This window comes from Engystomops pustulosus, chromosome 4 (genome assembly GCF_040894005.1).
Source record: "Engystomops pustulosus chromosome 4, aEngPut4.maternal, whole genome shotgun sequence".
NCBI lineage: Eukaryota > Metazoa > Chordata > Amphibia > Anura > Leptodactylidae > Engystomops > Engystomops pustulosus.
Window position 1 is genome coordinate 140,717,637 of NC_092414.1, and position 576,716 is coordinate 141,294,352.

The 576,716-nt window shown below is 41.5% G+C and overlaps 8 protein-coding genes, 2 long non-coding RNA genes and 1 pseudogene across 24 annotated transcripts; 6 read left to right on the plus strand and 5 right to left on the minus strand.

Moving 5' to 3' along the window:
* The first annotated feature begins 21,443 nt into the window (after window positions 1–21,443).
* On the plus strand, window positions 21,444–23,662 carry LOC140127283 (C2 calcium-dependent domain-containing protein 4C-like). Its single transcript, XM_072147783.1, has 2 exons — window positions 21,444–21,554; window positions 21,743–23,662. Exon 2 carries the CDS (start codon window positions 21,764–21,766, stop codon window positions 22,982–22,984), a length of 1,221 nt encoding a protein of 406 aa, XP_072003884.1. The 5' UTR covers window positions 21,444–21,554; window positions 21,743–21,763; the 3' UTR covers window positions 22,985–23,662.
* A 24,995-nt stretch (window positions 23,663–48,657) lies between these two features.
* LOC140125655 (uncharacterized) lies at window positions 48,658–54,747 on the minus strand. Its single transcript, XR_011854674.1, has 3 exons — window positions 54,637–54,747; window positions 52,496–52,589; window positions 48,658–48,771 (listed from the first exon to the last, which is right to left on the minus strand). It is a non-coding gene; the product is annotated as an uncharacterized lncRNA (long non-coding RNA).
* Window positions 54,748–80,559: 25,812 nt separating this feature from the next.
* On the minus strand, window positions 80,560–101,599 carry LOC140125656 (C2 calcium-dependent domain-containing protein 4C-like). 2 transcript variants are annotated; one of them, XM_072144524.1, is made up of 2 exons: window positions 101,399–101,599; window positions 80,560–81,848 (listed from the first exon to the last, which is right to left on the minus strand). In XM_072144524.1, the coding sequence occupies exon 2, from the start codon at window positions 81,770–81,772 to the stop codon at window positions 80,612–80,614; it is 1,161 nt and encodes a 386-aa protein (XP_072000625.1). In that variant the 5' UTR covers window positions 81,773–81,848; window positions 101,399–101,599; the 3' UTR covers window positions 80,560–80,611. The 2 variants fall into 2 exon arrangements, with proteins under 2 accessions (XP_072000625.1, XP_072000624.1); XM_072144523.1 differs by lacking the exon at window positions 101,399–101,599 and adding an exon at window positions 95,978–96,068.
* A 1,381-nt stretch (window positions 101,600–102,980) lies between these two features.
* On the plus strand, window positions 102,981–331,707 carry VPS13C (vacuolar protein sorting 13 homolog C). Of its 5 annotated transcripts, none has more exons than XM_072147784.1 (85): window positions 102,982–103,345; window positions 118,367–118,410; window positions 122,000–122,042; window positions 126,551–126,646; window positions 128,678–128,779; window positions 128,925–128,981; window positions 134,983–135,045; window positions 136,700–136,809; window positions 138,270–138,329; window positions 138,798–138,857; window positions 139,641–139,721; window positions 166,589–166,646; window positions 166,961–167,088; window positions 167,594–167,700; window positions 168,661–168,832; window positions 169,139–169,201; window positions 170,373–170,514; window positions 171,292–171,386; window positions 171,641–171,783; window positions 186,217–186,409; window positions 190,318–190,432; window positions 190,924–191,060; window positions 194,717–194,843; window positions 195,157–195,274; window positions 196,325–196,460; window positions 200,422–200,515; window positions 200,916–201,076; window positions 204,402–204,558; window positions 206,259–206,338; window positions 206,624–206,683; window positions 208,099–208,249; window positions 211,863–211,979; window positions 214,438–214,541; window positions 214,794–214,961; window positions 238,209–238,513; window positions 240,010–240,157; window positions 242,303–242,411; window positions 242,718–242,845; window positions 242,940–243,096; window positions 243,191–243,270; window positions 244,756–244,815; window positions 246,787–246,955; window positions 247,968–248,084; window positions 249,453–249,556; window positions 250,927–251,094; window positions 252,786–253,090; window positions 256,696–256,843; window positions 257,119–257,266; window positions 257,835–257,953; window positions 258,794–258,963; window positions 265,806–266,050; window positions 274,226–274,455; window positions 278,944–279,036; window positions 283,761–284,126; window positions 284,687–284,776; window positions 284,887–285,042; window positions 285,124–285,388; window positions 285,458–285,618; window positions 286,778–286,899; window positions 287,894–288,191; window positions 288,453–288,842; window positions 289,457–289,561; window positions 289,804–289,968; window positions 292,083–292,211; window positions 293,442–293,575; window positions 293,942–294,068; window positions 294,472–294,707; window positions 295,801–295,942; window positions 296,016–296,150; window positions 297,086–297,167; window positions 299,001–299,070; window positions 300,374–300,485; window positions 301,359–301,472; window positions 301,568–301,707; window positions 302,522–302,603; window positions 302,749–302,862; window positions 303,076–303,151; window positions 303,346–303,509; window positions 303,980–304,025; window positions 304,406–304,529; window positions 310,980–311,094; window positions 326,594–326,685; window positions 327,567–327,690; window positions 328,091–328,180; window positions 331,265–331,707. In XM_072147784.1, the coding sequence occupies exons 1-85, from the start codon at window positions 103,249–103,251 to the stop codon at window positions 331,361–331,363; spliced, it is 11,307 nt and encodes a 3,768-aa protein (XP_072003885.1). In that variant the 5' UTR covers window positions 102,982–103,248; the 3' UTR covers window positions 331,364–331,707. The 5 variants fall into 5 exon arrangements, with proteins under 5 accessions (XP_072003889.1, XP_072003885.1, XP_072003886.1 ...); XM_072147785.1 differs by having other exon boundaries at window positions 247,971–248,084; XM_072147786.1 differs by lacking the exons at window positions 128,925–128,981; window positions 134,983–135,045.
* On the minus strand, window positions 244,513–248,258 carry LOC140127286 (uncharacterized). Its single transcript, XR_011854972.1, has 4 exons — window positions 247,911–248,258; window positions 247,400–247,560; window positions 246,705–246,871; window positions 244,513–244,857 (listed from the first exon to the last, which is right to left on the minus strand). It is a non-coding gene; the product is annotated as an uncharacterized lncRNA (long non-coding RNA).
* A 15,238-nt stretch (window positions 331,708–346,945) lies between the features above and the next one.
* Window positions 346,946–352,916, plus strand: NR2E3 (nuclear receptor subfamily 2 group E member 3). Its single transcript, XM_072147789.1, has 8 exons — window positions 346,946–347,455; window positions 348,436–348,586; window positions 348,821–348,924; window positions 349,017–349,265; window positions 349,445–349,626; window positions 350,057–350,297; window positions 351,246–351,351; window positions 352,320–352,916. The coding sequence occupies exons 1-8, from the start codon at window positions 347,401–347,403 to the stop codon at window positions 352,450–352,452; spliced, it is 1,221 nt and encodes a 406-aa protein (XP_072003890.1). The 5' UTR covers window positions 346,946–347,400; the 3' UTR covers window positions 352,453–352,916.
* Window positions 352,917–354,565: 1,649 nt separating this feature from the next.
* On the plus strand, window positions 354,566–359,740 carry LOC140128475 (tigger transposable element-derived protein 1-like; annotated as a pseudogene).
* Window positions 359,741–360,839: 1,099 nt separating this feature from the next.
* MYO9A (myosin IXA) lies at window positions 360,840–451,436 on the minus strand. Of its 5 annotated transcripts, none has more exons than XM_072147792.1 (44): window positions 451,025–451,436; window positions 421,140–422,045; window positions 417,689–417,783; window positions 414,864–414,926; window positions 413,821–413,920; window positions 412,638–412,694; window positions 412,120–412,217; window positions 405,572–405,698; window positions 402,522–402,611; window positions 402,294–402,416; window positions 399,365–399,499; window positions 398,702–398,823; window positions 397,808–397,949; window positions 397,381–397,576; window positions 396,809–396,940; window positions 389,278–389,353; window positions 389,037–389,180; window positions 388,889–388,928; window positions 388,135–388,257; window positions 387,942–388,022; window positions 386,858–386,968; window positions 386,108–386,230; window positions 385,844–385,993; window positions 385,388–385,701; window positions 383,607–385,304; window positions 380,571–380,655; window positions 380,114–380,269; window positions 375,430–375,539; window positions 375,097–375,221; window positions 372,804–373,015; window positions 371,996–372,112; window positions 371,104–371,295; window positions 370,960–371,007; window positions 370,670–370,781; window positions 370,304–370,365; window positions 370,000–370,192; window positions 369,079–369,207; window positions 368,880–368,985; window positions 367,223–367,354; window positions 366,868–366,991; window positions 366,668–366,721; window positions 364,419–364,606; window positions 362,396–362,538; window positions 360,840–362,100 (listed from the first exon to the last, which is right to left on the minus strand). In XM_072147792.1, exons 2-44 carry the CDS (start codon window positions 421,983–421,985, stop codon window positions 361,691–361,693), a joined length of 7,884 nt encoding a protein of 2,627 aa, XP_072003893.1. In that variant the 5' UTR covers window positions 421,986–422,045; window positions 451,025–451,436; the 3' UTR covers window positions 360,840–361,690. The 5 variants fall into 5 exon arrangements, with proteins under 5 accessions (XP_072003893.1, XP_072003892.1, XP_072003895.1 ...); XM_072147791.1 differs by having other exon boundaries at window positions 380,090–380,269; XM_072147794.1 differs by lacking the exon at window positions 396,809–396,940 and having other exon boundaries at window positions 380,090–380,269.
* Window positions 451,418–492,221, plus strand: SENP8 (SUMO peptidase family member, NEDD8 specific). Of its 4 annotated transcripts, none has more exons than XM_072147796.1 (2): window positions 451,418–451,593; window positions 491,171–492,221. In XM_072147796.1, exons 1-2 carry the CDS (start codon window positions 451,469–451,471, stop codon window positions 491,814–491,816), a joined length of 771 nt encoding a protein of 256 aa, XP_072003897.1. In that variant the 5' UTR covers window positions 451,418–451,468; the 3' UTR covers window positions 491,817–492,221. The 4 variants fall into 4 exon arrangements, with proteins under 4 accessions (XP_072003897.1, XP_072003898.1, XP_072003900.1 ...); XM_072147797.1 differs by lacking the exon at window positions 451,418–451,593 and adding an exon at window positions 488,635–488,793; XM_072147799.1 differs by lacking the exon at window positions 451,418–451,593 and adding an exon at window positions 488,678–488,696.
* A 7,359-nt stretch (window positions 492,222–499,580) lies between these two features.
* PKM (pyruvate kinase M1/2) lies at window positions 499,581–519,628 on the minus strand. Of its 2 annotated transcripts, XM_072147803.1 has the most exons (11): window positions 519,461–519,628; window positions 513,219–513,381; window positions 511,759–511,850; window positions 510,332–510,463; window positions 509,949–510,135; window positions 507,876–508,146; window positions 507,449–507,599; window positions 507,199–507,351; window positions 503,817–503,983; window positions 502,378–502,559; window positions 499,581–500,094 (listed from the first exon to the last, which is right to left on the minus strand). In XM_072147803.1, exons 2-11 carry the CDS (start codon window positions 513,373–513,375, stop codon window positions 499,988–499,990), a joined length of 1,599 nt encoding a protein of 532 aa, XP_072003904.1. In that variant the 5' UTR covers window positions 513,376–513,381; window positions 519,461–519,628; the 3' UTR covers window positions 499,581–499,987. The 2 variants fall into 2 exon arrangements, with proteins under 2 accessions (XP_072003904.1, XP_072003903.1); XM_072147802.1 differs by lacking the exons at window positions 503,817–503,983; window positions 519,461–519,628 and adding an exon at window positions 504,261–504,427.
* A 14,504-nt stretch (window positions 519,629–534,132) lies between these two features.
* On the plus strand, window positions 534,133–567,208 carry PARP6 (poly(ADP-ribose) polymerase family member 6). 2 transcript variants are annotated; one of them, XM_072147800.1, is made up of 23 exons: window positions 534,133–535,033; window positions 535,539–535,668; window positions 541,858–541,935; window positions 542,406–542,500; window positions 544,456–544,516; window positions 544,784–544,874; window positions 548,488–548,554; window positions 549,170–549,319; window positions 549,773–549,953; window positions 550,498–550,551; window positions 550,668–550,763; window positions 550,887–550,979; window positions 551,124–551,249; window positions 553,184–553,249; window positions 553,330–553,397; window positions 553,995–554,043; window positions 554,915–555,027; window positions 556,635–556,707; window positions 558,806–558,875; window positions 559,527–559,606; window positions 563,695–563,758; window positions 566,360–566,444; window positions 566,743–567,208. In XM_072147800.1, exons 2-23 carry the CDS (start codon window positions 535,666–535,668, stop codon window positions 566,843–566,845), a joined length of 1,866 nt encoding a protein of 621 aa, XP_072003901.1. In that variant the 5' UTR covers window positions 534,133–535,033; window positions 535,539–535,665; the 3' UTR covers window positions 566,846–567,208. The 2 variants fall into 2 exon arrangements, with proteins under 2 accessions (XP_072003901.1, XP_072003902.1); XM_072147801.1 differs by having other exon boundaries at window positions 554,918–555,027.
* Window positions 567,209–576,716: the final 9,508 nt, after the last annotated feature.

Below are 576,716 nucleotides of genomic sequence, written 5' to 3' on the forward strand. Positions count from 1 at the left end.
TACATGCACCAGGAAGAAGAAGGTGAACTGCGAGGACCTGAGCGGGGAAGCGACAAATGCAGGATATCGGGTGCACGATCTTAGTGAATCCCAGAGTGCATTATCTTTGGACACTTCGTACTTTGTGAACTCCTCCGGATGGGTAAGTAAATGTGCCCCTATGAGTTCTGTTTTGTCCATGTTAAGTTTTAGAAAACGAGAAGAGAAAAAGGAGAATACGGCTGTCAGACACTGTGGAATTCTGGCTAGAAGAGAGGAGATGTCTGGACCAGAAATACAGATCTGTGTATTGTCTGCATATAAATGGTATTGGAAGCTATGGGACTTAATTAGGTGTCCCAGGCAGGGGCGCACCTGCCATGAGGCGAGTTGAGATTCTCGCCTCAGGCGGCGCGCTTCCTGGTACACTAGGGGGCAGCGTCGGGCTCCCGCCCGCCGGAATGTGTTACGGCCGGTACATCTCCCCGACCCCCCCGCACATTACGCCGCCCATCACATCCACCCGCCTGCGGCCGGCACATGTACCTGCGCGCGGGCCGTCACTTCCCCCCACAGCCCGCCCATCCATTCAACACGCGCGCGGCTGTCATATGTACCTGCGCGCCCACAGAAATTTCCCCCTGCGCACCACCCTACACTTCCCCTTGCGCGCCCGCTGACACTTACACCCCACGCAGCCCGCCTAGCTCATCCACCGGCCCGGCACAAGTACCACTCCCCGCCCCAGCCCAATGTCCGCGCTGGTCCCCCTCCTTCACGCTCCGTTTTCGAACCCCCCTTGGTCCGTCACTGACACCCCCCCCCCCCGCTCCGACATCCCCGGCAACCCCCCCCCCCCCGCTCCGACATCCAAGGCAATCCCCCCCCCTTCCACCAGAGGACAAGGCCAAAGAGAAAAGAAGAAAAAAGAGTAAAGGTAACTTCTATGTATGTATATGTGTGTGTATGTATAGATTTGTCCGTGTGTATTTGTATGTATATGTGTATGTATATATGTATATATACATATATATATATATATATATATATATGTATGTCTGTATATTTGCTGTATATACTGTGTATATATATATATATATATATATATATCTCTGTATGTATGTGTGTACATTCAGCGTGCCACCATTTAAAATATACTATATGGTGGCACGCTGTATGTATTATATGGTATATGGGGGCACACTGTATGTAATATATGGTATATGGCGGCACGCTGTATGTATTATATGGTATATGGGGGCACGCTGTATGTATTATATGGTATATGGCGGCACGCTGTATGTATTATATGGTATATGGCGGCACGCTGTATGTATTATATGGTATATGGCGGCACGCTGTATGTATTATATGGTATATGGCGGCACGCTGTATGTATTATATGGTATATGGCGGCACGCTGTATTGATTTTATATTATATGGCGGATTGTTTTATGTATATTGTTCTTTGTAGTAGCTCGCTGTGTGTATTATATAGTTATGTATTTTGCATTGCTTTATTTTCACATTTTTTACATTGGGTCTGGTCCTGACACTCCTTGATATTTTACATGTATAGGGGGGGGGGGGGGGCATTTTTCTATAGTTCGCCTCAGGCAGCAGAAAGGCTAGGTGCACCCCTGGTCCCAGGCCAGAGGTGTAGAGGGTGGAGAGCAGGAGTCCCAGGACAGGGCCCTGAGGGACACCAACAGAGAGGCAGGGGAGATGAAGAGGTGGTGAGATAGTGATAGACACTGAACGTCCGGTTGGAAAGGTATGAGGAGATCCAGGAGAGAGCATGGTCTGTGATACCAAGAGAAAAAAGTGTCTGCAGCAGGAGAGTATGGTTGACAGTGTCAAAAGAAGAGGTCAAGGAGGAGGAGAACAGAGTAGTGATGTTTTGCCTTGGTTGACAGTATATGATTCTTTTGTCTAGGGCTCTGCCTGGACACAGTATATATGCAGCCTGGTGAAACATTTATTTAAGACACTCTAAAAAATGTTGGGGATGTGACTGTAAGGGCTATGGGTTCTGGCACATTCAACTTCCATTTATACAGAAAAAATCTCCTATAGAAGCCATTTACATAGCATTCAGTGAGCAAGAAACAATGTTTAGTTTGAGTATGAAATATGAGACAAATCGTCTTTATTATAACATCATCAGGCATAAAATAGCAACGTTTCGATTCCAGATGAATCTTTCTCAAGATTCATCTGGAATCGAAACGTTGCTATTTTATGCCTGATGATGTTATAATAAAGACGATTTGGAATTGAACCATACCGAGTGCTGTGGCTCTCTCCACTCTTATGCTGTTTATGGGACTCTGAGCACCGGATCCCCAGCTGCGAGCACCAACCAAACCTTCTAGGAATATCCAGGATTGCTGTCCTTTTCTCTTCTCTTCTGAAATATGAGACAAGACACCAATTACCTGCTTGTCTATCTTTTGCAGCCAATCTCTGGTATATAGAGGGATCACTCTGAGGCCAATGAACAGTTGTGTATACATGACACATCATTTAGCAAAGTATGTGAATACCTATGTGTCACAGAATGTAACAGATTAGTCATTTTTGCCACAGTCCTTTCTGTAATTTTTGCATAGAAGAGGGTATTATGGTTTCTTCATCCACTAGGTGGAGCTCACTGCATTGGGATGTATTCTGTTCTCACTGCACACAGATATTACTGCTATGTATTAGTAGTGTAGATTTGTACCGTGTTAGCCATGGAGAGCAGAAAAAGAGTAAAGAAATCAGAAAGACCTGGAAAAACACCTCCTGGAGCTCAGGTCTGAATTTCTCCAGTTGGGCTACAGATCAAAAGTGACTGATAACCAAATAAGTGGTGCAGCAGCCATCAACAGAAGCCATTTATTCACATATAAGGAGACCCAACAGGAGGCCAGAGTACCCCTAGTAGTCACTTACAGCCCACAACTGGAGATCCTACGTCACATTGCCAAGGAACTCCAACTGTAAAGATACAAGACTAAAAGAAATATATCCAGTCCCTCCTCTCCTGTCCTTCCGGCAACCACCAAACCTGAAACAACTGGTTGGCCGGAGTGCCCGTAGACATCCATCAGAAAATGGTACCTCTCCCTGCCTGCAAAACAGGTGTAAAACATGCCAGCACATTCACACAGGTGACCAGGTACCTGTACCTCAATCACAGCAGGTACATCAGATCAAGGGAACCTTTTCCTGCAGGTCCTCTAATGTGGTCTACCTTATCATGTGTCAGCAGTGTCCAACCACAGGCCTTTATGTTGGGGAAACAGGCCAGAGACTCCATCAGCGTATGAACTCGCACAGAGCTGATATTAAAAATGAAAGGAAAGATCTCCCAGTGGCTGCACATTTCTCCAGAGAGGACCACACTATGGAAGACTTGCAGATTACTATTTTAATGGGACATTTTGAGACACAGAGGGAAAGGAAAGAATGGGAGTATAAATTAATGAGGAGATTCAACACCTTGCAAAGTGGCCTTAACATTCATGCCAGCTTCATGAACTCCTACCTCTGACCTGGAGGCCACAAGCAGATAAGAGCCAGTGCTCTTGTGTCTTGCCTCACAGGTTCTTAATGTTTTATTGCCATCCTGTTGTAAATAAGATGTCCCTGTTTTTATCAATCTGCTGTTGTTTTTTTAACACCTTAAGGACACAGGGATTTTTCGCTCATTTCTCACTCTCCACCTTCAAAAATACACAACTTTTTCATTTTCACGTGTACAGACCTGTGTGAGGGCTTATTTTGTGCGTAACAAATTTTACTTTCCCGTAATGTTATTTATTTTATCATGCTATGTACTGCGAAGCTGGAAAAAAATTCCAAATGTGGAAAAATTGAACAAAAAAAACCGCACATGCGTCACGTTCTTGTGGGCTCAGTTTTTACGACTTTGAGTGTGCGCTCCAAATAACACGTCTACTTTATTCTTGGTTCGGTGCGATCACAATGATACCAAACTTATATAGGTTTTATTGCGGTTGAATACATTTTCCAAAATTAAACGAATGTGTACAAAAAAGAAAATATTTTTTTGCCATCTTCTGACGCTAATAACTTTTTCATACTTCGCTTTACGGAACTGGGGAGGTGTCATTTTTTGCGAAATGAGCTGACGTTTTCATTGCTACCATTTTGAGGTCTGTGCGACATTTTGATCACTTTTTATTCTATTTTTTATGTGATGTAAAAAGGTATATTTTCGCATTCCGTACATTTGGGCGCGGAGGTCACCGCCGGCAATAACCGTTTTTATATTTTGATAGATCGGGCATTTTGGGACGCGGCGATACCTAATGTGTCTGTGATTTTTACTGTTTATTATGTTTTATGTCAGTTCTAGGGAAAGGGGGGTGATTTGAATTTTTTATATTTTTCAAATTTTTAAAACTTTTTTTTTCTTTTTTTTTTCACTATTTCTTAGACTATCTAGGGTACATTAACCCTAGATGGTCAGATCATTCCTACCATATACTGCAATACTTCTGTTTTGCAATATATGGCATTTTTGCATGTTATTCGTTACAATGAGCCACTGGCTCATTGTAACAAATCTGCAGAAGCCATTTAGCCTTGGTTCAGACGAAGACCCGAGGCTACCATGGCAACCGATCGGAATAAAGATGGCGGCCACGCTCCGCCGTCTTTTAAATGCCACCGGCGACTTTGTCGGCGGCTATGGAAGGTTTAATAGCCGTGATCGGTGCAAGCACCGACCGCGGTTATTATTGGTGGGGGTTTGCTGCAATATGCAACAACCCCCACCCTTGTATGAAGAGGGCTCAACCCGTGAGAGCGTTAAGGGGTTAATATCCTTTGATGATCACTGTTTAGTGCAGGGGCCCCCAAACTACAGCCCGCGGGCCACATGGCCGCCGTCCCATCCAGCGCTTGGACCGCCAATAGAGTCAATGATTGTGCCCGAGCCTTCGGCAGTCGGGCAGGGTCCTCCGTCCGTCTGGACAGGAAGCTCCTGCCCGTCACTGAATAGTGCTCGATGCGGCCGGAAAGAAGACGCGGGAGCCAGAGGTAAGCACATATTTTTTTTATTTTTAAAGGGCCAGCATAGGGAATATTTATGAGGGGCAGCATAGGGAATAATTATGAGGTGCAGCATAGGAAATAATTAGTTATAAGGGGGCAGCATAGGGAATAATTAATTATAATTAATTATTTCCTATGCTGCCCCTCATAATTAATTATTTCCTATGCTGCCCCTCATAATTAATTATTTCCTATGCTGCCCCTCATAATTAATTATTTCCTATGCTTCCCCTCATAAGGGGTAGCATAGGATATACCGTATATACTCGTGTATAAGCTGAGTTTTTCAGCACAAAAAATGTCCTGAAAAAACTCCCCTTGGCTTATACACGAGTCAAGTAAAAAATAAAAAACTTAATACTCACCCTCCGGTGTCCGAATCGTTGGCGCGGGTCCCGATGGTCAGCACGTGGCTCCGCTTCTTTCTTCTCTGCTCTCTCGCCGGCAGAGTCGCGTCCATGCGATTTCCGGCGGACGCACACTATGATGCGGCGATGTCGCCGCAGTGTCGCGTCCATGCGATCTGCGACGGGCGCACACTATGATGCGGCGGTGTCGCCGCTGATGACATCATCAGCGGCGACACCGCCGCATCATAAGGTGCGATTGGGAGCCTCGCGCTAAACATCGGGACCCGCGCCAACGATCCGCATACCGGAGGGTGAGTATTACGTTTTTTATTTTTTTTGGCAGGGCCTGTATACTACATTGGGGGGGTCTTCCTGGCTGTATACTACATTGGGGGGGGCTGCCTGGCTGTATAGTCAATAGGTTTTCCCTATAGGGGTCTTGGCTTATACTCGGGTCGGCTTATACTCGAGTATATACGGTAGTTAATTATGAGTGGCAGCATAGGAAATAATTAATGGTGGGGGGCAGCATAGGAAATAATTAATTATGAGGGGCAGCATAGGAAATAATTAATTATGAGGGGCAGTCTAGTAATTAATGGGGGGAGGGCAGCATATTTAAGAATTAATTGACCCAATGAATTCATTAATTGGGCCAATAAATAAAATAGTTCACAAAGGGGTGCAATATATTAAATAATTGAGGAGGGCCCAGTGTATTAGGGTTGCGGTCACATGTGTTGTGTTTACAAGGAATTTCTTATATTTTTTTTAGTTTTAAACTTCAGTCCGGTCCTCCAACGGTCTGTGAGGGACAGTGATCGGACCCCTATGTAAAAAGTTTGGGGACCCCTGGTTTAGTTTGTATAAAATGCTGTGAATTTTCTGTTTCATGCATAACATCATGTCTGACGAAGAGAACTAGTATTCTTGAAAGCTCACCATCAAATATACTCAGCCTCAAAAAGGTATCGCCTGATTTCTTCACTCTTCTTTTGTATTAATAAGCACATGGACCATATTAAGAAAAGCCACCAGATAACACAAAGGCAATCTGTGCTTGGTCTGTGTAAACCGACCCTTGTGCTAGTCAGATGTCAAGGACCATCACAGTGCAGTGGATGGGAGTCCTTGCATCACACAGAATTATGGACAAGTGTCAATGTTGCTGTTTGGCCAACATGCAGGAAATCCCTGCATCAAATATTACCATGATGCAAAGACTCCAATCCACTTCGTTATGCTTGGTCCATGGGATTTTACCAGCACATGGGTCCATTATCATGGACTGAGCATGTTAGTGTGCAGGTGGCCTAATTCTGTTTCCTCGTCTATGTCAGGATTTGAACCGAAGTCTTTTTGGTCGGTTCTCTACCGCTGTGCTATGTGGCCTCATTGCCTTATACCTGTGTTTTTGTTATTCGTGTTTCTGCATTACATGCTGGTGGTTTTAGACTAGTCTGGAGCTAGTCTGGGGTAGCTGACCATCACCCGCAGGTAGTGACTAGCTTAGTTGTAGAATAAGGGACAGTTTTCGCACTATTTTTTGCTACTCTCTCGCTACAGCCTCACTCAGCAATGAACAAAGCTTCCCCCCAGTAATGCACAGAATCCCCCAATAATGCACAGCCTCCCCCAGTAATGGACAGTCTCCCCCAGTATGCAGAGCCTCTCCCAGAATGCACACCCTCTCCCAGTATGCACGCACACCCTCCCAGTAATACACAGCCCCCAGTATACACAACCACCCTAACTATGCACAGCCCCCAAGTAATGCACAGCCCCCCAGTATGCACAACCCCCAATAATACACAGCCTCCCCTCTGTATACACAGCCTCCCCCTAGGATGCATAGCCTCCCGCCTAAATACACAGTCTCCCCATTTATACACAGCCTCCCCATTTATACACAGCCTCCCCAGTATGCTTGAAGATTGCCCCATAAATAAAAGAAAATAAATAAGTTACTTACCTCCAGTCACACTCCCATGCTGCCGCTGTCATCCTCATTTCTTCTCCCGCTGAATGCTCTGTGCCAGGACACAGGTGGTGTGACGTCATCACACGCTGCCTGGGTCCTCCAGAGCAACAGAGTTCCGCAGCCAAACCACAGCCAAACAGGCGTGCACCACTCTGTATATTAATGGAGTCTGTGTTCTTAAAGAAACAGACCCAATTAATTTCATGGTCCCCTGACCACCCACATTGCATTCAGCCAGGATGCCGCCCCCATCAGGGCTTGGTCATCTGCCCCCTAAGGCGAGATTCTCATCTTGCCTCATGGCAGATGCAGCCCTGCCTTATGTTTATTGTCTGTCTTCCCAAGAGTGTTCCAGATGAAGTCAGGAGAACCTCTGCCTCTATTGTGCCAGCCCGGAGCACTTTCTTATGTCTGGCCCAGTCCGTCCACAGCTTTCTGGAAATGCACGCACCTAGGGTTCTTGGGAGAAGTGTCCCTATGTGAGAACATCTGAACATACATGTCTTACTCAGCTCTGGGATAGGTAATCAGGTTTAAGTCTGAGCCTTCCTGGATTCCGGTTCTGCAGGTCGTTGTGCGCTGGATCCATTCAGTGCTGGAGCATTCAGGTGCTCCAGCACTGAATGGATCCAGTGCACAACGATTAGCTATTTCCATTTGTACTTGAAGAAGGGTGTTCCGCCCGAAACGCGTTTACAGTTTTTGGAATAAACAATTTGAACTTACCAGAAGACTCTCTCCATAATAGCCCCGTGCCAGCCTTTTTCTTGGTTTTCTAACCCCATTTTATGCTTGTGACACCAGTTCAGCCTTTGCATAAAGCGAATACCGGCAAGCTGTTGGGCAGCTTTTGGAGTATCTCTACGCTCGATTTAAGCTATATAAGTTGAGCGCGATTCTCAGGGGGGGTACTGTCCATACCCTCCCTCTCTATACATATCCCTTGGATATTTTAATTTCAATTTAATTTACATATTCCCATTCCCATCCTACGATAATACACGAGGCGCCGTCCTCTTGTTTTGCCTCTCTTTTTTTTTGTTTTCGTTATAGTATAAGAAAAATACTTATCCAAGACTCTCCAGACCGCTCAGCGTCTCAAACCGCCCTTGGTTCGGACCGCTGGGCACCTGTGCCCTGCTGTCAGTGAGGGCAGTGACGTGCACCCTGGCGTCACTGACAGCATCTCACAGAGACAAGGGATCTGGGCCAAGGGCAGTATATATGTGGCCATAGATATCTGTCATGCAGGACAATTTGGGACACTAAACAATAAGGATCTATAGTTACTTAGTGTCCCAAAGCTGCCTGACTGCTCCCTGTGAGATACACACAGAGCAGCTCCTGCCTCCTCCCTCCTGCTGCACTTATGACTTCTCTCACTGGGCGCACTGTATGCTCGGCCTTTTCCTCCTGTTCCCCGGCTGTAGGCGTGGGGAGGGGGGAGTGCAGGGGCAGGCACTGATCTGCTGCTTTGTCTCTAAGGCAGCACTAGTGAGCACAGAGCAGGTCAGATACAGCCTTTAGTGTTAGAGATCGCTCGAGCTCCCAGCGATCGGCAGCATTTCCTGCCTGGCCAGTTTATGTAGAGACTGCAGTGGAGATGGTGCACGTGCCCACAGAGAGGGCTATGCATTCCCTCTCTGGCACGAGTGCCATAGGTTCGCCACCACTGACCTAGGGGGTTCTTTCCCCTTATTTCCTGTATTGCAAAGTGTCATTTTAAAGTTTCTTTTCTTAGAAATTTGTTGATATCGGAATAGATCAAATTTCTTGGGGAGACTGTTTGGGCAGAAAACAAGCCCTTAGATAAGTGAGACATTTCATTTACCACTTACCATGCAATTTTGTTTGGTGGTTTTAATTTGGGTATTGCCCCTCCATCTTGTACATTACACTTGTTAATACAAATATATACTACATAGACATATACACACAGCCCCATATTCATACTCAGTGAGTAATAAAGTGGAAAGTAGCTGCCTCCCCTCACTAATAAAGTGGTCAGTGGCTGCCCGTTTTTAGAAATACAGTGACCAACAGCTGCCTCCTCTTATTAATAAAGTGGCAAGCATCTGCCTCCTCTTATTAGTAAAATGGCTAGTGGCTGCCTTCTCTTATTTATAAAGTGGCCAGTGGCTGGCTGCCTCCTCTTATTAATAAAGTGGACAGCGGCTGCTCCATATTATTAATAAAGTTTGCAGCGACTGCCTTCTCTCACTAATAAAGTGGAAAGGGGCTGCCTCCTCTTATTAGTAAAGAAGACAGCGGTTGCCCCCTTTTATTAGTAAAGTGACCAGCGCCTGCCTTTCTTTATTAATAAAGTGGCAAGCAGCTGTCTCCTCTCATTAATAAAGTGGCCAATGGATGCCTCCCTGCACTAATAAAGTTCCCAACTGCAGCCTCCCCTCACTATTAAATTAGTAAGTGGTTGAATTCCCTCACAAATGAAGTGGCCAGTGGCTCCCTCTCCTCACGAATAAAGTGGTCAGAGGTTTCCTCACCTCACAAATAAAGTGTCCAGCTGTTGCCCCCACTCACTAAAAAATTGAACAGTGGCTGCCTCCCCTCATTAATAAAGTGGCCAGAGGTTGCCTCCCCTCACAAATAAAGTGTCCAGCGGCTGCCTCCTCTCATCAATTAGGTGTTGAGCGGCTGCCTCGCCTCTCTAAGAAAGTGGCCAGGGTTGCCTTCCTTCACTAATAAAGTGGCCAGCAGCTGCCTCCCTGCACCAATAAAATGGCCTGCGGCTGCCTCTCCTCAAAAATAAAGTGTCCAGTGGTTGCCTCCCCTCACCAATAAAAGTGGCCATCGGCTGCCTCTCCTCAAAAATAAAGTGCCTCCCATCCTTAATAAGGTGGGCACTGGCTGCCTCTCTGCGCCAAGAAAATGGCCTGCGGCTGCCTCCTCAGGTATAGAGTGTCCAGTGGTTCTCTCCCCACACAAATAAAGTGGCCAGCGGTTGCCTACCCTACCTAACAAAGTGGCTTGCGGCTGCCTCTCCTCTCTAATAAAGTGGCCAGAGGTTGCCCCTCACTAATCTATACACAAGAGGTGGACCAGCACTGCCCAACAGTAACCACTGATCAAAACATGCCAAAATATATAATCAAAAGCCACAAAAAGAATAGAGGCATGAAAAATAGATCAAGCAAATAATATCTTTGAAATAATATCCCCTGAGGAAGCTACCACGAGGTAGTGATACGCGTGGGGCATCTATCCCCAGCACCCCGCTCTCATGGCCTGAGCATTTAGGTATACAACTTTCTTATTTGTACATGGTTCTGTGCTGATCCTTGAATTGTGTGTCCATCCATTATTGTGTTTCACCCCTCTTTTTGTTGTTATCGTGCATTTGTATTGACTTGTCTAAAGATTTGATTAGCTCACCATTGATAATATTTATTTCTGTACATTGTTGTATACTATATTGTGGCCAGTAGGGGGAGCTGGAGTTCCGGGAACAGTGCACATTATCATGTGTTGAGCACTTTCCCGAGGATGTCATTCATTTGTGACTTCGTTCACAATTTTTAAAGGTTTTTAAGCATGTTTTGTGGTGTATTTTTCTATTAATAAAGATATTATTTGCTTGATCTATTTTTCATGCCTCTGTTCTTTTTGTGGCCCCTCACTAATAACACTTACAAAAAAAAAAAATCTGTACTTACCCTCCTGTGGTCTGTCGATCTTTCTCTTCTCGAAGTGTAGTAGTACATGGAAGAGACATGCCTGTGCTCTCTGCCCTCACACACTGTGATGCCGCCTGATGACATCATATTGTGTGCGTGGACAGAGCACTTAGACGTGTCCAGACGTGTGCACTTGTAATCAATTGTTTGCATATCTTACTCCTATTATACTGCTTTTTCAAAGTCTTAGATACTCATAAAGGTTGTTGCTTTTCCTTCCACATTATAACTTGACCACTAGGTGTCTCTCTACACCACTGTTATACTCTTTGCATTATAATAATAAAAAGTATTTATTTATTTAGCATCATCATGTTCCCCACCACTTTACTGCTCATGGGGTACATATACAAATAAAAAAAGACATTACAGAGTAATGTGGAACAATATGGGTGAGGAGCCTGCACATAAGAGCTTAAAGAAAGGAAAGGTACGACCCAGGGTATAACAGTGCTTTTACTATGGCCAAACCATTTTTTTTTATAAGGGAGCTAATAAAAATAGTTTAATAAAATATGCTTCTGCTTGAACTAGTCATCAGCTTCCATTTTATATACAGTCCAAGATTAATAGGACTAATTTTTTTTTATTACAGGGTATTACTAAACTCCAATATTTTATACTTTTTTATATAGTAAGGATTTGAGTGCATTAATTCTGTAGATTGCATCAGTTTTCATTACACTATTTCATTTCAGGATGCATGCCATTAATTTCTGAGTGTTTCTTTTCATACTTTACATCTTTTTTACATGGTCCTTATCATCCAGACAGGGGCGTAACTAGGGGGCCCCCTTGCCACTTGAAGAATATACATATTTGTATACTCACACATGCGCATTGCTATCGCACACATTTATACACTTACACACACATATATACAAATTTATATAATTTATATACATACGCATACAGTTTTTCAGTTATACGCACATTTATACATACATATACAGCATATATACCTCACATATATGTAATACACATATTATGCTGTAAAATGATGTATATAATGGTACACAGCCTTCATTCTTTAGTGTGTCAGGTCAAGTGATGGGGCCCCCTGACACAGCGGGCCCCATAGCAGCTGCTATGGCTGCTACCACTATAGTTATGCCCCTGCATGCATATATTTGGAGTTCACATTTCCATGCTTCAATGACATCCTACTGGACTGACTAGGAATCTGCTACAGCAATAGATGTTGCTGGGCTGTATGTTGAATGAATCGTGCCAATTGAATTGGATCCAAATTCTATAACTGTTATTTGAACCAAAATTATACTGGGATTAAAAGGCTGCCATGGCAAACAAACCTCACCAGCCTTTGTATAATAATGTTGTCCACATAACAAAACAGTGCAAAATCTACCTTACTTGGTCCCCACTATTATGAAGTCTAAAAATGGATTGGGACTTGTACTTCACTGTGGCAGGTGACAGGTTTCATATTTGGTGCTCTTACCTTAGGGCGGAACGTCTCTGGATTACAGATTAAAACATTATTTTACTCAAAGGACATAATTTCCGTAAATGCCGGTAGGAGGCATTATTGTCTTATAACATTCTAGGTTTGGTCAGGCCTCGCAGCAGCTTCTTTTGTTTTGTAGCTTCCAAGCAAACTATAGCAGCAGCGTAGAAGAATCTTGGTCTTGACATCTCTGAGGTAAAGAGGAGGTTAAATTGTTCAAGGAAAAACTCACTTCCATTCTTACTTTCAAAAAGGCTAAGTTTTGGACTATTCTCACTCCTTTAGCAGAGCAATTGTCAGGCTTAGAGGTTGTGGATCCTCTGAACCACTGCGGACGATGGCACAAGCCACTACCTGGGACCGGAGTCTAAGTGGCACCCGGTTTTCACCAGAGCCCGCCGCAAAGCGGGTTGGACTTGCTGCGGCGTGGTACCACCAGGTCGTTCCACAGGCGTGACTTGTCCGCAGTGGCAGCCAAGGTCGAGGTACAGAATCGGCAGGCAATCTCGTAGTCGGGGTCAGGCAGGAGGTCAGGACGGGCAGCACAGGTTCGTAGTCAGAGTCGTAGCAACAGGTCAGGACAGGCGGCAAAGGAGCGTAGTCAGAAACGGAACTGGGGTCACAACAGGAAATCTCAAGAACAGCACAAGGCATCAAAATACAGCTTTCTCTAGGGCGCAAGGCACAAAGATCCGGCAAGGGTAACAGGAAGAGGCAGGGTTAAATAATTAAAGGGAAAAGGCCAGCGCCAATTAGTGGCGCGCTGGCCCTTTAAATTTACAGAACTTGCCGCGCGCGCGCCCTAGCTGTCGGGGACGCGCGCGCACAGCCGAAGGGGGCGAGGAAGCTGCAGACGGAGCCGACGCCGGAGGGGCAGGAGCCGGGACCCGTGAGTAGCGCTTGCGGTGCGCTGGCGGGGGACCGACGGCACGGGTGAGCCCGCGATCCGTGACGGGGATCGCGGGACCACCCGTGACAGTACCCCCCCCCTTCGGCCTCCCCCTCTTTCTGGGCTGGAGGAATCTCTGCAGGAGATCCTGGTCCAGGATATTGTCCTCGGGCTCCCAGGATCTCTCCTCAGGCCCGAACCCCTTCCAGTCAACCAAGAAGAACCGCTTACCTCTTACAGTCTTAGCATCAAGGATCTCCTTTACCTCATAGATGTCAGAGGAGTCGGCCACTGGAGCAGGAGGAGACAGCTGTCGGGAGAAGCGGTTCAAGATGACAGGCTTGAGCAGGGATACATGGAAGGAGTTCGGGATGCGCATGGTAGGAGGAAGGCGCAGCTTATATGAGACTGGATTGATGCGATGCATCACCTCGAAGGGACCCAGGAAACGAGGACCGAGCTTGTAGCCAGGAATTTTAAGCCGGACGTATTTGGAGGACAGCCAAACCTTGTCACCAGGAGAGAAGACGGGGGAAGGTCTGCGTCTTTTATCGGCTTGAATCTTAGTTTGCGTCGAAGCCTGTAATAAGGAAAGGCGGGTCTGCTCCCAGATGGTTTTTAAGTCCTGTACCAACTCCTCAACAGCAGGAACATCAGAAGCCACGGGTAGAGGTAGAGGCGGGCGAGGATGGAGTCCATAGTTGACAAAAAATGGAGCGGAACCTGCTGATGCAGAGTCCAAGGAGTTATAGGAGAACTCCGCCCAAGGCAACAATTGGGACCAATCGTCCTGACGGGCAGAAACAAAGTGGCGTAGATAGCAGCCCAAAGTCTGGTTAACTCTCTCCACCTGCCCGTTCGACTGGGGATGATAGGCAGAAGAGAAGTCCAACTTCACCTGTAGTTGGTTACAGAGAGAACGCCAAAATTTCGAGACAAACTGTACTCCACGGTCAGAGACTATGTGTCGTGGAAGTCCATGGAGTCGGAAGATGTGGTGAAAGAACTGTTCGGCAAGACATGGAGCAGCTGGCAAACCTGGCAGAGGAATAAAATGGGCCATCTTAGAGAACCGGTCAGTCACCACCCAGATGACAGTATTGCCTGAAGAAGATGGTAGATCCGTGATGAAATCCATAGCAATATGAGTCCATGGACAGCTGGGTATTGGCAACGGCAGAAGAAGACCAGCAGGCTTAAGACGTGAAGGCTTATTCCGGGCACAGGAAGTACAGGCACCCACAAAATCCCGGACATCTCTGGCCAGGTCTGGCCACCAGTAGAATCGGGTAATGAGGGCGATAGAACGCTGCACCCCAGGATGCCCAGCCACACGGGAGCAATGTCCCCAAGACAGAATTCTCCTCCGTAGCGCAGGTCGTACGTATGTCTTGCCAGGAGGTAATAGACGAAGATCCACTGGCGCGGCCAGTACAAGACGGTCAGGAGAGATAACATGACGAGGAACCGGTTCTTCCCCAACGACATCCGAAGCACGAGAAAGGGCGTCTGCCTTGATGTTCTTCTCGGCCGGACGAAAATGAATGAGAAAATCGAACCGGGTGAAGAAGAGTGACCAACGAGCTTGGCGTGGGTTGAGTCGCTGAGCAGTCTGGAGATAGAGGAGGTTTTTGTGGTCTGTATAGATGCTGACCGGAAACCGAGCTCCCTCCAGGAGATAACGCCACTCTTCTAGGGCAAGCTTGATCGCCAATAATTCTCGATCTCCTATCCCGTAATTCCTCTCCGCGGAGGAGAAAGACTTGGAGAAGAATCCACAGGTGACTGTGCGGCCTTTGGGACCCTTCTGCGTGAGCACTGCTCCGGCCCCTACAGAGGAGGCATCCACTTCCAGATGAAAAGGCTTTTCAACGTCGGGACGCACCAGGACTGGAGCCGAGGCAAACAAAGATTTTAAGTTCTTAAAGGCCTCCTCAGCTGCCGAAGGCCAGAGTCGGGGATTGGCACCCTTCTTGGTAAGTGCCACAATTGGAGACACCAGAGAGGAAAAACGTGGAATGAACTGGCGGTAATAATTCGCAAAGCCCAGAAATCGCTGTATAGCGCGCAGTCCCACTGGGCGAGGCCACTGAAGAACCGCCGACAGCTTGGCAGGATCCATACGAAGGCCTTTGTCCGAGATGACATAGCCGAGAAATGGAATACTCTGCTGATGGAACAGACACTTTTCCAGCTTGGCATAGAGACGATTGGTCCTTAATCGACTGAGTACTTGTCGTACTTGGACTTGGTGGGTCTCAAGGTCCGGAGAAAACACGAGGATATCGTCCAGATAGACCACCACACAGACATAAAGCAAGTCTCTAAAGATGTCATTCACGAACTCCTGAAAGACGGCTGGTGCATTACAGAGTCCGAACGGCATCACCAGATATTCGAAGTGTCCATCACGGGTATTAAAAGCGGTCTTCCATTCATCCCCTTGGCGGATACGAATGAGGTTGTAAGCCCCACGAAGATCCAACTTGGAGAAGATCTTGGCTCCACGAAGGCGGTCAAACAACTCAGTGACCAATGGCAACGGATAACGGTTCTTAACCGTGATTTTGTTAAGACCGCGATAGTCTATGCATGGTCGGAGTGACCCGTCCTTTTTGGTCACAAAGAAAAAACCTGCACCAGCCGGGGAGGAAGACTTGCGTATAAATCCCCTCTGCAGATTTTCTCGGATATAGTCCGACATGGCTGAGGTTTCTGGTACAGAAAGCGGATACACACGACCCCGTGGGGGAGAAGTGCCCGGTAACAGATCCACAGGACAATCGTAGGGGCGGTGAGGTGGCAACGTCTCAGCTTGCTTCTTTGAGAAGACATCACGAAAGTCCTTATAACATGCCGGAAGACCCTCCAGGGCCTTAAGGGACACAGAAGAGACCAGAACTGGCACAGGACGAGGCAAATCCACACAACGAGATTGGCAGTCGGGTCCCCACCGAAGGATCTCCCCCGTCTTCCAGTCAAGAACGGGTGGCCAGCAGCTGCTGCAGCATGGCGGTAACCTGTTCCAGCTGTTGGCGTTGAGCGACAATCTCTCGGGATTGTTGACCCACGATGGCAGCCAGAGTCGGCCGAGTAGGAAGCGGCACCTCAGCGGGATCCATGGCCGGATCTTACTGTCAGGCTTAGAGGTTGTGGATCCTCTGAACCACTGCGGACGATGGCACAAGCCACTACCTGGGACCGGAGTCTAAGTGGCACCCGGTTTTCACCAGAGCCCGCCGCAAAGCGGGTTGGACTTGCTGCGGCGTGGTACCACCAGGTCGTTCCACAGGCGTGACTTGTCCGCAGTGGCAGCCAAGGTCGAGGTACAGAATCGGCAGGCAATCTCGTAGTCGGGGTCAGGCAGGAGGTCAGGACGGGCAGCACAGGTTCGTAGTCAGAGTCGTAGCAACAGGTCAGGACAGGCGGCAAAGGAGCGTAGTCAGAAACGGAACTGGGGTCACAACAGGAAATCTCAAGAACAGCACAAGGCATCAAAATACAGCTTTCTCTAGGGCGCAAGGCACAAAGATCCGGCAAGGGTAACAGGAAGAGGCAGGGTTAAATAATTAAAGGGAAAAGGCCAGCGCCAATTAGTGGCGCGCTGGCCCTTTAAATTTACAGAACTTGCCGCGCGCGCGCCCTAGCTGTCGGGGACGCGCGCGCACAGCCGAAGGGGGCGAGGAAGCTGCAGACGGAGCCGACGCCGGAGGGGCAGGAGCCGGGACCCGTGAGTAGCGCTTGCGGTGCGCTGGCGGGGGACCGACGGCACGGGTGAGCCCGCGATCCGTGACGGGGATCGCGGGACCACCCGTGACAGCAATCTCTCAACTTTCCATCTAGACCCTGTTACCTTACTCTGTCTTGCACATCCACTTGGGATTACCCTCCTTCTCCTCCTCCCCTCTCCATTCTCTTCTTTCTCTTTTTTTCTCTCTTCTTCAGAACTTTTGTGTTTTAATAAATAAAAATGAATTGAGTTAATTATAAAATTGGAGAACCTTGACAAACTGTGAAATATTGTACAATGGCACTCAATGCTGCTATGCTGATTTTTAAAATGCTGTTGTCAGCATTCTGAACCATTTCAGTACTTTATATAAATTTAATTCACATTACCTAGCTCCCTGCCACCAGTGTGTGGTGAGTCCCCAGAGAGGGACTGCTGCAGCCAGTGTGCGCCTGTGTTAGTTGCCTCTTGCCCCACCCCCACTTCCTGTTATGTGCACTGAGCATGAGGGGGAAGAAGGAGGATGGTGTGGAGAAGAGGAAGAATGCATGAGAAGACACATGCACACAGGCTGCAGCTGCCCCTTCACAGAACTCACCAAATGCTGCTGACAGAGAGCAAGGTAAATTGACTTAATGGGGTTTTCCCATGAAAGAAAATTCTCAAACCTCAACTCCCTAGTGATGTTAACACAATAAAGATCATTTTTAACCCTTTATTTCACAATTTCACTCAGTTTTATTTCTGTTTTAGCTCCTATCACTCAATGATGGCCAGAGTGTGGATGGGGACTATCTAAGCAGACACATTGGGACACATTTACTAAGGGTTCGAATCACGTTTTTTCGCCGGATTTCCTGAATTTTTCCAATTTGCGCCGAATTGCCCCGTGAGTTTGGCGCACGTGATAGGATTGTGGCGCATCAGAGCCGGCCTTCACGCGACAAAAAAAGGGGGGGCGTGGCCATCAGAAAACTCAACGGATTCGGAAAAAAAGCGAAATTTAAAAAAAAATTGTGTCGCAAAAATGGCATTCACATACACCGAGACGGAAGAACTGAATTCCGGCGGACTTCAGCGCAGCAGCGACACCTAGTGGACATCGGGCGCACAACCTTAGTGAATCCCGGCAGAACCCCAATCAGCGTCGGTGAACGCGCTACTGGATCGCGACTGCACCAGATAAGAAAATCTGCCCCATTGTGGCTCATTTACTAAGGGCCCCACGGACTGCACTTTTGTCGGACATCCTAACGATTTCCATTCTGAGCCGCTGGGACAGGGATTTAAAAGGGGTTTTTGGTGCACGCGATCGAATTTTGGCTCAATCACTCCGGCTTTCATGCGACACAAATCGGGGCGGGCCTTCGGAAGATCCGACAGATTCGGACAAAAAATTGTGTTGCAAGCCCAAGCACTTACATGCACCGGGAAGAAGAAGGTGAACTCCGGCGGACCTGAGCAGCAAAGCAACACATGCAGAAAGCGCACGATCTTCATCAATTGCGGCATCCTCGTCGGACAGTCTGGATCGGGGATTGCGCAGGGATCGGGTAAGTAAATGTGCCACATTATGATCCATCTAGTTCTGTGAGCTGACAATGTAGTTAGATTATCAGGGTACAAGGTTTATATACACTTTCATCTGGCTTCTGAACATTGGGGGTCATTTACTAAGGGCCTAAATCCCGTTTTTTCGGCGGGTTACCCGAATTTTTCCGTTTTGCGCCAATTTTCCCTGAATTGCCCTGGGTTTTTGGCGCACGCGATCGGATTGTGGCGCATAGGCGCCGGCGTGCACGCGACGGAAATCAGGGGCGTGGCGGAATGAAAACCCGACGGATTCGGAGAAACCGCCGCATTTTTTAAAAAAAAAGTGTCGTTTGACACGCGCTTACCTGCACCCGGCCTGGCTCGGTGTACTTCAGTGCATTCTGATGAACTTCAGCGCAGCAGCGACACCTGGTGGACGTCGGAGGAACTGCCTTAGTGAATCCCGGCCGGACCCGAATCCTCCACACAGAACGCGCTGCTGGATCGTGAATGGACCGGGTAAGTAAATCTGCCCCATTGTACTAGTATCTGACACATAGAAAGAGAGATGAGACAGATCAGAGATGAGTTGATGAGATCCATGAGACCTCTTGTGCCTTCCTCCTCTGATAAAGAACGTATCTGTCTGTAGCTTGCAGTTCTCTTCATGCTGCTTCCAGCAGGATGTCAGTGAGAGCTTTATCCTGGACTGCAGGGGGCTGGGGCTAGAGTGCAGGGAGCAGAGACAGAGAGACAAACTCTGGGAAGCCTCAGGAAAGATGTTTGCCGACCATAAAGTCAGAAGTTACAGGGCCGTGTCTAGGGGTAACTGAAATTGTGTACACCAGGACTGATAGAGACAGGTTGGAATTATATCTGTGAAATGCTGTATTTTTTGTTAATAACACTGAATTAGAGAATGTGTTATTTTAGTATACTGAATATATTTAAAGAGAACCTACCAACACGAATCTACCTATAAAGGTAGATCGGGTGGTAGGTGGATGTAAGGGACGTGAGGATAGCTCTTTTTAGAGCTAATCCTCACATCCCCGATAACTTTTGGGAAACTTTATTGACCTAATATGTAAATTTCGTTATGCGGCTACTGGGGCGTGGAGTAGCCGGCACGAGGCTACACAGCGCGGCTACTCCACGCCCCAGTAGCCACATTACTCCTCCTACCCTGTTGTGTGCGGCGCGCAGCTCCTCGTAGCTACGCGCCCTCGTCCGTCATGATGGCGTTCTGCGCATGCGCAGAACGCCGGTGAGCAGTCCCAGCTCCGAGGCCGGAGCTACTGCACATGCGCAGTAGCCGGCTTGTTTGACAAGGGCGCGCAGCTACGAGGAGCTGCGAGCCGCACACAACAGGGTAGGAGGAGTAATGTGGCTACTGGGGCGTGGAGTAGCCGCGCTGTATAGCCTCGTGCCGGCTACTCCACGCCCCAGTAGCCGCACAACAAAATTTACATATTAGGTCAATAAAGTTTCCCAAAAGTTAGCGGGGACGTGAGGATTAGCTCTAAAAAGAGCTATTCTCATGTCCCTTACATCCACCTACCACCCGATCTACCTTTATAGGTAGATTCGTGGTGGTAGGTTCCCTTTAAGGACATTATTCTTGGTGGGAATACCCCTTTAAGCTTATAGAACGTACTGAAATGATTCAGAATGCTCACAGTGACATTTTTAAAATCAGCATAGCATAAGCTATAGGAACCTGTCCCCAGTTATGCTGGGGAGGAAGTGCCAAGATTACAGTACATTGCTTTTCCCAGCATCTACTGGAAAGCACAGTAACTGAAGAGGGCCTGCTAAGGATTATAGGATCATCCTCAACTAACCTTGCTTATTTGAAGAGAGAAGTAAGCTCAGCTAAAGGAGCAAAGTGCTAAGTTCTAAAGAATGGACTGAGCCTCCCCACTTGACCTCCCACTGTTTAGCTATTTCACAGAAACAGGTCGGAAGTTAAAGCAGGTGATTTCTGCTGCCTTGTCTTACAGTAGGATACAATGCCAAGGAGGGAGAAATGCCAAGATCCATGATGTATAGGTTTATCTCATTTGTTGCAGGATTTCCTGAATAAATCCTGAGAGGAAACCTGGGAGAGACAGAAAGTTTTGCTCAGCCTCACTTACCGTAATATCCCATTTCTGATTCATATTGTTATTTTATGAGAAATAGATCTGTGATTGTCATTGTTTTAAAAACAATAAACCTATTATAGTCACCTCTCTACGCACTTCTTTTCAGTCCCTTCACCACCCGTCACTGCCAGTCTCTTATTGCTCCTTCCTAAAACTCATGCTGTAGTAGGTGTGCGGCTGTTGTCAGGTTTTTGTTCCTAGGCAACCCCTTTAATTTTGTTGGGTAGTGGTTTTGGGGTAGTGATTTGGCTAATGGGGATAATTGTGTTCATTTATGAATTTTCAATATTTGTTTGTGGTATTAGGCTTTAACTTCATGAATCACGTGGTATAAGGCTTTTACTTCATATGAATCATATTCTTTAAAATTCTACATATCTACAAGGATTTTGTGTGATATGTATTAAGTTCTAAACTCAGAACGAGTGTTCTCACTCTGGGTCTGTCAGCGCTAATGTGCACGTATGAAGTGTTAGCACAAAGCTCTGGCGTGTCAGTGTTTCCTTGTGTCTCTTTCCAGTGAAAGATGTATGCCACCCACTTGCTTCCAATTGGCTGGAGAGGAGCCCAATTTAACTATAAAAGCAGGTGACGAGGTTACTGAGCTCACTCACTGCTCTGGGCTAGAACTGATTTCCTTGCTGGCTCCAGTAACGTCTCTTCTTACAGAAGACTTTTTTCCGGTGATGTGAACAGAATTTCACACTTCAGCAGGTAAATATTGTCTTCAGTTTGCTGTTTTTCAATGTAAAAGGTAGAGACACTAAGTATATAAAGTCTACTATATATACAATGTTGTAAATCCTGTACTGAAACAATGGATGTTAATTATTTACCTTTCAATTCTCTTTTATTATATAACTTAAGCAGCTTTTTGACGTTTTTTGCCTTTTTTTTTACAGTATATAATTGTAAACCATCCAATGTGGCTTTTGGAGAAGCTGAAGGTACCAGAAATGCCAGGACATATGTCTGACCTTGCACAAAGAGGAGTTCATCCTGACAAGAACCAACGTCCAATACCTTGTCCCTATGTGTTAACTCCAGACAGAATCCCTGAGTTCTGCATCCCTCCCTTGCTTTCATCGCAGAGGGGAATGAGAATGAAATCACTTTATAGGTCAGTTCCTGACCTCTGTGGAGCAACCTTTGTAAATGAATATTTTAACACATCAGAGACGCATATTATTCAAGTGGACAGCGCAGAGGAAGCCCTGGAAGAGGAAAGTACAAATGCTGACCCTCAAGCACAAGCAGCCCTTTCCTTGCCACATCTTCCCAAAGCTCAAACTTCCTATGGATTCTGTACCTTACTAGAAAGTCCAAACACAAGAAGGAAAGAATCTCTCTTCCATAATGACCCTGCCAGCCTTCCAATTTTGCTGCCTAAGTCACACTCTATTTCATCTGCATGGAAACGGGCATCTTCATGCAGTAGTTTTTCAACATTAAAACTGAGGTCATTGAGCCGATCTGGCACCTTGGACAGCGAAACTTCGTCTTCTACAGACTCATCACCTTTTAGCTCTCCTCTACTTCACAGATCTCCACCTAGGTGTAACTCTTTGCTGAAAGCTTTAAGCCAGGACAAGTTCTTCTCCAAAGCACTTAGAAGGAAGGGGAACTCAGGGCTGTCTAGAAACAATTCACTCTCAGCCGATGAGTGTAGTTCGACTGATAGCAGTCCTAACATAATTCGGAGAGTTTCTGATGGAATGATGGATTCTGTCTTTCCAATGGATCTTCTGTATTCCAGAGGCAGATTCATGTCAGAAAATGCTGTGTTGCTAGAAAATGGAGGTTCACTTCGCCTATCTACAGAATATTGTCCTGAAGCACAGAGACTGCGTGTCCGACTCATAAGTGTTGAAGGACTTTACCACCCCGATACTGACCCTAAAACCATCAACTGTTTTGTAACACTTTCTATCAGTCCTGGAAAACAACAGAAGCAGCGGAGTACCGTCATCAGAAGGAGTAGAAACCCTATCTTTAATGAGGACTTTTTCTTTGAGAATTTATTTGAAACAGAACTACATAGCCGGAGTCTTAAAATTAAGGTCATCAACAAAATGTGCAGCATTAAAAGAGACTGTGTTCTTGGACAAACTGAGCTTCCCTTGCTTAGCATCCTTTCATTATGAAGAGAAGGGATTCAATCTGTTTCCCAAAGACTTTACAGAAAAAGAACAAGTATTGTTATGTCTGACTATATGGAAATCACACTGTGCTCAACATTAACATTTGAGAAATTTCTAGTCTAATTGTCATATCATATGTGATATTAAGGAAAACTGTAGGTTTATGTACAGTATGTCATGAAATTCTTAGTTAAATAGTTGCAGTTTATTAGTTGGTATAGGTAAGACTAGGACCAAAGATTTCTCAGTATCTGCTCAGTACAGCACAGATCTGCCCAATTTTCTCCATGGAACTAGATGTTAATGGTACTAACAACATGTAATCTACAGTTGTCAATCTAATTACTACAGCAGCATTGCAAATGAACAGATTATTATAATTATTATTATTATTATTATTATTATGTCTACTAAATCCAAGGCTGTATTGTAAGGCAGTTGTGTTGGAGCCCTATAAACCTCATCTTATTACAGGAACGCATCAGTGTGGTTAATATTTCTAGCAGGGATCTCTGTAGGTATCATTTACAGTGACTCTCCAGTTAGGATTAACATTACATTAGTAACAATATCATGTTTTTGCATTTCTTTCATATTTTAATTTTCATAATTTATGTTTAAAGTTTATTTTTATATGCCTTTTGATTAATATATGTTGACTATGTTTTATTAAATATATTTATTGTGCATATACTTGTAAACATATAATTTATTTTTCTAAGTTTTAATTAATAAATTATTTATTTTTATGAAATATGTGTCATTCAGTTGGATTATGGTAGTACATATCAAGTTTATTCATTTTATCCAACAAAGAAGTTAACAGCAGCAGAGCACAATGACATAACAAAGGCAACCACCATAAATCCACTTTAGTGTGTGCGTTTGTGCATGCGTGAGCGTGTTGTATAATTTATAAGCAGGAAGTAAATATTGGCAGTGCTGAAGCTCAGTATGATATTTTCCTACCTAATAATAAACTACTGTACAGTCTTCTTATTTCCACACTTATGACCCCTATCCAGGATAGTAACACTATATTTACACTAACCTTGCCAGCCCCAATGATGAATGTTGCAATTTTGACTTCATTCTACAACCATTAGTATTAGAAATTAAACCTAACATTGAATTATTATTACAAATAAATCCTATTTTTTATTTTCAGAAGAAAGATGAACCAAAACTGTAGAGGCACTGTGTATGTGTGTCTATAACCATGAATAGGATGCAGAACATTCAGTAACTGTATCCTGGGTACTTATTCCCATTCTTGCGTTTTAATTTAGGTTATTTTTATAACTATGAGATGGGCTGTTGCTCTGTTTTCAGATTAATTCAGAACATTTCTAGGGCAAATGAATTGGTAACCAAGGTTATTTGAGGCCTCAGTTAATTGCCTGAACAAAACTCATGTCTATAATAAATTGTGTTCTATACTTAAAATCTGGCAATTTAATTACCCAATAGTTATTGGACAGTTGGTACAATGCTTTGACATGTTATTGTTACATATTTCTTATCTGGTTGTATAATTATTTAAATTGTAACCCATCACAATAATTTAATTACCCAAGGTAATTGGAATGCTATCTAGGGTAATAACATGCCACCCATATTCTATTGTCCAGCTGTCCCCATCATGAAAATACTTCACTTTAGAAATATGCAAATGAGGCTGACGTGCCTTGGGGAGCATTAGCGCTTTAGGGTTCTGGCTCCACAACAATAACAATGTCCCAAGCTATACTGCCACCACCCAGCACCTTAAAGGAAACCTACCACTTAGAATGGTCGGCGTAAGCAGTAAATACCGAGCACCAGCTCAGGGTGAGCTGGTGCCGGTACTTACTTTCGTTTGTGTTATAAACCGCGGTATCGCGGTTTTAACACTTTTTAAACTCTAGAGCAGAAGAGGCTTCGGCGCTGCGCGCGACCGTGCACGTGCAACGTCTCTGTCATTTCCTATGTAGGCGTGCGCATGACCGAAGCCTGTTCTGCTCTAGAGTTTAAAAAGTGTTAAAACTGCGATACCTCGGTTTATAACACTAACGAAAGTAAGTACCAGCACCAGCTCACCCTGAGCTGGTGCTCATTATTTACTGCTTACACCGACCATTCTAAGTGGTAGGTTTCCTTTAAAGATTTTGTCCACATTACCTTATATCTATTGTAATGTGGTTGTAAGTGTGGGGGACAAAATAATAGGTAATCTACTGATTTATACATCTATTACAAGTTCTACTTTCTGGATATGTAAAGTGAAGTCTCCTATCACCCAGACATTCCTGTACATAAAGTGGCTGCAGACTACGTGATCCTAACTGTCCTGCAGGACGTCGCACATGGAGTTGATGGATCAGCAAGTTAGGCCTTATCCTGTGGATAACATAAATTTTTACATAAAGCAGAGGTTTATGTACAGATAGACATATCAAAATAACATATTAATAAATACCACAATGCACAACATCAAAAAGAATTTACATTCTAAATCAAAGCCATGCAATATTTGGTTGCATGTGTTTAAAAATTCATACAAAGTAAAAAAAAAACACTATCCTGTCAACATAATTTTTTTTTAGAAAACACAGTCTGCCATATACACAAAAATTAAAAAATCTATTAGCAGCACAATAATGGAACCTTCTGCGGTTCATAGGAATTCCAGAAAGAATGCCATAACATAGGTATAAATAATGGATGAATGGTGTGAAATAAAAACTTTATTCAAAAATGTGTGTTTTTTGTTGTACATGCAACATTTTGGACAAATTCTGTCCTGCACCATTAATCCGTCCCCACATTAGACAGGGACGATCAAATGTTCATCCTTTCCCTCCATTACATAAAAACAACTATTCAATATATATCACTATATATAGTGCTCTTTGATTGTTCTGGGTTATAGAGTGTTAATAACATGAATATTAGTTCACGTTATTCCTTTTCATAAATTAGCTAAGTCAATATTTACTTCATCTGTGAGCTAGGAGAAGCTCCTCTGTGCATTCTCTTTCTTGTTCATCCTGCCTGCTGACTAAGAAGCTGGAGGGGCACTTCAGAGGGCTATAACTTTGGAACCCGCCAATGTAAAATAGAGTCCCCAAAATGGTAGCAATAAAAGATCATCATATCCCGCAAAAAATTACACATTGCATAGCTACATACACCAAAAAAATAAAGGGGAGGTTTCATCTTTAGCTCATCTGATCCTCCTTTCAGTGTAAAATATTCTAGGTGCCAGGGATCCAAAGTTATGGTTCCTAAAATTCATGACATATCTCCTATGTCTTATTCCATAAAGATGCCACCTGATGAGGACATATGAGATAGCCCTTAACTGCAGATCATAAATTGTCTTTCTGATACAAAATTTTTTACCAGTATGTGTGTATGGAATTGTCATTACACAACACTACTTGTTTTAAAACTGTTTTTATTGGGTACAATGCGGAACATACATGTTTATCCTCATGCTTTATGTTGTACATTTTCTCTTTTTTATACAGAACAACATATACATGTACATTTTAGAATGGATTCATATATACAGGTTCTTTGTTGCATTTTCCATATAATTTGCTGCATATAACATCTAACATGTACATTTTCTATGTGACTTTGTCTCTACTCTTATGTTCTGCATTGTTCTACACAACACTACTTGACAAAGACTGCTGTGCAGCTGAAACATTGCAGGAGGTGACATAAAGATAACCCTCTTTTCACTATTTATTGGAGTGTTGCCTTGCTTTAGACTATCCTATACACTACACTGCTACTGTATGTACAATGCGGATTTACTGCAGAGAAATGCCAGATACCAACTCCACATGTAATGTGCAATGGGGGTCATTTACTAAGGGCCCAAATCGGGTTTTCTGTCAGGTTACCTGAATATTACCGTTTTGCACCGATTTTCCCTGAATTGCCGTGGGTTTTTGGCGCAGGCGATCGGAATGTGGCGCATCGGCGCCGGCATGCATGCATCGGAAATCCTCCACATAGAACGTGCCGCTGGATCGCGACAGGACCGGTTAAGTAAATCTGCCCCAATGTGTTCAGGTACCCTAAAGGTTGATGAAAAAGGCCTCCAGCTCAGTGTCCATCTTACCTGCTGGGTTTGCAGCATGAGGAGAAAACACAGCACAGCTACAGTGATGTCATTATCATGCGCCCCTGGCTTCCTGTACTTCAGTAAGCTGTAGATAGCTAGATGCTCTCCACCCACAGCAGTCAGTGACAAATAGTGACCCACATTTATTAAAGCATTTGCACCAGATTTATGTCTGACTTTGCACTGAAAATGTCATTATGAAATGTTTGGGCCACTATTGTATTGCAACTGCACTGTGTCCCCCATGCCACAAAATTCTGCAAGTAAAGGGATGTTCCATTGCTGATTCGGACCATGTACCACGTTTATTACTGGGGCTGAACAGAATTGTGTCGCATGCTCTATGTTAAAGGTGCACAAAAAAAATAGTTGGTGCACACTTTTGCGCCAGTATTCAAAGAGCTGGTGCACTCTGCACATTGGTGAGGCAAACTGCATACAGTGCAGTTTGCACTAAGTTTGATGAATATAAGCCAACGACTGAGTAGGCACAGTGGTCCCAAAGGTAATTGACCCCCCAGGAAAATACCCAGCGGTTTACATTTTCATACTAATTGAAGTGATAGTGTGGGAACCTGTGGAGCAAAAGGCACATCCAACCAGGCATTAGCACATCAGACTAGGCAACAGATGATCTTACCTTATCTTTCCTTCAACATAGAGAACCCACTATCTAGAACCTGATACCGTTCCAGTGACACTGCAAAGTGAAAAAGAGCACTTTTGTCTGGAAGCTTCTAGCTGTTGCAACAGACAAGTATAGCACAAATAAACAAAGAGTAGTCAGTCCAAAATCTCAGTCCGATGTCACCACAAGCAAAAAAAAAAAAGACAGAACAAGGAAGCAAGGGAGCCTGCAAACAGGGAAGCAAAAAGGAGGAAGAAGAGGAAAACAAGTTTCATAGTTTCATAGTTTATACGGTTGAAAAAAGACACTTGTCCATCAAGTTCAACCAAGGAAGGGTAGGGATTGGATGAGGAAGGGATTTAGGGGAAACAATCCTATATAGCATAACAATCAATGTTATTTAGCTGTAAAAAGGCATCTAGACCCTTCTTGAAGCTATCCGCTGTCCCTGCTGTGACCAGCGCCTGAGGCAGGCTATTCCACAGATTGACCGTTCTCATAGTAAAAAAGCCCTGTCGCCTCCGGTGATTAAACCTTGGTTTCTCCAAACGGAGGCAGTGCCCCCTCGTCTTTTGATTTGATTTAATCTGGAACAACTTACCACCATATTTTTTGTATGGACCATTCATATATTTATATAAATTAATCATGTCCCCTCGTAGTCGTCTCTTTTCCAGACTAAATAAATTTAGTTGTTTTAATCTTTCCTCATAACTAAGACCCTCAATACCCCTTATCAGTTTTGTGGCTCTACGTTGAACCCTCTCCAGCTCCAGGGCATCCTTTTTATGGACCGGTGCCCAGAACTGGACAGCATATTCCAGGTGTGGCCGAACCAATGCCTTGTATAGTGGTAATATTACATCCCTATCACGAGAGTCCATTCCACTTTTGATACATGACATGATCCTACTAGCTTTAGAGGCAGCTGATTGACATTGCATGCTGTTATTCAATTTATAATCTACTAGTACCCCCAGGTCCTTCTCAACAAGGGACTCTCCCAGATTGACTCCCCCAAGGGCATATTTTGCCTTTGGATTATTGGCCCCCAGGTGCATAACATTACATTTATCCACATTAAACCTCATTTGCCAAGTGGATGACCAAACATTCAGTTTGTCCAAGTCACCCTGCAGCCTATGAACATCCTCCATAGACTGTATTACACTACACAGTTTGGTGTCATCTGCAAAAATAGACACAGTGCTATTAATTCCTACCTCTATATCATTAATAAATATATTAAATAGTAGTGGGCCAAGCACAGAACCCTGGGGTACACCACTCATAACTGGTGACCATTCTGAGTAGGAATCATTGACCACAACAAGTTACAGCTGATAACTTCCTAGGATAATAAAGGGGTATTTCCATGAAGACAAGATTCTTAAATATACTCAGGATAACAAAATAACACATTGGGGCACATTTACTTACCTGGTCCGCGGAGTTCATCGAAAGTGCATTGCCCAACGATAATGCGCTGTGCCGTGATTCACTAAGATTGTGCGCGCGATATCCTGCATGTTCTGCTTCCCCGCTCAGGTCTGAAAGAGTTCACCTTCTTTTAAGTGCTGCATGTAAGTGCATTGTCTTGTGATACAAATTGAAAGTTAAATCCTGAGCTCAGTCCGAATCAGTCAGATTGTCCGACGGCCCACCCCGATTTCTGTCATATGAAAGCCAGTGCAGCTGTGCCAAAATCCGATCGCATGCAACAGAATGCCATCGCAGACCGCTGTTAAATACCTGTCCAAGCCGTGCAATCCCTGAAAAAGGCGAATAGTCTGACGAAAGTAAAAAGCGGGACCTTTAGTAAATAAGCCCCATTCTCTAATTCACTTATTAATAACTAAAATACAGCATTTCACAGCTATAATTCCAACCTGTCTCTATTAGTCCTGGTGTTCCCTGGATACGAACTTAAATCTTCTGAGTATTCTTCTCATGAATATCTTCTCTTGTCTAGACCCTGTAGTGCTCTCTCCCTCCTGCCCTTCCCCCTGCATTAAAAGAACTGTTCAGACACAGGCACTTCCTCCCAGCAAGCACATACTTACTCTACAAGCTACAGACAGATAAGGTCTTTATAGCAGAGCTGACTCTGCTTTTTATTGATTAGGTGAGTTAGCTGAGCTGAGTGTAATTGTTTGTAATATGCATTTTATGAACTCATCATCTCTGTCTCATCTCATCTGTCTCATCTCTCTTTTTCAGAGAAGAGACTTTTTCATGTGTCAGATACTAGTGAATGTTCAGAAGCTAAATCAAAGTGTAGATAAATCTGTACCCTGATAATCTAAGCACATTGTAAGCATACAGCATAACAGCTCTAGAGGGATCATGAAGTGTCTGCTTAGAGAGTCCCCGCCCACATTCTGAAATTTTACACTGACTATTACTGAGTTATAGGAGCTAAGCATCAATAAAACTGTATCAGAATCAGTAAAATTGTAAAGTAAAGGGTTTAAAATTATCTTTATTGTGTAAACATCACTAGGGGATTCAAATTTGAGAAGTAAATTTCATAGCTATTCCCCTTTAACCCTCACCTACCTCAGACTATCACTGCACACAGTGACAGAATATTATTAGAATCTGGTTCTGTGGGGTGAATGGTCTATGGGTTCATTCAATGTATTCACTGAGAAATGTACACAGTAGATGTTGTGTAAATAGACTCTAAGAAACTGGAAGGATACAGTAAGGAAAAGGTGGACAGTGATTTGACATTATAAATTATCAAGACAATTTCGTATAATATTACCATACATTTTCTATCATAGACCTATTTCTATAAATAGTTAACATCTCACGCACGTCGGTAAGCCCCAGAAGAAGCCGAGAAGGCGAAACTCAGAGTCGGGCAAGGAGGACCGAACGTGCAATTTTATATTCATATTTTGAAGGCCTTTTTTATACATATGTTTGTGAGTATATTGATTAAATAGTTTTTATTTAATTACAAAAAACTTGCTATACTATTGCGTGTCTTATTCCCCTATGGGAACGGAGCCGGAATTATTCGGAGCTTGGCGGAACTAATAGCCAGGAGGTGCGGGTTTCAAGCCGGAAGACTGAGGACGCACACCTGGAAGCAACCGCTTCTCAACAATCCAACTACCGGTGAGGAAACAACAACGCGAGGGGAAGAAGTGACGGGAGAATGCCCGTTTACCCCGTTTCTGGAGACAGATTACTATAGGTACTGCGTAAAATTATTTTTAACCCTTTTAAAGTGTGCCTGCCTCACACACACTGTGGAGCTGACAGAGACGTTGAAGCGGTGAATAATTTTTATTTTTGGGCCCTTTAATCAGTCCGTTAGTTTCCTCCTCGCGGTCCGTTGCGGAGCAGACACAGGACAGAAGATGGCCGCTGGTCACATGTCCACATCACATGTCCTGCACCTGCCTAGGCAGGTCATGTGATCACCACTTTTTTGGCTGTAGTCGGTTGGTTGAAGTGCAACTAGTATGGCCAGTGTTGTGGTGACGGCAGTTACACATCATTACTATGGTAACAGAGCAAGAAAACCTGTTACATCATCACTGGGGCAGAGCATGAGAGGGAGGAGGAGTTACTGAGAACTAAAGGATCATGGAACTTGTAGTTTCCAGTGGCGGCCATCTTAGTGATAACTCCACCTACTTTAGAGAGGCCATAAATTTTGTAAATCATAAAATCAAACTATTTAAGCTCCATTTTGTGATTAATGACATTGAGTATTGTCATTTATTTATATCAACATGGGTTCTTGTGTCAGACGTTCATATTCCCAGAATACCCCTTTAAGATTAATCACTATAATTATATCCAAGCTTGGTTATACTATTCTTTCTGAGCTGTTTGTTCAGACATCATTTAATATTGCTCTATACCAGTGGTGCAATGTATGTATGCACGGCAAGCTACATACGCCCCCCATAGACGGCAACGGGCACACAAAGAAATACGGTGCCACACACATGTGGCACTCGACCGATCCACACGCGGAAAATGATAGTGCATGTCATATCTTTCCCCGTGTATACGGCCCATATGCCGTGAATTTCTATGGAGAGGGAAGGGGTCACCCCTCCTCCTCTCCATGGCGCAGACGTATGCCCTACCGGCTACGGCTAGACTGGCATCATTTGTGTGAATGCAGCCTTATACTGTTCTCATTCACCAATTAGGAGTTATGTGAACACTTTGGATGTTCTCCTGCAACCCATATCCCAGGTCGCAGCGCACCCTTGTTCCTCCCTGTGCCCACGGACCGAGTCTGCACGGAAACTTATGTTCCCTGGCTCCAGCGGCAGTCTCTGCGGCTCTTGCGAGTACAAAATACAAGGTAACACTACAAGTAACAGTAGTTCAGTAAGTTCGTTACATTGTGTGGGTGTGGCCTAATGGAACCTGATAGTCCAGAGGTTAGAGGTGCCTGATTATATCAGGTGGAGTCACACCTCTGCCCACCTCCAGGAGGTGTCATAGTATTACAACAAGAGCTTTAGAGAAGCCATAGCTACTCAAGGGGAAGTCGTAGGGACGTGATTCTGGTATGAGGGGATCTGGGCGAATCCCCAGATCGCATTGATACCAAATATTGATATCTCTGTAACTAAGTGTTCTAGAGCCCCGGAAATTGGATCATTGCGATCTCCTGAATATATGCCCTGGCCATACTCGGGGCTTGCAGGCTGTATACTACATGGAGCTAGCTGGCATACATGGGCTGGCCGGCTATATACAGGGCATTCCCACCCTAGGCTTATACTCCAGTCAATTGGTTTTTCCAGTTTCTGGTGGTAAAATTAGGTACCTTGGCTTATACTCGGGTCCGCTTATACTCGAGTAATTCCCTTCAAGAACAACAACTACAACCTATAAATAGGGGAATCCATTACCAAGAAAAGAATCTTAGTATTTAAAGAATAAAATATTTCATGCTTTATTCAATATTATTTAAAACACAAAACTATTTCATAAAATCCTAATATAATATTAAGAGCTTAGAGGATCTTAAAAAAGAGTGTAGAAAAAACAGGTAACATATATGCAGTAAAAATATGTAATTAATTTAATGTTCTCCTACGTAGCTAAACTCCAACATTATGTGGTTACTATCTACTAAATTGAATATGGCTGGAGAGTACATGCATGCATGTTATTTGATTGGTAAATCATACCTGCAGCAATGAACCTGGTGTTCCCCTCGACCCGACGCACATTTCATCAATGCTTTTTCAGGAAACATGGTCAATACTAGCCAAATCAGCAAGTTGAACTGTCAATGGGCCCTTAAAATTATTGCACTTGTTTTGTAATATTTAATAAGCTTTTATTATTAAATATAATTATGACATGATAATGTACTGAATAATGACAATTATTTAATAATGGGGCATATTTACTAAGGGCACATGTATTTAAAAAGTGTCTACACCAAATTTGTGTTGCACGTAACCCTTTTGTTGCACAGCTGCACAAGTCTTCATATACTACATGAGGCTGGCTGACAGGATAATTACCAAAGGGGGCTGGCTGGCAGGTTATATACTAAAGGGGGCTGGCTGGCTATATACTAAAGGAGCCTGGTTGGCAGGCTATATACTAAAGGAGGCTGGCTGGCAGGCTATATACTTAGGGGCCTGGGTATATACTAAAGGGGGCTGGCTGCACAACCCTTTGTGGCACACCTGCATAAGTCTTCATTTGACACAAATTTCTGCAATGAAGGGGACGTTCCAGTACTCAGTCAGACCGCACGCCAGATTTAACATGCAAAGTTCTACAGTATTGTGTCGCATGCCCTATGTTATAGGTGCACCAAAAAAAAGTGAAGCAGTGCAGAGGGTGCCAGATTCATGCAGAACATGTGCCAGATTCAGGATTTATCTGTACTATACACAGGCATACTGCACATAGTGGGTAGGGAACACCAAGGTGAAAGGACACATAGGCAGCATTATAGGTGGTCACAGAGGGGCCCACACAACACCAGGGAGTAAAAGTATTTTTAATGATTTTGAAATTGGTTAATAATTTTATGTTCTTGTGAAACTGAATTATAACCATCCGATTCCTCAATTGTGTAACTTCTACTTATCATGTAAACACCAGTCACAAGACACATTCATATTAATAAACATATGATGGTGAGGCGAGCTTACTGGCCTACTGAAGCACCTATATTTCACAAGGGTGTTGTTTCTCTGGCAAAATTCAAGGTGTCACATGAGTTATTTTAGAATTCTCTATCAACCGAGATATAAAGATTTGTGATAGGTTGTGTATGTTTCTTATTCTAGTTGACCCTGAAATTTGTAATCTTTGGAAAGTTTGTGCCTTCGTCCTAAATTGCACTGTTTGTGTTTCCATTTGGAGAAATCACATTTACAATGTTCCATTACTTGCCAAACCTAGTGTTTCTGACCAATGTTATCACTAGGGATAAGATAACACAATTCTGTTTACTGTAACAAATATTACTTGTTTTTGACCATGTACTTTTGGCAAGACAAAACTTTCTTTGAATACACGTGAATTCTAGGAACGTTCAAATTGACTTAATATGAATAGAATGTTACATCAGTTTAATAACAAATAAATCTTTATACTGTGTTTTTGTGCTTCTAGAATTACAAGATATATTATCTTTGGTGTTCATGGTTCCCTGGTCATGCACCACTCTTGTCTGGTATTAGGGCCAATAAAGCACCCACAGTTCCTTATAAACTGCTAGTTTAGAGTTACAGATATTTATTTAGTATGCTTACGTGTGCCAGGGATAAAACAAAACTTACCTTACTATGACTTCTATAGGTACATGCATAGTACTGTATTATAGTCTGGGGTTATGCACATGTACAATTAAGCTGGTGTGCACTTTCCCAAACTTACAATAGAATTGGTGTTTAATTGGTTATTTATTGTTTTTATTATTCAAAGCTATCGCCGCCACTAACGTACATAGTTTATTTTAACCCCAGTGGAGACAGGGTTTATATTAAGTTGCTTAAGAGACTAAAGCACTATTGTTATATGGCCATTTCTCTCCACTACCCATGACATGTCGGGGAAGTGATCAGCTGCCATGACAGTGGGAGTCCATCAGTTTATTCTTTGACAACTTGTCTGAAAGTTACCTGAATGCAGTTTTCTCCAGAAGCGACTGGTGCCAAGCAGAGTATAACTGTAGTACTTTGAATGTATTGATGCAGCGCCCTTTTCATTTATAAACAGCCCCCCTAGATATAAAGCATCCTTCCACCCTTCCCGTTGTATATATAGCAGCCTCTGCAGCCCTCCACCTCTTCTTCACAGAAAATCTTCCTCTATATCGCACCCTGTGCTATACTGAACCTCCTTTTATACACCATACAGAGCCCTCCTATGCATCCCCCCTTCTTCTTTATATCCATGGCCCCCTCTGTTATATACATACTGTACACATAGCTTAGCTTCTCTTCGAGCTATAAAGGAAAGTTCAATGTATGTGTCATAGATTGTGCCATCTGTTGTGGTCATTCTGCCGGAACCTTCTCCTACTCTATGGTATCTGTGTATTAAAGACACCGGGGGACATTTACTAAGTATCCGAACGCCGCATTTTCATCGGGTTTTGCCCATTTTTTTTCTGTTTTGCCCTGAATTGCCCCAGGTTTTGGCGGAAAACCTGTCTGATGCTATTCCCTATTAGTTCTTTGTTGCCCCCCTTCTTCCTATTCTCCTTTTGATGTCCATGCGATCGGATTGTGTTGCATTGGCGCCGGCTTGCATGCGACACAAATTGAGGGACATGCACGTCGGACAACCCGACTGATTCAGGCAAACCGCGGAACTTAAAAAGCAAGATCAGCACTCACATACACCGGGAAGTAGAAGGTGAACTCCGGCGGACTTCAGCGGGGAAGCAAGATGCAGGAAATTGGACTCACGATCTTAGTGAATTGCGGAAGACCCGAATCCTCGTCGGACAACGCACGGGACGGGTAAGTAAATGTGCCTGACAGTGTTATGCTCTGAGACTAAAATTCCTTCCCAGCTGTCCGTGACTACTTTCCTGGCCTATCTTGGGCTGTAGACAGACAATTATTCAACGTTTCTTTGCTGCACTGAAGTGTAAATATGGAGAACAAGACAAAAGAGTACTTGCAGAGAAGGATATTCCCAAAATCAAGATAATAAGACGGTACAAAATCACTAGGCAATCAGATAGTCAAGAATAGAGGCAAATGGTCAAAGATACCAGAATACAGAATGAAAAAACAAAACTATAGCAAGCAAATAATACTGATCCACAATACCTTATATTAGAATCTATAGTCCTGGGTTGGAAGGTGATTGGATCAGTAACATCAGACAGGGTGGGAATGGAGAGAGATTCTTTCAGAAGGTTGATTATTTGTGAACCATAGCATGTGGTGCAAATCAATTAAGGTTGCCAGGAAAATTAATACACTAGTGTTCAGACAATGAAGAGGCAGAATAAAAACAAACTGATACATATCTGATAAAACTGATACGTACTGATCAGTGCATCCTCAGCTGTATTCTATGGACACAAGATGACGCAGGCACAGATGCAACACGCAGATACCATATATTCTATCCTTGCCAGCAATGGACTTGCCAATAGCTTTTAGCAGACCTTTACTTGAAAGGGCCTTGTGGGCCATGTGGTCTGCCTCCATTGGAGGCACACCACTGTTCTTCAGAAGTCACTGTTCTTCAGAAGTCTGGCTAAAATAAACTCAAAATACATCATGTATGCAATATAATGTGCTACATTTAATAAACTTGAGTTGAAAACAAAATACATCATGTAAATTGAGTCAAGGCTTTCCTACAAGAAACAGGAAACTCTAGGTTGCAGCTGGCAAGCAGATCATAAGTTTTGTTGGCAAACAAATCTGTGACCTTCTCTTCTTAGGTAGGAGAGCTGCCAAACCGGGCATATAAAGGTTATGGTAAACACAATGTGGAAAATTAAAATAACTCCTGTATTTGTACTGTACCTGGCTGCTCCTGTTGGATGATGCATTATGTATGTTACAATTATCAGAAAATGACACGTGCATCACGTGTCATTTTATGTCAAGGTGAAGAAACAATGTACAAGAAGATTTGAAGTATACAGAATATAATTAATGAATTTAAAGAATTTTGTTGCAGTTTTGACTTTATATTTCATACAGCCCTTCTTGACTTTTTTTGGTTTTGTGGGGGTTCTTTTTTTCACCACTGGATCCACAACTGCTATTCCTTGATGATTTCCAATTCAATATAGCAGCCATTACTTCTTTCACTGTTTAAAGAGTAAATTGTAAAGGTTTTTTATTTTTCACAAATCAAAAGCTCTTGGGATGTAAAACAACTTTGCCTATTATCTTTATTACCCATATGCAGTAGTTTCTTTGCTATAGCCCTCACATTACCTCATTGCTGTAATGGTTGCCTCCTCTCCATGTGCTTATAAGCCTTATGGGACCGTATCTTGTTTACACTACGGATTCATAAGAAGCTGCTGCTCCCTGCTCACAGTGCAACAGGTCATGTGTCAGTGAATGTAGTAGTGCTGGAAGTCTACAGAACAGTGAATGCAGATATCACCTGCTCAAAATAGTGAGGTATAATTCACTATTCCCTGTTCCCTATCAGTCCCTCCATCCCAGTCGGTGATTCTACAGAAATTTCTCTGTCTGTCTCTGCTCTTCTCACTGCTCCCCTCCCCAACCTTGTCATCGGCAATACCCACTCTGTGCAGATAAGCTATTTACCCTTAGTGCTCACACAGCACAGGCTAAAGACTACAGGTACTAATGATTTCTACCACTTATTACATGTTCCCTGCTCCTCCATGTGATGAAAGCTGCCAGGCTAGTCACCATATACATCCTGTATATGCACTGTGCAGTGTTCAGTGGATTTACTTGTGGAAAACTAAATGGATTTATTGCTAAATTACTTTGAGATAGAACACAAGGCATCATGGGATCTGTGGACAAGCTAACTGGCCTCAGCCTGAGGGCATAGACTGACAGACATTAGTCTCCCCCCACTTCCCCTCTGCTGAAGAAGATTTTTTTGTCAAACACTTTCAGAACAGAAAATGTCATGACTTTGGAAAGAAGCAGCACAAAGTAGGTATCATTCTGCCTGTTTTCAAAGTGGGAATCACATATAATAATTTGGTAAAATCACTATAACTTTACAGTTACGCTTTAAAGCTTTTTTGAATAAGCTAGAGCCTCCCAGGCCACTAAAATCTTTCACCCTTTTCTTTTGTTAGTAAAATGGACAGGTTAAAAAAACAGCTGACATAAGTTTGGGCTTTGATTTTACTCTTCAGATCCAAACAAAACAGCAGCATCAGCAGCCCCTCACTAACAATAAAAATAATAATTAAATTGCCCTAATTTACACCTACCAATATAACTATTATAAATCTATTCCAGCCACTCTACTCCCATTCAGAAAAGACAGAAAGGGGAAAGAGACAGAAAAAATGAAAGTTGTAAAGCAGGAACAGACTTATCCTACCAAAATTTGTTTACTCACATTGGGAGTGAGTAAAAGGAGGTGCTCTAATTGCATGCTTGAATGATTCTAGACTTGGGTGAGCATTAAATCCGGACAGTAAAACTTTGTCTAAATATAGCAGACTCAGATTGATCCAAAGGTGAACAGGTAAATCCATCAGTGGGCCTATGGGCTCAGTGGTGTAAGTTAGTGAACACTCTGTACTTCATATAAATATTTATCATACAGCATATTCAACATACATTTTATAATAATAAGACTCAAATCCATGGCAAGTTACTGACAGGGCTCTCAGGACCATAACTGTCCAAGGCAAGGATTGTTATTGTGTCGGCTATGTTTCAGGAATTTGTGTATCAGATACTAATTACGTGGAACCGTACTGCGGTGTGCCACAGGAACCAGAATTACTAGTGGGCCCAAAGCATCCTAGTCCCACACTGTCTGTGCAAATGTCCGTTTTAAAACCTAAAGTGTTGGTGGATCAATCTACCTTCCCCTAATGATCATTCAGACAGCCGGCCATAGGTAGCATGGTATCTCTCCACAGGCATCAATCCGCCCTGGACATCTATCACCTTCTTACCAGTTGTCCTTTCTTTAAACACTTTTGATAGTTACTAAGAATTTGGTCACTGTATAATTCCAACAACACAGGTCAAAGGATATGTAGATAAAAATGTAGGATGATCAGTCTTTTACCTCACAGGCCTATACACTATCTGTATCCCTCTCTTCTTGTTTATCCTGTCAAAACATTTGGTTTTAATTCCTCATTTTGGGAAACTCTCTTCCTTACCTATCTATAGGGATATTTGCTGATCTGTCCTTAGTGGAGTAAACTCTTTTCTTTTTTCTTTTGCTTACATTAATTTCTCCAAATCCCATGTCTGTTACGCTACTGTATCAGACTGCATTTACACAGATGTAAGGGGATCGTACATATGGGGTTTGCGGCCATACACATGTCCCCCATAAATGGCAATGGCCACACATTTTTTATACAACTAAAATTCCAGTGAAAATGAAATTAGCAGATGCATACCTTGCAGTGTGTGAAACAGCCAGGATGTGCAGGTTCAGCAGGACAAAGTAAAAGTAAACTTAAAGAAAATCTATCATTTGATTTCATGCATTATGAACCAAACATACCTCGAGAATGCTGTAGCTACACTGATAAATAAACATATTTTGTTTTATCCCTGAGCTGAGTGGTTTTGCTGAAAAAACAACTATAAAATTATGCTAATGAGGCCCTGTCACTTCAGTGCCTGGCTCAGCGCTTCTCCTCTCACATTAAGTATGCACTGCTCGAGAGAATGAAGTAATCTCTGTGTTGTGCCAGACGGGCAGAAGTAATCAATCGCTGCACCATCCCCCAGCTGCTTTGTATGAGTGATCCAGCTCAGGTTGATTAGTCCTGTCTTGGCTATTCAGAAAGCTCTGTATAATGTGTGTAATGTAGATGCGGCTTTCCCATAAATTTCTCATAAATTTTATAACTGTTTTTTCAGCAAAACCACTCAGCACAGGGATTAAACAAAATGTAATTCTGCATCAGTGTAGCTACAGCATTCTCAAGGTATGTTTGGTTCATAATGCATGAAATGAAATGGTAGATTATCTTTAACCATTTGCTGTATTACACTGACTTTAAATTACCATTTCTAATTTCATATTCTTGTAAAGCAGCAAATATTAATGCCAGTGTTTATCACAAAACATCTAATTAGCCCAAATTCTCTACCATTATTTTAACCTATTTCTTCTGCCCTACTTATTTTGTGTTTGCTTTTTTGGTTAATAGCTATGTTGTTGAGAGCATTGTGCTAGTAACTAGGCTACAGATTTTTATTAAAACCAGGCAATGCTTTATTTCAGCCTCCCCCAGAATTATTTTTAAATTGGATTACTTAACACGTCTTTATACAAGTAGGACAAGCATGCCCATTGTTTCATTCTCTTCACTGACCAAATTAGGTCAGAAGACCTAATTATGTGCTATGGGATAAACAGATTTCTAGAATGTTATTATACAGTCTATACTTTACACTTCTGCTCTACGTACTGTAAAAACTTTAAATCCCAATTGTTTCTTTAGCATACAATGCAGAGATGTCAGTGAGGACATAATGGCTTTTCCTTTTTTTTACATTGCCTGAATTATAGCTGACTGGTATCCTGTATCACCAATGTACCAAAGCCAATATGAACATGTAACATTTAATATTAAAAAATTAATAACATTAGTGTGTCATGGGCACCCCTGTGATCCATAGCACGGATCGCGGGTGCACCCGTGCCCCTCTCCGCTGCCCTGGCCCCGCTCCCGTGCACTCACCTCCACTGGCTCCCGCTCCCATCCGGAGTAGGTCCTGCACGCGGCCCCGCTCTCTAGGGCGCAGCAGTGCCTCCAGAATTAAAGGGCCAGCGCACAGGTGATTGGCGCTGGCCACTTCCTGTTCTGTATTTTACCCAATGGCTCCCATCATTCCCTGCCGGATCTTTGTGTGTATTCCATGGTGAAAGCTCCCCTGCGATATTCCTGCGTTCCTGTCTATTTCTGCGTTCCTGTGTTTCCTGCGTTACCAGAGTCCCTCCGTGTTGCCGTGTTATCTGAGTCCCTCCGTGTTGCTGTGCTCCTGTGTCCCGTGTGCCTGTCCTCCCGTTCCCTCCTGCCTGTACCTCCCGTTGCTGACCCCGGATTTGGACGTGACTTTGCATCTCTGCCACCTGCCCTGACCTACTGCTTGGACCTGACCACTGTCTTGAGGTACCTCAACCTCGGCTGCCACAGTGGGCTAGTCGCACCTGTGGAACGACCTAGTGGTATCCTGCCGCAGCAAGTCCATTCCGCTTTGCGGCGGGCTCTGGTGAAAACTAGGTGCCACTTGGACTCTGGTCCCAGGTGTCAGCTAATACCATCTCCTGCGGGTTATCCAGAGGATCCACTGACCCTGACAAAATGCTTGTGTTGTAGTCCTTCCCTGCAATATCAAAGTTCATGTATAAAATAAACAACACTATATAGTTAGAAGTGGAGTGTACATTGAGGGCGCGGTCACACAGTGCGTTTTGGTTGCATTTTGAAACGCTTTACAACAGCAGAGGTGTTTTGCCTAATTACATTACATTACATTTGCATTTACAATGTAAACATGATGTTAATGCATGTGTTAACATTGTGTTTATATTTTGTTAACACATTGTTAACCCATGTGTTAACATTGCATTTACACTGTTTTGTTATTGCAAATGTTAATAGTAACGTAATTAGGGAAATCACCTCTCTTCAGCTGTTGCAATGCAAAACACAACCAAAACGCACCGTGTGACTGCACCCTAAATATGAGACCTAACCTAAGTTTAAGTCCATATGGCTATATACACTTGGGTTACAGTGGTCTTTACACCTAAGGGCGCGTTCACACGTTGCGTTTTGACCTGCGTTTTCATTACATTTGAAACGCATTACAACAGATGAGGAGAGGTGATTTGCCTAATTACATCAATTTTAACATTTCCGCTCACAAAACGCATCGTAAACGCATGTGTTAACATTGCGCTAACAAATGTAAACGGTAATGTAATTAGTCAAATCTCCTCTCATCAGCTGTTGTAATGCGTTTCAAACGTGATGAAAACGCAACCAAAACGCAACATGTGAACGTGCCCTTAGGTCCTACATCATGCTCAGTCTCTAAAGGATGTATTTGTTTAACTACATTTAGATAGAGCCACAGTGCAAACTACAGTACTATGGCTGTATAATCAGATGCTGTGATAAAAGAGACACAAGGTATATTTTGTAAAAAAAATGTTGTCCCTGTGACAATTGGAGTTTCATAATTTGGGATTATCAAAGTACAAGGTACAAGCAAAACAATAAAGCTCTTCCTCTGTCCACAATATGTGACTAAGGATGTGTTTTATGTCTCTCTGTGTCTTCGCTTGCCTTTTCATAGTGTGAGCTGTGCTTTGTATTGCTGGCACCATTAAGACTTATTGCACTACTGGCTTCCAGCTCAGCTCTGGTCCAGCAACAGTTGACCTGCTGTAATGGACAGGTCTCTGCTCCAATCAGCTTGGGCTGAGGCTCTTTGGCCATCTGCGTAGGTCTTGTTAACAAATAGTTTTCTGTTGGTTATGTGAGAGATATATTCCTCTACAGGCGCCATTTTGGACCAAGCAGCCATTTTAGTATTAGCCGGGGGTCTGAACCTGAGCATATGCAACTGGAGACCATGGATGCTCAAAGCAGAAGGGAACATCATTTGAAGAATGCCTTGTGTCTATACTGTGGAAAACCCATTCATTTCCTGTAGAAATTTTCCACCAGACCCAGGTCATCACCAAAAAATCTAAAGTGCCCTAGTGGTAGTCAAGAAGGCCACTCAAGCACCCAGGTAACCTCTGTGTCTGTTCCTAAGCTGCTATTGTCAGTTTCCTTGAATGGTAAAAATAAGTCTGTGTCTGGATAAGCCCTTATAGATTTTGGGTCAGACACCAATTTTCTTCAGGCTTTAGGGCTGAAGTTGGTTAAACTGGATTCTCGATTCCTTGTTATTGGAGTGGTAAAGATTGTTTCAAGATTTCTCAGGTTTCCATGCGAGTTGACTCAGTTCACACTGAGCACATGGAGTTTTTTTCTGGAATGATTTATCCTCTGTCATTTTGAATTTCCCATGGTTAGCACTATATAACCCTGTGTTTGAGTGGGGTTCTAGGGAGCTGCTTGAATGGGATCCTAAGTGTTCCTCTGATTGTACTGCATTGCTTGTTTCTGTAAGAGGAAAATGAGAATGATATCCACCCAGAGTCTAAGTTCACCAAGAAAGGAGTTCTCAGTTCATCTCATTCAGTGTGTGAGGCTATATAGGAGTAAATACACTGCTTTGTATAGATTGTTTGTATCCCTCAATATTCATCTTAAGGTACTGAACAAAGTCTATGGTTCCATGTTGGCGGAGCACCCTGTTGTTACTGAAACCAAGTGTCTTTTGGCTATGTCTAATTGGTGGCCCTCATGGTCACAGGGTGTTTATGATTTCATAGATGCATGTAAGATATGTGGCTGCTCTAAAATACCTCCCCTCAAAATGCACCATCACATAAATCCCTTATCCAATTCCTCTGCAGCTCAGTTCTGGTCCAATAACAGTTAATCTGTTATGGCCTCAGATGCAAACAGCTGGAGCCGAGGCTCTCTGGCCACCTACATAAATCTTCACACATTGGTCCCCATTTATCAAAAGTTGCCTATCTAGCGTGGACCAGATTATTGAATTCTGGTGCACGGTCTTCTTTTATCTGGCACACCTCGCAATGCTCCGGAAGTGTGCACAAACTTTTTTTTCTGCACCTTTAACATAGAGTGTGCAACACAATTCTGTTGAGTCACAGTAATAAATGTGGTGCATTGTCCGAATCAGCACCAGAATGCCCCTTTAGGTGCACATTCTTTGTGCCTTATCAGACACAGTGCAGCCGCGATACAATACTGGCACAGACACTTTAAAAATACATGTGCAAGCAGTTTGCACATTATTTTCCGTGAAAAGTCAGACAGAAAACTGGCGCACACACTTGTTTTATGCTGCTTAAATTTCTAGCTAGCTTTCCTGTTTACTATTGACTTGCTATACTACTGATATTTTTGGTTTTATGATCTTGGCCTTCGTCTTTTTGACTATCCCGTTTGACTTAGATTTTGGGCCATATTCGCTATCTTCATTGTGACCTGGACTTCTGACCTCGCTTTTGTGTTGTTAGTTTGTCTTGCTTCGTGTCCTTACTTTGGCTTAGAGAGGGATTGTCTTCTAGTTGTCCCATATCACCTTAGATATGCAGAAGCAAGCAGGCAGGTGACAGTTGGTAGGCTCAGTTTAAGGCTCACTGCCCTGTCTGTCTTCTCTGAATCCAGACTCCCTATTGCAGCTTTATTGCAGACATCTTTGATAACTCTAACTGATCATTGCAGTCTGGTGGTAAAGTTCATTAAATTACCAGCATCCAGAGAGCTTCACCAGAGGTCACAGTGGGCAGAGAGGTGCATTTGTAAATAGGAGTCAGGTGTTTTTAAGTAAGGGACTGACTTATCATAAGGTGTCAAAGATTAACTGAACAAGTAGGTGGCCACTTTATGCGGTCTTCTGCAAATTAAAAATACCTGGGCCAAATGGGGGGAGGGTGCTGGTACTAGCAAAGTAAATAAATTAGGGGACAGAATGCAAAACTATGCCAACATGGCAATATGTTGGTTTAAGCCTGTGTATGCTGTATAATAATGCTTCTAACAATTTTTGATGTTGTAGACATAGGAAATCTTACACAGTATACCCATACTTTCTTTATTACATCGAACCTCATGTTGACCGTACATCTGTTTTCTGAGTCAATGGCAATTTTCCTTATCTCCCCTTGTAAACATGAAAGAAAGGATCTGCAAGTCTCCCCTGGTGACACTTATCTCTTAACAGAACAGAGGATTAAAAAGTTTAAACCTCAACCTTCTATAGCAAGCTGTATTGTACAGCATTCTCAGTAGAAATAAAAAGTAGTCAATAACAATTGATTTGGATTAAAAATCCACAGATATTTTGCCTACACTGAGAATAAGTGGCTATTAAATGTATTAGAAATTAGAAAATAGGTTGTCAGTAATAAGAAAATAATAACAATATTTATATTGTCCTTTTATGTGCACGATCAATACAAAAAAATTGAGTAACTGCCAGTGGAATCTTTTCCGCCCAGGCTTCCTTGGCAACTAGACAATAAGCAAAGGCTGGTTTTTCCCAGACAGGCAGGTGTCTGGCAGCTGTTAATTCCTTGTGCTCTCCTGAAATAACATGAACATTAGACCAAGCCCCATGTCCAATTTGATGGAGGAGTAGGACATGATAACTCACAGTCCTCTTATGTCTACGTCCAGCTTTGGTAAGACATGAAGGGTATCACACACAAACTGCATGTAAGTAGATTTAGGAACACTATGGTGCAGACCTGTTCCTGCCAGTTCAATGGTAGAAGCAATTAGAGTTAATCTGGAACTGAAAGCAAAAGCATCATCCCCATTATGATAAACATCAGTAGACGTGAGAACAACCCAGTCCCACCACAACACTGTCACACAGACTCAGTTATGTAAAACCACAGGCAATTTCATTATGCTACTACTGTTTAAGCTGTCATGGGAAATTATTTATTCTACATTTGTACTATTTTTGATGTTATTTAGTATGATATTTTTCTGCGCTTATAAACATCTATATGTGTTACAAATTTCCAAAGCTGGTAGGTGTAGGTGCCTGCCACCTTTGCTAAACAGTGTAATGCTGGCATCTTATAACCACCGTCACCTTGCCCTCTGGCAGTTTCAGCTGTAGGGTGTCTAACAGTCAATGGTGCTTCCTCTACGCGGATGCTCTGAGGCACGTATCTCTCTCTTCTGATCTGTTCTGTAGGATGAGGATGTGCCCAAAAGCAAATATTTAAAGGTGTCTGCCCTTGTACGGTGACTCTTCAATGTTCCGACCTTGGTTTGAACTGTAGTTTTGTCCTGTATCATTTCTTACAATAAAAAGGAAAAAACTAGAAATTTTATGGAATTTCAACAAAAATAGTACAAAATGGTGTGTAATGGTAATGGTGTTTGATCTGAGGTCTATAAAAGTAGATGTTTTTGCATCTACTGCTGATTCCAAGGATTCAGACATGTATTAAAGGGAACCTGTCACCAGAGACCCTTTTTTCAAATTGCCCATGTCCCCACTGACATTAATCATTATATCCCCCAACAGTTTTTATAAAATGTCTGCCATTTATTGGGAAAATGATTAATTAGATCAAAGTTTTACCTGGCTCCCTGCCAACTTAGATCTCTACGTGAATCTTCACACTGAATTAAAAAAAAATTCCCTTTCACTCCTGCCCCCCTCCTCTTTTCTCAGGCTTGCGTGGTCAGTACCTTCTGCACAGCACAGACAGAGTGGAGACGTCCGGACCAACTTCACTGCTATATGAGCATACGCCATAGTGAGACACTTACCTGGCTCAATGCCTTGCAGCCAGGTGATACGGGGCATGCGCAGATGGCAATGAAGTTGGTCTGGCCATCTCCACTATATCTGCTATTTTGCCTCCAGCAATAAAGGGATTAACACCCGCAATTGGTGTTAGCACTAGTTGCAAGTGTTGCTGGTGGGTGTTTGCTGCCATATGCAGCAAACACCAATCTTGTATGACATACCAAAAAGTAAGTGGTTTGTCAGTAAGTTTGTTAAGTCTGAGGTCTGAGGGTTGTGGAGGAGGGTTATCTAATATAGGTTTTGTTCAAAAAAATAAATGCTGGTAAAACTAAGCAGGAAACCGATGGAATGAAATGTCGCCGAAAAATTTTGTCAGACACTGTAGAAAACTGTGCATCTAAAGGGGTGTGGTAGCGCTTATTCATAGATTTGATTTCATTTATGTTTAGACTATGACACAGTTGTTTCACATGGAGTAGTTTGCTTCGGTATGCACACTTTCCTAAAGCAGCGGCGTTTGCACCATATAATTAAACAGCATGCGCTATTAATAGATTATCTGGGTCAAACTTCACTAAGGCGGTTTTCACCAGTTTTCGTATGTCATTAACTGCTAAACTTCTATGCACCTAATGAAATGACAAGATAGTTAGAGGAACAAATGAATTTCTTCATACCTAGACCTCAGGAAATCAGTATTTAATATTTCCTATTGCAGCACTGAATGAATGAAAGATTGTGTACGGTGCATGCAATGAAGCAACATTCTGAGAGTTACTACTATAGCGTGTGAATTGGATTATTGTGTCACTCAGATTTCTCTGCCAGCCATTGTTCAGTGTTCAGTAGCAAAATGTACTGACAAAGAACAGTCGGGATCTCCCCATGACTAATGAAGTGTACATGGGTGCAATACAAACTTACAAACAATTTAATACACACACAAAGGGGTAGAGTGGCTAAGCCAGCTAAGGCCTCTTTCACATGAATGTGTGAAAATGGTCATATGCTACCCATATCGTACCACTTTCATTTGGGCTGCATACGGCCACAGTAATTTCAATGGGCAATACAGACATCTATTTAAATGGCCATGTTGCCCTCCATACCACACCATAACGGGAGTGGGAAACAAAAAAATATAGAGCATGTCCTATTCCTCCAAATTTTTACGTTCCGTTTGCCTCATTGTAGTATACGGGAATGTATAAAAAATGTGTTGAATATATGCTGCATATGGTTGTGCGCCATATGCAGAGATTTTGGGGTTGAGTAAGCTAGTAACATCATTTGCCTACCCACCGTATTTTATACAAATACAGTACAGATACGATAACGTAGCCCGGGCAAGTATAAAGCCTTTCGCTTCAGAGGTAGAAAATTGAGCCCTGCTCATCGGGCGAATATACGACCCCACATCATCCATGTGAAAGGGGCCTTTTGTTGTGTCCTTTTCCAACATTTAATTTCATTAAAGGGAACCTGTCACCAGTAGACCCATTTTTAGCACTCCCCCAGTTCCCACAGAGCATAGTACATACACTGTATAAAAAATAAGTTTTACAGAAAAAAAGATATGATATATCGTACCTTTCAATTCCATGTGCTCTGTGACCAGGCACTTGTCCCCCGGCAATGGCTATAGAGGAGCAGTTCCCCCCACCCTTGGGAAACCGCTCCTCCATGTGTTCTTTTCAAATATATGAAAACGCTCATCACTTAGCTTAGCGACGCCCCCTGCTCCTCTATAGCCACTCCCAAGTGATGGGAGTTATTCATATATTTTTGAAGGACACATGGAGGAGCAGTTTCCCAAGGGTGGGGGAAACTGCTCCTCTAAAGCCACACCCAGGGGACAAGTGCGTAGTCACAGAGAACAGAGCATGTAAAGGTACTATGTAACTAAATCTTTTTTTCTGTAAAACCTATTTTTTATACAAAAACCCTTTGGCAGTGTATGGAATATGCTCTGTAATGAATGAGGAGTGCTAAAAATGGGTCTCCTGGTGACAGGTTCCCTTTAAGACAATTTTTACTGCTCTTCATTATTGTGAACAGGACTACAAAGTACTCAGAATGCTCTTCTGATCTCTGAGCACAAAGGAAGCATGAATAATGTTGATGAAAAAATGAGGCCTACAGTGGTTTGCAAAAGTATTCACACCCTTTGACCTTCTCCTCATCTTAAATGTTACAGACACATGTATTGATGTAGCAAAAAATGTCACTGTCATTTTTATCAAAACATATGAAACAAATAAAAATGAGAGCATGTAAGCATTTGACAGTGTAGAACATTGATCCCAGAGTGGAATCATGTACAAAAGGAACGCAAGCACTTCCAGTTCTGAAGGGACGTCCTTGACTTTAAGGAGAGGAAGATTCTGGATTTTGTGGTCTCATCTCAAACTGGAAATGAGATAGGGCAGTCCTCATCGGAAAACAATTTGTCGGATTCAAAGGGGTCTCAGTCTCGGGCCTAGAAAGGAAAAAAGAAAAATCTTTCTAACAGGATGCAATCGATAAATGAAAAAAAATTCCCTATTGAAAGGACTATCATTCTTCCCAGTTCCATAATTTAATAACTTTGAGTGTGTCATGGTCCTCAATTTGTTCTGTCGTCGTTTCAAGTGGAAAAAATTCTTCAAATTGCACAACAGCAAAAAGAAAATGTGAAGAACTAGGGTAGGGCTGACTGAGACTAATATTCCTGATTTTTATAATCTGACAGCTCTTTTTGAAGAAAGTGATAGAACCCCCGGAGAAGGTCCATTTTATACTCATAGGCCAAAATCACGCAAATCAGGTTCAGTGGGGGATATTTCCCCTATTGATGTATTCTTGGAAGTGGTAACAAACCAATCAGGACAGATGTAGACTTCCTCAATTTCTCAGTTCAATCTCATGAGGGGGGAACAAGAGGCTCTGTGGAGTCTGAAAGAGGACTCCGAAATTGTAATTAAGCCTACGGATAAAGTGGTTGTGGTTGTGCTGGATAGGGATCAATATGTTGACATGTGATTCTGTATTATCATGGCTGCTATAAGAGACTGGGGGCATAATCCTACAGAGATGTTTCGGCAAAGAAACATGTGTCCCAAAGAATCCAGCATGGCCATGTTTTATTCCCTCCCGAAAATTCACAAGGTGATGTCACCCCTCAAATGGAGGCCCATTGTATCAGGCATCAATAGTCTCATACAGAATGCAAGAGTGTACCTTGATAGCATCTTGCCTCCTTTCATGGTGGTTCTTCCCTCCTATGTAAGGGACACCATGGATGTGCTCAGAAGACTTGATGACCTAACACTTCCTGCTAGCACATTGTTGGCCAGTCTGGACAGGGAGGTCCTTTACAGCTCAATTCCCCATCATAGGGGATGTAATGCTGTAGGGGATTTTCTCAAAACTAGGGGTCTGGAGTGTGGTGCTCATAATGAGTTTGTTCTTAGGTTATTGGACCCTGTCCTTACTAGGAAATATTTTTTGTGTGAGGGCAGATTCCTCCACCAGCTCAGGGGGGTTGCGATAGTGAGCCCCTGCTAACCTCTATCTGGGCTGGCGGAAGAGAGAAGTTATCTTCCAGGAACAATTGGAAGAATGTACCTTGGCCATTGTTTTATGGCTGAGGTTCATTGATAATGTCCTCATTCTTTGGAATGGCTCAAAAGGGCTTTTATTTGGATTTTGTGGTTCAGCTTAATGTGAATGATTTAGGCTAATTTTTCACCTATGAAGTTTATCTCAAAGAGATCACATTTCTGGACATGAATATCACTATGACAGATTCTGACGGCCTATAAACATGGCTCTTCAAAAGAACTACGGCCTCAAATAGTTTATTTCAATGGCAAAATTGGCACCTGTTCCCCTTAAAAGGGAAATTCCAAAGGGTCAATATTTGAGGGTCTGTAGAAATTTGTCCTCTGTGAATGAAAATCTGGCAGCATCCAGGGACCTTCAGAAATGTTTTCTTGATAAAGGGTATCCACCTGATGTTTTGAAAGGTGTGCACCATCATGCATTAAAAAAAGAGACATGAGTTGTTGGTCCCCAGGAGAAGATGGAATAACAAAAAATTAGGATCATAGGGAAGTTTGATATGGGTCATCTAGAGGTGCGAAAGATTCTGCAGGACAACTGGAACATCTTGAGGATGGACAAAGATATTGCATACATAATTGATGATTACCCACCCATTACATACAAGGGGCCGCAATATTGGTGACAATATAGTTCATAGTCACCTTAAACCATTGACAGGTTGGGATACGTGGCTTCCAGCTAAACCTAAGGGGACTTTTTGGTTCGGCAATTGTAAGTCATGTAAATACATATTTACTAGAAACACGTTCAAAAGCACCATGAAAGGAAAGACCTTTGGGATAAAGGATTTTGCAATTGTAAAAAAATTGGGGTAATCTATTTGTTGACCTGCATCTGCTGTGTTCAGTGGGGCTTATTTACTGAGGGTCCGTAGGAGCACTTTAGTCGGACTTTCCAACGTTTTCGGGTTTTGCACTTCTGTGAAAGGTATTTAACAGGGGATTGTGTTGCACGCGATCGGATTGTTGTGCAGCTGCACTGGCTTTCATGTGACGGAAATCGGGGGGGGGGGGTGCTATCAGGCAATTGACAGATACGGACTGAGAGCGGGATTTAACTTTCAAATTGTGTTGCAAGACCAAGCACTTACATGTACCAGGAAGAAGAAGGTAAACTCCAGCAGACCTGAGCGGGGAAGAGACACTTACAGTATATCTGGTGCACGATCTTAGTGAATCACGGCACAGTGCATTATCGTCTGTGAACTCCTCCGCACAGGTAAGTAAATGTGCCCCAATATGTCAGTCAGACAATCCGCAAAGCCTGGAAACGCTTTAGTGAACATATTAATAATATGAACAACAAAGAGGACACTATGGTGTCCAGGCATGTGTGGCAACAACATCAGGGGGACCATAGAACCCAGCAGTTCCAAATTATTGAAATTGTGGAGCCATCACCCAGAGGGGGTGACTTTACCAGAAGGACATCACAACATGAATCCAGATGGATCTTTGATATCAGGAGGTTACAACCGGATGGGTTGAATGAGCACACAGTGTACGCTTGCTTTATTTAACATCCCCATAATATATTATGGATAGTAATAAGCTGTTGTTGAGAACATGATGATTGCTATATAAAATCTAACAGTGTATTGCGAGTCATGGTCCTGTAACTTCTGTTGTTTTAGGTATGGTATAATTATTGAGAAATAATTTCTTTATGGGGTATAGTAATCTATGTCACAAATCCTTCTTGTCCTATCCAACTCTTTTGTGAATAATTACCTGATTGTCAAAGGTGTCACGTACTGTGGCCACATGGTCTCGCTCCCTCGTGTATGGTGGTTGCTTGGCCCCGTTCAGATGTATTAGGTATACTCCGGCGTGTTAGGGGGAGTTTCCCGGTGACATAGGGCTCTCCAGTGACCCACCTCTTGGGCGGTGCTTAAGTTTTAAATAGTCCGAAATGATTGTCTCATTGCCCATAAGCCTTGGTTCACTAGGTGTATGTTACTCTAGCTGGCCCGCTGTTATCTATGCTAAGAGCTGGTAGCCAAGTCAGTGAGCGATTGGGCTGCACGTGTAATATTACACATCTAATGAACCGCTATGATGAACAGGTCAGGTGTTAATGTATATAGATGTCAATGCACTTCCAGACACATTCTTCTGGAATGTACAAAACGAATACTAAGTCAGGAGACGTGCTAGTGCTTCTCAATAGGAGTGATGAGCCATTTGAACAGTGAATGGGTATAACATATATAACTCGGAGAGTGGAATGACAGAACAAATACTTCAGCTGTTAATACACTTCCCGAGATGCTAATGTGGGTCTGATCACCTAAGCCTGTGTTGCTTAGATTTTGGGCTTATTGTTGAAGAGTGTTCTAGCCCAAACCATTTTAATGTTATAAATAAAGTTATGAATTTTAATGTCCTTCTAAACAGGCATTAAGAGAAGAGAGATTGCACTAGGGAAAGAGTGAGAATCAGAGGCGTTTCTAGGATCGCAACAGATCCGGGGCACGGGCCCCAATGCATATGTACCAAATTTTCAGTAGTGTATCTTGTACACAACCCCCTTCACCTGTGGTTGTGCCAATAACAACTGTACCTAACAGCTACAGAAAACACAGGAGAAATCCCTACCTATTACATCTATCGCAAGGTGACCTGCAGTTGTTTCTCGATCTTCTCCATTAGGCCTGGCATCACCACGTCTCCTCTTCAGCCACGGGTCACCCTGTTGAGTATACCACAAAGAAATCTTATGTTATGTTCAAACACTTTCTCTTCTTTACTGTAAAACCCCTTTCACACACACATACAAACTACGCCTGTGCCAGGACTACTGAAGAAGAGGTGGGAGTGTTCCTTACACCCCCCTCTCCATATGAAGTTGTGCAGCCAGACTGTTCTTTCCGGAAAGATCTTTTTTCCAGTGATGGCACGGTGGTGCAAAAGTGTGCTCACCATACAGGACTCTCCTATGGCAGCTGTATGCCACCAAAAATGCCCCCTGTAATGTCCTTTGCAACCCCCTGTAATGTCCTCATATCCCCAAAAAAGGTCCTCCGCAGCCCCCTTTCATGTCCTCATAGGCCCCTTTCGCGTCCTCATAGCCCCTTTTATGACCTCCGCAGTCCCCCATTTCCTCATAGCACCCGTTAGCCCTCAGCCGCAGGTAAGGTGCCACACAGCCCCCCCCCATGTCCTCATAGCCCCCTGTAGAAGTCCCCACAGCCTCCAAAAAGTTCCCGCCAGCACCCCCTTCATGTCCAGATATTGATGAGAATGGGGAAATCCCCCGGACAGCTGACATTCGGGGCAAATATCCCCCATTGTGTCTATTGTTTATGAGGGGCAATTCTAGTGGTGACCAGAAAACACTGCATCTATAATCTGTTGTGTCACACTCCAATAAACTATAGCCATCTGTGCCCCCATTTCTATAGAAATTATTATCCTATTATCCACTAGAATACTCTGACAGGAGACAGGAGTACCAAAGCCCTTAAACTATTAGTGACCAAATGTTTATAACTCTTCTTTTTCACTTCACTTTAGCTGCCTCTGTAGTAATGGTTCCCTTAGACACCAGCCCACTCTCCACTGCCACTCTCCCCTCGAAAATAAGAGTACAATTTTTTCAAGCTTAGAAATATTTATTGCTAAACATGAGAGATTGGGGTCAATGATTCTAATAGAAATGGAGTCACAAGAAATTCAGCATGAATTCAGGGTTTGGAGAGTTAGAAGGATGTTGTTGATTTTTCAACAATAAACGTTAATTCTTGTTCTTCAAATATAAGACATCCCCTAAAAACAAGACCTAGTGCATCTTTAGGAGCAAAAATTAATGTAAGAACCAGTTTTATTTTCAGGGAAGCACAGTATCGGTGTTAACATGTGAAACATATAGTATGTGGTAGTAGTAGTATAAAACATATTGGGGCAGATTTACTTACCCGGTCCATTCGCGATCCAGCGGCGCCTTCTCTGCGGTGGATTCGGGTCCGGCCAGGATTCATTAAGGCAGTTCATCTGACGTCCACCAGGTGGCGCTGCTGCGCTTAAGTTCCCTGGAACGCACTGGAATACACCGAGCCGGGCTGAGTGAAGGTAAGTGCAAGCTCCGTGACACTTTTTTTTTTTTAATGCGGCGGTTTTTCAGAATCCGTCGGATTTTCGTTCGGCCACGCCCACCGATTTCCGTCACGTGCATGCCAGCGCCGATGCGCCACAATCTGATCGCGTGCGCCAAAATCCCAGGGTAATTCAGGGGAAATCGGCGCAAATCAGAAATATTCGTGTAACACGTAGGGAAAACGCGAATCGGGCCCTTAGTAAATGACCCCCATTTTCTTTGAGTGATATTCATCAATTATAATGTTGTATATAACACCCTATTCCTAAAGACATTCCTATAGACTGTGTCCCTCTGATTCCCCTTCTACAACATATTAATTGTTTTGTCCTCAGTCCTATAATCCTTGAGCACCCCATGCTCCCAGTCCTATGAAGTATGACTTAACTAGTCCGCCACAACTATACAAACCCTGATTCCCCAACTATTAAAAATCCAAAAAGTAGGAGGATGTGTCTTATCACCGAGGAGTGAGGACACATAGATCCAGAGGCCTGCTCCCATCCTGCCCTTCTTGAACTGTTTCTTCCAATTCTTCGTCCCCAGGCTGTTACGGCCTACCATGGCCTACTAAGCCCCTAAAGCAGGGCCTCGATTAGTGGCGGTATGTCCCGCCTGGGGTTCCCTGGCTAGACCAAAATACCTGAGATGCCGCTAAAGTGTCCCCATCTCCCAAACACTGGCAGGCACTGCAACCACAACTTGATTTCAACTTCAGCATCCTCTCCACCTCTGTATGGCTCCCTCGCAGGACTCCTGGCTGTTGACAGAATTCAAGCTTTGTTCAGATCAGTACTCACACCAGCTATCACTAGAATCTCTGCTCAGATACACGATCTATGGCAAAGAACAACCGACCTCAAACAGAAAACTGATAATATCGTCCACATAGTGGATACAGAAAAAAGGAAAAGTGAAAGAACCACAAGCAAAATGTGAAGATCTTCATAACCACAACAGGACAGGTAATTTCTGTAGCAGTGGCCTCCTTGAATCTATCCCTCTTCTGACAGTCCAACTAATATTTGTGAAACTGTCTAAAATATATTTACAGCCCTCTTACTGCAAGTATCACAAACTGACTTCTGAATGAATCATATCCATAGAGAACTCACCAAACCGGTAAACCCTTCATTACCGAGAGATCCTGCCCTCAAGTTGCACTACTAGGATATGAGAGATCAGCTACTCTGTACTGCCCATAATACAGCCCAATTACCCAGCCAGCAACTTTTACGAAGATTTTGCACCCACGACCTTACTAAAAAGACGGTCTTTTCGTCCTAACACTCAAGCCCTTGCAGCCGAGATGCAGTGTTCTAGACTGCTAGACTGATTTTCCACAATTCTTCCCTGATTAGTCTGTACTAATGTTTGTCCCACATACTAGTTACTCATTACTTTACTATCTAGGACCCTCTCTATTTATCTAGAAAGTGTCTATCTAGAACCCTGTGCTGGTGTCAGGCACCAGGGGTAGTGGAACCCCTGAACCACCGCGGACGATGACGTAAGCCGACACCTGAGAGCGGAGTCTAGGTGGCACCCGGTTTTCACCAGAGACCGCCACAAAGCGTGGTACCACCAAGTCACTCCACAGGCATGACTTTGTCTGCGGTGGCGGCCAAGGTGTAGTACAAAGTCGTGAGGTAGAAGCGTGGTCAGAGACAGGCAGAAGGTCGAGACAGGCAGCACCGGATCGGAGTTGGGGACATAGTCGTAGGTCAGGACAAGCAGCACAGGATTGGAGTCAGGAACAGCATCAAGGTCACAACGGGAAATCAGGATAATTGCAAAAGGCAAGGAATACAGCTTTCTCTCAGGCATAGGGCACAAAGATCCGACAGGTGACACAGCAAGGGGTTGGGAATTTATCAAGGAAGGCGGCCGGCCAGCGCCAATTATTGGCGCACTGGCCCTTTAAACCTTAGCGAGCCATCGCTCACACGCCCTAGGAGATGGGGACGAGCGCACTGGACCACAGGAGCCGTGGAGACCGCCGCTGGAGCCAGGAGAGTTGAGTGCTCATGCAGGCAGGTTCCGGGGGCAAAGGAAGGCACATGGGTGTGCCTGCACCCCTGGATATGGGTCGCAGGGAAACCCGTGACAGCTGGCATGGGGCATTGTTGCCCATCACTCTAGGACTCACTGGCTGACCATTAAGGTTCTTGCCTCATATGGTTACTTTGTTTTTACCTGGTTGTAGATTTCATTTATTTAGCAGTTTTATTATGATGCTGCCACAACCCTGCTTTGTTAAGATGGTGTGTTCCAGGTGAAGGGCAACATTGGATTTTCTCCACATATGGCATTTGGCATTAAGGCAAAAATTTTTTATTTTGAGCTCATTTGGGTGTCTTTCTCCATATGTTTGCTTTGTACCGTACATCATCTTGCTATTCTTCCACAGAGTTCAGATTTGTGGAGTATATGGCTAATAGTTGCCCTGTGGAAAGATTCTCCCCCTTGACCTGTGGATCGGTGTGACCAATTCCACATGTAAAAATGCAGTGTGTAGAGGGCTAATATTTATTCTTCTGCTACAACCAGGATGAAGGCTTTTTTAATATAGTTACAGCTCAAATAGATATTTATTTATATTATTTTATTACATTTTGGAGAGAAAGAGATAAATGTCTGTAAGAATTCTTTAGTCTTGCAAAGCACAGTTTAGAATGTTTTATCACCCTTACAGAAAACCATCTGTATCTTTTGCTGAACTCAGACCTGGTTATGCTTGCTTTGAAGGGAGGTGGAGTAGGTAAACAAAATAGAGAATTGCTGAATGATGATTAAAGGCAGAAGCAACAGGGAAGGAATATGTTGGATAGTGGTTCAAACATACAGCATTACTAGACCGTAAATTACAGAAAAAATACACTATGGAGAGTTTGATAAATACTGTACTTACACAGTATAATATTATGTGCCTTTTGTCAACAAAACTATTGTGTAGGTTGAGGATTTAATATTTTCTTAAGCAGTCATATACAGAAGACTACATTGGGTGGATGTGATATTTGGATATTTGTCCACTGATTTAACTTTCTTAGTCTGTGTGGCACAGATGAAGGTGTTGTCTATTCTGTCTCTAGGTGGTGTCAGCATACTTGGTGTGTTAAATATAAAATATATGAAATATGAATTCATTTGTCTAACATTTGAATACACACACAAGACAGACATGGCAATTTACTGAAAGTGAAGTGTCAGATGACTATAAAGAATGTTACTAAACCTTTTATTAAAAAAAGAAATAAGAGCACAATACCTATAATTGTCTTTGCTGACGCAGTCTTTAAATTGTGTGGTCGTAAGAGCAGCAGTTTTCATTATTAGAGCAGGTAACTATATATTTCCAGAAGGATCATTATCAGTGATCTGAGATGTGATACTCTGTTATTATACCATACGTACATATATGCAAAAGAGCAGTAGCAGTACTGGGTAGTGTAATATAGGTAGGATAGGAGGAGTAGTACATGCAAGATATGATTGGTACTGCTTTGAAGTGCCCATATCCAGAGCCAGATTAAGGGTAGTGGAGGCCACTAGGTGCACAAACTGGTGGGTGCTCTCCTCACAATTTTTTTCAACAAAATGAATGTTGCTTGTAATAAACATAAACAACCGCAATGATACATATACACACAGCCCCCAGTATTATACATACATACAACACCCCCAGTAATATACATACATACATGCAACAGTAATGCATATATATATATATATATAGCAGTCCCCGGGTTACGTACAAGATAGGGTCCGTAGGTTTGTTCTTAAGTTGAATTTGTATGTAAGTCGGAACTGTATATTTTATAATGGTAGATCCAGACAAAAACATTTTTTGCCCCAGTGACAATTGGAGTTTCAAGATTTTTTGCTGTAATTGGACCAAGGATTATCAATAAACGTCATTACAGACACTTTACAGCTGATTATTGCAGTGTGGGACTATAGTAAAGCATCCAGAAAGCTTCACCAGAGGTCACAGTGGGCAGAGGGGTCCGTCTTTAATTATGGGTCGTCTCTAAGTCGGATGTCTTAGGGGGACCCCCTGTATATATATACAAACTGGAGAAAGCCAGCAGAACTGCTCGCTTTTTCCAATTTGTATCTATATAAGGACCAAGCCAGGACCTTCGCAGGCTTTGCACCCCCCCTCCTTAGGGTGAAGACACACATGGCGTTTTTGGGCCGTTTTTGGGCCGTTTTTACTAAGTGCGTTTTCAGATCGTTAAAAACGCATGCGTTAAAAAACGCATCCGTTTTTTAAAAACGCATCCGTTTTTTAAAAACGCATGCGTTTTTTGTCCGTTTTTCATTGCGCAATTTCGGAAAAACGGACAAAAACGGATGCGTTTTTTAACGCATGCGTTTTTAACGATCTGAAAACGCACTTAGTAAAAACGGCCCAAAAACGGCCCAAAAACGCCATGTGTGTCTTCACCCTTAGGGTTTCCACAAAGCTGTGCGGACTTTATATAGATATACAAACCATAAGTAACACACATATATATATATATATATATATATATATATATATATATATATATATATACAGCCCCCCCAGTAATAAATATATACAGACCCTCAGTAACACACACACACACACACATATATATATATATTACACACATTGACGTATTGACAAACCTTCTCATTCAAAGAGCTTTCTGTATTTTCATGACTACAAAAATTGTAGATTCACACTGAAGGCATCAAAACTATGAATTAACACATGTGGAGTTATGTAATTAAAGGGGTTTTCCCACGAATACACAGGATAGGGCCTAACTTGCCGATCGTGGGGGCGTCAGTGACGAGAACCACACAGATCACGAAAACCAGGTGTCCAATGGGGTCCCACGTACCTGAGGCAGACCGCTCGTCGCTCCATGAGAGTATTGAAGCAGATGGCCATGCATGACCGTTCTGCTCATTTCATCTATATGGAGCTGACATAGATTGCAGAGTGTGACTGTGGACAGCAGGCCTGCATGGTATAAAAGCTTATAGAAAACCACTGCTAAGGACAGGCAACAAGCACCAGAGACTTGTTTGGGCTAAAGAACACAAGGAATGGACATTAGACCAGTGGAAATCTGTACTTTGGTCTGATGAGATCTTTGGTTCCAACCCTCATGTCTTTGTGCAACGCAGAAAAGGAGAACAATAGACTACATGCCTGGTTCCCACCATGAAGCATGGAGGAGGCGGTGTGATGATGTGGGAGTGCTTTGCTGGTGACACTGTTGGGGATTTATTAAAAATTGAAGCTATACTGAACCCGCATGGTTACCACAGCATCTTGCAGCGGCATGTTATTCCATCTGGTTTGTGTTTAGTTGGACCATCATTTATTTTTCAACAGGACAATGACCACAAACACGCCAGATGGAGAATGATGGGATGCTATGCCAGATGACATGGCGTAGTCACCAGACCTTAACCCAATCGAGATGGTTTGGGGTGAGCTGGACGGTAGATTGAAGGAAAAAGTGCCAACAAGTGCTAAGCATCTCTAGGAACTCCTTTAAGACTGTTTACTTACCCGGTCCATTTGCGATCCAGCGGCACATTCTCTGCGCTGGATTCGGGTCCGGCCGGTATTTATTAAGGTCCACCAGGTGGTGCTGCTGCGCTGAAAAGCATCGGAACGCGTTGGAGTTCACCGGCTCGGGCTGAGTGAAGGTAAGTGCAAGCTCCGCGACAGATTTTTTGTTTTAAATGCGGCGGTTTTTCCGAATCCGTCGGGTTTTCGTTCGGCCACGCCCCCAGATTTCCGTCGCGTGCAGGCCAGCGCCGATGCGCCACAATCCAATCGCGTGCGCCAAAATCCCGGGGAAATCGGCGCAAAGCGGAAATATTAGTAAATGACCCCCTATATGTGTGTAAAAGGTGTGCTGCCTTACTTTTTCTATTATTTTTTCTTTAAAATGGATTTGAAGCTCCACTGTCCGGAGTTCTGAGGCATTGCAGCCTCTTTGCTTTGTAGGGGTCTAAAAACACTGGAGCGCTGTTATTGCTGCTTAAATCCCTTTCCTCATCTTCTTGTATCACCCTATGCTTCTCACAAGACATATATCCTACTTATGTAAAAAGGAAAAGAGTGGATAATGGCAGAAAAAGCAGTTCCCTAGGTGCTTAGAACAAGGCTTGGGTGCAACTACTGCTTCATTAGCATACAAATTAAATTGGGAATTACTCAGAAACAGCATAATAGACAGAAACAATGAAGGTGCAATTCTCCACAACAAGCTATCACCAGATTTGAATGCTTGTGGAGGTGGTAGACTCCATTTATCAATTTACAGTTTTACGCTTTTGATGTTTATAACATACAACATATATGTGCTGTATTAATACAAATGTTTGAGATGTACATAGTAGCACTTTATATTAATAATACATGTGGGTGGGATGTTAACAAACAAATGTAATTTCCAGAATGTATGAGCATCTTTGCACGATTCGCTTTGAGTACACGTTGCCTACTCAGATATTTGTTTAAAGTGCAGCTGTGTGTAGGCAACAGGATTGGGTTGATAAAGAATAAGATAGTTTGTTGTTGCTTTTAAATCAATTTAATATGATAAGAAGAATAGCAAGTCATCTAATGGTGACATCACTTATCAGGCAATGACCTTTTAGCACATCCTGAGTCAACAAACTCTCCTGATATAACAGAAAAAAACTCTTATCCTATGACACATAATGTTTTATAAACAGAAGACATGGCTGCTGAGCAAGTGATGTAAAAGTAAACAAAATTGTTCTTAATAAATTGTTTATAGAGGGATTAAATATTCTAATTATAGCTATAAGAAAAAGTATACTAGCAAATGTTACTACATTATGGTACAAACATCAACTTTTTTTCATAGGGTTTTGTACCTAGATCCGGGTCTTATTTAGCAGAATATTTAGTCCTTTACATTTTAAATATATTTGGTGTGAAAGTGTGGATCTGGAAAACCTCTCTCATTGCTATGAGATCTGTGTGTACAAAGACAGTAATGAGAAGGCACTTTGATATCCCTTATCTTTCAGGCTTGCCTAGTAAATGCTGTACCATTCAAAATATTCACAATTACATTGTAAAAAGCAATTTACCAATTTTAACAAGCAAAAGTATCTGGACCATGCAAGAAGAGCAGACTAGTTACACATTCATATACCACCAATTTCCTTCAATCCAAAAATGTTCTGGAAGCAAACAGCAGATGTGCATGTTTTCCACAAAATTCTGTTTTTGCTCAGTAAGCATCATTTATAGGTTTTTTCTTAGAACAAAGTCACTTGCATTAGCCCAGAGAAGCACTTACTGATGGATGTATATGGGTGACGCCTAAGAAAACACATTGTATTTATAGCAAGTAATTACTTCAAGTGACAAATGAAAATCTGTTGCATATAGATTTCCAAGAAAAGTAACTATAGATTCTTCAAAGGAGAATTAATATCATGTTTTTCTTCATCAACCAATGACAACAGGTGCATGGGCAAATTCAGAAGCAGCCACAGGTTGGAGGGCGCCACATGCACTTCAGTGCCACTCAATTGCACAAAATAGGACATACATTCCCTTAAAGAGGTATTCTCATCTGGACATTTAATTTCATTCATCTGCCATTTTCATACATTTCTTTTATTGGATTCTTTTAAAAGAATCTATCCAGGCAAAGATAATTTCCCATAATTGTATTCATATGGTCCCTCAGAAATGTAGGACAGCTGTCCTTGGATACAACCATCAATGCTGGTGTCATTGTGTAAAGAAGCAAATAGTTTTTGCATATGGAATAATATTGTATTTATGTAGGCTATATGGTATACTAACTTTGTAGCCACTGAAAAGGAGCAGCAGCTACAAAATGTTTTTTTGCATTGTTGATATTAAACGTTTTGATACTAAACAGTCATTTAAAAGGTGTTCTAACGATTCCATAACTCTGAGGAGACGTTACCTACATTGATTTCTTAATTTGTGACTGCAATATTATCTTTGTGCATAATATCTCCTAGGTGTATCTCCTAGGTATATGACGAGTGGTGGCAGCTAAAACGCTCAGGTTTGTAGGGCGGAGAGCTGCCAGAGCACGGTCCAGTGAGACCCGGCAGTATCCTTCCTGAACCTAAGTCAAATCCAGTCAGAGCGCAGCAAGGATCCAGACAATAACTTTAGAATGTTTCTATTAACCCCTTAATGACCACCCTATCGGCTTTTCACGGCGGTCATTAAGGGTACTTCTTCTGACGCGACGCCTTTCTATTGCGGCGCGTCAGAAGAAGATTTAGGGACACCGGGTCTCGCTGGTGCCGGTGTCTGGCTATGATGTCACAGCCCAGACCCGGCACTAACACCCGGGATCAGAAAAACTCAGTTCCCAGGTGTTTAACCCCTAACACGCCGTGGTCAAGCATGACCGTGGCGTGTAAGTATGTCCCCCATGGATCGGATTCCCTCTGATCCCTCCTGCCGCAGCCCCGGGGTCCGGTGAGTGCCCTGGGGCTGCTGGCTCCTCTTCTTGCCGGGTTCCGCCTTCCTGGCAGGACCCGGCTGTAAGTAACTGAGCATGCGCACCATGATCAGTTACTTGGATATTTCCCTGCAATACAAGTGTATCAACAAGCAATCAGATAAACGCTTGCTCAAGCCCAAATATGGAATGTGTAAAAAATGTAAAAAAAAAAAAGTAAAAATAATTTTATAATAATAATGAAATAAATAAATAAAATAAAAGTCCCATAATCTCCCCAGTTGCACATAAAATGCAAATAAAGTATATAGAACACAAAAACACCAAAAAAGTACATATTTGGTATCACTGTTTCCGTATTAAACTGTACACTAAATCTAAATCAATATTGAACCCGCTCAGTGAACGACGTAAAAAAAAAAAACACGATAAGCTACCCATAATATACCATTTTTCATCAAATACCTTTACAAAAAATGTTCTAAAAAGTGATCAATAAAAGTTATGTGCTTTAATATGATACGACTGAAAAGAACAACTCTTTTCGCAAAAAAAAGCCCACAACCAGATCTGTCAACAGAAGTTATGGCCCTGAAAATTTGTCAATAGTAAAAACAATGCGATTTTCTAAAAATTGGTTTTGCTCAGTAAAATTGAGCAAAGATAAGAAAACCTATATAAATGAGGTATCACCATAATTGTAGTGAACCAAAGAATAAAGATATAATATTTCTTGAATAGGCTATAGACCCCCCAAAATGAATTATTTTTACAAGTGTTTCTCACCCCGCAAACAATAAGCCTTCATATGTTCACATTACCAAAAAAATTAAAATTTTATAGCCTGTACATTGTGACAATACAAATCTGCTGTGAATGGCACTGCTTCCATCCTATGTCTGACCGTGCGCCCATACAGCAGGTTACCACTACATATGGGGTATCGCTACACTCGGGGGAAATTGGGCATCAGACTTTGCAGAGCGTTTCATCATTTTATTAATTATGAAAATGTCAGTTTTGGCCTAAATGAATGTATTTTTAAAGAAAATTCTAAAGTTTCTATATTGCAGGTTCATACTGTTTAAACCCATGTGAAACACTTAAAGGGTTAATAGACTTAATAGAAGTTGTTTTACATACGCTGAGGGGTGAAGTTTCTATAGTGTGGTAATTTATGGGGTTTTACTATTATTTTGGCCTGTCAAGGTCACTTGGAAGCTGAGTTGTCCCTCAAAATGTGAGTTTTGGTGATTTTCATGAAAATGAGAAAATTTCACCTAAAGTTCTGTGCCTCATAACATCCTAGAAAAATGAGAGGATTCATAAAAAATCATCCCAACATAAAGCAGACATTCTGTAAATGTTAATTATCATGCTTTTTGGGTATTTTTTTTCCTGTCTGGAAGGCAGAACATTTTAAACTTTGAAACTTTTTTTTTAGAATGAAGCGCAAAACTTACCGCTTAAATTTTACAACTAACCATATTTAATTGTGCCTGTGTCTGTGTTAGAGACAAAGATTTAAGACAAAGTTTAAGGAAGGGGAAAAACTCAGAGACACAGGGGAGTAATTAGTGCATAAAAGCAGTAGTTAAGATATTCATTTTACAAATAATAATATTTTTTCCATTTCTTACAAAAAAATTCCACTTTCAGGATCCTCTGTTCAAGTCCCCAGAGTCTAAGGAGATTTATCAGAAGTGTCTGAGGGCAGAACTGTCACGGTTTATAATAAAATAAAATAAATAGATATTTGGTTTTGTCCAGGCAAATAAGCAGGAACAGAGTACAAATGAAATAAGTGTAAACGGTTCAGATACATCGGTGGAATTACATCGGTGGAATACAGCAGTTTCTTTACTATACCCTCAGATTATCTCAGTTCTGCAGTAGCTGCTTCCTCTGTCTGTGCTGTCAAATCCTATGAATCCATAGTTTGTTTATCTGTCGGATTCCTGGGAGGGGCTGCGGCTCTCTGCTCATAGAAAAGGAGGTCATGTGACAGAGCTCTCTCTGTGCATGTAGCAGAGCTGGATGTGTTCTGAATTGTGGATACAGATGTCTCCTGCACAGAATAGTGAGGTACAAGATCACCCCTGTTCCCTATAAGTCCCTCCATCCCAATTTGTAATACTACAGAACTTTCTCTGTCTCTGCACTTCATGCTGCTTCCCTCCCGCACCTTGCAGTTGGCACTTTGTACACTGTGCAGATAAGCTATTAACCCTAAGTGCTCACACAGCACAGATTATGCACTGCATATAACTGTTTTGCTTATGATTTCTACCTTATTATATGTTCCATGCTCTACCATGTGATGGAAGCTGCCAGGCTAGTCACCAGATTCATCCTGTATGTACACTGTGCATTGTTCAGTGGGTTTACATGAGGGAAACTAAATGGATTTAATGCTAAATTACTTTGAGAGAGAACACAATGCACCATGGGATCTGTGGGCAAGCTAACTGGCCTCAGCTTAAGGGCATAGACAGACAGACATGTCTCCACCCACTTTAACTCTGGTAACAAAGATTTTTCAAACACTTTCAGAACAGAAAATGCCATTACTTTGGAAAGAAAGGGGTTGAACAGCACAAAATCGTTACTTTTTTCTTTTTAAAAAGGCAGAATCACATATAATAATTTGGTAAAATCATTATAACTTTACAATTACGCTTTAAGCTTGATCTTCGAAAACAATACTGTAAGGATTTGGGATCAGTGGATCCACTGGACTACCGTGGTAGGTGGTACTAGCCATCACCTGGGACCGGAGTCTAAGTAGCACCTGGTCTTCACCAGAGCCCGCCACAAAGCAGGATGGACTTGCTGCGGCAGGGTACCACCAGGTCATTCCACAGGTGCAACTAGCCCGCAGTGGCAGCCGAGGTCGAGGTACCTTAGCAGGAGATAGTCTCGTGGTCAGATTCAGGCACAGGGTCAGGGCAGGTGACAGGGATGCAAGGTCAAGTCCAATCCGGGGTCTGCAATGGGAGGTCAAGGCAGATGGGGACAGGAACACAGGACTCAGAAGCAGGAACACACAGGAACGCAGGAATATCACTGGGGAGCTTTCTCTAAGGCGTAGGCACATAGATCCGACAGGGAGTGCAGGAAGAGGCAGGCTTAAATAATATTGCTAAAAATTGCAAGCACCAATTAACGGTGCGCTGGCCCTTAAAATTTACTGAAGCCAGCGCGCGCTCACCCTAGGAGGCGGGGTTGCGTGCGCCGCGCTGCCGGAGTCGACGCTGGATTGCAGCGAGGTGAGTAACTTGCCAGGGGCCCGGGGCAGCATAGAGGGGCACGGATGCACCTGCGACCCGGGAGATAGGTGGCAGGAGCACCCGAGACAGTAACTCCCCCACCCCGCTTTGGCCTCTCCCTCTTCTTGGACTGCAGGAACCTGTGTAGAAGGGTTCCCAAGACCTATATTCTGGGCCGAACCCCCCTCCAGTCGATAAGATAGAATCGTCTCCCTCTGACCATCTTCATATGAAGGACCTTTTTTTTCCTTGAAGACATCTGAAGCATCAGCTCAGGAGCAGGAGACCTCTTGCTGAGAGAATCGATTCAGGATGACAGGTTTCAGCAGGGAGATGTGGAAAGAATTTCGGATACGCATGGCGGGAGGAAGGTGCAGCTTGTAGGCCATGGGGTTGATGCATTTCAGCACCTCAAATGGACCCAGATAGCAAGGATCCAGCTTGTAGCTGGGGATATTCAGCCTGCCGTATCTTGAAGACAGCCACACTTTATCACCAGGAGAGAAGACTGGAGGAGGACTGCCCAAAGTAGGGAGAGACAAGTCTGCTTCCAGATGGACTTAAGATCTCTGACCAGCAGGAACATTGGACGTCAATGGCAGAGAGAGAGGTGGATGAGGATGCTGTCCACAGACAATGAAGAAGGAGGCGGAGCTGGAAGATTCGGAGTCCAAGCAATTATAGGAGAATTCTGCCCACGGCAATAGAGTGGACCAGTTGTCTTGTCGGGCAGAAGCAAAATGACGGAGGTATCACCCAAGAGTCTGGTTAACCCTCTCAACTTTTCCTTTGGACTGAGGGTGGTACGCTGAGAAGAAATCCAACTTTACTTGAAGTTGACTGCAGAGAGAATGTCAGAAGTTTGAAAGAAACTGGAAAACCCGATCAGAAACGATGTGCACAGGAAGACCATGTAGCCGGAAGTTATTGGTGAAGAACAGGCTGGCAAGACGAGGAGCTGATGGCAGACCGGGCAAAGGCACAAAATGGGAGAATCTTGGAGAAGCTGTCTGTTACCACCCTGATGGTGATATTGGCAACGTCAATAGTAGACCAGCTGGTTTTAGGCAAGATTGCTTATTACGAGCACAGGAAGTGCAGAGACCCACAAAATCCCAAACATCTTTGACCAGGTCACCAGTAGAAATGGGAGATGAGGGCTAGAGAGCACCGCACCCCAGGATGCGCAGCCATACACGAACAATGTCCCCAAGACAATATCCTCTTTCCCATTGTTGGTCGGACATACGTCTTACCGGGGGAAGCTGCGAAAGCACCACCAGAGCAGCAACAACCAGTCATTCAGGAGCAATAATATGCCGAGGGGCCGGCTCTTCTCCAATGATGTCTGACGAGCTTGCCTAGGGTTGAGACATTGAGCTGTCTGGAGATACAGGAGATTTTTATGATCTGTATATACGCTGACCGGATGGTGAGCTCCCTCCAGAAGATATTGCCATTCTGCCAGGGCAAGTTTGATGGCCAGAAGTTCTCTCTGCGGGGGAAAAATTTTTTGAGAAAAAGTCATAGTTTGGCATTTGGGCCCTTTCTGGGTGAGCAGCGCCCCAACACCTAAGAAGGATGCGTCAACTTCCAGATGAAAGGGCTTTTCAGTATCAGGCCTAGTGAGAACTGGGGCTGAAGAAAAGGCGGATTTCAACTTTGAGAAGACTTCTTCAGCTGCTGAGTACCATAGGCAGGGATTGGCGCCGTTCTTGATGCGTGCCATGATGGGGGACACAAGAGTGGAGAAATGCGGGATAAACTGCCGGTAATAGTATCACAAAGCCCATGAACCTCTGTATGGTATGTATACCCTCCGGACGGGGCCATTGTAGAACAGCAGACAGTTTGGGTGGATACATCTGGAAACCCCCGTCAGAGATAATAAAGCTGAGGTAAGGAAGACTCCACTGGTGAAATTGACATTTCTCAAGCTTGCCGTAGAGGCGGCTGGGCAGGAAGCGTCCAAGAATTTGCCATACGTGGGACTCAAAGTCCGGGAGAATACCAGAATGTTGTCAAGATAGACCACGACACAAGTATAGAGCAGATCCCTGAAGATGTCATTGACAAATTCTTGAAATACGGCTGGCGCATCACACAGCCCGAACGACATCACCAAGTACTCTAAATGTCCATCACGAGTGTTAAAAGCAATATTCCACTCATCACTGTTGCGGATCCGGATGAGATTGTAGGTTCCACAGAGATCCAGCTTAATGAAAAACCTTGGAGCCTCGCAGGCAGTCAAAGAGCTCTGTGATCAACGGCAGATCCACAGGACGGTGTGGCGGCAAAGTCTCTGCTTGTTCCTTGGAGAACACATCTGGAAAGTCCTGGTAACACATTGGTAGGCCCTCCAGAGGCTTGGGAGCTATAGAGGACACAAGGACAGGTACTGGTAGAGGCAGCACCATGCAACGAGACTGGCACTCCGGACCCAATGAAGGATCTCCCCCTTCTTTCAATTAAGGACTGGAGCGTGAAGCTGCAGCCACGGAAGGCCCAGCAGGAGAGACGAGCTGGATTGAGGCGGCACATAGAAAAACAGCAGAGAGATAGGCTCAGTGGGGTACCGGACTGGGTCAAAGAGGATTTGTCCGATGACCAGAGGCTTCTCGAGGCGGACCACAGGAATGTGATGCTGGGAGATCAGAGCAACATCCACAAAGTTTCCAGCAGAACCAGAGTCCAGAAAAGCAGCGACCTGAATGTGAGTGCTGAGAAGCACCGGAATAGTGAGGCGTGGAGAAGCTTTGCTAACACCTAGGGACGCTTCTCCCTAAGTGCTGGCATTTCCCAGACGTTGGAAATGAACAAGACAAGACCCAATGAAGTGCTTTGGACTGGCACTATAAAGGCTTTCCTGACGGCTTCTGAAATGCTCCTGGGAAGAGCATCTGGTCCTGTCCACCTCCATAGGCTCCTCTGCGGATGGTACGACCGGAGGCTCGAGCGGCCTTTGGAAAGCAGGTGCCAGGCAAGGAAGACGATGTGCGCGGACGTGGGGTTGTTCAAGGTGTAACTCTTCGGCATGCTCCCTTAACCGCACTTCAATCTGAGGGGCTAGGGTAATGAGACCACTCAGGGTAGACAGCAGATCACGAGCGTCCAAAGCGTCCTTAATGTGAGAGGAGAGACCCTTTTTGAATGCTGCGAACAGGGCCGCATCGTTCCAGGAGAGTTCCGAGGCCAGGGCACGGAACTGGACAGCATATTCCCCCATGGAAGAGCACCCCTGGTGTACATTCAACAGCGCAGTCTCAGCAGAGGAGGCCCGTGCAGGTTCTTCAAACATGGACCAGAACTTTGCCAGAAATGCCCTGAGAGTAGCCATGAACAGTTTGTCTCTGTCCCAAAGAGGAGTAGTCCCGGCCAGGGCTTTGCCAGAGAGGAGACTGATGAAGAATGCCACCTTGGATCACTCCGTGATAAATTGAGAAGGCATGAATTCTATGTGCCCTTGCACAACTTAGGATCTCCATCATACGTGCCGGACATAGAGTGTCATAGCCTAGGTTTAGCGGCAGGTAGACAAGCCGGGGTAGCAGGAGTCGCGGGAGCAGTCTTAGGAACCTGATGCTCAGCGGCTAGCAGCTGTTGCATCTTGGCAGTGACCTATCCCAGCTGTTCGCGCTGTGTGGCAATCTGCTGGGATTGCTGGACCACGATGGTAGCAAGACCGGGAAAAGGCCCATAAGGCCAAAATGCGCCAGTGCAGAGATAATGAATCCATACCTGTCAACCATCCCAGATGCAACAGAACAGTCCCGGTGTTTGGGCTCTGTCCCGTCATCACGGGCAGCTGGGAGAATGTCATGGGTTCCCCTTCTCTCCCCCGGTTTTTCCCGCTTCCTCCTGGTCCCATAAAAAGGAGCTGAAGAGAAGCCAAAGCATCCCGCCTCCTCCTGTGGGGGACACAGGAGAAGGCGGGATCAGCCCCTGCTACCTCCTCACATGATGTTTTCTGCACAAGTCATGCAGTGGCGTAACTAGGAAAGGCAGGGCCCCATAGCAGACTTCTGAACGGGGCCCCCTTCCCCTTAAAGAGGACCTGTCACCCTGTAAAACGGCACTAGGAGCCGTTACTAAAGTAAGCAGCTCCTAGTGCTAAAACAGACGCCGCAGTGTTACCCTGCTAGCGTTATCTGAAACCTCCGATAACGCTAACAACGCCCCACTCACTCCATAGGCCGGTGGTGACTGTCGCATGTCATGGAGTCACCACTGAACACCCACCCACATGACTCAGGCTCCAGAAGTTGTATAGAGATAGATAACTTTTCTAAAAGTGATTTCTCAAAAACAAACCAGCAGATTTCTTTAAATACATGTGTTGTGTATAATGGGACCTACAGCAGCTGCCATTAACCTGATATGTGATATACTACAGACAGGTTACTTTTAAAATACATTTACAGTCACAAAATATTGCAGCCTTTTAGTAGGATAGATTATGTATGAGAGGTGGAAAGGTGCGTGACACCTGGCACCACCGCTGATCAGAGGAGAGCAGCTTCACACAGGTTTACTACACACCGGGCAGCGACAGAAATAAACTGCACTGCCCATTGTGTAGTGGTGGTTAAGGGCAACTGCAGGGGTCACATCCTCGTTACTAATCGATACTACAGAAAGGCTGATAATATTCTGCAACTGGAAAACTCCATTAAACTTTACTTCAAAATGTACCGTATTTTAAGTTTGTGGCAGAGCACGTCGGATATATGCATGATATATTTTTTTATTTATACAGGAACCTTTATATCTTGATACATGTAGATCTGTGAACTCATATACATATATTTATAACCCGCATATATATACAGTTATACACTGTTACAAATACATGTTATACTCATACACACATTTACTCAAATATACCGTATATGCTCATGTATAAGCCGAGTTTTTCAGCACAAAAAATGTGCTGAAAAACGTCCCCTCGGCTTATACATGAGTCAATACATAACATGCATACTTAAAAAATATTCAAAAAATAATAAACATATATACTCACCCTCCGGTGGCCCCGACGTGCAGCGCTGCTCCCCCGATGTCCGCGCGGCTCGTCTTCAGGCTTCCGCGCCCGCCGCCATTGTTTTTCTCCCAGGCGGCGCCTAGTATGACGTCAGCAGCGGCGCGTCATACTAGGCGCCGCCTGGGAGAAAAACAATGGCGGCACCCTGCAGAAGAAAGAGGACCCGCGTGGACATCGGAGGAGCAGCGCAGCACATCGGGGCCACCGGAGGGTGAGTATATACGTTTATTTATTTTTTTTAATGCCGGGCTTGCTGTATATTACTGGGGGCAAGCTGTATACTACTGGGGGCAAGCTGTATACTACTGGGGGCAGTGCTGTATACTACTGCGGGCTGTGCTGTATACTACTGGGGGCAGTGCTGTATATTACTGGGGGCAAGCTGTATACTACTGCGGGCTGTGCTGTATACTACTGGGGGCAGTGCTGTATATTACTGGGGGCAAGCTGTATACTACTGGGGGCAAGCTGTATACTACTGGGGGCAAGCTGTATACTACTGGGGGCAGTGCTGTATACTACTGGGGGCTGTGCTGTATACTACTGCGGGCTGTGCTGTATACTACTGGGGGCAAGCTGTATACTTCTGGGGGCAGTGCTGTATACTACTGGGGGCAGTGCTGTATACTACTGGGGGCAGTGCTGTATACTACTGGGGGCAGTGTGTATACTACTGGGGGCAGGCTGTATACTACTGGGGGCAGGCTGTATACTACTGCGGGCTGTGCTGTATACTACTGGGGGCAGTGTGTATACTACTGGGGGCAAGCTGTATACTACTGGGGGCAAGCTGTATACTACTGGGGGCAAGCTGTATACTACTGGGGGCAAGCGCTGTATACTACTGGGGGCAAGCTGTATACTACTGGGGGCAAGCTGTATACTACTGGGGACTGGCTGTATACTACTGGGGACTGGCTGTATACTACTGGGGGCAGGCTGGCTATATACTGGGGGCAGGCTGGCTATATACTGGGGGCAGGCTGGATATATATTGGGGGGGGTCTGTGACCAATGCATTTCCCACCCTCGGCTTATACTCGAGTCAATAGGTTTTCCCAGTTTTTGATGGTAAAATTAGGGGTCTCGGCTTATACTGGGGTCGGCTTATACTCGAGTATATACGGTATACATGTGTGTATAATATTATACACTATAATATCAGTTGTATACATGTAAACTCATATATACTCATGCAAAAAGTCATTTACAATCACATTATATACATTATAAGCACAGTATATATATATATATATATATATATATATATATATATATATATATATATATCAGCAAAAAAAGGCAGCACTCCGAGATTTGTGGAAATCAGAAAAACATACTCATTTATTCACACATGTGTCAAGGCATATATATATATTATACACACATTTATACATTAAACACAGTATACACATATATGCATTATACACATAGCATACACTCATATGCATTATACACACAGCATACACTTATATATGCACCACACACAGTATACACACAGTATACACTCATATATGCTCCACACACAGTATACACATTATACACTCACATATGCACCATACACACATTTTACACATTATACACTCACAGATGCACCATACACACAGTATACACTCACAGATGCACCATACACACAGTATACACTCATATATGCACCATACACACAGTATACACTCATATATGCACCATACACACAGTATACACATTATACACTCACAGATGCACCATACACACAGTATACACATTATACACTCACAGATGCACCATACACACAGTATACACATTATACACTCACAGATGCACCATACACACAGTATACACATCATACACTCACAGATGCACCATACACACAGTATACACTCATATATGCACCATACACACAGTATACACTCATATATGCACCATACACACAGTATACACATCATACACTCACAGATGCACCATACACACAGTATACACTCATATATGCACTATACACACAGTATACACTCATATATGCACCATACACACAGTATACACTCATATATGCACCATACACACAGTATACACATTATACACTCATATATGCACCATACACACAGTATACACATTATACACTCACAGATGCACCATACACACAGTATACACTCACAGATGCACCATACACACAGTATACACATTATACACTCACAGATGCACCATACACACAGTATACACTCACAGATGCACCATACACACAGTATACACTCACAGATGCACCATACACACAGTATACACTCACAGATGCACCATACACACAGTATACACTCATATATGCACTATACACACAGTATACACATTATACACTCACAGATGCACCATACACACAGTATACACTCATATATGCACTATACACACAGTATACACTCATATATGCACTATACACACAGTATACACTCATATATGCACCGTACACACAGTATACACTCATATATGCACCATACAGACAGTATACACATTATACACTCACAGATGCACCATACACACAGTATACACTCATATATGCACTATACACACAGTATACACACAGTATACACATTATACACTCACAGATGCACTATACACACAGTATACACTCATATATGCACTATACACACAGTATACACTCATATATGCACCATACACACAGTATACACTCATATATGCACCATACACACAGTATACACATTATACACTCACAGATGCACCATACACACAGTATACACACAGTATACACATTATACACTCACATATGCACCATACACACAGTATACACTCATATATGCACTATACACACAGTATACACACAGTATAAACATTATACACTCACAGATGCACTATACACACAGTATACACTCATATATGCACTATACACACAGTATACACTCATATATGCACCATACACACAGTATACACTCATATATGCACCATACACACAGTATACACACAGTATACACATTATACACTCACAGATGCACTATACACACAGTATACACATTATACACTCACATATGCACCATACACACAGTATACACATTATACACTCACATATGCACCATACACACAGTATACACATTATACACTCACATATGCACCATACACACAGTATACACATTATACACTCACAGATGCACTATACACACAGTATACACTCATATATGCACTATACACACAGTATACACATTATACACTCACATATGCACCATACACACAGTATACACATTATACACTCACATATGCACCATACACACAGTATACACTCATATACGCACCATACACACAAATTATATACTCAGATATACATTAAAAAACGAATTACATGCACATTATCCCTTTATTACACTCATATATACACAACCTACACTGATTTATATACACTTCGCACTTACACTACTATTCCTTGGAAGCAGCGTCCAGCAGTTTCCTCACAAGCAGGAGACCTGCTCCCAGGACAGGGTGAGAAGGCCACAGGGATATAACTGCAGCTGGGTGACACAATGGGGGTCATTTACTAAGGGCCCGAATCGCGTTTTCCCGACGTGTTACCCGAATATTTCCGATTTGCGCCGATTGTACCTGAATTGCCCCGGGATTGTGTCGCACGCGATCGGATTGTGGCGCATCGGCGCCGGCATGCGCGCGACGGAAATCGGGGGGCGTGGCCGAACGAAAACCCGACGTATTCGGAAAAACCGCCGCATTTAAAACCCGAAAAAGTGTCGCTTGGTGACCGCTTACCTTCACTTGGTCCGAGGTGGTGAATTCCGGCGCGTGGAGATGACTTTCAGCGCAGCAGCGCCACCTGGTGGACGGCGGAGGAACTGACTTCATGAATCCCGGCCGGACCCGAATCCAGAGCAGAGAACGCGCCGCTGGATCGCGAATGGGCCGGGTAAGTAAATTTGCCCCAATGTTATCTGAAGTGTCTTCTCCCGCTGCTGCTCTTCTCTGCCCCTCCCCCCTCCCGGCATTTCTCCTCAGAGCAGCAGCTCACATTATACAGTGCTATACTATGAGAGATGTGCTGTGCAAGCAGGTGTTACTGCACAGCACTTTCTCCATTATATATAGTTTGTGTGGCAGGTCGGATCCGGGCCCCCTAAGAGGCGGGGCCCCGTAGCAGCTGCTACGTCTGCTACCACAGTAGTTACGCCACTGAAGTCATGTGAGGAAGCAGCACCGCCCTGGCTTGTCCCCACCCACTCCGCGAGTCAGTCGGAGCCCGGGAGAAGAAATGACTGCAGCGGGGGACAGGGAAAGAAACAGGGTCAGGAGACAGGGGGCCACAGGGAGAGAAAGCTTTAGGTCAGGGGGAGGATAGAGAACAATGGGAGGAGGCTGCTGGGGGACAGGAGGAGGCTGCTAGAGGATACGGGTGCAGGTTGCTGGAGAACAGGAGGAGGCTACTGGGGGACAGGAGGAGGCTGCTGGAGGACAGGAGGAGGCTGCTGGGGGACAGGAGGAGGCTGCTGGGGGACACAAGAGGAGGCTGCTGGGTGACAGGAGGAGGCTGCTGGGGGACAGGAGGAAGATGCTGGAGGACACAGGAGGAGGCTGCTGGGGAACAGGAGGAGGCTGCTGGGGGACCGGAGGAGGCTGCTGGAGGACACAGGAGGAGGCTGCTGGGGGACACAGGATGAGGCTGCTGGGGGACAGGAGGAGGCTGCTGGAGGACACAGGATGAGGCTGCTGGGGGACACAGGAGGAGGCTGCTGGGGGACAGGAGGAGGCTGCTGGGGGACAGGAGGAGGCTGCTGGAGGACACAAGAGGAGGCTGCGGGGGGGCAGGTGGAGGCTGCTGGGGGACAGGAGGAGGCTGCTGGAGGACACAGGAGGAGGCTGTTGGAGGACACATGAGGAGGTTGCTGGGGGACAGGAGGAGGCTGCTGGGGGACACAGGAGGAGGCTGCTGTGGGACACAGGATGAGGCTGCTGAGGGACACAGGAGGAGGCTGCTGGAGGACACAGGAGGAGGCTAGAGGACAGGGGGAACTGGGAACAGAAGGAGGAGGCTGGAGGACACAGGAAGATGGAGGGAAGGGGGAGGGGAGCTGGAGGACACAGGATGAGGCTGCTGGGGGACAGGAGGAGGCTGCTGGAGGACAGAAGGAGGCTGCTGGGGGACAGGAGCAGGCTGCTGGAGGACACAAGAGGAGGCTTCTGGGGGGCAGGTGGAGGCTGCTGGGGGACAGGAGGAGGCTGCTGGGGGACACAGGAGGAGGCTGCTGGAGGACACAGGAGGAGGTTGCTGGGGACAGGAGGAGGCTGCTGGGGACACAGGAGGAGGCTGCTGGAGGACACAGGAGGAGGTTGCTGGGGGACAGGAGGAGGTTGCTGGAGGACAGGAGGAGGCTTCTGGGGGACACAGGAGGAGGCTGCTGAGGGACACAGGAGGAGGCTGCTGAGGGACACAGGAGGAGGCTGCTGGAGGACAGGAAGAGGCTGCTGGGGGACAGGAGGAGGCTGCTGGAGGACACAAGAGGAGGCTGCTGGGGGCAGGTGGAGGCTGCTGGGGGACAGGAGGAGGCTGCTGGGGGACACAGGAGGAGGCTGCTGGAGGACACAGGAGGAGGTTGCTGGGGGACAGGAGGAGGCTGCTGGAAGACAGGAGGAGGCTTCTGGGGGACACAGGAGGAGGCTGCTGAGGGACACAGGAGGAGGCTGCTGGAGGACACAGGAGGAGGCTGCTGGAGGACACAGGATGAGGCTGCTGGAGGACACAGGAGGATGCAGCTGCTGGAGGACACAGAAGGAGGCTGCTGGAGGACAGGAGGAGGCTGCTGGTGGACACAGGAGGAGGCTGCTGGGGGACAGGAGGAGGCTGCTGAAGGAAAGGAAGAGGCTGCTGGAGGACACAGGAGGAGGCTGCTGGTGGACAGGAGGCTGCTGGGTGACAGGAGGAGGCTGCTGGGGGACAGGAGGAAGATGCTGGAGGACACAGGAGGAGGCTGCTGGGGGGCAGGAGGAGGCTGCTGGGGGACCGGAGGAGGCTGCTGGAGGACACAGGAGGAGGCTGCTGGGGGACACAGGATGAGGCTGCTTGGGGACAGGAGGAGGCTGCTGGAGGACACAGGATGAGGCTGCTGGGGGACACAGGAGGAGGCTGCTGGGGGACAGGAGGAGGCTGCTGGGGGACAGGAGGAGGCTGCTGGAGGACACAAGAGGAGGCTGCGGGGGGCAGGTGGAGGTTGCTGGGGGACAGGAGGAGGTTGCTGGGGGACAGGAGGAGGCTGCTGGGGGACAGGAGGAGGCTGCTGGAGGACACAGGAGGAGGCTGTTGGAGGACACATGAGGAGGTTGCTGGGGGACAGGAGGAGGCTGCTGGAGGATAGGAGGAGGCTGCTGGGGGACACAGGAGGAGGCTGCTGAGGGACACAGGATGAGGCTGCTGAGGGACACAGGAGGAGGCTGCTGGAGGACACAGGAGGAGGCTAGAGGACAGGGGGAACTGGGAAGAGAAGGAGGAGGCTGGAGGACACAGGAGGATGGAGGGCAGGAAGAGGAGGCTGAAGGACACAGGAGGAGAATGGAGGACAGGTAGAGGAGGCTGGAGGACACAGGAAGATAGAGGGGAGGGGAGCTGGAGGACACAGGAGGAGGCTGCTGGGGGACAGGATGAGGCTGCTGGAGGACAGGAGGAGGCTGCTGGGGGACAGGAGCAGGCTGCTGGAGGACACAAGAGGAGGCTTCTGGGGGGCAGGTGGAGGCTGCTGGGGGACAGGAGGAGGCTGCTGGGGGACACAGGAGGAGGCTGCTGGAGGACACAGGAGGAGGTTGCTGGGGACAGGAGGAGGCTACTGGGGGACAGGAGGAGGCTGCTGGAGGACAGGAAGAGGCTGCTGGGGGACAGGAGGAGGCTGCTGGAGGACACAAGAAGAGGCTGCTGGGGGCGGGTGGAGGCTGCTGGGGGACAGGAGGAGGCTGCTGGGGACACAGGAGGAGGCTGCTGGAGGACACAGGATGAGGTTGCTGGGGGACAGGAGGAGGTTGCTGGAGGACAGGAGGAGGCTTCTGGTGGACACAGGAGGAGGCTGCTGAGGGACACAGGAGGAGGCTGCTGGAGGACAGGAAGAGGCTGCTGGGGGACAGGAGGAGGCTGCTGGAGGACACAAGAGGAGGATGCTGGGGGCGGGTGGAGGCTGCTGGGGGACAGGAGGAGGCTGCTGGGGGACACAGGAGGAGGCTGCTGGAGGACACAGGAGGAGGTTGCTGGGGTACAGGAGGAGGCTGCTGGAAGACAGGAGGAGGCTTCTGGGGGACACAGGAGGAGGCTGCTGAGGGACACAGGAGGAGGCTGCTGAGGGACACAGGAGGAGGCTGCTGGAGGACACAGGAGGAGGCTGCTGGAGGACACAGGATGAGGCTGCTGGAGGACACAGGAGGAGGCTGCTGGAGGACACAGGAGGAGGCTGCTGGGGAACAGGAGGAGGCTTCTGGAGGACAGGAGGAGGCTGCTGGGGGACACAGGAGGAGGCTGCTGAGGGACACAGGAGGAGCCTGCTGGGGGACAGGAGGAGGCTGCTGAAGGACAGGAAGAGGCTGCTGGAGGACACAGGAGTAGGCTGCTCGAGGACAAAGGAGGAGGCTGCTGGTGGACAGGAGGCTGCTGGGTGACAGGAGGAGGCTGCTGGGGGACAGGAGGAAGCTGCTGGGGGACACAGGAGGAGGCTGCTGGGGGACAGGAGGAGGCTGCTGGGGGACAGGAGGATGCTGCTGGGGGACAGGAGGAGGCTGCTGAAGGACACAGGAGGAGGCTGCTGGGGGACAGGAGGAGGCTGCTGGGGGACAGGAGGAGGCTGCTGGAGGACACAGGAGGAGGCTGCTGGGGGACAGGAGGAGGCTGCTGGGGGACAGGAGGAGGCTGCTGGTGGACACAGGAGGAGGCTGCTGGGGGACAGGAGGAGGCTGCTGAAGGAGAGGAAGAGGCTGCTGGAGGACACAAGAGGCTGCTGGGGGACAGGAGTAGCCTGCTGGAGGACACAGGAGGAGGCTGCTGGAGGACATAGGAGGAGGCTGCTGGAGGACACAGGAGAAGGCTGCTGGAGGACACAGGAGGAGGCTGCTGGAGGACAGGAGGAGGCTGCTGGAGGACAGGAGGAGGCTGCTGGAGGACAGGACTAGGCTGCTGAGAGACAGGAGGAGGCTGCTGGAGGACTGGAGGAGGCTTCTGGAGGACACAGGAGGAGGCTAGAGGACAGGGGGAACTGGGAACAGAAGGAGGAGGATGGAGGGCAGGAAGACGAGGCTGAAGGACACAGGAGGAGAATGGAGGACAGGTAGAGGAGGCTGGAGGACACAGGAAGATAGAGGGAAGGGGGAGGGGAGCTGGAGGAAACAGGAGGGGGGTAGAGGACAGGAGGAGGATGCTGGAGGACACAGGAAGAGCATAGAGCACAGGTGGACTGGAGGACAGGAGGAGGCGTCTGGAGGAGGCTGAGGACCAGGAGGAGGAGGCTGGGGACAGTAGGAAGATGCTGGAGGAGGAGGCTGGAGGAGACTGGGACCGCAGGAGGAGGGGGGTGGAGGATAGGAGGCCACAGGAGGATGGAGGACAGGAGGCCACAGGAGGAGGATGGAGGACATGAGCTACAGAAGGAGGATGGAGAACAGGGGATACAGAAGGAGGATGGAGGACAGGGGGCCACAGAATGAGGAGGATAGAGAACAGGGACCACACCATGTGAGGAGGGGTAGGGGAAGGATTAAAGGGAGGATAAAATTAAAGAGGGGTTTTATATGATTTGTATGTTGCAGCATTGCATTAGGTGTAGTTATACAGGTTAATGGAGAGGGGTGGCTAAAAAAAGGGGCGTTGTACCATGTGGGGACCATCAAGGTCAACATATTATATATGCTTGTGGGTGGGATGATTGGCGTGGTTTAGGGGGGAGGGGCTTTTGTTCCTCTTTCTCTCGGCCAAAAGTTTGGAGGTATGTGAATTCTGTGTCCAAACTTAAAAGGAGTAGGGAGTCGCCCAATCTATCCGCTGTGTCCACTAAGTCTATGACCCTTTGGGTGCTGTCCCCTCCTTGTCGAGCTGGCATAGTTTTGCTTAAATACATTTGCAGGTTTTTAAAAAATGTGCAGGCACAGGACAGGAACGCTCTTTGCAGACTTCCTGCAACCTCTCCAAATGCACACGGCAAAATTGTGATTATTTTTCAATTCTCCTGCGACGGAACCTGCCATAGACACACTGATAAATTCCCCCTATATATCCATCTACTCAGCTCTAACTGCCCTTTAACATACTAATATGTTTACCTGGTAACAGGTTCACTTTAAAATGTAAAATGCTTGATTTTAACATGTTGTAACGATAATGGTTGTACATTTAATATAACTTCATACCCTGTATAAGTAGCCAGTATTCTTTTATGGATTAGTGTTCTGATATCCTCTTATCTTTAAGATCAATTTCATGCAAATAAAATAAATAAGGCTACTCCCTGCTAACACTAGAGAGGACATTTTGGGGGGCATTTATTATTCACTTTCCGACACCACAATTTAACTTTTTTTCTGTCACACAAGCCTTTTCTTTTGCTTAATTTTTCGTGCCCTTGTACTTTTAGTTTCCTGACACTTTTTTGCCACATTTTTTGGTGCATAATAAGACCAACAAAAAGCAAGTCTACAAACTTCTAAAACCCCCGTAACAGGGGTTATTATTTCAAATCATTTGCAGCAAAATGGATGATTAGCTGTGCACACAAATCCTTATGCTGTGTTATATGTCCTTATAAAAATAAGATGCAGACACCAAACCATGAAATTGAACTTAATATTTTATTTAAGTTCAGTGCATAATGAATTAATATATTAATGCACTAAAACATTAAGAAGATGGAGCTTACTCCTCCCCAAAACACTTTCTCTTCTCACTCCACATCCTTTATTCAAGACTTTTATCTTCAGAGCTTTCTGGAGAAGATTGTGAGGCTCTAGCCCCTCAAAAAAGAAATCTTCATTAAAGATTGGGTTACGGCTTCCGCGGATCAGGGTGCTTTTTTGCTTTTGATTTTTGCCTGGTACCAATGACATGGAAATGTAGCAACTGATGTTTTTCTGATCTATTGAGTGTTTGTATAGACCTTCTGCACTGACAAGACGAACGCGGAGTCTCAGGTTTTCTGGTCGATATTCAGTGGACAGCCTTAAGACTCCTCCTGTATCCAGAGATACGGCATTATCTATGGGAAATTGCCCAGGAGACAATAAGAGCCCAGTGCCTGAATGTGCTGGAGAGTAATAAACAAACTCTTGGGATGCTCTTCTGGTGACACATGGACTACTGTCTGTTGAGCTATCTTCATCAGTAGACAGTGAACTGTTCCTCACAGCAGAAGACTTGTAGCCAACCTTTTTTGCCCTGGACAATTTATTTTGCTGGTTGAAGGCTTTTAACAATGTAATAGGCAGAGATCTGTGGAGCAGAGGGGAGCTAAAAGGAGAGGAGTCGTTAGATGATGTTGTGTCACTATCTAACGTTCCAGACCGTTTTAGTGGCCTTAGCTTGATAGTGCTGCAACTGTTTGGTGGGGACATTCCTCTACCACATAACGTATTAGAGCGAGATCGAGGAAGCAGAATTGGTGGATTAGCAGGGTCATTGTGAAATAGTGATTCTTTTCTTCTTGTATTAGGGCTTTCTAGCAGGGTACAAAAACCGTAGCAGGTCTGTGTTTTTGGAAGATGGGGCAGTGACAAAGCAGCTTGAGACTGGGGATCTGCATTAGTATTCTTCTCCTCAAAAGTGTCATCTACGCTGTCTACTTCAATTGTATGGGTGTCAAATAAATTTGGTCTCTCTGCTTCAAACACTGATATACTGAGGTCAGGAATTGATAGGTATTGCAGTTTTACACTTAGCTCTTTTTGAGTTTGGTGCCTGGGAGGTATACAAAATTCAGGAATGCTATCTGGAGTCAAGACATTTGTGAAAGTAGGAAGATAATGCCTAGGCCTCTCTGTTCCCACCATGGTCAGTGTACAGATTTTATGTCCAGGATATTCTTAGTGACATCGAGATTCGCAGGTGGAAATCAGGCCGGACGTGCTGTAATATAGAAAAATGGAAAATTATCAAGCGCTGGAAAAAAATATTTTGAAATCCACAAATCTATGGCAAGAAAACATCTTTTGAATGATAAATAAGTCATCTAGTAGGATTTTATTTTTCTATTTAAGAATAAGTGGGGTTAGAATAAGTAAAATATAAAAAATTCAGTCATCTCTCAGATCCCCCGCTGTTGCTGTTCAATCATTTCCTGGACATTCACTGCTTTCTACTTCCTGGTCTATTTCTACATGCAGGAAATTACAACTAAGTTAATTATTGGTCTTAATATTTCTTCTGTGATGAGAAAGTCTAGACGTGGGGAGGAGGGGGTGTTGGAGCATCCACAACAGGGGATTTATAAGGTCTAAGGTGTCTTTTTATTTCTTTTAAACTTTTTTTTCTAAATATTTTATTCGATTACATAAGTCTACAAAGTACGCAGTTACATCACAAAACAGGAAAAAAGAAGTAAGTTGTGTGCAATAGAAAAAAAACAGTTTTCCAGTTCCCTGCATGCAGCCAGCATTGTCAGGCTCTGTTCATGCAGATATCATGTGCTCAGTTTTCACATGACTAATCCATATTGATTAGTTTCGTAACAGATCCCGTTGACATATAATATAGTGGGCAGTTTTCCATTTTAATTTTTCCTAGGTTGTGTAAGCCTAGTATTGATCATTTAAACTACAACAGAAGCTTAGGAGAATAGCACTTTGTTATTATGAATAAAGCTTGAAATGTGGATATTTTACCTAATCTCATCAGCCAGACATTCCTGTCTATATAATGGCCACAGAAGGAGGGCCATGTGATCCCAGCTGTCCGAGAGCAATTGCCCTTCAAGGAGCTTTTGATAGTATTCATGAATGCAACCTTAAAGAGAACTGGTCCTCAGATTTAACCACAATAAACTACAAGCCCCCACAGGTAGTATATGAATCCTAATTTCTAGAATTCCCTCATTTATGTGAAATCTCACCTGTTGACCCTTAAAAGTCAGGAAAATTACTCGTTTTCACATTGGACGAGTCAGGTTTAGTGGTTTCAGAAGGAGTATCATTTCAGAAGCCCCTATCTTTGGTTCTATAGTACCTAGAAACAGGCTACTTATGTCATTTTAAAGATAAGAATGTTATCTTATCAGGCTTTTGGTTCTGTGAGCTACAGAAATGGACGTATAAGCAGTTAAAAAAATAGGCAGGAATTGGATGCTTATCGGTAGCTTGCATTTCCAATCCGTATCTCCGGTTCTGTAGCTTACATAGTCATATTCCAGATGTTATAGGGGCTTCTAGATTAACACTCCCCTGAGTGAGAAGGGTCATATTTGCCTGACTTTAGGGGAGAATTATTTTATAAGTAGATAGTTTTCACATTAGAGAGGGAATTCTTGAGAAGGACATTTAACACCGTCCCTGAGGGGGCTGGTAGTTTAGTGGGGAAAACCTGGTGGCAGGTTCCCTTTAAGGTCTCGGAATGGTGATTGGCCATGGGCAGCTGATGAGGTAAAAACCATTTTCTGAAGCAGGGTCTTTACTTTACATATGAAAGAGCAGTGTAGAAACCATATTGTTGGGAAACAGTATAGAGATGAGAAGGGATAGATGTGTCTGACTTTGGTTGAGATTTTCTTTTATATGTAGGTAAAGGGTATATAAGGGTAAAATTTCACATAAAAGAGGGAATTTTAGAAAGAACATTCCATACCCTTGCATAGAGGGCTATTGGTTTAGTGGGGTAAAATGTGGTGGCAGGTTCCCTTTAACCCCTTAACGCTCTGCGCCGTAGCTCTACGGCGCAGAGGTATAAGGGATGTATGAAGAGGGCTCACGGGCTGAGTCCTCTTCATACAGAGGTGGGGGTTTTTGCATTTTGCACAAAACCCCCACCGCTAATAACCGCGGTCGGTGCTTGCACCGATCGCGGCTATTAACCCCCTAAACGCCGCCGGCAAAGTCGCCGGCGGCGTTTAAAAGACGGCGGCGCGCGGGCGCCGCCATCTTTTTTTCGAGCGCCACGCCCCCGAACGTCATCGGGGGGCCGCGATCGGTTGCCATGGTAGCCTCGTGTCTTCTTTTGACACGAGGCTATCTGGCAGCTGCATATTCGTTACAATGAGCCAGTGGCTCATTGTAATGAATGTGCTGCAAAAATGCCATATATTGCAATACAGAAGTATTGCAATATATGGTAGCAGCGATCTGACCATCTAGGGTTAATGTACCCTAGATGGTCTAAAAGATAGTGAAAAAAAAAAGAAAAAAAAAAGTTTAAAAAATAAAAAAAATCAATAAAATATTAAAAGTTCAAATCACCCCCCTTTCCCTAGAACGGATATAAAACATAACAAACAGTAAAAATCACAGACATATTAGGTATCGCCGCGTCCCAAAATGCCCGATCTATCAAAATATAAAAAACGGTTACGGCCGGCGGTGACCTCCGAGGCGGGAAATGGCGCCCAAATGTCCGAAATGCGACTTTTACACCTTTTTACATAACATAAAAAATGAAATAAAAAATGATCAAAATGTCGCACAGACCTCAAAGTGGTAGCAATGAAAACGTCGACTCATTTCACAAAAAATGACCCCTCACACATCTCCGTGCGCCAAAGTATGAAAAAGTTATTAGCGTCAGAAGATGGCAAAAAAAATTTTTTCTTTTTTGTACACATTCGTTTAATTTTTGAAAATGTATTAAAACACAATAAAACCTGTATAAATTTGGTATCACCGCGATCGCACCGAACCAAAGAATAAAGTAGGTGTGTTATTTGGAGCGAAGAGTGAAAGTCGTAAAAACTGAGCCCACAAGAACGTGACGCACGTGCGGTTTTTTTTCAATTTTTCCACATTTGGAATTTTTTTTCAGCTTCGCAGTACACGGCATGTTAAAATAAATAACATTACGGGAAAGTAAAATTTGTTACGCACAAAATAAGCCCTCACACAGGTCTGTACACGGAAAAATGAAAAAGTTATGGATTTTTGAAGTTGGAGAGCGAGAAATGAGGCGAAAAACCCTCCGTCCTTAAGGGGTTAAGGTCCTGGAATGGTGATTAGTCATTGGCAGTTTGTATCACATGATCCTCCATCTGTGGCCATTTATGGACAGGAGTGGCAGCTAATGAGATAAATGGGCTTTCCTTTACATTTGAAAAGAGCAGTGCAGAACTTTTAATAAATGTATATTGGTAAATTACTTAATATCCTGCACACAAACTTACTCACACACTACAAAAAACATGAGGTAGAGAGGCCAACCTTTAGCTTTTGAATGGTTCTTGTAATACTGCTGACCCAGACTGGAACATGTCACTGATATGAAACAACTTGCTATAAGCGTTAAGGATTTTATGGTGGCTGAGTGTAGCTTCATTTCTATGCTCTGTTTGCACAGTCCAACCACACAGCTGGAGCAGTGCTCTATAGAGACGTCATATGCAGAATTTTACCGAGCACTGTGCAAATCCTACTGAAGGAAGTGACCCACATCCGGCATGCCCTGTCATCACATGCTCACTCATTCCATGTGAATTCAGAGATCATTCATCCATGGTTACCACTGAATTTAAAAATGTACTCTTTTTTTTTTTTTACTCAGTTTGCATGCAAGCAGATAACTGCAGCAAATACAAACATGGCCCAATGGGATCATTATTTTATCAGCTTGCCTCAGTTAGGCCCTACAAGTGATTAGATCATGTCCATAAAGTGTGATTTTACAGTGGAAGATTTTTGCAAGAAAAGGTATCTATAAAGAACTCATACTTGCCTAACACTGCTTACGTATCTAATTATGATACTGCCAATGACTCAAATTGCCATTCACCATTAGGATAACTAAACAAGTTGAGGAATGGCTGCAAATCATAAAAATTTTAGGTATTGCTGCCACACCCCAAAAGTCTCGCTTAAAATATCACACTGATTAACCCCAACAGTGAACCATGTAATGGAAAATAGTGCCCAAACGTCCTAATGGCCATTTATTCGCCATTTTGCAACTCATACAAATTGGAAAATGTGATCAAAAGATTGTAAATCCCAAAATGTTAGCAATGAAAACTTCCATAATCGTAGCAATGAAGACTTCATCTTGTACCAAAAATAACACCTTACACAGGTCTTTACAATGTAGAATAAAAAATGTATTAGTGTGGCGGAAGTAAGATTTTTTTTTTCTACTCAAGGTTGTAGTACAGGCGGTCCCCTACTTAAGAACACCCGACTTACAGACGACTCCTAGTTACAAACGGACCTCTGGATGTTGGTAATTTACTGTACTTTAGCCCTAGGCTACAATAATCAGCTATAACAGTTATCATAGGTGTCTGTAGTTAATATTTATTGTTAATCCGGGTTCTTATGACAACCCAACATTTTTAAAATACAATTGTCACAAAGACCAAAAAATTTTTTGTTGGGGTTACAATTATAAAATATACAGTTCCGACTTACATACAAATTCAACTTAAGAACAAACCTACAGACCCTATCTTGTACTTAACCCGGCCTGTATATTAAAATGTACTAAAACCTAAGAAAACCTTTATAAATTTAGTATTCACGTGATCGTACCAAACCAAAGAATAAAGGAGAGGTGTCATTTGGAATGTGCATTGAAAGCTGTATAAGCAAATCCCACAAGAAAATGGGGCAAGTTCATTTTTTGTTCACAATTTTTTTTCCCGGTTCCCAGTACATGACATGGAATGTAAATAATGACGCTAAGAAGTACAATTTGTTACGCTGGTGAAGGTGAGGGGGGAAAAAACGTAAACATAAACACAAAAAAGGGTCAGGTCATTAAGGGGTTAAAGTACAGACAGAACACAACAGAAATAAATAATTGTATGCATTATGCCCAAAGCTGTTTTCAGAAAGCTTTGTTCTGGGAATATAGTCTTGTACTGTAATTAAGTTTTTAGTATGGGACAGTAATGCATGGAGGAGCAGTGACTCAGAATCATTCATGCTGTGAATCTGGATCCCCCCAAAATGTTCAATCTCAGAAATATAGCAGACAGATCAGAACCATCAGAAGTTGAACTTTTGTTGTCGGGCACTTTCACCTTAAAGTTGCCATGCTTAAAGGGGTATTCCGGGAATCAGCATAATTCATATACAAATGGGTCCTTAAAATATAAGCTAATATGTAGCTAGTTGTTATTTAAAATTTTGCTCCCCTTAGCAGAAAATGGTGCTGACATAGACTGTAAGGAAGAATTAAAATGCTACTGGCCCTTTAATCAGACCGTTAATTTCCTCCGCACGGAGAAGACACAGGACAGAAGATGGCTGCTGGTCACATGTCCACATCACATGTCCTCCAGCTGCCTGGGCAGGTCATGTGATCATCACTTGTTTGGCTGTGGTTGGTTGGTTGCAGTGCATCCAGCATGGCCAGTGTTTTGGTGATGGCAGCTACATATCATTACTATGGCAACAGATCTGTTAGATCATCACTGGGAGCAGAGCATAAGAGGGAGGAGGAGTTACTGAGAACTAAAGGATGATGGGATTTGTAGTACCCAGTGGCGGACATCTTAGTGATAACTCCACCTACTTTAGAGAGGCCATAAATTGTGTAAATCATAAAATCAAACTATTTAAGCTCTGTGACTAATGACAATGCGTTTTGTTATATTCATCTATTTATAGCATTGTGGTGTTCATATTCCTGGAATACCCCTTTATAGCTTCAAGTTTCAATATTTGCAGATGATACTAAGCTGTGTAAAGTAATAAATACTGAGGTCGATAGTTTAGCATTACAGACAGATTTGTGGGAGCTTGAGGGATGGGCAGAGAAATGGTTGATGAGGTTTAATGTAGATAAATGTAAAGTTATGCACTTGGGCCATGGAAACAAAAAGTATAATTATGTTCTAAACGGTCAATTACTTAGTAAAACTGAAGCTGAAAAGGACTTGGGGGTATTGGTGGATGGTAAACTTAATTTTAGTGACCAGAGCTAGGCGGCTGCTGCTAAAGCAAATAAAATTATGGGATGTATCAAGAGAGGAATAGATTCTCATGATAAAGACATAGTTTTGCCCTTATACAAATCCCTGGTCAGCCCACACATGGAATATTGTGTACAGTTTTGGGCACCAGTGTATAAAAAGGATATAGTAGAGCTGGAACGGGTGCAGAGGAGAGCAACAAGGATTATTAGGGGAATGGGGGAACTAGAATACACTGACAGATTAAAAAAATTTGGGATTATTCAGTTTAGAAAAAAGACGACTGAGGGGAGACCTCATTACAATGTACAAATACCTGAACGGACAGTACAAGGATCTCACCAAAGATCTTTTTATACCTAGGCCTGTGACCAGGACAAGGGGGCATCCTCTACGCCTAGAGGAGAGGCGATTTTACCATCAACATAGACAAAGGTTCTTTACTGTACGAGCAGTGAGACTATGGAACTCTCTGTCGCAGGAGGTTGTTATGGCGGACTCTATGTACATGTTCAAGAGAGGCCTGGATACCTTTCTGGAGAGAAAAAATATCACGGGTTATGGGGATAAAACATTTATTTAATTCTTAAAGGTTGGACTTGATGGACTTGCGTCTCCTTCCAGCCTTATATACTATGATACTATGATAGCTGAGTGGGGCCAAAAAGAGTTTGTACAGTAAGAATGGTAAGTCCCTTTTTTACTTTTATCTGCAAATGGATGTAATTGTAGCTGCGAAGCCACAATGTGTGTTTCCACATAAGGACGTACAATTATATCTGGTGATCATGTGGGCATAGCTTTTGTGCGAGGAGGGATGACTGCATGAGCTGGGCATTGACTGACTTCCATGTTCCTGCTCCAAATGTTGTTGTCATTGTAAAAATAATCAAAACCAATTGATCTGCAGGAGGGGTCGGACATGTTTTGTGTTTTTAACAAATAAAGTTTGTCTCACATTTACCCACTACAATAACTAACCAATAAAAGTTATGTTTTAACCCCTTATCACCGACAATAGTTTTCAGCTTAATGACCAGACTCGATTTGTCAAATCTGCCCTGTGTCACGATAATTGGTTATAAATTTGGAGCACTTTAACATATCAAGGTGATTTTTGAGAATGTTTTCTCGTGACGCATTGTACTGTACTGTTACTGCATTGTAGTTGTAAAATTTAAGTGATAAGTTTTGCATTCAGTCTGAAAAAAGTGAAAATTTGGCAAAAGTTTGTAAAAATTCTTCATTTTCCAAGTTTGAAATGTTCTGCTTTCTAGACGGGAAGTAAGACTACCCAAAAAGCATGATAATTAACATTTACGGAATGTCTGCTTTATGTTGAGATGGTATTTTATGCGTCCTCTCATTTTTCTAGGATGTTATGAGGCGCAGAACTTTAGGTGCGATTTTTCTTATTTTCATGAAAATTGCCATAACTCACATTTTGAGGGACAACTCAGTTCCCAAGTGACTTTGAAAGGCCTAAATAATAGTCAAACCACATAAATTTCCCCACTATAGAAACTTCACCCCTCAACGTATGTAAAACATCTTCTATTGAGTCTATTAACCCTTTAAGTGTTTCACATGGGTTAAAACAATATGGACCTGCGATTTAGAAGCTTTTGCATTTTTTGGGATATTAAATTAATTTAGGCCAAAACTGACAGTTTCATAATAAATTAAATGATGAAACGCACTGCAACTTTTGATGCCCAATTTCTCCCGAGTGTACTGATACCCCATATGTTGTGGTAAACTGCTTTATGGGCGCACGGCCGGGCATAGAATGAAAACAGCGCTATTCACAGCAGATTTGTATTGTCACATTGTGCAAGCTATAAATTTAAATTTTTTTTTGGTAATGCGAATATATGAGGCTTATTATTTGCAGGATGACATACAATGTACAGGTAATTATTTTGAGGGGTCTTAAGCTTATTTGTGAGATTTTATTAACTATTTCAAGGGGGACACAAACAAAATCATCAATTTTTATTTTGGATTTTTAGCACTTTTTTTCCCCCCTCACTGTAATGTAAAAATAATATTTGATCTTTATTCTCTGGTTCACTACGATTGCAGTGATACCTCATTTATATAGGTTTTCTTATCTTTGCTCAATTTTAATTAGCAAAACCAATATTGGAGAAAACCGCATTGTTTTTACTATTGACAAATTTTCAGGGCCATAACTTCTGTATTTTTCTGTTGTCAGATCTGGTTGAGGGCTTCTTTTTTGTGTAAAGAGTTGTTCTTTTCAGTTGTATCATATTAGGGAACCTAACTTTTTTTGGTCACTTTTTAGAACATTTTTTGTATTACAGGAAGTTTTTTGTGTTTTTTTTTTACGTCATTCACCGAGCGGGTTCAATTTCGATTTATTGTACAGATTAATACGGAAGTGGTGATACCAAATATGTATGTTGTTTTGTGTTTTATATACTTATTTGCATTTTATGTGTAACTGGGGAGAGTATGGGACTTTTATTTCAATTATTTATTTAATTGTACTGTATATACTCGGGTATAAGCCGACCCGAGTATAAGCCGAGACCCCTAATTTTACCACCAAAAACTGGGAAAACCTATTGACTCGAGAATAAGCCGAGGGTGGGAAATGCATTGGTCACAGACCCCCCCCAGTATATAGCCAACCAGCCCCCTATAGTATACAGCTGCCCCCTGTAGTATACAGCCAGCCCAGCTTGCCCCCAGCAGTATACAGCCAGCCCAGCCTGTCCCCAGTAGTACACAGCTTGCCCCCAGTAGTACACAGTTTGCCCCCAGTGGTACACAGCCTGCCCCCAGTGGTATACAGCCTGCCCCCAGTGGTATACAGCCTGTCCCCAGTAGTATACAGCTTGCCCCCAGTGGTACACAGCCTGCCCCAGTGGTATACAGCCTGCCCCCAGTAGTATACAGCCTGCCCCCAGTTGTATACAGCCCAGCATTAAAAAATAATAAACTTATATACTCACCCTCCGGTGGCCCCGATGCGCAACGCTGCTCTCCCGATGTCCGCGCGGCTCGTCTTCTGGCTTCCCGGCTCCTCTTCTGTCACATCGTGCTGGGCGACACCACTGCACTCCCCCGGCCGGCAGGTGCATAGTATGAAGCGCCGCTGCTGAAGTCATACTAGGCGCCGCCCGGGGGGGAAAAAAATGGCATGGCCCAGCAGAAGAAAGAAGACGGCACGGAAGGCTGAAGACGAGCCGCGTGGACATTGGGGGAGCAGCGCTGCACATCGGGGCCACCGGAGGGTGAGTATATAAGTTTATTATTTTTAAAGTATTTTTAAGTATTTTTTACAAGTATATTGACTCGTGTATAAGCCGAGGGGACGTTTTTCAGCACATTTTTTGTGCTGAAAAACTCGGCTTATACACGAGTATATACGGTAATTATAAAATGACTTAATCTTTTTTTTTTTTTACTTTTCTACATTTTCCACCTATTGGCTTGAAAAAGAGTTCATCCGATTGCTTGTTCAAGCCTTTACATTGCAATACACTTGTATTGCAGTGTACAGTGTAGGTTATTGAGCATGCCATGAGGCGGAACCCGGCGGGGACAGAAGTCGGCAGCCTCGGGTCACTTGCCGGAACCTGGGGCTGGAACAAGAGGGATTGGATCCCCTGGTAAGCACACCGGGGAAGGGGGGTTCCGATCCACGGTGAGGACACCACCATGGCACGGTCATGCTTGACCGTGGTGTGTAAGAGGTTAAACACTCGGGATCAGTGTTTTTCCGATCCCGGTTGTTAGTGCCGGGTCTGGGCTGTGATATCACAGCCCGACACCGGCACCAACCTAACCCGATGTCCCAAAATCTTCTTCTGACGTGCCACCGTAGAAAGCCGTTGTGTCAGAAGAAGTACCCTTAATGACCACCGTAGAATCCCGATAGGGCGGTCATTAAGTGGTTAATTATTGCTCAGATATAAACAACTTTGTACTGCTTCAGGAGAGTTTCTGTAAACAAACAAAATCATAGGTTTATGTCAAGTAAGTAGCTCCTAGTTCTACAGTATATGCCACAGTGTTACACTGCTAGCGTTATCGGAACAATTGAAAATGCCGTACCGCGCTGTAAGCTTCATGCAGCAGTCACCCTCCCTAATCCCGCCCCCTCATGAATACGCCCGACTTCTTACAGTGCGGTCTAGCGTTTTCAATTATACAGAGCTGCAGTGTTTGTTAGCGTTATCAGAGGTTTTCGAAAATGCTAGCAGTGTAACACTGCGGCATATGCTGTACAGCCACTATACAATATTTAGTACAGCCACTTGCCATCATTTCAATAGGCGGGAAGCAAATGGCCAATTTCACTGTTATGTGCATCTGAGACTGTGGGGCACATTTACTAAGAAAGTCAGAAACTTCACTTAAAGTGCTCCGCCCGTGTATAATGCTTTGTACGACCGATTCATTAGGAACTTGCGCCAGAAATCATGAATCTGTCCCTTCCCTGCACTGGCCGACCAACTTTTTTGTGGTGCACCTTTAACGTAGGGCTTGCAACAGACTATTAATGTTAAATATGGCACTTGGTCCGAACGTCCCCTAAATTGTGTCGCATGGAGGCTAGTGCAGCTGCGCCACATGTAGTGACAATAGTGACTTCTTAAATACCTGTGCAAGCCATTTTCACCTAAAAAATGTGTTAAGTCCATCAGAAAACTGGCGCAAAGCCCTTAGTAAATGTGCCCCTGTATGTCCATACTTTCCCAGACTGAACGCTGTGCAGGAACTCATACTCATCTCTGATGATGGGAGTCCCTACCTTCCACTGGACTAATGATTACAGTATGAACTATAGCCAATCAAGGAGGCAAGGAACTCCTAGAATCATAGATACCTATATAGACTGTGAGGAAGGGTTCCCGTTCTACTTGTGCCAATTTAGTGTAGTTTTGTGTATTTTGTACTAATTTGATCTTGCACTTAATGTTTGTGAATCTCTAATGTAGAGCACAAAGGAATTATAAGTGCTATATTAAAAAAATAAATAATAATAATGCTGGTATTTCAGTTTGAAAAATACTTCTAATACCTATGGGAAACCAGCCTCCCGCTATAGTTTTAGTGCTATTTCTGGCACATAAACCACAGCAGAATAGGGCTGGATGTTCTTTTTTCCCTCCACAGTGCTATTAAAAAGAATCCTATATCACTGTCTAACTATTATAATTCAGATGTATTTTTGGTGACAGTAACATTTACATTTATGAGATAATTGATGAAAAGCTTGGAAAGTAATATGCTGCATATTAAAAATCTGCTTTATGCTTTTGCAAAAGCTTATCAAATAGGAAATGTAGTAAAAATTATCTTTTGATATCTAAAGGCAGGAAATCACTACTTTGAATAAATGGTTTCTATTAGGACTCAAATCGTTTGGAAATGCCAAGTGATTTAACTACTGTAGATCTGATATTCTAAGCACAGCGTTTTACCTTAATATTCCTTTTTACTTAAGTGCTTATTGCAGCACTCAATTATTGGTCCAAATATCAGAAGCAAATCTTCTTAGGCTGCTTTCACTCATTGCAATTAAGGGTTAAAACAAACAGCCATCGTTAGTCAGTGAATACCGTACCATGCAGTGCGTATATTTCACGGACTGACAACAGTGCTGGGGAACCGACTCATGTATCATATATCACTATGATGCTCAGAACACCATCCTTGGCGCTGTGACTGGTCCGTAAAATCCGGCCACTGCATAGTCAGTGATTTACAGTCATCTGATTGACACCCTAAGTTTGCCAGTAACATAGTTACCGTATTTTCCTGGTGATAAGGCGCACCGGACTATAAGGCGCATTACTAATAAAGGCCTTATATATGGAATAATTCCATATATAAGGCGCACCGGACTATAAGACGCAGGGTCCGGGGGCGTGGTGTGAAAACCGAGCGGAGAGGTCGCAACCAGCGACTCTCCACAGACCCGGCAAGAGGTGAGCGGTCTCCCCAGGAAGATGGGGAAGGGGGTCCGTTCAGGTGGAGGAGGGCAGCGGACCCTACTTACGCACTTGGCGCACTTTGGATTTCTAAGGAAATCTTAGGTTTTTATGTGCGCCTTATAGTCCGGAAAATACGGTACTACTATTAAACTTGTACTGTAAATGGAAAATTGAGGGGGGGTGCAAAGAGATAACACTTGTTTAATGGCAGACTGTGGGGCACCGGAGTTCACCTTCTTCTTTTCTATTTAAGTGCTTGATCTTGCGACACAATTTGAAACTTACATCCTCTGCTCATTCCGAATCAGTTGGATCGTCCGACGGACCGCCCCCCATTTCTGCCGCATGAAAGCCAGCGCAGCAGCACCACAATTCAATCGCATGCAACACAGTCCCCAATTAAATACCTGTCAAAGCGGCGCAAATCCTGAAAGCGTCGGAAAATCTGCCAAAAGTGTGGCAGCGGACCCTTAGCAAATAAGCCCCTGTATCTTTTATGCAGTATACCAGTTTCAGGATTGTCAGCAGAATATCACCTTTAGTAATTAGAAATGTGCTGCTAATAACATAGAATGGGGGGGGGGTGACAATTGTGGGCAGATTTTATTGGACAATGTAAAGAGGCAATGCTTATGAGTACAAAATGATGTACAGGCAGTCCCCGGGTTAAGGTAAGATAGGTTCCAGAGGTTTGTTCTTATATTGAATTTGTATGTAAGTCGAAACTGTATATTTTATAATGTAGATCCAGACAAAAAAATGTTTTGCCCCGGTGACAATGCTGTAATGGGACCAAGGATTATCAATAAAGACACCTTACAGCTGATTATTGCAATCTGGGACTATAGTAAAGCATTCAGAGAGTTTCACCAAAGGTCACAGTGGGCAGAGGGGTCAGTCTGTAACTAAGGGTCGTCTGTAAGTCTGGTGTCCTTAAGTAGGGGACCGCCTGTATTTAAAGTCCATTGTCAATTATCAGGGGCCAGTCTGTAACTAGGGGTTGTCTGTAAGTCTGGTGTCCTTACGTAGGGGACCGCCTGTATTTAAAGTCAATTGTCCTCAGCCTTCGTCACCTGTACAAAAGCTGTGTCCAGTAACCAGAACATTACTAGTGCCTAAGGGCTTTTGGAAATTAGCAGGAATCACATGCTTCACCTATGTGATCTTCTAATGTCACATGTTTTAGAAAATCAGTGTGACTGGATGAGAGAAGTTTTGCTTGACATGTTCTTTAAATGTTTCTACCCAACTAAATACAGAGCATTGACTTACGTAAGCATCATCTTGTACAGGCACGTTTATATATTGGATGATTTTTAAATCGAATGTTTTGAGTAGGATTTTTAATTTTACGCAAAAATAGCCTAAAAAGGGAAGTGAAGATAAAAATAAATATATTCTCGCTATAGCCCCTGGGGTTGCCCGGGATAATTAATAACTGCTCATAACAAAATAGAATAGAATAACAAAAAATATTTTGTACCTTTATCTCTCTCTTTATATATTTCTCTCACTCTCTCTGTCTGTCTCTCTCTGCCCATTTGTCTCTACCTATCTCTCTATCTTTTTCACTCTGTCTGTCTCTCTCTCTGTCTCTCTATCTGTCCATCTCTCTAAATTTTTCTCTCCCTCTGTCTGTCTCTCTCTTTGCCTTTCTATCTGTGTCTCTATCCATCTCTCTCCGTCTCTCTTTCTCTGTCTTCCAGCGTTCATCCATCTTACCGCACGCATAAGCTGTCTTATACTTATTGCTTAAAGTAACCAATCAAAGTTCAGAGCTCATACTAATGACCTGTGGCAAATAGTAGCTGAGCTGTGATTGGTTGCTATCTGCCACAGCAGCCAACAGACAATGGCTCCTGTATATGGTGGTAATATGTGTATTTTGGAAATTTTAACTTCCATATTCACAGGGAGTGGCTGTGCAAAATTTGGTGATTGTAAATGTTACGGTGCAGATTCTTTGAGTGGACATAAATATATACATACACTCAGCTTTATATATTGGATGAGAAATTCTCCAAATCACTATGATGTCACACAAATGCTATCAAATCTTGTAATGCTATTTCATTTCAACCTCACACTTGTACAATGTAAAGTATTAAAAGAAGCTACTATTATTAAATATTTGTAAGTGAAGAATCATTATCATATTGGAGAATGAAGAAATAAGGACCTACCAGTCCCAGTCACAGCAGCGTGTTGGTGCCATGTTGGAGGTATCAGTAAGACAGGTGAGGTCAGTCACCAGGAAGGTTTTGTATTACCCTATAAATAGGTAGATGCACGATTAAGACTCCGTCCAATAAGATCAGACCTCATTAACATATGTGGACACAGCCCCTCAGATAGGAAAATTGCAACCGCTCTTCCACTACTTAACCTTATCAATGCCAGTAATCTTATAATGTGCTGTAATATAACTATATGTCCTAGTTAAACTTTTTAGAGGTGTAACGTTGTATTAAATGCAGCATCAGCCTCATTTATACGCAAGCACAAGTCAACACACAGATATACTGCTTTATAGTAAGCACACGTCATGTCATTTCTACTAGACAGGTGTATATTCATGTATTATTGGATATCCTGCAATTTACTAGACGCATAATGTGATGTGCAGTTAATCAATTGGTGGTGATGTGGGTGCTTGACAGTGATAATCTGAAACCCTGGACTTTCCATGTGCCTCCCTGCACCTTTCAGGAAATTGTATCTGCTAAAGTGATACGTGTACTTTGTTCATCAGAGCAACCTCATCAGTCACCTTAACAACGGTGTTAGTAGGAAAGGTGCTTGATCAGCCTGGTACCACTTCTGCAGGGAAGGTGAGCTGAGTGCAAATTCTAACCAACAAAGCTGATTCTGTAACTTAGGGGGCTAATGGAAAATTACAGGTTCCAAAGAACATGAGGAAAGGATGTGTCATTTTGCTTAATTTTCTAAAAAAAAATACTACAATGGATAAAAATAATGATGTTCACCTTATCAGCAAATATATTGTATGGTGAGGCTTAGACTATAGAAATACAGAATACCTCAAATGATTCACAATAACTTGCTTTAAAGGAAATTTACCAACAAAATCAAGCACCAAGGACACTTAGTCATAGATCCAGGCACCGTGACTGTGGTGATAATCTGATATTTGTTATCCACTGCCTCCTTTCTCTTAAAATCAACTTTTGTAATTATGCGAATGAGCCAAATAGGCTTTGGGAGTGCTATCAGAGAAGGATGTATGGAGAGTGCTCATGGGCTGAGCTCTCTTCATACACAGCTAGTAGCGTCTGTATAACACTGCTGACACACGCCTGGATGGCCAATTGTCTCACCTTTACCCCCGGTGGGGTGCCGTAAGTCTACAGTCTCATAAGGACTCATAGGCCTGCCATGGATAGTAATCACTAATAGCCACAAAGGCTATTAGAGATCAGCAATAAAATTACTATATGCAGTATATAGTATGAGCAATCAGACCGTGCAGGGTTTAAGTACCCTAGAGGGTCTGAAATAATAGTAAAATTAAACAGAAAAAAAGTAAAAGTTGAAATCACCCCTATTTCCCTATTACACATCTAAAAATAATGGCTGTCGCCTATATACCCCTGCTCCCATCTTTACCCTGTAGCGGCCATGTGTTAGATGCTTTGTATGTTTGGATCAAATAAAGAAGAAAATTTTATGGTGAGTGCCGCGATTTTTCCTTGCTGCTGTGTCATTGACATATTGGGGAAAATTCCCTTACCCGGTCCGGAGGAGATCCCGAAAGTGCATTGTCCGACGACAATGCACTGTGCCGCGATTCGAGAAGCTTGTGCACCCAATATCCTGCATGTGTCGCTTCCCCGCTCAGGTCTGCCGGAGTTCACCATCTTCCTCCCGTTGCATGTCATTGCATGGCTTGCGACACAATTTTTAAGTTAAATCATGCAGTTTGTCCGAATACATCGGATCATCCGACGGCCCTCCCCCTATTTGTGTCGCATGTAAGCCAGCACGTTTGCGACTAAATCCGATCGTGTGCGACATATTGTTCCTTATGACTGTTTGTTCTGTGTAATGTAATATTTTATTTGTATATGTCCCCTATGATTTGTAAAGTGCTACGGCGCTTTATAAATAAAGATTATTATTATTGTTATGGGCTGAGCACCACCGCCATTTGTCTTATACTATTGCCATCCCAGAAGACGACCTGCATTTGAATCATAAAGAGACGGTATAGTGCCCCTATTTTTAACTTCTCCTACTGACTGAGACATCTAAAAATAAACAGTAAAAATCATAAACATACCAGTTCTATCAAAATTTTAGAAAGTTTATTCCCAGCCATGAACACCGTAACGGAAAATAGCACCCAAATGTCAGAATCTCCACTTTTTAGCCATTTTCAAACCATGAATATTTGAATAAAAAAATTATCAAACAGTCATATAGGTCCCAAATTGATATAAATCAAAATGTTAGTGCTTACTGCAAAAAATGACACCTGACGTACACCAAAGTGTGAAAAAGTTATTGGCCTCAGAATTTGGCAAAATGGCAAATATTTTCTTTTGTATAAAAGATTCACATTTTTTTATATCTACAAAAATTTTATAAATTTGGTATCTTACCAACCCAAACAATAATGAGGAAGTATAATTTGGAGAGCAGAATGAAAGCCGAAAATACAGAGCCCACAAGAAAATGCAGCAAATGTGTTTTTTTGTGAATTTTACTGCGCTTGGAATTTTTTTTCCAGTTTTCCAGTACATTGTATGGCATATTAAATGGCGCCACTAAAAAGTACAATTTGTCCCGTAGATAAAAAGCCCAAGCCCAAGTGTTTGAGGTAAAACTTTTCTAGTTGCCCATGAAAACCAGTTAGAGCTCACCTTTGATTTTATAAACCACTGTGGGAAAATGAAAACTGAGTTATGATTGGTCGCTAAGGGTGATGTCACACATGGCATTTTGAACCCGTTTTTGGTCCATTTTGAAGCAGTCCGTTAAACAACGCATGCTATAAAAAAACGCATGTGTTTTTTAAAAAACGCTTGCCTTTTTGACAGGTTTTACCAATTATCTTAATTAAAACTGGTCAAAAACGGATGGGTTTTCAAAAAACGCATGCGTTTTTCAAAACCACATGCGTTTTTGGAAGGACTGTTTAAAAACGGACCAAAAATGGGTTCAAAAAGCCATGTGCGGCATCACCCTATGGGCAACTAGAACAATTCTGCTCCCAGACACTTCTTATAAACCTCCCCCATGTGTTTATTTGAACTGTTTGTGACACTGGGTATACAAATTCGACACCGACCCATTTTATTCAATGTATTATTTTTAATGTGTGGGAAAATAGCAGCATGCTCTACTTCTGCAAGAGACCCAGTTTAAGACAAATGGAATGTATCAGAAATGCACTGCCATATACAAGTGTGATTTTCACTGGTTCTGTAGCATAGAAAACATAGACCACATTATCATTTTTTTTACATGCATGAAAAACACAGTTAAATTGTATGTGAAAAGCTGACATACACATAAGTCTGAAAGAAAACTAATTGAAATCTGATGGAATATTGCCAATTTTCACTGACCAAAAAGTGAATTGTTGCTTTGAACTGGATATAAGCAATAGAAGATTTCTAGCTTAATTTCTGTTGATGACTTACAAACTCATTACAGAAACTCATTTTGTTAAGTTGTATATCCATGGCAACCAATTACCAAGCATGATTTACAGATGAATTGCTCCTTTCGGTTAATTAAACACTTGTATGGCTACAAGTTGCTAAATAGTGACCAACACCCTAGGTTTATAGGGGGTTGCCCACCTTCTGATGGTCAGCAGAAAATGGTAGACATGCCCTCTTATAACACATAATATTTATAAAGTGCACAATCTGTCTATGTCCCCATGGGGCTCACAATCTAATCAACCTACCAGTATGTTTTTGGAGTGTAGGAGGAAACAGGAGGACCTAGAGGAAACCCACACAAACACGGAGAGAACATAAAAACTCTTTGCAGATGTTGACCTAACACATTTTGTGTACTCTTTTATTGCTGGTTGTAGCAAGACAGTGTATTTCTGTGCCGATTTGGTCAATAGCATTATGAAAATATTCTATATTGACATAATGACATAAACTCTCCCACAACCACTATACCTGCCTTATTGCCAGTCTGTGCGAAGTCAAAATCAACAACTGGGCATCAGTCGCTGAACAGCAAAGGGATGAAAAAAGAACACTAAAGAGAAACTTCACAGAAATCAGGTCGGAACAAAACTGGTCAAAACATAATAGTGAGGCGCAGGCTAATATCAAAATAACTACAATGAAACTCTCCATCTGCCTGTGTTCCTGCAGCAACAGCAATTTCAGGGGGAGGGGATACCCTCTATGCTCATTGTAACAGCCAATGAAAAGACATCACTAAGGGGCCCTGGAATCACCCACCAAAGCCCATCAGGCTTCCTCTGCTGTCTGGCTTCTGTGTTAGGGCTCATGCACATGAATGGGCCATGTGTTAGTAATTTTTGCAGCTAGCACACATTCCCATTTACTTCTATGTGCTCATGCCCATGGTCGTGTACTCCATGGAGGTAGCTTCTTTCTTTTGTCACGGCTGTTTGACTGGTGCTTACCTGCCAGTCCCCAGAACCCCACAAATTTCATCCAATTCCATTTCATCCAGGGATTATGGCAAATGTGAGCCATTGTGTTCAGGCCTCTGCCTGCTCCACTCCCTGTAGAAAGTAGCGTGTGGGGCAGAAAACACTCAGACCTGGCAGAGAAAGCATAGTATATCTCCCCATTGTGTAGAAGAAGGATAAAGACGCAGGTGGAGTAATTACTGCCAGAATGACTGCCGTGCATATCCCATACTGTGGAACGCTCTACCAAAATGTGTCAGACTGTCCACCACTTTCCAAACCTTCAAATGTAATCTGAAAACCAACATGTTTATGATTGCCTACAATGGACAATAACTGCACTGCTCTGATCCCTCACCTTGTGTCTCCACATCCCCTCACATATCCCCTTCCGTTGTCTGACGATCACTGTATTTTTGTATTTGTACTGTACTTGCCTTTGTTCTTGTATTAATGTAATGTACTGATTGTACAGCACCATGGAATCAAAGGACATCTACCATCAGTTAAGTAAGATATGGTAGATGTATGTGCAACACCCTCGCCGATGCAATGGCGAAGGAGTGTTTGCGAATACATCCCACCTGCATGTAACCACATCACACTACATGGTCCTGATAGGACATAGGGGATATTGCAGTGGTGAATCCTGCCTGGCAAGGCAGAAGTTAATCTGTGTATGATGTAAAATCTATCATCCAATGTCTTGTGTTACATCCTGTCCTCTGTAAGCTGAGATGTGATTGGAGGAGCAGCCACCACCTGACCAAGGGGAAGTAATAAAACCCCTGGCCAGGAATGTTCTGGAGAGAATTCTAGTATGTCTATCTAGGGAGTGAGTGAGGAATCTCTGTCTAGCCCATACCAGAGCAGGAAGAGCCTAGCCCCTGCCTCTGAAGAGTGGAGCAAGAAGACTAGAGTTAGTATAGTGAGGAAAGGGGTATCATCTTACCTTTAAAGGTGATACCTGAAGCTCTACAGGACCAGCTGAAGCATCCTATTAGGACACAGCTGCCTCCCAGCCTGCCGTCTACATCCAGGCTGGTGAACTATCTCCTGAGGCTCCCTCCAAAAGCATCTCAGCACTCCATCTACCTGTTAAAGGCACGTTGCTGCGGTTCCTGCCGGTTCAAATAAAGAACTGTAAGTTGTTTTCTTCAACTTCTGTCTCCGTCTGGTCCCTGCTAATACGGCTGCCTTAATCACCGGCACCCTGTCCATCACCCAGAGACTCACACTCGGGACATTAAGGGGTTGCCCCAGGGAGATCCGCTATAGCAGCCTCTCCCTCATCATTTCTTGCCAACACCACCCTGCTGGAGACCTGCCAGGCTGTAGGACAGCCCTCCGGTTCCCCCCTACCAAGCACCGTGACAATAGCGTGCTTAGGCCGCAACCGCCAGCCACTCCGGTACCGCGGGCCCTGACTGTCTCCAGGCCTCACCTCAAGGGCTAGGCCCCGGTGGGGGATGTTGCATATGCTAGTAAGAAGTTCCTCAGGACTTATTTTATTATATCCCTAGATTGCAGAAATATAGTGAAATAACAGTTATGCAAATTAGCCTGGGCACTCAGGCTTCATCACCCGAAGGCCCCCCGGAGCGCAAGGTGTCCAACCCGGTTCAATTTATTTGGGTTTGATGTGAAAAATTATGTTCGTCATGTAAAGAAGTCAGTGAAAGGTGGTGGAGAAAGTGTCATGGTTTGGGGAATGTTTTCTGTAACAGGAGTTGGACCTCTCATACAGCTACATGGCAGAGTGAATTCAAGTGGATATCAGAACCTTCTTCATCAACACAAGGTTCCTACTTTGTGTTCTTTACTCAATCAGCCAGCAATTTTCTGATCTAAACCCAATAGAAAACCTCTGAAAATTCCTTGGTGACAAAATTATGGCAAAGAATCCCACAACAGTCACAGAACTGTGGAGACCTGTCCTGACCCTGAAGAAGAGTGGACCAGGATCCCACCAGAGCAGTGTGAGAGACTAGTGATGTCCTGTGGCCTCAGATGTGCTGAAGTCATTCAATGCACTTCCTACTGAGTAGTGATTGTTGTTTACTTATCTTTCTCTGTGCTAGTCATTAATTATTAATTCTCTAATTATAACATCACGTTTTTTTGCAAATTAATAGTTTTATGTTGATCTACTTAGGTAATTTTGTAAAACACAATTCTTGTGGCACGGGGTACCCCTACAAAAAATCCATCAATTATTGATCAATGGCGTGATCAAGTGATCATACGTTGTTCTCTATGTATGTATGAATGATGGTCACTAGCTCTATATGGGAGCACCATTACTGTCCTCAGCCGCCATTGTCCATATAAAAATACATAATTTGTACCACTTCAGCCACCATCATATATAGCTCTCATCCGTTCATTCTCCGGTACACCTGTCCTGTCACTCTCATACATCCACCTGCAGACACAGACAACTCTCCTGCTTGTTCACCGCTTCCCGTTATATGCACGGTCCTATCAGGTATGAAGACACACCCCTTCTCTTTGCGGCCCCGCCTCTCCCGTGACGCCATACCTACCCGGAGCAGCTGTATTGTAGGCTCCAGCATGTGACCAGCCCCGTGACACAAATACACAGGAACATAACAGTGACCCGGAATAGAGCGGACCCGCACCCCCTGCCGGACAGCGTGTGTGGAAGCGGAGCCCGGGCACAGTGTTGTCCCAGAGGCTGGCACACACCAGTGACAGGGCGCAGTGATAGACACATGCCCGCAGTGACACACACCCCATTCTCTCTCCCGCCTCGTCACTGAGGACTGTGACAGCGGCGTCATGTTGGAGTCTGTGGTGGCAGACCTCCTGAACAGGTTCCTGGGGGATTACGTGGAGAATCTGGACAGGTCCCAGCTAAAGCTGGGGATCTGGGGGGGTAAGAACCGCCTGCTGCTTCTGCCATGTTCTTGTAGCTGCCGCCCAGTGTGAATATAGGCCATGCCTGCCCTGCGCCTCCCGTGTGCATGCCTCGGCATTGTCATGTCCTATGTTATCAGACCCGGGATGGGCTTAATACACTGACTTACCATATGTTTCTGTGGGACTGTTGTATCATTATTATGTATTGGATACTGGTGTGTGCAGAATGCTACCTTGTCCCCTACAGCTAAGTATATATACTACATAATGCTGCACCAAATGCCACCAGTATTATTAATACAGTGGAGCTTAAATAAACCTCATGTGTAGGCCTGGAACTTGGTGTAAAAGTGAGGAGGAGACTCTTCTGTATTACTTGTATTACTTGTGTGTGGTAACCCCCTGCATTGCCAGAAATGGGCAAGACAGAAGCAAATCACACAACCCAGTAGTGCCCTTCATGAGACCTGGGCTGTGTTCACCAGCTGCTTGTAAGTTCAGCTGATTGGCTTTTGGGGCAGTAAATCATTGACTGAGCTAAATCTGAACACATTGAAAGCTGGCTGCAAATTGGGGTATCATTGATGGTAATCTAACAGATGACGAGAAAGGGGGTCCGAGATGAAGAGTGCAGCCGGTTGCGCGTGTGACGGCTGCTCCATTCATCACTATGGCTCTAGCCGAGTGCCGAACTCCATAGTGAATAGAGCAGCTGGCACCAGAGTTATCGCTGACTTCTATCACCAGCTGGACCAGGAGTAGATTTCTTTTCTTGAGTCTGTGACTTTCATGGACACAATATATAAATGTATAGCAATGAATCAGAATATGGCTAATCTGTTTTTCCACACTCGTCAGGGTTAGTGTGTTCTCCTGAAATTTTTCATGGCACAAAATTGTGTGCCACTTGTGTAACATTCACATCAATAATTGACATGCTTTTGGTCATAAAGCTGTAGTACAGTTGTGGTGTTATTTGCTGTTTGTTGAAGACCATCAAGTTAGTGTTTTTCCATACTGGCACCCAATGCTTAGCCCCACGTGCAGTAGCACCTCACAAAGATTCTAGCCTTAAGGTATCTATTTCTTTAGTAGCTTTTCATTGGGATATAACTGTATATGAAGTTTCTTAATATGTATTCATAGGGTTACTACAGGTAAGCCTACTCCTTTCTAAGTAAGCTGCCTGATCTGTATGGAGTCTTTGAGGTCACGGTTATTATTTTATGTCTCTTGGCTTTGGAGCATTCGCCATATTTAACGCAAATCTACCCTGAGGGAAATTTGTCACAAAACTGGTTTTTAACCAGTTTAATCGTTAACATGATTCCCTAGAAGATGAGGAAGAAGCCTCTTCATGGAACCAGACAGTCAATATCCAGACAAAGCTCTTCTTAGAATTTTTCTTGTTTAGTAGTAAGTTAATCTGCTGTATATTAATAACCCAGTGTGTGCCAGTATACCATGTGCCCTCAGGCTTATATTGGGCAGATGTTTTATGTGTGAAATAGCTGGTGTTCAAAGTACAATTTTGGGGTTCTAGATCAAAACTTGTATGGAAGAATCCCTCCCTTTCCTAATATTTTTCTTGTATTACATTTTGGTGGATTAGAGAAAAAAAATACTGGAATCATTAGGTGCATGGACACAATTTGACCCGGCCTAATTGCTAGGTTTTTCTGATGTAAAATTTAACTGTGGCCTTGTAATAAGTAATACTCGATGTAATCTAATTACTTGGCTGCTCTTACTCTTGCTGTTGAATCTTGGGGATGCCTTACGCAATCAATGGAACCAAACTAGTGATTTACAGTGACAGCATAGCGGATGGGGATGTATACTGCTCTGTATAACTGTTAGGCCTCATGTGCACAAACATATGAAAACGGCCATATATAAGTGTAGCATACGACCCCATTCATTACAACGGACAATACTGCCATCAATTTTAATAGCCATATTGTGCTCCATATGGTGAATGAGACTTAAAAAAATATAGAACATGTCCTATTTTCTCCAGTATTTCCATTTTATACATCCCATAGAAGTTTATGGGAACATTTAAAGTACGGGTTCCAGATTTGTTGCATACATTTGGGCACCATATACTGCCATATACATGTGCAGTATCCAGAGAGACCAGAACCAATGGGAGGTGTATTCTGTCAGCCAGCTCACTGTATTTTATATGGATATGGTGCCATATGTGGAAAAACGTCCTGTATTTATGGCCAAAACACAGCTTTATATACAAAACAGGAAAAAGCATACGGTCTTGTGCATATGAGACCTTAGACCCTTTGTACACAGCCGTAGTGAGGACATATATATTAGGCCACAAAGTTTGTTATCGGATATAGGTCCACATAGACAGCTATAGGTGCTGTAACATAATAATGTAAGAAAGGTTGAGAAATATTGTTGATCTCTATGTCTTTTACTTTCAGTTTTGGATTTGTTCAAGCTTTTGGAGCTTTTGTGTAAGCTTTCCACATAGTGTTCAGAAACTAAAAGTCACAAAGCCTACAGAAACATAACATCATGGCATATTAGATTTGTCTTGCCCATAAACTAAAATGCATTAGTTTGTGAATTTAAAGAGCTTCTTAACACTTACTTTATATGATGAGAAACAACTAATGTTGTGTAATATATTGTCATGAATGGGATCACTTCAAGCTGTAATTGAGAATTTACTCGGGGGCATTAAATTTCTCACTTGCATTTCCTGATTTGCAGGCTGTTGCTATATATATATAAAAAATATATCACGAATGAACAATTCTACTGCACAAACAGATATTAAAACAGATTCACACTGTTGGCAGGTTCCCTTTAAAACTTCTCACCTTCTCTGCTTCTTCTATAAGCACTTGTAATAAACATAGCAGCTCTATTAATGATGCAGTGGTAAAATTGTAGAAATTAGGGGTGCCCACTTTAAAGGATCTGTGAATTCACTGAATGGGACCTGATATACAGCAACCTGGTGTGAGCACTACACAGAGAATGGAGAAGTCTGCCTCTTGCATTAAAGCCTCCTCCAAATATGATTTTGATAACTTATAACATACCGAGAATAGGTCATCATTAGTTTTAGTCTGGAGAACCCTCTTTCTCTATGAGGCTGAATGAGATTCAGAGTACGGCGCATGGCTAGATGGACAGGGCAGCCCGCAAATGCTGTTCTTGTCATCTATGGGTGCAATGGGGGTACATCAGACCCCCGTTCTCATGATCCGTGGGGCCCTATCCTGTGCTTTGTGACACAACCCCCTTAGAGGAAAACTACCACTTGGGTAGAGGTTATTTGAACTATGAACACTTAACATGTGAGCCTTCTGTTCAGTGTTCTGGAAGTACTTTTCAGTATTCTTGGAACACCTATAAAAAGATTTTAAAAAATGATTTTATGGAATATGCTTATCAGCGCAGGGTGCTCCTGTGGATGTCACACAGGTGACCTATCGCTTCATTGTTTCCTAATTATGTAGCCTGCAGCGTGCGCTATTGTGCCATCCCATTCCTCCTCACCTGTCTGAGAGCCGATGACGTCACCCAGCTCTCGGACCAGGTCTCGGTTAAGAAGCTGGTTTGCACGCACTTCCAGAGAGCTGGGTGATGTCACCAGGTCTTGGACAGGGGAAGAGAAGTGGAAGGTACAATGGTGCCCGCTGAAGGAGTGCATAACTAGAAAACGAAGAAGTGTAAGGCTGCCTTTGTGACGTCCACAAGAGTTCCCGGCGCTGATTAGCAAATTCTATTAAGTTGTTTTTCAACTTTTTACAGGGGTTTCAAGAATATTGAAAAGAAGTTTCAGAACCCCTGAAGGAAAGGCTCACATGTAAGTGTTCGTAGTTCAAATAACCTCTCTCCGAGTGGCAGATTTCCTTTAAGTCATGAGATTTCTAGATTTGACACATGTAGCAGATTTATCTGCCATAAATCCTCTTATACAGGCGGTCCCCTACTTAAGGACACCCGACTTACAGACAACCCATAGTTACAGACGGACCTTTCTGCCTACTGTGACCTCTGGTGAAGCTCTTTGGATGCTTTGCTATAGTCCCAGACTGCACTGATCAGCTGTAAGGTGTCTGTACTGAAGCTTTATTGATAATCCTAGGTCCAATTACATCAAAAATTTTGAAACTCCAATTGTCGCTGGGACAAAAGAAATAAATTTGTCTAGAACTTCAATTATAAAATATACAGATTCCACTTACATACAAATTCAACTTAAGAACAAACCTCCGGACCCTATCTTGTACGTAACCCGGGGACTGCCTGTATTCTATATAGAATAGAGATGTAATTTTTTTTTTTGTGAACCAGAAGTTTAAAGGAAACCTACCACTACTGCAAGCAAGGAATGAGTGAAGCACACCACCCTGGAGGCTATTTTATGCTGATCACGACACATACTTTGGTTAGTGAAATAAACCCATGGTTTATGTGAAAAAACGTTTTACTCACATATGCAAATGAGGCTCCGGTGCTACCCCTACGTCACTATCGCGATTTCGTTCGCTGCCGAACATTAATTATGCACGCCTCCCTCTTTCTAAGCTCCCTCCTTCAGTTGCCGAGAGCGGTGACGTCACCCTGCTCTCGGCTGTTATCGCGCATGCGCGTACAGCAAATCTCGCGGTGCCTGCTTCTCTGCTCACTGCGGCTGCGCAAAGACCAGTCTTCGTGGGTTTTCAGCGCAACGGAGTTCTCCTCATCGCTTTTCAGGGCACAGATTTGTTTTTTAGAAAAGGTTTGTGTTGCTATGCTCCCACTTGCTACCCACTATATACGCACTCATTGGTGTCAGTGGGTATATCTGTGTATATATGGGTGGTAGTGGGAGCATAGACTATCGTTGGTGTAAGTGGGCGCATAGCAGAATCGTTGGTGTAAGTGGGAGTATAGCGACATATACCGTCGCGCTGAAAACCCATGAAGACCGGTCTTTGCGCAGCCGCAGAGAAGCAGGCACCGCGAGATTTGCTGTACGCGCATGCGCGATAACAGCCGAGAGCAGGGTGACGTCACCGCTCTCGGCAACTGAAGGAGGGAGCTTAGAAAGAGGGAGGCGTGCATAATTAATGTTCGGCAGCGAACGAAATCGCGATAGTGACGTAGGGGTAGCACCGGAGCCTCATTTGCATATGTGAGTAAAACGTTTTTTCACATAAACCATGGGTTTATTTCTCTAACCAAAGTATGTGTCGTGATCAGCATAAAATAGCCTCCAGGGTGGTGTGCTTCACTCATTCCTTGCTTGCAGTAGTGGTAGGTTTCCTTTAAGTTCAATTTGAATTAAATTCAATTTATATACTATGGAGTCACCAACATCTTGCAGCAGCTTAAATATTACAGAATACCTATTCAAAAATAGAAAAAAAAATTATTAAAATTGTGTAACAATAGACCTATTGAAATCTTCAAATACATGCAAGTTAGTGTCCCCATTATTACATTTCTCTGACGATAACTTGATAGCTTTTGACTCATTGGTGTTTTGTTATGCTTTAAGGCTACATACACTAAATGTTTGTGTGTATATGTAGAGATAATGAAGATTACGTGTGATTTAGAGTCATGGAGACAAGTAAACATATGTATACATTTCTTATTGGTATAAAAAGAAACAATGTTCATTTAATGTTATGCAAAGCAGAATAGTATGTCTTATACATAAAATGATTATACTATATGACGATTAACAGCATAAGCAAATTATTTCATGCACAAACTTTAACCCCATAAAGACCCTTTTTCCCCCTCTCACCACGACAGCACCCAACCAGAGAGAGGGATCCGCCCCCAGGGACAGGAAACCCAGACTTCAAATTCTGCGGTACGCCCCATCTCCTTCAGTGGTTTCCTGTCCCTGACGGGGGATCCAGTGAGTCTCGGTGAGACTCAGGAGTCGCGGTGAGAGGGGGGAATGGGAGTCCCAGGTACCCCCAGGTGGCTGCACAGGTCCCCCGCCGAGGCTTACCGGAGGGTGGTCACTCGGCGGCGGTGAAGGCTGCGAGGTGCAGCGCAGTCTGTGGGTGCGGGCGGACTCCGGCACGCCTCCGATCCGGAGTGGAGGCGTGTGTGTGGAAGGGCGGCTGAGCGCTGGCCTCTTCCTCTGCGATGGTCTTCCCCAAAATGGCGCCGGCTCCACTTCCGGTGAGGACCGGAAGTGACGCACCGCCCAGCGTCCACATGGGAGATGACGTCAGACGCGGTAATTTTAAAAGGAGATCCCACACAGGAGTCCTGTGTGTTGTTTCTAGCACCCACAGCCAGCCACAGGAGTTGCTCCAGTCGTGGATGAAAACGGAGCTGTATCCTCACCACTGAATAAGATGAGTTCTAATGAAGGTGGTAGAGAGTCGGTGGACACCGCTACGGTAAAGTTTGAGTAGGGGGATAGTCCGCTGATTGGTGAGTGTGGCCTTACCATGCCTTTAAACTGGTTCTGATGATGTCTTATGTGATTCTTATTTTAGAGGGAAGAATCTCGTAAGGGGAAAGCCACTGTAAAGTCTAAGCATCATGCATGTAGAATCTGTGGAGATAATCTGCCTGACTCATATTTAAAACCTAACTGTGACCAGTGTGTTCAGCGCCTGTTAGCACAAGAGCAGTCGACCTTGTTTGAATCCATGCGTATGCTAATCCAGCAGGAAGTGCGTAGTTCTGTGCAAGAAATAAGGAGATCCCTCAGGTCAGAGAATTCCCCAGGCACTTCCAGGCAACTTGAAGATTCTGGCCCTAGTTCGGGAGAATCATCTGAGTCAGAGGAGGAGGACAGGTCAGGCAGACCCCTGTTTCCTATAGAGGATATTGATCATCTAGTAAAATTAGTAAGATCAACTATGGAGTTAGAAGATGAAAAAGAAGAACGCTCTGTAACAGACGTTATGTTCCAGGGTCTAGGAGAAAAGAAGAGAAAGGTTTTTCCTATCCATGAGAATATTTCCTCCCTTATCCAAGCAGAATGGCGCAAGGCAGACAAGAAGGTTTTTATCCCTAGAGCTATGAAGCGGAAGTATCCCTTTCCTGAGAAGGAGACAGAGATTTGGGACAAGGCGCCAAAAGTAGATGTTGCCGTGTCTAAAGTGTCTAGAAAGAGTGCGCTTCCAGTTGAGGATTCAGGTGTGCTTAAAGATCCTATGGATAAGAAGGCAGATGGCTTCTTAAGGCGTTCCTGGGAGGCAGCAGCGGGCGCATTCAAACCCAATGTCGCGGCTACATGCGTCTCTAGGTCTCTTTTTGTTTGGCTTTCCCAGCTGGAGGAGAAGATTAAGGCTGGTGCATCCAGGTCACATCTCATCTCGGAGGTTACCACTGCACAGAAGGCCTCTGCCTTCTTAGCCGATGCCTCGGTGGACGCCTTAAGGTTATCGGCAAGATCGGTAGCCTTATCTAATTCTGCCAGAAGGGCCTTATGGCTGAAAAACTGGACAGGTGACCTCCCATCAAAAAGTCATCTATGTAGTATTCCCTGTGAAGGGGAATTCTTGTTTGGGTCTGCACTAGACAACATCTTGGAAAAGGCAGCTGACAGGAAGAGAGGTTTTCCTAGTACAAGGCCTCAAGAGAGGAAGTTTTTTCGCCCCTCAAGGCGATTTAGATCTCCTCAGAGATCCGGAGACAAGAAGGAGGGGTGGCGACCCTCTAGGAGGTCTAAGGGATTCATGTTTTCCCGGCCTCAGGGTTCCAGTAAACGTCCCGGTCAGCAATGACGCCAGGGGTCCTGTGGGGGGAAGGCTCTCCCTGTTCAAGGCGGAGTGGAGCAAGATTTCAGGGAGCAAGTGGATTTTGGGGATCATACAAGATGGCCTAAAACTACCTTTTCTATCCCCTCCCCCACAGCGTTTCAAGATAACCTCAGTGGCCGGAAGAGCAGAAAGACAGGCTCTAGAGACCGAAGTAAGATCCCTATTGGAAAAGGAGGTGCTACGGCAGGTGCCACTGCAGGATCGAGGGACAGGATTTTATTCAACCCTGTTCCTTATAAAGAAACCGGACGGAACATTCCGGACCATTATAAATTTAAAACCACTAAACTACTACCTAAAAGTGGAAAAGTTCAAGATGGAATCGATAAGGTCAACCGTAAACCTGCTCTTTCAGGATTGTTTTATGGCTTCCATAGACTTAGCGGATGCTTATTACCACGTCCCTATTCATCCGGACAGTCAGAGGTTCCTGAGAGTGGCGGTGAGGATGGACGGCAAGATAGAGCACTTCCAATTCAGAGCTCTGCCCTTTGGAGTGGCGATAGCACCGAGAGTTTTCACAAAACTAATATCGGAGGTGGGAGCCTACATACGGAAATATCAGGGCACCTTTGTGCCATATCTGGACGACTTCCTGCTGATCGCAGGTTCGGCAGAAGAGTTGCAGATCTTAATAAAGGTGGTGATGAAGATCCTACATCGCCTGGGCTGGATGGTAAATCTGAAGAAGTCCTCCCTCACTCCGGCCAGATCAAAGATATTTCTCGGCATCACATTAGATTCCACTCAGCAGAGATCTTTCCTTCCTCAGGACAAGGTGCTGAAGATAGTAGCCTCGGTGGGGAGGCTGTACAGACAGCCATCCCCTACCATAAGGGACATTATGAGGACTTTGGGTCTCTTTACAGCGGCAATTCCAGCGGTGTCTTGGGCGATGTATCACGCAAGGCCCTTACAGCTCTTCATGTTGGAGAACTGGAGGGGGGACCAGTCCTCCTTGGACCAGAGGATTACACTTCCTCAACAGATCCTGGATTCCCTGAGATGGTGGCTAAGAGAGGAGAACCTCCAGGCAGGCCGGCCTTGGAGAGAGGAGAACCCTCTATCCATGATTACGGATGCAAGCTCTACGGGTTGGGGAGCCCAGGTCAGGGGCCTCTTATTCCAGGGATCATGGAACGACGAATCCAGGAAAAAGTCCTCAAATCACAGAGAACTAGAGGCCATCCTGCAGGCGATCAGACAAGCTCTACCGATGATTCGGGGGACAGACCTGAAGATTGCCTCGGACAATGTCACAGCGGTGGCGTTCGTGAATCGCCAGGGAGGTACCCGAAGCGGGTCCTTAATGAACCTCTCGCATCAGATTCTAGAACTAGCGGAAGCCAATCTAAGATCAATATCGGCGGTTCATATAAGGGGCAAGGACAATCTGCAGGCAGACTTCCTAAGCCGTCATCTCTTACGTCAAGGAGAGTGGTCCCTGAATCGGAGGGTGTTCTCCAAGATAACCAGACTTTGGGGTCAACCAGAAGTGGATTTATTCGCCACAAGAAAGAACAGACAGGTCAGGCTCTTCTGCTCCCTAGACCCGAGAGACCGATCTTTAAGTCTGGATGCCTTCTCAATCAGGTGGAACTTCAGCCTAGCATATGCATTTCCACCCCTGTCTATTCTTCCAAGGGTTCTGAAGAAGATACGGCAGGACCAGGCCAGAGTTATTCTTATAGCCCCCTTCTGGCCCAGGAGGGCATGGTTCTCAGTATTGAGAGAGCTATCGATATCAGACCCTTGGATCCTCCCAGAGAGTCACGATCTCCTCTCCCAGGGCCCAGTATTCCACCCGCAGATTACGAACCTCCATCTGACGGCCTGGAATTTGAGAGGCGCATCTTGAGAGAAAAAGGCCTCTCGGACAAGGTAATTACAACCCTGCAGAAGAGTAGAAAAGTAGTTACCTCTAAAATCTATTTCAGGGTCTGGAGAGTATTCTCAGATTTTTGTTCCCCAGATAAAATAGACTTAGCTCATCCAAATATAGCTAAGATATTAGATTTCCTGCAAGCAGGATTAGATAAGGGCCTAAAACCTGCCACCCTTAAAGTTCAGATCTCTGCCCTTAGCTCCCTGTTTGAGTCCCCTTTAGCCTCTCATCCCTGGATATCTCGGTTCATAAAAGCGGCATCTCGTATGACCCCCTTTAAGAGATGTACGGTGCCCCCCTGGGACCTCACTCTGGTATTAAATTATCTGATAAGAGATCCTTTTGAGCCCCTGGAGTCTTGTTCACTAAAATGGCTGACCATAAAAGTTGTATTTTTGGTAGCAATCACTTCAGCCCGTAGGGTTGGAGAGATATCGTCTCTGTCATGTAGAGCGCCTTTTCTCAAGATCTTGGATGACAGAGTAGTTCTGATGACAGACCCAGCCTTTTTACCAAAGGTAGTCTCTAGATTCCATAGATCCCAGGAGATCAGGCTCCCATCCTTCTGCAGTAACCCTTCTACAGATAGGGAGAGGGAGTTTAATAAATTAGATGTTAAAAGGGCCATTGAGCTATATTTGGATAGGACTAAAGATTGGAGAAAATCTGATAGTCTTTTTGTTCTTTTTGGTGGCAAGAATAGGGGGCAGAAGGCCTCAGCGGTAGTTATAGCTAGATGGATTAGGCAAGCCATTAGCTCCGCTTATTTAGCAGCCGGTCAGCCGATACCAGAAGGTCTAAAAGCCCATTCCACTAGAGCAGTTTCTTCCTCATGGGCAGAATTTAGAGAGGTGTCGGTTAATCAGATTTGTCAGGCTGCCACTTGGTCTTCTCCACACACTTTTTATAGGCACTATAGGCTAAATGTAGCAGGTGCACAGGAACTTTCCTTTGGGCGAAGGGTTCTTTCTTCGGTTGTCCCTCCCTAAAGGATTTCATCTATGTTATTCTCTCTGGTTGGGTGCTGTCGTGGTGAGAGGGGGAAACCGGTAATTACTCACCGGTAATTGTGTTTCCTTGAACCACGACAGCACCCTGGTTATTCCCTCCCTTGTAAATTCTTTTCACACTTGGGTGTTAAATGTTATGTGTATGTCACAGAGGTGTGAGATTCTCTCATTGAAAGTGATGCTGAATGATACGGTGGTCAGAATTAATCAAGAACATTAAGTCCCATACAGTCTCTGTAATCCACTGAAGGAGATGGGGCGTACCGCAGAATTTGAAGTCTGGGTTTCCTGTCCCTGGGGGCGGATCCCTCTCTCTGGTTGGGTGCTGTCGTGGTTCAAGGAAACACAATTACCGGTGAGTAATTACCGGTTTTGGATTTCTGCTTTTCACGCCCCACCTTCAAGAAACCTTAACATTTTTACTTTATCCCTTTACTGAGATGCGGGGCATCTAGTATTTTCTAGTGTCAGTATTTAATATTCTATGCATTGTACTGGGAAGCTGGAGAAAACTACAAATGCAGTGAAAATGACAAAAATCTCAGAGGTCCAAATGACACTTCTCCTTTAGGCTTCATGCACACAACCCTATGGTCTTTCGTTTTCTATATATACAGCTGTATTCTGGCTGTAAATACGGGACGTATTGCAACAGTATAGCAACTTATTGCACTATATCCGTACTGTATCTGTATGGTGCGCCATGTTCCTCTATGGAGAGACACACGTCAATGTGAATGTAGCCTTATATAGTTTTTATTATAGGTTAATACCTGTAAAAAAAAAAAAAAAGTGGCAATCTAAAAAAAAAAAATATTGCCATATTCTGAGGCTAATTACACTTTGGTGTTCCGATATGTGCAAGGCGTCGTTTATTGTGGGACAAGCTGTTTTTTGATTGAGCCCATTTTGGGGACTGTACTACTTTTGCAGCAAAAATATATATAAAAAAAGATTGTTGTTGCTATTTTGATTTTATTTGATGTAAAATATGTCTTTGGTAGTAAAGGAGGAAATTGTCCAAAACCTTTCTGGCAATTACTGAGGTAAAGGGGTTTTTCAGAATTTGGTTTTTGATTACAATTTTTCTTAGCTCGTCCATGGGTACAGAAGTTGGGATTCATTTTCAGGGTGTTTTTTTCTTCTATGTGCCTTTTCACACTATGTAGAGTATGGGAAGTGTCAGTGTACTAAAGCTTATGTGTACGCGGTTACCATCAAACTGTCTATTTTGGTTAAGGGACTGTAGGCACATGAACCCATTTCTCTGCATTATATAGAAATGTATTTCTATTTCAAGGATATCCCTTCTTCCGGCCCGAACAGCCACTATTAATTATAATAGTTAATACAGTACCGGTACAATATTGTTCGGCTGGTCAGCTGGCAGAGTGAATCTCCCTATATTATATTTCTATATAATGCAGGGACATTGTCCTCTTCTCTGTGTACAGCCCATAGGATCATGCCACCATACAGCACAGTTACATGGACAGCTCGTGTTCATTCATGTGTTTAAAAGCCTATGTGAATTTACATGGTGTAATAAATAAACCAAGTACTTGTGGTGTGTGGAATTGTCTGATGCCTGATATGCAATGTAACAATACTCACTTTTCTTAGCTGTTTGTACTTAGAACTGTGTTCACAAAATACCCCCGCCCCCCCCCGAAATGATAATCTTATGGAAATGTTCAGAATAATGGAGAGTATTGTGTACAGAAACTGTCACGCATGACTTGCACCAGAAGTTGTGAATATGGTGCATTTTACTCAAATAAATTTCCTATTTTGTGCTTTGTTGATCACATTAAGAACAAGCAGCTGTTCTAGTTGTGATCATTACATGGTGAGGCTTGTTAGTGTCCAGTGCCACCAACAAGCAAGCAATTGTGTTATGGTTTTTAATGGAAATTTGTTGTGGAACATTTGCACAAGTCTGAATGGTAAAGTATGTTATCTCTCTGCTAACGCTTTACATTCAGCATGTAATTCCATCCAACATATGAATGCTGGAATTAATAACCTACTAATACTGTCCAAAAGTTATACAGTGTCTTTAGACTAGATTTAAGGAGTTTATTGACCATACAAAGTTATAGACGTTGCTAGGTAGCAGCCATGGATAACTGGGTTACCTTTCTTTGTGTGTGTTGTTAGAAGCTGTGTCATGACTGTGAAAATGGGTTTATATTCCAGGATTGTAGCTGGACCTGGAGCACTGGCTTGCACTCCTGCTTGAGTTCTCTTTACTGAACACAGCATAGGCCCTCCCCCCTGCTCTTAGCTCCATGTCCAGCTACATATTGGAAATCCAAATATCTTGTAGTATAAATAAATGTTCACAGTACTGCTCTTTTTTACTATATATTACCTTTTTACAAACTTTATCATGGAAAACTTAGTTGGGCAATACAGCATTTTCTTATGTATGGCACACCGCTAAATTAAGAGCAATACTTTATTTATTTTTTAAACTGTATTTATTAAATAATTTTCAAGTTTTATGAAACAGAAGAACAAAACCCCAAAATAGGGTCATCAATATAAACGTTGGGTCTAGGACCCATAGGGAAGAGGTGGGGAAGGAAAGAAAAAGGGGAGGAGGGGTTCAGTAGGTCATTGGGATTTATTTAGTTCCAGTTAACAGCTTTCGTCCTCTCTTGCCAGTAGTAGAGTCTGCATTCAACTTGGAGATCCAGAAAAATAAGATATAGACTGCCAAATTATCGTCTTTACAAGTTATATCCTGTTCTAGGGCAGTGGTGGCGAACCTATGGCACTGGTGCCAGAGGCGGCACTCGGAGCCCTCTCTGTGGGCACCCAGGCCATCACCCCAGAATGAAGTTCACCAGACAGAACTCACAGAATCTTCCTGCAGAATCTTCCTACAATGATAGATGAATTTGCCCTCCCCCTTTCAACTGCATTGGTGTCCTTAGGAGGCTGAACGATTGAAAGTTGTCAAAGAACAAGGAGAAATAAATTACTGCTTAAATTGCTGCGCTGGCACTTTGCAATAAATAAGTGGCTTTTGGTTGAAGTTTGGGCACTCCGGCTCTAAAAGGTTCGCCATCACTGTTCTAGGGGATCGGATGAGGGGGAGGTGGAAAGTAAGAAAGGTGGAAGGTGCTGTCAGTAATCTCTGACACCCTCTGGTACAACGTTGTTTTTCTGTATCTATGTACCCAAAGATGGCCCACAGAGGGTCCCTAGGGACATAATTTGTGAGATATTTAGTTGTAAAGGCTATAATTGTATGCCAGAAAGGCTTCCTCATGACATCCTCATGACCTCTCCAGCATGCTGTTGTGCCGTATATACCCATACGAAACCCTCTAGGTTGGGAGTGATGTAGGAGCGATGTCACAGTTGGGTGCGGGAAGGGGTAAATGGATAATTGCCCTTGGCCGTTATTTTAATGGACTGTGTGTGCACTCTGTTAGATAGTAAGGCGTGTCCTAGTCTGAACTTTTTTTTTTTTAACTAATTTCTCAGTCAATAGTTCAAAAGAATCGGTTTCAAACGCTTGCCAGCGGATGTAGATGGGCTGGTACTACTCAATGTTGTGTCCTGCACTTGCCCCCTGTCTGATCTCTCCTAACTGCAGGTAATTGTGAGGCTACATTTTCCGCTGGGACAGCCACTGCCTCCTACATTTGCAGTCCTGAGGAATCAGTATGTAGAGGGTGCATGCATTTGCTAACTCCATTTTGACCCAACAGAATGATGCACACACAGTCCACAGTCCTGTCATCTTTTTTCACCAGTAACTGAGGATTGTACGATTTCTGTTGTTCGGTGCTGTCCTCATTGTCCCTCCATTACAGGAAAAAGTGCATGCATATTTAGACACATGAGGCTTTTTTGAAGGACTCTATGATCCTGTACAGATATTAATTTGATCTCTGGAACAAAGTGATCTAAATCTCGTACATGTCTCATAATGGTAGCAATACGAACATTAGCTGGTACGACAAATAAATTACATTGCGATATGCCAAATTTTTTAAACGGTTTATAAACATAAAAAGTATAGCAATTTGGTAAGTCTGTGAATTTACTGACCCAAAGACTAAGACTGAGAGCTGTTATAAATGTTAGAAACATGACGAAAGTTAGTCCTCTGTGGAAGTAAATTAACTTCTAAACCGAGAAATTCTTTTTAGCTTTTTATTCAGTTTCTGTTGTTCTCCATAGCCAGAGATAACAAAGGAAATGCACAATGCCAGTGTAAACAAAGCCTATTTAAAAAAAAAATGTACATTTTATTATAAACGTAGATAAAACTGGTGTTCATTTATTCTATATTGAGTGGCTTTGTATTTTAAGTAAAGTTTTTTTTTTTTTAATGCTATCTTTTTTCCATTCTTAAGGAAACGTTTCACTTGAAAATTTACAGATTCGTGAGAATGCCTTGGTGAGTATTTGTGTGTAAATATATATAGTTTGCTTTGTGTCTATACTATCAGCATGGTGGACTTGGATCGATAAATAAGTATGACATATATTCATCTGTGTTTGTTTTAATACTTTTTCTTTTTAGCTTAAAGGGAGTGTACCACTGCTGGGCTCTGCCACAAGAAAATCCAGCATTGTGTATATAAGATTTCCAGAAATACCGTTCCTGTTTGCCAGCGATAAGTCATTGTAGAAATTTTTTTTATCTTGGTGCAACAGGGAAGTGACTAGTTCTCCTGTTTTCTTCTTTCTACAACATGTGTTGCTCCATGTTTGTGCTCCGCCTGGTTCTGGGATGCATAGAAGGAAGAAAACAGGTGACCTACAGAAATGGATCTATCTCTGGGGAACCATAAAGCTAAGTTTCATTAACAATAAAAGACACATCCCTGGAAAAAAGAAAACAGGCTTTTAAAACTTATAATATGCTCTACAAAATGTTATATTTACTTGTGGGTGAGTTGAGGGGTGTTAAACTCCCTTAACCCATCAAAGACCCAGCTCATTTTCACCTTAAAGTACATTTGTAATGCTAAAGTGATTTTACCTAATTATTATACGTGATTACCCCTTTGAAAACAAACATAATGATGCCTACTTTGTGCTGCTTCGTCCTTTTCTTTCCATAGACTAATGTCTGTCAGTCTATGCCCTCAGGCTGAGGCCAGTTAGCTTGCCCACACATCCCACGATGCCTTGTGTTCTCTCTCAAAGTAATTTAGCAATAAATCCATTTAGTTTTCCACAAGTGAATCCAGTGAACACTGCACAGTGCACATACAGGATGTATATGGTGACTAGTCTGGCAGCTTCCATTACATGGAGGAGCAGTGAACATGTAATAAGTGGTAGAAATCATTAGGACATGAAGTCTATGCCTGTGCTGTGTGAGCACTAAGGGTTAATAGCTTATCTGAGCAGAGCTGATACTGCCAATGACAAGGTGCGGAAGGCAGCATAAGGAGAGGAGACAAAGAAAGTCCTGTAGAATCGCAGACTGGGATGGAGGGATTGATAGGGAATAGTGGACATCTTGTACCTCACTGTTCTTTGCATTAGACATCTGCCCACACACATTCATACACTTTCACATGACCTCCTTCCCTCCCATGAAACTGGATCATACACAAAGTGTAAACAAAGTACAGATTCACAGGGCTTATTAGCAAAGGGAGAAGAAGCAGCTATTGCAGCAATGAGGTAATCTGAGGGGGAATCTGAGCAAGGAAACTGCTGAATATAGGTAGCAAAGGTAATAGGCAAAGTTGTTTTACATCCCAAGAGCTATTGATTTGTGAAAAAATCCTTTACAGTTACTTTTTAAGGACCCAGCCCAATTTTACATATCTACCATGTGTCCCTATAAGCAATTTATAAATATATAATAATAATTTACCAGGGTGATTTTCAGATTGCCTTAGAGGTATACTTTGGTTGAAATGTTTTGCATTTATTTATGAAAAAATGTAAAATTTGGTGAAAAATGAGCAATTCTCTGATTTCTAAATGTTATTCTCATCAGACAGTTAGTCTAACCTCCCAACTAACTTTAACCATACGTCTGCTTTATGCTGACGTCATTTTTTATGTTATTTTATTAGAATGTTAGCAGGCTTACAAATTAATCAGCAATTTTCCCGATTTTTTTACATGAAAATGTACTCATGTTTTATAAGGGTTTTAAAAGTACCGCATTTTTAAATTTTACCTTTCAAACTACTGTATTCAAAACAGCCCTTGCTAAGCTTGTTAACTGTTTAAGCATCAAACATGAAATAAAACATAAGTTCTATGCAGAATTTTCAAATTTTGACAAAATGTTTATTTAGCCCAAAAATTTTCATTTTCATGCAGGATAAAATGAGAAAAAACATGTGAGATGTTGTTGTGGCGATTCTCTTGAGTATAGTCTTATATACCATATAGCATAGATATCATGTTTTTTATGTTCTATGGGTCACTATGATTATGGCAATATTCCATATATATAGATTTTTTTATTTTTTTGCAGAATAAAAATGCATTTGGAGAAAATTAGCACTTGCTTTTGCTGTGCCATTTTCTAAGAGGCATAATATTTTGATTTTTTTCTTGATTGAGCCATATAATAGTTTATTTTTTGCAGAACAAGTTTTTATTGGAATCATTTTGGTGTAGATGCGATCAATTTTTATTGCTTTTTTGTTTGGTTGCAGGCGCAAAACTCCTAGTTTTCGGCATGTTTTTTTACCGTAATCGGTTCAGTATTGATTTAATATTTTGGATGGATTGTCTGGTGATTTTCACTTTTTTTATCAAATGTGGGAGTTTTGTAATATATGGGGCATTTAGGGGAATTTAGTCTAGAAGCCCTATAGACATGACTGGGTCGCCTATAGGGTTGAACAGCTGCAAGCTCGTCTGTCGCATGCAGCCCGACTCCCGCACTGCTGACAACTGTTGAGGCTGAAAATGTACATCCTGGGCGGCGAATAAGCCACCGACCTGGACGTACATTTTTCATCCTAGGTTGTTAAAGGGGTAAATTTTCTTCATTTATTTTGCTACTATGAGTCTCAATCCACTCTAAATGTCGTTAGAGGAGTTTCACTTGGGTGTGGCCACTTTTCCTGAAACGCACACTTCCCCAGGAAAGGGACTCCTGGCTTCATAGTTATATATGATGCAAGAAGACCCTGCATCCCAGTGGGACAAGAGCGCAGTAATGTCATTTTGTGGTCAGCTGGACCCAATTTATAAGGAACAATTAGGAGTTTCATGGGCCGAACTGCTTTGTATATGTGATTTCTAGCCTCTTTACATATGTAGGTTACATGGACATGGTTACACTATGTTCTTGCAGATGGGTAGAGTATAGATCGTTGTCTGTTAAGTCCTAGTTGAACACGTACAATCTGCCTCTAACCAGTTTTGCTGACTGTATCGCACGTTCTTTTGCTTGATTTGTACAGACTAATAAATTTCTATTTGCACACAAGAAGCACGCATCGTGCTGTTGAGAACTTACTGTGGTTTGTTACACTTCCAGCTTATCACATCAGCGATCTCCATGTGGTGTGGTATAATTTTTAACAGAGGAAGCTTTTTGTTGCACTTTTGTGACACTGCTCTTTAACCCCTTCCCTACATGTGATGTAATAGTACGTCACACGTATGAAGAGGGCATATTGCAGCAAAGACTTACCCGTAACACCCGCGATCGGTGCTAGCGTGACATCATCGGGGAGCGGCGATCGGTCGCCATGAAAGCCTTGGGTCTTTAACCCATTGATTACAATGTGCGAAGTGGAATCCATAGCCATGGGCATGAGCCAATTAAAATTCATAGAGCCGTGTGTTGGCTACTAAAATACAGCTAGCACTCTGCCCAATAAAACTTTTGTGTGCATGAGGCCTTAGATTGAGTTAAAATATTTAAGTCTTTATACACTGTAAATATTGTACACCTGCTAACAGAGGAAATCAATATTTCTGCTCTTGTGCTATTCACCATAAGTTACTTTGATTTTATTGTGTAAGAACATTTTTTCTTTCTTTCTTCTTAATAGAGTGAATTGGACGTACCATTTAAAGTAAAAGCTGGACAAATAGGTATGTATTAAGAATAGCACATCTTTCCTTTGATTTTAAAATTTTGAAGGAAGGAAGCCATGTATAACAATTATAAGAAGATTACCACAGTCACAATGCCTTGGTCTAAGTGTAAGTGCCTGTGGTTTATCCATACTTATTTTGATGGTAGGCTTCCTTTAACAGGAACCTGTCGCCACATGTACCGCTACAAATCCACTAACAGTACCCTGTGCAGCAGGTTGGAAGTCCTCAGAACATGGTTTTTATAGGTGGGCAAAGTTGCTTCATATCTCCAAAACAACTTTTATTCTTGGCCGAGATCCAGTCAAGCAAACCTGTCTCCTGCCGGCCATTTCCACTTTCCACCCCGCCACCTCCCTTTTATATGCATTTCCCACTCTCCAGCTTGCCTGGGATGGCCTGAGATCTTGGCTCCAGCTCTTTATGTAGAGGCGGAGCCAAAATACCAGGCGCATTACGCATGTGTAAGAACTCTAATAAGCCAGAGAGTGACGTTGAATGGAGGATTCGGGGGAAGGCAGTCGAAACAGCTGATAGGTGGGTAGCTTGTCATAACTGTTTATGGAAAAATGAAACATCATATACAAAAAACAATAAAATAAACATGTAGGTAGTATTTGTGGATTTGGATGGGTAAATATGGTGGGGCTACATATGACAGGTTTCCTTTAAGTATAAAGCTGTATACATCTCCTGTTGAGATTAAATTCAACCCTGTGCTTTACATATAGACTTTAACAAAGAATCCACAATAAATTATGTTGGTTAAAGCATTAAATGTTCTTTTAAAATTACTATTATACCATAATACATTTTTTTTGTCATAAATGGCAGAGAAGTGGGAGAATGGCAGTAGTGAATATCTCCCATAGAACCATAGTATTAGATCAAAAAAATAAAACATTTTTAGGCATTTAAGAACTTAATTTTCCAATACTTATGTTTGCAAGAAATAAAAGTGTACCTGGGATACAGCCACCTAGCAACAGCTGATAGGTGAAGCAAATACTTTCTAAAAATAAGAAGTGATTGAATGCATTTATGCCCTGTGCATGTAATCATTGCTTCAGATAATGTGCTGAATGGGTTGGATTGTTCCCTAATGTGAAACTCTACGCAGACAGGGCTTTCCTCAGAATTTTTTAGACGGCTTCACAGGTGGTTTTGTTACCAGGCAGAACAGTAAATTTTGTCGAAGGTTACCATAGAATTGCTCCATATCATTCCTATTTTATTTGAAATGGTATGTGGGAAGCTCTTTGCTTATATCCAGGGAACACTATTCCCAGTCAGTTATTGCTCTAAGCTCTGATCAGAGAGTTTCCTGTGTAGCTTTGTCTATATATAGGTTGTCTGCCGTTGGATATGGCATGTGATTATTGTCATCTATATCATGGATGGCTGTTATTGTGGTATTACTTATAACCCAGTCTCATAATTTTTATCTTACTCCTATTGCTATTACTACCTGTGAGGTGAGTTAATTTGAACACAAGGATGCTTTCCTAAAAGGCAATGCAGCTACATTGTGAAAACAGAACACATGCTCCATTATAAATTTACAGACTTTATGCCATCAATTATGCCAATGATAATTATGTCATTTTAAATCCTCTACATATGTGGTGGCTATCTTTGAACAGAGAACCTATATAGCTGGGATTTAGGGGCACAAAACTTAAACGTTGATCTCCTGGTAAATCCTCTTATAACACACAACTATGGAGCCAGGAAGATAAAAGGGTATTTCAAGCTTTATCCAGCTAATCGTTTAGAATCATGTAAATTATTGCTGTGGATTCGGGGAGTAGAATTCAACCTCATTAATGTGATGTTTGAAATCCACCTTCTCAGTTTGTGCTACTCTACCCATTGTGACAAACTGCGGGGTGTGAACCCACTCTGCTAGCTAACCAGTTTTCACCTCTATAGAGGGATCTGCAGAGAGATTGGGGCAGATTTATCAAGCTGTCTGAAAGTCAGAATATTTCCAGTTGCTCATGGCAACCAATCACAGCTCCCCTTTAAAATATTCATGAGCACTGGTAAAATGAAAGCTGAGCTGTGATTGGTTGCCATGGGCAACTGGAAATATTCTGACTTTCAGACACTTGATAAATCTGCCCCATTGTGTTGCTTCCTCTTGGTCAGGATCCGTTCAAACACAAGGAATCTGCAAAATGAGGAGTACCGTGAAGCAAGATTAGACAGGCTAGGAGCCTCTCTGCTCAGGCACCGAAGAATAGGGCATGCTGGGCTATGTAGCCTCAGAATATAGATGTTGGATTGGTTGGAACCAAATATTCTGCTGCACACACGGATGTCGCTGAACAATGCATTTGGAAGTAAACTTGTGGCAGGGGATGCAGCCAGGAGTGGAACCAAATTCCAGTTTAGCATCTGCTGTTGCTAGATGTTTAATTATGAATAGCGAAAAACAGAATCTGCAGGAATCTATGACCATCAAGCAACAGAATACCAGCAGAACAACTGGAAAACAAAATAGATGTGAATGAGCAGCTAGAAAGCTGGTCTAGCAGAATACTGCAGTCCTAGGGATGTTTAACAGGAGGCTAATGATAATTGAGTGAACCAGGCCATGGAGTGCTGGGGATGCCATTGCTTGATTAATTCCTCAAAAGAGTCCTGCTAGTTCTGCATTTCTTCTTACAAGTCATTGAAGAATACTGGATTACAGCTCGGATAAACATTAAGCTGATCACAGTGAGGTTTGACAACCTCTTGCTCTAGTAAATTTAAAGGTGGATCTATACATCGACATTTCAGTGTCATTTTTATTTTCCTGTCTTTGTTAAATGCCTTAATAGATGGGTAGTCTGGCTCATTTAGATTCAATGTTCAGATCTCAATAATTCCTCACCCACAACTTCCAAAATTGATGCTGTGTTGCCATGGTTGTGGTCTTCCCTCTCTGGATTGTGTGTGTTTTAAGTGCTTAAAATCAGTGAACCTTTTATTAGGCAAATATCAAAGTCACACACAGATGTTCATCTACGCAAGCTTTGAGAATCATTTTGATCTTTTCATCAGATGTCAGCGATTGCTATAAAAGATAACATAATTATATAATTAACCATTCAAGAACAGGAGACTTCAAATGAAGGCGCATGTCATGTTTCTGATAAATCATTTATAAAGCAGCTTCCAGCTGACATATTAACTGTATCCTGACATATTGTAATTGCCAGGGTTCTACCAACATGTACACGGACGTTGGGGTATATTTATGAACCTGTCTATGACAGAATTCTGTCATAGTTTGCACTAATAACGTGTCTGCACCACATTTATAAAGGGTTTCAGACCGCTTTCTGGCTCTGTTACGACTAGCTCGACAAAGGGGGTGTGGCCTTACGCCAAAAAGTTCCGTGCACCAAAAATTCTTTTCACCGTACAGAATTTTGTTCTAACTTTCTGGCATAAAGTAAGCCAACTAAAAGGAGTTGTAGGGAACGACTAGACAGTCTTAGACTAGGACAGATTTATCACCCAGCACCAGACACTTGTATGAATCTGGTGCAGAATAAACCTGTTTAGTGTAACTCTGCACTGTCTAACCATAGGGCAATTTTTATAAATCTGCACCATTGTGCTCATGCTATTTTCTATGGATTTGTGTGTGAGCTGTCTGGTTAAACCTAGAATATCCTTATACTGCCCATGAACATTATTTTTTGCTGTCAGCAGCCGGGGCCAGACTTTATGCACTGATGACATAAGGACTATGGATTTTTTTTTTTTGTGGTCCAAGAATGGCTTACTTTCATGTGCAGGTAGGATCAGGGGGGGAGGCATCTTAAATTGTCACTTCATTTTTTTTTTAACTAAGACTACTTAAAACCAATGTAAAAAATGTTCAAAAAAGGTTACATAAACGCTCCTATACTGGAAAAATTTATATATTTTTAATCAAAAAGTGAAAATTGGTACACATCAAAAATTTTGTATGACTGTGTCCCACAACCCATACATTAAAACGAAAATATTTATAGTATGCACATTGGACACTGGAACAAAAAAAACTTTCTGCAAACTTTACACCTCCAATTACATCTGGGCAGATTTATCAAGCTGTCTGAAAGTCAGAATATTTCTAGTTGCCCATGGCAACCAATCACAACTCCCCTTTAAAATATTCATGTGCGCTGGTAAAATGAAAGCTGAGCTGTGATGGTTGGCTAGAAATATTCTGACTTAAAGACAATTTAATAAATCTGCCCCAATGCATTTTATGTGCATCCAATATGCATGAAGGACCTCTATAAATCATTTCACTTAAAGGGAAGGAAAAGTAAAAATTGAAAGAAGGAATACCTGGAAATGTGTTATAAAGGTTCTAACTTCTGCCACTAAAATAAAAATAAACGCATAACAAAAACAATGCTTTTATTCTGGATAAATATTTTTATATTGTTAAAAATAAAACCATTTGTCACATCAATATTTGAGTTCATTATTTTTTTTCTTTTTCATTTCTATAACAGATAAACTTATCCTGAAAATTCCTTGGAAGAACTTGTATGGTGATGCAGTGGTTGCTACTCTTGAAGGCTTATATCTGTTGGTGGTACCTGGTGCAAGTAAGTTTTGGTAGTGAGTTACTATTATCCATTTTCCTAGGAAATATTAAAAGCATGCAATCAAAATTACATTTTCAGGACTAGGAATAATCCCGGCCTGTGCCACTTAATTAATATAGGTGAGGGCTTTGTTTCATATCCAATGCTACACATATGAAATAAAACAAGTGGTGCATAATATATGCAGACTGGAATCAATACAGTATCTTCTTTTTATTATTTTTTTATTTATAGAACACCATTAATTCCATTGTGCCATACATTCAATAATGGGTTCACATACATTACATAAAGACCAGAACAAATCGGTACAAAAGATACAAAATTAGACCGAACCAGTACTAGAAGAGCCCTGCAAGTGAGGGCTGGCTCAAAATCTCCATAATCGATATTTTATAGATCTATATTTGGCCAAATAATCTTTTAATTAGGGCACTAAAACAGAATTAAAACCTTTAACAGACAAGAAATAAAAACAGTATATGCATAGAGGAAAAATTAACTGCGTGTGTTAATTATTGAGTGTTATTTACATACATCATATAATCCCTGATGGGATATACAATACATTAGCAAATAAGTAAATGTAGTACTGCACCCCAAATAAATATCCGAAGGGATCCAAAGGAGGCTTTTGTCACCATTTTATTTAGGAACTGGAGAATACACAAGTAATGTCTGATGTATTTATAGACTTTTAAAGTGTAAACCGTTTGCAACCCTCTGGCAATCTATTACTCATGTAAACATATGATGTTGGAAAATGACTGCCAAAGCGGGTGACATAAAGAGGAAAAAAAAACAGACATGATATTAGGAACTTGTTGTTACTTAGCCTGGCACGACATGTTCCCTGGTGCCCATGGGAACAAAACGTAATATTTGTGTAGTTTTAAATGGGCAGTCGCTTGGTATGGCTACACGTTTCTTAAATCAAGTACAGGCAGTCCCCAGGTTATGTACAAGACAGGTTCTGTAGGTTTCTTATTAAGGTGAATTTGTACGTGAGTCGCAACTGTATATTTTATAATTTTACATCCAGACAAAATTAGTGACAATTTTCAAAATTTTTTGCTGTGATGGGACCAAGGATTATTAATAAAACTTCATTACAGACACTTTGCAGCTGATCATTGTAGCCTGGGACTAAAGTAACATCCAGAGAGCTTCACCAGAGGTCACAGTGGGCAGAGGGGTCTGTATGTAACTAGGGGTCGGGTGTTACGGACCACCTGTAATTATACCGAGAAATCTTCATTTATTTCTCAATGATACCTGGACAAATCTTTACAGACTCAATGTCTGATTGGAAAATCAAGGGCATACCATTGATGGATCGCTTGTCGTGACATTAGACCACCTGCCTAATCCCCCAGCCACAACCTATTTAGGCTGTTTACACAGCTATAACTTTTTTTCCTTGAACACAACATTGCCTTCACTGACTTCTGTGCTTCCCATTGTACATCCTGATGCCCTATCAACTTCAGGTAACCTGTTATCAGCAATGCCATTTTTAGCTGATGACGGGTACCAGCAGCCACTAATTCTGCTCCTGATAGTGAGGGAGGCTAGTAAGGTAAGGTGTTGTCATTCCTGATGACAGGTTTCTTTTAAGTGGAACACATGGACTAAGCTGTGTATGTGATTTACAAAAACATGTGACTCATCAGACAATGCCACCTTCTAATGTCTTTTATAGTCTAACAGTGATGGCATTTTTAATGGTGTATAGGATCCAGTTTTGTCACTCTGACAAGCCTGCAGCTGTCTATTTTCATATTTGGCCATCTGCTACATGCTGTGACATGACCCTATATACAACATTGAGCCTTGAGTGTCCGTTAGTGTTATGGTTTGAGTTACCTGATTACAGCTACCAGCCTGATAAAGAAATGTGTCTTGCATGTAAAAACTTTAACCACAATAAAATAAACCTCCTGCGTTATTTCATTATGAGGGTTTTTAATTGCATTTCTACCCCTATGTATGGCTATAACTCAGTTGTTTTAAATGCGTTTCTCTTTCAAGGCATAAAATATGATGCAGAAAAAGAAGAACGGAATCTGCAAGAGGCCAAGCAGAGAGAGCTGCTACGGATTGAGGAGGCTTTACAGAAATCTGCTGACAAAGGTTGGTGCGAATACTGAAAATCTTATAAGTGTATTGATGCTTGATGATTCTAAAAATCTATTCCCTTGAAAAAAAATAAATAAATAAATAAAAAAATTAAAGTTATTGTCATTTCTATTACTTGTATGCTTGCCTTTGGATGAAGGAGTTCTTGGTGATTGCTACAACTTGCAGAGTTATATGAGTACTAAGAAGCAGTCTGGTGGGTATAGATGTATGGTTGGTTGTTGTTGTGTTTTTTTCCATTTTTTAATGTGAAGTAATTTTTTTAATTTTATTTTTTTTATATAAGTCACAGTGAATTAAACATCTCTCTTAATATCCATTTATGCCATAACTACTTGAACTGCAGTAAGTGTCATTAGCAAACCTGTATTTTGCAGGCCGGATGTCATATAACTGCAGTTATAGAGTAGAGTTATATACAGTTTTGTTTGCATTTTCATAGTGACAGGTTCTTCCAACTGTACCCTTAGCCATCTTCTCAAGAGGGGTCCCTTGGTCCCTGCCCAGTCTGATGAAGCCGTAGATTGTTTGTGACTTCCTATATTTACTTTTGTGGGCAACACGTAAGCAGATGGAACAAGGTTTGGGGGACCACTGTTCTGAAGACAGGTCATCATGTTGTTCTTGTTGTTTTTGTAATTGTGTTGTCCTTACAGACATGGTTGTCATCGTTTGTGTTGTTTTTGAAGAGCAATGAGTATAAACAACAAATGGCTAATTATATTGCAGCTATTTGGCAGATATAATACACATAAAAATGTATTAATTATCTAGAATTATTAAACATTGGGGTATTCACCGGCATCTCCAATACAAGATGGAGAGGAACCTAGGAAGAGAATAAGGTTTCAAAGAAGACATCACATTATTATCGTGCATCACCTTTATCCCTACCCCAAGATCTCGCTATCTGATAATGTTTACCAGAGTAGGGCAAAGGAAAGGCCAAAGAGCCGTTAAACCGCCGTTAACCCGCTCTACGGCGCAGAGGTATAGGGAATGTATGAAGAGGGCTCACGGGCTGAGTCCTCTTCATACAAAGGTGGGGGTTGTTGCATATTGCAGCAAACCCCCACCGCTAATAACCGCGGTCGGTGCTTGCTCCGATCGCAGCTATTAACCCTTTGATTGGCGCCAGCAAAGTCGGCGGCGGCATTTAAAAGACGTTTGACCCGAGGCTTAATGGCTTCTGCAGATTCGTTACAATGAGCCAGTGGCTCATTGTAATGAATGAGCTGCAAAAATGCCATATATTGCAATACAGAAGTATTGCAGTATATGGTAGGAACGATCTGACTATCTAGGGTTAATGTACCCTAGATGGTCTAAGACAGTGATGGCTAACCTATGCCTTTCTGTGGGCACTCAGGCCATCACCAGAGATGCATCCAGATATCTTCCTGCAGTCCCAGACAGCCCAGGACTTGCTGTGCACAGAGGTATTTTAAAGGAAACCTACCACTTGTAGTGGCAGGTTTCTGATGGAAATACCGGGCACCAGCTCAGGGTGAGCTGGTGCCGGAGCTTATTTTCGTTAGTGTTTTAAACTGCGGTATCGCGGTTTAAAACACTTTTTAAACTTTATAGCCGGCGCAGGCAGGTACGCGCTCGGCGCTTACCATGCGCGCGGCTCTCATTCACTTCCTATGTAGCCGCGCGCACGGTAAGCGCCGAGCGCGTACCTGCCTGCGCCGGCTATAAAGTTTAAAAAGTGTTTTAAACCGCGATACCGCGGTTTAAAACACTAACGAAAATAAGCTCTGGCACCAGCTCACCCTGAGCTGGTGCCCGGTATTTCCATCAGAAACCTGCCACTACAAGTGGTAGGTTTCCTTTAAAGTGACAGCTGTATCTGGGACTATTTTCTCCTTTATTGGTGTGCTCAGAGTGCTGGTATCAATGAAAACTGTGACAGAGAAGGGAGTATAAACCACAAATTAAATTTCTGTGTTGGCACTTTGAGATAAATAAGCGGGTCTTTGTTGTAGTTTGGGCACTCGGCCTCTAAAAGGTTTGCCATCACTGGTCTAAGATATAGTGAAAAAAAAAGTTTAAAAAATAAAAATAAATTAATAAAATATAAAAAATACAAATCATCCCCCTTTTGCTAGAACTGATATAAAACATAATAAACAGTAAAAATCACAGACACATTAGGTATCGCTGCGTCCCAAAATGCCCGATCTATCAAAATATAAAAACGGTTACGGCCGGCGGTGACCGCCGAGAGGGGAAATGGCGCCCAAATGTCCGAAATGCGACTTTTACACCTTTTTACATCACATAAAAAATGGAATAAAAAATGATCAAAATGTCGCACAGACTTCAAAATGGTAGCAATGAAAACGTTGTCTCATTTTGCAAAAAATGACACCTCACACATCTCGTACTCCAAAGTATGAAAAAGTTATTAGCGTTTAATTTTTGAAAATGTCTTAAAACACAATAAAACCTATATAAATTTGGTATCACCGCGATCGCACCAAACCAAAGAATAAAGCTGAGGTGTTATTTGGAGCGCACAGTCAAAGTCGTAAAAACTGAGCCCACAAGAACGTGACGTGCGTTTTTTTTTTTCTTCAACTTTTCCACATTTGGAATTTTTTTTTTTAAGCTTCGCAGTACACGGCATGTTAAAATAAATAACATTACGGGAAAGTAAAATTTGTTGCGCACAAAATAAGCCCTCTCACAGCTCTGTACACGTAAAAATGAAAAAGTTATGGATTTTTGAAGGTGGAGAGCGAGAAATGAATGAAAAAACCCTGCGTCCTTAAGGGGTTAAACAACTTCCATGACCGTGAGATATTCCGGTGACCTTTCCCTGTCCGGTTGTCCTCTGCCACCATCTATTCCACACATTAGAGATAGAGGATCTTCTGAAATCATTCTGTTATAGGGTAGTTGAAGCTCTTCGGCAAAGGGCCAACTATCCATCAAGAGACACAAAATTGAGTGTCGCTGACAATTCCAGGAATTTCTCAGTTGTTGCCAGGGAAACTAGGCTTGGCAATCAACGATTGCAAGTGATCAAACTTAATGATGCTTTATGTCTTATAAATCTTTGGGGTCAAAGGGAATAGTTTGGACATTGTTTTTCTCAGATACTACTCTTATCTTGGTCATTATGTTGTCCTACCTAAATGTTTCCATCTAGCTCATCTATTGTAGCCGTGACTTTCTCATCCAAGCTGATTTTTTTTTTTTTTTAATCATTGTTCAAAAGTCATAACTGGTTCATAGCCAGTTAGATGGCTTGTTTTTTTATAGATGGGTTTATATATGATTATATACAAAAATACAATCAAAAGGCAAAAACATAGTTTTTCCCACAAATCCGTGGTCAGTCCGCACATGCAATATTGTATAAAGTACCTCATTACAATGTAGAAATACTGAAATGGGCAGTACAAGGATCTTTCCAAAGATCTATTTATACTTTTTATATTTGGGCAGGACAAGGGGACATCCTCTACGCCTAGAGGAGAGGCAGTTCTACCATCGCCATAGACAGGGGTTATTTACTGTAATAGCAGGGAGACTGTGGAACTCTCTGCTGCAGGTTGTTTTATACTACACATGTATACAAAAAAATTCTATGAGTGATACCAAATATTATTTTTTATTTCCTACCTTTACACTAGAATTCTGCTAGTTTTTTTCCATTATGTAAATTCCAATCTCAAATGCTAAGTGTCCTTATATAGTAATACGCTAATCAGGTTTGTATTATGTAATTTTCCATATTACAGTAACTTGATATGTGTTTCTAGCCTTTTGTAGACCTAGATATAATGTGATTTGAAGGTGCCTTATGACTGCAACCTTTATTGGCTTACCCACTGCCATCTTGCCCTGTGATCCTCTGGACCAAGCCTTCAGTGGAAAAATAAAAGATGTGATGCAATTTTTCTGTCCATATGGATTTTATGCCAAGCATTGACATGTATAAGCTTCTACTATTTGCGATATTTCAATCAGATCAGTCATAAATCTTAATAATTTCCTCCTTGATTTACATATAAATGGCATTGACATAGTTTCCTCTATCATGCTGTCACCACACGGATATCTTCTTTATTTTCCCTGTTAATGTTGGCTTGATTTTAATTTTCGCCATCCCTCACTGAAGGTTCATGACGCTGGAAAGCCTTGTGTAATGCCACAGTCTACATACCCAGAGGCGCTATTAATACAGCATTGTTGTCTAAACATAGCAACTATTTCTCATTTTTACACGTCTACAGTATCTCTAGCTGCAGAGCCAACAGCACACCTGGCTACAATTGGTTTAAGAATAAAAGCTAATGAGCACACAATGGTATCTGTGGCCTTATGCACTAGTTATTCACAATGAGAATATTTGTCCGGGTATTGCAAATATAACTTAGAAGAAAAAGGTTAACGCTTGGTCTACGTTGCTACTTTACATAGCTGATGTGGAAAATGCAGATGTGATAACATTAAGATGGAGATCCAGACATACCTTTACTCTGAGAATTAGAAAAACGTGTTTTTTATCTTTATGCAAATGAACCTCATGGTGCGCTTGAGCAATGCTGTTCCTGATGGTGCACTGGTTTTCTATTTTCTAAAGCAATTATTGTGAAAACTGGTGCCACCAGAATGTATGACTGCACCTCCGTTTTACAGAGAACTTGACCAACAAACTTTAAAGATTGCCATGAGGTACTTTTGAAAGGCTTCTAAATTACCATAACAATACATGCAGTTTTCTGTTTTGATTTCATTTAAAGATGTTATGTATTATAGATGGGAGTGAACTACCATAAGTTGTGAAGTATTTGAGCACAGTTTCTCCAGCTTCTTTTGAGCACAGTAATCATATAAGATTCAATCCAGCTAGAAGATGAAATTACATGAGATAAAATCAGGAAACGTACACTGGTAGAGCAGAAGTCAGGGGATCAGCGTACGCCTTTTGGATAGAGCCTCCATCCTTATTTATGGTTGTGAATTAGGATAGAGGCTGGATTGCAACTTAAAAAATATGGCTCCTCCCTATCAGATGGATACAAAACCCAGCACTCCCAAGATCATCTCTTCTCAGCAGCTGATAAACCTAGAATGAAGCGGAAAAGAGAACATTCTGTTCAGTGTGTAGCTATTGTCCCAGTTTTCTGCAGATCTGCTTTTATTCTTTGAATGAAGGCTAAACTGCATTGACTTGGCTCATCCACTACACTGAGATTGGAGCTTCTGCTTCTTGATCCATTATTAATTGACTGCAGAGAACAGCTGAACTGTTGAGTCCCTGATCAATTGGTATTTGATGACCTATAGTTGGGCTAGGTCATAAGTTTTTAGGTAGGCTTTTCTAGAACCATAAACATAAGAATGGATTTAAGATGGGCATTTGTAGTATGTAAAATAAATCCAACTGATATTACATAAGTGTGTATTCAGCGCTCATGGAACTTATTGGACCCGTGGTAGAAGATTCCATAAAATATTCAATTTATTATTAAAAAGCGTGATGCGTTTTGGTCCAGGACCTGCACCTTCATCAGGCAACGCATAAACACTTTTATGTATTGCCTGATGAAGTTCCAGGTCCTGGACCAAAATGTGTTGCATTTTTTAATATTAAATTGAATATTTTATGGAATCCTGTACCACAGGTGCAATAAGTTCCTTGAGCGCTGACTACACACGTATATAATATCAGTCGGCTATATTTTGGAATCGTCCATCGGTCGTCCAGGAAAGTGGAGGATGGTGTCATAAGTGGACAGCTGCCAGGCTACATATTATATGCTTTTATACCAGCATAACAAGGTGAGAGTCTCTCTATACACATAGGAGGGATACCTTGTTTATCATTTAATGCATGAGGAGAGCACTCCTATTGTTCTTTTGTCTTCTCTCACTTTCTATTAACTCTTGGAGGGCAGTGTGAGGTTGTACATCTACTCTCTTCCTAGGTTTGAGCATTTGTAGTATGTGTATTTTGTTGTTTTGCTGAACATTTTGTAGATATTTGTTTTTATTATTAATTTGGGCTAGTTCTGGTTTGTGAAGTATTCTTGCATTTGAGAATTATCTTCAGTCAGTTCTTGTGCGTTATGTGCAAATGATATGATCAATTTGGTTTCCCTTTAACTTAAAAAGTAAGTCTGTTGAACTTTACTAACCCCTTTTCATCCCTTTCTTATACCTATGCTTTCATTATAAAGGACCCAAAAGCAAAAAGCACAAATCTTTTAAGAAACATTTTAGGGTTCATGATACTAAAAAAGGTGGGTATGCGGTGCATGTTTATTTTTTTCTCTTTCTGTCAACATTGAACTGCTTATATGTTCCCTGTAGAATTAATTATGTTGCTCTCCTCAGCCCATTTGGGGAAAAAAGCAGTTTAGGGTGTTTTTTGTGTTAAGTTAGGGGCGCTACCACAGAAACAGTCCCTAATTTACTGCAGTGGGAAAACTCAAAAGCAAAATTTAATCTCTTATGTTTCACACAATGATTGGGAAAAATAACAGGATGGTTTATTTTAAATTTGATCACATCCAAAGTTGTCAATTACAATAAAAATCAATATATCCTTTCCTATAAAAGGCAATGAATATCCAACAAACTCCCATCCACTGCCAGCCAAACACCCTAGGAAAGGAGGAACCTTTTAAAGGGAAGCCTATTAAAGGGAACCTGGCATCAGAAATTGGCCTAATAAACCACTACCAGTGTGTTGTCAAGCAGTTGAACTCCCTCTAGATTATGTTTCTTCCATGGCCCAGTGTGGTGGGATCGCCTAGAAAATCAGCTTTGAAGAGAGATGTAAGTTTGATGTATAAAGTCAGGGAGCAGGAGAGTTTAACACTAAAGTCAAGCTCTTCCCTGCCTGTGAACACCTTCTCCCATGTAATTGACATCATGTTCCAGACTTTGGGAGATCTAGTCAATGTTTTCCCATGGACATAGGACCATCAGTTACAGTGAAGCATACATGTTCTAGAAGCTGTTTAGCTGATTGACAACATACTAATAGTCTTTTAATAGGCCAATTTCACATGACAGGTTCCCTTTAAGGACTATAACAACAATGAAACCATCTAAACCAGTGGTTCTCAACCTGTGGGTCGCGACCCCGGCGAGGGTCGAACGTCCAAAACACAGGGGTCGCCTAACTTCATCGGAGCCCTGATTTTATTGCGTTTTGGGCACAAATACAATATTCTTGTACATGGTTTGGGGTCACCGCAACATGAGGAACTGTATTCCGGGTTTACAGCATTAGAAAGGTTGAGAACCACTGATCTAAACCATCTTTTTTTTTTTTTTTTTTTTCTGAACCATTTTTCATACCCATTTTATTAAATCCATTGCTTTTCAATTTGCCAGGTTCCGTCAACCTCCAACTTTTATATCTCCACTTTTGGACTAAAAGATATCTGTATAACTGTGTAAAATTTGTAGTGTGCCCTAAAACATTTTTTTATGGATCACCATCGTGTAATACTTTTTTCATTAAAAAAAAAAATAAATTATGATGCACCTGCCTCAATATTTGTTTTCCTCTTTCATTACTTTCAAGCAAATCACCCTGGAGATGTCCACTTCTTCACTATATACTCTTTACATATCTTTACATATCCACCATAATTTAAGTAACAAAAACTAATCTTCACCTCTCAACCGGACACTTGGTTGTTCTATCCATTCTAGAAATAGTATACTGTAGTATTATTATTTTTATGTTATTGTTGTGGTGTTTCTGCAAGCTTTTATGGTTACCTCATAATCTATAATCACTGTGTAGAATTGTTGTTTATGCTGATCTCATTAAGTTGATATTTTAGAAATCTATCTTTATTGGTGGTTTAAAATACCATAGCAAGAGTCTCCACATCATTTTAACAGCTCTGTCATTGACTTACGTTCTTGTTATTTAAGACAAGCCAAAAGAGGAGAAGAAGGATACTTTTCTTGAAAAACTGGCAGCTCAGGTTATTAAGAATCTACAGGTCAAAATCACAAACATACACATCCGATATGAAGATGATGTAAGTACTTGCAGTTTGTTGTGTCATTCAATCATGTGTGTCAAACTGTTCACAAGAAAAATACCTAATGTTTTCAAACTTTTTTTTCTTTCTTAAGTCTTTTTCTTTCAACAACATTGTAACGCTTGGCTGCACCTTAGGTCAATAAATGACAAAACAGACAAGATTCCTCAATTTTAAAAAAAAAAGTTGACCCCAACTGAACATTTCGATAAGTACAAGAAGTCTGTTATGTTACTAATTCAGAGATTGTTGCAATTGTAAGGCCTTGTTCTATTGTTCCCCTGAGACTCCTTACCCCAACCTGGACAGGGATAGACACCTCATCACACCTGCCAGTGTTGGAATTGTCTCCGAAGTGTTTCTTACAATTTAAAGGGGTTGTCCATTTGAAGCAAACTTCAGCAAAAAAAATGATACTGTTTGTGTAATGCACAGTTGTACAAATTTCCAATATAATTTCTGGATCAATTATTTGCGGTTTTCAGGATCTTTGCTTACTGTCTGTTTAATGTCATTCAACATGAAGCTTCATTTTTTTTTGTTTTTCTGTCTGTGGATAAACATCGGCCCATGGTTATGTGATCTCACGCAGGTTCACTGCTCATTATCATTAAGCTATAGAAAGGTCATCACCACTTAATTATATATAATATTTAGCTCAGCCTGTACTGCTTGTTTGCAATCAATACAACATATTCAGAAAAAAAAACAACAGGACACATTTACCAAGGGTCAGGAATTGTACTTGGCTTGCACAGGTATTTTAGAAGTGTCTGCGCTGGGATTGTGTCGCACACAACCCTTTTGTGGCGCAGCTGCACTGGCTTCCATGCGACACTAATTAGGGGGCGTGCAGTCGGACAGTCTAATTATTATAATTATTATACCATGGCAATTTTAGCATATTTTGCTATGCATATTCAATACAAGGCATACAAAAAACACCTGGTATATATTACCAAAATATGGTCAGTATACATGCATAGCAAGGGGGAGTGGGTACAAAAACGCCACAGGTATCGCTGCACCTTCCTCAGGAGTATCCACTGCTCGTTATAACCCACAGCTCTGATTTACTCTCTGAGATATATCGAGCAGTGAACCTGTGTGACAGCACGTGACCATTGATAGGTGCTTATCCACATGAAGTAAGCTATGAAGTTTTCAGTTGAATGACGGCAAACAGAGATCTACAAAACCATGAAGAATTTGCTGGAATTTGGTTAAAGTTTCAGTGTGAAACTGCCCTAAGAAGCGCTAGTAATAGAATGTTGGGAAGGTTTAGAAAACGCCACATCTTGCAATGTTTCTTATTGTGTTACCAGTGATCACTTTTTTTTTTTTTTTTTTTTCTTCGCTTGAATGGATTCCCTGTACCATTTCAGGAACATGTTGAATATGTGTAATCTAGTCTTGTATTATTGATTATAATTATGTCCCTTCCATTGTACTTGTAGATCACTGATGCCTATGTGCCGGTGTCTGTAGGAATGACCCTATCTGAGCTGAGCCTCCAGGTAAAATATCTGTGTTTTCTTTAACTTGTGCATGATTCATACAGACCACTTCTACAAATCAATACATGAATGATAAAACTTCACTTTCTTTATATAAACCTTTCCCAGTTTCAAGGGTGATATCTTGCCGCCTCTCTTAACATTACTACAATTCTCTCATTTCCAGAAAGCTGTGAATACGTTTTTTTTACTATCTTTTGTTGTTTCTCTTGGTTGTGAAATACCTGCACAGGTTAAGCGTTGCTTTTTAGTTCCTGCCTAATATGAAGGAAGTGTGTGTGTAGCCAAGAGATTCCTAATATGCAAATATCTAGCTCTTTTTATTTTGTTGCAAATTTTTATTTTCCATTGGCACGCCATCATATTTCTTTGGTAATACATTTAACAATCTGTAGAATTTTTAGTTGCTGATGCTAAATAATGTTTTAGCCAACCGTTTTTTTTTTGGTTTGTTTTTTTATTTAATAGACATCCAGTGAATCCTGGAAACCAAGCCTCTTAAATGAAGCTGCAAAAATAATATACAAGGTAATTTCTATAATGATGATAAATAATTAAATCATTAATAAAATACATTGTCCTCATTGGAATAATGAAAATACCAAGAATTTCACCAACATCTTTTTCTTTTTGACCTTGGTGAACAATTAATCTTAAATGGGTATTCCAGGAATAAGCATAAATCATATTCAAATGTGTCAGTAAAATATAAACTAATAAACTAGTTGTTATAGACAAGAATTTAAATTCTACTGGCCCTTTAATCTGTCCGTTGATTTTGTCCCTGTGGAGGAGACACAGGACAGATGATGGCCACTGGTCACATGTCTACATCACATGCCTTGCACCTGCCTGGGCAGGTCATGTGATCATCACTATGTATTTGTTGTAGTCGGTCGGTTGCAGTGCATCCAGTATGGCCAGTGTTGTGATGAGATGTCATCTCAGTGGAGTAATGTGCAGTGATGGCAGTTATATACATTAATATGGTGACCGCGCAAGACAGTGTCTGTTAGATTATGACTGGTAGCAGTTGTTACTGAGAACAGGGATCATGAGTGTTGTAGTATCCTGTGGCGGCCAACTTGGAGATAACTCCACCTACTTTAGAAAACCCATACAGTTTTGTGAATCATAAAAGAAAACTATTTTAGCTCCATTTTGTGGTTAATGACAATGAGTTTTGTTGTATTCATTCATTTATTTATAATGTTCATATTCCCAGAATACCCCTTTCACAAATATGCCTACATAAATGATTTTGCTAAATGACTTTACGTAATATAATTAAACTTTTTACCCCATGTCTAGTTGGTCCGTCTGGATAGTTTTAGCACCTACTGGAATGTAAATAGCAAAGTGTATTACCATTCCTCGCGTGAAAAGATCCTGGTAAGTATTGTTCTTTACATTTTTCATATATTTTGCTAGTATATATTTTTATACTCTGTAGATGAAGCATAAGTAAATGTGTTTTTTATCTAACATGCTATACTTACTTGTCGTGACAAATATCTGGCTATATTTTTTGCTGAAAATGATTTGACAGGTGAAGTTTCTGGTGCAGCCATTATCTTGCAGTCAGACATAGGGCAAAGAGAAGTTGCTGGAAGAAAATATTCCCCAAAGAATGAGAGGATACCTTTATTTATCTCTGCTTAAGTTTCCAAGGCATCAAATAGCAGAAAAGATAAAAAGATTGAATATCCACATGTTTTGTCACTAATAAATGTTATAATATTAGTATTCCGGTGGTTTAAAAATAATGAAGGAATTTACCATGGTCTGTGTCTCAGGTTCAGTGCAGTGCTGAACATCACCGTAACTGTTGGTGTAGCGGTCCGCAATGAAGTCTTGTCAATGCCTTCCCACTACAGCCTCTGGCTGCAGCTTTTACTAGGCTTCAGCAGGCATGCACTGTCATAACTGAACCTTTAGGACCAAATATTCTGGAAACCCTGGTGAAAGATGGGTGCATACATTAAAATCCGCCGATGCTGAGAGGTGCTCAGGAGGGCGTCAGCCTGAGCGCCACCGGCTCGTTTGCAAATTATTTTTTAGCATCATTTTAGCATCAAAGATGCTGTTTCTTTATGCACTTTAAACTGTTCCGATTAGTGCATAAAGAAACAAGCATGTCATGCTGGACATCTGCCACGATATATAATATATATATATATATATGTATGTACACAGCTGATTAAAAAGGACACAAGGCTACTTCGTTATTCAGTTCAAGTGTATGCAGCAACTGTCATTAGAAACTTTATCAGGGTTCCTTATCTGTCAGCAGTGTGTGTAAAGCAGCTTTTTCTGCTGTACAAACTCATAAAATAAGGGCATAGGAACATATTTTTTTGATTAATGTATATTGCAAGGTTTTGTGTTTTCCACAATTTACTAAACACATTTGCTCTTCCAAGTACACAAACATGTAATAAATCCTAAAAACAAGGGTCTTTGTTGATGATTTTATATTACATGGTGTGGACATGAAACATGGTTGCACTTCTTTTTAAATTCTTGTTGTGACAAGGAGCTGACGATTATTGCTCAGGAGAGTTGAACTGACAATACGCCAATAAGCCTGTAGATTTATACCACTTTGGAAGTAAATCTACAGGTTGTTGGCAGAAAGTGGTTAATGTTTCGGAATCAGAACAAGATTTGAGGTCTGGTCTAAAATGGGGAAATGGTTTTAGGAGTTTTCCTGTATAAATTAAAATTCTATGAAAATATTCCAGTGTCATATTTTTATTTTAGGTTTTTTTTATGCTTTAGATTCTTTTTATCGCTTTATATGTAATTGTTAATCTTGACTATAGTATTTTGTGCAGTGAGCTGTTTACACTCAATGCTTTCATTAGTTTTAATATGCTGGAGGAGCTGTTCAGTATGATATATTGTTTAATGAGAATAAAGCTTTTCACATATTAGTAATTTATTCATGGTGGCTGTCCTCCGTGATAAATGTACAAAATCACTGATTGGACCTCTTCCCTGCTTAGAAACTATTGCCAAGTGCCTATGCTAGGATAGTGCCTAACTCGCTGTCGATAGGGCCTAACTTTTGTTTTTTTTTTTATCAATTCTGTTTTTTATTGGTTTGAATTGCATAACATGTACACTTACATTGCTTTTTTCTTTTCCAATGTTACAATATTGATATATCAACATATCCACATGTTTACAGGCATTATAAATTTTGTGAAATGTTTATACATTAGATTGTTTCTCTCTGTCCAAAGGTTCAAGCAGTGTACAAACTCTAAACTGAGAACTTGAATAACATGGGGAAGTGGGGGGGGGGGGGGGTTGTCAGATCTCCAAAACCTAAAAGGATCCTTGTTTTTCGCTCTACCTTTTAATTATTACTCTGATTGGCAGGTTTATTAATTTGCCTTCCCATTACATATTCCTTCCAAGGTGCCCACATATCCTCAAAGGAGTCATGTGTACCGGATGCCCAGCTGGATAGTTCCTCCATTCTATATACCTGGGTCACCTTCTCTCTCCAAACTTCCATTTGTGGTGTTTCCGGCTTTAGCCAAAATATCGGTATCAGTGTCTTTGCTGCAGCCAGTAAATGTGTGACTAGTTTATTTACATGTAGCCTCACCCCTCCCGGTGTTAATCCCAGGCTTATAAGAGGGAGATCTATTGTGATGTTGGAAGAGCAAATTGTTCTGATTTCCCTTTGAATTTCCATCCAGAAGTTTGAGATCAAAGGGCAGCTCCACCATATGTGTTCAAAGGATCCCTTTTCTCTGTTACACCTCCAGCAGTTACCTGTAGGATGTATACCCCATTTTTTTAAACTTTCTGGCGTTTTGTACCATCTAGACAGTAATTTATAGTGATTTTCCTGCAGCCTCACACATCTGGAGAAGCCATAGGATTGTTTAAGTATCCAAATTTTTTCTCTATCTGACAATTTAACTTTTAACTCCGCCTCCCACGCTTGCAAATATAACGGTTCTGCCGGTGATCGGTTTGTTAACATACAATCATATATGTAAGATATAGTATTTGCCTTCACTGCTCCCACAGCACTTGCTATTTCGAAAGGCGTGGCAGCTCTAGGGGTGCCAAATTTCTTAATAAAGGCTTTACATGCCGATTGTAACTGTAGGGATATGAACTGGATTGACCCTTTGTTTTGTAATTTGGAGATCAATGACTCTTCTAAAGGTTGTAAGGTTTTCTGCAATAGTTCTTTAATTGTCAAGTCCTCCAGTGCTCCCCACCATTTCGGTATATCCCCCCAATTCTGTGACAGTGTCATAGGGAGGAAACACGCTGGCATGAGAGGTGAAGGGTATGGGGAAAGTTCTGTTTTCAGATTAGCCCTATGCCAAATCTGTAGGATCTGTTTAGTGGATTCATTTACCTTCTCCAATGATTTCCCCCAAGGCGGTGGAACCCATGCTCCGCATCTTATTAAGTGACCCATCTCGCCCCCTTCTAACGTGAGAAGTGATTTCTTTCCCCCCTCATTTCTTATCGGTAGTACTCTTGCCACCTGTGCTGCCCAGAAGTATAGGTGTGTATCTGGAAGTCCCATTCCACCTCTCTGCTTTTTCCTTGTCAGCAGTGTGTGAGCTTGTCTGGGTCTCTTGCCTCTCCACAAATATTTAGAAAACATTTTACGAAGTTCCATAAAAAACTTCTTCGGTATCTGCAGGGGGAGCATAGCGATTGGGTACATCACCCTAGGAAAAATATATGCTTTCAGCACGTTTTTCCTTCCTATCCAGGAAATCGTAGGTAGGTCGTATTCATTCAGTAGTTGCTTGACTGAGTGTAATATGGGTGGGAAATTTAACCTGTATATATTTTTGGGGTCAGCTGGGAGCTTGATACCCAGATATTTTATTGCTTCTGGCTGCCACATGAACGGGGAAAGGGGTTTTACTTCTGCCACCGTCCTTGGGTCTAATGAGATATTTAAAATTTCCGATTTGGTCAGATTTATTTTCAAGTTTGTCAGCTGGTTTAGTCTCTCGAAAGTGTTACATATTACAGGTAAAGCTTCTTTTGGGTTAGTTATTAGAAATACCAAGTCATCCGCAAACGCAGCCAAATGTATGGTTTTTGTACCCATCTGCAGAGGGTGAATGCGTGGATCTTGCCTTATGTGCTGCACTGTTGCTTCTAGGCTGAGAATAAATAATGACGGGGAAAGGGGGCACCCCTGCCTAGTGCCATTCCTAATCTGAAATGAAGGAGAAAGTACTCCATTCACTCTAACTTGAGCTGTGGGGTTTGTATACAAGGTGAGTGTAGCTTTTACAAATGCCTCTGGGAAGCCAAATTTCCTCATAGTCCCTGCCATAAATTCCCAGTCAACACGATCGAATGCCTTCTCGGCATCTGTGCCGAGTAGGATCAAAGGTGTTTTTGTCCTTCGTGCATGGTGGATGGCTCTCAACAACCTCCCTGAATTATCTTTCCCCTCCCTCCCTTTCACAAATCCCGTCTGCTCTGAGGATATAATATCTGGTAGCATAGGTTGCATTCTACTGGCCAGTAATTTCGCCCAAATTTTTAGGTCAACGTTAAGGAGCGATATTGGCCTATAGTTGCTTGTTAACTCTGGGTCTCTACCTTCCTTATGTAGAATCGTGATGTGGGCTCTCAACATATGTGGATGCGGCAATTTCCCTTGTAAGAGGGCATTGCATGCTTCCGTCAGAAAGGGTAACACTATCTCGCCTAGTTTTTTATAAAACGCTATCGAAAAACCGTCCGGGCCTGGACTCTTTCCACTTGGTACGGAGTCAACTATTTTTTTCACTTCCTCAACCGTAATTTCTTTTTGTTCCTCCGATAGAGAAGGTAAAGATAAATTCTCTAAAAAGTCTCCAATCTCCCTTTCCCTAGACTCCTCCTTTCGGTCTTTTACTTCAGGCCTCAAGTTGTACAGCCCTTCATAATATTCTCGGAATACTTTCGCAATGGCGTCCGAGTCTGTAACTTTGTCTCCTTTCGGTGTCTTAATTCCAGAGACAAACGTCTTCCCTTGAGCTTTCCTTAGAAGGGCAGACATTACCTTGCTACATCTATCTCCATGGGCGTAAAACTTATGTTTTGCTCTCATGTATATTTTTGCAGTTTGCACATTAAGTGCATCTTTGAGCTGCTCTCTCGTGTTGAGCAGTTCTTCCTTTGTCGCCAGTGCTTGCGATCTTTTGTAATACCTCTCTAACGAGGATAATTTCAGCAGTAGGTCCCTGATCTTCCCTTTCCTCTTTTTCTGAACTCTAGCCCCCATTTCCATCAATAGACCCCTTGCTAATAATTTCAGAGCTTCCCATTTCTTCAAGGGTTCCATTCCCTGTGAGCTATTTAAGTTTATCAATTCGGGTAGCTTTTCTTTTAGCTCTTTTAGTAAGTCCCTGTCTCCTAGTAATGTTTCGTTCAGCCTCCACGTCCAGTCCCTGACTGGTAACTGTGGAGTGGAGATATCTATCGTGACTGGGGCATGGTCAGAAATGGAGAGGACTCCTATTTCCGAAGAAATCGTAAGATTCAGGTGTCTGCTTTGCATAAAAACATAGTCTAGTCTCTGGAAGGACCCATGAGCACCCGAATGAAAAGTAAAATCCTTAGTTTGGGGATTGTGGTATCTCCATATGTCTATTAGCTGCATATCTTGTAACGTTATCTTCGCCTTACGCAAAGCACTGAAGGACAGAGCTGAGTGACCTGTAGAGGAGTCTAGAAGCGGGTCCAACGTGATATTGATATCTCCGCCTACTATGAGAGTGCCTTCTGAGAACTGTTTTAATACCCCTAATACGTTGCCGAGCCATGTACACTGTCCTTTGTTAGGACCGTATATTGACGCAAAAGTATATATTATTCCTCCTATTACCCCTTTAGCAAAGATCGCCCTTCCCTCCGCATCTGCGTATTTGTCTTTCAGAACAAACGGTATATCTTTGTGTATTCCTATACTGGTTCCCTTAGATGCTGAAGTGGGATGGCAGCTATGAAACCACTTGTCAAAAGTAGATGTGGGGAGTTTTGGTGTCTTTTTTTCTTTAAAATGGGTCTCCTGTAACAGAATTATTGAGGCTTTCATTTGCTTCAAGAGGAGAAAGAGTTGAGTTCTCTTTGCTGGAGTATTGATCCCCTTTACATTCCATGTAATTACTCTAATATCTGCCATTTAATAATGGTGTGACCTAACTCGTTGGAGCGAGTCCCTCTATACTCATATTCTTGAGTGAGATCTGACAAAGGAAACATGATAGGGGGTAGTGAGCATAACAAGTTAAGTGAAATGAACAAGTTATAAATACAACTTTTGAAACTAGTGTTGGGTATCATCGTGTAACACCCATAAGGTGATCCACGCCGACCCTTTCTACCTAAGCGCCTTTCATGCGCAGGGGGTAAGAAACAACAGCCCATGGCTGAAAGCACATTCGGTACCGATGAACTCCTATTCTCTCTCCTTTCTTAGATGTAACTTTGACTTTTTACGCACTATTACTAATAGAAATATCTCAAACATCCCATCAGGATTATATGTAACGTTAGAACGTAGACTAAAAAACAATGTTATATACTCATGGTTTATACGAAGTCCGCTATTCGTGGAACCCTGGAAATGTCCATTCTTCCGATTATATATTAATAGCCGACCGCACATCCAGATGTCAGTTCCAGGATGTTAGCATCTTATCTTGTCTTTGGCTTGGCTCACGTCATTCTTCTTCTCTCCTGGGAGACCTCTTCTTGTTCTTTTGTTGTTTCCATGCGCCTGTAGTATTCCACGGCTGTAATGTCTTTAGTTGGGGGAGAGTGGTATCCTCCGCCGTCGGCAGCCATGATTTGATGTCCAGTGGAGCCATGCCTAGGCATTTCCAGGCGTTGCCCAGATCCCTCGGGTGTCTTATGATCACATGTTTTGAGCCCTTAGTGAAGTGGAGGCCAAAAGGAAACAACCATTTATATGGTATGTCTTGCTCCCTAAGTTTGATCAGCAACGGTCTCAGATTTCGTCGCTTGGCTAAAGTAGAAGGAGCTAGGTCTTGGAAGATAGCCAATTTTGCTCCCTCATATTGCAGCTCCTGTTCCCTTGCTTTCTGCATGATTTCCGCAGTGTCTTTATAGCTGAGCAATCCACATACTATATCTCGGGGTGGCTCTGTCGCTGCCGGTTTCGGCTTCAAGGCACGATGTACTCTTTCTATAACCACTTCCCCCGCTCTTTCTGCTCCCATCAGTGTAGTAAATATCTGGGCCATAACATCTGGCAATGCTACCGGGGCCCATGTCTCAGGAAGACCTTTTATCCTAATGTTCTTCCTCCTGCTTCGGTTCTCTTGGTCTTCTAGTAGTGACATTGTGTGATTCAGCTGCTCATCTTTCTCGCTGAGTTTCTGACGCACTGCCTCTGCGAACCCGGTGAGTTCTTCTTGAGCACATTCTAGGGCTTCTACCCTGTGGCCAATATGTCGGACGTCAGTTTTTATCTCGTTCAGCTCCTGCATCACTGGTTTTAATGCTGATGTAATAATATTCTTGAGAACAGTTCTGGACATACCGAGTACGTCTGTGTCACTCACTGTCTCGAAGCGCTCATCTTCCTCTCCCGACTGGTCTGCCACCTCAGTATCTCTAGCGGCGGGAAGCGCCATCTTGGCTCTCGGTGCTGGCGCTCCTGCTTTGTCTCCGTTGGTGCCGGATTTGATTCTTTTATCGAGCCGAGGTGAGCTCTGATGATTACTGCGGCTACTACCTCCGTATTTTACCATTTTTTGGTGCTTAAGTCTCTTTTAAAAGGAGTTCATCGGTGTCTGTGCCCGGAGCTCTCGATCTATGCTGCCATCTCTTGCAGTGGCAAGCTCCGCCCCCCCCTAACTTTTGTTTGTGGGAAACCCCCTTTAATTAAATGCCATCCTCTTTTGGATTAAAATGGTTTCCTTCACATCCACATAAATCAATTTTGTCTTATATTACCTGGAATCAGAAGGTCTAGTCTGACATGTAATGATGTCACACTAGTCACATGACATGAATGTAACACAAGGCACATCTATCATTCAAAATATAAATGCGTGGTTCCAGTGCCTCAATGACAGCTAATTTTAGTTGATATGGGGAGTTATTGTACCCTTATCTGCGGGCATTGTTAGTCAAGGTGGTAAAATTCTGGTGAGAGGTCCTCTTTATAACTTTCATTTATGGAATTGGACAGGAACTAAAATTGGTGGCATTTCCACAGGATAAGCTGTCAATGTCTGATTGTGGCTGCTACAAACGAACCACTACATCAATTAGCTGTTGGTCAAGCACCAACAGTCTGCTTTGTGCCCCCTATACTGGCAGGGAAGCTGTATGATTTGTAAAGATTATTATTATTAAAGGGGTTTTCCCACAAAAGAAAATTCTCACATCTCAGTCCCCTAGTGATGTTAACACAATAAAGATAATTTTTTTTGTTCAACTCTTTATTTATTTTTCGTTTTATCTTTAACAATCACAGATAAAAACATCTGCCCAAACATGGGCTATATACATGTCTAATGAAAGGAGCATTAGATGGTAGATGTTATCAGCCTTATAACCATATAAAAGACATATGGGGAGAAACAAAACAAAACAACAATCCTGTCATATTAGCTACACACGTTTAGGAGATTCTGCGGAGATGCCAGAGCAGATGGCCTATGAGCCTTGACAATTAGTCATACAGTGAATGTCCCATGGAGACCAAACTGATTCAAATCGATCCAATTTGTTGTTCAATTGAGCAGTCAGTTGTTCCATCGACCTCATATCCTTGATACGGGCATACAGATCTGTCGAAGAGGGTGGGGCCGTTCTTTTCCAAAACAGGGAAATCAAACATTTGGCTGCCGTTAGGACGTGAAGGAGCAGCCTGGCTTTTGGACCTTTGATGTTAGGGGAGGTAAATTCAGTAAATATACTGTCGGATCCAAGGGCACACTAGTTCCCAGGATCTCCTGCAAGAGGTTTTCGATCATATTCCAGTAGTTTACTATAGCTGGACATGACCAGAAAATGTGGTATACAGAACCCACCTCCCTGTTACATCGCCAGCAGGTACTTGAGATATTTGGATTGAGCCTGTGTAACAGTTCGGGGGTGTGGTACCAAAGCATGAGGAGTTTCACTTGGTTCTCTTTATAATGAGAGTTTATGGAGGCCTTTTTAGCGTTTGACCAGATAATCTGCCATTGTTCCATAGAAACTTTCCTATTCAACCATGTTTCCCATTTGGCCATATACTTATGTGTAGGCTGAGTAGGTCTCACCGGGGAGTTTAAAATGCTATAGATGTTGGAAATTAAACCCTTGGAAGAGGGCCCTGAGGCACATATAAGCTCAAATGGAGATGGGCGTGGGATCTCCCCCGGACCCATATGAGATGATATATAATGTTTAATTTGTCCGTACTGAAAGAGGCCCCCTGCAAGAGTCGGAAACCTCTCTACCAAGGTGGCGAAGGGAAGACTCAGTCTGGTGTGAGTCCTTAATCTGGAATAACTTGGCCTCTATCCAAAGTTTAAAACCTCCTGAAGTCACACTGTCTAGGAGGTGTGGGGTAAAAAGGGCATAGGGCCCAAGAGGGTGGATGGTGGAATGTCATGAGGGGGACCCCAAATCAAGGTTGGTGGGTGATACTGTGCCAGCCACAACTTTTCCACCTCTGTCCACCTGTTATAGGCCGGGAGAGTGGACCAGGAAGCTATGTGTCGGAGGTAGGCGGAGAAATAGTATAATTTTAGGTCTGGGAGGGCTTGGCCTCCGTTAGTGGATCCAGCGGTCATGACCGACTTTGGGATCCTATGTCTCCGCCCATTCCACACGTAGTCTAGGCATCTAGACTGCAATCCCGCCAACCACACCATAGGCACCCTAACCGCCAGTGTTTTAAATAAATATAACAGTTTAGGCAAAATTGTCATTTTCACTGTGGCGACCCGCCTCAGAAAGGACACATGTAGTGGTTTCCATCTGGTTAACATGGACGTGATTTCCTGGAAGAGAGGTGTAAAGTTGAATCCCTAGATATTTTGGGGAGGAAGATTTCCACGTATAGGAGAATTTGGCCTGTAAGGCCCTTAACTCCGCTGGGGGGGGATATTGAGCGGCAGTGCCTCTGTCTAGGTATTGTTAATTTTGTACCCTGAAAAATAACTATAACGGTCCAGCGTCACATGTAAGTTTGGTTGAGTGGTCAGGGGGCTGGCAAGAGTGAGCAGGACATCATCCGCGAATAGAGAGATTTTGAATTGGGTGTTGCGGACCTTGATGCCTCTAATATCTGGATTAGCCCTTATGTACGCTGCTAGGGGTTCGATGCTTAGGACATACAACAGTGGGGAGAGTGGACAACCCTGGCGCGTGCCATTTTTGATGGGGAAGAAGGATGAATGTGCATGGGGAGGGCGAACCGACGCTGTGGGGGTAGAGTACAGGTGCCTTAAAGCTTGGAGGAAGGGGCCTGTAAATCCGAACCGTTGTAAGGTAGTGAACATGAAGGTCCAGTCCAGTCTATCGAACGCTTTCTCAGTGTCTAGGCTGAGAAAAAGCGCCGCCGTATCTCTGTGTCGGATAACTTCCAGTAGATCCGCAGCTCTTCGTGTGTTATCCCCCGCTTGGCGGTATCTAGTAAACCCAACTTGGTCCTTATGGACCAAGTGTGGGAGCCACTGGCTCAGTCTGTCGGCTAGTAGTTTAGTGAAGACTTTTACCTAAAAGTCTTCACTAAACTACTAGCCGACAGACTGAGCCAGTGGCTGTTTTAAGTAGGGCTATGGGGCGGTAGCTCGCGTAAGACAAAGGATCTTTACCGGGTTTGGGGAGTACTGTGCTATAGGAGCATAACATAGAGCAGTAATGGTGAACCTATGGCACGGGTGCCAGAGACGGCACTCAGAGCCTTTTTTGTGGGCACCCGGTCCATCGCCCCAGCACACCAGACAAGACTCAAAGAATCTTTCTGCAGTTCCAAGCAACTTAAAAGATGCTGCTTTCAGTGATATTTTGATACTTCCTTCGCTACTTGGGACTGTAGGAAGAGGGGGATTGAGTAGACAGGGCTGAATTATCTTTGGAGGACCTCCTGCTGGAAAATGTAAATTTTCCATCTTTCTACTGTTTTGCTGTTCTCAGGAGGCCAATATGATTAAAAGTTGTTGAACAGGGAGCAATAAGTTACTTCTTTAATTTTTAGTTGGCACCTCGTGATAAATAAGGGGGGTTTTGGGTTCAGTTTGGGCACTCTGCTGCTAAAAGGTTCGCCATCACTGACATAGAGGGTGGGATAGGTGTGCCCCCGAGGAAGGCGTTGAACAGCTCGACCATGTGGGGTATCAATATTTCGCTAAAGGTTTTGTAGTAGGTATAAGTGAACCCATCAGGGCCTGGAGCCTTGCCCGTGGGCATGGCTTGCAGCACCTCTGCTAGTTCCTCAGAGGTAATTTCTTGGTTTAGGCTGTCCAACGCCTCCCCCGAAAGGGTGGGCAAATTACATTCATTCAGGTTTTGGGATAGACCCTCCATCGCCCCTGGGGAGTCGGGGTTGACCGTGGGGGGAGTACAGTGTGCTGTAATAATCTTCAAAGATACGGGCCACTTCCTTCGGGTCGTAATTAATTGTCCCCGCGGCATCTTTAATGCCATAAGGGTTACTGTTAGCTGTTTGTGTCATTATTTGGTTTGCTAACAAAGTGTGGGCCTTGTTGCTGAATTCATAAAATTGTCTGCGGGAATATCGGAGTAGCTTCTCACTCCCCATAAGTAGGAGCTCGCGTAGGCTAGCTCTACCATCTACCACCCGTCTCAGTAAATGCAGAGAGGGTTTAGACAGCAGGCGCGCTTCCAGACCTCTTAGTTCCCTTTCACATTTCTGGCGGGCGCATGAACCATTTTCTGTTTTCATGCAGCTACAGAAATACAGTCCCCTCTGATAACTGCCTTATGGGCCTCCCATAGGATAGTCTGGGATGGGGCCGTAGGAATGTTATCACCAAAGTAGTTTCGTAGGCATTGGTTCAGTTCTGCACGCGTCGTTGGGTTGGAGATTAGAGTCTCATTGAGCCTCCAGTGTAGCGGGCGATGAATGGGGGTAGTAAAATCAAGCTCAAGCATTATGGGGGCATGATCAGACCATGTTATTGGTCCTATGGTGGATTGCTGCAAGGTTCTCAGAATAGATATGTCTCCGAAAAAATACGGGTGTAGGTATTGTGCGGGTGGGAGAAAAAGGAGTAAGCTTAAGCTGTGGGGTTGTCCACTCTCCACAAGTCATACAGATCATATAGTCGAATTAGTTTTCTGAAGCCCACTGCCAGTCAGTGGGTCTGTTGCGTCAGGGGGTAGTTCAGTATTGAGAGTCCGTCTCTATTTTCCGAAAAAGGAGCATTAAAGTCCCCTCCCATCTAAAGTGTGTCAGTCGTGTCAACATCTCAGACAGAAAAGTAAGTTGTCCTGTGTTTGGGGAGTATATGTTGCAAAGAACAATAGGTTGTCCCTCTAAAGCGCCCTGCACTATAATGTATCTACCCTCTTGGTCTGCCTGTATTTTAGAGGCCAGAAGGGGCAGGTGCGGGATATTAGTATTGCCATTTTTAGTTTGGGAGTTCGCCATGTAGGCCTGCGGATATAGCCGCCTAGCAAATTTACAGGAACCAGAATCCGATAGATGTGCCTCTTGTAGGAAGGCTATATCCGGGGCCTGCCTTTTCAGCTCCTGCAGTAATAGGTTATGTTTAGTATTGGAGTTAAGTCCTTTAACATTCAATGTCAGAATTCTCACCATCTCGTTGGGTTCACCGTACAGGCTTCTCTGCGGACTACAAGAGAGGCACAGGGACCCGTCCTGGGGAGGCCCCTGTGTGACTGAGCCAGGCTGCTCCTTTGGTGAAGTGAGGAAGTATAGCCAATAGACAGGAGATAAGTACAATAAACCATAACAAAGCAACATTAAAGGGATAGTGGAACATGGGAACACACTTCAATTCGAAATTACAGTTCTGAGATTGGAGCCAAGCCCCCCCATGAGGCGAGGATTATTCCCCCCCTGTGGGGATCCGGGCAACCAGGTACACCTATGACACCCTATCCTAGCAGGGGTTCCATACCTCTGCGTCCGGGTGTCTGGGCGACAAAGGTCATACCCGGTGTTGGGGATCCTGGCAGACGTTTTGGGTTAGGTACTGCGACGTCTCCCACTCCCCGACCTGTTAGTAAACTGTGGATCAGTGAAGCCTACCTCAACATTTATACTAATTATATTAAAAAAAAAATTTAATTTTCAAGTGAGACCTGCCGACTGCATGGGCAGACTGGTGCTGTGAGGGCCTCTTGTTCCTGTCGATTGGTCTTGTCCTCCCTTTTTCCTTGGTTGGACCTTCTGCCATGTACAAGAGAGGGGAGGATTCGGAGGGGCAATTGCCCATTCTGGGATTACTGGTGTCTGGATGTTCAGGAAGGAACAGAAATCTGGGAGGTCCTTGCGTGTTTTAAGTGTGAGGGTCACTCCATCTTTCCGTGCTGATAGGCTGAAAGGGAAGCCCCATCTGTATGGTATATGGTGGTCTTGCAGCAATTTCAGCAAGGGATGTAGGGTTCTGCGACGTTGAAGTATGACCCATGATAGGTCTTGGTAAAGATGGATTTGCTTTCCGCAGTATTCAATGCGTTTCAAACGTCGAGCTTTCATCATTATGGGGGTCATTTACTAAGGGCCCGATTCGCGTTTTCCCGACGTGTTACCCGAATATTTCTGATTTGCGCTGTTTTTCCCTGTATTGTCCCGGGATTTCGGCGTACGCGATCGGATTGTGGTGCATCGGCGCCGGCATGCACGCGACGGAAATCGGGGGGGGCGTGGCTGAGCGAAAACCGAATGGATTCGGAAAAACCGCCGCATTAAAACAATAAGTGTCGCTTGGGACGTGCTTACCTTCACTTGGTCCGACCCGGTGACCTTGAGTGCGTTCAGATGCTTTTCAGCGCAGCAGCGCCACCTGGTGGACGGTGGTGGAACTACCTTAGTGAATCCCGGCTGGACCCGAATCCACCACAGAGAACGTGCCGCTGGATCGCGAACGGACCGGGTAAGTAAATCTGCCCCTATGTCTTCTTTAAGGAGAAAATCAGTGATGCAGCAGATGATGTCTCTTGGCCGGTTAGTAGTGGATTTCGGTTGGAGGGCTCTATGAGCTCTGTCCATTCTAATGGGAGCGTCCGGGGGGTTCCCCAGGAGTGTGTTGAATATTTCTTGCAGGATGGAGAAAGTGTCTTCTGGGCCCGCTGATTCCGGTACTCCCCGGACCCTGATGTTGTGCCGCCTGCCCCTGTTATCTAGGTCTTCCACGTGAGATTATAGTTCTTGTATTGTCTCTTCCTGAGACGTAACCCTTTTTTGAAGCGCATTAATAGCTTTGCGAGCAGTGGCATGGTCATCTTCGAGAGCATCTACCCGTTGGGCTACCAGTTGTACATCTTGGCGAATCTCAGCTATGGCTGATTTGCAGGTCTCCTTTACTTCGGAAATCAGAGTTTGAAAGTCCAGCTTCGTTGGTAGCTGATTAACATGAGACCACCAATCGGGTGGGAGCAGTAGTGGTAGATCTCTGGCTGGGGAGCTCTCTGGTGGTGAGAACCAGCATTGGGAGGGAGAAGCGGGGCGCAGAGCCCTTGAAGTGGCCATGTAATCTGTGGCCGGTTCTTCATGGGCCAGATATGAGGGCTGCCTCTGTGGCAAGGGGGCAGCTGGGGAGGCACTTGTGGAGGGAATGATTGATGGGCTAGGACTGGGCATCAGACCCACAGGTCTTACTGGAGGGTCAAGATCTATTAAGCGGTGCTGGTGGTCAGCCTGTGTCACCTCTTGGGCCCCCTCCATGACTGTCGGGCAGTCATTCTCTTGGACCCAGCACTCCCCCTCTTCCCCGATACGTGGGGTCCTGCAGGACGTGGAGCCCGGCCAGTCTGTTGAGCGATGGAGTGGCGTCTGTTGTGGAGCTCCCCGCCCGCCTGCAGGCGGGAGCTCTGGGAAGTCTGCGGCTGCTGCTGTAGTTGTGGTGCGCGCGCGCCGACGCCCTGGTCCCCCTTGCAAATATCTCCGGCAACGTGGACGTCTGCGGGGTCCTCAAATGGTCCGGTGAGGTGCCGTCAGTCTTCTGTTTGCGGCGGTTGCCCATGGCGTTGAGGTAGGCAGCGGGTGGCACTGTTCTTTGGGTCGGGGAGAGTGGAGCCTGTCTCCCATGCGTCCTACTCCCTCGGCATCCGGACACGCCCCCCCAATAAAGATCATTTTAACCCCTTGCTTTACAATTTTACTCAGGGTGTGGGGGGGACCTATCTTAGCAGACACATTAGTTTTGTGGACTGACAATGTGGTTACCATATCAAGGTCCAGATGTATATACACTTTAATTTAGCTTCTGACATTGTACTAGTATCTTAAACATAGAAAGAGATCAGAGATGCATGAGATGAGACAGAGGCTGACAGACTGTTACACTGTGAGCTCTACTACATCCCACAGATATGTGCCTGCCCCCCTTCCCCTGGATCACTTATCTCCTTGTAGATTGCAGCCTCTCTCTGTGCTCACGATGTCCTGACAGGAAGTGATCAGTGAGTGTCTCTGAGATCCGTGCAGGCACTACAGGGGGCGTGGCCACAGAAACCGAGAAAGACAGAAATCTCATCTGCACAATCTCACTCAGAAATCCAAGATGGCGGCCCGACCCTAAGTCAGAAGTTACAGGGGAAACTTAAATTGTGTACACAAGGACAGGTTGGACTTATATCTCTGAAATGCTGCATTCTTCATTGGAATACCCCTTTAAGAGCAGCTACAGTTTCTATTTAATTGTCTGGCAGATGCAGTGAACAGTCGAGCTAACAGTATGATCATTAGGAGAGCATTATGTCAGCCCCTACTCTATGGAGTATGAATTTAATTCTTGTCCAACTTCTTTAACAGGAGACCCCCTTCTCTATTAGCAATGAAATATCCACATTAATAAGCCCCTTTAAAGAGAACCTGCCACAATCTTCAGACAGCATGTTGTCGTTATTGAGGAGGTGACTGGAGATGGGCAAATCGATTCTTCTAACTTCGGTTAGAATTTCAGGAAAAATTTGATTCGCCACAAAGCCGAAGTTTATGCTGATTCGCGGGAACGAAGTTGTTTTTTTTTCCCCTCATGTTTCTGCTAAATGGGCTCGAGAACAACGTGTTACATGGGGCAGAGAACTCTGGGAAGGAGAAAGGAACACCCCCGATGACATCTGCAGACCTGTAAGCCAATCAGCGACCGGCAGGCTTATGTGATGTCACACAGCCCTATAAAATCCAGCCATTTTCTATCTCAGCACTTCACACTTCATGTTGTAGCGTCCAGCTGCTGCTATTGTGCTGTGCGATTCTTGCTGCAATCCCTCGCTGTTCTCTAAGGGGGATCTGTATACCCCAAATAGCAGTTCTATTTAGTGACAAAATCGAATAGGAAGAAATCTGTTTGACATTCATGCATCTGCAGTAGTGAGCTGTCAGTTGTGGGGTATCTGTATAACACACATTGCAATACCTTTTGGGGGCTCTAGTTTACAGCCAGATTTAAGTGTCAAATCCACATAGTTTATAAACCACGATGTCAGACAGGTGACAGCACAGTAAGGGGCTGTCGCAGCAGGGGTGACTCTGTGAGGCCAGAACTGCCGTTGTCATCTAGTGGCAGTGCGTTGATCAACAACCCAAAGGTTGTTGAATGGTTGACTAGGTCATCCAATTCCTCAAATATAACATCTGTCAACCCCAGCCAAGAGTCCGTAGGTTCCTCTGATACAACAATTAGTTGGCATGGCCCAGGAGCAGGTCAGTGGCCTTCACCTGTCCTCAACCAGGCTCTGTCCTGTTCCTTTCCCGCAGCCAGAGAGCTACGTCTGGGCTCCGCGCCACTATTCAGCAAGGACGAAGTGTTTGAGGACAGTCAGCAGCTGCTTTGCAGTGAAGAGGTGGGGCAGACTTCCGCTGCTTCCTGCAGTAGGCAGGCTGTGTATACTGACATTGGTGAGGAGAGTAGCAGTGACCTGGAAACGCAAATTGACGATGTAGCCGATCGGACTTGGGAGCCAGGTGTAGCAGAGGATTCATCATCATCGGGCGAAGAGAGTGTCAGCTTGCGGAGCAGGCAGCAAGTCGCTGCTGTGGCTGTGAGTCAGCAGGGTGGCAGCAGTGCGAGGACGGGAGCCAAACGTGTACAAATCCTGATTCGCAGGACCAAATAAGCAGTGGCACAGGGGCTCAGCGAGGCAGCGTCGGTAGTAGTCACTAAGTGCAGAGTGTTGGCGGTAAAATTACCACCTCAGCGGTGTGGCAGTTTTGTGTAAAGACACCAGAGGAGCCGAGCGTGGGTATGTGTCGTATCTGTGGGCAGAAAGTGAAGCGTGGCCAGGGAGCTAACCTTGGCACCACGGCCCTGGGCCAACACATGCAGCGTCACCATCCAATGGCCTGGGAGAAACGGGTGTCAGATGTGGTCCATCCTGCAGGCGCAGCAGCAGCACCTAGTGGCACACATGCTGTTTCAGCAAGTCAAGGCTCCAGCACCTCTGCCAAAGGGAGCTGTTTGTCTTTGACATCATCTTCCGGTCCAGATGCTCCTGCTCCTCGCTACGCATGGCGCCAGCAGTCGTTGATCGAGGCGATTACAAAAAGACAACTCTATGCGTCCAGCCATCCTAAGGTGCAGAAGCTGACCGCGCTCTTGTCGAAGTTGTTGGTACTGCAGTCTCTCCCTTTCCAAGTCGTGGACTCTGCACCCTTCAGAGAACTAATGGCTTGTGCCGAACCAATGTGGAGAGTTCCAAGCCGCAATCTTTTTTCCAAACAGGCTGTGCCAGCCCTTCACCAATATGTACAACAGAAGGTGGGCCAGTCCTTGAGCTTATCAGTTTCTTCCAAGGTGCACGGCAGCGCGGACGTGTGGAGCTGTAATTATGGTCAGGGCCAGTATATCTCCTTTACGGCCCACTGGGTGAATGGACTACTGCGGGCTGCTGCTGCTTCTGATGCCGCCTTCATACTATATCATTGTGCCACTCTGCGGGCTGCTGCTGCTGCTTCTGATGCCACCTCCACACTATATCATTGTGCCACTCTGCAAGCTCCTGCTGCTTCTGATGCCACCAACACACTATATCATTGTGCCACTCTGTGGGCTCCCCCTGCTGCTGCTGCTACTGATGCCACCTTCACACTATATCATTGTGCCACTCTGCGGGCTCCTCCTGCTGCTTCTGATGCCGCCTTCACACTATATCATTGTGCCACTATGCGGGCTCCTGCTGCTGCTTCTGATGCCACCTTCACACTATATCATTGTGCCACTCTGCAAGCTCCTGCTGCTTCTGATGCCACCAACACACTATATCATTGTGCCACTCTGTGGGCTCCCCCTGCTGCTGCTGCTACTGATGCCACCTTCACACTATATCATTGTGCCACTCTGCGGGCTCCTCCTGCTGCTTCTGATGCCGCCTTCACACTATATCATTGTGCCACTCTGCGGGCTCCTGCTGCTGCTTCTGATGCCACCTTCACACTATATCATTGTGCCACTCTGCAAGCTCCTGCTTCTGATGCTGCCTTCACACTATATCATTGTGCCACTCTGTGGGCTCCTGCTGCTGCTACTGATGCCACCTTCACACTATATCATTGTGCCACTCTGTGGGCTCCTGCTGCTGCTACTGATGCCACCTTCACACTATATCATTGTGCCACTCTGTGGGCTCCTGCTGCTGCTACTGATGCCACCTTCACACTATATCATTGTGCCACTCTGTGGGCTCCTCCTACTGCTTCTGTTACTGATGTCACCAACGCACTATATCATTGTGCCACTCTGCAGGCTCCTGCTGCTTCTGATGCCACCTTCACACTATATCATTGTGCCACTCTGCGGGCTCCTGCTGCTTCTGATTCCATCTTCACACTATATCATTGTGCCACTCTGCGGGCTCCTGCTGCTTCTGATGCCACCTTCACACTATATAATTGTGCCACTCTGCGGGCTCCTGCTGCTTCTGATGCCACTTTCACACTATATCATTGTGCCACTCTGCGGGCTCCTGCTGCTACTGATGCCACCTTCACACTATATCATTGTGCCACTCTGTTGGCTCCTGCTGCTGCTTCTGCTACTGATGCCATCAACGCACTATATCATTGTGCCACTCTGCAGGCTCCTGCTGCTTCTGATGCCACCTTCACACTTTATCATTGTGCCACTCTGCAGGCTCCTGCTGCTTCTGATGCCACCTTCACACTATATCATTGTGCCACTCTGCGGGCTCCTGCTGCTTCTGATTCCACCTTCACACTATATCATTGTGCCACTCTGCGGGCTCCTGCTGCTTCTGATGCCACCTTCACACTATATCATTGTGCCACTCTGCGGGCTCCTGCTGCTTCTGATGCCACCTTCACACTATATCATTGTGCCACTCTGCGGGCTCCTGCTGTTACTGATGCCACCTTCACACTATATCATTGTGCCACTCTGCGGGCTCCTGCTGCTACTGATGCCACCTTCACACTATATCATTGTGCCACTCTGCAAGCTCCTGCTGCTGCTGCTTTTGATGCCACCAACACACTATATCATTGTGCCGCTCTTGCTGCTTCTGATGCCACCTTCACACTATATCATTGTGCCACTCTGCAGGCTCCTGCTGCTGCTGCTTTTGATGCCACCAACACACTATATCATTGTGCCACTCAGTGTAAAAAGAGTGCACTCTTTGATGTTATAGTGCAGTGATGGCAAACCTTTTAGAGCCTGAGTGCCCGAACGTCAACCAAAAGCCACGTATGTATTGCAAAGTTCCAGCACAGCAATTTAAGCAGTAATTTATTTCTCCGTGTTCCTTGACAACTTTCAATTGTTCAGCCTCCTAAGGACACCAACCCAGTTGAAAGGAGGAGGGCAAATTCACCTATCATTGTCGGAAGATTATGCAGGTAGATTCTTTGAGTCCTGTCTTGTGAACTTAATTCTGTGGTGGTGGCCTGGGTGCCCACCGAGAGGGCTCCGAGTGCCACCTCTGGCACCCGTGCCATAGGTTCACCACCACTGTTATAGTGGGATCTTGGCCCTCAGCTCAGTCCTTTCGAGCTGGCACAGACGTTACCTTGTCAGGCTGCGTTCCCGCTTCGCTTATTTGGGGAAGTTGGCCTATGTAAGTGCACATGGAATTGAAGAGTGAAAGGATTCTAAGAGCTGCGGCTGTCATGTGCATGTCATACTAAAACACAGAATTATTTGAAGACCAAACCACGCTCCCTATGCATATTTAAGCATGGCACAACGTTCTACAACACCCTACAGGCTCTCTGCAGCCAGGAAATGCCTGTTTTTTAACGGGATTAGTTTTGATTAGATTCTTGTCGAATCGAATTTTTTCAAAAAATTCGGCGAATTAGGTCGAAACGAATTTTAACAAATTCGCCCATCTCTAGAGCTGACACATTTTCAATATTGCTATGAAGGGTCATAAAATATAACAATAAAGGTCCAGCTCTTTCACCCCAGGATGACCCCTTGACAATTGACATAATTCGCTCCAACTTTTGGAGAGTCAATTATGATGTCCTTGGATGCAGGACTGATCAATTACAGTGAAGAGGACATTCTCACCTTGATGTTAGCCCTGAATTTTCTGCCTGTTTTGCTTAACGCAACCAATTTACATCTCGCTATAAAGTAGATTTTATCCGGAAGGTTTTATCCAGGTGCTCTTTCCCCGATCCCGGTGCTGATCTCCGTTACGCTTGACATGCCAAGATCGCATGGAAAAAAAAAAAATTATTAAAAGCAGCCAGAGCCCCGGGCTGTTATTTTTTTTATGCCTTTCTCGTGACGTCACCTCTATCCTATGCTGGAGAGGGAAGTGACATCATATGAGAAGTATAGATAATTAACAGCCCGAGGCGCCAGACAAAAAAAAAAATTATTAACGCCTCTCGTGTGACCTCTTTTTCCAGCATGGGAGAGTAAGGTGACGTAAAGTCAGAGGCTTAAATAATTAACAGCCCGGAGCGCCTTTTATTATAACTCTTCTTCTTTTTTTTTTTTTTTTTTTTTTTTTTTTTCAGAAGATCCTGGCGTGTGAAGCTTAACCCCGCAGGGTTTTTTTTTTCTCATTTCTCGCTCTCCAACTTCAAAAATCCATAACTTTTTTGTTTTTCCGTGTACAGAGCTGTGTGAGGGCTTATTTTGTGGGTAACCAACTTTCCTATGATGTTATTTATTATTCCATGCCGTGTACTGGGAAACCGTACACAAATCACAAATGTGGAAAAATAAATGTGGAAAAATAAAAAAAACTGCATGTGCTTCGCGCTCTTGTGGGCTCCGTTTTTACGACTTTCACTCTTTGCTCCAAATAACACCTCTACTTTATTCTTTGGTTCGGTACGATCGCGGTTATACCAAATTTATACAGGTTTTAATGCGTTTTAATACATTTTCAAAAATTAAACAAATGTGTACGAAAAAGGGAAAAAAAAAATTCGCCATCTTCTGATGCTAATAACTTTTTCATACTTAGGGGTACGGAGCTGTGTGAGGTGTCATTTTTTGCGAAATGAGCCGAGGTTTTCATTGCTACCCTTTTAAGGACTGTGCGACATTTTGATCACTTTTCGTTACATTTTTTAATTTCATGTAAAAAGGTGTAAAAGTTGCATTTTGGGCATACCTAACGTGTTTGTGATTTTTACTGTTTATTATATTTTATATAAACGAAGACCCAAGTCTGTCATGGCAATCGATCGATATGCAGCAAAGCCCATGTATGAAGAGGGCACCATTCATAGCTTTGTGGCGGATATATCCATCACAGAGCGTGAAGGGGTTAAAGAAGACTAGAATTGGGATCGAGGTGAGTTGTGTAGTTTCATTTTGCTTAGTTACTTGTAGATTTTCTTTAACCCCATAGCGCAATAAGACGTACCCTTACGTCTTGCTGCACATGGGGGAGTATGAAGAGGGCTCTAGGGTTAAAGTCCCCTAGGGAGTCTGAAAAAAAGTATAAAAAAAAAAAATTAAAAAAAAGTAAAAAAAAAAAAATTGTATTAAAAAAACATAAAAATTCAAATCACCCCCCTTTTCCCTAGAGCTGATATAAATATAAATAAACAGGAAAAAACCTAAACACATTAGGTATCGCCGCGTCCGAAAATGCCCGATCTATCAAAATATAGTAACCGTTTTTCACTGTGTTTTCCCCCTAATGGAAAATAACGCCATTTTGAAAAATAGAAAAAATTCTATAAAACGTGATCAAAAGGTTGCACAGTCCTAAAAATAAATGCGTTGAAAACGTCATCAGAAGTCGCAAAAAATGACACCACCCACAGCTCTGTACACTAAAGTATGAAAAAGGCATTAGCTCAAGAACACTGTAAAATGAAGAATTTTTTTTCTGTACAGGAGGTTTTAATTTTTGTAAATATATGAAAACATTATAAAACCTATACAAATTTAGTATCCCTGTGATCGTGTAGACTCAATGTATGAAGTAGATCTGTCATTTGGGGCGCAAAAAGAAAGCTGTAAAAACCAAGCCCACAAGAAATGGCGCAAATGTGTTTTTTCATCATTTTCACTGCATTTAGAATTTTTTTTCCCGCTTCCCAGTACACGGCATGGAATATTTAATACCATCACTATGAAGTGCAATTTGTTACGCAGAAAATAAGACCTCACACAGCTCTGTACATGGAAAAATAAAAAAGTTATAGATTTTTGAAGGTGGAGAGTGAAAAATAAAAACGCAAAAACGAAAAAGGGCCTGGTCCTTAAAGGGCACCTACCACCACAAATCTACCTATAAAGGTAGATTGGGTGGTAGATGGATCAATGGGACGTGAGGATAGCCCTTTTAAGGGCTAATCCTCACGTCCCTGCACTTTTTTAATAACTTTAATTTGATATTTATTCAAATTTACTTATGCGGCTACCGGGGCGTGGAGTAGCCGCATATGAGATTACACGAGGCGGCTACTCCACGCCCCGGTAGCCACTTTACCCCTCCTACTCACCCATCTTCGGCGCGCAGCTCCGCGTAGCTGCGCGCCCTCGTCCGGCGATCCTGCCGTCTGCGCATGCGCAGAAGAGCAGGCCCGCGCCTGCGCGGTCACAACTCCGAAACAGGCGCGGGCCTGCTCTTCTGCGCATGCGCAGACAGCAGGATCGCCGGACGAGGGCGCGCAGCTACGCGGAGCTGCGCGCCGAAGATGGGTGAGTAGGAGGGGTAAAGTGGCTACCGGGGCGTGGAGTAGCCGCCTCGTGTAATCTCATATGCGGCTACTCCACGCCCCGGTAGCCGCATAAGTAAATTTGAATAAATATCAAATTAAAGTTATTAAAAAAGTGCAGGGACGTGAGGATTAGCCCTTAAAAGGGCTATCCTCACGTCCCATTGATCCACCTACCACCCAATCTACCTTTATAGGTAGATTTGTGGTGGTAGGTGCCCTTTAAGGAGTTAAAGGCAGAATTTGGGATAATTCCCAAAAAAAATGTTTATTTATATAAATGATTAATTTGAAAAGTGCATGCACTAGAAGTCTGGCATGCAACTAGTTGAGCATTAGAAAAACAAAGCTTATTAAAATAAGAGGCACAATGCTTTGTTTTGTTTTACTATTGTGGTTTTCTAAGAATCTAATATAAAAAATAGGTAATGTTGGTGCATGGATTGTTCTATGAATAATATCTTTTTCCTGGTGTTTCTGAGAAGACTTGGCTCTGTTCATTGCTGGTGCCACTATTTATTTGCAGTGTTGGAGCTTACGTCAACCAGGTGAAAACTTGTTTATCGAGTTTGACGCCTTAATCTCATATTGACACATGTGCAGACATCAGATTGAGTGAATAGAGGTGTTTAATTTATATGAATCATTCTTGTCTTTGTTCTATGTTGTTGTATATGCATTTTTGTTTCTGCATACAATTTGTTTAATGCTAAGCTGTTCAGGAAGTATCCTTTGGAATTTGTAATGGAACATCTTGCTGGCCAATGTATAGCAAAATTTATTCTGTACAACATTCAGTTGCAACAATGCGATTTGGTGGACCTGTGAATCCTACAGTGCGCCCCAATAACTGGCAGGAGCCTCTGTTGGAATTGGAGGACCTATTCATTAGTGGTACTTGATGCAGACACAACCAGACGCTCATTTACTATTACTGAACAGTCAATGGCATATGCATCTCTAAAAGCCAGATGGCTCTAAGAGCCAATGGCACTCATTGCACTCTGACCCAGTAGGTGCATTCTGCATGATGTGACAACACTTTCTACAAGTCCTTCCCGACTCCCACTACAGCCATAAGCAAGAATAGGAGGTGAGTAATTTTTTATTTTTTTTATTCCAGACATTTCAGAGGAAGAGGTAGGCTACAATGGGGGCCCTTATGACTATAGGCTATGGTGGGGGCCCTTTGACTATGGTGGGGGCCCTTTGACTATGGTGGGGGCCCTGTGACTATGGTGGGGGCCCTGTGACTATGGGACACTGTCGATATATTAGCTATTGTGGTGGCATAATTATGGTTTCATGGGAGCAAGAGAACGGTTACAAATTTGTGTTAAGAAGATGGTGACGAGCTGACTAGGGTGCAGATAATATTAAGGGGCAACATGATGTTGTAATATAAGTATTATGACCCCATATTCCTGACTCCATATCATTATCTAATAGACAAGTTGAGGCAGGAAAAAAAAGAGAAATTCCCTGATTAAAGATGTCATCTGTGGGTAACCCGATTTACAGTAAGCGCTGGTATTACCCATGAGCTTACAATTCTGTAGCATCTCCTTTGTGCTGTGAATTTGTTTACTACTCCTATGAGTCTTGTACTCTTGTACATGCAGAATCAGTGGCTCACTTATGTGCAGGTTGCACCTGTTTATTTAATACTAGCACACAGTGTTTTATTATCCGGCACAATCGGCACTTCTATGGAAAGTGTGCACACAGTAGCACCTTTTTCTTTTTGGCAAACATAAATTATACAGCCTGTAATAAATGTGGCACAAACTAAGAACATGCCCCTTTAGGTGCACACATTTCTAAAGTGTTGGACAAAGTACAGCTACAGCACAAACTTAATATTTACATGTGCAAGCTCCGGTGCAGAAACAAATATAGACAACCTTATATTGCACCAGATTTATCACACAGTGGCCCAGATATTTGTTACTTTTTTCAGTTCTGTTAGTAAGCTTGGTTCTGATTCGGTATCTATGTTGATTAGAGTTCTGTGTAGTCTATGTATTAAGCTGCCTTTTTCAGGTACCGTATCGGAAGCATCTTTGTTCTCGTCCTTTATCTATGCTTCGTTCTAGTGCTGCACCTATATAGTAATCTTGGTTCTGGTAAAGTATCTATGTAGTAATCTTTGGTTCTATTTTTTTTTTTTTCTTTTTATTGTTTTTTCTTTTAACTTAACAATAAGATACATGTCATAGCCGATATCACTCGGCAAGTATCATGCCTAGTTAAGATACTTGGTGGGGATAAGGAAGGTTGGTAGGAGGGTAAGTGGTATAGTATATATAAATAAAGCACATTGGGTCCCGATGATATTCTCTAACATTAAGACATTTATCTAGTCTTTCTAGGCGTGGAACTTCAGGAAACACTTGTTCTGTTCTTAGGAGCTTATATGGTCCGCACAGTGTTGCCTCCAATTCTGCCTCAAATTTTCAACGGAATTCCATATCCTATATATCATTAATAACATTTAACCCTGGCTCGGGGAACCTCTTAAGCGTATTCAGGGTAGGCTGGTTGGTGGTGTTGTGGGAAGTGGTTTGGGTGGGGATTGGGAGTAGGGGGCATAATACTATGAACAGAAAAGTAGGTTTCCTGCCATTCGGCAATATATCATTGGGAACTTCCCCATTTAATTACCTTCTTCAGGTACCTTGCATTCCTTTTAAACAGATGAACTTAAGAATGTAAAAAAAACTTGAGTGTCCTGCCATCTCTTGTTCTATCGTAGGTGTTATTCCTTTTATTGATATAATGTTGTATGGTATGGCCTGTTCTCCTGCTTATGTATCACCGCCTATGCGTATTACCCTCTCCAATCTTATAATCTAAGAAAGTCTTACTCCTTTTCCTTATGCTTGAACATCTTCCATGGTTCCCATAAGAGTTCGAATTTATGGTGGGTCCTGTTTTCCCAGCTAACCATTTCCTGCATTCTGTATATAGTATTCGCCCTCTCAACCCACTCTTCCACTATTCGGGGGGGGGGTTGCATTGTAACCATTTTTATGGTATTACCAATCTAGCTGCTTTGAGTAACTAGGTAATTTTTTTTTACAAGGTGTTCAAGTTCTATGCAGTAGTCACAACAGGACTGAGTCTGGTGTGAGGGTTAGGTTTACTCCGGTGACTTGTTTGATGTTTTTCTCAATCTCCTTTCAGAACTTCTGGATAAGAGGGCATCCCCACAGGATGTCTGCTAGTGTCCCTCTCTTATGCCACATCTCCAGCATGTCTCTGTGCTAATTAGGCCCTTTTTTTTCAACACTGCCGGAGTGTTGTACCATCTCGTCACTGTCTTATAAGAATTCTCTTGTATCCTCACACATCTTGAGAAGCCGTTTGAGTTTTTATCAATAGTTTTAACTTGTATGTCAGAGAAGTTAATGTTAAGATCTTTTTCCCACCCTGTGATATAAGCTGGTTTAGTACCTGAGTGTTTGTTGATGATGAAGTCATAAAAGATAGAGATTGCGCCTTTAGGTATTAAATCCTTTTTTAGCCATGATTCCAGCCAGGAAGGGTCTTTTGATTGGGGGAAATTTTTGTGTAGTGTTTCCGGAGTAATTTTTAGTTCTGCTAGTTGCAAGAAAGTTATTCCCTCCTTTTTGATTTTTAAGGTTATCCCCAAGTTCCTTATATGACTTGGCATGAAACTGTTTAAGTGATTTTGACCATGTGGACCAAATATCAGAGACTGTTTTCCTATTACGTTTGAGTAAGAAGGGTATTAGACTACTGGGGATTTTTCTGGATTTTTTATTCCACTGCCTCCCTCGCAAGGGCCAATAAATTCCTGGATCGTGGACTACTACACCAAAGTCCTAAACCCCAACTTTTTAATTTTATACTTTTTCTATAACAGTAATTTGATTACCGGTAACAAATCATTTTGTTTTCCTTTCAGGCTGATCTGAAATCTGGGGTTATGTCCAGTAGCAGAAAACCCTTGGACTACCAGTATAGTAAGTGCCCTTCTCAGTAGTATTTTCAAAGGTACCCCATTTTATGTTCCTCTTTTAAAATTATTGGGGCAGAATGGTTAAAATAAACCTTTTTAATACTTACAAATAATAGTTGTTGGCTAGTTAAATAGGTTAACACTTTTCATGCTGAAATGGCCGTTATTGTAATCTGAAAAGGAATAAGATTTGCTCTATTTTTAACAATTATAACCTTGGTGCTCATATATCTGTAATTTATGAACTTTTATTAAATCTCAGAAAGAGAATGTGTAATACCATCCAATGTGTGAATATCTGTTCACTTTTTATTTCAGTCTTTAAGCCTGTATCGGCTACAGCAAAGCTTTACATCAACCCCAATGCAGAACTTGAACTGAGAACACCAAAGTTAGATTGGAACATGGAGGTTCAACATATCGCTATAGAACTAACCAAGCCACAGGTAAGTTTCACTTAGATTTTGTTCTGTGGTTTTTTACAATTGTATCTAACATGTTCAGATCATTTTCCAGTGTTAGGCTATATTCACACTGCCGTTGCCCGCACGTACCGTACCGTAGTGGGCAACGGCAGTGTACGGGGAGAGGAGGAGGAGGTGAGCGCAGCTCACCCCGCCCCTCTCCATAGCAACCTATGGCGCACGGCGCCGTATTACGGGAAAAGATAGGACAGGTCCTATCTTTTTCCCGGGTACGGAACGGTACGGTGCCGTGCGCCCATTGCTGCCTATGGGGGACGTATATCGGCCGTATATATACCTCGGCTGTATATACGTCCCTCATACGTTAGTGTGAATGTAGCCTTAAAGATTAAGTTGCGACTGAAAAGTATATTGCTACATGTGATGGTTCTGGATTATGTTTTACTCAAATTTCGCTAACTTATGCTTACTACTACTGGTTTAATGTGTTCATTTATTATTTTTTTTCTCTCTTTGTTACTTTTAGTATCTTAGCATGATTGACTTGTTGGAGTCAGTGGATTATATGGTGAGGAACACTCCCTACCGAAAGTTCCGCCCAGTAGTAGCACTAAAAGAATGTCCCAGTGAATGGTAAGTTTGTATCAAGCTGATAAAATGTTTATGTCCTATTTTCCTTATTTTTAGCCATGCTTCACTGCTTTTATGTCAGGTCTGATTGGGCTTAGTGATGTGTATCCTTAAAGGGGTCTTTGAGCCCCTTTGATATTGATGGTCTATTCTTAATTGTGCCATTCACATCTATTGTAGTGATGAGAGGAGTAGAGTCTAAAGCAGAATCTAGACAAACTAATGTTGAGTAACTTTACAGTATTGAAGAATCTCTTCCAGCTAAACTTAAAGGGAACGTGTCACCAGGAGACCCATTTTTAGCACTCCCCCAGTCCCCACAGAGCATAGTACATACACTGCCAAAGTGTTTTTGTATTAAAAATTGGTTTTACAGAAAAAAAGATATGTTATATTGTACCTTTCATTAGCATCTGCTGTGTGACTAGGCAGTTGCCAAATGGGAGGGTCTGGAAAGGAGCAGTTCCCCCCACCCTTGGGGAACAGCTTCTCCATGTGACCTTTTCAAATATATAAAAACACCCATCACTGGGCTTAGCGACACTACAGCCAATCCTGAGGGTGGGGAGTTATTCATATATTTGAAAAGGTCACATGTTTCCCAAGGGTGGGGGGAAACTGCTCCTTTCCAGACCCTCCCAAAAGGCAACTGCCTAGTCACACAGCAGATGCTAATGAAAGGTACAATATAACATATCTTTTTTTCTGTAAAACCTATTTTTTATATAAAAACACTTTGGCACTGGGGGAGTGCTAAAAATGGGTCTCCTGGTGACAGGTTCACTTTAATTATAAAAAGCCAGATATAATAAACTTCCCGTGGCTAAATTTGTAAGATGTTAAACTTAACTTGCATACAGCAACAAACTTTTATTTACATAAAGTTAAAAATGAATAATGCATATATCATCAATTGTAAGAACTTCAACAGTATTTAATAACACTTTTTTCCTGTCTGTGCAGGTGGAAATATGCAATTACCAGCATCTTGGAAGTTCATGTTAGAAGGAGGAGGAGGATGTGGTCATGGGATTACATTTTACAACACAGGGAAAACCTCAAATGCTACAAAAATGCATATAAGACCAAACTGACACAAACAAAAGTTCCTGAAGAAATTACAAAGCAGATACAGGTGATAAGGATGCTGCATTGTACAAGAATTTAGCGTATTGCAGATTGAACATGTACTGTAAAGCAGTTCTTCTACACTTAACTTCACTCCATGAGGCTATATAGGATTACCAAAATAATTTGTATTCTAATTTTTGAATAATTTAATGAATTGATATTTAAATTTCTAATGTATAGTGGGAGGGGTTCTTATGAAATGTTTCCTTAATTAATATTGAAAATAAAAATGAAATCATATTAAATATTAATTATTTTTGCAGTGTAGTCCAGAAGAAAGTTTTTGTTTATGTTATTTCTTTCTTTCTAGGCATCAGAAAAAAATCTAGATGTATTCAGTATAATTCTTGGTAGACAGCAAGCACAAGCAGAGGTAACTTTTATGTGTTTGTTAAAATTTTATTTGTTTCAGTTTTATGTTTTGAGCCCTTCCATGCATTGCATTATGATTTTTTTTTAAAAACTCTTCCCTAAAGAGCCTCACAATTGTCAAAAATCTGCCAGCAAAAATTGAAAATGTTTTTTCCGTGTAGACGTAGAAAAAATGTTGCAAGAGGTGCGGCACTTTATTTTCATTATAGTTTAAAAAGCTGTACAGATGTCACGGTCACACTGGACTTGACCCACACATTTTGAACCAGATGTTTCTTTTTCATGGTAGAAATCTACATAGACCTTGCCCAACTAATACTAGCGCTCTGCATGTAGGTTCCAAGTCTTTCTGGGAACCATGGATAGCTGTTTTCAGCTGCTTGTAAATACTTTTTACATTAACGGAATAAAAGCAGTGTGCGTGGAGACCAATGAGGAAGAACAGTTTTCCTTTTACCTGTTTCTAAGCAATCTGTCATTTCAGAGAGTATTCAGTTTTTATTTTCATGCAAATAACTTTGGAGCACAGTGGCTGGGGCTGTGCCTGCTGGTGTGCAACTTTTTTTCTAATTTACTTATTAGAAAAACGTATTTCTTGGGAGATTTCAATCATTGTGTCAAGGCACAGTGCTGAGTGTAGAAGGGCAGCATTGTCATACACACTGGATGACTCCCTTTAATGTGTGCAGCTTCCAATTTCAAACTGGAGATGCTTTTATTGTATGACTATTGTACTTTAAATGTGAGCCTTAGGCCACATTCACATGACTGTAGGGGGACGTGCGTATGGCCACAAGCTTGTGGCCGTACATACATCCCCCATAGATGGCAATGGCGGCATGGAGTGATATGCTGCCACACACGTGCGGCTCCATGCACGAGAAAAATATAGAACACGTCCTATCTTTTCCTGTGTTGTACATTTCAATGGAGAGGAGTGGGGTCACCCCTCCTCCTTTCCATCACGGCAGGCGTATGCTCAGCTATAGCCGTGCGGGCATAAGTCATTGTTAATGTAGCCTTGGTGTTTTTCTTTAAGCCTAAGTATTCACTCCATATAACTAAAAGCTCTTATTAAGTTTTTTTAGGAATAAATAAAGGGAGTGTTTTGTTTTTGAAAAAACATGTATTTGGAAATGCATTTGTTATATTACATATCATTTTACTTTTAGGTAGTACACTCTGGTCAAAAGTTGCTGGCCAAGAAGACATCACAGACTGGAGAGAAGAAAGGTGGAGGCTGGTTTGGAGGATTTTGGGGGAAGAAAGAAACGTCTAAGAAGGAAGACTCTGAAGAGATTTCTGTTCCTGAAAGTAATTATCATTGTCATTTACACAGTTATAAAATTATAAAACATTATAAAATGATTTTATCAGTATACCTGATATGACTTTCCTCACAGCATCCTCTGGTATATGTCCTTCTTATATATCCCATTGTTCAGTGGTAATGAATTTAGAGGGCAGGATAAAGGCTGATTGCCTACAAGCGAGTTTGTTCTGACAAACTTTATGTGTGTCTGTGTGTGTGTGCCAAATCTAGAACTGTGTAACTCAACTAATGTGCTAAGTTCAGTTCTGCAGTTCTAGGTGTTGTCTTGACAGAGCAAAATCACTGAAAGGTTGTTCTAAAGATATTTGTTCTATCCATCAATCCATTGCTGCAGCTCCTGTGGTTGGTCTCCCTGTCGCTGTTGTGTTGGCCATGGCGGTAGGTACATGAACGCTGCAGCATTAGATTGCCATGGTATTCATACTATTAGACTTATAATAAGATATTTAAGGATTATGTTAAGGAAGTGTACTTGGAGCCATTGCTGTGAAAAAAATGGAAACACTATACCATTTATCAATTCAGCCAACAGTTTTTAAACAGAATATATAATCATATGGTAATACTGTCCCTAATCATCTCTCCCTGCACTTATTCTGGTGTTTCCCTGGGTCCCCAGTGACTTCTGTAGCTCCAGATCCTTCTCAACATGGTAATGTGGATGGTTTGTTACTGATGGCCTGTGACTGATAATAATTGTTTATGAATATCTTTGCCAAGCTTCATGTATGATACATGTGTGCCATAATATGTTTCAGAAATTGATGATCTAATGACTCCTGAGGAGAAAAAGAAACTCTTTACTGCAATAGGTTATAGTGAGAGCTCTCACAATCTCAGTTTGCCTAAAACGGTAGGTTGATATTTTATCATAAAATAAATTAGTGTATCTGCAGTTTAAGCTGAGAGGGTTAGAGTGTTACTAAACTATTGAAGCCTTTTTAACACCTTGAGGACCTGGCCTTTTTCTTTGTTTCATTTCCTTCTCTTTTAACATTTGACCATTTGAAGAGCCTTGTTCTCTACAGGACACGTCAAGGGGGGTGGGTGGGGCATCATCATTGTCTTGTATCTTAAAATAGTTGTTTTTTTCCTATTTCCCCCCAGTATGTTGCTAACATTCTAAGCTTCCAGCTGCTAAGCACATCTATAGTTATCAGAGAAGATGCCCATGCACCAGAGACATTGAAAGTGCAGATTGTTGATCTTAGTACTAAAGTCTACCAGAGACCAGGAGCACAGGCTATAAAGTGAGTTACTTGAGGCTATGCATATGTTACAAAGCGTAAGAAGTTTTTGTGGCTAAACCTGTTTCATAAAACTTTTCACACACAGTGGTACGCAAAAGTATTTTAGTGCTTTGAATATTCATTTTTAAATGTTGCGGCAACAAACTTGAAGCATAATTAAGCCCTTAAGAAACTTTTATGCCACGATAGGCCAGGACAATAAATTTAGTAATTTACTTTATAACCAATTTTGGATACTTTGTGTTATATCATTGTGTTATACATTTTGTACATTTTTATTCCAAGCTCTAGCTGCTGTTGCTAGCGGAAATCCATACACTGTAAACTGTGTACAGGCTGTGCTCTGCCCCAGCCACTGTAATACAGGAGAGGAGGAAATGGGCTGTCGGGAACGTCTGGCTAAATGCTGGTCAAGGCTAAAGACACATTTGCTCAGCTTGCGCATAATCTGGAGAACACAGCTATCCTATGGTTACTGTGTTGTGCTGGCTGAGAACATGCCTTATGCGCCTCCAACCTCGCTTGTGTCTAGAATGGGCAAGCTCCTGGTTGTCATGGGAGGGGGTCGATCCTCTCTGGAAAGGGGTGTGGCTTCCTTTACAGTCTCTTCCCATTGCAGGAAGCAGAGAAACTGTAATGTCTAACTTTACATGGAGGAAAAACGGTGGACAGGACCCGTGTCTGATTATATAGAGGTTTTTTTTAAAAAAAACTATATTGTGGTGTATACAGTTATAATAAAAGAAGTCCTGAGGAACAGTGTTCCCCAGGAACTTCTTAGTAGGGCACATCTACCATGAGTAAACTGATGGTAGATGTCCTATAACCCCTTCAAGGATCAGCCAGTTTGTGTGTTAAAGTGTAACTGTCATTCTGAGCAAAAAAAAAACATAATTCTGTTCCAGGTCTCCTCAATGGGGAATCATTCCTCAAAGTATTCTGCCTCTCGGACCTCATTTAGTACTTTTTTTTGGCCCATAGCAACCAGCTCTCAAAAAACTACAATCCGCAAGAAGGAGGGACGGGACCTGCCTCCTGTCACCTCATCACAAGCACCTGCTGCTGACCAATGATACCAGAGCTATCTATATATCTATCCAGATTCATCTATCTATGTATATCCTGTCTATCTAATATCTTTCTATATATCTATGTATATCCTATCTATCTTCTATCATCTATCTAGTCATATACACTCACCGGCCACTTTATTAGGTACACCTGTCCAACTGCTCGTTAACACTTAATTTCTAATCAGCCAATCACATGGCGGAAACTCAGTGCATTTAGGCATCTAGACATGGTCAAGACAATCTCCTGCAGTTCAAACCGAGCATCAGTATGGGGAAGAAAGGTGATTTGAGTGTCTTTGAACGTGGCATGGTTGATGGTGCCAGAAGGACTGGTCTGAGTATTTCAGAAACTGCTGATCTACTGGGATTTTCACGCACAACCATCTCTAGGGTTTACAGAGAATAGTCCAAAAAAGAAAAAACATCCAGTGAGCGGCAGTTCTGTGGGCGGAAATGCCTTGTTGATGCCAGAGGTCAGAGGAGAGTGGGCTGACTGGTTCGAGCTGATAGAAAGGCAACAGTGACTCAAATCGCCACCCGTTACAACCAAGGTAGGCAGAAGAGCATCTCTGAACGCACAGTACGTCGAACTTTGAGGCAGATGGGCTACAGCAGCAGAAGACCACACCGGGTGCCACTCCTTTCAGCTAAGAACAGGAAACTGAGGCTACAATTTGCACAAGCTCATCGAAATTGGACAGTAGAAGATTGGAAAAACGTTGCCTGTTCTGATGAGTCTCGATTTTTGCTGCGACATTCGGTTGGTAGGGTCAGAATTTGCCGTCAACAACATGAAAGCATGGATCCATCCTGCATTGTATCAACGGTTCAGGCTGGTGTTGGTGTCATGGTGTGGGGAATATTTTCTTGGCACTCTTTGGGCCCCTTGGTACCAATTGAGCATCGTTGCAACGCCACAGCCTACCTGAGTATTGTTGCTGACCATGTCCATCCCTTTATGACCACAATGTACCGAACATCTGATGGCTACTTTCAGCAGGATAATGCGCCATGTCATAAAGCTGGAATCATCTCAGACTGGTTTCTTGAACATGACAATGAGTTCACTGTACTCAAATGGCCTCCACAGTCACCAGATCTCAATCCAATAGAGCATCTTTGGGATGTGGTGGAACGGGAGATTCGCATCATGGATGTGCAGCCGACAAATCTGCGGCAACTGTGTGATGCCATCATGTCAATATGGACCAAAATCTCTGAGGAATGCTTCCAGCACCTTGTTGAATCTATGCCACGATGAATTGAGGCAGTTCTGAAGGCAAAAGGGGGTCCAACCCGTTACTAGAATGGTGTACCTAATAAAGTGGCCGGTGAGTGTATATCTATGTATCAAAGTTTCTGTCTATCTATCTATCTATCTATCTATCTATCTACATATTTAAGTAAAATTTCAGCAGAGCACATGATGAGTTAGCTTGAAGACTTGGAGAGTCTCTCCTGCCATTTCCTGCTGTGGAGTGTGAAGTGATGGGGGAGGGGGGATTGTGATGGATCTACTTCTTGTGTCTGTGTGGATTATTTGTATATATACAAGTGTAGGGAAAGCTGAGGGATTGATAAGTGTAGTTGTTTGGTTACTACATAGGTTAGGGCTCCTGGCAGCAGATGACTGTGGTAAACAGCTGAGAGCAGGGAGAGAGAAGATGATTGTGTCTCTCCCTCCGTAGTCTGCTCCTCAGTGAAGATGGAATATGCCTAGCAACAGCCATTTCAGGAGTCACTAAAAAGGGCTTAAAATGACCAGCCCTACATCTTATCAAAAGTTTTTTGAAATGATGGTTACACTTTAAGGCGTAGCCTCTTGTAATCTGTCATGTGTCGTTTTATATGGTTATAACTTTGGAACACTTTTTTAACTTACAATGATTTTGAGATTGTGTGTTTGTTTTTTTTTGTGACACATTGTACTTTATGTTGGAAGTAAATTTTGGTTGATATGTTTTGCATTTTTATAAAAATAAAATTTGCTAAAGTTTTTGTGAAATTTGTCATTTTCAAAATTGTGGTTTTGAGACGGATAGTTTTACCACCCAAATTAGTTAATCACCAACATTTCCCATATCTCAACTTTTATGTTTTCATCATTTTTTTAAAGTCTTTTTTTTTTTTCCTTATATGACGTTACACAGCTTACAAATAGAACATTTGTTTATAATTTTTTTTCCCCAAAATTTCTACATTGAAATTTTTCGGATCATTTTTCGAGTTTGAAATATAAAATTATTAGAATCCCCCTATTAATCCCTCATTTTCAAAAGTACACACTTCAATCTATTAAAAACTGCTTTTAGGAATATTTTTTAGCGCTGCTTAGTAATTAAAACAAAATGGAGATGAAATTTAGAATTGTCTAATTTTGTCGGTAATGCATTCATTTAGCCCTAAAATTTTTCATAAGATAAAAACAGAAAACCCATCTTAAAATGTGTTTACTGAGACACCTTACATGTAAAATACTTATAAAACAAAGTAAAAATCATTTCATAATAATTAAAATAAAAGTCCCCTAATCAGCCCAATTACCGTATATTCCGGCGTATAAGACGACCTGGTGTATAAGACGACCCCCCTACTTTCCTGTTAAAAATATAGAGTTTAAGATATATTTGCCGTATAAGACTACCCCTTTTCCAACAGCCAGCTCCCCCTGTATATTGCCAGCCTGTACCCCCAGTATACAGCCAGCCCCCCTGTATATAGCCATACTGCCCCCCCCTAGTATACTGCCAGCCTGTACCCCCAGTATACAGCCAGCTATTATACAGCCTGGCGGCCCCCAATTGTGCAGAATGCCGGCCCCCCCAGTTTGCATTTTGCCGCCTCCCCCTCTATATAGCCAGCCTGCTTGGCACACTAATAATAAAACAGCTTCTTACCTTTCCCGCGATCCACCGAAGCTCTGCTGCTACACTCCGGCCGGCGGTGACAGCTCATTGAGCGCTGGCGGCTCACAAAATATGACGTCATATTCTCTGCGACGCCGGCACCCACGTAGCTGTCACCGGCGGCCGGAACGTAGCAGCGGAGCTTTGGTGGATCGCGGAAAAGGTGAGAAGAAACATTACCGGCGTATAAGACGACCCCAGAGAAGACAGAAGATTTTTCTGTCTTCAAAAGTCGTCTTATATGCCGGTATATACCCAAATAAAGTTTAGAGACACAAAAAAGTACATATTTGGTAGCACCACTTCCATATCAATCTGTACAATAAATCTAAAACAATATTGAACCCGCTCGGTAAACGACGTAGAAAAAAACACTCCCAACTTCCTGTAATATATAATTTTATTAATCAAATACCCAAAATGTTCTAAAAAGTGATCAAAAAAACTTGTGTCCTTATATGATATGACTGAAAAGAACAACTCTTTTTTGCAAAAAATAAGCCCTCAACTAGACGTGTCAACTGAAAAATACAAATTTTATGCCCCTAAAACGTTGGCGATAGTAAAAACAATGTGATTTTATCCAATATTGGTTTTGCTCAGTAAAATTGAACAAAGATGAGAAAAACTATATAAATGAGGTATCACTGTAATCATAGTGAACCAGAGAATAAAGATAAAATATTATTTTTATGTTATGGTGAGTGGGGAAAAAAATTTGCTAAAAATCCAAAATAAAAATGGATAATTTTGTTTGAAATAGTTAAAATCTCATGAATAAGCTTAAGAATAAGAATAAATAAGAATAGAATAATAAGAATAACCAAAATTAATTATCTATACATTTGTATCTCAGCTCACAAATAATAAGCCCACATATGTTCGCATTAGAATTAAAGTTTTATAGCCTGTACATTGTGGCAATATAAATCTGCTCCGAATGGCGCTGCTTTGATCCTATGCCAGGCTGTGCATCAAACTTTGCAGAGCATTTCATCATTTTAGTCATTATGAAAGTGTCATTTTTGACCTAAATGAATGTATTTTCCAAAAAAAGTCAAGTTTCTAAATCGCACTTCCATTTTGTTTTAACCCATTTGAAAAGCTTAAAGGGTTAATAGACTTAATAGAAGTTGTTTTACATACGGTGAGGGGTGTAATTTAAATAGTGGGGTAATTTATGGGGTTTTAGTATTATTTAGGCTTTTCAAAGTCCCTTGAAAGATGAGTTGTCCCTCAAAATGTGAGTTTTGGTGATTTTCATAAAAACTTAACAAATCGCACCTAAAGTTCTAAGCCTCATAACATCCTGGAAAAGGATAGGACGGATAAAATATCATTCTAAGATAAAGCAGACATTTTGGAAATGTTAGTTATCTATCTTTTGGGGTAGTTTTACTACCTGTCTGGAATGCAGAACATTTCAAACTTTGATAATGTAGATTTTCTCCGACATTTTGCCAAATTTTCATTGTTTTCTCGAGACCCATTGGGTTTCATTCTGGAAAAAAATCTCAAAATCACCTGGATATGTTAGAGCGTTCCAAAGTTATAACTAGAGATGAGCGAACATGCTCGTCCGAGCTTGATGCTCGGTCGAGCATTAGGGTACTCGAAACTGCTCGTTACTCGGACGAATACTTCGCCCGCTCGAGAAAATGGCAGCTCCCGCCGTTTTGCTTTTTGGCGGCCAGAAACAGAGCCAATCACAAGCCAGGAGACTCTGCACTCCACCCAGCATGACGTGGTACCCTTACACGTCGATAGCAGTGGTTGGCTGGCCAGATCAGGTGACCCTGGGATAGACTAGCCGCTGGCCGCGCTGCTCGGATCATTCTGTCTCTGGATGCCGCTAGGGAGAGAGCTGCTGCTGGTCAGGGAAAGCGTTAGGGTGTTCTATTAGCTTACTGTTAGGCAGGAGTGATTCTCAAAGAACCCAACAGCCCTTCTTAGGGCTACAATAACGTTCTACTTTTTTTATTTTAATTTGCATCTTTTACCATTTTGTGAGGAATTAGCAGGGGGACTTGCTACCGTTGTGTTTAGCTCTTAGTGGCACACATATCCATAGCAAAGACCGAAGTGGGAAAATTCAGTAGGGGTTGGATTTCTATTAGGCAATAACTCAGTGTCATCTCATCTGGCATAGTAGTGTGCTTCCTTTGATACTTGGCTAGAAAATAGCCATAGGAGAATACAAACAGCTTCTTGAAGCCTACAGTAGCGTTCTATATATTTGATTTCTGGTTGATCTGCTGGTGGCTTTAGTTTCTGCAGTGCATGTACTTGCCAATTCTGAGCAATTTGTAGTGAGACTTGCGACCGCTGTGTTCTGCGCTTAGTGGCGCACATATCCATAGCAAAGGCTGAAGTGGCAAAATTCAGTAGGGGTTGGATTTCTATTAGGCACTAACTCAGTGTCATCTCATCTGGCATAGTAGTGTGCTTCCTTTGATACTTGGCTAGAAAATAGCCATAGGAGAATACAAACAGCTTCTTGAAGCCTACAGTAGCGTTCTATATATTTGATTTCTGGTTGATCTGCTGGTGGCTTTAGTTTCTGCAGTGCATGTACTTGCCAATTCTGAGCAATTTGTAGTGAGACTTGCGACCGCTGTGTTCTGCGCTTAGTGGCGCACATATCCATAGCAAAGGCTGAAGTGGCAAAATTCAGTAGGGGTTGGATTTCTATTAGGCAATAACTCAGTGTCATCTCATCTGGCATAGTAGTGTGCTTCCTTTGATACTTGGCTAGAAAATAGCCATAGGAGAATACAAACAGCTTCTTGAAGCCTACAGTAGCGTTCTATATATTTGATTTCTGGTTGATCTGCTGGTGGCTTTAGTTTCTGCAGTGCATGTACTTGCCAATTCTGAGCAATTTGTAGTGAGACTTGCGACCGCTGTGTTCTGCGCTTAGTGGCGCACATATCCATAGCAAAGGCTGAAGTGGGAAAATTCAGTAGGGGTTGGATTTCTATTAGGCACTAACTCAGTGTCATCTCATCTGGCATAGTAGTGTGCTTCCTTTGATACTTGGCTAGAAAATAGCCATAGGAGAATACAAACAGCTTCTTGAAGCCTACAGTAGCGTTCTATATATTTGATTTCTGGTTGATCTGCTGGTGGCTTTAGTTTCTGCAGTGCATGTACTTGCCAATTCTGAGCAATTTGTAGTGAGACTTGCGACCGCTGTGTTCTGCGCTTAGTGGCGCACATATCCATAGCAAAGGCTGAAGTGGGAAAATTCAGTAGGGGTTGGATTTCTATTAGGCACTAACTCAGTGTCATCTCATCTGGCATAGTAGTGTGCTTCCTTTGATACTTGGCTAGAAAATAGCCATAGGAGAATACAAACAGCTTCTTGAAGCCTACAGTAGCGTTCTATATATTTGATTTCTGGTTGATCTGCTGGTGGCTTTAGTTTCTGCAGTGCATGTACTTGCCAATTCTGAGCAATTTGTAGTGAGACTTGCGACCGCTGTGTTCTGCGCTTAGTGGCGCACATATCCATAGCAAAGGCTGAAGTGGCAAAATTCAGTAGGGGTTGGATTTCTATTAGGCAATAACTCAGTGTCATCTCATCTGGCATAGTAGTGTGCTTCCTTTGATACTTGGCTAGAAAATAGCCATAGGAGAATACAAACAGCTTCTTGAAGCCTACAGTAGCGTTCTATATATTTGATTTCTGGTTGATCTGCTGGTGGCTTTAGTTTCTGCAGTGCATGTACTTGCCAATTCTGAGCAATTTGTAGTGAGACTTGCGACCGCTGTGTTCTGCGCTTAGTGGCGCACATATCCATAGCAAAGGCTGAAGTGGGAAAATTCAGTAGGGGTTGGATTTCTATTAGGCACTAACTCAGTGTCATCTCATCTGGCATAGTAGTGTGCTTCCTTTGATACTTGGCTAGAAAATAGCCATAGCAATAGGATAGGATTGTTTGGTTCTAAAAACTCAAAAAAAAACAAAAAACACAAAAAAAAACAAAAAACACAAAAAAACACAAAAAAAAACAAAAAAAAGTAAAAAAAAAAAAAAAAGTTATAACTCTCATTTTAAAAATGTTTAACCCCAGGGCTAGGGGTAGAGGACGAGGGCGGGGACGTGGGCGTCCAACTACTGCAGGGGTCAGAGGCCGTGGTCCTGGGCGGGGTGAGACACCACCTGCTGATGAGGGAGCAGGGGAACGCCGCAGAGCTACACTCCCTAGGTTCATGTCTGAAGTTACTGGGACTCGTGGTAGAGCACTGTTGAGGCCAGAACAGTGCGAACAGGTGATGTCGTGGATTGCTGACAATGCTTTGAGCAATTTGTCCACCACCAGTCAGTCTTCCACGCAGTCCACCCATGTCACCGAAATCCCCACTCCTCCAGCTCCTGCACCTCAGCCTCCTCCCCCCCAGTCTGCCCCCTCCCAGGAAAATTTGCCATTTGAACCGGCATACTCTGAGGAACTGTTTTCTGGACCCTTCCCACAGTCACAAACCACTTGTCCGGTTGCTGCTGAGCAATTTTCCGATGCCCAGGTTTTCCACCAGTCACAGTCTGTGGGTGATGATGACCTTCTTGACGTAGTGGAAGTGTGTAAAGAGGTGTCCGACGATGAGGAGACACGGTTGTCAGACAGTGGGGAAGTTGTTGTCAGGGCAGGAAGTCCGAGGGGGGAGCAGACTGAGGGATCGGAGGATGATGAGGTGACAGACCCAAGCTGGGTTGAGAGGCCGGGTGAACACAGTGCTTCTGAGACGGAGGAGAGTCCTCGACCTGAACAGGTTGGAAGAGGCAGTGGTGGGGCCAGACGGAGAGGCAGGGCCAGAGCTGGTGCATCAGCGCCACTGTCAACTAGTGAAGCTCCCGTGGTGAGGGCTCTTGCGGCGAGGGCTAGATCTTCAGAAGTGTGGAGGTTCTTTAAGGAAACACCGGATGACCGACGGACTGTGGTGTGCAACATTTGCCAAACCAGGCTCAGCAGGGGTTCCACCACTACTAGCTTAACTACCACCAGTATGCGCAGGCATATGAATGCTAAGCACCCCACTCAGTGGCAACAAGCCCGTTCACCTCCGGCCGTGCACACCACTGCTCCTTCCCCTGTGTCAGCTGCTAGTCAGCCCCCTGCCCAGGACCCTGGCCCAAAAACCCCATCGTCGCCTCCACGATCCTCCACAGCATCCACCAGCGTTCAGCTCTCCATACCCCAGACGCTGGAGCGGAAACGCAAATATAGTGCAACCCACCCGCACGCCCAAGCCCTTAATGTGCACATCTCCAGATTGCTTAGCCTGGAGATGCTGCCCTATAGGCTAGTAGAGACCGAGGCCTTTCGCAACCTCATGGCGGCGGCCGCCCCTCGGTATTCGGTCCCCAGCCGCCACTACTTTTCCCGATGTGCCGTCCCAGCCCTGCACCAGCACGTGTCAGACAACATCATCCGTGCCCTGACCAACGCCGTTTCTGACAAGGTCCACCTGACCACGGACACGTGGACGAGTGCTGCCGGGCAGGGCCACTATATATCGCTGACGGCACATTGGGTTAACTTGGTGGAGGCTGGGACCGAGACTGACCCTGGGGCTGCTCATATACTGCCGACGCCGAGGATTGCGGGGCCTACCTCGGTCCAGGTGTTTCAGGCCTACTATGCCTCCTCCTCCTCCCACCCCTCCTCCACCTCCTCCTCCGAACTACCATCCGTGGGCACGGCGCCATCAGTCGGTAGCTCTAGGCACAGCAGCAGTGCCGTCGCTAAGCGACAGCAGGCGGTGCTCAAACTGCTGAGCCTAGGCGACAAAAGGCACACCGCCCAAGAGCTATTACAGGGCATCACGGCGCAGACTGATCTGTGGCTGGCACCGCTGAACCTCAAGCCGGGAATGGTTGTGTGTGACAACGGCCGTAACCTGGTGGCGGCTCTGCAACTCGGCAGACTGACACATGTGCCATGCCTGGCCCATGTGTTAAATCTGATAGTGCAGCGTTTCCTCAAGACATACCCCAATCTGTCTGATTTGCTCACGAAGGTGCGCCGCATCTGTGCGCATTTCAGGAAGTCCAGCCCAGATGCTGCCACTCTCAGGGCAGCGCAGCGCCGCCTCCAACTGCCCGCTCACCGACTGTTGTGCGACGTGCCCACGAGGTGGAATTCAACACTGACCATGTTATCCAGAGTTTACCAGCAGCGCAGAGCGATTGTAGACTGCCAGATGTCAACTTCCACCAGAACTGGTAGTCAGGTCAGTCAGCTTCCTCAAGTCTACAATGAGGAGTGGACGTGGATGTCTGATATCTGTCAGGTGCTGAGTAACTTTGAGGAGTCAACACAGATGGTCAGTGGCGATGCCGCCATCATCAGCCTCACCATCCCGCTGCTTGGCCTGTTGAAAAACTCTCTGGTCAGCATGAAGTCGGAAGCTTTGCGCTCGTCACAAGAGACGGGGGAAGAATATTCCCTTGTTGATAGCCAAAGCACCCTGAGGTCTGTTTCTCAGCGCATATCGGAGGAGGTGGAGGTGGAGGAGGATGAGGAGGAAGAGGAGGAGAATGTTGGCGAGACACAAGAGGGGACCATTGTTGAGTCCTTCACTGTTCAGCGTGTATGGGCAGAAGAAGAGGAGTTGGAGGAGTTGGAGGAGGAGGAAATGGACAGTCAGGCCAGTGAGGGGAGTGAATTCTTACGCGTTGGTACTCTGGCGCATATGGCAGATTTCATGCTAGGCTGCCTATCCCGTGACCCTCGCGTTCAAAGAATTTATTCCAGCACCGATTACTGGGTGTTCACTCTCCTGGACCCACGGTACAAGCAAAATCTTGCCACTCTCATCCCTGCAGAGGAAAGGAGTGTGAGAATGCATGAATACCAGCAGGCCCTGGTGCACAAGCTGAAACAGTATTTCCCTTCTGACAGCGCTAGCGGCAGAGTGCGTAGTTCTGCGGGACAAGTAGCGAGGGAGAGTAGGCGAGCAGGCAGCTTGTCCAGCACTGGCAAGGGTACGCTTTACAAGGCTTTTGCCAGCTTTATGTCACCCCAGCAAGACACTGTCACCTGTCCCCAGTCTCGGCAGAGTAGGGCTGATCTTTACAGAAAGATGGTGAGGGAGTACGTAGCTGACCATACCATCGTCCTAAATGATCACACAGCTCCCTACAACTACTGGGTTTCAAAGCTGGACATGTGGCACGAACTGGCGCTGTACGCCTTGGAGGTTCTTGCCTGCCCTGCCGCTAGCGTCTTGTCCGAGCGGGTTTTCAGTGCAGCTGGTGGCATCATCACCGATAAGCGTACACGCCTGTCGACTGACAGCGCTGACAGGCTGACGCTTATTAAAATGAATAAAGGCTGGATTTCTCAGAATTTCCAATCTCCACCAGGTGAAGGAAGCTCAACCTGAATAATTGATCCACTCCTCCTCCTCCTCCTCATTTTCCTCCTTCTCCTCCTCTTTGTACAGTAAAGCAGAGGAAAATGGCTATTTTTTGACAGGGCCCACTGGCTCTTGCTATACTTCATGCATTTAATTTTTCTGGAGGGCCACCTACCCGGTCCTCTGTTTGAAACAATTTTTGTGAGTGCCACATACAGGCACTCAATCTATTCCATTTTTCTGGAGGGCCACCTACCCGGTCCTCTGGTTTGAACAATTTTTGGGACTGCCACATACAGGCACTCAATCTATTCCATTTTACTGGAGGGCCACCTACCTGCTCCTCTGGTTTGAAGAATTTTTGGGACTGCCACATACAGGCACTCAATCTATTCCATTTTACTGGAGGGCCACCTACCTGCTCCTCTGGTTTGAAGAATTTTTGGGACTGCCACATACAGGCACTCAATCTATTCCATTTTACTGGAGGGCCACCTACCTGCTCCTCTGGTTTGAACAATTTTTGGGACTGCCACATACAGGCACTCAATCTATTCCATTTTACTGGAGGGCCACCTACCTGCTCCTCTGGTTTGAAGAATTTTTGGGACTGCCACATACAGGCACTCAATCTATTCCATTTTACTGGAGGGCCACCTACCTGCTCCTCTGGTTTGAAAAATGTTTGGGACTGCCACATACAGGCACTATCCAAATTAAATTGTCTCCATAGCAGCCTCCACACGTTGTCTCCATTGCTACCTCCAAAAGTCGTCCATATAGCTGCCTCCATACATCGTCCCTTTATCAAACGAGGTGTGTCAGGCAGAAATTTGGGTTGTTTTCATGGATTCCACATCAAAGTTGTTAACTTTGTCGCCACCCTGCTGTGTTATCCACAAAATATACTGGCAAACTTTTACCATTTAGGGATATTATTTCAGCGCTTCTTGCGCATCTGTTTACATTCCCCTCACCCGGCATATCCTAAACTTATAAGAACGCTACTACACTTGATCTTATACAAAAGGTTCTTAGAAGTGCTGTTTGGGGAGTAGCCTAGAGACAGGGGCTTGGATTGGCGAAAGCTCGCCTGGCAGCGGAACGCCAGCTCCATGCGCATCATGCGCTTCTTGCGCATCTGTTTACATTCCCCTAACCCGCCATATCCCAAACTTATAAGAACGCTACTACACTTAACTTGGTGCAGGCTGGGACCGAGTCTGACCCTGGGGCTGGTCATATACTGCCGACGCAGAGAATTGCGGGGCCTACCTCGGTCCAGGTCTCAAAGGCCTACTATACCTCCTCCCACCCCTCCTCCACCTCCTCCTCCTCCGAATTACCATCCGTGGGCATGGCGCCATCAGTCGGTAGCTCTAGGCACAGCAGCAGTGCCGTCGCTAAGCGACAGCAGGCGGTGCTGAAACTGCTGAGCCTAGGCGATAAAAGGCACACCGCCCAAGAGCTATTACAGGGCATTCCACATCAAAGTTGTTAACTTTGTCGCCACCCTGCTGTGTAATCCACAAAATATACTTGCAAACTTTTACCATTTAGGGATATTATTTCAGCGCTTCTTGCGCATCTGTTTACATTCCCCTCACCCGCCATATCCTAAACTTATAAGAACGCTACTACACTTGATCTTATACAAAAGTGCTGTTTGGGGAGTAGCCTAGAGACAGGGGCTTGGATTTGCGAAAGCTCGCCTGGCAGCGGAGCGCCAGCTCCATGCGCATCATGCGCTTCTTGCGCATCTGTTTACATTCCCCTCACCCGGCATATCCTAAACTTATAAGAACGCTACTACACTTGATCTTATACAAAAGTGCTGTTTGGGGAGTAGCCTAGAGACAGGGGCTTGGATTGGCGAAAGCTCGTCTGGCAGCGGAGCGCCAGCTCCATGCCAAGATCCAACTAACATAGTTTTAACTGCAGCACCTTTAATCTACTACTAGTTCACTGCCTCCATACATGGTCCCCTTATCAAACGAGCTGTGTCAGGCAGAATTTTGGGTTGTTTTCATGGCTTCCATGTTAACTTTGTCGCCACCCTGCTGTGTAATCCACAAAATATACTGGCAAACTTTTATCATGTACCGATATTATTTGAGCACTTCTTGCTCACCTCCTTTGGTTCCTCTCTGCCACCCATTGGTTTGAAGCCTGAGTCCATTTAGGGTATGTCGCCATGACACTCTCTAGCCTGCTGCCGCTGCCTCTGCATGCCGTCCCCTATAGTGTCAGGGTCAATTATTGCATGTTTTAGATACTATCTAGCTTCATTCTGTCACTCTGTCATGGCCATGCTGTTGCCCATAATTTTGGCATAATGGTGCGTTTAAGCAGCCTCAGAGGCATCCATGCATGCTGCCCCTGCTGTTTCCTGTCCATTTCCGTGGTGTTTCCATCCTTTTCTGAGGTTCCCAGGTGTTTGGCCAAGCTTCCCTGTGCAGAGCCTTGGTCCCCTTGAAAAATGCTCGAGTCTCCCATTGACTTCAATGGGGTTCGTTATTCGAGACGAGCACTCGAGCATCGGGAAAAGTTCGTCTCGAATAACGAGTACCCGAGCATTTTAGTGTTCGCTCATCTCTAGTTATAACCAATTATCGTGAGACATGTCAGATTCGAAAAATCAAGTCAGGTCATTGAGCTGAAAACTAGCGTCGGTGATAAGGGGTAATTTTTATTTTATTTTTAAATTTTTTTTTTTTTAACGCTCTTATTCGTTCCACCATGGGACATGAACAAGCAATCATGTGATTTCTTGTTCATGATAATACACTGCAATACTGATGTATTCCAAGGTATTAGCTCAGTCAGCCTACTTTATCAGCCAGAGATTACTGTCCATAAATGGCTGCAGATGGAGGGTTATGTGATCACTTAACTTACCTAATATCTTACCCCCTACACTTACACACACATTACAAAACACATGAGGTAAAGTAGCCAACCCCTTGAATCATACATTCTCCTATTCGTTATAAATATATATGAAAAGTAACTGTTAAAAAAGCATGAACTCCTTTCTAACAAGTGGTTATATACATATATTTATCTAGTGCATTCTGCTTTTGAAATTTCAGAGTTGAAGCAAAACTGGACCACTGGTACGTAACAGGTCTCAAACAGAATAATATCATTCCATCTCTTGTAAGTACGATTGGTTCTAGCGAATCATCCCTCCTCAAGATCCAGTTTGAAACCAACCCTGAAGACCGTCCTGCAGATCAAGTCCTAGTAGTACAGTCTCAGCCTGTGGAGATTATTTATGATGCTGTAAGTTTACCTTACCTTTTCAGGATTTCTGTTTAGCAACACTGAACTACATAGTCAATAATGTGGCAGTGCATGTGGTCAACAAGTGCTTAGCATGGATATTAATTGGGGCTGGGGATTCAGCTAATGTTAAATGTTTGTAACAATACAAAAGTTGTAAAGGACTCATATCTTCATTATCTTGGAACGACATTTCTAAAATTTAGTCTTATCCAGTTATACATTTGTACACTTGTCTGATGAAGGGGCCTCTGTGCTCCAATAGTGTAAATATAGTTTTATTGGTTAGCTATAGTTGTTGTTTGTTTAACATTTTTATTTTTATTAATTCATTTCACAAAAGTGCCATTTCCTACTTTGAGCGCTATTTTCCGTTACAGGATTAAACACAGTGAAAAAACATTATTATATTTTGATTGTGCATTTTCGGACGCAGCGATACCTAATGTGTTTATGATTTTTACTGTTTATTTATATCAGTTCTATGGAATGGCGATTAAAATTTTTATGTTTTTTTTAAATCTAAATTTTCTTAAAACTTTTTTTATTTTTACTTTATTAGGGTACACTAGGTAACTAGGGTACACTAACCCTAGTTTGTCTGATCGATCCTACCATATACTGCCATACCACAGTATGGCAGTATATGGGGATTTTCCTCCTCATTCATTAAAATGTGCAAATCTCACTTTGTAATGAATGTGTTAATCCAGGACCCGGGGACCCGAGGCTGTCATGGCGACTGATCGCCGCTCTCCGATGACTTCACGTCCATGCGCCGCCATCTTTTTGAAGCCGATTGCGATCACGGGGATAACACCCGCGATCGGTGCAAGCAGTATGCAGCAAATACTTACCGGCTCCATGTACCCACACGCGATGTCTGCCGCCTCTATCAAGGATTGTAAACCGAGCACACTTACATGCTGGTGTTTGCCCCCTCTGTCATAATCTGCACTTCTTATCTCTTGTGTTTAGGAAAAAAATAGATTTTAAAAATGATGCAAATGAATGAAGGCCATTTGAATCATTTTTATGTTGAATAATCTTTATTGACAAATACAAAGTCAAATATAAAAACAAACAAAACTTTACAAACATATCAGTAAGTACGTATCTATATGATCAAAAGAGCCTAGCCTCTAAAGAGGGTCTGATATTACTGGGATTCCCTGAAAGTATACATGGCTCCCACACCCGCAGAAATCTCTCATGGGCTTCTGGTGTGATAGCCGATAATTCCCCCATTTGCATAATTTTGAAAACTTTTTGTAAAAACAAGGGCTTAAAGGGAACCTGTCATCAGAAATTGGCCTAATAAACCACTACCAGTATGTTGTCAAGCAGTTGAACAGCTTCTAGATCATGTTACTTTTATGACCCAGATTGGTGGCATCATCCAGAAAATGAACTTTTAAGTTAGATGCAAGTTAGATGTATAGAGTCAGAGAGGCGGAGAATTTAACATTGAAGTCGAGCTCTCCATGCCTCTGAACACCTTCACCCATGTGATTGACATCATGTGCCGGACTTCAGAAGATCTTATCAATCTTGCGTCCCTGAACACAGAACCAATTACACTGAAAGGGGCATTTTAAGAATTAGAATTAGTAAGGAGATTTCAGCAATGTGAGGTTCCGTAGCAAATTCGGATAAAAACAACTTCTTTATTTCCACACTTTTAAGAATATGTACAGATATACAGAATTTTTATGAACAAACCACAGTCGTATAATTATTGGAAATGCAACAAAGTTCAACAGTGCCTTTACACCAAATCACAGATACTTCGGTTCAAGCAAAAAACCTTATTATAATCCACTCATTTCCTGTGCAGAAATTCTGGATTTTTTCTAGAGAAGAGTGGAAGAAGATCTAAACTTAGATAAAAATTTGCAAACTAGAGATACTGTTAACAATCTCACTGTCCAGGAGAATAAGGCTTTAAATACACTGGGAAAAAAAAACTATATTACAGATAAAATGAGGATCAATAGTAGTTTTCGATACAGTTCTCTACTATAGAGAAATCAAGAAAATATTCACTGACCACATTACATATAAATGCCTTCCTGGTAATCAAACAAATGAGATCAAAGACAAACTGTTAAACATTTTATCAGAAGGTGTCACCTTTGGCATATTCAATCAGAAAATTGAAGAATTTCTGTTACCAGAACATCCTGAAACCTATGCCTTTCCAAAAACTCATAAGAAGTCATTCCCTTCCACTTTCAGACCAATCATCTCTGGAGTTAATTTGCTTCTGGAACAACTATCATTCTAGCTCGATACACTCTTGCAACCATTTGTCCACAGAACTCCTGGTTACATTAAGGACAGATTTGAGGTATTAAAACATATGGATACAGTCAAAGGAAAAAGGAATACATCTGGCCCACATTTGCATATGACGTGTTATGAAGAATCTTTAATATACAATGACTCCAATGCGTATCAGGCAGAAATAGAATTTTATGGTCGGTACATTGACGACTGTATACTTATATTGAAAGGTTCCACAAAATTATTCCAACACTTTGTGAAATACCTAAATAACAACACATGTAATTATCAATTTTCTCCAAAAGAAATTCCCTTTTTGTACCTCCTATTAGTAGGTGATACTATACAAATGAAAATAGAATCGTACATTTACAGGAAACCGGTATCGGGTAACACTCTTCTATATGCCACTTTTTGTTACCCCTTTCATGTAAAAATGAATTTACTGAAAGGGGAATTCTTAAGAACTAGGATATTCTGCTCAACGACAGAGAGATCTAACAAAGCTTTAGAACAAATAATACAATGTCTTTGGGCTAAAGGTTATAACAAACATTATTTACAGAGAACGGCACAGGAGATATAAAACTTTGGTTATCCTTGTCAGGCAGCTGTAGGTGCAATGGATCTAGATGCAAAATATGCAAATTTATAATACTGACTCAGACTCGCATATCTGAAGTTAAGTCCAAGACATACAAAATTAAAAATTTCATAAATTGTGACTCTCATCACTTAATATATACCATCAATTTCTCACAAAGCCGCTTACAATAAAATAACGCACAGTAGAACATATCAATATCGGGAGCTACAATCCCAACTCGAAATCAAACAAACCTCACTAGTACGCAATGCTTATCATGTGATTGCATTGTAGGTATGTCTATGGTGAACGTGGAACTTCCGGTATTATTTGCTTATTGTACCATTTCCATTTTTATCCTAATTTGCTACGGAACCTTTCATTGCTGGAATCGCCTCTCTTTTTCTACTTGGACTGACCCCGAATATTCCGCGCATTGGAGAGAGACTGACAATTTTTTGAAGGTGAACTGTTATTATCATCCAGAAAGTCAACTTTGAAATGAGATCCCAAAATAAACAATGGAAGGAAAAATACCACAACAGGCCATGAAAGAAACATCATCCAGAAGCTGCTCAGTTGCTTGACAACATACTGGTAGTGGTTTATTAGGCCAATTTCTGATGACAGGTTCCCTTTAAGAAGCTAAAAGAAAAACAGATCCTGCCAGAGGGGGCAGACACCAGAATGCAAGTGTTCTTGGCTTACAATCCTTAATCCCGGTGGTAGATTATATACATTTCCCCAGTCTCCCTGTAAAGTGTCTTTTATTTTGTGTGTTATGTTTATAAAACAAAGTAAAGAGAGAGTAGTGTAAACTGCCCTTCTGTTTGCTATGTAAGAGATTGATCTCCAATGAATAAAGAAGTTTGGGTTCCAAAGCAGGGTACCTGTCTCTATAACTTCATATGTGTAATGGGATGTCTTACTACCTTTTAAAAGGTTGTACTTTAAGCATAATAGGACAAAGCAGAACAAATTTATAAGGAGTGACAAGTTTATGAAAAGTGTATTCATATAGTGTTTTCTATGTTAGGCAACAATAAATGCTGTAGCAGACTTTTTCCGGACACAGAAGGGAATGGATTTAGAACAGCTTACTTCTGCTACATTAATGAAACTGGAAGAGATCAAAGAAAAAACCGCTGCAGGTAATTTTGTAATCCTACAAGCTACCGATCATCCTGTGCTTGTTATGTGCCTTGGTACCTTTTACATATTGTCATTTTATATACATTTCTTTTAAAGATAACTCATTTCTTAGAAATACTGAATTTGGTGGATTGTTGACCAATGAGACCACAATTGAAATGACTTGTCACGCAGCTTTTTTTAAAAAGGTTTTATCTTGTCTTTGTATGGTCAAATAGGGCGATCAGGTAGAAATTCTCCCTTATCACTGTATTTCCAGAGTTATTGGTCAGCTTTTTGCTGTAAAGTTGCGTTTCATCTGTTTTATAAATAACAACACAATTTCAACACAAGGAAGCTGCTGAATGCAGATGTGATACAAGGTTACCTTATTATTTAGATAAAAACACTTTTATTCCTAGAAGCAACCTTTAAAACGCCTTTGCTTTGCCTTTTATTCATAAATAATTAACTGCTCTTTATAAAAGTATAAATTATGTGTTAATTCTAGGTCTTGCACATATGATTGAAACCCGGAAAGTTCTTGACCTTCAGATAAATCTTCAACCATCCTTCTTGTTGATTCCAAAGTCTGGTTTCTATCATGAAAAGACTGACCTCATCATTGTAGATTTTGGAAGTTTACAGGTACAAAACATCAAGGACAAAAAATATGTATTTTATTAAATTTGATCCATGATATGACATTTTGCCACAGATTGCATTGGGCGATTAAAATCTTAGTTTGCTAAAAATAATCTAATCCTTTCTTTTTTGATGACACATACAGTGGAGTTAACCTTATCTGTATCTAAATTTAGACAGGTCAACTCCAAATTTAGATCAATCTGCCTTATTTGTCTGTCTCTCCATTACTAGTTGTCTTTAGGTTAAATAAACAAATATTGAAGGGATATTCCGGGAATATGAATGTCTTGTACAAAACGTCATAATCCTATAAATTAATGAATACAACAAAACTCAATGTCATTAATCACAAAATGGAGTTTAAATATATATTTTTTATGGGCTTTCTAAAGTAGGAGGAGTTATATCCAAGATGGCCATCTTCTACAACTAGAAGTCCCACGATCCTTCAGTTCTCAGTAACATCTCCTCCCTCTCAAGGTCTGCTCCCAGTGATGATGTAACAGGCTATCCTGCTCTGTTACCATAGTAATTATGTGTAACTACCATCATTGCACATTTCCTTACTGAGATGACACCTCACCACAACACTGGTCATACTGGATGCACTGCAACCAACCGACTACAGCCAAGCATAGTGATGATCACATGACCTGCCCAGGCAGGTGGAGGGCATGTGACCAGCGGCCATCTTCTGTCCTGTGTCTCTGCATCAGGGACAAAGAAAGGCTACATTCACACTGCCGTTGTCCGCCGTACCATATTATGACTGGAAAAGATGGGACATGTCATGCGCCCATTGCCGTCTATGGGGAACGTATATAGGCCATATATATACACGTTTTTTTTTTTCTGCTAAGGGGAGCTAAATTTTAAATAACTAATTATTGTATTTAAGGACTCATTTGTATATGAATTATGCTTATTCCTGTAATACCTCTTTAAGTCTTGGCTATTTCTGTAAATTATGATTTTTGGGTTAACACTTTGTATATCTTTTCACTATAGAGACTCAATATTTCTTAAATGATCATGTAATCACTTTTTGTAGCTGAATTACCATATATACTCGAGTATAAGCCGACCCGAGTATAAGCCGAGACCCCTCATTTTACCACCAAAAACTGGGAAAACCTATTGACTCGAGTATAAGCCGAGGGTGTAGTATAAGCCGAGGGTGTAGTATACAGCCAGCCCCCATGTTGTATACAGCCAGCCCCCATGTTGTATACAGCCAGCCCCCATGTTGTATACAGCCAGCCCCCATGTGGTATACAGCCAGCCCCCATGTGGTATACAGCCAGCCCCCATGTGGTATACAGCCAGCCCCCATGTGGTATACAGCCAGCCCCCATGTGGTATACAGCCTGCCCCCATGTGGTATACAGCCTGCCCCCATGTGGTATACAGCCTGCCCCCATGTGGTATACAGCCTGCCCCCATGTGGTATACAGCCTGCCCCCATGTGGTATACAGCCTGCCCCCATGTGGTATACAGCCTGCCCCCATGTGGTATACAGCCTGCCCCCTGCCAAGCATATAAAAAAATAAAAAACTTAATACTCACCCTCCAGTGGCTGGATCGTTGGCGCGGGTCCCGATCTTCAGCGCGAGGCTCCCGATCCTCGGTGCGGTACCAGGCGGCGGCTGCATCTCCTCTTCTCTCTTCTTTCTTCTGTAGCCGGCAGATCGCGTCCATGCGATCTGCCAGCGGGCGCGCACTATGATACCAAGGTGTCGCGGCTCATGACATCATCAGCCGCGACACCGCTGCATCTTTTTGTGCGCCCGAGGATCGGGAGCCTCGCGCTAAAGATCGGGACCCGCGCTGAAGATTGGGACACCGGAGGGTGAGTATTACGTTTTTTATTTTTTCTTGACTCGTGTATAAGCCGAAGTGAGGTTTTTCAGCACATTTTTTTGTGCTGAAAAACTCGGCTTATACACTAGTATTTGCGGTATGTAGCAGCATCTATGAATACTTCTCATAGTCATTTTTAATAAAATAATTCTCTAGAAATTTAGTAATTATTGCTAAGTAAAATAATTATCCCGTTTAGTAAATTCTAGTTAAATTATTTTTGTCAGGTTTTCTTAATGCAGTATTGCGGAATATGAACTTTTAAGATTAATCTGATCTTTAGCTGTGACCTTTTCTATATTTCAATACCCTTTTTGGTAAGTTTAATAAATCCCTGTTATTCTTTTAAAACTCCAATGAAGGCTTACACACTTAATTATTATCTTGTCACAGCTGGGAAGTACACATGTTAAGTAAAAGGAGCATATTACATAATTGTAGTTAAAGGGATTTTCTCAGAAGATTTAGGACACATTCGCATGTAGCGTTTGAGTTGCATTTTGAAAGGCAATTCAAAGGCGGCAGAGAAGAGCTTTGCCGGATTGCATTATGTCAGTGCATTAACATAACGTTTATGCAGACAGTGTTGTGGCAATGTAAGTGAAGTGTTCACACAATGCAGTCAGGCCGAGCACCTTGCTGCTGCCTTTAAATTGCATTTCAAAGTGCAATTCAAAAGTGCATATGCCCTTATCCACTTAAAACTTGTAACCATATTTTTCGGATTATAAAGCGCACAAAAAATCCTGTGATAGTCCAGCGCGCCTTATATATGAACTGTCCTGACAGACAACAGCTGCCTTGAACTGTGCACAAGTCTGCCACCTGATGGTCATTCATCCTTATAATCAAGAGTGCCTTATAATCCAGTGCGCCTTATATATGAACCTAGACGTTTTAGCAGGCATTTACTGATGGTGTGCCTTATACTCCGGTGCGCCTTATAGTCCGAAAAATATTGTACAACAAGGACACGAGGAGTAGTTTTAACACACTTGAAGATAATGATCACAATGACTACATGACTTAAAAAATCCCCCCATTCCCAGGACTATTTGCTGTTTATACCTTCTAGCCACTTTGAGTGACAGCTCTAGCGTCCAATCAGGAAACGACTACAACTATGTTGTCTATTACTTCTATGTCATAATGAACGTTTAAAGAAAATCTACCATAAAAATCCTTAACCCAGGGACGCTTACTCACTGTGGTAATCTTCTTATATTTGTTATTAATGGCCTCTTTCCTTTTTAAATAACATTTTTCTAAATTATGCTAATGAGTTTGAGGGGCTTTGTTGGATTTTTCCAGAGCCCCTCAGGGATGTTTTTTCATTCCTTATTACAATGAGCAGAGTAGATCACCCCTCATTGTAATAGCCTGTGAAAAGACATCACTGAGTGGCTCTGGAAACACCCCCAGAGTTCCTCAGGCTCATTAACATTTTTTTGATTCTGGAAGATGGAGTGCATGGATAACAAATATAAGATTACCACAGTCACGGTGCCTGGATCTATGCGTAATTGCCCCTGATTTATCATGCTTGATTTTGATGGTAATAAACATAACTGGAAAAAGTAGGGCCATAAAATGCTTTAACAGAGTGATAGTTGAATAGTTGATATTCATATTTATTTCATTTTTAGGATTACAATAAATGCTAAAAGAATGCTAACCTCCGATGGGAGGAATTTCTTTGAAGTTACTATATTAACCAATTACAGTAAAATTAATGTTGCCTTTTCCTCAATTAACTTACTGATGCATATTTAAGTAACCATCCCTTTTTTTTCAGCTAAATAGCATTAACCAAGGCACCCTCCCCGCTGCTGGCTCTTCTTCTTTGGAGGAGCTCATGGATAAAGCCTATGATAAATTTCATGTGAAACTAAAAAAAGTGCAAATGCTCTTCAGCAAACCAGGTATCCTGCAGTTTTTGTTATGTATTCCCTTTTAGTGGCAAATGATATTTACATTTGAACAATTGATGGCTTTTGAGTTTAATTCTTGAACATTTGCTTTCTAATTTCGAACAGGATCTCTGTTACGCTTCGTGGCAGGAGTGATGTCAGGAATACATGTATTTGGTTTTTATGTAAAGAAAGGGAATGAAAAAATGTTAAAATATCAAATAAAAATAATAAATAAAATAACAGTACTGATAATAATGAAAAATAATATAAACTAAATGATGTGATATTCATCATACTGTCATTTCCATTTTTTTTTTTAAAGGTCAAGACTGGAAAACTGCTCGAGGGCTGAACACCTCATCTCTTCACATTTTGCAGCCTCTAGATATTGATGTTGAACTTTCAAAGGCCATGGTTGAACGGGACAGTCGAATGCCCAAGTACGGGAATATCTGATGACATTTTTAAAATCCATTTACTGCAGTCTCCCCAACTATATGCTCAAGTTGGAAAGTACTGTACTTTATCCTTATGTGTTACTGCCCTTCTATACGCTACAGCACTCTGTTTTCAAGATAGATGTGGGCCTCAGAGCTATTTCTATAGCGCTATCAAATCACAACACAATCTAGAACACATCATTTCCATCTCAGTTGCTGCAGAACCTCATAATAGAAAGCTCAGTTGCTGCTTAACATCATAATGCACAGTTGTTCCTGCTGAACATCACAACGGACACCTCATCTTCCACAGTGCATCCTAATACACACCTAAGCTGCTGCATAACCTCTTAATACATGCCTCAGCTGCTGCACAGCATCATAATGCACACCTCACCTTCTACAGAACTATATAAATACACACCTCATGTGCTGCAGAACATCACAATACACACTACAGCTGCTGTGGAACCTCATGATACACAAGATGCTGCAGAACTTCAAACACATCTCAGTTGCTGCAGAATGCATGCCTAAGCTGCTGCCCAACCTCTTAATGCACACCTCAGCTGCTGCAGAACCTTATAATGTACAACCCAGCTGCTGCAGAATACACACTTCAGCTGCTGAAGGACGTCACAATGTAAACCTTAGCTGCTGCAGAACCTCATAAGTGATAAGTTGTTAGCATGACAGGACTGGCTCTTCTAACCTTGTCCTGTCATAATTTGGTACTTTGAGAGATCTTGGCCTCTAATTTATTTACAGGGAAGTCTTTTCTTTTTCTGACTCATAAAGGTTTTCCCCGATGTTACCGTAAATAAAATGAAAGGGTTTTTCCAGGAATTCTGGAAAAAAAAAACCCTTGGGCATGAGGGGCCGCTGAAGCAACAAGTGACCTCCCTTGGGTCCAAGGAAGCCATGGTTTCTGGGCACAAATGCCAAAGACCAGCACAATAACATATTGTCTTGTTTAGCCTTATTCTATTTCTTGAGAAAATAGATGTGTGTTATAGTAGGTTGCTTGAAGCTCTTTCTCTGTGTCCCTAGATTTAAGGTGTCTGGAGAGTTACCATTGTTGCGTCTGAAGATCTCAAACTATAAAATCCAAGGAGTGTTTGAACTGGTTAACAGTATTCCCTTTCCCCAGACGCCAACAACTACCCCAACTGAAAAGGAGAAAAAGGTACACAAGTATATTCTATATAAGGTTGAGATTAGTGTTGGCTAATTGTAGAGGTTTTTTTCTAACATATTTAAGGATGAGTCAACAACTTCTCATGATAATTTGTGTTCTCTCGTCAAGTAACTTATCAGTACATACAGTAAGACTTCTACAAGTAAATCCACTGAGCTTTGCATAGTGTAAATACAGAATCTATATAGTGACTAGCCTGGCAGCTTTCATCACATGGATCAGCATGCAATAAGTAGTGGAAACTGGCAGTGAAACAGTAACATGAATTGTACACTCTGTGCTAAGGGTTGACAGCTTCCTTCCTGTGTAGCATCTGAAGAGCAAAGGCTAGTTGGGAGGGTTAGACTGACTGACTGATCTGGGACAGGAGAGCCCTTCAACCCCACTATTGGCATGGGACTTCTGCATCTATCCAGCTGCAGATACGAGGCTCTCCTGCTAGCTACATAGAGCAGTATCACATGATGCCTTCCTTGCTACAGAGTGAGCAGAAAGATGGATCCCTTCTCTCTGGCAATTAGAACCTGTAGAATTTTTGTGTTACCTCAGTAACTAAACCTTTGATTGCTGAAATAAATAGTGCATGATGTGAAAATAGTAAACTTTATACTATTAGTAGGGGAGTAAAATACATGGACAATCTTTTTGATGTATTGAAGACATTTGAACAATTTGACAATTTATCAATTTTTCCAACTTCGTCATGCGATTACACTGCAAGAACGTACAATCCCAGTTAAGCAGGCTGCTAATAACCAATTATTACACATGGTTAACACAGTAGGAGACACCAGGGGGATCATCTCATGGCACTAGTCCCACTTTGGAGAAATATATCTTTATTAAATATCCATTGAAAGTCTGTGCTAAATGGGTAACATACACTCACCAGCCACTTTATTAGGTACACCTGTCCAACTGCTCCATAACACTTAATTTCTAATCAGCCAATCACATGGCGGCAACTCAGTGCATTTAGGCATGTAGACATGGTCAAGACAATCTCCTGCAGTTCAAACCTAGCATCAGTATGGGGAAGAAAGGTGATTTGAGTGCCTTTGAACATGGCATGGTTGTTGGTGCCAGAAGGGCTGGTCTGAGTATTTCAGAAACTGCTGATCTACTGGGATTTTCACGCACAACCATCTCTAGGGTTTACAGAGAATGGTCCGAAAAAGAAAAAACATCCAGTGAGCGGCAGTTCTGTGGGCGGAAATGCCTTGTTGATGCCTGCCAGAGGTCAGAGGAGAATGGGCAGACTGGTTCGAGCTGATAGAAAGGCAACAGTGACTCAAATCGCCACCCGTTACAACCAAGGTAGGCAGAAGAGCATCTCTGAACGCACAGTACGTCGAACTTTGAGGCAGATGGGCTACAGCAGCAGAAGACCACACCGGGTGCCACTCCTTTCAGCTAAGAACAGGAAACTGAGGCTACAATTTGCACAAGCTCATCGAAATTGGACAGTAGAAGATTGGAAAAACGTTGCCTGGTCTGATGAGTCTCGATTTCTGCTGCGACATTCGCATGGTAGGGTCAGAATTTGGCGTCAACATCATGAAAGCATGGATCCATCCTGCCTTGTATCAACAGTTCAGGCTGGTGGTGGTGTCATGGTGTGGGGAATATTTTCTTGGCACTCTTTGGGCCCCTTGGTACCAATTGAGCACCGTTGCAACGCCACAGCCTACCTGAGTATTGTTGCTGACCATGTCCATCCCTTTATGACCACAATGTACACAACATCTGATGGCTACTTTCAGCAGGATAATGTGCCATGTCATAAAGCTGGAATCATCTCAGTCTGGTTTCTTGAACATGACAATGAGTTCACTGTACTCAAATGGCCTCCACAGTCACCAGATCTCAATCCAATAGTGCATCTTTGGGATGTGGTGGAACGGGAGATTCGCATTATGGATGTGCAGCCGACAAATCTGCGGCAACTGGGTGATACCATCATGTCAATATGGACCAAAATCTCTGAATAATGCTTCCAGCACCCTGTTGAATCTATGCCACGAAGAATTGAAGCAGTTCTGAAGGCAAAAGGGGGTCCAACCCGTTACTAGCATGGTGTACCTAATAAAGTGGCCAGTGAGTGTATATTGGGGAGATAACAGATAATCAGTGGCAGTATGCTTTGCACTCTCTCCCTAAGGTCTAGGTCATTGAGGCACAATCTTTACCTCTTCCACAGGGTATACTTTACTCCATGAAGGTTGTTCAAGATGGGGTGTAGGAGAGATGATAGATGTCCCAGATGTTATGTGGCTAATGCAGACATTATTCACTTAATGTGGAACTGCCCTAAGCTCCGTAGGTATTGGGAGGAAGTCCCCATGCTAATTGATAGGGTTTATACGATTAATGCTCCAGGAGTACCTCTGATGTACATTTTAGGGTGTATTGCTGATCTTTAAAGGGGTTTTCCCACAAACTAAAGTTAGGCCACAGGACAGGGACCAACTTGCTGATCACAGGGTGTCTCAGTGCTGAGACCCCCACAGATCGCAAAAACGAGGGGTCTATTGGACCTCGCCGCTCTGTCGGACTAATGGAGCAGACGGCTGAGCATGACCATTCTGCTCCATTAATCTCTATGGAGCTGATGGAAATTGCAGAGTGCCGCGCTTTAGTTTGTGGGAAAACCTACTATATACAAGAGGGTCACAAGCTTGCCATTCCATCGCATTGCACTGGAAGGATATAAATCCCCCCATGTGGGTCAGAGTTTATTACAAGAGTTAACTTGTAACTTTGTTTATCAGAAAAGAAACGCCCTCAAAAAATTTGAATTGCTGTTGGGCCCATGACTTGACACACCGGACTGGCCATCTTTTTCGTTGATAAGAGAAAGAATGTTTGATAGTTGAAGACCTTAAGAAATGCAATATTGAGACGTAGTGTTGTAATACCATGACCCTCTACATTACACACTACATATTTTAGCTGTACTGTGTAAGGCTACATTCACACGGACGTATAAAAACGGCCGTATACGTACCGTTTTTTTACAGGTTACATACGGCCACATTCATTTCAATGGACAATACGTTCAACCATTTATATTGCCGTTTTTGACACTGGAGTGTACGTACCGTATACTGGCCGTATAAAAATATAGAGCATGTCCTATTTTCTCCCGTATTTCAGTTCTGTATGCCCTAAAAGTCTATGGGCATGTATAAAATATACGTGCTGCATACGGATGAAAAACGTCTCGTATTTATACAGAAATACAGCCTGTAGATACAGGACTGCAGAAATACATGTCCGTGTGAATGCAGCTTTAGTCTGCATTTCGCAATATATCAAACTCCGTGTTGAGAGCTCCTGTTATAAAAGAAAATCTCTCACACATATGTTATTAGGAGATTGCAGTTGGTTAGCTATATCCAGTGCAAACATAGTACTCGCTTGGGGTGGGGGGGCGGATTGGAATGTTTTGTACTAAATTTGTGTTAACAAACTTAATACTATACTATTCCGGAGAACAGCTTCTTTCTGCCTTCTTTTCCTGTCCTTCTGCCTCCTATCCTTATCTCTTACTAGGAGGCTAAGAATGAACTATTTTCATACCAATTAAATATTTCATTCGCTCCAGAGTTCTGCGGAGAAACATTCCTTTATAGTTCCTTTATCTCTCAGCTGTCAGTGGATACAGAACAGAAAACTGATCAACTCAAACTGCTGAAATTAATACAAACATAATGTATGCTCTGTAAAAGTACAACTTTATTACTGAAAACATAAGAACTGATATCCTTTAAGATAATTAAGATAACATTTTTCTAGCTTGGTTTTTTACATTTTCAACCAATTCTACGAGGGCCATCTTTGGTTAATCAAAGCTAATAATCAGTTTTACATTTTATTGATATATCTAATATACATCTAATATATATGTATATATATATATATATATTCTTTTGCTCTCTCTTTGCAGCTTCCTTATGTCACAATGTTGACGAGCAGACCAGAAAAACTCTTTAAAAGAGATTTTGAGAAATCATTGTTTTTGTCAGAAGAATCCTCATCTGGTAAGAGTGGAATTGTTTCTCTAAACATTATTGTACTATAGAGATGTGTACTATGATTTAAAAAATAACTTTTTCTGTCCAGGAACTGAGATATTCCCATTCTAATCAGTATGCTATTTAGGCAGTTAGTGCACAAACTGTGTCCTCTGTAGTCCAAGCACTGCTTATCCTGTTTCAACCACTACCCTCTCCGTTATAGGAGATTTGTCTTGCGAGAAACATTTTGATTGGTGGGGCTCCTTACCGATCCCAAGAATGTTGATCTCAAAGATTATTTGGTTCTACTTTCTAAGTAAATACAGATAGAATAAAGTGAGTCCAGGAACAAAACCTTTTTCTTTCTGGATCTGAAAGTACTTAAAAGATTTTTTTTTTTTAATTATTTCTTGTTTTCATTTAGACTCTGATGAAGAATTCTTTGATACAACATCTGATGCCTCTTTGCCAGTAAAAACTAAACCAATCCGCAACGTTACCAGAGCAAGTGATAGGTCTTCTACAGCTGAAGAAACCAAACTTGAGGAACTCACTGATCTTCAACTCAACTTTGAGATAAAAGAAGTAGGTTTAGAGCAGAACGAGGTGCATATAATCAGGGCCGGATTATAGGCGGGGCTCCCGGGGCTCGAGCCCCGGGGCCCCCACTATGTTGCCCCCCCCTTGGGGCCCCCACCAGATCGCACCCCCTGCGCGCCCGCGTCCCCCCTCCTCCCTCCTGAGATGCCCGCTGCATCGCGCTGCATGGAGGAGCTGCCCGCCCCCATTGGCACGAGTGACAGTAACTCCGCCTCAAGGCCCACCATCCCCCCTCACAGTTGACACCGCCTCCCTCCCCGCCCCGGCACTGGTGACACCGCCTCCCAGCCCGCCCCGGCACAGGTGACACTGCGCTCGCCTCTCCGCCCGCCCCCCCAGCACAGGCGACCGCCTCCTGGCCCGCCCATCCCCCCCGCATGCAGCATGGCCGAGCTACCAACCCCCGCCCAAACAAGCAACCCCGCTCAACCCCCCCACCCCTTGCTAGAACAAGCACCCGCCGCGTGTGTATATTTGTGTATATACTGTGTATATATGTGTATATACTGTGTATATATGTGTATATACTGTGTATATATGTTTATACTGTGTATATATGTTTATACTGTGTATATATGCATCTACTGTGTATATATGTATATACTGTGTATATATGTATATACTGTGTATATATGCATCTACTGTGTATATATGTTTATATTATGTATATATGTTTATACTGTGTATATATGTTTATACTGTGTATATATGCATCTACTGTGTATATATGCATCTACTGTGTATATATGTATATACTGTGTATATATGCATCTACTGTGTATATATGCATCTACTGTGTATATATGCATCTACTGTGTATATGTGTATATACTGTTTATTTATGTGTATATATTGTGTACATGAGTATATATGCATTTACTGTGTATAGATGTATATACTGTGTAAATGGGTATATATGCATCTACCGTGTATAGATGTATATACTGTGTATATATATGCATCTACTGTGTAAATGTGTATATACTGTTTATTTATGTGTATATACTGTGTACATGGGTATATATGCATTTACTGTGTATATATGTATATACTGTGTATATATGTATGTACAGCGTATATATGCATCTACTGTGTATAGGCGTATATACTGTATTTATACACGCATATATTTATATAAGCATATATGTGTGTACATTTAAATATATATATATATATTGTGCATATGGTATGTATGTATATGCTGTATATACTGAATGTGTGTGTATTTGCTGTATATACTGAATGTGTGTGTATTTGCTGTATGTGTGTATATACTTTATGAGTTTATATATACTCTGTGTATTAGTGTATAAATGTATATGAGTGTATAAATGTGTGTGTATAAATGTATACTTGTGTGTATATATGGGTGCAAGTATATGAGTGTAGAACTTTATTTGTGTGTATATAAGTATATAAAGGTGTGTATATATCAGTGTGTAATTGTATAAACATGTCAGTATAAGAACATGTATGGGGGGCGTATATCTGGCCGCAAATTTGCTACCGGATATATTTCCCTCATAGGCGTCTTTAGTGCTTCGGTACGGTGAGCACAACGAGTACTCACTGTTTCGTGCTGTGGCCGCAAAAGAAATAGAGCGTGCTCTATGTATGGCCGTAAGAACGACCATGCAGCTCTATTCTCTATGGAGAGGGGAGGGGTGAGTCGCGATCATCTCTCCTCCTCTCCACCACGCCCGACGTGTGCCTGCCACGCTATAGTCAGCGGTGTATGTAGCGGAGTTACTGGGGATGAGGCGGCTGTATGTAGCTGTGTTACTGGGGATGAGGCGGCTGTATGTAGCGGTGTTACTGGGTGCGAGGCGGCTGTATGTAGAGGTGTTACTGAGGATGAGGCGGCTGTATGTAGCTGTGTTACTGGGGATGAGGCGGCTGTATGTAGCTGTGTTACTGGGGATGAGGCGGCTGTATGTAGCGGTGTTACTGAGGATGAGGCGGCTGTATGTAGCGGTGTTACTGAGGATGAGGCGGCTGTATGTAGCTGTGTTACTGGGGATGAGGCGGCTGTATGTAGCTGTGTTACTGGGGATGAGGCGGCTGTATGTAGCGGTGTTACTGGGGATGAGGCAGCTGTATGTAGCGGTGTTACTGGGGATGAGGCGGCTGTATGTAGCTGTGTTACTGGGGGCGAGGCTGCTGTATGTAGCTGTGTTAATGGGGGCGAGGCGGGTGTATGTAGCTGTGTTACTAGGGATGAGGCGGCTGTATGTAGCTGTGTTATTGGGGGGAAGCGAGGCTGTATGGAGCTGTGTTACTGGGGGCGAGGCGGCTGTATGTAGCTGTGTTACTGGGGATGAGGCGGCTGTGTGTAGCTGTGTTACTGCGGATGAGGCGGCTGTGTGTAGCTGTGTTACTGCGGATGAGGCGGCTGTATGTAGCTGTGTTACTGGGGATGAGGCGGCTGTATGTAGCTGTGTTACTGGGGGCGAGGTAGCTGTATGTAGCTGTGTTACTGGGGATGAGGCGGCTGTATGTAGCGGTGTTACTGTGGATGAGGCGGCTGTATGTAGCAGAGTTACTGGGGATGAGGCAGCTGTATGTAGCTGTGTTACTGGGGGCGAGACGGCTGTATGTAGCTGTGTTACTGGGGGCGAGCCGGCTGTAAGTAGCTGTGTTACTGGGGATGAGGCGGCTGTATGTAGCTGTGTTACTGGGGATCAGGCGGCTGTATGTAGCTGTGTTACTGGGGGCGAGGTAGCTGTATGTAGCTGTGTTACTGTGGATGAGGCGGCTGTATGTAGCAGAGTTACTGTGGATGAGGCGGCTGTATGTAGCAGAGTTACTGGGGATGAGGCAGCTGTATGTAGCTGTGTTACTGGGGGCGAGACGGCTGTATGTAGCTGTGTTACTGGGGGCGAGCCGGCTGTATGTAGCTGTGTTACTGGGGGCGAGCCGGCTGTAAGTAGCTGTGTTACTGGGGATGAGGCGGCTGTATGTAGCTGTGTTACTGGGGATGAGGCGGCTGTATGTAGCTGTGTTACTGGGGGCGAGGTAGCTGTATGTAGCTGTGTTACTGGGGATGTGGCGGCTGTATGTAGCTGTGTTACTGGGGACGAGGCGGCTGTATGTAGCTGTGTTACTGCTAGGATATTGGAAAGGAAGCAGGAAGACGTTTGTACGCTACACTCAGTGGGGGCCTCCACCAGATTTTGCGCCCAGGGGCCCCCACCAACCTTAATCCGGCCCTGCATATAATATTTGTCTCTTTTCTTAATTAAACACAAATTTTAGGAATGAACTGTACACGTGTAAACTATTTATTAATCTTTGAACTTCTTTTAACTAGGTCATATTAGAATTGACTAGGCAGCGGGAGATGCAGGAGAACACAGTCCTCCTTTTCAGTATTCAACAGCTGGGAACTGAAGCCTGTGTTAGGACCTATGACCTCAGCGCTGTGTCATACCTAAAGAAAATATCTTTAGACTACTATGATGTTTCAGGTAAACCATATAGTAGAGGTAATTTTTTTATTATTTTTAAAAACAAATAGCTGATTTTTTTAAAGGAAACCTACCATGGTAAACTACTACCAGAAGTAGATGTGATGGTAGATTCTTCCTGCCTGCCTCAACCCTAATCTGTAATTTAATAATTCTGAAACCTAACAAAACTTGTTAAAAACTTTATTTTAGTAGTATGTAAATTAACTGGAGATGCTACTGGGGCCTCTGCAGTTAATTAACGTATTGCTAAAATAAAGTTTTTAACAAGTTATGTTAGGTTCCTGGATTATTAAATTATAGATTAGGGCATAGGCAGGCAGGGGGAATCTACCATCACATCTACTTCTGATGGTAGATTCTTCATGGTAGGTTTCCTTTAAGTAACAATATATGGAACATTAATAGTAAAAGTGATTTGTAGTTTATTCTAAGGCTTTCTTAACATTTATTTGTGAAACCTAGAGTTGGAAAGCATCATGTGAAAAAGGCAAACTAATCTATTTTTTGTCTATACTATTTTTTGTCCACTATATTTGATGTGTACTGAGAAGAAAACTGATTTTATGTCCTCAGTAGACTTCTAAATTTCTTCATGCAAGCTTTTATGTATCCTGAAAGTGACACAATACAATGAGCAGTCTCTATTTTTCAATGTTCTGCTTAGTTTACAGAACATTTTACATGAACATGTACAGTGGTGCCCCTGCTATATAGAAAAATTCCTATGACACATATAGTATTTGAAGGCTATTTGAAGAATTTCCGACATTTATATGTTTTATTAAAGGGATCCTGTCTGATCTATTAAACCGCTATTAGAGATGGGTGGTTTGGTCGGAGTTCATGTTTGTAGCCAAAAATGGCTGTAAAATGGGGTTAGTAATGACTAGAAAAAATGTGGGAATTACAGGGCAATTGCCATGCCCAAAATGGGCTAGGGAAATACTTAAAATAATAACATACCATTAAAATAAATAGAAAAAAATCATTTAAAAAAAATTATGGTTAAATACTCTCTGGGTGTTCAGACTCAGTTATTCTCTCTGCCGTAAATAAACAATGGGAGAAGCTGACACCCTGCTCTCACTGCTTTTAAAATTCTGGTAATGCAGATTGTTATCATTTCAAGTTCACATTTCTAGAATACTGAAAATTCATGTTATGGGAATATGGAAATTCAAAATTTCATGCTAAAGCAGCGACTACTATAACCCAGTGTTAAGGAGATATAACTTCCCTGCCTGTGCACTTCATGTCTGCTCATCACTAACCTTTATCACTTTGTTATGAATAAGATTAATACCTACCAGATCTTGTTCCTTTCATGGCCCAGTGTGGCTGCATCATGCAAAAAAATCAGCTATGAACTGATATGTAAATTGGTTGTATAGAGTTACGGAGGAGGAGAGTTTATTATTGACGTCAAGCTCTCCACACCTCAGAACACCCCTCTGCTTCCATGACTTTATGCAACCAATTTACATTTCCCTTCAAAGATGATATTTTCCGGATGTTACATGATCTCGAAGATATTTGTGTACCTGACAACATACTTATTTTAACCAATGGATGGGAAACTTTTAAAGGGAAGGGGTTTATGTATCCATAATCCATAAGCCATCTTGCCATTGACATTAATGGATGTTAATAATAATTTGTACATGGATGCCACTGTGTTTTATTTTTCAAAATCACAGACCTCAAGAAACAGCCTCTTCATTTGATCAGCTCTTCAGATAAACAAGGCCTGGATCTATTAAAAGTAGAATATATAAAGGTAGGGGCTATTATAGACTTCTTGCCCTGTACTGGGGGGGAGGGTTGGCAGGGGCCCCAGGCCTTGTGCTGGGGGGCTTGGGCTGTCTATATACTGTGGACAAGGGGCTTTTGGCTATATACTAGGCTTATACTCGAGTCAATAGGTTTTCCCAGTTTTTTGTGTTAAGATTAGGTACCTTGGCTTATACTCGGTTGGCTTATACTTGATTATATACAAGGGTATGTTTGATTATAACTTGTTTGTATTAATGATTTGTGTTTTATTTTTATTATTTTATTTTAGGCTGACAAAAACGGCCCTAATTTTCAGAATTCCTTTGAGAACACAGAACAAACATTAAAGGTATAATGTTGTATAAAAATGTCTACCTTATAAATTTGTCCCTATATTTTTTGTGTATGCTCTATACCTTCCCAAATAAATTAAAAGGTTGACACTTGTGTGGTAGGAGAAAATATGTATTGCTTTTGTCAACTTTGCAATATGTAAAATGTGATAGCATGGCAGAGTCATCTCATTATAATTTGGAGGTGAGTCATTTAATGATATTTGACAGTTCTTTTGCACGGCAGGAGGCCTTGATTAATCTGTATAGCAACATTGTACACAAAAACAAGAAGGCAGCATGGTAACGCACTACCAAAGCTGTTAAATTAGTCAGGTTTAAGTTTGTTGGAACTTTTTATTTAATATAACTAAAATGATCATTTTTAAAAAAATTTCTGTATGTATTATCTTTACAGAAAATAAGATACATACATTTGTGTCTTTAAATTGTGTTCTGACATCTTATTCACTTTAAGCTTAGTTGCAGCATGATTAGCATCAAGTAATGATCTATCATTGATCTAATTATCTACCTTTGTTCCCCCTTAGTAATCTTTCTGAGAACCTGAAAAGTCTTTTAACCTTTAAAACCTTAGACCAGCATATAGAAATGTACTTTTAGTCACAGGGGCAGAGGGCAGCTTCATCTAGTTCTGCAGTGTTCATGCTTTGCCTTCTGGATACGCCCAGCCTGTACACCAGAAAATTTATTGACTTGCACAGCCATAGATTTCTGCAGTCAGACCTAACCCAAACAGCATCCTTTAGGCCTCTATCTGGTATACAGCTGGAAACAAAGGATGGATTAGCATGGTAGACTCCGCAATATGATCCTGTTGGCTGCTGTAAACTAGGGTATCCGTTTATTTGAGGCCATAATAGCCGATGGGGAAAGAATGGCACTGTATGGTATCATTCCCCATCCACCCTCAAATGGTTTAAGTATGTAAGTATGTATATATAAAATATTAGTGTGCCAGGGATATGTCAGCCATGACCTACAGACACTGTTGTTTAGCGAATTGACTTGACATTGACCTGCTCTGCCACCCCATAATTAGTTAACTTTTTGAGTTGAACATTTTGAGTATCCCTATCTAAGCTTGTGACAGCTTTTAAATTGACATTTTAGCAACTGATATCTCTTTTTTCAATGACTAGCATAGCATATGACTTGTTTTATTCCCTTCGAAAAGCACAGACCATTGAAGACTGTAGTTTATACTATTTTTTTGTAGCTTATTGATGTACATTTTTTATTTCCAGCCTGCAAAGACGATCTGTAATGCATTCAACTATTTTCTGCAACACTACACGATTTTATCATGTGCTGCTGACTTCCTTTTTCAAAGTATACTCATAGTTCTGACTTTTTCGATAAATCCTGGTTACTAGTAAAATGTGTATAAACAACGCTTTGTTTCTACCAGGTGGCCTTTTCATCTATGGACCTCCTGCTCCATTCTCAGGCTCTTCTGTCTGCTATCAGCTTTATAACTGCAGCCATCCCTAGCATTGCTGATAAGACAGAGGTTTCCTCTGTACAGAAGCAACAGGACAAAGGAACTTTTGTTAAGAAAGGTAAAAACCAAGTTAAATATTGGCTGAGTGAGTAAATCTGCTCATATAAATCTTATCACACTGCCTCCTACTCTTGAATACAAAGAATTACTTTCTCTTTCATCCAGTAGACCTGTATTTCTTTAAATGCTTTTACAAAATTTATTGCAGTGTTACTTTGAAACTGACAATTTTTATTGGCTAAGCAGAATACATGTTGCATATCTGTGCTGTTGTCCTTCCATAAGCAATATTACAATTTTTTATTGCTTTATTTTATGGTTCATTTATTTTATTGAGCACAAAAGGCAACACAAAAGGCAATGGAAGAGCAGGAAGCCCACAAAACGGGCATGTGTTTGGGTCCCAGCCCCGTAATGAGTTATACAGGAAAAGAAAGCAAATTCAAGTAGTCATCTGACTCTAAAGAGACCTTATTAACCGGTTAAGGACTTGGCCCTTTTCTGTTTTTTCATTTCCATTTCTTACTCCCCACCTTCAAAAAAAGACCCAAGGCTACCATGGAGACGGATCGCCGCTCCCCGATGACGTCACGGGGAGTGACGATCCTAGGCAAGATGACGGAACCCATGCAATATGCAGCAAAGACTTACCGGCTATGGAGAGGGCTCAGCCCGTGAGCCCTCAACATGCAGCGGGGCCCGACCGCCACCGTGAATACCCGGGGGCAGTCGTGAACAAGTTAAACAAAAACCTTACAATGCAGACAAATTGGAAAATAGGGATGCTGGAGGAAAGGAAGGGAAAGGAAAAGAGAGGAGAGGGGTAAATGCTTCCCATGACAGCATAGGAGGGTGGACTGAGCATTTCATCAAAAGTACTTCGACAAAAGCCTGGAGCCAGGCAGAGAAGGCTGGTGATTCCCTGAATGATACTCACTTATACCAAGTCTTATGATAAATATCTATTTGGTTACAGTCTAAGGCCCTAAGTTCCTCCATGCGTCTGATTCGATAAACTTCTTCAACCCACATTAACTTGGTGGGCGGAGAAGTGGATTACCATAACCGGGGATCACCAAGCTCATTGCCACTTAGAAGTAATCCTCTCTTGAAATCTTTGAGGCGTCCTGGCAGCATAATAATAATAATAATAATAATAATTCTTTATTTATATAGCGCACACAGATTACGCAGCGCTGCACAAGCATAGCAAATTGGTCCCTGTCCCCATGGGGCTCACAATCTAAACAACCTACCAGTATGTTTTGAAGTGTGGGAGGAAACCGGAGTACCCGGAGGAAACCCACGCAAACAAGGAGAGAACATACAAACTCTTTGCAGATGTTGACCTGGGTGGGATTCGCATGGATAGCAAGGCCTCTGTGGTTCCACATAGCCTCCTATGAAGATCCCAAATAGCTTTCCAAATAGATGCTACCACACCCACAGTCTCACCAGACGTTTAGCATAGTACCCCTAAATGACAGGCACTGCCAGCAGATAGGGGAAACATTCTCTTAATGTCTTGTCGGTATACAGGCGGTCCCCTACTTAAGAACACCCGACTTACATACGACCCCTAGTTACAAACGGAGCACTGGATATTGGTAATTACTGTACTTTAGCTTTAGGCTACAATGATCAGCTATAACAGCTATCACAGGTGTCTGTAATGAAGCTTTATTGATGATCCTGGTTCTTATGACAACCCAACATTTTTAAAATCTTATTGTCAAAGAGACCAAAAAACGTTCTGGCTGGGATTACAATGATAAATATACAGTTCCGACTTACATACAAATTCAACTTAAAGGGAACCCGTCACCACTATTTTCACAAATACAGGTAGTGACAGGTTCCTATAGAGCTCTAATAACTATTTGACACCCTGCTGGTAGCTAAAAATTATGCCCCTGAGATTCCCATATATTCAACTTTATAGTTTTATCTGGTAACTAAGCATGGCTACATGGAGTCCAGGTGGGCGTGGCCTCCTCAGGCTGAATCCAGCAGCACCTCTACATCCTATCTCTGTATGCTGCTATAATGTCATGTGACCAGGGTGACATCATTGCAGGTCCTATAGCTTTTGTAGCATTAGGAACTGTACACTAAGCATATATGTCATGAAAGCACAGCATATTTTATCACATGAAATCACAGCAGCCTGCATGGAGAGGAGTAGGAGTCCATGGAGGCTGCTGTGATGGTTTTATGTGGTCAGATATGTACATGGGGTATAGTTTTCATATTTAGTAGCTCAAGGACCTTTGATGATGTCACCCTGGTCACATGACATTAGGCCACGCCCCCCCGTGGACTCGCTCCAAAGCTGCATAGATACCAGGCAAGATTATAACTCTGATTTTATGGGGATCTGAGGGGAATAATTTTTAGCTAAAAGCAGGAGGTCAGATAGTTACTAGAGCTCTATAGGAACCTGCCACTACCTGTATTTGTGAAAATAGTGGTGACGGGTTCCCTTTAAGAACAAACCTACAGTCCCTATCTTGTATGTAACCCGGGGACTGCCTGTACTGTGCCCTATCCGAGGGGAGGATTCTCGCCAAACATAGTTGCTGCTCTATGTAAACGTGTTAAGAAAGATGTTGTTTGGTCCAATGGGACAGTTTGACCTAGTACAGTGTAGTAAAGTCCTATTTAGAGACAGCTAAAATATTGATGATAAATAGCTTTTCCCTATTGGCATTAGCTTACTTGGCTGCAGCGATGATCGACTCCATATAGTCAATCACTGGCAAAGGCGGTCTTGTACTGTATATTGCTTAGGTTAGTGCTTGGCTGTGATGAGGGATGTATGGGTATGTCATTGGAAAGCATTGCATAAGCTATTGGTCTGTCCCTGATACAAATATGGGCTTTACTCAGCTGTAGAGTAGTGCTGAGTAATCTGAAATGCAGAGAGTTAGTGGACACTGGCAGACATCTCTGACATCTGTTCTCCCCTCCCAAAAATGATGGGATGTTTAGTTTTTTTTTCTCTAACATCACGTGTCAGAAGAGAGTTTATAGACCCCTCCATACACAAAAGATATTCAACTGGTCCAAAAACTTTCGTCTTGTATGTATTAGGTCTGTATGGTATTATTTTTTTTATATTGTTCTTTCTTCTCTCTCTGTAATTTATTGTAAATTTGCAGATGACAGGTCCTTGTCCAATAAAAAGTGCTAAAAATTGGTCTCCTATTATACTTTGTATTTTTGACCACAAAAAGTTACATTACATAGGTTAGCTGATTTCACAATACCATTTTTTGCTGTACATTGTTTCCTAAAGAGCAAATGAAGCATAAAGTTTGTTTAGTTATGTTCATTCGGTTTTAAGACAAGGGTATAGAGAGTATTAAACATGTGCAGTAGAATTGACTAGGGCACAGCTGCTGTTTTTCCCCGCATTGTGCGCTTTGAGGTTTTACTGTAGGGTTTTACTCATTCTATTGGTTTATCCAGCATATAATTGCAGGTGCTAAGTAAACCAATATGATAATTTTATTTTGCATGTATTTTCATTCTCTCAGATAATTAATTCTATGGGCAAGGCTCTATCTCATATCATACCAACTAGGTAGGTGGATGAGAAATGGTTATGACGCAGGTTATTAAAAAGTAATTATGATTTTCATTTGATTATCATTTTTATTTCTCTCCAGCAACAAAAGCCTCTAAAGATAAGGACTTCATTGCCTTCAAACTGTTTGCTAAGCTGGATTCTTTCAGCATCAATATGTGGGATGAAGACAATCATATCGCTGAAATAAAAATATTGGGTATGTGGCAATCCATCCGTGAGCAGTGTGTTATATGCCAATAAAAATTGGCCATCATTCCTGCATTAGATAATTGATAAACAGTTTTGCTTCTTAAAATGTAGCCTCCACTTTTCAGTTTTCAAATCTGATATTAAATTTGATCTATCCTGTGTAAAAACACCATATTTCATGTACAGGTCTGTACCAGTTTTAGCCAAAATAAAGTACAAGTTTTGCTACTAGCAATATTCAAAGAATACAGAGATCTTGCTTCCTTCCCATGCAATCTAATCAGTTGGCAGAATGTTATAATAAAAATGCTGGAAATCTTAGTGCATTTCTCTATTTCTATCCATTATGCCATTTCTGAGCACTGTAATTCCTGGACCACTACTCTTTCCATCAGGTAAGCAAGAGACTTGTCTTGAGAATCACAGGCTAGTGCAGGAAAACAAGGGAAGTGATTTAGATGAGAATGGCGATGCTCTGGGTGCTGAGGACAGGACCATTGTGCACCAATTGGCTCATTCGCATAAGGATTAACCTGTGAATACTTTAAAAATGGCACAATGGACAGAAATAATAAAGGTATTGTGGAAACACAGTGCATTTCTCTACAATATGCTGCCAGCAGATAATAACACTTAGTGCAGCTGGTAGACTCCCTTGAATGAAATTCTCCAGTCAAAGGTGATTCATTGCTTTTTACCTTTTGCAGAGCCTGAACGGAGGAGCAGGACTCTCGGTTCTAGCAAGACAATGAAAATGAGACATGCTCCTCCCTTCAGGGCCTGCATTATACATTATTCAATGAATTAGCTTTGACTGGACTGTTCCTTTTTAGTCTGAATTCATAGCACTACCTTACCCCACTCCCTATGACAGCGATTAGAAGGCTGAATACCTGAGTGCATATACAGTAAATGGTCAGTAACAGCGGCTTGCTCTTCAACAGGGGTGTTGCAGTCCGAAGTGAAGTCGTGATAAATTTGACAGACTCTGACGCCACAAATATAATATTTATAATTGATTATATAAATTATGACATTTTATTTAAATGTTTGTCCTGATATAAGGATTTAGGTCCGGGTGAACACCACATATTGTCATACTGCTTAACTTTAAGGTGATGCACCTGCAAGCCACAGTACATGCAATCCCTGGGTTACGTACAAGATAGATACAAATTCAACTTAAAAACAAACCTACAGAACCTATCGGAACTGTATATTTTATCACTGTAACCACAGCCAGAATTTTTTTGTTCTCTGTGACAATTGGATTTTAAAAATGTTGGATTGTCATAAGAACCAGCATTAATAATTAAACGTAATTGTAGACACCTTTGATAACTATTATTGCTGTATACTGTAACCTAAGGATAAAGTACAGTAATTTAACAATATCCAGTGGTCCATTTGTAACTAGGGGTCTGTAAGTTGGGTGTTCTTAAAGTGTAACCGTCATTTTAAAAAAACTTTTGATATGTTGTAGGGCAGGTAATTTTAAGCACTTTTGCAATTGGATTAGTTACCCGAATCTTGCTCCTTTCCCTTGTATTCTGCAGAACATTCTGCATACTGAACACTCCCAGAGCAGGCAAATACTCAAGATGCTTTTTTTTTCGTGTCCTGATGTTGGCACATACAAACAGGAGTCGAGGCACAGAGCAGACCGGTAGGAGAAGAATATCAGCAGGGTGCAGGTGCAAATTGACAGGCTGCATGTGACCCGTTGGCCATGGGTTGAGCACGCCTGATCTGGGCATTTAAAAGAGATGAAACTCCCTGAACTTTATGCAAACGCTCAAGAGTGAAGCTGCTCTACAGATCAGGGAAAAAGACACTAAGAGGGGGAAGCCTGCACTTATTATAGAACAGGGCTTTGGAGTCTGAGTTGTGGAGCTGGAGTCGAAATTGGGGAAATTGAGTTGGAGTTGGAATTTTGGCTTACCCACTCCACAGCCCTACTCTGAAAAATAAATCATTGTAATGCAATAAAGCTATTAGCAGCAAAATGATATTTGGTGTGCTGTTCTGGCTACGATTAATACAGACCTGTGCCTATATTGTTAGATAAAACAACATTCTAAAGTTCCATGTTTAATTCTTATACTGTATATGATTGTTTTTAATAGTTTCATTGGCCCCTATAATGTAAATAAATATGAAGTAATTTATTGTAATGTCTGTGTATAAATACCTGCGTAAAAAGTAACAATGGCTTTTACAGATTTTCTTTTTCTCAGCATTCAATTTCTGTAGATGTGTCACAGGGAACCTAAAGTTGGAGCTAGATGCTTTTTCATTAGTGTCTTCCATTATTTCTCAGCAGCTAATGCTGTGTGTACCAGGTGTTAAATTTAGAGGAAAAAAATGTTATTCCCATCATATAATACTGTGGATTATTGCTGCTATATATAATTATAGTTGTTTGCTTGGCTTTTATTTTAATTGCACAAATCTGCTTTTTCCAGGCCTAGACTCCTCTGTTTTCTTGGAACCCAGCCAGATAGAAGTGTTTGCCAGGTTGAAGGATATTGTTGTCAATGACGTCAATCCAAAAACCATTCATAAAAAGGTGAATTTATTGTATTGTTATTGCAGTGGCCAACTATTTAGTGTCCATTCCAAGATGATCTTCTAAAGGATACGGGAGGACTTGAATGGATTTCCATATTTTTGACCAACAACTATTGAATATTTGTAGAATTATTGATTTAATTTACTGTATTTGCACTGTTGTTAGATTGTACCTCTTTTGTTTGTTCAGGTCTTCTTAACAGCACCAGTTTTACAAAATCACTAATATATTGGTGGTGTCTCTTTTTAGGCTGTATGCATTATGGAAGATGAAGTATTTAACTTTAATTTAACTCTCTACCCTGATGCCACACAAGGAGATTCGTACAAAGATGTGTCCAAAGTGGATGGGAAGGCATCCCTGAGAGTAGGCTGCATTAAGATAGTTTTCCTGAACAAATTTGTTGCATCACTCATGGTGAGATTTATATACATTTATTTCAATAAGACAATAAGAGGTCCAATGTTTTTTTTTTTAATCAAATATTTATTTATTTTCTATTTTTTTATGAACTTATAAACAATAAAGAAAAACAGTCCCCCCTCCTCCCCCCATCCCTTGTCCAATGTTTTTAATTTAAGTGTGTATCGGAAGAGGTACATTTTGAATTTAAAGCTTAATCATATCATTTCACACTCTGCTGTTGCCATACAATTTTACTTTTGCATTTAAATCAATACATATTCATATTTTTAGCATTTTGCTATCTTTTCAATATGTAGCATTACATTATAGAACTTTATAATGGATTAGACATTAGTAAAAATGAAAAAGTTATGGATTTTTGAAGTTGGAGAGCGAGAAATGAGCCGAAAAACCCCTCGTCCTTAAGGGGTTAAGGTACATTATGGTAACATTACAGTAAAATGGACGATGGTAACGTTGTTGTTGTATGCCTTATGTTTATGAGCGACAGTTTTCCTGCTGTATACCTGCATGTCATAAGAATTTAAATTAAAAAAAGGACCATGTTAAATTCAAATCTTTTTTTTTTTTTTTTTTAATTTTTACCGGTGTTTTTGTATGCGTTGGAAAAGGGGTAGTCTTATACGGCGGATATATCTTAAACTCTATATTTTAAACAGGAAAGTAGGGGGGTCGTCTTATACACTAGGTCGTCTTATACGTCGGAATATACGGTACTTGCTTTCTACGGCAGAGAAAAAATTAAGAGCACATAAAAGTTTGCCTCTCTTGCTGATTCCATTATTATGGAATGGATTATACCTTTTTATATGGATCTTTATTAGTATGCTCTTAGTTTGATATTGCTTTTATCTTAGAGCTTTCACTATACTGCTTTTAACCCCTAGGCGCACCAGGACGTTATAGTACGTCCCCGGGGCTAGATGCTTAGCGCACGGGGACGTTCTATAACGTCCTGCTTCTGGCACCGGCTCACGAACGGAGCCGGTACCAGAAGCAGCGGCTGTCAGCTGTCTAGTACAGCTGACAGCCTGCGCTAACACCCGCGATCGGAGCCGGCTCCGAGCGCGGGTGTTAACCCCTTACACGCCGCGGTCAAACATGACCGCGGCATGTAAGGGTGTTTGCGCTGTGGATCGGATCCCCCGTGCCGCTTACCGGGGGATCCGATCCACTTCTGGGCAGCTCCGAGGACTGGCATGTGCCCCGGAGCTGCCCGGTCTCCATGGCAGCCAGAACCCTTCCGGGTCCGACTGTAAACTGTCTGAGCATGCGCAAGCTTGCTCAGACAGTTTACACTGCTCTACAATAAAATAGTATTGTAGAGCAGTGTATTGAACTTAAACCAGAGATCAGAGCATCACTGGTTTAAGTTCAAGTATGTATAAGTAAAAATATGCAAAAACACTTAACACTACACATTATAATAAATAAAAAATAAATACATAAAAATATAAGCCCCTAAAATGTCACTTTCCCATAAAAACACTTAATAAAGTATAAAAAACACAAAAACACAAAAAACCCCGCATATTTGGTATTGACGCGTCCGTAACAATCTGTATAATAAAACAGAATCGTTACTGGACCCGCACGGTACACGCCGTAGAAAAAAAACGCAAAAATGTTCCGAAAAAAGATAATTTTTAATTAATACCCTATAAAAAATGCTCTAAAAAGTAATTTAAAAAATGTTATGCACTCCAAAATAAGCCCACTAAAAAGAACAACTCTTCTCGCAAAAAATAAGCCCCTAACCAGATTTGTCAGACGAAAAATAAAAAAGTTATGCATATGAAAAGATGGTGATGCTAAAATGAACAAGATTTTCTCCAAATTGGTTTTTATTCAGTACAATTGAATAAAATACACAAAACCCCCACATATTTGGTATCCCTGCGTCCGTAACAATCTGCATAATAAAACAGAATCGTTATTAGATCCGCAAAGTTAACCCCGTAAAAAACAAAACAAAAAAAAGCTCCAGAAAAAAGATCATTTTCAATTAATACCCTATAAAAATGCTCTAAAAAGGGATTTAAAAAATGTTATGCACTCTAAAATAAGACCACTAAAAAGAACAATCCTTCTCGCAAAAAATAAGCCCTTAAACAGATTTGTGAGGCGAAAAATAAAAAAGTTATGCATATGAAAGACGGTGATGCTAAAAGTAACAACATTTTTGCCAAATTACTTTTTATGCACTAAAAATGGGAAAAAAATAAAAAATCTATATAAATGAGGTCTTTTTGTAATCGTGGCGACCCATAGAATAAAAATAATATACTATTTTTATGGTATGGTAAACAGCCAAAAAAAACCCCCATAAAAATCTTCCTGAAAAGTGATGATTTTCATTTCCTCCACCAACAAAGAGTTAATAAAATCTCACCAATTAGTTATAGATTCCCCCAAATTACGTACCAGAAAAGTGCATCTCATGTGGCAAAAGAAATAAGCCCCTATAGGTCCACATTAAAAAAAGAAAAAAATTATAGCCTGTACAATGTGACATAGCAAATCTGATCTGGATGGCGCCTCCTTCCCTTCTATGCCCGGCCGTGCGCCCATACAGTAGGGTACCACCACATATAGAGTATCCGTGTACTCGGGAGAAATTGGGTAACAAACTTTGTGGAGCCTTTATTCATTTAATCCATTGTAAATGTTTAATTTTCCACCCAAAATGAGTGTATTGTGAAAAAATATTACAATTTGCAGACTGCACCTCCATTTTGTTTTAACCCCTATAAAACACGTAAAGCGTTAACAAACTTCTTAAAAGTGGTTTTTCATACGTTGAGGGGTGTAGTTTCCATAATGGGGTAATTTATGAGTCTCGCTATTATTTAGGCCTCTCAGTGTCAATTAGAAGTTGAGCAGGTCCATCTAAATACAGGTTTATGTGAAAAATGATACCTAAATTCTGAGCCTCATAACATTCTAGTAAAATATGTGGAATCTTAAAAAACCTTGCCAGCATAAAGCAGACATTTGGGAAATGTAAGTTATGAATTTATTTGGGAGCTATGACTATCTGCATCAAAAGTAGAGAATTTAGAACGTTGAAAATAAAGAATTTTTCAAAATTTTTGCCAAATTTAGTTTTTTTTCATAACTAAACACAAAAGATATCATCCAAATTTTTAAACTAATTTGAAGTACAATGTGTCACGAGAAAACAATCTCAAAATCCCCTGGATATCTCATAGCGTTCCAAAACTATAACCACTTATAGTGACACAGGTCAGATTTGAAGAATGGGGCCGCGTCCTCAAGGCCAAAATAGGCTGTGTCCCCTAGGGGTTAAAATGTATGTTCGATATGTTTACATACAGTTTGTCATAGTATGTGCAAGTAATTTTTTGTGTCAGAGCTTTTTTTCTTTCAATATAGTTTTTGTTAAAGAACAGAGCGCCTTGTGTTGCTTATTCAGCTTCTCCTCCGAGAGTAATCCTATTTGTTTAAAGGTGGCTGCTATAAAGTAAAGATAACAGTTGATATTTTTTAAATCTAAGAATGTTATCTTGTGATAACACCGCCTATCAATTAACACCTGTTGACACTTGTTGAGATAAAGTTGATCTTTTTTAACTGTAAAATTTTATAGAATTTTTCAAGAAAAAAAAGCATAAGCATAAAATATAACAGGTAATCTGCATACATTACATCAGTTGAAATGTCAGGTAAGGCAATATAAGTTACAACATATCACATAACATGTGGGTAGAGAAATGGGTAGACATGGCTATATATGTCAATCGGTCAAGCCTCCCACATTACTTAGTAACAGTGAGGCAGCGATGCCCACTGCAGAAAACAATAAGGTGCAGATAAAGACTTAGAGGTCAGTAACCTGTTACAACCAAATCAAATTAACACAAAACCCTAGACAAGACCAGACAAACAATATACAGGACACAGTGGGGCAATATGAGATGATATATTTCTTAGGAAAATACAGTAGAAGCAGGACTATTAGATAACCTATACATAGTCATTGAGAAAATCATATTAAAATCCCCTCCTAATATCAATGTACCCAGAGGTAGTGTCTGTATTTTTCCAAGGACCCGGTTTAGAAAGGGAATTTGGGCAGTATTCCGGACATAAACGTTGCACAGAATAATGGGGTGTCCCCTAAAAGAGCCTCCCTTGTGGGTCCATCTAAGAGGAAATTGTGATTGGGCATGTACATGACAATAGAATCATGACTCCTGCCCTTTTTCGATTGTGAAAGGCTGAATAGGCATTCAGTAAGTGGTGTCGGGCAAAATTGAAATTCTACCTCAACTTTTTACGTAGCTTGAGTTCTCTAAATAGTAGGCAGTGCTTAACATTAGTGTTAAAGCCTTTGGCATTTAATGCCCCACAATTAACCTTGGTAACAAAATAAGGGATAATTGCAATGTCAAAGTCATGCTTACGTGCCAGGATCTAAAGAGCACCTCTCATCGCACATCGGACCAGCCAGTACACTATAAAATGTTGCTATATAACTGTAGGTCCTAGGGGAGGGAAGAGACAGAAGTATAAAGGAAACGAGAGACATTAGACTATAACTGACAAATAGTAGTACAAAATCACCAAGGACATGGGTATATTGTCTGGGGAAATATTTTCAGAGGTTCCGAAGCTCTAACACCTGAAAATAAGCCAACAGTATCCCATAAGGGGAAACGATGTCTGCCTGTCGCCAAGAAAGAGGAGGGTGAACCACAGTCCAGTGAGGACAGAGGGAGCGAAGTTCCTACCCTCACACCCCCATGTAAACCTGAATAAGCTGTTTCGGATATAAAACTGTTCAAGGATTGCCACATTCACTGGTCACCCTTGAGATGGACCCACCTCCCAATCTGCCAGTTGTGGTTCCCCCAGTGCTTTACAAAAGTGGGGTAGATCCACATCCAATTAAACGGAGGGTTGCCAAACTGCTGTTCCTGCTGGCATTTAAGTCGAATGGGTAGCACCTCCTGTAGGGCAGTTAATGGTCTTGAAGCACAGCATGAAAGGGGTGTAGGTGTCTTCGATTCTGGAGTGTGACACAGGAGAAGTCTTGCTATAGTTAACTCCCAGCAAAAAAAAGTTTTTGGTTACCCTTGCTTTCACCATGATCACATCTTTCACTGTGAAATCTTGGACAAAACATATCACATCCCCCTGTTGAGAAGAGAGTCCATTGGGATGAAGAGCCCTTTACACCCGGTCTAGTTTTCTAAATCTCTGCTTGCTTCCAGGTTTACTTCCAAGTGTACATTCAGTGGATGGAATTTGTCCATGGTCATATGATGTCACACAGATGCACAGCTTGTTATTATCATACAGCTCTGATTACTCTCTATGATTATAACAGCTCGTGCACCTGCATGTCCATCACACGACCTTGGACAGATTTCTGTTCACTAGAAGTAAACATTGAAGTTTTTTATAGAAGGAACGCAAGCAGAGATCTAGAAAACCGCAAGGAAGTAATACAGAAAGTATATTGACAAATTGTATAACTTCATTTAAAAAATATCAATTATTTATTGAAAGTGGTCACCCCTTTGACCCCTTTCCGCACCTTGACGTGATTCTACGCCATAGGATGCGGGTCACTCCCGCACCTTGACGTAGAATCACGTGATGGCGATTGCCCCGGGTGCACGTTAACCAGGATCCTGCAGTAACAGCCGGGATCGCAATAGTCTGTTTAACCTTATAGACACAGTGGTCATGGTGCATCGGTGCACAATCTAACAGTGCAGCTGTCAGCCTATGCAGATTGCATTCGTATTGTAGCATATAACAATGACCAAGTGATCAAATGATCACTTGTTCATGTCCCACCCTGGGACAAAATAAAAAGTTTTTTTTTTTAAAAAGTGCAGGGGGCGTGGCCTAGCAGGCAATGGAGTAAGACGCGCGGCATCAGCACTCCGCTACCCGACTCCTGTAAAAATCCTGCACCCTCACCTGCTTGGCGACAGAATCGCGGGGAAACACCGAGGAGCTGCGGTACAGGATGCCCGGTAATAAAGGAAGCAAGCCGGGGAGAAACAAGGGGAGCGCAGCTCCCAAGATGGCGCCCAGCACATGACAGGGAGCATCATGGCGCGGCCTCTGCGGCCAGAGACTGCTGCCAGATTGAGTGGCTTTGCTCGGGCAGACTCAGGAGCAGAAAGACCCAGGGGCAGTAACAACAAGTCCCAGCCAGAAACTCCAAGTAAGGCTCTGGGCTCTAGATATGCAGCTTTACAGGACTGTATGTCAGAGGAGGAGGAGGATGTAATGACAGAGAATGCAAAGGCTATGGAAGGGAATATAGAATCCCCAGAATCTGATCCTGAGAATGAACCCACACTGGCTGACATTCTTAAAGCATTACAGCATAATGCATCTACATTGCTCAAGTTGACAGGCAGTGTGGATAGCCTGAAAGAGGACATTCTGCTGATGCGCCATGATATCCACAAAGTGACAGAAAGAACAACCGTAATGGAAAACAGAATGCATGAAGTGGAAGAGATGTTACCCCATCTGCGGCAGGAGGACCGAGACCAGTCACAGACCATGCTAGCTCTTCAGGCGAAAGCTGATGACTTAGAAAATCGATTGCGCCGCAATAATGTGCGCATTGTTGGAATGCCGGAGAAGGTGGAAGGCCAGAACCCAGACGATTATTTTGAGAAATGGCTGGGGGAGACCTTTGGGAGAGAGAACCTAACTCCACTATTTGCAGTAGAACGGGCCCATCGTGTACCCACGAGACCAGTACAACCAGGAAGACCACCACGGCCTGTACTCATCAAGCTACTGCATTATAAAGACCGGGATCGGATCCTACATATGGCCCACGACCGAAACGACATCCCGGTAAATGGGGTGAAAATTGCCTTCTTCCAAGATTTCTCGTCTGAAGTCCAAAAGAAACGGATGCAGTTTTTGGATATTAAACGACGACTGAGAGCCCTGGAAATCTCATACTCCATGCTGTATCCGGCTCGGCTGCGGTTGGTGGCCCTTGGCACCACTCATTTCTTTGATACCTCAAGAGCAGCGTTACAGTGGCTAGATGCTCATGAATCCAGATTGCGGAGACAAGCTGAGGACCCAGGAGGGGACTGAACGATCGATGCTGTTTGGACTGGGAAGGGTGCGGTGAAAGCTGACTGAAGGGTTTCGGCTAAGTTTTTCCTTCTGTTTTTTGTTTCTTTTCATTGATTCAAGATAGCTGGATACCTTAAACGTATTATCGCTTATGTATGTTAAAATGAGTGATAATGTTACTGTCCTGGTGGTAATACCATACCGGTTGGGGCCAGGTGGGGACAGTTGTAGCATATGGTAGCGGAGGTGTTGGAGGAAAGAGAAGTGCGTGGATGGTTGCCAAGGTTATATGTAGGAGACATGCACAAAGTTACGGAATTCACTCCTACTTGGTGAATGCTATGTGGGTTGTGCTAGGATGCTAATGGTTTGCCCTGTTCCTCCTTGGAGGAAAAAACAGTTTGAGTTGGGGGGGAGAGGGAGGTGGGGATTGGGATGGTGGGGAAGTTTGGTCTGGCTGAAAATAATAAACAGAGATGGCTTTCTTTTGAGAACTGGAAGGGATGTCTTGATGGCGGAAACCTTTAAGGGGATGTCCTGGAACGTTCGGGGCATGGGTAATACAAAGAAAAGAAATATTTGAGTATATAAGGAATAGTGGCGCAACTGTGATTGGGTTACCGGAAACGCACTTAACCAAGGATACTGTTTCCTTAACCCAAAGGGCATGGGTAGGGCATAGCTTTCATGCCTTTCATACTACATATTCTAGGGGTGTAAGCCTGTTAATTGCCAAATCAGTCCCGTTTATGTGTTACTCCTCTAGATCGGATCCGGAGGGGAGATATGTGGTGGTACACTGCCGAATATACAGTTTCATGATCTGTGGCGGGAACGCAAGGAAGGGGTGCATCAGTATTGTGGGAGGGGAAGGACACGTATAAAAGGTGGATGGCGCATGAATGCCTTCTGGCTACGGCTGATAGATGGGATGATGATTAAGGAACGCTTAAAGGAGTATTTAGAATTTAACGAGGGATCAGTGTCTAGAGTGGTATTATGGGACGCCATGAAAATGTTCCTGCAAGGGGCTCTTGCTTGGGAAATTAAGAAGGTGAAAACGAGATCCCGACAAATTGGATGGGAACTGCAGAGTGAGGTGAGGGAAGCAGCATATTCAGATTAATACAAGGGAAACTGAGGTTAGATGGATAGCGGCACAGAAACAATTAACAGAGCACATGCTGGAACAGGCGGAGAACAAACTTATGTTCCTGAGAGAGCAGTTCTATGCAGAGGGAGAACAAACTGGGAAACTCCTAGCGAGAATGGCGAATGCCAGGCGAACAAATTCCTACATCTATGGATTGAGAGATGTTGAAGGGAGGGAAGTCACGGATACAAGGGGCATATTGGAGGTATTGAGCAACTTTTATAGGCAACTATATTCCTCTAGAGCCAATTACTTGAGGTCACAACTAAACTCTTATTTAGAAGGGGTGAATAAGCCTAGATTGAGTGGAGAAGCTAGGGAAATGCTGGAGGCCCCCATCTCTTTGGAAGAACTGGAACAAGCAATGACTGGTATGGCCAACGAGAAAGCGGCAGGGTTGGGCGGTCTCCCATTAGAAGTGTTTAAAAAATTTGGGGAAATATTACTACCGTAATGGTTAGAAACTTTGAAGGAAAGTCTGGAACAAGGTAGTTTGCCAGCTTCTTGTTATGAGGCACTGCTAATAGTACTACTGAAAGAGGGGAAGGATGCCAAGTTGCCAGAGTCATACAGGCCAATATCTCTCTTGACGGCAGATATTAAGTTATTAGCTAAAGTATTAGCAAATCGGTTGGGGACGGTGGTAGGGACAGTGGTACACCGGGACCAGTCCGGTTTTATGCCCTCCAAATCGACGGCACTGAATCTGCGACGACTATTCCTAAATTTGCAGGCTGCAGAGGTGAATAGGGATGAAGCCGTGGTGGGTTCACATACAGGGGGGGGGGGGCAATGGTTGCGTTATATGCGGACAATGTCCTGTTATTTTTGTCTGAGGCCCAGACTACGGTGCCAGTAGTAATGGAGGTGTTGGAGCATTTTGGGGGATTTTTTGGCATAAGGATTAATTGGCTAAAATCGGCACTGCTACCTCTGTCCAGAAATTACCCGGTACAATTACAAGAGGGGGTAAACCCTGTAGTGGAAGAATTTAGATATTTGGGTATCCGAGTCACTAGGACAATTTCCGACTATGTCGAACTGAACTTATTGCCCATATTAACCCCTTAATGACCGCCCTATCGGGTTTTTACGGCGGTCATTAAGGGTACTTCTTCTGACGCGACGCCTTTCTACGGCGGCGCGTCAGAAGAAGTTTTTGGGACACCGGGTTATTATAGTGCCGGTGTCGGGCTGTGATATCACAGCCCAGACCCGGCACTAACACCCGGGATCGGAAAAACTCCGATCCCGGGTGTTTAACCCCTTACACGCCGCGGTCATGCATGACCGCGGCGTGCAAGTGTGTCCCCCGTGGATCGGACCCCCCCGGTGTGCTTACCGGGGGATCCGATCCCTCCTGCCGCTGCCCCGGGTCCCGACGAGTGACCCGAGGCTGTCGGCTCTTCTGGCAGGACCCGGCTGTAAGTAACTGAGCATGCGTGGCATGCTCAGTTACTTACACTATACACTGCAATACAAGTGTATTGCAGTGTAAAGGCTTGAATAAGCGATCGGATGATCGCTTATTCAAGCCAAGAAGTAGAAAATGTAAAAAAGTTAAAAATAAAATTTTTTTTTATCTTTTTATAATATAATTAAATAAATAAATAAATAAAATAAAAGTCCCATAATCTCCCCAGTAACACATAAAATGCAAATACAGTAAATAAAACACAAAAACATACATATTTGGTATCACCGCGTCCGTATTAATCTGTACAATAAATCTAAATCAATATTGAACCCGCTCGGTGAACTACGCAAAAAAAAAAACTCGGAAAACTTCCCATAGTATAAAATTTTTCATCAAACACCATCACAAAAAATGTTCTAAAAAGTGATCAAAAAAAGTTACGTTCCCTAATATGATACGACTGAAAAGAACAACTGTTTTCGCAAAAAATAAGCCCTCAACCAGATCTGACAACAGAAAAATAAAGAAGTTATGGCCATGAAAAGTTGTCAATAGTAAAAACAATGCGATTTTCTCCAATATTGGTTTTGCTCAGGAAAATTAAGCAAAAATAAGAAAAACTATATAAATGAGGTATCACCGCAATCGTAGTGAATCAGAGAATAAAGATAAAATATTATTTTTACATTACAGTGAGCGGGGGAAAAAAATGCTAACAATCCAAAATAAAAATTGATGATTTTGTTTGTGTCCCCCTTGAAATAGTTAATAAAATCTCAAGAATAAGCTTTAGACTCCCAAAATAAATTATCTATACATTGTATCTCATCCCATAAAAAATAAGCCTTCATATGTTTGTATTACCAAAAAAAATAAAAATGTATAGGTCGTACAATGTGACAATGCAAATCTGCTGTGAATGGCGCCTCCATTCATTCTATACTCGGCCGTGCGCCCGTACAGCAGTTTACCACCACATATGTGGTATCAGTACACTCGGGAGGAATTGGGCATCAAGCGTTGCAGTGCGCTTCATCATTTAATTTATTCTGAAAATTTCAGTTTTGGCCTAAATGAATGTATTTTCCAAAAAAATTCTATAGTTTCTAAATCGCAGGTCCATATTTCTTAACCCATGTGAAACACTTAAAGGGTTAATAGACTTAATAGAAGTTGTTTTACATACGTTGAGGGGTGAAGTTTCTATAGTGGGGTAATTTATGGGGTTTTACTATTATTTAGGCCTCTCAAAGTCACTTGGAAGCTGAGTTGTCCCTCAAAATGTGAGTTTTGGCAATTTTCATGAAAATAAGAAAAATCGCACCTAAAGTTCTGCGCCTCATAACATCCTAGAAAAATGAGAGGACGCATAAAATATCATCCCAACATAAAGCAGACATTCCGTAAATGTAAATTATCAAGCATTTTGGGTAGTTTTACTTCCTGTCTGGAAAGCAGAACATTTCAAACTTGGAAAATGAAGAATTTTTAAAAACTTTTGCCAAATTTTCACTTTTTTTCAGAACGAAACACAAAACTTATCACTTAAATTTTACAACTAACATGAAGTACAATGTGTCACGAGAAAACATTCTCAAAATCACCGGGATATGTTAAAGCGTTCCGAAGTTATAACCAATTATCGTGAGACTTGTCAGATTTGAAAAATCGAGTCTGGTCATTGAGCTGAAAACTAGTGTCGGTGATAAGGGGTTAAGAGAGGTGCGTTCTAAGATCCAAGTGTGGAATAAGCTACCTATCTCGGCTTTAGGGCGGGAAAACTTAATTAAGATGACATTAATGCCACAATTTTTATATATCTTACACGACGCTCCAGTATGGATACCGAAATTCTGGTTTAGGAAGATTCATGGCCTGTTTAGGGAGTTATTATGGAAGCAAGGTGTGCCTAGGATAAAATTAGAAAAACTACAACTGCCTAAGTGTAAAGGAGGTTTGGCGGTTCCAGATGCATGGGCATACTATATAGCTGCTCAATGTCAGCATTTCGGAGGGTGGGAAAGACCGGGGGAAGAGTCTTGGTGCCCAGTGGTAGTAAGGCATTTTGGGGATACGCTGGAACCAGTAGCTGCCCCAGAAGCAGGAAAGTTGGGGAATAGGGGAAGTCGATATCCAACACTAACGTTAATGCAGAAAATTTGGAAGGTGTACAAGCAGATAACGGGGATGGGATTCTGAACTAAGTACACCCCATTATGGAATAATCCACATTTGGGGGAGGTGTATATGTTGGAAATTAGTCAAAGTTGGAAACAGAGCGGGGTAAGATATCTGCAACAGATATATGATGAGTCTACTCTCAAATCATTTGATCAGTTGGTGGAGGAATTCCAGATACCCAGGACTATGTTTTTTCAGTACCTACAGCTGCGCCACAGCTTACAGGCGCAATTTGAATCTGAGGAGGTCAGTTTTTCATCATTGGGAGTTATGAATGGAGTAGTGCAAGCACAAAGTATGAGGAGCCTTATTTCATTGCTGTATGGCACAATTCTAGATAAACTGTTGGGTGACCAAATGAACACAACGCGCAGGAAATGGGACCTCGAGGTAGGAGAACTACCAGATGATGAATGGGAAGAGATTCTGGAGTTTACGAGTAAATTGTCCCTAAATGTAGCGCAAAGGCGTTCCCAATTATTTTTACTACATAGGACATATAGGACTCCGGTGGTATTGCATAAAATGCGATTGAGGGAAGATACATGTTGCCCAAGATGCCGGGCTGAGGGGGCTGACATATTACACGTGTTCTGGATTTGCCCAAGGTTAAAAGGGTTGTGGAGTAAGGTTCAGTGATTACTACAGGAGGTGTTTGGAGTTCAGATTCAGCGAGATCCCAAAATCTGTGTGTTAGGATATGTGGGTGGAATAGATGTCACTAGGGCAGAACAAATGGCAGTGGCAAAATTACTGTACCAGGCACGAAAGACCATCGCGAGGCATTGGTTAGATGTAGACCCGCCGAGAATATCAGAAATTAAAAGACTACTAAATAACACCATTAAGATGGAGTTGGGGGTATATCTAAAGAGAAATGCACTCAAGAAATTTGAGAAGCAGTGGATTAAATGGCTTGAGTGTCCAGGTGTAGGCGCTGATGATGTGTTATGTAGGTGGCAGAGGGTCCGTCCTGAGGGATGGCCAGAAATATGAGGGGAGAGGAGATAGGCGCTGGGAATGATGATTCTGGGGATACTGGAAAAAGAGGCAATCTTTGGGAATCGTGAAACAGCCAGACCTAAGGAGAGGGGGGGGGGGAGTTGGGGGAACGTTTGTAATGTATAATGTTTGAAACTAATTGTACACTACACAGAAGTGTTTATGATTTCTGTATGATAATACTGTGAAGTTTATATGCTTAAATAAATGTTTTTTTTTAAAAAAAGTGCAATTAAAACAATTATTAAAAAAGAATAGAAGTCCCCTGAAGTCCCATCCCATGCAATAATCAAATAAACCATTAAAAAGTGAAAATCACCAAAAAAAAACACAACATATTATGAAATTTTCACATTTGACCTAAAAAGCGCATAATGGGGCACATTTACTTACCCGGTCCAGTCGCGATCCAGCGGCGGGTTCTCCGACGCTGATTCGGGTTCTGCTGGGATTCACTAAGGTCCGTTCGCTGATATTCACCAGGTGTCGCTGCTGCGCCGAGGTCCGCTGGAGTTCACCTGCTTTTTTCTGGTGTATGTGAGTGCTTGATCTTGCGACACAAATGGCTTTTTAAATTCTGTGGTTTTTCTGAATCCTTCGGGTTGGACGGTGGCCACGCCCCTGATTTCTGTCGCGCGAAAGTCGGCGCGATTGCGCCAAAAATCGATCGCGTGCGCCACAATCCCGTGAAATACAGCGCAAAGAGGAAATATTCGGGAAAAAAATGACGGATTCGCGGCTGCGGACCCTTAGTAAATGTGCCCCAATAAGTGATCAAAAAGTAAAATTTACCGCAACATGATACAGAGACAAAGTACAGCTTGTCCCACAAAAAATAAGCTGTAAATCAGCTCTGTAAACAAAATAATAAAAATGTTCTGGCCATTGTTACATGGCGATGCAAAATCAAGCAAATTTCTCACAAAATGAGTTCTATATTCTGCAAAACAAATTAACCGGAAAAAAAACTCCATATAAATGGAAATAACACATTATTTTAAGGTACGGTGAACGTCCGGGGGAACAAAAAAATGCTAAAAACCATAAACAAGAATTAATGATTTTTTTTTAACCACCACCAAGAAAGTGTTAATAAAATCTAATAATAATAATTTGTGACTGTTTAATTTTTGGCAAAAATTAATATATTGTCTAAAAAAATTACAGCTTGTAAATTACACTTCTATTTTGTTTTAACCCCTGAGAAACATCTAAAGGGTTAACACACTTCTTAAAGTTGTTTTTTCACACATTGAGGGGCGTAGCTTCTAAAATGGGGTTTTACTACTGTTTAGGCCTCTCAAAGTGACTTAAAGCTGAGCAGGTGCCTCTAAATAAGAGTTTTGGCGATTTTCATAAAACTGAGAAAAATAGCACCCAAAATTCTAAACCTCATAACAACCTAAAAAAGAGAGAGTATACATAAAACCCTATGCCAATATAAAGTTACTTGGGTGCTATGACTAGCTGCCTGAAAAGCAGAAAGTTTTGAACTTTGAAATAATTTTTAGAAATTTCTGCCAAATTTCAATTTTTTTCATAACTTAATCTCAAAATCGCCTGAATATGTTAAAGCGTCACAAAGTTATAACCTCCCATAATGACACAGGGCAAATTTTAAAAATCAGGCCTGGTTCTAAAGGTGTAAAATGGCTTGGACCTGAAGGGGTTAAATAAATATTCATTTTGTAAACATGAACTCTGTAAACCATTCTTATCTGTGCCCACATAATATGTAGTTGTGAGGCCCCAATAACAGGATAGGGTGGGGTATAATTATTTTACATGCCTTTTAAATTTCAGGACTTTAACTAATCGGGAACATGTTCAAATCACATAACACCCCTGATTTTAAGCGTAGCAACCCCAAACCCTCAAATTTGGTATAGGGTGATAGAGAATGGGGTACCTAGTCAATTGAAGATGGTTGCATCATTGTAACCATTTTCTCTGAAGAATTATGAGTTTTTATAACAATAACTCTCTTACAAATGTGCCTTACTGAGAGAACAGTATAGTTCACATTAAACTTTTGGCATTAATAGTGAATAGTTGAAAGTTACCCGCAGCTGTGAGACCCAGTGATGCCCCAGGGATGCTCATATGCTAACATTAGTATATGAGCATCCCTGAGACATCACTGGGTCTCACAGCTGCGGGTAACTTTCAACTATTCACTATTAATGCCAAAAGTTTGTATTCCTTTTTATTTTTATATCTGTTTGTTTTTTTTGTTTGTATATTTTTTGCAATTTTTTTTTTCAATTGTATGTTTTTATGTTTTCACTGCACATAAGTGTATTAAACAACCTAATAGGTCTCTGCTTGTAGTCTTTAAAAACTTTTCGGAAAGTTATTGGAGACCTAGCGTTACCAATCTCAATTTCAAGTAATTGTATAGCTATTTGGTAATACGTATTTTGGGGTTTCTAAATTATTGAGGGACTTCTTTTTTTGTTTCCATTTTTCATTCCCCACCTTCAAAAAACTTGTTTTCTGCATAATACATTGCAATTCAAAGGGATATTATTTTATATTGCATGCTTTGTACTGGCAAACCAGGAAAATTATTCCAAATGCAGTGAAATTGGTGAAAAAATGCATTTGCGCCATTTTTTGTGGGCTCGGATTTTACGGCTTTTCCTGAGTGCCCCAAATGACATGTCTGCCTTATTCTTTGGGTCGGTACTATCACGTGTACACCAAATTGATATAGGATCTGTAATGTTTTCATACATTTACAAAAATTAAAACCTTATGTACAAAAAAAAATTCTTCATTTTGCCATTTACTGACGTTAATAACTTTTTTATACTTTAGTGCACGGAGCGGTGTCTGTTATAATTTTTTGCAAGAAGAGATGACATTTTCAAAGCTTCCATTTTGAGGACTGTATGGTCTTTTGATCTCTCTTTATTACATTTTTTTATATGTTGCAAAATAGTGGCATTTTTGACTTTGGGCACTATGTTCAGACATTTTGGGACATGGTGATCATGTTTATGATTTTAACTGTTTACTTCAGTTCTAGGGAAAGGGTTGATTAAACATTTTTTAGGGTTTTTTAATTTTATTATTTACTATTTTTCAGACCCCCTATGCTACTTTAACCATACGTTGTCTGATCCTACCATATACTGCCATACTATAGTATGGCAGTACATGGGGATTTTGCACATCATCTGTTACAATGTACAAATCGCAATAGATAATTTTATGACACTAGTGTGGGTTGTAGAGTAGTAGGTTTTGCGTTTCGTTCTGGAAAAAAATAAAACATTTGGCAATAGCTCTGAAAAATTCTTTATTTTTAAAGTTTGAAAAATCTGCTTTCCTGGCAGATAGTTAAACTACCCAACAAGCTTGATAACTAACATTTCCAGAATGTCTGCTTCATTGTTTAAGTGTCCTCTCATTTTTCTAGGAAGTTATAAGGCTTGGACATTAAGGTGCGATTTTTTTTTTTTTCCTTCTAATTTTCATGAAAATCCATACAATCAAATACATTTTGAGAGACAACTTGGCTTTCAAGTGACTTTGAAAGGCCTAAATAATGGTAAAACCCCATAAATTACCTCACTATAGAAACTACACACCTCTACGTATGTAAAACAATTTCTATTAAATCTATTAACCTTTTAAGTGTTTCACGTAGAGAGGAAGTGCTATTTAAAAACTTTTAAATTTTGATTGATTTAGGTCAAAAATTACACTTTCATTATGAATTAAATGATGAAATATACTGCAAAGTTTGATGCCCGAGTATACCCGGACAGCATTCACGGCAGATTTGTATTGTCACATTGTACAGGCTATAAAATTTTTATTTTTTTTCATGTGCACATTTGAGGGCTTACCGTATTATTTGTGGGGTGAGATACAATGTATAGAAAATTCATTTGGGGGTTCTATAGCTTATTCACAAGATTTCATTAAAGAGGTATTCCCACAAAGACAAATTTCTTATATGTAATCAGCACAACAAAATAACACATTCTCTAATTCACTGTTATTCACTGGTGTATACAATTTCAGTCCTATACACAACCCTATAACTTCTGACTTTGGGTCGGGCCGCCATCTTGGATTTCTGTGTGAAATCGTGCTGATGGGATTTCTGTGTGTTTCTGCTATGTGCCTGTCGGCACGCCCCCTGCACAGAGCTCAGAGACTCTCACTTCCTGCTAGGACATCTTGAACAGAGAGAGAGGCTGCAAACTACAAGAAGATAAGTGAAGGGGTAGGGAGGTTCATATCTGTGAGAAGACAAATTTACTAGTGCTGTGTGTAATAGGAATCTAGTGGATCTTGGGCATCTCTAATCTGACTCATCTCTCTTTCTATGTGTCAGTGTGTTAGTACAATGTCAGAAGCCAGATGAAACTGTATATATACACTTGTACCCTGATAATCTTACCACCGCACAGAACTAGATGAAGCATAATGTGTCTGCTAGAGAGGCCCCGCCTACACCCTGGAATCTTACACTGACCATCACCGAGTGATAGGAGCTAAAACTATTTTAAGGTAAACACAAACAAAATTATCAATTTTTATTATTTAGCATTTTTTGGCCACTCATCATAACAAACAAATATTTTTTTTTATCTTCATTCTCTAGTTCACTACGATTACGGTGATACTTCATTTATATAGTTTTTCTTATCTTTGCTCAATTTTACTGAGCAAAATAAATATCGGAGAAATTTTTTATTTTTTTTTAACAATCAACAACTTTTTAGAGGCATAACTGTTCTCTAACTGTTGACAGATCTGGTTGAGGGCTTAGTTTTTGAAAAAAGAGTTGTTCTTTTCAGTCGTACCTGTTGCATTAGACATGTTCCCATAGAGCAGGTGTAGGGAACCTATGGCTCGGGACGGGAGCCGGAAAGTGGTGGGTTGAGTGAGCTTGGAAAGGGGAGCTGCCATGGAGAGGGGCACGGGTGTGCCTGCGATACGAGACCTAGATTGCAGGGGCACCCGTGACTACCTATCTACTGAGGGGCATGTGCATATGGTACGGCTCTTACGAAATAATATTTTAAAATATGTGGCGTTCATGGCTCTCTCAGCAAAAAAGGTTCCTGACCCCTGCCATAGAGCTTTATATGCATAAAGGCACCCCCTTTTTTTTTTTTTTTTTGACTAAGTTGATCGATGGTCACACATGGATAAAATGAACTTTGATACTCTGCCTGGTACTAGGCAGAGAATCCAACGAGTCGGACTTGGCGTATACTCTTGCTTGAGTCTAGCAGCCACCTCCCCAGCATGTCATCAGTTCCTCCTCTTTGCGATATCTCACTTGGCCGCCTCGCCGAATTCTTGTGCATAAACCACATGTGGCTGTCATGCGCAGTAAGGATTGTGTGGCTTTTGACCTTCCGCACACATAGTGAGGCGGCAGAGGCCTAGGAATGCTCAATCGCTCACTGTGCTTGACAGCCACATGCAGCTTATGCGCATGCGTGAGAATTCGGCTAGATGGCCAAGTGAGATATCGAAGAGAGTAGGAACTGATGACATGCTGGGGAGGTGGCTGATTGACTCGGGCGTGAGTATACGCCCAGTCCAACTTGCTGGATTCTTGCGCATGTGCATAAGCCGCATGTGGCTGACATGCGCAGTGAGCGTTCCACGGCTAGTGATATCCAGGCAAAGAATCAAAGTACATTTTCTCCACATGTGACCATCGATCAACTTAGTCAAAAAAAGGGTCCCCTTAGGCATGTAAGGCTCTATGGCAACCTGTCTAATTCTCATTTTTTTCAAACAACGCTGACAGGTTAAAGTGTGACTGCACCATGAGGGTTAGACTCTAAATGTTATCGGTTATCATGGTGATGTAATGCTTTTTAGACCGTCCGACTATGCATATTTACCCTGAATAGGAGTCTGTTAGTTCAAAATGAGCTAGGGGAAACTTTTTATCTGAATTTCATGCTGAAGCAATCTTGCCCTTTTCTTGCCAAAATCTGTATACTCTTTCCAAATAGGGTAGGTAACGGGCCCGGAGACTTATTTAGCTTTAATGTCTTGATTAGTTCCTCTATTTCTCCTGTTGTGAGGGGGCTATTTAGGTTCTCTATTTGATCTTCTGAGAGACTTAGCAAATTAATGGTCTTTAGAAAGTTTTGCACCTTCGCTCCCGTTGGCTGTATTTCTGTTTTTTCATCTTTTAAGTTATATAATTTAGCGTAATACCTTTGAAAGGCTTCCACCATCTGAATTGGGTTTTCACTAAATTTATTTTCTGGGTACTGCAGGGTTTCTGCAGTACCCATTTTGTTCTTTGCGTAACCCATTTTAACTCTCTTTGCCAATAATTTACTTGCTTTATCCCACATTGAGTAAAACTTTATCTTACATTTATTCATGTTTGGGAATATGTTTGGAGGAGTAGTGTACGTAATTGTAATGTTATTTCTATCAGCTCTTTTGTGCCTTCTGGGCACTGGGCTGCTTTATTTCTCTCCTCTATCCTTCTTATTTCTGAAATCAACTCATCTAAATTACTTTTTCTATGTCTTTTGGCTTCTGCTCCAATTTTCTTATATAACTCTTTCATGAACATTTTATAAGTAGACCATAAAGTTTCCTCACTTACTTCTAAATTATCTTTTATTCTAGAAAATTCATTTGTCTCCTGTAACACTCGGGATTGATATTCTGGGGATCTTAACAAGTGAGTTTGTAGTCTCCATCTTATGATAGCATTCAATTTCGGACCTTTCTGTAGTTGTAGTACTGTGGCGGCATGGTCTGACCACGATATATCCCCAATCGCTGTGCCGGTGCAATGTGAAAGGGTCTCTATGTCTATCAGAAAATAATCTATCCTGGAGTAAGATCCATGTCTAGGGGAAAAATATGTATAATCCTTTTCATTTACATGTTGATACCTCCAGATGTCATGCAGGTCCCACTCCCGAATAATGCTTCCTGTTTCTTTTCTGCCACCCAATGAAGTGCAATCCTGACCCTCTGATGGTGGTGCATTAAAATCCCCACAGATCACTACTCTTCCTTGTTTAATTGTTTCTATTTTTAGCACTGAACGTAGAAACATAAATTGCCCCATGTTTGGTGCATACACTGTGGCCAATGTATATTGAATACCATTTATACCACCAATCAGGATCACATACCGCCCTTCTTTAGCTTTCACCCAGTCTGTTAATTCCAAAGTTCACCGAGGATTTTATGAAGATACTCACTCCTGCTTTTTTACTTAAACAGTTTGATTGAAACCCTACATGAAAGTCCTTACGTCTTTAGCTAATAAATGTGATTCTTAAATACATACAATATCGCACCCAGACTCCTCCACCTCTGTCCACAGGGCTTTTCTTTTGTAAGGGGAGTTCAAACCTCGCACATTTTATAGATAAAACTTTCAGCTACATCTATTAATATGTAACAAAGCTTTATTCTGTTTCCAAGACTGACACTGCCGGTACCAATTCCACACCACACATAACCATAAACAAACACAAACATTAAACAAATAATTTTGCATATATTCCTTGTCGGTTTTAACGCCGACTATTATTGGGGGAAGCACCTCCAACCTTTTCAGGATCTGATAAGCCATTGGAAGTACTTTTTTTTTTTTTTCTTTCAAATTTCCTATGCCCATTTTAATTTTTGCCCGTCTGCTTCTTCTGACTATAATTTTCTCTTACTCATTTCCTTTTATTTCTTTGCTGATCGTGTCCATTCTGTCTGGATTTTTTGTTCTGTCCCTACACTTTGCTTCAGGCCCCAATTTTCTAGTAGTGAGTCCAAATCCTTTGGTTCATTACAAGTGTGCTGTTGGTCTTTGTACCATACAATTAATTTAACTGGGAACCCCCAAATGTAATCTATATTGTTTTCCCTTAGCAATTTTGTGTTTTTTTTCCAAACTCTTTTCTTCTCTTTAAGGTATTTACTGAGAGATATCCAAAGATTTCAATGGTTTGAAATGGCTGTGGGAATTTAGACATATGTTTCCCTGCTTGCATCAATTTTTCTTTCATTTTATGCATGTGAAATCTCACAATTTTATCTCTAGGCAATTCTGGTTTTAGAGTTTTTGGTTTGGGTAATCTATGTATTCTATCAATTGTCTTGTCTGTGACTATTGCCGAAAACATCTTCTGTACAAATCCCTCCAGCCCTTTATCAGCTACCGTTTCGGGTATACCTCTAATTCATGTTGAGCAGGAAAGGCATCCAATATATGAACATATTTTTTTGGGGCCTCGACTCTCAAGCTTGGAAATTTCTATATAGCAGTGATGGGGAACCATTTAGAGACTGAGTGCCCAAACTACAACCAAAATCCACTTTTATTGTGAAGTGCCAACATGGAATTTTAAGCAGTAACTTATTGATACCGGTTCTTCCACGTCATTCAATCATATCATCCCCCTGAGGCCACCAATACAGTTGAAAGAAGCGCAAATTCAGACTATCATTTTAGCTTCTCTCCAGGGTACCTTTGTATAGGAAGAATGGTGGGTCCAGCAGGAAGACCTCCAAAGATAATGCAGTTTTGTCAATACTTTCTCACATTTCCCACAGTTCAAAACAGCCAGTGAAGTGTCACTTTAACCCCTTAACGCCGAAGCCACTTTTCACCTTCCTGACACGGCCCATTTTTTCAAATCTGCCCTCTGACACTATAAATGGTTATAACTTTGGAACGCTTTAACATATCCAAGTGATTTTGAAATAGTTTTTTCGTGACACATTGTACTTCATGTTAGTTAAAAAATTTTGGTGGTATGTTTTGCATTTATTTATGAGAAAATCAGATATTTGGTGAAAATTTTGTACTTTATTTAATTAATTATTTTTATTAAAAAGTGTGTTTATTTAGTGTTTTTAACTTTTTTCTTTACTTTTACAGGTTAGCTTGAACAAGTGATCCACTGATCGCTTGTTCAAGCTATTCTTCACCTAATACAGTGTGCTCAGTGCTCAGTGTATCACAGCCGGGTCCTGCCAGAAGGAGATTGCGCAGCCCCGGGCACTGGCAGTCCCGGGGCTGCGATCAGAGCAGCGGACTCCTCCCCAGCCCCCCCCCCCCCCCGGTAAGCGCCGTGGGGGGGGGGGTGTCCGAATCCAGTTAAATGCCCCTAGCGGTCAGCGCGACCGTGGCGTGTTAGGGGTTAACACCCGCGATCGGCAGCTTCTGGCCCCGGCTCCATTCAGGAGCCGGGGCCAGAAGTTTGACGTACTATTACTGCATATTGCAGGAACGCACCTCCCGCCATGCAGTAATAGTACGTCAAATGTCAGGAAGGGGTTAAAATGGTGCTGAGGGCAGCATCTTTTAAGTTGCCTGGGGCTGCAGGAAGATTCAGTGTTTGGTGAACTCTGTCCTGAGGTGATGGCCTGAGTGCCCACAGAAAGGGCTCCAAGTGCCACCTCTGGCATCCGTGCCATAGGTTTGCTACCACTGCTATATAGCATGCGTTGGTTACTGATATGCTGTTAATATATTCATTTATTAATTTCATTAAAGAATAGGAGTAACACATCCCAAGTGCAGTGCCTCCATGACTTTGCTGTGGGGGTCAGTTTTGGGTGCCATAGAGGCCATGTCATGTGAACCATAGCATAGTCCTAGAAATCTAACATTAAAATGTTATCTGTAGTCCCTTATTCATTGTTCTACTGCTCTGATCAGTGTCAGAAACTGAATTTTATGAGCGCTTCTTTAACTTTGTTCTATGATCATAATTGTAGGTTATTTCTGTAATATCATTGAATCCTTTTTTGGAAAAATAAAGTATGACTCATCCAGTTCTCATCATTTGTGGAACAGAGAGATAAAATATACATTTTATCTTTAATGGAAGGTAGCGGAGGTCCAAATCACAAAAGACAAAAATTAGGTGACTGAGTGTCTAAATGCGCATCAATTTGTTAATAAGAGTTATTTTCCAGGGTTACTCAAAATTAAGCTGGCAGACAGAAATGAGTATAATCATTGTACTGTGTGGAGCAGAATGTAACACATGCATTGATCGTGTGCCGGGAATTTGCCAAACTTCCGGACCTGACCAGAGCCGTATAGCCTGCACTCAGCAAGCACTTTACTAATTAATTATGGGCCATGTGTTCAGCACACACTTTTCTCTTTACCTTGCCTTGCTAATGGTACGTTTGCACATATGCTGGGAAATTGCCATTAGTTGTCGTTAATGTGGATTAATTAGTCTTCTAGTGAATCCCAGACAGACTGTGTACCTGACCATTGTCATGTAAGCAAACTTATGGATAAGATAATATCATTGTTCAAGTTTAGAGGTTTTAAGGGTGAGACCTATGACACGTTATGTGCTTGGAGTGTGTCTTTATTTTACTTTATATTAATTTAATTATCTATCTTGTGTTTGTTTAGGACTTTTTAAACAACTTTCAGATTGCCAAAGAAAAAGTGGGTGCAGCTACTGCAAATGCAGCACATCTTGCAGCCACCAAAGTGAAAGGATTGGCTGAGAGGAGTTTTCGACTGTTGATGGATATTCATCTCAAAGCTCCAGTCATAGTAATCCCTCAGTCTTCCACATCGAACAATGCTATTGTGGCTGATCTGGGGTTACTTAAAATAAACAATACATTTAGTCTGGTGTCTTCTGAATACCACCAAATTCCCCCTATTATAGACTGTATGACGATTAATCTCACCCAATTCAAACTGTCACGGTAAGTTGTCTCAATGTCAGTGTAATGTATTTCCACAAGGTTTTATCTTTGGTAAATTTTCAAGCCTTTCTTTGCCCTCATGCACACAACCGTATTTGGTGGCCTAGAGCTAGCCGCACGCCTTTGCGGGCCGTTATGCAAAAATAAAGCTTTACTCACCTCCTCACGGCAGCTTGCTCTGGCAACTTCCAGGCGCCAGGCATGCCCATCCATCCCTATGTCCCAGTGCTGTTGCAAGTGCTGGGTCAGGAGATGAGTGCCAGGTGTCCGGAAACAGTGTGAGCGGAACTGACAAACATGCGGTGCTGGACACTGGAAGCCCCAGAGGAAGTAAGTAAAGCTTTATTTATTTATTTTTTTTAAAGCCCTCCCCGGGCCATTTTTCTAATTTGTTCTAATAGTCTGACAACCCCTTTAATGTAATGAAGAACAGACCTGGAAAGATCTTGATGTTCAAACACGCATTAGTCATTTTGATGGACTTTTGAATTCCTGTGGGTTAGGTTCACACCAGTGTTAGGCTGTGTTTCGTTTTGTGACCATGTTCAGCTTATAAGTCAGGCAAGCTCTGATTTACATGTGACCATAGACGTATGCAGTGAGATGGAGGCCATAAGAGTATCTATTCGGCTTCTGTCTGATCCGTATATATGCAATACACAGAGCGTCGTCCTAGTTGTATCATACAGATTTCAGTGTGTTTTGCCAAAAGCCGGGCGGGCCGAAATGTCCCTGTGACACTGTTCATCTTAATAAGCCTAATTTGCTTATGAATTCAAGAGTGGTGCACAGCTTTTTTTTTTATCTCATGAAGATTTTGGGGTAGGATACCTAGCTGACTGCACACGCACTTATTGAATGTGCAAACCGCCTACACCACTATTATCTGATCCGTATATATCGCCATACAGCAGGGAACACAGGATGAAAAGGCCCAGAAGACTGCACTGTTTCATCCTGCCTGTTTGCTGATAAAAATAGGTATACTTTAAGTCTAAGAAATACAGATGCTGTTGTATGGCATTCCTCCCCAGCCTTCACTAAATTGTACCCCCTGGGATGTAACGGTCCATATATTAACAATTACATCCCAAAACAGGCACCCTGAACAGAAGCAGAAGCAAATCACTGCATTCTGATGATGTTTGAACCTCCTCTTGCTTTCAGCAAAGAGTATAAACAAAAATGCATGAAATATGCACATTAAAATTAAAAAAAAAAAAGCAGCAGAAATAAGATCGGGGTGCCGTTATTGCTCCCCTTGGGCGGGAAGTGTCAGCGCCCCCCAGTGACATGAAACAAATGAACTGAAACTCTTGTGACCCAGCAATGAGTCAGCAATTTGAGGGGAGCAACACAGGCAATTTTTAAAATATATTTTGGTATTATTTTGTAATACGTATGTATATGTGTTTGCTACCAGTACTTAAGATATATTTACAACATTTGCTTCAAAATAAAGAAAGCAATTCTTCATCATTTTCTTCTCTTGATAGGGAAGTTTTAAACACAAGTTCAGCACAGTCGGATATACAGATCCTTCACCCTATCAATCTGTGTCTGTCTGTAAATCGCAATCTTGCAGCCACATGGTACCATGATATTCCTGTTTTGGAACTAAAAGGACATCTAAATACTATGGATGTAAGTTACCAATTTAACCCCTTCAGGATCAATTTTTTTTAGGATCAAGTATTCTTTTACTTATTTTTATTGTTGCTGTCCAAAGCACATTACTGTTTACATTTTTTTATGGTGTTGCTGTAGGAGTTTTTTTATGTGCTGTTCACCCAATTGGATAAATAACATTTTACCTTTATTCTACATATTACCATTATGCTACAATTATGTTGATAATAAATATGTGCACTTTTTTCTTTAATAACTTTTGAGCAATAGAATGCAGCAACAATTATCGTACATGTAACAGATTTTAAGTGTATGATATTCTTTTTCTTTAGACAATACTGAATTTTTGTGTTGTATGCTTTTGGGGTAAATATTTCTTTAGGTTCATCGTACGGTCTAGATAGCATTTTATATAACATTTGTATACATATTTATACTCAATATACTGATGCATTATAGACTACGGAGTAAGAACCCCCTCCATCTTATAACTTTTAAAATGTAAGTATTGAATGCTGTAATTATGTTGAATCTGCATTTATTAAGAAACATGATAAATATAACAAATCAGACTACACAATTTGTGGAGTGCATAGGAAACAAAGGAAAGTGTATGCAGACACTGACTTTAGAGGATAGACACAAGTTAGATAAGGAGACCGCAGTCCATCTATGTAAGGAGGGAAGAGAAATCAAGCAGGAACGTTAAGATGGCAGTACAGGATCAGGAGAGGTAAGATCTATGAACAGATCCTTGAAATCCTGAGTGTCACAAAAGAGGATCCATGGTTCCCAGATCCGTAGAAATTGTTGATGGGAAGCAGGGTCCATTGTGCTTTTATATGATTAAATGGCTGCGTGACCTTTAGGGCAGGATCCCATGTATAAGGCGGGCTGCTATGGTGATCCTGTTCTTTCCTCCCTTCTTCCTGCAACAGTATTTCTGAACCAGACATACTCGCCCAGATGAGTTGATAGATAAGGATACTTTTCTAATGAATTAGCTTGTTTTAAACAGTCAATGGAAAGAGCTGGCATGTAAAATATGATCTAGTATACAAGCAGTTTATCTTTGCTGCTTCTGCTGCACACTGAGTGAAAAGTGTTTTAGAAAACACTGATAACTACATGCTGTCCGTCTTGGGGGCTGGAGCCTGAGCTGGACAGATACGTTGCTCTTGTGGCAAATACTTTATTGCTCCTCTTAGCATGAATAGTCATCTGTCCCTAACTCCCACATTAAAGCTTCATTGATTTCAGTAGAAGGTAAAAAAATGTTAAATACTTATTGTTTCGTGTAGCTTTCAAGTCCTTGCAGATTTTTCAGTATTTTCTTCTGTTTTGGGTATTCCTTTCATGAATCCTTTGCCCAATGTTTATGTTGAATTGTTAGTGCAGTGGCCATAGTGTATTTTGTATATAAAATTTATCTTTAATGCAGTTTTTGGCTCCAAAAACCATTGTCTTAAAAGCAAAGAAGTGTGTGAACAAGTGTGATTACTCTGATTACTTGGTAGTTTACACAGTCTGAGGCTACATGAATCTGGTTTTCTGCCATGTGCTTTTTGTTTCATTGATGGCACACTGACATAAATTTCAATGGACTCACTTGAGGATTTTTTTATAGATGCGTGTGGAGGCTGTATAAAACTCCTGGTTGTGTTTGTCACTTGGGCCTTCTATGGGAACATGAAAAATACAGATGCCGACATGGCTGTCATTGGTGTTCTGTCCATTGGTGTTCTGTTTGGGACAACCTAGTGACATTGTTTACCAGCCTTCAGCTTTTGTTGCAGATCCGCAAAAACTGATGACACACAGGCTATTATTGCTGAAATATGGACCACAAAAACACACCACAAAGCTGTTGTTTGCATCCTGAGAACAGCTCACATTCTTGTTCACGTAGACATAAGGGTAGGAATGGTGTGTTCACTTGTGTTCTTATTACACATAATATGGTGTAACCGGGGTGTGAGATGCTCTATCAGACTTCCTTAGAGCTAGAAATGTATTTAGGTGTAAAGAATTCCCTAACCCATCAAGTTGCACTATGCTTTTTTTTTTTTAAATATACATCCACACATCACATATACAAGAAAGGATCATAAATACAGGATACCAATTAATTTACTGATTTGATTTTTGTTTGCTTTTAAGGTGTGGTTGAGTCAGGAGGATCTAAGTGTACTCTTCAATGTCTTGGTGGAAAATCTTGGTGAAGGTAGAGCAGCCACTGCAGATTCTGGTCAAATATCTGGACACCCTGGTATGTTATGTCTGCTAAGCCAAATCATGTATATTACATGTAGGATAAGCACAGCATTGGTATACTATAGGAAGGATAGTCTTTTGGTCATATACAGGCTGTAATCTTCTGTCACCATCCTGTGTGCTCCCAGGTTTAGAAAAATTATTTCATTTGTACAAGACCTCACATGAAGAAATTTAAAGTACAACATTACATACATAAATGTAACTAGGATTAATTTAATGCACAGTATAGGAATTAATTAAAAAGTTTGAGACTGGTGGGTTTGCCAAAATGTAATTTTTTATCATATTTTCTTGACAGAGATTGTAAAATCTAAAAAAGAAATCGAGCAAAGCGCAATGTTAACTAAGAAAGAGCTGAGTGAAGTCTCAGAGGCAGTGGAGTCCTCATCACAGCTGAGTCTTGTCATTCATTTTGAAATTAAAAGGGTAATGTCCCCTCTTCTGGTAAAGAATTGTTACCTTTGGATTTTCATTCAGCTTTACCCTTTATTAGAAACATTTCCCTCTTCTCTGTGTACAGGTTATGATTCAGCTCATGAAGCAGGTTAGAGGAAACGCTCCACCTCTTCATATTATTCAGGCTTCACAACTTGGAGCAGAAACCCGTGTGGGAAACCAAGAGATGACAGCTGTTGTGTATTTGCAGAAAATCAGCATGACCTGTAATGAGTTTTCAGGTAAGACTGTAAATACAGAATATCCAATTCCTGTTTATTATCCAACATATCAGTTGTTTTCCTTCATTTTGTCATGTTTGCTTTGTCCCCACAGGTCCTACAGGATACCCTCTGCTTCTTATGAATTCTTCTGATGACACCAATGAACACCTTCTAAAAATGGAGTATATAAAGGTTTTGATGATAATTAGTTTTTATTATTTATCTTAAAGGGGATGTCCTATCGCATCATTTCTATGAGAATGACCGAGAGATCATGCACATTTTAAAATAAAATTATATGGCTGCATACGGACATTGCAAAACAATCCTATTTTTCACAGCCGATTTACAGCCGATCAGGCTGCCTTTTATTTATTATGGATCGTCATGAATTATAGTATATAAGTGATATGTAAAAATTGGTTCTGACTAGGACATGCTCTACTACTTAATGGATGAAAACTTATGTCCCAGCACCACACTGGCTCCCCCAGTAGCCACACTGTCCCTCCCCCCTCCACGTGGTAGCCACACAGTCACTCCCCATACGTAGCCATATTTTCCATCCGTAGCCGCATTGTCCCCCCATAAGCCACATTGTCGTTGTCCCCGTAGCCACACTGTCCCTTCATATAAGCCACACTACCTTCACATAATGCACACTGCCCCCCCCCCACCCATATAAGCCACCCTGCCGCCTTCCTCCATAAGCCACACTGCCCCCTTCCATCATAAGCCACACTGTCCCACCACCCATATAATGCACCCATAAGGCACATCCCCCCCCCCCTCCATATAAAACACACTGTTCCAACTCTCTGGGAAAAAAAAAAACCCTCCCCTTTCCTCGTTCCCCCGGATCAGCGCCTACAGCCGACATCTTTCTTCTGCTGTTCCTGCTTTATGTGCCGGCTCTGATCTGATGAAAACTACAGGAGCCGGATGGTGATCATTTGCAACAGTGTCTTAAAACGACACTGGTACAATTGATTCGGGGGATGAATTTTTTTTGGCCCCCAAGTGGGCCCCTCCAGCACCCTTGGGCCCCATCACTGATCCATTAGAGGGTATTTCATTTAGTGCAATTGTTCATTAAACTTTTATTTAGGTGGGCACCAAATGGTGCACAGGGTGAAACAAATTTCCTTTTGTTGTGGCCCTGCATGACTTCTATTGCACCATGTTCACTAGACCCCTTGTGACCATGCTTTTATAGTCAAAAAACCTCTCTAATTTTTAATACTTTTGATTACAGACCTAAACTTGGCAATAATTAAGGTTATGGTGCCCTCTTGTGGGCATGAACACTCATCTTTATTCTTGAATGTACAGTAGCACCCAAGTCTCCCCAGCTGTACAAAATGTGTTGTGCTACTTAAATATACAGGAATGCAGGAAATTAATATGTACAGTAAGAACTCATTACTTAAACTGTCATTAGATAAAATCATTAGATATAAATGGAAATGTACCCTTATACTTGTAATTGAAGTATTGGCGAAATAAGTCAAACTGTGCAATTGTGTTCAAGATGGTCTCAGTCTCATTCTAAACTCTAGAAATGCTGGGGAGGGGGTATGGTGAGTGGTCTATAGTTCTGAAAATAATGTCTCACTTCTCGTGGTTTAATCATTACCAATAATGAACCAGTTATTTGCTTGGTTTTCTTGATTTCAGGCTGACAGTAATGGACCCAATTTTCAGACTGTTCACAGCAGTACTTTGCAGTCTTTGAGCGTAAGTATATTGTGATTCTTAATTTCCGTTAATAGGATTTGCCTGTAAGTGGAATACAAATAACACATAACCATATTGCTTATGATATCATACATACCCTGAGCAATATGTTTAGCATCTGTATTTAACAATGAAACATTAATTTTATTGCTGTCATTGTTAAGGGTGTAATTATTATGGTAATAATGCATAATGTGAAAGGGTTGATCACCCTCATACATAAATTGCCATGTGCCTTTACTGGCTTAATAATAATCCCTGAATTTTCATCATGTGATTCAGCATTACTGCTACTGACTTTAGTGCTGTCTTCAAAATGTCTGTGGATCTTTGATTACATATCTGAGCTCTAATGAATAGGAGGGGCCTGCAGCAGGACATTGACTCATCCTGCTTCTCCCTCCCCTCTCCCCGTGTCTGTCAGTGAGACGGACTGTGAGAGAAAGAGGCACAGTGGATTACGCCATTAGAGCAGACTGAAGGAGAAATAAACACTGAGTTCTGTATACACGCGGTCCCCTACTTAAGGACACCCGACTTACAAACAATCCATAGTTACAGACGGACCCCTCTGCCCACTGTTACCTCTGGTGAAGCTTTCTGGATGCTTTACTATAGTCCCAGACTGCAATGATCAGCTGTAAAGTATCTGTAATGAAGCTTTATTGATAATCTTTTGTCCAATTACAGCAAAAATTTTGAAACTCCAATTGTCACTGGGACAAAAGAAAAAAATTTGTCTAGAACTTCAATTATAAAATATACAGTTTTGACTTGCATACAAATTCAACTTAAGAACAAACCTCCAGACCCTATCTTGTATGTAACCCGGGGACTGCCTGTATTTGCAGAGGGACACATGGTGAGGAAAGGCTGAAGCTTTCAAAGGAGGTAAAAGTACATCTACATATACAGGCAGTCCACAGGTTTTTCTTAAGTTGTATTTGTATGTAAATCGGAACTCTATATTTTATAATTGTAATCCCAGCCAATATTTTTTTGGTCTCCGTGACAATTGGATTTAAAAAAATTTGGGTTGTCATAAGAACCAGGATTAACAATAAAGTTTAATTGCAGACACCTTTAATAACTGGTATGGCTGTTTATTGTAGCCAAGGACTAAAGTACAGTAAATTTCCAAAATCCAAAGGTCCGTTTGTAACTAGGGGTCATCTGTAAATCGAGTGTTCTTAAGTCGGGGACTGTCTGTACATGCAGAGACATGTCTAATAGAAAAAAATTTTGATCTGGACCTACAAACTCTGTACAATTTAATATAGAGTCTCCTCTCTTCTGTATTATGAAGCTACATGTGCTACTATTATGCTCTCAACAATAGCCAATATAGTAACAATACCCACCGTGTAGCCAATATAGCAACATTGCCCCCACATTGGCCAATATAGTCACAGGGACCCCAGGGACATTTTCAGCTGGAGGTGTTTGCATAATGCAGGTTTGACAGACTAGTAATTCCAAACCTGCAGCTCTGGTGAGGACCTTTGTGCATGAGGCATTTATGTAATACATTCAACATACCGTGTAATATTATTGCAGGCATTTCCATGCATGATATCCCTTCTGCACCTGTTTTCCAGTATGTCAACTGTGCTGACAAACTAAGGGTACATCCATACAGCCGTATGCCCACCCGACCACAGCCGGGTTGTGGGTTGGAGAGGAGGTGACCCCTCCATAGAAAAAAGTGCCTCATATACAAATTTGCGGCTGCATATACATCTCCCCTCCCCCCCAGACGGCCATGTAAATGATGCCTAAGGGTACATTCACACAAATGTGTACCCACCCGGCCACAGGCACGTGAGTGAGGCCTTTGAGTGGTTTGTATATTGCCTGGAAGGGAAAGGATATTACAGACAGTTTGTTACCTGTTGTGTTTATTTTAGTTTATGAAGCCATGCCCTGTGTTTGCTGTTTCAGTAATGGTTGTTTCTTGTTTTCTTTTGTTAGTTTTCCATGACTACACTTGACCTGGTCCTACACACTCAGGCATTGCTGTCCTTGATGAATTTCCTGTCTGCTGCTGTCCCATCTGCTGAGGACAAAGTTACAGATAAAGCTAAAGCACCAAAACCTGATGTAGAAGGAGAGAGAAATGTGGCCACGAAACCAGGCACTGGTAAGTCTGTTACCCATTTCATGGCTAATAAGATGCATTCTTTACTTATTCCGTGGAAAAATAAAACAATGCAACTGAAGGAGTGTACATGACAGGGTTATGCTTATCACACATGTGTATGATATATCCACAGAACATGTGATAAATTTATGGTACCGTACCAAAGTACCGTTTTTTTCAGACTATAAGGCGCACAAAAAATCCTTTGATTGAACCGTACTTACAGATAACAGCTGCCTTGAACTGTGCACAGGTCTGCCATCTGCTGGTCATTCATCCTTATAATCCGGTGCACTTTATAATCCGGTGCACTTTATAATCCGGTGCACCTTATAATCCGGTGCGCTTTATAATCCGGTGCGCCTTATATATGAACCTAGACGTTTTAGCAGGAATTTATTGATGGTGTGCCTTATAGTCTGTAAAAAATATGGTAATATTTACCTCTCTCTGCTGCACTGGTCCAGAACAATGACTTCTTTGTCCACTGATCTGTCTTTGTGCGGTCAATGTGACATTACTCCTCTAACCTCTGTCTGTTAGAGCAGCGGCGGGATAAATGTGGTGATGGAGCTTATTGAAGTAAATAAGTATTTACTTTTGCCCTTCAAAAAAATAAAACAAATGTTAAACCCAAGTAGTATGTGTATACAGGTGGTCCCCTTCTTAAGAGCACCCAACTTACAAACGACCCCTAGTTACAAACTGATTTCTGGATGTTGGTAATTACTATACCCATAGGCTACAATGATCTGCCGTAACACTTACCAAATGTGTCTGCATTTAAGCTTTATAGTTAATCCTGGTTCTTATGACAATCCAACACGGAGGCCATAAAAATTTTGGCTGGGGTCACAATTATAAAGTATACAGTTCCGACTTACATACAAATTCAACTTGAGAACAAACTTACAGAACCTATCTTGTACATAACCCAGGGACTGCCTGTATTTACCTTTAGGTATGTTACAACTGTATGATGCAGTTCATTTTTTTTACAATTTTTTTCCAGCAGTATTGAAGACATCTGAACAGGATGTCTCTGACTTGAAGCTCTCCGCAACTTTAAATGCCTTTAATATTTTGGTTTGTGATGAGTCATGCAGCATTGCTGACATTAGGATAAAAGGTACGTCCACAGCACTACACCAGAGGAGATTCAGATATTCTTCAGATTACATCATATATTACCAATGGATAGAAAACATATGCAGAAAAAAAATTACTAATAATGGAATGTAATTAACAGAATTTTACTAGTACAGCATTTTGAATTGGTTCAGTTAAAACAAATCTCTATATTTAGGACACATACAGAACACTCCTTGTACAGACAGTGTTGTTCTCATAGCCTACATTCCAGAACTCGATTATGACAAATAATTATTTATTTCACGTTGCAATATACTATGCAGTGTATTTCCAAATTGGCATTGTGAAGAAGTTATTTTTTTTTACATAAATTTATTGGTAGAATGATGGACTTCTTACCACACATCTAATGAAACAAAAACCCATGTAGATTTTTATTTTGATGTTAAGATGATGTAGAGCACTACTGTATATATCTTGCAGCTTTATGTGAGATCAGAACAATCCCTCCAACTGTCCAGTTGGAAGTACATTATTACTCCCTATATGCCATACACTATAGTCAGTTTGGGAAGTTCAACCAGTGAACAGGCAGTGTGGCACATTTACAAAGGTCCTTGCGCCAGTTTTCTAGCAGACCTTGCACATTCTTTTATTTACAAACTACTTGCATATGTATTTAATCTGTTTCGAAACTCTTTCGTGTCACGGCTGCAGTATTCTTTCTGGACACAAAAAGTCATTAAATGGGCATTGTGGTGCAGTCGGACCATGCGGCGCATTTGACATGCAAAGTCCGACAGAATTGTGTCGCACGCCCCATGTTAAAGGTGCATTAAAAAAAAGTTGGTGCACTCTGTCGGGGCAGTGCAGGGGGCGCCAGAGCAGGAGCCTTAATTAATCTGGCGCACACTGCAATATACACAGGCAAACTGCACATAATCCAGTTTGCACTGTTTTTAGTAAATGTGCCCATGTGTATGTTTGTTTTTATATTAACATGGTCATGAAAAAAAGTCTTAGGATATTCATATTTATAGACAATATGGACTGTGCACAATCCTACTAATATTATGGTTGCAGTTTGTTCATAGTTGATCTGTGTTTCACATTAGTGAAATCAGATAATCCAATTTTTTTGTTACAAAATTTATATCGTTATTATGTTTTGGGTTCCATGAAAACCGGCACACATAGGGCACTGATGTTCTGGCCATGACTTTTGCTGAGCCATAAGATTGTTATGTGCAAGAACTGTCTGTGAAATGGACCAAAATAGATTATTCTCTAACTTTTTACTAGGGATATCTAAATATTTACATTAAAATCTATGGATTCCTTTACAGTTTGTGAATACTGAAGTGTGAATAAGCCAGCATACTCATTATGCATTTATTTATTCTAGGTATGGATGCCTCTTTTATTGTACAGGCCCAGAAGAAAGATCTCTTTGCTCGTCTCCGTGATATTGTTGTCATCAATGTAGATCCTAAAACCATTCATCAAAAGGTACATACATTTTTCATTTTGTATGTTGTCAAAGTCTACAATACAAATGCCGTTGAAGTGATACTGGTATTTTAATTGGCATGATGAGGTCTTGTTTGTGCACTAAAATGATGCGTATTAATAATTATACTACAATATGACTTTGAAAATGTTTTTCTTTCTAGTATTGAAGGGTTTAAAAACAATTAAATGATTTCTAAAAAGAAACAAAAAAAGCAATTTTCCAATAATGAAACCACTCCTTAAGGGCTAAAACACACTACCCGTGATAAATCCATGGTCACAGAATGTAAAAAGTGACATGTCACGTACTGACCACACTGCTAGGGATGGAACTCCAGGACCTCCTGCTGCACATGACAACTGTTGACATGTACTTAATTGGTGCCCTTCATTCTGGATATTTACTTATTTAAGTAGTTTGTCTTAAATCGGCTTTCTATACTGTACTCCACCGACATCTGAAAGATGACTTGACTCTTTAGACTTTTCCTGGATAGTTTAATCTCTTTAAAGATCTAAATTAGGAAATGAAATATGCTCTGAGTATAAATTGAGTTAATCATAAGCCTCACTATCTGTCTGAAGTAGACAGACCTCTCTTTTGCTATAGTAGGAGAAAACTAAAAAAAAAAGGCACAGGAAAGCTATTTTTTAATGCCATTTGTTAAATTAACTGTTAAACTAAATTAGTATCCATTACCTTTTTCTGTACTGTATGTTCCTTAATTCAAATTACTAAAAGGCATTAGTAATTTACTAAAAGGCATTTTGAAAAAGTCATGCTTGGTGTTAAAGGGAGCTGCCTTACAATGTAGTCAACAGGCAATGTTTTCCTTATCCTATCCTGGAAAACATATTTTCATATCTCCCAGGATTCTCCTTGGCAATTTCCCATGTTATCATATATATATTAACTTACAATGGGTTCTCTTATAGTAAAATACTTTTACTTAAAGGGGTATTCCAGGAATCAGCATAATTCATATACAAATGGGTACTCAAAATATAAGCTAATGCGTATTATTTCAAATTTTGCTCCCCTAAGCAGAAAATGCTGTGTTACATCATCACTGGGAGTAGAGCATAAGAGAGAGGAGGAGTTACTGAGAACTTAAGGATCATGAAACTTGTAGTTTCCAGTGGCGGCCATCTTGATGATAACTCTGCATACTTTAGAGAGGCCATAAAATTTAGTACATCATTAGTCAAACTATCTAAGCTCCATTTTGTGACTAATGACATTGAGTTTTGTTACATTCATTTATTTATAGAGTTATGTGTTTTTGTATCAGATATTCATATTCCCGGAATACCCCTTCAACCTCCAGAACGCTTGCATTCCTTGATCCTCCTTTTCATTCATTTAGGCGGTCTATATTTTGGGAGAAGAAGTTTTCAGTTTGCAGATGACATTATTTCCTAATGCAACAGAAGGTGCTGCATATACAGATATGTCTGCTGTAGACGGCAACATTATGCTTCGGGTGGGCTGTATCCACATTGTCTATTTACACAGATTTCTAATGTCTCTCTTGGTGAGTAAAATATTTTTTTCTGCTATCTAATGTTACAGTACTGTAGAGTTAGAAGAACCTCTACAATTACTATAACCATTGATGTGGATGGAATAAGTTTTATCAGCATTTAAAACTCATATTTAAGACTGAAGTCTTTATATGATTATGCAATTATTTAAAGGAGTTATTTTAGAATCTGATTTCAATATACATTCAAGTTCTATATGATATGCTATCAAATGTAATTCATTGCCTATAACCCTTTCAGATGTCCTCCTATGGTTCTGTCTCACATAAATGGTATGTATGTGCTGCTGAAACCAGGATTATGCCTCATAGTCTGTTGGACATAACTTTATTGTTTACCATGCTGAACCATGGAGTTGCTATATTATAATCAAAGTGATCCTGTCACTGGCAAAATGCAGTGTGATCTGTAGCTACCATGTTGTAGAGTATGAGGAGCTGAGAAGACATACTGTTTGTGGGAAACATTCTGTATAACATGTCTTTTATTCACGTAGGTCTTTGCTCATTAAATGCTTATAAGTAATCTATTGTCACAGTTGTGGTCCTATCAGTGATTTACATCTGCCTTAAAGGGGTATTTTGATGAAGACAAGTTTTTTATATGTACTCTGGATAACAAAATAACAGATTCTTGAATTTGCTGTTATTAACAAAAATACTGTATTTCACATATGTAAGTCCAATCTGTCTCTATCAGTCCTGGTGTACACAGTTGCCCCTAGACACTACCCTGTAACTTCTGACTTGAGGGTCGGGCCGCCATCTTGGATTTGTATGTGACAGCTTGGAGCTGAGATTTCTGTCTTTCTGCTCTGAGCCACTCCTCCTACATGGAGCTCAGAGACTCTCACTGATCACTTCCTGCCTGCAAATCCCGAGCAGAGAGAAACTACAAACTATAAGGAGTCAGGAAATAAGTGATCAGGGGACTGGCACATATCTGTGAGATGTACACAGCTAAAAGTGTAAACAGTGTAAAAGTGTGTCAGCCTCTGTGTAATCTCCTCCATCTCATGGATCTCTCATCTGTCTCATCACTCTTTCTATATGTCAGTGTGTTAGTACAATGTCAGAAGCCGGATGAAATTGTATATACACCAGTACACTGATAAATTAAGCACGTGTCACACCACAGAACTAGATGGATAATAACGTGTCTACTTAGAGAGACCCTGCCCACATCCTGGGATTTTGCCCGGAGCAGTCTAGGGAGTGATAGTAGCTAAAAGAGCAATAAAATTGAGTAAAATTCAGAAATAAGTGGTTAAATGATCTTTATTCTGTTAACATCACTAGGGGATTAAAATGTGAGAATTTTCTTTCATGGAAAACCCCTTTAATTGTGCACATTTTGTACATGGCTTGGGTTACTGCTTCTAAGCAGAAAACAAGCTGAAATAATAGTCAAAATCACAAGTTATAGCAAGTATTTTTTTCTACAAAGCCATCAGTTTGTTCGTCTCATGCTGCTCTATAACATGCCAACTGCAGATTTACACTATGTACTATGATCAAATTAAGAAAACTTTATCAATGTGTTCATAATTATTATTAAATCATGTAATTTTTATTGGAATGCCAGAAACAATTTCTTGCTTTTAAGTCACAATTATGTTGATTATATCTATGACATAAATGGAGTTCGATTCCTGAACTAGGAATGTTTTTTTTCTCCTCAGAATTTCCTGAACACATTCCAAACCGCTAAAGAGGCCGTAACCTCTGCCACTGCCCAAGCTGCAGAAAAAGCAGCATATAGCATGAAGGACTTGGCACAGAAAAGCTTCCGGCTTTCCATGGACATAAACCTCAAAGCTCCTGTTATCTACATACCTCAGTCTTCTACCTCTACCAATGTTGTTGTTGCCGATTTAGGTTTAATAACAGTCCAAAACAAGTTTTCTTTAATTCCTGAAGTAAATTCTCCGTTACCTCCGGTTATTGATAAAATGGACATTCAACTTACCGAGCTCAAGCTATCAAGGTCTGATTGTCCTGTTTTACTTGTTATAATCAATGTTGCTTAGAGTTTCTGCCGCAGCAAACTGCAAGACTATTGACTATTTCAGAAGGCTGACATGGCAGATTCTGTGAAATACATTATTCATTATTTTTGTGTTTGCTTAAAGCTTAAACCTGTAGCTACCCTGGTGCAGAAACATATCTTGTTTAATAAAAGTAAGGACCTTGGGAAAGCTGGGTGAGGACTGACTGTCTACATAAACACATTACACAGAGCTTCCTGAACTGTCCAGACAGGACTTATCAACCTGAGCTGGATGACTTGTACACAGCAGCTGGAGCAGTACTTAATTGGGGTAAGAGGAGAAGCGCTGGAGCAGCCACAGGAGAGACAGAGCCTCATTATCATTTTATAATTGTTGGTTCAGCAAAACCACTCAGTTCAGGGATTAAACAAGATATGTTTCTGCATCAGTGTAACTACAGCAAGGTCTGTTTGGTTCACAATGCACAAAAGCAAATTGTTAGATTTCCTCTAAAGGGTTTTTCTCTGAATACTCAGGAGACAGTAGAAGCAGCGGATGAAATATACCTTTGGCCATAGTGACATACATTATGTGTATGTGGGGGAATGCTGTAGCTTACTGTATTTTATCCCGATGTACATATACCTTTTGACTATTTTACTGGTTTAGAATCAGAGCCTGTGCAGTCACAGTGATAGCCTCTAGATAAGCAGAGAAAAGGAGCTTTACTAGGACAAATTAGCATCAGAACCCCCAACGGTGGTAGAAGAGGGATAAAAGACTGTTTTTACATATGTCCATTTATTAACACTGGCCAAACTAGGCCAAGTGGGAAAATTGCATAAACCTTTACCAAAATATTTTCTAAATGTGTACACTATCAATCTATCACCATTTTCCAGATAAAGCGGTAGAATATGCATGTAATATTGCAAAGTTTCTTCTGCAGCTCCATATGCATTTTGCCTTTAGCTGACACAATTCTTCCCTTTATTATGACATTAGGATTGTGTTTCTAGGTAAACAACTTTATACAATTTATAGTCAGGAATTGAGCTCTATGTTAAAAATCACATTTTACACTGCAATTTGAACATTGGATTTCTCCAGTTCTGCTTCACCTATAAACACAATATTATAGTAAAGGACAGTGTCATAACTTGAAGCTGATGGACCCCAGTGCAAAGTCTATGCAAGGCCCCTGACTATAATGTATGGTATATAGTACTAGTCTTCTCATATGGGAAATTGACACCTTATGGGCCCCCTAAACCACTTGGGCCCAGTTGCGACAGCACCCACTGCACCCCCTCAAGTTACCCCCCTGGTAAAGGATCATTGGAAACATATTTCCCAGTGTTCCCAGTGTAGATTACCCCTCCCTGCCCCATCCCCAAACAGTCATTACCTAACTCTGGAATGCAGCCTTTGCTAAGCTCCAATCGTGCTGACTGCGGCATTTAAATTCCTTTGTCGGGTTACCCCTAGTGATCGACCACCCCCAACGTTTAGCACCCCCCAGCTGCTTTTGGGGGCTGCTAAACTTTGTTATGGCTGCACATGGTTCCAGTCTGTAAGATCCTGTCATACATAGGCTGACAGTGATAATACCCTGCAGTACTGATGTATTGCAGAGTGTTATAATGAACAAGCAGTCCCACTGCATGTAAGTGCACGGTTTGCGGCACAATTTTTACGTTAAATCCCGCGGTTAGTTCCGAATCCGTCGGATCGTCCGACGGCCCGCCCCCGATTTGTGTGGTATTTACGCTGGCGCGATTGCGACTAAAACCGTTTTCGTGGGACATTTATTGCCTACTAAATACCTGTCCCAGTGGCGCGATCCCCGAAAACGTCGGAAAACCCAACAGAAATGCGGCCGCGGGACCCTTAGTAAATAAGCCCCTGAATCTTTATAACCTGCACAACAAATGCCATAAATAAGTCCAAAAATATGTGATATTTATCTTGTTGCACAAAAAATGCAATAAAAAGTGATCAAAAAAACCAACCTACTTCAAAATAGTACTGTTGTACTAGTACTAGTACAGCATGTTCCACAAAAAATAGGCCTTCAAGGAAAAGTGTTATTCTTCTTGGAAAACGGTGATACATAAACTTTAGATTTTTCCCTACGTTAGGTTTTCAGCAAAATTTATAAAACGTAAAAAAAAAGATAGAAATGTGGTATCCTCCTAATCATACTGATCCATAGAATGACAGTAACATGTTTATTAGGCTATTCAGTGAACATCAAAAAAAATCTAAAATCTTTCACAGAATGAATATATTTCTTAACCCCTCCCCAAAACATGAGTTAATACATTTTTATCAATATTGTGTAGCCATTATAGTATAACAGAAAAATGCAATTTATCCTGCAAGCAAATAAGCCCTCACATGGCCGCAGTAGTGGAAAAATGAATATTTTATAGCTACCATATCTAAAAATGATTTACATCTTATAGGGAAAAAGTGGCTACTGCATGGCTCTCCTTCCCTTCTGCACCCACTGTGCACCCATACAACAAGTAACAATTGGTAGGAATGTGGGAGGGTGATGCTCTGCACAATAATGACGCTTTTTTTTTTTTTTTTGTGTAAAAAGCATTGTGATACTTCCCAGGTATCATATTGCACCCAACATAATGGTATTCGTGCAATCCTAAATAGTATGTATTGTGAAGTTATTAATGTATATATAGTAATACGTTTTTATTAATTCTGCATTTGCCTCTATAAATATAAAATGTTCCTGTTGATGAGCGAGCACTAAAATGCTCGGGTGCTCGTTATTCGATACGAGCTTTTCCCGATGCTCGGGTGCTCGTATCGAATAACGAACCCCATTAAAGTCAATGGGAGACCCGAGCATTTTTTTAGTAAAAGAGAACATTAAAAGTACAGTGGATAATACAATATTCCAGATGTTTACTGATGTTTTGCTTGTAAGAACACATTGAAATAACACTATTCTTCACTTTCCAGGTGTCCGCGCGTGTCTCCCGCTAAGTTAGGAGATGTTCGGAACATCTGGAATGTGAAGAATAGTGTTCTTTCAATGTGTTGTGCACTTAAATGGTCCTGTTTTCACTGTTTTAATTCTATTCTTCACATTGCAGGTGTGTACGCGTGTCTTCCGTGCGTGCGGAGATACGCACGCACACCTGCAAAGTGAAGAATAGAATTAAAACATTAAAAACGGTGAACACAGGACCATTTAAGTGCAGAACACATTGAAAGAACACTATTCTTCACAATCCAGATGTTCGTGCATATCTCCTAACTTAGCGGGAGACACGCGCGAACACCTGCAAAGTGAAGAATAGTGTTATTTCAATGTGTTTTTACAAGGAAAACATCTGTACACATGTGTAATGTGTCATTCTTCACTGTAAACACTGTTCTTCACTTTCTTTTATTAATTTAATGCTCGATCTCAAGCCGGCGAGATACTCGTCCGAGTAACGAGCCGGTCCGAGTATGCTAATACTCGACCGAACAGTATACTCGGACGAGTATACTCGCTCATCTCTATTCCTGTTGTATTTTGACCAGAGGAGAGAAGGTTGCAAATTGTAAACTGAATACTTTGTTGCAGGACAATCATTCAGAATGGATCTCCTCAACCAGAGCTAGAGCTATTGCAGCCTGTTAATCTCCTTGTTTCTGTACAGAGAAATCTGTCTTCATCTTGGTATTCCCAGATACCAGCCATTCAGATTGATGGAGACCTGAAGCCCATGGAGGTATAATAACTGGTGGTCCTTTTATTGAACTAGAAAGAAATTGTCAGATGCTTCTGTTGTAGTAATAGAAAAAAGAATTGATATAGAAATAAATGTTGATAATCAGAAGATACACCGCCATTGTCTATAATTTAAAAAAGTCACCCTGCAACAATGTGAAGGCATCCAATGTGTTAATTGTATTCCCTGTACTCCAGCATACCACACCTTTTTAAGCACTTAATGTTATTTATGTGTTGCTTGGTGTGTAATATATTATTACTCATTTTTTCTAGATTGCCTTGAGCCAAGATGACCTCACCATTTTAATGGGTGTCCTTTTTGAGAACCTTGCTGAATCTCCATCACTTCCAAGTGCGCCCCCAAAATCTGAAGATGTTCAAAGAGTTATAAGAGAGACAAACATGTCTATGCAACAAACAGGTACAGTCAAATACGTAATTGTTTAAAAATTCAAATGCCATATATACTTGAGTAGCGGCTGCATTCCCCACCCTAGGCTTATACTCTAGTCTAGTCAATAGGTTTTCCCAGTTTTTGTGGTAAAACTAGGTACCTTGGCTTATACTCGAGTATATACGATAATCCTGTGAATATGCAATCATTGTCCAGAATTTGATTATGGCCTCATCTTTATATACCCCTTTTTATATTCATAATTTAGCTGTTCATACATGGGTGAAATCACTAAATACCTCTATATCTATGGCTGGTCATACCACTGAGCATTTCAACATGGTTTGACATGGTATATTTAGAGAAACTCTCAGACTCTCGCACTTAGTTTACCTTTCTTAAAAACATGGCATGGCATTAAAAAAGAAATGTCAAAGAAATGAAAAGGATTTCAAGCTACTACAATTTCCCCATACTGCAGAATCTCTTTTATGTTCTAATCCCTACGTGCTTATTACTTATTGCATGTCATTATTTGTTTCCGATATTTATGCTCCTTGCACAATAAATTGTAATTCTTTTGTCATTTTGGTAGGAAAAAAAGACTGTGAAGTTAGTCAAGATTCTGGTAATGAGGCGATTGCTGTAACTCTGAAGTTTGGTTTTAATTTTGAATCCTTGTCAATTGTACTCTACAATAATGATAATAGTAAGGTGGGTGCAGGTTATATTATTGTCTTATGTCTGAGCTTTTTACTTACACTTTAATGAACATTGATAACAGATTACATAAAAAAATGATGTGTATTACATGTCCACAAACTGCTCCACTTGTCCAAGCTCTGAGGCACAGCTGCAATTATATTTCCAGTTCTCGATAGTTTCCCCCAGACCTGCAAGTGATTTTATGGTTACCGATCTCCAGAGGGACAATGTTATAGCTAGCATTTATGGCATATTTAGTGGATAAGCAAAATACACTTAAAGGGGTATTCTCATTCGGGCATTCACATTCCGTTTCATATCTGCCATATATAAATGTTTCTTCAATAAGATGTTATTAAAAATAATGTATCTGTGTGAAGATAATTTCTCATATATGTCGTCACATGGTCCCTTAGAAACAAGACTGACTCCTTGGATACAACCACCTCTGCTGGACTGATTGCACAAGGAAACAAAAGGTTTTTGTATATTTAATGTCCAGGAATGGTCAGTCAGGGCTCAATACTGCTTGTCGGCCATTGCTGCCAAAATGTGAGGCGGTCACATCCGAGGAAGCTATCTCGTTTCTAAGGGACAACATGACTACATTTATGAGAAATTATCTTCACACAAGAACATTTTTTTTAATAACATCTAATTGAAGGAATGTTTACATATGGCAAATTAATTAAATTAAAATGTAAAAGAGTTTTTATTCATATTGGGCATATACAGAGCTGGTGAAATCTGTGTCTGTAATAATTTTGGCTGCAGCAGGTATTTGAAGGGCTGTGGAGTTTGTGACTGGGATAGCTTGAAATTTGAGGATGTGTTACTGCTTTATCCTAGGTGGCTTCGGAATGGCTTCATAATGAAAACTTGCGAATGGGAGAATTGAGGCTAGATCTGTTATCATCCTCAGGACAGATGAGTGCAGATGGATCAATGGATTTTTCTTTTCATCTGAAAACATGCACTCTCGATGATCTTAGAGAGGGAGTAACCAGGGTCACATCCAGGTCTGTGGATTCACGGTCATTCTCTGTAGTTGCTTTTAGCTTTCTTTAGTTTAAATATACAGTGATGGAAATAAGTGTTTGATCCCAGGATCTATTTTGCACGTTCCCCACCTGCAAAGAGTGGAAAGGTCTGTAATTTTTATTGTAGATAGACTTCAACTGTGAGAGACAGAAAAAAAAATTTCTGAAAAAAATCCAGAAAATCACATTGTATGATTTTTAAATGAATAATAAGTAATTGATCCCCTACCAATGAGCAGAAATTTTGTCTCGATGTGCTGTTAGGTTTTTTTTTTTAAGAAGCTCCTCCTACTCTGCACTTATTACCTGTATTAACCCCTTCGCATTGCAGCCTTTTTTCGTTCATATTTTGCTCTCCACCTTCGAAAAATCGATAACATTTTTGTTTTTCAGTGTACAGAGATGTGTAAAGGTTATTTTCTTCGCAACGTTATTTATTATTCCATGCTGTGTACCGGGAAGCTGGGGAAAAATTCCAAATGCGGCTAGATTGGCGAATAAACGCATTGGAGTCCCTTTCTTGTGGTCTCAGTTTTTACGAATTTCACTGTGCACTACAAATGATTTGTCTACTTTATTATATGGTTCGGTACCATCATGGAGATGCCAAATTTATATAGGTTTTATTGTGTTTTAATGCATTTTAACATTTAGACAGTGCGGAGTTGGACTAGATAGTCTTATTCTGCACCAGATTCATATACATGTATGGTGCTGGGTGATAAACTACTACTGGTGCAGTATAGGACTTTATAGTCATACTCTGCACCTCCTTTTATTTGGCTTACTTTACCCCAGTAAATTAGGTCAAAATTCTGTGGGGTCAGCAGTACTTTTCGGGCACAGACCTTTTTTTGATGCAAGGCCACACTTCCTTACTACAGGTCCCCTTTGTAGAGCTAATCGTAGGAGAGCTAGAAAACTGCTTTTATAATATTATATAATGTGGTGCAGAGAGTTTCTTTTAGTGCAATCTAAGACAGAATTCGGTCATAGACTGATTAATAAATCTCCCCCAATGTATATGAAAAAAGTTTTTTCTCCCTTCACCATGACAGCACCCACCATCACCAGAGAGAGGTGTCTGTACCCAAGGACAGGAAACACTGAAAGCTCCATGCATCCGACCATGCCTTAGTATGGTTTCCTGTCCCTGAGAGACCCTAGAGAGCCAGTCTAGGGGCGCCTTAGGGGCCAGGTTTACCGGAGCCGTAAGCTTGCAGGGTAGTGGAGCAGGATATCGCTCCCCATTGCCCCATTACTGGCAGTTGACGCAGAGAGGCTGCACATTGAAAAGAGGACCTCACACAGTAGTCTCTGTGTGTTTCTACACTCCCAGCTAGCCCACAGGATTTTGCCTGCAGTAAGGACTGTTGCTGACCTGTTCCTGCTGGTTCTGCTCTCGGGTGCAGAGATGTTTCTGCTGCCTATCCTCTCTTTTTGGCCATGAGTTCGGTTAAAAGGGGAGATGTATCGGACGCCGCTAAGGACAACTCTGCGTTATGTTACGGGTTGGTCTTTGTGGTGGTGAGTAGTGGTACAGGACCTTGTAGCTCTATTAGAATCTATGCACACCTTCATCCAGCAGGAGGTTGGAAGATCAGTAAGTACCTCTAACAAGGTCCCCGGACTCCCCGTCTACCTCATGGAGATAGAAGAGGAAAAAGAACCATCATGTTCCAGGGATTAGGAGAAAGAAGAAGGAAGGTGTTCTCTGTACCCAAACATCTTTCGTCCCTCATAAAAGCATAGTGGAAAAGACCAGAAAAAAAGATATTTGTACCCAGAGCAGTTAAAATAAAATATCCCTTTGCTGAAAAAGATGTGGAACACTGGGTTAAGGCCCCTAAAGCGGATATAGCAATATCTAAAGTGTCTAAAAAAAGCTGTACTTCCTTTAGAAGATTCAGCGGTTCTAAAGGACCCAAGGGCTTCCTCCTCGGCTTTCAAACCAAGCATTGTGGCTACTTGTCCATGCTAATGTGGTTAACCCACTTGGAAGAAAAAGTTAAAAAAGGGATTCCATGAGATCAGCTCCGAGTAGACATCACTACAGCCCAAAAATCCTCAGCGTTTCTGGCAGAAGCTTCTGTTTCCATCTCAGCTAGAAAGGCACTATGGCTTAAAGGTTGGAGTAGTGATTTAGCCTCAAAGAATCACCTCTGTAACATCCCCTGTGAAGGTGAATTCTTATTTGGTACCAACTGGGACAAGATCCTTGAAAAGGCCACAGACCGTAAAAGAGGATTTCCGGATGCCAGCTCTCAAGAGAGGTTTTTTCATCCCTCCCATAAGTTCAGTCTCAATCATAGAGTATCAGAAAAAAGTATTCAGACGGAAGAAGCATTAAGAGAAAGGTTTCATGTTTGGGCGCTCAAAGAAAAGAAATTAAGCCAAAGAATCACTTGGATTTATAACAGAATGGGAGAAAATCTCAGGAAGCAAGTGGGCCCTAAGTATTATCAGGGTTAATCTTTAAGTCAATTCCCCCACCACGATTCAAGATTACTAAGGGTCTAGGGAAAATAGGTCAGGAATCTTGAATCTGAAGACTGAGATCTTGTCTCTGTTAGCCAAGAACAATTTAAGGGAAGTTCCGTCGGCTTTGGGTTTTACTTGACTCTGTATTATATAAAGAAGCCGGATAGTTCATGAAAAACAATAATTAATTTAAGGCACTCAACAAATTTCTCAAGATAGAGAAATTCAATATGGAATCCCTCTGGACTACTATAAACCTCATTTGCCCGGATTGCTACATAGCATTGATAGACCTTTTGGATGCCTACTATCACATCCCGATTCACCCAGAATCTCCCATGTATCTGAGGGTAGCCGTTTGGATAAAAGGAGTCCTAGTCCATCTCCAGTTCCAGGCCTTGCTGTTTGGGGTAGCAGTAGCCCCAAGAGTTCTTTTTTTTTTTACAAAACTGGTTTCCGAAATGGCTTCTTATACAAGGAAGGAACAGGGAGCTTTTGTTCCATACCTCAGCAACTTCCTGATGATAGGGAAGTCGGAAGACGCAGTAAAACTATGGTTATCCAAGGTTCAGGGGACATTAGAATGTCTAGTTTGGTTACTTAATACCCAAAAGTTATCCCTAACACCAGCAAAGTCAAAGATCTTCCTGGGGTTCAACTAGGCTCTTTCTGGCAAAGATCATTTTCACCAGACAAAATGATAGATAAGCTCCAGAAGACCGTTTGGTCTTTGCGTCAGAACTGTCTCCGTTTAGAAGGAACGGGATGACTCTGAGGTCTGTTCACTTCGGCAATCCCAGCATTCCCTTGGGCTCAGCTTCACACTTGACCCCTGCAGCTATTCATGCTAAAGAAGTGGGATGGTTAGGACTCCAGCCTGGACCACACCTAAAGTTATGTCTTCCTCACAAAGTTTGGACTCCCTTCTCTGGTTGCAGGATTCAAATCTCCTCAGAGGAGTTCCATGGAGACGACAGAAGACAATATCATTCGTGACAGATGCCAGTCACTGGGGTTGGGGAGAACATCTGGAAAGTCAGGTGCTGCAAGGCCGTTGGGATCCGCACATACTGGACAGATATTCAAACTTCAGGGAGCTGTGTGCTATCCAAGAAGCCCTGAAAGCATCCTTAACTCTTGTCCAGGGGGGGGATCTAAAGATCCTCTTGGACAATGTATCAGTAGTGGCTTTCATAAACCGCCGCTTGTACCAGAAGCCAATCACTGATGAATCTGCACCTAAGTTCCATATCAGCAGTACACATAAGAGGAGAAGACAACAGTTGAACCAAGGGGAATGATGCCTCAACAAGGTAGTATTGGATGACTTGTCTATGGGGGTCTCCAGGGATCACATAAGAAAACAGACAGGTTACTATACAGACAACTTAATAAAGTTTTGAAATCCCTAACATCGGTTCGGATAAGTGGCTGACTATCAAGGCAGTATTTTTAGTGGCCATCGCATACACCATTATCGTGTAAAGCCCCTTACATTCAGATCCTGGATGATAGGATAGTGTTGCCTGCTTTTCTTCCAAAAGTAGCATTGAAACTGTATAGATCACAGGAAATTAGGTTACCTCCTTTTTCTGCTGATCCAGATTCAGACAAGGAGAAGGAGATACTTGGATAGGTCAGTAAAGGGGGGGGGGGCAATCGGATAACCTATTTGTACTTTAGGGAGGAAATAAAATGGGTAAAAGGTTCTATTTCCAGGGTCTACTCCTCTTTGACCAAATTTAATGAGGTGTCTGTGAGTCCGATAAGCCAGGCAGCAACCTGGTCTTCACCACACACCTTTTTCAAGCTCCATAGATTAGATGTGGCAGGTGCACATGACCTGCCACATCGCAGGGTGCTTTCTTCGGTGATCCCTCCCTAATTCTTCTCTGTTATTCTCTCCGATAATGGTGCTGTCGTGGTTAAGGGGGAAATCGGTAATTATTTACAGGTAATTGTATTTCCTGGAACCACGACAGCACCATAGGATTACCCTCCCTTCTTCTTCTGGGTAAGGTTCCCTTACTATTGTCTCTCCTTATTTGTCTTTCACGGGTGTAGCAAAAAAAGGAGTAGAGATGTAGTGTAAATAGTTGCATACATGTGTTCTAATTAAATGTTAAGTCTCATACAGCAGCGATGGCGAACAGACGGCACGCAAAGCCATTTCTGTTGGCACTCATACCATCGCTGGTAAGCCTCTGCCCGTAAAAATTTGTCTATGCGAGCGACGGAACTATGCGCCGCTCCATAGACAGAACCGCAGAGTTTTTGCGCATGCGCGGTAACTTGGGAAGCGCTGAAAGTTTCAGTCGCTCCCATAGAAACCGCGCATGCGCAGTAATTATCCCGGCCCGCACCGCTCTGCTCCCTCCTGGTTCGCTCCGCTCTGCTCTGGCCCCGTAGCCCCCCTCTCCTCCGCTCCGTAGCCCCCCTCTCCTCCGCTCCGTAGCCCCCCTCTCCACCGAAACGTAGCCCCCCTCTCTTCCGCTCCGTAGCCCCCCTCTCTTCCGCTCCATAGCCCCCCTCTCCTCCGCTCCGTAGCCCCCCTCTCCACCGCTCCGTAGCCCCCCTTTCCACCGCTCCGTGGCCCGCCTCTCCTCCGCTCCGTAGCCCTCCGCTCCGTAGCCCCCCTCTCCTCCGCTCCAGGTGGGAGTGGAGAATGCATACAGCGTAACCTGCATGCATTCCTGGAGAACCTACCTGTAGAAGAAAAGAAAATAAAGTAAGTTTATCTGTGTATATGTATGTAATGAGTATATGTATGTAATATGTATGTAATGTGTATATGTATGTAATGTGTATATGTATGTAATGTGTATATGTATGTAATGAGTATATGTATGTAATGTGTATATGTATGTGATGTGCATATGTGGGTGTTTATGTATGTGATGTTTATATGTAGGTGTTTTTTATGTGTATACATATATATAATATATATATATTCTGTATGTATTTTATACTACATGGCGATAAGCTGTATGCATTTTATACTACATGGCGGCATTCTGTATGCATTTTATACTACATGGTGACAAGCTGTATGCATTTTATACTATATTACGTATATGGGGGGGGCGTCTCTCTATGGCTTGTTTTCTCAATTAAAACCTTGTTATTCTAGTTAAATTTTTGTGTTGGCACTTCACTTCAAGTCAGAAGGGTTTGGGTTGCATTTTGGGCACTCGGCCTCTAAAAGGTTCGCCATCACTGTCATACAGGCTCCACTGAAATCCACTGAGGCATGGTCGGAGGTGTGGAGCTTTAAGGGTTTCCTGTCCTAGGGGCGGACCCCTCTCCCTCCGGTGATGGTGCTGTTGTGGGTTCAGGAAATACATTTACTGGTAAGTCTTCTGACGCTAATAACTTTTTCATACTTCGTTGCATGAAGCTGTGTAAGACGTTTTCAATTCTACCATTTTGAACACAATGGGGGTCATTTACTAACGGCCCGATTCGCGTTTTCCCGACGTGTTACCCGAATATTTCCGATTTGCGCCGCTTGTACATGAATTGCCCCGGGTTTTTGGCGCACGCGATCGGATTGTGGCGCATCGGGGCCGGCATGCGCGCGACAGAAATCGGGGGGGGCGTGGCCGAACGAAAACCCGACGTATTCGGAAAAACCGCCGCATTTAAAAACCGAAATGTGTCGCTTGGGAAGCGCTCACCTTCACCTTCTATGGGATGGTGCATTCCGGGGCGTTAAGATTATTTTCGGCGCAGCAGCGCCACCTGGTGGACGGCGGAGGAACTACCTTCTTAAATCCCAGCCGGACCCGAATCCTGTGCAGAGAACGCGCCGCTGGATCGCGAATGGGCCGGGTAAGTAAATCTGCCCCAATGTGACATTTTGATCACTTTTTAATCCATTTTTATTTGCTGTAAATTGGTGTAAAAGTGAAGTTTCTGACATTTGGGTGCTATTTTCCTTCATCGGGTTCATCGCCGGGAATAGCTATTTTTATACTTTGATTGAACTTTTTGGGATGCGGCAATGCCTAACATGTTTGTGATATTTTGTTTATTTTTTTGAGTTTTAGGGAAAGGGGGTGATCGCTCCTAGCATATACTGCAATTCTACTGTATTGCAGTACATGGCATTTTTACACAAGATTTATTACAATGTGCCACTGACACATTGTAACAAATCTTCAGAAACCATGCTGACTCGGGTCTTGTAAAGTTGAAAATTACAGACCTCTCCATTAAATACTTATTTCCCCGACTATATTTTTCTATCCATGCAGTTCTATGAATTAGGCTTAGAAGACTTGTAAGAATAAAATTAGACATCAGTATAACCGATAACTGTCTCCATTGCTCCTTGCTAGAATGATTGATCAGAAAGATGCCTCTAATACACGCAATATGATTGATATAAACTACAAGCAAACAGGACAAGAACGTTTAATCACCGCCATATTGGAGAAGCTATATGTGTGTGCAAGTGTGGAATTCTTGATGACTGTAGCCGACTTCTTTATTCAGGCCATGCCTCAAAATCCAGCTACAGATAAACCTGTGCAAATCCATGCCAAGCCATCCACGCCAACCAAGACAAAACCGGACAGGAGAGGTATATTATGTTCTGTTTTTTTATTTAGCAACTCTGCATTGAGTCAATGGCGTATAATTGTCGCAAATTTTTGCGCAAACATCGTTTTTGCAGGTTTTTTTAGCGAGAAAAAAATGCAACTCTAAAGTCACGCAACGGCGGAAAAAATACACAAGAGAGTGTGCAACACCGTACAACCCCACATTTATCAACGGAGAATTTTCAAAAGAACGCAAATTTAATTGCAAAACTACACCACCTAGGAGGTGATGTATGTGGGTCCATTGCTATTACAGGGGGAAGTTTTTGCTCAATTTTATATTTGAGGTATCTGAGAATTTTCTGTGCAAAAACATTGCAATAAGGTAGAAATAGAGCAGATGTTAAACCAGAGTTTAACTACGGCCCAGGGCCACATACGGACCGTTTCGATCCGCCCCCCGACACTTGCCGTGCCAGTGACGGGCCCCCGCGGCCTTCGAGAGTCGGGCAGGAGCCTCCATCCGTCTGGACAGGAAGCTCCTGCCCGTCACTGTATAGTGCTCGATGCGGCCGAAAACGGCCGCTCGAGCACTATTACTGGAGCGATGTGGCCGGAATACAACCCCGGCGCACATCGCTCTTTGAACTTAGATGCGCGGCCTCGGAGATGACGTCATCACGCGGCCGCGCACCCCTTCCTGCCCGGACGCGACAAGAAATTAGAAGACGCGCCGCGGGAGACTTAGGTGAGTACAGGGTTTTTATTTTTTTTATTAAAAAGGAAATAATTAATTATGAGGGGCAGCTTAGGAAATAATTAATTATGAGGGGCAGCTTAGGAAATAATTAATTATGAGGGGCAGCATAGGAAATAATTAATTATGAGGGGCAGCATAGGAAATAATTAATTATGAGGGGCAGCATAGGAAATAATTAATTATGAGGGGCAGCTTAGGAAATAATTAATTATGAGGGGCAGTATAGGAAGTAATTATGAGGGGCAGCTTAGGAAATAATTAATTATGAGGGGCAGTATAGGAAATAATTAATGGTGGGGGGGAGCATAGGAAATAATTAATGGTGGGGGGAGCATAGGAAATAATTAATGGTGGGGGGGCAGCTTAGGAAATAATTAATGGTGGGGGGACAGCATAGGAAATAATTAATGGTGGAGGGGCAGCATAGGAAATAATTAATTGTGGGGGGCAGCATAGGAAATAATTAATTGCGGGGGGCAGCATAGGAAATAATTAATGGTGGAGGGGCAGCATAGGAAATAATTAATTGTGGGGTGCAATATAGGAAATAATTTAATGGTGAGGGGCAGTATAGGAAATAATTAATGGTATGGGGCAGTATAGGAAATAATGAATGGTGAGGGGCAGTTTAGGAAATAATTAATTATGGGGGGCAGTATAAGAAGTAATTAATTATGAGGGGCAGCTTAGGAAATAATTAATTATGAGGGCCAGTATAGGAAATAATTAATGGTGGGGGGGAGCATAGGAAATATTTAATGGTTGGGGGGCAGCGTAGGAAATAATTAATGGTTGGGGGGCAGCATAGGAAATATTTAATGGTTGGGGGGCAGCATAGGAAATAATTAATGGTGAGGGGCAGCATAGGAAATAATTAATGGTGAGGGGCAGCATAGGAAATAATTAATTATGAGGGGAAGCATAGGAAATAATTAATTATGAGGGGCAGTATAGGAAATAATTAATTATGAACGGAGCCAGCGCCAGAAGCTGCGGGTGTCAGCTATATATGATAGCTGACACCCGCCTCTAACACCCGCAATCGGAGAAATGGTGATACTTGTTTGGGTTCCACTCTGTTTTGGTACCACTACGGCTCTCTAAATGCATCCTGACACATGTAAAGGATGTATGTCAATTTTGGCTTCTAAAAGGCCAACGCCCCTCTTTCCCTTCTGAGCTTCACTCCGTACCCATACAACATTTTATTTGCATGTGTGGGCCAATTTTATACTCGGGAGAAATGCTAGTACACATTTTTTTGGGGTTGTTTCATCTTTAACCCCATAGCGCAATAAGACGTACCCTTACGTCTTACTGCGCATGGGGGAGTATGAAGAGGGCTCACGGGCTGAGCCCTCTTCATACTCACCGGGCATTTGCTTCATAATGCTTGCACCGATCGCGGGTGTTAACCCTTTGATCGCCGCCGGCAAAGTGACGTCACCGGGGAGCGGCGATCCGTTGCCATGACAGCCTGGGATCACACAAAGATCCGAGGCTGTCATGATCGATGCTATATATTACAATGTGCAATCTGCACATTGTAATAGATGGTATGCAAAATCCCCATATACTGCCATACTGTAGTATGGCAGTATATGGTAGGATCAATCAGACAACCTAGGGTTAAAGTACCCTAGGGAGTCTGAAAAATAGTAAAAAAAAATAAATAAAAAAAAGTAAAAAAAAAAAATATATATTAAAAAAACATAAAAATTCAAATCACCCCCCTTTCCCTAGAACTGATATAAATATAAATAAACCGTAAAAATCATAAACACATTAGGTATCGCCGCGTCCGAAAATGCCCGATCTATCAAAATATAATAACCGTTTTTCACTGCGTTTAACCCCGTAGCGGAAAATAGCGCCCGAAGTCGCAAATGGCATTTTTTGCCATTTTGAAAAATAGAAAAAATTCTATAAAAAGTGATCAAAAGGTCGCACAGTCCTAAAAATAGAAGCATTGAAAACGTCATCAGAAGTCGCAAAAAATGACACCACTCACAGCTCCATACATCAAAGTATGAAAAAGTTATTAGCGCAAGAACACGGCAAAATGAATAATTTTTTTCTGTACAGGAGGTTTTAATTTTTGTAAATGTATGAAAACATTACAAAACCTATACAAATTTGGTATTCCCGTGATCGTATTGACCCAATGAATGAAATAGACCTGTCATTTGGGGCGCACAGTGAAAGCTGTAAAAACCAAGCCCACAAGAAATGGCGCAAATGTGTTTTTTCATCATTTTCACTACATTTAGAATTTTTTTCCCGCTTCCCAGTACACGGCATGGAATATTTAATACCATCACTACAAAGTGCAATCTGTTACGCAGAAAATAAGCCATCACATAGCTCTGTACACGGAAAAATAAAAAAGTTATAGATTTTTGAAGGTGGGGAGTGAAAAATAAAAACGCAAAAACGAAAAAGGGCCTGGTCCTTAAGGGGTTAATGCCTTATGGAATACAAAAATTTGCCATAACTTTTTTGGGAAAATGTTCATCTTTTTCCTTTTAGGGACCTAATTGAAGCAAACACCTGTAGGGGAAAATACACATATTACACCTTGCTAAATTCTCCAAAGGGTGCACTTTCCAAAATGGTGACACTTGTTGGGGTTCCCCTCTGTTTTGGTACCACTATGGCTCTCCAAATGCATCCTGACACTTGTAAAGGATGATTGTCAAATCTGGCTTCTAAAAGGCCAAAGCCCCTCTTTCCCTTCTGAGCCCTACTGTGTGCAGTTCGGTGCTCAGGAGAAATAGTTTTACACATTTATGGGGGTTGTTTCATCTTTTATGTGGCTTACAAAAATTTGGGGTAAAAGTGACTTTTTTGAGATTTTCACCTTTTTTCCCTTTTGGGGCCTAATTGAATTAAACACCTGTTGGGGCAAATACACAAATTACACTTTGCTAAACTCTCCAAGGGGTGTACTTTCCAAAACGGTGTCTCTTATTGGGGCTTTCCTCTGTTTTGGTACCATTATGACTCTCCAAATGCATCCTGACACATGAAATCTTTTTCAGCCATATTTGCCCTCCAAAAACGAAACAACGCTCTTTCCATTCCAAGTGCCCCCCTGTGCCCGTACAGCAGGGTACAGTGACAAAATGGGTATTGGCATGCTCAGGAGGAATTGCCCTAAACATTGTAAAATGCATTTTCGTTTTTAACCCATTGTGAAGGTGCAAATTTTAGTGTTCAATGAATCAAGGGTTAAGGGTTAGTGTTCAAGGGTTAACAAAATTCCCAAAGGTTGTTTTGAATATTTTGAGGGGTGTAGTTTCTAAAATGGTGTCATTTGTGGGGGGTTTCTGTCATGTAGGCCTTATAAAGTCACTTCTAACTAAATTGACCCTCCAAAAGTAGGTTTTGATGATTTTCGTGAAAATCTGAAAAATTGCACCTAAAGTTATAAGCCTCCTAATATCCTAAAAAAAGGAAAAGATGTTTGAAAAATGATGCCAAGTTAAAGCAGACATTTGGAAAATGTTAGTTATCAAGTTATTTTAGTGATATGACCAACTTTCCCAAAAGTGGCTTCAGCGTTAAGAGGTTAATGGTGGGGGGCAGCATAGGAAATAATTAATGGTGGGGGCAGCATAGGAAATAATTAATGGTGGGGTATAGGAAATAATTAATTATGAGGGGCAGTCTAGTAATTAATGGGGGGAGGCATATTCAATAATTAATGGAGAGGTGTCCCAGTATATTTAATAATTAATTGTCCCAATTAATTCATTAATTGGGCCAATATTTAAAATAGTTCTTTAGGGGGTGCAGTATATTAAATAATTAATTGAGGGGCAGTGCCAGTGTATTATAGATGCGGTCACATGTACTGATATTTATTTTTAAACTTTATTCCGGCCCTCCAACGGTCTGAGGGGGACAGTGAACGGCCCCCTATGTAAAAAGTTTGGGGACCCCTGTGTTAAACATACGTGCGACTGGTACAGTCTATTCCCACACAGCTGATAGTCACATCAGAAGGCATTTAACACTGCACATACACTGGACTATAAATCCGACTGTAGGAAACCTGCAGTCTAACACATAGAAAACTGCTCAAAATCCTGCCTAATGATAAATCTCCCCCAATATCCTCATGTATTAATTGCTAAATTGTCTAACACACTGGGCACTAGCATGGTAGTAGGAGAGGATTCAGCCCAGTAACATAATCTAGTTGTAAAAATAGGTTTATAAATATTGGTAGAATTTCTAGGAAGATGTGGTAAAGAAATTACAAACCACAAGTAATATATTACAAAATGTGTTTATTTTACTGCATTAGTTGAAGTAATTTCTAATTCAGCTAATTCAGACACATTCTTCATGATTCAAAGGGTCTTAAAAAAACTTTTTGATAACTTGCAAATTGCATACATTTCCGTTAGTTGCATAATAGTGTGACCGCCATCAATATTTTTTTGGTAAAAATTAAAGATTAAAGCTTCATATTTGCCATGTCCAGCAGAGTGCCCCCATTGGTGCCATGTCCAGCAGAGTGCCCCCATTGGTGCCATGTCCAGCAGAGTGCCCCCATTGGTGCCATGTCCAGCAGAGTGCCCCCATTGGTATAATGTCCAGCAGAGTGCCCCCATTGGTATAATGTCCAGCAGAGTGCCCCCATTGGTATAATGTCCAGCAGAGTGCCCCATTAAAAAATAAACTTTGTACTCAACTCTGGCGCTGACTTCCGGTATCATCTTCTCCCTGCAGCACATCTTCCGGCTGTCAGATGTACGTCTATGAAATCTGCCAGCACACAAACTATGACTTCAGCAGGCGGCGACACTGCTGTGTCATAGTTTCTGTGCCGGTAGCACCTGAAAAGGTGTTGCTTGGAGAAGAGGGCACGCCAGAGGGTGAGCACTAACTTTTATTTTCGTTATATATCTTTTTAGTGGACTGGGGCTTTTTCAGCACAAAAATTGTGCTGGAAATCTTAGCTCCTGCTCGAGTATATACGGTACAGGCGGTCCCCTACTTAAGAACACTCGACTTACATAAATTACTTACATATATTGGTAATTTATTGTACTTTAGCCCTAGGCTACAATAAACAGCTATAACAGTTATCAAAGGTGTCTTTAATGAAGCTTTAGTGTTAATCCTGATTCTTATGACAACCCAACATTTTTAAAATCCAATTGTCACAGAGACCAAAACAATTCTGGCAGGGATTACAATGACAAAATATACAGTTCCCACTTGCATACAAATTCAACTTAAGAACAAACCTACAGACCCTATCTTGTATGTAACCCGGGACTGCCTGTAGTTGCAATTAGAGGTACAGCACAAGAAGCAGCCACCATTGGGGAGCGAGATGTGGTGAATCTGACCTGTTAGGATGGGTTTTTTTCTTTACAGTAACAAGCAGATGTTTCTCTTTGTATGACTCATATAAATCAGCTGTTTGCACAGAGAAAAGCTTGTATTCCGCTTCCTGTACTTCCTATACATGTGACACCATAGTCATAATAGTAAACATGAATTATTGACCCAGATATGTCCCTGTAATAATCCTCCTGATGTCAAGCCCTGTCAGAGATTTAATTAGGTTTTCTGAGGAACAGAACAACCCACCCTCCTTCATTTTTGTGAAGCCTGGTAACGTTTTTCCATCCTGGTTTCACAATATCGCACATACAACAAAGCATGTTCCAATAAAGCAGGGCAGATACATGTCACTTCAGCGTCTTCACTCAAATTCTGTGTTATGAAAGGATTTGATGAGCTTTAGAAAAGATCACAAGTGTTTTTGCTTATGTTCTAATTGTAACCTAGTTTTAGATTTTTACAAGAACAGTCGGTTCCATGTGTGCTGGAACAAGGGGCTCACGTGGCAATCAGCTGATGGCTTACAGAATTAAGGTGTGCTCATCATAGGACAGAACAAACTTCTTTTAGGCTGACTTATCTACATGCTATAAAAGATGAACAGAAATTTTAGGGCCCATTTACCAAGGGCATATGAATTCCCTAAACTTTGCACTATTCTGTCATGTGAATGCAGGTAATGAGACATGGCACAATGAACAGAAGCATACAAGTGAATAATTGTTTGCTGATCATTGGCACATGTAAAAGGCAGTTTTTTTTCTGATAAAAACAAGCACTGTCCTTGAAAGATAATGACATGTACAGGGCGAATCTGTTGTTTACCATGGGCAAATGCCAGATAATTGTTCTGAAATAGGGCAACTCAGCACAAGAACTTTTCCCTGCTTAGGACACCTGGGGTTATAAATGACAGTAATGTATATGTTTGGGTTCATACACCTTGGTTTCAATTTAGGCAGAGAGTCCATAATATTGTATTGTGTTATAGGATTAATCTATGACCCATAGTCTGTGCTGTGAGTAAATGTTTGTGGGCAGAGGTTGCTGGTGTCTAGAAATGCACGTATGTTCTCGTATTAATCATGCATTGGTGTACATACTGCCAAAACAAAAGGAAATTACTAATACTCAAGCCAAATAGCGGAAATAGAGTCTTGGCTCATAAGACCTTCCTTTTCCAGCGGGGGTAATGTTTAAGAGAACAATATGTGCAGCCTTTATTTAGCAAGTATTCAGATGTGAGGGGGATTTTGTGCTCTATATCCTGTCATTTTACTATGTAATTCTATTGCATATCCCTTCTTAATAAATACTAGAAAAGTGTCAGTTGAGCATAATAATTTAGGTGGGTAAGGCAGACTCATGTGTATGGGGTCGCCCCTTTACAGATGATGACAAAAATAAGATTGCAGGGAAAAAGTAAAGGTCATGAGATGTAATACAAGAGAGCAGCTGGAATAACTTTCCACCAATCCCTACCTTGATACACCAGCCCGCAATCGGAAGCCAGGCTTGCTTCAATGACACTTCCAAAAACAAAAGTGGAGTCAAAAAGAAATGGTTATTGAAATCTAAAATGACAATCTTGTATTTGATATTTGTTTAAAACACTACTACTTCGACAGCAAATACATGTGTCACTGTTAAAAATAGGGAAATCCTATGCATCTAACAAAAGCATGGTTGCTGTTCCTGATGGTATCAATATCTACTGCTATAACAGATAAAAATGTGATGCTGAATATTAGTTAGTGGGGGGGATTTATGATGTAATTTCTGCTCTGCACCAGATATGTAAGGAGGCTGCGACCTCCTAAAAAAAAATTGATGTGTGGCTGAGCTGTCAGGCAATTCTACGGCTTGCACTGCCCTGAACGGGCAAAGGCTATAGCTAGGCATGAACTCCCCATACTGGCCCACTCAGCCCCATTCACATTCCTCTATGCCCACTGGTCATAAGGGATGGAATAATTGCATCGCTGGTTGTCTTAAAGGATTTATGTTTATATAAAGGCTTGTGTGCCAGTTTTCTTGATAAATCTCCCCTAATGTCTGTTCTTTGCTCTCTTAATTTTTTTTCTTTCTTTAGAACCTGCAACTTCAAATAAAATGAGTTTGAAAGCATTGATCATGGATCCTGAGATAGTGTTCGTAGCCAGCCTTGCAAAGGCAGATGCCCCGGCTTTAGCTGTGTCTTTTCAGGGTAATGTTACTCTCACTGATGTGAACTCGGAGAAGAAGTTAACCGCCATAGTAAAAGAATTCAAAGTACTTGCCTGTCCTTTCCTACGAGAGCTGAGAGGCACAAATATCACTACGGTATGATTCTTACTCCCTATTCTGTTGGCATAAAAATGTGTAACTATTACAGAGCACATGATCCAACTTTTGGAGTTCATTTTGAAATTATAGGGCCACATTTGACATTTTAAATCTGGTCTACGGTTGTTATTATTTTGCGCAAAATAATCGCATTGCTGCATTTTTGCTACTTTTTTTATCTAATCACAAAGGTGTTTTACCTTATTCATGCAAATGTTACTAGGGCATCTAATTTATCATTTGGGTGTTGTTTAACAGTTGATTTATCTTTTCAATTTTTTTTCGTAAAAATCATTAAAAAAAATTTGCAAACTCCACTCTCACTCCTGGTGTATGTGTAGCTGCAATTATTTTACTCTTTTTGTTTTAATAGTTTTACAATTATTTGAAGGAAAAAAAAAACCCAGACACTGCCGAGAGATTTATTACAGTGCCAGCACCACTTTAATAAATTTAAAGGGCGGCAGAGCTTCAAAGGCAGATATAGAACAATTGCAAGATGCATGCTTAGTGATTAATGTCCCCCACAGAGGATTGCCTTTCATTCCTTCTTCATACATTTTCATACTCTATAAAAAATAAAAATAAAACTGTATTATAAAAAGAACTTGCACCGTTTAGCAGAAGATCTAAATCTGTACTTTTTACAGTTATGTCCCATTAATTTTCTACATCTCAAATATCTCCCCTGTTTTATTGTTCTGGTTAAGGATGTATTTTACATTATTTTCTCTGCTTTTGCAAGTCTGTTGCGTCTATGTGTCCGCCAAAAAAAACGAAAGGTTTAACACTGGTTTTTTTTTCATAAGTGAATAAAAAGGGATTTCATTAGGTTTTTTTAGTGGACCCATAGACTTTGATTTACCTCTGTCATCCACATCCTTAAAAAACAACGTATATGGTTTAAAATTTTTTCCACGAACGTCGGATTGGGGGAAAAAAACACCCATTAAAAATCGCTTTGTGAGGCATCCGTGGAAATCACTGAACAACGGATGTGGAAAAACAATGCCAATGTGAAAGAGCCTAACACAATACTCACAAGGCCGGATTAAATTACAGGCGGTCCCCTACTTAAGGACACTCGACTTACAGACAACCCATAGTTTCAGACAGACCCCTCTGACCTCTGGTGAAGCTCTCTGAATGCTTTACTATAGTCCCAGGCTGCAATAATCAGCTGTAAGGTGTCTGTAATAAAGCTTTATTGATAATCCTTGGTCCCATTACAGCAAAAAATGTTTAAACTCCAAATGTCACTGGGGCCAAAAAATTTTTTTTGTCTGGGTCTACAATTATAAAATATACAGTTTCGACTTACATACAAATTCAACTTAAGAACAAACCTCCAGACCCTATCTTGTACGTAACCCGGGGACTGCCTGTATACAAGAAGAGCCTCGTAGTACCACATTGATGGTTGATGTCAGGGCCGGATTAAGGTTGGTGGGGGCCCCTGGGCGCAAAATATGGTGGGGCCCCCATTAAATGTAGTCCAGACAGGGAACAGATATCGCTATACAAAGGCCCCCAGCAATCACTATATACAGTCCTCAGCAATCACTATATACAGCTCCCCCAGCAATCACTGTATACAGCTCCCCCAGCAATCACTATATACAGCTCCCCCAGCAATCACTATATACAGCTCCCCCAGTAATCACTATATACAGCTCCCCCAGCAATCACTATATACAGCTCTCCCAGCAATCACTGTACACAGCTCCCCCAGCAATCACTATATACAGCTCCCCCAGCAATCACTATATACAGCCCCCCAGCAATCACTATATACAGCCCCCCAGCAATCAATATATACAGCCCCCCCAGCAATCACTATATACAGCCCCCCCAGCAATCACTATATACAGCTCCCCCAGCAATCACTATATACAGCTCCCCCAGCAATCACTATATACAGCTCCCCCAGCAATCACTATATACAGCTCCCCCAGCAATAACTATATACAGCACCCCCAGCAATCACTATATATACAGCTCCCCCAGCAATCACTGTATACAGCCCCCCAGCAATCACTATATACAGCCCCCCAGCAATCACTATATACAGCTCCCCCAGCAATCACTATATACAGTCCTCAGCAATCACTATATACAGCTCCCCCAGCAATCACTGTATACAGCTCCCCCAGCAATCACTATATACAGCTCCCCCAGCAATCACTATATACAGCTCCCCCAGCAATCACTATATACAGCTCCCCCAGCAATCACTATATACAGCTCTCCCAGCAATCACTATATACAGCTCCCCCAGCAACCGCTGTATACAGCTCCCCCAGCAATCACTATATACAGCTCCCCCAGTAATCACTATATACAGCTCCCCCAGCAATCACTATATACAGCTCTCCCAGCAATCACTGTACACAGCTCCCCCAGCAATCACTATATACAGCTCCCCCAGCAATCACTATATACAGCCCCCCAGCAATCACTATATACAGCCCCCCAGCAATCAATATATACAGCCCCCCCAGCAATCACTATATACAGCTCCCCCAGCAATCACTATATACAGCTCCCCCAGCAATCACTATATACAGCTCCCCCAGCAATCACTATATACAGCTCCCCCAGCAATAACTATATACAGCTCCCCCAGCAATCACTGTATACAGCCCCCCAGCAATCACTATATACAGCCCCCCAGCAATCACTATATACAGCTCCCCCAGCAATCACTGTATACAGTCCTCAGCAATCACTATATACAGCTCCCCCAGCAATCACTGTATACAGCTCCCCCAGTAATCACTATATACAGCCCCCCAGCAATCACTATATACAGCCCCCCAGCAATCACTATATACAGCCCCCCAGCAATCACTATATACAGCCCCCCAGCAATCAATATATACAGCCCCCCCAGCAATCACTATATACAGCTCCCCCAGCAATCACTATATACAGCTCCCCCAGCGATCACTATATACAGCTCCCCCAGCGATCACTATATACAGCTCCCCCAGCGATCACTATATACAGCTCCCCCAGCAATCACTATATACAGCTCCCCCAGCAATCACTATATACAGCTCCCCCAGCAATCACGATATACAACCCTCTAACAATCACTATATACAGCTCCCCCTGCAATCACTATATACAGCTCCCCCAGCAATCACTGTATACAGCTCCCCCAGCAACCACTATATACAACCCCCTAACAATAACTATATACAGCCCCCTAGTAATCACTATTCGAACCCCCAGCATTATTTATATAAAGTCCCCCTATAACAACTATATACAGACCCCATAATAACTATAAACACCTCCTATAATAACTATATACAGTTCCCTATTATAACTATATACCCCCCATAATAACTATATACACCCCCCTATAATAACTAACTATATACCCCCATAATAACTATATACACCACCCTATAATAACTAACTATATACAGTTCCCCTATTATAACTATATACACAACACCTCCTATAATAACTATATACACCACTCTATAATAACTATATACCCCCTATAATAACTGTATACACCACCATTTAATAACTAACTATATACCCCCAAAATAACTAACTATATACACCCCCTATAATAACTAACTATAGACCTCCTATAATAACTATATACACCACTCTATAATAACTAACTATATACCCCCTATAATAACTATATACACCACTCTATAATAACTAACTATATACCTCCTATAATAACTATATACACCCCCTATAATAACTAACTATATACAGTTCTCCTATTATAACTAATTACACAACACCTCCTATAATAACTAAGTATATAGCCCCCATAATAACTATATGCACCCCCCTATTATAACTATATACACAACAGCTCTAATAATAACGAACTATATACCCCACCAATAATAACTATATACAGTTATATCCAGTTTATTTTATAAATAAAATTGTACATCACCTTCCTCCGTTCCCCCGATGCACGCCTTCCTTGTGTTCTTACCGCGCGGTTATCTTCGGAGGTGTACCAAGATGGCGGCGCCCTGCTAGCAGCCAGCGCAGTGACATCACACGCGGCGCCGGCGCCGTGACGTCACACACGGCGCCGCCATCTTGGTTTCCACGGATCACCAAATGGCAGAGCAGGGAGCTTATTGTTCCCTGGCTCTGCCATAGCATTAAGCATTTCTAAGCCCCATGTGCGCTACTTACGGCGGTCAGCCCGGACCCAAATACATAGTGGGCGAATCGGGTGGTCATGCGACCGCTCGAATCGCCCACATTTGGTGGGGGCCCCTTTAAGGGCAAAGTGGTGGGGGCCCCGGGGCTCTAGCCCAGGGAGCCCCCCCTATGATCCGGCCCTGGTTGATGTGACTGACCATTGCATATGGTCAAAGGCAAATAGTGTTTGCATCTGTAATATTGTATTATAAATAACGTCTTCAGATTCCTGATTTCCTTTTTAAGAACTGTTTATAACTGATATATTATAATTTATATTGACCCTAGGTAATACAACCCTGCTCTCTGCATTTGGAAAATACAACATCTGTGGCGGGGAGCCAGAATGGGAGCCTTAATATAGAAGAAGTTATCATAAAGGTAAATTAACATTTTATCACTATGGCAAATATTTTACTATATTTTTTAGAATTATTTTTTACTGTATTCTCATAACACGTGGGTAATGCTAATGCTCCACAGTAAGGATTTCAGCAGGAGTGGACAACCATTTTCTGGTCCAAAAGCCATATTGTGAGATTGTACCTTTCCCAAGGATTACAACAAAAGTCTACAGTGTACACTGGAGATCAAAATTAGAGAACAACACACAATTTCCTAAATGTCGAGCCCTATCTGAATATATCCTGACATGAGAAAAATAGAAGTATCTTAAAGAGGACCTGTCACCCAGAAAAATGGCACTAGGAGCTGCTTACTAATCTGGTGCTAATTTCTTTAATTATCTGATAAACCCTATTTAACTGACAGCCTAACTTTCCAATTTTCAATGACTTTGCAAAAATGGTGTGCCATTCCGAAGTGACTTAAACCCTCAGGCAGTCGGTTCTCCAGGGGACCCTATCAGCCATAGCAAGAGAGGTTGGTTATTCCAAGTGATTTTTTTTAAATTTTGCATCTTTACAACATCACTAACTCATTAAAGTCCCCCAAGAAGGCTGGTTGTCCTCAAAATATTAATGCAAGATAATCGGGAGAAACTCCATGGTTGATCGTTCTTACACTGCAACTGGAATTGCTCTTCAGTTCAGTACTAAACAGAGTAAGGATCTATCTCGTCATACATTGCGATGTTTAAGAGAATTTGGCCTGAAAGCCCACTCTGCAGTGACCAGACCTCTCATTAGCAGAAAGAATCAAAAGACCAAACTCATCTTTGCTGAGGAGCATGTAGTGTGGACAGAGTAAGTGGTACACAGTTCTTTTTAGTAATGAAAGCAAGTTTAACTTATTTGGGTCTGATGGAAAGCATTATGTTCATTGACAAACTGGGGAAAGAGTCAACCCAAAGTGTGTAGAGAAGTTAGTGAAAGCAAGTGTTGAGGTTTGGGGAATGATTTCTGCAGCAGGATTTGGACCTCTCATACAGCTACAAGGCAGAGCGAATGCAAGTGGAAATCAAAATCTTTTTCACCAATAAGCAAGCAATTTTCATGCAGGACAATGCCCCCCATCATGCAGCAATACGGGTAAAGTAGTTACTTGAAACAGAAAACATTGAAACAATGAAAAGCCCAGAGTCCTGATCTAAACAAAATAGAAAACCTCTGTCACCAAGGATTTTTCAAAGTTATGGCAAAGAAACCTATTGAAAAAATATTGGATACTAGAAGAAGAGTGTACCAAACGCCCACCAGAGCAGTGTGAGAGACTAGTGATGTCCTGTGATCACAGATGTGCTAAAGTCTTTTAAAAGCATAGGCCTGTACACTTCCTACTGATTGGTGACTTGTGTTACCTTCAGAAAATGTAATTATAATCCTTCTCTGTGCTCCAGTCATTGCTGTTCTCTAATTATGATCATCATGGGGTTTTTTTGCAAAATAAAGTTTTTATGTTGATCTGCTTGGTGTGCTCCTTACAAAAAATACATCAAATATTAATCAATTGAGATTACTATATAAATTATGTATAAGATAAGGCACCTAATTTCACCACAGAAACCGGGAAAACTTATTGACTCGAGTATAAGCCTAGGGTGGAAAATGCAGACGCTACTCTCTAATAAAATGTTCAGCAGCCTATTATCACTAATGAAATTTCCAGCAGCGGCCTCACCTCATAAACAAAATGTCCACAGCCCCCCCATTTAATAAAATGTGTACAGCAGTCCTCCCATTTAATATAGTGTCTGAAGCAGCCCCCCACCCCCACATTTAAATCAATGGGGCTTATTTACTAAGGTCCGAGGACGCACTTTCGTCGGACTTTACAACGTTTTCGGGTTTTGCAAGGCTGGGACAGGTATTTAACAGGGGATTGAGTTGCACGGGATGGGAGTGTGGCAAGCTGGCTTTCATGCGACAGAAATCAGGGGACGCATCCCCCCGCATTTAATACAATGTCTGCAGCATCCCCCCGCATTTAATACAATGTCTGCAGCATCCCCCCCCCCCCCCATTTAATACAATGCCGTTGAACGATCCGACTGAATCGGACTGAACACAGGATTTAAGTTTCAAATTGTGTCGCAAGAAACTTTGTGAACCAGTCTTACTCCGTGAGTAGCTCCGTAGGGGCGAATTGTGCACCACAATAACAATTGTCTTTTCCTAATGAAATGCACTTACATGCATGCAAGGAAAAGGTGAACTGCAGCGGACCTGAGCGAGGAAGCGACACATGCAGGATATCGGACACATGATCTTAGTGAACCCATCTCTTTAGGCAAGCCTATCACACTCGCTAACTGCAAAAAAAATTCAACTCTCCCTTTACTAATCCATCCTATGTCCTATCTCCAGTCTGTTACCGGCAAACAGCAGATATATACCAAGTCCCGGGCTTCTATCCAGTCTTTCACCATGGACAGCAAAAAGTTATTGTTCCAGCTTACTGACCTCCAGTGACGAACATTCCCATGCATGGATCACCCCACTGCTAGGGCACGGCAACATAGAAAAACAAAACCAGATCCAGCTCAGGGAAATCACTTAAAAAATTCTTCTTTATTGAGCTTGTAAAATCATAAATAAAATGTCCAGAAGAGTCATCCCCCATAAATGAAATGTCCAGCAAAGCCATTCCCCCATCAATGAAATGCTCATCAGAGCAACCCTCCCCATCAGTTAAATGTCCAGCAGATCCCCCCCCCTCCAATTAATGGAATGCCCGCCCTCTTATTATGAACTTAATACTCAGCCCCAGCATCCTCTTCTCACCACATCTCTCCTCTTCTGGTCTTTGAGTTCGCCAGCAGCATGGGCAAATGCATGTCTGTGCACACTCCCCATGCACACACTATGACATCACCAGGCGGCAACACATCATAGTGTGTGTGTGGGGAGAGTGCATTGACGTGCATCTCCCTGCACTGCCGGCGAACCCACAAAAATTGTGCTGAAAAACTCGGTTTATACCCAAGTATATGCAGTTTATTATATCTGAAAATAAATCAAGTGATCATACATTGTTCTCTAATTTTGATCTTCATTGTATGTAATAAATGCCTAGGTTTGGTGTTTCTTCAGGGTCTTGCTCCTATAGATATCTAAGGGGCTCCCTGCTTCTTTGCTTGTCCAGAGAAAAGAAGATACATTTACTGAACATGAGGGTCCTCACTGTAGTCTACAGGAGTTTAAGGAAATGTTCAGCCGTTCCATCTCTTTCTTTCTGGAATGCAGTTGTAGTACATGGCCATATTAGTAGATCAGTGTTTTGGTTTAATTACAAGGGAAAGGAATCCAGTAACTTAGCTTTCTCAAGTAAAAGCAGATTTTTATTTAATTGTACAAAACACACTACAATTTCTTGAACTATAAACCGTTTGGGGAAGATTCATCAACCTGTCTACACCAGAATTCTTGAGTACTTTGCAACTGATATGCCGTATACCACATTCATTGAGGGTTTTAGACCATTTTCTTGCAATTTTCCAACTTGTCTGTAAAAGGGAGTGGGACCTCGGTCTATTCGCCAGAAACTTCAGATTTAGAGGGATATTCTCATCTGGGCATTCACCGCCTATATTCATTTCTTCAATTGGATTTTTATTAAAAATAAGTACCTGTGTGAAGACAATTCCCCATAAATGTAGCCATTTTGTCCTTGGATAAGACCACTCTGGCAGAGGGGGCCATGGGCCATTGATTCGTGTCTGCTCTCTTGGATTCAGTGTTCATTACTACAGGACGGCTGTGGGACAAGTAGTAGCTTCTGGACCACATGCAAAAACAATTTTGTTTCTTTGTGAAATCTCTCAGGAAAAGGACAATAATCTAATTTCTAAGGGACCATATCCAATTGAAGAAATTCGTGTGTATATGCAGATGAATTAAATTAAATGTCAATGGCGAGATGAGGATACCCTTTTAAACGACATCAACTAATAGCTGGTCTAAAGTACGACCCCACCGTTCTAAAATACTACAGATAGAATCCACAGTCTTATTTTGCACCAGATAAATCGGGATGGATAATATAACTTTGCACTATTCTGTTCAGCATCACTTTTTATATATCTACCTCATTGTATTTTTAGCCGCTGTAACCTTTGCTAAACGTTATTTAACATTTTATTTTGTTTAAGGTGGTGTCTATTACTATTACTGAACTGTCCACTGAATATAAAGTTCATCAGTAATTTGTGCCACCACCACTGTCCGCTGTTTTAGCGCATGTTTACACGTTGTATTTTCGGATGTGTTTTTAAAAGCATTCAAGACACAAATCGGAGGGCTTTGCACAAATGCATATGTGTGTCCACTGAAACTCACAGGTTTTGGAATGAGCAGCACATTTTTTGATATTGCAAAACATATGATGCTGATTCCATAATGCCTGTGTTTCAGTGAAAACGCATATGCATTTGGGCCAAACCCCTTGCATTTATGATGTGTTTAAAAAAGCATCTGAAACGCAATGTGTGAACGTCACCTTTTGGCTATGGGAAAAACTGGAATGGTTGTCCACAGTGTAGGTGCTGCTGCCAGTAACTCTACTGATATCCGAGGATTGTTAAGCTTTGGGGGTTGATAAACTGATAAACATGCTTCAGTGTGGTTAGGACTGTGTTTCTGTCTCTGTTGCTTTTATATACTATAAATTCTCTGTATTTCATTATTAGATGTTTCTTTTTTCTTCAGATTTCTCCTATAATTTTAAACACTGTGCTAACTATTATGGCGGCTTTGAAACCAAAACCTAAGGACAGTGAAGAAAAGGGGAATCTAGTTGAACACAGGAACATCTGGGAGACAAAAACCACTGATAGTTGCAACAGATGGTTCCTGGGAGTGGATTCAGCCAGCGAGGCAACAGAATGCTTTCAGAACCCTGAGTGCTCCCTAAAGGAAGAAAAGTTTGATTTAAAAGTTAAAACAGTGCAAGTAACACTTGAGTGTGGTTTAGGACACCGTACAGTCCCACTGCTGTTAGTGGAATCTGCATTTACAGGAGCTGTAAACAATTGGACATCTTTTATGAGTGTGACTGCCGACACTACACTTGAGGTAATAGTAATAATAATAATTCCTTTATATAGTGCACACAGATTACACAGCGCTGCACAGGGCTTGCCAAATCGGTCCCTGTCCCTATGGGGCTCACAATCTAATCTAACCTACCAGTATGTTTTGGAGTGTGGGAGGAAACTGGAGGACCCAGGGGAAACCCACACAAACATGGAGAGAACATAAAAACTCTTTTTAGATGTTGACCCTGAAACATGAACCCCAGCGCTGAAAGGCTGTAATGCTAACCACTAAGCCATCGTGGTACTCTCCTGTGATTTATAGATAACCCCTTAAGTAGTGCATATTTGTTTATGTAAGTATATAAAAATTAGGGCAAGTGCAGGAAAGCATACAACACATACACAAGTGTACCGTAGCTTGTGTTATTATCTTCTTATTACCTGCACTTGCCCTGATATTAATATAACTTAGACGACCCATGATTAGATATATTATTTTGCTGTTTCTACTGATATACAATTGTGTAGTAAAGAATATTTTGTTGTATTTATCTTTTAATGGTTCAATATAACAATATACTGTCTGTATTTGCACAGGTCCATTATTATAATGAAATATATGCTGTCTGGGAACCTCTTATTGAAAGGGTGGACAATGGAAAACGCAGGTGGAATCTGAAACTTGAGGTAAAATTAAGCAGACCTTTTTTCCCCTATTTTCTTGTCGTCATCTGCAGGATACTTTTTTAATTTTAGTTGCTTATAATTTGTCAGTCACTTTCTTCTTTTACATTTAGATGAAGAATAACCCCATTCAGGAAAACAGTCTCTTACCTGGTGATGACTTTATAGTAGTCCCGGAGCCCCAGTCTGCCATTAACATTACTTCTAAGGACACCATGAATATCACCATCTCTAAGAGCACTCTGGGGGTCTTTAACAATCTGGCAAAGGTAATGCAAGTAGATTATATTATCTTTGAACTGCAGGAACAGTTAACCATGTTCTTACTTTACTGATTTCTTTCATCTTAGGCTTTTTCTGAAGGTACTGCATCTGCATTTGACTATTCTTTAAAGGATCGGGCCCCCTTAATAGTCAAAAATGCCCTTGGTGTCCCCTTTATACTTCAGCATGGTGCAAACCTGCGACTGTTTGGATCTTCTGCTCATGAGCACATACATAATGTGAATGAGGGGCAGTGTTTGGAGCTTGAATTTTTATCTGTAGAGCCTCTACACCGTGGGAAGTTATCGGCGCTGCACCGCCAAGAAAGCAGCCTTTTTGCACTTGGCATAGGTAAAGTATTGTGAATAGTGGTGGTAGAAAATTGTTTTATCTGTTCTGATATTTATTTCCTTTGTGCAGTTCCACAGGGATACACCGAGGTAGCAAATATCCCAGTTACCAAGCCAGCCAGGCGACTTTACAATGTGCGAAGTCCCTTACAAGAGAATTGTGTCTCCATTGTTGTTCAAATAGATGCAAGTGAGGGCAATAAAGTTCTTACAGTTAGATCTCCACTTCAGGTTAGTTTTTTGACATGATACTTTTCATTTGACCACCGTTTTATATTGTATAGTTAAAATTTATGGAATCCATTGTTATTCTTAAATTTTACCACTGGAAATTGAAATGGTTCTCTGTGATTTATCCCTTCTTTCTTCCATCTCTTCTCTTTATTTTCTTCTTCTTTTATACAACATATTTGCTTACATCTTCCACTGACCTTACAGGAAACCTGTCATCAGGGACCTCATTTTCACTAAAGAGAGATTGCAGAAGCTCATCACACCTGCATTGCAAATATTCCTTTCCATCTTCTCTAAGCATTTGCATTACAATATAATTGAGTGTTTTAACTTACCTGGCTTCTTGGCCAAACCTCTTTTGTAGTGGGCTTTGGTTTAGATGCAAGTGCCTTGTTTGTGCTGCAAGCTGAAAAGTGAGCAGCACACAAAAGTCACATGTTGTCTATTTAAAATGCAACACGTTTATTAAAAATGCATCCAAACCAAAGACAACCACTGGGACTAAACAGCGGATTTTGTCAGAAAGCTAGGTCAGTTAAAACTCAATTATGTTCTAATTCAAATGCTTAGAGAATGCAGAAAGGCATATTTGTACTGCAGGTGTGATGGGCTTCTGCAAGCTGTCTTTATTGAAAACATGAGCACCCAGGTGACAGGTTCCCTTTAAATTCAGCACAAGCTCTTGGTTGAAAACAGATAAATGATAATTTTATTATCCTTCATTCCAGTCATGTGGTGGAGAGCTGCAATATACAGTCAAGCTACCCTTCCTCCTCACAGAAGCTGACACTGCTAACCGGCTGAAGAGAATCCTAAGGGTGGTGTGAGAAGCAAGGAGGATTTGAAGGAGTGGTTAATGATAAAGCAGAGTAATACAAAGCCATTGCCTCTCTCATCTGCTCCCCCAACCTCAGGAATTCTCTTCATCCAGTGAGCAGTATCAGCTTCAGTGAGAAGGTGGGGTTTACAGACTTTATACAACAGCACCCCACTTCCAGAATGATGACTATTTCCTTGGATAGAGGCATCAGGGGAACATGTATAAAGTAAAGACAACTTAAAGCAACTGTGTGGTTTGTGTGTGTGTGTGTTGGGGGGGGGGGGGTTAATTATTTGTCCTGATCCTAAGTTTCTTTTATAATTATTATTATTTCAGATCAAGAACCATTTCTCAGTTCCATTCACAGTGTATAAATTTGTGGCCAATGCCAAGTTACTAGAGTCTATTGGAGTTTGTAAACCAGATGAAGAATTCCATGTTCCCCTTCATTCATACAGGTATGTTTTAAAATAAAGCATAGTTTCTAGAAAGGTTTGTCTTCTGACCATTTAGGCCAGAATGTGCTGTGGGAATGATTCCAAGCATACTTTGATACTTAACCAAGGGGCTGTGTGGTGACTGATCCCTTTTTCAAAGGGATGGTAAAGGGAATGAGACGCTTCAAGGAAATTATCTTGCAAGACTTACTGGATCTTAATGTTTCACGCATCCTCTGCTGAAAACTACAGTAAAACATATGCAAATGAATTTTCCAAGATCGGATAAAGTAAACTGTTACAATAATGCAAGCTTAAGTAAGGCAGCTCCATGTAGATCAATTCCCGACTTACTAATTTGGCTAATTGTGTCACAAGATTTGCTGAAAGTCATCACTAAAGTTTAGAGAGCTGTCTTCTTTAAGACTGTCCTATAGGCAAAGTTTTCCTTTAGTTAAACATAGTTAAATGTTCTCTACTCCTTTCATAAAGGGTTTACTTTCCCTTTTACTGTAGTATACTACTGCTCCTATTTTCCATCGTGTCACTTGTGATCTTTTCTCAATTTATGTTGGGCTTTGTTTACACCGCGGAATTAGGTGTCAAAATACACAAATTGGGCTTCCCAATGCAGATTTTAACAGACATACTCAACATATTGCCTGGATTAGATGACATGTCACTTCTTCTTTGCGCAAATCAATTGAATCGCCAAAGTCCATCATGTGGATGTGCCCTTAAGATGGGAAAATCATATTAAGGCTACATACAGCTAGCTCACGGCCACCAAAGATGTGTATTGTGCACGGGCAGCCAGGCGGCCACATAGCAAAAGCTGCTCGCTCATATTCCGGACCTGAGCCGTGGGAGCGGTGAGTATCCTCACTCCTTCTCCAGCTGGGTTGCTGTCATGCCACACGTTTGCTCATGAGGACATGTGAATGTAGCCCAGAGGCACTTGCAAATTTGTCATGTAATTTTATGTTGTCATATTTTTGTTTACGTACATTTCTAGGTGCCAACTATTCTTGAAACCATCCGGTGCATTAAATGGGCAGTTTAAAGAGTCCACAACGTATATTATGTGGAAGGAAATGCTACACAGGAGCAGTGAAGTTCAGTGCACACTTCAGTGTCCATCCACAGAGATCAACTTTCTTCCGTTTATAGTAAATTGCACAGCAGTGCCTGATGAAATCAATTTTATCAATAGTAGTGGGGAAAAGGAGTGGGACCCAGCTTACATTATTCATCTTTACCCATCACTGACCATTAAGAACCTTCTACCCTACTCACTACGATATCTGCTTGAGGTAACAGATTAGAAATGAATCAGTGAAGATTGCTGAATAATGCTTGTTTATTTCTGACAGCAGCCTATAGAAGTCTATCATTTCAAGTTAAAATATTATTGAAATATACTGGTAAATTTCAATGTACTGCAAATAAATGGTGTGGTTCTCCATATAATTAATATGAACAAGTTAGGTTATTATTCCTGTAATACTGCTTTTCTATTTTAGACACAGTTGATCAATGTAATGATCTTTAAATAAAAAACTTCTTTATTTCAGGGGACAGCAGAGACTCACATGTTACCCGAGGGAAGCTCTTGTGATGTCCTGAATTCTCGAATAAGTGGTGAAATCATGGAGCTTGTTCTAATCAAATATCAGGGCAGAAACTGGAATGGCCACTTCAAGGTCCATGATGGTCTCCCTGAGTTTTTCTCTATTTGTTTCACGGCGGACACTTCTGAAGTAATGATGGTGGACCTCTCTGTGCATGTCAAACGCATTGGAAACCGTATGGTGCTCTCTGTTTTTAGCCCATATTGGATCATTAATAAAACATCACGCATTTTACAGTATCGGGCTGAAGACATACATGTTAAGCACCCATCAGACTACAGAGATGTGATACTTTTCTCATTCAAGAAGAAGAACATCTTCAGCAAAAACAAGGTTCCCCAGTTTATATCTTATGAGGGTTAGATTCAGTTATACCATACCTCATAATAATTCCTTCATTTAGAGCTTGCCAAATTGGCCAATTATATTTTGACATCCTAGCCTTAAAGGGACTGGCCACTTTGTTTAATTTTTTTTGTTATATGAGTGTAAGTATGGGGGATTTACCAATATACATCTATTAAAAGTTCTGCTCTGCTTTCTTGATATGTAAAGTGAAGCCTCCTGTCTTTTACCTCTTCCTACAGATATTCCTGACCATAAAATTGCCACAGATGGACGGTCATGTGATCTCTAATTGTCCATGAACAATGGTAGGGCAATTGGTCATAGATAGATAGAGATCACATGACCCTCCATCTGCGGCCATGTTATGGACAGGAATGTTTGTAGGAAGAGGTAAAAGACAGGAGGCTACACTTTACATATCAAGAAAGTGGTGAAGAGCATTTTATATATGTATATTGGTACATTACATAGTATCCTGCTCCCTACACTTATACACACATTGCAAAAAATAATGAAGTAAAGTGCCCAACCCCTTTTTAATATAAATTTCTTAGCAATTTAAACATTAATCTTTTAATCATGCATTTCTTTTAATGCAGATCCAGTTGTGTATTTCCACAAGCTCCTGGTCATCGGGATTTTCCCTGGATACAGTTGGAAGCTATGGTTGTGTGAAATGTCCAGCTGGTAAAATGGAGTATTTGGTAAGTCCATGCTTAGGAGTATTAGAAAATATGTGCCCATCACAAATTTGATATAAAGATAACTATTGATCAGTACTTTTGACTGATGAACTTTGATCAGTAGACCTTTTCCCAGATTACTTTTGCTATAATTTTGGGTAAGATTTTCCAAGCTTCTTAACCTAGGTATAAAAATGTTGAGTGTTAAAGTAATTATAGCTTTTATTTTATCACATGTTTCTTTTGTTCAAAATCTTTTAAAGGTTGGAGTAAACATAAAAATGAGCAGTTTTAATCTAACACGGATTGTTACCATGACTCCATTTTACACTCTTGTCAACAAGTGTGAACTTGAACTTGAAGTTGGAGAAATTAAAGCAGATGGGTCTTTACCAGATTTGAAGTGGCATTATGTTTCATCCTCTGAGGTATGGCGGCCATTTCACAAAAATGCTAGCACTTCTATAATTCTACACCCTTTATTCTGTGCATATTTAATTAAGAACTATATAGACAATAAACTCGGTTAGTAAAGTTAGTACTCGCCCTCCAGCGCTGTCCCCCGGCGTCCTCTTCTCTCCGCAGCAGGTTCCTGGCCGGGCCGGCACATTCACGTCTATGCAATCTGCCAACACAGAAATGTCAGCAGGCGACAATGGCGTGTCTTAGTTTCTCTGCCGGCAGATCGCATAGAAGTGAATCTGGTGGCCCGGGAACCTGAACACCTGCGGGGGCACTCTGCTGTGGACATAAAGGGGGCACTCTGCTGTGGACATAAAGGGGGCACTCTGCTGTGGACATAAAGGGGGCACTCTGCTGTGGACATAAAGGGAGCACTCTGCTGTGGACATAAAGGGGGCACTCTGCTGTGGACATAAAGGGAGCACTCTGCTGTGGACATAAAGGGGACACTCTGCTGTGGACATAAAGGGGGCTCTCTGCTGTGGACATAAAGGGGGCTCTCTGCTGTGGACATAAAGGGGGCTCTCTGCTGTGGACATAAAGGGGGCTCTCTGCTGTGGACATAACGGGGGAACTCTGCTGTGGACATAACACTAACGGGGGAACTCTGCTGTGGCCATTTTATTATAGAGCAGTGGCTTCGTTTCCCACCCTAGGCTTATATTCGAGTCAATACATTTTCCTATTTTTTTTGTGGTAAAATAAGGTAACTTGGCTTATATTCGAGTATGTATGATATTTTTTAAGACTCCACATGTCCACTATACTAGTTTGCTGCCTTTGATACAAAGGGTCATGAGATCAAATCCTATCCCAGACATTTTATACCTCTTATGACCTCTAATATTTAAAGGGGGTGGCTACTGAAGGGATGGAAGGCCTTCTGTGTCAGTGATAAACTTACTGTCAATAAACCAGAGGCTGAACAACACATGTAAGATGTAAAAATATGTGAGGCATACAAAATAAATCTGTTTAATGCCTCAAACACAAATTGTGAAAAAGTTGCCTTACTGAGATGCACCTTAATTGGCGAAAACAGGTCTTTTCACTCTAGATTTCTGCTTGCACCATAAAATCCTGGTTCATACCTGGATCATAGAAATACATTACTGCAGTGTTGAAACCATGTAATTTTACTGTCACTTATGTGTATTTTAGAGGACTTCAAGCAAGGGTTAAATGTTGAAATAAAATAGGGAAAATGGAAAGTGAAGATACACTGCTCAAAAAATTAAGGGGACACTTAATGATCTCAAGGAACAAAATATTCCAGTTGTAATTTTTTACTCATCACAATGGAATGGTTAGGTACATTCTTGTACAAGGAAATGTACCGTATTTTTCGGCCTATAAGGCGCACTAAAAATCCTTTAATTTTCTCAGAAATCAAAGGTGCGCCTTATAGGCCAGTGCGCCTTATATATGAACTTATACAGAAATGTGCTAAATACAAGATGTACTGTACATTTACCAGTGTTTAATAGCTCCAACCCCAGAAATTTCCTGCACCTTCCCACACAGTATACAGGGTCCCTAGCTCCTGAAGTGCCCTGGCACCACAACTAACATTGTGCCCATCCTGCCCTCCCCTAGCACTGAGAGACCAGAGCTGCCATAGTGCCGACCACGAGGCAATCATCATCATCATCATCAGTAAGAAATCCCCCATACCTGACAGCCCTGTAACAGGGGAAAGAGAAGGAGCCACAGGGAACCCCACAGGAATAACACCCTGCCTGAGGAGGGAAGGAGGAGGGGCAGAGGGAGACAGCTAAACCCCTGCTGCATCACCCTGCATTAACCCCCAGCAGCCCATACCTCTGAGATCGGAGCTCTCTGACACGCTGAAGACAAGTTTCCCGGGAAGTGTAGCTAGCTTGAACTGTGCACAGGTCTGCCACCTGCTGGTCATTTTTAGGTACTGCATTTGATCCTGCGCCTTATAATCCAGTGCGCCTTATATATGAACCTAGATGTCTTAGCAGGCATTTATTAGAGGTGCGCCTTATACTCCGGTGCGCCTTATAGGCCGAAAAATACGGTATTGGTTTTATGCGTTTATTACATTGCATTACAGTGTGTGCCATTCTGGCCAGAAAATGTCTCTGGTAAGCTGTGTGTACGCGTAATTGGCTGTGCAGGAACCTCAAAACCCTTTTTCTTCAATAAACAAGACAATGGCACTCTGCTGGCTATTGAGAATATGGTAAGTTGAATGACAGTTTTATGTAAGTATACTATATAGGCAACAAAATGTGGACACCTTACATTAGTCATAGTATCATTATAAGTAAGGTTAGGAAAAGACATCAGTCCGTTAAGTCCAACCTATTAAACTATACTGTTATCCAGAAGCCAACAAAAACCTTGCAAGGTTGATGGCAATTGGTTCAAAGTAGAGGAAAAATTGCTTCCTAACCCCTAATATGGTCAGAATAACTTCCTGGATAAACAGAAACGACTTACAAAAAGTTTTTATTCCCATTAGATGTGATAGTATTGCTCTCCAGAAAGGCATTAAGGCCCCCATAGAACATTTTATCAAATTATCAGGCATTGCAGCAACTTGTGGCAGAGAGTTCCATAGTCTCGCTGCTTGCACAGTTAAGAATCCCTTATAGGGTACCATAATATATTATACTCTGGGTTTGATGAAGGAGTTGGGACCGTGTTTTTAGATGGTCTATCCCCAATTCTTCTGGGAAAGTATTGAGATGGGGTAAAGTTTTACAAACGCCTGTCTATTTGCAAAGTTGTCATGTGGGGAAATTGCCATATAAGACTTATTTTTTATTTGTTGAAGTAAAAGTTATTATATATTAAAAGTCTGAATTGTGCTCTGAATTATGATAAGCATGGCTGTGCTTGCAAAAAAAAAACAAAAAACTACTACAATCCGTTGAAAAAGGAGAGAAGTGTGACCAACGATATACGTTAATCACTCTTAAAAAGTCTGCATTGACTTATAAATATAAACTACAGAATAAAACTCCTTAAGCTGGTATTCCCACGAACATAAGTTAGACCCTATCCACAGGATAGGGCCTAACTTGCTGATCTGTGGGGGTCTCAGTGATGAGACCCCCACAGATCAGAAAAATGAGGGGTCCGATGTGGGCCGCCCGCACATGACCGTTCTGCTCTGTTAATCTATCATTAATCTGCTCTTGCGCACTGCAAGAATTTGCGATTATTATTGTGACTATGCATAGAGGGGTGTTCCTGGCAGTCGCACCACCTTACGGATCCAGCAGGACATGGGGGGCGTGGCCTCTTTATCATACACTGGCGCACAAGCAGTTGTAACTCCCATCTCATACAGTTAAGACTTCCTTTCTGATTGTGCAGTGTATAACTTCTGTTCAATTTCCCCCCAGTATTTCTTTCTATGAGGAGAAGATGTTTTTGTACATATATACCATGTTAATTTTTCCAGAATACTGGACTTCTGGTGGACGTCAGTATCGCTGATCACTCAATAGTAATTAAATTCTCAGATTACTATGAAGGAGCCGCTCCTGCATTGATCATGAACCATACAGCTCGGGACGTATTGACATATACTCAGAGGTAGGTCGTCTATTAAGTTTCATGGTGTGTTGATCAAAAAAGTTAAAGCTGTTATGTGTAGTTATAGGCAAGAGCATTTTTCTTCAAGCCCCTTTCATATATCTGCCCTAACTTGTTGTGTATTTTTAAAATCAGGATTTCCTCAAAACAAGCAGCTGTTACAGAGCCTCGGTTTAAGAGCTGTATTTTTAAAAATCTATACATTTTTATGAGGAGTTACACATATCACAAAAGCAAAACACCTGCCAAATTGGCATCTGTAAATACATGTATGCAGTATCTTTTGCTACCTTCCCTTTTAAATGTGCATTTATTTTAGTTTACTAAGTATTTGCCGCAGTGTTTAAAATACTAAATACCTTACAGTGGAATGAAAGACGAAACAGTGCTCTTACCCGGAGAAACAAGACTGTTTGCATGGGCAGATCCAACATGCACAAAAAAACTGATGTGGACCTATAGCCAGGACAAGGGGGAGCTTGATCTTTTAAAGGTAAATACAGTAATACATCAGCGTACATGTTTTCTTTTTTTATTTAAAATTTTCTTTGTATATAATTGACTAAAAATATAGCCAAAAAGCCTGCTAATATTTTTTACTTATTCTCATGTATTTGCTTTCACCTTTACATTTATAGAACTTGTCTCTGTGCACATGATTGTTGCTACATCCCTTTTTATTTAGGAAATCTAGTTGTTTCAGGTGGATTTTTACAAGATTAGAAAAAATACATTTATATGACTGCAGAAGTCTTAATTTGCGAACTATATTGTATATATTAATAAGATAAGAATTTGAAGTAATTTGTGAGATTTTCTCCAGTTGTCTCACGTAAATACACACATTTATATGCAATATTTGTACTGTAAATAGTATGACATTTGTTAATTTCCAGGATGAAAGTGGACAGTTTGCGTACAGTCCTGAAATCCAGATTCACTGGGTTTCATTCCTTGATGGCCGTCAGCGAGTTTTGCTTTTCACAGAAGATGTGGCTTTAGTGACAAAAGCACGCCAAGCTGAAGAAATGGAGCAACCTGACCAGGAAATTAATATATCCATTCATAGTTTGGGGCTTTCTCTGATAAATAATGAGACCAAACAAGAAATTTCCTACATAGGAATCACAAGGTGAATTTTTGATCAGTAATTTACTTCAACGTGTTGATAGTTACACAATTACAGTAGTAACATAGAGAACTTTAAAAAGGAGCTAATTGTTTTCCTCATACATTTTACATAATTAAAATGTAAACAACTACAGAAGATTATTGCACCCTTGATACATATCATCCAGTATTTTATGAATTTTTCCTATACTCAGAGTAATAGAGGTTAAAGGAAATCTACCATCAAAATCCATCATAATAAACCAGGGACACTTACTTATAGATCCAGGCACTGTGACTGTGGTAATTTCCTTATTTGTTATCCATGGCTTTCTTCCTTCCAAAATAAACTTTCGAAATAATGCTAATGAGCCTAAAAGCTGTGGGGGCGTTAACAGCGCCCCTCTACTGCAGCTTCAGAGGCTGTTACAGTGTGCAAGGAGCAGGAGGGAGGATGAGAGAGCGTAGGGAATGGAATTGTGGTACAAAATAGTACATGCTCTATATTTTAGACTGCTCACCAGTACGGTGGACAATACGGGCCATATGCCGACCGTATATCATGTATCATGTGCATGGGGCCTCTATGTATCATGTGCACCTCTATAGTATAACAACTGTTGTATTTACGCCCTTCTAAGATATTTTTATTTGGTTTTACAGTGTTTGTCCACATGCTCACTACAATGAGGGCCTGTAATAAGACCACACAATTTGCGGCCGCACCACAACCCCTATTGATGTCTATAGCACCTGGTCACACCTGGCACACGTTGTCTGCACCATGACTGATTTGGACGGCTGAGCCGCAAAATATAGAATGGGTCTTATATTTTGCCCTTTTTACAGAGCTCAACATTTAATAGAAAAGGGAGCGGTGAGGAGCGCTCCTGCACTCGGCTGTATGGCAACCAGGCTACGGCCCTGGAAAGCATACCTTGGTATGCAATGAGCCTTACTTATAAACATTGATTAAAAATGCAGTTTAACAAAATGAGAAAAATAAATGTGGTGCAAAAGACAACTTATCACAAGTGGTCTCGATCTAGTAGATGATTTACTACAGTCATAAAAAAAAGTTAATGTAAAACAAATTTCTTGTTTTTTGCTTACAGCTCAGGTATTATCTGGGAGCTATTGCCAAAACAGAAGTGGAAACCCTTTAATCAAAAACATATTCTTCAACTAGAACAAGCTTATGAGAAATATCTCACAGGAGAGCAGAGCAGATGGACAAAACTGGATGCCAACTTTGAGGTGTGTATAAGTTACTGGTGATGTGTGAGTTTAGTTAGAACATCTTTATTAAATCTATGTATATCACATTTAGGTCAGCTTCACTTCTATGGAAATGCGCCTGCCAATTAAATGCAAAATCAGGAGAAGCTTCCTCTCTGGTATCCAAATAGAACTGAAACAGTCTCCACATCAGAGAAGCTTACGAGCTCAGTTATACTGGTTACAGGTAAGGTAACTTTAGAGAGATGAACAGAGCAATCCATTTCCATGACAGCCTGGAGTCTTTAGAAGAGATCACATGCAATACTGCCATCTACTGCAATACAGTAGCATTACAGTAGCTGCTAGTAATAATCAGAGTTCAAAGGGTTTAAGTACCTTATGAGGCCTATAAATACAGTAAAAAAAAACTAAAAAGTTAGAAACTAAAAGTTCAAATCCACCCTCCTTTCCCAAGAAATTACATTAAAATAAATAAACATCAGAAATCATAAACATGTTAGGTATCACCATGTCCCAAATGCCAGATTTTTCAAAATATAAAAATGGTTATAACTGGTGGTGACTCCTGTAAAGGAAAATAACTCCCAAATGTCCAAAACGCCACTTTTTCGCCATTTTGCATCTCAAAAAGGTCCCACAGTCCTCAAAATGCTAGCAATGAAAACGTCGGCACATCTCGCAAAAAATTAAACCTCACACAGCTCCGTACACAAATCTATGAAAAAGAAAATTGGCTCCAGAGGATGGCGAATCCAACATTTTTTGTTTTTGCACACAAGGTTTTAATTTTTAAAAAATGTATCAAAACACCTTATAACCTTTTTAAGTTAGATATCCCCATGATTGTACCAAGCCAAAGAATAAAGGAGTTATAACATTTGGAGCTCATAGTGAAAGCCATAAAAACTGAGCCCACAAGAAAATGTTGCAAATTTGGTTTTTCACCAATTTCACTGCATTTACTCGGCATGGAATATTAAATATCATCCCTAAGAAATACAATTTTTTACAGAAAAGTCCTCACATAGCTTTGTACATGGTAAAATGAAAATGTTATAGATTTTTAATAGGGGAGCAAAAAGATTATGAAAAAAGGCTGAATCTTTAATGTCTCATGTATGCAGCCATTTAATGGATGACCTTTTTTTCTTTTGTCAGGTGGATAACCAGCTTCCTGGTTCAATGTTTCCTGCGGTCTTCCATCCAGTTGCACCTCCCAAATCCATTGCTTTAGATTCTGGTAAAAACAACTTGATTTTATTTATGTTTATACTTGTAATAATATGACTCACAGAAGAGTACACCTTCTGTATCTTTTTTTTCCTTTTTAAAACGTATGCACTGCAACGGGGTTTGGCCCAGCAACATATTTTTTGCTTATTTTGGGTAATATTGGAATTTCCCATCCCCATTGAGAAATGGCGCCTAACTCTCACCATTAAGAAACATAAGCAAGAAATCTAAGCAACTACTATGACATTGTTCACAATTAAGTAGTTATACTCCTACATCTAAATACATACCAGCAATGAACACATCACACACATAAATATACATCTGCAATGAATTTACCAAATACATAGTTGCCTGCAGTGACTATGCAGTGCACCCTCTCATTTAATGCAACATCACCAACCCCCCTCAATTTAATATTTCTAAACCGCATTTTAAATTTGCCCCACCAGTCCCTTATAAATTCGTATTTAGGACCAGTGTCAGGGTTCCTTGGGCCCACCTTTCCTTCATCATGCCCCACTAAAGGATCCACTGCATGCCAATCCCGCATTGCTGTGATGTTATTGGGGTATTATGTTTTCACAATGGAATATTGTTGTCATGATTGCATAGTAATGTCACAATGGTGCAATGTTATAATGTGTCATTGCAATGTTATAATGGGGTATTGTGATGTCACATGGGGCATTGTCAAATGATCTATTGTCAGAATAGGGTATTGTCAAATTTAAATGTTCTATTTTTATCCAAGCACCTGATTGGGAGATCACGATAACCCATTGAGGCATCCAACCCATTGTAAAATAATTACCAACTGTGATATTGCCTCATTGTGAAATAACACTGTCCAGTTGTGACAATACCCATTTAGTCAATTCCTCTTTCTGATATCAAATTAGCCATAGCACTGAGTTAATAATTTAGCATTGTGACACTTAAAGGGGTAATTCCCACAATTAATGTTATTGTTCCTATGATGAAAAATTATACAATTTTCCAATATACTTTCTATATCAATTCCTTGTGGTTTTCTAGATCTCTGCTTGCTGTCATTCTATAGAAAGCTTCATTGTATATTTCGAGTGGACAAAATTCTGACCGTAGTCACACAAGTGCACTGCTTGTTATATCAGAGAGTAATTTGAGCTGTGTGATATAACGAGCTGTGCAACTGTGTGACCAAGGTCAGATTTTGTCTACTAGAAATAAAAATGAAGAATGACCACAAGTGGAGATCTAGAAAACCGTGAGGAATTGATACAGAAAGTGTATTGGAAAATTGTATAACTTTCATTATTCAAACAGTATCTTGTTAAAATAGGAATACCCCTTTAAGGACTAGTACTTCCTCATTAATTCATATTGGTATCCCGCAGCCTATTCTAGTGGAGGATGCCGGTGGCACAATGGCGTAATCGGGATCCCTGGTTCATGGGATGCCTCTGCCTGCACTGCTGTCATAATGAATTGTTTGTGTCTCTTAAAACGCTTATACAATTGATTCTCTGGAGAGGGTGCCAGTATTCAACGGTGCCACCCTCTTCAGGGACCTGCAATATGAACCCTGAGGGAGTTACTCTGAGGCAGATGCACCCCTACTTACAGAACTGGGCAGGGCATTATGGTGTTTCCATAAAATCCAAACAAAGTTAAAAGTTTGCAAGGACAGGGAGTGGGTCTGAGGGGTAAATTGTATAGAGCATCATAAAGAAAACTAACCTTTCTTGCCCTCTAGATATGGTACATTTGTAATTTTATCAGGTATAATCCTATTTTTACCAAAAAAGAATTGTAATGGACATGTAACAGCTTCTCCTTACTCCACTTATTTTGTCAGAACCAAAGCCATTTATAGACGTCAGTATCATCACAAGATTCAACGAATTTAGCAAAGTCATGCAATTTAAGTAAGTGCATGTTTTGAAATTTACATTAATTACATTTTTAACATGTGAAGTAAATTTATCGTTTTTACTACACTGCAATGCTGGCTGGGATTTAAACAAGCAGCATGGCAAGTAATCATGGTGACCCCATGGCAAAACTTAGTATAAAAAGCATAATGGGGCTTATTGCAACCATTCTATGTCTGTCTTGGAAGTTCGGCTGCAGTAAGATTCATTAAAGTGTCTTTGCCCCTTGATAAATATGCTGGCAGTGTCTTATGCTACATGGGTTGCTTCCGACAGTCGCATCAAAAGTCGCAATATACTATCAAAAGTTGAAGAATATAGACCAAGTTGGGGACTGGCAACAATTTGTGGCAAAACTTTCGTCTGAACGGAAAGTTGCAATTCATGAATTTAGTGCGAAATAATCAATTTTGGTGCTAGCAGGATATATGTCAAAGTAACTTTGCACTGTCCTGTGTTCATTTGGCGCAATAGAAAGTTGCAAAACAGAATTTGTGCCACAACTGCGGCAAAACAACGCCACAAATAGACAAAAAAAACAATGCTACATCATCCCCAATGATTTTTATATCTTGATAATGCAGTCAGCAGTTCTATGGCAGAAGACATGCTTCACCCTCCATAGGTTTTTCCAAGATTTCCAGGAAGACATCTTAAAAGTCATGTCAGAGTCCGGAGGACTAGCTCAGTCGATGGAAAAATAAAAAAGTTCTGACTTAAGGAAGATAGTGATGCAAAAACTAATGTTTTAATAAACATATTTGATTCAGCACTTTTTTTTATCTTTTCGGGGAAAGTATCATATCGATATTGAGTATTGTGATACCTTTCCAAATATTATATTGCACTCAAAATTCTGGTATCGGTGCAACCCTAATATAGGCAGTACCCGACTTGGAGATGACCCTTAGTTACAGGCGGACCCCTCTGCCCATTGTAACCTCTGCAGTCTGGGACTAAAGAAAAGCATCCACTGAGCTTCACCAATGATCAGCTGTAAGGTGCCTGTCATGCAGTTTTGATAATTGATAATCCTTGTTCCCATGACAGCACAAAATTTTTTAAATCCAATTGTCACAGGGACGAAAAAATTGTTCTTGTTTCAATTATAAAATGTATCTGTTCCGACTTGCATACAAATTCAACTTAAGAAGAAACCTAAAGAACCTATTTAGTACGTAACCTGGGGACTGCTTCTATAGATATATACATAATGAGACACACACACACACACACACACATATTTTTGCCATATAATCCTGTCTCTGTTGGTTTATGCTAATGTGTTTCTCTTAAGGTACTTCATGGTTCTGATCCAGTGTATGGCCCTTAAGGTTGACCAGGGCTTCCTTGCAGCAATCATAGGATTATTTACTCCTTCAAGCCCCCCAGAAGTGGAGAAACAACGTGTAAGTAACCATGATATTGTGTCATGGGCATGGACAGAAACTGCATTTGTAGCTGTTTTTGACTAATAAGTTTTTGTCTGATGTAAACAGGCTTAAACTGAAGCATGCCGTTTGCATTTTTTACACCATTTAGAACTCATTCACATATATGTCACCCGTTTCTGTTTACTTCCTAACCTATCCTTTAGCTCTAATGTGACCAGGGCATGGTCAGACCATGAAAGGTATTTTATCTCCAGCCTGTCCACAAGGTGTAGAGCTTGTACATTACCAAAAAAAATGTTTTACGATGTGGAAACCCTCCACAGGTCAAATAATGCACATTTCCTCAAGGATTTATGGAACTTCCTTGGTAATCTACACTGGGTGGGATGCAAGGAAGAGGCTCTGTCTATGGAGAAAGAGAAAACAGTGTTACGTTCTAGTATTAAACCCTTGTTTAGAAACCTAATTTGAGAGGTATACATCCCTTTCAAAAAATAATATGTCGCCCCTTCAGAAATGTTATTAGTTTTGTGCTTATCACTTCAATACGCCTTTAATAGGTGCATCTTGTGTCCCAAGATGTCAGTGTTTACTGCTTCACCTTAACAACTGCTGGACCAACTTAGGTGAAAAATGTGAACGCACTGAAAACTCCTTTCTTTCAGGCAAAAAAAAACTGATTGGATGCAAAAGGAAATCTTTTGTTCAGTCAAAATTTGATCCATCAAAAAAATAAAAAACAGATCAGTCAAAATAATCAGTTAAAATTGATCTGTCAAAAAAACTTTTTTTTAATATAAAAAAGTACTGTGTAATATTTTGTAAATCTATGTACAATTTTATTCCAGTTATGTTTGTGTTTATGTTTCTTGTCTTGATACAATGCAGACAAAGCTAATCCAGAATGATCTAGACTCCCTAAATACAGAATTGATGAAATCTTCCATGACTGATGTCACCACTCTAAGCTTCTTTGAACACTTCCACATATCACCTGTAAAGGTAGTTCAGTGAACCAGTAGTAGACATTGCAAAGACTAGTAATTTTCTCTTTGGTGATTAATGTGTTCGTCCTGTGCAAATCTTGCTTTTTATAGTTACATTTGAGCCTCTCACTTGGATCTGGAGGGGAACAGTCAAACAAAGAGGAACATGAAATTGTTGCTATCAGCTCAATCAACCTCCTATTGAAAAGCATTGGAGCTACTCTTACTGATGTGGATGATCTTGTTTTCAAGTAAATTTCCACTTTTTTTAATTACAATAACTGCTTAAAATGTAACAGAATTGTTGAAGCATTTGTTTTCAGAAGTAAAAACTGCAGGTTATAATAATTAAACCTAGTAATATTAACAGGGGGGGACCCAAGCGGTTTTTTCTTCAGAAAGAAGAAGATTACAGAGGCAGGTGATGAAAAACACAGAAGCACTTCACAACAACATGGCCAGCCAGCCACCCAAAGATTCATGCAGAATGTGCTCCAGAAATCCTGAATCTGGTGCCCCCTGCACAGTACACAGGCAAACTGCACATAGTGCACACTGCACTGTTCTTAGTATATGTGCCCCAACGTGTGTGTACAGGGCTCCAGACTTGTCCTACACATCCCCCGCAACACACAGCACTATCCAAACCAAAACAACGTTCAGTTAGAATTGCTGGCCTCTGACAGCCGGCCCGTGCTCTGTAAGCTGCTTAGAGTAGGTGTATTTTAGCGCCAGCATAAGCGCAAGTTTAAAAAACCGCTGAAAATAAATCAGGCAAACACAAGGAAAAAACAGATGGGAAACTGCATTTAATATAGGTAAACATACAAGCTTTCTATAGAATGACAGCTAAGAGAGATATAGAAAAGTCTCAGGAATTAACCTAGAAAGAACTGTATTATTTTTTTTTTACAAAATAAAACCCTATATTGAGCTATTAGTATTGACCTCTATTATCAGTCACCAATTTTTTACTTTCAGATTATAGTTTTATCATGCAGTTTACAGAAAAATATAATATATATATTTACATTTACAACACAAAATCTTTTTTTTTCTTAATAGGTTGGCTTGTTTTGAAGTTAAGTATAAGTTCTACAAGCAAGACCAGCTTACGAAACTTGTTATCAGACACTACAGTGAGCAGGTAAAAAAACTTGTTCACATATTACAATAGGCTTCTTACATTCATTTTTAACTTACCTGTCAAATAAAATGTAAATCTTTTTTATAGTTGGTGTTTTGGTCACACTCGCTCAAACTCTAACAGACTTTTGGTGTTTGTTCTGCAGTTCTTGAAGCAGCTTTATGTCCTAGTCTTGGGCCTGGATGTCTTGGGAAACCCCTTTGGCCTAATAAGAGGACTGTCTGAAGGCGTGGAGGCTTTCTTTTATGAACCCTTTCAAGTGAGCTATTTGAGGCTTCGTGTTATGTTATATATTTTTATTTCAATTTGAGGTGAATCAATCAAAATCTAGATTATTTAACACCTTCTTGTATTATTGTTATATGGTAATTGTCAATCTTCCTTTCTCCTATTTTAGTTTGATAAAATCTGAATACACTATTTACACTTTTCTAGCATCTTTGAGTCTAAAATGAACTTGTACATTCTCCAGGGCGCGGTGCAGGGGCCTGAGGAGTTTGCAGAAGGTCTAGTAATTGGTGTGAAGAGCCTTCTTGGCCATACAGTAGGTGAGATGACTTTTACATACTGAGAAAACTAAAGAAATCAGGTGGGAATTGACAGATCTTAATGTATATCTATTATTTTTGGTTGAATGTAGTTGATTTTGACCTGGGTTGTTTTTTTTTCTTTGAGTTTGTAAAGAAAAGATTGTCTCTAGTACAGTCCACTTCATTGACTAAACTTTAGTCTTCCTACACAGGAGGAGCAGCTGGAGTTGTTTCACGAATCACCGGGTCAGTGGGGAAAGGTTTGGCTGCTATCACCATGGATAAAGAATATCAGCAGAAAAGAAGGGAAGAAATGGGCAGACAGCCGAAAGATTTTGGAGATAGCTTAGCCAAAGGTGGAAAAGGATTATTACGGGTGAGCATTATAAGAGAAAATAATAATAACTTTTTATATAGCAGCTTCTTTAACACCTGCCAGGTTAAGTCTTATGTTTGGCTACAGGGAAGATGTATCCTGCAATGCATATAGCTATTCAATGTGGGTGGGGACCAAGCAATCCATTGGATAGCTGGAACTATATGAAATGGAAGGCACTACTACATTGCAGTTGTGCGTTGTAGCTTCTAGAAGCAATATTACTTCTACTCAAAAAAAAAATTTATAGTTCTCAAATAGGTGCCTTCTCTTTGTCACAGCCCTGACAAATTTATATTTCTTGCCATGCTACTTCTATCTGTATAATTTTCTTTTGTGTGCCATTTTTGTTGGATATTGAATTTTTGATGCTTCAATGGATGAACCAGGTATTTTGTTATTTAGACAAATAATGCTTATTGTGATACACCCAATAAGGTGTACTAAGCTATGAATTGTTTGTCTTTTAGGGCGTTGTGGGAGGAGTGACTGGCATTATTACAAAGCCGGTAGAAGGTAAGCACCCAACACTACAGACTGACTAATGTTGAGAATTCATGATTAAGATAAATTCCAAAATCTTTAGAGAATCACATATACAGGTGAATAGTTCACAAAATGTGAAACAGACAAATACTGTATTCTGGACAGACTGTATTAGCCATCATTTCCCTAGAAGTCCTTGTGGAATTCAGAAATGTGCACATCATACATAAGGAATGTTTGGATGTTAGAAGTCCTTCAGTTATTCATCCCATCTATGAACTGATTTATAGCTTCTTTTTAAGAAGGAATACATGGCTCATTAACAGCCATTTTTATTAAATTAATAAATGCCAGCAATTACCAACTATAATTTTAAAGTATTTTTATATATATTTTTTTTTAATGTGCAGGAGCAAAGAAAGAGGGAGCCGCTGGGTTCTTCAAAGGAATAGGAAAAGGACTTGTAGGAGTTGTAGCTAGACCTACAGGCGGAATTATTGACATGGCAAGCAGCACCTTCCAGGGAATACAGAGGTACGAATGTTCCAAGGAAATGGATTCATTGCAGAAGCACACAGATCCCTGATTTTACAGCAAATCTCAGCGCTAGTAGTATAGGATGTAACAATGAGTATTTTTTAACTCTGCACTAAAAAACGTTTTGCATCAGATATGCCCATTATTAACATGTGCTTGGCATGCTTATCTATGCTGCCCAATTCTGCAGGTCCATTTTTAAGTTTATGTTGTGCATGAAACTTTCCCAAGCACTGTATACTAAAGTAAATTCCAGCTAACCCGATTTAGAGTATAAGCCTTAATAGTGTTTTTCTAAGAACTTACTTTTATTCATGCCATCTACATTCCGTCATTGGATGCCTTTTGTTTTTTTACAACTATCCAGGATAGGGCCTAACTTGCTGATGCATAGGGGTCTAAGGGATGGGACTCCCACAGATGACAAGAAGAGGGACCGAAGGGGTGTGATGTACCCCAGTCGGACCCTTCGTCGCTACCAAAGATGACCGGTGCAGCCGGTCTCGCATGGTCAGACTGTCCTGTTCATCTCTCTGGAGCTGACGGAAATTGCCCATAGAGATTAAGGGGTCAGTGCAACCATGCACAACCGGTTTCTCTGGTCAACTCGGGAAGCGATAAGGAGTCCGACTGGGGTACATCAAACCCCCATTCTCGGGATCTGTGGGGGTCTCAGCACTGATATATTACACTGTGTAATGTAACAGAAGGCAGGGACCCGGCACACAGAAGAGGATCGAGCAGCCCAGGGCACTGGCAGTCCCGGGGCTGCGATCGGATCAGCGGACAAACCCCCCCCCCCCCCCATAAGCGCCGCGGGGGGGGGGTACGATTCTTCTCAAATGCCGGGAAATGAGAAATCTCCGATCACGGGTGTTAGAGGCAGGTGACGGCTATAATATATAGCTGACACCCGCAGCTTCTGGCGCAGGCTCTGTTCAGGAGCCGGTGCCAGAAGCATGATGTAATAGTACTGCATTTTGCGGGAACGCACCTCCCGCGATGCAGTACTATTACGTAAAATGTCGGGAAGGGGTTAAAGGAAACAGGCACAATAAACTTTACTTGCCCCACCACTGTGCATTTGTTGAAAAGTGCAGCGCAGACGCCTCAGCTTAAATCTGCCTCCCCCCTCCATTAAAATTGTTTCCCAAACTTTTTATGCCTTTGTTTATGTGGGCTCTGCCCATCGGGGGTGGGTGAAATAGTAACAAGATCTGCAGTTTACCACACAGTGCTCACTGCTAAATTCCCCTTCCAGTGAGAGGGACAGCATCCTAGTAAGGACAGAAAGTGGACAGGAAGAGGACTAGCTCAGAGAGCAATAACAATTGTTGCTGGATAACTAATGAAATGTCTATTATAAAAGTGATGGGCATAAATATGAAGCTTTCCATGTACATACATATTATTTGTTTCAATGTTTTATAAAAGGTTCAGTATTTTCTACATCTTTGCTTTTCTGCTTATTTTAGCAATATCGTTTAACATTTGTCCATAAATGTTTATTATGCAATATAAATAACAAATGACAAATACCCTCCACCAATAAAATTTTAAATACCGTAAATATACCCGAGTATAAGCCAAGTTTTTCAGCACAAAAAGTGTGCTGAAAAACCTCACCACGGCTTGTACTCAAGTCAAGAAAAGAACAGTGTACTCCTTCCAACGCCCCCCGCCCACTTCTATACAGCAATGTTCCAGCATCGGCTCAGTGTCCCTCGCTGTCCACCGCAGGGATCGTGACGTCAACCGCTCGCTGACATTCTACTATGTGTGCCGGCATCTACACACACTATGATGTCTGCGAGCAGCTGACATCATGGTGCCTACGATGGACAACGCGGGGACACGGAACCAATGTCGGAGCATCTCTGTATAGAAGAGGACATTCCAGGGGGACGTTAGAAGGTGAGTACACTGTTTTGTTTTTTTTCTTACAGGCATTATATTGTGAGCAGTGGCTGCAGGCTATATACTACAGGGGGGTGGCAGGCTATATACTACAGGGGGGTGGCAGGCTATATACTACAGGGGGTGGCAGGCTATATGCTACAGGGGGTGGCAGGCTATATGCTACAGGGGCTGGCAGGCTATGTACTACAGGGGCTGGCAGGCTATGTACTACAGGGGCTTGCTGGCTATGTACTACAGGGGCTTGCTGGCTATGTACTACAGGGGCTGGCTGGCTATGTACTACAGGGGCTGGCTGGCTATGTACTACAGGGGCTGGCTGGCTGGCTTTGTACTACGGGGGGCTGGCTGGCTGGCTTTGTACTACGGGGGGCTGGCTGGCTATGCACTACGGGGGGCTGGCTGGCTATGCACTATGGGGGGCTGGCTGGCTATGCACTACGGTGGGCTGGCTGGCTATGCACTACGGTGGGCTGGCTGGCTATGCACTACGGGGGCTGGCTGGCTATGCACTACGGGGGGGCTGGCTGGCTATGCACTACGGGGGGGCTGGCTGGCTATGCACTACGGGGGGGCTGGCTGGCTATGCACTACGGGGGCTGGCTTTGTACTCCAGGGGGCTTGCTGGCTATGCACTATGTGGGGCTGGCTGGCTATGCACTATGGGGGGCTGGCTGGCTATGCACTATGGGGGGCTGGCTGGCTATGCACTATGGGGGGCTGGCTGGCTATGCACTACGGGGGGCTGGCTATGCACTACGGGGGGCTGGCTATGCACTACCGGGGGGCTGGCTATGCACTACGGGGGGGCTGGCTGGCTATGCACTACGGGGGGGCTGGCTGGCTATGCACTACGGGGGGGCTGGCTGGCTATGCACTACGGGGGGGGCTGGCTGGCTATGCACTACGGGGGGGGCTGGCTGGCTATGCACTACAGGGGGGCTGGCTGGCTATGCACTACGGGGGGGCTGGCTGGCTATGCACTACGGGGGCTGGCTTTGTACTCCAGGGGGCTGGCTGGCTATGCACTATGGGGGGCTGGCTGGCTATGCACTATGGGGGGCTGGCTGGCTATGCACTATGGGGGGCTGGCTGGCTATGCACTATGGGGGGCTGGCTGGCTATGCACTATGGGGGGCTGGCTGGCTATGCACTATGGGGGGCTGGCTGGCTATGCACTACGGGGGGCTGGCTGGCTATGCACTACGGGGGGGGGGCTGGCTGGCTATGCACTACGGGGGGCTGGCTGGCTATGCACTACGGGGGGGCTGGCTGGCTATGCACTACGGGGGGCTGGCTATGCACTACGGGGGGCTGGCTGGCTATGCACTACAAGGGGCTGGCTGGCTATATACTGGGGAGGCTGTGACCAATGCATTTCCCGTAGGTTTTTCCAGTTTTTTGTGTTAAAATTTGGGGTCTCGACTTATACTCGGGTCAGCTTATCAGAGCAACAATTTGCTTTTTAGAAGTTTGAATTGTAAGAAATGGTCAGGTTCTGGAGATGTTTCTGACATGCATGCAGCAAGAGGTTAAATATATAAGCAAAGGAGAGGTTGGAGTCCAGCACACCCCCAAGACATCAGGCGTGCTGCCTCGTCACTATAGTGATCCCACACACAGAGATGGAGAGGTCATGGTTGGGTCGGTTTGTAGATGGTGGAAATATAAGGAGTTCAGTCTTAAGTTTCAAGAAGAGAGAGGACATGCTTTTAGAGACCGTCACTGGTGTTCTGGATTAAAGCAGCGGTGATGTTAGTTGTGGAAGTATATAGCTGGGTATAGCTGGGATTATCATGCTGGATTTTGATGGTAGATTTTCTTTAATACTAAAGTATTTCCAATCTTTTCCTTGTTATTTTTAGGCATGTCACTTATTTATTATAAGCAATTTTGTATTTAAACAAAATCTTTATTTCTATTCCATAACATTCTCTAAATGAATGCAGCAGATCTTTCCACTCGTAAACGCCCTTTGCTTAATCTTGCCCCATTCATCATATCACGCCTTGCCTATGGCAGTTGACTTGCATTTTACTTCATCTGCTTTGTACTACTCTTGAAGGATGCTACAGAGCTTATACCTCAAGCATCCTCTCTCGGGCAGCTCTGCTTCCTTGCTTGCCTTGTCTTCCCTTTCAGTCCTGTTCCTCTTGTATTTAATGTTGTCTCTGACTGTTTTCCAGACCACACAGTCTTTTGCTACAGCTCCTATTCCTATCCTGTTCTTTCCTGTCATATTTCTCTGGTGGATTCCTAAGGAGCTGCATTTCTTCTTTTGGACTCTAGCGCCTGTGTTCTTCCAGTTTCATAACTTTTTTATGTGGTTCCTGAATTTCTTAAGACTTTTAACAGAACACAATCATAATTCCCATCTTTTCTCTTTCCAAGCTAATGAAACTTACCGTACGTCGCCCTTATATAGACGTCTTCTGGGGATTCATCTCCAGTTTTCTTTAGATTGTAAGCTCATGTGAGCAGATCCCTTAACACCTTAGGATTTACTGACTTAACGCAGTTTGACTGCACAGTTCTGTAACTAATACTTCTTTTACTTTAAGAGCATGCTGGAATATCATGATTATTGTACAGACCTGTTAAATAATAATAATAAATGTTAGATAGTATATTGCACACTTGATATATAATTTGGACTGATTTTATTGCTTAGCCTTCATATGTATGTGCCCAAAAAGAATAGGGGTGCACAACCTTTGGGGCCACAAAAGGCCATAAGCTTTATGTGATGTACTGCAGTGGACTCAGTACAGGCAGTCCCCGGGTTACATACAAGATAGGTTCTTTAGGTTTGTTCTTAAGTTGAATTATTATGTAAGTCGAAACTTGTATATTTTATAACTGTAGCTCCACACTAAATTTTTTTGTCCCATTAACAATTGAATTTTCAAAGTTTTGTACGATCATTGGAACAAGGGTTATCAATAAAACCTCATTACACACACATTACAGCTGATCATTGCAGCCTGGGACTAAAGTAAAGCATCCAGGGGGCACAGTGGGCAGAAAGTTCCTTTTACAACTAAGGGTCATATGTAAGTTAGGTGTCCTTTAGTCGGGGAGCGCTTGTACTTTTATAAGGACATTACATATTCTAGAGCACCATTATTAATGCTCCCTCTTTTCCCCTAAAAATTTAAAACTCTATAACCTTCTTCCTTTCACTTGCAACCAATTATTGTTGTAAACGTCTATGGGTTTTCATAAAGGATGGATATGTCAGCATTGGAAGTTTCAGCTGTTCTGTTAAAGAGGAAAGCATTAGAAACCAAGAACTTCTACTGATACCGACCAGAACACCTTACATTTTGTATTGGCTTACGGGCAGTGTAGGGTTTAAGAAAAATTATGGTACAAAAGGGGAAATTGATTTTGGTGCTCACAGAACTCCTTAATCACTTGTCTGTGGGGGAGGGGAAGGAGAAAAACTCCAATAGTTATATATAACGTCCCTATGTTGGTGATCGCACCTAGTCTAATGCCTCAAGAAGCTAGACATATATACCTGATTGTACCCCTGAGGAAGACGGGAAGGAGGGCAAGACTATACTCATGAGTTGTATAAAAATATATAAATCTTTATTGATACAATACTCACAATTAAACATGCATAATTTAATAATAATGGCACCTCAAGTGAGGTACCAAGCAGATACAGTACAATGAATGATGATACACAGAGGAAGAACAGTCAGACCCGGACATTGTGTGGAGACTAACAATAAAAAAGTCAGAAACTGGCTAGAGGGTAATGTGGTGGCCCACCCGATGACATTGTACATATAATGCACAGGATAACCTGTGACGGGGAAGTGATGTGAGACCACTTATCATCAGATTGCAGTTCTTACCAAGTTAAAAAAGTGATGACATCCACTTTCCAGGATGACTGTGTCCCTGACGCACTTTTCGGCTCTAAACCGAAACACACTTACAATCAGGTATATATGTTTACAGAAAAAGTATATTTCGGTACCTAAACACAAGGTGGTGTGTAGATGGTGTATTTAGAAGAAATTCACATCAGGTCCTCCAGCCTCCTGATCTATCTGGCATGTGGGCCTTGCCAGTGTATAAATCCATGTCATAGACTTGCACCACAGCCTGATGACAGTCACTTCTGGCTCTAGCGCCTGTGCCCCCTTCATACCCCTGAACACTCACTTGGTCTTAAGGTGGTGTAAAAGTGGAAAATAATCACAATTACTGTCAGTTTGCTAGAAAAGCCCTGATAAATCTCTCCCATTGTGTTGAGTGATAAATCTGATGTTGTGTAAGACTGTCTAGTAATGTTGCACTTACTATTTGTTGGCTTTGTTTATGCCAGAAAAGGGGCTGAACTTCTGGTGCATTTGTTCAAGTCACACCCCATTTGTGGCAAACTTCTTTTGCTGTTCTAGTAAAACCATTGATAGATTTATAAATCTTGTTTTTTTATTGTGGTGGATGTGTTATGTAAATATGTAAATGTGCTAATATCTAATGTTTATACAATTACTTTTATTCCCTCAGAGTGGCTGAATCCACAGAAGATGTTTCTCCACTTCGCCCGCCACGTTTTATTCATGACGACGGTATCATTCGACCTTACAATCAAAGTGAAGCTCAGGGTTTGAACTTATTTGAGGTAAGCTTTTATGGAGCTCTCAGGAGTTGTTGTCCATAACCTTTTATATAACCTTTCATATAAAGCAATCATTATGATTTTCATCCCTTTTTTTTTTCTGGGTATGCAACAAAAAAAGTTGGCTGCAGTGAAGAGTCTATTATTTTAGAGATCATCTTTTTGTATTCATTTCTTCTAAGCTCTTTACAATTTATTTGAGCATGATTCCTGTTATATAAATCTTTATATAGTTATCAATTGCCCATTTAACTTCAAAGTACCATCCAGTGGCCTGCAGTCACTGCTTATAGAATGAAAAACAGATTTTAGTTGTGCATGGGTACAACTACCTTCACACTCTGTCTATTGAAGTACCGTATATACTTGATTATAAGCTGAGGTACCTAATTTTAACACAAAAAACTGGGAAAACCTTTTGACTCAAGTAAAACCCGAGGGTGAGAAATGCATTGGTCACAGCCTCCCAGTATATAGCTAACCCCCTGTAATATATAGCCTGCCAGCCCCCTGTTGTATATACACCTGTCCTCTTCTGCTTCCGATGCTCCTCGGGTCTTCTTCGGGTCCTTGCGCTCCTCTTCGGGTCCTTGCGCTCCTCTTCGGGTCCTTGCGCTCCTCTTCGGGTCCTTGCGCTCCTTTTCGGGTCCTTGCGCTCCTCTTTGGGTCTTCAAGCCTGACCGGCACATAGAATAACGTCAGCCACTTGCCGACGTCATTATTTGTGTACTGCCAGCATCGCTAGAATGTCCCGTAGAGGAGTGGAAGAATCGAAGAGGCCCAAGGAGGCACTGGAGCATCGGAAGCAGAAGAGGACCTACGGGGACATCAGAAAGGTGAGTACAGTACAAATTTTGTGCTGAAAACTCGGCATATACTCGAGTATATACGCTAAATGGCATTTGTATTTTCGGAGAAGAGATTTTTTTAGATGAAGAAAGGTTGCCCTTATGCTGTAAGGGCTCTAAGGGAACCTGCCCGCATCTTAATTTTTTCAAACAGCATCGACCGATTCCCTTTAAAGAAAAATTCTTAAATGTTTTTGTGCTAAATACAAATTTTGTCATTCCAGGAAATCTTGTCATTCCAGTGTACTTTCATATGATAGGTCTTTTATATTGATGCATAAGACCACACTGTCATTGACTCTAGACATACCCTTAGACAATAAATGTAGTCCTGAAGATATACAATACATGCTGTTTCCATTTTTCACCTATAAATGAAGGCGTGTAATGCCCTGTTCTTAATTCTCTCTTCTATGTTCTTTCTCTTTCTCTCCTCTTATGCAGCAAGAATTGGATTGAGGGAGAGTAAAATGTTTTTCTTATCTTCAATCTGAACCTTAAAACATGAATTTGATCATATCAGGCCAAGGACTGGGACTCCCTTTTTGTCCTAAACTCCATTACCTCCTTCAGCTTGTATATTAGATAACACAAAAAGACCCATGAATCTTATTGCTTGTATGTAGCATGCACAGACTAGTAATCGAAGATGGGTGCAGCTTGTAGCACAATGCTTATTAACTGTGCCATAATCATTTGTCAAACCTTTGGTAGAATGGAATCGATTTTTAGTTTTATGTGCCTTTTTGATAAATTCATTTTGTTATCCATATAAACACACTTTCCAGAATCAAATTATTAAGGAGCTTAGACTTCCCTGCTATAATTCTTGGACCGTTCTCATTATGCTGCATTCTCATTCTGCTTTTTGCTTTAAAATAATAACAATTACAGGGATTTGTTGTACTATGGCAACATTCTACATGCCTATACTACTGGACTCCATATAGGACCTCCTTATTTCAGACTGAGTAGAGAGATGCTAAATATCAATGGCTCCCGCTTGGATGTATCTTATCTGTTCATATATTGTGTTATTTGAATGGCTAGCATGGTTTTCTACATTTGAAAAGGAACAACTTCTTTTATGTGGTTTCAGAAACCAGTTTACATTGTTTTCATGAGATATCCCCTATATACCCTATTGATGAAGAATAAAATTAGACGGCCGTTGTGGGGACTTATATGTATGCGTCACCATAGACCTCTATGGTGACCTGGTGGTGGCACCGTGCCACACACATGTGGCACCGTACATGGGGAAAAGTTTGCCAATCCTTTACCTTTCCCTGTGTCTACAGCCGTGACACACTATTTCCTACGGAGAGAAATAGTTCTCCAGCATGCTAAGGTGTACCCTCCCGGCCGTAGCCGTAATGTGAATGCACCCTTAGAGTAGAAGCACATTACACGGACTAAGCACATTACTGAGGTTGGGACTCTGAGCATCATAGTGATATAGGATGCAAGGAATCCCTGCTTCTCCTTCAAAAAACAGTGCTGAGCTGTAATCATGAATACAGTGTGAAGCTGCTCATTTGCAAAAGTTCTCCTTGTATCCTATACAACTATGATGCTGGGAGTCCCATGTGGTTGGTCAATGCAATCTGACCAAATGAAAAATTAAAAGGAGGTACTGTTAACAGAAAAGACAATTCTACAGTGTATCAGTTTAGTATATGATGCTGAATAGCCTTTGCAAGCAATGCATTTACATGTGAATAAGCTATTACAGAAATATACTGGGAGACATTTTTCCATATTTTGAGGTAAGTGGTTATTGCCATCCACAGAATATGTGTCTACTATATGCATATATATTCATCTTACTGTTATGCTTGTCATTCCTGTGCAAGAAAGGGTACACTTTTATATTGTGTCATATGCACTTCTTCACCCTTTTAACCTGTTATTGATGCCTTCATTATAATCAGTATTTCTAAGTATAAAATGTCATCATCTGAATTATAGCTCTTACGTGTATAGCCCTGTGCAGGGCATATTTACTTCCATACAAGTAACATTGAGTCTATACAAGTGCCTCTGAATTAACCCTGCCACGCATCATTTTTTTTTCTCCTGTCGGTGGATGGTATAAAATAGGGGAGTTTTCAAAACCGTAAAATGAATTTCTAAAACCTTGTTATTCTGTTTATTGGCATATATTTCAATTTATTATTATTCCTGCTGAATAGACATCAGGTCTTTAAAAGGATGTAACAGATGAAGAGACCATAAGTTAGGAAAATCTAGTGGGGGGGATATGTTAAAGGAAATCTACTACCAGGATAAAGAATTGTAAACCAAGTACACTGATATACTGGTGTGTGCCCCCTCTGGCAGGATCTGCTTTTCTTTTAGCTTCTTAGGACTTGTTTTAACAATAAAAAGGTTTCACAAATTATGCAAATGAGCCTCAGGGGCTCCATAATCTGTAGATGTCAATGGAGTTTGGAGACCCGAAGGCTCATCTGCATAATTTTTAAAACATCTTTTTCTTAAAAACAAGGGCATATAAAGCTACAAGAAGGGAAACTTCTGCCAGAGGGGGCACACAGCAATATGTCAGTGTGTTTGGTTTACAATCCTTCATCCTGGTGGTAGATTTCCTTTAAGCCTAGCATTTTATATGTTGATCTAAATGTAACCCCCCTGGCATCAGATGCACCACAATTATTAAGATTCAAATGCTGCTTAATAACTATGTGGCACAATTTGGTTGGTCTTTGAACTACAATTTATACCTAGGTTTTAGGTAGAATTAACTTTTCAAAAAAATTACATAAAAGGGTTACTCCCTTTATAGTGTTTCATAAATCTGCCCCAGTTTGTTAAATATTTAGCTTTATTGCCGTTAGTAACAACTCATTGGGGCTCTTCATTTTTCTACCTGGTTTTTCTGTCTTTTTTGAGACATTTTTTGACGCATTTTGCACCTTTCCGCCAGACATTTGTTTTTCGTCAGTAAGGCATGTTTATCTTCCATTCCACATCTGCTAAATGTTGCAAATGACATTTATCTTTTAAAATTGTCAAAAATTTGCTACATTTTTTGGCGCAAAAAACTCGAGATGAAACCCACACTTAAGGAAAAATTCGAAAATAGAAAGAAGAGACGTTTGTGCAACATTTTGAGACATTGGTTGCAAATGTCTCAAAAAGAGATCTGAAAAAAAACATTTAACACAAGGAAAAAATTTGATTGATAAATTACCTAAGAAGCAGACGAAAAAAAAAAATATTTAAATTAAATGGCATAAATCGCCTCCATTGTGTCTGTCCCTCAAAATCTTCAAGATATTTGTTTGCCATAAATAAGAACACACTTGTTTATATTTTAGAGGCAACACCAATTCCATAACTTTACAATTCCTGGTAGTACAGCAGTATCCAGTGTTAGATCCTCTCTGTTAACTAAATATATCCAGAATAGTATGGTTTGTTCCCACTTGGCAGTCATATTGAAAAATGACCTTGACATGTGAATAAAGCCACACATTGTAGGGAAACTGGAAGCAAGATTTTTTCAGCTGCTGCTGTGTTTAATGAATCTTAGACTGAATACAATTGTATCCACTTCTCGGATGAGAACAGGTTTTGGTATGTGATTTTGGTCTATGTTTGTTACTTCTCAATGTAGACAATATTTTCACACAATGGCATGAAAGTTAAAAAAAAAAAAAAAAAAAAAAATACTCAAATCTTCCATGGTAGCAATTTGAAATACAAATATCTCTTTGAAAATTTACTTCTCACAAGTGGCAAATTTGGTGCTTCATTTAGAATACAAACCTTTAGAATACAATGCTATGATCATAGTGTTTATTTTTGTCAAAGAAATATTTCCAGTTTACATGATATTTTTTTTTTTTTTTTCCTTTTTTTTTTAAAGAGGTAAACTTTATTATGCAAAATATACAAAATATAAAAGGTTACATCCACGGGTTAATGAAAAATTTTACAATATTTAGAGGTTAACCTTCTACCTTTTACAAAATCTTTAAAAATTTACATCCATATTTTTTACTGTGCCTATTCCAATACTAAAACGTTCTTTCCAATTATAATTATGCGTCATCTTTTTCATATACATGCAAAAATTCAACAAAACACGTATCACCTGGAATTACATGTCATATCCACGTATCTACGTTTGTACACAAGTAATTACATAACTTACCTCCCCTCCCACCCACACCCTCCCCTTCTAGATCCGCTGGAGGAGAGAAAAAAAAAAAAAGGGAAGGAAAGAGGGGGAAGGGATAAAGAATCACTCCCATTTAACCCATATCTTTTCCCATTTTGCCAGAGTTCCATTTTTCCTAGCTATATTCTTCTCAAAATTTTTGATGCGAAGGGTATAACTCTGCCAGGCTTCAACTGAGGGAGGGTTTTCGGAACCCCATTTTTGTGCAATACAGACACAAGCTAGGTTCATTAGTTTTAGAATCAGTCTGCCATATTTCCTTTCTGCGTCTAAATTCTCAATTAATCCAAATATCGCACTTTGAACAGACCTAGTTAAATTAATTTCCAGCTTGCAAGAAATGTACCCAAAGATACCTTCCCAAAACACCCCTATTATTTGACATCCCCAAACCAAGTGAAGAAAATCAGCGTCCAACATCTTACACTTCCAACAACTAGAATTTGCTTTTACCCCCATTTTAGATAAACTTAGTGGCGTGTAGTAAATCTGATGCACAATTTTAAAGTGAATAATCCTATGGTTAGCATTAATTGACCCTTTTTTTTGTATTTTTGTGAATTTTTCCCCAGTCTGCCACTTCAATATTACCTATCAATCTTTCCCATTTATTTTTTGCTTTTCATTTTTCCCTCTGTGCTACCCCTACTACCAAGTGTCTATATATTTTCGATATCAATTTCCTATTAGTCCCTCCCTTCATAATCAGCTCAAACCCTGCGTGTGTTTCAAATCTTACCGCGTACCTGCGTGCATCCTCCTTAAGAGCGTGTGAGAGTTGCAAATAACGAATCCAGTCTGTGTTTTTAAGACCGTGTATCTCCTGCAATCTACTAAATGATTTTACTCTATCCTCCTCCCAAATTTGTGCTACCTGTCTAATCCCCAGGTTTCCCCAGAATGTTCTATCCGGAATTTTATCTGCTTCTATTAGTTTCCTATTGAACCAAATAGGGGTCTCTTCCATAAAACCAGTGATATTTAAAAATTCTTTATAAATCTTCCAGGATTTTGTTATTGCCCCACAGAGTGCCCATTTCTTAAAGGGGTCTTCCGACCCTAGATAACTTTCCAGAAACTCAAAGATGGATTTGACCTTGCCCTGAGATCTTAATACCATCTTGTTTAGCCAGTGTATCTCTTTCCATTTTACCAAGCGAGCAATCTGTGAGGCGATAAAGTAGCCTTTGAAGAAGGGGATCCCCAGCCCTCCTTCTCCCACTGGGCTATACAAATATTTCATTTTCATTCTCACCTTCTTTCTGCCCCATATTAGTTCATTCAAGATGGATTCCATTAACTTAAAATAGGAGTCCTCAATCCAAATAGGGGATGAGGACAATACATACAAAACTTGTGGCAGCACTATCATCTTTATTATCCCTATTCTGTCTGCTTGCGAAAATGGTAGCTTACTCCAACATTTGATTTTGGCCCTCACCGACCCAATCAGAGGCTGCAAGTTCAACTTATGAAATTCAGATATATCTCCCGATATTTCAACCCCGAGATAACGAAATTTTTCCCTGCATTGTATTTCACAACCCCCTTTCGCCCATTCTTTAGTCTCCAAGTCCAGGGGCATAATCACAGATTTGTTCCAGTTTATCTCCAGTCCCGATAGACCCCCATATTCTTCTACCACCTGGATGGCTTTGGGAACCGAAGTAGGAGAATTGCTCAAATACAAGACTAGATCGTCCGCGTATAAACATATTTTGTCTTGTGGGTCCCCGCATCCCCCCGCCTGCACGCCCTCCTCTCTCCTGATTTTAATAGCCAGAGGTTCTATATAGATGGCGAACAGAAGGGGGGATAAGGGGCATCCCTGTCTGGTTCCCCGAGATAGTGGGAAAGCCTCTGATTCTCTCCCCACTGCTCTTACTCTAGCCACCGGCGCGCTATATAAGCATTTTATGTATCTAATAAAGGCTGGGCCCATTCCAAACCCTTCAAGAGTCTCCCATAGAAAGCTCCACTCCACCCTATCGAACGCTTTAACAGCATCCAGTGACAGGATGGAGCGGAGCTCTCCCTCCCCCATTTCGATAACAGAATACATCCTCTGGATGCAGTCCCCCGTGCTCCTTCCAGGAATAAATCCATTCTGATCTTGATGTATAATATCCTTCATTACTTTTTGTAGTCTTGTCGCCAATACTTTGGCCAGAAGTTTCACATCGGTATTCAACAATGAAATAGGGCGATAGGAGGCTGCATCCAAGGGATCCTTGTCTTGTTTTGGTATCAATATAATACCTGCTTCTGCCATCGACCTCGATACTGTCCCTCTTTGAAATATTTCCCCACACACCTTCTCCAATTTCGGAAGCAAAGTACCATGATATTTCTTATATAGGGCAAATGGGATTCCATCTAGGCCCGGTGAGGAGTCTTTGCTAACCGAAAAAAGTGCCTCCTTTAGTTCGTCCACTGATATTGGGGCATCCAAGCTTTCCCTATCCACCTGGGAGATTCTCTGGTCCTGTAACTTACTCAAATATTCCTTAGTTCTCTCAATCGGTGCTTCCTTTTGGGACTGGTATAATTTTTCATAGAATTTGCTTAAAATTTGTACTATTTCCGATGGCTCCCTTGTTATTTTCCCATCCTCTCCCCTGAGCGCAGATATTGTATTATTTTTCCCATTATGCTGGATCAACCTCGCTAAAGTTCTACCTGATTTCCCCTGTTCTACAAACTGATTCTGGTCCCTAAAAAAGGACTTGTGTTGCGCTTTTTGCGTTAAAAAATTGTTAAGGGCATCCCTACTTTTCAAAGCTTTCTCCCTACAGCTCTCCGTTGGAGATACCAGTAGTTCTTGCTCGGCTTCCCTCATTTCCCGTTTCAAATTCCGCTCTTCTAATCCATATTGAATCTTTGCCTGTTTAATATGCTTAGAGTATATCCCCTTTAAATGTAGTTTGTAGGCATCCCAGACAGTTAATAAGTCAGCTGTTCCCACGTTCTTAGCCCAAAACCATTCCGACTCCTCAATCATATCCATCTTAGGTTCTAGTAGCGTGATCCAGTATGGGTTAAGTTTAAAACGTCTAAAGCTCCTCTCAGGGTTCTTTAATATAATCATGACTAGAGCATGGTCCGAAACCACAATTTCCTCATACCATTTTCCTAATAAACCGTAAAAATTCTCTATTCACAAGACACAAATCAATTCTAGACAAAGTCTGGTATGTCTTACTCATGCATGAGAATGCCCTCTTATTCCCATACAGTGAACGCCAGACGTCCACCCAACCCAAACTTTCGCATAAGTAACTAAGTTTACCCTTTTTACTTAATGCTGGTTGCAGTCCCTGGCAAAATCTAAAACGATCCCTATGTTCGTCCATTACCAAATTAAAATCACCCATGACCATAAGTGGCGCGTCGTCTAGATTTTCCAGGAACTTTACCAATGAGTGAATTATCTCCAGGGATGCTGGTGGAGGAAGATATACAAAGGCCAGAGAGACTTTTCTTCCTTTTAGGATACCATGCAAAAAAATAAACCTCCCTTCTTTATCTATTCGTTTCTTTTCTATCCTGAAATCAATATTCCTATGTATGAGAACTGAAACCCCTCTTGAGAAGATATTACCAAAGGAGTGGAATTCCTCCCCTACCCAGTTCTTCCTAAGCCTGGTCACATGTTCTTCCGTCAGATGAGTCTCAATCAATGAGATAATTGCTGGCTGATGTTTATTAATAATATCAAAAAATCTGGCATCTTTTAAGCTTTTCACTGCAGCCTCTAATATTCCATGATATTATTTTAACCTCTGTCTCCATTTAGCATGAGAGAGAAGAAAGGGAAAGGAGGGGAAGAAAGAAAAAAAAAAAAAAAAAAAAAAAAAAAAGGAAAACACCCACACCCCTCCAGCGGAACTCCCACCCCCATCTCCAACTGACCCGGTTACGTACAACCTCCATCAACTCCGGGTCTCAAGTTTTCCTCCTAGCGCCACCCCCCCCCCTCCCACCGATGCCCACCCCCACCCTCGATCCGTACCATAATTTCTCTTTTATTTCATTTTCGGTGTCCATTCCAAGGCTATAAACCTAATACCAGATGTCTTCCCGCCTGATATTACAGGCCCTCCTGGTCCAACCATTTATCCACTTCCTCTGGTGTAGAAAAAAACTGTGCTTTATCTTTATAAATGACCCGTAATTTAAACGGGAATAACCGTGCATATTTCAGTTGTGCTTCAGCCAACCTTTTTTTAACCCCTTTAAATCTAGCTCTTTGTAACTGAGTTTCTCTGGAGTAATCGGGATAAATGGAAACCCTAATACCATTTAAAACAGTTTCAGCTTTCTTTCGACTTTCAAACAAAATTCTGTCCCTGTCTTGTGAATTAATCAATTTCACCAGCACTGCTCTAGGGGGTAGACCAGGTGAGGGTTTACGTAGGGGTATACGGTGTGCTCTTTCTACCCCAAAGACGGATGAAAGACATTCACTACCAAAGGTCTCCACTAACCCTTTTTGTATGATCTGGGGCAACTCTCTATTGTTTTCTTCCTCTGGAATACCGACTATACGAATGTTACTTCTTCTGGATCTATCCTCCAAATCTGTAATTTTTTCCTGCATACTCCTGTTTTTCTGCCTACTCAGCTCCATCTCCTTTTTTATTTCTTTCAGCTGATGAGCCAGATTATTACAGTCTTTTTCCATCTCTTTGGATTTTTCCTTAAGCTTACTCATTTCATCTCTGATAACCATAACCTCTGACTGCAAGGAGCCTAATTGCTGGCTTAGTTCTCCTATTGCCCCCTTCGATTCTTCCACTGCCATCTTAGTTTCCTTAACCGTAGCTAGAATCTCTTGTAGGGTCTCTTTCAGTTCCCCTGGTAATTCCTCCACCTGCAAAGCCGTAAACCGAGAGCCCCCCTCTGCTCCTCCCTCTACTTCTTTGGGGTTTTGTCTAGTTTTTGCCGGGGAACCTTTCCATAATTTGTCAATCCCCCCCCCTGATTTCCGCTGAGCGGCTTTAGGGCCCATTATCCTCCCCTTTCCCTTTCCAGGGTCTCAATCCCTAGTGCTAGTCAACTCTGAGTTTACCCCTACTTCTATTCTTCTTATCAGCCCGTTTTCTGACTTCAATATCTAGTCAAATACCACAGCTTATTTAATGTTTACTTATTGTGATAACAGGGTAACCAAACCATATAATGATTTAAACAAAAACGGCAATCTACTTCAGTAGCCTGCAGAATAAACGTCTCCTGTTAATAAATACACGTAAATACAGTTAAACATTCCACATTTGTATAGCACATAAGGTCAAAAAAAAAAAAAAAAAAGGAAGGAAACAGTGGATGTTAGTGGAAAAACAAGCGGGATCCAGCTGAAGTATGACAGATGTACAAATATACGATGACATACTGTGGCTCCTCTACAGTAGCTGATATACCATTTCCAGATTTCCACTTCCAACTTTAAGAGACCGAGAGTTAAATCCCCCTAATTGTGCCTCCAACAACTGTAGCGAATTCAAGCAAGTGTGCTGGACCGGTTGCCAGCGTCTGAGCAACTCAAATGCTCAGCTTCCAGGTTAGTATGTATTATTCATTACTCATTAGTAGTTTTTAGCTTTTAGTGTGTTATTTAAAGAGTCAGTGTAGACACTCCATGCTACCGTATAAACGAGACTCTCAGTCCATAATTCCGCTATCTAGTTACACAGATGTTCACACAGTCAAATAACAATCCTCAGATTCTAGGACCTGATATACCGCAGAGAGTAAGTTAGAAGGACATGAAGCAGCCAACATAAAACACAGTAGAGCCAAAGCGGTACACAGTTAGTAGCTCTTAGTTGGTTAGTTAGAGAGATATGCAGAATAATTTAAGTCCGAGCGGAGGAGACCCTCTTTCCCACTCCGAGCTGCCGTTTAAGCAAGCTTCTCCATCCGTAGTTCTTCTAAGAGGCCATATAATGACCCTTATACAACGGAACGTGGTGTTCCACAAAGAAGGGTTAAATGGACCTGAGGCCACCAACTTAGGACACAGCAATGCCAAGATGAAAGATTTAGACAGGCATATAGCGGCAGAGTTAGTACAATGCGAGGCCGAAAAAGTAGCATGAGAGGGATCCAAGCAGCTGACACAGGGGGGGGTAGGGAACTCACGTATAAACGGTCACCAACGGTTCTCTAAACAGCTCCGGTTCCACTCTACTCCTCGGGCTTCCTCTTGCCGTTCAACAGAGACGAGTGTTATTGATTTTCCTCCACGCCTACCCCTTTCATGTCGCCATCCTCTCAGTAGCGATCCTTTTCTCTCTCGTCGTGTTGCCTTCCACCTCTCGCTCACCTCTCCTTCTGGTCAATAGGAAAGTTCCCGCTAAGGCCCAAGTCACGATGCACCTATCCTAGCGCTGTGTAATACTGTGAACGCTCGGGATCAGCGGTACATTTGGACCGCGGCTCGGCCAGCACAGACGGGGATCAGCATAATCACAGGGACGCCGGGTCTCGTCCGGCACTAGATCGAGGGAGGGCGGAGCCGCCGGGAGGGGAAGAGGAGCGGCCTCGACGTAACACTCCTACGTCATGCCGTCTCGCGCCTGCTCCGTCCTCACGGGTTAAATTTAACATGGGATCAATATAAAAAATCTTCAGCATGAGGCCACATGTGTACAACTACTTGACAATAATTGCATTTCAGCACAGTTTCTATGTATATGTAGTAGCTTCTACCATCTCTAACAAAGGAATATATCAGACTTCTGCCATTTAGTATAAAAGCACATTATATAATTACCTATTAAATAGCACTTAACATTGTCAGAATAAAGGCCATTCTCAAGTGTAGCTTCTGAGCCAGAAAGCAAGTGGTCTGTCACAAGTACAATGGAACAGTTTAACTATATAGACAATGCACATTACATCTTTATTGTAGGCCTAGCACTAATATACCGTAACTTTTTTAAAGGAAATCTACCACCCAGATCAAGGATTGTAAACCAAGAACACTTACCGTATTTTTCGGACTATAAGACGCACTGGACCATAAGACGCACCTAGGTTTTAGAGGAGGAAAAATAAGAAAAATGTTTTTTCCCAAAATAGTATGCTAAAATATTTTATAAAGTGACAGTAAAGTAACTGGGCAGTGCAGCCTAGTTTCTCTTTGGAGAGGGGCAGGGGCGAGCAGCCTATCTAGATAGAATTATGCTGGCACGTAGTCAGGGGGTCTCAAGAGTTACCAGGGCTGTATATGTGACAATGGTTACATCAATGAGGAAGAGGACACAGGAGATGACAGTGCTTGCACAATGGCCACAAGAGCTTACAATCTATGAGGAGGAGCGGACACAGAAGGTGACAGTGCTTGTACAATGGACACAGGAGCTTACAATCTATGAGGAGGATGGGCACTGGCGGTGACAATGCTTGTACAATGGCCACAAGAGCTTACAATCTATGAGGAGGAAGAGGACACAGGAGATGACAGTGCTTGTACAATGGCCACAAGAGCTTACAATCTATGAGGAGGAGGAGGCCACAGGGGATGACAGTGCTTGTACAATGGCCACAAGAGCTTACAATCTATGAGGAGGATGAGAGGACACAGGACTTGTACAATGGCCACAAGAGCTGACAATCTATGAGGAGGAGGACACAGGAGATGACAGTGCTTGTACAATGGTCCCCAGAGCTTACAATCTATGAGGAGGGGGACACAGGAGGTGACAGTCCTTGTACAATGGCCACAAGAGCTTACAATCTATGAGGAGGAGGACACAGTAGATGACAGTGCTTGTACAATGGTCCCCAGAGCTTACAATCTATGAGGAGGGGGACACAGGAGGTGACAGTCCTTGTACAATGGCCACAAGAGCTTACAATCTATGAGGAGGAGGACACAGGAGATGACAGTGCTTGTACAATGCTCACAAGAGCTTACAATCTACCAGGGGGACAGCGGCCACTACATACCAGGCAACAAGTGGTTAAGACTGTGAGAGCAGAGACCGGGGGAAGGGAGCACTAATCACTTATCTGATCCTGTGCTGGGAGAGAAGTTACAGGTCAGACACTGCAGCGCTGTACAGGCTCGGCTCCTCTTCACACAGTGCGGCAGCCTTCATCTTCTGTTTTCACTCTGAGCCTCCCGGGCTACTTACAAGCCGAGTGGGGATTGGCCAGACAGAGTCAGTGATTTTCTCCTCCCCTCTCTCTCTCTCCACTGCTGCCATAATGATCATTTATATCGGTGCCCTGAGGACGGCAGAGCGCAGGGGTGCTGCTATCCATTCCCTCCAGCAGTGGAGGGCTGAGAAGAGGAGAGGAGTGCAGCGGCACTGAGTACAGCCGCTGCGCTTCACTGTGAAGGGCTGCGCTTACTGCCAGCATCGGCTGGCAGAGCGCAGCCAGGTGCCCTCCATTCCCTCCTGCAAAGGCTACATCCGGACTATAAGACGCACCACTGTTTTTTCCCCATTTTCTGGGGAAAAAAAGTGCGTCTTATAGTCCAGAAAATACGGTAAATGCTAGCATGTTCCCCCTCTGGCAGGATCCACTCTTCTTTCAGCTTTCTGTGCCCTTGTTTTCACAAAAAAAAGGCGTTAAAAATAATGCAATTGAGCATGAGGGACTCCAGGCTCCATTAACATCTATGCAGACTGGAGCCTCTGCAGAATTTTTAAAGCCTATTTTTGTAAAAAGCAGGACATAAGAAGTTAAAATAAGCGAATCCTGCCAGATGAGACACACATTCCAATATGTCAGCGTGCTTGGTTTACAATCCCTGATCCTTATGGTAGATGTTCTTTAATATTAAAGCTTAGATAAAAAATATTTAAAAAAAAAAAAGATCATTAAAATGAAATACTCAAGTTGTATTTTACTTTAGGTTAAAATTTTGCTTATAAAAATTCCCTTTTAATTGTTTTTATTCTGCATCCTTGCTTAAAAAACTACTTTATGGGAATATACAGGTAATAAAGGACCAATGACCATTACCAAGTGATTTTTCTTTGTAATGGAATATATGTTTATGTGAAACTTTAAGTGTGAGTTGACATTCATTGTTAGTGAGCACAATATTTGTAACAATAAAACTTTTTATGTATCTATGTACTGTCATTTTGTGAATTTATGATGTTGGTTAAATGAAAACTTTTGTTGCATCTCTGAATAGAGCAATAAACAAAATGTCTAAAGTTTCCTTTCTTGTCGAGTCTAAAAAAAAACATATATCACTTGTATGCAAACTTATTCTTATAATTGCCATTAGATTTTACATGCCCCCTGGAGCATTTGCCCTGCTCCTTTTGTACCGTTCCCCCTCCCACTGTCTGCTGTAATTGGGGAGAGGAGGGAGGAGAAGTGCTTTGGGGGATGTGTAAGAGCCATAGCCATGGAAAGTAAAGGGGCTCTAGTGACGTCCCCCAGAGCAATTACACTTCATTTACATAAAGATTAATGTTAATTAACTACAGCAGCAGAGTTCCTTATTAACTTATTGCTGTATTTGCCCTGCTCAGAGCTGCCAAACATGTTGTGTGATGTCAGTGCATTAACATTATGGCCCAAATATAGCAAAACTGATGCAAACTGCCTTAGTGCACCAGATCATCCAATAGTGTTGCATGCTCTTAGATGACCGGTCTGTTTTCCGGATGTGTTCACAGTTGCACCTTTGCTTCATGCTGTTGCAACAGAATTGTGGCGCAGTACAGTAATATATGTGGCTTCAAACCCTTACTAAGCACTTGCCACTTAAGGTGCACTGATTTCTAAAGTTTCCTAAATACATGTGCAAGCTCCAAAGACACTTTTTCTGGTGCAAACTTAAGAAATAATGCTGGCGTAGACACAATGATATATCTGGGACTGTGTCTATGGGACTTGTAGAGATGCCCGAGAATATCAGCCGTGAGCATGCTGGCCAACACTCCATTCACACATGTCCAGAATGAGGAGGATCTTGAGGAGGCAAGAAGGTTTGGGTATCTGTTGATCATACATTTGTCACATATGCTCTGGATAAGTGTTAATGCTTTGTATGGACCAACCTTTTTAATACTTTCACCAAGCATTTAAAAATCCAACTTTACACTAATACAATCATTAAATTAAAAGAAAGCTATCATTTTTTTATTTATTTATTTACACTTAAAACTAATGAGCTTATATTTTTAAAGGTATAACAGTGAAGTCTTCTAACAGTGAAAACTTTGACATTGTGATTTCTTTTTTTCCACTGGTAAATGCTTCAGTAGATAGACAGGTATCCTGGTTACCTGCATAGGAACAGAGCCATATTTCATCTTCACTATCCTACTCTTCTATGTGAGGGGTGGCTGAAAGTATAGAACTCCTTTAACTTCCTCCATATTTGTTGACACTTTTATAAATTGTGCCAGAAATAGAGATTGCATATTATACAACTTTATTCTTTAATACTGTTATTTTTATGTTATAGAACTCAAATCTAAAAAAACTAGATGGAGAAATCTACAGATACTGCTGCACCCTAAGTAAGAGTAAGAACATCAATCTTGTTGTGACCAACAGGTATGTTTCATTTTATTTTCTTTGATTAAAATCCTCTTTAGTAAGCCACAAACCTTTTAAGGAAGGAAGCATCTGTATTGTGTGGATAGGTGAAAACTGATTATAACTTTCATTACCACAATAGCCCTAATCAAATACAATTTATTAATACACAATTATTATTGCATTTTTATTAATTAAGGTATAGAGCAGAGAGAAAGATGCAGATATTTAAAATACTAAAAGTTGGGTTGTATTTCATACTGACGATAGACCAGCATTTCTTAAAAGGTCTCACAGTGTTCAAAAACTTCTGCACCATCCCAAACATATTTGTAAATTACTTTATTGTTATGTTTTTTACATGAAACATTTTCAAAAATCCCTGATACTAGGGGGGGCCATCTTTTTCTACTTTGCTGTCCGCATATTTGCATATGTAGAATCCCCAGTGGAGCATCATTTGCTCAAAGTCTGAAGTCACTGCGCATACACACCGCATGTACCAGGTGATGCTGAAGAAGAGTTAGGACTTGTCTCTGACAGAATAACTTTTCAGTTTCTCCAAAACAAGCCAATTGATAGAACTGGGATCACCGGTTTCTGGCTGTAAAACAAAGCAGCAAAGTCCTTGCTCATTTATGTGCCGCAAACATGGAAACCAGTGTGCCGCAAACCAGTGTGTGGTGTAAGAAATTTGGAATTGTCTACATTCATTATTTATGTATGGAAGACAATTCTAGAACTGGTGTCCCTGCTTTATAACTTTTATTTTTATGTATTTTTTTTATTTATGTATGTATGCTGTAGTTTTTTTTTAGCTGAAACACTGCAATGTTAAACAAATTAACTATGTTCTCAATAATGATTCTATATTATTATGGTTCTATCTCTACAAACAGGAGAATTATGAGTATTAAGGAAGTGGAGATTTTGGGACACAGGAGTATAGACTGGGATTACTCCTTTGAAGATTTCATCCAGCCACCCACAGTGGAGGCGAATGTACTGAATCTCTTTGTAAAAGTATGTAAATCTCCCATCTCAAAGTATCTACCAAATATTTCCTGAGAATGAGTTCTTCAATCTTATGTAAAATTTTAGTGGTGTGCCACCATGGGAGTAGTTGTACTTCTTCTCATGAAGATGACATGTGTCTACATGTACGATTAGAGTAAAAGGTTCCTCCTGCTGAGTCCCCATCTCTACTAACTGAGCAGAAAACATGGGTGCCATGCTATGCTTTATCTCAGAGATGCCTGGATGCTGCCTCTCTAGTGACAGCAGTTGTTCATTGCCATGTCTAAAGGTCTTTGTGCTCACCCGTGTCTTTTAAATTTAATAGAACACACTTTAAATAATGTAACACTGTAATGTAATCAAAATCTACTTGAATGTCTGATATATTCACTTTGTTCTTCCACAGGATCAGAGTCTTATAGTTTTTCAGAAGAAAGAACACAGTAGTCACGGAGTTAAGAAAATAATTACTTTCAATAGTAATACTGCTGCTCAGGTAACATATTTGTCAAATTCCCTTAGTGGATGGTAGGTGACTTCAGTAGAGGGAAAAGAAACTAGTATTTATTTCATTGTGTTGATATAACAGGCTTTCAGCTCACTTATTTTCCTCGCTTTCGTAGTATCCAAGCGACACTAAATCCACAAAACAGTGAATTGGGTAGTGGCCGAAAATGCACAATAACACTACATTAGCAAGTGCACTTCATGTCACATACTGACCCCACCATTCTTCTGATTTCTTTGGGTCCCATAGGTTGAACCATCAGGGAACAAATACTTTTGCACTATAATGTGCTATTTGTGAAGTAGATTTTTGGGCTAAGAACATAAGTGGACTATCGGCCTTTACTTTGTACTTTTGTAAAACATTTTCTTAGTGCTTGGCGGAAAAAAAAAACCCTCCTTCTTAACCCCTTCCTGGCGCGCGCCGTACTAGTGCGCATGGGCCATCTTGCCGCGGATCGTCGCTCCCCGATGACGTCACAGGGAACGGCGATCCGTCGCCATGGTAGTCTCGGGTGTTCCGAATACCCAAGGCTACTTCGTTTTAACCCATTTATTACAATGTGCTAATTGGACATTGTAATGAATGGGGAGTAAAATCCACATATACTGCCATAATGTAGTAAGGCAGTATATGATAGGATGAATCAGACTACCTAGGGTTAGAGTACCCTAGGGAGTCTGGAAAAATAGTAAAAGTAAAAATAAAAAAAAGGTTAAAAAAAAATTATGATAAAAAAACCTAAAAATTCAAATCACCCCCCTTTCCCTAGAACTGATATAAATATAAACGGTGAAAATCATAAACGCATTAAGTATCGCCGCGTCCGAAAATGTTCGATCTATCAAAATATAACGGTTTTTCACTGCGTTTAACCCGAAACGGAAAATAGCGTCCAAATTCGAAAAAATGCATTTTTTTTGCCATTTTGAAAAATATAAAAAAATTTATAAAAAGTGATCAAAAGGTCGCACAATCCAAAAAAATTATAGCAATGAAAACACCATCAAAATTTGCAAAAAAAGACACTACCCACAGCTCCGTACACCAAAGTATGAAAAAGTTATTGGCGCCAGAAGATGGCAAAATCAAAAAACCAATTTTCGTACAGGATGTTTTAATTTTTTTAAATGTATGAAAACATTATAAAACCTATACAAATTTGGTATCCACTCGATCGTACCGACCCAAAGAATAAAGTAGACATGTCATTTGGGACGCAGAATGAAAGCTGTAAAATCCAAGCCCACAAGAAAACGTCGCAAATGTGTTTTTTCACCATTTTCACTGCATTTGGAATTTGTTTCCCGTTTCCCAGTACACGCCATGGAATATTACATACCGTCACTTTACACAGCTCTTTATGTGGAAAAATAAAAAAGTTACAGATTTTTGAAGGTGGTGAGTGAAAAATGGAAGTGAAAAAACTAAAAAATGCCAAGTCGTTAAGGGGTTAAAGAGTAACAGTCATTTAAAAAAAAACTTTTGATTTATTGTAGGGCAGGAAATTTCTGCAATTGGATTAGTTACCTGAATCTTGCTCCTTTCACTACTATTCAGCAGGCTTCCCCCTGCTATCAGTGATGCCTCAGATGGCCATTGCTAGGCACTTCACGTCCTGGGTAGATTATGGAGTAAGAATGTACATGTGAGACACATGCCCTCTCTCCCTGCTCTCTTGTCCTCATGGCTGCTTCTAGCACTCATGTGCTGCCAGGAGCCCTAACAAATGTAATAATAACACATATCTCTCCCTGTACACCCTCCGCTTTCCTACTGCAGGAAATGGGAGACGAGAGACAGAAGACTTGCAGTAGCACAGTACACATATCACTGCTCTATGTGCTATTTTTCTGATGACTATACATTCTATACTTCTATACAGGTCTACTGTGATCTATTTATTATGTATACAGGCAATACCTGGGTTACATACAAGATAGGGTCTGTAGGTTTGTTTTTAAGTTAAATTTGTATCAAAGTCTGAACTGTATATTTTATCATTGTAACCCCAGCCAATTTTTTGGGATTTTAAAAATGTTGGATTGTCATAAGAACCAGGATTAACAATAAAGCTTAACTGCAGGCACCTGTGATAACTTTTATAGCTGTTTATTGTAGTTTTAGGCTATAGTACAGTAAATTACCTATTACCAGAGGTCCGTTTGTAACTACTGCTTTCTCTGTCTCCTGGCCGCCCAATTGTAACACTGAAGGACCTTTGATGATGTAGGGCTGGAGGAGATGTAAGGGAAGGATATACAGAGAAGATGAGGTGGATTGTTATACACAGGGGATAAGAGCTGGTGGGGGGAGGGCTTATTTATCCTTAATGTTTGATAGCTGATAAAATGTGGGGGGTGACGGAGGCTGGTAAACTGAGAGGATGTGGAGCTGATAGGATTTAGGAAGCCTAGGGTGAGTTCACACATGAGGTTTTGGAGATGTGTTTTACGTGTTACCATGTGTTCAGCTGTTTTCAAAGCGTTATTCTTCATGGAAGTGTAAGCAGCTGTGTTAACATTTTCACAGCTGCTTACACTTCCAACAACTTCAAAGCAGCCAAATGCATGGTAACATGTAAAACACATCCGTGCTAAAACTCATCACCAAAACACCGCATGTGAATGCACCCTCAGGGTACGGTCATTATAAAGGCTTGGTGGGGGGCTTGCATATAACAAGGCTTTATCTATACATGTGAATTTATTCACAGAAGAAGAGATGTCTGTGTGTGAATGTAATGGAGCTATTACAGAGATGTGTGTGACCACCAAATGGGTGTCAAATATATTTTTCCTTTTTTTCATGTTCAAATCTGGGGTGCAGTTATGGTAAGGTGCCTCTTATAGTCTGAAAAATACAGTAAATACTTTATAGATAATACTATCTATTTCAGTAGGAGTAAGAAAGGAATTAAGTTCTTTCTGGTAAATGCTCCATAACTGTTATTTTAAGGGGGATACAAGAGAAATCACGTTTCTACTTTTTTCAGCATGTATGTTTCTAGTCCAAAGGTGAGGTCTGACCTTTTTTTTTTTTTTTGTTTTAATTGTTGTGCTTTTATTATAGGAGGTGCTCAAAGCGCTAGATGAGGCTCGGACAACTCGGCAACAACAAACCTTAGTGAGACAGAAATCGGAGAGGTTTATCAATCAGTACAGCAACTAACTGCCTTTATGTGTATCTTATGAGCTGTTACCCCTTGTGAATGATCCATTCATACTGTATTGCACTATGCCTTTTGCACTACATATTCCACTATAAACATTTGTACCTTCTGTCTAGTTTGATAAAATGGATAAAATATATTCTTTTTCCTGTATCTCACCTTTTTTTGTTCTGGATGAAATCAACATCATGTCCATGTGTAAAGTAAGGATGTGAACCGTTCAATGTTACTCATTGCTCATGCATGATTTTTTAAAGAAAAAAAAATGGCTTATTTGATAAATTTATAGTAAAAAAAAAATTATATATACTTTTGATGAAATAAATAAAATCATGTATACTTATATCAAGTTAGCTTATGATATACTGTTACAGCAATTTAAAAACAACATCTCACCAGTCTTAATAAATTCCCCCAATATTTTTACATTGATACATCCTACAGCGCTGGCATTATCCATCCTCTGTGCTTTCTTGTTTGGGCAGCTAACTCAGTCTATGAACACATAGTCATGAAGCTCCTCTTCAAAATGGGACAAACTTATCTACAGTGCTACAGGGGACAAAAGTACAAACCTGCCCCAGAACAACCCTCTTAATGTTCCCTCTTCCAAAACAACCACTCCACATGACTTTTGGAGCTCATCCAGTGTACAAGACACCTCAACAGGATACCAAGTACTACCATTCCTAGTGTTCTTGTAACCAACCAAGATACTGTACAAGATCAGTTTTTTATACAAGCCTATGGGACATTTTTTCCTGTCTCTCCCAACCACTCCAAATGATCCATAGTGATTTCACCATTGTGCTTTCACCCTAGTTTCTATACCTCCAAACAACTGGTCCAAAGTTTGATTCTCAACATTTGGTGGTTTGAACTAAAGCTTGCATTGCTGGATTCTAGACCTAAAGTTTTTGAATCGGTTTGACCAAATTCAATATTTTCAAACTGTATGCCTCGGTTTAGTCATCATCCTGATGGAGCAGGCTAATTTCCTGTGCTTGTTGGGCTTCAACGATGCATAATTTACCATTTTCCCCCACTACCTGAGATTTGTTGTTGGATCCCAACACTTCAAGAATGTAGTCTTCTTATTTCTCCTGTTAGCACTTGCTCAGGTTTTTAAGGCAGTCCTGTTCAAAACAGGCTCATCATAGAAATTCTCCAATCCAAGGGGATAGCTGTCCTCCATACCTGGATGACATCCTGAAAAAGGCCATGTTGTTTTAATCCTTGTGGAACACTTAAAGGGTTAACAAACTTCCTAAAGTTGTTTTACATACGTTGAAGGGTGTTGTTTCCAAAGTGGGTTAATTTATGTATTTTACTATTATTTTGGCCTCTCAAAGCTGAGCAGGTAACACAAAATGTAGTTTTTTTTATTAAAATGAGAAAAATTGCACCTAAAGTTATAAGCCCATCAGAAATGAGAGGACGCATACAAAAAGCATACCAACATAAAAATTTCTTTCATTAATAAACACAAGGCATATCACCCAAATGTGCAACTTGCATAAAGTAAAATGTGTTGCATGAAAACAATCTCAAAATCCTTTCGAAGTTATAACCACATAAAATAACGTGCAGAATGAATAAAAGGGCCGTGTTAGGAAGGTGCTCAATGACCAATTGGTTAAGTGATTTACAGGGGTGTGTTCCGGATGAGCTGTAAGTGCGGCCAAGTTAATAGGTCTGTGTTTTTGTCTTATGAAACATTCATTGGAAGGCTCATGTACTTGCATAGAGCATAACCCAGCCAGTTAGATAACTAAAATCCTCTGTCCAGAGCAGAACACAAAGCAAAGAAGTTATGTAAGAGTGTCGGCTCAGTAGACGATAACTCCATCTCTGCAATCCCTCATCCTGACTCTGCTGATAAGATTAAATCTGTTGGGTGATTAATGGCTATTTAGCAGATGGAAGGCAAAGCTTAGGCCTGCCCACTGCTTACACCTTCACCACACTCTTACTGCACAGCCCAGCATCCTGATTTGTCCTTGTACCAAGCATACGATCCGATTTATATGCAGTATGTCACCATTACGTAGGACTTGAGAGCTATGTCTATAAACTATCTTGTAGTACAAAGACCACATACAATGAAATGCTTTTTCCTACTTTTCTGCAATTGAGGAGAATTATGTTATTCTTGTAACAAACCCAAAATGCTGCTTGAAAGTAGTTATGAGCCTACACAGACCGCAATTCACATCTGGACTGAATTCAGCACCCAAGACCCCTGAAGCTGAACAGATGTTGTTGTTCGCCCTTTGGGATAACCACCAGCTTATACTGGTGGGCCAAATAGGCCACACAAAGTTGAAGCATTGGTCATTTACATGGCACACAATGCCTCCATGGGATTATCTCCTGCAGGCCTCAATCTCTCTGTTAAAAAAAAGTACAGAACCTTCTGCCTCACCCCACTTCAAAGCGGCAAAGCAATCTTAAACAATAGTCATAGAGCAGTCACCCAGGCTGTATGATGACTCTACTAGCTGGGGAATCTCTGGCCCATTTACCTGCCCCAGACATAGTGTTTCAACATTCCCAAGACCTTGTGTTGGAGGATGAGGGTGTGGACAGCGGACCATCAGAAGAGCTCTACAATACTGATCAAACCCAACTGCCAACTGCTGTGGTGGAGAAGTGAGGGGTGACAATGAGGTCTTAGACCCTCCATAGGTGGAAGGCAGTGATGGTTTGGAAGCCCCAGGCAAACAGCAGGACAAGTGAAAGAGTGCCAAGGCACGTTGTTCAGCCCGTAGAAACGTTGTAACCTGCTATTGTTCAGTGCACCCAGGGTATCTGTGGCCTTGCATTGTTTTCTCCCTCAGTGCAGAAAGCCGAATGTATCATTTGCATACTATATTATCAGTCCATAAAGCACAGCAAAAACCTTAACAATCTGCGCACCTCATGTATCACCAGACACCTGCAGAGTAAACATGAGCTGCAGTGGATGAGACACCAAAAAAGCCTGCAGACACCTAAGGCTTCCACTGCTTCTATGGTTGACACCACCTTTACTACCACATCCGAAGGGACCAGGCCACCTGTCTCCCTGCAAAGGGAGGATAAGACACTACTACCAGCAGCACCACAGTGACCATTAGCAAGCCTGTTCACACCATCTATTCCTCTTTCAATGCCCCCAAATCATGAAGAGAAAGAGGAAATATGGTCCATCTCACTCCAGAGCTCTGGTCCTGAATAAGAGCATTTCTATCTTACTGGCCTTTGAAATGCTGGAGATGGAGAGCATTAAAGATCTCATGGCATCGGCTGTACCACGAAATGAAGTTCCCAGCTGCAACTACTTTTCCCAGAAGGCCAATCCGGCCCTACATCAATAGGTTGTGGACAAACTCAGGTGTGGATTGGAATCCAGGAGCAGACAAACCATTGGCTGCTGCCGCTGAACCTCAAACATGGCAAGGTGGTGGGAGACAATGGCCGGAAAACTGTTACAGCTTTGAGCCGAGCCAGGTTTACAATCATCGCTTGCCTTATGCATTTGTTGAACCTGGTGGTGCAGTGGTTCCTGGAAAACTACCCAGACCTTCCGAATTTGCTGCTTAGAATGCATGGTGTTTGTTCACATTTTCAGAGTTCACCTTGAAATTGACAAATTATGACACACCTGAAATTGAACTTGAAATTGACAAATTCTGCAGTAACTGGATTTTAACTGCAGAGAGAGGAATTTTCCTATTGCTTCTTTAAATACAGAAAAATAACCTGGTTCTTAACCGGTTAAGTATCGGGCCCTTTTCTGTTTTTTCATTTCCATTTTTCACTCCCCACCTTCAAAAATCTATAACTTTTTCTATTTTTACACGCAAAGAGCTGTGTGGTGGCTTGTTTTCTGCATAACAAATTGCACTTCATAGTGATGGTATTGAATATTCCATGCCATGTACTGGGAAGCGGGAAAAAAATTCCAAATGCAGTGAAAATGGTGAAAAAACACATAATTTGCGCCGTTTTCTTATGGGCATGGATTTTACGGCTTTCACTGTGCGCCCCAAATGACATGTCTACTTTATTCTTTGGGTAGGTATGATAGGTTTAGGTATAGGTTTTATTATGTTTTCATACATTTCCAAAAAAAAATTTTTTCATAATTTGTTGTACGGAGCTGTGGGTGCTGCCATTTTTTGAGACTTTTGATGTTTTCAATTATATAAAAATAATCTATAAAAAGTGATCAAAAGGTCATTTAGTCCTAAAAATTATATTTTTCAAAATGGCAAAAAGTTATTTTCCGCTACGAAGTTAAATGCAGTTAAAAAAAGATTATTATATTTTTATAGATCGGGCATTTTTGGACGCGTCGATACCTAATGTGTTTATGATTTTTTTATTTTTACTGTTTATTTATAACAGTTTTAGGGAAAGGGGGGTGATTTTAATTTTTAGGGTTTTTTAAATTCTAATTTTAAAAAAAAATTATTTTTCTTTTTACTATTTTTCAGATTCCCTAGGGTACTTTAACCCTAGGTTTCTGATCGATCCGATCATATACTGCCATACTACAGTATGGCAGTATATGGGGATTTTCCTCCTCATTCATTACAATTGTCCTGATAGCACATTTATATCAGTTTAGGGAAAGGGAGGTGATTTTAATTTTTAGGGTTTTTTTAAATTTGGAAATACAATCACAGGTGTGTCTCTAAGTCAGAAGTTTCTGGTAAAACTATCAGAAGCTTCTAAACCATAACATCATTATATACATAGGATGTACTATAACTTCCTGGTGCTGCGGGAATGTATGGAGAGAGCTCACCGGCTGAGCTCTCTCCATACACAGCGGATCTGTTACTGCCGTGGTCGGTGCTGACACCGATTGTGGCAGTTAACCTGCTGTGGCCCCTAACTTAGCATTCCATGGGCACCGCCATCTTGGATGTCCAATCGCCGCCCCCCTGACATAATCGGAGGGCGGTGATTGGTTACCATGGCAGCCTACAGCAGTATTGCAGTTATATAGTGTTAGCAATCAGACCCTGGAGGGTCTGAAATAATGGTAAAAAATAGTTAAAAAAAAGTAAAGATTAAATCTCCCCCCTTTCCCTATATCACGTATATAAATAACTAAACAGTAAAAATAATAAACATGATAGGTATTGCCGCGTCCCAAAATGCCCATTCTATCAAAATATTAAACAAGATTATTCTCGGCCATGAACACCGTAATGGAAAATAGCGCCCAAATGTCCAAATTGCCACTTTCTCCCCATTTTTCCATCCATGAACATTTGTATAAAAAATGATCAAACAGTCATATAGGTCCCAAATTGATATAAATCAATATGCCACCACATACCACAAAAAATTATTCCTTACATAGGTCGTACACCAAAGTGTGAAACCGTAATTGGCCTCAGAATTTAACAAAATGGAAAGTATTTTTTATGTACAAAAGATTTTAATTTCTTAAAACCTATATAAATATAAAATATCCCTGCGATCATAGCATCCCAAAGAATAAAGAGAAAATGTCATTTGAAGCGCAGAATAAAAACTGTAAAAACAGTTTCTAATACATTGCATGGAATATTAAATGTTGCCATTAAAAAGTAGAATTTGTCCCACAGATAACAAGCCCTCACGCATCTCTGTAAATGTAAAAATAAAAAAGTAATTGCTTTAGGAATGAGGGGACTAAAAAACAGAAATGCTAAATCGAAAAAGGGTTGAGTTCTGTCAGGGTTAAAGGCCTGGTAATCTTTAGTGTATGTAAGTGTAAAGTGTAAAACTGTCTAATAAAGAAGCACTGAGTACAAATTCCTCATGAGCAGCACCTCTGGCTTTTTATGTACTGCGTTGTTGTACACCTTTTCAGCGCATCGGGCTTCAAAGGCTTCTGATAACCATGGGAATAAAGTAACCCTCACTTTTTGATAACCTTTTGGAGTGGCGCCATCTTTTATGGTTATACTGTAAAGAGCAGATCAATCCTTTGTTGAGCACCCACTCTCTATTGCTGGTGCAACTGGATATTTATTGATTTATATATAGATATAGATAGATGTATTTCCAGTGACTTGATGTTGTTATAACTAGCTCTGCTATAGCTTTGATCAGCTTTGGATGTTCTAAATCATTCGGGAGTGGCTAAGCCCCATCACACGGATGAGAGACACAGATCTGACAGCCTTAGCCGTCTGAGCGTCAGAAATCTGCTGAGGGCAGGAAGATGGTGACTGTCCACAGATGGTGGCTGTCAGAGATCTAGGTCAAGACTGTCAGGAAATCCAACTTAAAATGACACAACATATTCATATTCAGATGTGCAATTTATTGAATGTACATGTCTGCATATGACACTAATGAGTGACAAAATTTCTGCACTTTACAATAGATAATATATAATAAAATATGACTCAGGCTGGGTTTACATCACTTTTTTACATCCACCTGATGGTCGCCCATATTTGGATCATAAAATTCTCCATCTTGGTAAGGACACATGGGAATTGTTTCAGAAGGTGCAGGAAGTGAAAAAAAAAACAAATATGTTTTTAAAGCATAGAAACGAATGCAAACGGAACGTAGATGGATGACACAAAATGCATCTGTTTTTGTCAATTTTTAAAAGTATACATTTCAGCATATGTCAGGCCGATGCAAGAAACGGGATATGAACCCAGCCTAAGAGCTGGTGGATACTTGATGTTTTAAAACCTATATTCACGGTACATACCATAATCTAAAGAGAAAAGAATTACACTTCCATCCAATTAATGATATAATTAACCTGTTTTCTCTAACCAATAGGTTTCCAATATATACTATCATTTTCAATCTGAAAACACCTATATTTGCAGGTTCCTCCTCCATTATCAATAGCAGAAAAAAAAACCTGTTTTTCCTGCTGGTTAACAGAAGGCAACCTTCTGTACAATGGGGAATGGAAGACTCTCTCCTCCCCTTAGCTTCCGTTACAGTCTCTTAAAATGAGAATGTAATGGAAACCCCTGATAGAGGTGTTAACTGAGCCTAAGGTTATACGTATGTAGGCCAGATCCCACAGAATGCACACCTTGCATTGTAAAGAAATAGGATGCAAGGACTCTTCGTCTGCTGGTAGAACTGCAATGTCGACACTGGAGTCAGGCCATCAAACGGGAAGTCTTTGCATCATAATTTGGTATATTGCAATAACTCTCCTTCTGTGCATGGTGCGCAGGAAGCCTAAGTCACACCTACACCTCCCTTTACAGCATGGAAGATGTAAAAATACCTTAGGCTCTGTATGCAATTATTTTGATTATTTCTAAATTTACAGAAAGAAGATTATCTACTGTCCCAGACTTCAGATTTTGATTATTTGAAAGTAGACATTCTGGAACTGTCTGAATCATTGAGCATAGAGCACTATGATGCAGTGACATTCATCTTTAGCCAAGCCACGGTAATTCCATATTATATGTCAGTCATACAAACTGTACTATACCAACCAAGTCACTGAGAATATGAGAAATCAAAGATGAGAATAACAACTTCTTCAACATCAAGCAGCCAATGGCCCTTATAATATGGTCATATTTTCTTAGTATTCTGTATCAATATTTTGCATCTTCATCTTTGTTGGAATCTCTCTTTTCTGGCTTGTAAAAATGATGAAAATATGATCCAACTTTGATGTAATCTCTGTAAAACAAAACAAAATGAGGCTCAGTATTGTGTGTGACCTCCATGTGCCTATATGACCTCCCTACAATGCCTCAGCAACCTGATGAAGTTGAAGATGGTCTCCTGAGGGATCTCCTTCTAGACCTGCCTTGAAGCATCCGCCAACAACTGGTCAGTCTGTGGTGCAACATGACAGTGGATGTCTGTGGAAGGAGGAGGCCAGTCAATAGCTTCAATGCCTTCCTCTTGCAGGAACTGCTGACACACTACAGCCAAGTGAGGTCTAGTATTGTCCTGCATTAGGAGGAACCCACGGCCAACCGAACCAACAAATGGTCTCCCAACGGGTCTGCACATGGAGGGCTCATGGAGGGCTGTGTAGTCCTCCAAAGAAATGCCACCCTACACTGTTACTAACGCACTGCCAAACCGGTCATGCTAAAGGATGTTTTCAGGCAGCAGATTGCTCTCAATGGCGTCTCCAGACTCTGTCCCATCTGCTTAGTGTGAACCTGCTTTCATCTGTGAAGAGCACAGGGAACCAGTGGTGAATTTGCCAGTCCTGGTGGTCTCTGGCAAATGCCAAGTGTCCTACACAACCCCCATCTTTCGACGTTGGGCCCTCATACCATCCTCATGGAGTCATTTTCTAACTGTTTTAGCAGACACATGCACATTTGTGGCTGCTGGAGGTCATTTAGCACGGCTCTGGTATTGCTACTTTGGTACCTCCTTGCACAAAGACGGAGGTACGGTCCTGCTGCTGGCTTGTTGCCCTCCTACAGCCCCCTGTATGTCTCCTGGTGTACTGCCCTGCCTCCTGGTGGTGTCTCCAGCCTACCAAACATTCACAGCAAACCTTCTGGCCACAGTTCACATTGATGTGCTATCCTGAAAGAGCTTCACTACCTGAGCCACTTGTGTGGGTTGCTGAGGCATTGTAGGAAGGTCATACAGGTACGTGGAGGCCAATTACAATACTGAGCCACATTTTGTCTTGTTTCACAGACATTACATTAAAGATGGATCAGCCTGTAGTGTGTTTTTCTACTTTCCTTATGTCGGTGACTCCAAATCCAGGACTCCATTGGTTAATAAATGTGATTTCCATTGATGATTTTTTAGTGATTTTGTTGTCAGCACATTTAACTTTGTACAGAACAAAGTATTCAATGCAAATCTTTCATTCATTCAGATCTAGGATGTGTTATTTGAGTGTTCCCTTTATTTTTTGAGCAGTGTAATTACTGGTGTATATTATATCCTGGAACGGTTTCAAGATAAGGCTCTTATTATTATGCGTCTTGTGCCTGTGATGTTGATGCAGTGTGCGCACTGTAAGGATTGTTCCCTGATTCTCTGAGCTCTCAGTCACCCTTACCTGACAGGTGATAGTAATCCGGATCAGATAGAGGATGGAGAATTACATGCTAGGGAATTAACCATACCACGCTGCAGAGTGAGCAACAAGCTAAACTCCACGTCCCCAATGTAAGTTGTCACACACTGCTCCACCCACCGACTATATACAAGCTACCTACCGTACTTCATTTCCTTCCATTATATCCGCACACTTTTATATGGCGGATAAGTTAGACAGTAAAGGACAAGTTATATTACTTCCGTTTTGCTTTAAGCTCCCAAGCAACATGACAACCCCATACAACTTTGGGTTCAAATTTTTTTTCAAATAAAATTGCAATACACAGAACATGTAACAAAATATTTTATACTGGCTGTTCATGCAGTTTTTGTTATGGAATTTTCATAATAAAATTCTGAATTATATTTCTAGAACTATAGTACAGAATACTGAAATACAGAATACTGAAAACTGATTATTCTATAGACGAGCAAATCATCAATTCGCACATTTTGTAGAATCTTGAACCAAAATTTATTTTTCAGAGATACTAGCTGTATCCAGTAGAGGCCCCCAGAGTTCAGTAAATTAAATCCTACCTTGTAAAATGTAAGTAGGCCATATTCAATGTAAATGTTACCGATAGATTGTATAAATTCTTTAAATTACTTTAAATTGCAAAGATTACCTGTTTCTAATTCCATAATCCCTCCCCCTTATCCCATCAGAAAAAAAAATTAAAAGTCATCATTATGAAACATACAGAAATTCAGTTTTGGAGTTGCAACATATTACTACAACATATGTTGAGTTCCATAAATGGACCGTGAATAAGGCCAGTGTATTAAAATATGTAGGTCGTATGACTGTTTGTATGTGGCCCTTTTTCCCCTTTCAATATAGAGGTTTGGATATTCCTAACTGATGCTGGGTATGTTGTCTTTGTCAGAGCTGCTTAGGATATGGCCATGCAGTGTCAGATGTACCTTGACTTGCAGTGATGAGCCGGCTCATTTGTTTGGTATATTTTGAGTTCACGGATGCAACTTCTAGCTAAAGAACATGGCAAGACTGTAAATAAATGAATTAAATGACGTGTTTTGCCCATGGAATCACACATGTGTGCTGGTCAGATCTTAGAGGGATATGATGCAAGGACTCCCTGACTGCTGGCTTACCTGCTATGCCAACACGGCACAGTTCTTACAGTATCTGCTGTGGAGTTCAGCCAACAGACAGGGAGTTCTTGCATCATATGGACTATCAACCACAATAACAAAAACAGCACTCAGAAGAACATGTTCATTTACATGCAGTGGAAACCTTTTTTCTTATAGAATAGTCAATGGGATTTACCCATGAAACAAGTTAGGCCCTATGCACAGGATAGGACCTAACTTGCTGAACAGTGGTGATGAGACCCCCACAGATCACGAGAACAGGGGAGTCCGAGATTCTTTCCACGGACCTTCCGTTCTAGTAATCTGTGGGGGCCTTATTACTGAGACCCCCAACAATCAGCAACTTGGCTCCAATGTTGTGGATAGAGCCTACCTTGTTTCATGGGAAAACCCCTTTAAGATACCCCTTTAAGATTGGGCCAAATAATATAAGGAATCAAGGTATCTGCATGATGGCGATTGAGAAAACTCCATTAGTCTGCAAAGCTGTCATTGAAGGGGTTGTACCAATTTTGCAAGTTATCCCCTACCCGTCGGCTGAGACTCCCAGCAATCTGGAGAACAGGTTCTATTCTCACTAATAGAAGGAATGAATGGAGCAGCAGGACCCATCCAGCAGTTGAACCCCACCAGATTTGCATCCCCTATCATGTTTATAGGGGATAGCTTGCAAACTTGTTACAGTACCTTTAACTCAAAAGGAAACTACTATGCAAATATATTTAATAAATATGACATTCTGGTTTGCTCAACACTATTTTGTTTACTACTTATTTCCATATATGTTCCTTAAAGTGCAAGTGTAAAAGTTTTTTTTTATTTTTCACAAATCAATAGCTCTTGGGATGTAAAACAACTTTGACTATTATCTTTATTACCTATATTCAGTAGTTTCTTTGCTATAGCCCTCAGATTACCTCATTGCTGCAGTAGTTGACTCCTCTCCATGTGCTGATAAGTCCTATGAATCCGAATGTTGTTTATACTTTGTTTCTGGTCAGTTTCCTGGGAGGGGAGGGGCTGCTGCTCCCTGCTCACAGGGGAAGAGGTCATGTCACAGTGAATGCAGCAGAGCTGGAAGTCTACAGAACAAGATCTTCCCTGTTCCCTATCAGTCCCTCCATAACAGGCTGTGATTCTACAGAAGTTTCGCTGTCTGTCTCTGCTCTTCTCACTGCGCACTTCCCCCACCTTGTCATCGGCAGTATCATCTCTGTGTAGATAAGCTATTAACCCTCAGTGCTCACACAGCACAGGCTATAGACTGCTTGTAACTGGTGTACTAATGATTTCTACCACTTATTACATCTTCCCTGCTCCTCCATTTGATGGAAGCTGCCATTTGTACCATATACATCCTGTATGCGCACTGTTCAGTGGATTTACTTGTGGGAAACTAAATGGATTTGATGCTAAATTACTTTGAGAGAGAACACAAGGCATCATTGGATCTGTGGGCAAGATAACTAGCCTCAGCTTGAGGGCATAGATCAGGGGTCCCCAAACTTTTTACATAGGGGGCCATTCACTGTCCCCCTCAGACCATTGCACCCCCTTGTGAACTATTTTATATATTGGCCCAATTAATTAATATACTGGGACCTCTCTCCATTAATTATTGAATATGCCCCCCACCCATTAATTACTAAACTGCCCCTAAAATTAATTATTTCCTATGCTGCCCCTCATAATTAATTATTCCTATACTGCCCCTCATAATTATTTCCTATTCTGCCCCTCATAATTAATTATTTCCTATGCTGCCCCACATAATTAATTATTTCCTATTCTACCCCTAAATATTAATTATTTCCTAGACTGCCCCTCATAATTAATTATTTCCTATGCTGCCCCGCATAATTAATTATTTCCTATGCTGCCCCTCATAATTAATTATTTCCTATGCTGCCCCTCACCATTAATTATTTCCTATGCTGCCCCTCACCATTAATTATTTCCTATGCTGCCCCTCACAATTAATTATTTCCTATGCTGCCCCTCATAATTAATTATTTCCTATGCTGCCCCTCATAATTAATTATTTCCTATGCTGCCCCTCATAATTAATTATTTCCTATTCTGCCCCTCATAATTAATTATTTCCTATTCTACCCCTCATAATTAATTATTTACTAAGCTGCCCCTCATAATTAATTATTTACTAAGATGCCCCTCATAATTAATTATTTCCTATTCTACCCCTCATAATTAATTATTTACTAAGCTGCCCCTCATAATTATTTACTAAGATGCCCCTTATAATTAATTATTTCCTATTCTGCCCCTCATAGCTAACTATTGGCCTCCGGCCACCACAATCTTTTTACTGCCCTTTTTAATAAAAAAAATAAAAACCCTGTACTCACCTAAGTCTTCTATCTTCTTGCTGCATCCGGGCAGGAAGGGGTGCACGGCCGCGCAGCCTTGTTCATGGAGCGATGTGCGCCGGGGTTGTATTCCGGCCACATCGCTCCAGTAATAGTGCTGGAGCGGCCGTTTCCGGCCGCACCGAGCACTACACACTGACGGGCAGGAGCTTCCTGTCCGGACGGAGGCTCCTGCCCGACTGTTGCAGGCCGCGATGCCCCGGTGCTGGCGCGCCAAGTGTCGGGGGCCGGATCGAACCGGTCCACGGGCCGCATGTGGCCCCCGGGCCGTAGTTTGGGGAGCCCTGACATAGTCAGACATTAGTCTCCGCCCACATCATCTCTAGTGTGAGAGATTTTTGTCAAACACTTTCAGAACATAAAATGCCAGAACTTTGGAATGAAAAGGACAAGCAGCACAAAGTAGGAATCATTGTGTTTGTTATCAAAGGGGGAATCACATATAATAATTTGGTAAAATCACTTTAGCTTTACAGTTACGCTTTAAGAGTTTTAATTTTTCAATATAATTCTAAGTAAAATTTTAAGAAAAAAAACATAGATATTTGTATATTGGTGCTGTGTAGACACCTCTATAACCCAACCTGTGACAAGATAAGTAATGCAATCTTATTCAAATGCAAGATACTTTGTATTTCTATTTTCATACTATAAATTGATGGACATGTCCTTTGAGAACAGTTTTTATTTTCAAATTTATTCTTTTGGTAGATAGAAACCTAGAAAATGTTTACATCATTATTAGATGTTTCTTAACCATACACTGATCTCCTATTGCTCAGCACGGAGCAAATGATCTTGAATTTGGCGTTTATCCTTTTGGTATATTCGGCTTAAATTACTGATGCAGGGAGGGGGTGGTCTGTGTTGTTGCTGCTCATACAGTAATTGCTTGCGTCTCACTTTAATGCAATGTGTAAACGTATTAGCACAGGATTATGTGATTTGTGTGTTGGCCCTGAACATGCTCTTCTTCTGATCCCTCCTGGACAGGATGAGGGATTGTAGTACTGATGCTCTACATCTATTGCAATGTATACTGTACACTTTTATTGCTGATTAGATCTTAAAAAACTTGTATAATTGTCCATTTTACAGTGTTAGATTTCATGTGTGTCATTAAGTGTTTTTCAGTCATAGAATTTATATATAAAACTGCATTTTAATTTAAATGATCCTAGAATCATGATATAAGAGTCTGATAATTCATATACTCAGTGTGTTTCCTGTAAACACCATATAGATACAATATAGATACAGATTACGCTATCATGGGATGGACACAGTCCTTTTTCCTGCCCATCACTATTCTTCATAATCTTTAAATGAACTCTTTTCCGTAACTAATGCAGTTACCTAAGATTGACAAGGAATATTACAAAACCCTAACATAGATGTATTCGATAAGTACATAAACATTCTACTACTCTCGGATACTCCTGAAAGCTACTACTTCATTAGAAAAGAGATAATGTGAGTTCTGTGCGGAAGTCAAGCTCTCCCCACCTCAAAATATCCCCTCTGCTGTGATTCACACCGTCCCCCAGACTTCTTTAGAGCGAGTTGATGTGTCCATGGGCTGTCAATTACAGCAAAGGTGATATTCTGAGGCGGGGAGAGCTTAACTTCATTGGAAAACCCTCTGCCTCTCGAAGTTTATACTAGCAATTTACATCTTGATGCAAAGATGATTTTCTGGATGATGCCACCAAGCTAGAACAAGCTAAGGAAGGCATTTAGCTGCTTGACAACATACTGGTAGTGGGTTATTGGGTCAATTTATACTGACCAGTTCCCATTAAGTGATATATAGATCTCATGTTCTAATGTATATAGTTAATGACTAACAAATACTTCCCATTGAAAACAGTTAAATACATAAATATCTTTGTTATTGTGGTAAAGACTGTATGCTAAATAAAATGCATTATATAAGCATTTTCTATCAAGGTCACCCAAGGCAAAGAAGACCCTCCGTCACTATGCCCTCCCTGTAAACCCACCATCTGCCGCCTGATTCCTGAGCTTTGGGCATATTCGCCACTTAATTGTCTTGTGCGTTTTCTGCTTGCTCTATCATTTCTGGATAAATGGATTATTGAGGGATTTTTTTTCTAATTACCAGAATAGTGTCTGACCTTACAGCTGCTATTTTCGTGAAAAGAATCATGTTAATAAATATGGACTGCTATGGCACTTTCTTTTATAAGTTTAATGTATCAGGCCTAGTTTATAAAATCAAATGTAAATGTAAGAAAGTATTAAAGAATTATTTTGCAAGCCTTATTAGTGAGGGTACCAGCCCATTCGTTGCATATTCCATCTAAAAGTAATAGCAAATTCCATTTCCCAGGAGTAATAGGATGCAAAGGTGAGAAAATGACACCACATGAGTGAGGACGTTTTGCTATGATCTGACCGGAGAAGAATAGGTGATAGTTCTATTCTGTCTTTTTAAATTTGTATTTTTATTGACCTTTATTAATCCTTTTGTATTATATGAGCCTATGGTTCTGGAATGCAAAGGTAAGAAAGAGACACCAGACAAGAGAACATTCCTCTTTGATTTCCTTTATCTGAGAAGTAAGGAAACATAGGCTATAGTTCTATTTCTGACCTTCTTTGAGCATGACCTATTTATTATATTAACCTATGGTTCTGGTCATATTGACTTTTAAAGTCATTGAAATATGATTTTCTACTAATGTTGGAAAAATGTTTACGGTTGCTGTTCTTGCCGTATACCCTGGTTGGAACGGATTATATCTATGTGTCTTACAGAATACATACTTTCTATATAAAGATGTATTTCTGAAGATTGTAATTTTGACAATGTCTGCAGACCGGAGACCCGGTAAATGTTTTGTATCCTAAAAGAATTTGTAACTTACATGTAAAAAAAATAATAAAAATTAAGTAAAAAAAAAAAAAAAAAAAAAGAAATATGATTTTCTCAAACAGTTATCAACAATGAACAAGTGTCTAGCATCACTAAAATATTTCCCAGTGTAACCAACTCATACTCCATGTCAAAAGGTCCAGGTTAAGGGTTAAAATATCCAATATTCAAGAACAAGGATGGCCATATCTTCATAGGGGTAAAGGTGATGGCTCCACCTTCTCTTAGATGGTAAAGATTAAGAGGATGACAAGAGGCATCTGCTTACACAGCGTTAAGAGCTAATCTCCAGGTCCTAAGAAAACTCCTGAAGAGAGGCAAGGAAAAAGAGAAAGACAAACCTCTCCATCTTGTAGCATCTCCTCTCTATCTCCTCCTTGGATCTTCTATTTTCTGAAAAAAACAGAGGATGAGTTGTTCCATATAATTCATTGCCTACAATCCAGGAAAGGGAATTCAAAAGTCATAGTGACACTTTTCACACTTCTAGAGCGGAAAGGAGCTTACAACCCGATAAGTGGAAAATCATCTAAAGAATCTTCTAGAAAGTTAAGGTGAAATGAGTTCACCTGCAGGCTCTGTGCTTAGTACAAGTGCAGAAGACAGCCAGTCAGGTAAGAAACTAATACCATTGACTTTTTACTCTTAATGACTAATAAGTCAATATTTCCTAACCTGTTATAGCAATCAATGTAATTTATTTTGTCTGTATAGAATGTGTGTTCTTCATGTTCTCTGCTCTGATTCAAGTATCCACAAATGATCATTGGAAATATGCCCTCACATATATGAGATCAGATTGCGATCTCCATTATGGATAGAACCTATGCTAAATGATACATTCCCTGTACATTACTACAATATATGGGAATAACTGGAAACATATGGTATCTGGATGAAAAAAGAATGTACATTATATGACAACACATGAGTACAAGTATACTAGCACATTTCCTAATGTTAACTTATATAAATGCATTTGTTCTGTACTATGGAACTTTCTGGTTGGAAACCTACATACATTTTTTTGTGGCAGTTTTTGAGACCAAAATCATGAAGTGGATCTAATAGGAAGAATTACAATTCTGTTTTTGGGGCAAATGCAGGAGAGAGGATGTATTAGTTTTTCCTTCAGCTAAATAACCCTGCTTGACTTTAGGATCATTGCCCTGAACTGACAGCATACTAGATCCCTACAATGCTGTTTGGGGAATTGGACCCTTGTTCAAGTCAGGACATTGACTCCTAATAAGGGCTCAGACATTTTCCTCTAAGCAATAGTGCTAAACTAGCTTTATACCCTGAACTTTGGATCAATCTTTGGCTTTAGTTCAAATTTTTCCAAACAAAACTTCATGTGAGCCTAAGGTCATATGCATATTGAAACCAAAATAAATTAGAACCAAATAGCCTGTGTGAACATCTTCGAAACCCTCCCCAGTGCTATTTATGAAGGCCACAATGAATTATTTTGATCTTTTCTGCTCTTTCTGCCGATAATAATTTTATTTAATGTGGAATATAAAAGGTACATTTACATATGGCAAATTTATTCTTAAGAATGTTCACTATTAGGATAATTTGTTTCCTGCAGTTCCTAGTCCTGCACCCGGACCTGCACCCAGCCCGGCCCTGCTGTGCAGAGTATGTGGAGACAGCAGCAGTGGAAAACACTATGGCATCTTTGCTTGCAATGGCTGCAGTGGATTCTTCAAGAGAAGTGTTCGTCGAAAACTTATCTACCGGTGAGTTACCATCAATGATCAGAGTCCAGTTTGGCAAAGTTATGGTGCCACATTCAAATCCCAAAAACATCACTAGTAACCTACTGGTATAACTCATAATGGGGATCACTGAGGGCTTGCATCTAACCAGAAGACACATCTGTGTTGGTTACAATGTAACTGGGTATTCTGTCTTACTACATAGAATTATATAGGTGACAGTATAATAACTATTTGCTTTCTGTTATGTAACAGATGCCAGGCAGGAACAGGAATGTGCCCAGTAGATAAAGCACACAGAAATCAGTGCCAAGCTTGCAGGCTAAAGAAATGTCTTCAAACTGGCATGAATAAAGATGGTAAGTTCTCTTGGCTCCATATAGACTGCACAGATTTTTCACCAGAAGTTTTCTTTCAGCTCATGACTGTTCTCTTGATCTTTTATATGTAGCAGTTCAGAATGAGCGACAGCCTCGCAGCACAGCTCAGATTCGCCTAGACAGTATTGACCTAGACACAGAGAGCCGCTCTGAGCACTTAGCTACAACCCGAGAGCCTCCCCCACCATGTCCACAAGGAACCAACATACGGACCCCAGTATCAAATTCAGTATCAGGAAATCTGAGTCCACCCCACAATCACAGGTTTATGGCCAGCCTGATGACAGCAGAAACATGTGCAAAACTTGAACCCGAAGAAGGTATATCCATTAGAACATTAATATGTTATGTAATTGCAGTATACAAGCTGATCAATGTTTGCCCTTGTGGATGATGATGACTGCACCCACCTCATGGCAATAGTGTAGAAAATAAGAACAGATCATGACCTGTTACACAGCACTTGAACATTGCCCTTATTACTTATCCTTTCTTCTAGCCGATGAGAATATTGATGTGACAAGCAATGAGCCAGAGCGTACACCTAGTGATTTTCAGATGTCCGCATTCATCACATCCAGTCCAGAGGGAGTATATGAAACTTCTGCAAGGCTTCTCTTCATGGCAGTGAAATGGGCCAAGAACCTCCCTGTCTTCTCTAACCTTCCATTCAGGGATCAGGTAAGACACAAATTTGGCAATTGTTCCGTTATATATAAAAAGTGTATTGTGATGAATAAAAACTGTTCATAAATGATAGGAATGTAAGGAGAGTTGCCATACAAACAACATACATAGAAGAACTTTTACTATAAATCAACTTACAAGTAGTAAAAGATAGGTGGAAATGTTAGCTTATTTTGAACACCAAAGGTGGAGAAGTATGTTCCTGCCATGTTCTATCAACGAGGATTGGATTGTGTTTATCTTCTCAATGACTTACCAGATGGGGCGGCATGGATGTTGTATGATGGAAAGCTATGGCTTTATGGCAATGAATGAAGCAGTTCCATGCTCCTGCTGATCACAGTTACAGCTAAGATGCAAGAAAGCAAATAACATGTAACGGATTAGGTCTTGTATAAAATGATATTTTCTCTTATTTCTGCAGGTAATTCTGCTGGAGGAGGCTTGGAGTGAGCTGTTCTTGCTGTGTGCTATCCAATGGTCAATGCCCCTTGAGAACTGCCCCTTGTTGTCAGTGCCTGAGCTTTCTTCCAATGTCCATGGGAAATCTTTCTCCGCCAGTGTGGACATTCGAATCCTTCAAGAAACTATTAGTCGATTTAAGTCCCTAAACGTTGACCCAACAGAATTTGCTTGCATGAAGGCAGTTCTCCTGTTTAAGCCAGGTCAGCATTTATATTTATTAGTACCTGTCAAGTTTGCCCAATGAAATTATTAGACAACATGTTGACTTTTGACCCTCCCACTTACAGCTCTCATGACAACCATATTGGGTCTCCTCTTGGTTTAACGAACAAAAAAAAAAAAAAAAAAGAGGTTCTCAATAACTTTGTTAGAACAAGTCAGGTACATTCACGCATGTCAGTGATCACCACCCCTGCCTCCAGGGCCTGTGACACAATACACATCAGTCGTGCTGCAGGTCACTTCTCCTGTCTCTGCTTCACCACTACATTCAACACTACCTGAATCCGGAGATCGTAGATTACCCAGGACTTACCTCTTACAACAGCAGGACAGGCTGGGAAAACCAAAACTTTCATGGCCAACTCGTGATGTTTGCGAGATATGGTTATAGTTCTACTTTAGGGAAAGTGGTCCAAAAAGGAAACCAAAATTGATGTTTTCTCTATCCCATCCTTTTATGGTAGTTTACTCCATAAATAATTTTCCTATGCATAGCGACAGTAAGAAGCAAATTGTACAACCCATGAGTCAAAAAACAACTATCCCATACAGTGACGGCTGTAATGGAAGCGTCAAACTGGTCGTCTCTTTTTCCTACCTTTAAAGGTTGTACAGTTTCAAAACATGATATCAATGAAAACTACAACTGGTCCTGCAAAAAATGACTCCTTACACAGCAATGCACAAGTTAGTATAGAAATGATGAGTGTCAGGATAGGGCAATACAATTTTTTTCCCAAAAAATTTTCTAACGATATACATTTGGTGTCTGTCCTATAGAATAGAATTCAAAACACATGGCCTATGTAAATTCAGCCAATCAATCACATGCAGTGGTCCTGTGTTATTTAAGGTATTATTATGTAAACATTGTTGACCCCTGTATATTCACTTTTTTAACATGTAATTTTATTGCTTAATTTTAGAGACAAGAGGCTTAAAAGACCCTGAACAAGTAGAAAATTTGCAAGATCAATCACAGATGATGTTGGCTCAACATACAAGAAGTCATTATCCCACCCAGCCTGTGAGGTAAATAAAGAACATATAATTTCACATTGGCTTCAGTTGCGCATCCTTTTTGTCTCCATAGAAGTCCAAAGACTTCTATTGCCTTCCGTGATCCCCATTGGTGAAAAAAAATAGGACATTTCATAATTTTTTTCCACAAACAACAGATCAGTGAAAATACAAGGCAATGTGAAAACACCCATAGAAATCAATGGCTTTGTGAAGCATCTGTGGAAATCACTGAACCATGAACATGAAAAACAAAGCCAATGTAAAAGAGCACTTAGGGTGTACCTAATGTAGACAAGCAGCAGGACATTGCTGTATGGCCTAGATCCGGGCAGCAAAGACACTCACTTTGATATTGTTTGTCAAGAAGTGCAATAAGCAATATATACAGTACAGTATATGCACTCTAGGAAAATTTGTATTGCTCTCATAAAGTGAATTACATAAGTCATTGCAATTCAGTTCTTTACACATTAAAGGAAATCTACCATCAAAATCAAGAAAGATAAACCAGGGACACTTACACGTTGATACAGTCTCTGTGACTGTAGTAAGCCTATATTTGTTATCCATTATATTGCTTTAATCTCAGTGCTGAGGGAGCAGGGGAAGGCTAGACAGTGTAACAGTCTTTAAAGCCATATCACAGAGGGGCTACGTTAGCCCCTCAGGCTCGTTAGCATAATTTTAAAAGTTTATTTTAGAAAGAAGGAGACCTTGGATAACAAATATAAGAAGATTACCACAGTCACCGTGCCTGGATCTATGAGTGTCCCTGGTTTATCCATGTTTGGTTTTGATGGTAGATTTCCCATAAGGAACATGCAAATCACATTTGGTAAAGTGATGCCTATTCCTAGGTCAGTTTATTAGTCTAGTAGTTCATTTACTATACAGATCTAATGCATTGTCAAGTGTATATATAATGATTATCTGATAAACTTTTGGAATTCTAACCCTAATGTTTCCTTCTCCGTCAGGTTTGGAAAACTATTGCTTCTTTCTCCATCTCTCCGATTTATCTCCTCTGAACGTATTGAACTTCTGTTTTTCCATCGTACTATTGGGAACACTCCTATGGAAAAACTCCTCTGTGACATGTTTAAGAACTGAATATGTCAGAGAATAAGGACTGCTGATATAGTGCAAGACAAATGACCCCTGATCATGGTGCTTGATCAGGGCACATGATGTGGCACTTCTTCTGTGTGCAGAAAATATTGTAAAGCAGAAGGGACAGAAAGGTGCACGCAGTATCGTACCACAGAGGGCACATGCGCTATGTATCCCCGGACCACAGGGGAAAGGAAACACTTAGGAATGTAACCTGGCTTCTATGTGCGACAGCCTAGTGGTACTGCCGTAATATAAACTGCATTCTTAAGGGACACAGAATGGTTACGTTTTCGACTCCAGATAGAGCAATTGTTATTAGCCAGTGAAATGTGCTTCACACTCCAAATCGCATCCATCATGTGTCTTATCTTACAATCTGTCAATTTTCATATACTTATTACTTTGATAATAGGCTTTAATGTGGGTCTTGTTGTACAGCTTGTATTAAAAAAATGAAAACATTAATGGTTCTTTCTTGTCAGACAGCAAGAGAGGTTTGCTAATCCATATTGCTTGGCCAGTCACTCAAAGAATTGTGCAGGCCGGGACCATTTAAAGAACATCTACCACCACATTCACTGCTCACGTGCTCCAGGATGCCCGGATATGGATGAAAAATTATCTAACTATATCAAGCAGGATTGTGTGTTCACACATGGTGTTTTTCGGGTGCGTTTTTTAAACCTATCCCAGAACTGCATGTATCTGAAATGTGTTCAGGCGCTCAGGCTTACGTGTACATCACGTGAGTATCTCTTGAGTCCAATGGCTTATAATTTATTTATTTCCCCTGACTTGCGGTCTCCCGCCTGTTACCCCGTTGCGATTGCAGAGAGGCAGCAAGAGTGAATAAATTATAAGCTAGTAGAGCCAAAAGGTGCTCAGCTGATAAAAGTCTGAGAGACTCGGACTATATTCGAGATTTTTAAACTCATTTTTAATCCTAATCAAAGCGCTATTCCTGGCAGATTTAGATGGAAGGAACAAGGAACATGTGAGTTGGACTAGTCCTTCCATCAGTGAATCTGATGGTAGATGTCCTTTAAAAAAAAAAACAAACAAACAAAAACATATACTCAAGTATATGCCAACCCCAGTACAACCAGAGGCCCCTAATTTACACAGAAAAACTGGGAAAACCTATTGACTCGATGTATAAGCTGAGGGTGGGAAACTGCATTGATCACATGGCCCCCCAGAATATAGCCAGCAGCCCCTTTGTATATAGCCAGTGCTTGCACCCCCCGTTTATAGCCAGTGCCTTCTCTTCAGCTCTGGCTCAGTTTTTGGCTCCCCGCGGCGCACTCTGTGATGTCAGCAAGCTGCTGACGTCATGGTGTGTGCAACGCAGCCACAAGGAGACAGAGCTGAAGACAGAAGAGCACCTTTTTCTGCACATTTTTTGAAGTGCAATGTCAACTCAATTGTAAAACATAACATAATGGGGATTTCTGATTAAAGGATAAATATCTATTAGCTGAAGTGACTACAGATGACATCTTTTAGTTCCCTGGCATGCCCATGCACTGCACTATCACAGCCAGCAGTGGCTCAATGTACAATTTTTGTTTCTTACTAGAGATAAGCGGACCCCACATTTGGGTATGGCCGTGCAACCAGGACATATTCCACCCCTGGCCCATCACAGCCATGGCTAGTTGGCAGGGGGATTAATTTTCTGGATTGGCTGTTCGACCAATCCGTCAATATGTTCGGGTCGCCCGGCAGAATGTGATTGTCAGGTCAGCCCATCTCTATTTCTTAGATTTCAATCTTGTAGCCTTTTTATAATGACTTCGGTGCTTTTTACCTCACTAAAGCATCTTGAAGGTTCATCCCCCTGCCGTGGACTCAAATAGACCTTCAATGACAAATCTAGTATTAATAGCAGAAATAAAAGTAGTCCTGGTCTTTATTCCCACTATTAACGAAACCTTTTGAATAAGTAATAACGACGCAGGGAATACAGTCAGAGAGAGTGAATGCAGCATTATTTATAAAAAAAAAAAAATAATTAAAAAAAAAAAAAAACCTGAAGTAGGATTTGCATACATTAGCCAGTACGGGGTACAGTTAAGCTCAAGACCTCAATAGCACCAAGACACTTTAGATGGAACTTCAGCTCATACTAGAGGAGAAAGACTTTGCAGGATGTGTAGAAGTGTTGCTTATAAATAATTATTCACTTGTGCCACATGACAAAAAGAAGCCTCATTCACAACTATCACAAAAAAACAAAGCCATCATTGATACAAAGTAAGGCAATTTCCCATATTGCTATGGGTTACCTCATGACCGAAACACCATGTGATAGAGCAGCTTCACATTAAGTTTGTGGATATAATATTTTATAACTAAAAGTTCAAGGGGTTTGGACACTTGAGATAATTTAACCCCTTAACGACTTGGCCTTTTTTAGTTTTTTCACTTCCATTTTTCACTCCCCACCTTCAAAAATCTATAACTTTTTTATTTTTCCACATAAAGAGCTCTGTGATGGCTTATTTTCTGCGTAACAAATTGCACTTCGTAGTGACGGTATTTAATATTCCATGGCGTGTACTGGGAAGCGGGAAAAAAATTCCAAATGCAGTGAAAATGGTGAAAAAACACATTTGCGATGTTTTCTTGTGGGCTTGGATTTTACAGCTTTCACTGTGTGCCCCAAATTACATGTCTACTTTATTCTTTGGGTTGCTACGATCACAGGGATGCCACATTTGTACAGGTTTTATAATGTTTTCATACATTTAAAAAAATTAAAACCTCCTGTACAAAATTTTTTTTTTTTATTTTGCCATCTTCTGGCGCTAATAACTTTTTCATACTTTGGTGTACGGAGCTGTGGGTGGTGTCATTTTTTGCGACTTTTTATGGCGTTTTCATTGCTATCATTGTTAGGACTGTGCTACCTTTTGATCACTTTTTATTAATTTTTTTATATTTTCCAAAATGGCAAAAAATGTCATTTTTGACTTTGGACGCTATTTTCCGTTACGAAGTTAAACGCAGTGAAAAACCGTTATTATATTTTGATAGATCGGACATTTTCGGACGCGGTGATACCTAATGTGTTTATGATTTTTACTGTTTATTAATATTAATATCAGTTCTAGGGAAAGGTGGGTTATTTGAATTTTTAGGTTTTTTTAATATAATTTTTTTTTTTTTTAACTTTTTTTTACTTTTACTTTAACTATTTTTCAGACTCCCTAGGGTACTTTAACCCTAGGTTGTCTGATCGATCCTACCATATACTGCCATACTGCAATATGGCAGTATATGGGGATTTTACTCCTCATTCATTACAATGTGCTGATAGCACATTGTAATGAATGGGTTAAAACGAGACAGCATCGGGTCTCACGAAGGCCCGAAGCTGTCATGGCAACGGATCACCGCTCCCCGTGACGTCACCGGGGAGCGAAGATCCGCGCCAAGATGCGGCGCCATCTTTTTGAAGTCTCCGGCAGCATTGCCGGCGGCGATCGCGGTGAAAGCACCCACGATCGGTGCTAGCAATATGCAGCAAAGACTTACCGGCTATGGAGAGGGCCCTCTCCATGCACCGGGACCCGGCGCGCGCCGTACTAGTACGGCGCACGTCGGGAAGGGGGTTAAAGGGGTTTTCCAATGAAAGAAAGTTCTCACATATAAATCCCCTAGTTATGTCTACACAATAAAGATCATTTTAACCCCTCACTTTACAGTTTTACTCAATTTTAATGCTGTTTTATCTGCTATGACTCAGTGACGGTCATTTGCTTAGATTATCAGGGTCCAGGGATCATCTACACTTTTATTTAGCTTCTGAACATTCTACTGGTATCTGACACTTAAAAAAGAGAGAGGAGACAGTTCGAAAATGATGTGATTCATGAGATGAATATAACACACAATGACTCTCTGCTAACACACTGTCAGCTCAGCTATATGCCTCCCTCCGTGATAAAGACCTTATCTGTCTGTAGCTTGTATTTGAACTTTGCTGCTTGCCAGCAGGATATGTCTGCGTCTGAGCTGGTCTTGTAATGCAAGGGGAATGGACAGGAGGCAGAGAACACTGCAGCGTGCAGACAAGAGAAACTATTCATGAGAAGAATCCAGCCATAGTTAGAAGACTTACAGTTGGATCCAGGGGCAACTAAAATTGTAAACACCAGGACTGATAGAGAAAAGTTGTAATTATATCTGTGAAATGCTGTATTTTTGTACAGGGAATTAGAGAATGCGTTATTGTTATCCTGGGTTTATCTAAGCATCTTGTTTTTATGAGAATATCCCTTTAAATGTATTTTATTTATATTTTATGTGATAGAGGAACACAAAGTATCCAGTATTTGTTGTGCCATGCTGTTATGTCATACAAGTGCCACACTTTTCAGTTTTTTAATGCGCAAAAGAATGTATCATTTTCTTTACATTTCAAAAATAATTAATGTTTCTACCACATGTGAGTTTCAGCAGATGTTATTGTTATACAATTTTCCAATATACTTTCTGTATCAATTCCAGAGTTTTTCCTAGATCTCTGCTTGCTGTTGTTCTATAGAGATCTTCTACATTTACTTCCAGTGGATAGAAAATCTGGCTATGGGGCTATGGTCATGTGATGTCACACAGGTCTAAGACTTGTTAGAATCACAGAGAGTAATCAGAGCTGTGTGATCTCACATGACATCAAATGCAACTTGTGCAACTTTTTATTATATAAAGAATAACATTTATTTGCTGAAACAGCGCAACCTTATTAAGTTTGTCATATTTAAAAATGAGGAAGTCTTCAAGGGGTAGAAATACTTTTGCAATACTGTATACAGGCAGTCCCCGACTTACGGCGTTTCGAGTTACGGACAACCCGTAGATACGAATGGGGCACTCGGCACCCCGCGAATGCGCAGTCCACTTCTCGGTTTTCACTAGTGCTGCGCCTCCTCATTGGGCAGGCCATCGAGGTGATGGGGATCGTTGGGCGGAGCGAGAGGCAGGAGGGCATCATGAAGGTGACTGGATCGTTGGGCGGAGCGAAAGGCTGGAGGGGGCCATGGAGTTGAAGGGGAACTCAATACGCTGACGCTGTATAAAGTAAGTAATTGCCGGCAGTATCGGGAGGTTCGGGTAACTAAGGATGCGTTCAATGGTGCAATCTCACGCTTCCTTAGTTACCAGCCAGTGCACTAGAAGAACTGCAAGCCGGAGATTGAAGGTAACTGAGGAAGCGTGAGATTGCATCAGCTAATGCATCCTTAGTTACCAGCAACCTGTGGGCTGTTCTAAATGCAGTAATTTGCATATTTGGGCAGCTACAGCTATTCTGTACAGAAGTGCATGAAGAAGTACAATCTGCTGGTATCAGAGGTGTGGCTATGGATGTGAACTCACCATTTAACCCCTCCTTTTACTCACAACCTCCAATACCAGCAGATTGTACTTCTTCATATGCATACTTGCAGAAGACATTTATTTGGTGACTGTTTTAGCCCCTGCTGTTCATGATGACAGGTAACTAAGGACACATATACTAGTGAGATCTCATGAGATCTCAAAATCACTTGTCCTTGGTTTTGAATAACAGTTACAGCTGCATCATTCCTGACTAGCCTGTGCATCAAGTAGCCTGCCATCTCTTCTTAGAGCGCCCAGACTTACAGCACTGTATTCTACAGTCCTTCTACAGTGCCCAGGCATACAGTACTTCATTGTAAACTACCTCAGGGGCTAGTGTTTCTTCCTGGTTACAGAAAAATCACTCCAGGGAGCCCAGGGTTGACAGTATTGTACAGCTTCTTCCACATTCAGGGTTACAGTACTGCATATTTTTTACCCTGCAACAATGCCACCTTAACAAAAATCTGATGGAAATGATGGTGATACATCGGAAAAAAGAAAAGCCATCACAATGGAAAATAAAGTAGAAATAATAAAGAGATCAGAGAGAGGTGAAACTCCATCATCCATTGGCAGAGAGCTTGGTTACAGCCGGTCTACAATTGGAACCATTTTAAAAGATAAAGTCTGAATAATGGAGCATGTGAAAGGCCATACTCCAATGAATGCTACGATCATTACCAAGCAACGCAGTGGCTTAATTATCGAGATGGAACGGCTGTTGATAGTTTGGATAGAAGACCAAAATCAGCGTAATGTGCCTATTAGTCTTTCCTTAGTGCAAGAAAAAGCACAAAGCCTGTACAATGATTTAAAAGCGACTCGTACGGAAGGTGAAGATTGCAGTGCAGATTTTATTGCAAGTAAGGGCTGGTTCAATCGCTTTAAAGAAAGAGCTCATTTGCATAATATAAAAGTTCAAGGTGAAGCAGCAAGTGCCAATATAAGTGCTGCAAGTGATTTTGGAGATTGCTGCAAGATATTTGGAGAGTGCTGCAAGATATTGGAAGGTATTATTGATGAAGGAGGTTATTTGCCAGACCAAGTTTTTAATGTAGATGAAACTGGATTGTTTTGGAAAAAAATGCCTGACAGGACCTACATATCGAAGAGGAAAAAAAGTGCTCCAGGACATAAGGCATCAAAGGACAGGCTGACTTTATTACTTGGGGGTAATGCATCTGGGGATTTAAAGCTCAAGCCTTTGCTAGTGTATCACTCCCTAAGTCCAAGAGCACTGCGTCATGTCACAAAGGCATCTCTTCCTGTTATTTGGAGAGCAAATACAGCAGCAATTTTTGAAGATTGGTTTTTGAACCATTTTGTTCCCGCTGTTAAACACTACTGCTTTGGTAAAACCATTTCATTCAAAATTCTCCTTCTTCTTGACAATGCCCCTGGACATCCAAATACTTTAGATGACATGCACCCAAATGTAAAGGTGGTATTTCTACACCAAAACACCACATCCATAATTCAATCAATGGATCAAGGAGTCATAGCCTCCTTTAAGGCCTACTATTTGAGAAGGACATTCTCTCAAGCTGTCAGGGTTACCCAAAACAACGAGATAACCTTAAAGGAGTTCTGGAAGAATTATAGCATTTCAGATGCCATTAAAAATATTGCGGATTCTTGGGATGAAGTGAAAGAGACAAATATGAGAGGAGTTTGGAACAAGTTGTGCCCCCACTTCACACAGTAATTTCTGGGTTTTACAGATTATGAAATTGCTGAAACCATGAAAGCTGTGGTTGCTATTGGTAATGATCTCCAGTTGAACATCAGTGAAAATGATGTTGTAGAGTTACTTGACTCCCATGGCAAAGAACTATCAAACAAAGATCTTATGGAACTAGAGCAACAGAGCTTGGAATTTACTAAGGAAAAACAGTAAATGGAAACGTTTTCTAAAAAAGAACTAGCAAATGCTTTTAGTCTCATTGAAGCAGGCATGGCAAAGCTAGAGGAACAAGATACTGATACAGAGAGGTTCAATAAAGTTTACCGTACAGTTACCGAAGGCCTGAGATGTTACAAGGCTATTTATGATAAGAAAAAGAAAAGCTCAGTGCAAACTTCCCTTGATGCCTACTTCAAGAAACCGACTCCAGCAGCAGAATCGGATTCTGACTCCCAGATACCAATCCCATCCTCCCCAAGTCCAACATCTTCTACCATGGTTGTTTAAGGCTGTACTTTATGGTTCATATGAATTTGAAAATGTTTAAGCGTTTACATATCCAGTGTTAAAGAAAACTTGTCCAAGTTGCATTTAATTTCTACCGTGCAAATTTTCCTTGGTTTTGGTTTGTATTTTTCAAGCTTATAGTTTCTGTTCTGATCCCCATCAAAAGGTTTCATCTCACTTTCTGAGACAACAAGCCAAAGTCTCCCCTAGGGTAAGAGAAAGTTGTCAAAGGTTATCAGAATTTTTTAAATCCTATTGTCACAGTGACAGAAAGTGAAATAAAATCTGAACAAGGGTATCAAAACCAACTTGACATTGTTGTTTACAGTATCCTATGCCATACAAAACAAAAAAAAAAAATTGTCAGGAGTTACTGTACATCTGCAAAATATACCAGTTCCGACTTACATACATATTCAACTAAAGTACAACCCTCCGGTCCCTATCTTGTACGTAACCCGGGGACTGCCTGTATATAAATGTCAATCTGGAAAGAGCAAACATAGGCCGACTGCACACAAATTTCTTCGACAGACAAATGCTGTTTTATGAGCCTTTGTGGAACTAGAGGAACTACAAAAGTCAGAGCAGGTCCTATTCCGGTCTGTTTGTGGCTTGGGCAGTCTTCTCAGATGCCAATGACACACCAGCCTCAAATAATGGACCGCAGATCCACTGTTTGTGACCCAATAAAGCCATGTTTGTGTGCAGGTAGGGTTTGGGAACCATTTCCATTCTATAGACATATTCTTGTGTATCCCTTCATTTTACAATAAGAGGTAATAACTACTTGAAGACAACACTCTGCAGCTTTGTTCATTTAATAAGCTCTGGGTTTGTTTGCAATGTAATAGATCTGACAACTGGAAATTTACACAGATTGTACTGAATACATGATAGCAAAGGCTCCCATAGCACCCTGCACCCCGGGTCATCTCCCAGATGCAGGACATTTACATTCGGAATGGAAGTGTCTGCTTTTTATGAGGCTCCGCAAGCTTCTGATGTGCTGGAATCTGCAGCCAGAAGGGTGATGTATGAAGACACAACTGCCCACTTTCTATATCCTCTTCTGCAGAAAAGAAGGTTTTACTTGAATCTACCAGATGTCCGAGCAGGTTATCTTCTCTTGAGCCCACACGCCGTGGATCCCACAAAACAAATGGAATTTACTCACTTGAGTGTTTTTTGCTGTTGATGTGGGTTCTGACCAAGAACGTATATTTTGATGAGGATGGAAAGGACAGAAGAAGAGGGGGTGACGTACCCCACAGATAAGTTGAGCCATGCAGATCAGGAGGCTTCAACCTTACAAAGCTTTGTTTAACCACAGTGCAGGTGCTGCTTTAAATTAAAGGGAATGGTTTATTTATATTGGGCTTAGAAACCACAAATAAAATTAATAATATTAATATAATAATATTTATAATAGAAGCCTCTCTCTGTTGATCAGTTTGTGTTGATAAAAGGAGTGTTAAACAGTCCTGTGGTGGGCGAGCTGGGTAAGGCTTTTGTTACATGTGGCCCGGCTGGTCCTTGATATGTGTTGGCAGCGCATGCCAAATGGTTGTCCTGGGTGCATGAGGCACCAGGATAAAGCTATGTGCGAGGGCACAGCTCTTGGCAAGAATGATCGAGGGAAACAATATACCTCTTTCAAACCATAAATTCATTGTTCCCAAACAAGACAACAGATTGTGAACTGCTGTCTGGTCCCAGAATCCTTTGCTCCCCACTGTCCGGAGGATCTCTGGGTTTTTGGGGAGATTGTTTGACATTCTTTAATTTCTGCCGTCCTTTCTCAGGATTAAAAGTTCCACGGCTTGTGAAATGTACAGGGGCCCCAGAGTCCTGAGAGTCCGATGACGTAGGTTCCCGGTAAAAGGGGGATTTAGAGTGTAAGTGGAACCTCTTCCTTCCCAGGTGGGGTAAGCAGGATGAAGCAATCGGAGAAGAAAGGTTGCGGTCCCCGCTGTCTGTGCTGTCATTTTCTCTCTTTGCTGGTCTCCGTACTCTTGCAATCTCTGTCCGTGGACCTCGCATGGAACTTAGGGCTATTGCTCTTTCTGTGGGATGTGAAACAGAAAGAAATAAGTGGCCGTGGTGCAAATATTTTATAGAGGCTGAGCTGGAGAGGAAAGCTTGACAGTGTCTGCTAAATGCCATAAATTAGAAGGGTTTCCAATTTACACATTGCTGGTATATTGCGAACATATACTTAGTAATGAGGGAATTGATCCACTTTAATTTATTGTATGGGTTTTGATGAATTGATTCACCTATTGTATTCTGTTGGCTGGTGAATCAGGTAGATTGATCCTCTTTTCTCTTAATAAAAATAAATATAGAATTTAGAACTACCTGCTCTGATGGACGCTGTTCCTTCAGACTCACAGTTCAGGTTCTCAGAGCTGTCTGCAGTCCCTAGAGATGCTTCAGACTCCAAGGTCTCATCATCTGAAGCTCGTGGCTCTAAAGCCAACATCTCATAAGCAAGTTCCTCCCTATTTTAAGAGACAGAAAAACATGTAAATAAAAGTAATTAACCATGAGAATAAAATGAGCAAATGTCATTCTTACATAATATATCCAATTGCATAGCACATCCTAGAAGTAAAGCTTACAGTTGTTGTTATAAAAACATAAAGAAATATTCTAAGGATTTTGTGCAGTTTTGAATGTAGACTATAAGGGTTTTCCTACTATAACCTCTCCTGATCCACCGTTATCAGATCGTAAGAGGTATTCAGAGCTAAAAGTATTGATAACCTATCAATACAATATGTCCTCACTATGAATTAGTGGGGGCTCAGTACCTAGCATTCCCACCAATTGGCTGATGGGAAAATGTAAAGGCCCAGTGAAGAACTATGGTATGTGTTACACGCATTGGGGTGCCTGGTGTCATCTCCTAGAAACAAGCACTTATATAGTTAATAGAAAAGTATCTTTTACATAACTACTTGGATGTTATGGTGGGTTTTAGGTCATAGCTACCCTTGCTTTGAATTAGTATGATGATGCGACTGTGCCTCAGTCAGCAGGGGGAGTGATAAACAGCCTGTCAACCTGCAGCACTGAGGGCCTCTGGTAATGCCCCCATAGCACTTCTGACTCATTAGCATCCCTCATCTATGCTATGACTAAGGACAGTATATCTGTCCGAAACACGTAAGCTGCTGTTGTCCCCCATTATGGGATGCTTTGTATTACCTATGCAACAATAAAGGATTGAAAACACAAGTGTGTGGAGCCTGGCTGGACCGTGTACTGTTTTCGTCTTAGGCTGTATGCTTCGCCTGCCAAGGATATGTGGGTCTGTCTAAACAAATAACTAATCTTGTCACCCAAAGCAACTAATAACCCTCCAGCCTTCGATATTCCAGAGCAGTTTTAAACATGGGAGCTGATCCAGGCATAGTGAATAAACAAGAATCATTTGCTTCTTTCAATAGAAACACATTCAGCATGGGGGATCTGTACTATCCTGCAATATGTTGCTCTATATAGATACATAATATATTGTGCCTGCTTGTTACTGACTGAAGTCAACATTGAATACCTAAGTATTAATGCACTACATTGGAATCTGCTCTTTTGTTTGGAATTGTAGCATGAAAACTTGAAAACAGAATAAAGAAAGAAATATTAATACAGGCCCCGCTTGTTGAATGGTCAATATACATTTTGAGAAAGGAAGAGAGGTTGCATTATAATCAGCATCATACGGTCTCAGCTAGCCTGTATATAATAATAATCACTGTGGGTAAAGATGTATACACAGCTTTCTAAATCAATGGAATCCCAAGGTTTTTTTTTTTGTTTTTTTTAACATACACAAATATTTATGTGCATGTATAAAAAGAATTATATACATACATATATATATACTTACAGGGGACCGTAAAATACGACAGTTACTTAAAGTTTCCCGCCAGTCCATTACCATGGATCCTTGTCTACCGTGTATTCAACTCCTTCAACAGTGTCTCATGACAAGGTAGCAAACAGCCCGAGAGGCCACTCTGCGGGTCACCGCTCCAACCTGTGACTGGATATGTGTCCCCTCATAGTGTTTGGTGTCAGGAGACATCCAGGAAATTGGTTGCAGTGGCGTCCCCAAGTAGACCCCTTTTGGGTATAATTTACATCACAGGACAAACCCTTTAAGGGTCATGCTGTTTACTTTTTTCCCAATATAGCAATACATTTTTCTTAATAGACCACTGTAAGGGCATTTATATACTGCTGGGGCAGAACATCCTAGGTATAGTATCCGCACCCATAAAAACGTATCTGAATATTACATCAAAAATTCTCTTATGAGTGCGGATTGACTGTATTGCCTTATATTAGAAACTTCACATTGTGGTTCCCCACTCACTTCTCCTTTTGTAGAGTCTCTATCTGTTGGGCCAGGACTCTTTCTTCTTGCTGCATGGCTGCTTCCTTCTGCTCTGAAGACTCATCTTCAGATGGAATAGTGGATAACCCATGGTCACTAGCGGTGTCTGGAGCAGGGGAACGCCCTGAAATCACAGGGCTCAGGTTTGAGCGAAGCCGTCCTTTTCCCTGAATAAAAAAAGAAAGCATGACCTCAAACAATGCCATAAAATGTGTGAGAGGTGGTCCGATTGGTATACATTTTCCAGTCCTATTAAAGAGCTTGGCGGGGGGAAGCAATGCCCCACCGGCAGACACCTCGGGGGAAGCAATGCCCCACCGGCAGACACCTCGGGGGAAGCAATGCCCCACCGGCAGACACCTCGGGGGAAGCAATGCCCCACCGGCAGACACCTCGGGGGAAGCAATGCCCCACCGGCAGACACCTCGGGGGAAGCAATGCCCCACCGGCAGACACCTCGGGGGAAGCAATGCCCCACCATTCAATTTAAGTATAAAATGAATGTCTTTCTTTCTCTACACTTTTATTTAGATATGACAAAACCAACAGGAGATCAACATGCAGTACTTGTAGCATATTGTAAAGACTATTTCCTGAGTGTTTTTATCCTATAGTTTTATCTCAGGATGCCAGTCACACTTACACTATTGAGTATGTAGTAATAGGAGAAGCTGTTACTACTTCCATTACTGCTGATACTCTTTAACTACTTCCCTTATTACTTTTTGGCATGCTTATAGTCTATAAATAAGGCAGATCTTAGATATGTCTGACAGATTATCCACTTCCACTCTCTACACAGCAAAATGGATGAATCAATTTTATCACCGACTGTTGGCGAGATGAGAAAAATAAAGCCAGCCAATATGTTTGATAAAAGACAACAAAGGACTACTATACAAATTAGATAATCAGTGGAACCTGATGATTTTGGTGGGACTGACCAGTGATGTCAAATCTGGACCAAAGACACAGAGAGTGTTGAGACATTGTGGTGAATCATTAATACTATACACAGAGTGGACCATGCAAACCACCAAAACAAGGTAAATGTCAGCACACAAAGCAAGCTATAAAATATTCAAAGAGAAAAAGAGGTGTGCCAATAGACAAAATTATGTAAAAAAGTGATAAATCTTTATTTCAACAATAGAAAAACTCCATCAAGGCACGAAGGACAAGTTAAAAACAATTAAAAAACATACACGAGTCAAAATGTTTGGCACAACCAGGTAAGGTTCAACAAACAAACACCTCCTCCATACAGTGGAACCTGGCCCCTAGTATGATACAATTACAATAGAAGGATGATTAAGGCCCAAGCAGTAGTGGAGGACGTGGAGGACTCCCCACACGTTCCGTCTCCCAAGTGGAGACTTCCTCAGGGGTGAAAAAGACTCCACTTGGGGGACGGAACGCATGGGGAGTCCTCCACTACTGCTGAGCCGCCCTGTTGACTTATTGTACTGATGCCTGCCTGCTGACCACTGACTCGTAATGTATACTTACCCATTCATCCTATAGCCGCACTATGATTGTTATGGCAGATGTATCTTCATCTGTTCAGGGTCATTAGACAGCTTGGGCCTTAATCATCCTTCTATTGTAATTGTATCATACTAGGGGCCAGGTTCCACTGCATGGAGGAGGTGTTTGTTTGGTGAACCTTACCTGGTTGTGCCAAACATTTTGACTCATGTATATTTTTTTAATTGTTTTTAACTTGTCCTTCGTGCCTTGATGGAGTTTTTCTATTGTTGAAATAAAGATTTATCACTTTTTTACATAATTTTGTCTATTGACACACCTCTCTTTTTCTCTTTGAATATATTATGGTGAATCATGTCACTAAATTGTCATATCTAATAGGTCTCTGCTGCAATATCTTTCTAACGAAACAAAACCATTACTTTTCTGCTGGGATGAAACATTACAGAAAATATGCAGTAAGTACGAAATGCTGAAAAAAAACATAAAATGTTATGGGACACATGAAATCCCGTTGAGACCACATGTGATTGGTGAGTGAAGAACCATGCACAAGGGGTATGTATTATACAGACAGGGTTATGTGTGCCCTGGAAGGGCAGGTCTTGTGGATATACAATGAAACTAAGATGGGGATAAACATGCCATTCAAGTGAAGACAGAACAGTGAGTGAGGGCGCTCGAGTGGATGGGGACACAACAAATGAGCGTCACAGACAGCCTGGTCTTAGTATACATACCGGCAGGGTGCTGCGATTTATGCTCATAAATCTAACTGCAATTAGTACAGGTTTCTGGATTGAAAAAGGAAATGAAAGGAAAGCAGAAGGTTAGAAGCAAGAGAGTAGCCAAGAAGATGATGAGCAGAGAGGGCAAGTGTGAGCGTGTTAGTTGTGATGGAGTTTGTAGTGGGAAAAGTGGGACAACTCCATTTTCTTACCATGGATCTGCGGATTAGAGACAGGCGACTCTTGGCTTTGTTCTCTGCAAACTCTAGACTGTTGATATCCTTCAGACGTGCTTTATATTTATTGATCTGCTCCACAACTATCAGCTCGACACAGCTATTCAGAGACAAGTACAAAGGAAAAAGGTCTCTATAAATAATAGTGCTGCACAGAATGACATTTACACTATATGAAATAAAATGTGGGGAGTATAGAGAGCAAGTATGAATAACTACAAGCCACTAGATCACAGGAACTGCACAAGACACTTGAGTAACAGTTCTGCATTACATACACATGGCACTAGGAAGAAAAAAACAAACAAGACAGCAATCTTATGATTCTTACGCTGTGGTCTTGCCAATATCCTGTACACTCTGAAGTGGGTCTGTTGTGTCTGGACAACGAAGAATACATGGGGCAAACACAATTGCCAGGGCATTGGCAGACATTCGATTGGTTTCTTCTTGCTGGGCGATCCTAAAATATTAAAAATTAGGGGTTAATAAATAGAGATATACTAGAAATATTAGAGATAATATTAGAATTTATAAAGTACAAATACAAGTAGAACAATACACAGTGTCACATACACAACACAAACCAACCTAAATACTTATTGAAAAATATACAAAAAGTATAAAAGTAAGTAAAGTGAACAGAAAAAAAAAGTACAAAAGTAAGTAAAGTGAACAGAAAATCACTTGATGTCCATATATCAGTACTTATCCAAATGGCATAAAAGAAAAAAGTTTACATAAAAACCAGGAGACAAAGTTTGTCACATGAAGTCCGGAGGCCTGCTGTCTGGGAGTCACGTGACCCACACTGAACGGCAAACTTTAACAGGGTAAGTATAAGACCCTAATAGGGTCATCCATATTAAACTTGCCCTGTTAAATTATGATATGAGTTGGTAACCCTTTTTACTTTCCCATGAAAGATTTAGATCATCAAACAAATGAGTTATTAAAAGAGTTAAATGGTCTTTAGGAGTGAGGCAAACGTAAAATGTCAATTGAGGAGCGAGGGATACGCCATATATTTCTACGGAGAATGATCCATCTACTCCAAATTTTGTCAAACCTAACTAGAAAGTTTTTGTTGTTGTAGTTCCACCTCTTTAGTGGAGAAAGTTATTCCCAGAAGAGGTAGATAAGTGGCTATCCTGTGTATGGCTATCGCTCTCTTGGTGGAATCTGACCAGCATACATCCCACTTTCCGACAGAGCACAGTCCTGTGGAAAGGTGCCAAGGTTGGCATCTTCCTCCTTGATCCTAGTATGCGAGACCAGGCGAGTTAACACTTTTTGGTTGGTCTGTGGAAAGGGACACATGTGCTGTTCAGAATCCACTGATGGAGCACAATGCAGTGGACAGGAGTCCTTGCATCATACAGTAATATGATGGAAGGACACCCTGTCTGTTGGCTGAACTGGAATGCCAACACTACAACAACTGTTACAGTACCAATGCTGCAGTTTGGCCTTACAGGTCTCCCTTTCATAAGCATACGGCATAAAAGTATAAATATATCTGGACTCAAATACCAGGATCTTGGAGGAAGATACCAACCTGTACAATTTAGGAAAGGGACACCCATCTCATGATATCCCCAAAATCCCCCTAATCCCAGAGTAAATGTGGAATCTATCAAAGTGTACACCTTCTGTGAAATATACTGCTGTTTAGTATTTTATAATAGTAAACGTAATGGCTCACTGATTCTGGCTGTCTATAATTATCTGCCTGTATATTACAGAAGGAATTTGGCCTTTCCCGAACACTGGACAGGGAAACCTTTCAAGGGAGATTTTTAATAAGAGCTGAAAACAAACCCTAATAAAGTTTATTAAAACAATCATTTTACATTACACATATTCCATTTTTAATAATTACACTATAATCACTAACAATTATTTGGCCACATAGTAAATGCAAATGTTGAACAGGAAGAGATAATACAGAATTCTAAATATAAGTTACAAAATTAACAAAAATGTACCTGACAAGATGAAAGATAAGTCTCTCCAAAGTACTAAGATGCGTCCGGGAGAGTTGGTCTATTACAGAATACACTCCACGCACAATTTCCTTTCTCTCACCAAGGCCTTAAAAAGACAAAAATGGGGATACATTTTAGTTAAAATTAAGCAGAGACAAGCATGGGAGCAGAAGGTGCCTCCATAACTGCCTGCCATTACCCATAGATCTAAGAAACTCTTCATACAGCTCAAACGTCATCAGAGGATTGGGAAGTTCCCGCAACCATTGCTTGAAAACACTGGCAATGACATGGATATTGTATTCATCCAGATTTACACTGTCGATATCTGCAAGACAGGGAAATCATAAAGGAAAAGAACATTGTAAACACCCGAAAGTGTCGCTTCAAAACAAAACGGGAAATTGGTTACAATACTTCTACCAAATATATACAACATTAACGTGGATTGTCCCATGGACTTTTCTGAGCACAACTTTTATACCTTATACAAATAACTTTTTCATCATGCTTTGCCTTTACATTGCTATATTTCTTGGCATTCCCTCCTTGCTTAGATTTTTTAGGAGAATCTAGCTGTCCTCCCAGCATACAGAGATGGCACTAGCTGCCTGTGATGCTTTCCTGATGTACAGAGATGGAGAAATAGAACAGTCATAATGGTGTCTGATGAGAGCAGAGAGGAGGGTGCCCTGGATGGAAGTGAATGCCTCTCCATAGCCACACTCCTACTTTGTACATCAAGTAAGGGCTGCAGGGATCGAAAACAGCATTTTTTTATTTTCTATTTTTTTCCAATATAAACAAATTTCCGCTTTATCACCCCATAAGATCCACTTACGTTCACAGATGGTTAGGAAGGCAGAGAATACCAAGGCTATCCCTCAATTAGCTCGCCCTTTAGACTGCAGTAATATGATATCTTGTTGGTATGTGAAAGGGAAGCACCATTCATTGGGATAAATAGAAGACTAAATGTCATCGGTCACGACGACCAACAAACTGGAGTGATGCAAGTGGACATTACAAAAACATAAAATTTATTTTATCACTTTATTATGCTTCTCTGTTCCCCTGAGCTGAATATAATAGCCTCAAAAAGAGAATAGTAGCTGCTCACCTGTGTCAAGGATTTGCCGCAGTTCACGAATCTTATTAGTGGAGCCAGGTTTCCTGTATATTCCCTCTGTATATAAGCCGTGCATTTCGATGTAACTGATAAGCTTCTCGAGCAGCACAGGAACAGTCCGATCTTCATTAGTGAGACGTGACAATTCCACCCCAAAGTGCCGGTTGGACAGCTCATGGTCATACTAATAGTGATAGAAAAGAGACAACGTTGTAAGGATGAAACAAACTCCTCTTTACATGTGTCAATGAAACTTGTACTCTTTAATTCTATTTTACTATGCAACAAAGTTTACCTTTTTACTGCAGGATGTGGTGATCTGGGAGCAGCATTTCTTGTGGCAAGCAAATCTACATACTAAAACAGTGCATAAGGTTAGGAAACAACATCTTTTTAATCAAGCTTAAAGGGGTATTCTGGGATCTAAATATTGATCAGCCATCTTTAGGACACAAGTGATATTAGAAAAGCGGAGTCCAACACTTGGTACCTCTGCTATTAACTGAAGCCCAACATTAATGTATACTGGAAATAGATTTGCTCTTGCAAGATGTATAGCCCAATAGAAAATACAGTAAATTGAGGGATTACTGTATCATATTGGAATACAATTGGAGACACCAACACATATGAGTATTTGATCAGCTACATTTCATCTTACATTTACAAACAGCAGCTCGGTCCATGATCCAGATGAGAGAAGAACAATACTCGCAATATGTGGGAATGTTGTATTGAGTGGCTTTAAATATATGGCCATTGTGTTCTTCAACCTGAAGTGGGAAATAGAGCCAGAAGGGAGACATGTAAGTATGATACAGGGCTGGACAAGTACAACATGGGCATTGTCATGAAGGGAATAAGAGAAATAATAGAGGAAAATATAATAGGATTATTAGAGTAACGCAGAAGAGCATGGGTGTTAAACACACACAGCTGACATTTACTTACAATATCCGACTCTTTTTTCCTTCTTTTTTTTCTCTCCGTTTTTTGTGTCTTGAAACAAAGAATATACATGTATGAAAAATTAACACAATGTTCTGTTTATTTGGCAATATCAATTTTTTTTTTTCACAATTAAACAAGGACTACCTTTCCCGGGGTATAATTCAGAGGTTTATATTCAGTTACAAATTCATCTAGGAAAACCTTGAATGTATTGATCCAGACTCGCACTGGGGATTCGTTCCAGCTTCTCTGTTGGTGGTGCTTCATGGTCTTGTCCAGGATCTGCTCAAAAAGTGCTCCAAGGTCTCTGTATCGGATGCTTTTCCCATCTTCCCCCTTGTACAGAGATTATTTCGGTAATATTCAACAGATTGAACTTTTTAACAGAAAAACTTACTTTATGGCATATATGGTAGTAAATTATTAATAATACAATGTGATAAATTAATCTCAAGAAAACTTTAAAAAGAGTAACTAAACCATTGTTTTAATTTCAGAAAATAACAGTGCAGATGAGAATAATAAACGGTGTAATATACTTCATTTAGTAAAGTAGTTTCTCTGTGCTGTGTTTCTGCTCTTTGTCCTGTAGTGAGCAGTGTATCTGAAAGTCTTCAGAGCTCTGTCCACCTCAAACAGATAAGAAGGCTAATGAGTAACTCTTTCCTATCTAGAGCAAAATGATTCAGCTCTCTAAGGAGATTAAATTATCCAGGGAATGTTGGTAAAGAGAAAAGTCATTAGACTCTTTATCAGCTTCCGTTATCTCTCAGCTGTCAGTGGTATACAGGACTGAAAGCGGCTTTACACAAACTACTTAAATAAGGAGAAAAAGAAGGACACTGGAACATATTTACTTTACTAAAGTATATTACAAAGTTTATCATCTGCACAAAATGTTGACAAATATTTAGTTACAACTAGGGAGGATTTCTAAGCATACATTTACCCGTGTCACCACACTATAAATAAAACAAACTTGACAACTTGAGACACTGCAACATTTAATAAATGCAAACATTCTTGTGACGTTTACCACAAGTGAACTGGAGTATAAGCTGAAAATGTTCTGACGGAATTCTTTTAAAGCTCTTTTGAAGAGAACATCAACCATTGAATCTTTCTTTCCATCTTCTGAATCCAGATCACTGATCTGCAAGACACAAATACATTATATATGAAAGGTCTGGTAGAGAATCTCATTCTTGAATGATTTCTCGTATTACTCAATATTCAACCGATTAGTCAAGTACCACAGCAAAGTCCACAGTAGCTAGGCTACCACGCTGGTGGAGCAGAGAAACTGGAAGTACAAAGTACTAAATAAAAAGACATTTTACATCCACTGTTTAGTGACCAATTTTATGTCCCAATGGGATGTATTTATCAATAGGTGTGGCCCTGGAGCATTTATTGGTGTGCTTTTAAAATTTTAGAGCACATGCGGCACAAGTGGAAGTTTGAAAATATAAACGTTGTGTGGCTGCCCCTGCTGGGCCTAAGCCTCTTAATGTATCCAGTAGGTGCATGATATATCTCTCCCATTGTGGGAGTGCAACTTGAGGAATAAAGGATTTGTACATGCACAAACCTTTCTAAAAGGGTTTGAATCTATGTCAGTCATCTGTGTAATGACCTTATCCTCTCTATTCAATCTGTACAGCCACCACCAATAAGACATTTGAGGCCTATTCCTCTCTGCATGTATCGAGAGATGGAAGCAGATGTCTGTTCACTTCAATGAATTCTTTAATACTACTGGAAATAGTTGAGCGTTGTTACTCTTATGGATGTATGTAGAGTGTGACAATAACTTCATATGTTTGTAGCCTTAACCACTTTACCTTTTTCTGTAAGAATTCATCCATACATTTCAAGTCACTAGCACTGCAGATGATTTGGGCTCGCTCATCCTGCCACTGCGCAGGTTCTAGCGCAGCACTGCTGATCTTCACACTTCTTCTACGTTGTACCTTAGGAGATGGATCCTTGTTTTCTTTCTCACGTCCTCGACTAAGGTCAGGACTGTGAGGAACAAGCCACAATCCAGGATCTCCTGAAAGGGAGACAACATAACAAAGCACATAAGAAACCACAGAGTCACAAAATGCCCAATCTTATTTTATATAATTATACAGATATAGTAAATGTCTTAAAGGAAAAAAAAAATCTCTTTTTTTGCCTTTTTCTACTCCTGATTAAAAGGTCATAAAGTTCCCCAAATTCTATCAATAAGAAAATCTGCACGTTCCACACAAAAATGACACCTTTCACAACACCATAAGCTGAATTATGAAATAGTTACAGGAGTGTAAATATACAGTGACAATAACATTTTTTTTCCATGATTGTATTGACCCACAGAATAAGGCCCCTTTCATACACATGTATGTCTTCTGCAGTCCTCTATTTCGGTGCAGTAAGAATCTGTATACATATAACATTTTCCATCCGTATGTGCATGTATGTCAAAGTTTCCGTACCATATCCATATATAATATAGTGAGCTGGTAAATGATGGATGGCTGGCTATTGGCTGGCTGATAGAAGGCCCCTCCCACTGGTTCTGGTCTCCCTGGATGCTGCATGTATATACAGCAGCATATGGTGCACAACCATTTTCAGCACATATTCAACACATTTTAAATGTTCTCAGACTTCTATGGGGTATTGTGAAGGTAAATATTGGAGAAAATCATATTATGCAAGGCTAGAAAAAGACACAAGTCCATCAAGTTAAACCTTTAAGAATGTTTGTGTGAAACAGGGGCCTAAACGGGACATGCACATGCATTGGACTACATAATGAAAGCTGTAAAAACAAATCCTGCAAAAACAAAAAATGGTGCAACTGCAATTTTGTGGACCATGCCACTATATTTGGAATAATTTTTTCCAGTTTCGCAGTACATTGCACATAAAAATAAATGGTGCCATTAGAAAGTAAATTTTGTGTTGCAGATGAAAAAAAAAACCCCTCATGTGGCTTTGTGAGTGGGGAATAAAAGTGGCAGCGCTACAAAAACTGTAAAAAGGATCTGTTCCTGAAAGGGTCACAAAGGCATTAAAGGGGTTGGCCCCAAGTTTTATATTAAACCACTATATATGGAGATAAAGTTATGTGCCATTTTCATTAAACCACATGCCTCTTTCAGAAATGCCTCCCCACTCATCAGCCTGCTCCCATCCATAAAATGGCAGGAGATGGGGGGTCATGAGACCATACACTGCAACAAGCGCTCTACAACTTCCTGTGAGCTACCTGTGCAAGACACCGCACTTTGATAAGCAGAGGAAGGAGTTATAGGCTGTGTAACAGGGAAAAGAGATTACTGCATAGGTAGCTCACAGGACACTGTAGAGGAGCGAATGTATAGTCAGCAGGCTGAGGAGGAAGGCATTTCTGAAGGAGGGCTGTGGGTTTCTGAATTCATGAAAATCCAGGCAAATTTAGTAATAGTATTATCAGTATAAGCCGACCCGAGTATAAGCCAAGACCCCTAATTTTAACACAAAAAACTGGAAAAACCTATTGACTCGAGAATGAGCTGAGGGTGGGAAATGCATTGGTTGAAGCCTCCCAGTGTATAGCCAGCCCCTGTAGTGTACAGCCGGCCCAGCCCCCCTGTAGTGTACAGCCGGCCCAGCCCCCCTGTAGTGTACAGCCGGCCCAGCCCCCCTGTAGTGTACAGCCGGCCCAGCCCCCCTGTAGTGTACAGCCGGCCCAGCCCCCCTGTAGTGTACAGCCGGCCCAGACCCCCTGTAGTGTACAGCCGGCCCAGACCCCTTGCAGGAATTGAGTCGTCAGCCGCTCGCTGACATCATAGCGTGGGCCGCGCCGCCGCCGGCACAATCTCTGTGACGGAAAGCACAGAGACACGAAGCCGATGCCGGAGCATCGCGGTATAGAAGAGGACCTGCCTGGGGGGCGTCGGAAGGTGAGTACAGTGTTTGTTTTTTTCTCATGACTCTAGTATAAGCCGAGGTGAAGTTTTTCAGCACATTTGTTGTGCTCAGCTTATACTCGTGTATCCACAGTAACTTTAGCTGTAGCAAACGATGAGTAAATTAAGAAACTAGTGGTGTTAGACTCACAAAAAAGTAGTGTTGATTAAAAACATTACTGGCGACTCTTACCATCACCGTAATGGATCCCTTCCTTCCCTGAAGTATCCGTTTCAATCTCCAGTACCTCTGTCTGTGGTGTCAACTTCTCTGCTGCTTTCATCTTCCCCCAGAAGCGGATCTTTCCTCTCTGGGGTCTGATATGTGAACAAATAAATCAGTTTTAGAATATCAGACAATTTGTACAAATATCATCTTCAGATAAAACATTTTGTAAAGTGATTTTATGGTACTGGGTGTACATTACAGAAAATATATTGAAGTTATGATGATATCCATCATATTACAAAGATTGTTTGTAATATGGTTTGGTTATGATTTGGTTATGGTACAAGATCTGCTCACCTAGAATCTTGCTCTGTGCGTTGAGCAGATATTATGCGGGACATCTCTCCTTGAGACACAGCTTTCTGGAGTTTGCTGAGCCGCTCCCCACCCTGATTTTTTTGTAACATCTAAGTAAGGAAAAGTAAAATTAATCAGCCAAGATGTCAGGTAAACTGTAATTGCCTTAGAATATTAACCAGCCTTGACTTATAGACATTAACAATCTGAGATAAACAGGACTGTAGAAGTATGCTACGCAGTGCTCTTTTCAGCTAATGTCCCTAGATATGGCGAGGAAGACAAAGTATAAGTGACAGTGCCTTGTGAAAGTATTCAGCCCCCTTGAACGTTTCTACTTTTTGCCACATTTCAAAGTTCAAAACATAAAGATATAAAATTGTAATTTTTTGGTAAAGAATCAACAACACGTGGGACACAATTGTGAAGTGGAACAAAATTTATTGGCTATTTTAAACTTTTGTAAGAAATAAAAACTGGGGTGTGCAATATTATTCATCCCCTTTACTTTCAGTGCAGCAAACTCACTCCAGAAGTTCAGCGAGGATCTCTGAATGATCCAATGTTGTCCTAAATGACTGATGATAAATATAATCCACTGTGTGTAATCCAGTCTCCGTATATATACACCTGCTCTGTGATAGTCTCAGGGTTCTGCATCATGAAGACCAAGGAACACATCAGGCAGCTCCGTGATAATGTTGTGGAGAAGTCTTTTTTTTTTTTTTTTTTTTAGATTACCTATTTTTATTGAGTTTTTTTCAGTTTTTAGAGACTAAACAAACATTAACCCCTTAACGCTGAAGCCACTTTTCACCTTCCTGACACGGCCCATTTTTTCAAATCTGCCCTGTGTCACTATAAGTGGTTATAACTTCGGAACGCTTTAACATATCCAAGTGATTTTAAAATTGTTTTCTCGTGACACATCGTACTTCAGGTTATTTGAAAAATTTTGGTGGTATGTTTTGCATTTATTTATGAGAAAATCAGATATTTGGTGAAAATTTGGAGAAATTTTAGATTTTTGAACTTCAAAATGTTCTACTTTTTCCATACATAGTCATAACCGCAAAAAAACGTAATAACTAACATTCACTAAATGTCTAATTTATGTGGACATGGTTTTTTATGCATACTCTTATTTTTGTAGGATGTTATGGGCCTTTGAACGTTAGGTGCGATTTTTCACATTTTCATAAAAAACGCAAAATTGAGGGACCTGCTCAGGTTTCAAGTCACTTTGAGAGACCTAAATAAAAGTAAACCCCATAAATTACCCCATTATAGAAACTACGCCCCTCAACGTACGTGAAACAACTTTTATGAAGATTGTTAACCCTTTAATTGTTTTACAGGGGTTAAAACAAAATCGGATGCAATTTTGAAAGTAAAATTTTTTTGGCTAAATTAATATGTTTTTCAAAAAATGTACAAATTCTCAGTGAATAAAATACCAAAACGCTCCACAAAATTTGATACCCAGTCTCTCCCTTGTATAACAATATCCCATATGTGGTGGTAACCTGCTGTATGGGCACACGCCAGGGCATCGAAGGGAGCTGCGCCATTCAGGGCAGATTATGCATTGTCAATTTTTATTGGCTATACAATCTTCATTTTTTTGGCAATTTGAACATATAAGGACTTATTTTCTGCGACATGAGATGCACTTTACAAATACTTCATTTTAGTGGGTCATTAGCTTATTGATGAGATTTTATTAACTCTTGAATGTATGGGTGAAAAGAAAATTGTCAATTTTGGTTTACTTTCTTTTCATATTTTTTGGGGGTCGTACACTGTACACTAAAAATATTATATTATCTTCATTCTATAGGTCACTACGATTACGGTGATACCTCATTTATATAGTTTTTCATTTATTTTTACAATTTTACTGGATAAAAACTAATATAGAGGAAATCTCATTTGTTTTTGCATCGCCATCTTTTCGGAGACGTAACTTTAATATTTTTTGGTTGACAGAGCTAGTTTAGGGCTTATTTTTTACGTGTTGAGTTGTTCTTTTCAGTGGTACCATTTTTCCGCACATAACATTTTTTGATCACTTTTTAGAACATTTTTGTGTAGAGATTTTATGAAAAATTTACATTTTTGGCATGTTTTTCGGGTTTTGTTTTTACGGCGTTCACCGAGCGGGTCCAATAATGTTTCTGAGTTATTGTACGGATTGTTACGGACGCGGCGATACCAAATATGTGGGTTTTTTTGGCGATTTTGTGTTTTTTTTCACTTTATTGCATGTGTATAGGGAATATTTGTGTTTAGGGGACTAACTTTATTTAATTAATTATTTTTATTAAAAAATTATTTTATGTAATGTTTTTAACATTTTTATTAACTTTTACAGGTTAGCTTGAACAAGTGATCCACTGATTACTTGTTCAAGCTCTTCTTCACATTACACAGTGTAATACAGATGTACATGCTCAGTGTGTTACAGCCGGGTCCTGTCAGGAGGCAGGGACCCGGCTACAGGAAGGAGGATCGCACAGCCCCGGGCACCGGCAGTCCCGGGGCTGCGATCGGAGCAGCGGACCCCCCCGGTAAGCGCCGCGGGGGGGGTCCGATTCTTCTGAAATGCCCCTTGCACGCCGTGGTCAGCGCGACCGCGGCGTGTCAGGGGTTAACACCCGCGATCGGAGAAATCTCCGATCGCGGGTGTTAGAGGCAGGTGTCGGCTACAATATATGGCTGACACCTGCAGCTTCTGGCGCCGGCTCCGTTCAGGAGCCGGTGACAGAAGCATGACGTAATAGTACTGCATTTTGCGGGAACGCACCTCCCGTGATGCAGTACTATTACGTCAAATGTCTGGAAGGGGTTAATAAACACAAGAACCCTGGACCCGACAGAGATCACATCCAAAAATGATCAATTTTCCATTGTCACAGCATTCCTCATTGTGGGGAAGTTTAAAGCCAAATTTGGATACAAAAAGATTTCACAAACTTTAAACATCCAGTGGATAACTGTGCATGTGATCTTAATTAAATGGAATGAGTATCAGATAACTGGGATTCTACCAAGTCCCAGCCATCCCTCTAAACTTTCATCTCAAACAAGGAGAAGACTGATCAGAGATGCAGCTAAGAGGCCCATGATCACCCATGATCACTCTGGATGTACTACAGAGAGCTACAGCGGAGGTGGGAGAGTCTGTCCATAGGACAACAATCAGTCGTACACTGCACAAATCTGGCCATTATGGAAGAGTGGTAAGAAGAAAGTTATTTCTCAAAGATATCCATAAAAAGTCTTGTTTAAAGTTTGCCACAAGCCACCTGGGAGACACCAAACATATGGAAGACGGTGCTCTGTTCAGATGAAACCAAAATCTAACTTTTTGGCCACAATGCCAAACGCTTTGTTTGGCGTAAAAGCAACACAGCTCATCAATCTGAAAACATTATCCCCACTGTCAAACATGGTGGTGGCAGCATCATGGTTTGGGCCTGACTGATTTCTTCAGCAGGGACAGGGAAGATAGTTAAAATGGATGGGAAGATGGATGGAGCCAAATACAGGACCATTCTAGAAGAAAACCTGTTGGAGTTTGCAAGAGACCTGAGACTGGGAAAGAGAATTTTCTTCCAATTAGCCAATGATCCCAAACATAAAGCAAAATTTACTGGTTCACAAATAACATATCTAGATGTTAGAATGGACAAGTCAAAGTCCAGACCTGAATCTAATGGAGAATCTGTGGAAAGAGCTGAAAACTGCTGTTCACAAACGCTCTCCATCCAACCTCACTGAGCTCGAGCTCTTTTCCCAGGAGGAATGGGCAATTCTGATATAGACCCGATACCCCAAGCAATTTGCAGATGTAATTGTACCAAAAAGTGGCGCTACGAAGTATTAACTTAAGAGGGCTGAATAATATTGCACGCCCCACTTTTAAGTTTATAATTTTTTACAAAAGTTTAAAAATATCCAATAAATTTTGTTCCACTCCACATTTGTGTCCCACCAAAAAAATTGCAATATTAATATATTTATGTTTGAAGCCTGAAATGTAGCAAAAAATACAAAAGTTCAAGGGGGCCGGATAATTTATCTTCAAGATGAAGGCCGTTAAGAGTGGAGCATGCTTGGTGGTATTCGTAAAATAGCATTTTGTCACTTGATTTGAAGTGAATTCTGGTCTGTATGATCAGGGTTATCGATTTATGTCCACAAACTATCAGACACTAGCTCGTCCAGTAGGAAGAATGTTGGTCTTTAGTGGGACCTATTGGATATCTGGCCCATAAGTTAATGTGTGACCAATTACACGTGTTACAAACAAAAAAATGTAAATGTAAGTCACATTGAAAGGCCTGGACATGGATTTATAGGAGAGCTATCCAATAGGTGGCACTAGAAACCAGATTTCTTCCTATTGAATAAGCATGAGAAAAGAGGATTTTTCAATTGATCATTGATATTAAATGTTCAATATATATACACACACATATATCTTACATATAAGATAAAAATTCTGAATGTGCATGCCAACTGCAAGAACAGTGTTGGTGCCATGGGACAAAAAACAAAAGAGACTGACAGAGAGCCATACACACTATATTATATAGGTATTTGAAGGACATGGTGGCTGTAAAGCTAGACTGGAGCATCAGTTACAGGATTTTACCATTTCAGAGTCGCTGTGACATGCCTGGATCTGTCTGCCTGATTCCTCAGTTGGGTCAGTTGGGGGAATCCGATCCCCCTGTTCATCTGAATCCTCCTCAGAGTCTCCCCCCCCTAGAGCTCCTCTAGTCATGAAATCTGATCGAGTTCGTGCCATACGAGCTTTTCGTCTGTGCGGCGCCTGACAGACAAAATGACATCGGACATGGGGAACACAAAATAAAAACACAAGCACTTGATGGAGGAGGATAAATCAATATACATAAAGCAACAAGGTAAATTCACAGAGAAGGGGAGAACAAAACTAGAAAGTATGGATAGTGTGGAATGTCCAGAGGGTGCACAAAGTACCACAATAACACAAGAAAAATAAACAAGTATGGAACACACAAGGATGGGATAGACAATCTTCCAAAATATAGTCTGCGACTTCTGTAAGAGTTAGTCAGTATCATAGCCAATCCACCCCAAGCAATACTCACCTCGCTTATACCAGATGGCTCAGTTGCATCCAACCTCTTTGGAAGTTCGCTGCGCGCAGGCCGATGAGGTTGAAGGGTGGAATTGCTGTGACAACAATTTTATAATATCAGTGACAGAAAATAAAGAGAGGTGTCATAAGAGATAAATGTAGAGTTTGGAATCTTGATCACGGTCACATTATTATTTTTTTCATAATACATATTGGAGTAGATTTGCACCAAAACCACACAAGTGTTTAAGGTGAACATTCAAATGGTCTAGGTAGTATTCAGGCACAGGGCAGAAATGAGCCACGTAGGTCCACTATGCCGCCAGCTACACCCCCTTCAAGCCCACTTTGCGTGGAGCTGGCATAAAGGGGATAATAATTGCAATTTGCGATTGCCAATTTGCAAGTCATTGCAATTATTTCAGGGGTTTTATGCCAGTTTTCTGCCATAGAAACCCTGATACATGTCCCCCATTATGTGCAAATAATTGTCACTGTCATGATGTAAAAAGAAAGGAAAGAAAACTAGCTTGGCATAAATATCGTTACAAAAACGAACAACATGAGGAAGCATAGCCCTACTATAACTTTACTGCAGGAAGGCCAATACTGTAATGTACCCTCAGTATACCTCCATTTTCATTTGACAACAAATCCAGATTTATTTAATTGACCCTATATGACCCTGATACAGATGAGAATTTAGAGCAATGCTTCCAGCAACCTGGGCTTTACGGAGGGCAAAAACACTGCAGTTCAATAGATTTTAAGGGGGGAAAAGGCATTTACAAGGCTCTAGTCATTTCACATTTGTGACCCATGTTTCAAGGTATTTGCCAGGAAATAGATTAGCATCTGTCATCCACAGACATATTTTAAAAAAGGTTTACCATTATGTTTATGACCATGAATTTGGATACATTAGGGACTGTCTATTTTGAACTAAAACCACAAAATAAAAACCAATGCCAATATAGAGGGAATCAATGCAGAGTGGCAATTGTGTGTGATGGTGTGATCTTCCGTATCATGTGAACACTTCCACCCTTCCAATGACTTGTCTTAAAATTGTGTGGTTTCTCTAAATTTGGACAATGTTATTTTGAAATAATCAGAATATACTGAACTGTGTGAGGATTTTTGTGACAAAGTTTTGGGAGTTTGTGATGAACATAGCCTCTTCTTCAAAGTGACCCATTGCTATTATGATCACTTGGTTTTCTTAAAGAGTAACCTTCATTTCAGATGATTTTTGATATTGTGAGTGTGGGGGAGGAGTGTTGTGAACATTTTTCTAATATACTACATTAAGAAATTCTGCATAGTTGGTAAGGACACAGTCTGCAATGTGGCCCTTAGTTACAATGTTACTTCTGCATTGCTATGGTAAATCTGTCTACAGGATTGAAGACCGGTCTGTCTCCTCTCCTGTTTGTTACACAGCTGTGAGTGTGCAAATAATTGATCTAGTTCGTGTAAGGAAAAGCTATACAGTTTTCTAATATACTTTTTGTATCAATTCCTTGTGGTTTGTAGATCTCTGCTTGCTGTCATTCTACAGATTTACTAGTGGATAGAAATCTGTCCATGGTCTTGTGATGGGACACATAGGTGCAATAAAAATGGCTTGTGCACCTGTGTGACATCACATGACCATGGACAGATTTCTATCCAGTAGAAGAAAACAATGACACTTCCTATAGAATGACATCAAGCAGAGATCTAGAAAACCATAAAGAATTGATGAAGATAGTATATTGTAAATTTACCGTGCTGGAAAACGTCCCCTCGGCTCATACGAGTCAATACGAGTAAAAAAAAATAATAAAAAATGGACTTAAAAAATAATAAACTTATATACTCACCCTCAGGTGGCCCCGATGCGCAGCGCTGCTCCCCCGATGTCATTGCAGCTCCTCTTCTGGCTTCCCGGCTCCTCTTCTTGCTTTAGCGCCCGTCTTCTGTCTCCTTTAACATCGTGCTGGGTGCCGCCATGTTTTTTTCCCGGGCGGCGCCTAGTATGACGTCAGCAGCGGCGCGTCATACTAGGCGCCGGCGGGAAAAAACAATGGCGGCGCCCAGCATGATGTTAAATAAGACAGAAGACGGGCGCTGAAGCAAGAAGAGGAGCCGGGAAGACAGAAGAGGAGCCGCAATGACATCAGGGGAGCAGCGCTGCGTAAAGGGGCCACCGGAGGGTGAGTATATAAGTTTTTTTTTTTTTTATTCTGGGCTGACTGTATACTACTGGGGGCAGGCTGTATACTACTGGGGGAAGGCTGGGTAGGCTGTATACTACTGGGGTCAGGCTGTATACTACTGGGGGCAGGCTGTATACTACTGGGGGCAGGCTGTATACTACTGGGGCAAGCTGGGCAGGCTGTATACTGCAGGGGGCAGGCTGTATATTATAGGGGGCTGGCTGGCTATATACTGGGGGGATCTGTGACCAAGGCATTTCCCACCCTCGGCTTATACTCGAGTCAATAGTTTTCCCCAGTTTTTGGTGGTAAAATTTGGGGTCTCGGCTTATACTCGGGTCGGCTTATACTCAAGTATATATGGTATATAACTTTTCATTACACAAACAAAATCAATTATTTGCTGAAAGTGGATAACCCCTTTAATCCTTTTGGATCTCTCCCTGGCTGCTGTATTCAATAAGCCGTATTTTCTAAGATCAGGCTGAAAGTTAAGAGGTTAATCCTCCCTTCTCAGAGCTGTTTAACCAAACACAAAGAGATTCGATGCAAGCTTGTGCAGCCTTCATAGACACACATTATACAGGATGGAATATGCATCTCTATGGGAGGGAGTATTTAGATTTTTCTTTAGAAACCAAGAGGGACTCTCCCCCCCCACACACACACACACAAAATAAAATACCTCAAATGATGACTACCTACTGACTAGAACGGAAAGCGTTGGCATGTTTGTCTATGTTTCTGTAAAGAAGCAAGTTTTTTAGGGTATAATTATGAAATGCTTAAATATTTGGAGTATACTTGAATTTTTGAAAGCAAGAAATGTGAAACGTTTTACTTACTCTGAGTCACTACCAATATTCCCTTTGGGGGTAAAAAAGAGGTTGGAATTTACATTGTTGTGTAACCAAGGCCGTCTCCCTGAATCACCTAGATCTCCTGCAACATCTCCTTTGGGCTCCCTTTGATCCAAAAACATGCTAACTGGACGGTCACTATGTGAGACTAAGCCACCCTTCACAGTTAATCCTTTGATCTCTGTCTTAGGGGAAGGGCTCTTCCAGGGTGTCGTCTGGAACAGAAGAGACTGTGGCCGATCAGCCTGCTTCTTTGGGGAACTCCTAGAAAAGTGCAAAGAGTTATCTGGATCTCTGTTATGTCCATGCTGTTCCTGCAGTTTACGTTGTCTCTCTAACTCCTGCTTTTCTTTGCGGATCTGCTCCATCATAAGTCTTTCTTTTTCTTGCTGCAGCTGCTTTCGAAGCTCCTCCTTCTCTTTATTAAGCTTTTGAAGTCTCTGAAGGACGGTGTCAGAAGGAGCAACTCCAAGATCACTGTGTTCCTGTGGTCTAAGTGTTCCCTGGTTGGGAACATAGAACGTAGGGAGGCTACATGAAAGCTGGGGATCTCGAGGGTGAGTCTTGTAAGCAAAGGGGATGGAAGTTTTGGCTGGTGCACTTTCTGACAGTTCATGTGCAGGAGGCTTTTGTCTCCAGCTGGATGAAGAACCCCAAGCAATATCAACTGCATTAGTTGAAGGTGATGGTGGATGCTGAGAGGCAGAGAATTTTTGGTCCTCAGAAGAGGCATCATTTTTTGTTGAAAGAGTTTTTACAATGGAGACAGGGGACTCTTGGATCAAAGGACTTGGTAAAGAGTTTTGGATCGGTGAAGCAAAATGTCCATTGGATGAAATATTGTTTTCTGTAAAAAAGCTGGAGTTCTCGCTAGAGGGAATGCCATTAGAATGAGAACAAGGTGACCCGCTGTCAGAAATCCCTTTAGGGCCACTGGGGTGTGTTAATAATGGCAAAGAACTGGAGTTTATTTGGTTAGAAATGCAAGAACTTGGATCTTGACTACAGGAGTGATATGTTGGTTTCTCATCAATAGTTTGCGTCTCAGATTTTGGGGTGTTATATGTGATTAAGCTGACAGGTTTGCTTGGTTCATAAATCAAAGGGTCAGACAGCTCCTGAGAAACTACAGTGCCAGGCAATTCAATCGGGTCATCTGAAGGTTTACTGGAATTTTTAGTATGTCTATGGTTTGGAGATGCAATGTTTGCAGTAGGTTCCTCAGAAGGCTGAGGGTTTTCTTCAGAGCCAATGAATTCCAAACTGCCAAAAGAGCCCTCACTTTCCGGTGTATCTGGAACTTTATCCAGAATTAATTCTGCAGACCAACGCCTCTCATCTGACGGAGACACGCCTCCGCTGCTGCGTACTTTCAACAACTCAAGACTAAACTGAGCTTGTTCTAGTTCTCTCATGCGACGGCTTTCTCTTTTTGCTCTGACAACTTTTCTTTGATTGGGATCCTCCAAGGATTTTGGTCTCTCTCTAAACTGAACTTCACCACTTCTTCCAGAGAAGGATGTACTTGGAGGGTTTGAGTGGCTGTGTTCAGAAATGTCTTCCCAGTGACTAACTTCAGAGTCAGGAGATTGCAGTGGTGACTTGAAGACTGCATTGTTATTATCTTCTAAAGAACTGTCTTGCTTTAAATCATTTGGCATTTTTTGCTTTAATGACCGTACCCTGTTGAATTAAAAGAAGAAAATAGGAGTAAATTCCAGAATATTAAGAGCTTTTCTAAAAATCTAAAGACATAAATGTATTACCTTTGCCTTGTGATAAAACCTCTGCATGCTGCTTGTAAAGTAATAATGTGTTTTCTCTTGCACTTGTACTGTTTTCTTGCCAAATGGATCCTCCAAGCAGTTTGGATGCAAATTGCTGCCTTCTGCCTATGAAGCCAATATTTTCGCCAAAAGGTTTGTAAAACAGCAGTTGATTCCTTTATCCGCATGTAGTCTTGCCTGGCTTTGTAACCTTTCCACCAAGCCTGGATGATGCAAGCAGCCTGATAGAGGGCTTCTTCTTTGGCATGTATTTCTTCTTCGCTCCACCTTTTCTTGTAATTTCGCCAGTATCTCTATAATAAAAAAAAAATATATATATAAAACTTACTAACTAATAAATGTCAAATAAAACAAAGTGAAACCTATTTTAGATGACTACTGATCTTCCCTGGATATCTGGTCTGAATAAAGAGGTGTCAAAGAGACATTGTTTACCTGAATGGTGATAGCCGCATCTTTAAGATGCAAAAATCTTTTGCGCTGCAGCATGGCTCTTATCCAGCGCTGTAATAGTATAATGCGCTGTAATACTGTCTGGTGAAGCATGTCTCGGAGACACTGTCGCTCCTGCTCCTTCAGAAAAACCTAGAGGAAAAAAATATAACTTTAAGACCATTTAAAAACAAACGAGAGGAAAAAAAAAAAGAAAATGCAAAATAGAAACATCGCAAAAAGAAATGTTGAGATTATTCTACTCACCATGGTTTTGCCAACTTGATACTGATCAGGGCTGTGACCCATCTTCCAAAAGAATTCCTGAATGCTTTGGCGGGTAGGAGTAACATTTTTTGGCAATAATACTGAAAACTGTGCTACAAAGTCCTAGAAAAGACAACAATATACTAAATTGATGATACTTAACATACCGTAATTAAAATTACATTTGCAAAAATCAAGAAACATAACCGCAATACAATATGCGGTCATCCAATTTAGAGGCAAAACCTCTCAACTGCTGATTATTTTTATTGAGCCTAATTTAACCTGAAATAAAGTAGAAAAAAATACCAAATACAAACCATGTTATCCCCCTTTTTAAATGGTTCTTTAATGGTGCAGTTGTGATTATTTAAATGGCCCTCATTCAACCCTAAGTTCATTGCATGGGAAAAAAACATTTCAATCCACCCCCCACACATATTACCACTTCATCCAATCACTGCTTCATGTAAAAAGGACTCTAGATGAACTGGGCAGACAGGCAAATTAAGAAAATAAATGGGGGGACCCATCACAAGTTTCTTAGAGCAGAATTGTTCTAGTTGCCTACGGCAACCAATCAGAGCTGGGCTTTCATTTTCCAACAGCTGTTTAGAAAATTTAAGCTGAGCACTGATTGGTTTCCATAGGCCACTAGAACAGTTTTACCTCAGAAACTTATGATGAATCTCCTCTATTAACTTTGCTAGTTGTCTTCTGACAACTGCTACATGTAGATTTCAGTCAGACCTGAAAAGGAATCTTGCAGCTGTAGCCAGATTGGCGGATTCGGACGGTTTCTAGCATTCCTGTGTAACGTAGCTGTCTAAGCACCAACGAGTCATTGAATCGCAAAGGCACCTGTAAAATAGAGTAAAACTACATTCATACTGTGGCACAGTCAAGACAACTATTTACCCTCTTACAAAAGAACATTTATTAATTTTTTGAGTTCTGCTTAATAATAAACTTTCTACACCTTTCATACACACAGACCTATTCTCTTTGAAGGCCGCAAACGAGCGGAAATGATCCCGTATCCCGTGTTTCCAGATCGCCTGGAATGTGAGCACCACTCGAAAGTCGATGACAATAGTACAATACTAATGAATCAGCCCAGCTCTATCTTTTGCGGCCTGGCTGGTTGGCTCATACATAGGGCCGTGTAATGCACAACTGTGTGAAAGAGCCCACAGAAAGTAATGGGGCCATGTGCTAGCTGCTGTAAAAATGGCTACAACACCTCCTCAAAACACATTTGTATACATGAGGCCTGACTGATGTTTTCAGAAGTCTATAACTGTAGTCGCACTGTATAGAAAGCACAAGCAAACTTTATCAAACATAGTGCATCTATGCCAACCACAGAGCTCTCGATCTAGAGGAAATTGATATGAAATAGAAATTTGCTGTATACCTCAATATGGAGATCTCAAAAGGTATGAGAAAGGTTATGTGAATGCATTTGTAAATTATGTAAATAAAAGAGATCTGGATTAAGCCAAAGCAAAATAAAAAACCTGAAATCATTTTGTCTCAACCGCAGGATAAAGGGATAACACACTCTGATCAGCGAGGGTCTGACTGCGTGGACCTCTCCATTCATAGCTACAATAGTTGGGACCTTTGTTGTGTCAGCATTCTGACCTCCACAGAAATGAGACAACTACAGTACAACCAAATCAATCACTGTAGTAACAATCTGTCAACAGCATTAGGATAACCATCACAGCTCATAGACATCTGCACAAGTACAGGTCACATGTCACATGTCACAATAAGATACCTGGCTGTGTACACATAACAATATTTGAGGACCTTTCTGCACGTTTACCTTTTCTGCATTAGAACGAATACATTTCACAAAATAAGGTTCTGCCTGCCCCAAGGTTTCCATCAGCTTGTTTAAGGATGCCTAAAACAAAGAAAAAGAAAATTCACAACTTTCACAATCTCCTGGCATGGAAAAATGAATTACTAAAGAGAACATTACTGTGACTTATCATCTAGAAGTAATGTGGGTGTACCTGGAATTGCGCACTAATGCTTGGTGGCTTCTTCTTCTTGTAAAGATGCAGCAAGGACTTAGTAATGCGATCATGAAGAGTGAGATTGGACAGATGCTTCAAAGACTTTACATCTAACAAGTGCTGTGGCGTCATCCAGACAAGAACACATGAGAAGACATAGAATGTTACTAAATGGTTAAGACATTAACTTCCGACACATGACCACCAGTTGAATTTGACCAGATTAGGCTGCATTCACATTAATGTGTGCCCGCCGTACAGTAGCATGGCAGGGGAGAGGAAGAGTGCGCTGCTCACCCCACCCCTCTCCATAGAGGAACTGTATTCCGACATGTATAGGACATGTCCTACCTTTTCACAGGGTACTGAACGGTACAGTGCCACACTTGAGCTGCACTGTACCGCTCATGAAGAGGAGACCGTTCAAACCCCCTTCTAAGAAATTCACATTTTCTAACAGAGCATATGGCATGTGCAATTGCCCTGCCAAGACCTTTTGATAGTATTCATGAATATAAGATCAAGGTTGATTGTACATGAACAGATAGAGATCATATGACCTTCCATCTTCAACCATTTATGATCAGGAATGTCTGGCTGAATCAAGAAAGCGGAGCAGAACTTTAAATAGATGTTTATTTGTAAATTACTTAACATCCTGCCCCACACACTTCCACACACATTACTAAAAGCATGAGGTAAGTGGCCAACACCTTTAATGTTACAGAGATTTTAATTCTTCATCACTCACCTTAGGAAGAGCAGGTTTGGATTTAGTGTTTTTGTTTCTCCTGTGGATAAGTAAAATGTGGGTTAATAATAGATGCCAATGACCACAAATGTCATGAAAACATTTTCGTTCTGCAAAATGTCACTGATTATGGCCTTACTGCTCTTACATGAGAATGCCATGTGCCCTTTCCAGGAGTTTATTATCACTGTTGTTCACATTGGAACTGGAGGAACTGATGAAGATTCCCCCCCCATCTAGGTAAGAGTTGGAGGATGACAGGCGATGTCTTCTTGTTGACCATGTCAGTTCCCTAAAAACACAAGTGCAGTCATGGAAATTATGTTCTGAGAGTAAAAATACACTACATAAGATGCACCCGGTGTAGAGGGCAATGTGAATCCTCTTACCTTGGAGATTTTTCTTGTATTGTGTTTACACCCTGTAGGTCAGAGAGAGGAGAACGGGGAGTCGGACGAGGGATATCTAGAAATAAAAAGTTATCTCAGACTTTAAAGGACTAAAAAACTGGAGGAGTCAAAGTCAAGTCCTCCAACAGATGTTATGTGTACCTATTCATATACAGTTCAAGTTGTGTTGTAGTGTCTGTAGGTGGTTGCCTTTGTGAGAAAGGAAATGTCACCAATTACAGAAAGCTAAATGACTTAACTAATGATTTCGCCACTGTGCCTCTGATTAGGGTTTTTTTTTTGTTTAGTTTTTTTTTTTTAATCTGATCACCCCTTCAAAAGATATGGCTCCCAAAAAGTTCTTATTGGAATTGGCCCCCTTGCCTAATGTGATCTAATTTACATATAAAACTCCCAGGTCCATATCTTTTGAACAGATTTATAATAAAGTGTGTTTGATTGAGGGAACAGTGGCAATGACGAACATTCAGCATTGCTCACCTGGCGAAAGGACCTCTTTAAAGGGGGTTTTCCCATCTCATAAGAGGATGACATAAGGCCTGCAAATGCCATCACATTATGATCAGTGGAGGCCCTGATGTCAGCGGAAGATGGAGGAAGTAGCACTGCTTTAGCGCCGAGATCCCTTTAGCCACAGCCCCCCACCCAGAGATTGCAGAGAAGCAATTGGGTGTGTTTGTGCCAAAGCGACAGAGCTATGCCCTCAGTATTGATAGGGATCTCAGATGTTGGACCTCCACCCTTCAAGTATTGAAGACATCTCATAGCTTTATGCAACCACTTTATAAAATGGGAAAACCAATTTAAAATGGTCAGTACGTATCACACTGTTAGGCATGTTGCTAGAATCACATAAAATACGAATCATAAAGCCAGTTCTCACAGATTCACAATTTTCCTGCAGAGCTAAAAATTGTGTTAGCAGTATAGGGATATTGTTACATGCATGACTTGAGCGCAGGCAACATTTCTAGTAGAAGGTGAATAAAAATCAGTGAGGTGTGACACACAGTCATTCCCATGCTGAACAAACGCGGATCCAGAGATGTTAAAGACAAAAGCAAGTGGACAGGAAATGATGCAAATGTGTTATATTGAAGAAAAAAGGAGACCTAGAATGAGAACCAAATGCATTCTTCATGGCCACCGTGTGCATGATCCATTCACCATGCACTATGCTAAAGAGTAAAATGAAACATTCAAAATACAACATAAAACGTATCATCATTAATAATTAACCTTTTCTCTATAATGTGCAAAAGACAGGTAGCAGGAAAAACCCAGCCACATGTATTGCTGTCATTACAAGTGGAATATTAACCAGAACTGCAATTTCCGCTACTACTGCTGTAAAATAAGGAACAGAATTTTACCTACATGTAACACAGAAGAAAACTCAAACTCATTCACACTGCGAAAGCGTTTGATTCTCACTTTGTGGTCAGAAAGGGTTCCTATTGATTTTCAATGTGTTTAATCTCATGTCTGAAGGCCCCTAAGTAACACTAACTTATCATACAGTAAAATGCCAAGTATTTTCATATCCTAAGGCTCCTTACACACAAACATATGCTGCACCTTGGCCAGGACCTGCATGTAGCATATATACGGCCAGAGAGGTGAGCACTGCTCACCCCTTCCCTCTCCAAAGGGATGCGTGCGGCCGGCCTTTTTTACAGCTGCATCTTTTTCTGGCGATGGCACAGTACGTGACACAAGTGTGTTCTCAACATACCGTGCCATGCACAATGCACTCTTATGGTGGCCGTATGCTAGATACCGTTCGTAAAGCTAGCATACTGCCACCATATATGGTGCTCAGGGGCCAAATGTGATTTTTTTTTTTTCAGCATAGATTGTATTAGAAAGTAACTCATCACCTCATAGTACAAGAAGGTATCAAAAGGAGCTCATTGGAAGGCACAGGGAGGATGAATAATATGAGATTGAGCTCTGTATCCGTGAGATGAAGTATCTTAATTCCGCACTACGTGGCTCATCTCTGAACCAGAGTCTTTGTCAGCTGCATCTGTTAAAGGCTCTGGATCAGAACTGAAATGGGTAGTGCAAAATTATACAGCAGACACCCGCAGCTGATTTCATTGGCTCCGCTTGTGTAAAAGAACTGCACATTGCAGGAAGTCACTTCCCAATAAGCAGTACTATCACCTCAAGTGTCGGGAAGGTATTAAAGGTATGTTTAAGAAAAAAAATAGCAATACTATATATATATATTGAGAAGTGTTGCAATCATACCAACCCAGATTGTTTTAACATTTCCTTTAAAATATACTATTGTGGAAAAGTAGTATAGACTTTGTTTGTTGCTTCTTTCTAAGACCCATAACGGTTTTATTTGCTAATGGTATTGTGTATGTATTTTCTCTGCAGAAATACCTAATGTAATTTTTAGTTGTACAGATAACAACTGGTAATTCTGCAATAGTTTTTGTGTTCTTTAAAAGGAAATCTACCTTGGGGAGACAATTTAAACTACTGTACATACACTTACTGGTGGGCCATTCTTCGTGAACTCCGGAACACATCTTTATTTTGCCTAAACGCCTGTAAAATGCTAAAAAAAAAAAATCTATTTCAGATATGCTAATTAGTGCTTGGTGATCCTGTAGACGTCGACATTGAGCTCTTTCAATGCCTAATTATGCACACTTACAGCATGCGCCACCATATTCCCCTACCGAGAGCTAGTGATGTCAACCTCGGGAATGCCACCACGCTATGGGCATGCATATTTAGGAACTGAAAAAATGCTGAGCCGCCTGTGTGACGTTCTAAAACCATATTTTCCTTATTGTACAAATTAGGATGGGCACATGGGGAGAGAAAGTGATGTCACCCATGTTACCCCTCCCCTCTCCTCCCCCTGCTCAAGTCCGTGTGTAATGTATAGTAAAGCATTGCTAGTGTCTGTGTTTTACCTGCTGCCTGCGAGAGACACAGTCATCAGCTACACAAGTACCTGACATGTTCTGTTCTCCTATACACATGGGAGAGACACAGACATCAGCTACACAAGTACCTGGCATGCTCTGTTCTCCTATACACATGTGTGATACAGACATCAGCTATACAAGAACCTGACATGCTCTATTCTCCTATACACACGAGAGAAACAGACATCAGCTACACAAGTACCTGACATGCCCTTTTCTCCCATACACATGTGAGAGACACAGACATCAGCTACACAAGTACCTGACATGCCCTCTTCTCCTATACACATGTGAGAGACACAGACATCAGCTATACAAGTACCTGACATGCTCTATTCTCCTATACACATGTGAGAGAAACAGACATCAACTACACAAGTACCTGACATGCCCTTTTCTCCTATACACATGTGAGAGAAACAGACATCAACTACACAAGTACCTGACATGCTCTCTTCTCCCATACACATGTGAGAGACACAGACATCAGCTACACAAGTACCTGACATGCCCTATTCTCCTATACACATGTGAGAAAACAGACATCAGCTACACATGTACCTGACATGTTCTATTGTCCTATACATATGTGAGAGACACATACATCAGCTACACAAGTAAATGACATGCTCTCTTCTCCTATACACATGTGAGAGACACAGACATCAGCTACACAAGTACCTGACATGCCCTCTTCTCCTATACACATGTGAGAGACACAGACATCAGCTATACAAGTACCTGACATGCTCTTTTCTCCTATACACATGTGAGAGAAACAGACATCAACTACACAAGTACCTGACATGCCCTTTTCTCCGATACACATGTGAGAGACACAGACATCAGCTACACAAGTACCTGACATGCTCTCTTCTCCCATACACATGTGAGAGACACAGACATCAGCTACACAAGTACCTGACATGCCCTATTCTTTTATACACATGTGAGAAAACAGACATCAGCTACACATGTACCTGACATGTTCTGTTGTCCTATACATATGTGAGAGACACATACATCAGCTACACAAGTAAATGACATGCTCTCTTCTCCTATACACATGTGAGAGACACTGACATCAGCTACACAAGTACCTGACATGCTCTCTTCTCCCATACACATGTGAGAGACACAGACATCAGCTACACAAGTACCTGACATGCCCTATTCTATTATACACATGTGAGAAAACAGACATCAGCTACACATGTACCTGACATGTTCTGTTGTCCTATACATATGTGAGAGACACATACATCAGCTACACAAGTAAATGACATGCTCTCTTCTCCTATACACATGTGAGAGACACAGACATCAGCTACACAAGTACCTGACATGCTCTCTTCTCCCATACACATGTGAGAGACACAGACATCAGCTACACAAGTACCTGACATGCCCTATTCTATTATACACATGTGAGAAAACAGACATCAGCTACACATGTACCTGACATGTTCTGTTGTCCTATACATATGTGAGAGACACATACATCAGCTACACAAGTAAATGACATGCTCTCTTCTCCTATACACATGTAAGAGACACTGACATCAGCTACACAAGTACCTGATATGTTCTGCTATATACATGTGAAACACATATCAGCTACATAAGTACCTGACATGTTCTGTTCTCCTATACACATGTGAGAGACACAGACATCAGTTACACAAGCATCTGACATGCTCTGTTCTCCTATAGACATGTGAAAGACACAGGCATCATCTACACAAGTAGCTGAAAAGCTATGTTTTTCTATACACATGACTGCATCCTTTAGCAGTTTTATCTCATACACACACACAGGCTGCAGGGGGCACCAGAACAAGGAACCACATAGAGGAGCCAGCACCAGGAGTGTAACATCATTGGCTGAGTGGGTAGCACTTCTGCTTTGCAGCCCTGGGGTCCTGGGTTCAAGTCCCAACCAGGTCAACATCTGCAAAGAGTTTGCATGTTCTCTCCGTGTATGTGTGGGTTTCCCCCGGGTCCTCCGGTTTCCTCCCACACTCCAAAACATACTGTTAAGTTGATTATATTGTGAGCCCCATGGGGACAATGACCAATTTGTCATGCTTTGTGCAGCACTGCGTTATCTGTAGGCACTATATAAATAAAGAATTATTATTATACAGGCTGTCAGTCAAGCACTGGGGGTTGTGGCTGTGCCACTCACTCATGAATAAGCTAGACAGCTGAATATATCATAATGACTCATTGGACCCAATGAGCTTTAGGACCTAATTGTATAAGTTTTCAGGCATGTAGAGGGACAATACTTTCTAATGGCAGTTTAAGAAAATATATTTAGTTTTGGGGGGGTTAATTTGCCTGACAGGTTCTATTTATGGTGGGTATGGGGTGAATAACGTGATGGTAGCCATCAGAGGCCACATGACTGGTCTTTGGTTATGGTCTCCCAAGACCCAGCTGTCTAGAGGCTACATGAGAAGAATCTACTTCTAACAAAATAATTGTGTTGCTATATCCAACAGCCTGTTTCTTCTTTCTCCCAACATCCTCTATACACCATCCATACTCCTCAGTTAAGAGGATGGTTCGGCTGAGAGCAAACAGAAAGAGTGATAGGAAGCTAGATTCATGAGCTAATTTCTTGTTTCTGAAAGCACAACTAATCTATTAAAAACCTCACATCACAGGGGAATTCCTCTGTAGGATAAAACATAATGGAGTAGGTCTGTTAAATAAGTGAACACAACTATGAACATAGCTAACCATTAACTAATGTAATAAAAACTAGTCCCCTATCATCTGGCCGCAGCAACATTTTGCAGGACTTTAGACACTGGTGCTGTTTAGTATTGTTTTTTCTTCTTGTTTCTAGTGACTTTTTCAAGTCACATCTATGGCATAAGCTCACTCAAGCCCAGGGGTCCATGATAACAGTTTGAGGCCTCAGCACTGTAGCACTAGTTTAAGGTTCCAAACTGGCCAATATAAGTTTTGTCCGGGGCCACACTGAAAAAAAACCCACTTTTGCTGACGTCTGTCTGCTACAACTGGGCAAGAGATCAGTAAAGCCTGAGTGGTAGGTACACCTCCATTTCAGTGCATCTTCCGGACCTTAAAGGGTATGTATGCACAGTGAAGTCAAAGTGTACTTCCAAGCCTTCACTAAAGCACTGCACATGAGTCGGGAGCACCACAGAGGAGTACAATATAGCTTGTAAGACTAATCTCTAGGCAAGTATAAGTGCAACTTTAGGGCACCCGACTTGCTGATGACTCCAACATAAAGACAGACCTCTCTGGATGTTACTTTAGTCCCAGGCTGCAATGATCAGCTGTAAGGTGTCTGTAGTGAAGCTTCATTGATAATCCTTGTTCCCATGACAGTAAAAGATATTAAAAATCCAAAGGTCACAGGGACAAAAAAAAAAAAAAAAATAGACTGCAGTTATAATTATAAAATATACAGTTCCGACTTACGTACAAATTCACCTCCTAGGTAGAGTCAATATAGGACTATTTGGGACACCTAACCACCAGTCCAGGACCTGTGGATGGTTTAGTGTCTGAAATCGCCCTGACAGGTATCCTTTAAGGGTTCTATTTAAAAAAAACTATTCCTCTTATAACTAAAGCCTTAATGTATGACTCTGTGATATTCTGAGTTCCAACCAACCCTTCATTACATCTGCATAGCCCTGTCTATACCACATCTAAGTTTCTAAAAGGCTAGTAATAGAAAATATTAAAATATATCTTTGACAGATTGACTGTAATTACTGAACGTAATTGCATTAGATTATAAATTAAATTGCAAGCATGTTAACATAAATCTTGTGTTACTAACCTTGTGAAATGCACCAATAGTTGATGATTCCAACCTAAGGCTGGGTTCACACCACTGTTTTAAATTCCTTTTAACTTTAAATTAAATAGGTTTTATGATGGAAGAGTTTTTGTATGGTTAGTTAGCCACCTATTTCATAAACTTTCTGTAATTTCCCATATTCTTCATTTTTCGAAATGATCAATTTTTATAAATTTTATTGTTCATGCAAAAAAAAAATGGAAATTATAGTTTACAGGCCATTAAATATACTTCCACATCCATCCATTATTCATAGACTAAAAACAAAATAAAAAAAACCTTACTTCCATCATACTTCTGCAATGTAAAATGGTGAAAATAAACATCAAAATAACAAAAGTTTATTGAATAGCATGCAAACGGATGACAGCAAAGGACATGAACTTGATTGATTTTAAGAGAAGTTTTAACAGCTCCAGTAGTTTCATAATTTTTTTTTTTAAATTTACCCTTATGAAAGCAATGGAATGCGTAACAGTGGTGTGAACAAGCGCTTACATTGCACAAAGTTTGGTATTATGTAGATTTGGCATACATACAGCAAACATAAAGTTACCATGCAGTAAAAGAAAGAGAAGATTTTGGCAAAGAGCCTATTTTTAATTTCGGTTTGGAAGCAGCGTGTGCATTTTATACATGAATAGATGGATAGGAATGGAGCCTTGTGTGAATGAATTTGCAGAGGATTCTGGGACAGCAGCCTTACTGTATTGGTCGTTCTGACACCTCTGCAGGATCTGTAAACTCCTTTGGTGGACGGGGTGCTGCAGAAAGCTAAAGCTAGAAAGGCCTTTGTGAGATGAGCCAGGAGGCCCTGGTGTGCTGAGGGGGCCCGAGCCTTGAGAGCAAACACACAGGAAGAGAAGACAGAGACAGATTAACCAGAGAGAGCGCAGAGTAACAAACTCCCAGCAAAGATAGAGGTAGAATACCCCAAAGCTGCATCTACTAAACCCCGAAATAAGAGACAGAGATAAGAGAATGTCATAAGGCAACCATGAGGTAGACTTATGGCATAAGCATGTGGACATCTCCTGAATGAAAACACTTCTATTTTATGCCAGCAGTGGTTAAGTACACCATCAATTATAAAATAATCAAGAGCTGCCAAAATAAACCCTAAATATATAAATAACAAATTCCACTCACAGGAGTTCTCCCAATGAACCTATAGTGGTATATACATAGATCTAGACAGCCATTAACTATTGTCTGTAGCCTACTTCCAAAATCGCTAATAATAATCACCCAGAATATTCCAAAACATAAGCCACTCACCAGTTTTCTTGCCCATTCCATTTTTCCCGCTCTGTCGAAAAGCCCAAAGAGCTCTAAAAAAGGCTCTTAGAAGTGCCCAACGAAATGCTGCCACTGGACTGATGGCGATCATTCCACGAATAAAGGCATTCCGGCTGCTGCGCAGTAAGGCCACAATGTCAGGGCGCATGTGATCCGTGTTCTTCTCTCGGAAATCCTACAAGATAATTAAAAGAGATATCTGGTTGGGACATGCCACTACAGTTTGCAGCCATACAGCCATCTTAAATTATTGCAATAATAGGATTTATATGGACAGGGTGTGTCTCATTTAATTTAATATGGATAGTGAATTCATTTACATATGATCCACCACAAGAGACCTATTCACAGCAGGGTGGTTTTCAGGAAATTCAGTAGGATAGAGGGAAAGGTTGCAGATACTTACTTTAACTCCATATTTGACCTTGCCAGCATAGTGCTGGATTATAAAGGCCGGCTCCATAACAGCTGGGAACTCTATGTAGGGGTTGCCTTCATGGTGACGTTTAAACTTCTCCAGCAAGGTCTGATGAGTAGCTTGTGGAAAGCTAACAAAAAATGTAAATTAAAAGATTTTGTGAAAAATGACAAGAGATATAGGCTATGTTCACATTGTAATGCTTCACGTTACAATTATAATTGACAGATAGCACTACAGAAGTCCAATGGAGCTCAGAATCAACAGATATTTTGGGCATCATTGTTGCCAGTTATTTGACCCTTCATTTAGTTCTTTTAATTGTGTTCCTCCCTTTCTAAAGGGAGTGTAGCAATAGAATAGAATTTAGAAAATTTTCCCCAGTTTTCTATTGATGGATCACTAGACCATCAAAGGGGTTGTCCACTTTCAGCATATATGTAAATAAATATATGTGTATTGAAGAGTTATATAATTTTCCAGTATACTTTCAGTATGAATTATTCATGATTTTCTAGACTTCTGCCTCCGGTCATACAACAGGAAGATTGATTTTGTTACTTCCTGTGGATAAACACTGGTGCATGGTCATGTGATGTCACACAGGTGCACGTCTCATTTTATATACGAGATTAATCATAGTATGTGATATAACGCGCCCTTCACCTAGATGACATTACAATCACGGTTTTTATCCACTGGAAGTAAACAATGAAACTTTCTGTTAAAAGTCAGTCAGCAGAGATCTAGAAGACCATGAAGAATTAATACAAAAAGTATATTGGAAAATTGTATAACTTTTCAATACAGAAATATTTACGTATTTGCAGAAAGTGGGCAACCCCTTTAATAAAAATAGGAAAAAATAATACCAGTTCTTACTTGCTTTCCTCATCTAGTAGCTGGATTAGTCCGGTCGGCCTCTTACTGATGAGATTAATGCAGCCTTCATTATTCGTATAGGTGATATTACTCCAACTTATTCCCTCCATCCGATACTGCTCCTGTAAAAAACAGAGAAAAAGGAAACTAGAACCATGCAAATCCATGGTCAATACTAAATGAAACTACATCAAAAGTGGATCAAAGATTCATTTGCTGGAATATTAATATTTGCTGAAAGCTATAGGTTTCCATTTAAAAAAATAAGATCGCTCCTGGATATAGCCTGAATATGGAAACATCTGACCCTGTACATATGCAAAATGTCAGGGGTCATCTGACATAATAAAATGTTTCCAGCATTGCTCTACAATAAAATGACACTTCAGAACACAAACTACATACACAATGTGCCATCTAGTTAGACTGAAACAACAATTATTAAATTACTGACCACAATTAAATCTAAAAGCATTCAGAAGGAGCTGAATTCTGTAAAGGACGATCCTTATTCAATTATAATCCCATACTCCAGGAATTGAATCAATTTAATGCATCAATTCAGTCAGGGCCAGGCAGACACAAGTTATCCCAGTCAGGGGCCAGTCTTGTGGCTCTTATTCTATTACCCACCACCCCCTGCCAAAAATGAAAAGGGTTAACCTGCTCCAGCTGAAAGAGATGCTGATTGAAGTAATGCTGCAAGCGTTCGTTGGCAAAGTTAATGCAGAATTGTTCAAAGCTGTTGCTGCCATAATCCTCAAAGCCAAATATATCAAGGACTCCAATGGAAAGTGTCTAAAAAAGAAAAATGGATTTTTAATAAACTAAAAAAAAAGTACACAGTCTATCATTTCCTAGTACAGGCGGTCCCCTACTTAAGAACACCTGACTTACAGTCAATCCCTGGGTAGAAACGGACCTCTGGATGTTGGTAATTCACTGTACTTTAGCCTTGGGCTACAATAAACAGCTGCAACAGTTATCAAATTTGCCTACAATTAAGCTTTATTATTAATCCTGGTTCAGATGACAATCAAACATTTTTAAAGACAAAAAAAAATTGACTGGGGTTACAATTATAAAATATATGGTTCTGACTTGCATACAAATTAAACTCAAGAACAAACCTACAGAACCTATCTTGTACGTAACCTGGGGGCTGCCTGTACAACATATACATTCAGCTAAACAACATAGGTATTACCCACTACCAATACCAGCAGGGTTGCAACGGGTGCGAGTTTCCCAGTAGTAGGTTGGAAAGCTATCAGCAGGTGGCAGATCAGGTAGCCTGCAGTCACTACTTTATAGTTAAGTAGGATAAAAATAGACATGCCCATCAGGTTCAAGTTTCACACCTGCGCTGGCTAACAATTGTCATCTCCAACAGTTGGACCATAGATCAAATCAGCATTATAGATAAGTGGACCACAACTTCCCTGTCAAGTTCAGGTACGTCCCGCACAACCCGGATATATTGCCAAAATAGTTAACAATCCGGCAATTTAATGTCCCTAGCTACCAGGCATGACTGTGATTGGCAAAGGTGACAAGCCTGGCCAATCAAAGCCGTGGCTATTTGCTATGGGTGTTAATATGCCATATTAGCCAATGCTCATACTCATCAGTGAAGCAACAAATTTAAAAGCGTTTGTGCAGCACTCTTCACAAAGCAGGAGCTACAGAAAACGGCCACAGGACCGATCCAGAAAAAATAAAATAGTCCCAAAAAAACTTTTGTAAATGAGATAAAAGTAACTCTGACCAGTGCTCCAAAGTGTTCAATCGTCCTTCCTTTTTTTTGGGATACATCCCTGCTTTCACTGTGACGGGCGGTCATGTGTAGCTGGCCTCCTCTGGAAATTTGATATGCGCATTTTTTAAACTACTATTGTGAGTATATTTTAAATAAAGAATACCCTGTTTTAAAGAACATACTACACTATCCGTGCAAATATTTTCTTCCAGCGGCCCGCTGGAGACAGTGGCGGGATTGAAGAAAGAAAACCGCATGAAGGGAGTTCTGAACAGTGGTCTAGTCCTGTCGGAGGTTCGAGTGCTATACAAATCGTGGATAGACTTGCCCTTCCCGTCACAGTGAAAGCAGGGATATATCCCAAAAAAAAAAAGGACGATTGTTTCTAAGAACAAATTCATAGACTCAACCAAATACTATTCTGCATTTTTTTGGTGGAAAACCGTTTTTTCCACATAGTGTTTTGCATAAGTACAATGTATTAATTTAGGTATAGTTCTAATGTTGTATTCCAATAAATATTTTTTATGTTCTATGATAAAAAGCTTCATTATTACTATAACTTTATCACTTGAACATACCCCATGTATGTGGGAATTGGAGTCGGAGTTAGGCTACATTCACACAAACATACGGGGGACATATATTTGACTGACGTATATACGTCCCCTATACACATCTAAGGCCTTACGGAGTCGAACGGGAGAGGTACCGTCAACAAAACTGAACAAACTAAAATAGGGAGACAAATGGTAATGTGTTTGTCAAGCCGCATTAGTATACTGTAATTGTATTCATCCCTATGTAATTTGATACCATGAAGCTTGTTGGTAAATATCAAATGAAACCTATTATTCATCCCTACAAAAGAAGGAAAAGAAGATCCAACACAATTGCACAAAACATGCAATGACAAAATTAAATACTTTATTGTAACAAAATGACAGACTGGTTTAAAAATGATCTTGCCCCAGAGGGGACACAAGAAAATGTTGCATGCCAAACAACAGAATATGTAGAGGCACCAATGCCCGTATGCAAATACATGGTACTTATGGGAAGCACTGGAGATACTGTACGTGTGGCCCCGTACCGTTCCATCGCCCATCTTTTGATGGAATACGGCTCTGTGTATTCCTATGGAGAGGGGCAGGGGTGATCCCCTTTTCCTCTCCCCGGCGCCGATGTATGCCCGCCGTACTACGCCTTCGCTGGAATTGGAGGTTTGGTTTACAGACTCTACAGCCCTGCAAAGCACAACTTTGTACCCCCCTTTGAGTCCAGGCAGTTACAACATTAAATTGTGAGCAGGCTATAGACAGAGGACAGATGACAAAAGGGTTATAAGGAATGGTCTCATTTGCTCAGAAAAAAAGTATTTAATTTCATTTACTTTATGTTTTCAGTAGCTTAATTAATTACATAATAGGGAGAAATTGTCCAATGTTACCAACTTACGGTAATTCAGTAAATTTGTTTTTACTAATTATTGACCATAAAAGAGCCAAAGAGTGTGGGAGTCAGAGTCAGTACGTTTGGCTTATTGTGCTAACAACATTGGGTCAGCCTAGGTCAGAGTGGATAGGCAGCAGCAGGTGTCACTGAAGATACTTAAGTTGTAGGAATGTACCATAAAACATAAAACTTTGGGAATGTACATTATGTGTTATAATATAAATGCCATACTATTCAAAAGAGATTTATAGACTAAAAGGATTCTGCATACATTTAGATCACGATAAACAACATTTTTCATTTATTCTTAATTATTATGGCTTTTCAGCCTGCAAAGTACTGTGTAGGAGCCATGTTTGTATACACATGCCATCTCACCTGACTTCCTTCATCTATCGCTTTGCTGTTGATATTGAGCAACGCATGGTTAATACGGAAGACAATCCAATCAAACAGGGCACTGTAAAGAGACTTTGCCAAAGAGTCCCTTACTGTAACAGCCTGGGAAACAAAAGAGAAAAAAAAATCACAAAAGCAATAAACTTGTAGTACTGCTGTATATGGCAATATCTATAGGGTTACAAAAGGTTTTGTTATTTAACTCACCTCTGGCAGGCGGTATGGTAAAATAAGTTTTTCCCCAACTGTGACAGTTTTCCTAGTAATCAGTGCATCCAAAAGCATTTCTTCCCGGACCTAAGACATAGAGGAGATTGCCGTTAAAATGACAAACAGGTTTTAGAAAACTATAGAAATGTGATTAGAATATTCCTTTCTGTTCAGTGTCAGAGCACTCTGTTCTGGAACCATAAACCTGTGAAAATCACTACAGCAGCAGTGCTAGAATATAGTAGGGCTTTGATTACATTATTGATTAATATTATTAATAATTTCAGTTGAAACTGGATGATGTAGACCAGTTTAGCCGACCACCGTTTGAAAAAAAAGACCATAAACAAAAAACTATACACATTACACGACTGTTATTCAAACAAACAAAAATGTGCCACAGGAAACAGTAAATCTATGGGAGGGAATGAAGCTTTGTATGTTTATACTTGTAATAATCTTTCAGACAACTAAATTTTACAAAATTGAAGGGGTTGGCCACTTTCATGGTTTTTTTAATGTTCATGTTTGGGGACAGGATATTAGGTAAATTGTGTTTTACCTCATCAGTCAGACATTTCTAACCATAAAATGGCCGCTTATTGAGGGTCATGTGATATCTATCCATGAACAATTGCCCTGCCAGGACCTTATAATAGTATCTATGAAAATAAGATCAAAGCTGATTGTTCACGAACAGTTAGAGATCACATGACCCTCCATTTGAAGCCATTTTATGGACAGGAATGTCTGCCCGATGAGGCTTCAATCAACAAATAAATAAATTGGTTTAGAACTTTTAATAACTATATAATGGTAAATCACATAATATCATACATTACAACAAACATGAGATAAAACCCTTTAACAACCTTTCCACATAAATTCAGGAGATTACCAATAATAACCACAAATATTAAGGACACTCAATATTTATTCAAATTACCCAAAATAACATCATTACTTGATGGTCATTTCCCAAATGTGTAAACTAATGAAAAGATGTTTTCTCTATAAAGTCAGTATTTTTTGTGTAGATGAATGCTTCATTGATTTAAGAGTCAGATGACTCAGATGAGATGACACTCAGATGAGTGTGACATGTAAGTACACTATAACAATAATGCATCATTTAGTACATTTCTTAAACATGGAAGTCGTAGAATATACTGGTAACATATCCAACGTAAAATACCCTTCAAATAAGATTATAAATCTAGAGAAAATGGACTGAACTAAAGAGCTAAAATACACAAATAGCACAACACATTGTACCAAAACAGAAAATGCACTTCTCAAAGCCATGCGGGCCAACTATGCACAGGACAAACTTCAGGACTACAATCCTAATTCAAGATGCAGGTATTTTTGCTGCAGGGAAAATGGAGGTTGAACAGATTCATGTGATAATTTTGTCCGACTTCACAGACGTTTCTTTTAAGTATAAATGTATTAGAAAGGGGACATGTTGCCAGAGGGGTTACATAAATCTCTCTTTTCGACTGTAGTTTGGACACAGGAGGAAGGGCATCTTCCACCTCAGCCATAGGCAGGTCACTACTAGCGACAAGCAGCTTCTTATTTAAGATTACATCAGTTATTTTAAATAACTAGACTTAAGGAGACACAGGGACCTTGGAGCACTTTAAAGACATCCTACATACTACAGGCTGGCGTCAAGGCAAAGCAGGGACCCAGCAGATGACTGTAACATGCATGCAATAATATTTTTGCATATAAAACTACTGTATGAATATTGGGTGGGTTTGCATATTAAAGCCAATAAATCTTCATTGCCAAGTTTTAATAGAACAATGAAACACATCACCCCTTGATTCATGCGTTATTGCTGTGAAAGTAGAGAACAATAAAATGGAACCAAGAATTTGGCACTAAAGGAGATCTGTATCAAATATCAGGTTCTTAAGGAAGGATATGAGCATCTGTAACGAATGTCATTGCCTAAATTAATTAATAAGGCCCAGTTCATAGTATCATAGTTTATACAGTTGAAAAAAGACACTTGTCCATCAAGTTCAACCAAGGAAGCCAGTTCATGTTAATTTTTTTTTTTTTTTGTAAATTCTGAAGTGAATTAAAAAAAAGAATTAGAGTACAGTGTTTTTATGGCCACTCCCTCTATGACCCATACTTGGTTGTGGTTTTAAACCAAAACCAAAATACCTAAACACGTGAACACACCCTAAAAAGGCCCATGTTTGTGGTCAGCAGTAGAGAATAAGTATAGCCTTAAATCTCCCACTGCATTTTTCTGATAGTCTAGTTACGCTTCATAGGCTGCAACTCTCGAATTATTTCAAGTTGTAAAACTTTCAGCTGACTGTCTCAACACTGCTTCCATAAAAATGACTGAAATGTGTCCACAAAGTACATACACACCAGCGCAAATACAAATGCACTAAAACATAGTCCAGTACTATTCTGTGCTTCATATACTGCCATCCACAAACAGAGCACACGTGTACACACCAATACAATGGAAATATGACTAGACATTGGAGCACATTTACTTACCCATCCGACGGAGTTCACTGAAAGTGCACTGTAAGACAATAATGGACTCTACCGCGATTCACTAAGATCTTGTGCCGATATCCTGCATGTGTCGCTTGCCCGCTCAGGTCCGATGGAGTTCACCTTCTTTTTAGTGGTGCGTGTAAGTGCATTGGATTTCTACACAATTGAAAGTGAAATCCAGACTCATTTCGAATCAGTCGGATCGTCCGCCAAAAAACAGTCGTGTGCGACACAATCCCAGTGCAGACACCTGTTAAATACCTGTCAAAGCAGTGCAGTCCCCGAAAAAGAAACAGTCCGACAAAAGCGTGATCCGTGACCCTTAGTAAATGAGCCACATAAAGTCAATAGTTTTGTGACTGCTATTTCAGCCATATTGGGTAGATTGAAATTTAGTAATTCAAGGTGACTGAAAAAGCTAAATTATACAAACTCATGTATATGAGCACTTTTACTGTACTTTCAATAACAGAAAACATACAGATGATTTCAGATTTTTTTTGTCCTACCTTTAGGAGGTCAGAAACAATGCGCAGAGTATCAGGATTGGAGATATCAATTGACTCATCTCTATAAGTCTTTCTCTTATACTGTATGTTACCAAGGTGAAGGATTGCAGATAGGAGGGAAACTATCCTGTAAGGTAAAGAAAAAAGGCATTTAAAATAAAAATGTTGAAAAAAAAAACATCAAATAAAGCAACTGTTCAAGCAACTTCTTAACCCCTTAACGCTGAAGCCACTTTTCACCTTCCTGACACGGGCTATTTTTTAAAATCTGACATGTGTCTATTTAAGTGGTTATAACTTTGGAACGCTTTAACATATCCAGTTGATTTTGAGATTGTTTTTTCATGACACATTGTACTTCATGCTGGTTGAGAAATTTAATCAATATATTTAATATTTATTTATGAAATAAATGGAAATTTGGCAAAAATTTTGAAAAAAACAATGTTTTCCAAATTCAAAATTTTCTACTTTTTGTAAAGTTGGTCATATCACTAAAATAACTTGCTAACTAACATTTTCCATATGTCTGCTTTAACTTGGCATAATTTTTCAAACATCTTTTCCTTTTTTTAGGATGCTAGGAGGCTTATAACTTTAGGTGCAATTTTTCAGATTTTCACGAAAATCATCAAAACCTACTTTTGGAGGGTCAATTTAGTTAGAAGTGACTTTATAAGGCCCACATGACAGAAACCCCCCACAAATGACACCATTTTAGAAACTACACCCCTCAAAATATTCAAAACAACCTTTGGGAATTTTGTTAACCCTATGAGCGTTTCATGAGCGTGAAAGATAAATGAAAGTGAAATTACAGAAATGTAATTTTATCTTACTATAGATTCATTGAACACTAAAATTTGCACCTTCACAATGGGTTAAAAAGGAAAATGCATTTTACAATGTTGAGGGCAATTCCTCTTGAGTATGCCAATACCCATTTTGTCACTGTACCCTGCTGTACGGGCACAGTGGGGCACTTGGTATGGAAAGAGCGTTGTTTCGTTTTTGCAGGGCAAAAAGGCTGAAAAAGTTTTCATGTGACAGGATGCATTTGGAGAGCCATAATGGTACCAAAACAGAGAAAAGCCCCAACATGAGACACCATTTTGGAAAGTACACCCCTTGGAGAGTTTAGCAACGTGTAATTTGTGTATTTTCCCCAACAGGTGCTTGATTCAATTAGGCCCCAAAAGGGAAAAAAGGTGAAAATTTTCTCAAAAAAGTCACTTTTACCCAAAATTTTTGTAAGCCACCAGGGATAAAAGATGAAACAACCCCATAAATGTGTAAAACTATTTCTCCTAAGCACAGAACTGCACCACTTTTGCATATAAAGTGTTGTATGGGTGCACAGTAGGGCTCAGAAGGAAAAGAGGGGCTTTGGCGTTTTAGAAGGCAGATTTGACAATAATCCTTTACATGTGTCAGGATGCATTTGGAGAGCCCTAGTGGTACCAAAACAGAGGGGAACCCCAACAAGTGTCACCATTTTGGAAAGTGCACCCTTTGGAGAATTCAACAAGGTGTAATATGTGTATTTTCCCCTACAGGTGTTTGCTTCAATTAGGTCCCTAAAAGGAAAAAGGTGAACATTTTCCCAAAAAAGTCACTTTTACGGCTAATTTTTGTATCCCATAAGGCATTAAAGATGAAACAACCCCAAAAAATGTGTACTAGCATTTCTCCCGAGTATAAAATTGCCCCACACATGCAAATAAAATGTTGTATGGGTACGCAGTGAAGCTCAGAAGGGAAAGAGGGGCGTTGGCCTTTTAGAAGCCAAATTTGACAGACATCCTTTACATGTGTCAGGATGCATTTAGAGAGCCGTAGTGGTACCAAAACAGAGCGGAACCCCAACAAGTATCACCATTTTGGAAAGCACACCCCTTAGAGAATTTAGCAAGGTGTAATATGTGTATTTGTCCATAAAGGTGTTTGATTTAATTAGGACTTAAATAGATAAAAGGTGAACATTTTCTTATAAAGGTCATTGTACCCCTAATTTTATATAGCCACAAGGGATAAAAATATGTAATAACCCCTCAAAATGTGTAAACCTATTTCTCTCGAGTGTAGAAGTACCCCACATGTATATATAAAATGTTGTATGGGCGCACAGTAAAAGGAAAGGGGAATGTTTGCCTTTTAGAAGCCAAATTTGACAGAAATGTTTGACATGCATTTGGAGAACCCTAGTGGTATAAAACAGATAAGAATCCGAAAAGTGACCCTAATTTTTGAACGCACACCCCTTAGAGAATTTTGCAATGTGTAATATATGTATTTGCCCCTACAGGTGAATGATCCAATTAGGCCCGAATCATTAAAAAGGTGAAAATTTTCCTATAAATGTCACTTTACCCCTAATTTATGTAAGCCACAAGGGATAATATATTAAATAACCCCAAAAAAGGTGTAAAACTATTTCTCCCGAGTGTAGAAGTACCCCACATGTGCATATAAAATGCTTTATGGGCGCACAGTAGAGGAAAAGAGGGATGTTTGTCTTTTAGAGGCCAAATTTGTAAGAAATCCTTCACATGTGTCAGGATACATTTGGAGAGCCGTAGTGGTACCAAAACAGAGGAAAACCCGAAAAGTGACCCTAATTGTTGAATGTACACCCCTTGGTGAATATAGCAAGGTGTAATATGTGGTGTAGTGTAATACACGTGGTGAAATGAGCATTTTGAACATATAGGTGGTTTCCAAATATGATGTGCAATGGAGTCCGAGATGGAAATTTCAATTATTTCTGGAAAGTTCAGTGCCCATTATGTGGCGCCCCTTATGAGATAATGGAGGGGTATAGGGAGCAACGGGACATAACAGTTGTTACAATTATTCATTTTACCGAAATTAATTCACAATAGGTTGGGCGTGAATTGTGAATGTCTAGTGTATAAGGAGGTAGAATATACCAGGGGACCAACTAAACTTTTGTCACTCTGGAGGTGTCGCAGGTCTCTTACCGTAGTAGTATATAGTGTCCATCCTTAGTATATAGTGTCCATCCTAACTCCTCTTTTGGAACAGACTCTTTATTGAGTCCTACCATTAGAAGCAGCAGAATTCACCGGGAAAATGCTGTCCTGGCAAAACACAGGAACATCTAAACCAGAGGTACTGGGGCCCCGTCCTTCTTGTCCCAATATTAGTTTCCTAATATCTTCCTCTTGAAAACGGAGAAATGATACGGCAGGACGTGCACATTGGAACAGCACGTAAGAGTTGTACAGCATCATCTGAACAATGTGCACAGCCAGCACTTTTGTACCATATCTTCGTTTTAGTAGGGAAATTATCGCCAAGTGTTGCTCTTATTCACCCTAGCGATGCCTATTGTGACGAATATTGCTGCTTTTGGCTGGACCAAATCGACCAGCAAATAGCGGCAAACATGGACAGAGGGGGGCAACAAAACCCCTCTGGACCGCAAGGCAAAATTGGTGGCTGTCAGGAACAGCCGCCACCCTGCCCCGATCACCGTGTCTACAGACATGGTGACCGGTATTACTGACGTCATAAGTAAATTCGCTTCTATTGGCTCGTCTGAATTGATGAGCCAATATCAGCGATAATAAACTGGGGGTGTGTGGGGGGGACGTAACCCTTCTGGTCCATGGGGCAGGATGGATGGCTGTGAGGAACAGCCGCCGTCTTACCCCGATCAGTGAACAGCCGCCGTCTTACCCTGACCGGTGTTGGCAAGTCACTACCCGCCGCACCGTTCTATAACAACGCTCGTTGGGAATAGGCTATACAATCTTTATTTATTTTTTAAGCAATTTAGACAAATAAGGGCTTATTTTTTGCGAGACGAGATGCACTGTAAAAAAGCCTTAATTTTAGTGGGTTTTTAGCTTATTGAAGAAATTTTATTAACTTTTTACGTGTGGAGGAAAATAAAATCATCAATTCTTGTTTGGGATTTTTAGCATTTTTTTTGGGGGGGGTGTTCACTGTAGCATAACAATAATATATTATCTTTATTCTACGGATCACTACGATTACGGCGATACCTCATTTATATAGTTTTATTTTTATTTGTCCAATTTTATTGAAGGAAAACTAGAATAGAAAAAATTGCATTTGTTTTAGTATTGCCATTTTTATAGTGGCATAATTATAGTATTTTTTGGTTTACGGAGCTGGTTGTAAGCTTATTTTTTGTGTAACAAGTTGCTCTTTTTATTGGTATCATTTTGGTGCTTGTAACTTTTTCGGATCACTTTTTAGAACATTTTATGTAAAGCTATTTGATAAAAAGTTTTAATTTTTGGCAAGTTTTTGGGTTTTTTTTTTTACCACGTTCACCGAGCGGGTCCAATTATGATTAGGATTTATTGTACAGATTGTTACGGACGCGGCGATACCAAATAAGTGGGGTTTTTTCGTGATTTAGTGTTTTTTATACTTTATTACTTGTGTAAAGGGAAATGTGGTGTTTGGGGGGACTTTCACTTTCTTTTATTATTTATTTTTATTGTAAAAAACCTTTATTTATTTATTTTTCCTTTTTTTACAGTTAATGACATCTAAGCTTGAACAAGTGATCTTCTGATCACTTGTTCAAGCTTTTTTACAGGTTACACAGTGCAATACAGATGTATTGCACTGTGTAATGTAAGACACTGAGCATGCTGCGCATGTCCAGTGTCTTACAACCGGGTCCTGTCAGAAGGCAGGGGACCCGACACCGGGATTAAGATCTCGCAGCCCCGGGCACCGGCAGTCCCGGGGCTGCGATCGGAGGAGCGGACCCCCCCGGTAAGCGCCGCGGGGGGGTCCGATTCAGCTTAAAGAATCTTTAAATGCCTCTAACACGCCTCCGATCGCGGGTGTTAGAGGCGGGTGTCAGCTATAACATATAGCCGACACCCGCAGCTTCTGGCGCCGGCTCCGTTCAGGAGCCAGAAGCTTGACGTAATAGTACTGCATTTTGCGGGAACGCACCTCCCGCGATGCAGTACTATTACGTCAAATGTCGGGAAGGGGTTAAAGGTAGATCCAGTGGCAGGTTCTTCTAATATAGAGTTGAATTGCCCTTTTTAGGGCCAATTCTTTTGTGGTCCAGAACTTTTAGAAATTTTAATTCCCCCAATATGCAAATTTCCTAAAGAGGCTACAGGGGCGTGGAGTAGCCGGAGCGGAGGCTACACAGCGCGGCTACTCCACGCCCTGGTAGCCTCTTGCATTCTGCCAACCAATCCATCTTTAACGTACAGCTACGAGGAACTGCGCGCAGAACCCAGCTTCGTAGATAAGTGTGCACATCTCCTAATAGTTGCGCGCTGAAGATGCATTGGTAGGTGGAACGCAAGAGGCTACTGCGGCATGGAGTAGCCGCAATGTGTAGCCTCAGCCCCAGTAGCCTCTTTAGGAAATTTGCATATTGGGGGAATTAAAATGTATAAAACTTCTGGACCTGAAAGAATCAGCCCTAAAAAGGGCTATACTAATAGTTTTCGGACTATAAGGCGCATCATCAATAAATGGCTGCTAATAGGCTCATAGGCTCTAATATAAGGCGCACCTGATTATAAGGCGCACCTGATTATAAGGATGAATGACCAGCAGGTGGCAGACCTGTGCACAGTTCAAGGCAGCTGTTGTCTGTAACTATGGTTCATATATAAGGCGCACTGCACTATAAGGCGCACCTTTGATTTCTAAGAAAATCAAATGATTTTTTGTGCGCCTTATAGTCCGAAAAATACAGTATACATTAGAGGAACCTGCCACTGGATCTACCTTAATAGGTAGATCTGTGGTGCTAGGTTTCCTTTAAATGAGTAAGCAACAGAAAGAAACATAACGATGAGTGAGTACAACTATCTACTATGTAAACTTATGTTAATATGGGTAGAAATACTATCCACATGCTGTGTAACTGCAAATGATAGATTTGAAACCTGCATGTCAATGTAGAAGTAGATTTTGACCTTTACAAAGCAGCTGAAAATGTTTCCCCTAAAAATAGTTTAAGGTTTTTCTATTGCACGCCTTACAAGATGTCTGGAGTCACCTTTCTTACATTTTTGAGACTTTTCATGGTGCTTGTGCTCATTTGCGAATTTGTTTGCGCCTAAAACAGTCTCCCTTCACAGTTTGCCATTGTCTAGTTAACTGCAATGATCCCGGAGTTATCACCTGATTCCAAATGTGAAAGCTGCAACTTTTTTTAAAAAATGTCACAAAAAAGTCGCAAATTCTAAGGCTTTTAGAGACTTTTTGTGACTTTTGTTTTAAAAAGTCAAACTCACTAAAGACAAAACACCACACACGCATCAAACCGCTACGAAACAAACGACCAGCGGAAAAGCCAAGAAAAGTCCCAAAAAACGGACAAAGCCAGACATGATACATGTGCCCCAATGTGATACATTTGTTCTATATTAAAGTGTAAATAAAAAACTTTTTTTTTACTATTACAAGTAAGTGTGAGCAAAATAAAAGAATGTAAATCTCCTCACAACTGTTGTCAGATTAGGACTTTCTTATTATTCTTTATTTTACATGGGATACACAGTACTTACTGTTTACGTGTGGCTGACAGGAAGCCAACCATTTCCATTGCCAGCTGCAGACGCTCAAAGTCATGTCTCAGGTCCTCGCCCTCCCCGCTCAAGGAATCCTGGAATATTCAAGACGCTGTCAAAATCTGACAAAGCTCCAACAGTATCCAACAGTTTAAACACAAAACATCATTGTCCAAAACAACCCAATACTGTAGTTACAATTTAAAGGGACACAAGCTTTTACACCACTAAGCTAATAGCAACCTCAGGTGAGAGTTTCTTTGCCACAGTCCAGAGGACACTAAAAGCATACAGAGACCAAGATAGAGGAATGAGAAATAGCACTTCCACTCCAGCCTCTTGTTGTTAAAATGCAACAGTTATCCTATAAAATTAAGGAGGGAATGCTAAAAGGGATTTTTCATAACCTACATGAGGATGCTGATATCTCACTTGTGTAAAAGCTGCTGACAAGTGCTCTTTAAAATATAACCACATGCAATGCAAGATGTGGCAAAACTGAATAAAACACTTACTGTTTCATCTTCACCATCATAGTCTCCCCAGTGTTGTCTCTGTGGCTTCCGCTGCCTCTGAAACGGTCATGGAAAAATACAAATAATTCCATATTTCACACTGTAACCTTGTCTCACAATGGTTTTTAAAAGGATTCTCATTTTCTAGTATACATGTGCAGCAGAGTTTCCACATTTATTACAAAATGGAAAATTTACCAGATTTACTAAACCCGCACTCTCTTGCATTTTACATCAGGATCCTCAAAAATATTATCTGATAAATCTGTAAATGTGTTGTGGAATATGATGGCGCTATATAAAGATTTATTATTTACTTATTTACATGGCCTCACAGACAAAAAACAAATGTAACCGGAAACACAATTGCTTACCAGACCCACAGCCAAAATGTGAGGGAGAAAGTAGCAAACAGGGACTTAAACAGTTAACACTTAATCGTATCATATTTTTCTATGTAATAGTTTTCTTAATGTAAAGACATAAAAAGCATTTGCTTGTGATTTTCCTGTAATTCTTTAATACATGTGCAGAAGTATTGGATTTAGGCTACATTCACACTGCAGTGCACGGGGAGAGGAGGAGGTGAGCGCAGTTCACCCCCGCCCCTCTCCATAGGAACATATGGCGCACAGCGCCATAAAACGGAGAAAGATAGGACATGTCCTTTTTTTTTCCCAGGGTACAGAGCGGTACGGTGTGCGGCACCATACCGCTCCCGTTGGGCGCTGTGCGCCCATTGCTGTCTATGGGGGACGTATATACGTCGCCCGTATATACGTCCCCCATACGGCAGTGTGAATGTAGCCTTACAGTGAGTATCGAAAGTATTCACCCCCTTAAATTTTTCACTCTGTTTCATTGCACAAATGTTTCATTGACCAGATAAAAAAGTTCTATTTTTGCTCATTAATGTACACTCTGCGCCACATTTTGTGGTCAAGATGGGGTACAGGGTGTACAATGATGATCCTACCAATTGGCTGCAATGAACCAGTGAACGAGTGAAAAATGTAAAGGGATCTGAATACTTTCTGTACCCAGTGTATCCAACAGCTGAAATCTTTTGGAATAACAACAATATTTACCTAATTTTTTTATTTTTACCAAACTATTATTTTCATTATTTAATACAAATCCACCAGTTAAAATTAAACATTTATTGGGATCATTTCAGTCTTACCTGGTTTAAGTAATGGTAGTTTTCTGGACGATCAAGGTGAAATTCAGTTTTTTCCTCTTCACTTGCTCCAGCCAAGAGATAGTAAAATACATGGTAATTCCTATCAGAAGACAATTGCAAAACTGAAAAATCTTTAACGTGTAACTTATATAAACTATTCTTTTATGAGAGAAAAGAAAAAATGGTTTCTAACTTTAAGTTTTGCTGAAGTTTGTATGTAAGGATTCTTTGTAGCTTTTCTGAATGTTTTAAATATGTAATGATTAAATGAGCAAAAAAAAAAAAATGAGGGGAAAAAAATAAAATAAAAAAACAAAAACAAATAAACAGAACAAATGTAATGTGCAAGAGGGCTATGCAAAACACTGCGAAACTTGCAATATGTATGCCTGTGTTAGTGAACTTTGAGTGTCCCCCGTTTAAAACAACGCTGCCAACACTTGTCCAAGAGTTGGCAATGCACAGGTCCCTCTGGTATATCTAGAGGAAGTGGTTAGGGATGGCTGAAATCTATTATGTACCCATGTGGAAAGACACCAAAACAGTAGCTTCAAAAAACAGAAAACAAATTGCAAAAATAAAGGACTATTTTTGAAATACATAACAAAACTAAAAGTAGTCTGTGGGTATATACAGGGAAGTGGGCGCTGATCGGGAGGCATTTCAGCAGAGAAAAAGATTTCTCAAAAAAAAGATGTATATGGAAAGTACACTGTACAAAGCACCACATTACTAATGAGCTACATATTACTTAATTTTATTATGTAGAGTCTTAAAGTGGCAGATAACGTCATGTTTTTAGAACCCTGGGAGTGTAATCAGGCAGTCAGAAATTCCACCATGTCTATTACAGTACGCTGTAGCGCTGTTGGACACTTCTCTTCCTTATTCCACGTCTTTGGTTTGCTTTTCTTTTTCTCTATAGCTTTTGCTGGTTTATTCAAAAACTGTATTGAGCCCTCCATTAATAGCAGTCTGCTGGTACACATTTCCTCTGTAGGCTGCTTGCTGTCTTTATATACACCTTACGTGGTCACACTCACCTCTCTTGTTGTTCCTGGTAAACAAGCCTAGACTTCTCCAATAGATATTTTTCCACATAAGCTCTGCAAAGATATAAATGTCCATATTAAAACATTAAGTTTTCATCTAAAACTAACACTATTTAAGGGGTTAGAAACACAATTTCGGTATAGAGTATAGAGGCACACTTGAGAGTTTTGAACGGCTGTGAAATTTTTATTATTAATTAGCTGTAGATCCCGGCATTGCCTGGGATAGTAAGTAACTGCTCTTAGCTTAAACAAGATAAATAGAATTGATTAACAAAAAAATATTATCTATGTATCCATCTCTCACTGCCCGTCTGTCTCTCTTAGTCAGTCACTGTCCCTGCCCGTCTCTCTCTCAGTCATTCACTCTTCCTATCTGTGTGTCTCTCTCAGTCAGTCACTCTCTCTGCCACTCTCCCTGTCTGCCTCACCTGTCGCAGAATAGCAACCAAACACGCCTTCGCTTTCCAAAATCCACTTATAAGGAACCATATACAGGAGCCTGCTGTGGCAGAATAGCAACCAAACACACCTCAGCAGGCTCCTGTGTATGGTTCCTAATAAGTGGATTTTGGAAAGCAGAGGGTGAAAATTTTGTCTTAAAACCTAGTCTACGGCGTTCCCCAAGTGGCCATGCAAAATAGATCTTTTTGCGGACATACATACATAAATAATTTTGCTACTAGGATTATATATAGAATTCAGCTTGGCTTGCCACCTAAAGGTGCTTCTTGTCACACACACACTGCATGCTGGTGTTTCCCAAACACCTAAAGCACCAAGCTAAATATTGCATGAAAACCAATTTGGGAAATGATTTATAGTCCATAAGTGATAAAATAACGGAAAAATTGCTATAAATAACAAATGCATTTAACCCCCTAACAACTTTTCCCTTTTTCATGATTGCGTTTCTGTTTTTTGTTCCCCACCTACAAAAATCCATAAATTCTTTATTTTTCCATGTATAGAGCCGTGTTGGGCTTGTTTTCTAACCCCAACTTCCACTATATTCGTTTGGCCGGTACAATCTGGGAGATATCAACTTTATATAGGTTTCAATATGTTTTAATAGATTTTTAAAAATTAAAACCTTTAGTTTGAAAAAAAATTCTTACATCTGCCATCTTTTGGTGCTAATAACTTTTTCATACTAAAACGTACAGATATTTGTGTGGTCTCTTTTTTTGCAACATAGGATGAAGTTGTAATTGTTACTATTTTGGGGACTCTGACCTTTTGATCACTTTTTTATTAAAATTGTTCGGAAATAGCGAAATAGTGGGAATTCTGAGATTTGTGCATTATTTTCCGTTACAGGGTTCAACACCGGGAATAACCATTTTTATATTTTGATTTAGATCAGGTATTTTGGGAAGCGGCAATACCCAACAGGTGTATGATTTATTTATTTTTTTGTTTATTTTTATATGACTTCTAGGGAAAGGGGGTGATTTGAACTTTTAAGGGTTTTTTCTGTTTTGTTTTTACATTTTTTTTTAGACCTCCATGGATACTTTAACCTTTGGGTGCCTGATCTCCTTTACCATATACTGCAATAATGCAGTATTGCAGTAAATGGCAGCTTTGCTAGTGATCTCTAGAGATCAGGCGGAATGACTAGCATACTAGACTATACTATAATAGTCTAGTATGGACTCTATTGATAAAAAAAAAAAAAAAAAAAAGTACAATAGTAAGACACCAAAAAAACATGATAATTGAATGTCCCTCCACCACAATAAATTGTAAAATATTCCACTGTCACTGCTCCTATATAAACTTTCTTTTTGAGCCGTGACAGACGTATGCGTTTGGGTGCTAATCTTGCTGAAATGCATGGACTCGGCTTTCCCTCATAACACAGTCGGCCATGATCATATAGTGGTGGATCTATGAGACTAGAGAGGGAAAGCTAGCCGAGCAGTGTGTGAACGACTAGGGCTTGCGTTTGTGATATCGTACACCCAGTTGCCAGGCCCAATAAAAAAGTTTATATAGGACCAGTGACTGGAGTATTTTTCAATTTATTGTGGTGGAGGGACATTAAATTATCAGTTTTTTGCTCTCTTATTATTTTACTTTTTTTCAATAAAGGTTATGTTTTAACACTCTATACTCCTGGTATATTTAAGCAGTGAATAATTAAACTTCAGAGAGGTGAATAACTTGTATATTGGTAAACAGTGAATTAATCCAATATGGACACCCGGCTATCATAGTAGCAGATTGCCGCCAACTGATGGCCTCACAGGGGGCGGCGATCAAATCCAATATGGAGGTGCGCATGCAGCTTTGCCGGAAGCATTTACTTAGTTACCGTGGAGGCTGCTGTAATTTCATGTGATTAGATACATACATGGGGCGCATTTTACAAATGTACCGGGCATAGGACCTTAGATGACATCACCCTGGTAACATAACATGAAGTGCTGAATAGTAAGGAGGCATAAGCGATGGGGAGGAGTAGATGGGAGGGGCTGGTCACACAGGACACACCCCTTCTGATGCCAGGTAATTTAAAATAAAGTTGATTTAAGGGGATGTAAGGGAAATAATTTTTAGCTAAAAGAAGGGTGCAATTTAGTTAATAGGGCTCTGTCAGAACCTGGAACTAGCTGTATTTCTGAAAATGAGTTAATAGGCTCCCTTAAAGCAGTGGAAAATGTTGGGAACTTTGCTCTCAAAAGCCTAAGGCAGTAACACAATCACTTTTAAACATCATCCTTTAACAAATGTAAATACACATGCACAAAACAAACTGACAACAATAAAATCTGAGTCACAACCAACTACCACAATGTAGCATGTCTTACCCTCGTACTGTTCCTGTCTCGTGGTAGTTGACTTGGATGAATTTACCAAAGCGGCTGGAATTGTTGTTCTGAGATGTCTTAGCATTTCCAAAAGCCTAAAATGGACAATAAAAAGAGGGGCAAGTTTAAAAGTGGATACTCATTCAAACAACAGTATGAAGATCTAAAGCATCTTGCATATACTCTACAAAACATGAGATTTCTGAATCTTCTTCTAAAGGTTCTTCTTGGTCTTAGCATAGTGGCAAAAAGGTCTTGTGTAACTGGATGAAGTGTATTTTGCTGTAGACTGCACTGACTGAGTAACTTAAGTTTTGAATATACTTTATTAAATAAATATGTTCTTATGTCTTACTATTTTGCTTCCCTTCTTCCATATTTAAAGGGGCATTCTCATCTGGGCATTGACATTTAAATAGATATATATATCTATCTATATATATCTATCACACACACACTTGGCCACCATTGCCAGGGTATGGGGGTGGTCGTATCTAAGGACAACTATCTCCTTTGTAAGGGACAACATGGCTACATTTATGAGAAATTGTCTTCACAAAAGGTACATTTTCTTTTTAAAAAATCCAATTAAAGAAAAGTAAATATGTGGTAAATGCATTAAATTAAATGTGAATGCCCAGATGAGAATAATCCAAAATTTTGAAAATCCGATTATTATTAATCCTAAAAATTATTATGTCTGTGGTTTAGGTTGTCAAAATATTCTGACTTGAATACAAATTTACCTTGGGAAGAAATCTACAGAACCCATCCTGTACGTAACCCAAGAACTGCCTGTACAGTTACTTTCTGGAAACCCTGGTGTATACTTTAACCCCTTAACGCTCTGCGCCGTAGCTCTACGGCGCAGAGGTATAAGGGATGTATGAAGAGGGCTCACGGGCTGAGTCCTCTTCATACAGAGGTGGGGGTTTTTGCATTTTGGATATAAAACATAACAAACAGTAAAAATCACAAACATATTAGGTATCGCCGCGTCCCAAAATGCCCGATCTATCAAAATATAAAAACGGTTACGGCCGGCGGTGACCTCCGAGGCGGGAAATGGCGCCCAAAATGTCCGAAATGCGACTTTTACACCTTTTTACATAACATAAAAAATGAAATAAAAAATGATCAAAATGTCGCACAGACCTCAAAACGGTAGCAATGAAAACGTCGCCTCATTTCGCAAAAAATGACCCCTCACACATCTCCGTGCGCCAAAGTATGAAAAAGTTATTAGCGTCAAAAGATGGCAAAAAATTTTTTTTCTTTTTTGTACACATTCGTTTAATTTTTGAAAATGTATTAAAACACAATAAAACCTGTATAAATTTGGTATCACCGCGATCGCACCGAACCAAAGAATAAAGTAGGCGTGTTATTTGGAGCGAAGAGTGAAAGTCGTAAAAACTGAGCCCACAAGAACGTGCGGTTTTTTTTCAATTTTTCCACATTTGGAATTTTTTTTCAGCTTCGCAGTACACGGCATGTTAAAATAAATAACATTACGGGAAAGTAAAATTTGTTACGCACAAAATAAGCCCTCACACAGGTCTGTACACGGAAAAATGAAAAAGTTATGGATTTTTGAAGTTGGAGAGCGAGAAATTAGCAGAAAAACCCTCCGTCCTTAAGGGGTTAAATGGAGTTGGGGGAAAACAATTTGAAAAGAAAGTTATTGTACAATACAACATGACCTCCTTTTCTCATAAGTATCCACTGAATGACTTCATAAACCCATAATGAATTGCAGACTCTTTAGTTACTGAATAGTGTCCAAATAGACTTGTTTGTTCTATTAGATTGACACAGACAAGACACAGCCTGAAAAAGGATAGCCACATACATAAGATTAATGTGGGTCAAACCTGAGATTTTGGCTGGACCAGCCAGATAGGTTGTGCGATTCCCAGAAAAAAGCTGGAAATGCAGGAACGCGAAATACAAAATTAAAGTATATTTTTTAAATATCCACCGTTTCAGTGATGGAAATTTTGTGACTAGACTGCCAAGTGTTATATGGCTTTTTTGGGGGTAGTCACACACCCCTTTAACTCTTTCATAATAACAGATGTAGGGAATGATAAGGGCCATGTTGTTGTATTTCAATATGCTCAAACTTTTTGTTATACAGGCATATCCATCATAGCGAGTTAGATAGAAGGAATGACCCTTTATCCGATTCAAAACAGATGTACTATTGGCTGATGTTAAGTGAAATAGGGTCATTCAACTATATATAACCAGTCATAAGGTTGCAATATACATAAGATATATACGATAGGTAAACCTGCCAATTTCAGTGGATTAAACTAACCATCCCTCCAGTCCTTCTGTTCTCTGAGAGTGAAAAATAGTAAAAATAAAAAATAGTTAAAAAAAAAATTATAATTAAAAAACCCTAAAAATTCAAATCACCCCCCTTTTCCCTTGACTCATATAAATATAAACATTAAAAATCATGAACACATTAGTTATCATCGTGTCCGAAAATGCCTGATCAGAATATAATAACAGGTTTTCACTGCGTTTAACCCCGTAACGGAAAATAGTGCCCAAAGTCGAAAATGGCACTTTTTTGCCATTTTGAAAAAATCTATAAAAAGTGATCAAACGGTCGTACAGTTCTAAAATTGATAGCATTGAAAACATCATCATAAGTCACATAAAGGACACCACCCACAGCTCTGTACACCAAAGTATGAAAAAGTTATTAGCATCAGAATATGACAAAATAAAAAAAAATGTAAAAAAAATTGTACAGAAGGTTTTAATTTTTGTAAATGTATGAAAACATTATAAAACCTATACAAATGTTGTATTCCTGTGATCGTACCGACCCAAACAATAAAGTACACTAGTCATTTGGGGCACACAGGGAAGGCTGTAAAATCCAAGCTCACAAGAAAATGCTGTAATTGCGTTTTTTCACCATTTCCACTGCATTTGGATTGCATTTTTCCTGCTTCCCAGTACATGGAATGGAATATTCAATAGCATCACTATGAAGTGCAATCTGTTACGCAGAAAAAAAGCCCAAACACAGCTCTTTATGTGTAAAAATAAAAGTTATAGATTTTTGAAGGTGGGGAGTTAAAAATGGAAATGAGTGTGTGGCCAGATTTAGGCTTGGCGTATATCAAACTTTTGGCCATATTAGAGAAGTAAAAGTATGTGTGCACATGTAAGTGATAAGGAGGATAGTGAGATTTTTTCAGAATTTTGCTGACTCGCATAAAAGTTTTATCTACAATATGAGTCACAAAAAAGTTCAGGCTAATAGTAATAAATCATAACAATTCTTTCCTTTTTGAATATGCATGAGAAAAATGAAAGCTATATATCTTATTTTATGTAGGTGGCCTGGCATGGGACTGGCATAGAGGGTGATGGGAGAAACATCCAAAGAGCTGAAGTCATATGGTTTAATAAGGAATATCCTAACCTCCAGCACGGGTCCAGCTCCTAGTATTATCTGCTCCACTCCACTGGCATATCCCTTCTGACTAAGGGCAGTCAAATGATGGATTAGAAAATTTGTGCTTTGAGTCTTTCCAGAACCAGTTTCCCCCGAAATAACAATGCACTGGTTCCGCTGGCGACGGAGCATAGCATGGTAAGCTGCATCTGCCACGGCATATATGTGAGGTTCCCGTTCTCCCAGTCTTCGGTTATCATACATCTTCACATATTTAGGGTTATATATCGGTAAGAAACGGAATGGGTTAACCGCCACCAAGATGCTTCCAACATAAGTGTAGATCTTCTCTTGTCGAAAGCGTGTTCTAAGAGTCTCAAGCAATGTCCTCTCACTTAGATCAGGCAATCCACATAGGTCCTCACATTCTGGTCCCTGCTCCTGGGGAAGGAACCCCCTCTCAACCATGCGCCTGCGCTCTTCTGTCACTTTTAACCAAGACTGGAGACTGCCATAGTGGATGGAGCCGTCCACATTTTTTTCCCTCAGGAGAAATCGATAGTCCTCTCCAGACCCACGAGCCTCTAAGGCAAGTCTGGGCCACAGCATCATGCGCTGGACTGGACAGTCAGTAGGGTTAAGGATCCACTCTTCTCCACCAAACTCCTTGACCTCAGCCAGAACATAGCACTTGGCTCTGTCCAAGTGCAATGCCGTAATGACAGCATCAATGACATCAGCAGCTGTGGTGTGCCAGCGGGCGGGTACCGGACAGTAGATGACATCTGGAGATATGCTGCCAGGATACACCTGCAGAGTGAACTCTTCATCCAGCAGGCGGCGTCGCCCACCGCCACCCCCCACCTCTGACATGGCGGCACTCCGTGTCCCATCAGAAGGAGTGTGGACGGTTCCCCGTCAGTGGGGGGACACCTGTAAAACAGAAGGAGTGTTAGATATTAAGGCACTAGTAAATAACTTTTTAACAAGCAAGTTAAATATTAAAAGATCTAAAACCAAGTTTAGGTAATAACTTCATGAGTCACTTGAAAAACTAATTCACTAATTCCTGAACACATATTTTTACTGTGTATAAGGCAATTGTTGGTGCACTAAAGCAAGAGAAATTGGAGAGAAAATCCTTACCCTCTGTGAATGTGAGGTTAACCCCTTTACGCTTTTTGGCGGATATCTGTGAAGGGTGTATGAAGAGGGCTCACGGGCTGAGCCCTCTTCATACAGAGATGGGCTTTGCTGCATATTGCTTGCACCGATCGCGGGTGTTAACCTGTTGTTTGCCGCCGGCAAAGTCGCCGGCGGCACTTAACATGTGGCAGCGCATGGGCCATCTAACCCTCGGTCGTCGCTCCCCCGAACGTCATCGGGGGGCGGCATTCGGTTGCCATGGTAGGCAATCTAGTTTCTGAGTATTCGTTACAATGAGCCAGTGGCTCATTGTAATGAAGGACCTGCAAAAATGCCATATACTGCAATACAGTTGTACAGTTGGTAGGAACGATCTGACCATCTAGGGTTAATGTACCCTAGAGGGTCTAAGAAATAGTGAAAAAAAAAAAAAAAAAAAAGTTTAAAAATGTAAAAAATTAATAAAGTATTAAAAGTTCAAATCACCCCCCTTTCCCTAGAACTGATATCAAATATAATAAATAGTAAAAATCACAAACACATTAGGTATCGCTGCGTCACAAAATGCCCCATCTATCACTTACACATACTTGAAAATTTATAAAAACGCAATAAAACCTGTATAAATTTGGTATCACCGCGATCGTACCGAACCAAAGAATAAAGCAGAGGCATTATTTGGAGTGAAGAGTGAAAGTCGTAAAAACTGATCCCAGAAAAATGTGATTGCTTTCAATTTTTCCAAATTTGGAATTTTTTTCCAGCTTCCCACTACATGGCAGGGAAAAATAAATAACATCTCGGGAAAGCAAAATTTGTTAGACATAAAATAAGCCCTCACACACCTCTGTACATGGAAAAATAAAAAAATCATGGATTTTTGAAGACGGAGAGCGAAAAATGAGTGAAAATACCCTGCGTCCTTAAGGGGTTAAATCAGCAATGGGGGTTTGTTACTGCTTTTTTTTGGAGGGGGTTTGTAGCTACATTTAAACATTATTACTATTACAGTCAGCCATTTGAGGGAAACCACAAAAGTTGAACATATTTTTGAATAACTGTATATACCAGCATGGTCAGTATGTTCCCCTACAGCAGCCAACAGTCAGCACACAGTCCCCCACAGCAGCAGCAGCGGATAAATAGCCCCCTGTCTGTAGAATCCCCTGCCCTCCTCCAATGTATATTTCGCTGTTGGAAAAGAAAATTTACTCACCTTTCCCCACTCCACCAAGGCAGCAGCAGTCTTATGCATTCCTCTGTGAAGCGGTTGTATGCGCTGCCCCTGAAACTGGCAGACATGATGATCACACGCCGTCACACACAGGAATAAAGAAGAAGACTGCTGTAGCTTCATGGGCGCGGGAAAGGGTAAGCAACACATCACAGCTTTTGTAGTTTAGAAACTTGTAACATCACTGATTGTCAATAGTGGAGACATTAATAGTGTTTTCATAATCTTGTCTGCTATGCAACGGAGGGAACCACTACATAGAGAGCCCCTACAGAAGTGTCATTCTTTTATTAAGCCTAGTGGTTGGAGTTAAAATTGCAGGATGGGATATTTTCGATATAAATAAAAATTGCAAAAATTGTATTTTTACACAAAAACTTATTATACAACATAGATCATTTTCTAGGGACACATTTTTGATGTGCCTAGAGATGTCTGGACACAGACAGCAGATTTTGGCAAAAAGAAGGATTGGGCTCTTTGATTTTAACATGCCCTTCTACTTTTCCTTAAATTGGCTTCACGTTATCATTTCAGTCCGAGAAACACTGTCCAAGTGTCAGACACTGGAACCAAAGAGGTCCAAAAGGCTGAATAATAAACACCATTTGGCCCACAAGCTTCGGTTTACAAAACTGTCTCACACGACCCAAAATGAACCAAAGTGTGCAGACCAGTAAAGTATAGCAGGACAGAATTTGCAAATCTGGAACATAATAAAGAAAATACACATAGAAGTTGTTTAAAAAAAATATAGAGGAAATAGGAATCAAAGTCAAACTCTGATACTCCTGCAACTACCAAAAAAGGGCTGGATACAGCAAAATTGCTCTATGTACAGTTCCCAGCGTGTAGACTTCCCTCACAAGCGTAAGAGGTGTCAACAAACATGGGCGTGTGTCATACAGAACAATGGCCTCTAAGAAAAAGGATTTACCATGTGATTTGTAAGGTGGTGGTGCCGAGGTCAATTCTTTACTCCTTTGTTGTAAGGTAAACATATCCTTAACACGTTGCTACCACCATCCTGAAGTAAATATAACACCACAGTACTCAATACTGGTCACATAATGGAAGACAATCTGACATTGTATAAAGATGGCCGCACCACTGGATGATTCCCCAGGAGATTACCTATAGTCACTACATGATATGTTACATGAAAAGACATGAGAAATACAAGTAATACAGGCAGTCCCCGGGGTTATGTACAGGATAGGTTCCTTAGGTTTGTTCTTAAGTTGAATTTGTATGTAAGTTGGAACTGTATATTTTATCATTGTAGCTCCAGACAATTTTTTGTTGTCCCAGTGACAACTGGATTTTCAAAATTTTTTGCTATAATGGGACCAAGAATTATCAATAAAACTTCATTACAGACACCTTACAGCTGGTCATTGCAGCCTGAGACTTTAGTAAGACATCCAGAGAGCTTCACCAGAGGTTACAGGGGGCAGAAGGGTCCATCTGTAAGTCGGGTGACCTTAAGTAGGGGACAACCTGCAGTTGTATTCTCCAGTCAACTGTATGCAAGCAAATCCTATGCAACATGGCTAGTCAGCAGTAACAAGGCATGGGGATTGTTTCATTTTTTAAGAATCTTTACATAGTTACATAATCATTAGGTTTAAAAAATACACAATTCCAAAAAAGTGTAATTATACATTCCTTGCTGGTTTAATTATAACCCTTAACCTTTTAAGGACGCGACTCATTTCAACATTTGGAGAGAACCCAAGTTTTCAAATATGACATTACCCAAGTGATGTTAAGACTGGTTTTCCTCAACATATTGTACTTCACATCAGTAAAAAGTTTTGGTTGATTTGTTTTGATGAAATTTGGGGACCATTTGGAAATTTTTTTTAACTTTTAAATTTTCTGTAAATGTAATAATGAGCCAAATATGGGATCATTCCATGTCTGAAATGATCCCATATTTCATTGATTATTACATTTACAGAAAATGTAAAAGTTAAAAAAAAATAAAAAAAATTCCAAATGTTATTTGTAAAAAATATAAATATATTATATATACAGGCAGTCCCCGGGTTACATATAAGATCGGTTCTGTAGGTTTGTTCTCAAGTTGAATTTGTATGTAAGTTGGAACTGTATACAGGCGGTCCCCTACTTAAGGACACCCGACTTACAGACAACCCATAGTTACAGACAGACCCATCTGACCTCTGGTGAAGCTCTCTGGATGCTTTACTATAGTCCCAGACTGCAATGATCAGCTGTAAGGTGTCTGTAATGAAGCTTTATTGATAATCTTTGGTCCCATTACAGCAAAAAATGTTTAAACTCTAATTGTCACTGGGGCCAAATTTTTTGTCTGGATCTGCAATTATGAAATAAACAGTTTCGACTTACATACAAATTCAACTTAAGAACCAACCTCCGGACCCTATCTTGTACGTAACCCGGGGACTGCCTGTATTTATAATTGTAACCGTAGACAAATTATTTTGGGTCTCTGTGACAATTGGATTTTAAAAATGTTGGATTGTCATAAGAACCAGGATTAACAAAAAAGATTCATTACAGACACCTGTGATAAATGTTATTGCTGGTTATTGTAGCCTGGTGCTAAAGTACACTACCAATATCCAGAAGGCCGTTTGTAACTAGCAGTCGTCTGTAAATCGGGTGTTCTTAAGTAGGGGACCACCTGTATATATAATATATATATTTTTTAACTTTTTAAATTTTAGAAGTAACACCCTTTTTAACCCCTTAATGCTGAAGCCACTTTTCACCTTCCTGACACGGCCCATTTTTTCAGATCTGCCCTGTGTCACTATAAATGGCTATAACTTTGAAACGCTTTAACATATCCAAGTGATTTTAAAATTGTTTTCTCATGACATTTTGTACTTCATGTTAGTTGAAAAATTTTGGTGGTGTGTTTTGCATTTATTTATGAGAAAATCAGATATTTGGTGAAAATTTGGAAAAATTCTTGATTTTCGAACTTCAAAATGTTCTACTTTTTCCATACATAGTCATAACCACAAAAATACTTAATAACTAACATTCACTAAATGTCTTCTTTATGTGGACATGGTTTTTATGCATACTCTCATTTTTGTAGGATGTTATGGGGCTTTGAACGTCAGGTGCGATTTTTCACATTTTCATAAAAAACGCAAAATCCTGCTATTGCGGGACCTGCTCAGGTTTCAAATCACTTTGAGAGGCCTAAATAAAAGTAAAACCCCATAAATAACCCCATTATAGAATATACATCCCTCAACGTACGTAAAAACAACTTTTATGAAGTTTGTTAACCCTTTAATTGTTTTACAGGGGTTAAAACAAAATCGATTGCAATTTTGAAAGTAACATTTTTTTGGCTAAATCCACTGATCGCTTGTTCAAGCTCTTCTTCACCTTACACAGTGTAATACAGCGCGACCGTGGTGTGTTAGAGGTTAACAGCCGCGATTGAAGAAATCTCCGTTTAGGTATGTAATAGTACTGCAAATTGCGGGAACGCACCTCCCGCGATGCAGTTCTATTACGTCAAATATCGGTAAGGAGTTAAATTGTGCGCAACTGAACATTTCACATTAATTACGTTACGTTAATCACGTTAAACATTTCACATTAATTAAAATACTTCATAACATTTGGAATATTAAAATTGTGTCAGTAATATCTTCATTAAGCCCTAAAATTGTCACACATGCAGAACAGAAGGAGATAGTACAGTTTCCCCTGAGCATTTTTTTGCCAATAAAACAGGACTTCAGTCCTAAAATTTTTATTTGCAGAAATGGTCAGAGAAAAAAATTCACTCAATACTTTGTTTCTGAGCCTGTGCCTTATGAGGAGATTCCATATACTACACTTTGTAGTAGTCGGATAACAGGGCGTAAAATCCGGGATAAGTCAAACCTGTTGAGGGTATGACTTACCTGCCCATGAATGCAGTGCTGGTGTACATGTGTCTATCAGACTAATACCCAACCCCCAAACGTGCTCTTAAAACCCATCCCCTAACTGCATGCAAATTTTACTCTCTCTTTATTAACTAATGTACGTACTCCCCCCCCCCCCCCCCCTTCCCGCCTGTTATCCGGCAAAGGCCAGGTACCAAGTTACAGGTTTATCTGCAGTCCCAGAGTCTATATCAAATTGTTTTTATTCCATTCCCTTATAAAGTATGGCTGGACCATTATACAAGCTCCTCATAGTCTGTAAGCTCTTGCGATCAGGGCCCTCACCCCTATTGTTCCACATGACCTGTTATTACTCTGTAATGTCTTTATTTGTATATGTTCCTCATAATCTGTAAAGAGCTATGGAATTTGATGGCGCTATATAAATAAAGATTATTATTAAGTGTGACTGTACAACCTACTTGCAAAGTTGCCTCAGATACATCAGAAGGAATCTTTTTCTTTAATGAGTTAAAGGGGTATTCTCGTCTGGGCAATCACATTCAGTTTGATAAATCTGCCATATATAAAACATTTCTTCAATTAGAGGTTATTAAAAAAAAAAAAAATGTTCCTGTGTGAAGATAATTTCCCATAAATTTAGTCATTTTGTCCCTTAGAAAAGAGATGGCTTCCTCAGATACGGCCACCTCTGCTGGAGGGATTGCACAAAGAAACAAATTGTTTTTGTATATGAAATGTCCTGCAGCTGTCCTGTGGTAATGATTGCTGAATCCAGGAGGTCAGACAAGACTCAATAGCTCATGTCTGGCCACCGCTGCCAGAGTGTGACGTGGTCGTAACCGAGGAAGCTATCTCGTTTCTAAGGGACAGAATGACTACATTTATGAGAAATTATCTTCACACAGGAACATTTTTTTTAATAACATCCAATTGAAGAAATGTTTATATATGGAAGATTAGTGAAACTGAATGTGAATGCCCAGGCGAGAATACCCCTTTAAGTAAAATGTGATCGGTCTATTAAAATATGGTGGAACAGGGTTATCACAGCTACATGCGAGTAACAGATGTCTGCAGGGTCGAATGGCTTTTCTGATGCCACAGTGACCCACTAGATCCAATTAACAACATTATTATTCTTAAATAGTACATGAAAACACTAATGCAGGGTTTTTTTTTTACTTCAAGTTGTTCTGTAAGTCTGGATTGTGCTACTGATATCACTCCGTAAATTCATCCAGATACAGGCAGTCCCCGGGTTACATACAAGATATGGTCTGTAGGTTTGTTCTTAAATTGAATTTGTATGTAAGTCGGAACTGTATACTTTATCATTGTAATCCCAGCCAGAACTTTTTTGGTCTCTGTGACAATTGGATTTTTAAAATGTTGGGTTATCATAAGATTCAGGCTTAACAATAAATCTTAATTACAGACACCTGTGACAACTGTTATAGATGATTATTGTAGCCTAGGACTAAAGTACAATTAATTACCAATATCCAGAAGTCCGTTTGTAACTAGGGGTTGTATGTAAGTCGAGTGTTCTTAAGTAGGGGACCGCCTGGATAAAGAAGAGGTCACATGACCACTGGGTCTAAAGGGGTTAATCAGAGCTGCATTAGACCCAGTACAGCTTTGATCACAATCCCCAGTCACAGGTGCTCATTTCCCCTGAAACCGAGGCTCTTATAGGTGCCTTAGTAACAGAGGAAAAATTTTTTTGTTTTGGGAAACTGTCCCCCAGGGGTCTTTTATAGCCTCATGGGGGACACAAAGAAAAAACACACACACAAATATAAATAAATATTTATAAAAATACAATGACATTTCCCCATATAGTAAAAAAAAATAAAAAATCCCCCGCTACACTACAAAAAGCCATAGTCACCCCATTTGCCCGAGACTATACATATTATATATCAAAATGACAGAAGCAAAATAGGGAATTAATTAATATATGCTCATTTTGAGTTAATTTGAAAATGAAAAAAAAAATACTATAAACTACAAAAAAAATTCCACTTTTAACCCCAAATAAAAATAATTAAAAAAAATGTTTAAACTTTTATTACCTTTTTAACTATCTCTATGTGACCCGAAAAAACACAGCAAGAAATTAAAGTGTTAAAGGGGTTAAAGCATTACCTAAACATTCTCCGGAAAAGAGTGTCCGCATTACTGTATTAGTTAGGATGTTACCTACAGGCATATCTCTTGATACTACTGTGGCTACATACATGTATCCCGTGAAACTGCATTTTTGCTGTGTGTGCCATTACAGACTATATACAAATAATGGTTAGGTCTTTAACCCTTAATGTGCCACTGAAATGATAAATTCGTAGGAAAGTCCACCAACAATAATTGTAAATAGAACTATTTATTTATTGGAGGTTGTTAAATGTGTATTAGTTTACCTATACCTAGTAGTAAGGTCATTACTCTTTGCTTACTCAGGTCATGAACTTCTATTGCAAGTGGATGAAAGACACGAACATACAGTAGTAGTGCCAACCATTAATGACATAAATACTGCCCCCACATGCAAATGTATAAGGCATAGCTGGTGGCAGTTTCAATTGCAGTTTGTTTTCTTTACATTGGTTTAGTTCGGAACTAGAATGGGCCAGTATTATTATTAGTTTTACTACGTAACCTGGTGATATTTTTGACTGTGTGTAGCACTATATGTGGGTGTTTTTAGTCTAAATAAATTTAGATTTAATTAAAAAAAAAATGATAAATAGCTAGATTAACAAAAGTAGCTCCCTTTATTTTTTTGGTGTGTGTAGGATCCACAGTATAAAATGTCAAATCCTATTTGTTGCTACAAATTACAAGAGATAAATGTGAAACGAGAGTTAGAACATGATCTGTAATGAACTACATTTTTTTGTCGGTTTAGATTTCTCCAGGACAGTGAAGTTCTGCATTCATTTAGATTCCCTGGTAAAGGAAGAAAGCTACACTACTGCTACATTATGGACATCATCAACAAACACCTACCAGAAAGGGGCGAATAAGCAGAACACAAATTCCTCTGAAAATCATGTGTCAAGAACACTCAAACCTCAAAAAGCACCACAGGCATTCAGAATACAAATTACCCTGACATTTGTTTCGCAGGTACTTTCACCAATCACAGATTTTAGCAGCGGGTATCTGCTGTGGGCTACGCCATTCATCCGTGTACGGAGGGGGCTCAGACCCTTACAACGCTGGAGGGTAAATGGCAGCAGAGTGAGGAGGAATGCACACACCGTGTTGTTTGCTCTTGTTGAAGTGGGTTAATCCAACAAAAAAAACAATGTTTAAGGACAGCTAATATATATCTAGTAACTGCTTTGGCAGTTGGAAGCTGAGCCGTGATTGGTTGCTGATCTGCCACAGGTGATTTATATGAACTCTGAGCGGTGATTGGTTACTATAGGCAATGAGTATAATGTGAGGTAAGATGGATAAAGAAAGAGGGGGGAGATTTAGCAGAAGTGTCTGAGGTAAAACTGTTTCAGTTGCCCATGGAAACCAAATCAGAGAACAGCTGCAAAAATGAAACTTGAGCTCTGATTGGTTGCCATGGCCAACTAGAGCAGTTCTGCTTTCAGACTCTTCTGATAAATCTCTCCATAAACAAAGTGACAGTCGGAGACACAGAAGTCACTGGAATGAGAGTGCCCGAGACACAGACAGACGCTGGAATGAGAGTGCCTGAAACCGACAGTCACTGAAAGTCTGAGAGACAGAGACAGTCTATAGATACATATAAAATATTTTTGTTTACACATTCTATTTTCTTGCAACTTATTTACTATCCCGGGCAACGCAGGGAGCTACAGCTAGTAGATAAATATAAGGTGATCAGTGTCTCTCCCTATATCTGTAAGGGTGGTCCGATAAATATGTTATATACAGTTCAGGAAGCTTCATGTAATGTATTTATGAACGGCAGGCAGCCAGTCTGCACCCAGCTTTCTGAAGGTCCTGAAATTTATAATTGTTTTTTGAACAAAACCACTCGGTTCAGGGTTAAAACAAGATATGTTTTTGCATCAGTGTAGCTATGGCATTCTCAAGGTATGTTTGGTTCACAATGCATGATTTCCTTTAATACTGGCAATACACTTTTTCCATACAGCATGTATGGCCAAGTTCACACTACACCATTACTTTCCATGGTTCTCTTCCTTTAACTGGTTCGCGACCGCCCGCCGGTCGGGTCGCGCTGCATGGAGAGGGCTCACGGGCTGAGCCCCCTCCATAGCCAGTAAGTCTTTGCTGCATATTGCAGCAAAGACTTACCGGTAACACCCGCGATCGGTGCTAGCACCGATCGCGGGTGTTATCACAGTGATGGCTGCCGGCAAAGCTGCTGGCAGCTTCAAAAAGAAAGCTGCGCATGGGCGTCATCGGGGCATGGACGTCATCGGGGAGCGGCGATCCGTCTCCATGGTAGCCTCGGGTCTTCCGAAGACCCGAAGATATATTTCGCTTTAACACCTTGTAATGAATGAGGAGGAAAATCCCTATATACTGCCATACTGTAGTATGGCAGTATATGATAGGATCGATCAGACAACCTAGGGTTAAAGTACCCTAGGGAGTCTGAAAAATAGTAAAAAGAAAAAAGTAAAAAAAAAAAATTATAATAAAAAAACCTAAAAATTCAAATCACCCCCCTTTCCCTAGAACTGACATAAATATAAATAAACAGTAAAAATCCTAAACACATTAGGTAGTGACGCGTCCAAAAATGCCCGATCTATCAAACTATATTAACAGTTTTTCAATGCATTTAACCCCGTAACAGCGCCCAAAGTCGAAAATGGCCATTTCGAAAAATATAAAAAAAAATCTATAAAACGTGATCAAAAGGTCGTACAGTCCTAAAAATGATATAATTGAAAATATTATCAAATTTCACAAAAAATTACACCACCCACAGCTCTGTACACCAAAGTATAAAAAAGTTATCAGCGCCAGAAGTGGGCAAAATCAAAAAAATAATTTTTGTACAGGAGGTTTTAATTTTTGTAAATGTATGAAAACATTATAAAACCTATACAAATTTGTTATCCCCTTAATCGTACCAACCCAAAGAATAGAGTAGACATGTCATTTGGGGCGCTCAGTGAAAGACGTAATATCCAAGCCCACAAGAAAATGGCGCAAATGCATTATTTCACCATTTTCACTGCATTTGGAATTTTTTTCCCGCTTCCGAGTACATAGCATGGAATATTTAATACCATCACTATGAAGTCCAATTTGTTACGCAGAAAACAAGCTGTCACACAGCTCTTTACGTGTAAAAATAAAAAAAAGTTATAGATTTTTGAAGGTGGGGAGTAAAAAATGGACATGAAAAACCAGGAAAGGGCACAGTCCTTAACCGGTTAAGGAGCAGAAGGACAGAGAGTTGCTAAAGGAAAGCTCTTGTTTTATGTAAATTATCACTGGCTCCCATGCACTGAAGGGTCCTTTCCGTCATTGTTCTTGTTACGAACAACCATGTGTGTCAATTGTAACCGATACTTAGTGCATCTGTATTTACTTCTGGTTTTCCCCTTAACTAAAGAAAGAAAGGAATAATGTGATGTGAACTTGGCCTGAAGTTAGAGCAATGATAGTATTTGCCACTTCCAGCTGTGATTTTGGATACAATCTGTAAAAGAAAGGTGCTCAGAGTTATCGTACTTATAAAGGTGACTGCCTTCAGGTTACCTGTGCGACTTTTTGAAGATTCAATGACATCTATCATCAGGATGAACGTTTGTATACCAAGCACACTGACATACTGGTGTGTGCCTCCTCTGCCAAAATCTGCTCCTCTTACCTTCTTATGCCTTGGTTATTACAAAAAAGGCTTTTAAAATTATGCAAACAAGCCTTAGGGGCTTCAGGCTCCTTTAACACCTATAGAGCCTGGAGCCTCAAAGGCGTATTTGCAGAATTTTGAACACCAGTATGTCAGTGTGCTTTGTTTACAGCCCTTCAAAGAGCAGACATCGTTCACAAGATGGGATAGTCAGGAAGTCTATAATTTCACACATACAATATATATTAACGTATAAAAACATATTAGTGTGAATGAGAAATGCGAAATTATGGGTGGAATAGATAGAATTTCATTTCATTATCCGTAATTAAGAAGGATTTCACTGGGTGTAATTTTAGCTCAATACAAGTACAATTATGTTTCAATTTCCTGTAATATCACACTAAAAACAAAGGTATTGGGATTAATAATGTATGGGTCAGCCAAGGCAGTTATCTGGGAAGGGTCAAGACATTACGGTAATACAAACACCCTTTCTGTATTCAGGAACAATAACCAGCATATGGAGCACACCAATTTTTCTTCAGGGGATCATTTGGCGGCTACTGGTTCCCCTATTTAATTCATGCCCTAATAAAGGGATTTGCTTACTAACTAATGCCCTTCTAACATCTGTGCACTGTTGTATTCTTTTAATAATGTTTCCAAAATACAAAATAATAAAGAAAAAAATTCACAAAATACATATCATGCTCGGATAAACTCAACACACAATCGTCATTGCAAGGACAATGCTAAGATCCCAAAAAGTCCCCAATTGTCTGTAGTAAAAGAGAAAACATCACTTATTGCTTGTGCATAAAATATAAGCTTTCACGTACATTAGGATGAATTATACATGAGATGTTATAGCCATAATAGCACATATCTGATGAACAGGGCTCTTTACATCCCATACAACATCCAGTAACTGCTTGCTTATTTAGAAACCAGAATATCAATCATGTCCAATTGAATTCAGTTTCTTCTAGTAAACCTATAAGCAGATTGTGTCTAGTTTGCATTTTTATATGGGTTTGTTAATTTTAATTATTTAAAGTAGCTCTAAAGATGGAGCAACACTTCTTTAAGGACATCTACCATCAGATTAGCTGATGGCAGGTGATTACAACTCACCTCCCCGTCCTGTCCCCGGGTGCACTGATCTTTTATTATAACATGCAATGGCTGCATTAGGAGAAATGTAACTCTATAAAATATGCAAATGAGAAAACCAAGCTCTGCAGAGCACCACTGTGTTACTCCGCTACTTAACTTTATTGCGCGCAGCACAAGATTTGCAGAGAGCAAGTAGGGCTGTGGCATGAATAAATTATATAGCGGCATAACACAGTGGTGCTATGCAGAACATATTTTGCTCATTTGTATATTTTATAAAGTTAAATGTGGCCATTGCAAGTTATAATAAAAGAAGACCCATGCCCCTCTTAACGTCACTAGAGAAGGAGCTCCTAGCCTGGAGGCGGCTGCCGCTCTCTTGGTTTTGGAGGATAAGCGTAATTAAAATGGACATACTGCCGAAATTACTCTATTTCTTCCAAAAAATCCCCTTACTAGTAGCTACTTCCTTTTTTAATAGACTCAAAAGGGTAATCTCGTGCTTTGTATGGGACTCCTCCAGACCCCGGATGGCACACAGCCTCCTCACCAGGCCTAAAGTGTTGGGGGGGGGGGGGCAGGTTAGCAGATCCAGTCTTGAGTTTGTCCTCTAGGCTCTGGGTGATGTTGGAAGCCTCTTTAAAGAGAACCCGCCATGCAAAATAACCCCCCTAAACTAAATATATTTTCATAAACTGCCATTCGAGAGCATTGCCTCTGTCCCTTCATTGTCCCTCTACATGCCTGTAAACCTAAGCAATGAGGTCCTAAAGCTTCATGCAAATGACCCGTGAAATGTCCAATGAAGCATTAGCATATTCAAGCTGTCCACTCTATTTATGAGTGGGAGGCACAGCCACACCCCCAGTGCTTGACTGACAGCCTGTATAATGATGTGAGGCTGTATAATGATGTGCTTCCTGGTGCTGGTGGCCACGCCCCCTGCAGCCTGTGTGTGTGTGTTTAGGAGAGATACAGCAGCTCCAGGCAGCCATGTTATAGCAGAACATGTCAGATTCATGTGTAGCTGATGTCTGTGTCTCTCACCTGTATATTAGGAGGATGCAGCATGTCAGCAGATGCAGCACACACACTAGCCATGCTTTACTATACATTACACACAGACATGAGCAGGGGGAGGAGAGGGGAGGGGTAACAGGGGTGACATCACTGCCTCTGACCATGTGACCAGCCTCATTTACATAATAAAGAATAGATGATTTTATAATGATTAATGTATGAAATAACTAGATAAAGGCTGGGATGGGATCCTTGTGAGCTGCTCCAACAGGTAGTAGTGACAGGACTAGTGACAGAGACCTGATAACAGGTGTCCTTTAAATCCTGCACCCCTGATGGCATCCCTTGGGCTCCCCGCAGCAAATCACGATGCATCCTCTCCCCGTACACCCTTATATAAAAAACACTCCTTGGTAGTTGGGACAGAATGAGGAAACGGCATAACCTGACCTCCATGCCAGGCCCCCTGTCACCAATTTTTCTAGACCCTAGGTGCCCCCTTCGAGACATTAATCTTGGATTATTTGGACTTCCGTCGTCCGCAGTGGTACAGGTACGACACGCACTGGAGGGCTGTGACATACACTCCCTGGAAGGATGGTTCCCTGTAGGCATGAGAAGTAGTAGGTGGTTTATGGCTAGCCAATTGAGCAGCCTTTTACAATCATTGGGCCCCACACAAAACCTTACACGGGAACTAACATTTATAGAACAAATACTCACGAGCAAAGACGCTCCTAGACATTTGATATCTGCAGTATACAGGTGGCTGCTGAGAGAGAGAGGACTAAAAAAAGAACCAGTCCCATACAGACAGGCTTGGGAGAAAGCATTAAGTAAAACATTTGCTGAGGAGGAGTGGGATAAGGCGGCTGCTTGACCCATAAGCTCTCTGTCTCGTCACAGATACAGGAGACAAACTTTAAAATTGTGGCCAGGTGGTACCGAACCCCAGCAAAACTACATAAGATGTTTCCAGCGGTGTCTGACACATGTTGGAGATGCAATAGGGAACATGGATCCATGTTACATATTTGGTGGTCCTGTTCTGGGGTCAGAGACCTGTGGGAAGCGTTTTTATCACTTTACAACAAACTATGGTCAGACACAATTACACCTCTACCAGAGATTGGGCTTTTATTTATTATTTCTGAGATTAAAAAAAGGCTATTTGAGACACTGCATTTCTGCCACTCTTCAGATTATTCCCAGACTCTGGAAGTCAAGTGTATGTCCATCAAGGGTCCAATGGGCAGAAGCCTTGAACCACATAATGAGAATGGAGGAGATGAGAGCCATGGGGGGACAGGTGGATTCCCAGATGGATAGGTACACCAAGGTGTGGTTCCCGTGGATCGATTTCCGTAGCTCGACGGAGTTTGCTCCCTGGGGATTTTCTCTTACTACTTTCCCTCTCTCCTTGTGTGCTCCTTCCCGCCCCCCTACTTCCCCTATCCCTCTGTATCCCTGCATGTGCTTTCCTATTTCTTCCCGTGATGTGTATGTTTAATGTGGTTAATGTTAATACTTGTTTAGTAGTGGTTTAGATTCTTTTCATAACTTCTCCAGGTAGTTCACGAAGGAATTAACCATCATATTGGAATTTATAGTGTGGTGTTCACAAAGTGAAGTTTGTGTGCAGGTAGCCCTAGTCCACATTCACATGTAACATGTTGCTTCATGGAATCCTCCCTCTCCTTCACAGAGTCCTCAGTGAACTAATGTCCATCATTCTAGCAAGAAGGACCTAACAGACACTTAAGCAGGAAGGATGGAGGGATTATTACAGCCACACTAGATTGACAAAGAAACACAAGTTTCTTGTATTCGCCTGTACTACCAGTACTTATTTCTGTAAATTCTGTTGAAAATTTTGTGACTGACTTTTTTGGCCTCATATGTTGCCAGGTTGGCACTAGTGTGTGATATAAATATTATATTTTGTTGGAATAGTAGAAAATAGTTATCTTTTATATTTAATGAACCTGAACCATCTAGAGCAGTGGTTCCCAACTTTTTGAACCAGCTTCACCCCAAAAATGTTGCCGTTATGTCGGTGGCCCGGTTAAATACAATTATTTATCCATTTTCAATAATTGCAATGATTATTTTCTACTGTGGAAAGTAGGTGAGAATTTTTTATTAAGGCCTGTAAGCAGGAGAAAGATACCAAGATACAACCTGGCCAGACAAGTGCTGTTAAATGCATTGCTTATCTTACTGCTTCCATCTTAAAATACACATAAACCTTTAGTTGTGCACACACTGTTAATGTCCATTCACTGCATATCCTGCACTGGCCTCACCCTCCACATACCTTCCATGTTAACCCTACTTGTTCCAAGCCGGACAATACACGGAAATCACAGGAGGAAATAAAGCAGTAAGTTTAACTGCCAGAAAACCTGTAACTATTAAAGCAGATACCTGAACCTTGCTGCCGCGCATAGTAGTAGAATATTGCAAGTGTGGAGGCTTTTTTATTTATAAATCGCTTTTCCCGATTTTCTCTAAATTGATTCATAAAAGCGGAACAAAAGAAGAAAGATAAAGTAGCCGTCTAGTAGACATCTAAAATGGACTTAAATATGTTCATGGAAATTTCAGAACTGAGTAGAGTGGTTACAGTATGATCCTTGAGTATGTAAGCATATCCCGCAAATGCTACATTTTGGTGGGGGCGGCACATACCACAGAAATAAGTTACAACACAAGCAAACAACATGCATAAAAGGAAGAGAAAATTTAGCTATCAAAATGTTTAATTAACGTTGCACCAAATCCAATATATTATACCAGCCCTCACAACTGGGAACTTGCACACATGCCAAAAACTAGCAGTGTCATGGTTCATAGATTTAGCTTTTCTTAAGGCAAACCCATATACCCCCCCTACAACATTTCTACTTTATTCCCAGCCCATCCCCTCAAAAAGCCCTCCAGCAACATTTCTTTATTGTGACAGGCTACAATGGACATCTTTTCTTTATACTATATAATACACACCAATTATACCTGTAAAAAAAAAAAAAAAAAAACAAGATAAGGGACACACACAGTGGTATCCAGCCATAGCAGAAGAAAGCCCAATATCTCAATAGGCCTAGACACAGTTCATCCTTTGCAGAGTAAGTGTTGAAATTTGAAAAAATTTGTATACGGTAATAATAACTGACACTGACAAAAGTAAAATCATTTTACACTGTGTTTTCATGTGAATCTCTCAGGCATTACAGGCCATTACGCAGTGTCGAATGTACACAAGTATGTCCCATACTGAATGCTGGTTGAAGATTTTTTTTTCTTTACTATGAAAACCTAAAGCATCTAGATGTCATACTTAAAGGACTTTTCCTATCTGAGGTATTCATAAATATCCGATTAACGTGGATGCCAGAGGTGGACTCATCATTGTGCATTTTAAAGAAGCAAACCTTCCTGACTTCACTGTGACACCTGTGTAGAATGGAAATGTGGGTGCACATGGGCGGCACTTTCCATTCAAATGAAAAATGATTCCTCATGAGAGTTTGCTCTGACAAACGTGCACAGTGGGGGAGATTTTTCATGAGCCGGTGTTAAAGCCGCCCCCCCCCTCACCTTGAGGCTTAGACCAGAACGGCTGGCGGACGAAAGTACGGCAAGTTCGACCTAGTATAGTTTTCAGTAAAAATCTGCAAATATTACCAGTGAATCTTTGGCAATTTTAAAAAAATTGCGCAGGCACGGGGGGAGCCACTCGGGGCTGCATGGTTTATTAATTATTCACTCCTCTTTACAGGCTTACTGCTCTTCTCATCCTTGCCCCAGCCAGAGTGTGTTCTCAGCAGAGCACTGACAGAATTGCCAAGAACCGGATGTGCGCTTCAGAGACGACCACATAAGGAAGTAAAAAGAAAAGGGCAGATGTAGACCGAGGGGGCACACATCAGCATGTAGGTGTCTCTGGTTTAGACTACTGGATCTTGATGGTAGATTTCCTTTAACCCAACAGCACGCATTTCCCCCTATTCCCAGCTTTCTTATTATATGTACAAACATTTTTTGGGCACAGAAAAGTCTAGAAAAACATCTAACATCTGATCCAATCCGCAACTTACTTCCTCATATAAACTGACCAGATTAATATATCAGAACCGGTCCCTGCCAAATCCACGCTGCTGCTGAGTTATAAGGCTGTTATTATTGAGATACTCCAGGATGGAATCTCTTTAAGGAACCCCATAAACTGAACTGATGTTAAACACTATAATTTACAAAATTGGGTTTTGACCATTGGTACAATATTGGTTATGAGCAAGTCCTGTGGGAATGTGGCAATGTCCTTAAAGGACACCTGTCAGGTAAGAAAAGAGGGTTATATGCACATATCTAACGAAACACTAGATACTTGCTGCCTGCTTGCCACCGCTCTCGGTTTGTAGATAGTCTCCCGTGACATTGGTTGGTTGCTCTGAGGACCCCAATACACATGGGGCATAAGTCCACAAATCTTTTACATACCCTAGTATGGATGTCAAATGGACAACAAATATTTAACTTAAAACACGCTGTGTGTTTCTTACTTATAAATGTGTAATTGTTTCAGGTTTATTTACCAAAAAATATTGCTACCTATGTTTGACACGTAGTTGAGAACACAGATCTTTTATATGCTTTCACACCTTTGCTATCACACTTGTGTCAATAACCTTTCCTTTCAGTCTTTTCTATAGACATATTGTGAGAGAGTTATCAAAAGTTTCTGAGGTAAAACTGTTCTAGTTGCCCATGGACACCAATCAAAGCTCAGCTTTAAATTTATAAACTGCTGTGGGAAAATGAAAGCTGAGCTCTGATTGGTTGCCGTGTGCAACTAGAACAGTTCTGCTCACAGATACTTCTGATAAACCTTGTGTTGAGATACACACCTACTTTCAGGGCAACTGGACAGCTATATTAAAGGAAACCTACCACTTTAAAATGACCCTTCTGACCCACAAATACCTTAAGCTAGCTCAGGATGAGCTGATGCCGGACCATATTTTCAATTAAACCAGAAACCACTGTATTTGTAGAAAAATGATTTTCTTGTGGTAGTAAAATCTGTCTTCGGCGCTTCTGTAAGCGTCATGCGGCGCGCACCCCGGACCCTGCTCCGCGGTCACGCTCTCGTCAGCGCCGCTCCCGTCACTAATTTTGCTGTGCCTGAGAGCCGGTGACGTCACGAGCTCTCGGGCACACTAGCGCATGCGCACCACCTCCTCCCGGCGCGTCGCGGCCGGATCCCATTGCGCATGCGCGAAGTCCCGAAGCCTCGCGATACTACGAGGCTTCGGGACTTCGCGCATGCGCAATGGGATCCGGCCGCGACGCGCCGGGAGGAGGTGGTGCGCATGCGCTAGTGTGCCCGAGAGCTCGGTGACGTCACCGGCTCTCAGGCACAGCAAAATTAGTGACGGGAGCGGCGCTGACGAGAGCGTGACCGCGGAGCAGGGTCCGGGGTGCGCGCCGCATGACGCTTACAGAAGCGCCGAAGACAGATTTTACTACCACAAGAAAATCATTTTTCTACAAATACAGCGGTTTCTGGTTTAATTGAAAATATGGTCCGGCATCAGCTCATCCTGAGCTAGCTTAAGGTATTTGTGGGTCAGAAGGGTCATTTTAAAGTGGTAGGTTTCCTTTAACAAGCCTCTGGTTGCAATACACTCAATCTTGAACGGTCCAAACATAACATATAGGGTTTAGTTGTGCGGGTCTTCCATTAACATTATATATATGTATATACTGCATCAAGTTGGTAGGGTCCTAAAGTCTACATGTCTAAAGACATACAATGTCCTACCAAAGTCTCGGGGTATGTGTACATGTACAGCCTTCCTGCAACCTGTAAAATTCCCCTTCAACAGCACATGAGTATCCTGTAGCTCCACTGCGCCAACAAAATAGTACAGACTTTGTAGCCCATGTTTATTTGTTCTACTACAAAACAAGAACTAACAGTTTACTTACTGCCTAAAGTATACCAACCCCCTCCTCAAGAGTCCTCAAGATAATCAATATTATCCTTCTTACGGCTAATCAGTATACATGCCCTTCTATAACACACCTACCATGCCAATGCACATACTGTGTAAATAAAAATCAAGGATGGAAATCTACCATCATGATAAACTAGGGACACTTACTCAAAGATTCTCATGCACCATGGCTGTCATTATTTTCTTATATTTGTTATCCATTGCCTCCTTCCTTCTAAAAATCAACTTTTATAATTATGCTAATAAGCCTGAAGGGCTACAGGGGTTGTTACCAGAGGTTTATCATGATAGATTTTGATGGTAGATTTCCTTTAAAGGAGTTGTTGGCGACTATCACAAAAGTTGTAATGGCCCCGCTCCATCCACATGAAAACAGCAGGGCTCCGGAAGTAGCAGAAGGGGTAAGTACTATATGGGTGACCTGATTAGTGTCTTGTACTTACCTCAGTAAACTTTTAGTGGCCAAACCCTTTAGATAACAACTGAGCAGATTCAATTAGTCCCCTTTCCAGTAAACATTACATACATTTATAGCCGCACTTCTCCCTTATGAGGAACGAAACCTTAAGTTACTACAAACCATTTTTAAAGCACTTTGTGATTTTTGTAACGAGCAACATGTGGTTGAGCTCATGTCACATTGGTCACCCAAGCACCCCCCCCCCCGGACTGGACTGACAATCTATAGTCTAGCACCCAGATGTGGCTTGTGATGACATAACAAGCCAGCAGAGGACAGACTTCACTGGATAGCGCCTCTAGTGGCAATAGGGTATTTAAATAAAAATAACAACAAATTAAATTTAAAAAATATGAACAAAACCTTGACATAAATGATTTTGTCTGACACCTACTCATGGAAGGAAAAGGAAGAAAAAAAAACCCTGCCTTGTAATCAGATATGAGTAACCAAGATATTTTAGAACGTGCATCATAAGTGGAGGAGATAGGAAAGGGAAACCAAGAGAGGTTATATATGTCAGTAATGTTTACAGGAAAGAGGACTAAATAACTCTGCTCAGTTTTACATGACAGTACACCGAAGGAGGGGCCACAGGAAGATGGACAAGCAGGTTTTTCCAGAACAGAAGTTATGACTGACTGAATATTCAACAGTGGACAACTATTCAGAGAACAGTAAAAATGATAGAAACAAAGTTTGGCGTATGGGTGGCATATAGTGGGAAATAATCACAATTACTGGCAGTTCACTAGCAAGTGAGATTAGGCCTGGTAAATCTCTCCCTTTTTGTCTAAAAGCACTGGATTATGAAAGATTTTTTTGTTATAAACGTACTGAGGTATGAAAAATAAAAGGTAATCCTTCATATCATTTTATCCTCTCAAACCGAGATAAAAGTCTTGTAGGTTTTAAAATCCATAATCCAGACACAGTTTGATACCATTTCCCAGTACGGTATTTAACCCGCACATAATCTACACACCCTGCCTGCTACCAGGGCCGCATATGCCATGAGGCAGAATGAAGATCCCGCCTCATGCAGCAGATGACGGACCCTCAAAAGATTTGGCAAGTCTACTATGGAAAAAGCATTTGCATCTGTGCTTTAAGACACAGCACTGCCACGTCAGTCTGTGTCGCTCTATGTCACACAGACCGGTGTAATGATGTCATCACGACGCCCTGTGTGTCTACATTGAAGACACTGCTGGCGCAAGACACAGCAGCAGAGGAGACGCCATTAATTTTATTGCTAGTCTCATTTTTTTACCTTTATACAACGTTTTTAATCACTTGGACTAACTGAACATGACATTGTGCCTGTCGTACCCCCACCCCTCTCAATAGCAATGTATGGCGCATGGCGCCGTATGACGGGGAAAGATAGGGCACGTCCTATCTTTCCCCCAGCTACGGTACGGTGGCACACCGTACCACTCCCGTACAGCGCCGTGCCCCCATAGACGTCTATGGGGGGGCCTATGTACGGTATATATACGTCGGCCATATATACATCCCCCATACATGTGAATGTAGGCTAGTTAAGGAGCACAATTTATGTATTCACCTGGCCTATGTAGTGCCAGTGATGTGGTGGCGCTGTGTGCAAATGTTATCATTTTCAGATTAGGATGTAGCTGCTTTTTTTGTCTGTAAACTCATTGAGAGAAAGATAGGGGAATCGGGGGGCAAATTTTTACTTTTGCTTGTGGCAGAAAAAAGCCTAGAATCAGCCCTGTCCCTGCCTTTGTCTACTGTGTTGTCTCAAAAAGCTGCACAGTGGATCTTGCAGTCTTATGGCATCTTCTGTTCATTGCACTTGCCCAGAGCATAAGCATCGGAATCCTCATAGGAGAAGATCTTAGAGGGGGAACCAGCACTTCCAGATCCTCCTGACCACTTTCCTGGAGATTAGGTAAAGTGGGCTGTGTCTCTAGCGGTGCTATGCGCCTGCGCATATGCAATGTTAAGGTGTGGGTGCCCACCAGGGCAATTTGTAATGGTGTCCAATATATATTTTTAAGATTTTTTTGTTGACTAATTTTCGGGTGCTTTTACTAGTAGAAATACAGTATATCACTTATTTTACAGACAATTAGAAGATAAACCTCCCACAGTCAATATCAGTGGGCAAATTTGCCTATATAGTACTGCTCCAAGTTTGGGAAAAACCAAACAGAGTAAATCAACACAGACCCCTGAAACTGACTGTCAAGAAAGGTGGTCGAGTGGGAGTGATTATAGAATATATTTTATTGCATAAATATATTAACAATACTTCAGTAAAATCATTAATATAGGTTCTTTTTTTTAAAAAAAATGCCTAAAAACAAGATAATGAGAAGCCCAGAAAAGGCTTTCCATAAAGAATGAATTGTATGTGGCTCCATATCATAGAGTCATGCGAGGCACGTGCTTCCTCTCCCTACAGCTGTTCCCAGTAAGAGCACACATGGCTCACTGTACAACGAAACAAGAGGTTGGCCACATATTTCCCAGCAGTGCCAGTGCAGCCTAGGAGAGAGGTTGTACAGCAGCCGGGATCTGCCATGGTCAAATACTACCAACAACTGCCTATTCACCAGGAACAAAACCCCAGCTTTCTCATTAATTTTTTTTTCAAGTATCGAACATAACAAATTTATAATTGTACCGGGGTACCGGGAGAGAGAGAGCCCCCCCCCCCCTTCCCTTCCTTCCCCTTTTTTTTTTAAGATTATAAATTCGAAAAAATTTGAAAAAAAAAACAAATTTATAATTGTGTAACATAAAGGATGTTTAAGAGGGTGCTCACTCCATGGAAATGAAGGCAGTGACAATGTGGGTCAATCAATTCTCTTCGGCCATGGGCAACACAATAACTATTATATAAAAGGATTTCAGACCAGTAAATAATAATGGTTCAAGGATTGGTTACAGCAATTATACATAAAAAAGTATTATTTATGGTTACAGTTGAATTTACAATCTACATTTACATAGCGTGTTAGATACAGAGATGGGAATCATTGAGTGGGGGAGTGGCACTATATAAAGGGCCATCATTATGGCAGGATGAAGGTATATGAAGTTATATAGCAATGAGGTTACTCTTTTTACATATATGAAACACCAAATTATCTTTCTACTATAATCCCAAAATTTGCCAGCAATACAGAAACCATTAGAGCAAACCCGAGGCAATGACACCATATTAGACTGCTTCTCATTGACAGGAATGAGAGCCCATCCCATATGTCCCCTTACAAAAGCGGCTTGGCACGTCACATCCCCCACACAAAGACAAAGCCAGACAGTCTATGCCTTTACTAAAGTGACAGGAGGAACTGACACATGGTCCGGAGAATGTGTCCCACCCTCCTACAATGACACATGGATGGAACAGTATTACACAAAGACTATTCCTAATAGAGATCACCGGGTCTATCCAGAAAACGGAAAAACAACATCATGATGTATGGATTTACTAGTAACTATAAAATCACTAAAATATTTCCTCCAAAGATTTCTTGTCACCACTAGTCGAGTGATGACACATACAATCTGAAAAGAAGGTGTATTCTGTATGACCCCAAGGTTTTTGGTTCAATTACAGAAGGGAATTTTACTTGTCAGTCACAACCGGAAAAAAAAACGTTTGACAATATTTTGTATCCAGCAACAATGAAAAATTGTGATACTAGATGCTCGAAAAACCAGCAGCAGTTTACTACAAGAGTAACAAACAAAAGATCATTGTTCTTTTTTACTAATAAAAACAAATGTGGTTTGCCCTGGTTAAAAACCTTCATAAAAAACCTCAAAATGGATCTTAATCCAAAACATACTGGTAGGTTGATTAGATTGTGAGCCCCATGGGGACAGGGACTGATTTGGTAAGCGTGATCTGTGTGTGCTATATAAATAAAGGAATTATTATTCCACATAAATAATCTTGTATGTAGAAAAAAAATAAACAAAAGTAGATATTGAAGGCCTTTCCTTAGGTCAGATCTGTAGGGGAAGGGGGATCTGGCAATGGATCAGCTGCCGTAGCTGCTGTATCTGCATAGTGTATAGAACTAGAAGCACAGAGTAGCCAAGCCATGGTAATACAGCCCCGCTCCCACTTAAAGGGTTATTACCAACTTGACATTCATATTCACCTGCCATATATTTTTATTCTTCAAATGAATTTTATTTAAAAAAAACCTACCTGTGTGAAGATAATTTCCCATAAATGTAGTAATATGGCCCTTTAGAAACAAGAGTGTTGTCCTCTGCTGGACGGACTGTACAGAGAAACAAATAGTCTTTGCATATGAAATAGTCAAGAGTTACAGCATATCCCACAGACATTTTGTGGTAATTAACATTGTATCTAGGTGGTCAGGCAAGCGACAACAGGGCATGTGTGACCACTACTGCCAGAGTGCAGAGGTGGTCGTATCAAAGGACAGCTGTCTTATATCTAAGAGACGGCATTACTACATTTATAGGAAATTATCATTACACAGGAACATTTTTTTGATAAGCTGCAATTGAAGAAATGTCAGATGAATTCAATGAAAAGTGTATGCCCAGATGGGAAAACCCCTTTAAGTATAAAAAATAAATAAATAAAATCACAATTGCCTTAAACTTCTCTCTGCAGGATTTCCCAAACTAAACCTTGAATAAATGAACTGAACTCAACAAGTCCATTTAGATACGCGATTCGAGGTTCAGTCCGGGAAATCCAGAGTTTCTCGGACCAAACATGCTTGTGAACAACCACCTATAAAGGGAATGTTTCTGCAACTTTTTCTACACACTTTTACAGCTAGCTACACAGCTTTAATATGCCCATAATTTTACCACATTAAGCAAATAAGGACATGTAGATAAATTGAGCCCATTTTGCAGCCATAACTGCTGTCCCCAAGATCACCTCTCAGCAGCCAATTTTATACCTTATCTAGACTAGTATTTTCTTACGCCTGTAAGGCTACATTCACACGGACGTATGAAAACGGCCGTATCCGTACCGTACCGTACCGTTTTTTTACGGATTACATACGGCCACATTCATTTCAATGGACAATACGTCTGACCATTTATATTGCCGATGTTAACTCCGTTCCGTTCCGTACCGTATACTGGCCGTATAAAAATATAGAGCATGTCCTATTTTCTCCCGTATTTCAGTTCCGTATGCCCTAGAAGTCTATAGGGACGTATAAAATACGGGTTACATACGTGCTGCATACGGATGAAAAACGGCCCGTATATACGGCCCGTAAATACTGGACTGGAGAATTCATACGTCCGTGTGAATGTAGCCTAAGTTGAGACATTCCTTCTGAGAATACATGTGACTTCTAAGAATTTCTTTGCATTTTCTACATATTTGTCTTTGCCTGGTGCCCACATTATCAAATTATGTCAGTAGTATACCAGCATGACAAATGGCCATAGAATCTGATGTGTCATATGGGTCACACAAGAATGACATTCACTAGAATTACACATATGGCTCAGGGAAATGGCTAACAATGCACAGAAATAATCAGCCAGAGTAACAAAAAAAGCTTTAAGATACTAAAAGTAGACCATGTGATGATGTAACCCTCCAGCTCCCCCATCCCCACGCACACACCCATCCTCTGAATCAGAACGACAGCTATTATGCTGCTGGATAGTAAGAACTTAGCTAGGAAGATTAATGAATACTGTTGTAGGGATGGGTTATACCAGTGTGAAAAACAGATTAATCTGAGCGATGTCTGTGACATACAAATGTCTCCAATAATAATGAACGCTATGAAACAGCCACAAGCTCTGACCTAGTAAATGCTTATTCTACTTTTAATACCACTAAATTGTCTTACAAGACATTGATAAATCTGTGATAGTTGATTCAAGCAAATTATTTCTTCTCATTCTCTTTGTAGAAACAGAATTTCGATTTGTCTAAAGGTAGCTAAGAATATACGGTATGAATGTGGGTCGAATCTGCCAGATTTGACAGGGCTTTACTGTCATCTAAAGGGTTTGAGGTTTCCCCACTGAATTTCAACAAAGATGGATACCAAATTGGTGAAAAGTTAACAGTATCATATTATGTACAATACATATACATCACATTCTGACTATGAAAAGAAGAAAGTAAGTGGCACATTGTACAATAAAACAGAAAGTAAATTAATATAGATACAAATAAGGCACAACCAATGACAACCAACTGCAACGTAGCAAACAAACTAGCAATAATGGCACCTACAATAAATGACCGGATGAGCAAAACACTCCCCACAAAGAGAAACAGTATGCCTATACAGACAAACAGAAGAACTTGTATAAACATTGTCCTTCTGAAATTGTTGTTACTACTGAAAAGTTGGCAATAATGTCATAAAGTGAACAATACTATCAATGTCAGAGCTCTACGCAAATGTAACAAAAGAGCCTCCTGCAAAGTCAAAACCTACAGATCAGATAACTTCGATCCTCTGTGCACATTGGAAGGTTGGGATCTGATGTAAGTATTAGTATACATCGCCCAACAATGGTCATCGTAAGAAATATCGCAAATTGCATTGTATTTTTTTTTTTTTTTTTTTTACAGGGACCTTTTTTTTGAATAAAGTTATTCCAATGAATACTAACTCAATAGGCGACTGTCTAAGCCTCAGTCGCTAAAGATACATGTGACATATATATCAGGAGACTTGTAGGGCACCAAGCCATAATGAGCAATCAAAAGTGGCAAGATGAACCATCTCTTGAAGTGAATAGATCCCTAAGTTATGATGATAAAACATTCTGACTCACTGGTAATGGACACATATAATGGTCAGGATCACAGATAAAGTGCCACTGTATATGACTCAACGCTAGAGCTTGCACTTTCCCGTTATGGGATATCCTGGGGTTGTCTCCCATCATGTGAAAATGTCATCGTCCCACAAGATGAAAAGAGCTTTGTCTTACAAGCAGAAAGCAGCTGGTTAACCTCTTCCTGGACAAGCATCACTGGCTTGTATGAAATGACAATACTGATGTGTTACAGAGGACAATAAGCCAATGACATGAGGCTGCGGACTCCTGCTCAGTAACCACTGCTCTTCAATCTGGGTCAAGGCAGATTTTAGTGACAGATGTTCCTGCAATGGCTGTTCTCTCATGCCAAGCTTTATCTCCTCTTCCATCCCCTTCATCACTGGCACGCAGATCTCCTCTCCTAAGGCCTCAGTTTTGGAAATTAAAAGCTCTTCCCGGCATGCATACATACCAAATAAAACAATATACCACATACTAAATACAGCACAGGTGTGGTAGAGGCAGGTATAGAATTATACTCCTTTATAAGGGACACTGTAGACCTAGAATTATATAGATATAGATTTTTAAAGGTTTCAATTGTGTGTGTGGATCATGTCCCATTTCAATAATGTGCTAAATTTGCAAAGAAAATCTGACAAAAAGTACTTGGTTGTTGTTGGTCCGTGCATAGACAGTGATTCACAGAGTGACCTAGGCTGTTTAAAACAGCCCTTACACAGAAAGCATTGTTGCCCGACACTAACCAGAAGAAGAGCTTTTATCATATCATGGGTTAAAAAGACATTATGAACAATAGAGACAAGACAGTGAAGAGATTGGAGTCCAGACCCTGCTAATTTATGATTTTGGCTACCATTGTTATAAAGGATTGCTACATTACAGAGGCCTTTGACACTAACTCTACTGAGGATAGGCCATCAAAATCAAAAGAGAACCATGCAATCGCTCACATACCAAAAAGCACTTGGGCAAGAGAGAATAGCTATACATTCAGTAGTGGTTGTGCCTTGTATTGTATATGTAGAGCTGCAGGGCCATAAAGACCATGGCAAAATATTTGGCACAGTGACATGTGAACAATGCGGACAACCATCCAAACAGATAATCAGATCGCCATCTAATATTGACGGACTAAACCAAGACAAGCACAGCGAAACTCAATCACATTTATGTTCATCATTCAAGTTGTTGGCGTTTGTGGTCAAAATAATTGCTTGCATAGGTTAGTCTTTTGCTTATCATGTAGTAAATGATGAGAAAGCCTAAATTTACCCACACAAGAATTCTCCATCCAAGACTAGACAATAAGTTCAGTTGCCATTCTTTTGAAGATATTTTACATCATCTATGCCATGCTACACAGAACCCGTCTACACGAGATCAGCATGAATACAGGACATGGACATTGTGGTTATGTGATTTTACTTAATTGGTGGATGAGAATACTATCTTATTACTTGACAAAATAAGAAAAACTTCTGATAAAAATATTATTGTCAGATATCGCGTTTTGTTCCCAAAGGTTTTTACAGTTGCTAGCAGGGCAAAAGCTACATATAGGACAGATAAAAACCATAGGTGGGTCACTGGCCACTGATCTGGGAACACTGCCCTATGTTTAGGACACTCCACTCTCGTGGAATAAATTATCAGGATACTTTTTTTTTCAGAAAAAAAGAGAATTTTAGTTGGCGTGGATATACAGCACAGTTTTCTGGGGGCATGGCTTTCAAGTTTAGCAGAAGTACCACATCACCCACCGGGCATGAGCCATGTTGTAGAAGAGCAGATCCTGGAATCACACATGGGTGAAGTGCTGCCAACTAACCCATCCACATGCTGCCCCACTAAAATCTCTGACACAAAGTGATCTTTGCTCTGGGTTGGAGTATTATTTCACAGGTAGGACGCAAAAAAAATAATTTTGTGTGTTTTTTTAGCTGCCGTTGATTTCAAGGAAAGACGCAATAGAATTTCTGTAGCAAAACACTCAGCAACACACCCCTAGGTAATAACAGTAAGTGGGGACCATATGTATTTATAATCATGGGGAGCTCACTGAAGAGCTGGATAGAGAGGTTTCTATAGGGTGGAACCCAATGGAGGAGGCTTTATGGGGCCATTACTGTAAGGTAATTACTAAAGCCAAGAAGTCCCATAGGAAAATCCCGGAAAGGCGACTGTCATCAATTTCCCTCATGTCATGGGGCCTTAGCATTAGTAATGTATAGAGAAGTTCCATATCCCAGCACTCCACTCACATCCCAAATATTGGCCGGCATACCACAAATACCAAGCATACTGGCAGCAGCACTATACACACAGATCTCCCATAGGGAATGGCTGGCACATAGGGGGCACCTAGTATTATTACCCTCTTCTCTGTCCCCGAAGATCTCAGGCCTCCTGACAGCGGGAAGAGGCATCCACAGCAGCCAAGAGACAGGCGGCCAGCTCAGTGCACGGAGACGTCATGAGCGCAAATCCACGGAGAGGAGACTGCCAGCTCCACAAGCATCCAGCAGCCTGACACAGCTCCAGGGGCCTCGCACACTCCCAGGGCCTCGGCTATGTCTCCCAGGCGCTCCACATCGGTCGGGTGGGGGCCCCCAGCACACAGATGTCTCTTCCAATCCCAGCAGGAAGAGATCCCAGAGACAGCAGCAGCAGGAGAGAGACAGAGACTGCAGGATGTGACTGCAGGGTGGAGGGAGAGGGGGAGGGCGCAGCGCAGACAGGCGTGTTCACACACAGATTTCCTTATCATCCTCGGCAGCACAAACAAACGAGGACCAGGGCATGAAGTGGTTAACCAGCAATGCTAATTAAATACAACCAATCAGGAGGCAGCGGAGCAAACATCACACCCCCGAGACATGGAGGGGACACCAGTGTGTGGATGGGATGGCCCTCCGCTACCTCTTGTCCCCGGGCAGCCTGCAGGTAGGTACATGTGGCTCTGTCCGGCAGGGGTCTGTAGCGGCTGCTGGGCCCCGGATGACCGGAAGCAACGGTCGGGAGCCGGTCATTCCGTGTCACGGCGCTCTGCGGATCTCCTCTCCTGTATAGGTTCCGCTCCTTTGGGCTCTGGGCACCTTGGGAGGGAGAGCTCCCTGTTACTGCTGTTACCCTCTTACAGAGCTCCTTGTTTGCTGTGTCTAGCAACACCTCATCATGGGAGAGGGTGTAGCAGCACTGCTGGACTTGGCTGCTAGTGAAAGCGACCTCTCCCTGACCTCTGACCCCAGACTGATGCTCCTAATAACCGCTCGGGTCAATTATGATAATTTTTTTTTTGGTCTGCTTTCTTCTCAGATTTCTCGAATGTTCACTGATATGTTTTCTGGTAATAAAGTTCTGGAATGTGCTCTCCAGACACTTATATTCAGTCTGCCTGTACATTATAGCTCAGAGATCCACTATCCTGAAAGATCCAATACCAGAGCCATGCTCTAGGTCAGTGATGGCGAACCTTTTGGAGACAGAGTGCCCAAACTACAACCAAAATCCACTTATTTACCATGAAGTGCCAACATGGCATTTTAAGCAGTAACTTATTGCTACCTGTTCTTCCACGTCTTTCAATTGTATCGGCCCGCAGAGGCCACCAATATAATTGAAAGAAAAAGGGCAAATTCATACTCAGACATTGTAGCTTCTCTCCAGGGTCTCTCTGTAAAGGAAGAATGGTGGGTCCAGCAGGAGGATCTCCAAAGATATTGCAGTTCTGTCAACACCTTCTCAATTTTATACAGTTTCAAACAGTTTTAATATAGTGCTGAGCGCAGCATCTCTTAAGTTGCATGGGGGTGCAGGAAGATTTAGTGGATTTGGTCCTATTTGGTGAAATCTGTCCTGAGAAGATGTTCTGAGTGCCCACAGAAATGGCTCTGAGTGCCACCTCTGGCACCTGTGCCATAGGTTCGCCATCAATGCTCTAGGTCAGTGGTGGCGAACCTATGGCACTGGTGCCAGAGGTGGCACTCAGAGCCCTTTCTGTGGGCACTCAGACCATTGTTCCAATTTCACCAAACAGGACCAAATCCACCAAATCTTCCTGCAGTCCCAAGCAACTTAAAAGATTCTGCTCTCAGAGTTATTTTAAAGCGACATTTCATTGGCTGTTTGAACTGTGGGAAAAGTGAGAAGCTGTGGATAGAACTGCAATATCTTTGGAGGTCATCCTGCTGGACCCTCCATTCTTCCTGGAGAGAAGCTACAATTATGGTCTGAATTTGCCCACCTTTTTCAACTGTATTGGTGGCCTTAGGAGAGCCAATACAATTGAATGATGTGAAAGAACAGGTAGCAATAAGTTACTTCTTGAAATGCCATGTTGGCACTTCACGGTAAATAAGTGGATTTGGGTTGTAGTTTGGGCACTCGGTCTCTAAAAGGTTCGCCATCACTGCTCTAGGTACTAAAGGACCAAACATCTGACGTAATGCTGCCCTTGCAGCTTGTAATGTTGGTTCTGTACATTACCACAATGAATTTTGAACAAACAATTCAGATGCAGTTGAAGTTCAGACTTTCAGAGTTAAACAAAATAATTGCATAAAAATGTGAGGAACTAAAGCATTTTTCAACACAATCCCCCTTCATGTCAAGGGCTCAAAAGTAATTGGACAAATGAAATGATTGTTAATAAGATGTTAAAGGAAATCTACCACCAGGGTGTAGGATTGTAAACCAAGTACACTTACATGCTGGTGTGTCTCCCCTCTAGCAGGATCTGCTCTTATTTTAGCTACTTAAAGGGGTATTCCCATCTAGGCATTTACATTTAATTTAATTCTTTTGCCATATATAAACATCTCTTCAATTGGATGTTATTAAAAAAAAATGTTTCTGTGTGAAGATAATTTCTTAGAAACCAGATAGCTTCCTCGGATACGACCACGTCACACTCTGACAGCGGTGGCCAACCTTGCGCTATAGATTCCTGCCGGACCACCAGGATTCAGCAATCATTGCCACATGGTGGCTGTAGGACATACAGTAACTCCCGGACATATTATATACAATAGCCTTTTGTTTCTTTGTGCACTCAATCCATCAGCGGTGGCCGTATCCGGGGGAAGCCATCTCGTTTCTAAGGGACAACATGACTACATTAATGAGAAATTATCTTCACACAGGAACATTTTTTTTAATAACATCTAATTGAAGAAATGTTTATATATGGCAGATTAATGAAACTGGAAGTAAGTGCCCAGATGAGAATACCCCTTTAAGCTCATGTTTTTACAAAAAAAAAAGTTTTAAAAACTATCTAAATCCAGGTTCTGTTGACATATATTGAGCCTGGAGCCCCTCAGGCTCATTTGTATCATTTTTAAAATGTTTTTTTTCCCGTAAAATCAAGGGCTTCAGAAGCTAAAAGAGCAGATCCTACCAGAGTGGGCACACACCAGTATATCGGTGTACTTGGTTTACAATCCTTCATCCTGGTGGTAGATGTCCTTTAATTTCTTATGCCTGTTTTTTTCAGTTTGTGCCTTTTTTTTTTTTTTGGCCTTTCTGTCTGAAATGACACTACCTCTGCTGTGTATTAAATATTGTGGTATGCTTTGGATCATGAGCTCTACCCTGCCTTCGCCATACTTCTTTCTTTCCATCATTCTGGTAGAGATTGATCTTGGTTTCATCTGTCTAAAGAATGTTCAACCAGAACTGTTCTGGTTGGTTTGAAGATGACTTTTTAGCAAAGTCCAATCTAGCCTTTTTATTGAGGCTTATGAGAGGTTTGCCTCTATTTATATTCTTGCATTCTTCATTGTGCTGTCACCCATTCATCGTCATAGACTGTAAACTCATGCATGTAAGGTCCTCATTCCTATTGTTTCATCTGCCAATGTTTTTTTATAGGTACTTCACGATTTGTAAGGTGCTGCAGAACATGATGGTGCTATAGAAATAAAGATTTATTATATTAAAGAGCAATGTTTGGCTTCTGTAATGCAGATTTGGATGGAATAGGTTCCGGGTGCAGGATACAACCACTAAGGTAACAATACCAAAACCCACGCCTTGTGGCCCCTTTTTTGGAAAATACACAGATTACAGAATTTTAGTAAGGGCTAAATTGAGCATTTTAAGCCTACAGTTGCCTTCTCAAAAATATGCAATACATGATACAAAATGAAAATAGCTGTAATAAAACTATTTATGGAAATACACCAGTACTGTACCCAGTATCGGGTGCCCAGATTATACCACTGTGAAAAGTAAGCTTTCTATTATGCCAGTTTCCTGACTCCGGAAAAGCACAACATGTCCCATGTTACTTCAGCCAGGAACTGTGGCCATTACATATACAGAGAACCTCCGTTCCAGACATACTTGGGCCCTATAAGTCTTAATTTCAACAAAAATTTGCTTGATCACCACCACCTACTTTAAAATTGAGGAATAATAATGTGTTGTTGCTTGCACATCAGAATAGCAGGTAAGAGTTTGTTTTATTTGCACAGTGTATGTGGCTAGCATCTTCAACATGGTTTTTCTTGTGGCATTTGTGTCCCTTTTGTGGCAGCAATTGATCTGCATCCATAAAATCAGTATCTAAACACTGCTTGACCAGAAGGCCACTTTTTCAGGTGTACATGAGGATCTTCTGGGCAAAGAAACTTCTCTCCCTTCAAAGAGACTCAACCAACATGTGAATTAGTTGAGTAGGAACTATAGTTCAGAATTAAGCTGAATCACCACATTACAGCCAGATCATACAGAACATTGGTCATCCCACTGTAGACAAGGTGCCCAGGAGGTCCAACTTGAACTATATGGATCACCAGATCTTTCTAGACCGTATGCATAGACCATGAAGATGGTTTATGCCCCTCTTCCTCTATTTCCAAGGGCTTTTGACAAAGTTCATCAGGAATAGGTTTCTACCCTCCCCCCAGCTCCCTTTTGGCCGAGGAAAGTCTGGTTCATACTGGAAGCCCATCCCTCAAAGGTGGAATACTGTCATCTTCCTAGTCTTCCAGATCTTTTCTCACAACAAGGGTTTCTGTGCCCATATCTGGGTCATGTCTGATTGACCGCATGGAAGCCTAGAGGTGGAGATTAGTGTTAGTTTGTCAAGTTAGGTTGTCCAGACCCCTCTGACCCAAGTTGGCATATATCGATAGATCTGGTTTCCTTAAAAGCGCATACATCTTATTTGTCCTGTTCTGGATGCCAGGCAAGCAAATCTACCCTGGCACGTTGAATTAAGCATAACATTACCTTGCCTACCTCTCATGTTACCTCTCTGAAGGCTTTCTCTTACCTACAGATCTGCGTAAACGTATCTTCCTGGTAGAGAAGAATTATGTGGGTTTAGACTAAATTTGCCTAGCTGCTAGGTGGAATCCTTATCTTTGCTCAATATCATACGTTGAATGTTGCTGCTTCCTGGTACTCTGAGTTTGGCAGACAGGTGCCACGAACTTTGTATTGCTTTTAGTACCATTTGTTTTGAAACATTCAGTATATACATTAGACACCTGTGCTCACAAGTGCTCTTCTGTCCTGGAAGGTGAGGGAGATGTACACATTTGTTTGCTGCCTTTGATTTAAGGACAGAAAAATGAAAGCTAAAGATCGTAATATCTTTACTACATCAAATACTGCCCCATCTAAGGAGAAACCCAACCTGCTGAAGTTAGAGTCAGACGACAGCAGAAATAGAGCAGCAATGACAGACAAAACATTAGGTGTATGCAGTCCCCTGAAGTGTGGTCTTCAGGACCAGTGTATGTGTGCACTTGAGTGCAGGGAGTGGTTGTAATACAAATACTGGATAATTATTGTTCTTTATTTATATAACGCCTACAAACTGCAGAGCGCTGCACAGAGCTTGCCAAATCGGTCCCCATACACAATGGGGCTCACAATCTAATCAACCTACTAGTAAGTTTTGAAGTGTGCGAGGAAACTCACACAAACACGGAGAGAACATACAAACTCTTTTCAGATGTTGACCCTGGATCCGCAGCACTGCAAGGCTGTAATGCTAACCACTAAGCCACCATGCTGGATGTTACCGCAGGTGCCAGTACAGCTGTGAGAGAAACTTCAGACTTTGCTTTGAACAACTGGGACACCAACACTGAAACAAAGTATATTATCTGCATTTGCAGTGCAAGAAAATTCTATCTAGTGTAACCTGTTATCAGCCATTTTGGGGCCGTGGATATATGACCGCACTGGTTTAGAGGAATTCCTGGAAATCCAGGCAAGTGTCTTAATGTTCAAATAGCTCAAGTGCTAAAAGAGCGAGCAGCAGCTGCATTATACATTCACCTTCGGAACCCTATGTTCCACTAATGAAACCCCCTGGCAACTTTGGCTGAACATTTGGGTGGTAACCCACTTCTGAATTGGCAGGCATGAGCTGGCAGCTGTACAGGTCACGTGCCCTGCCATACTGAGAACCACTGCTTATATTCTCAGCTCTGTGGAAAGAACATTTTTACATGGGAAGTTAAAGGATGACTAGCATAGCTTAAGGTTAAGCTGGCACTCCATAGTATCGATCATTTGTGCAGAAGTGGCAGCAGGCCACTGGTTTTCCACCGTGACTTATTGAAGAAAGCTCGAAGTAGGGCAGACACAAATCGGTAGACTGCTAGGCAAGAATAAAGTGGCCGCCACAAGTGCAGCATGCCTTGTTACTATTTGTTTCTCTGCACCACAGAGAGACAAAACTATGATACATGTCCCCCAGAGGGTATATATTACTCAGACATATTTTACAAACCATTGTACTTGATTAGGCTTCCAGGGTCTGTGTAGTGCTGAATAAGTTTCTCTCTCTATGTTGACCAGGGTGTAGTTTGGAAGCGGCTTGGGTGAGCCCAACAATTCTGTGTGTACTTTTTTAATTTGATCATGTCCTTTTTGTTTTTCATAAAGTTTACTATATTGTATATGGGGCCTTGTGTACAGAGCCTTTCATAGTGTATAGATAATTTTATACATGATAAAAATCACACAAACTTCTAGAGATATTGTTGACTTATTTATTGATCCAGGCACCATGACAGTGGTAATCTTATTTTGTGACCCATGGCCTCCAACCTTCTTCTAAAATCAACTTTTTGCTAGTGACCCAGAATGGCTCTGGGGAAGGGGGCATTACCAGAGCCCCTCCTTGCTGTAGATTCAGACTGTGCAAGGACCACTTTCCTATCTCACAGTGTGCTGAAACCTCTTCTGCCGCTGTGAGATTACATCTGACAGAAGGGGGGGAAAGTGAGACAATAAAACTGCCTGTGAAGTCAGAGCACTGTGTAACACCCCCTCAGAGCCCTTCCGACTTACTATCATTTTAATATTGATTTTAGAAGAAAAGAGGCCATAGATAACTAATATATTACCACAGTCAACAAAAATAAGACTAGTAGCTAAATATGTTTGAAACTGCGAATTATAGGTAAGAAAACATGAAGTGATATATTTAATACATCCCAAAGTGCTATGTAAAGTGTTTGTGTAAACCTCAGTTTATCTAATAGTTGTATGCTTCTTGGGAAAGCATCTAATGCCTGTACAGGCAGTCCCCGGGTTACATACAAGATAGGGTCTGGAGGTTTGTTCTTAAGTTGAATTTGTATGTAAGTCGAAACTGTATATTTTATAATGGAAGTTCTAGACAATTTTTTTTCTTTTGTCCCAGTGACAATTGGAGTTTCAAAATTTTTGGTGTAATTGGACCAAGAATTATCAATTAAGCTTCATTACAGACACCTTACAGCTGATCATTGCAGTCTGGGACTATAGTAAAGCATCCAGAGAGCTTCACCAGAGGTCACAGTGGGCAGAGGGGTCCGTCTGTAACTATGGGTTGTCTGTAAGTCGGGTGTCCTTAAGTAGGGGACCACCTGTATATTGCTGTCTAGTTAGTGTGATTCATTATTCCTCCCCCATTGCAATATTGAATCACAACATGCCCTAGTAATTTGGAAACTACGAATAAACTATAAATCTCTACAAAGAGTCTGCCGTAAAAGCAAAGAATACAAGGAAACTATATGACGCATATTTCCATCATTTGATCAGATCATGTACCTCACACATGTTCTGCAGACTGCTCTGCATATGTCCTAAAATCTTGTCTACTGAAATTGCAGTTTCACCAGCATAGGCCCCTGCATGGAGTTTGTGTTCTCTGTACTTTCATGAGTTTTCTCTGAATTTCTTCCCACATGATTTCTTCCCTCATTTTGTAGGTCATAAATTCTGTGGATCAGGGGCATGGCCATAGCAAAGAGTTTTCCATAGCGTCCCCCATGACGGCCCCAACTGGAGGATGACCCTTGACCTCTGTAGGGACAGGAAGCAGAGAGGTTAAATACCCCACCCCGGCATCCGTACACCAGTGGCTTCCTGTCCCTACACAGGGCAGGGAGTAGAGAGAAGTCTCTCCTCATCCCCAGTAGTTGGGACGGTGAGGGGGGACCAGTGTGGCGCAGGGAATCGTCCCTTACCCTAAGGCAGTCTCGGCCTCGATCGGACTTCGGTCCTTTCCTCTGCCACAAGACAGAGATGCCTTCTTCTCCGGCTCTGCCCGCGGCTCTGCGCAGCTAAGGACACCCGGAGCGTGTCCATCGCGGAGGTCACGTGGGCCGGCCGCCGTCCGACTCTGGTGACGACTTCCGCCGGAAATGACGGGACCGGATGTGACGTCACGATGGCGCGACCCGGAAGCAGGAGCGTGGAGCGGTAAGCTTGAAAAAGCAGGTATTCACGTTGATCTGAGGTCTAATAGTCGCACTCTGGTCCTGACGAGAGTAGTCGCTAGAATCGGACGCTATTCTGAGCATTTTCCAGCCAACAAGGTCGGTTAACATGCTGTATGGTTGCCTCATATGTGTCATATGTGTTATATACAATTCAGGTCTATATAGACATGTGTATATCTTTCTTAGGGGCTTGTGCTGTGTAACCCTCAAGATACCTCAGGTACTCCCTTGTTATATTCCACTTGATTAAATGTCACAGTCTATCTCACATTTCTATAAATGTTTAGGCTTGCTGATATCAGTGGTCCCACAATTGGGAATATGGAGACACATGGCATGGAGGCTTCAAGTCTGGACCTCATAGCCTTGAAACCTGTAAGTAGGGTCAACCGGGGATAGGGTGGTGGGTCACCCACATGTCCCTATATTTTCACATGAGGTGTCGGTTACGGACTAATTACCTCTCCTTCTCCTTGGCAGGAGCCCAGGGAAAAGGAGAAGGATAAAGGGAGAGCTAAAGATCAGTCCGGCACAAAGAAAACCACTTCCAAAAAGTGTAATATGTGCTTAGAGAAACTCCCTACGGACTATAAAAAGCCGGTCTGTAAAACCTGCGTAGATAATCTACTCAGAGAAGAGAGAACCTCATTTGTGGATGAAATGCGTAGCTTTATCAGAGAAGAAGTTAAAACATCTATAGCATCATCCATAACAGCTTTCATACCTCAGGAGCCTCCACATAAAAAACAAAGAGTTATAGAATCCATGTCGGATTATACATCAGACTCAGAAGGGACCAAGGAGTCTACGGATATGGAGCCAGGTCCCTCAAATTCAGCCAGTAAGATGGAGTCGAGATATTTGTTAGCATCCGAAGATCTGGAACCCTTACTAAAAGCTATGAGGGATACCCTCAAAATTGAGGAAATAGAAGAGACCAAATCTATTCAGGATGAATTATTCGGACTTCTTAAAGTTAAGAAGAGGCGAGTGTTTCCCATAAATGACACTCTTAAGGAACTAATACTAGAAGAATGGAGAGAACCGGAGAACAAAATCTCCATATCTAGAGAATTTAAAAGTCGTCTGTCCTTTGATGAAACAGAAGCCAAAATTTGGAACGCTACCCCTAAAGTAGACATCCAGGTCACAAAAATGACCAAGAAGACGGACCTCCCGTTTGAGGATGCAATCCAGTTAAGAGATCCCCCTGGATAGAAAGGCGGACAGCCTTCTAAAGAAGACATGGGAGTGTGCCATGTTAAATCTAAAATCAAATATTGCCACAACATCCATGGCACGGACTCTCTTTCATTGGATTACCGAACTGGAGGGTCATGTTAGAGATGGTACTCCTAGGGAGATGCTATTGAGTACATTTTCAACGTTGAGAGCAGCCACCGCCTTCATCGCAGATGCCTCAGCGGAAGGAGTTAGAATAAGTGCCAAGGAAGGGGCACTATCAAATTCAGTTAGAAGATCACTTTGGCTTCGCCAGTGGACTGGCGATTTCAGATCGAAGTCAAAATTATGTGGTATTCCATTTGAAGGGGAATACCTATTCGGTTCCGAACTTGACACGCTGTTGGAAAAAGCGGCAGACAGAAAGAAAGGGTTTCCGGAATCCAGAAGTAACCAAAGAAAGCAGCCCTTTCGAGACTCTAAGGACAGAAAACAGCCCTTTAGAGGGAAAGGCAAACAGGGCAGGTGGAGCTACCCTAAAGGAGGGAGAGGAAGGGGCTTCCTTCTCAGTGCCAGCAACTCGGCCCCAGCGTTTAGAAAACAATGACGCCAGGGTGGGGGGAAGACTATTGAAGTTCCACTTCCAGTGGACTCAGATAACATCAAATCCCTGGATACTAAGTATTCTTCGGGAAGGTTACCATCTAGAACTAACCTCTCTTCCCCCCAGAAAATTTGTTTTGACAGAGCAGCCCTCAGGAAACCTCTCAAACTCGCTGTGGTCAGAGATACAAAAACTCATTCAGTTGGATGTCATCATCCCCGTACCTCAGACACCGTTAAAAGAAGGACACTACTCTCCCCTCTTCTTGATAAAAAAACCGAATGGCTCTTTCAGGATGATATGCAACCTGAAGAATTTGAACAGGTACATACGATATCGAAAGTTCAAGATGGAAACAGTGAGCTCGGCAGCAGTTCTGATCCAACCAGGAGCGTCTATGTGTACGATAGATCTGAAGGACGCATATTACCATGTGCCAATACATCAAAAATCTCAAAAATTCCTCAGATTCGCAGTACGATCACCTTGGGGAGAAGAGGTCCACTATCAGTACAAGGCGCTGCCTTTTGGGATTTCTTCGGCCCCCAGGACATTCACAAAGATCATGATCGAGGTGATAGCTTTCTTGAGGCGGAAAGGGATTCTAGTCATCCCCTACCTGGACGATCTGTTACTGGTGGCCAGTTCGAAACAAGAGCTTATACACCACCGAGATTTCACAATGAGGATCCTACATCAGTTAGGATGGATAATAAACCTGGAAAAGTCCAAACTAAACCCAAGTACAGAGGTTGTGTTTCTAGGAACGTTATTAGATTCGATCCAGCAGATGTCCTTCTTACCGCCAGAGAAAGCAACGAGACTAATGCAACATGTCATATTGTTTCAAAAAAGAAGTCATTGCACGATAAGGGAAGCCATGAGGATACTGGGCCTTATGACATCTTCCATACAGAGTGTACAGTGGAGCCAGAGTCACACCAGAGTCCTTCAAAGTTGGATATTGGCCTCCTGGGACAAAGATCCCCAACATCTAAATCAAAAGGTCCAGATTCCGGAAGCTGTCAAGCAATCCCTGGAGTGGTGGATAGATACTTCCAATCTGGGAAGAGGGATATCATGGCATCCCTGGCCAGTGATAAATATCCGGACGGACGCAAGTCAGTCAGGATGGGGAGCGGACATAGCAGGCCTTCCCGTTCAAGGTCTTTGGCCGTCCTCGACCAGATCCCGTTCCTCGAACTTCCGAGAACTGAGAGCTGTACTAGAGACTTTAAGAGCAAGTGCTCAAAGCCTGAGGGGAAAACATGTAAAAATTTATTCAGACAACACCACCACGGTGGCTTATCTCCGTCATCAGGGGGGTACCAGGAACCCCGATCTCCTCAATCTTTCAAACAAGATATTCATCTGGGCAGAAACCAACATCCGCTCTCTTTCAGCCACCCATCTAAAAGGAGAATTGAATCAAGTAGCGGACTATCTCAGTCGTCAGACGATAGACCACAACGAGTGGTGTCTAAACGAGAACATCTTTTCAAGTCTCATACAAAAATGGGGACAACCAGTGACAGATCTTTTTGCCACCAGCAAAAATACAAAAGTTCCTCATTTCTTCTCTCTGGATCCAAATACTCCGGTTTGCCAAAGGGATGCCTTCAGCCAGTCCTGGAGCGGACCTCTAATGTACGCATTTCCTCCTATACCTCTCATAGCGAGAGTGATTCAGAAGATCAGAGAGGACCAAGCAAAGGTTATACTCATTGTTCCCTGGTGGCCAAAGAGGAACTGGTTTCCATGGCTAGGAAAGATGGCATTGGAAGGACCTGTCATGCTGGAACCTCTAAACAACCTTCTGTTCCAGGGTCCAGTTTACCATCCAGATCCACAGGCTCTCCGGCTCTCGGCTTGGATCCTGAAAGGCGATTGCTGATATCCAGGGGACTATCAAACAAGGTAATTTCCACACTCAAAGCGAGCCGCAAACCAGTTACCCACAAAATCTATGCCAGGATATGGGGAAGATTTGTGTCTTTTTGTGGCAGGACTCCTCCTAACCAAATGTCCCCTAATGTCTCACAGGTGCTCGACTTCCTGCAAGCAGGGTTTGACAAGGGCCTTAAGACGAATTCCTTAAAAGTCCAGATTTCAGCCCTCAGTGCCTTTTTCGACACCCCATTAGCCGAAAATAGATGGATCCAAAGGTTTGTCAAAGCTACGGCTAGACTAAGACCTCAAATAAAACAGAATATCCCCAATTGGGAGCTTTCATTAGTACTGGATTATCTCACAAAAATACCGTTTGAACCTCTGGAGTCGGTCAAGCTTAGAGAATTAACGCTAAAACTCACCTTTCTCATAGCCATAACAACAGCTAGGCGTTTGGGTGAGATCCAGAGTTTGTCTATTAAAGAACCTTATCTTAAAATATGTGAAGATAAGATTGTACTAATGTTAGATAAAGCCTTTACTCCCAAAGTAGCTTCATCTTTTCATCGTAACCAAGAGATTATTCTGCCTTCCTTCTGTCAGAATCCAAAACATCCCAAAGAACAGGAGTGGCATACGCTAGATGTCAGAAGATACCTGCTACATTATCTTGAAGTTACCAAATCCTGGAGAAAAGACAACAACATTCTCCTACAATTTAGAGGAAAGTGCAAGGGCAGAAAAGCTTCAAAGGCATCCATCGCCAGGTGGATAAGAACAGTCATCAAAGAAGCTTATGATGCCAACAACCTGGACATTTCAGGGACTATTAGGGCCCACTCGACCCGAGGAGTGGCAGCCTCCTGGGCGGAAAAACGGGGCGCCTCGTTAGAGGACATATGTAGAGCAGCTACCTGGTCTACTCACCTAACTTTTGCCAAACACTATAGGCTAGATGTTCAAAGTGCTAGAGACCAGTCCTTCGGAAGGAAGGTCTTACAAGCTGTTGTCCCACCCTAATTATTTATCTGGTACATCTCCAGTTGGGGCCGTCATGGGGGACGCTATGGAAAAGGAGAATTATTCTCACCGTTAATTCGGTTTCCATTAGTCCACCATGACGGCCCATATATATTTCCCACCCTGTAATTTGAAAAAAGTTGAAATTGCCTATTTGTTCTGTGTGCATTGATAACATACAATAAATGGGTTGCATCCAAGGCCGGTGTAGTTATTTGGAAGCCACTGGTGTACGGATGCCGGGGTGGGGTATTTAACCTCTCTGCTTCCTGTCCCTACAGAGGTCAAGGGTCATCCTCCAGTTGGGGCCGTCATGGTGGACTAATGGAAACCGAATTAACGGTGAGAATAATTCTCCTTTTCTCCTACTTTCAGCACCTTACCTCAAACACATACTATGGCCACAATGGACATTTATGAGCTACCTACAATAAGAGAAGTTCACTACAATGCCTTTAAAAAATAGATAAATAAAAAAATCTGAAAACTTGCAGTATATGGTATGAAAGATCAGACCCCCTAGGGTTAAAGAACCTTCAGGGAGACAGAAAAATGTAAAAATAAACTAAATAACTTAAAATTAGAGATGAGCGAACACTAAAATGCTCGGGTACTCGTTATTCGAGACGAACTTTTCCCGATGCTCGAGTGCTCGTCTCGAATAACGAACCCCATTGAAGTCAATGGGAGACTCGAGCATTTTTCAAGGGGACCAAGGCTCTGCACAGGGAAGCTTGGCCAAACACCTGGGAACCTCAGAAAAGGATGGAAACACCACGGAAATGGACAGGAAACAGCAGGGGCAGCATGCATGGATGCCTCTGAGGCTGCATAATCGCACCATTATGCCAAAATTATGGGCAACAGCATGGCCATGACAGAGTGACAGAATGAAGCTAGATAGCATCTAAAACATCCAATAATTGACCCTGACACTATAGGGGACGGCATGCAGAGGCAGCGGCAGCAGGCTAGAGAGTGTCATGGCGACATACCCTAAATGGACTCAGGCTTCAAACCAATGGGTGGCAGAGAGGAACCAAAGGAGGTGAGCAAGAAGCGCTCAAATAATATCGGTACATGATAAAAGTTTGCCAGTATATTTTGTGGATTACACAGCAGGGTGGCGACAAAGTTAACATGGAAGCCATGAAAACAACCCAAAATTCTGCCTGACACAGCTCGTTTGATAAGGGGACGATGTATGGAGGCAGTGAACTAGTAGTAGATTAAAGGTGCTGCAGTTAAAACTATGTTAGTTGGATCTTGGCATGGAGCTGGCGCTCCGCTGCCAGGCGAGCTTTCGCCAATCCAAGCCCCTGTCTCTAGGCTACTCCCCAAACAGCACTTCTAAGAACCTTTTGTATAAGATCAAGTGTAGTAGCGTTCTTATAAGTTTAGGATATGCCGGGTGAGGGGAATGTAAACAGATGCGCAAGAAGCGCTGAAATAATATCCCTAAATGGTAAAAGTTTGCAAGTATATTTTGGGGATTACACAGCAGGGTGGCGACAAAGTTAACAACTTTGATGTGGAATGCCCTGTACTAGCTCTTGGGCGGTGTGCCTTTTATCGCCTAGGCTCAGCAGTTTCAGCACCGCCTGCTGTCGCTTAGCGACGGCACTGCTGCTGTGCCTAGAGCTACCGACTGATGGCGCCATGCCCACGGATGGTAATTCGGAGGAGGAGGAGGTGGAGGAGGGGTGGGAGGAGGTATAGTAGGCCTTTGAGACCTGGACCGAGGTAGGCCCCGCAATTCTCTGCGTCGGCAGTATATGACCAGCCCCAGGGTCAGACTCGGTCCCAGCCTGCACCAAGTTAAGTGTAGTAGCGTTCTCATAAGTTTGGGATATGGCGGGTGAGGGGAATGTAAACAGATGCGCAAGAAGCGCATGATGCGCATGGAGCTGGCGTTCCGCTGCCAGGCGAGCTTTCGCCAATCCAAGCCCCTGTCTCTAGGCTACTCCCCAAACAGCACTTCTAAGAACCTTTTGTATAAGATCAAGTGTAGTAGCGTTCTTATAAGTTTAGGATATGCCGGGTGAGGGGAATGTAAACAGATGCGCAAGAAGCGCTGAAATAATATCCCTAAATGGTAAAAGTTTGCCAGTATATTTTGTGGATAACACAGCAGGGTGGCGACAAAGTTAACAACTTTGATGTGGAATCCATGAAAACAACCCAAATTTCTGCCTGACACACCTCGTTTGATAAAGGGACGATGTATGGAGGCAGCTATATGGACGACTTTTGGAGGTAGCAATGGAGACAACGTGTGGAGGCTGCTATGGAGACAATTTAATTTGGATAGTGCCTGTATGTGGCAGTCCCAAACATTTTTCAAACCAGAGGAGCAGGTAGGTGGCCCTCCAGTAAAATGGGATAGATTGAGTGCCTGTATGTGGCAGTCCCAAAAATGTTTCAAACCAGAGGAGCAGGTAGGTGGCCCTCCAGTAAAATGGAATAGATTGAGTGCCTGTATGTGGCAGTCCCAAAAATTGTTCAAACCAGAGGAGCAGGTAGGTGGCCCTGCAGTAAAATGGAATAGATTGAGTGCCTGTATGTGGCAGTCCCAAAAATGTTTCAAACCAGAGGAGCAGGTAGGTGGCCCTCCAGTAAAATGGAATAGATTGAGTGCCTGTATGTGGCAGTCCCAAAAATTGTTCAAACCAGAGGAGCAGGTAGGTGGCCCTCCAGTAAAATGGAATAGATTGAGTGCCTGTATGTGGCAGTCCCAAAAATTGTTCAAACCAGAGGAGCAGGTAGGTGGCCCTGCAGTAAAATGGAATAGATTGAGTGCCTGTATGTGGCAGTCCCAAAAATTGTTCAAACCAGAGGAGCAGGTAGGTGGCCCTGCAGTAAAATGGAATAGATTGAGTGCCTGTATGTGGCAGTCCCAAAAATGTTTCAAACCAGAGGAGCAGGTAGGTGGCCCTGCAGTAAAATGGAATAGATTGAGTGCCTGTATGTGGCAGTCCCAAAAATTGTTCAAACCAGAGGAGCAGGTAGGTGGCCCTGCAGTAAAATGGAATAGATTGAGTGCCTGTATGTGGCACTCACAAAAATTGTTTCAAACAGAGGACCGGGTAGGTGGCCCTCCAGAAAAATTAAATGCATGAAGTACTATAGCAAGAGCCAGTGGGCCCTGTCAAAAAATAGCCAGTTTCCTCTGCTTTACTGTACAAAGAGGAGGAGAAGGAGGAAAATGAGGAGGAGGAGGAGGAGTGGATCAATTATTCAGGTTGAGCTTCCTTCACCTGGTGGAGATTGGAAATTCTGAGAAATCCAGCCTTTATTCATTTTAATAAGCGTCAGCCTGTCAGCGCTGTCAGTCGACAGGCGTGTACGCTTATCGGTGATGATGCCACCAGCTGCACTGAAAACCCGCTCGGACAAGACGCTAGCGGCAGGGCAGGCAAGAACCTCCAAGGCGTACAGCGCCAGTTCGTGCCACATGTCCAGCTTTGAAACCCAGTAGTTGTAGGGAGCTGTGTGATCATTTAGGACGATGGTATGGTCAGCTACGTACTCCCTCACCATCTTTCTGTAAAGATCAGCCCTACTCTGCCGAGACTGGGGACAGGTGACAGTGTCTTGCTGGGGTGACATAAAGCTGGCAAAAGCCTTGTAAAGCGTACCCTTGCCAGTGCTGGACAAGCTGCCTGCTCGCCTACTCTCCCTCGCTACTTGTCCCGCAGAACTACGCACTCTGCCGCTAGCGCTGTCAGAAGGGAAATACTGTTTCAGCTTGTGCACCAGGGCCTGCTGGTATTCATGCATTCTCACACTCCTTTCCTCTCCAGGGATGAGAGTGGGAAGATTTTGCTTGTACCGTGGGTCCAGGAGAGTGAACACCCAGTAATCGGTGCTGGAATAAATTCTTTGAACGCGAGGGTCACGGGATAGGCAGCCTAGCATGAAATCTGCCATATGCGCCAGAGTACCAACGCGTAAGAATTCACTCCCCTCACTGGCCTGACTGTCCATTTCCTCCTCCTCCAACTCCTCCAACTCCTCTTCTTCTGCCCATACACGCTGAACAGTGAAGGACTCAACAATGGTCCCCTCTTGTGTCTCGCCAACATTCTCCTCCTCTTCCTCCTCATCCTCCTCCACCTCCACCTCCTCCGATATGCGCTGAGAAACAGACCTCAGGGTGCTTTGGCTATCAACAAGGGAATATTCTTCCCCCGTCTCTTGTGACGAGCGCAAAGCTTCCGACTTCATGCTGACCAGAGAGTTTTTCAACAGGCCAAGCAGCGGGATGGTGAGGCTGATGATGGCGGCATCGCCACTGACCATCTGTGTTGACTCCTCAAAGTTACTCAGCACCTGACAGATATCAGACATCCACGTCCACTCCTCATTGTAGACTTGAGGAAGCTGACTGACCTGACTACCAGTTCTGGTGGAAGTTGACATCTGGCAGTCTACAATCGCTCTGCGCTGCTGGTAAACTCTGGATAACATGGTCAGTGTTGAATTCCACCTCGTGGGCACGTCGCACAACAGTCGGTGAGCGGGCAGTTGGAGGCGGCGCTGCGCTGCCCTGAGAGTGGCAGCATCTGGGCTGGACTTCCTGAAATGCGCACAGATGCGGCGCACCTTCGTGAGCAAATCAGACAGATTGGGGTATGTCTTGAGGAAACGCTGCACTATCAGATTTAACACATGGGCCAGGCATGGCACATGTGTCAGTCTGCCGAGTTGCAGAGCCGCCACCAGGTTACGGCCGTTGTCACACACAACCATTCCCGGCTTGAGGTTCAGCGGTGCCAGCCACAGATCAGTCTGCGCCGTGATGCCCTGTAATAGCTCTTGGGCGGTGTGCCTTTTGTCGCCTAGGCTCAGCAGTTTGAGCACCGCCTGCTGTCGCTTAGCGACGGCACTGCTGCTGTGCCTAGAGCTACCGACTGATGGCGCCGTGCCCACGGATGGTAGTTCGGAGGAGGAGGTGGAGGAGGGGTGGGAGGAGGAGGAGGCATAGTAGGCCTGAAACACCTGGACCGAGGTAGGCCCCGCAATCCTCGGCGTCGGCAGTATATGAGCAGCCCCAGGGTCAGACTCGGTCCCAGCCTCCACCAAGTTAACCCAATGTGCCGTCAGCGATATATAGTGGCCCTGCCCGGCAGCACTCGTCCACGTGTCCGTGGTCAGGTGGACCTTGTCAGAAACGGCGTTGGTCAGGGCACGGATGATGTTGTCTGACACGTGCTGGTGCAGGGCTGGGACGGCACATCGGGAAAAGTAGTGGCGGCTGGGGACCGAATACCGAGGGGCGGCCGCCGCCATGAGGTTGCGAAAGGCCTCGGTCTCTACTAGCCTATAGGGCAGCATCTCCAGGCTAAGCAATCTGGAGATGTGCACATTAAGGGCTTGGGCGTGCGGGTGGGTTGCACTATATTTGCGTTTCCGCTCCAGCGTCTGGGGTATGGAGAGCTGAACGCTGGTGGATGCTGTGGAGGATCGTGGAGGCGACGATGGGGTTTTTGTGGCAGGGTCCTGGGCAGGGGGCTGACTAGCAGCTGACACAGGGGAAGGAGCAGTGGTGTGCACGGCCGGAGGTGAACGGGCTTGTTGCCACTGAGTGGGGTGCTTAGCATTCATATGCCTGCGCATACTGGTGGTAGTTAAGCTAGTAGTGGTGGAACCCCTGCTGAGCCTGGTTTGGCAAATGTTGCACACCACAGTCCGTCGGTCATCCGGTGTTTCCTTAAAGAACCTCCACACTTCTGAAGATCTAGCCCTCGCCGCAAGAGCCCTCACCACGGGAGCTTCACTAGTTGACAGTGGCGCTGATGCACCAGCTCTGGCCCTGCCTCTCCGTCTGGCCCCACCACTGCCTCTTCCAACCTGTTCAGGTCGAGGACTCTCCTCCGTCTCAGAAGCACTGTGTTCACCCGGCCTCTCAACCCAGCTTGGGTCTGTCACCTCATCATCCTCCGATCCCTCAGTCTGCTCCCCCCTCGGACTTCCTGCCCTGACAACAACTTCCCCACTGTCTGACAACCGTGTCTCCTCATCGTCGGACACCTCTTTACACACTTCCACTACGTCAAGAAGGTCATCATCACCCACAGACTGTGACTGGTGGAAAACCTGGGCATCGGAAAATTGCTCAGCAGCAACCGGACAAGTGGTTTGTGACTGTGGGAAGGGTCCAGAAAACAGTTCCTCAGAGTATGCCGGTTCAAATGCCAAATTTTCCTGGGAGGGGGCAGACTGGGGGGGAGGAGGCTGAGGTGCAGGAGCTGGAGGAGTGGCGATTTCGGTGACATGGGTGGACTGCGTGGAAGACTGACTGGTGGTGGACAAATTGCTCGAAGCATTGTCAGCAATCCACGACATCACCTGTTCGCACTGTTCTGGCCTCAACAGTGCTCTACCACGAGTCCCAGTAACTTCAGACATGAACCTAGGGAGTGTAGCTCTGCGGCGTTCCCCTGCTCCCTCATCAGCAGGTGGTGTCTCACCCCGCCCAGGACCACGGCCTCTGACCCCTGCAGTAGTTGGACGCCCACGTCCCCGCCCTCGTCCTCTACCCCTAGCCCTCGGGTTAAACATTTTTAAAATGAGAGTTATAACTTTATTTTTTTTTTTACTTTTTTTTGTTTTTTTTTGTGTTTTTTTTTTTTTTTTTTGTGTTTTTTGTTTTTTTTTGAGCTTTTAAAACCAAACAATGCTATCCTATTGCTATGGCTATTTTCTAGCCAAGTATCAAAGGAAGCACAGTACTATGCCAGATGAGATGACACTGAGTTATTGCCTAATAGAAATCCAACCCCTACTGAATTTTGCCACTTCGGCCTTTGCTATGGATATGTGCGCCACTAAGCGCAGAACACAGCGGTCGCAAGTCCCACTACAAATTGCTCAGAATTGGCAAGTACATGCACTGCAGAAACTACAGCCACCAGCAGATCAACCAGAAATCAAATATATAGAACGCTACTGTAGGCTTCAAGAAGCTGTTTGTATTCTCCTATGGCTATTTTCTAGCCAAGTATCAAAGGAAGCACAGTACTATGCCAGATGAGATGACACTGAGTTATTGCCTAATAGAAATCCAACCCCTACTTAATTTTGCCACTTCAGCCTTTGCTATGGATATGTGCGCCACTAAGCGCAGAACACAGCGGTCGCAAGTCTCACTACAAATTGCTCAGAATTGGCAAGTACATGCACTGCAGAAACTACAGCCACCAGCAGATCAACCAGAAATCAAATATATAGAACGCTACTGTAGGCTTCAAGAAGCTGTTTGTATTCTCCTATGGCTATTTTCTAGCCAAGTATCAAAGGAAGCACAGTACTATGCCAGATGAGATGACACTGAGTTATTGCCTAATAGAAATCCAACCCCTACTGAATTTTGCCACTTCGGCCTTTGCTATGGATATGTGCGCCACTAAGCGCAGAACACAGCGGTCGCAAGTCTCACTACAAATTGCTCAGAATTGGCAAGTACATGCACTGCAGAAACTACAGCCACCAGCAGATCAACCAGAAATCAAATATATAGAACGCTACTGTAGGCTTCAAGAAGCTGTTTGTATTCTCCTATGGCTATTTTCTAGCCAAGTATCAAAGGAAGCACAGTACTATGCCAGATGAGATGACACTGAGTTATTGCCTAATAGAAATCCAACCCCTACTTAATTTTGCCACTTCAGCTTTTGCTATGGATATGTGCGCCACTAAGCGCAGAACACAGCGGTCGCAAGTCTCACTACAAATTGCTCAGAATTGGCAAGTACATCCACTGCAGAAACTACAGCCACCAGCAGATCAACCAGAAATCAAATATATAGAACGCTACTGTAGGCTTCAAGAAGCTGTTTGTATTCTCCTATGGCTATTTTCTAGCCAAGTATCAAAGGAAGCACAGTACTATGCCAGATGAGATGACACTGAGTTATTGCCTAATAGAAATCCAACCCCTACTGAATTTTGCCACTTCAGCCTTTGCTATGGATATGTGCGCCACTAAGCGCAGAACACAGCGGTCGCAAGTCTCACTACAAATTGCTCAGAATTGGCAAGTACATGCACTGCAGAAACTACAGCCACCAGCAGATCAACCAGAAATCAAATATATAGAACGCTACTGTAGGCTTCAAGAAGCTGTTTGTATTCTCCTATGGCTATTTTCTAGCCAAGTATCAAAGGAAGCACACTACTATGCCAGATGAGATGACACTGAGTTATTGCCTAATAGAAATCCAACCCCTACTGAATTTTCCCACTTCGGTCTTTGCTATGGATATGTGTGCCACTAAGAGCTAAACACAACGGTAGCAAGTCCCCCTGCTAATTCCTCACAAAATGGTAAAAGATGCAAATTAAAATAAAAAAAGTAGAACGTTATTGTAGCCCTAAGAAGGGCTGTTGGGTTCTTTGAGAATCACTCCTGCCTAACAGTAAGCTAATAGAACACCCTAACGCTTTCCCTGAGCAGCAGCAGCTCTCTCCCTAGCGGCATCCAGAGACAGAATGATCCGAGCAGCGCGGCCAGCGGCTAGTCTATCCCAGGGTCACCTGATCTGGCCAGCCAACCACTGCTATCGACGTGTAAGGGTACCACGTCATGCTGGGTGGAGTGCAGAGTCTCCTGGCTTGTGATTGGCTCTGTTTCTGGCCGCCAAAAAGCAAAACGGCGGGAGCTGCCATTTTCTCGAGCGGGCGAAGTATTCGTCCGAGTAACGAGCAGTTTCGAGTACCCTAATGCTCGACCGAGCATCAAGCTCGGACGAGCATGTTCGCTCATCTCTACTTAAAATCTCTCCCTTTCCCTAGATTAGAAATAGAATAAGATTATTCTCAGTGAACTTTAATGGAAAATAGTGCCCAAATGTCTGAATCACTACTTTTGCTATATTACAACACATAAAAAAGTAAAAAAAATGTCACGGTTGTACAGTCCCCAAAATGGCAGCAATGAAAACATCAGCTAAGCCCGCCAGAAAATGTTGCGAATGTTCTTGTTTTTTTGTTTTTTTTTGTGTCAATGTCAGCACCTTTGGAATTTTAGCTTACAGGTACATGGTATGAAATATTAAATAATAGGAAGTATTAAACCAAACCCTCATACGATTATGTAGGTAGGGAAAAAAGTATTGGACTTTTAAAGGAGGGAAGCAAATCATGGAATTGCAAAAACAATAAAGGGCATCGGCAGATACGATTTTACTTTTTTTTATTGATAAAGTCTGTAAAATTACAAAAGAAAGTATTTTGATTTTACTATTTTTAGCAGTGGAAAACATTTTGAATAAATGTTGGATTTAAAATCACCATAAAGCATCACTATTTCTCTGGGGTGTCCGACTGGGAAGATGTTTATGCATTTTTGACAGAAACTTTGTAATCAGACCAGTGAGATTGCTGTCTGTGTATGCAACACATTTTAACCAGGCTTAATTTTTCCATGTTTTTTTGCCAAGATTTCTGAGAAGACAAAAGTTGTACAGGCGAGGGATTTTGCATGATGATCTGGATAGTTAATAGTTAGGAATTAATCACAAGGGTGATGTTTGTGGTCACAGCAAAAATGGTAATCTAGTGCCGTATTATTAGTAGCAGTGTAGTGGATGAGATTTATACAAGTCTCATGTAAATTATGAATCTAAAACCTACAGTCCACATTCCCGGATCATCAGTATATAATGCAGAAAGACCAACCGTAAAAATCATCACCTATCCATTGATCATTAAACCGGGTTGTAGAGGGGGATATATTATTAAAGGGGTTGAACACTTTACCTCATGTTATTTGTAATGTCTGGGGGGAAGGATATTAGGTAATTTACCAATACACATCTATTAACCCCTTAACACCGAAGCCACTTTTCACCTTCCTGACACGGCCCATTTTTTCAGATCTGCCCTGTGTCACTATAAATGGTTATAACTTTGAAACGCTTTAACATATCCAAGTGATTGTTTTCTCGTGACACGTTGTACTTCATGTTAGTTGAAAAATTTTGGTGGTATGTTTTGCATTTATTTATGAGAAAATCAGATATTTGGTGAAAATTTGGAAAAATTCTCGATTTTTAAACTTCAGAATGTTCTACTTTTTCCACACATAGTCATAACAGCAAAAAAAACTTAATAACTAACATTCACCGAATGTCTACTTTATGTGGACATGGTTTTTTTATGCATACTCTTATTTTTGTAGGATGTTATGAGGCTTTGAACGTTAGGTGTGATTTTTCACATTTTCATTAAAAAACGCAAAATCCTGCTATTGAGGGACCTGCTCTGGTTTCAAATCACTTTGAGAGGCCTAAATAAAAGTAAAACCCCATAAATTACCCTATTATAGAAACTACACCCCTCAACATATGTAAAACAACTTTTATGAAGTTTGTTAACCTTTTTAATTGTTTTACAGGGGTTAAAACAAAATCGGATACAATTTTGAAAGTAAATTTTTTTTTTTGGCTAAAAAACGCTCCACAAAATTTGATACCCAATCCCTCCCGCGTATAACAATACCCCATATGTGGTGGTAACCTGCTGTATGGGCACACGCCAGGGCATCGAAGGGAAGCTGCGCCATTCAGAGCAGATTATGCATTGTCACTTTTTATTGGCTATACAATCTTTATTTTTTTGGCAATTTGAACATATAAGGGCTTATTTTTTGCGACCTGAGATGCACTTTACAAATACTTCATTTTAGTGGGTCATTCGTTTATTGATGAGATTTTATTAACTCTTGAATGTATGGGTGAAAAGAAAATTGTCTATTTTGGTTTTCTTTTCTTTGTATTGGGCCAGGGTTTGGCCGATCATAGGCCCATCGGAGGCCAAAGGCACCATGCACCCAGCCATACCAGCCACCATGACAATACAATGCACTGCATGCACACTTATAATTCCTCCTTGTGGACATTTGTCCTTTCAGTCCACAATGAATCATTTCATGCATTTTGATCCCATGATGTCACTTTAAATTCAGTTACATCCTTGTACATAGATGGACAGATCGCTCATCTCCACCTCCATTTTGTCTTTTTATTTGAGGTGCTAGGATATTTTTCCCTATGACCGAATGGAAAAGCTCAGGGCTGCATGCTCTCGTCATTAACCTCGTACATGTAGAATGCAGAGCTGCTAAGACTGTGTTAAGGGGGCTCATAGGCGGATCCCTTGTCATACAGAAGTGGGGTTTTACGGTATATGGCAGCAAACGCCCATTGCTAATACCCGCAATCAGTTTTAGCATTATTTATCCATCGCTTGCCACTGCTGGCGTTTAAAGGATGGCAGCACATGGGCACTGCCATCTTTTTGAGATCACTACTCCCCATGTCGTTCTTTGGGGAACAGCAGTCTTTGTAAGACCCCTGACTGAATGGTTTCTGCAGGTTCGTTTTTGGCACATTCTTATGAATGCTGTGTAGAAACATCAAAGTACTGTAGATGGTCTAAATAAGTAGAAGAAAAAAAAACCTATATACTCAAGTATCTGTAGTGTATAGCCTGCCAACCCCCCTGTAGTGTATGGCCTGCCTGCCCCCCCTGTAGCAAAAAAAATTCACACTATACTCTCCTTTCCTACACCCCCCGTAGGTCCTTTTCTTGCTTCCAATGATCCAATTCCTTTTCGGGTTCTCAGGTCCCCTTCGGGTCTTCGCGCTCTGCCGGCACACACAATGATGTCAGCCGCTTGCCGACATCATTGTTTGTGAGCCGCCGGCATCGTGAGTAGACCCGAAGAGGAGTGTAACGACCCGAAGAAGCACAAGAGCATCAAAAGCAAGAAGAGGACCTACAGGGGGCCTCAGAAAGGTGAGTACAGTGTTCATTTTTTTACAGACTCGTGTAAAAGCCGAGTTAGGGTTTTTCAGCACAAATTTTGTGCTGAAAAACTTGGCTTATACGCGAATATATACGATAAACAGTAAAAATTGCAAACATGTTAGGTATCACGGCTTCTCAGAGTGCCCAATTTATCAAAATATAAGAAAGGTTATCCCAGGCGGTGAACCCCACAAAAGAAAATGGCATTCAAATGACCGAAATTCTCCTTTTACACCATTTTACATCACATTAAAAAAGTAATAAAAAGCAATCAAAATTAAGCACAGTCCTCAAAATGGTAGCAATGTAAACGTCAGCTCATTTCATGTCACAGGTCGGCTGCGGGTTTTTAGCCAGTAAGTCTTTGCTGCATATTGCAGCAAAGACCTTCCGGTAACAACCGCAATCGGTTGCCGACGGCTTCAAAAAGATGACGCCGCATGGATACCTCCATCTTGCAGAGAATCGTCGTTCCCCGTGACATCATCGGGGAGGGGCGATCCGTCGCCATGACAGCCTCGGGTCTTCCGAAGAGGAGGAAAATGGCAGAATATGGTAGAATCAATTGGACAACCTAGGGATAAAGTACCCTAGGGAGTCTGAAAAATAGTAAAAATGTAAAAGTTTTTTTAAATGTTATAATAAAAAAACTTAAATTCAAATGACTCCCCTTTGCCTAGAACTGATATAAATAAACAGTAAAAATCACAAACACATTAGATATCGCTGCATCCCTAAATGCCCGTTCTTTCAAAATATAATAACCGTTTTTCACTCCATTTAACCTTGTAACGGAAAATTGATTTAGAAAATAAGATGGGCGTCCACATTTACTGGGGGCGTGCAAATGACGGGAGAAGGGCGTTTGAGGGGTGGTATTAGTCATTCGAAAATCACAGAGGAGCGGTTTTCCCGAGGGTGGGGGGAACTACCCGTCTTTAGCCACTCCAACAGGGCGAATTGACTAGTAACCGAGTAGATGGCATTGTAAAGTAATATATAACTTTTCTTTTTTTTCTGTAAAACCGATTTTTCATACAAAAGCTGTTTGGGAGTGTATCTACTATGTTCTATGGGAACTGGGGTGTGAGAGGTTCACTTTTAAGAGAAGGATTATCCTCTGCAAATCATAAATACATTTTACATTGCAAAATTGAATACATAGGGCATAGACTGGTCTATGAATAACTTGTATGAGGTAATATGAAAAAAAATGTATATATGAAACTTGTTATAAATGAATTGTACAAATAAAGATAAACTTTGAAGCTAGCTCACAGCCCCCATTGAGGTCTATTGTGCATGAAGCTGAGTTCACTGCACTAGGAATGTGCCTCCTGTGCCCCGCCCCCCCCCCCATGTCAACCCAGATGAAAAGGGGCGCAAATGGGAAAGTTTGTGGGATATGACTGCGTGCTTGAGGCCCAACTCCAACTTAGAAACTGGTATAGTAATATTCAATTTTACAACTAACAAACAAAAATATCATGAGTCTTTTTTCATATTATTTAGTGAAATGGAGGGAAAAACATGGAGTTAAAGGGGTTTTCCCACGTTAGCAAGTTAGGCCCAATCCATGGGATAGGGTCTAACTTGTTGATCAGTGGGGGTCTCAGTGCTGAGACCCCTGTAGACCGCAAGAAGACTGACCTCGCATGGGAACATCTGTCAAGCAACTAGACTCATATTTTTCAATTGCTATGAAATAAAGCATCTTGCTATGCAGATATTTTAAATGATGTCCAAAATTATAAATGCAAAAAAAAACACAGGATCGGTCCAAAGTAGATGAGAAACTATGCTGCTTCTCTAGATCTCGGTTATGGATTCAGATTTCGTGAAATGTATAATATTTTCTATATGACTATCTGGGTTGAGCTTATTCATTTTGTCATATGCAGTCCTAACCTTCTCCAAGCCTGGATGGAACACAGTAACAGAAGCATGCGAGGAATGTGCTTTGTTTTAAATTACTGCAGATTGTAGTCTATTTGAGATGAAGTAAAAAAAAAAAAACCCTTTAAGAAGAAAGGAAGAATGGAAAATACTACAGAACTATTGTAACAAATTATTACTTTTATTAACCCCTTAACGCAATAGGACGTGCATTTACGTCGGGACATGCGGTCAGTTTCCGCATCCCGACGTACATGTACGTCTCGGCGATCGCTCGGGCTTAGTAGCAGAGCCCGTGCGATCACTGCGGGAGCTCCGTTGTATGTGACAGCCTGGCTCCCGCAGTAACAGCGTCATAGTGACCAAGGCGTCTATGGGGCAGAGCCGTGTACTAACCCAGCGGGTCGGTATCCTCTGTGCAAGGCACGGAGGTGCCGACTGCTTCCATGGGGACCTCTGGGTCCTATGAAGGTCCACAGGACTGCCAGCAGTAGATGCCTGTGAGATTGTGCTTTCAGCACGATCTAACATAGTGTATGTCAGCCTATGCAGAATGCATACGCTGACTATGTAATATGCTGCAATACATAAGTATTGCAGTATATTACATTGAACAAGTTATCAAATGATGCCTTGATGTACCACCCTGGAAAAAAGTGTAACAGAAAAAAAATTAAAAAGTGTGAATAAAAAAATAATAAAATATGAATAAACATCCCCTAATGCCCCATCACATATAAAAATCTAATTTTACATTAAAAAAGTGAAAATCACCACAAAATACACTGTATATTGGGTATCACCACATCCGTAACAACCTGTTGAGTAAAATTAAATTGTTACTGAATCCGTACGATGAACACAGTAAAACAATTTTGTTAAACTGCAAAAATTACAATATTTTCACATCCAACCTCCTAAAAAAAAAAAAGGATAAAATGTGATCAAAAAGTAACATTTACACCGACATGACACCAATAAAAAGTACAGCTCGTCCCACAAAAAATAAGACCTAATACAGATCCATGTATAAAAAAAAAATAAACTTCTTATGTCTTTTAGAACATGGTGATGCAAAAACAAGCACATTTCTCAACAAATGAGTTCTATATCTATACCGTAATCGCGGTGACCTATATAATAAGAATATCATATTATTTTTATAAAGAAAAAAATCCGATCTCGGCACTCCTCCGCAAATTGAATTAAAAAATTCTTCTTTTATTGGAGATAATGCATAAAAAATAGTATTAAGAGCATGTATCCAAAAGAGCAACTCGCGGACCTACCTGTTTCGGCTGTCACGCCTTTTTCATGGTCTACTCCTTGTAACAAACAAACACCATTTTAAATTATCCCGCCCCAGGTCACATGATGGCTGGAGTTTAGCTGCACATCACGTGACTAGGGGAAAGGAAGGTCATCAGTCCACATTTCGTTTCTAAGATGGCTATTATGTGGACTGATGACCTTTGTGCGCATGCGCACGCCCTGGACTCTGGATGTATGATCCAGAGTGATTGACAGCCTTTAGTGCTCTGTCCGTGAGCTCACGTGCCACCTTTTTTCTTAAAATTTTGGCACCTCGACATGAGACCTTCTTGATTTTATCTGTATATTTGTCTATGCACATTTTGTTATGCACTTTTATGATGGCTATGGCCTTTCACTCACATGTAACGATGGCGTCCTAGAGATATCCATGGTAACCAACTGACTTCTTTCTACAGCTATCGTGCGCCTTTTTTCATTGCTCTTTTGTATTGTAATTATCACAGTTCACTTCTTTGTATCTGTAATGTGTTTTTAACATTGTTTAACATGTTTTTGATACTTTGTATGATACGTCACGTGCTCCGGCTCTATAGACGCCGCCTATTTAAGTCAGCTGATCTCTGTCTAACACTATGCTTGATAATGCCTGCGAAACGTCGCATTGATGGTGGAATAAATCACTTTATTTTTCACTACTACCGGAGTGCTGCTTCAGATCGCTTTCTTTCTATATTGCAATGTGATGTACTTAACATGTGTGCTAAAATTCCACCTGGTGTGTTGAACCCATAAAGTAGGTAGGAGTCTCTATTATGACCAGGAAGGGGGGTATTTTTATCCTACGTGAATGAAGATGTAGAGGATGGAAAAATTCCCCCAAACCTTTTTCGATAATAAATCCCAACCCCCGATGGGGCATCAATAGGTGAGTATCAGGTCCTGTCTAATATTCAGAGCTTGCAGTTGTAGGCTACCTGGGAAGAACATCCCGTAGCTCTCTCTGGTAAGGAGTCTTCTCTCTCCCTTCCATCTAAACCCTAGATCGCTTTTGATGTGTGTTTCTCTAAAGTGACGGGACGCAGCTGAAATGTTAACAGAGTTATTCGAGATGTCTGATATATGTCTGCGAATCCTGATCTTAAGTGGTCCGCATGTGTGGCCCACGTATTGTTTGCCACAGATCGTTCTTTCTATTATGTAAATACAGTTGTTAGTATTGCAATTTACGTATGTTTTAATGTCATATGTTTTTCAAGTAGTGGAAGACATGAATGTTTTGCCTGATATAATGTGTTCACATGCAATGCATTTGGAGTGCCCACACTTATGGCATCCTGGATAGTTCAACCAAGCAGGTTGTACAAAAGGTTTCGTGCAGCAGAGAATGCTGTGTCGTGTCCCTGATTCTCTCCTCCACTTTATTAATGTCCTTTGTCTTGTATTTCCTTACTTTAACTCTATCAATCATACTGATAAGTGAATTTGAGGTTCATATTGTTCTGGTTTAAATAGAAAGCAAAGGCAGTGAACCCTTCCTCGTCTCCCCTCCAAATCCACACTAGGTCATCAATATATCTCCCATATTATTTTTATTGTACAGTGAATGGCCTACAAAGAAAAAACTAAAAACCCTAAACCAGAATGAACTATTTTATTATTCTCACCAAGAAAGAGTTAATAAAATGTCATCAATTAGCTATTGAACCCCCCTAAATGATTCAACTCAAAAGTGGTTCTCATCCCGGAAATAATAAGCCCCCATATGTCCACGTTACAATAAAATAAACATTTTATGGCCTGTAAAATGTGACAATGCAACTCTGCTCTGAATGGAGCTCCTTCCATGCTATGCCCGGCCGTGTGCCCGTACAGCAGTTTACCACAACATTTGGGGTATCCGTGCACTCTGGAGAGATTGGGTATTAAACTTTGTGGAGCTTTTTTGTCATTTAACCCATTTTGAATTCTACATTTTGGGCCAAAGTTAATATATTGTCAAAAAAAAAAGAAAAGTAAAAAATGGTAAATTTCACCTCCACTTTGTTTTTACCCCTGTAAAACACCTAAAGGCTTCGTAAAGTTGGTTTCTCATACATTGAAGGTTGTAGTTTCTATAATGGGGTAAGTTATGTAGTTTTACTACTGTTAGGCCTCTCAATGTTACTTGAAAACTGAGCAGCCTGTAAATATAGGTTTTGGCGATTTTTTTTTTTTTTTTTTTTTTTTTTTGGGGGGGGGGAAATGCACCCACAATTCTAAGCCCCATAACAACCTATGTAAAGGAAAATTGCTTAAAAAGCCATGCCAACATAAAGCTGACATTTGGGAAATATTATTTATAAAGTTATTTGGGTGCTATGACTATCTACTTAAAAAGAAAATAAATTAGAACTTTGAAAATTGAGAATTTTTGCTAATTTTTGACAAATTTTTTTTCATAATTAAATACAATAGATACCATCCAAATATTTCCACTAATTTGAAGTACAATCTCAAAATTACCTGGATATGTAAATGCATTTTAAAGTTATAACCACTTATAGCGACAAAGGGCAGATTTAAAAAATTGTGCGTGGTCCGGAAGTCCTAAAGTGGCTTGGACTAATAACCCTTATTTATTCACTGACAACATTTACTGCAGCAGTTTACAGTGTTGAAAATGTTTCAGATTAGAAGGAGATGCAACCTTGCTCCTATCAACGTACAAAGATGAAGCAACACGGTACAAACTGTTTACACAGACATGCTTCTCAAAATCTCTAAAAACTGTCTATTGATTTTGCATGATTCACATGTAAAATTTGCCAATTGAGGCGCAAATTCACGTAAGTTCCCTCCAGGAATAGGAAAAACATAAGATGTAGTTGCAACAAATTTGCACCTTTTTAGTGACTTTTTAATCATTTTTGTAATTGGGAGGATATATATGGGCTTGCACACCTAAAGAAACGATGTACAAGCTAATTCTGTAGAAATTCTGCCCTCTACTTGTGAAAGGAGGGGGCTGTGCACTACCTACCATAGGTGCAAGGTTCGGAGGGGAAAGCTATAGCGCTGTACTATGCCAGGCAGCATCATTTACTGGCCAATTGGGCACAAGGCTGGAGCATCCTGATGGATCCAGTGGATGCTGGGAGCGGGGTTTGGATCATAAGCTGGTGCATTTGTCTGAAATCCTGTCCAGGCATTAACAACTCATCTGCCAAGATGAAACCACATTTATCAAGCTATCTAAACCACAATGATATGTGTGATGTGTAAAAGGCATTACTGCAAGAGCTTGCCTAATGGTGAATCTGTATTTAGAAGGGAGGTTACAGTAAATAGGGGTTTATGGAGAAATCAAATACGTAATAGTTAAAGGGAACCTGTCACCATTTTTAGCACTACCCCAGCCCCCACAGAGCATAGTACATACACTGCAATTGTTTTTGTATAAAAAAAATTGGGAGGGGCTGGAAAGGAGCAGTCCCCCCCCCACCCTTGGGATTCAGCTTCTCCATGTGACCTTTTCAAATGTATGAAAACACCCATCTTAGCGACGCCCCCTGTTCCTCACAGCCAATCACGAGTGTTGGGAGTTATTCATATATTTGAAAAGGTCACGTTTCCCAAGGGTGGGGGGGAACTGCTCCTTTCCAGCCCCTCCCAATTGGCAACTGCCTAGTCACACAGCAGATGCTAATGAAAGGTACCATATAACATATCTTTTTTTTCTGTAAAACCTATTTTTTTTATACAAAAACACTTTGGCAGTGTATGTACTATGCTCTGTGGGGACTGGGGGAGTGCTAAAAATGGGTCTCCTGGTGACAGGTTCCCTTTAAGTAAATTAGTTTGTTTTTGATGTGTATAATGCAGTAATTCTGCCACGGCTGGGGGTAGGGTCAGCCATTGCATTGCAGAGGCTGATTTTCACCCCAGCATCCACGGGAATAAGTGATCTGTCACTTATTTGCTGCGGATGAAAAATCTGCAGTAGAAATACTGCAATTCTACTTCCATATAGTAAACCTGCATGTAATATCTTACATGTGCTAATACCTTAAGAATTCTTTATTCCTGATGGGTCTGTGTTACTAAACTTGTTCTCCAATAAAAAAAAAAATATTCAGACTAATACCCATATACCAAAGTTTCTCTAGAAAAAAAATCACCTCTTTAGACAGGCTAATCACACTTGGGAACTGCATGTAACTTTCACTTTCTTTTCACTAACCTCCATGTTTTCTCCTCCTGTCTGTGACCCTCACCACCTGATACCATTAGATAGGTTATTCTGCAGACCAATGGACCCTGGATCCTGTAAAGCTGAATGAACCAGTCGCCAGCAGCTATTTAATTATTTTATGCCTTGTACAATGGCGCAGCCATTCTTTATAAGCACTGCCTCATCTTGTGTCACCCCTTCATCCCAATAGATTGTTAGCTCTTGTGAACAGAGTCCTGTTTGATCTGACAATGTTATTACTCTGTAATCTATTATTTAATTTGTATATACCCCATGATTTGTAAAGCGCTGCGGAATATGATGGCGCTATAGAAATAAAGATTCGTTATTATATGACTGGAGTATATTTTCCTATGGTTCTGCATTGTATCACTCTTGTTATTCCTCCTAGAAATTGATGAATAAATCTGAGTTTCCACTTATGATATGGACGTTCCCCTACACAGTATGAGACTGGCTCTACAGGGCAGGTCAGTGTGAAAGTGTGCATGGCCCAGCACTACCTGTTAGTAGTATAGAATATTGATGCAGAGTTAAAAGAAAAAGTGCTTCAAAATTGTTGATGGTAATTCTGGCCAAGGAATTGGGAAGGAATAGGGTCCAATTATTCTGTGACATATTACAGCAAGTCCACATATGGAGATTAGTTTGTACCTTTTGATTACTCTCTACTAAAATTAATGGGAATTACTGAAAAATCAGGGTTTTCAATTCATTGCAGACTAAGTGTATAGTGACTACTTCATCAGGAAGTGAAACTGGGGAAACCCAATTCTTGGGTTAGTTGAGCCTGAACTGCCACGTCTCCACAACTCACACATTCATTACATTCCTGATGGACAAGTAGCACGAGCTTTTAGAGAGGTCCCATATCCTATAAATGTTTTTGGGCATTTTATGTGTCACATACTCGCACAAAAACAGGTGTGACTGGCATGTAGAGGGCTCATGTCATAAAAATGGGTGAGCTATGCCTTTCAAAGCTTAACCTCTTCACGACTGCTTCAGATAAATATCAAGTCAGCTTTTACTGTAAGAGATTGCAGAAAGGACTTTAAAAGTCATGACAGTAGCCAACTTCAAACGGCTATATCTCCTGAAACACAACTCTGGTGTCAAATTAAACAGGAAATCTCCCATTTAATATGATGTATGAATTGTGTATGCATGCTTCAAAGAGACAGAGATATCCTCACTTAAATTTTGTACTAAAAAAGTAGATTTTTATGTACAGGTTTCTATTGTAAGAGTGAATATCTCCGTTGCTGTTAAGCATCCATACACAATCCATACATCATATTAAAGCTCTCCTGTTTAATATGACACCAGAACTTTGTTTCTGGGTGCCAGGGTTCAGGACATATAGCCATTTGAAGTGTGCCCCCTTCCCTAAGCTGGTCAGCTGAAGCAGGACAATATCGGGTTGTCCGACGGCCACACCCCCGATTTCCGTTGCAGCAAAATCTGATTGTGTGCGCCTAAATCTCGGGCAATTCGTCGCAAAACAGAAATTGTCAGGAAACCCGACCAAAGTGCGCGATTCAGACCCTTAGTAAATGAGCCCCAATGTTTCGAAAATGGAAAATTTTTCAAAAAATTCTGCATTTGTAATAATTTTTGTAAATAAACGCAAAACTCATCAGCCAACATTTACCATTAAAATGAAGTACAACATGTGAGGTTTTGATAAGTAACAGTGTTCAAAAGTCATAACCATATAAAGTGAGCCATATAAAGTCAGAATACAAAAAATGGGGCTGAGCCTTAAAGGGGTATTCCAGGAATCGGCATAATTCATATACAAGTGGACAGTCAAAATAGAAGCTAATGTGTAATTAGTTATTTAAAATGTTGCTCCCCTTAGCAGAAAATGCTGGTGACATGCACTGTAATAAAGAATTAAAATGCTACTGGCCCTTTAATCAGTCCGTTAATTTCCTCCGAGTGGTCCGTTGCAGGACAGAAGATGGCCGCTGGTCACATGTCCACATCACATGTCCACATCACATGTCCTGTACCTGCCTGGGAAGGTCATGTGATCACCACTACGTTTGGCTGTTGTCAGTTGGTTGCAGTGCATCCAGTATGGCCAGTGTTGTGGTGATGGCTGTTACACATCATTACTATGGTAACAGAGCAAGAAAGTCTGTTAGATAATCACTGTTAGCAGAGCATAAGTGGTAGGAGGAGTTACTGAGAACTAAAGGATCATGGAACTTGTAGTTTCCAGTGGCGGCCATCTTAGAGATAACTCCACCTACTTTAGAGAGGCCATAAATTTTGTAAATCATAAAATCATATTTTAGCTCCGTTTTGTGACTAATGACATTGAGTATTGTTGTATTCATTTATTTATATCATCATGGGTTTTTGTGTCAGGCGTCCATATTCCCGGAATACCCCTTTAAGCTATGAACTGGTTGCGTACTTAAAGTGTAACCGTCATACTGAGCAAAAAAACCTAAAATACATAATTCTGCCCCAGGTGTCCATGGGAATCATTCCTCAAAATATTTTGCCTCTTGGTCCTCATTTAGTACCTTTTTTGGCCCATAGCAACCAGGGTTTCCAGCTCTCAAAAAACCTACAATCAGCAAGATGGAGGCGGAGCCTGCCCCTGTCTCCTCATCACAAGCACCTGCTGCCTGACCAATGACACAAGAGCTATCTTACATCTATATATGTATGTATGTATCTAAGTAACACTCCAGTACAGCACATGAGGGCCCAGCTTGCAGACTTTGTCTCCTGCCATTTCCTTGTGTGAGGTGATGGGGGGAGGGGGGGGGGTGCAGTTTGTCTGTGTGGATTATTTATTATACACAAGTGAAGGGAAAGCTGAGGTTAGATAAGTGAAGGTGTTTTGTCACTGCATTAGTGAGGGCTTCTCCCTGCACATGACTGAGTGCTGGAGACATGAGGTAATCAGCTGTGTGCAGGGAGGGGGATGGGGGCGTGTCTCCTGCCAGTAGTCTCAGCTTCTTTATGAAGACGGAATGTCCATAGTAACAGCTATCTGAGCAGTCACTGCCATCTAGGGGAAGTCTGCAGAATGCAAGATTCGGGTAACTACCGTACATACTCGAGTATAAGCCGACCCGAGTGTAAGCCGAGACCCCTAATTTTACCACAGAAAACTGGGAAAACATATTGACTCGAGTATAAGCTGAGGGTGTAGTATACAGCCAGCCAGCCCCCATGTAGTATACAGCCAACTAGCCCCCATGCAGCATACAGCCTGCCCCCATGCAGCATACAGCCTGCCCCCTTGCAGCATACAGCCTGCCCCCTTGCAGCATACAAGCCTGTGTAGCATACAGATAAAAAAATAAACTTAATACTCACCTCCATTGTCCCCGATGTTCTTCACGGCTCCCGGTCCCCATCGCGGCTCCCGGCTGCTTCTTCACTCTATCTTCTCTGGCCGGGGATCGCGCCAGCCATCGCACACTGTGATGTGACGCTGTCATCAGCAGTGACAGCGCTGCATCACAGTGTGCGACGGCCGGCAGATCGCATGGACGCGACTCTGCCGGCTAGAGAAGATAGAAGACAGAAGAGGAGACAGGGGGAGCCTCGACAGCGATCGGGAGCCGCGACGAACATCGGGGACACCGGAGGGTGAGTATTATTTTTTGTTTTTATCATTGACTTGTGTATAAGCCGAGGCGAGGTTTTTCAGCACATTTTTTGTGCTGAAAAACTCGGTTTATACACGAGTATATATGGTAATCCAATTGCAAAAGGGCTTAAAATTACCTGCCCTACAACATATCAAAAGTTTTTACACTTTAAGGAATTAAAGACCGGTGTAGAGGCATTTTAATGTTTCTTTACCAGTGTCTGTATGTTTCCGATGTTCTCTAAAGACAACTTTTAATGCTCTTGCTTTTTTATTACTGTATGCTTTCTCAGCTCCACCTCCTCTCTGATGTGTACCTCACTAAAACCACCCCAGAGGTTTGCAATGCCGGCGCATGCACAGTGCTTGAAAGGAGGAAGCCAGGGACCGCACTGCCCTCTACCCACAGGATTGTAATGTCAGTGCATGGAAGGAGGAACCCTGCTGGCCTTTGGCTTCCTCCTTTCCTTTCATGCACTGTGCATGCACTGACATTACAAACCTGCAGGTAAGGCGGAGGGGCAGTGTGGTGGGTCAGTTTTAGTGACATACATGTCAGAGAGGAGTCAGGGGAGCTATCGGAGAACATTTTAGAGAACATTGAAAATGGACAGAAACCGGTTAAGAAACATTGGAATGCCTCTACAAGGATCGTTAAGGTATTTGTGAGGTTTAGTATTGATGTTTGAGGTGACAAGTCCTCTTTAAAGTCTATAAAAATGGGGACATTTATCAATCCTTCTATGCCAGAAAGATGGCATAAAAACCATGAAATCGAAATTGCCAGCAATTGTTTCCACCCTTCATGCCATCTCCATGCCAAGGGAAGTGCATGAAGGGGGTGTAAGCAGTGGCCGAGTGGGCCGACATGGAGTGCTCCTGCTCCGCAATTGCTGCGGTGACACATCACAGTCTGAGGGAAATACGCGCCTTGTAGCCATCCAGGCAGATACAGCCACAGGTCAGAGCCTCTCGATGTATCCGGAGGGACAGGGATTTCATCATATGCTGATGTCCATACCCGCTCCCTGATGCTCTCATAGCTGACATCTGACTCCTCTTATAGTCTCAGCCATCAGTGGGAAACTTCAGATTTAAAATGAAATTTTATGGTAAATCTGAAGTTCTCCCTATTGTAAGAATGAGCCCATACAGGAATGGATGACAGCCAGAAAGCTACAGCTCCCAGCGCACACTGTGGAGCACAGACGTGTAGCAGCACCCCAGCCTCAAGCGATTACATATGAGGTAGTACAGGGAGCTGCTGTACTAAATACAACTGTATACTCACATCTATCTGCCCATAGGGTTGATCTTGGAGAAAAGTTTGGAGTCTGAGGCACCAGTGGAGGAATAAAACTTCCCTTTTATGACCACATCATATTAAAATCACAATTTTATATAGATTTTGCGAATTTTTTTTTTTTTTAAAAATCTGCTGGGAAAGGCAAAAATCTAATACAGTCAGAAGACAGTACAGTACAGTCAATCTCTCTTTCTGCACTTTTGAGACCAGGTCATACAGCTTCCACGTGAAACACATTTTCTTAACACTAAAGTTCTGTTAGTGAGACCAGAACAGCGGTGAAAGGGTATGAAACTGTAGTGTGAAAGACATCGATTTGTATAGACTAAACCGTCTGATGTCACAACTGTCTCCACATTGCTGTGCGTCTAGACTTCAATAAAATGGCAGCCAAGCATGCAGGTTCTCTTGTGTTACAACGTCGTGTTTTACTGGTGACGTAATCATTAGGCGACCACGTCGAAACGGAAGTGAGTTAGTGCCCTCCCTCCCTTCAATCATTAACTCTGTCGCTGCTGGAGCAGTCTCTGCAGTGTAATATGCGGCTGACCCTAACCCTGCATTACTGTGAGTACAGCGAGTCTCTCGGTTTCCTGGAGAGGTGTGTGTATGGAGGAGCTAAAGAGAACAGAGGAGGCAGGCAGAGTGCCGGGGAGTAGCTCCCATTGAGATGAGGATCTCCTGTGCTGTAGTCCAAGACATTGAATTTGAAAAACAAAAAAAAGTTTGTATCTTATGTGTGTATGTTATCGTATGTGTATGTTATATACGCACGTATCGTACATGTACGTGTGTGGTATATACGCACATATCGTACGTGTATGGTATAAATCATTGTATCATAAGTGGTGTCTTATATATGTGTGCACTGCACATCGCCCCCTGACTACCTGGTTGTTCAGAGAACTACAGCCCAACCCCATTAACTCTATTTACTCATGATAAGGCTGCGGTCACACGTGGTGTTTTGGACCCATTTTTGCACCGTTTTTAAGCTGTCCATTAAAAACGCAAGCCTTTTTGAAAAAAAGCATTAATTTTTGACCAGTTTTAATTATGATAATTGAGAAAACCGGACTGCTTAAGAACAGGCCAAAAAACTGTTTCAAAACGCCAAGTGTGACCGAACCCATTTTCTTCCTCTGCCTGGAAACCACAGATCTCATGTTCCTTTTTGCGGTCATTGTGCCTTTTTATAGTTTCTGGGTCGTTTGTCTGCATAATCTGCCCGCATGTTATCCATTTTTTGCAGTTAAGAAAAACAAAGTGGAAGGCTGGCAATGTGGATGGCACACGGGTGGCATATGTATTTTTTTTATCTTCCAATGGATTGCTGTAGGAAGCTGCAGACAGGCTGCCATCTCATACATGGTGCTGAGGAAACCACAGCTGTGTGTATGAGGACATAGAAATACACGCAAACTGTAAAAACAATGTCTAGCACACATCTGTTTTTATTTCTTTGAAGACCATGTCTCCATCTTGTTTTTCACTTCCCACATTCCAAAAGCCACATATTATTTACTTATTCTGTTTACATGAAGGCTCATTGTCCGCAGGACAAATTGTACCTCCTAGTAGAATCATTTAATATTTTCTCATGTGGCTTTCACTGTGCAGTCCAAATGACACATCCCCTTTATTATTTAGGTCAGTAGCATCATGGAAATGCCTACTTTATAAAGGTTTAGATACGTCTACCTAATATTTAATTTGGGAACTGTACACTTTTGCAAAATGGCAGAAAAAAAATATTGATAATTATTGTTGGCAACAATAGCACAAGCTTATGGTGTTGCTACGACAGCTGGTAACCTGTTGGAGATTCCTTTGGCTGAGGGTGCGTTCACATGTGGCATTTACAAATGCTGGGGAAAGATTTGCCTAATTACATTGCTGTTTTATAAACACAAAGTTAACAGCAGTGTAATTAGGCAAAACTCCTAAAAATTAAAAAAAAAAAAAAAGTGTACAAAAAAAAAAAAAATTTAGTTTCACCATCTCCTGACCCTAATACCTTTTTCATACTGTGCTGTACAGAGCTGTGTAAGACATAATTTCTTGTGAGATAAGCTGACATTTTCATTGCTAGCATTTTGTGGACTGTGCGAACTTTTGATCGCTTCTAAAAAATTTTATGTTATGTTAATTTCTGTAAAAGTCACGTTTCGGACATTTTGGGCCTATTTTCCGTTATGATTGTGGATGCGGTGATACCTAACATGTTTGTAATTTTTACTGTTTATTTAGTTTTATATCAATTCTGGGGAAAGGGGGTTGATTTGTTTTTGTTTTTTTTAATTGTTTATTTTTATTTTTTACCATATTTATTTATTTATTTATTTTTTTTTAGACCCTCTATGGTACTTTAACCCTTGATGGTCTGATCATTCACTATGTACTGCAATACTATTATGTGGACAAGTTGAAGATGTATTGGTAGGCGGACCATTAGAGGCTACTGGGGCGTGGAATAGCTGCGCGGTATAGCCCCAGCAGTTCCTCATAGCTGCGCGACAAAGATATCTGGTAGGAGGATGTGAGGATTAGCCCAACAAATGCACCTACCAACCGATCTACCTTTATAGGTAGATCCGTGGTGGTAGGTTTCCTTTAAATGCAACGCCTGCAATAACATTTGCAAGCCCTCATATAACTCTCTAAACCTATCACCAACTTTTTTACAAGAGCCCTATTAACACCTTTAAGGGAATTTAAAGGACATCTACCACCAGGATGAAAGACTGTATGCAAATGAGCCTGAGCGGCTCCATCAACACCTATGCAGCCTGGAGCCCCTCAGGCTCATTTGGATACAGTCCTTCATCCTGGTTGTAGATGCACTTGAATATACTTTGGCAAAGTCATCATAACTTTGTAGAGTTGTGGACATCTGTGACTTTTTATTGTTTATTAATACATTTACTCTTACATGTTTCCTCAGAATGGACCAAGTGGTGCTGAGTTATGGAGATTGTCTTTTGCGGTCTTCAGATGTTGCCCTTCTAGACGGCCCTCACTGGCTGAATGATAACATCATTGGTTTTATTTTTGAATTCTTGGCATCCACGTTAGCCCCATCAACAGCTAAAAGAGTTGCCCTCCTCAGTCCGGAGGTGAGCCAGTTTATAAAATGTTGCGGGAATGATGTGCAAGAATTTTTACAGCCTCTGGACTTGCCAAAGAAAGACCTGGTTCTGCTGCCTGTTAATGATAATGCTGGGACTGAAGCAGGGGGTACACATTGGAGCCTTCTGGCCTATCTTCGTAGTGCCCGTGAATTTCTTCATTATGACTCGGCACCAGGCACTAATGCCCCACATGCCCGACTCATGGCCAGAAACCTAAGTAGTATGCTTGCTGGTAAGCCACATTATCGGGAAGAAGAAGCCCCAGCCCAACATAACAGCTATGACTGTGGCATGTACGTAGTGTGTGTGGCACAAGCTCTGTGTGAGCAGTATTTTCGGGGAGGCAACAATCTGAGTCTGCAGATCATCACACCTCAGTATGTTACACTGAAGCGCAGCGAATGGAAAGAAATAATTAGGGGGCTGGGAAGCCACTCTAAAGCTACATGTGGACCTTAAAGAGGATTATATCGGACACATATAGAATATCTGCTCAGGTCCTAAGAGATGCCAGTAGAAAGATTGTTAGAAATATCCAGATCATAACAGATTTCAATATTATATTTGGTTTTGACAATAGTTTGGATGTAGACAAGAATGCATCCAGCTGCTGTGGTATTTCCTGGTATCTATAAATAAAATGTGAATTATGGACTATATCTGTGTATGGAAAATATTCTAATATTTTAACAAGATTTAATAAAATATCAGATTATAACGGTTTACCACATGGACCATCCACAGCAAACTACAGTGCACAAGTTTATGAAGGTAAATTGAATTTCCAAAAAGAATTACTGTGGAAATAAAATGAATGAGACATAGTCTGAGTCATCTGTGAAAAATAAAAAGTTCAGACTATGACATACTCTACTCTTGTCAGTTGTATAACATAACAAGCGTGGGCCCTGATCTTTTACAGATATTGTATTTAATGCAGGGATGTGCCCTCTATTGAATAACCAGATGGCACATTCCCAGTTTTGCAGCTTTCACCTGGGCTGTTACAAGCCCTGAAATGTGTGTATAAATGTTGTAGGTTATCCTTGAAGATACTACATGATGTTGGCACAAGAATAATATAAATTGAAATGTATTACAATGTCTTATTTAGCTGAATAAGAAGACATTATGTAAACCAACAAACTATGCAAAAATCACATGGAATACTTCAGTGTATCCACAAGGTGGCGCTGTTATACTCTGGATGTTACATGCATGTAAGACAGTTACAAGTGGTTCAATTTTTATTGTAATTTGAATCTTTTGGACATTAATGACAGAGCACAATTCTAGAGTATTATACATATAAAAAAAGCTAATCCACTCACAAATATATAATATGCCTACTACTTCATATACGGGAATTGCTCCCTATTGTCACCACCATGAACTGTAGTGTGCATTTGCAATTTTACTTGTTCTGATGGGGTGTATTTCTTAAAATGGAAATATAAATGGGTCACAATTTGTACCAAAAACTATACTCATTTATCAAGGGTTTTAGAAGTTTAACTATAGACAGTCCCAGACCTCCACACTCCGTACCCTCTGAGAATCATACGAGTTCAATGTATTTATTATTGATCAATTGCTATAGAAAAGACAGTCCACATTTATCAGTCTTTTTCATGCATGTTCTATGCACATGCAAAACACTTTGAAATGCACTTTTTTTGTATGAAAAACTCAATCCACACCTACTTTTGGCTTTAAAACTGCACCAAAAAACAAGTAGACAAACCCACAAAATAAAATATTTTGCAAATCCAAATTGTCACAGGGACAAAATATACCTGTTCTGACTTACAAATTCGACTTAAAAAAGGGTGTGGGGGGGAGGCTTTGTGGGAATAAGTGCATGTTCGAAAAATATGTAAATGTCTAAACTGAGTTGAGAAGGTTCATTTAGACGACAGAAACTTACTGATTATTCACACATCTGTTATTTGTTATTTTTTTTTCTCTTCTTGGCTTTAATGATTTTCACAGATGCCTCACTCAAGAATTAATTTCTATGTCCATCCTCATACTTCTCTTGTTTTCAACTGTGAACTTGTGGACCACAGAATAGTAATCTATTTGCAGATGTGAAAAGGTCACAGCCTGGTCAGCCTGACAAGCTGTACAGGAGCACAAACATGGAGACAGTCTGCAGCTCAAACAGGTCACATGTTTTTTGAAATGCATGCAAACCTAAGTCCAGCCCCTGTGACTACCCCAGGATTTTGTCAGGATGCAAGAGTAAGTTATAACTCACAATTATATTGTAATGCAAATGCTTAGAAAAGGCAGAAAGGCATGTTTGCACTGCAGGTGTCATGGGCTTTTACAATCTGTCTTTAGTGAAAAATGAGGTCCCTGGTGACAGGTTCCCTTTAAAATCTATACAAATATTAGCTCCTTCTCTCACTACAAATGCCAAGCTTCCACCACTGTCATAGGAAGTTTTTTTTTTTTTGTTTATTTGAAATAGACGCATGTGGGATCGGTTTCCCGAGTGTAGGGAGAACTGCTTCTCATTGCTCTGGAGAGAGAATGGTAAACCTTCATAAAACTTCTCTTTTTATCTTTTTCCGATAGTTTTATTATAAAAACACTTTGGCAGTGTGCATACTATTCTCTATGGGGAAGCTTGAAGAAGGGCTCCTGCTAACAGGTTTTCTTTAAAATGTCCTATAATGTTTTAAACAACGTCTTTATGTAAAAAAAAAAAAAAAAGTTGTATGTTCTGCTTTAACCCCTGAAGGACGTAGCCAGTTTATAGCTTAAAGAGGATTCTTAAAAACGCCACTAGGAGCTGCTTACTAAAGTAAGCAGCTTTTAGTGCTACAACCGTCCCAGCAGTGTTACACTGATAGCGTTATCGGAAACCTCCAGCAGACACTGCCGTGATGTACACTAAAGGGGGGGGGGGGCAGGATTAGGGGTGGTGACTGCCGCATGACGCTCGGCAGTCACCGCCGGCCTATGGAGCTTTGAGAGTGGTCTGGTGTTTCTAGTGTACATCACGGCAGCTGGCGTTATCGGAGGTTTATACAAGTTTATTTTGAACTTTTGATATGTTGTAGGGCAGTTAATTTTAAGCCATTTTGCAATTGGATTAGTTACCTGAATCTTGCTCCTTCCTCTTGTATTCTGCAGACTTCCCTCTGTTGTCAGTGACTCTTTATATGGCTGTTGCTAGGCACATTCCATCTTCACTGAGGAGCAGACTACGGAGGGTGAGACGCACTCACCTCTCTCCCTGCTCTCAGCTGTTTACCTTACAGCTTAATGCTCCAGCACTCAGTCATCTGCTGCCAGGTGCTCTAACTAATGTAGCAACAAAACATCTACACACTATCTCTCCCTCAGCTTTCCCTACACCAGTATATAAACAAATAATTCACACAGACAAACTGCAGATTGATCACAATCCCCCCCATCACCTCACACTCCACAGCAGGAAATGGCAGGAGAGGAGAGACTCTCCAAGTCTTCAAGCTGCCCCCTCATGTGCTATGCTGGAGTTTTGCTTAGGATATAGATAGATATGGGATAAATAGATCAATAGCATATACATAGAAAGCTCTGGTATAATTAGTCAGCAGCAGGTGCTTGTGATTGTAGTTTTTTTTGAGAGCTGGAAACCATGGTTGCTATAGGCCAAAAAAAAAAAAGGTACTAAATGAGGGCCGAGAGGCAAAATACTTTGAAGAATGATTTCCAGGGACACCTGGAGCAGAATTAGGTTTAGTTTTTTTTTTTCTCTATTACACTTAGTGCTGGGCAAACTGGGGGCTGGTTGGCTAGCTAGCTACTACAGGAGGCTGGCTGTATACTATTGAGGGGCTGTGACCAATGCATTTCCCACCCTCGGCTTATACTCGAGTCAATAGGTTTTCCAGTTTTTGGTGGTAAAATTAGGGGCCTCTGCTTATACTCAGGTCACTTTATACTCGAGTATATATACAGTACATCACTTTTAATTGCATTTTTTTTGTGGGATTAAATAGGTAAAAAAAAAAATCATAATTTTTGGCAGGTTTTTGTTTTGTTTTTTTACAGCATTCATTGTGCGGGTTCAGTGATTTATTTTTATTCTACAGGTTGTTTGACCTTTTTCTCATATGTCATTTCATGTTTTAATAGGGAGTTAGGGCATTTAAAATTAATGTATATTTTTTATTGAATAAAATTTTACTTTTTTTAATTTCTTCTACCTTGGGGCATGAACAAGCAATCATCTGATTGCCATACATCAGTATTGCAGAGTATTTTCATGAACAAGCAGAGTATTAGCCGTGTCAGCTGACATTGTCTTTAAGATGGCGTCTGACGTCATCTTACAGGTACTGCCTGCAGGAAGCCCTGGGATCCTTATCGGCACCCTCCGACCGCAGGTGTTACTCAGGATGTCAGCGGTAATCTGCTCCCAATGCCGGCTCAACTCTGGTGCAGAGCCGAACCAGCATCAGCTCAGTGCCATACTAGTATTCCGCGGAGCTGTAAAGGCTTCAGTTTAATCAAGTGTTTAGGATCAGAGATGAGACATCAGAGATTTATGAGATGATTACACTCTGGGGTCTGCTACATCTCACTGTGCCTGCATACCCCTTCCCCCAGATCACTTCTCTCCTTGTAGCCTCTGCTCACTATGTGCTGACAAGCTATGAATCAGCGAGTGTCTGAGCTCTGTGCAGGGAGCAGTGCTACAGCCACATAGCATAGACAGACAGAAATCTCATCCAAGATGGCTGCCCAAACCTAAGAAAAGTTACCATGATGGACTGTATGCATACGAGCCTGAAGTGCTCCATAGGTGTTATTGGAGCCTGCAGCCCCTCAGGCTCATTTCCATACTGGTAGTAGAAGTCCTTTGAGCTTATGCACTGTGTAAAAAACTAATTATGCAAATTAGTTTGAGAGGCTCCATAAACATCTATTAAACCCGGACACCAGTATGTCAGTTTGCTTGGTTTTCAGTCCTTCTGGTGGTAGATTTCCTTAAAAGAGCATCTACTGCCAGGATGAAGCTTGAGGGGCTTCAGACTCCATAGGTGGTAATGGAGCCTGGGGCCCCTTTGCATACAGTCTTTCATCCTGGTGGCCAGTTTAGCTGTGCTTTATTTGCTCTATTCTTTTTATGTATGCGACAGTTCTTCCCACTAACACATGTACAGTGCCTACAAGTAGTATTCAACCCCCGGCAGATTTAGCAGGTTTGATAAGAAGCAAATAAGTTAGAGCCTTCAAACAAGAGCAGGATTTCTTAACAGATGCGTACATTTACAAACCAAAAAGTTATGTTGCTCAGTTATATTTTAATAAATTTTAAACAAAAGTATGGGTCTATTATTATTCAACCCCTAGGTTTAATATTTTGTGGAATAACCCTTGTTTGCAATTACAGCTAATAATCGTCTTTTACAAGACCTGATCAGGCCGGCACAAGTCTCTGGAGTTATCTTGGCCCACTCCTCCATGCAGATCTTCTCCAAGTTATCTAGGTTCTTTGGGTGTCTCATGTGGAGTTTAATCTTGAGCTTCTTCCACAAGTTTTGGGTTTTCTTGGCTGTGTGCTTTGGGTCGTTGTCTTGTTGGAAGATGAAATGACGACACATCTTAAGATGCTTGATGGAGGAGCGGAGGTTCTTGGTCAAAATCTCCAAGTAGGCCATGCTATCCATCTTCGCATGGATGCGGACCAGATGGCCAGGCCCCTTGGCTGAGAAGCAGCCCCACAGCATGATGCTGTAGGGATGGTATTCTTGGGGTCATATGCAGTGCCATCCAGTCTCCAAAAGTCACGTGTGTGGTTGGCACCAAAGATCTCGATCTTGGTCTCATCAGACCAGAGAACCTTGAACCAGTCTGTCTCGGAGTCCTCCAAGTGATCATGAGCAAACTGTAAACGAGCCTTGACATGACGCTTTGAGACCATTGCGGTGGAGTACGTTACTTATGGTATTGACTGAAACCCCACTGTCCCCACTGCCATGAGATCTTCCTGGAGCTCCTTCCTTGTTGTCCTTGGGTTAGCCTTGACACTTTGGACAAGCCTGGTCTCAGCATGGGAGGAAACTTTCAAAGGCTGTCCAGGCCGTGGAAGGCTAACAGTAGTTCCATAAGCCTTCCACTTCCGGATGATGCTCCCAACAGTGGAGACAGGTAGGCCCAACTCCTTGGAAAGGGTTTTGTACCCCTTGCCAGCCCATTGTGACCCTCCACGATCTTGTTTCTAATGGCCTTGGAATGCTCCTTTGTCTTTCTCATGTTGACCATGTATGAGTGCTGTTCACAAGTTTGGGGAGGGTCTTAAATAGTCAGAAAAGGCTGGAAAAACAGATAATTAATCCAAACATGTGAAACTCATTGTTCTTTGTGCCTGAACTACTTAATACTCTAGGGGAACCAAACTGAATTCTGGTGGTTTGAGGGGTTGAATAATAATTGACCCACACTTTTATGTTTAAAATGTATTAAAATATAACTAAGCAACATAACTTTTTGGTTTGTAAGATTTATGCATCTGTTAATAAATCCTGATCTTGTTTGAAGGCTCTAACTTATTTGCTTCTTAGCAAACCTGGTAAGTCTGCAGGGGGTTGAATACTACTTGTAGGCACTGTATGCTCGGAAGGGTGGGGGGATGGATAGAGGAGAGATGTTGGCAAAACTCAACTGGGATCAAATGGGTGTGGGTTATTTATCAGTTGCACATGCACAACTGCAGTAAAAAAAAAATGTTGGTCCAGAGCAATTGCTTAAGACATTGAAGACTTTTGTCCGACTTTGCAGATAGGTCTCAAACCAAAATCCAGACTCGCATGCCAAAACCAAACCCCATTGCTAGACTTAAGATAACAACCCGTCCCTGTCTTGAACCCCCCCCCCCTCCCCCGTGTTCTCGTTCTAGGTCACATATGCCCTTATACTGCATTGCTTGCGATCAGGCCAAGCTCCTCCCTGCTGCTTTTTATCGCTTTGCATGACAAAAAACAAACATGGCATGAAGAAAAAGGCTGAAATATCTTTAACACCTAATATAAATACACAAATTCCGTGGCCCTAACCTCTTTAACCCCTTATTGACCAGGCCCATTGAGTTATAGATTTTTGAAGGTGGGAAGTGAAAAATTAAATTTTTTATCTTATGTAAAGCGCTGTCTAAGGGCTTGTTTTCTGTGTGACAAATTGCACTTCATATTGACAGCATTTAATATTCCATGCAGTGTACTGGCAAGCGTGAAAAATTCTGAATGCAGTAAAAATTGTGAAAAACGCATTTGCACCATTCTGTTGTGTGCTTGGATTTTACGGCATTCACCGTGCACCATAAATTACATCTACTTTATTCTTTGGATTGGTACGATTATGGAGATACCATTTGTATATGTTTTCATACATTTACAGAAAAAAAACTCATTTTTCCATAATTTTTTCATAGTGCAGTGCATGGAGTTGTGTGGTGTCATTTTGCGAGTTGATGTTTTCATTGCTACCATTTTGAGGACTGTAGGGCCTTTGATCACCTATATTTACCAAAATAGCAAAAAGTGCCATTTTTGATTTTGGGTGACATTTTCGGTTACAGGCTTAAACAGAACAGTTATATTTTGATTGGACATTTTGGGACCCTGCAATACCCATCTAACAAGTTAGATTTTTACCAATTATATTTTTAACCCTAGGTTGTCTGATTGGCAATATATGGAGATTTTGCACATTATTACAATGTGCAAATTGCACATTGTAATAGATAGCATAAAACATGACAGCCTCGGGCAACCCGAGGCAGTTATGGCAACAGATCACAACTCTCCACTGTCATCACGGGGAGATATGATCCGAGCCAAAGTGAGCCCATGCGCCAGCAACAATCAAAGGGCTAGCACTGCTTGCAGGTGTTAGCTGCGTTGTGCAGCAAACAACCGGCGAGTATGAAGAGGGCTTAGCCCTTTGATAGGAAGTGTATGTTTAATTCCAGTGCATACAAATCTATCAGTGGTCTCGTGATGGACACAGAGGTGCACAAATGGTCATCACATTAGGCTGCATTCACACACACACACGTATGGGGGACATATATATGTCCCCCATACAGTTATATGGGCTCACGACCCTGCACTGATAAAAGCAGGTTGTCACTTGAGCCAGAAAATAGGAAATGCCTTGAAATATACATGGCAGCAGGGTCTCTTTCAGAACATGATTATTAAAAAGGGAAACACACAGTGCTTATAGCATGGTTTTTATTGAACACTAAACTCAGCACACGGCTGGCAAGTTCTTGACAAGACGGGATATGATCATTCCCTTTACCACACCACAAGCTACACGGCGGCCAACAGACGACACACAAAAGGACACTCTTACAGCACACTGTGGCATGGGACACTAGGAGAGGAGTGAGCACAAATAGCACTAAAATGTTTTCCCATGGAGTGCAGCACTTCTAATAATTTGCTATTACTAGAGGGGGTGTAACCAGCAGCAGAACAGTGCCATGTACACACGCAGTAATGCCTCTGTCCCATACAAAGAAAAGGGCTGACTGGAGCTGCCAATGTGTACTTTTATAATAGGCAAACCGTTCTAAGTGCAGAAAAAGGAGGGGGGTGAGATCAGCTGGAATACTGTAACATCTAAGGAACTGGGACAACTCTCATGGTGTTTGTGAAGCCAGAACCTGGCTTCCAGCCAGTTAGTACAATAACGACATCACCAGTCTTGAAGAAACCACGGGCTTTACCTACAAAAAAAAAAAAAAAAAAATAATTATGACTATTATAAACATCTTGTCACAAACTGCACCTGTCCAACAAAGCCTTCCACCACATTTCTTGTATTTTTTGGGTGAAGTAGTCTGTCTAAATGAGCCCATTCTTTGGGGTCTCTTTGGAGTGATGTCCCCTTCTGCTTCAAATGACAAATACTTATCTCCTTGATTTTCCAGACAAATGACTGGATGCAACATGGAATATAAGTGTTACATCAATAGCATGTGAATGGTTAATCATTTCTCCTTGCATTGTATTGAATTCCAAAATAAAATATATGCTAATATACCAGGTTAATATAAAATATATTAAGGTTTGGTTCACTCTTAAATTTTGCATACCAAGTAGGTGATATCCAGTTAAATTTTACCTTTGAATCTAGTGTATAGGTTGGTTTATCAGTTAACAATTTTGAGGGGAATTATGCATGTCCATCATATGCCATTCATGTAAAATGTTTCCCCACCCCCATTAACCCCTTAACGCTGAAGCCACTTTTCACCTTCCTGACACGGCCCATTCTTTCAAATCTGCCCTGTGTCATTACAAGTGGTTATAACTTTGAAACGCTTTAACATATCCAAGTGATTTTAAAATTGTTTTCTCGTGACACATCGTACTTCATGTTAGTTGAAAAATTTTGGTGGTATGTTTTACATTTATTTATGGGAAAATCAGATATTTGGTGAAAATTTGGAAAAATTCTCGATTTTTAAACTTCAGAATGTTCTACTTTTTCCATACAGTCATAACAGCAAAAATACTTAATAACCAACATTCACCGAATGTCTTCTTTATGTGGACATGGTTTTTTATGCATACTCATTTTTGTAGGATATTATGGGGCTTTGAACGTCAGGTGCAATTTTTCACATTTTCATAAATAATGCAAAATCCGGCTATTGAGGGACCTGCTCAGGTTTGAAGTCACTTTGAGAGACCTAAATAAAAGTAAACCGCATAAATTACCCCATTATAGAAACTACGCCCCTCAATGTATGTAAAACAACTTTTATGAAGTTTGTTAACCCTTTAATTGTTTTACAGGGGTTAAAACAAAATCGGATGCAATTTTGAAAGTGAAATTTTTACTAAATGCATGTGTTTTTCAAAAAAAATGCACAAATTTTCAGTGGATAAAATACCAAAACGCTTCACAAAATTTGATATCCAATCCCTCCCGCATATAACAATACCCCATATGTGTGGTAACCTGCTGTATGGGCACACGCCAGGGCATCGAAGGGAAGCTGCGCCATTCAGAGCAGATTATGCATTGTCCCTTTTTATTGGCTATACAATCTTTATTTTTTGGGCAATTTGGATATAAGGGCTTATTTATTATCTTTATTCTACAGATCACTACGATTACGGTGATACCTCATTTATATAGTTTTTCATTTTTACAATTTTACTGTATAAAAACGAATATAGAGGAAATCTCATTTGTTTTTGCATCGCCATCTTTTCGGAGACGTAACTTTAATAGTTTGATTGAAAACAACAACTCAACACGTAAAAAATAAGCCCTAAACTAGCTGTCAGTGGTACCATTTTGGCGCACATAACTTTTTTTGATCACTTTTTAGAACATTTTTTTGCAGAGATTATGAAAAATGTACATTTTTGGCATGTTTTTCGGGTTTTGTTTTTACGGCGTTCACTGAGTGGGTCCAATAATGTTTCAGAGTTATTGTATGGATTGTTATCGATGCGACAATAACAAATGTGCGGTTTTTTGGCGATTTTGTGTTTCTCACTTTATTGCATGTGTATAGGGAATATTTCTGTGTTTAACTTTTTTTATTAACTTTTACAGGTTAGCTTGAACAAGCGATCCACTGTTCGATTCACTTTAAATGCCCCAACAGCGCGACCGTGGCGTGTTAGGGGTTAACACCCGCGATCGGAGAAATCTCCGATCGCGGGTGTTAGAGGCAGGTGTCGGCTATAACATATAGCCGACACCCGCAGCTTCTGGCCCTGGCTCCGTTCAGGAGCCGGGGCCAGAAGTTTGACGTAATAGTACTGCATTTTGCGGGAACGCACCTCCCGCGATGCAGTACTATTACGTCAAATGTCGGGAAGGGGTTGAAACAGAGGTCACAACAGATTTTTGAGGTCAACTATCCAAATGGCTCATTTTTCTTTATTATGGGATATACATAATCTTAATACACCAGTCATGTTAAAAAAAGCCACATAATAGTGCATGGTCTGTATGCCTTGTTCCCATCTGCAGCACAACCACTTACCAATCTCCATAGCACAGTGGACCCTACAATCCACATCTTCTGCCCAAGCCTGATTTATTGGCTCTTTGTATAGTACAGGAAAGATGCCACGATACAGATGTGCTTGCCGTGCAGTTTGTCCATTACGGGTCACAGCTATAATTGGAGCACGAGGACGATACCGAGATACCAGGTGTGCAGACCTGCAAATAGAAAGCGTCAATTTTTTCCCCAAGGTACTTGGCTTATACACAGTAGATTTGTTCATTAAAGTAACAATATCTCAGCCATCTATGTATGTAGCACAACATCAATATCCATTTTGGGGCTGATTTTCCACACTTTTACATTGGGAGTAAAAATACAAAGGAATAGTGTGCGGCTCTGTAAGAAAGATCTGCAGACAGACACCAAGTTCCTCCCTGTGGCAGAGAATACATCCAAAACTCCAGACAGCATACCGCAGATCACTACATCTAAGGGGGAGAACAACAAATCTTGTTTTTTGCAACTGTTCACTCAAACTACTATAGACCCTAATATGCAATATGTATCCACAAGGAAAAGCCCATTTCTATGATCTGACCAAGAAGGTCAAGTGCTATAAATAAGCATAGAAAAGGTCAGAGTGAAAAGGCCACAGGAGAAAATGTCACCGGAAACAGGAGAAGCTACTTCAGCTGTCTGAACTACTACATAGGAAATAAAAAATGCTATGCTCTTACCTCCATGACTAATCTAAATAGAATGTGCAAGCATGACTGTCATACTTTTACCTACAACTTTGCTATGGACAATCTTTTCTGAATCTGAACTTACACTTTGCCTGGTTCTATACCTTATAACTTGATAGTTTCATCTCATGTTCCCAATGCTTTTGTTCTCAGGGAGAAAAGCCAATGCCTGAGATGACTGCCAGTAGTTTTGTCCCTGCCCCCATTTTAGGGAACATGTCCAGCCTAGTAATGATCAAGAGCAGGGAACTGCCAGAAATGCATAGACCATCATGCTTGTAACTCATGGCTGTTTTAAAGATGTGAAGAATACAGAATTCAGGCTTATTTAAACAAGCTGGAAATATTCTTATTTCTCTTGGATAACCTAGCTGAACCAGGTTCAAGTGTTCCACCAACAGAAATATAAAGGGGTTGGCTAGCAATAAGCTATGGCAACTTCCCATATCGCAAACAGTCATTAACAACATGTATTGTATATAGATATATTGCAGATATTACATTTATGGTAAAATAGGATGAGTCCTAATTAGTAGGTTTCTATTTCATATAGATTTGCCCATTCAATATATCTTCCTTCCAATTTTCATGGCAAATTCCCTATAAAGAGTAACAATCATTGCATACAAAACAAAAATACACATTATGCAAATTAAAAGTTACCTCTAGCCCATTGACCTCCTGGGGAACAGTATGCAATATCCCAGGTTCCCACCCCACTCCTACCTGCCAGATTTGGTGAGGACGATGATTGCTCCACTAGAGCATTTGAATGATGCCTCCACTGCTCCAACAGCAGTCGCTTCTGTTGGGTCTTGGGTCAGCGGTGATAAACGTCTCAACTCTTCAAACAGCTGTCTGTGGTAAACGGCCGCCTCCGCCTCACGAGCGATCTAACAGTAGTTGGATGGGGGATCCACAATTGCCAAGAACAGGCAATGAGGGGGGAGTGGGTGTCAAATAAGCAGAGGGGGAAGGGAAAGAGGATGGGATGGGGAAACATTCACATCGGTCATTCTTGAGATTTTTTTTCCTTCAAAACAGAACCTACTACACCTGACCGCATTCGGACATCAGCCACACAATTGACCTGCTTTACCTATGGATTGGAACAGCGCAAGGGGGTCGCAGCATTAAAGCAAAAAGGGTAGCGCCACCAGTGAGCCCTACCTGCCAGACTCTGTCAGAACTATGAGTGCTCTTGCTAAACATTTAAAAGATGCCCCCACTGCGCCTACTGCCATCGCTTCCGCAGGGTGGCTGGAGCTAATGGTTAAACGGGAAAGTTCCTCGAAGAGTTGGCGGTGGAAAATAGCTGCCTCGGCCTCCAGAGCAATCTGTGAGCCGGATGGGAGAAGGAAAAGGAGAGGAAAGAAAGATACAAACCAAAGAAAGAAAATGAAGCAGAGTGATTCTCTGCACTTAAACTAGATTCAAAAGTCACAAGGTTAGAGTGGAAGAAAAGGAAACACTAGGGTTAAAGAATAAAAGAAAAACTAGGAAAGTATGAATCAGAAAAAGGGACAGAGCAATGGTAATAAAGGTCAGTCATCAGGCTGTTGTATCTTGTACAATGCACGTCATCACATGCTACATCTAATACACAAAAGGTTGCTTTGCATTTGAACTTTTTGTCCTTTAAAAAAATCGTCCAAACACATAAGAGTGAGGCTACATTCACACGATATATGCCCGCTGTACTATAGGAATATACAGCGCAGTATTCCGTAGAAAGATAGGACATGTCCTATCTTGCTACGGAACGGTACGGTGCCGTGAGGCTATAGAAGTGTATGGGGGACCTATATACGTTGGCCGTATATACATCCCCCATACGTTCGTGAATGTAGCCTAAAACAGTATTTACAGCTTAACGACTGTTCATTCAATGATTATACAACTATCGGGAGCAAACATACATTTTTGTCACCGCCTTGTCCAAAGCCCCTCCCACAAAGGCTAATCTTGTGGGAAAAGGTTGATGGCACACGGCAGATGCATTAAGGTATGTCTGCACCCTTAACCTGCTTGTGCCTATAGAGTATGACCAACATGGGAGCGTATCAGCAGTTGTCTAATCAAAGATGGCAAGCAGACGGCAATGCCACTTACACTTTCTGTTAACTAAAGTAGTTTTTGGTGCAGAAAACTTGGATACTAAAGGTGTAGTTAATCTACTTATTGACAATACTTCACAAAATTCCTTTATAAAAAGAGTGTGTGGTATTTTTAGATAAAGATCAAAATCCGGGAACAGAAGTAAATTGTTAACCCTCCTAATTGGAGATGTACTGTTGAACATGAAAAACAAAATTGTGTTCTCCCCTGAAAGCATCCTTAGACTACCTGCACATGGACTTGTGTTGTTCTAGGGCTGCAAATAAACACATCCATGGTCTACTGCAATTTGCAACATGAGTTTCAGCACAGTCAGAGTTGTATTTCGCAAAAAAACTGTTCATGTATCTTCCAAATGTCAGGGTTTTTTTTTTTGTAAAAATGAGAAGGCTTTCAAATTAAAAAAAAAAAGTCACTTAAAGAGTCACATGATTGTGTACCTATAAACTGATCATCATATATGGAGGTCACATGGATAACACCATGGATTTTTTTGCAATGCTATAGACTTGTATTGGAAGACAAAAAAAACAAAAAAACAAAACACACACCTGCTCTGAGATTGGAAAACGATCTGAAAATCCAAGTTCACGGCACACCTACTGTTTATGACAATGTTAATACTCTAATGTATTATTTCATTTGGATATATTCCCTATAATCTAAAAAAAGCTACAGAATTTGATTTTTAATATTGTATGTGCAAAGAGCCATTGAAATTAATGTTTGAGTGTGCCAACACTTTGTTTTGTATGTTGTATTCACCTCATGAGAAAGGTTTGTTTTGTGATGTGCAGGCTAGTGCGAGACTTACACAGATTAGTCCTCAGTACACCATGCAGCACACGGCCACATTTCTCCAGCACAGCAAATATAGAAAAATAAAATAAGAGGAGTCAGGAGAGGTATGGTGGACGATTGTGTGCAAGACAAATGAAGCATGTACCGGGCATGTCATGTGCATGCAGGGGGTTGATAAAAAAAAAAAAAAAAAAAAACATTTCTGGTCCTGAAAGTTTTATCTGAAAAATGTCCACTTTTTACAAGAGGACGGTGTGGCACAAGATATCCAGTGGTAAAATATTCAGTACATGCAGGTCTTCAGTCACATCTGTCATGTGACTATATATAATAGAGGTGGGGGGGTGGGGGTACATTTGGGTAGCTTTAGGAGGTCTGATGCTAATAGCAAATCACCTCATGGCCACTTTCGTATACTGGTCAATATGGATTGAGTACACTTATTGTTCATGAGGCTTCCCTATTACTTGATCTGTGATATAGCAAACTGAATTATGCAAGTAAAAAAAAAAAAAAAAAAATTAAAGAACATTATGTATAATAAAACAAGGAAAATTTTTGTACTTAATTTAATTCCAATAATAGACATCGGAAAGGAAGAAAGCAAAAGTGTATGCACAGTGATGCATGGGTAACGTGGCTGGTTGTCTCCATCAGCACTCTCCCACAGTGACTAGATAAACATGCCTGAAGGGTCACTTCAGTGCCAGCCAAGTCAGTCGTACCCATCACCAAGAATGCAGAAGGGGGAGGGGAGGTAGGTGACATCCCAGCTGATCTGTGCCAATACATAACCGTACTGTAAGGGCATGAAGTTTCTGGTGCAACAGCTTTAAATTAGGTCATAGGAGAAAGACAGTGAAGAGAGACGAGAGGGAATAAAAGGCGTGTACAAGTTGCCAGCGCTTTTAGCCATCTAAATACTAACTACGCAAATGCATATAGCAAGCAGAGTAGAGCGGCACATGCCAAACCAACCACACACATACATACAGGATAGAAACATAAAACATTTATACTATTGTATAAGTGTACACAATATGTATGCAATGTTATTTCTAGTTCCAAATACACGCACATTGTAGATACATACATAGATATTTGCACACAAAATTCTGCATTTTATAGGAATGTGCGTGTGTTCGTGTTGTTTGTCTGGTATAGTGTACCATAAGTAAAGAATACTCACAGCATGCTGCATGCGCACGGCCTCCAGTGGGTAGTCTCCCTTAGCAGTTTCCCCAGAAAGCATGATACAGTCTGCCCCATCCAATACTGCATTGGCAACATCACTGCCTTCAGCACGAGTTGGACGAGGCTTCTTGATCATGCTCTCCAGCATCTGCAAAAAAAAAAAAAAAAAAAAAAATCACATAAGAGCCAGATTATAACAGATTTATACACTGCATAAAACTAAGTAAATATATTCACAGCATTACCTGTGTGGCACAGATGACAGGTTTTCCGGCACGATTGCAGCGACCAATCATCATCTTTTGAGCCAGAAACACTTTTTCTGCTGGGATCTCAATGCCAAGATCTCCACGGGCCACCATGATGCCATCGCTAGCTTCCAATATTTCATCAAATCTAGCAAAAAAAAAAAAAAAAATCCCTGGTCATGTAAAATACTTATCAGTGGGGTGTGGGAAGGGAGACAACATTGCTCAAAATCACATTATTCAGGTCATAAAGTCATAATGGGGGAGATTGATCAGAAGTGTCTGCCATGAGCAACCTAAACAAGTTTTTGCTTTCAACCAATCAGATAAACGGCTGTGGGGAAAATGTAAGCTTAAGATTAATGCAAAGTTCTGATTGCAGAGCAGACACTTCTGATTAATCTCCCCCAGTGTGTAAACCTACCTCCGCACTCCCTCATGGTTCTCTATCTTGCTTATAATTTTGATGTTCTTTCCATTCTCTCCCAAAACTTCTCTAACAGCATGTACATCAGCTGCCTTGCGGATAAAAGATGCAAACACCATGTCTACATTCTGCTCAACTCCAAACTTAAGATCTTGGATGTCCTTGGCTGATACAGCTGGTAAGTCTACTGCAGCTCCTGGCAGGTTGACTCCTTTTTTGCTACCAAGAGATCCTCCATTTTCCACCTCTGTCAAACAATAGTCAGGGCCTAGAAAGGAGGTAAAACAACAATTTCCAACAGCCCAAAACCATACAGTGCTCATTCTCAGATAATCTTTACAGTTTGAGAATATCCTGCATTCATTAGAGATTTAAAGGCAGTATCAAGATTGGGAAACATTTACATGTAAGATAACTCTTAATATTCAAGATGTGGGACAGTACCTCTGAGTTTAAGGACTGAAATTACCACTTATAAATAATTGGTTCATTGGGATGGGGGGGGGGGGGGGGGGGGGAATCATTATGCGGCTCCCTGGGACAGTTCCAAGTCTGTCTTTAGAGCTCCAAGGCCCATCAGATTCATTAAAGAGGATCGGTCACCCTTAAGAAGGGGGAAAAAAAAAAATGCACTAGGAGCTGCTTACTAAAGTAAAGCGCCACCCCATTATTATTAGCTTCCGATAAAGCTAGCAAACACTGCACTCCCATACCCTCAGAACGCCGGACCAAGCTTACAGTGGTCTAGCGTATTCATGAGGGGGCGGTACGAGAAGACTGACTGCCGCAAGAAGCCCTGCTGTCACATGTGGCCTATTGCATGGGAGGGGCGGTCCAGGGAAGAAGCAGCACCTCGGACCACCCGACAATGAACAAGGGTTATAGCTATGGCGTTGCAGTGTCTGGTAGCTTTATCTGAGACTTCCCGATAAAGCTTGCAGTTTAAAATGGGGTAGCACTAGGAGCTGCTTACGTTAGGGTGACAGGTCCTTTTTAAAGTGGTTTTGGCCCTCTAATAAATGTTCTTATGCTATATATGCGTTTGGGATTTTTGTTTCAAAAAGGTGCGAAATGCACCAAAAGTTACAGCACGTACACCAGCAGGGGGCTGGAGTGACTTTGCAACTTTTTTAAAAAGATGCAAGTGATGAATCCGGCATTGCACTAGTTCTATGTTTACGCCAATATAGTGAAGTTGTGGGAATAGTCAGGTGTGACTTGAGAAATGGAAAGTTGCAAAAACCCCCTACGGGACTTTTTTGCGACTCTTATATGCCAAAAAAACTCCAGCAAAACCAATGCTAAATCTCTCCAGTGTTTAGGGATTTTTTTTTTTTTGTTTTAAAGCCACACTCCTCCTCCTCCTCCATCCCCCTTTCAGGGCAATTTCACTAATGTCAGAAAACAAATAAAGATACGCTCCTCCCAATTCACCAAAGTTGAGGACCGATCTCTCAAAGTATACCTTCTTTGAATGCAATGGTTTTACAGATCAGGACACACGCCAGGGGACACGGCTAACAATTGCCATTATTTCAGGGCTTCTACACCAGTTTTCTGCCAACCACCAGCAATTGCTATAATTATCCCCAAATGCCATTTCCTAGGTTGCGTGAAGGTACGCATGCCACACATTTCTACAAGTGGGGCCCGGCGTAGAAATATATATGGACTGCATATACCCAGGCCTCTTGATGTATCTGGTGAAGACAGGGAGGGTGGTTGGAATCTCCCCCTGCTCCTTATAAAGATCTTACAATTAGGAAATACAACATAAACAGATTACAAGTGTCACTTTTTGAGTGTTTATCCAAGGTTGTATTTTTCTAGTTTTGAAGGCAATTAGTTTTTTTTATTTAATGTACCAATACATAAAGCCATAGAATGTGTATTCACCGTTTCTGGCTGTAGATTAGCATCTTAAGAATTCATATAATTTGTTAGAATTGGAATACTGTGGCCAGTGTACACCACAGAAAATCCTACTATAACAAAGTGGTTTGTAAGGTTAAAAAAAAAAAACACAACACATGCTTAAAAAGGCAAGATTACAATTTCCAATGTACTAACCAAGCTCTTTCACAAGCAGGGAGATGAGTCCGTCATCTACATAAATCTTGCTGCCAGGCTGCACTACTTTGACAAGATTCTTGTAGTCGACCCAGAGAGTATTTTCATCACATTTCTCCTGGTAGGCATCATCAAGAGTTACTTTGAGTGTTGCCCCCTTCTTCAGTTCAACCTCTGCGGTGCCACTCTACAGAAAGGAACTCTAGTTAGACAGTTCAAAGCTCCCTCTGTGCTGTTCACTACAGCTTCATGGTTCCGATGCATAAAACACTGAAGATTGTTGTGTAAGATATATCCTAGATGCATACATGGCAAAAAGTCAAATATAAAACTACATCTCGTGTTTTAAGGTTATGCCTCTACATTGGGTACTGAGTACTTACTCCTTTGATAAGTCCAGTGCGAATTTCAGGTCCCTTAGTGTCTAATGCAACAGCCACTGGTCTATACAGGATTGGGTTAGATGCAAAGCTTTCTGTGGCCTCACGCACATTTTTGATGGTTTCTGCATGGTACTGTGAAAAACAAATATCAAAACAATGTAGGGTAAATTTGTTAGATATATAAACGGGGAATCACATTGATGCCAGTTAGAAACAGAAAGCTAGAATATAGTGCTGTGAGATGCTGTGTGCCGACAATGTGCTTAGATTATCAGGGTATTATTTAGCTTCTGAACATTGTCTCAGTATCTGACCCCAAAAAAAGATAGAGACCTTATCTTGCCTGTAGCTTTAGACCAAGTCTCTGGATGTTGCTTGCTATCAGGAAGTGCCTGTGTCTGAGCTAGTCTTGTAATATAGGGGGAAGGGCCCGAGGCAGAAAGCACTGCAGTGTGCAGAGAAGAGAAGCTATTTTGAGAAGAATCTGACCATAGTTAGAAGATTTATAGTCATATACAGGGACAAACAGAATTGTAAACACAAAAATAACAGTGAATTAGACAATGCGTTTTATTATCCCAAGTATATTTAAAGAGTAACTAAGGTTTTTCTTATTTTTCACAAATCAATACCAACTTTGCCTATTATCTTTGTTACCTATATGCAGTATTTTCTTTGCTATTCCCCTTAGATTACCTACAAGCCCTGGAGTCCATAGATTTGTTTATCCGATTTATCAGACGGTTTCATGGGAGGGGAGGAGCTGCTGCTCCCTGCTCACAGGGGACGAAGTTATGTGATAGTGACTGTAGCAGAGCTGGAAGTGTGGATGCAGATGTACCTCACTATTCTTTGTAGGAGACAAGTTCTCCCTGTTCCCCATCAGTACCTCCTTCCCAGTCTTTCTACAGAACTTGTCTCCACCCACTTTACCTCTAGTGAGAACACAAAAAGAAAAAAGCAAGCAGCACACAGTAGGCATCGTTCTGTTTGTTTTCGAAGGTGGAATCAAATATAATAATTTGGTAAAATCACTAACATTACAGTTACACTATTAAATGGGTATTCCCACAAAGACAAGATTCTTAAAGGAATTTGATAACCCAAAGTCGACACACCTGAAGAAATAAAGAAACTATGTAGGCTCAAGCTGCCAACTGGCTTTGTGCACATGGCTTGAACAAATAACCAAACCTTACATGTAAATCTGCCAAAACCAAGTTTCAAAAAAAAAAAAAAGTTTTAAAGCAGCTGTATTAAGCAGCTTATGTTGAGTTTCCAGAAAACATATATAACATAAGTACCAATTACACTCCCCGCAAATATTCTATTTTTACCACAAACAGCTGCAGAGACTAGATTGAATTTCTCCAGTGACCTTCTACTATACTGGCTGAGAGTGGGTTATTGATATACACAACCCTCACCTCATGTGTCCCATGGGAAAAGTTCATACGAGCAACGTTCATTCCAGATCTTATCATTTCTTTCAGCATTTCCACGGAGCGAGATGCTGGGCCTAGAGAAGAGAAAAATATGAAAGTTGTAATAAACTAACAAGCCTTACATTTCTCAGCGTTTTTATATTGGAAATTGAATTAGGATACATAAGCTCTTTTATGTCCTTTTAGAAAATAGTACGGTTTTATATCACAACATCATATTACATAGCAATTTACAGATAATGGGGTTCATACAAACCAAATGAGACCACACAAAACCAAAAGAACAAGAGCCCTGCTCACAAGGCCTTACAGTGTTACTCTGCCCCATTATATTATTCTGGAGAGTCTAATAAAAATTTGAGAACAGAAGGTTAAACTCATGGAGGTGCCACTTCACAGTAGGACTGTATTTAGTTAGTGTTGTCAGAGAATCTAGGAGCATCCCTTTAAAGAATATTAATATCCAGTTGTCAATCTTGATATATTTCAAATTTTTACCCCTACCCGCAACATGACGTAGCTGCCTTGCAATTGCAGCCAAAATCATGATAGCCACAATCCCAGCTATTTGACCTGTCAAGTAGCCTTTAAACTTTAAACCGATATGGTGGCTTTGGTGCCTAAAGGCTACTTGACAGGTACTCACCTGTGTAAATGAGTTCTGCATTTTTGCAAAACGGGCCAAACAGAAAAATCTATATAAAATGGGGAATTGCTGTAATCCTAGACCCAAAGAATATCAAATTTTATTTTTATAGTTCAAGAATTGATGATTTTATTATCCCTCCACCACCAAGAAAGGGTAATAAAATTCAAATTAGCTACAGATGCCCCTAAATGACACACCTCAAAAGCGGATCTCATCCTATAAAAATAAAAATATATAAAACTAAAATATTATAGCCGGTACAATGTGAAAGTGCAAATCTGCTCTCAATGTTGCTCCTTCCATTGTATGCCCAGCCGTGTGCCAATGTAGCAGTATACCATATCACATGGGGTTTCTGTACACTCATGTGAAATTAAGCATCAAATTTGGTGGAGCTTTACATCACTTAATTCATTGTGAATGTTAAATTTTTGGGCCAAAGTGAATGTACTGTCAAAAAAAAAAAAAAAAAAGTTACAATTTCTAAATTGCAACTCCATTTAACCATTGTGAAACATCAAAAGGGTTAACAAACCACTTTAAAGTTGTTTTTCATACATTGAGGTGTATAGTTTCTAAAACGGGGTTATTCTATTATTTGGGCCTCTCAAAGCCCCTCTAAATATAGGTTTTGGCAACTTTCATAAAAATGAAAACCACATCTAAAACCCTAAGCCTCATAACATCCTAGAATAAAAAGAAAAAAACGCCAATATAAATCAGACATTCCAGAAATGTTAGTTATGAAGTTATTTGTATTAATCTCAAAGGAGTAAAGAGTATAAAATCTTACCAATGGTGCAGATGATGCCAGTATTGCGTGCTACTATGGGCTCAGAGTCAATGTCCAGACGGCACATGTGCTCCAAGAAGGTGTCAGCCATTGCAGCATGCAGCTGTTGGGTCTGGATGAAGGCACTACCGGCCTCTGTGGCATGGGATTTCGACATGATGACCTGCACAAAGAAAATGTTAAAGGTTTGTTTCACCAACATAACAGAAGCATTTCTATGATCCATGTGGAATATTTGTGTGGCTCAATGTTAGGATTCTGTTCAATAGAAAAAGAATATGACACTAACTTATACAACACGGAATCAAGTCCATCTGGATTTACTCCACAAATAAAGTACAATTACACTCAAACCATTGTATAATATTGATCACATGCTAATTACTCATTTTGGGGAGGACATCTAGCAAGTGTGTGGGCAGCATTAGTTTCTAAGATCTTAGACTAGACACAATAGGGGGAATTTATCAACATTGGCACTACCTGTGATAGCATGCCAGGTTTACTAAGAGGCTCTTGCCTCTTGAAATATTCAGCCCACAACTGCCAAAATGAAATCTACAGCAGTTCTGGCCCGACATACATTTTTGCTATAACCTGTGCCAGGCTATAGTAGATTTAGCATCTTGACCTTTTTCATGCCTTGTATGTCTAAACCAAATGACATACATCCCAATGTTCAAGGGAATTTGTCAGCAATTTGGCCATACAAAGCAGGAGCCCGTGTTGGGTATTGGCCCTGTGAGAAGAGTTGCAGAATGGTAGCTGGGTTCTGAGCACTTGATTTCGTGAGATCGTATACCACTGCCTCTCCCCTATGAGTCACTGCTGTAATAGGCTTCTCTTTAGATTCTACAGCCATTACTCAAGGGGGAAGGGCTGTGGAGTATTCCAGTTTAGAGATCACACATCAGTCTACCATAGTGGTCAAATCACAGTTCTGCTGCTACTAACACACAAAAAGGTATGGTTATACAGAGCTCCTCTTCCTTTAAAATGTTAACACTCTTGAAAAGAACATGAACTTGAGGTAAAAACAAGTTTTTTTGCACGTTTATCTCAATTCTCCAGGCTAAGAGCTCATTCACATGGCTGTCTGCAGGGACGTACATGCTGCCGCAAATTTGCGGCCGCATGTACATCCCCATAAACCGCAATAGCGGCGCGGTGCAGATACGGCCAATCCCGGCCGCACACCGCAAAAAGATAGAGCTTGCTCTATCTTTCGGCGTGTGTGCGGCCGTGCGCCGCTATTCTCTATGGAGGGAGGAGGGGTCACCACCTCCTCCTCTCCAGCACACGGCAGTATGCCCGCAAGGCGTGTGAATGAACCCTAATAGTCATTCTATCAAGCTATAGTTTTACAACAGAAGTTAACACCCTGCCCTGACTTTGAAAGACCTCAATTGCTTTGGGGAAAAAAAAAAAAAAAATTCCTGTGCTTGTACCTTTCAGAAATAGAACCAAAGTTAAGCCATGGCGGTCAAACAGGGCTAAAGGGAGGTGGTGAGCAGAACAATGTACTCACTATTCCTCCTCATACATCTCTCCAAGTTGCCACACAGTAAATAACCTTCCAAAAACCAGTGTAGTAAAAACTCAAAATGCCACGCATATACAAAGATGCCTTCATAGAAGTCACATTGCTCCAAGTAAGGCAGAAGGAAAATGCCACCCACAAGCAGAGTGTCTGCAACTACAGCAGCGCATTATAAAATGCTCTATTCCCAAATTCTTTACAAGCCTGAAGACATGCTTGCTCCTACCAGATGGGGGAGTATAACAGATACAGCTCTTCTTACACCGGACTGACTCACTCTGCCAGCATCTTCCATCAGGCTTTTTCACTGCCTTTTAGTAGGGCAAGTCATCATGAAATCCCTCCCTCCGCCTGGAAACCCCAGACAGTACGTGCAGTTGCACACGAGCACGTCACATGCAGAGAATCAGACACGACCACTCAGTCCTACAGTTTTATTCGTGACACTCATACAGAGGAAAATCCATAGTATAAGCTCTCACGCAAAGCAATGTACACAGAGATTTACTATAACACCACTCTGATGCTCAGATCACATGCCACTACATCAGGAAATGCAAGTGTCCAGTGCCAATAAAGGCTATACAACAGGCTGTCACCCATCTTACATAGGCATATTGTACTTCTCTGGAGCAAGTTATTTTAACAATTCAGATACGCAACTAAAACCTAAACAGACAGAAAAGAGGTTTCTGGTAAATTCCAACGCACAAGTCATTCATTGCAGGGGAGATCCCGTTAGCCACATCATTTACAACAGAATTTTCTAAAGGATATTACTCAGCTATTCCATTATATTGCTGCACACAGGAAGTCAATGACTAAGCAATGAGGATGTAAAGAACATAGTTACAAAATATAGCAAGGAAAAAAAAAAAAAAATAGTATAAGAAATAGTTTAAAAGTACAGGCAGTCCTCAACTTAAAGGGGTTTGCCCATGAAAGAAAGTGCCCAAATTATAACCCCTAGTGATGTTCACACAAAGATAATGTTTAACCCCCTTACTTTAAAATTTCTCAGTTTTAGCTCCCATCACTCATTCATGGTCAGTGTAAGATCCTGAGTGTGGACAGGGGCATCTCTAAGCAGACATTATGATCCCAGTGTGCTAACAATGTGGTTACATTCACAGGGTCCAGGTTTATATACACTTTCACTTCTGAACATTCTACTATTATGTGAGAGGGGAAAAGAGATGACAGATCAGAGATGATGAGATGCATATAACACAATGTCATTGTGCCAACTCATATATAACAAACTGTCAGCTCTGCTAAATGCTCTCTTTCCTCCGAAAAGGATCTTATCTGTAGCTTGTAGAGCAAGTCTGTGCACAGTGCTTGCTGGCAGGAAGTGTCAGAGTTTGTGTTCATCTTGTAATGGAGGGGGGGGGGGGGGGGAGAGATCACAACCAGCAGAAGCTAATTATAAGAAGAATCTGTCCTGCCTGACCATAAAACAAACAAAAAAAAAAGCAGAAGATTTTACGGTCGGATCGCAGGACAACTGAAGTTGTATTCACCAGGACTATGGGACAGGTTGGAATTATATCTGAAATGCTGTATTTCTGCTAATAACAGTGAATGTGATTTTGTTATCCTGAGTACATTTAAGAATCTTGTCTTAATGGAAATACCACTAAGGAGATCAGACTTACAGACGGCCCTCTCTACCCACTGACCTCTGGATGCTTTCGTTCCAGGCTGCAATGATCAGCTGTAAGGAATCGGTCAAAGTTATTAATAGTTCTTGTTCCCTTGACAGCACAAAATTTTCAAAATCCGATTGTCACGGATACAAAAAAAAAAAAAAAAAAATTGTCTGAAGCTACATTTCACCCATCCTGTATGTAACCCAGGAACTGATTGTTCAAGGTTTATAGAAAAGGTATTACCTATAGATTGAATCCCTCAAAGGCAACATAATCAAATAAGCACATCATATACAGGCGGTCCCCTACTTAAGGACACCCAACTTACAGATGACCCCTAGCTAAAGACTGACCTCTCTGATCTCTGTGACCTCTGAGTGCTTTAGTATAGTCACAGACTACAATGATCACCTGTAAAGAGTCTAATAAAGCTAATCCCATTAGAGCAAAAATTGTCACTGGGGCAAAAAATATTTTTGTCTGGATCTACAATTAAAAAAATACCGTTTTGACTTGCATACAAGTTCAACTTAAGAATAAACCTATGGAACCTATTACTATAGATAAGGATTGGGCCTCCTGACACACAAAAAAGCAAGCCCTAGGTCAGACAAAAGATGATGTCAATGTTCATCTTGACAACCTCATAATATGTTACTACACTGCAACTAATGAAGTCAAATTTCTACTTGCACATTACCTTGAATTACTGCAGAAATCCAGCGAAGATCAACATCAGTGACATGCGACCACATACCCTATGCAACATGGTTAAGGGCAATCTCACAGTCTGATCAACAGCCAAGTGAAACTACCCTTTAAGTGACTTATTGCATATGGTCATATCAATTATATTGTCAGCACTGCTTATTAGTGAGAAAACAGGAACTCCTTGCATTACATATTGATATGAAGCAAGGAATCCCATCCCTAGTAGCGATAAATGGACCATGGCAATGCTAAGTAGCAAGGGGAATCAAATTGCCAAGTTACAAATAAGGGATCATGTTCCTCTGCTTTTGCACCAACTCAGAGGGGATTGGTCATGAATAGCTTCTTAACTTAAAGGTGTTTCCTAACAAAATAAAATCCTTATAAATGGGGGTTCTATACAGAACCACTTAAATTAACAGTTTTTTTCCTACTCGGCCACTGCACTAACTTCCTAAATGTCAACACCAAAAATAAAAAAAACCAACACACTTAGAAGAGGACTACTCAAAGTACACTGGATAATCATTTTCTCCTAACCTTCCCTTTGGTGTCGCAACACACCATGGCAGTCCACTGGAAAGGTGGAAATCCATCCCAGCTGCAGAGAAATTGTCACTTAAAGATATAGCAGAAAACCTGGCCTGCAAGGCCCCACCCGTTAAAAGCAAACTCAAAATTAAATTAAGTTCATGCCATGGCTATTCCATTATGGAATAGTATAACAGGAATAAATGGGATGCATCTCTGGCCCGGTGAATTTCTAGAGCCCCGATTTGAACGAACTGGGGATCTAGTTCAGGGTTTAATTACAAATACTAGTTATTGGCATAAATAATAGTACATACACCAGGCCATGGAAGGTCCCATTAAGCACTGCCTACATTAATTTTTATATATCCCAAAAAGATGTTATTTTATACACAAGAAATTGGGGCCATTAATACATTTACTTATATATGTATGACAGCTTTCCCAATGGTCTTCCTGTGCTGTAAAAGGTTTAGATTGGTAATTTTTTGTAAGGATGCCACAAACCTACAGATTGTGTTATAATAAGGACAGATCTTTGTGATCACTATATAATTGTGCAATATGTTCTAGGACAGGATCTACAGATTTTCTCACAATCCTATAAATCGCAATACATGCATCGAACATCTGCAGATCTAGGTCAGTGTCTGGCCTGTACAGAAAAGTCATTATCTATCCACTGCACAAATGACCTTGACAGGTTCACAGTGCATCACCCTGAAGGATGCTTTATTTAGACACACCATAGATATCCTTGTTACAGTACACCGCAGCCTCCCGTATAGAGCTGGAGCATACACATTGGCCATGCTCCTTGTACCATGACATAGAAGAGTCATTTACTTGTGCTATTCTTATCTGCCATTGTCTTACACTTGGAAGGAGATTGTTGTACTAAACAATACAAGGTAAAAAAAACACAGCATTGTGCACCCAATGTTTCTTTTCCTTAGGTTGTACTTCTTATGAGTAAGATTCTCTCATTGCTTCGCCTGCAGATCCTATATAACTGATATTTATTATTAACCAAGATAGATTAAAGGCCACATAAACAACTAATGCCAACAGCTTGCATCTCCGATCCCTTCTACAAGTCTCAATCTGTCCTCCGATAATGTCAGTTATTAAAGTGGCGGGGCTGCTGAGATGTGTTATATGTGCAGTGAGAGGATCAAAATGGATATAAAAAGGAGTCTATGATTGAGAAAGAGACTCAAAGGCTTCACTGCAGCTACAGAGGCATGCTCAAGCAAGTAATAGATGGGTGTCCTATTAGGGCAGTACAAAAGCTATGAAGAATAAGATACAAAGCTATACCCTGTGTATCATGACATTTATAGCAAAGCATAGGATTTGCTGCAAAGTAATGTTAAGCCAATCAGAACACACATCGCAGCTCTGAAACAGTTTAAAAAAAAAAAAAATAGAAGCTAAACTCCAATTGGCTGTCACTGGATACTGGCACTGAACCACCAGTGGCTTACTTTCCATATTCAATGAGCTGACAATACAATGAACCCCAGGCCTGAGGGCACCCCTAATACTAGACACACCCCCTGCATCTCCATGGTGACAGCTGATGCAGCACTTTTAGAAGGAGAAGCCATCTTTTTATTCTCACTGTAAGGAATAAAAGTTTATGGCTATGGTGCAGCATATACTAAGACGTGTTCCTGCGGATAACGGTCTCATAGTCTTCACACACTGCGTCATATAGAAACAAATGCAGATAACACGCTGATGGCCGCAGTCCTGACCTTCCCGGAGATTACCCCCTGCAGAACTAGCGGTAATGCGCTTATTACCTGGATGACCTGGGTGTGTCAGAACAGCTACACCTAGCTCCGTTCTCCTCGCTCTCCAACGTCAGTGTGTCAGTAGCCGGCAGCTTCCCAGAAGCAAGGTGATCCCTGCAGTGCCGAAGCACTGTCCACACCTGCCGCACAGATCATTGCGCCTTCTTTTACCCTTCCGTGATTTTCATTCCGTTTATCCTACAGGGAAATCTCAGCTGGAATTTTTTTCCATTCCTTCTTTTAACAGTGAATTTATATCCGACATCTACTATATAATAAGAAAATAATCGACCGGGAACTATTTTTCACGGCGGAATGAGCGCGGTTTAGGATCTACAAAAGATGACGCATTTTCTTCGCTAACCAATCGGACAACGGTAAGGTAGCAGCTGCCGAGTGCGTGCTCGGGAGGGCGAGATGCGCATGCGTAGCACACTCCGCCGCATCACTCGGCTCTAGTACAGGGAAGAGTGCAGCTGTGTGATTTGTAAGGCACGAAGGCTACCAGCCAGGCCGGTTTACCTGCAGGGCAATACAATAACATGTATAAAGTCATGTAAATTAGTACGCCTCAGCTGGTGCCCAAACGTCAATTTTGATGTACCTGGGGTCATATAATAGAAAATTGCCAACTCCTGTCACATATACAGAATATATCACTTTGAAGTTCCAGGTAGTCTATAGAAAATAGGTGTCCTGAATGCTGAGCGTGCCTCTGAGGGTCCTGGCACCCTCTCCTGGCCAATAGAGCAGAGCATTGTCAATCAGGAGTGGCTGGCGAGACAAGGGAATAGTGACATCCCTCGTGCATCTCTGCTTATTTGTATATAAAATTGAAGTTTTCTTTATTTTTAGGCTGGGTCCACACAATGTGCTTGCGTTGTATTTCAAAATGCAATACAAAGAGAGGCATAACAAGACCCCAGTGGGCTCCGATGCAAACTTAGAATCTGGCCCCCCATTTACCTAAACCCCTGCTGCCATGCCCACCCTGAAAATAATACTTCAGAATAACATATATCATATATAGATTCCACAGACATTTGCACACATACACCATATATGCATAACTAACATATATAAACATAGCACCATGTATACTTTACACAGGGACGGTGTTAGGGGCCGGCAAACTGGACATATGTCCAGAGCTCCCAGTTCTAAAGGGGCCCCTCCATGTGGAATTTTGGGGGCAGAGGATGTATTGCTCCTTTAATACCCCTTGGTTGAATATTTGGGTAAAGATGCTTATCATCTATCTGTCTAGTTATCTATCTTCTATAATTTGTCTATTTCCTGTCTATATATCTGTCTCACCATTTATCTATCTATAAATCTATATCATGTTTCATATTTATCTTCTATCATCAATCTACCCATCATCTGTCTTATTTCCTATAACATTCTCCCACTGTCCCATATTACAGATACTTACCTTACTACTGTGTGTAACTACAAAGTGTTTATTTATTATTGTGCAGGGATAAAGGAGCCTCTTACTGACTGTGACTGGTCATAAAATAGTTTTACACATATATAAAATAAAACACATACCGCAAATATATATCCAGTACCCACATACCTGTACAATACAAATAATATTGCAGTAATGAATGCACCACATACATAAATATACCAGCTGAGAATATACTGCATATTACTATACAGTGCCAAAAATGAATTGCTCTCCAGTCCTGCCATAAGGCTAATATAATCATCACATAGAAAAATTACTAGGGTAATGTAGCATGCGGCTCACGGACGGTTTCTATCCGGCCCCTGACACTTGACACACCAGCGCCGAGCCCCAGCGGCCTTCAACAGTCGGGCAGGGGCCTCTGTCCTTCCGAACAGGAAGCTCCTGCGTAGAGCTCGATGCGGCCGGAAATAATTATGAGGGGCAGTATAGGAAATAATTCATGGTGGGGGGCAGTATAGGAAATAATTCATGGTGGGGGGCAGCATAGGAAATAATTAATAGTGGAGGGCATCATAGGAAATTATTAATAATGAGGAGCAGCATATGAAATAATGGTGGGGGTCAGCATATGAAATAATTAATGGTGGGGGGCAACATAGGAAATAATTAATGGTGGAGGGGTAGCATAGGAAATAATTACCATATATACTCAAGTATAAGCCTAGTTTTTCAGCACAAAAAAATGTGCTGAAAACCCAAACTCGGCTTATACTTGAGTATAAAAATATAGGTTTTACCTGGTTTTTGTGGTAAAATCAGGGGCCTCGGCTTATACTTGGGTCGGCTTATACTCGAGTATATACGGTAATAGTGGTGGGGAGCAGCATAGGAATTAATTAATGGTGGAGGGGTAGCATAGGAAATAATTAATAGTGGTGGGGGGCAGTATAGGAAATAATGGTGGGGGCATAGGAAATAATTATGAAAGCAGTCTAGTAATTAATGGGGGGGAGCATATTCAATAATTAATGGAGAGAGGTCCCAGTATATTTAATTATTAATTGACGCAATTAATTAATTAATTAATTAATTGGGCCAATATATAAAATAGTTCACAAATTTGGGGACCCCTGTGCTAGATACCTTTTAGTTTCGGCTAAGGCTCTATCATATGATTACTACATACTTTCCATATCATTGGCATATTAACATACTATAACATACTCTTTATGCTAGAGTTACATGCATACATTACTTTGTATATTCTGCTATCTTACCATCTCCTGAGAATGGGTTTGTGATTTGTGCCCAGATCTTTTCTGGTTTTTAAGCGTTTTTATCTGTACATTATCTGTATCTTTTTTGTCCTTCATACACATCTTCTCTTTTATTTCAATTGATATAGACATCAGTTACTGTATAAATCAGCTGTAGGACTTCCTACATTATATGGTCCAGGAGCCCTCCTTATAGTATACCATTCAGGAAGTCTATAATATAATGTACAGAAGTGTCACGGGTGGTCCCGCGACCCACATCGCGGGTCGCGGACTCACCCGTGCCGCCCTGCCCCCGCCAGTGCGCCGCCAGCACATCTCACCCGTCCCGGCTCCTGTCTCGCTCCCCTCCGCTGTGCGCGCGTGCGTCATCTTCTCCAGATTTAAAGGGCCAGCGCGCCATTAATTGGCGCTGGCCATATTGCCCAATTCTTCATAAGCCTGCATCTTCCGGTTACCCTTGCCGGATCTTTGTGCCTCATAGCCTTAGAGAAAGCTTACAAGTGATTATTCCTGCGTTCCTGTGTATTCCTGCGTGTTCCCGCTCCTGTGTCCTGTGTTACCCGAGTTCCTCCGTGTTGCTGTGTTCCCGTTCCCACCTGCCTGGACCTCCTGTTGCTGACCCCGGACTTGGACCTGACGTTGCATCTCTGCCGCCTGCCCTGACCCTGTGCCTGGACCTGTCTACGAGATTGTCATCCGCTAAGGTACCTCGACCTCGGCTGCCACCGTGGGCTAGTCACACCTGGGAACGACCTAGTGGTATCCTGCCGCAGCAAGTCCAACCCGCTTTGCGGCGGGCTCTGGTGAATACCAGGTGCCGCTAGGCTCCGGTTCCGGGTGTTGGCTAGTTACATCTCCCGCGGTGGTCCAGAGGATCCACTGATCCTAACAGTAAGATCCGGCCATGGATCCCGCCGAGGCTCCTTCTCCCAGTCAGCCTGATCTCGCCACCATCGTGATCCACCAGTCCCGGCAGATTGCTGCACAACGGAATCAACTGGAGCAAGTCACCGCCATGCTGCAACAGCTGCTAGCTACCCAGCATCAGCAACAGTCTCCTGAGGTGGCCGCTGCGACTCCTGCTACCCTGGCTTATCTTCCTGCTGCTGAACCCAGGCTACGTCTCTCTTTGCCCAGCAAGTATGACGGGGATCCCAAGATGTGCAGGGGCTTCATCACCCAGTGCTCCCTGCACATAGAACTTATGCCGTCGCAATTTTCCACAGAGCGGTCCAAGGTGGCATTTGTCCTCAGCCTCCTTTCCGGGAAGGCCCTGGCCTGGGCTACTCCCAGGACCCGGTTGTCGCTACCCTCTCGGAATTTCTGGCAGAGTTCCGGTCAGTCTTCGAGGAACCGGCCCGAGCTTCCTCTGCGGAGTCTGCATTATTGAACCTGCGCCAGGGTAACTCATCTGTGGGAGAGTACGCAGTTCAGTTCCGCACCCTGGCTTCTGAACTTGCCTGGAACGATGCGGCCCTCATTGCTACCTTCAAGAAAGGACTTTCTGCTCAGGTCAAGGACGCGCTGGCAGCACGGGACCTGCCGTCAACTCTGAGTGGTCTAATCACCCTGGCCACTCGAATTGATGTGCGGTTTAAGGAGCGCGCTGAGGAACTACGCTCCGAGTACCCCCAAGGCCGTGTTAGACGTCTTCCTCGCCTGGCACCTGTATTCCAAAAGCCGCTTCAGCCCCTGGCTGAATCTTCTGCTGATGAACCTATGCAGGTGGACCGAGTCCGGCTTTCTCTACAAGAGCGTTCCAGGCGATGTCAGGAGAACCTGTGCATGTATTGTGCCAGCCCAGGGCACTTCGTCTGGGCTTGTCCTGTCCGCCCCCAACGTCCGGGAAACGCCAGCACCTAGGCTTCTCAGGAGAAGCGTCCCTAGGTGAGAATAAAGCTTCTCCACGCTTGACTCTCCCCGTACTCCTCAGCGTTGGCACTGGCACCCAGATCCAAGTTTCCGCCTTCCTGGATTCGGGCTCTACAGCAAACTTTATGGATGCTGCCCTGGTCTCCCAGCATCACTTCCCGGTGGTTCGTCTCAGGAGGCCATTGTCCATTGCCTCGGTCAGTGGCCAAATTCTCTCCGTGCCCATCCAGTTTCGCACAGAACCCCTGCTCCTGCAAGTTGGAGCATTACATAGAGAAAGACTGTCCTTTTTTGTGCTGCCCCAGTGCACTTCCACTCTCCTACTGGGCCTCCCCTGGTTGCAACATCATGCCCCTGTTCTGGACTGGTCTTCTGGGGAGATTCTCCGCTGGGGTCCGGATTGTTCATCACACTGTATGAAGGTTCTACATCCGCTCCCTGTCGGGACTTCTACCTTGTCTCCTAAGCCTTTGGGGGGGCTTCCCGCTCCATACCAGGACTTCGCGGATGTGTTCTCTAAGAAACAAGCTGAGACCCTTCCTCCACATCGTCCCTACGATTGCCCCATCGACCTGCTGCCTGGATCTTCTCCTCCTCGGGGTCGGGTGTACCCGCTCTCGGTACCTGAAACAGCCGCCATGTCCGAGTATGTCCAGGAGAATCTGCAAAGAGGCTTCATTCGCAAATCCACCTCTCCGGCAGGCGCCGGCTTCTTTTTTGTCACCAAGAAAGATGGCTCTCTCCGCCCCTGTATTGACTATCGCGGTCTTAACAAAGTCACCGTTAAGAATCGCTATCCTCTGCCGCTGATCACGGAGCTGTTTGATCGCCTACGGGGTGCGAGAGTCTTTACCAAGCTGGATCTTCGTGGGGCCTACAATCTTATCCGCATCAGGAGGGGCGACGAGTGGAAGACCGCCTTTAACACCCGTGATGGGCATTTTGAATATTTAGTTATGCCTTTCGGACTCTGTAATGCGCCAGCCGTTTTCCAAGAGTTTGTCAACGATATCTTCAGGGACTTATTGTACCGCTGTGTTGTGGTTTACCTGGATGACATCCTTGTATATTCTGCTGACCTCGAGTCCCACCATTCCCATGTACGGCAAGTGCTCAGCCGCCTCAGGGCCAACCATCTCTACGCCAAACTGGAGAAGTGCCTGTTTCATCAAAAAAGCCTTCCATTCCTCGGCTACATTATTTCCGATAAAGGCTTGCAAATGGATCCTGACAAGTTATCTGCGGTTCTTCAGTGGCCACGCCCAGTGGGACTACGGGCTATTCAAAGATTCCTGGGCTTCGCAAATTATTATAGACAATTCATTCCTCACTTCTCGACTCTGGTAGCTCCTATGGTGGCGCTAACGAAGAAACGTGTCAATTCTCGTGCCTGGCCCCCAGCGGCTGACCAGGCCTTCACGAGCCTAAAGTCTGCTTTTTCTTCTGCATCTGTCCTTACCAGACCAGATACCGAGAAGCCATTTTTTGTGGAGGTTGATGCCTCCTCCGTAGGAGCTGGAGCGGTCCTTACTCAGAAGGGGCCTAGGGGTCGTACTCTATCTTGCGGCTTCTTCTCCAAAATTTTCTCCCCTGCAGAGAGGAATTATTCTATTGGAGATCGTGAGCTTCTGGCCATCAAGCTTGCCTTGGAGGAGTGGCGTCATCTGTTGGAGGGAGCCAGATTTCCAGTCAGCATCTACACTGACCACAAGAACCTCCAATACCTACAATCGACTCAGCAGTTGAACCCGCGCCAAGCCCGGTGGTCTCTCTTCTTTTCCCGTTTTGACTTCCAAATCCATTTTCGCCCTGCCGAGAAAAACATCAAGGCTGACGCCTTGTCCCGTGCTTCGGATGTTATGGGGGAGGACTGTGCCCCGAGATACATCGTTCCTCCTGAGAGACTTGTGCTGGCAGCGCCGGTGGACCTCCGGCAATTACCTCCCGGCAAGACTTATGTGTGACCTGGACTTCGAAAGAGGATTCTGACCTGGGGACATTCCTCTTGTGTGGCTGGGCACCCTGGGGTGCAGCGCTCTGTGGCCCTAATTTCCCGATTCTATTGGTGGCCTGATTTGGTCAAGGACGTTCGGGATTTTGTGCGGTCCTGCACCTCTTGTGCTCGTAATAAGCCCTCACGACAAAAACCAGCTGGTCTTCTGTTGCTGTTACCCGTGCCTACCTGCCCGTGGTCTCACGTGGCTATGGACTTTATTACAGATCTGCCACCATCATCTGGCAATACCGTTATCTGGGTGGTAACCGACCGCTTTTCCAAAATGTCTCATTTTGTTCCTCTGCCAGGCCTGCCGTCTGCTCCACACCTTGCCAGCCAGTTCTTCACCCACATCTTTCGCCTACATGGACTTCCATTGCACATCGTCTCGGACCGAGGGGTCCAGTTTGTCTCCCGCTTCTGGCGAGCCCTGTGTAATCAACTGCAGATAAAACTGGACTTCTCTTCTGCGTACCATCCTCAGTCTAATGGACAGGTTGAAAGAGTTAACCAGACTTTGGGCTGTTACCGGCGTCACTTTGTCTCTGCCCGTCAGGATAACCGGTCCACTTTGCTACCTTGGGCAGAGTTCTCATAAAACTCCCTGGATTCGGAGTCTGCTGGTGCATCACCCTTCTTTGTTCTATATGGAAGACATCCACGTCCACCCCTACCTCTCTCCGTGTCTGCTGATGTTCCTGCTGTGGAAGAGTTGGTAACGGACCTTAAAGCTATTTGGGAACAGACTCGTCAGTCCCTGCTTCAGGCCTCTGCCCGCACCAAGACTCAGGCCGATAAAAAACGCAGGTCTACTCCCATATTCTCTCCAGGGGATAAAGTGTGGCTGTCTTCAAAATATGTCCGGTTGAAGATTCCCAGCTACAAGCTTGGCCCTCGCTTTCTGGGTCCATTTGAGGTGCTGAAGCGTATTAACCCTGTGGCCTATAAGCTGCGCCTTCCTCCCACCATGCGCATCCCGAACTCCTTTCATGTCTCCCTGCTCAAGCCTGTCATCTTGAATCGCTTCTCCCAGCAAGATCCTCTTCCTACTCCAGTGGCGGACTCTACCAACACCTATGAGGTAAAAGAGATCTTGGACATGAAGACGGTGATGGGGAAGCGGTTCTTCTTGGTTGACTGGAGGGGGTTCGGGCCTGAAGAAAGGTCGTGGGAGCCAGAGGACAACATATTGGATCGTAGTCTTCTGCAGAGGTTCCTCCAGCCTAGGAGGAGGGGGAGGCAGAAGGGGGGGGGGTACTGTCACGGGTGGTCCCGCGACCCACATCGCGGGTCGCGGACTCACCCGTGCCGCCCTGCCCCCGCCAGCGCGCCGCCAGCGCATCTCACCCGTCCCGGCTCCTGGCTCGCTCCCCTCCGCTGTGCGCGCGCGTCCCCGACTGCTAGGGGGCGCGCGCGGCACCTTCTCCAGATTTAAAGGGCCAGCGCGCCATTAATTGGCGCTGGCCATGTTGCCCAATTCTTCATAAGCCTGCCTCTTCCTGTTACCCTTGCCGGATCTTTGTGCCTCATAGCCTTAGAGAAAGCTTACAAGTGATTATTCCTGCGTTCCTGTGTATTCCTGCGTTCCTGTGTATTCCTGCATGTTCCCGCTCCTGTGTCCTGTGTTACCCGAGTTCCTCCGTGTTGCTGTGTTCCCGTTCCCACCTGCCTGGACCTCCTGTTGCTGACCCCGGACTTGGACCTGACGTTGCATCTCTGCCGCCTGCCCTGACCCTGTGCCTGGACCTGTCTACGAGATTGTCATCCGCTAAGGTACCTCGACCTCGGCTGCCACCGTGGGCTAGTCACACCTGGGAACGACCTAGTGGTATCCTGCCGCAGCAAGTCCAACCCGCTTTGCGGCGGGCTCTGGTGAATACCAGGTGCCGCTAGGCTCCGGTTCCGGGTGTTGGCTAGTTACATCTCCCGCGGTGGTCCAGAGGATCCACTGATCCTATCAAGAAGCCGCCCCTCCATTATCATATACTGTCCTGGATCCAATATCCCTCTTATAATATACTGTCCAGATGCCATCCCAAGCTCAGCCCTCAGTAATTTTTAAAACCCGAATAACCCCTTTGACTGTTGTTAAGTTGTGTAGCAGCATGTCCCAGTCTCACACCCCCCCCCCCCCCCTGCGCTAAGCTCACATTGGGAGGGAGGAAGTTCTCCTTCACCCTAATAGCCTGTGTAGCTTTAACATGGAGAGCCTAGGGTAGCCCTTTAGCTTAATTTTAAAAGTTGATATTAGAAGGATGAAGGCCATGAGAATACCACAGTCACGGTGCCTGTATCTATGAGCAAATGTCCCTGGTTTATCATGCTGGATTTCGATTGTAGATTTCCTTCATGGTGCTGCAGAGTGGAATCGATGGAGGGGGGGGGGATCACATCCACATTCTGCAGTGAGTAGAGCAATATGGGAAGGGTTATCATTTCAAATAAATTAATCCACCAAAATACAGGAAAATGAGCTTCCAGGCTCAAAACAGGAAACCTACATCAAATGAGCAGGACCGAATACATATTTATTTGAGGGGACAGTCAGGGTTGTACCCAGCCTCTCTGCTGCCTGAGGCGAATTATAGAAAGACCCCCCCCCCCCCCCGCTGAAAGGTCAAAGAGTTATATACTGTGCTTAGTGGTAATAATGAATTGGGGAACCCACGGCTCATATTATTGATAGAGAAGCCAACACAATTGGGCAGATTTACTTACCCGGTCCATTCGCGATCCAGCGGCGCGATCTCTGCGCTGGATTCGGGTCCGGCCGGGATTTATCAAGGTAGTTCCTCCGCCGTCCACCAGGTGGCACTGCTGCGCTGAAAAGCATCGGAACGCGCTTGAGTTCACCGGCTCGGGCTGAGTGAAGGCAAGTGCAAGCTCCGTGACAGATTTTTTTGTTTTAAATGCATCGTTTTTTCCGAATCCGTCGGGTTTTCGTTCGGCCACGCCCCCCCATTTCCATCGCGCCAATGCGCCACAATCCGATCGTGTGCGCCAAAATCCTGGGGCAATTCAGGGGAAGTCGGCGCAAATCGGAAATATTCGGGTAACACGTCGGGAAACCGCGAATCGGGCCCTTAGTAAATGACCCCTAATGTGCCATCTCTCAGTCCAAAAAGCCCCCTTCCTTCAACGAGATTTAAGTACTGCTGACAGACTTCTAATGGAAGGCCATTAAAGCCAGAGGCCTTACCCGAAGACATAGACTTCATTGCCTCTTTGACCTCATCCGCATTGAAAGGACCTCCGATATCTGGTTATGTTCTTGGGAAAAGCAAGTGAAGGAGACACCATGCATATAAACATCTAAATCACTAGTGGTGTGAGCTTTATATTAGAGGTCACTATACAATAAGGACTGTATCCCAACTGAAGAGAAGATCAGTTCCCCACTAGATGTACAAATGTAGACAACAGGATGCATTCCTCTTCCCTAGCCAGGCAAACAACTTACTGACCAATTACCTACCTCAAAATAGGACTGCTTGATAAACAAGAGCCTTCTAGAGACCTTCTGCTGCACCACCAAGTCCATATAATAAATGAGACAGAATAGTGTAACCAACCTAGAACGTAATTTTTGGAGTGTTTTGCACCAAATCATGGTCTGCTGCCTGCCCCAAACCTACTGTGAGCAGAATGGGCTTTCTAGGTAGATGCACAATTGCGGATTCCTCTACATAAAGCAAAGGGGTACCAAACTTGTAGTAAATCTGCGATAGAGCATGACATCGGGAAGTGTATTGCTGCGCAACAGGGTATTAGAACCTCCTGGAGAACCTGTAGAGAGCCTGGAAGCATACTGTAAACAACCAGAATAAGTTAAACAAGTATTTAATTGCAGATACCATAAGGAGCCCACCCCACACTTTGTACATGCAGGTTAAAAGCCTATTTATATTCAACAATTATTATAATTCACATGTTTCTCAGTAATTATAATGATGTTTGGTGAGTGTTCATATGAGAAGATAAAATATAAAACTGCCACATTCGGGGCTTCCCCTACTGTCCGAGAGGCTCTCGTTGGACTTCCATCCCCCCTGCCCACATGCTATCCCAGCTGTATGCTATCCTGCTTACTGAATCCTCTCGGGGGAACCCAGGGTTCATGGCGGCCTAGGAAACAGAGCTGTCAACTACCCTCACTGAAGCAGAGTGGGAAAAAGCCTTTCTATTCTCCCACAAACTGCCTCTAACTTGTAGTGCACAACAGAAAAATTATAAGATTCTCTTGCGACTGTACAGGTGTCCCCTCACACTTCACAGAATTTATCCCGGAATCTCGGAGGTTTGCTGGAGGTGCGGTCCGGAGGTGGGATCCATCCTATACATCTGGTGGAGCTGCTCGGTAATACAGGTCTTTTGGTGAATGGTGTTTGACACTTAGAGCAGGGTTTTTGGTAGGACTTACAGTTCAGCCCACAGGTTGCTCTCCTCTTGGTGTTGCCGGGCACCATTTCCTCCATCAAAGGTCTCTTTTGCCACTTTCTCGCAGCAGCAAGGACGGTGATCCCTCGACATAGGAAGAGCCCATACCCACCGTCTACAGTGGAGTGGATACAGGAGCTCCAATACAAACGTAGAATGGAGGAGCTGGTGGTCGCCAACTCACCAAATCCAGGTAAAGCAAATACAGCATGGGCTCCCTGGGAGGAGATCCATTTAAACTTTTTCAGTCTTTGTTTCATTGCAGCCAATTGATTATATCAAAAAAGTTCTTTTTTTGCTCATTTATATACACTGTGAACCCCATATTGACAGATAAAAAACAGAAATGTTTGCTCACTATTGAGTAGAAACATCTTTTGAGCTAGTACAGCCATAAGTCTTCTTGGGAATGATGCAACAAGTTTTTCACACCTGTATTTGGGGATCCTCTGCCATTCTTCTTTGCAGATCTTCTCCAGTTCCCTGAGGTTGGATGGTGAACGCTGGTGGAAAGCCATTTCCAAGTCTATCCAGAGATGCTCAAATGGGTTTACGTCAGGACTGGTGGGTCAGTCGGTGGGTCAGTCATGTATCGTCAAAGAGTTGTTCTGAAGCCACTGCTTTGTTATTTTAGCTCTGTGCTTAGGGTCATTATCTTCTTTGAAGGTGAACCTTCGTCCCAGTCTGAGGTCCAAAGCACTCTGGAAGATGTCTTTATCCAAGATATCTCTTTACTTGGCCATATTTATCTTGCCTTCAATTGCAACCAGTGGTCCTGTCCCTGCAGCTGAAAAACACCCCCATAGCATGATGCTGCCACCATGTATTACTGTTGGGATTCTATTTGGCTGGTGATGAGCAACGTCTGGTTTACTCCACACATCCCGCTTAGAATTAACACCAAAGAGTTCAAGCTTTATCTCATCAGACCACAGAATCTTATTTCTCATGGTCTACGAGTCCTTAATGTGTTTTTTTGCAAACTGTATGCAGCTTTCATATGTCTTGCACTGAGGAGAGGCTTCCGTCGACACAGACTGCCATAAAGCTCTGACTGGTGGAGGGCTGCAGTGATTGTTGACTTTGTGGAACTTTTTTCCATCTCCCTACTACATTTCTTCAGCTCAGCTACAGTGGTCTTGGGGTTTTTCTTTACCTCTCTCACCAAGGCTCTTCGCCCACAATTGCTTAGTTTGGCTGGAAGGCTAGGTCAAGAAAGAGTTGTGGTTGTCCCAAACTTCTTTCATTTAAGGATTATGGAAGCCACTGTGATCTGTAAGTACTGCAGACATTCTTGGCTGTGCCTTGCCACAATTCTGTCTATGAGTCTTTGGGCAGTTCCTTAGACCTCACGCTTCACATGTGTGTTGATATGCACTGTGAGCTCGGAGGACTTATATAGATAGGTGTGTGCCTTTCCTAATCAAGTTCAATCAGTTGAATTAAACACAGCTGGACTCCAATTAAGGAGTAGAACCATCTCAAGGAGGTTCAGAAGGAAATGGACATCATGTGAGTTAAATATGATATAAAAAAGAGTGTTGTAGGAAACATGTGGCAATGATAATGGGGGAAGATCCACAGTGTATGGTGAGGGGGTATAGGTGGTTTAGTCACAGTCCAATTAATAAACATTACTAAGTGAAAGTTTTATATTTTATCTCCTTTTATGAACTCTCACCAAATATCATTATATTTACTGAGAAACATGTGAATTATAATAATTGTTGAATATAAATGGGCCTTTAACCTTTTGACATGTACAATGCACCATTACTAACCCTGTTTTTAAACGGCTTATGGGATGAGCATCTATCCACAGGGCAATGCCTCTTTACACGAACATATAAAAACAGCCATATGCTAGCCATAATGTACAATTTTCATACGGGCAGCATACAGCCACATTCATTTTAATGGGCAATACGGCCACCCTGATCAAGATGTAAAAAAATATAGAGCATGTCCTACTTTCTCCAGTATTTGCATTCCATATGCCCCACTGAAGTCTATGGGAATGTTTAAATATGTGTTGCATATTTGCTGCAGACAGTTGTGCACCGTATATATATACGTGGAATCTGTACTGACACTAGTTGCACGTGGTTGCCCTGACACCCATGAGTTTCTACGACTGTCAAAAAAGCACCATTAAAATAGGAAGCCTGTTTTAGTAAAGCAGTAATTTACCAAAATACTTCAAAACAATTGTAGTGCAGTATATTGGGGCTCATTTACTAAGGGTCCGAAATGTGCACTTTCGTCAGGTTTCCCGACAATTTCCCTGAATTGCCACGGGATTTTGGCGCACACGTGACAGAAATTGTGGGGCGCGGCTGTCGGACAACCCGGCGGATTTGTAAAAACCGCGGAATTTAAAAAAGAATTTGTGTTGCAAGGTCAGCACTTACACCGTGATGAAGCAGGTGAACTCCGGCAGACATCGGTGCAGCAGCGACACCTGGTGGATATCGGGCGCACAGACTTTAATGAATCCCGGCAGACCCGAATCAGCATCGGAGAACGCGCCTCTGGATCGCGACAAGACCGGGTAAGTAAATGTGCCCCATTGTGTTAGCAATCAGACCCCGTAGGGTTCAATTACCTGTTAAAAAATAGTAAAAAATGACATGTATCTATAACTGCATGCAACTTTATGTTACAGAAACATATGAAATCTGTGGAATAGGGAACTCATCACGCATATGTTTTTTTTCACAGATAACATACTGACTCTTTATTTTCGATGTGTTTTTTCCTGTGGATCCATGGTCCATTGAAAAAATATAGAGACTGTCCTATTTTCTTCATGTTTGTGGATCACTGTGTATGATAGCAGTCTATGGTTCCACAAAGATAAACTGATGTAACACCAGAGCAGATCCATTTTTATAGGACACGCAACGGACACACCTGTGTGACAAGCCATTAGGAACAGTACTGAAAGTAATGAATAATTTATTAAAAGTTAAGTAAACCAGATCAATAGTTATGCCTTTAGGGGCTTATTCACACAGGTGTGTTTGTCCCGGGTTTATTGAAAACTGTTCCGTTCAATTTCCGTTTTAATTTTTTTCCACATCTGTTTGGCATGCTTGTTCTGATAGCTTAACATTAGGTTAGAAAGAATAACATCTGCTTTCCCAGGATCATAAGAGGAAAAAAACTGATGGTACATCAGTGGTCTTATCTGCGATCCACAAACTTGAAAACAAAAGGACAGGCTCTAAAAGATTTTAAACAGATTTTCAATAAAATTAATACATAGAAAATCAAGGGTCAGTGTGATATCTATGAAAATCACGTATAGCATGGTGGGGGAAAAAACGCCCTAAATGGGAAACTTGAAAAGTATGAGTCAAGTGCAATTTGTACAGCTCAGCATGAGACCTCTTGTAAATCACTGTAAATATAAATATGTATTTTTAATTTTGTAAGATGAAATACAGGGCAGGCGAAAGTAATCACACCTCTTGAAACAGATGTCTACATACGCATTGCAAGTCTTTATTATTCATTGCACATGATTGATATTTATAATGTATTTACTTGTAGATTTACCATACTGTACCATATTGGAACTTATTCTAACAATGGACTGCTATAAATATGTATGTGTTATATGTATATATATCATACACATTCAGTATATGTACCATTATTCCCTGCTTTACAGAAGCAATCATGTGACCTGCACAGGATAATCTGCACATGCGTACACAGCTCTCAGCTGCCATCAGCACAGGAATAACAAAGGCAGGAGCAGCTGTGCCCGTGACAGGCAGAGAAAATCATCATCTGAGAGAGTCAGCTATGTATTTCCAGGAACAGCAGCCCTGCGGGTGAGACCATCTTCATCTGGAAAACACAAGACAAAAAAGCTGCTCCATCCATCCGCCAGCAAAGAGACATCCAAAGACATTCTTTGACAGCTGCCACCTGAGACAGAACCAGAGACGGCCATCAGCTGATAGCGACAGCTTGGGACATCCAAATTTAGCCGCCACTTAAGACAATTTATTTTACTAAGACAATCATCTTTAATCCATAGCACCTGCCTGCCCTTCCCAAGCTCTGTCCCTGTCTCCCACACACCGTGACAGCATCATCTTAAGTCCCTCAGTCATTCCCCCACCCTCAAACCTCCTATCTCCCACCCTCATTCCTCCTGTTCCCCTTTCATATCTGCTCATTCTCAGTCACCCTCCTCCCCCATTTGTGCTTGTGATTGGACCTGCTCCTTTTGTCTGACAACCCGTTCTATATTTGTCTGCAACCAGTCATCACAACAACCTACATTTACATGTAATCAAGAAGGAATCTATCTATCTATCTATCTATCTATCTATCTATCTATCTATCTATCTATCTATCTATTCCTATATTGTTCTATGTTAAATCTTTTAAGGTCTGTCTTATGTATATGTTTTTCATTATCATAAACATATGCATACCATACAGTAGTGATTCAGAACCACAAAGGCACACATATACTTTGGGTCAGACATCATAAACATACCTTAAGGCCATTATTTCTGTCTCATGGTGACATTCTGCATTGCACTCAGCCAGAAGATGTGAGTATACAAAAATATCTTGTTTTTCTTATTTCTGTGTTTCAGTGGATATTAAATGTCTTTAAATGCATATGTTTTATATACATATTGAAAAAATGGTAACACGAAGAAATATTTTCTTTTAAAATGATAAAAACTTCATAGAAATACTTTCAGACCTGTAACAATGTATCCAGTTCAGCAGTTCATCCTCTGCATGTGCCTATTTATGGGCTGTGTCTATTTGTTATACTGCCTTTACCTGTAATTCAGCTTGTATCTTTACATGTAATTTATGTGTGTATTCAATACATAATTTTCTCTTTGATACATCTCTATACCATAGATTACTGAAGCAATAAATAAATGGCTACATACATACAATGAGCAATTTACCAAATTTTGTTGACCCTTTTTTTTCCTCCACTTTGCTCAAAGCATAGTCTTCAGCTTCCTTACTTTTTGCTGCACTTCTTTTTTCCTGTTAAAATTATTTTTACTAAATGTAATCTTTCTTTCTTTATAGGGAGCAGTAAACCTCTCGCTGCCCCATCCCAGCATGCCAGTGCATGTGATGACAGCTCTGCTGCTACCGGGGGCATCGGACCCCCAACCCTGAGAAAGTGGCTAGGTGATAGACCTCCTAAACAGAAATGGTAAGCATAATTACTGCCTCTGGAGGCCAATGTAGATAGAATAATCTTGTATGTAGCATGGTTTTATCTTTTAAAGACAGCTTATTTTTTGTGATTTGTTATTTGTGGTTTTGGTGGCATTTCACGGTGAAATTGTGGAAAAAACATCACAGAACCACAATGTGAGAAGCTAACTTATAAAGGAAGCTATCACCATTAACCTCCAGATCAGTCTGCAGGAACCATTATATAGAGTAGGAAGAAATTAGCAGCTCAATATAAAGTTTATATATGTTAATGCTTTCCTTTTTGCTCCTTGGTTTTGGAAGACCATAATAGAAAGCAAATACTGTGCTATGAAAGGAATATTTATATATTGTATATATGTACACATATCAATGCAACTCCTAGGACAAAATATAATATAACTTACTAATATAGGAGAATATGAGCCTTTTTAGCAAACTTAGACTCCAAAGGGGACATTTATCAGAAACTTTTTGACGTAAAAAAGTGGCACAAAACTTGCAACGCCATTTAGAAATTGTGGATTACACATCAACTCACTGGTAGAGCAACTACGTGTAAAGATTTATGACTTGTGATTTTTAAAAATAAGCGCAAGGTTTATCCTCCTGGTGTATGTACTGCTGCAATTATTTTACCCCTCTTTACATGTCAATTTTTTGTGATTATTAAAAAAATCTCAGACACTTTCATAAATATGACAGGCAGCAGAGTTCCAAAGGCAGACATAGAAGTATTGCATGGAACCGGCCTTATGATAAAACCTTCCCAAGACCAGGTTGTGCGTTCTGTTTCTCACCCAGTCTATGGTCTGTGATAAGGATCATGTTTTATTTAAAACAAAAAAAACTGAAAAGAGTGGCCTGGCCTAATAATTGTAATTGTATGAGATTATTCACTTCTTAAATGCATAGGGGACATTTATCAAAGTGTCGCTCGCGACAGAATTCTGGCATTGTTTGCTCCGTCTGTCTAAAATGCCTGGTGCCACATTTAGCAAGGTTTTTATGCCATTTTTAACACTTTTATGAATTGTCTGACAAAAGGGGAATGTTTTTGAAAAGTGGGCATGGCATCGCAGAAATAGGTCCATGGGCCAAAATTTGGTGCAATAAACTTGACCAACTAACAGATGGTGCAAATTATGACATGGCAGTCTTAAACCACGTCAAATATATTTCCAGCATTAGATGCAGTGATAAATTTGGCGCTGCAGTAAGACTGGTCTAGTCTAATTCTTCGCACTGACTGGTCCACTGACTTATTTCTGTGAGGTCACGCCCATTTTCAAAGGCCATGCCCCCTTTGTAGTACTGGTCAGAAAAGTGTAAAAAAAAACTGTCAAAAATATTTGGTAGATGTAGAGAAAAACTAAAAGTGACTCATCTCTGCTCATGCATATGGAGCGGAATAACACTTTTTTTTTATAGGTAAGCAGGTGAGATTTAACAAAAAAAGAGAGAACTCTAGAAAGTATATTTAGTTTAGTTTAGTAGGGTAAAGGCTGGTGAGTGACAGTTTACTTTTACTAAAATTGTGAAAAAATATCTAAATATACTGGAGATATTGATAGATATCCTTAATAAAACATTTTAATTGCAAAAAACATGTTTTCATATATACCATGGAATTTTATCATATGTTTCAAACATTTAGAAATTAAACCCAAACATATATGAGAACACACAATTTGTGTCTAGTGTTTACTGCTTATTGCTGTTATGTTCTAAATATATAAAAACTTATTATTTTCAGACGTTTTTTAATTCATTTGGTCATTCAAGCTGTAGTTTCCTTTGTCTATCACTTACGATTTCTAGGCTATTTTTGTTATACAACTGTACTGAAAAGCACAGTTCTTCAGATGCAGCAATGTGTATACACTAACATCCACGACAGAAATGTTATCAATTACATCTTTACATTCAGAATGATTGCATAAAAAGGCCCAAATTGTTTTCCTCTATAACATGGTTATAGTTTTTATCTTCCCGGTAGTCTACGACTCCATCTCAGGCTGGTAAGAGATTGCTCTTTCCTGTTGAACACTATTTAAACAAAAAATGTCCACAATACCAGTCCAGTTTTTGTACACTCGAGGTAAAAAAAGAAAGAAACAAGACAGGGAAATGATGTCAGTAACGTGTCCCAACCCCTTGGAGTGTCACATGATTGTGTTACCTAGCAACTGATCAGCAAATATGGATGGCACACAGATGTGTAGCATCAGTATTTTTCGTGTTCAAATAAATTTCTATGAGAAACCTGAGCATCAAACATAGAACAAGAGCAAAACATTTCCTGCCTTTTTTTAGGTGGACTAGGTTCATACATGGGGCTTTGTAAACAAAAGCCATGTGCCCAGAGAAATAAACAAGGATGTGAGCTACATTTAAAAAAAGATGGCTAGCACACATGAGGAAATATATTTATGTGGATGAGGGCTTAAGAGAATGATTGTCAGTTTTCAGCTCCCCCTGTCCTCCATTCCACTCATTGTGGCCTCCTGTCCTCCATCTCACTCATATTGAGGCCTCCTGTCCTTCATCCTCCCTCATATTATGGCCCCTGTCCTCCAAACCTCACGTATGGTGGTCTCCTGTATTCCATCATTCCTCATAATGTGGTATCCTGTCCTCCATTCCACTTGTGTGGCCTTTGTCCTCCACCTCCCTCATTTTGTGTCCTCCATCACAGTGTGCCCCCTATCCTCCATCCTCACTCATATTGTGGCCTCCTTTCCTCCATCCTCCTTCCCTGGCAGCAACCCTGCTTCATCTTCTCCCGAGGCTCTGATGTTGACTTAGAAGAGGGGGCCAGCCATGGAAGGAATTAACTTCTCACATCTCTGCTAAAGAGTAGAATCAGACGTGTGGAGGCGGCAGGAACTAGCCCCAATGCTTTGGCTGCTCTGCAGCTCTACTGTGGGGAGGTGGGACAAAGCAGGAGACCACAGGATATTCTCCCAACTGTCTTTCGATGGCAGGACAGTGCTGAAAAATTGGGACTGTCCCATCAAATTCGATGGTTGCGAGCTTTGGTTAGCACTAGTGCAGTGTATTTTAGAGTACTAGCGATCAAGTGGTCACAAGTATCAGTGGCTCTGTTTCATTGTCCCTTAGTGGGAAACATTTTTTGTAAAATAAAGTCTTACTATTTCATGACCGGCCAATGTAAATATGCATCATCTGGTGGTGAAATGGTCTATGGAGAGGGCTCACAGACTGACATATGATGTTAACTGCAGAGGTCGGTATTGTGACTGATTGTAGCAGCAAACCTTTTAGGTGCCATGCTGAAACCCGACCACGGCATCTAACAGCACTGCAAATGGGCACCACCATCTTTAAATGCCTATTAACGCTCCCCATGATTTCATTGGTAGAGCAATGGCAGCTGGATCGATTGGTTGGAATAAGGCTCCCATCATAGCTGTCAGTAGGCATTCTGTATTACAGTCAACAAGAGGCAGCCCTGTGTCTTTTATATCTAGTAATGCCCGCTATTTGTAGAAAAAAGAGGCAGAGGGGTTTTTGGGGAATTAACTGAGCTCCTCCTAACTCCTCTAGTCCTTTGCCGTCTGCCTTGTCCTGAACCTTCTCCAGACAGAGAGATGGTGACGTCGCCCAGATCTCTGCCATACTATCTTCCTTGTACAGTTGGCTAGTGGCAAAATGATTTACACTCTTTATAAATACATTATATAGAAAACAAAAAGAAAGTGTGCAAAGGTATGCATAGTCTTTAAGGGGTTTTGTAGTGATTCATAAAAAACCATGTACAGAAAATATTTATTAAAAATATACAATAAAGAATATAAAACTAGCTAGAAAGAATAACTTTTATTTACCGGTATATGGTTTTAATTAGTAAAAAAATTAGGTGAAACATTTCCTTACATGTAAAATACTGCACTATATTGAATGAGAAATCAAGAACTTTGGGCACATGTATGCTTTATAATGTTAAAAGTGAAATTAATATATTTATATAGCCAATAAAATATATGTCAGGGCCAGAAGTCTGTGGACCCTCTGGACCACCGCGGGAGGTGGTACTAGCCGACCTGGGTCCGGAGTCTAAGTGGAACCCTGGTGTTCACCAGAGCCCGCCGCAAAGCGGGATGGACTTGCTGCGGCGGGATTCCACCAGGTCGTTCCACAGGTGGGACTAGCCCGCGGTGGCTGCCAAGGTAGTAATACAGGAGACACCACTCACGTCAGAAATCGCAGGAGCTGGCACACAGGAACGCAGGACCACAGGAACGGACTGGCACACAGGAATCACAGGACACAGGAACGGATTGGCACACAGGAATCACAGGAACGTAGGAATCACAGGAATGCAGGAATCACAGGAACGCAGGAATCACAGGAGAGCTTTCTCTTCATGGGAAGACTTGAAGATCCAGCAAGGGCAATAGGAAGAGGCTGGAATTTAAATCAGGCCAGCGCCAATTATTGGAGCACTGGCCCTTTAAATCTCAGCGAGCCGGCGCCCTAGGAGACGGGGACGCGCGCGCCGAGCTGCGGGAGCTGCGGAGGACGTCGCTGGAGCCGGGAGAGGTGAGTGCAGCCGGACACCGGAACCTGGAGAGGCACGGGTGCACCCACGATCCGAGACAGGGATCGTGGGAGCACCCGTGACAATATAATTCAAGTGTTCCACACATTAGAATCTTTTAATATTGTCCATGCCCTTATTTACAGAGTTAGTCTTTTTCAAAAATCATCCTCCACTTTCTGCTGACATGTTCCCTTTAACTTATTTCTACTTAATTTTACTATGGAGCTGTGTATAGTAGTTATGCCGTCACTGTGATGCTAGATTTCTTGCGCGTTTCTTGAGTTATGATATGCATTATCCCTGTATCATGACATGTAGTGTGATTAATAGTATTAATTCCTGTACTGTAACATTACGGATTGTATGGTGACATCAATGTTTTTATTATTTGTGTAAAGTGACATCATTCTGTACATTATCCTGAAATGTGACATCACTGTGTTTATTATGACTTCATTGTGACTTCACTGTGTTATATTATCCGTTTACGGTGACATCACTGTTTATTTATCTCTGTACTGTGACATCACTGTTTATTTATCTCTGTACTGTGATATCACTGTTTATTTATCTCTGTACTGTGATATCACCATTTATTTTATGCATGTAATGTCTTTACTTTGACATCGCTGTGCTTATGATCCGCTTACTGTAATTTACTGTCTATTTTGACCCTGTGCTTTGACAAAACTATATTCATGTCTTGTTTTTGTGGGGGCTCCATAGTTGCATGGTTAATGGTTACTTCCCTGCCATGGAGGATCTGATAGGAAGCAGGGGAGCCCTCATCGCAGAATGAGTAGATAAGAAACCACAGATTGCTTCTCTGGTTGTAGTTCTTTTTGATACAGGACCAGAGATATCGTCAGTTTAAAATTTAGTTAGAAATTGGATCTCTACCTGCAGCTTGCATTTCCAAATATGAGGGAATGGGGTAGTCATTGAGGGTAGCTATCAGGGCTTCTGCGACAGACCGTTCACTGCAGGTGGTGACATTTCATAAGCCAAAATTTGTCGGGTGCATTTATTTCCATGCCATGTAGAGCCTGGCATAGAAATAAACACTGGGCAGGCCCCCATCTGATACATCAAGAGGCCGATGTATGATAAATAACCCCTTATGTCTGCATGTATCTCTTGTTTGACAACGCACAGAATTACAATAAATGTGTTTTGAAAGACGCAAGTTTTATATTTACAATGACACAATGGTTCAAGCTGCTATACCGTAGAGCCTAAAACGCTGCCCCTCCAGGCTCTAAAAGTGATTACTTTCATACAAAAAGTGACTCTTCTCAGAACATTTGTATATGATTTGGGGCAATTTTTTATAGGTAAATAGATTAGTTTTAACATAAAAGAGGGATTGGTACAAAGGATATTTCATACCCTACCTCAGGTAGATTAGAGGTATAAAAGCGGCCATTAAATTATGTTTAACCTGCTATTCAAAGTTTTGAATTCTCTTTGTTCTATATATTTATATGTAAAACATAAATGTACATATAGTAGCATTAAATATTTTCGAAATGAGCAGTATTGTGAATATGGCTACAATTGAAAGGTTACTATGAATGCTATTAGATATTAACAAACATTTTTCTGACAACTTTACAGGACATTAAGGGACACAACTGGGCTGAGGAGGAATCCGATGGGGAAAATGAATGTGGGGAGTTCCTCTATGGAGTTCAGGTAATGAAACTATTACCTTTTTTGCTTTTCTGCTGGTTATATTAGTGCTGTTTCCTTATTAATACATCTGGCGCTGAGGAGTTAGTCTCAAGTAAATTTTTTTGTTTAAAAAAAGTCTCAAAGAGCTCCCTGTATGTGCAGGAGTGCTGCTCTTGGCAACCTCCGTCAGCTCCATTGAGATGTATGAAGCAGAACGGTCATGCGCGGCTATCTGCTTCATTACTCTCATGGAGCAACGAGAGGTCCGGACTCCACGTTTTCGTGATCTGTGGGCGTCTCATCACGGAGACCCCCACCGATCAGCAAGTTAGGCCCTAACTTGTATTTGTGAGAAAAGCCCTTAGGTAGCAAGATGTATTTACACAGTTGTTTGGGGCACTGTACAGCAGTTGTGCTATACGGACAATGTTTCGATTTTTTTCTCTCCAATTTGTTCTGAACCTCTGATTATATTCATTCCTCATTGACAGGGCACATGCTGTGCTGATCTCTACAGGCACCCACAGCTTGATGCAGACATTGAGGCTGTTAAAGAAATATATAGTGAGAGTGCTGTATCTGTAAGGTGAGCATATTTTTATTGTGTAATATTATGCAAAGGAATACATCCACTAACATTGAATGGAAGAAACACAAACATTATTGTAAAAATCAGCTTAAAAAGAAGGAATGAAGAGAATGGCCTTGATGGGTATATTCCCAAGGTATCTCAAGAACATTTTTAAAACATATTGGTAATCTCACTTGCAATCTCAATTTACTATTTATAGGACCTAAAACAAAAGAAAGGAATTTTTTATTGACCAAAAAGGTGGTAATCTTTTAGAAAATACTGTATAACTTACTGTCAAAACATAATAAACGCAGTTAAAAACTATGGAATAAAATCTTGAGGCTGCACCAATAATCATCAATAAAACTAACAAAGATCTGGATAAGCGATTGTAGAGTAGCATATAGACATCACAAGGATAAGTAGAAGAGATGCTTTAAAGGGTTTGTCCCAAGTTATCCCCTATTCACAAAGTACGGGATAACTAGCTGATCGGTGATAGATTTTTTTTGGAGCATTTTACTGGGAAGGTAAAACATAAAAACCGGCAACTTGATAGGATGCAATTAGCTTATCTGCTTACATACATCTTGCTAAACATCACTATCATCTAATAAGCCATCCAATGAAAAATTGTCAATATCTCAAAGTTACTTACAATAAAAACAGGAAGGGGATCGGAATGGTTGGGAGGGGGAGAAGGCCTTAGGGGGAGTATTAGCCAAATATGTTCATACTCTACATTGGTATGTAAGCCACGACTACCATGTATTGTTGAATAAAGTCACCTTATCAGTAACAAGGCATTGAAGTAATAACCCACATTAGTTTAGCTTAAATGTAGATCTAGTGGGACTGTGGTTTTCTTCCACGAGGTTATTAAAGCTATTTAGGCTGAAAGGAAGCAAATGGACAAAAAGCTTCTAGGAGCTGAACTATCTATCTGAACTAACTTCAACAGGACTTGGCTAGGAAAAAGGAAAAGGTAGATTTATCATGAATCTTGAGAATGAGGATCCTGTTATCACTAAAGGTTGGAGTGGCAGGATGATGAAGCGGTCGGAGATAGCTGAGTGCTGTGATTGGCTATTTCCATCATTATTTCCATTATTTAGTAGAGTAGTAGGACACCTGCTACTACATCCCAGTTCTTGTAAAGGGTGGAGTCCCATCAGTCAGACCATCACTGATCAGCTAGTTATCCCTTAATCTGTGGCTAGAGGATAACTTGAATATGGGAAGAAAGTAGAGTGGTCACTGCCAGCATTTATACAGCCTTATAGTCTTTTATGTCCATGATATGCACAGACAACAGAAGAGTTTAACTGCCTTTGGTTGTGCTCTGATCCACAAACAGTGATGCAAGTTCAAGCCAAGAAATACATAGAGAGAAAGATTGGAATGGCAGTCACCATAACAGGTCCAATGTTCTTCTTTATTTAGGAAACTTACATGAACAAATCAATACATCACAGCAGGAAGGGAGCACTCATAGGACATCTAAAAAAAATGCTTCCTCCAGCTTCTGTGTGCACACACACGAAAGTAGCACTGTAACGCATTGTAACACAAAATGGTCACTGCTCTTTTTGTGATGTCCTATGAGTCCTTCCTTCCCTCTGTGATGTATTAACTTGTTCATTTAAGTTTACTGTTATGTGATTGCCACTCAAATCTTTCTTTCTGTGGATTTTTGGGATAACTTAAATGCTTGGGGAAACCCATTAAGGAAAGTCTTTGTTTTAGTGTATTTGCTCCTGTGAGGGAACAAAACTTCTAATAATGCTGGTGTGTTAGAACCCTTTGGGTCCAAGAACCATTACATCAGAAATATAACTTTAGGAACATGCTGAGATGATAATACCCAGAGCTGTGACATTGGACTTGCCCAGACTAAAGTTCCTTGAATGTCAAAAATAACTTAACATTTATATTTCCAGTACCATGTACCAATTTCTCTTTTACAGAGAATATGGGACCATAGATGATGCTGATATTGACTTGCACATAAACATTGGATTTCTGGATGTAAGTCTGTAAAATCCTTAATACGTTTATCTATATGGCACTGTCTCTTAGTTTTTAAGGATGTTTGCTTATATTGCAAATATATATGTGTATGTATATATATATATATATATATATATATATATATATATATATATATATATATACAATTCTCTATTTCTGATAGACTATTGATTGAATTGCCACAATAAACATTGATCTTATCACAATTGTACTACAATTAAAATTCATCTTATCAGTATCCCTTTTATTTGCACTCCCCTACAGGAAGAGGTAGCCACTGCTTGGAAAGTGATCCGCACAGAGCCCATAGTTCTACGGCTACGCTTTTCCCTCTCTCAGTACTTAGATGGCCCTGGTGAGTGATCCTTTGCCTACTGCTCTAATCTTGAGAGTTTATTAATCATTACAACATTTTACTTTTTAAATTGGTTAAGCTAGTATTTACCCCTTGAGTATGAAAGCTTCCTGACAATATAAGCTTAAAGGGAACCTGTGACCAGGGACCTCATTTACAAAAAAGACAGGTTGCAGAAGTCCATTACAGACGGATTGCAAAGATGTCTTTCTGCCTTCTCTAAGTGCTAGTCCCTGCCAATGTGCATGGCAGAGGAGTAGTTCCGAATAAGCCCTTTTACTACCCAGTACATAGAGAGGTAATTGAGCAGCGGTAGATACTGCCTAGATAGGCAAGGGTTAAGCTGATCTGACTGTTAATGTTATCATCCAATGATATGCCTCAATGCACTTAATTGTGAACTGGAGTGTGATTGGAGGAGGAGACCACCTGACCAGGGATTAACTAGACCCTTAGTCAGGGGAGGAGTTAGAACAGAGGGAGTTGAGACCCAGCTTCTGACTGAGAAGCACCACCTCAGAGCACATGCTCTGCTCACAGGCATCCTAGGCCTAATCAACTACTCACAGAGTGACACAGGACAAATCTGCAGCTTCCAGCATTGGACACAGCTACATCCCAGCCTGCTCCTGCATCCAGGCTGGTGACCCAACTCCTGAGGTTCCTTCTCCAAGATCACTCCAGTACTGCACTTGTACAGAATCGTTTGGCGTGTTGTTACCGTTGGTTCAAATAAAGAACTGTAAGTTACTTTTATGCACAACATTGCCTCCGTCTGGTCCCTGCTACAGCTGTATCATCATCAAGGGGGCGCCCCATCCATCTACCAGGGACACATACTACAGACTCTAAGGGCTGCCCCAGGGAGAACCAGTACATCAGCCTCCCCTCTATATCATTTCTTGCATACACCACCTGCTGGAGACCTGCCAGGCTGTAGGACAGCCCTCCGATCCACATACCAAGCACCGTGACACTAGCGTGCCTAGGCCGCAACCACCAGCCACTCCGGTATTCTGGGCACAGGCCCCAAGAAAAGGCTAGGCCCCGGTGGGGGGTGTTGCATAAGCATTTGCATTACAATATAATTGTGTGTTTTAACTTACCTTGCACCTGACAGAATCCAGTCCCAGGTTTGTATGCATTATAAAAAAAACATGTGACTTGTCTGTGCTGCTCAATCACTCCTCAGCTCTCAGACCCCACATTTTTGCTCCTGTACAGCTCCTCCCTCCTGCTCATTCACTTACACAGGGACAGAGCTCAAAGCCTGGTGAGCTGACATTAGTGGGGAGGGCGAAGCTGTACAAAGGTGGGGGCTGAGACCTGAGGAGTGAGTGAGCAGTACAGACAGGTCACGTGTATTTTTTTAAAATGCAGCAAAACCAATACAAACCTGGGACTGAGAACATGATTCTGTCAGGATGCAAGGTAAGTTAAAACACACAATCAATTGTAATGAAAATGCACAGAAAAGGCAGAAATACATCTTTCTAATCCAACTGTAACCTGTCTTTAGTAAAAATGAGGTCTCTAGTGACAGGTTCCCTTTAACTTCAGGGTATTAGGCTGTAAAGGAGGTTATGTGTTACACCAATAAAATAACATTTTATTTGTTAAAGTTGTTTTGATGTTACTGTAATACTCTGGAGTCCCAGATTTATTGTTAATAAAGTATGTTACTATGTCAGCAGTAAATCATACAAAGTTACTTCATTAAGGACATGACAGATGGACACAATCGCCACATATCTAGTTCAGCACAACTGCACAGTATGTTGCCATGGAGATCTTCCAAATTCAATGTTTGTTTTGTCACCTAATTATATGTTAAGTCTAGATATCAGATTGAGTGAATAAGGCCAATGTGTACTGTAATACCGTAGATACTTATAAAACAGGTAATTTTTTACTTCTTTGTGTGAGGTCTAGTTAACATAGCAATAAAAATATTCACATTGTCTGATAGCTGATGGATAAAGCTAAACTTCAGTGCAGAAATGTAGGTAACACATTGCAATGGCTGCATTACCCAAACAAGAATGCAGCAGCGCTCTGTAGAGTTCTAAGAAACGAGTAAACACAGAATATACCGTATGAGCTTTGAATTGCATTATTATTATTATTATACTCATTATTCTATTTGGGTTCTTAGATCATTAAACATGTCTATGTGTATTGCAGCCACAGCATTGTTCTTATGTAAACATTTTAAGGGAACCTGTCAACAGTTGTTACACCAGTAAAGAGCAGCCACGGGTAGTGTCGGAAATATCCTTTCTTGTATCCCCTCTTTTATTGTAAAACTTGCCTGTAAACAAAAAATAAATACATAATACATTAACATCTAGGATTATATGGAAATTAGCTACTTTTTGTCTTAGTTGAGTCAAGCTGAGAGGCTATATGGGGGGGGGGGGGCACTTCAGGTGCTTCTATGTTCTGTCCTAGTATTTTATTTCAAATTACAGATGTTAATTTCCTCTTTCAAACCGGATTAGGTTTATGGTCACAATTCTAAATATGTATTTAGCTGCCTGCATCTCTGGTTCTGTAGCCCAAAGAACCACAAGCCATATTCTTATATTTAATCTGAAAAAAGAATGGTTTTATGATCTAAAAAGCCCATGGTATTGGCACCTGAATTAACTCTTCCCCTCCTCCTGACTCATCTGAGGCAGAAAGTGACTCTTCTCATTTGCAAAGGTGATTTTCTATGGGTAAAGAGGTGAGTTTTAAAATGAATGAGGAAATGCTAGAATGGACATTTCATACCCTCCCTGTAGCTTCTGTTAGTTTAGCATGGTACATAAGTTGACAGGTTACCTTTAACTTTGTCAATCTGAATTGGTTAAACAATAAAACTCTACCCATGTAAATGGGTTATTAGGTATCGGGTCTCTATGCTTTACACTGAATATATAAAGTAGAATGGCGTGGACATCAGATTTCCAAATGTACCTTATATACCCGAGTATAAGCCTAGTTTTTCAGCACAAAAAATGTGCTGAAAAACCCAAACTCGGCTTATACTCGAGTCAAAAAAATAAATAAATCAAAATTTGCCTTTCTGGCGACACCCGTAGATCTTCTGTGCGATCCATCCGGTATTGTTGTGCTGCATGACGGGGAAGGGGGGGGGGGGGCTATATACACTGGGGCAGGGGCTGGCAGGCTATATACACTGGGGCAGGGGCTGGCAAGCTATATACACTGGGGCAGGGGCTGGCAAGCTATATACACTGGGGCAGGGGATGGCTGGCTATATACACTGGGGCAGGGGATGGCTGGCTACATACTGGAGAGGCTGTGACCAATGCATTTCCCACCCTCGGCTTATACTCGAGTCAATAGGTTTTCCCAATTTTTGTGGTAAAATTAGGAGCCTCGGCTTATACTCGGGTCGGCTTATACTCGAGTATATACGGTAATTGTTATTTTTCAAACAAATGCTTGCAGTTTGGCACTGTATCAGGATTGATGCAAAACATGCATGTTCATAACAAGTATTAGCATGGAATTAACATGTCTATTTTACATATTGTTCTATCAAGACCCTCATCTCCTTTCTGGCTCCATTTAAATTGCTCTTTGCATCTTACATTTCCTACAGAGCCTACCATTGATGTATTTCAACCATCAAACAGAGAGGACTTTGGACTAGGGATTCAGTTAAAGAAGTAAGTATCAACTTAGATGTAAAGTGTCTAGGGAGAAGTGTGAAGGTTCTCTATTTCCACTTTTTACCTTATCAGTTTATGTTTTTAGCAAAATGTTACATTCCTACCTTTTCTGTAACTACATTTGCTTCTATTTTATTGTCTCAGTTGGGTTGCATTCTTATCTCCTTTTTGCCATCCATTGTGAGGACATAGCACATCCCATTGTATGATTATACAGTGTAATAAATTCTCCTGTTCAGCTCCTCCCCCTTGAAAGTGGGAGGAGTCAATGACATAACTGTACATATTTGGACAATTACATCATTGGGGAAATACCCACACCATACACTCATCAGAGGCCAGGGATGGGAGCCATACAGTGGCATCTGCTTCCCTGTTATGGCAGCTCAGCATACTCTGCTCTCTCCATCAGGAAGCAGACTGCTGTGCTTTTGCATCAAGTGTTTCCTAATGGCTGTGACACAGTGAGAAAAAAGTATGCTACCGTCAGCCAGTATAAGTCTATGGCCATGTTCAGTACATACAGCATAAGCTTTCCTTTTGTATCAAAAATGAGATCTGAATGCTGCCTTACTTTTCATCTGGCAACATTTTATATTTCTTTGCTTCCAGGATCTTGTCCGTCTTCTCATCTCATCAGTGGCGGTATCTCAGTAATGAAGTTCTACGTTCACAGCAGGAAAGAAGACTGCGTTGGCTTAGAGTCAGTGGAAGCATTAAGAGGTTTCGGGCTGGGCTAAGCATCTTCTCTCCAGTACCCAAGTAAGTATTTTATGTTTCACTCTAGCAAGTAATATTATACATCCCATTTTTTAGTCAAAAATCTCCTGTGTTCAGTGTGTACACTAACGTTTATTTTGTCATTTTGTTTGTATACATTATGTAAATAAATGATTAACCTCTGCTCAAGGATTCCCTTTCTTTATGACATTGTCACAAACAAAGGGCATCGCTCCAGCAGTGCATGTGAATAGCACATGTCAAAGGAGAAAAGAATTGGGAAGTTGGATTTCAACATCCCCAATACTTGTCTTCATGGGGAGATAAACCAGAGCTTAAGGGGCGTGGTAGAGCCTTTCTCTCTTCTCCTCATGCAGAATATGTGCATACTCAGTCATGTATAATTGAGAATGATCAGCTTATGAGGTCTTCTATTTGGCTGACAACTGCCTGAAATGCATGACCATCTTGACTCTCTGTGCATATCTATCACAGGTCTCCCAGTTTCCCGGGGGTCCAGGATTCTGCAGTCCGAAGTAGTTTGACAGGATCAGATCTTAGAAGCGGTCTTGCAGGTGCAGATCTTCGTGTACCCCGTCTCATGAATAGATCAGTCTCCTGTACTCTAAGAAACCCTAAATCAGAATTGTATGGAAGTCATACAACCACAACACAGGTGGGACATGCTACAGCTTTATAAAGATGTTCTAAAGTTTAATAAACCAGTTATTAAATGAAAGAGGCAGGATATGTCTGCTTGAATATCCTCAGTATTCATAATAGTCAACAAGGAGGCATATAGTTTGTATGACTTTGACTTAATGTGATTGTGGGTTATTGGGTCAACAGAAAATAAAGAATAGTGTTTGTGTCTCCATTACTTGAGAAACTTTTATTTTAGTCCGGATGGTTGTACCTATATAATAATTTTGAAGCTTTAAAGTTGAAGTATAATCATTCCAAGACAATGTCCAATATGTTATGGTCACATCACGGACAAAAATGACAGGGTGAGATTTTGAAAATACATTTAAGGGAAGAGGTTTTTTTTTTTAACAGGAGTAATTTATACAAGGCCATCTATAAAAATGGGTCGCTAAGGTTGTCCATCATTTAAGGTTTATTTAGTTCATTTTAGCAAGCCAGATTGTACAGCTCTATAATGTACTCTTGGAACTTCTTGAGGGTTGTTTTTAGATCAATCTGATCAATTTCTGCAGGTCAGTGGACATTGTAAGACAGTTCCTACTCTGGAGTATGGATTTTTGGTGCAGGTGAGTTGAAAGTTTAATATATATAAGATATTCATGCTGTTTATTCTCCTTTACTTTTTTTTTTTTACATTTCACTTTTTTAGTAAGGTTTTCTCATAGAAGTTTCCCATCCACAGATAATGAAGTATGCAGAACAGCGACTGCCCACTCTAAATGAGTATTGTGTAGTATGTGATGAACAGCATGTCTTCCAGAATGCATCTATGCTCAAGGTAAGTCAATTTAGTTTTATAACAAATGTGATCACTGCCAATCTTACAGGCTTTATCTTGTTTTCCCTATTGATTCTATTGATTTGATCTATTTTCCATAACCTCTACTGTTTTGTCTTGCAGCCAGCAGTGTGTACAAGAGAGCTCTGTGTCTTCTCTTTTTACACTCTGGGAGTGATGTCTGGGGCTGCTGAAGAAGTGGCTACAGGAGCTGAGGTAAATCTAAAAACCTACATTGTATTGGGAGCTCCTGTAGCTGGTACCAGGGGAGATGAAAGAATTTCATAAATGAAATGAATTCCATTATGCCTATATCACCATAAAAATCTGCTTATAAACTTTTTTTAATGTTTTCTCTAGGTTGTGGGTCTGTTGGTTGCAATGTGTCGAGCGGCACTGGAGTCACCTAGGAAGAGTATAATATTTGAGCCATACCCTTCAGTAGTGGATCCTAATGATCCCAAAACACTGGCCTTTAACCCCAAGGTAATTTTTAGAGGCCACATTGTTTTGCAAGCTCTGGATATGGATGGAATACACATAAGTCTAAACGGGGCTGTCCCAGTGCCCTTATATTGTTTAGATGGAGTAGCTTCTGCCGATCCCCCACCAGGGCTCTAAAGACTGTTCTAGGTAGAAAATGTGTGGGTGTGAGGGCATTTTGTGTTTGCCACCTAACAAATGATAGATAGATATGAGAGATGGTTTTATATTGCTTTGTAGCATCAAAGATGAAATTACACTATACAATTAAATTGCAATCTATGTTTGGACAGCATGTAGACTCACATTTAGCAAAAGTAGTGAAAACTGCACTATGTGCAGTCTGCCTGTGGAGTGTGCAGAGGGCACCATTTTATTCTAAAAATAAAAGTGAGCACCAACTTTTTTTTGGTGCACCTTTAACATAGATTCTGTCGAGTCGCTATAATAAATGTGGCGCACGGTCCGAATTGGCACTTGTATGCTCCTGTAGGTGCAGAATTTTGTGGGGCAGCAGACACAGTGCAGTTGTGACAAAATACTGGCCCAGACACCTTATAAATACATGTGCAAGTATTTTGCACATTCTTTTCAGTGCAAAGTCAGACAGAAAAAAACTTTTTTTGTAAAAATAAAACACTCCATATCAGTATTAAAGAAATAATAGGGATCGAAATATTTCAAGCTAGATTTCTCTTTTCTTTTGGCATTTACAGTTGCTACTTCCTATCTCATTTTAAGTTTTCTGAAAAATGTTACAAAGTTTTTGAACAAATATACTGTATATACAATTATATAACATCATAAATTATTATTAGCTTGTAAACAAGGGAAATAATTTAGAAGTGTTTCCACAAAATGTGTATATTTTTAATGTAAATTGAATGAAGAACTTGGAGAACATGTAGTAGTTTAGTAGCGTCCTCAATGACCATGAAAATACAAATGGCCAAGAATGTAGATGACCATATGAACCATATTCCAATCTGAGAGTTGCTGACCTTTATCTGCAGCAGGTGGATTACAGATACCTCCGGCCTTCAAACATGACTGTAATGACAGCTGTGGTAATTAATGTCAGAGTTCATAACCTTGTCGTTCTTTATTTAACCTTGAACTATAAAGTCACCTTACTATATTTAAATTCAAGTAATGCAAAATTATTAAAGTTCATACCATCACATCTCCAACATGTAAGGCTACTGACTAGTCTTCACATTCCTAACATATATTATCCCTACAGAACATGCTGATGTCAAGTGTTACAATAATAGTACAGAAGTAAATGGTTAGTACATTTTAAGTCTGCATATTAAATATATTCTTTACAGTTTTTATCATCCAGCTTAAAACAGGTTAATGTCCAATATTGATATAGATTTATGTTCAATTGGTCAAAACACACACGTTGCTCAAGAGAATCCATTAAATTATGAATGTAAAAATTAAAATAGGCAATGCTAATTTTTGTGTAACTACACCAAAAAACCTTATACCATGGCCATAAACATAACCACCAAGTAAGGTTATAATACCCGATGACCACTGATCTCTTTGTTTCCTATATATAGTGTATCCTAAGTAAGCTACTCTGTGCGTCCTTTCTTATATTGTAATAAACAAGGTAACAACATGGTAGTTCACTGGTTAGAACTGTTTCTGTGCATTGCGAGGGTCCTAGGTAACACCCGCATAGCATAGGTGGTAACCAGGTACTCCTTTTTCCTCTCACATAAATATAGAGTAATTCGGAATTTATGTTGTGAGGCTCATACAAAGTTGGTAGCAATGTAGAGTGATGACAATTTGTATAGAGAAGTGTGGACTGGATATATTAATACATTAAGGTAACATTAACCCATATCTAGGTACTATCAGTACTCAAGGAATGTCATTAGTGTAATATATTGGCTTTATTATATGTATTTCCATTGCAGAAGAAGAATTATGAACGTCTCCAGAAAGCCTTAGACAGTGTCATGTCAATCCGGGAGATGACCCAGGTAATAGAAATGGAAGCATGGTAGATTTTCTCTGGTAATAAGTGATGAAAACTGATTCTAACGAGGTGGTTTTTTTGTAGGGTTCATATCTTGAAATTAAGAAACAGATGGACCGTCTTGATCCATTGGCTCATCCTCTTCTACAATGGTAATATATTGTCACTTATACAAGAATAATTACCATTTATGCATTTGTCTGCAATCAGTAGATGTATTCAACGTGTGGCTCTACAGCTGCTTTGAAACTGCAGCACCAGCCAGGGCATGCAAATAGCCACACGTTGTATTAACCAGTGATGTGTGGTCATATGAACTGGAAATTGGAGTCACTTTGGGGCACATTTACTAATGTCCTTGCACCACTTTCTGTCAGACTTTGCACATTCTTTTATGTGTAAATTGAATGGTCCGCGCCACATTTGTATTGCACAGGACCCTTTTGTGTTGCGGCTGCACTCTGTAGTGCAGTACAGGAAGTACAGGGAGCACCAGATTCAAGAAGAACAGCGCCACAAATCATGAATCTGAAGCCCCCTGCAGACTACACTGACAAACTGCATATAGTGCATTTTACTCTGTTTTTAGTAAATGTGCCCCTTTATATATAGTAAATAACATTCAGGTGTAATGTCTACTGGTTATCTGTGGCAGTTATGCTCTATGCTGTAGTGCATATACATTCAACATCTATAGATAACACATGTTTTTTGCCTAATTTGCTCTATTCTTATTAATCCTATTTCAGGATAATATCCAGTAATAGATCCCACATTGTCAAATTGCCCCTAAGCAGGGTAAGTACTTGATCAGAATAAATTTTTTTTATATTATTATCTATATTTTGTAAACTAATGTAGTTTTGAAGTTCAGTAAAATTCTATCTTACAAGAGCTTCTTTTGATGTGCAAATGTGAAAAAAAAAATGTTTTTTATCGCTGAGCCCAAAGGTGTCCTCCTTACACATTAGATGAAATGTAACCAAATCCACCAGTAGTATTGAGCATCAATGTAATGTGTGTGTGGGGTAGCAAAGGATACTCCACGCCCAGTACCTTTGTTGTACCTTTGTGTTCCTTCTCACCTCCATATGCTTTGAGTTCATGCACAGAAACGTCTTCATTCCCGGCAGATGCCATGATATGCACATGCTCTCTGCCACTGGCTCTGAGCAAGGAGCTATGGCGCATGCGCAGAGCAGAAATAAGTCGGTGGTGAGAAGGACTGCGCCAAGGAATGCCGAAGACATACAGGCAGGAGAGACAACAAAGGTTACTGGGGTGTGGAGTAGCCTTTGCCTCAGTAGCCTCTGCCCAAACTGAGCATATTAGAGAAAGTGTAGTTTAGGTTAGAAAGTGTTATAGAATTAGTGAAAGGTAGTTTAGGGCTTAGGATTTTAGTAGAAACCTATTTACCTTAATAGGTAGATTCCTGATGGTAGGTTTTCTTTAAGTGGAATTCAAGTTGCCTAGCTATGTATGGTGGAGCCAGGTTAAAAACCTCTAGACAGAACAGCCATGCAACCAACAGTTATTGAAAATGCATGGTCAGGTTAAATGTGTATTTGTCTATTACAAACACTTATATTATTTATATGTGCAACTTATACAACTACCTGTTTATCTCTCTCTTTTCACATGAATTCTCTCTTCCATCATCCTGTGGTAGCAGCTGAAGTTCATGCACACTTCACATCAGTTTTTGTTGCTTAGTAGCCCCCCAGCCAAGGAAGCTCGATTCAGAACTGCCAAGAAACTCTACGGAAGCACATTTGCCTTTCAGTAAGAAATTGTTATGGTCAGAGAAATATGCAGACACAATAGTATTAAGAAACAGGCTAGGGATCAGGGTACAGACTCAGTATCAGGGTACAGGGTCTAGAGCTGGGGGACAGGTTCAGGAAAGGGGTTCAAATTTTTGGATCAGGCAAGATACAAGCTTTGGGGTTGTGGATCAGGTTGAGGGTACAAGGTTCCAGATCTGGCAGAATACAATGTTCCAGGTCAGGTAGGATGCTGTAATGCAGGTCAGGAAGGGTACAGGGTTCCAGGTCAGGCAGGGTACAGGGTTCCAGGTCAAATAGAACACAGTGTTCCCAGTCAGGCAGGATACAGTTAAGACTGGGGTTCAGAGTACCGGCTAGATACACGCTCAGGTACAAGTTCAGGTTCACCAAAACAGAAACAGACAGTAGTACTACGAGTAACAGGAGAAAGTATAACCAGCCCTAGTAAACTAAGGATTAGCCATTTATCCAGTTCCTAGACGCCGCCCTAGCAGCTGACTGGCTAGACTTTGCATCACTCAACCACCAACTTGTCACTCAACCACGATGTGTGCATGTATATGGGATGCAAACAAAGGTCCTGTGGACCTCTGTTTGCATTCCATCTGTCATCCATGGGTGAGCTCCGTTCACATGCCAATGATCATTGAAAATGGTCATCACATGCAAGACGCATGAACAAAGAGCTCCAAAACGAAAACGGTGCTCACTTCCAGAGGAGTGCAGGGGGCGCCAAATTAATGAAGAATGTGCGACAGATTATATTAATCTAGCGCACTATGCACACTCCACAGGCAAATTGCACAGTTTATAAAATTTGGGACAATAAGTTGAACGGAGAGTCTGGGATTCCTATTTTATATTTGTAGAATTGTTTCTCACTTAAAAAGAAGACCGCTTACCACTGCATTTTAACCAGGTATTTTGGTCTAACAACCTTACAAACTGTGTGCTTACGTTTATTCACAATTTCACATCTTAAAGAATGGCATGTACTGAGCCAACTCCCCAACCTAAATCTGAAATTGCATCCTCCAATAGATCTGTCACTATACATATTATGGGCAGTCCCAACTCCCAAACTCAGGTCCATGGGGGATATTTATCAGGACCTCTGCGCACTGCCAGTGGGCCAGAGGCCCTGAAATAATCGCAAATGCGTTACTGTCCCCGCGCCTGCGCACTTGCTGCTGCCGGCGACTTTTCATATGTAGGCGTAAGATAAACGCTGCGCTGCAATCAGCCCCGATACATCAAGTGGCAGAAAACAACCTTGTTGTTTTCTGGGAGATCTAATACAATAGTAACTTTGTACTAAGAGACGGCTGTATGTTGTAGAGCTGATGGTATGTGACTGCACCTGAATACTGACAAGTCAGTGATCGGCTGTAGCTGTCATGTGCCATGAGGCAGATTTGAAGTAGCCAAACACATAGTAACGTGAAAATGTATGTATTTGAGACACATGCGTTCTGACGCCACATGTGAACGCCTCCTAAGAGCTACATTTCAAAGCAAAATAAAAAAAAGTACAGATAATTAGATTTGTAACTGTCATGTGTGTTTTCTACTGTTTATTGTATTGTCTTTTTTTCTGATCAGCGGCTCTCATATTGAGAACTGGCACTCTATTCTGCGGAATGGGCTGGTTAATGCATCCTATACCAAACTGCAAGTAAGTTGAACTCGAGTTTGAAAATTGAGATATATGATGTTTGATGTCAAGAAAAATTATTTAAATGCTTAATGCAAACTAATGAAAGAAAGAATCAGGGAAGATGGGAAAGAATAAAGAAAGAATCAGTTCATCCTCATAGACTGTAAACTCTTGGGAGCAGGGCCCTCCCTCCTATTGTTCCATATGACTGTTTGTCTGTAATGTTTTATTCTATTTTTATATGTCCCCTATGATTTGAGAAACGCTACGGTACTATGGCACTATTTAAATAAAGATTATTATTATTATTATTATTATGAATATCAGCAGCTACCAAAAAGTCATGTTGTGGATCTTGCAGTTGTTAGGAAGTATTTGTGCATCCAACTCTGAATTACATTACTATTAGGCTGCATTCACACACACGTATGCCCGCCGTACCGTAGCAAGGCGGACACACCGGCGCACGGGAGAGGAGGAGGGGGTGAGCGTTGCTCACCCACGCCACTCTCCACAGAGATACACGGCACACGGTGCCGTATTATGGGGAAAGATAGGACATGTCCTATCTTTGCCCCGGGTATGGAACGGTACGGTGCCGCATATGTGCTGCACCGTAACGCTCAGTATGGCTCGGAGCGCCCATTGCTGGCCAATGGGGGACGTATATACAACGTAAATACGGTGACCTTATATATGTTCCCAAGCGGCCGTGTGAATATAGCCTTACGTTTGCAAAAGAAAAAGTAAAAATAATACATATATAATAACACATAACAAGACTATGGGGAACATTTACTAAGGCTACATGCACACTGCCGTTGCCCGCCGCACCATAGCAGGGCGGGCACACGGCAGTGCGCGGGGAGAGGAGGAGGAGGTGAGCGCTGCTCACCCCCGCCCCTCTCCACAGGGATAAATGGCGCACGGCGCCGTATTACGGGAAAAGATAGGACATGTCTTATCTTTTTCCCAGGTACGGTGCCGCACGTGTGAAGTGTATTGGGGACGTATATCGGCCGTATATACGTCGGCCGTATATACGTCGGCTGTATATACATCCCCCATACATGTGTGTGAATGCAGCCTAAGGGCCGTGCTGTCGGACTTTGCAGGTTCTTTTTGCTGCAAACTGCTTGCACAGGTATTAGATGTGTCTGAACCACATTTTGTGACTGTTTTGTGGCGCGGCTACACTATGCTTGATGCAACACAAATTTCTGCACAGGCCGGGGCGGGGGGTGGCAGGACTCGCCATGCTCTTCTCCAATAAGAGTTACTGCCCATCCTGCTCCTCCACATATCCTGGCATCACGTGGCCAGCTGAATTGTGGCTGGCAACTAGGGGGTGGTTGCCCAGGATATTTATTCTTGGCCAGGGAGCTAGCCCAGCTCCGCGTTCAAGAAATTACCACCCTCCCTAATCTGTATTTAATGTTAATTGTATTCGATACAAATGTTGTTGGTAGTCACAGCTTGGACTGTGGTGGAATCTTTGACCCTCTCAGGTTTTAGTGCAAATCACCTGACAGACCAACTAAGACATGCCTCCGTGGAGGCTGGGCTTGGCATGCGAGGTGAAGTTAGAAAAAGGGTCTGGTCTCCCCAGAGTTCAATTATATTATTTATAATGTTAAGCTGTGGCCAACCCCCACCTTGTGTCCCAAACAATGGTTTGTGTTTTACTTTGCGCCGGGTGTATGGCTGGTTTGTTAGGTCATCATTAATACAGACAGTCTACTGGTGCTCAGTGGGACCGTGCACCAGATTTAACATGTACTCCCTGCATGTTAAAGGTGCACCAAAAAAAAGTGGTGCACTCTGTCGGGGCAGTGCAGGGAGCACTAGATTCTTGAAGAATGGGTGCCAGAAATCATAAATCTGGCATCTACACACCACACTGGCAAAATGCACATAATGCAGTTTGCACTATTCTTAGTAAATGTGTCCCTATGTTCCATTAAACATGCAGACCGTGCAGTAATCCTAGTCAATCCTAGTTTAAAAATTTTCTCAACTATGTAAGAACTTATGACTGAGCCAGCTGATGTCACTTTCTGTTCTATAGGCTCACATATATGTGAGAAATTGCTGATTACTTATAATCTATTTACAGTTGCACGGAGCAGCATATGGGAAAGGGATATACCTTAGTCCCATTTCCAGTATTTCATTTGGATACTCAGGTGAGTGTAACAGCAGAGGTACAGCAGGTATGTATTCACAGTGGTAAAACGTATCTTGATATGAATGTGGCCGTATTCTACCTGTATAAGAATGTTACGGTACGGGTAGTATACAGCCGTTTTCATAGTTTCTTGTGAAAGAGACCTAATACTGTTTTTGGCCTTTGTGTTACCTGTATTATTTATTATATATACAATATATTATAGCTTACCACTCTGTTAACTTGCAGTCTGCTTTTAACTACTTGGAGGAGACATTGCCCTTGTGACTACTGCTACTCTTCCCTTCTCTATAGAGCATCCATGTTATCTGACAACTCAGTAAGCTTCTGTCCTTCTTGCTAGGAAAATGACATTCCACAGAGATTTTAGAGTAAAAAAGCAGGTTAGAAGGGCATAGTAAAGAGATAGAAGGGTTAGTAAAGAAGCAATACTGTCTTAAAATATATTCTAAAAAGTCTTATAGTCACTCTTCCTATTGATTTTTGCAAATTATGTTAGTGACCATTAAAATAAAAAACTTGTGATCTCACAATAGGCCATTTGCAAAGTACTGAACCCTTTTAGGCAACAAAAATATTTAAAGCCATGTTAATATTTTATACATAATGTATGCTAACCTGCAGCAAGCTTTTGTAACATTATGTGCAGGTATGGGGAAAGGGCAACACCGGATGCCATCAAAGGATGAACTGGTGCAGAGATATAATCGGATGAACACTATCCCTCAGGTAATATATGAAACAGTTCTTCTGCCTACTGAAACCTGTCACAAAGACTTGGGCCCACAAACAATAACCAACCTGTTACTCAGGATAGTGAAAGGATCAATATAATGGGGCACATTTACTAAGGCCCTTGCGCCAGTTTTCCATTTGACTTTGTACATTATTTTAGGTGCAAACTGCTTGCACAGGTTAAAAGGTGTCTGCTCCAAACTTGTGTCACATTCAACCCTTTTGGGGCTTTTTTAGCCGCACTAGGCATCGTGCGACACAAATTAGGGGGCGTTCCGGGACGCTCAGTCAGACCGTGTGAGAAACATGGGTACCGCACTCCAAACTTGTAGGACGGTGCTTTTGTCGGGTTCTCAGCCCAAATGACATGAATAAAGGGACATAGCACAGCCGTTGTTTTCTTTGCTTTTCTTTTAATGGAAGTGATTATATACAAGTGCTTTATGTACATCTCCACCATTAAGTGCATATAGTTGGATATGAGGAAAACAGATCACATTATCAATTTGTTTTGGTCTATCTGACCTTTTGTCTATCTGACCCTTTGTTAAATGTGCACTAAAAAATGTATGTTCACTCTGTTGGGGCAGTTCAGGAAGCGCCAGATCCATGAAGAAAGGGCACCAGAAATCCTGAATCTGTTGCACCCTACACTATACACAGGAAAACTGCATTTAGTTTACCCTGTTCTTAGTAAATGTGCCCCAATGTTCTATATTTTTGATAATTTCTGTTTAATGCTCAATCTATCTTTGAATTATCTAAGCAGATGACCAGTGAAGAGTCACAGGGGTGTATAACAATCATGCCAGGATGTCCCCTCCTGGATTAATTGATGTCATGGTCAGATAGGGTACATCATCACATGCCAGACTGACAGCTGCTGAATGAAGCTACTCATATTAGACTTGTCTTATGGGACATGCATTAAGCCAGGAGGGATCAGGTCATTGTGACTCTTCTCTGCTCATCAAAGTTCTTATTCTGTGCAATTATTCTTATTCTACAGTTCTTTCTATCTGTATGACCATGAAGGTATGATACAGCACACATTTTATACTTTTTTTTTTACTTATTCTGCTAAAAATGTTTACCTTTCCTTCCATTAGTAATGTGCATAGGACATATTATGGGAAGGATTCTTCCTACTGAATGCTTTGCTAACAAAGAGTTTCAGTCTTGTTACTAAGTGGTGCCCCATGACTGCATTATCTATTATTTGTATCATATGTTTGTGGAAGGCTGAATATCCAATAGACAAGCGTTAATAAACAGAATTATACAGCTTTAGGATTTATATAGCCACACACTCACTATGCACCTAATATACATTACTATTGCACAATATATATCTTTTTCTAAACTGCTGATTTCATTTTCATTCACAATATATACACATTTCCATGTGAAAGCAACAAAAGTTATTAAGGGTTTTATTTTACTGAATGTGTTTATGCACATGTGTGTTTTGTGACATGCTGGATTATTTTATTGTCTATATTCGCTAACCGTTATTAAGCCTTTTTTTGTGTACTGCTATGCTGATCATAAGCTATGGGTACATCTTAAAGATTAAAGAAAAATTCTCCTATTGTTGATTCTACCATTTTAGAATGTATACTGCCATAACCACAATCCTTCAGTCTTGACACATTAACATCTTACAATATTCACTTTTGAATGAATATTACATTTACAAATAAATGAAGAACTCTAAGTAACACTTTTCTTAAAGGGGGTTTTCAATAAATCTTTTCCATAAGTCTCTGCATGTATATGTACCTGTACCTTTGCCTCCTGTGGCAGCTTCAGCATATTTCTGGTATCCCCATGCTGCTCTATGCACATATACACAACTTCCTGTTTCTTAGTCCTTCAGTACATCCTAATGGCAGCCTCCATTGTGTCTTTTTTCTCTCCGCCCATCTCAATGACTCATGGAGAGGGGGGGCACGATGAGTCATCGTCTCTTGCTACAGGTCCCTCCTATTTACCAGTGCAGAGTGCACAGAGAGTCTGCACACAGCAATAAAGGAAGCATCAGGGATGATGAATCAATTGGTGACCATTCAGGGAATATTATTAAGTCCGTAAAGGTACATTTATCTTAACCCCTTAACGCTCTGCGCCGTAGCTCTACGGCACAGAGGTATAAGGGATGTACGAAGAGGGCTCACGGGCTGAGTCCTCTTCATACAAAAGTGAGGGTTTTTGCATTTTGCAGAAAACCCCCACCGCTAATAACCGCGGTCGGTGCTTGCACCGATCGTGGCTATTAACCATGTCATTGCCGTCTGTAATGTCGCCGGCGGCGTTTAAAAAATCTTTATTGCAGTCGTCGCTCCCCCGAACGTCATCGGGGGGCAATGATCAGTTGCCATGGTAGCCTCGGGTCTTCTTTTGACACGAGGCTACATGGCTTCTGCAGATTCGTTACAATGAGCCAGTGGCTCATTGTAATGAATGTGCTGCAAAAATGCCATATATTGCAATACAGAAGTATTGCAGTTTATGGTAGGAGCGATCTGACCATCTAGGGTTAATGTACCCTAGATGGTCTAAAAAATAGTGAAAAAAAAAAGTTTAAAAAATAAAAAAAATTAATAAAATATTAAAAATTCAAATCACCCCTCTTTCCCTAGAACGGATATAAAACATAATAAACAGTAAAAATCACAAACATATTAGGTATCGCCGCGTCCCAAAATGCCCGATCTATCAAAATATAAAAACGGTTACGGGCGGCGGTGACCTCCGAGGCGGGAAATGGCGCCCAAATGTCCGAAATGCGACTTTTACACCTTTTTACCTAACATAAAAAATGAAATAAAAAATGATCAAAATGTCGCACAGACCTCAAAATGGTAGCAATGAAAACGTTGCCTCATTTCGCAAAAAATGACCCCTCACACATCTCCATGCACCAAAGTATGAAAAAGTTATTAGCGTCAGAAGATGGTAAAAATATTTTTTCTTTTTTGTACACATTCGTTTAATTTTTGAAAATGTATTAAAACACAATAAAACCTGTATAGATTTGGTATCACCGCGATCGCACCAAACCAAAGAATAAAGCTGAGGTGTTATTTTGAGTGCACAGTCAAAGTCGAAAAAAATTGGAATCTCTATTCAGAGTCACATAACCTATAATAAATAAAGGGGTATAATCTTTGCCTTATTTTCTCTCATCTATGCCTCCATTTGGGCTCCTACTGTGGCATTGATGCCCTAGGAACACTGCAGGAATCAGGAAGCATTACTTTTTGGCTCCATGTCTATGAGCTAATACTGCGTTACATTCTGGTTGGCTTAGCTCTTGCACCAGCATATGTATATTAATCTTCTACTGCGTTATATAAGCTTTAATATATGTCTCTCACCAACATTTCAACATTTTTACAGAAAAACAAGCATTACTCTGAATTAAGCTACACATAAGAGAAGTACTACGAAGTATTTACATAGTTATCTGTTGAAATATTTTTATTTAGCCTATAGCTTTGTATAAACTATTGAATTAAGGAGCATCTACCATCAAAATCAAGCACGGTTAACCAGGGACTCTTACTCATACATCAAGGTACAGTGACTGTGGTAATCTTCCTATATTTGAGCCAGAAGGGTGTCACCAGAGCTCCTCCGTGCTGCAGATTCATAGGCTGTTACAGTGTGTAGGAACGCTTCTTCCTCCCACTGTTTGCTCAACTTCCTCTGCTGCAGTGAAATTACAGCAGACAGACAGAGGGTGGGAGGAAGTGTTGAGTGAGTGGGGGGAGGGGACATGATCCTGCACAGTGTAACAGTCTGTAAAGCTACAGCACTAAGGGGCTCTGGTAATGCCCCCTAGAACTCTTCTGACTCATTAGCATAAGTTTAAAAGTTTATTTTAGAAGGTAGGAGGCCAACATAACTATAATATAACAAATATAAGAAGATTACCTCAGTCACAGTGTATGAGTATGTGTCCCTGGTTTATTATGACGGATTTTGATGGTAGATTTCCTTTAACTTCGGAGGTAAGCATAGTCATAACCCTTTATAAAGTGTTTCTAAACAGTTTTTCTTTCTTTCTCTTTTATCAGACTCGATGTCTACAATCTCGTTTCTTACAGAGTCGGAATCTCAATTGTATTGCACTTTGTGAAGGTAATAAATTGTATAAAACCGAACAACTGTATAGTATAAAAACTTTTTCCTAACTTTACACTGAGCAAAAATAAGCAATTATCTAATTTTCTCTAATTAGCTATCTGCAGATGTTCAGCTAATAGGGTTTACCATGTCCCCGCAGGCTAATCTTTATTTGGTATGCTTCTTTATAGCCATGTAAAACCATATAGAACTGCTAGAGACGACTTAAGGCTTGTTGGGAGGATCAGTAGTAGAGGAGTGCAAAAAAATAGGACTTAAGTGATGTCACAAGCATGTGGCTCATAACGTGCCTCAGGTCGGGGAATTACAAACATACTATTCCTATAAATGCCCTGAGTGCTGATGTTACAAACAGAAACTGCTGCCCTCTTCAGGAATAGCTGAATATGATTTTGTCAGGCTCCAGGGGTGGTGGACCCACTGGAAAACTGCGGACGATGACGTAATCCAACACCTGGGACTAAAATTTAAGTGGAACCCGATTTTCACCAAAGCCCGACGCAAAACGGGTTGGACTTGCTGTGGCGTGGTACCACCAGGTAGCTCCACAGGTGCTACTTTGTCTGCGGTGGCAGCCAAGGCGCGGTACACAGACATTGAGCAGAATCGTAGTCGGGGACAGACAGGAGGTCACAATAACAATGCTGGGCATAGGAACAAAGCTTTCTCTAGGGCACCCATGGGAGTACCCATGACAATTTTATAAGAAATGATGAAGGATATACCAGCCTGTATCTACCAGTTTTAATAAATTCCCCTCAGTGACTTGTAATTTTGTGTGAAATATTTTTCAACATTTATAACAACCTTATCTTAGTTATCAAAAACCATTTGTTTTAATTATGAAATCATGTCACCAACTTTTACATCAATGAACTACCAGCACCCTTATGTAGGATACCATATGTCCATTTTAGCATTCACTCTTTTATTCTAAAACTTGCCTAAAAGACATCTAGAGGCTGGAGGGGAAGCATCACAGTAAATTTAGGGTGGATAATCTGGGTTTCTACAAAACGCAGAGAGAACTGGCAGGTGAGTGTTGGGTGCAGGGCACCTTGTAGAGAAAACAGTAGCAGTATTCACAGTTTCAGTTGTTTCTTTTTCTCATACACAGCGCAGTGTGCATTGCTTTACCTCCACCTCAAGAGTCATTAAAATAACCCTATACGACACCCAGTTACCCTAAAGCAGACATGTGATATATGAAAATTTACGCTTTAAAGTACCAAGCACTGTTAAGATGTCTGTTTTAGGGTAACACTATGTTACAGTCAGAATAAAATATCTTAAATGATAAATGTGCCAAAAACTAACATATTTTGGCACATTTACTTACAGGGTCACCGGAGTTCACAGGAAGTCCATTGTCCGACTATAATGCACTGTGTCTCTTCCCTGCTCAGGTCCAACAGAGTTCACCATCTTTTTAGTGGTGCATCTAAGTGCTTGGGCTTGCGACACAATTTGAAAGTTAAATCCTGCGCCCAGTCCGAATATGTCGGACCATCTGATGGCACCTCCCCTAATTTGTGTCGCACGCAACAAAAAGGGTCACGCCACAATCCCAGCGCACACACTTCTTAATTATGCCGTTTTAGCTTCGAAAACAGTACACAGCCCGACAAAAGTGTGTGTGCGACTCCTTGTAAATGAGCCCCATTATGTTTGGTCCTGAAGACCCAAAATACCCTAGGGTAATCTATTAAGACTGGTGTATTAAAGACCGCATATAGCCATTACAATCATTGGGCTCACATCAGGTGAGTTACATGAGTTTACAAACGGATTTTTGTAACATTGCAGCCATGGAAAGGAACCATTTAGGGATATGCTTTTTAACGAATACAGTATTTATTTTGGTGGGTAGGTTAATTTGCATGGGAAGTTCTCTTTAAAGAGGACCTGTCACCTAGAAAAACGGCACTTGGAGCTAAAACAAACAAACCTCTTATAACGCTAACTAACACTGCTGCACTGTATATTACAAATGCCAGACCTCTCTCAAAGGGGATTGGGGGCGGGATTAGGGTTGGTGACTGCCGCATGACGTTTTGAGAGTGCTTTGAGAGCGGTTAGGCGGTTGTAATGCAGAGCAGCAGTGTTAGTTAGCCTTATCGGAAGTTTCCGATAACGCTAACATTGTAACACTGCTGTGTTTGTTTTAGCACTAGTAGATGCTTACTTTAGTAAGCAGCTCGAGTGCCGTATTTCAGGGTGGCAGGTCCTCTTTAAGGTGGCTTTCCCCAAATGCAGATCTGGCATTAGCTATATAGTTATCATTTTTCTTGATCTTGATGATCATAAAGCAAAAAATCTTTTTGAAACCAAAGGAATTTAGGGGCATAGAACCGACCCACAGACATATACTCCCTCCATATTATGCACATGTTTGTGGAGACAAAACATAAATATTCACCCATTTATCCTTCAGAAGGGAGTACTGTAAAATGTCTTGATTTAAATACAACTTTTAATATACCTTGTTTTACTACACAGTATTTAAATGAACTACTGACTAAATATGTCCAGTTTTATGTCCAATTTTAGTCACGGAAAGTTTACTAACAATAAATGATCTGTCCTTTCATTTAGTAATAACATCAAAGGATCTACAGAAGCATGGGAATATTTGGGTATGCCCTGTCTCTGATCACGTCTGCACACGGTTCTTTTTCGTGTAAGTAGTGGTTTTTCCATATCTAATTTATGTTATGTTCTTTTCAGTATCTCTAAAATTTAAGCAGAGATTAGATTTAACATGGAAAAATAGCACTTTAAAATCAGTCACAGATTTAGTTTAAGGGCTTGAAAAATATTTTAGATAAGAGTGTAACGTTTTAATATTGTATAACATAACAGCCTGTGACAATTGTCATGGATTAAGACAAGATGATTACAATAAGAGCAAAGTAAACTGTTTTGTTTTTATATCTTAACTTTATTTCTGTCTTTTGTCAAAATCTCTGTTAACAAAGGTATGAAGATGGCCAAGTTGGGGATGCCAACATTAACACTCAGGACCCCAAAATCCAAAAGGAGATAATGCGAGTTATTGGGACACAAGTGTACAGTGGATGAGGGGTAATATCCTCAGGATTACAATCATTACAGAGGGGAGCAGGCTGTCCTCTATGGGACCAAGAACATGTCTGTGACCTGCTTCATTTATGGAAGTTTGAGGGTCCTTTCTGTGACTGGGTAGACCAGTGGAGATGATGGTCTTGCAGTGATTAGACTCTCCAGGAAGAAGTAAGATATCATTCAATGTGGAGATATCACAGCCCTGGGACAATTTGGACAACACCTGACATTGTCCTATGTCAGCACTGTCCTCTTTCCATACTTAACCCTCTGCCCTAAATACTTCTCATTTACAACTCTTTGTTTAACAAAAAAAAACGAAAATGTTAAAAAAATAATAAATCTGAAGCTTTTATTTCAGTTTGATGTTCTTTTTTTTACATATTAATTTGAAAGATGTTGAAGATTGCCATACACATGTAAGTCATCTTAGCCTTACAGCGTCTCCTTGATGGTTGATGACGGAGAATGGTATTAGATATGCTGGCTGTAGATCATTGAATGAATGTTATTTCTTTAAGGGTGACTGCCAACCAAACCCTGCTTCCTCATCTAAGATGTTGACAACCACCAGAATACTTCTGCAGATCCTATTGTAAAATAAGTACTATCTTAAAAAATGGATATTTCTAAATACCTGGTTTACCACCACCCTACAAAGGATTTGCCAGACCTTAAGAATTTTTATCTGCTGCTCCATTGTCCCCTAGTTGCGTCACCCAACCTGGAAAAGACAGGTCTTCCTTTGCCAGTTTCCCTCATAGTACCCTATATAGCAGTGGTGGCGAACCTATGGCACGGGTGCCAGAGGTGGCACTCGGAGCCATTTCTGTGGGCACTCAGACCATCACCCCAGGACAGAGCTCACTAAATAGGACCAAATCCACCAAGTCCCAGGCAACTTAAGAGATGCTGCTCTCAGCGCTATTTTATAGCAACACTTCATTGGCTGTTAGGAACTGCGGGAAAAGTGAGAAGTGGTGACAGAACTGCAATATCTCTGGAGGTTCCTCCTGCTGGACCAACCATTTTTCCTCTACAGAGAGACCATGGAGAGAAGCTACAACGAGAGTCTGAATTTGCCCTCCTTCTTTCAACTGTATTGGTGGCCTCAGTCGGCCGATACAATTAAAAGATGTGAAAGAACAGGTAGCAATCAGTTACTGCTTAAAATGCCATGTTGGCAGTTCACGGGAAAATAAGTGGATTTTGGTTGTAGTTTGGACACTCTGTCTCCAAAAGGTTCGCCATCACTGCTATATAGGATAGAGATTCCCCCAGTCTGTATTGGCAGCAATAGTATATTGTCAAATTGGTTTTGACCCGCCTCGGACCCCATGTCTGTGACAGCATCTATACAAAAATATTTGATCTGTGCAAAGTGATTTACATTCCCCCTAAGCCAAATTACTGCAACAGTTCCTCTCTGTTTAACCACCTGCAGTCCTGTTGATGTAGGAGCTCTTGAACTGTAAGTACCCTTCTGCCTCCATTCCACAAAAAGTCTGTTCTGGCGACCTTGAGGAAAGCACAAAGGAAGATGTTTGGATATTAGCCATGGCAGATGTAAGCCCTTGCGTATCGCCTTCCAGGCCGCAATAGTGTCCCTTAACGTCACTGACTATTTAACCAGCATAGGTAGTTTACTAATTGACACATGTAGAAGTGTTTGCAAGTCCCAGAGGCAACAATATTCAGACTCTAAAGTGGTATCAGAATAGTAACTAGTATTTTTCAACCAACCAACAATATGCCAGGCATGCCAGGTTATAGCAGCATATGTCTGTCAAGCCTCTGCCCTTAATAACCATCAATTTACGTTGGCCTGTTTGTGGGTATTTCCCTCTCCACAGGAAGTGCATAACTTTCTTATGTATTGACATAACATCCTTGTGTTTTATTTGCAGGGAAATGGTTTGCGTGGGATAGAGTAGTTTATAAAGGTCTTATAAGGTCTTATCTTAAATCTTATCTGAAAAGCCTCAATAAACTCAGAAAACAGTTGCATCACTCCCTGTCAGGTGATTCACTGGATCCTACAAATGTAGCAAAATGTCGTCCGCGAAAAGAGCGACACAGAGTGACGAGCTCCCCACCTTGATGCATTCGAATGATGAAGACTCCGCTAGTTGTCTCGCTAGCAGCTCCAATCCAATATTCAATTATAAGGACGAACATGCCCTACCACTCCCAGTACATGTTGTCAAATGTTATTTCTGCATCAATAGTGACTAGGGCAGGCACTGTGCCTCCTGCAGGGCGTACATTTTAGACAAAATTTTTAGGTCTAAATTAATCAATGAAATGGTACAGTAGGTACATCTACTTCATGTATGCTGTATTCAGTTAGTTAGGCAACGAAGTACCCTGGGCAAATTTAGAAAACAAGCTCACCGGTGCCAACTGGGTACACATGGCTTTATAAAATTCCCCAGAGTATCCATCAGGTCCTGGCACCTTGCCATTCGGGAGGTCCTTAATAGTTTTTGGGGCATTTAACATCCAAAGCTAGTCTGCTGTCAGTTTGGGAAGCGTCACACTCTTCAGAAAAGTTTTGCCGAGCTTTCCACTGACTGTGGAGCCCGAGTATAGCAACTCATAGTATTCTCCAAATAATGCGTTGATCGCGGGAGGATCAGTCTGCATCTTTCATTCTGAGGGTATTCTCCTACCTCTTGACAAATTGGTCAGGATCTTGCCCAGCTCTCCAAATTTATGGAGTTCTGCCTTTAATTGGGAGTGCACAAAACTATCCTTCCTCTCCGCCCACCTAGAATAGTTTCTCTGCACCTGCATCCACCACTCTTTATAACAACCAAAATCTATACAAATGTTATTACCATCAACAATTCATAGTATATCAGCACCTAGGTAATTTATAAAATCTCAAGTTTATTACAAATATTCTAATATATAGCAACAACTCACTTAGGAGCGAAATGCTTTGAAACGTCCTGTTTAACACCGCTGAATACAGTGTCATAGAGATACATACAGATAAACAAACGAGTGAACAAAAAATCGGCTAACATCGAGACAAATATATATAAATGGGCACAAGATGCTAGCTAACAGATAGGAGAAGTACTACTGAGGAATGTGTCGGCCTCAGATTGTCTTAAATTGTACCTTCCACTAATATATGTTGTATCTTACCGTACCAGCATACAATACCCAAAGATGATGTAGGGCTGGATGGGAGCCTATCGTTGTTCCAGACAGGAGGGTGATGGGTCCTAAAAAGTCTAACCCTATTACCCCATGACTCCCGCCCTTACAAGGGCAGTCCCAGAAACTGTCCCTTGTGCTAAACACGTATCACACCTCCTTGACGCGTTTCGACAGAGGTCTCATCAGAGGGAGAATATATACCAACACAGAAATAGCCCTGCAAATAAGCATGTAGAAAAAGCACATTGTTTAGTTGAGCCCAAGCCTGAAGGGGAAGGAGTGCCTTCACCCCTCGGTAGAGCCGTGTGTTAATACGAGGTGTTAACCAAGGTGTGACATCTAGCTCCTATGTGAGTAGGATTAAATAAGGAGAACATACCCGCCCCCCAGTGACTTACCAAATCACGGTGGAGAACGCCATTCGCCCGGACCGCGGCGCGGCTCCTCAGCCATCTGCGCATGCGCCGCAGTCGCTGGCGGCCCGGAAACTCTCCAGTCACTTCCGGGTGATAGTCTCAGACACTGAGACGGGATGCCGTGGCAACCCGCGAAGGCTGCGCCTGCGCAATAACACACTGACGCGCCTGAATGCTTTTTGCGAATTCCGCAGCGACGATCCGCAGCACGGACATAGAACAAGAGAGAGGAGAGGTAGAGGCAGACAAAATACGTATACCCAACCGACACAACAGCAACATTCATTAGAGCCTGCATACCCCCTAAGGAACCGCAACCCACCACAGAATCCCAGATAATCAATTTGTCATCTAAAATCTTGACTACCGATGAGATAGGGGTTCTTAAAAAGGGTCTAAATTTTGTGCCAACAACAGACTTCGACGTTTTTACGTGGACTAAAGATATACATTTGTTCGCTAGGAGTCTGGGTTGGCACAAGTTCTTCAAGCGAAGAGATAAAAAACTTAGCTCTGATTTGGGCGTCCCCATTGAGATGCTGCCAGAAGTCAGGCTCCTGCATAGCCTGGAAGAAGACCCGAACATACAGGGCCTTGGCCCCTTCACCTCGCTAAGGGATAGGAGTACAGCCATGCCCCCTACGAGTGACGTGTCATGTATTGACGTCTTCGTAGATCTGGTGGAACGTGACCTCAGAAATCTTGTCCCTAGAAAAAAGGCCTTTTAACCTATCTAAGAAAGAGATGACAGCCCTTAAGGACCTAGAACAGGATCCTCAAATTATAGGGAAGCCTTCTGACAAAGGCGGTAATATAGTTGTTCTTGATAGTGACAAATATCATAAACTATGTCTCGACCTGTTGAAAGATAAAACTGGGTATGAGGTTTAAAGGACAACCCCTTGACCGAGTACAGAAGAGAACTGGACTCTATACTCAAAAGCGGGCTGAGGAACAACTTGATTACAGAGACCGAGTATAAGTTTCTGCTACCCACCCACATGACCCTGGCGACCTTTTATGCCCTACCCAAAATCCACAAAGGGCTTACCCCCCTTAAAGGCAGGCCTATTGTGTCAGGGGTGAATTTACTTTGCCAGAACGTTGGGATATACATCGACAAGATCTTGAGACCCTTCGTTCTGGCCTTACCATCCTACATCCAAGACACAACTGACCTGCTCAAACATATTGAGGGGGTACAAGTAGACAATGAAATCTGTCTGGGGTGTATGGATGTGGAGGCCCTATACTCCTCTATCCCCCACGATAGGGGCCTCGAGGCGGTTGAATTCTTTCTATCTACTAGAGGAAGACAGTTTAGAGCTCACAACTCGCTTGTCATGGATCTGTTAAGGTTTTCCCATAATTTCTTTGTTTTTGACCGTAGGTTTTACCACCAGCTCAGAGACACGGCGATGGGGAGCCCCTGTGCTCCCACTTATGCCAATTTGCTCCTGGGCTGGTGGGAGAAGACAATGATATTTGGTGACTCTCCACCCAGAGGTCTTGACAAGGTAGAGTTATTTTTGAGGTACATAGATGACATCTTTGTCCTGTGGAGAGGTGACAGAGAATCATTTCGTACCTTTGTGAAGGAACTTAATGTCAATAATATTGGCTTACACTTTACGTGCAAGATTCATCAGGAACGTTTGGCGTTCCTTGATGTGTTGATTACAAAAAATCCCATGGGTCTACTCCAGACTACTGTCTTTCGGAAGCCCACGTCAACCAATGAACTACTACGGAGGGAGAGCAATCATCCAGCCTGTCTACGTAAAGGTATTCCCAAAGGACAATACTTACGGATGAGACGGAATTGTAGTGAATTTAAGGACTTCAAAGCTATGTCAGATGATCTACGACATAGATTTAAAGAGAGGGGGTACCCAGATCACTGTCTGCGATAAGCATTCCAACATGCAGCGGGGAGTGATAGACATGACCTACTGATGACTAATGCACATAGACAGAAACCCACTAACGAAACAATTAGACTTATTACCACCTTTGACAACGGGGCTAATATGGCCAAGGAGATCCTGACAAAACACTGGTCCATACTTATGATGGATCCCGATCTGAAGGATGTGGTGGATGTGACAGACCACTAGTCACCTTCAGACGCGGGAAATCAATACGCGACAGGCTGGTACATAGCCATTTTGTGGCTTCTACACCCCCCGGGACCTGGCTACAGCGCAAAATATTGGGCGGTTACAGATGTAACAGCTGCATTGCATGTCCCCGACTGACTACAGGGAAAAAGTTATTTGGTAACAACACCAATAGAGAGTATGCAATCAGAGATTTCATAAACTGTAGATCGAGGGGGTGATCTATTAAGCAACTTGTGCATGTAGTCTGGAATACGTGGGTAAGACCATACAGGAATTCAGGAGGAGAATTGGGGACCATCTGGGGGATATTGCCAATAATCGAGATACCCCCATAGCTCGCCATATCCACAGTGTGCACAATGGACAAGCAAATGCCCTCAAGTTCATCCGTATTGAATTGGTGCCGGTCCCTCAAAGAGGTGGAGACTGGGACCAGAGGGTCTTACAGCGTGAGGCAAGGTGGATATACATGTTAAATACGGTAGCACCTAGAGGGCTCAATTTACAATCGCAATATGCTTGCTTCCTATGAGGGTTTTGGATCTTTCTGACCGACAGTATATATACATATGCTTGCAATTTTGCAAGTGAGAATGTCTCCTCCTTATGTGCCGATCAGAGATGATGCTACTATTAACTGCTTAATGCTACTCTTTGGAAATAATGTAAACACTGTAGCTAATGCACTTTTAAGACAAACACGATACATCCTTGATAAATGTATTTCTGTACATAAATGTGGGCACTACTACCTGTGACTAATACGAGCATCCTTATCCAAATAAACTGCTGCGACTCCCTGTCACTGCCTCCTATACCTTTCCATGTTCCTCTACCTCTTTTTTGTACCCGGAAGTGACTGGAGAGCTTCCAGGCCCCCACGGACTGGGGCGCATGCGCAGATGGCTGGCGAGCCGCGCCGCGGTCTGGGCGAACGGCGTTCTCCACCGTAATTTGGTAAGTCACTGGGGGGCGGGTATGTTCTCCTGATTTAATCCCACTCACATAGGAGCTAGATGTCACACCTTGGTTAACACCTTGTGTGAACACAAGGCACTCCTTCCCCCTCCCCCTTCAGGCTAACCAGACTTCGAGGCATTTGTTTTATGGTAAGCAACATTTTGGCTTTGTCCCTATTCATTGTAACTATTGGGCTCAACTAAACAATGTGCTTTTTCTACATGCTTATTTGCAGGGCTATTTCTGTGTTGGTATATATTCTCCCTCTGATGAGACCTCTGTCGAAACGCGTCAGGGAGGTGTGATACGTGATCTGAGGACGATACATTCCTCAGTAGTACTTCTCCTATCTGTTACCTAGCATCTTGTGCCCATTTATATATATTTTTCTCGATGTTAGCCGATTTTTTGTTCACTCATTTGTCTATCTGTATGTATCTCTTTGACACTGTATTCAGCGGTGTTAAACAGGACGTTTCAAAGCATTTTGCTCCTAAGTGAGTTGTTGCTATATTTTAGAATATTTGTAATAAACTTGAGATTTTATAAATTACCTAGGTGCTGTTATACCACCACTCTTTATAGTCAGGTGTTAAGTCAGATAAAATTTCAATGTACGCCCTTTGAATCTCCCAACTCACCTACTAATATTTTCTCTGTGTTGCCTTTTTAACCCCTGACCAATATGTGACATAGTATTACGTACGTGGTGGAGGCATTTAAATCCTGGTGGGGGGCAGCGATGGTTGCCATGACAGCCTTAGGACTTACGAAGACCTGAGGCTGTCTGAATTTAATCCTTTCATTACAATGTGTGATTTGCACATTGTAATGAATAAGGAGGAAAAATCCCCCTATTCTGCCATATATGGTAGGACCAATCATGCAACCTAGGGTACTCTAAAAGGTCTGAAAGTTAGTAAAAATAAAAATGAAAACGTAAAAAAAAATTATATTAAAAAAAAAAAAAACTAAAAATTCAAATCCCTAGAACTTATATAAATATAAATAAACAGTAAAATCGTAAACGTGTTAGGTATCGCCGCTTCCCAAAATGTCCATTCTATCAAAATATAATAACGGTTATAACTTTTAACCCTGTAACGGAAAATTGCACCCAAAGTCAAAATTTCCACAATTGGAAAAATATAAATAATTAAATAATAAGTGATTGGAAGGTCGTACAGTGTCACAAATGGTAACATTGAAAACGTCCCAAAAAATGACACCCCCACAGCTCTGTACAGCAAAGTATGAAAAAGTAGTTATTGCCAGTTATTATTTTTTATACAGGAGATTTTAATCCTGTAAAAATAGAAACACAAAAATGAAAAAGGGCCTTGGCGGGAAGGGGTTAAGGCCCTAGAAGTAGGTTTTTATGTCCTCTCATTACTACCTTTCCTGATTCCCAAAACAATAAGGAGTCCATGGCATGTCCTCCGTTCCCATCTAAGTACTCCTGCAACCCCTCTGCATTACATTCAGGAATTTTTCATCTTTTGTTAAGAAGGAGAGAAACAGCCACAATTTATCAGTGCCTTTAGAGCTCACATCTGCCAAGTCTACTTGTAATGGGGAATGGTCTGATATCACCATGTTTTCAATCTGCACAGACTTGATCCTCGGGGGTTAGCGGACTGAAGGGGAAAACCTAGTCCAGTCAGACCAGGTGTAGTGTGGGTGGGAGTCTGTCTTGTGGGCGGTGTAGTCGCCAAGTATTCTCGAACCCAAGTGAACATTTAAAATAAGATAGTGGGGTCTCTCTAGTCCCAGACCACAATGGTTGGCGCTCCGGTTGCCCTCAGCACATCGTTGAAATACTCCCCCCAACCAATTTTCAGGTTTCACACAAAATTTTGCGGCTCAGCAATGCAAAAAAGGTTTTTTGATCCGAATTGGGACCATACACATTATTCAGGATACCTATTGGTAAAAATAATTTCATAGTCACCAGCCTTACTTCTGTGTCCTGTTTCAGGTGCTGTACCTAGCTAACCAGTGTCTTGCTAGCTAACATCACCACTCCCGCTTTCCTCTCTACCACTGGAGAGCCTTATATGGCACCAACCAAGAGCTTATACATTCTTGGGAAGTCTTCTTCAGCCAGATGGGTCTCTTGCAATAGCACTAGATCTGCCTTCAGCTTCTTTAAATTTCGTAAGACCATCATATGTTTTTGAGGGGCCCATAGCCCCTTAACATTTCACGATATCACTTGCATGGTAAGGGCTACGTGCTACCCTGTTTCCCCAAAAATAAGACAGTAGGGCAGATTTATCAAGTGTCTGAAAGTCAGAATATTTCCAGTTGCCCATTGCAACCAAGCTGTGATTGGTTGCAATGGGCAACTGGAAATATTCTGACTTTCAGACACTTGATAAATCTGCCCCAGTGTCTTATATTAATTTTTGCTCCTAAAGAGGCACTAGGTCTTATTTTCAGTGGATGTCTTATTTTTCCATGAACAAGAATTAACATTTATTGGTGAACAAAAAATCAATTTCTCAAACATCCTTATATCTCTCCAAACTCTGAACTATTGGAATATTGCAGCATCTAAAAGATCTACTAATACTTGTACGGCTTTTGGGGAGATGAAGCAATGGCTGCTGCTAGGTCTTATTTTCAGGGGAGGCCTTATATTTCTAAGATTGAACAAAATTGTACTATGTCTCATTTTCAGGGGATCTCCTATTTTAGGGGAAACAGGGTAGATATTTATGGTATCTGGAATGAGTGTGGGAGCAACTCATGGAAACCTCTCAATGCAGGGCAATACAAAACAAAGACAAAAAAACAACAGGTTCCCTCTCCCTGCTTCTAATCCCACCTTTTGCTACTTCTGCTACTAAAACACAATTTCAATGGGTATACCTTCTTCCGTTCTCCAGCTCTAGGTCAGGTCTCACTGCCTAAGAATCTCCTTTGGGACTGCTCAGCAGCAAAAGAGCAACCAAAAACTTACTTTTGTTACTGGAAAAATTATTATGCATTCAAGCTAGGGACTTCCTTTTTTCTAATGTCACGTTTAATACTCCAACCCCACCAAACTGTTGGGTATCCTACCTCATCTCTTCCCACCCTGTTGGCCCTCATTCAACCACCCATCCTACACTACTTCATTCTTTCTTTGTAGTCTGAGCCACCCACCTTTATGAGTCTCCCTCCTTGCCCCTCTGGATTCCCAAAGCTTCACTT

Excerpts from the sequence above, each read along its gene's own strand:
- LOC140127283 (XM_072147783.1), top strand. The coding sequence starts at position 21,764 with ATGTGGCTTTTGGAGAAGCTGAAGGTACCAGAAATGCCAGGACATATG.
- LOC140125656 (XM_072144524.1), bottom strand. The coding sequence starts at position 81,772 with ATGGTGGGAACAGAGAGGCCTAGGCATTATCTTCCTACTTTCACAAAT.
- VPS13C (XM_072147784.1), top strand. The coding sequence starts at position 103,249 with ATGTTGGAGTCTGTGGTGGCAGACCTCCTGAACAGGTTCCTGGGGGAT. Across the intron at positions 206,339-206,623 it reads TAAAAGTAGAATATATAAAG|GCTGACAAAAACGGCCCTAA; the intron begins GTAGGGGCTATT and ends ATTTTATTTTAG. Across the intron at positions 294,069-294,471 it reads GGGAGCTTGATCTTTTAAAG|GATGAAAGTGGACAGTTTGC; the intron begins GTAAATACAGTA and ends GTTAATTTCCAG.
- NR2E3 (XM_072147789.1), top strand. The coding sequence starts at position 347,401 with ATGAGTTCACCTGCAGGCTCTGTGCTTAGTACAAGTGCAGAAGACAGC. Across the intron at positions 348,587-348,820 it reads CGTCGAAAACTTATCTACCG|ATGCCAGGCAGGAACAGGAA; the intron begins GTGAGTTACCAT and ends GTTATGTAACAG. Across the intron at positions 350,298-351,245 it reads AGTTCTCCTGTTTAAGCCAG|AGACAAGAGGCTTAAAAGAC; the intron begins GTCAGCATTTAT and ends GCTTAATTTTAG.
- MYO9A (XM_072147791.1), bottom strand. The coding sequence starts at position 421,985 with ATGTCAGAGGTGGGGGGTGGCGGTGGGCGACGCCGCCTGCTGGATGAA. Across the intron at positions 412,218-412,637 it reads ATGATGGTGAAGATGAAACA|GATTCCTTGAGCGGGGAGGG; the intron begins GTAAGTGTTTTA and ends TGAATATTCCAG. Across the intron at positions 370,193-370,303 it reads CCACATCCTGCAGTAAAAAG|TATGACCATGAGCTGTCCAA; the intron begins GTAAACTTTGTT and ends TATCACTATTAG.
- SENP8 (XM_072147796.1), top strand. The coding sequence starts at position 451,469 with ATGCTAATTAAATACAACCAATCAGGAGGCAGCGGAGCAAACATCACA. Across the intron at positions 451,594-491,170 it reads TGTCCCCGGGCAGCCTGCAG|AATGGACCAAGTGGTGCTGA; the intron begins GTAGGTACATGT and ends ATGTTTCCTCAG.
- PKM (XM_072147803.1), bottom strand. The coding sequence starts at position 513,375 with ATGTCGAAATCCCATGCCACAGAGGCCGGTAGTGCCTTCATCCAGACC. Across the intron at positions 510,136-510,331 it reads GCACTGGACTTATCAAAGGA|AGTGGCACCGCAGAGGTTGA; the intron begins GTAAGTACTCAG and ends TCCTTTCTGTAG. Across the intron at positions 503,984-507,198 it reads CCGTGCGCATGCAGCATGCT|ATCGCTCGTGAGGCGGAGGC; the intron begins GTGAGTATTCTT and ends AACTACTGTTAG.
- PARP6 (XM_072147800.1), top strand. Across the intron at positions 548,555-549,169 it reads CTAGGGATTCAGTTAAAGAA|GATCTTGTCCGTCTTCTCAT; the intron begins GTAAGTATCAAC and ends CTTTGCTTCCAG. Across the intron at positions 550,764-550,886 it reads AGAATGCATCTATGCTCAAG|CCAGCAGTGTGTACAAGAGA; the intron begins GTAAGTCAATTT and ends TTTGTCTTGCAG.